Raw genomic sequence first — 476,576 nt, 5'->3', positions numbered from 1 at the left:
AATTACGAGTCTCTCCATGGTTGGGGTGGATCAGACTATCTCCTAAACAACTATCTCCAAATTCATTCATTCATTCATTCATTCATTCATTCATTCATTCATTCAACAAACCTTTAATAAGCACTTGTCTTGTCCCAGGTCTTGAGTATTTTTGCAGGAGATAAGATCTGGGCTGGGCACAGTGGCTCACGCCTGTAATCCCAACACTTGGGGAGGCCAAGGCAGGTGGATCACCTGAAGTCAGGAGTTTGAGACCAGCCTGGTCAACATGGTGAAACCCTATCTCTACTAAAAATACAAAAATTAGCTGCATGTGGTGGCGGACACCTGCAATCCCAGCTATTCAGGAGGCTGAAGCAGGAGAATCGCTTGAATCCGGGAGGCAGAGTTTACAGTGAGCCGAGATTGCTCCATTGCATTCCAGCCTGGGCGATAGGGCGAGACTCCATCTCAAAAAAAAAAAAAAAAAAAAAAAAAAAATCTGTCCCTGTCAAGTCATGAGCCATGGCTTTAATGAAGAAGCAGCCCAGGTCTGGCAACGGGACCCTAAGTTTCGGTTGTTGGGATTCTTCAGTTAGCCTGGTTGATTATCACACTCAGCTATTTGACCTCAGAAAACGTTGTTCACATTTCTGAGCCACTGTTTCCTCACCTAGAGTGAGGATGCCAATAGAATACATAACTTAACAAGTTGCAGTCTTTGTTTTGCTTTGTTTTTAGTAAAGCAAATTAATTTCAGCCGAAAGACTAATTGGCAATATGAAATAATGCTGATATCAGTTGTAATAGTTTGGGTTGGCAATTTTTTGGCTTCCTATTTCTCTAAAAGCTTATAAGCATGAGTCATTTATGCTTATTTTGATCTCCATGTGTATTTAATTTAGATATTGGTAAAAATACTAACTCAGGTTTTTTTTTTTTTTTTTTTTTGAGGCAGAGTTTTGCTCTTGTTGCCCAGACTGGAGTGCAGTGGCACAATCTCAGCTCACTGCAACCTCCACCTCCTGGGTTCAAGCAATTCTCTTGCCTCAGCCTCCCAAGCAGCTGGGACTACAGGCATGCGCTACCACACCCAGCTAATTTTTGTATTCTTAGTAGAGATGAGGTTTCACCGTATTGGCCAGGCTGGTCTCAAACTCGTGACCTCATGATCCACCTGCCTCAGTCTCCCAAAGTGCTGGGATTATGGGCATGAGCCCACTGCGCCCAACCTTTTTTTTTTTTTTTTGAGACAGAGTCTCACTGTGTTGCCCAGGTTGGAGTGCAGTGGCATGATCTTGGCTCACTGCAACCTCTGCCTCACAAGTTCAAATGGTTCTCCTGCCTCAGCCTCCCAAGTAGCTGGGATTACAGGCACAGGCCACAATGCCTGGCTGATTTTTTTGTATTTTCAGTAGAGACGCGGTTTCATCATGTTGGCCAGGCTAGTCTCAAACTCCTGACCTCAGGTGATCCGCCCACCTTGGCCTCCCAAAGTGCTGAGATTACAGGCATGAGCCACCTTACCCAGCCAGGTTGTTTTGAAGACTGGAAATTATGACACTCAGCATGGTGCCTGATACAGGATGGACACTCAGTAAACAGCAGCTATCATTATTATATACATCTGAGAGGGTACACCTGTAGGTACCATGTATTCTGTTCTCTGCCCTGAAACAGTGATGAGATGATAGGGCTGATTCTCTCCAACTGTGGGCTCAATTCTGGGTAAGGCTGCCCCTGGGAGACTTGCTATTCAAGGTCTGAATTCCAGGCTAGGAGCTGAAGCTCTGGGCCTATTGCATAGGCCCTGAGGGACTTTGTACAAGTCATGAAGGCAGACTGAGTCTTTTGACTGAGAAAGTCAGCATCCTAGTCTGGTCTTTTGACTCCCAGGAACAGAAACATTGGAATTACTTAGCAAAAGGGGAGTATCATGCAACCCAATTCCAAGAATTTCAGCCAGGCTTTGAGGAAGCTGGAAGTGGTGAGTCAGGAACTGTCCCTTGAAGCCCTAGACATCTTGGACCATCTACTACCTTCTCTCTGCAGACCTACTTCCTCTGCATGGCCTTCTAGGTCCAATGGCTATAGCTACCTGATCTCCCATCTCCCATGCCAATTCCAAATTCACAGAGAGGAAATCAGATTGTCTGGGCTCAGGTTCTAGATTGGCTTTTCCGGATCAAGTTTCCATCCCAGGCCTATTAGCTGGGTAAAGAAAGCCTAGGGACATTTATTACTAGAGTAATTACGGGATCCTGATCCCAGACTTGTCAGTGGAGGGCAGCTGTCAGAGAAGGCAGTGCCACTCCGCAGCATGCCCCAAAACATGGACTCTTGTTAGGGAATTGGGGTGGATCTTAACAGTCACCAGCGCTCTGGCTTTGCTGCTTCAGTGGCTTCCTCCCAGGCATAGGAGTATCTTCTCTGTGTTTCCTTCCTAGATGCCCTGAAGGGGTGGAATGTAGGAACCCGGGTCACATGCTGTGACTCCTCTGGGTCTGAGAACCACCCTGGGAGCTAGATCTGAGTGGAGGTTCTTTATGGCTATAGAAAAGACCTTGCTACTGTGGGGCCTGCTAGATTTCCGGTCCTGGCAGTCGAAGAGTAAGGGAAGTGAAGGGGATCAGAATATGCTACTGCAGAATATGTCATTTTGGCATAAGGAACATTTTGAGCTGAAAGCAATTGAGAGTCAACAGAAGCAAGAAGAGATCTCTCTCCTCTTATGTGCCTGAAAGTAGGGCATAAATTTTCCTTTGAAAAAGGTGTTCTCCCTATACTAGAGTGAGAAAAGTGACTCTTATCACCAAAAATGAGGAATTCGACCAGACGTGGTGGCTCACGCCTGTAATCCCAACACTTTGGGAGGCTGAGGTGGGTGGATCACTTAAAGTCGGGAGTTCGAGACAAACCTGGCCAACATGGTGAAAACCCATCTCTACTAAAAATACAAAAATTAGCCAGACACCTGTAGTCCCAGATACTCAGGAGGCTGAGGCAGGAGAATCACTTGAACCCGGGAGGTGGAGGTTGCAGTGAGCTGAGATCACACCACAGCAACACAGCGAGACTCCACCTCAAGGAAAAAAAAAAAAAAAAGGAAATTGACACCAAGATGAGTTTGAATAAACAGACCTTACTAAAATACCACTTATCTTCTATTTGTTCCCCCCATATATTTCCTAGTCACTTCCCGACAATTCACTCTCCCTTGGAACCCAAATTGTCTTTCTTTAGTTAAAAGGGTATATAAGGTCAGGCACAGTGGCTCACACTTGTAATCTCAGCACTTTGGAAGGCCCAGGTGGGCAGATCACCTGAGGTCGGGAGTTCAAGACCAGCCTCACCAACATGGAGAAACCCGGTCTCTACTAAAAATACAAAATTAATCAGATGTGGTGGCGCATGCCAGTAATCCCATCTACTCGGGAGGCTGAAGCAGGAGAATATCTTGAACCTGGGGAGCGGAGGTTGTGGTGAGCCGAGATCGCACCATTGCACTCCAGCCTGGGCAATAAGAGTGAAACTCCGTCTCAAAAAACAAAAACAAACAAACAAAAAATATAATCCCCCAAGTTTAACTGCTTCTTTGAATTTCACATCTTTTCTCTGAACTCCCATGCATATAAATACTAATAAAAATTGTGTGCCCTTTTTTCCTGTGAATCTGTCTTTTGTTAGTTTAATTCACAGGCCTCCAGGTACTGGAAATAAAAGGGTAGAGGAAAAGTTTTTTTCCTTCCCAACAAAGCATTACCATTTCTTTGGCATATAACCCTTCAACTTCCCCTTTAGAGCCCATTTGACCGATAGTAGTAGGCTCATTTTTCTCTTAGGATCTCTTGTTCTTTTTGAAACCGAGTCTCACTCTGTGGCCCAGGCTGAAGTGTGGTGCCATGATCTCAGCTCACTGCAACCTCTGCCTCCCAGGTTCAAGGGATTCTCATGCCTCAGCCTCCTGAGTAGCTGGGATTATAGGCATGTGCCACCACACCTGGCTAATTGTTGTATTTTTAGTAGAGACGAGGTTTCAACATGTTCCCCATGCTGGTCTCAAACTCCTGGGCTTAGGCAAATTCACCTGCCTCAGCCTCCCAAAGTGCTGGGATTACAGGCATAAGCCGTAACGCAGAACTGGGATCTCTTGTTCCTAGAAACTTCAGCCTCTGTTTTCAACATCTCCACTTCTTTCTGAAGAAAGCCTTCTCATATCTAGAACCTGAGAGACTTGATTCAATAAAATTCCACCTTCAGATATTGAGCTAGTCAAGGCCTTATCTGAGATACTGTGGGTGGGTGTGGAGGTGGAAGAGAGACAGAGACAATAATAATAATAGCTAACATGAGAGCTTAATGTGTACAAGGCACCATGCTAATGGCTTAATGAGCATTATCTCATTTAATTTTCATAACTATCCTGTTTTATTTTCCCGGTTTTACAATGAGGCTTAGTGAGGCCAAGCAAGGTGATAGGGCTAACAAGCGGCTGATCCAGGAATGAAACTTCAATCTCCCTGACTCCCGAGCACAATCTCTGATCCATGTTGCATTTGTCCAATGTTGGGTGAGACCGCATATCCTAAATAACAACAGAGGCCAGGATAAGGGCTGTGGGGTCATAGAGAGCTCTTTCAGACCTCAGGGATGGTCTCCTGGAAGAGATTAGGCCTTGAAGAATGAGTAGAGTTTATTAGGCAGAAATAGGGGCAGGGCATCTCAGAGATCAGAGTGAGCAAATGCAGGGACTGGAAAGGGCAGTGTTGCAGGGAGAACAAGTAGTCAGCTGTGACTGAAGTTCTTTTTTTTGTTTGTTTGTTTGTTTGACACAGTCTCGCTCTGTCACCCAGGTTGGAGTGCAATGGCATGATCTCAGCTCACTGCAATCTTTGCCTCCTGGGTTCAAGCAATTCTCCTGCCTTGCTGGGACTACAGGTGTTCACCACGACGCTGGCCAATTTTTGTATTTTTAGTAGAGATGGGGTTTCACCATGTTGGCCAGGCTGGTCTCGAACTCTTGAGCTCAAGTGATCCGACCAGCTTGGCCTCCCAAAGTGCTGGGATTACAGGCATGAGCCACTGTACCAGCTGTGACTGGAGTTCTGTGAGCAGAGGTACTCCCAGGTCTTCCTGTCATTCATCTCCCCACCCTGCTGTCCTGGGGAGGGTTAACCTTTGAGTACACACCCAACTACAGGGCTGCTGGTGTGCAAGCCAGGCCCTGTGGAACAGGCAAAAGTCCCGGGGAGCTGGTGTGCAGAATTCTGGCTTGGCATGCTTGATATCCCTGGTCATCCATGGCCCCTTCACCCCCTAGTGACATCCCAGGGCAGAGGTCAGTATGTGTGGGTGAGAGGATGAAGTGAGCCTGTGTCTGGGCTGGGAACAGTGACAAGCAGGATGTGAGAGCCCATCCCCCAGAAAAGAAAGCCTGCAAATAGCTCCTCCCTAGTGCTGACCCTGCTCCCAGTTGCTGTAATCAGCTGAAGTGTTAGGGCATTTGTTTCTGGTCTTCCCAGACTTTGGCTGGCTTTTGGTTTCTTCCTGCTGAGCACCTACTGTTGGCTGAGTAGGGCAGAAGGTAGGTTGGCACAGAGATGAAGACAAGTTTTATGGTGGAGATGGATAAACAAATAATAGTGAGAGACATCATTATTTGAGTACTTGGTAGCTATAAAATACTGTGCTAAGAGCTTTACATGTGTATCCTTTCAAAAGATGAGCCTTCTAGCCTGGGCAACATAGTGAGACCTTGTCTCTACAAAAAGTACAAAAATTAGCCAGACGTGGTGGCCTGTGCCTATGGTCCCAGCTACCCAGCTACTTGAGAGGTTGAGGTGGGAGGATTGCTTGAGTTAGGGAGGTAGAGGCTGCAGTGAGCCCTGATAGTGCCACTGGACTCTAGCCTAGGTGACAGAGTGAGACACCATCTCAAAAAATTAAAAACGGAGCCTCTTCACGGTCTTGTCTCCACATGGTATCAATCTGGCATCCATAATATTTGAAAAAAAATATTTGAATAATGATTGCACATTCTTTTGAAAAATATACACAGCAAAACTTAAAATGCTCTTTTCCTGAGGCCGGAGGATTGCTTGAGACCAGAAGTTTGACACCAGCCCAGGCTACATAGTGAGATCCTGTCTCTACAAAAAAATTTTAAAATTAGCCAGGAGGCTGTGTGCGGTGGCTCACACCTGTAATCCCAGCACTTTGGGAGGCCAAGGTGGGTGGATCATGAGGTCAGGAGTTCGAGACCAGCCTGGCCAATATATGAAACCCTATCTCTACTTAAAAATACAAAACTTAGCTGGGCGTGGTGGTGCATGCCTGTAGTCCCAGTTACTCAAGAGGCTGAGGCAGGAGAATTGCTTGAACCCGGGAGGCAGAGATTGCAGGGAGCCGAGACGTACCACTGCACTCCAGCCTGGGTGACAGGGTGAGACTCCATCTCAAAAAAACAAAAAACAAAGAACTAGCCAGGCATGGTGGTAGTAGTCCTAGCTACTTAGGAGGCTAGGTGGGAGGACTGCCTGAGCTCAAAAGTTCGAGTCTTCAGTGAGCCATGATGGAGCAACTGTATCTCAGCCTGGGCAACAGAGCAAGACTCTCTCAAAAACAACAACAACAACAAAAACAAAAACAAAACACTTTTCCATCTGTCTCTCTATTGTATACACAAAGCAGCCCCTCATCACAACCCTTTCTTCCCTCCAGGCTCCCCAAGAGGAGAAATTAAGGCCATGAATATATACAGATAACATTTTTTTCTTTATTCACACACATAATCCAATTTAAACTTCTTCACAGCCCTGTGAAGGCAGGCACTATTGTTTCCATTTTAGTTGGAGAAACAGATGTTTAGAGGTTAAATCTTGACCAAGCTCACAAAGCTAATCATTGGCAAGTGGATTTGAAGCAGGTTCTGTGCCTACTGTGAAGTACATATGTGATCCAGGGGCTCTGAGACCTCTGAGAAGGGGCCAAGTAATTCAGCATGGGGGGATCACTTAGGCTTCATGGAGGAGGAAATATTTGAGTGGGGTATCAAAGGATGAAGAGAAGCCCTCAATAGGCAGAGATGGGCGATATGTTTCTCAGGAAGGGTGGGAGGGAGGCCCAAGGGATAAGCATATTAGATAGTAGGATGTCAGAAAGGAGGTGATCTCACCACCACCCCACACAACAGGGTGAGCCTGGCACTTAGGAGACTTGCCTCATTTCCCAACTTTGCCCCAGGGAGATTCTGCCTGTGCCCTTTTAACAGCCTCCATCACAAAGCCTCCTTGTGTCTTCTAAAAGAGACCTTTTGACTCAGGCTGGCTCCCACCATCGGGGAAGAGAGGGAGGTCTGTGGTGAAGGAGCCCAGCAATGAACTCCCAAACCAAATAACATATGCTCAATTCCTCAGGAATTACATGTCAAGATTGTCTTAGGGAATGCAGCCCTCTAGCTGGTCAAAGAAAGCATACTGTAGTGTAAAGGACACAGTGGAGAGTAGATCCAGCTTGATCTGCGTTTGAGTCTCAGCAAAACCATCAGCTGGGTGAATTCAGGCAAGTTGCTTAATCTTGCTGAGCTTCAGTCTTTGGATCTAAAAAATGATGGGCCTTTTTGCTAAAAAGTGGTGCCTCATAGGTTTATCAGAGAGGAAGAGGAAATGACTGGCTGGGGGATATATTAATCTAATATTTCCTTCAGTGCCGGGTGTTAGGGACTTGTCAAATCTGGATTTCTCCGGTAGAAAGTAGACAGTATGTGAGCTCAGGAACTTGGGTGGAAAGGTGACTCCCAGCAAGTAAAGGGAAAAAGAAGAGGTGGTGGGAGAAGCATGGAAAGAGAGTTTCCAGTCCTGAAGTCTTAGTACCATGAAGGAACAATTCCATGAATCTCTTTGAGCCTCAGTTTCTTCACCTTCAAATGCCAATTCAACTTCATGAATAGTGGCAGGACACTTGAATTGCTATTTCATCTATTTTATTTATTTATTTATTTATTTATTGAGACAGAGTCTCACTCAGTTGCCCAGGCTGGAGTGCAGTGGCGCTATCTCGGCTCACTGCTACCTCCGCCACCTAGGTTCAAGTTATTCTAGTGCCTCCCCGTCCCGAGTAGCTGAGATTACAGGCAGATGCTACCAGGCCCAGTTAATTTTTGTATTTTTAGTAGAGACAGAGTTTTGCCATGTTGGCTGGGTTGGTCTCAAATTCCTGGCCTCAGGTGGTCCACCGGCCTTGGCCTCCCAAAGTGCTGGGATTACACGTGTGAGCCACTGTGCCTGGACAAGTATTTGTATTTTACAAATGAAATTGAGGTTAAGTCCTGCCCTGGTTCCAGCATATAGCATGTATGTGTGTGTGTAAGAGATAAATGATCCTTTACACAAAATTTGGGACTCCTGTGTTTGAATTGGCAAGAGACCAAGCCCACTGCCTTTGCTTTCTCTGCTGCCCAAGGAATTAGAAAACCTGGCCACTTGACTGAACTGGCCATCCAGGAAAGGAGAGGCAGAGGAGAATAAACACAAATTAGTATTTCTGTAAATTAGCCTGACATACTAAAATTTATTGAGTGCTCCTTATCTGCCAGATACTCTGCTAAGCACTTCACATGTAATACCTTTAGTAGGGTCTAAATTACACGTTGGAGGGTAGCCTAGGGCTTAACAGAACAAACCTGGAGTCCAAGGCTGCTTAGGAGGATGGGAGTCCCGCCTTCCCCAGTAGCTTGCTGCACATTCATGGCTATTGCCTATGTCCCTTCACCTCTCCAAGCCCCGATTTCCACTCTCTGCCTCTTGGGTCGTTGTAATGAAACAGTAAGCTACAGTATGTTAAGTGGCAAAGAGGTAAACAACAACAATATAAATAACGGCAAATGTTTATTGAGCTAATCCTGAAACACTATCCCCTCGCCTCCACCACGTCAGCTGGACCCTGAGTTGAGTTCGGGCGGAGCCGCTGCGCCCCAGCCCCGCACCGGCGCGGCGGGGAGAACTACGTGAGGGAAGCTGCGGGGAGCATGCGGCGAAGGCGCGCCGCCTAATGCAGTTGTCAGTTAATTAAGGGAGAAGGTTATGTCATTAACGACAAGATCGATGCAAAGGGAATTAAGAGGCTCGGGCAGCGCCACCGCGCGCTCTCTGCGCGGGCAGAACTCCACAAAAATTCGATACGCATTAGCCGATCATAAGCGGCCGCCCGGGGCGCGGGGCTGGCCGAGGGCCAGAGCTGAGCCGGGGGCAGAAGACGGTGCCGGACGGGCGCCCCTGCCTGGGCAGCCCCGGAGTCCTTGCGGGGCGAGGTCCTGGCTTGACTGCAGGAGGCCCTCGGAGGCGAGCATCGCGGCCTGGCTTAGGGTAGGCCAGGGGCTGGAGGCCGATGGCTGGGTTAGCGTTTAAACATTCCAAAAAGCACTCGGCCCAGGCTCTGCAACACGCACTCGCACTCGGCCCGGGCTCTGCAACATGCTCAGCCAGCTCTTGCTGCAGGTCCAGCCGAAGTCACAGGGAAGCCGCCCTGACTTCCCTAGACCAGGCCAGACCACCGTGTCACCCACCCTCACAGCACTTCATGGCATTTATCACAGTGGCACTATATAGTGATCTATAGAAGGTTCTCTACAGTATCTTTCTCCGGACCGGACTGTAAACTCCAGAAGAACGGGACTTAGTGGGTCTGCTTTGTGTACCTGCACCCAAAGTGCCTGGAAGATGCAAGTGCTCAGTACATATATGCCCAAGGAATGAATTCCCTTAGCACACCAGGGAGTTGGTAGGGTGGGGAAACTGAGACTCAAAGAAATGACTTGCCCAAGATCACACTGATCTCCCAGCTCCCCATGCTTTTTCCTTGCGCAAATTAATCTGTCTGAACCTTGGTTTTCCCATCTAGGGGGGAATTAGTCGTAGCTGCCTCCATACTAGGTGCAGGAACTGTGCTAGCGTTTTACTTACATTTGCTCATTTAATTCTCACAACAACCCTGCGAGATAGAAATCGTGTTATAAACAAGGAACTTGAAACTAGCAAGAGCTGGGCTCATCATTTGTCTGTTTGCTCTCAGACCCATTGCTCTCCTTCTAATACTCTGTGTCACAGAGTACACTCTGGGTACCCCTACACTCCATCCCCATTCCATCCCCAGGCAGGCTGCATTTCCCAGGCCCCCTTGTCAGCTGGCTTTTGGCTGGGTTTGGACAATGGGAGCCACAGGCACAAGATTGAAGGTGGAAGGACAGGAGAAGCTAGGATACCCACAACCTTGGCAGCTTCTGGCTCCATCTCCTTGATCTGGCTCCCACGCTAGGGATGGTAGTGGTTTCCTGCGCTTGCTAATCTCTGGGTTGCCCCAGTTTCCCCTGTTTGGCTTCTCAGTTCTTCCATCACCTACATAGCCACAGTATTTAATTCTCACTGTTTGAAATACTTAGTGAGTTCATTTTCCTGATTACCCAGAGAGCCATGATTATATCCAGATCTGTCTGACCACAAAATCTACATGCTTAAAGTTTCTCATGCTTAAAGTTTATCTTAGAGGACAGTAGGGCAAAGCAGTAAAAAAAAAAAAAAAAAAGGGATAACCACTGAACCATCCAGCCCAGAAAGCTCTTCCTAGTTAGCTTCTGTAGGAGAAATTCATTTTAAATATAATGGCTCACCCATAAAGCCTATTTATAATTTATTATGTTTTTAAAATTCTACTTTCCATAACTAAAATATTGTTTACACCTGTAAATGAAGATAATCATAGCATCTACCTGGTAGAGATGGTGTGAAGACAAAATCAGCTAATCTATGCCAAACACCTGCATGAGGTAGCTGTTCACTGACAGTTCCTTCCACGATTCCTTTAAAACCTGGGGAAGTTTTATTGCCTTCAGTCTTCTCAGCTTGGGAATCCTGGCGTGTGGAGGATGGCAGCTCTGCCTTTCATCTCTTTTTTTTTTTTTTTTTTTTTTTTTTTTGAGACAGAGTCTCGCTGTGTCGCCCAGGCTGGAGTACAGTGGCCGGATCTCAGCTCACCGCAAGCCCCACCTCCCGGGTTTACGCCATTCTCCTGCCTCAGCCTCCCGAGTAGCTGGGACTACAGGCGCCTGCCACCTCGCCCGGCTAGTTTTTTGTATTTTTTTAGTAGAGACGGGGTTTCACCGTGTTAGCCAGGATGGTCTCGATCTCCTGACCTCGTGATCCGCCCGTCTCGGCCTCCCAAAGTGCTGGGATTACAGGCTTGAGCCGCCGCGCCCGGCCTCAGCTCTGCCTTTCATTTCTAAGTATTCTCCTTATTGTAGATTCACCTTGGCCATTGGACCAGTGAATGTGCGGTAGTAATCAGATGGCCAGCCTGACAGCTACAATACACAGAAGATATGTGCAATGAATGTTAGATCTGACTGAATGCTCCCAAATCAATTGGACTGCCCACAGAGACTTGGCTGGCAATGAACAAGAGTGTGAGGTGCTTTTGACACATGCATTCAGGGCCTGATTTGAGCAAAGATGTCTGCCTGACAGTCCCCAAGGGCAATTTTCTTCTGATTGATTTGCAACTTTTCAGCTTAATGGAAAATAAGCCAAGTGTAAAGGAGGTAGTTTTCTCCCTGAACCAGAAATCCTTGCTGTGCTTTCCTTTCTGAACTTGGGGGTTACCGTATCTTATTACCTGAAAAGGGGTTACAGAGACCAAAGTTTGCTGGGAGAAGGTGCAAAGGTGGAGGAGTTGGGGATAGGAGCTCAACTCACACAATCCCCAATGACTTGGGAGAACCTGAAGACTAGAGAATCTATGAAGGTCAAGAAACTGTCCTTGATGAATGAACAATTGCAGAACAGATTAGGTCTTTAGCTATCACAGCCTAGAGTCTGGGGCTGGGAGTCCCACCTGTGCCCTGGGACAAGGTTCTCCATTTGAGCCTACCCTGACTGCTGCAGGTTGCTGTGGGCTCATATGAGTCATTGATGTCAATGCAATTTAAAGAAGTTTGTAGACCGTACAAATACATTTGATGTTATGGTTTTAAACTAGTTTGGCAGCTCTTTACCACAATAGTATAAACCTCCTACCCCTAGAGCTTAATAGCACAGGGTTTGGAGCAAACAGACCCAGGTTACAATCCCAGCTCACTGCTGACTACTTCTTTCTTACTACTTCTTACTTTCTGAGCCTCAGGTTCATCAGCAGCCGCCTGGGGCCGCTGATGTAAGTCATCTGTAAGGCAGGAATAATAGTACCTACTTGGAAGAGTTGTTGTGAAGATTAAATCAGACACTAGAGTGGGAGTTTAAGAAATAGCAGTCATTATTAAAATTGTTGGCCAGGCGCGGTAGCTCATGCCTATAATCCCAGCACTTTCGGAGGCTGAGGAGGGCAGATCACCTTAGGTCAGGAGTTCGAGACCAGCCTGGCCAATGTGGTGAAACCCCGTCTCTACTAAAAACACAAAAATTAGCCAAGCGTGGTGGTGAGTGCCTGTAAACCCAGCTACTCGGGAGGCTGAGGCAGGACAATTGGAAAGGCTGGGCATGATGTATGATGTCTGTAATCCCAGCACTTTTTTTTTTTTTTTTTTTTTTGAGACGGAGTCTCGCTCTGTCACCCAGGCTGGAGTGCAGTGGTGCGATCTCCACTCACTGCAAGTTCCGCCTCCCGGGTTCACGCCATTCTCCTGCCTCTGCCTCCCAAGTAGCTGGGACTAGAGGTGCCTGCCACCACGACCGGCTGTTTTTGTATTTTTTTAGTAGGGATGAGGTTTCACCGTGTTAGCCAGGATGGCCTCGATCTCCTGACCTCGTGATCCGCCCGTCTCGGCCTCCCAAAGTGCTGGGATTACAGGCTTGAGCCACCGCACCCTGCCAATCCCAGCACTTTTAGAGGCCAAGGCAGGTAGATTGCTTGAGCCCAGGAGTTCAAGACCAGCCTGGTCAAGAGAGCAAGACTGTGTCTCTACAAAAAAAAAATTTTTTTTTTTAATTAGCCAGGCATAGTAGTGCATGCCCAGAGTCCCAGCTACTTGGAAGGCTGATATGAGAGGATTGCCTGAGCCCACGAGTTCAAGGTTGCAGCGAACTATGATCACACCAGTGCTCTCCAGCTTGGGTAATAGAGCGAGACCCCATCTCTAAAAAAACAAAACAAAACAAAACAAAACAGAAAAACCCACAAAGCAATGGAAAGTAAAATGTAATTTTTGAGAAGGATTGAGTGGAGGGATTCATGGACATGGAAACTCAGCATGGCCACAGGAAGAAACATCTTCGGATTCTACAGTTTCTTTCTTTCTTCTTTTTTTTTTTTTTTTGAGATGGAGTCTCACTCTGTCTCCCAGGCTGTAGTGCAGTGACATGATCTCAGCTCACTGCAGCCTCAGCCTCCTGGGCCCAAACAATACTCTCACCTCAGCCTCCTGAGTAGCTGGGATTACAGGCACCTGCCACCATGCCTGGATATTTGTGTGTGTGTGTGTATTTTTTTTAGCACAGATGGAGTTTCACAAAGTTAGCCAGGCTGGTCTTGGACTCCTGACCTCAAGTGATCCACCCTCATTGGCCTCCCACAGTGCTGAGATTATAGGTGTGAACAACCACACCTGGCCTGAATTCTCATTGTTTTTAAAGTTTAATATTATGAGCTTGGTCAAGAAGTCCTGAAGTTTTATGGGTTGAATTGTGTCCCCCCAAAAAATTCATATGTGGAAGTATTAATACCCGGTACTTCAGAAGGTGACCTTATTTGGAGATAGTAATTACTGACGTAATTAGTTAAGATGGGCTGGGCACAGTGGCTAATACCTATAATCCCAGAACTTTGGGAGGCTGAGGTGGGAGAATCACCTGAGTCCAGGAGATTGAGACCAGTCTGGGTAACATGGTGAAACCCTGTCTCTACAAAACATGAAAAATTAGCTTGGCATGGTGACATGTGCTTGTAGTCCCAGCTACTTGGGAGGCTGAGGTGGGAGGATGGCTTGAGCTGGGGGTGGTGGAAGTTGAGTGAGCTGAGATTGCATCACTGCACTCCAGCCTGGGTGACAGAGCCAGAATCTGCCTCAAAAAAACCCCCAATAATAGTAATTAGTTAAAATGAGGTTCATACTGGAGTAGGGCGGACTGCTAATTCAATAAAACTGGCATCCTTATAACAAAAAAAAAATGTCGGGGGGAAATGGGACACACACACACACACACACACACACACACGGAGAATGTTATGTGAAGACTAAGGCAGAGATTGTGATAGTGCTTCTATAAACCAAGAATTGCCAGCAAACTGAGAAGCAAGGGGAGAGGCATGGAACAGAGTCTCCCTTACAACCCTCAGAAGGAACCAACCGTGCTACCACCTTGATTTTGGCCTTGTAGCCTCCAGAAATGTGAGACAATAAATTTCTGCTGTTTTGCCACCTAGTTTGTGGTACTGTCATGGCAGCCTTAGCAAACTAATACATGAAACAAACAAATCTAAAAATGCTGCCCTTCTGGCTCTCCCAGTGGTCATTCATGCCCAAGCCCAGATATTCACGTCTATAAGTGCTTGCGTCCCACCATTTCTATTATAACAGCTCCCACCAACTATCCTTCCAAGAGTTGGTAGAACAATGTGGAAAGCCCTTCACCTATCAGTCCCAACAAGCACAGTAGCTTTAAGTCCAATCAACTACAACCATGTGATTGAAAATAATTCCCACTTATGTCTGAAAAGCTTTAAATAAAGTTTGGAATTATTTAGTTATTTCACCCTAAAGTTATTTATTTATTTATCTTATATTTTATTTATTATTATTATTTTTTTGAGACGGAGTCTTGCTCTGTCGCCCAGGCTGGTGTGCAGTGGTGCATCTCGGCTCACTGCAAGCTCCGCCTCCCGGGTTCATGCCATTCTCCTGCCTCAGCCTCCTGAGTAGCTGGGACTACAGGCGCCCACCACCACGCCTGGCTAATTTTTTGTATATTTAGTAGAGACGGGGTTTCACTGTGTTACCCAGGATGGTCTCAATCTCCTGACCTCGTGATCCGCCTGCCTCGGCCTCCCAAAGTGCCGGGATTACAGGCGTGAGACCGTGTCCAGCCATTTATTTTTTTTATATATGGAGTCTTGCTCTGTTGCCCAGGCTAGAGTACAGTGGAGCGATCTTGGCTCATTGCAACCTCCACTTTCTGGGCTCACATGATTCTCACTCCTTAGCCTCCTGAGAAGCTGGGATTATAGGTGTATGCTACCATGCCCAGCTAATTGTATTTTTAGTAGAGACAGAGTTTTACCATGTTGGCCAGGCTGGTCTCGAACTCCTGACCTCAAGTGATCCACCCACTTCAGCCTCCCAAAGTGCTGGGATTATGGGTGTAAGCCACCGCAACTGGTCATTAGTGTTATTTTAATATGTAATAGTAATTGCGATACATTGGTTATCATGGGTCAGGGACTTTGCTAAACAATTTTTTTTTTTGACAGAGTATCACTCTTGTTGCCCAGGCTGGAGTGCAATGGTACAATCTCGGCTCACTGCAACCTCTGCCTCCCGGGTTCAAGCGATTCTCCTGCCTCAGCCTCCGGAGTAGCTGGGATTACAGGCATGTGTCACCACGCCCGGCTAATTTTGTATTTTTTTAGTAGAGACGGGGTTTCTCCATGTTGGTCAGGCTTGTCTCAAACTCCTGACCTCAGGTGATCCACCAACCTCGGCCTCCCAAAGTGCTGAGATTACAGGCATGAGCCATTGCGCCAGCTGCTAAGCACTTTACACACATCATTTCTTTAATCAACCCTAGGAGATAAGAACTGTTATTATTTAAATTTCACAGATGAAGAAACTGAGACTCAGAGAATTAGCTTGTGTATAAAGGCACAGCTAGTTTGTAATGGAGATCCTCGTCTGCCTGAGTCCAGAGTACCTGTTCTTTGTTACCAAGCTCTTCTGCCTCCTGAGAGGGTACTGGGTCTAATGCAGAGAAAGCTCAAGGAATATTAGATTCCTCCCCTTGTCTTAGTCTTGTTGTAATTGATATAAAAGCTCCTGCACATTCTGCCTGCATTTTCCAGCTCAAGATGAAAGAAAAGTGACTGGCACATAGTAAGTGCTCAGTAAGTGTTAGCTGTTATTACTATTAATATTGCATTGTATATGTTCCTGTCTGGCAAGGGATGTGAATTCCCAGACTATTGCTAACAGTGGGTACTTAGAATGAACAAGACCAGTCAGGTAGGAGCCTGGAAAGAAAAGTTGATCTGGGGAAAAATAAGAAGGGAGGAGAGGTTGGGGCTGGGGGAGGGGGAATGAGAAAGAGAAAGCAATTGGCAGAAGGCCAGACTCCACTTTGCCTTTGGTGTGGCTCCCCCTGGGAATTGGGAGGAGTAGGGTGGATGGTCCCTCTACTACTAATTGGTCAGGTCACCTTGCTTTATCCTTTATTTCCTCCCTTTTGGGGTGATGGGGTGGCTGCAGCTTGTGGTTACATAAAGCTTTCTGGAATTCATCCAGGAAGAGGGGAAGCATGTGAGGTCCTGGCAAACAAAGATTCAGGAGTTGAGCAGTGTGTGAGCCATAGCAATTGTGTACCAGCAATCAGCACCGTGGTAAGGCTGGAGGGCAGTGGAAAGAGGCAGGTTTAGGTATAAATTCTCGCTCTCCTACTTTAGCGATTGTGTGACCTTGGCCAGGTAACTTACCTATCTGAGTCTGATTTCCTCTTTTGTAGTAAGATTGATAAATGGCACATGCTCTACAGGCATTTTGTCAGATAATGCATTTAAGTGCTTAGCATAATGCCTAATAAATAATAGCCATTATTATTATTATTATTTTAAGTGTTATTAGGGTTTGATGTTCTCTCTGCCTGAATGTGTGGAATCCCTAGGCTCCTCCTCCTGCTTCTGTTACCTTAGTCCTGAAAATCTGGGTCAAATACTCCCTGATACTTTCACTTTATTCTAGACTTTCCAGTGGGGTCATACTTTCTGGGACCTCTGGGAAGCCCCAGGACAGTGGAAAGCATCCCTCCTTGACTCTGGGATGATCCTTTTGTTCCACAGCCTAGGAAGAGCTGATAAAAGCCTTATCTGAGTGACATTCCATTATGGGATTAAATCAGACTTGCTCGGCCGGGCGCCGTGGCTCAAGCCTGTAATCCCAGCACTTTGGGAGGCCGAGACGGGCGGATCACGAGGTCAGGAGATCGAGACCATCCTGGCTAACACGGTGAAACCCCGTCTCTAATAAAAAATACAAAAAAAAAAAAACTAGCCGGGCGAGGTGGCGGGTGCCTGTAGTCCCAGCTACTCGGGAGGCTGAGGCAGGAGAATGGCGTGAACCCGGGAGGCGGAGCTTGCAGTGAGCCGAGATCTGGCCATTGCACTCCAGCCTGGGTGACACAGCAAGACTCTGTCTCAAAAAAAAAAAAAAAAAAAAAATCAGACTTGCTCTAGGGCCTTCTGGCTGCCACCCCAGGCTGGATGCTGGCAGCTTCTGGTTATTGCCTTTGGCCTAATCTGAGGTCATCACACTTGTTTGGGCCCAAGAGGCCTTCAGAAGCAGGGGCTGGGGAGAGCCTCTGGCAGGCATTGCTATTAGTTTCAATTAGCAAGCTCTGACTAAGCATGGAAGCCCAAAGCCAGGCACACACTAGGTACCATAGGAAATAGGGAGGCCCAGATATTTACCCAGTCAGCTCCTATCTGAGGCAGCAAATGACAGACTCCGTGAAGGCAGTCACAGGGATGTGAAAGATCAGTAAATAGAGAGTTAATGGGGCAAAAGAATAACTGTGTGATTAATTTCAGGGTAGCTGCTGAATTTCTCTGAGCCTCAGTTTCTTCATCTATGAGCCTGGAACATTAACATTTACTACAAAGTGTTAATTTAAATGAAAATGTGCTAGCTAAAACAACAAAGTTTTAGAGATAAACCTGGCTTGACCACCACTGGCTTTGTGCCATTGCTGTTAACTTTTTTTTTTTTTTTTTTTTTTTGAGACGGAGTCTCACTCTGTCGCCCAGGCTGGAGTGCAGTGGCCGGATCTCAGCTCACTGCAAGCTCCGCCTCCCAGGTTCACGCCATTCTCCTGCCTCAGCCTCCCGAGTAGCTGGGACTACAGGCGCCCGCCACCTCGCTCGGCTAGTTTTTTGTATTTTTTTTAGTAGAGACGGGGTTTCACCGTGTTAGCCAGGATGGTCTCGATCTCCTGACCTCGTGATCCGCCCGTCTCGGCCTCCCAAAGTGCTGGGATTACAGGCTTGAGCCACCGCGCCCGGCTGACTTTTTTTTTTTTTTTTTGAGACAGAATCTTGCTCTGTTGCCCAGGCTGGAGTGCACTGGCATAATCTCAGCTCATTGCAACCTCCGTCTCCCAGATTCAAGCGATTCTCCTGCCTCAGCCTCCTGAGTAGCTGGGATTACAGGTGCATGTCAGTAAGCCCAGCTAATGTTTGTATTTTTAGTAGAGGCGAGGTTTCACCGTGTTGGCCAGGCTGGTCTTGAACTTCTGGCCTCAAGTGATCTGCCCCCCTTGGCCTCCCAAAGTGTTGAGATTATAGGCATGAGTCACGGCATCTGGCCTATTGTTGTTAACTTCTCAGATCCTCAGTTTCCTGAGGGAAATAATATTTCCCTCCCTCCCGGTGTTGTTGTAAGGGTTAGAGAAACCAGGCATGTAAAGCAGTTAGTGCTCACCTGCAGATGTACACTCATTCCTAATGTTGCTCAATAAATGGGAACTCCAACTACTCAGGATGCTGAGGCTGGAGGCTTGCTTGAGCCCAGGAATTGGAGGCTGCAGTGAGCTATGATTGCGTCTCTGCACTCCAGCCTGGGTGACAAAGCCTATGTCTCTAAAAAATAAAAAATAAAGGGGAACTCTTGATTTTTCTTCTTAGGGCAGTATGGATGAGGTGGTCATCTGCCATTGACTGACCCCTCAGGAAGGTCAGGAAGCCATGGCCAGTATGATATTACCATTGTGGAGATGTGTTTATAGGACCTGGGTCAGCCTGGGACCAGCCTCAGCTTGGACAGCAGAACAGGAGGGAGGGAAAAAGAGGGGCTTGGACGCGGTAGCTCACGTCTGTAATCTCAGCACTTTGGGAGGCTGAGGCAGGCGAATCACTTAAGGTCAGGAGTTCAAGACCAGCCTGGCCAATGTGGTAAAACCCCGTCTCTACTAAAAATACAAAAATTAGCCAGGTCTGATGTCGGGCACCTGTAATCTCACCTACTTGGGAGGCTGAGGCAGGAAAATCACTTGAACCCAGGAGGTGGAGGTTTCAGTGAGCCGAGATCGCACCATTGCACTCCATCCTGGGCAACTGGAGAGAAACTCTGTCTCAGAAAACAAAACAAAACAAAACAAACCTGCTTGCTTAATAAACCTTTACAATTCATTTATACATTTTCCCCGCTATATTTTAGGCTGCACTTTTTTTTTTTTTCTTTGAGACGGAGTCTTGCTCTGTCGCCCAGGCTGGAGTGCTGTGGCCGGATCTCAGCTCACTGCAAGCTCCGCCTCCCGGGTTTACGCCATTCTCTTGCCTCAGCCTCCCGAGTAGCTGGGACTACAGGCGCCCGCCGCCTCGCCCCGCTAGTTTTTTGTATTTTTTAGTAAAGACGGGGTTTCACCGTGTCAGCCAGGATGGTCTCGATCTCCTGACCTCGTGATCCACCCGTCTTGGCCTCCCAAAGTGCTGGGATTACAGGCTTGAGCCACTGCGCCCAGCCTGCAATTTTTTTTTTTTTAATTTGAACTCTTTCACTTTACTAACACTGGCTTACAAGGGCTTCCTTTTGGTTGAGTGTGGTGGCTCACACCTGTAATCCCAGCACTTGGGAAGGCCAAGGCGATGGCTCACCTGAGGCCAGGAGTTCGAGACCAGCCTGAGCAACATGGTGAAACCCTGTCTCTATTAAAAATACAAAAAACAGCTGGGCATAGTGGTATGCGCCTGTAATTCCAGCTACTTGGGTGGCTGAGGCATGAGAATCACTTGAACCCGAGAGGCAGAGGCTGCAGTGAGCCAAGATCGTGCCACTACACTCCAGTCTGGGCCACAGAGCAAGAGTCTGTCTCAAAACAAACAAACAAGCAAACACACACACACCCACACCCACACACACACACACACACACACACACACACAAAATAAAAGAGCTTCCTTTTATCTTTTTTTTTTTTTTTTTGGTGAAGGTATAAGATACATACAGTAAGATGTGAAAAGTACAGTGATCTTAAGCCGGGCGCGGTGGCTCAAGCCTGTAATCCCAGCATTTTGGGAGGCCGAGACGGGCGGATCACGAGGTCAGGAGATTGAGACCATCCTGGCTGACACGGTGAAACCCCGTCTCTACTAAAAAAAAATACAAAAAAAAAAAACTAGCCGGGCGAGGTGGCAGGCGCCTGTAGTCCCAGCTACTCGGGACGCTGAGGCAGGAGAATGGCGTGAACCCGGGAGGCGGAGCTTGCAGTGAGCTGAGATCCAGCCACTGCATTCCAGCCTGGGCAGCAGAGCGAGACTCCGTCTCAAAAAAAAAAAAAAAAAAAAAAAAAAAAAAAGAAAAGTACAGTGATCTTTTTTTTTTTTTTTTTTTTTTTTTTTTGAGACGGAGTCTCACGCTGTTGCCCAGGCTGGAGTGCAGTGGCGCGATCTCAGCTCACTGCAAGCTCCGCCTCCCGGGTTCTCGCCATTCTCCTGCCTCAGCCTCCCTAGTAGCTGGGACTACAGGCGCCCGCCACCGCACCCGGCTAATTTTTTGTATTTTTAGTAGAGACGGGGTTTCACTGTGGTCTCGATCTCCTGACCTTGTGATCCGCCCGCCTCGGCCTCCCAAAGTGCTGGGATTCCAGGCTTGAGCTACTGCGCCCGGCCAAGTACAATGATCTTACATGTATACTTCAATTTTTTTTACATATATGCACACCCATGTAGTCACCACCCAAATCAAGATATAGAACATTTTCTTTTCTTTTCTTTTTTTTTTTTTTTAAGAGACAGGGTCAAGGCCAGGCACTGTGGCTGATACCTATAATCCCAACACTTTGGGAGGCTGAGGCGGGTGGATCACCTGAGGTCAGGAGTTGGAGACCAGCCTGACCAACATGGTGAAACTCTGTCTCTAGTAAAAATACAAAAAATTAGCCGGGTGTGGCAGCACACACCTGTAATCCCAGCTACTCAGGAGGCTGAGGCAGGAGAATTGCTTGAACCCGGGAGGCAGAGGTTGCAGTGAGCCAAGATCGTACCATTGCACTCCAGCCTGGGCAACAAGAGGGAAACTTCATCTCAAAAAAAAAAAAAAAAAAAAAAAGGACACAGCATCTCCCTCTGTCACCCAGGCTGGAGAGCAATCGCTCAATCACTGCTCACTGAAACGTCAAACTCCTGGGATCAAGCGATCCTCCCGCCTCAGCTTCCTGAGTAGATGGGACTATGGGCATGTGCCACCACGCCTAGCTAATTTTTAAATTTTTTGTAGAGACAGTCTCTCTATGTTTCCCAGGTGGTTTCAAACTCCTGGCCTCAAGCGATACTTTGTTTTTTTGAGAAAGAGTCTTGCTCTCCTGCCCAGGCTGGAGTGCAATGGCACCATCTCAGCTCACTGCTGACAGAGGACTTTCTAACTTTCCTGCTTCTGGGGGCCACAGTGTAATCACTCAGTGGGTTCTTCTTGCCTGCTGCATAGATGAAACCAATTAACTGAAACAGTGGTATTGCAGTAGAGAAAGAGTTTAATGGTCACAGGTCTAGCCAAGTGGTAGGAAGAGAGTTTATTACTCAAATCAGCCTCCTTGAAAGTTTGGAGGCTAAAATCTTTCCTTCTTTCCTTCCTTCCTTCCCTCCTTCCTTCCTTCCTTCCTTCCTTCCTTCCTTCCTTCCTTCCTTCCTTCCTTCCTTCCTCTCTCTTCTTCGCTTGCTTTTTTTTTTTTTTTTTTTTTTGAGATGGAGTTTCACTCTTGTTTCCCAGGCTGGAGTGCAATGGCACAATCTCACCTCACTGCAACCTCTGCCTCCCAGGTTTAAGCGATTCTCATGACTCAGCCTGCTGAGTAGCTGGGATTACATGTACCCGCCACCACGCCTGGCTAATTTTTGGTATTTTTAGTAGAGATGGGGTTTCACCATGTTGGCCAAGCTGGTCTCAAACTCCTGACCTCAGGTGATCCACCTGCCTTGGCCTCCCAAAGTGCTGGGATTACAGGCCTGAGCCATTGCACCTGGCTGAGACTCGAATTTTTCAAGGAGTTTGGCAGGCAGGGAGCTAGGGAATAGGGAATGCTGATTGGTTGGGGATGAAATGATAGAGGGGTGGAAAACAGTCCTTGTGCACTGAGTCTGTCTCTGGATGGGGGCCATGGGACCAGTTGAGTCATGAGTCACAGGTCCAGGTGGAATCGGTCACCAGACTGCAAAAGTCTGAAAAACATCTCAAAAGTCCAATCTTAGGTTCTACAGTAGTAACATTATCTATAGGGGCAATTAGGAAAGTTATACATTTTCTGACCACCTCTGACCCCTGAGCAGTAAACAATGACGAGTTATCATTTATGCACAGATCTTAGTAGAATTTAGGCGGCTCTCATAATCCTAATCTTGTGGCCTTTTTTAGTTTTACAAGGTGGTGTCAATCCCAAACAAGGAGAGGGCAGTTTTGGGAAAGCATTATTATCATCCTTGCTTTAAGGTTAAACTGTATTTCCCATAGTTACCTTGGCCTCTGCCCAGGAATAAACAAGGGCAGCTTGGATGTTCGAAGCAAGATGGAGTCAGTCAGTTCAGATTTCTTCCACTATCGTAAGTTTTCTACGTCAGATTTCTCTCACTGTCATAATTTTTGCAAAAGCAACTTTAACAGTGGCCACTCCTTGTGTGCCCTTCCTGAGAAAACAGCACAGTTTCTTACTTTCCCAGGTCCACAAGTGTAGAAAGTGCAGCTCAGACCCAAGAACGCTTTTTACCTGGAGCCCAGGAGTTCAAGACTAGCCTGGAAAACATAGTGAGACCCTGTCTCCTCAAAAAATTAGTTGGGCTTGGTGGCACATGCCTGTAGTCCCAGCTACTGCAAAGGCTGAGGTAGGAGGACTACTTGAGTCTGGGAGATTAAGGTTTCAGTGAGCCAAGATCACACTGTTGCACTCCAGCCTGGGTGACAGAGTGAGACCTTATCTTAAATAAATAAATAAATATTTTTAAAAAGAGATTTTTTTTTTTTGAGGTGGAGTTTTGTTCTTGTTGCCCAGGTTGGAGTGCAATGGTGCGATCTCAGCTCACTGCAATCCCCACCTCCCTGGGTTCAAGCGATTCTCCTGCCTCAGCCTCCCGAGTAGCTGGGATTACAGGCATGCACCACCACGCCCGGCTAATTTTGTATTTTTAGTAGGACAGGGTTTCTTCATGTTGGTCAGGCTGGTCTTGAACTTCTAACTTCAGGTGATCCGCCTGCCTTGGCCTCCCAAAGTGCTGGGATTACAGGCGTGAGCCACCGCGGCTGGCCAAAAAGAGATAAATTTTTAAAAATGTGAACATCTCCTTATTAGGTATCAGCTAACAGCAGGACCCTCATCCCCAGTGGAATAAGGATGGAGCTAAGGCAGTCAGCTCAGCTGGGGTCTGGGCTACCCTTCTTCCTCAGCTTCTGGAACAGAGCGATGGCCTGAGTGCAGGGTTATGTGATTGTCCTGGGGAAATGAGCATTCTGACCTGCTTGATGGGAAGCCTGCTGAGATCAGGCTCAGCCTATTGCCCTGCAGGGGAGCTCCCACTGGATCATCTTCCCTGGACAGACGAAGAGGCCAAGCAACACAGTGATGTCAGCCCCATCAATTCTCCCTCTTTCTAAAGGTTCTCAGCAGTGACCTTGGAGGTGAGGCATCCTTAGGGGAACTTTACTGAGTAATAGGGATAAAGGACACTGGGAAGGGGGGTTATCCAAGCTGGGCTACACAGGCTGAGAGCCCCCGATGAGCAGAGCTGGCAGTGAGGCCTCTCATTACATCCTAGGGCCATTCCCTTGGGGAGATGGAATTGGACAAGCCTGCCTTTCCATTATGCAAAGAAAGGGCTTTTCAAGTAAATTTCCATTTAAGTATGAGCTTAGATCAGTGAAGATGGGGTCATAATAGCTTTGATGGTCATCACAGCTATTAAAAATACATTTTTTCCCTGTGCTCAGCCTGCCTTGTCATCTTCATATTGTTCATCCCCAAAAGACTGTGACTCAACCTTTTCCTAGCTTCTATAAGGCAGGTTAATATCCACAGGTATTTTCAACTTTTTAATTTTTCAACATACATAGTGGATGAAATTTACATGCTTGACGCAGCCCATGGATATATCCAGATGTGATAAAAACCAAAAACTAAAAGTCAGTTTGGGAATGGAGGTGGGTGATGGGTTAAGTATAGCACTCCGCTCATTGATCATTGTTTATAATGCTGGGCTGTCTTCTCTTCAGACCATCTGGTGTTGCCTGTTCCCTGCTTAGGTCCTCAGATACATATAGTTCTCAACCTGCTGTCTCTGCTGCCTGAATGCTCTTCCCCGATGCTCTACCAGGCTGACTCTAGGTCTATCTCCAGGTCTCAGCTGGACCTAATTTCTTCAAGGAAGCCTCCTCTGATTCACTCCTCTAGCCCTAGACCAGGTTAGGGCCTTGTATTGGTTGTCTATCACTGCATAATAACCCCCAACCATGTGTTTGCTCATTTTTCTGCAATTCTGACTGGGTTCAGTCTTGCCTGGGGTCACCTCTGCAGCTGCAGTCAGTTGTCAGGCTGACTGGGTGCTGGCTGGTCCTGCATAACCTCACTCATCTATCTGGAGCCTCAGCCGGAATGGTGGGAACTACTGGGACAACTGGAATATCTGGGACAGCTAAGAGGCTAACCTGGTTCCTTCAGGGCAGCAAAAGGGCAAGAGTTAAAGTTGCAAGGTCCCTTGAAACTGAGGCTCAGAAGTCACATAACATCCCTTTCACTGCTTTCTATTGGTTAAAGCAAGTCACAGGGCTAACAGATTCAAAGGCAGGGACAAAGGGGCACATATCCAGGGCACATATCCAGGCATGAAGGACTTGTGGCCATCTTTGCCCACAGCCTAGCACAGGCCTCCTATCATAGCTTCTTAAGTTTTTCCTTCACTGCACTTATGGTAACTGTTGTTACGTAATTCTTTGTATGATTGTTTACCATCTTTCTCCCCTACTAGACAAAAATGTCTGAGTGCAGGAATTGACTGTTTCATTCAACAGTCTATTCCCAGAGTTTGGTACATAGTAACAACTAGATAATTTGTAGTTAAATGAATACATGGACAGCACCCACCTCCTTTCTACCCCCTGCGACCTCCAACAAAGAATTAACCAGCTCACAATGTCAATAATGCCTAAGTTAAGAAACCTTGCTGGGAACTGACTGCTTTTTCAGTTCTCATGGGGCTTAGATTTAGTAAGTTCTTCCCGGTAGTAGCCTCTCCCTACTGTGGTCTCTGGTGTGTGGTCCCACATCGCTCTTGGGCAAACAGCTTTTCTAGTCAAGCCCTTTGAAGACCGGAGAGGGAGGGAATGGTTCCATCTGTCGGGCAAATCCGGGATCACAGCAGAAAAAGTCAATCGAGTTTTTTCCAGGAAGGATTTTAGGTGAGGATCAGCCTTGACCAGACTACAGCCCCCAAGGGACACTGGAGAACATTCAATGGGGCAGCACGTGACTGGATAAAGTTGTTCGCAAAGTTGTCATGTGTGGCAAACTTGGGAGTGGTATTTAGAAGCTTGAAGTGCTTTCCTTCTTTTTTTTTTTTTTTTTGAGATGGAGTCTCGCTCTGTCACCAGGCTAGAGTGCTGTGGCGCGATCTCTGCTCACTGCCACCTCCAGCTCCCTGGTTTAAGAGATTCTCCTGCCTCAGCCTCCCGAGTAGCTGGGATTATAGGCATGCGCCACCATGCCCAGCTAATTTTTGTATTTTTAATAGAGATGGGGTTTCACCATGTCGGCCAGGATGGTCTCAATCTCCTGACCTCGTGATCTGCCCGCCTCGGCCTCCCAAAGTGCTGGGATTACAGGCATGAGCCATCGCGTCTGGCCCCTTCTTTTTTTTTTTTTTTTTTTTTTTTTTTTTTTGAGACTGAGTCTGGCTCTGTCGCCCAGGCTGGAGTGCAGTGGCCGGATCTCAGCTCACTGCAAGCTCCGCCTCCCAGGTTCACACCATTCGCCTGCCTCAGCCTCGCGAGAAGCTGGGACTACAGGCGCCTGCCACCACGCCCGGCTAGTTTTTTTTGTATTGTTAGTAGAGACGGGGTTTCACCGTGTTAGCTAGGATGGTCTCGATCTCCTGACCTTGTGATCCACCCGCCTCGGCCTCCCAAAAAGTGCTGGGATTACAGGCGTGAGCCACCGCGCCCGGCTCTTATTCTTTTTTTTTTTTTTTTTTTTTTTTGAGGCGGAGTCTCGCTCTGTTGCCCAGGCTGGAGTGCAGTGGCGCGATCTCGGCTCACTGCAAGCTCCGCCTCCCGGGTTCCCGCCATTCTCCTGCCTCAGCCTCCCGAGTAGCTGGGACTACAGGCGCCCGTCACCTTGCCCGGCTAATTTTTTTGTATTTTTAGTGGAGACAGGGTTTCATTGTGTTAGCCAGGATGGTCTCGATCTCCTGACCTCGTGATCCGCCCGTCTCGGCCTCCCAAAGTGCTGGGATTACAGGCTTGAGCCATCGCGCCCGGCCTTATTCTTTATTATTTTGAGATAGAGTCTCAATCAGTCACCTAGGCTGGTGTGCAGTGGGGCAATTTCAGCTCACTGCAGCCTTGACCTCTTGGGCTCAAGAGATTCTCCCGCCTCAGGCCTTTTGAGTAGCTAGGATTATAGGAGCGCGCCACCACACCTGGCTACGTTTTGTATTTTTTTGTGGAGATGGGATTTTGCCATGTTGTCCAGGCTGGTCATGAACTCTGGAGCTCAAGCAGTCCACCCACCTTGGCCTCCCAAGGTGGGAGCCATGGTGCCTGACCAACATTGACTTCTTAATTCCTCATTACATCACTGCCTTTTGATGTATTTATTTTTTATTAAAAATTTTTTAATTTAACAATATTTTTATCTATTTATTTAGAGACTGGGTTATGAGACTGCCTTATCTGTGTGTTTTTGGTAGGGACAGAAAGTTTTACCATATTGCCCAGGCTGGTCTCAAACTCCTAGGCTCAAGTGATCCACTTGCCTAGACATCCCAAAGTGCTAGGATTACAGGCATGAGCCATCGTGCCCAGCCTGTATTTATTATTAATAAACCAAAAACAAGGAAGTCACTCTCTCCTTTTTTTTTTTTTTTTTTTTTTTGAGACAGAGTCTTGCCCTGTCGCCCAGGCTGGAGTGCAATGGCACGATCTCTGCTCACTGCAACCTCTGCCTCCCGGGTTCAAGCGATTCTTCTGCCTCAGCCTCCCGAGTAGCTGGGATTACAGGCCCCCGCCACCATGCCCAGCTAATTTTTTGTATCTTTAGTAGAGACAGAGTTTCACCATGTTGGCCAGGCTGGTCTCAAACTCCTGACCTCGTGATCCGCCCGCCTCGGCCTCCCAAAGTGCTGGGATTACAGGTGTGAGCCACCGTGCCCAGCCCTCTCCCTTCTAATTTACATGGAGGCAATCTGAGCTCTAGTCTTCAATTGGAACTTATCAGAAGTAGAAGGAATCCTGGAAGTCATCTTGCTTAGCACTATCATTTAACAAGGGGAAAACTAAGGCCCAGTGAGGAAAGGGAGTAGGAGATTTTTGCAGGTGTATTTAGATCTGACAGGTTTCAGCTGTTGTGGATTCCAATCCTGGGCTGCTTCTAGGTGGTTTACTTACCTCTAAATGGATGGGTGACCCATAAATCATGCTGTCTGTTTCCTTATAGAAATAGTACCTACTAAGTGTACATCTCTCTAATTATCATAGAAATTCTATAAAATAGGTACTGAATTCTTCTTTTTCTTCTTCTTCTTCTTTTTTTTTTTTGAGATAGGGTCTCACTCTCACTCTGTCGCCCAGGCTGGAGTGCAGTGGCATGATCTTGGCTCACTGCAGCCTCTTGACTTCCCAGGCCCAAGGAATCCTCCCACCTCAGCCTACTGAGTAGCTGGGACTACAGGAGTGTGCCACCGTGTCCAGCTAACTTTTGAATTTTTTGTAGAGACGGGGTTTCATCATGTTGCCCAGGCTTGTCTCAAACTCCTGGACTCAAGCGATCCTCCCGGCTTGGCTCCCCAAAGTGCTGGGATTACAGGCGTGAGCCACCACACCTGCCTGAATTGTTGCTCTTTGAAAAAGAACATAATGTCTATGGCCATACCACCCTGAATGTGCCCAATCTTGTCTGAAAAAGGGCATAATGCCTACTTCACAGGATTTAACAAGGTAACATTTGAAAATGATTTGTAAATAGCAAAACAAATAAGAAAATTTTTTAACATTATGAAAACGTACTGGAAGAATATGGGCAGTAGTTGGACACAACTTGAGGTCACCTCAGTTAAGTGCCTATCTGAGTCTGTTTTCTACTCTCTAAAATAGGGACAATGATAACCTGCCTTGCAGGCTTGTCAAGAGAATTGGTGCTCAGATACATAAAGTTTTAGCAGGGAGTTAGTGTTCAAGAATAGCTTACATGTATCCAGTGCTTACTATGCATTAAAAATTGTTCAAAATACATTACATGGATCATCTCATTCAATTCTCACCCCACCTGAATAACAGGAATTATTGTATGGTCCTCTTTTATCAGTGAATGACCTGAACATATTAGGTTGATGCAAAAGTAATCGTGGTTTTGTCATTAAAAGTGATGGCAGGCCAGGTGCGGTAGCTCATGCCTATAATCCCAACACTTTGGGAGGCCAAGGCAGACAGATCACCTGAGGTCAGGAGTTCGAGACCAGCCTGGCCAATATGGCAAACCCCATCTCTACTAAACGTACAAAAATTAGCCGGGTGTGATGGTGGGCGCCTGTAATCCCAGCTACTCAGGAGGCTGAGACAGGAGAAGCTTGAACCCGGGAGTCAGAGGTTGCAGTGAGCAGAGATCACACCACTGCATTCCAGCCTGGGCAACAAGAGTGAGACTTTGTCTCAAAAAAAAAAAAAAAAAAAAAAAAAAAGTGATGGCAAAAACTGCAATTACTTTTGCACCAACCTAATAGAATAAATGACTTTCCCAAGGTCACAAGCTGATAATGGTGGAGTTAGAGTTTGACTTTAGGTGGTGTGGCTCAGAGCCCACATTCTCTAGCTCTGTACTCTATTCCTTCCCAATAAAGAACTAACTAATATCACCATTGTATCTCTACAAAGAGAGAAGAAAGGCAAAAAGATAACTAACGTCAGCTTGGAAATGAAAAACCTTTGAATTAGGCAGAGATTGGTGGTGATGGATGGTCAAGGAAGTAGAGTTCAAAGGTTTACAAAGGTGTCGAGGGGTCCACATTGTTAAAGTTGGTAATTACAGCTTTCACTTTTTTTTTTTTTTTTGAGATAAAGTTTCACTCTGTTGCCCAAGCTGGAGTGCAGTGGCATGATCTTGGCTCACTGCAACCTCCGCCTCCCGGGTTCAAGCGATTCTCCTGCCTCAGCCTTCCCAGTAGCTGGGACTACAGGTGTGCACCACCATGCCCAGCTAATTTTTGTATTTTGAGTAGAGACGGGGTTTTACCATGTTGGCCAGGATGGTCTTGATCTTTTGACCTTGTGATCCACCTGCCTTGGCCTCCCAAAGTGCTGGGATTACAGGCATGAGCCACCGTGCCCGGCCGGCTTTCACTTTTTAAACATTTAATACAAAGATAATTATTTAAATATTTGCCTCCTGAAAAAAAGGGACAGTTTGAATCCAGAGGGAATGAGTCTGTGATGCAGTTCCTGATGATTAGACAAGCATGAAACAGTTTATTACTCAGCTGAACACGGGAGGTCTCTGTGGTAATTTTGACTGTTGATTTTCTAAGTCACATACATATTAAAAATTTATTATTAGTGGCAGGCACAGTGGCTCACACCAACATAGTGAAACCCTGTCTCTGTTAAAAAAAATACAAAAACTAGCTGGGAGTGGTCACTCGCGCCTGTAATCCTAGCTACTCAGTAGGCTGAAGCAGGAGAATCGCTTGAACCAGGGAGGCAGAGGTTGCAGTGAGCAGAAATAGTGCCATTGCACTCCAGCCTGGGCAACAAGAGTGAAACTCCATCTCAAAAAAATAAATAAATAAATAAATACAAAATAAATTAAAAAACTATATATATATATATATTAGTAGCATTATTGATTAGTATTCCAGTGTATCAATATATCACTGATTATCCTAAGATTTACCCATTAAAAGATATTTGGGGGCTGGGCACAGTGGCTCACGCTTGTAATCCCAGCACTTTGGGAGGCCGAGGTGGGTGGATCATTTGAGGTCAGAAGTTCAAGACCAGCTTGACCAACATGGTGAAACCCCCGTCTCTACTAAAAATACAAAATTAGCTGGGTGTGGTGGCACATGCCTGTAATCCCAGCTACTTTGGAGGCTGAAGCAGGAGAATCACTTGAACCTGGGAGGTGGAGGAGGTTGCAGTGAGCCAAGATTGCACCATTGTACTCCAGCCTGGGCAACAAGAGTGAAACTCCATCTCAAAAAAAAAAAAAAAAAAAAAGATATTTGAGTTGTTTACAATTATTGGTGATTATGAATAAAGCTACTATAAATATTTGCCCAAAAAATTACCTGCAATGGATAATGGTTAAAGACCCCAAGCATAAGAAACCCTGATGTTGAAATACTACATAAGGAGGAGCTTACAAATAAGAATCCCGTAAATTTTCCTTAAAGTACTCTTCAACATATCTGTGAGTTGCATTTATCTAATAAAAAATCTTGGCCGGGCACGGTGGCTCACGCCTGTAATCCCAGCACTTTGGGAGGCTGAGGCGGGTGGATCACGAGGTCAGGAGATCGAGACCATCCTGGCTAACATGGTGAAACCCCGTCTCTACTAAACATATAAAAAAAATTAGCCGGGCGTGTTGGCGGGCGCCTGTAGTCCCAGCTACTCGGGAGGCTGAGCCAGGAGAATGGCGTGAACCCGGGAGTTGGAGGTTGAAGTGAGCCGAGATCGCGCCACTGCACTCCAGCCTGGGCAACAGAGTGAGACTCTGTCTCAAAAAAAAAAAAAAAAAAATCTTATCTAGCAGGGCAAGAAATCTTAGGGGGCTGTAGAAAACAGTGGTACCAACAGAAAATATTGTCAGGGGCTGGAGGGAAGGGAGAATGGAAAGTGACTGGTAACAGATATAGGGTTTCTTTCTCAGGTGATGAAAATGTTCTGGAATAGGATAGTGGTTCATAATTGTGTAACTATGTTAATATACTAAAAACCATTGAATCGTATATATCAAAAGGGTGAACTTGGCCAGGCCAGTGGCTCACGCTTGTAATCCCAGCTACTCTAGAGGCTGAGGCAGAAGGATCACTTGAGGCCCGATGTTCCAGACCAGCCTGGGCAACACAGTGAGACCCTCATCTCTAAAGTAAAGAAAATTAGCCAGGCTTGTTTGTACCTGCCTGTAATCCCGGCTACTTGAGACACTGAGGCAGGAGGAGCTCATGAGTCTAGAGTGACAGAGTGCTAGTTCTATTCAATTGGGTATTATATGCTTTAAATATTATGGTTTTTTGTTTTGTTTTATTTTGAGACGGAGTCTTACTCTGTCACCCAGGCTGGAGTGCAGTGGCGTGATCTCAGCTCACTGCAATCTTTGTTTCCTGGGCTCAAGCAATTCTCCTGTCTCAGCCTCCCGAGTAGCTGGGATTACAGACACACCACCATGCCCAGCTAATTTTTGTATTTTTGGTAGAGATGGGATTTCTCCACGTTGGCCAGGCTGGTCTTGAACTCCTGACCTCAGGTGATCTGCCTGCCTTGGGCTCCCAAAGTGCTGGGATTACAGACATGAGCCAGTGTGCCCGGCCAATTTATGGTACATTCATATAATGGATTATCATGAATTTATTAAGTATCATGATTTAGAAGAATGTTAACTTGGGAAAATACTTATAGTGAATTATCAAATGACAAATGTGGGTACCACTGCAGTATGAAGCTATGTACAAGGATGGATGGAGAAACACAGAAATCAGTGATTTCCTTTGGGTGGGAGTTATTGTTCTATATATTTTTCTTTTTTAAAATAATTAATTAATTAATAGGTTTTTTTGAAACAGAATTTTGCTCTTGTTGCCCAGGATGCAGTGCAGTGGCACGATCTTGGCTTACTGCAACCTCTACCTCCCAGGTTCAAGCGATTCTCTTGCCTCAGGCTCCGGAGTAGCTGGGACTACAGGTGCATAATACCATACCCAGCTACTTTTTGTAGTTTTAGTAGAGACGGGGTTTCACCACGTTGGTCAGGCTGGTCTCCATCTCCTGACCTCAGGTGATCCACCCACCTTGGCCTCCCAAAGTGTTGGTGTTACAGACATGAGCCCCGGCACCTGGCCCATATTTTTCTTTATAGTTAATGTATTCCTCAAGTTTTCGCCATTGATATTACTACTACTTCTTCTTCTTCTTCTTCTTCTTCTTTTTTTTTTTTTTTGAGATAGGGTCTCTGTCATCCAGGCTGGAGTGCAGTGGTGCAATCATAGCTCACTGCAACCTCAAACTCCTGGACTCAAGCTATCCTCCCACCTCAGCCTCCCGAGTAGCTGGGATGACAGGCATGCACCACCATGCCTGGATATATATTTTTTTAATTTTTAATTTTTATAGTAGTAGTAATAGGGAGGTCTTGGTATGTTGCCCAGGTTGGTCTTCAACACCTGGGCTCAAATGATCCTCCCACCTCAGCCTCCCAAAGCACTGGGATTATAGGCCCACAAATTGATTTTTTAAAAGGATAAGATGAGCTGGGCATGGTGGCTTACGCCTGTAATCCCAGCACTTTGGGAGGACAAGGCGGGAGGATCATTTAAGCCCAGGAGCTTGAGACCAGCCTGGGCAACATAGGGAGCTTCTGTCCCTACAAAAATTACAAAAAAATTTAGCTGGGTGTTGTGGCACACACACGTGGTCCCAGCTACTTGGGAGGCTGAGGCGGGAGGATAACTGGAGCCCAGGAGTTTGAGGATGCAGTGAGCCTTGATCGGTCCACGGCCACTCCAGCCTGGATGACAGAGCGAGACTCTTTCTTAAAATAAAAAAAATAATGAAATAACAATTTAAAAATAGATAACTTCTATATAACAACCAGGGAATGATAAAATGGTTTTGAAAAAATTCCCAAGAGTTGGTAAAATAGTATATTACTATGAAAGGATAAAAACCAAAAAATGCCGAAAAGGTTCATGTAATGTTTAAGAACATCGGGCTTTGGAGTAAAATCTGGTTTATAGTCTAGACTCTCTCCTTGGAAGAGTGATAGAACTTCTCTGAGCTTCCTTGTTTTTTTTTTCTCCTTCCTTCCTTCCTTCCTTCCTTCCTCCCTTCCTTCCTTCCTTCTTTCCTTTTTTTGACGGAGTCTCACTCTGTCGCCCAGGCTGGAGTGCAATGGCACGATCTCGGCTCACTGCAACCTCCGCCTCCCGGGTTCAAGCGATTCTCCTGCCTCAGCCTGCCAAATAACTGGGACTACAGGCGCGCACCACCACGCCTGGCTAATTTTTTTTTTTTGTATTTTTAGTAGAGACGGGGTTTCACCGTGTTGGCCAGGATGGTCTCGATCTCTTAACCTCGTAATCCGCCCTCCTCGGCCTCCCACAGTGTTGGATTACAGGCGTGAGCCACCGCGCCTGGCCGAGCTTCCGTTTTTCTATCTATAAAATTGGGATGATACGAATATCATAGTGCTGTTTTTAGGATTAAACCAGATTATAGTTGTAAAACGGCAGAACCTGTTGCAGGATAAGCCCTCAATAAATGTGAAATGCTAACAATTATTGTTAAACAAATGTTATATAAAAATGCTCTCACCCTCACCTCCCCAGGCTACCCGGGGTAAGAAAGGGTAGACAAAGAGGAAAAATCCTCCTCATGGGGCAATGCATCCTCCTATTTTAAGGAAGAATCCAGAGGCTACCATGCACCTTTCTTAGCATATACATCACTTTGTCATTCTCTGGTAGAGTCGGCCCTGAAACTACACCCTTTCTATTTTATCCAATCACATCACTCCTAAAGTGAAAGGCACTCCACCCTTTCTGGCCCCAACTCCCACCCCTAGCTTCCCAGTTTACTTTTCCCAGTCACTCATTCCCCTCTTCCCCGCCCCGCCCAGAGGTCGTGGCTTCTCCCTCGCCCCGCCTACTTTCTAATTTTCCCGCCTCAGTAGCTCTTGGCCACTTAGGGATGTAATTGTTTCTTTTCCCCCGCCTCTTCGTGACGTTATCAGAAATAAGACCTATGATTCGTTTTTCCGGAGCAAGAGCCGGCCAATGACAGGCACATATTTTTGGTGCAGCTGGGCAGCCAGTATTATCGCCGGTGATTGGCTGGAGTGGCCCGAGTCGGGAAAATGGCTGCGAGTACCTCCGTAGTCCCGGTGGTTGTGACGGCGGCAGTGGCGCCTGTCCTGTCCACAAACAGCGATTTCTCAGATTTGCGGGAAATTAAAAAGCAACTGCTGCTTATTGCGGGCCTTACTCGGGAGCGGGGCCTACTGCACAGTAGCAAATGGTGAGATATTGGAGTGGGAAGGGATGGGGCTTGAATCCTTGGCCTTGGGGGGCTTGTCGAGCTGATCTAGTTTGTGTGGGTGTTCCAGGTCGGCGGAGTTGGCTTTCTCTCTTCCCGCATTGCCTCTGGCCGAGCTGCAACCGCCTCCGCCTATTACAGAGGTAAGGACATGTTTACTCTGAGCGCTCCCCATCAACCCAGGGATGTGCCTCAAGAGCCACTGAGTGTCCAGTCACTGGAGGAGAGCAAACTGCTTAGCAGGAGTGTTTGTAGAGGGAATTCAAGCATTCAACGAGCTGAGTGTTTTAGAGGGAATTCAAGCATTCAAAGAGCTGAGTGTTGTCAATGATTTTATCCATCTAGTTTTCTTGAGCTTTGAAAGACTTGGTGGTCCTCTTATTTTAAGCTGGAGAGAATTAGTAAACAATTATTGCTTATGATTTCAGCCTTTTAGTGCTTATAGCCAAACCTAGACATAAGAGTGCCTCATAATAGTAAATATTATTATAAGGAATTATAAGACTATCTCATAATAAATATGAGATAGTCCAAAAGGATGAGAAGAATAAAAAGTTTTGGTCTGGCGCGGTGGCTCACGTCTGTAATCCCAGCACTTTGGAAGGCCAAGGTGGGCGGATCACGAGGTTAGGAGTTCGAGACCAGCTTGGCCAACACGGTGAAACCCCGTCTCTACCAAAAATACAAAATTAGCCGGACCTGGTGGCGCGCGCCTGTAATCCCAACTACTCGGGAGGCTGAGGCAGGAGAATCTCTTAAAGAACCCAGGAGGCGAAGGTTGCGGTGAGCTGAGATTGCGCCATTGCACTCCAGCCTGAGGGCAGAGCGAGACACTGTCTCAAAAAAAACACAACAAAAAACAGTTAAAAAAAGTTTTTACAATACCTACACTGTTGTCTGATCAGCATAGGAAGTAATGGTTGAGTTTAGGCGCTGGGTTTAGATGATCCTGGGTTCAAGTGACCTTTGGCAACTTAACCTTCTGAGCCAATTTCCTCATATGTGCAGTGACGATAGTAATAGTACCTATTCAATGGGGATATTGAGAGAAGTCAATGAGATAATATAGGCTGCTTAGAAGTGTACCTGGTGCTTGCATCTATATTTCAGTCAAGTTCTTTATTAGTAGCACCAATGTGGGCAAATGATTTCTAAGTGACAGCCTTCTCATCTATAGGTAATGTTAATAATTGCTAGATTTTCAAGAAGATTAAATAAAGCAATAAGTAAAGCATACGGTATACTCTTAGGTAAATTTTTTTTTTTTTTTTTTTTGAGACTGAGTCTCGCTCTGTTGCCCAGGCTGGAGTGCAGTGGCGCAATCTCGGCTCACTGCAAGCTCCCCCTCCCGGGTTCCCGCCATTCTCCTGGCTCAGCCTCCGGAGTTGCTGGGACTACGGGCGCCCACAATTGCTCCCGGCTAATTTTTTGTATTTTTAGTAGAGACGGGGTTTCACCGTGGTCTCGATCTCCTGACCTTGTGATCCACCCGCCTCGGCCTTCCAAAGTGCTGGGATTACAGGCGTGAGCCACCGCGCCCGGCTAACTCTTAGGTACATTTTTTTAGTCAATCCAATTTATATCTGTCTCACTAGCTTTTACTCCTGTGCCCACTTTCATAATGCCTAGGCCCATCGTTGATCCTGAATAGGATAAATAATTGTTTTTGTTGTTTAAGTTTTAGATTCAGGGGTTACCTGTGCAGGTTCGTTACATGGATATATTGTGTGATTCTGAGGTTTGGTCTTCAGTTGAACCTATCACCCAAATAGTGAACATAATACCCGATAGATAGTTTTATTTTGTTTTACTTTTTTTTTTTTTTTTTTTGAGACGGAGTCTTGCTCTTGTTGCCCAGGCTGGAGTGCAATGGCATGATCTCAGCTCACTGCAACCTCTGCCTCCCAGGTTCAAGCAATTCTTCTGCCTCACCCTCCGGAGTAGCTCAGATGACAAGCACCCGTCACCATGCCCAGCTAACTTTTGGTATTTTTAGTAGGGACGGGGTTTCACCATGTTGACCAGGCTGGTCTGGAACTCCTGACTTCAGGTGATCCATCTGCCTTGTCCTCCCAAAGTGCTGGGATTACAGGCATGAGCCACCGCACCTGGCCAGATAGTTTTCACCCTTTGCTTTTCTCCCTCCCGCCTTTTGGAGTCCCCAGTGTCTGTTGTTCCCATCTTTATCTCCCTGTGTACCCAGTGATCAGCTTCCACTTGTAAGTGAGAACATGCTGTATTCGGGTTTCTAGTTCTGTGTTAATTCATGTTGGATAATGGCCTCTAGCTGCATCCATGTTACTGCAAAGGACATGATTTTGTTCTTTTTTATGGCTGTGTAGTATTCCATGGTATATATGTACCACATTTTCTTTATCTAGTGCACCATTGATGGGCGCCTAGATTGATTTCATGTCTTTGCCATTGTGAATAGTGCTGTGGTAAACATGCAAGTGCAGATGTTTTTTTGGTAGAATATTTTCCTTTGGGTATATACCCAGTAATGGGATTGCTGAGTCAAATGGTAATTCTATTTTTAGTTCTTTGAGAAATCTCTGAACTGCTTTGTGAAGAGGCTGAACTAACTTACAATTCCACCAACGGTTTATAAGTGTTCCCTAAATAGGATAAATAACTATTGAATGAGTAAATAAAGCATATTTATTGAGAAGTAGCACCTCAGTAAATATCACCCTCTCCTGAGGGTTCATATTATATACAGGGATTTTACAGACATTGCAGAAACCTGACCATTACTGAATTATTGTAAACTATTAGCTATTGGTTTGTTGAATAGCTTTCAGTGTGCTGTGAGAATGATTGATTCAGCAGCCTCTTTACTAATTTGTCGTGTACTTAGTGTTTTCAGGTCTTCTCTAGGAACTGTCTCTAAAAAAACCCCAGAATAATGTTTTGATCTAAAGTTTAAACTACAGTAAACCTTAAAACTGTGATTTATTTTATTTTATTTTATTTATTTATTTTTTTGAGACTGAATGTTGCTGTGTCACCCAGGCTGGAGTGCAGTAGTATGATCTCCGCTCACTGCAGCCTCTGCCTCCCAGGTTCAATGGATTCTCCTGCCTCAGCCTCCGAGTAGCTGAGACTACAGGCGTGTGCCACCACACCCAGCTACTTTTTTGTATTTTCAGTAGAGATGAGGTTTCACCATGTTGGCCAGGCTGGCCTCAAACTCCTGACCTTAGGTGATCCGCCCGCCTCAGCCTCCCAAAGTGCTGGAATTACAGGTGTGACCCACCACACCTGGCTTGCTTACTCTCAATGTTCTATAAATATTACCCAAGAAGCATGTCATATAAGGCTTTAAACTTGTTATCCTTTGTCTTGGACCCAAAGCTTTTTTTTTTTTTTTTTTTTTTTGAGTCTCACTCTGTTGCCCAGGCTGGAGTGCAATGGCATGACCTCCACTTACTGCAACCTCCACCTCCCAGGTTCAAGTGATTCTCCTGCCTCAGCCTCCCAAGTAGCTGGGATTATAGGCACTCACCACCACGCCTGGCTAATTTTTTGTATTTTTAGTAGAGATGGGGTTTCACCATGTTGGCTAGGCTGGTCTCGAACTCTTGACCTCAGGTGATCCACCTGTCTTGGCCTCCCAAAGTGCTGAATATAAGATGTGACTAGGACCAATTGTGGCTTCTTGGTTTAAAAACTCAACCTGGCTGAGCATGGTGGCCCATGCCTGTAATCCGAGCACTTTGGAAGGATTGCTTGAGGCCAGGAGTTCCAGACCAGCCTGGGCAAAATGGTGAAACCACATCTGTACTAGAAATACATGGTGGTGCGGTGGAACACACCTGTGGTCCCAGTGACTCCGGAGGCTGAGGTGGGAGGAGGATCACTTGAGCCCAGGAGGCTGAGGTTGGAGTGAGCTGAGATTGCGCCACTACACTACAGCCCAGGAGACAGAGTGAGATCCTGTCTCAAAACGAAACAAAATAAAACTCAGCCAAATGCTAAATGCCTCTAAATTATATGTAATTTTCAGTAGAACGTTCCAGATTCTTCCCATAAGCAAAAACAAAACAAAAAAATTTAAGATAATATAATCCAAATAGTAAAACTTTCTGAATTATAAAGATATATAGACTGTTATGAATATATTTTATGCAGGGCCTATAATATGTATGTATACATAGGCTTGTATAACCTGAATGCTTTTCATTATAATCCATTTTGTTTTCCTGATGATGCCTTTCTTGATTTTTTTGTCCCACTCAACAGTAATGAGTATTTCTTATTCAAAAAGGCATAATGCAGGTGAAAGGGTTGGGGGGAAAGAAACAAGTGGTGAGTGGATGTGAAAAGGGCCCCCAGAATCCTAAATTAAATGGCCATATTTAAGACATGTTGATCCAATGAAGAAAGCACTGAATATGTTTTCGTTCCAGTTTTGTGCTGGTGATGTTCAGGGCAAGAAAGAGGAGGAAAATAAAGTTATTCAAATTTTAATTAACTCATCCTTAGAATTTGGGGGATTGGGCCGGGCGCGGTGGCTCATGCCTGTAATCCCAGCACTTTGCCGAAGTGTTCAAGGCGGGTGGATCGCTTGAGGTCAGGAGTTCAAGACCAGCCTGATGAAACTCTGTCTCTACTAAAATATAAAAATTAGCCGGGCATGGTGGCGGGTGCCTGTAATCCCAGCTGCTAAGGAGGCTGAGGCAGGAGAATTGCTTGAACCTAGAAGGCGGAGGTTACAGTCAGCCAAGATCGCTCCACTGCATTCCATACTAGGTGACAGAGCGAGACTCTGTCTGAAAAAAAAGAATTTGGGGGATTCAATTTTTGTTTTTTGTTTTTTTTTGAGACAGAGTCTTGCTCTGTCACCAGGTTGAAGTGCCATAGTGTGATTTTGGCTCACTGCAACAAGCGATTCTCCTGCCTCAGCCTTCCAAGTAGCTGGGACCCCAAGCACACAGCACCACACCCAACTATTTTTTGTGTTTTTAGTAGAGACAGGGTCTCGCCATGTTGCCTAGGCCAGTCCTGAACTCATGAGTTCAAGCCATCCTCTTGCCCTGGTCTCCCGCAGTGCTGGGATTATAGGTGTGAGCCACTGCGCCCAGCCAAGGATTGTATGTTTTTAACTTAAATGTGATATTATCTAATTTTTTTTACCTAGAGAATTATAGCTGTGTTCTGTGCCTTCAGCAATACTAAATTATGACAAAACTTTATTGAAGTACAAAAAACAAAAGTAATTGCACGTAAATTGCATTTATGTAGGAATTTAAAAGACGGGAGAAGGAATAGAATGCCAATATTAATGCTGGATATTTTATGTGACTCACATTTTCCTCAAGTCAAATCTGTAAGGTCAGTATTATTGGCTTCATTTTACAGATGAAGAAATGGATGCTCAGAGAAGCTAAGTAACCTCCCTACCAATGTCCTGAAACCAGGAAATCAAAAAGTCAGAATTTGAATCTAGATCCTTAATACCAAAGCCTATTCAACTTTCTACTACATTTATAGAAACAATACACATTTATGAGTGTGTTAGTTTAGTTTTTTAAAGTTTTCTTTTTTCTCCAGCTTTTTATTTTGAAAAAATATTTTAGAAAGAAAAGCTTGGCCGGGTGCAGTGGCTCATACCTGTAATACCAGCACTTTTTACTCGGAGGCTGAGGCAGGCAGATCACTTGAGGCCATGAGTTTGAGACCAGCCTGACCAACATGGTGAAACGCCATCACTACTAAAAATACAAAAATTAGCTGGAGGTGGTGGCACACACCTGTAATCCTAGCTACTTTGGCAGCTGAGGCACAACAATCGCTTGAACCTGGGAGGCAGAGATTGCAGTGAGCTGAGATTGCGCCACTGCACTCCAGCCTGGGTGACAGAGTGATACTGTGTCTCAGAAAAAAAAAAAAAAGTTCTGTGGGCTTACTTGGTAATAAAATAAATATATAAAATTATATATATATGCATCTACATATTCTAGGTTTTTAGGAGGAAGAAAACAATCATTTTTCTCTCACATCTTGAAATTAATGAATATACTTTTTAGATTTGAACATTTGTTGTCCTATTCCCAACCACTTACACAAGCTTGTTTCCTTTTTAGGAGGATGCCCAGGATATGGATGCCTATACCCTGGCCAAGGCCTACTTTGATGTTAAAGAGTATGATCGGGCAGCACATTTTCTGCATGGCTGCGATAGCAAGAAAGCCTATTTTCTGTATATGTATTCCAGATATCTGGTGAGGGCCATTTTAAAATGTCATTCTGCCTTTAGTGAAACATCCATATTTAGAACCAATGGAAAAGTTAAATCTTTTAAATAGCTTAGCAATGGGCCACTGAATGAATGTACTTTATAAATGCTTAGCAATAATTAAAGATATCATAAATAAAGTTAAAAATGGTGGTACAGAAGAAAATATTCTTAGGAATGACTAACAGGATAAGTAACAACCTGATTATTTGCTTTAGGTTATATAAGGTTCTTCATGCCTGTAAATTAATATTATTGTGTAAGAAGTTAAAAAGCCTGGGCTGACTTTTAAATTTATAAATTCATTTATCATTTTTATAGTATATTTATTGTTTTTCTTTCATGACTATTAAAAATTATGACTGTAAAGGACAAGTAAACCAACTTAATACTGTATTGAATAATAATTTAAGTATAATTTATTATTTTACTTTGAAACATTATGAATTTACTTGCCTACTTTTTCTTAGTTTTTATCCATATAAATTGATTAAAAAAAACATTTTATATACTCTCATTTCCTAGTACAAGTTGAGTATCCCTTACTTGAAATGCTTGGGACCAAAAGTGTTTCAGATTTCGGATTTTTTTCAGATTTTTTTTTTTTTCAGATTTTGGTATATTTGCATTATACTTACTGGTTGAAATAAAAAAATGCTCCAGTGAGCGTCATTGGTGCTTTGAGTGTCATTGGTGCTGAAAAAGTTTTGGGTTTTGGAGCAATTCAGATTTCAGATTTTCTGATTTGGGTTGATCAACTATTAGCATAGCTTGTATTTGTCAAGCATGGTAACTTCTTGCAGTTATGGACTATGTTTAAGTCATCTTTTTTTTTTTTTCCCCAATTTACCATTTTCACTTTTTTTTTTTTTTTTTTTTTGAGACGGAGTCTCGCTCTGTTGCCAGGCTGGAGTGCAGTGGTGCAATCTCGGCTTACTGCAAGCTCTGCCTCCCGGGTTCATGCCATTCTCTTGCCTCAGCCTCCCAAGTAGCTGGGACTACAAGCACCCGCAACCATGCCTGGCTAATTTTTTTGTATTTTTAGTAGAGACTGGGTTTCACTGTGTTAACCAGGGTGGTCTCAACCTCCTGACCTTGTGATCCACCCACCTCAGCCTCCCAAAGTGCTGGGATTACAGGTGTGAGCCACCACGCCCGGCCCATTTTAATATTTTTAAAGTTTACAATTCAGTGGTATTAAATGCCTTTATAATGTTCAACCATCACCATCACCCATCATTAGAACATTTTTTGTTTTGTGAAACTAAAATTCTATACCCATTAAACAATAACTCTCCATTTTTCCTTTCCCCCAAGGTAGGAACCCTTTGCAACCACTATTCTATTTTCTGTTTCTATGATCTGTACTATAAGTACCTTACATAAGTGGAATTATGCAGTATTAGTCTTTTTGTGACTGTCTTATTTCACTTACCATAATGCTGTCAAGTTTCATCCATGTGGTAGCATATATAAGAATTTCCTTCTTTTTTAAGGTTTAATAATATTCCATTGTATTTATATACCACATTTTGCTTATCTCCATGAGTTTAAGAAAGATATTTTGAAATTATGGGATTTAAAAAGTTAATCTTTCACATACAATCTATACCTGTGTAGAAGCACTAATCTGGATGAGTTATGGTAGAATAGAACCAACATTTGCTGAAGTTTGGAATAAAATAAACTTCCTTACGGCAAATATATAAAATATAAAAGGAAGCCTGGGTGGCATGGTGAAACCCCGTCTCTACAAAAAATACAATAATTAGCCAGGTGTGGTAGCGTGTGCCTGTGACTCCAGCTACTTGGGAGGCTGGGATAGGAGGATTGCTTGAGCCTAGGAGGTGGAGGTTGCAGTGAGCCAAGATTGCACTATTGTACTCCAGCCTGGGCAACAGAGCAAGACCCTATCTCCTAAAAAAAAAAAAAAAAAGAAAAAAGAAAATCTGGATGTTTACTTCTTAACCTTTTATTTGAAAATAATTCCAAATTGACAAGTTGCGAGAGTAAGAATAGTACAAAGAATACTCATGTACTTTTTTTTTTTTTTGAAACGGAGTCTTGCTCTGTCGCCCAGGCTGGAGTGTGGTGGCGCGATCTTGACTCACTGTAACCTCTGCCTGTGGGGGTCAAGCGTTTCTCCTACCTCAGCCTCCCAAGCAGCTGGGACTACAGGTGCACACCAGCATGTCCAGTTAATTTTTGTAATTTTAGTAGAGATGGGGTTTCACCATATTGGTCAGGCTGGTGTTGAACTCCTGACCTCAGGTGATCCACCCACTCTGGCCTCCCAAAGTGCTGGGATTATAGGTGTGAGCCACCATGCCCGGCACTCATGTACTCTTTATGCAGATTTGCTTATTGTGAACATTAATCCTATTTGCTTTATCATTTCTCTCTATCCCTACACAATGTGTGCATACACATGGAATTGTTTAACTCTGAACCGTTTGAGAGTAAGTTGCAGATATCATCGTTCTTTACCCCTAAATGCTTCAATGTGTTCTCTTTAGAATAAGGACATTTTCTTAAATAACCACAACATAGTCATCAACTTTAGTAAATTTAACACCATATTGTTAAATATGGTATTTGATACCATATTTAATCTATTATCAAATTCCAAATTTATTTTTTTTATTTGAGACGGAGTCTAGCTCTGTCACCCAGGCTGGAGTGCAGTGGCGTGATCTCGGCTCACTGCAACCTCCGCCTCCCGGGTTCAAGTGATTCTCCTGCCTCAGCCTCCTGGGTAGCTGGGATTACAGGTGCTCGCCACCATGCCCGGCTAATTTTTGTATTTTTTAATAGAGTCGGGGTTTTGCCACGTTGGTCAAGCTGCTTTGAAACTCCTGACCTTGGCTCAAGCCTGTAATCCCAGCACTTTGGGAGGCCGAGACGGGCAGATCACGAGGTCAGGAGATCAAGACCATCCTGGCTAACACGGTGAAACCCCGTCTCTACTAAAAAATACAAAAAACTAGCCGGGCGAAGCGGCAGGCGCCTGTAGTCCCAGCTACTCGGGAGGCTGAGGCAGGAGAATGGCGTAAACCCGGGAGGCGGAGCTTGCAGTGAGCTGAGATCCGGCCACTGCACTCCAGCCTGGGCGACAGAGCGAGACTCCGTCTCAAAAAAAAAAAAGAAAAGAAAGAAAGAACTGACCTTAGGTGATACGCATGCCTCGGCCTCCCAAAGTGCTGGGATTACAGGCCTGAGCCACTGCACTGGGCTGAATTCCAGTCTTGTCAATTGACCCAGCAGTGTCTTCTATAGCATTTCCCCCTCAGTACCATCTGGAATCAGTTGTCATGTCTCTTTAATCTCCACTAATCTGGAACAGCCTTATTTGTCTTTTACGTCATTGACTCTTTTTGAAATTTATAGTTCTTCCCTCCCTGTTTCTTTTTCTCTTTCTTTTCCTTTCTTTTTTTTTTTTTTTAAATTAATAGACTATTTTTTAGAGCAGTTTTAGGTGCACAGCAAAATTGAGCAGAAAGTACAGGAGTTCCCATATACCTCCTTCTCCCCTCTCACAGAGCTTCTCTCACCATCAGTATCCTGCACCAGTGTGATATATTTGTTGTAATCAGTGAACCAGTATTGACGCATCATATCAACAAAAGTCTACAGTTTACATTAGGGTTCACCCTGTGTTGTACATTCTGTGTGTTTGACTTCTTTTCCCTTTCTATTCCCCCTTCCTTTCTTTTCCCTCTCTCCTCCTTTTTTCACATATTCTTGGTATGTGAATCTTTCCCTTTTGTTAATAGAACATTCTTCATTTTGGATATGTCCGATGTTTTTTCACAGAGCATTGCATCTAGTGTTACACAATGCCTATAAGCCCCTCACTGCTAATGTTAATTTTGAGCATTTGATGAAGATGTTATCCATTTTCTCCACTGTGTAGTTACTGTTATTTCCCTTGCAACTCATCAATAATCTGTGGGGATACACTTTAAGACCATGCAAATACCTTGCTCCTCATACAACTTTTTCTCTAAATTTAATATTCATTATTAATTTTTATCTGAAGCAATCGTTACTATAATGTTGCAGAATGATGATTTTCTACTCTAGCATTCTGTCTACATTTACTACTCAACCCTTGGCATTCTACTTTAAGAAAGAGCCTTCCCTCCCTTTCCCCATTTATTTATCTATTTAGTATCAGTATGGACTCATGGATTGCTATATTTTTAATTGTGCATAATTCATTACTTAATTATTTTGGTGCTCAGATAACTCCAGATTTGGCCAGGGAGCCTCTGAAGAGTTATTTAAATTTAGTGACCAGCTGGGCACAGTGGCCCATGCCTGTAATCCCAACACTTTGGGAGGCCAAGGTGGGCAAATCACGTGAGGTCCGGAGTTTGAGACCAACCTGGCCAGCATGACGAAACCACATCTCTACTAAAAATACAAAAATTAGCCAGGCGTGGTGGCGGGTGCCTGTAATCGTAGCTACTCGGGAGGCTGAGGCTGGAGAATCGCTTGAACCTGGGAGGCAGAAGTTGCAGTGAGCTGAGACCATACCACTGAGCTCCAGCCTGGGCAACAAAGCAAAGTGAGACTGTCTCAAAAAATAAATAAATAAATAAATAAATAAATAAATAAATAAATAAATAAATAATTAGTGACAGAAAGTAGATGCCATTTTGTTTGAACTTGGCCCTTTAGGTAGGATCAGGATGCTAGTTTTAGAATATGTTTTAGAATAAACTGAAAAAAGACCTATTTGTTGATTTTCTCTTACAGTCTGGAGAAAAAAAGAAGGATGATGAAACAGTTGATAGCTTAGGTACGAATGTTTTTCTTTTACCTTTTGACCTAAAAAGCAGGGTTGCAAACTTAAATGCCTCCAAGAGCCAGGCAGGTAATATGAATGGTCTGAGGATAACCATTACAAATTGGACCGCACCTGGTTTATCTCAGCTGCCTTGTACCTAGCTACAGCTGAGGGCTGTCTTGGGGGAATCTGGGCTTGGGCTTGGTATTGTGAGGGCTTTCTTCCCTTGGCCCTTCTCTGTTCTCTGCATCCTGAAGCTAGAAATTTAGAGTTTTAGTTGAGGTTTTTCATTTTTAAACATTCATAACGAATTGAAATTAAAAAAAAAAAAACTGTGTGGGTCTAACAGAGTATGACTGTAAACCCATTAGTAGTTGCAATTTCTGGGGTACAGTAAATAGGTTGTGTAAGATATCATTGGTACCTTGTATTTGCTAGAGGTTTCAGGTGTAACTTTCGTTGATGCTAAAGAGAATATGCATATGAAAATGAGCTGGGTACAGTGGCTCACACCTGTAATCCCAGCACTTTGGGAGTCTGAGGTGGGAGGATCACTTGAGCCTAGGAGTTTGAGATCAGCCTGGGGAACATAGTGAGACCCTGTCTCTAGTAAAACAAGTAAATAAATAAAATAAGAAAATCAAAACCAGCACCCTAACCTTAGAACAGAGATTCTGTTTCTTTCCTAGGCCCCCTGGAAAAAGGACAAGTGAAAAATGAGGCTCTTAGAGAATTGAGAGTGGAACTCAGCAAAAAACACCAAGCTCGAGAACTTGATGGATTTGGACTTTATCTGTAAGTGTTACAGTAATTTGGAACTTTCTGTAACATATTCTCCTGAGTAGAAAGGAGCTATTAAATAGCATTAACTTCTGTGATTGTTTCTTTTTTTCCCCAGGTATGGTGTGGTGCTTCGAAAACTGGACTTGGTGAAAGAGGCCATTGATGTGTTTGTGGAAGCTACTCATGTTTTGCCCTTGCATTGGGGAGCCTGGTTAGAACTCTGTAACCTGATCACAGACAAAGAGATGGTAAATTGTGATGAGCTATGTGAAAAACCCTCTGCTTCAAGCCTTCTATAATTCTGTAGTAATATAGGGGTGGGGGAAGTTTTAGCAGGCCTTTGGTTATAGTTCTCTCTTTGCTGTGCGTCTGGTGTCTTTCACCGTTTTGGAATTAAGTCTATGTTTGAAAGACTGATGACTAGCTCTTTTTCAGTAGTTGCTGTTGGATTTGTATCCAGTTATACTAGAATAATTTTTTCATATTCATGTTTTCACATTTCAGTTCTACTGTGACTTGTTTTTGTTTTTGTTTGAGATGGAGTCTTGCTCTTTCACCTAGGCTGGAGTGCAGTGGTGCGATCTCGGCTCACTGCAACCTCTGCTTCTCGGGTTCAAGCAATTCTTCTGCCTCAGCCTCCCAAGTAGCTGGGACTACAGGCACGCACAACCATGCCCAGCTAATTTTTGTATTTTTAGAAGAGATGGGTTTCACCATGTTAGCCAGGCTGGCCTCAAACTCCTGACCTCAAGTGATCCTCCTGCCTCAGTCTCCCAAAGTGCTAGGATTACAGGCATGAACCACCATGCCCAGCCTATTGTGACTTATTTTGTAGACTGAATGTTATTATAGTTTCTCCCCTAGTCTCAAAGATGCTATGGGAAAGGTTTCTCTGCTATCAAGAATTGTATTAAAACATTATGGCCGGGTGCGGTGGCTCACGCCTGTAATTCTAGCACTTTGGGAAGCCAAGGTGGTTAGATCACCTGAGGTCAGGAGCTCAAGACCAGCCTGGTCAATATGGCGAAACCCTGTCTCTACTGAAAATATAAAAATTAGCCAGGTGTGGTGGGTGCCTGTAATCCCAGCTACTTGGGAAGCTAAGGCAGGAGAATCACTTGAACTTGGGGGGCAGAGGTTGCAGTGAGCCCTGATGGCGCTACTTCACTGCAGTCTGGGCAAAGGAGCGAAACTCAATCTCAGACAGACAAACAAACAAACAAAAAAACATTGTTTAGGCCTCTTCTGAGCTGTCATGGATTCTGTAAAGATTCGGAAATTTGCTCATTAAGGAAATAATGTATATTAAGTTGTTTTTAAACTCCAGTCATTTTATTAGCTATTAGTAGAGGACATTGTCTATAGTGTTTATTTTGCTATTCTTCAGTAGCTAATGGAAGCAACAATACACTTCCTTATTTTGGCCTTAAAGTCTTGTTGATTTCCCCCAATAATGACTTGTCACTAAATCTGTATCTGAAATCTTATCTTGGTTTACTTTTATTCACCTATGTGTAACTGCCTGCTAGACTTTCATTGAAAGTTTGTTAAACAATCTCTGGATTCAAAATATGCAAACCAAATTCCTCATCTTACCTACTAAATTATTCTCCCAACTTGATAGACTCTTACTAGCATCGCTATTAACAATGACATCCAGGCCGGGCGCTGTGGCTCAAGCCTGTAATCCCAGCACTTTGGGAGGCCGAGATGGGCGGATCACGAGGTCAGGAGATCGAGACCATCCTGGCGAACACGGTGAAACCCCGTCTCTACTAAAAAGTACAAAAAACCAGCTGGGCGAGGTGGCGGGTGCCTATAGTCCCAGCTACTGGGGAGGCTGAGGCAGGAGAATGGCGTGAACCCGGGAGGCGGAGCTTGCAGTGAGCTGAGATCCGGCCACTGCACTCCAGCCTGGGCGACAGAGCGAGACTCCGTCTCAAAAAAAAAAAAAACAACGACATCCAGTCTTGACACTTTAGAGTCATACTTGTATCTTCCTTTTCTGTTATCTCCCTTTATCTAGTCTGTCATGAGACATAACCATGGTTACGTTCTTGTATACATCTCTTTCTCTTGGTTTCCTTTATCATCTCAGTTGTCATCTCAAATTTGGATTACTTATAAGTAATGGATACTTTCTATCTAGTGTTCCATTTTTATACTTCCATTTCCAAGTCATCTGCATACTATTTCCAAACTATTTTTTTCTTTTTTTTTTTTTTTTTTTGTGGAGATGAGGTTTTGCTCTCTTGTCAGGGCTGGTGTCAAACTCCTGGCCTCAGGGATCCTCTCCCATAGCCTCCCAAAGTGCTGGGGTTGCAGGCTTGAGCCATTCCACCTGGCCTGTTTCCAAACTTATTCTTAAAGCTCCCATGTCATCATGTCATTCTCTTACTGAATATTTGCAGTGGTTCCCTATTGTATCCCATTATCTGTTGTACCCTAGAATGCACTCTACCCATTCAGTTTTATTTTTCCACTACTTCCCAGTACATAGCCTCCCCGCAAACCAAGCTAGTTTCCTCATCCTACTCACTCACATTCATCATGACTGTTTTGCCTCTCCTTATGCTATTACCCTTGTCTAGACTATTGTCTTCTTTCTCTTCCTCTCCCCTCTTCTATTTAAATCCTACCCATTCTCTAAGACTCACCTCAAATCCTGTCTTTTCTTTGGAGCCTTTCCCAACTAGGTTATTCCTCCCTATTATGCTTTTAAGTCATATTCACTTAATTGGACTGCCCTGTTTTCATTACTAGGTGTTCTAATAAAATTTCAGTGATAAATTCCTTTAGACAATAAAGATAGTTCCTGGATGTTTGTTTGAGAGAGAGGTCAAGTTATATTAAGTGTGTCCCTCTCTCTCCTGCTGCCAGCTGAAGTTCCTGTCTTTGCCAGACACCTGGATGAAAGAGTTTTTTCTGGCTCATATATACACAGAGTTGCAGTTGATAGAGGAGGCCCTGCAAAAGTATCAGAATCTCATCGATGTGGGCTTCTCTAAGAGCTCATATATTGTTTCCCAAATTGCAGTTGCCTATCACAATATCAGAGGTGAGTGAATAAAGACAATGAAATACTATCAGACCCTGACAGGTGCATTGTGCTGTTTTCTGAACTACCTTCTTTCTGCAGATATTGACAAAGCCCTCTCCATTTTTAATGAGCTAAGGAAACAAGACCCTTACAGGATTGAAAATATGGACACATTCTCCAACCTTCTTTATGTCAGGGTGAGCTGCTTCCCTTGCTTGTATCTCCTGGGTTGGATTGTCACCCACTTGTATTAGCTACAGGAAAAATAATTTAGGGAGTTCTTTTTTCATACTTATATTGTCTTTTTCTTTTATCCCAGAGCATGAAATCGGAGTTGAGTTATCTGGCTCATAACCTCTGTGAGATTGATAAGTATCGTGTAGAAACATGCTGTGTAATTGGTAAGAGTTAACTACATTTTTTTCTTTTAAGATTTATATTTATTATAAGTAACACGTGAAAATAACCACAATTAGCTAGGGATGGTGGTGCGTGCCTTTAGTTTCCTCTACTCAGGAGACTGAGGCGGGAGGATTGTTTGAGCACAGGATGTCAGGGCAGCAGTCAGCTGTGATCATGTCACTGCACTCCAGGGCTGGGCAACAGGGTGAGAGCCCATCTCTTAAACAAACAAACAAACAAACAACTCAATAATACAAAAGTACCAGAGGTAGCAATTACATACCATAGAATGTAAAAGTTCACTGTAATCCCACTCTGAAGATTGTTTGGTGAACATGATTCCAGAATATTTTTCTGAGCAAGTATTAAAAATGTATGTGTAGGGGCCAGGAGCGGTGGCTCATGCCTGTAATCCCAGCACTTTGGGAGGCCAAGGTGGGCAGATGACGAGGTCAGGTGTTCAAGACCAGCCTGGCCAATATGGTGGAACCCTGTCTCTACTAAAAATACAAAAATTAGCTGGGTGTGGTGGTGCGCGCCTGTAGTTCCAGCTACTTGGGAAGCTGAGGCAGAAGAATCACATGAACCCGGGAGGTGGAGGTTGCATTGAGCCAAGATCGTGCCACTACACTCCAGCCTGGGTGACAGAGTGAGACTCTGTCTCAAAAAAAAAAAAAGAAGTATGTATTATATGTGTATGTCTATATTGTTTGCTTGCAAAAACTATATCATTATACATAGTGCTATCTAACTTCCTATTTTTTAACTTAGTATCTTTGCCATCTTTTCATGTTAGTACTTTTAAACTTGTATTATTTTTGATGACTAGCATTTTGTAGATGTACCTTTTTTTTTTTTGAGATGGAGTCTCGCTCTGTTGCCCAGGCTGGGGCTGGAATGCAGTGGTACGGTCTCAGCTCACTGCAAGCTCCGCCTCCTGGGTTCATGCCATTCTCCTGTCTCAGCCTCCCGAGTAGCTGGGATTACAGGGGCCTGCCACCACGCCCAGCTAAGTTTTTGTGTTTTTAGTAGAGATGGGGTTTCACCTTGTTAGCCAGGATGGTCTTGATCTCCTAACCTCATGATCTATCTGCCTCGGCCTCCCAAAGTGCTGGGATTACAGGTGTGAGCCCCTGCACCTGGTGTTTTTTTTTTTTTTTTTTTTAAGAGAAAGGGTCTCACTCCGTCATCTAGGCTGGAGTACAGTGGTACAATCTTAGCTCACTGTAACCTACAACCCCTGGGCTCAAGTAGTCTTCCCATCTTAGCCTCCCAAAGTGCTGGGATTATAAGTGTGAGCCACTACGCCTGGCCATCATTTTATTTTATTTTTGAGACGGAGCCTCGCTTTGTCGCCCAGGCTGGAGTGCAGTGGTGTGATCATGGCTCACTGCAAGCTCTGCCTCCCGGGTTCACACCATTCTCCTGCCTCAGCCTCCCCAGCAGCTGGGACTACAGGTGCATACCACTGCGCCTGGCTAATTTTTTGTATTTTTTAGTAGAGATGGAGTTTCACTGTGTTAGCCAGGATGGTCTTGATCTCCTGACCTTGTGATCTGCTGCCTCGGCCTCCCAAAATGCTGGGATTACAGGTGTGAGCCACTGCGCCCGGCCAGTTATTTTATTTTATTTTTTTGAGATGGAGTCTTGCTCTGTCACCCAGGCTGGAGTGCAGTGGCTGCAGTCTCAATTCACTGCAAGCTTTGCCTCCCTAGTTCAAGCTATTCTCCTGCTTCAACCTCCCCAGTAGCTGGGACTACAGGCACCCACCACCACACCTGGCTCATTTTTTTGTATTTTTAGTAGAGATGGAGTTTCACCGTGTTAGCCAGGATGGCTTCGATCTCTTGACCTCCTGATCCGCCCACTTCCGCCTCCCAAAGTGCAGGGATTACAGGTGTGAGCCACTGCGCCCAGCCCTGGCCATCATTTTAATTTAATCATTTTCTATTATATAAGTTGTGGCTAGATTTTATTAATATAAACATTGCACAGCTGGGTGCAGTGTCTCATGCCTGTAATCCCAGCACTTTGGAGGCCGAGGCGGGCAGCTCACTTGAGATCGGGAGTTCGAGACCAACATGAAGAAATCCCGTCTCTATTAAAAATACAAAATTAGCCTGGTGTGGTGGTGCATGCCTGTAATCTCAGCTTCTCAGGAGGCTGAGGCAGGAGAATCGCTCGAACCCAGGAGGTGGAGGTTGTGGTGAGCCGAGATCACGCTATTGCACTCCAGCCTGGGCAACAAGAGCGAAACTCTGCCTCAAAAAAAAAAAAAAAGAAGACATTGCTTCAGGAAACATCTTTGTACATGTATATTTATTTTTGCATGCTTATGCAACTATATATAATAAGTTCCTAGCAGTGAAAGACTGGATCAAAGGTGTATTTGTTTTAAACTTTTATATAGCTAAAAAGCTCATAAGAATTTCAAAAAAGAGACGAGACTGCCTGTTTTCCTACGTCAGGGTGTGTCAGTCTCAGCACTATTGACATTTTGGGCTGGATAATATTTTTGTTGGGGGCTGTCCTGTGCATCATAGATGTTAGCTGTATTGCTGGCCTCTACCCACTAGATGGCAGTAACTCCCTTCCCCCAGTTGTGACACCTAAAAGTGTTTCTAGCCATTTCCAAATGTTCTCTGAGAGTCAGAATCACCCTCAGTTGATAACCATGGCCCTATATACTATACTTGGCCACACTGTGTGGCCTGATAATCAGTTGACATAGACAGCTGAATGATCACTCCTAGATGAAAGTAGGTTTGGTTGATTGTGATTGAAAGCCTAGCTTCCCTGTTCCCGGGTCTTTGGTCACATTACATTGACATCATATATTTGTACCTTTCTAGGTTAGGATATTGTTAATAAACAGATGGAATTTTAATCCATCAATCATTCAATAAATTTTTTTAGCCCTTGAAGAAGTTATGGTCTAGTATAGGAAGTAAACATTAATAAAAAATGTAATAAATTCTGTGAGAACAGGCCAGGCACGGTGGCTCACGCCTGTAATCTCAGCACTTTGGGAGGCTGAGGTGGACAGATCACTTGAGGTCAGGAGTTTGAAACCAACCTGGCCAACATGGCGAAACCTTGTCTCTACTAAAAATAAAAAAAAATTAGCTGGGTGTGGTGGCGCATGCCAGTAGTCTCAGCTACTCAGGAGGCTTAAGTAGGAGCATCTCTTGAACCCTGGAGGCAGGGATTGCAATGAGCCAAGATTGTGCCATTGCACTCCAGTCTGGGCGACAGAGCTAGACTCCATCTCAAAAGAAAGAAGAAATTCTATGAGAACACAGATTAACAAGGAACAAATGATCTTTTCAGTATCAGAGCATTATAAATAAATCATAAAGTCCATTATGGTGAGAGTGGGACTCCAGTTTATTCAGAAAGCATCTCTTTTGCATTTTCTGTGTGCCAGGCACTGTGCCTTGTATTGCAGTACCTACCCCAATTGCCTATTGAAGATGACCAGTAAGAAAACAACTAGAATTTAATGCATTGAGTGTTATGATTAAGGTAAACCCAGGATGTTGAGGGAATACATAGGAAAAGCATCTAATCAGTCTGAGATTAGGAAGGCTTCTTGAAGAAGGTGATGCTTAAAGGATGCTTAAAGGATGGGCAGGAGAAAAAGAACTCAAGAAGGGAGAAGGCTTGACTTCGGAAGGGCATTGAAGCGTACAACCAACATTGTGCTTGAAATAGTTCACTGTGCCTGAGGCATGGTGTGGGAGGTAAGAATGTACAAACAGGGGCCAGATCTTGAAGAGCCTTTGATGCCTTTCTAAAGTGGTCAGATTTTCACTTTAGAATGATGACGGAAGCTGGGCACAGTTGCATGTGCCTATAGTTCCAGCTACTCAAGAGGCTGTGGTGGAAGGATTACTTGAGTTCAGGAGTAATTTTAGAAATTAGAAAAAAAAAAAGATGACTGGAGACAATGTGCTGGGAGGATTAGAAAGAGGGCAAGACTAGAGGCAGGGAGGCCAGGTAGGAGGATGTTACAATAATCCAGTCCTAGGAATGACAGCCTAAATTGATGTATTGGCAGGAGGAATGGAGAGAGGCAATTGGGTTTGTTTTGAGATGGAGTTTCACTCTTGTTGCCCAGACTGGAGTGCAATGGTTGATTTTGGCTCACAGGCCAATCATGGGGGCTCACAGCGCCTGTAATCCCAGCACTTTGGGAGGCCAGGGTGGGTGGATCATAAGGTCAGGACTTCGAGACTAGCCTGATCAAGATGGTGAAACCCGATCTCTACTTAAAAAAAAAAAAAGAAAAAAAAATTAGCCAGGTGCGGTGGCGGGCGCATGTAATCCCAGCTACTCTGGAGGCTGAGGCAGGAGAGATCACTTGAACCCAGGAGGCAGAGGTTGCAGTGAGCCGAGATCGCGCCACTGCACTCTAGCCTGAGCAACAGAGCAAGACTCCGTCTCAAAACAAAATAAAACAAAAAAATCAGGCTGGGTACAGTGGCTCACACCTGTAGTCCCAGCACTTTGGGAGGCCAAGGCAGGTGAATCACCTGAGGTCAGGAGTTTGAGACCAGCCTGGCCAACATGGTGAAACCCTGTTTCTACTAAAAATACAAAAATTAGCTGGGCATGGTGGCATGCGCCTGTAATCCCAGCTACTCAGGAGGCTGAGGCAGGAGAATTGCTTGAACCCAGGAGGCAGAGATTGCAGTGAGCCAAGATCGTGCCACTATGCTCCAGCCTGGGCAACAGCGAGACTCCATCTCAAAAAAAACAAAAAAGCAAAAAAACAAAAAAACAATATATCTGAGAAGAATAATTATTTAGAAGCTTCTTTTTTTCTTTGTCTTTTTTTTTTTTTTGAGTCAGAGTCTCGCTCTGTCACCCAGGTTGGAGTGCAGTGGCAGGATCTTGGCTCACTGCACACTCCGCCTCCCAGGTTCACGCCATTCTCCTGCCTTGGCCTCCTGAGTAGCTGGGACTACAGGCGTCCGCCACTACGCCCGGCTAATTTTTTGTATTTTTAGTAGAGACGGGGTTTCATCGTGTTGGCCAGGATGGTCTCCATCTCCTGACCTCGTGATCCGCCCGCCTCGGCCTCCCAAAGTGCTGGGATTACAGGCGTGAGCCACCGCGCCTGGCTCTTTTCTTTCTTTTAATAATCGTTTGAGGCGAACTCCTTAATGAATTGTGTTTTTTTCCTTAGTATATCTGTAATGCCCAGTAAAATTTCTGACATATAGTCAATAAATGTTTGTTGAATTCAGCCCACCTACCTTAAAAATTCGAGCAGGAAACATTAGATATGACAAAAAATATACTTTAGCTTTCGTATTATAGCCAGTTCAGAGGAAGTGAAAAGGAGAAAGAAGGATGGAGACAAGAAAAGGAAACTGAGGACCTGAGAGAATGAGATAATCTTAAGAGTAGAGTGATGGCAAGAATCTCCTATTTGTTTAGTCCTGGCTTCCTTTGCTTTTATGTCTTGATGTGACTTGCTACCTTCTATACCTGTCAGTCACAATCTCTACCTGAGCGGCAGCATTTTATTTTATATATATACATTTTACATATACATATACTACAAAATAGCATATTTAAGCTTTGGACTCTGAGTCAGATTGCCCAATTTTAAATTCTGGTCTAGATACTAACTAGCTGTGTAATCTTGGACAAGTTACCTAACCTTCTGTGCTTTAGTTCCTTCATCTGTAAAAGGAGTAATAAAATGTGAGCCACCGCACCTGGCCCATAAAGGAGATTTTTTTTTTTAAAGTGCAGGGTTTCTTTTGCTTGCTGCCCCTTTCCCCCTTTAAGTTACTTGTGTTAACATGTTCTCATGCCACATTAAAAGGAATATATATACATATATGCAAGGCTTAATGGGCTACTTGCTCTACAAAAATAGGATATTATATACATACTCTGCATTTTGCCTTTCTCATTCAACAGTATTTCGTGAAAATCCTTCCTAGTCTTGGTGTAGCTCTTCATTCTTTTTTAAAAAAAATATAGCTTAGGCCAGTGCAGGGGCTCAGCACTTTGGGAGGCTGAGGCAGGAGGATTGCTTGAGCCCAGGCATTCAAGACCAGGCTGGGCGGCGGGTGGATCATCTGAGGTCAGGAGTTCAAGACCAGCCTGACCAACATGGTGAAACCCTGTTACTACTAAAAATCTGAAAATTAGCTGGGCATGGTGGCGGGTGCCTGTAATCCCAGCTACTCAGGAGACTGAGGCAGGAGAATCGCTTGATCCCAGGAAATGGAGGGTGTAGTGAGCCAAAATCGTACCATTGCACTCCAGCCTGGGCAGCAAGAGCGAAATTCTTTCTCAAAAAAACAAAAAACAAAACCAAAAAAACCATAGCTTTATTGAGGTATAATTTACATACCATAAAATGTTAAGTCTACATTTCAATAAGTTTTTGTAAATTTATAGTTTGTAACCATTACCATAATCCAGTTTAAAATACTCCATCACCCCAAAAAGTTCCCTCGTGTGTATTTGCCGTCAGTCCCATTCCTATCCCCTGGCAACCACTGCTTTGCTTCTTTCTCTGTAGTTTTACCTATTCCAGGAATTTCATATAAATGGATTCATGCAGTATTTAGTCTTATTGTCTGGCTTCTTTCAGTTAGCTTTTTTTGTTGTTGTTTGTTTGTTTGTTTGTTTGTTTTTTAGAGACAGGGTGTCTCTCTGTCAACCAGGCTGGAGTGCAGTAGCATGAATTCCTGGGCTCAAGCTTTCTCCTGCCTCAGCCTCTGGAGTAGCTGGGACTACAGGCATATGCCACCACACCTGGATAATTTTTATTTTTAGAGACAGGGTCTCACTATGTTGCCCATGCTGGTCTCGAACTCCTGGCCTTAAGTGATCCTCCCGCCTCAGCCTCCCATCCATTAGCGTGTTTTTGAGGTTCATGTTGTAGCATGTATAGTAGTTCCTTTTATTGCTGAGTAGTATTCTATGTTTAGATATGCCACATTTTGTTTATTTACCAGTTGATGTAAGACAGATGGCTTTTATACTTTCTTCAGCTGAAATCTTTCACTTCCACTTTTTAAGACCAATGAGAATAGAACTACTTTGATTCTCGTGTGAGAGGGAAACTTAGAGCGCTACCTGTATTTTTTGGAGATGGAGTTTCGCTTTTGTTGCCCAGGCTGGAGTGCAATGGCGCGATCTTGGCTCACTGCAACCTCCACCTCCTGGGTTCAAGTGATTCTCCTGCCTTAGCCTCCTGAATAGCTGGGATTACAGGCATGCACCACCATGCCCAGCTAATTTTATATTTTTAGTAGAGACCGAGTTTCTTCATGTTGGTCAGGCTGGTCTCGAACTCCTGACCTCAGGTGATCCGCCCGCCTCAGCCTCCCAAAGTGCTGGGATTATAGGCATGAGCCACTGCTCCTGGCCAGAGTGCTACGTTTTTAACCCTTGAGGTACCTGTTTTTTTCTTTTTTCTTTTTGAGATGGAGTCTTGCTCTATTACCCAAGCTGGAGTGCCGTGGCACGATCTCGGCTCCCTGCAACTTCCGCCTCCTGGGTTCAAGCGATTCTCCTGCCTCAGCTTCCTGAGTAGTTGGGACTACAGGCGCGCGCCACCACACCTAGCTAATTTTTATATTTTTAGTAGAGATGAGGTTTTGCCATGCTGACCAGGCTGGTCTCAAACTTCTGACCTCAGGTGATCTGCTCACCTTGGCCTTCCAAAGTGCTGGGATTACAGGCGTGAGCCACTGTGCCCGGCCTGGGTACCTCTTTAGAAACCTAGGCTCCAAAGAATATAGTTTGAAAACCACCGATGTAAAGCATAATCTAAGAAAATGTTAATTCTAGCACTTTGGGAGGCTGAGGCAGGAGGATCGCTTGAGCTCAGGAATTTGAGACCACCCTGGCAACATAGGGAGACTCTGTCTCCACAAAAAATTTTAAAAATTATCCCGGCTTGGTGGTGTGTGCCTGTGGTCCCAGCTACTTGGAAGCCTTATGTGGGAAGATTGCTTGAGCTCAGGAGGTTGAGGCTGCAGTGAGCTGTGATTGTACTACTGCATTCCAGCCTGTGTGACAAAGCAAGACTTTGTCTCAGAAAAAAAGAAAGAGAATGTGTATATAAATGCTGTATCCAGGTGATATTAAAAGGAATAAAAACTTACAGTGTTTAAGAATTTTTTTTTGGCTGGGTGCAGTGGCTCACGCCTGTAATCCCAGCACTTTGGGAGGCCAAAGCGGGCACATCACGAGGTCAGAAGATCGAGACCATCCTGGCTAGCATGGTGAAACCCCATCTCTACTAAAAATACAAAAAATTAGCCAGACGTAGTGGCGGGCACCTGTAGTCCCAGCTACTCAGGAGGCTGAGGCAGGAGAATGGCATGAACCCGGGAGGCGGAGCTTGCAGTGAGCTGAGATTGTGACTGCACTCCAGCCTGGTCAATGAAGCAAGCAAGACCCTTTTTTTTTTTTTTTTAAAGAAGTGTCTCTGGATCTTAGAATATCTGGGGGTGGGGCCACCATTCATCATGTGTCATTGTGTAGAAGATATGTGGAAATGTCACAGAGGAGGGCTCTGATTAGCCAGATACCAGATAGCACAGCTTGCCATGCATTTTGTTCATTTGCCACCTTTATATTCAGAGATTGATCGTTCAGGAGACTAAATGGAATGAAGTATGTTAGGCGTACTTGCCTAGCAGGTGCATATATGATAGACTGGATTAAGAAGAAATGGTAGATGTGAAGACCAGTTATGGGGTTCCAGGATAAATCCAGAGAGGAAGTGAAAGGAAAGGATAAATTTCCCCAAGAAACAGCCAAACAGTAAGGGCAATGAGCCAAGGATGCCCTTACTGTTCCTACTGTAAGGCAGCAGGAACACTTGGATTGTGGGGGAAATAAGTAAATATATTACTCATAGAGACAGTGTAACAGCCAAGGGACTCTACACTTTTCTGGGTCATATTGGCACTCTTCATTTCTGAGAGCTTTGTGGGTAGGATGTGGTTGATCATGGAACTTTCCCTCTGTATTATAATTGTCTTTTGCCTTTCTCCTTCCCTAGACCATGAGCTCTTTGATAGCAGGGACTTGGTCTTTCATCTTTGAATTCCAAAGCACCTAGCACCATGCCAGGCACATAATAGATACTTATTAAATGTTTGAAAAAGGAAGAATGTGGTCAGGAAATTGAAGGAAGTGTGAGAGGTTAAGTAGAGAAGGGCACTGGCATGTGTCATTGATATTCATGTTAAAATTGAATAACTGAAAGGAAAAGATTCTAGAGTAACATCTTTAGTTTATGAAATGGTAAACTGAGGTATGCAGGCAAAGAAGGCAACTTGTCCAACCAAGGTTAAAATCAAGTAGCTACAGGCAGAGACATGGTCAGGAAGTAGGTTTATTCTGTGCACTGTTCTATCCCCGTCTGAGGAGCAATCCTGCCTTCCAGGGAGAGCAGTACTTGTTTCACTTCTCTCAAAGTAAACAAGGTTTGGGGCACAAGCATAAAAAATATATGAAAAATATCTTTTAATAAACAGAGAGTGGGCCATGATAACTCTAGCAAGACTAGGTTTACTCCCACAAAGCTGACCACAGAACACATTGATTGACTCTACAAAATTAAATTTTAAAATTATTACTTGACTAACTTTTGATGAGAATTCAATTTGCATGATTTGAAACTTTAAAAGAATAAAAAGGTATAAATATTTTATTTTTGATACAGTGTCTTGCTCTGTCACCCAGGCTGGAGTGCAGTGGTAAAATCATGACTCACTATGGTCTTGACCTCCTGGGTTCAAGCAGTCCTCCCACCTCAGCCTCCTAAGTAGCTAGAACTACAGGTGCACACCACCATGCCCAGCTAGTTTATATTTTTAAAAAATTTTTATAGAGATGAGGTTTCCCTATGTTGCCCCTGGTCTCAAACTCTTGAGCTCAAGCAATCCCACCTGGGCCTCCTCAAACGTTGGGATTACAGGTGTGAATCACTGCACCCAGCCTTAAAATTTTTTTATGGTTATTCAAGACAAATGTGAATAGATATTCATGTTTACTTCCTTTTTATTACACAAAATGTAGCATATTACACATACTCATCTGCATCTTTATTTTATTATTTATTTATTTATTTATTTATTTATTTATTTATTTATTTATTTTTTGAGACAGAGTCTCGCTCTGTCGCCCAGGCTGGAGTGCAGTGGCGCAATCTCGGCTCACTGCAAGCTCCGCCTCCCGGGTTCACGCCATTCTCCTGCCTCAGCCTCCTGAGTAGCTGGGACTACAGGCGCCCGCCACCGCGCCCGGCTAATTTTTTTTGTATTTTTAGTAGAAACGGGGTTTCACCGTGGTCTCGATCTCCTGACCTTGTGATCCGCCCGCCTCGGCCTCCCAAAGTGCTGGGATTACAGGCGTGAGCCACCGCGCCCGGCCTATTTTATAATTTAAAATATATCTTGGAGAACTGTCCTATGAACACAAAAAGAACTATCTTTATTCAGGTGCAAAGTATTTTATTAGAGGGATAATTTAATTGAATGGCCTCTTATTGATAGACATTGGAGTTATTTCTAGTCTTTTGATTTTAGAAAAATTTTCTTTAGTGACTAACATTGTCCATAGTCCAAGGTTTTGTGCATTTGTAATTTTGACATATTGCCAATTACCCTTGTAGTGGTTATACCAATTTACATTCGAGTCAGCAGTCTGAGAGGACCTGATTCTTCAAGCCTCTACATCTGAGTGTGTTATCAAACTTTAGGATGTTAGCCAATATCATGGGTGAAAAATGGTATTTAAGGGTAGTTTAGTTTGCATTTATCTTAGGAGTGAGGTTGAGCATCTTTAAAATACTAGGAAATGGAAGTATAGAATCAAACTAAACTAGCATTTTCTTCTCTTATCAAGACCAAAAACCTGCACACAGCAGACCCCAGAGAAGGAAATCTCAGCCTCCTCTGAGAGGCATTTGGGAACAGACCACCCCTCAGTACAAGTACTTCACATGAATTAACCCATTCAAATTCACACGTCCTTGAATGATAGGCGCTGTTATACCATTTTACAGATGAGAACACTGAGGTTGAGAGAGCACATTCCCAAGATCTGTTAAGTGACAGAGCAGGGGCTTAATCCTAGGTCTGGAGGACTTCAGGACCTGGATATCAATGACTAGCCTGTACTATTTAGGATGCTGTATTTATGCATGGAGTTTGAATTAGGCCATTTGTATGCTGTTCTTCTCCCATCGGATTTATGCTCTTCTCCCTGGTCTAGCCATCTTCCAACTCTGCGCCTGGTTTGGAAGGGTATATTTTTTCTTTAATGTAGCTCTGGTTCATTGCTTTTCCCTGTAGATTTTTGAGATGCAGCAAGTTCATTCTCAGGCAGTCTTGACCTCTCTGTACTTTACTGTACTTTACCCTTTTCTGCCTGTGTCTTGATAGAAGTCACTGTGTTTGTAGCAAATTATAAATATTGATCTGTTTTCTCTCTCACCTTCATATAAATATGGGAGTTGGAGCATTGGGCTGTGTAGTGATCATTTTTTAAAAAGCAATTGGGGAAAATTTATTTCTTGCTTATATATCAGGGATTAACTCAACATAAGCATGTGAGCACAAAATAATGTAAGATTAGTTGATTTATAATTCCTTATTAAACACAACTGAACTTTGCTAGAATTACTTAGGAAAGACAGATTCCTCCCAAGTAGAGCTATGACACTGAAAATACTGGGCTGGGCACCGTGGCTCACGCCTGTAATCCCAGCACTTTGGGAGGATGAGGCGGGCGGATCATGAGATCAGGAGATCGAGACCATCCCGGATAGCATGGTGAAACCCCATCTCTACTAAAACTACAAAAAAATTAGCTGGGCGTGGTGGCGGGCGCCTGTAGTCCCAGCTACTTGGGAGGCTGAGGCAGGAGAATGGCATGAACCTGGGAGGCGGAGCTTGCAGTGAGCTGAGATCGCACCACTGCACTCCGGCCTGGGCAACAGAGCAAGACTCCGTCTCAAAAAAAAAAATAAAATAAAAAAAAAAAAGAGGCCGGGCGCGGTGGCTCAAGCCTGTAATCCCAGCACTTTGGGAGGCCGAGATGGGCGGATCACGAGGTCAGGAGATCGAGACCATCCTGGCTAACACAGTGAAACCCCGTCTCTACTAAAAATACAAAAACTTAGCCGGGCGAGGTGGCGGCGCCTGTAGTCCCAGCTACTCGGGAGGCTGAGGCAGGAGAATGGCGTGAACCCGGGAGGCGGAGCTTGCAGTGAGCTGAGATCCGGCCACTGCACTCCAGCCTGGGTGACAGAGCGAGACTCCGTCTCAAAAAAAAAAAAAAAAAAAAAAGAATACTTTTTTTTTAAACCAGAATATGTGATATATGAAATATATTTCCCAAGGGAATATTTCCCTTTTGTACAATTTGGGTGTTTTGCCAGGACTTTAGAAGGAATGGATTATGGTTTCACACCCATTTGGTGGAATGCTATCTATTTTAATAGACTTTTATTTTTACCTTTCTGATTATTCATTTTTTTGTTTGATTTTTAATCAGGCAATTATTACAGTTTACGTTCTCAGCATGAGAAAGCAGCCTTGTATTTCCAGAGAGCCCTGAAATTAAATCCTCGGTATCTTGGTGCCTGGACACTGATGGGACATGAGTACATGGAGATGAAGAACACGTCTGCTGCTATCCAGGCATATAGGTGATTATCTAGAGGGCGGTGAGGTAGAGCAGACTGCTGTGATGTTAGGAGCCTCTAAGCCTGCAAGTTGCTAACCTTGATTCTGCCTTCTTAACAACTTGTCTTTTCCATTTCTTAGACATGCCATTGAGGTCAACAAGCGGGACTACAGAGCTTGGTATGGCCTTGGGCAGACCTATGAAATCCTTAAGATGCCATTTTACTGCCTTTATTATTATAGACGGGCCCACCAGCTTCGGTAAGCCTGGTCACTTGACAATGCATCTGATATGAGAAGGGCTAATATCTTTTTTTCCCTCTTTTGATAGCTATTGACAAATCACAGTAGATGGTTTTTACTCTTGGGGATCTGAGTTTAAAGTTGCTAAATGCTGTTTGGTTATTTTCATTTAACGTATTTCACTAATGGGTTAATAGTATAATTACAAACACAAAGTAATCTATTATATGGAGCATTAAGTAAAAGACCAGTTGTTGCATAGATTTGAAATAGTGGTGTACTGGTTCCTCAAGGGAGAACCTCAGTTTCTGTCAAGTCTTTGCTCAGACTGCCTATTCTTCTTTCTCAGACCCAATGATTCTCGCATGCTGGTTGCTTTAGGAGAATGTTACGAGAAACTCAATCAACTAGTGGAAGCCAAAAAGGTACCTTAAATTGGTTCCTGAAGAATTTGAGTGGAAATGTGCTGTTTAGATGAAGGTTGGGCTATCTGTGCTCTAATTTTCCCCTTATTCTGATCTAGGTGCATAGGAAGGTCTGAATATTTATAGATACATAGTCTGAAAGCAAAGCTGGGCCAAGGTCATCAGTGGGAATGTCAGTGTGTAGCCTAGACCTATCAGAACTAGTAATGCCTTGCATTCTATAAATCTGAACTTCTGGGAGGCTTGCAGTGTCTTAACCTTCATATGATTTAGTTGTGGCACATGGGACAATGGTCAAAATGACCAGTTTATTTTTTTGACAGTGTTATTGGAGAGCTTACGCCGTGGGAGATGTGGAGAAAATGGCTCTGGTGAAACTGGCAAAGTGAGTGAAAGGAGTGAAATGCTATTGATATTTCTGTTGGCTTCTCTGGGATGTGGGTCCTGCATGTTCTAGAGCCTCCCATCCACCCATAATTCTACGTGGGTGTGGGGATGTAGCAGGATATATGAATGCTGGTCTGTGAATGTAGCCATCTTGACCCTAGAGAATGCCATTTCTGGCCAGGCGCAGTGGCTCATGCCTGTAATCCCAGCACTTTGGGAGGCCGAGGGAGGTGGATGAGCTGAGGTCAGGAGTTCGAGACCCAGGAGGCGGAGGTTGCAGTGAGCCGAGATCGCGCCATTGCTCTCCAGTGGGGGCAACAAGAGTGAAACTCTGTCTCAAAATAAAAAAAATAAAAAGAGAATGCTACTTCTCTTGAAGGAGGGCAGTTGCTTTCCTATTAAAGCAAGAGATCAAGATTGATTTGAAGAAAGGATAAAATTTTTGTGTCTAGGAAAACTACTTTCAGTATTAATTTCCTAATAAGGGCCAGAAAAATTAGGAATTACTCAAAGAGTAGGCAAAGAGGTTCTTGAATGTAAAGAGGTTCCTGTCTGGATTCTTAGGAAAAAAAATTGAGTTGCTTGGTGTCTTTTTTTTTTTTTTTTTTGTAATTTACAGACAGGATCTTGCTATGATGACCAGGTTGGTCTTGAAATCATTGGTCTCAGCCAGATTAGAGAGTAGCTAGGATTATGGCCCTGTGCCACCATGCCTGACCACTTGGTATCTTTTTTTTTTTGAGACAGAGTCTTGCTCTGTCATGCAGGCTGGTGTGCAACCTCTGCCTCCTGGGTTCAAACGATTCTCCTGCCTCAGTCTCCTGAGTAGCTGGGATTTCAGGTGCGTGCCACCACACCTGGCTAATTTTTGTATTTTTTAGTAGAAACAGGGTTTTGCCATGTTGGCCAGGCTGGTCTTGAACTCCTGATCTCTGGTGACCCACCTGCCTTGGCCTCCCAAAGTGCTGGGGTTACAGGTGTGAGCCACCGCACCCAGCTTTTTTTTTTTTTTTTTTTTTTTTTTTTTTGAGTCAGAGTCACACTCTGTGGCCCAGGCTGGAGTGTAGTGGTGTGATCTTGGCTCACTGCAACCTCCACCTCCCAAGTTCAAGCAATTCTCGTGCTCCAGCCTCCTGAGTAGGTGGGATTACAGGCATGTGTCACAACGCCTGGCTAATTTTTGTATTTTTAGTAGAGATGAGGTTTCACCTTGTTGACCATGCTGGTCTTGAACTCCTGACCTCAAGTGATCTGCTCTCCTTGGCCTCCCAAAGTGCTGGGATTACAGGCACGAGCCACCTTACTCTGAGTATTACTAGATAATTTTTGCAAGGATGTATTATCTAGCTTAGATATTACTGTTTACTAACTCTCCTTCCATCATTAGCAGAGTAATTATTCTAAGCTTTGATAACAGTAACTATAACATCTAATACTATTCTAGTTCCAAGAGTGTCATTTATGTTAAAATTGATACTTACCTATGTATTGTTTTTTTTGGCCGTACTTTTACTTTTTTTAATCACTAAGTTGCTTTGGGATTTCATTGGTACTTAAAGACCAGTTTCTTTTGTAGGCTTCATGAACAGTTGACTGAGTCAGAACAGGCTGCCCAGTGTTACATCAAATATATCCAAGATATCTATTCCTGTGGGGTATGTATCATAGCGTGAGAATTGTATTGCTGATATTATTACTGTCACCTCAGTCATTTTGCTTTCTCTTTCTAGGAAATAGTAGAACACTTAGAAGAAAGCACTGCTTTTCGCTATCTGGCCCAGTACTATTTTAAGTGCAAACTGTGGGATGAAGCTTCAACTTGTGCACAAAAGTGTTGTGCATTCAATGATGTGAGTATCAGTTCTTTAATAAAAGGTCTGAATTTTAGGCTAGAACATAAGATACTTAAGTGGAAAGCCTACCTTGGCCAGGCGCAGTGGCTCACGCCTATAATCCCAACACTTTGGGAGGCTGAGGCAGGAGGATTGCTTGTGCCCAGGAGTTCAAGATGAGCCTGGACAAAAAAGGGAGACCTTGTCTCTACAAAAAATAAATTTCACCAGGTTTGGTGGTGCATGCCTGTGGTCCCGGCTACTTGGGAGGCTGAGGTGAGAGGATCACTTGAGCCTGGGAGGTCGAAGCTGCAGTGAGCCTTGATCACACCACTGCAGTGTAGCCTGGGTGACACAGTGAGACCCCATCTCAAAAAAAAAACAAGCAAGCTTACGTGCCTGCCTTGATCTGTGGAACTTGTATATCAGCATCTTAATAACTTGTTTTTGAGACTAGCCTTGGACATGTTTTGAAACATTTGCCTGACTTTGTTGCAGACCCGGGAAGAAGGTAAGGCCTTACTCCGGCAAATCCTACAGCTTCGGAACCAAGGCGAGACTCCTACCACCGAGGTGTCTGCTCCCTTTTTCCTGCCTGCTTCACTCTCTGCTAACAACACCCCCACACGCAGAGTTTCTCCACTCAACTTGTCTTCTGTCACGCCATAGTTGGCTACTGTCAAGCCAGCACATTGTTAGACCCATCTTAATTAAGCCTTACCTCCATGTAAAGAACAGCACGTCTGTTCCAAGGACCTCAGCTCTTCTTGTTTCTACAGATGGCAACAGCTCCATAGGGACAGCTTGTATAATTACCTTCAGAGGCCGACTGACAGAATGCTGGCAGGAATAGACATTATCTTGCCAGTTAGAAGTACTTCTATCTCACTTATGTCCAGAGAGTGGCTATAGATTTTGGCCTTCTTCTCTGAAAAAAAAATTTTTTTTTTTTGCCCCCAAGAAAGTCGCTTTTATAGCACTTTAGCACAGGCAATGCTACAGGAACAGTTTCAGTGCTGCTGAGAGTGAAAGAAAGGAGGAAAGTCTGCCGCTCTACAGTCAGCTAGCAGTAGGGCACTGAGTACCCTAGGAAGAAGTCAGAGCAATGGATACAAATGACCTTGCTCTTGGATTTGCTGAGCATGATCCCTATTCTGATGTCAGAGATTAGGTTTAAATGGAATAGAGCTATCCATTTGTACTTACTCTAGGGAGACAATCTTCCAAAACAGTTTTGGGGGGTCTTCTAAAAGCTTTCAAATTGGAAGTAATTTACTAGAGTTGAATAAAAGAAGGGCAAAAAGAATCTCACAGAGCTTGGAACTGCTGATAGCCCTTACTGAGGGCAAAAGATGGCTATATTGTTAGCTATACTCCTACCAAAGCAAAGCAAGGTGATAGGATTATAGATAATTTCACGGACATTTGGAAATAACATTTGTGATTATACAGACAAAAATAAACTCACTTCAAGCTGGTCTGTTTTAATAAATTTTCAATGTAATTGTCTATTTTTTCCCCTCCCATCTGCAACAGAATACATTTTTTTCAGCCTTTATCTAGATGAGGTAAAGGGAATCATTCTTATGGTGCTCTTGGAGAGTTTCAGGCCTGTGCATGTATGTGCAGCAGGAGGTAATATGCTATAATATCTGCTGTAATATATTTGCACAATAGATGCTATGGATCATTCTGAGCTCAGGGTCCAGACTTCATTCTTATTCCCAGAATTTTGTGTTACCTTTTTACCTCCTAACATATGTTTGTTTGTTGAGACAGAGTCTTGCTCTGTCACCCAGGCTGGAGTGCAGTGGGGCAATTTCGGCTCACTGCAGGCTCCGCCTCCTGGGTTCACACCATTCTGCTGCCTCAGCCTCCCGAGTAGCTGGGACTACAGGCGCCCGCCACCATGCCAGGCTAATTTTTTTTTTCTTTTTGTATTTTTAGTAGAGACGAGGTTTCACTGTGTTAGCCAGGATGGTCTTGATCTCCTGACCTCGGGATCTGCCCGTCTCAGCCTTCCAAAGTGCTGGGATTACAGGTGTGAGGCACCGCGCCCGGCTGACACTTCATCTTATGTTAAGGAAGGTTTAGAATATCTAATACAACTTGAATTCATCTGTTACTAAGCCTTCTTAAGCAAGCTGTATACTAGTTACTGGTCTCCACTGCCATGCCTTTTCAAGGTTCCCATGGTCCAGAATGATGTTTGATTCTCAATTTTTCTGCCCCTTTTATAATTTGTTTTAATGATTTTGCTACATTTTGAATTCAATAAAAAATGTGAACAATAATATCTTTAATATAACTGTTTTTGTGTGCATAGATACCATAGAAGTAAATAAAAAAAAAACCCATGAGATTACATAGGTGGTTATAATATAAAAGTGGGAAAAAAGCTAGTGTCTGAGTATTGCATCATGGATATAATTCCTGATATATGGTAAAGCATAAAAGAGACCTATTTTTTCACGAGAGTAGCTGACCCACCTCAGGGCCACGACTGCTCTTCTCTTTCCCCACAGCCTTAGTACTTTTTGCCAAAAGGCCCAGATTTGAGTAAAGGGGAGCGCCGTGAGCGTAGGATCCGGGCATAAGGGCTGCAGTCTGTTGAGCTTTGGCAGGTTGGTGTCCGGGGAAGTAAATTTCGAAGGAATGGTTTCTTCCCTGGTGGTTGTTGGTTTGGTTGCTGGTTTTCCTGGTTGGCACCAAGGCGCTTTTTGGCAGAAACCTGGCCTTGGAGTTTTAGCACAGTATGATACTGCTCAGCAATACATGCTGCCTTCTTCCGAAGGTCCAGTTTCACTAGTACCATGTTGTTCTGCAGTTCAGCCAGAGTCTGGTCCTAAGGAAGATCAATAAAGTTAGAGAAAACACTTTTGTCTGGTATATTAGAGAAACGAGAGGGCTAAGGGTAATACATACCATCCATTACTAGTTACTAACAACTGTTTCTTAAAAGATTAAAACTCTTTAAGGTCAGAGCTTATAACTGAATAAGGGGACATTTTTCTGAGAACAAAACATAAGCAGTGCTGAATAGGACATCTTCTAACACATAAGGTAGCTTGAGTAAATTTAATTTCTAAGTGCTTCAGTCTCTAGATATCAAATTAAATGTTGAGTTTAAGATATACAGTTTTAACATTTTAGTATCTCTGGAATCAGGATGCATCTTACTGATGAGAAATGTCATAGCTAAATTGTTACTTTTTTCTTAGTAGTACATAAAATAATGGTTTCTTATAATCAGTAGCATTTTAGATGAAATATGACAGTAACTACTTCCGTAAGGTGACTGTGACAGAAAATGCCTATAAATTACTTAGCACAGTGCCTGCTACTTAGTAAATGCTTAACAAAGAATAGTTATTTTTACTTTGCAAATATATTGCTCTCACTATAAATTCAGCCTAAAAATCTTTACCTTTTTCTTCTGGTCCTCTTTCCTTTCTCACATACACATTGGAGTGGGCTGGGAGGAGAGAAGTGGGTATATAATTTGCCCTAACCTGTTTGATTAAGATGTCATCACAAGTGGTCAAGGCTTGACGAAGTTTTCCTGCCCCAGTGCTGTGGCAACAAGCTCTCTCTGCTGATTGGAGAGACTCACCAAGTTTCTGAAGCTCTGTCCGCAACAGCCTTATATTCTGAAAAAGGGGAAGTAGGAATCATATTGTAGCCAAGAGCAACCAGGATAATGATCTGGAGGGGTCAGGTAGCCATTTGAAGAGAAAATTAGAAAGGCTAGTCAGCTGAGTGAAATAGCCACTTTCCTGAACTGTGCACAACGAACATCTTGTCTTCACATGAACCAGTGATAGAGTGTTGCATGTGGGAAATTACCTTAGGTAAGAGTTTGGTAAACAGAAATGTAATTACCTTCTGGCCCTCTTCTAACTTCTTGTCCACATCAATGGTGAAGGGCTTGGCTGAGGGTGGTGGTTCTAACATTTTCTGATACTTATGCAACTCTGAGGGAAGGAAACAGGAAATTTAAAATATGTGGGGGGTGTTTTAGCCTTGGACTAACCTCTTTAACTAACAGTAGCTTGCAGCAAATATAAAAAGTGAGGCTATGTGCATCCTAGATTGAAATGTCAGGGGGATGTAGCTTGCAGTTTAGGAAATTATGTTACAGCAGGAGTTAGAGGGCCTGGGTTTGAGTAACAGCTCTTCCCTGAACCACTGTTGTTTCCTGCCTGTCTCTTTCCTCACCTTCAGTGGTGGAGTTTAGCTCTGCTTTGCACTGGTGTAATTTAGCTTTAACCTCCTGAAGCTGCTGGGTGGAGGCAGAAGCTGCCAACCTTTGTGACCGCCGTAGTGACAATTCAGACCCTGATTGCTGATGGGCCACTGACTGTTGTCTGGCTTCCTGCAAGAGAGCTTCTAGCTCTTCAATCTTTTCATCCCGCTCCTAAGAGGGAAGCAGAGAGCACAATTCTTTGCAGAGCCAGAAAAATACTGCCAAGACAGATGACTGAACAAACAAAGCACTTGTGACACTGATCCCTTGAAAACCTTTTGTTAGCACTTAATACGATTTCCTGGCCAACTAAACCCTTAATTCACCAAACACAGGTTGAACCCAAAGCACTATGGGTAATAGAGAAAAGGGAATTCTATATTCCTGCCCTTACTGGAGTAGTTTATAAAATCGCTTTACTTCAGGCAAGCTAGTGATGGAAATCTGAGCAGCTAATTGGAGCTGGCTCAGGGCAACTCACCTGAATCTCTTCTTGGTAAAAACTTGTCAGTGACTCCTTGAGGATGTTTAGTTTTTCTTCATACATTTCCTCTAATAGTTCCTTTTGGGTGTCCAAATGTTCACTGTCAGAAACAGAGGAGAAAAGAGAAGTAAGTGAAGGTTCCGAGGAGTGAACTTGGGAAACAGATCTTGAGGCACAACTCCACCTAACTCCTTACTTCCCACCCTCTGTCCCAGGTGACAGAGCAAGAGGGGTCACTCAGCTAGTACCTGCACCACTGTTCCCGCTGTTGCATCTGTTCTACCATCTCATTGCAAATTTCATCTCGGAGATGCATCTCCAGCTGCAGCTTTTCCTGTCGTTCCTTCAAAAGCAGTGTCTTCATGGCTTCCACTACTTGCAGGAGCTCCTAGGAGAGACACACATGTCAGAGGTCATCAGACGTTCATGCCCTCAAAAGGCACAAGCCGAGCTGGAAGGCACTATGGAAAAATGTGTAGCTACTAGGCTGCTACACTAAAGCTTTCTTGTATTCTCACCTCTTTGCCATACATGGAGATGTCAGTTTCGTTTTCAATGTCATCATCAAGGCCTGCGTCTGCCTTAGCTCCTTTCTCTAAGCTGGGGGGTGCCTGAAGACTATGTTCCTTGATGAACGAGTGCAGGGATGGGAATCCCAGTTGCATAGGTGGGGCATGCACAAGCTAGAGGGAAAAAAAATATCTTACTTGACTCCGTAAATAGTCCCTAGGAGCTTTCTTAGAGTTACTAGTTCCAAGTGAGCACACCCATCACACCTCTGGCTTCTCACCTGGCTAGCAATGGCTGAGAACTTGGCCACATGAAGAGTTTCATCATAGGTAGATGCACAGGGATTCACATTGACAATCATGCAGGAACGGCCTCGGCCTGTGAAGAAACCTTGGAACACTCGAGTCAACTTGCTGTCACGGAAGGGAACCAGGTTCTGCTTTGACCTGGCAGAGAATCAGAGATAATAGAGCTGTGAGCAGAACACCAGTCCTTTGGGTATCCTAGCACCATCCCCACTGGTGACCAGGAAGTCTCTTAGCAAATTTCTGAGCCCAGGGCTTATAGTCAAAAGCTCACCGGTTCTGCTGATTTTGACGAAGGGCAGCAATACAGCGGCCCAGGGTGTGCAGAGAGGTGTTAATGTTTCCTGCTTCCTTCAACCGTTCACCACTCTTCTGATCTTTGCAGCGCTCTGAGCCAGCCAGATCACAGAGTGACAGCCTAGAATGATGCACAGGATCTGACATAAGGGCCTCACATGTTGAGCCTTCTGGCCCTTTTTGTAATTCTGGAAAGGGGATGGCCCACTAAGAATCTCTGTACCCAAAGAAGGAGAACAAGTAGTTCCCCTAAGGATCTCCTCCATGCTTTCCCAACTATCATTTATGGCCAAGAAGCCCACATTTCTAAATGGAAAAACTTACTCGCTGATCTTGGGGACGATATCTCCTTCCCCCTGAAGGTGTAGGATCCTGATTGAGAAGATGCTGTGACTGGAAGTTAAGAAAAACAAAAAGTCATTGCACATCTTCCATAACCAGGCAGAGGACTAATGTTTCCTGGAACACAGTGAAGAGTTTATTCTTACAATCTACTCACCTGCGGCTGGAATTCTGGTTGAGGTGGGTGCTGGCAAAGCTCTGGTTCTTACGACCCACTTTCAGGAGCTTCCAGGCCTCCTCAGCATCTTGCACATGAATCCAGTTGAGATCTGGGGCCAAAGGAGAAGGGTGTAAGATGGGAACATCCAACTCTTGCCAGTCTCTCCCCAGTTGCCCTCCAGCGTTCATGCCAGCTTCCCCCATGTTCCTTTACCTTTCACATAGGGATTGCCATTTTGATCCTCGCATAGCCGCAAAGTCTGCCTCTTGCGCTGTTGGCTAGGTGGTTCTAATAGGTCATAAAGCAGTTCGTTGTAGATCTCAAAGAACGAGACCCAGACGGAGAAGCGAATGTCTGCCGGGACAGGTACTGGGGCAGTGTCTGGCTGTGCCCATCGGTGACTTGTTTCTGGGGAAGAAGCCAATGTATAGGGCATCAATCTAGAGCAGTTCATCTCTCTTTTGGCCTGCAGGGGCCTTGGAAGGCACACCTCAGATTGCAACCTCTGGTCTGTACTCCTGGCAGCTATTAGGAACAGGGAGTGAGTTCCTACTATTTCTTGGCAGAGCCCAGTCATGGTACATACCATCCAGCTGGCTACTGCTGGTACATTGACTGATAGAAGAGAGCCCAGCAATGCCACTGTCAAAGCTGGTGCTGGTACCTATCCGACTTTCAATGTAGACACTCCTCTTCAAGGAAGTGGACAGCTCCTCCTGGAGGGGCACAGGGAGAAGGTAAGCACAAAACTTCCCCGAGATTTGTACCCCCTGCCCCCACTGCCATGGATATCAATGCTTTACCTCTTGGAGGCCTCCATTTAGCAGGGACAGCTTCTTCATTTCCTCCTGTCGGATCTGCTTGCTGTCTAGCCAGATTACCTCATTAGAGAGCAAGGGCTTTAGATCAGGTGTTGGATGAAGCTGGCCTTGGAGGCTATTGAAGATCAGTGCCAAGGACCGGGGGAGAATCCCTCCATCCTTGATGGTACCTGGAGGCATATGATGGACAGCTGAGGCAAGTGCCCTTCTTCCCCTAACTCAGAGTCTCAAAAGGTAAAAATAACACCATTACCAGCCAATCAGGAATCCTGTGAAGTCTTACTACTTACCTTGAATTGTGTGGGTTTTCCCTGAGTTAGTGACTCCATATGTATAGATAAGCCAGTTCTGCCCTTTGAGTACATCCTTTACCATCTCCTTCACAGTTAGGTTGAAGAAGGATGCTTGTCCCACTTCTGGCCCAAAGATCTAGAGAGAGACCCAGTTTTTTAGAGGCCTATCCTTCATCTCCCACTTGCCTCCTGTGCAGAGCCAGCAGATATATTCCTTCTTGAGTGGTTGGCTCTGGAGACCACTCAAGCAGCTTCTTCCTGCCAGCTGTTCCCTAAACACTGAGGACTCAAGCACTCTCTGCTAGTCCATCTTTCAACCAAATCAACAAACACTTAAGGAATGCTATGCCCTAGGCCTGATGCTGCACACACAATGGGGTAATATAATGGCCCACAAGCGTGGGCTTTGGAGATACATGGATCTAGACTCAGGTCCTAACTCTACCAGTGACTAGCTACATGGCTTCAGCAATATTACTTTCATTGAGCCACACTATCCTTGTGAGGAAAATAAGGAAATAATGATAATAGCAATAGAATTTTTCAGAATTGATATACATATGTTGCTTGACACATTGACTAACACATAACTAGGGCCCTCAAAATTGTAGGTGTGCGTATACAAGGAACTCACAGTCAGGTAGAGAAGCTTTCCCTCTAAAGAGGGAATAAAGTTGCCCTTACATGTTGGTCCTTTGTTCACAAACCAGTACCCTTCATACCTGGGAAAAGGTGAACCTGTGGGTGGCTTGGCCAATTCCCCGCTCATTGCTCTTCAGGGCAAAAGAGTCCTTGGGTGCTTGTAGAACAAGGGTCTCCACATTGTCAATATGGACACAACCCTGAGAAGGGAGAAAATACAGTTGTCACAAAAGGCATTCCTGGGAATCTTTTGTACTGCATCATTTCACCTTAAATCCTCCCTTCTCAGACACTTACCTGATCTTCCTGTCGCTCCAACTCTGAAGGTAACAAGGGCCTAACCCTCAAGTATACTTTCACCTTCTCCGTACCGTCCTCAGATGGAACCTGTGGCAGAATTCCAGCCCAGAACCACAGATTAATTTCAGCAGCAAATGGGCAAACAGTAGTTTCTAGGAACCATGATAACAGTACCCCATTTCACCTCAAATGTCTCTGTGCAGCTACTCTTTGGTTCCACAATCATTCCAACCCACATGGACATTTTTACTACTTTGTCACCCTTCCCTGTCTCATCATTATCCTGCAAACCTGGCTTGCCACACCAATGATCTGAGTTAGAATTTATTGACTGGTATGAAAATTTGTATGTGATATTAAAGCAAAGCAGAGGCAAACACACTTGAATTTGAGTCCCAATTCCATCACTTAGTAACTATGAGACCTTGAACTATGAGTTCTTAAAAGTCTTTGCCTCAATTTCCTCATCTGTAGAATGGAGTTAATAATAGCACCCATGTCATTAATTCAGCAGATACTTAGAGGCCGGGCGCAGTGGCTCACGCCTGTAATCCCAGCACTTTGGGAGGCTGAGGGGGGGAGATCACCTGAGGTCAGGCATTCCAGACCAGCCTGGCCAACACAGCAAAATCCCGTCTCTACTAAAAATACAAAAATTAGCTGGGCTTGGTGGGGGGTGCCTGTAATCCCAGCTACTGAGGAGGCTGAGGGAGGGAGAACTACTTGAACCGGGGAGGCGGAGGTTGCAGTGAGCAGAGATTGTGCCACTGCACTCCAGCCTGGGCGACAGAGCGACACTCCATCTCAAAAACAAACAAACAAGCAAACAAACAAAAAACCCCAAAAAAACAAAAAAACCCGCAGATATTTAGAGTGCCTACTATGCCCTAGGAACTGAGAAGCTCTGATAGTCCATAGTGAGAGACATTATCAAGGACCATGCTGTCATGGAACTTTTTAAGTCTCTAAGAGAAACTCTATAAAAGCACAAAATGTGACAATGTATGTTAATGTTTAGCATAGGACCTAGTACAGTGTTTCTCAACCAGGGTCATTTCCACTCCAAAGGCCATTTAAGCAATGCCTGAAGTGCCTGAAGACATTTTTTGATTGTCACAAATGGGAAGGCACTACTGACATCTAGTGGGTAGATGTCAGGAATGCTGTTAAACATCTTACAATATACAGGACAGATCCCTACAAGAACTGTCTAGCCCCAAATGTCAACAATGCTGTGATGGAGAAACCCTGGCCTAGCAGGAAAGCTACAACAAATTGAAGCTATGGTGATACTATCAAAACCTGAACATACATTCCACTTACATAATGCCTATATGACCTTGTGCAAATTATTTAGCACAACTGGGCCTCAAGGCAAAGAGAGATAACTATTATTTCCTGATTAACTGAGAGCATGCACTTGAGGGTATTTCATTAATGCAATGCAAATAATAGTTCTTCTGGACACACAACTCTTAATTTTTTTTTTACTTGTCATGCCCTTAATTTTTTTTTCTTTTCGTAGCCATTTTGTCCTACATGCCCCTAATTTTGAATTGATCTCTCAAACCTTCAGGATTGCTAGTCTTTGACCTCATACTACCGTGTATGGACAACTATTGACCTGAGGATGTCACTTTCTGCCCCAGCCACTCCCCAGTTCCTTTACCTGCTGCTTGTCCTCTAGGGAGGTAGAGATGACAGAGCAGTCTGACAGCAGGTTCTTGCGTACCACAGACCCCAAATCTGCAGCTGTGGACTCAAACATGGGAGAGACTACGACATCGTCATCGGACAGCAAGCCCGCTGGCGGAGAAAGGATCCCTTGCGACATGACGGCAGGGGCAGCCTAGGTCTAAAAAGAGACCAAAAAGTGGGCAGGGAGAAGAACCTTTAGGGACAGAAGGGGCCGCGAATTTTAGGTAATAAGTCCCTTGCCCCAGGACACCGGGTCCCGCTCCCTACTTCCTTTCCCCTCTAATTATCGGCAAAGGGGAAGGGAATGAGAGAAGTTCACTTAATGAACAATCGAGAGAAGTTTGAGGTTGCATTTCTGAAAGCGAACAGAAGTCCACAGAAATCTGGCTCCAAAAGCAAAAGGCCAGGCCTAAAGTAGGGCACCTCGCCCGCCGGTGCTGTGGAGGTGGTGTCAGGATCCCTCGGCTCCTTTTCTAACCTCAAGGACCACCGTGAGAACAGAGATGCAGCATTAAGAGAAAAACAGATGGCTGCAGTTCCGATTTCTTAAAGCCTATTCCGCGTGGGCAAGAGCTGGTAACCCGGGCTCCAGCACAGCCGCACACTCACCCGAAGACGTGCCACTTGCTCCTCCTCGGGTACCGGCTCACTCACACCTAGTCGCCGAACCTGGACTTTCGCAGCCGGAGAGCACAACTCCGCCCACGAGGTGCAGCTTTGTTACCGATACAATATTTTAAATTACGCGCTGCGTTCGTTCGGCCAATGAGATAGGGAAGTCTGCAGCTACCAATCCGCGTAAGGAAAAGGGGCGGGTCCGACTGGAATTCCAGTAGTTTGCATCCGCTTGACCTCTCAGATCTAATGTGGGTCCGGGTTACCAACTGTCGCGGGTTAGGAGTTATTTCGCTTGGGATTCTTCCAGCTTAACCCTTTTTCTTGAACCTTAGACATTTCTTACCTAAGAACCCTAAAGGAAATCTTGAGGCTTCAGCCGCCAACCCCTGTCCTTCCTTAGCAAAAATCTTAAAAGGATTGCACAAGATAACTGGTTTAGGGTGCTTGCTTTGTCTTAGGGGAAAAAACGACATTTCCCAGGAGGCACCGCGAACCAACGCCGGTACTCTACTTCCCAGAATTCCAGGGTTTCGGCCCTACCAGACCGTCTCTCCTCAGGGTTGGAGACTTCGGGGCCAAGATGGCGACGGGAACGGGCAGTGAGTATCTGAGCAGGTTTTGCGTGAAAGGCGTTTGTAGATCCGAGGCTAGGCACCATATTTTTGTTACACGCTTAGGGAGTGGGAGAAGTGGTTTGCTTGAGAGCTCAGGGTTTTCAGAGACCTGCGCTCCACAGCATCGTGAAGACCAACGTTTGGGGGCCCAGAAATCTGGGGTCTTGTTTCTCAGGGAGGGAGCGGAGGTGTGAGAGAAGGAGCTTAGTGAATCCTAGTGTGTTAGGAGCCCTTCGGGGTAACCGTAAAAGCACTCTAGAAACTTGGGCGTGCAGACGAAAAGATGTTATGAGCCAGACGGAGTAACCGGCACCTCAAAGAGCCATTCATTTTTTGTTCGACGTTTGTGAGGCAGTGGAAGTGGGGCCTTTTAACCATGAGCTTTTCTTGCCACTCAGGAAATTGCATCTCGGGGATTTCAGCCATTTTTCTTTTAGTGGACTGAAAAGGTCTTTTAGGCCCGACATTTGGAGTAGAGGATCTGAGAGAAGTAAACAAGTTTATGCTAAGAGGGAGGCGGGGTTGTAGGAGGGGCTGGCCGCTCGGGTTCCTGGGAAATAAGCCCTGAATGAGTTCAAACTGGAATAAAGTCCAGTGTTCTTAAAACTGGGCTTTTAGGGAGAACTGCCTAATCTGACATTCCCAATTTTTTAATAAAGCGGAGCTTCAAGCCGTGGCGTTTTAAGAAATAAAATGTTAATAATTCACATGCAACAAATTGGTACCACGGTCACTGGTGATACTTCACTTGGAGAGGTGAAAATCAAGATTTGGTGATAGTAGCTCACTTTGTCCTAACAAGTTGGAATATTTTGTATTAGGCTTTTAGTCCCCTTTTTGGGGATTTTGGAGCTTAGCACTACAGTCTCAGTGGTTGCTTCCAAGGCTTTTTTTTTTTTCGTTTCCCAGAACACAAGCTGCTGAGTACTGGCCCCACAGAGCCATGGTCCATCCGAGAGAAGCTGTGTTTAGCATCTTCTGTCATGAGAAGTGGAGATCAAAATTGGTAAGCTATCTAGGATGTCAGCTTTTCTGGGTCTTAGAAATTGTTAGATACTCTTTCACATTGATAGATTTCTGTAGTTAATCATATTAAGCTGTAAGTAGACTTTTTCTTCTTCCCTTTTTTTTTTTTTTTTTTTTTTGAGACAGTCTCCTTCTCTCGCCCAGGCTGGAATGCAGTGGTGCAGCCACGCCCAGCTAATTTTTTTAGTTTTTAGTAGAGACAGAGTTTCGCCATGTTGGCCAGGCTGGTCTCGAACTCCTGACCTCAGGTGATCCACTGGCCTCAGCCTCCCAAAGTGCTAGGATTACAGGCGTAAGCCACTGCGCCTGGCCATGCCTGGCTAATTTTGTATTTTTAGTAGAGACAAGGTTTCACCATGTTGGCCACGCTGGTCTCAATCACCTGACCTCATGATCTGCCCGCCTCGGCCTCCGAAAGTGCTGGGATTACAGGCGTGAGCCACTGCTGCCGGCCTTTTTTTTTTTTTTTGAGACAGGGTTGCACTTTGTGGCCCAGGCTGGAGTGCAGTGGTGTGATCTTGGCTCACTGCAACCTCCATGTCTGAGGCTCAAGTGATCCTCCCACCTCAGCCTCTTTAGTAGCTGGGACTACAGGTGCACACCACCATGCCCAGATAATTTTTTGTATTTTTTTGTAGAGATAGGGGTTTCATCATGTTTCCTAGGCTGGTCTTGAACTCCTGGGTTCAAGCGATCTGCCCACCTCAACCTCCCAACCTACTGGGATTACGGGTGTGAGCCACCAGGCCAGCTGTATTTTTTTTTTTAAACAGCTTTATTGAGATATAATTCACATACTATAAAATTAACTTACTTAAGATGTACAATATAATGGTTTTTAGTATATTCACAGTTGTGCAGCCATTACCACAATCTAATTTTAGAACATTTTCTTTATTTTTATTTTTTTTATTTTTTATTTTTTGAGGCTCTTGCTTTGTTGCCCAGGCTGGAGTGCAGTGGCGCAATCTTGGCTCACTGCAAGTTCCGCCTCCTGGGTTCATGCCATTCTCCTGCCTTAGCCTCTCGAATATCTGGGACTACAGGCGCCCGCCACCACGCTCAGCCTATTTTTTTTTATTTTTAGTAGAGACGGGCTTTCACCATGTCAGCCAGGGTGGTCTTGATCTCCTGACCTCGTGATCAGCCCACCTCGGCCTCCCAAAGTGCTGGGATTACAGGAGTGAGCCACCGCATCTGGCTGACATAACGCTTTTAAGGTTCATTCTTATATAGCAGGTATCAATACTTAATTCCTTTTTTAGCTGAATAATAATCTGTTATATGAATATACCAAATTTTGTTTATCCATCGCTTGATAGACAATTGGGTTGTTTCCACTTTTTGACCATTATGAATAATGCTGATGATACGCACATTTGTGTACAAGGTTGTGGACAATGTTTTTAATTCTCTTGAGTTTTTTATTCAAGGAGTGAAATTGCTGGGTTATGTAGTAACTCTATTATGTTCGCTTTTTTTTTTTTGCAGACAGGGTCTCACTGTCACCCAGGCTGGAGTGCAGTGGTGCAATCTTGGTTCACTGCAACCTCTGCCTCCTGGGCTCAAGTGATTCTCCGGCCTCAGCCTCCTGAGTAGCTGGGACTACAGGCACATGCCATCATCCCCGGCTCATTTTTGTATTTTTTGGTAGGGATGGGGTTTTGCCATGTTGCCCAGGCTGGACTTTTTTTTTTTTTTATTTAAATATTTATGTTTTTGTAGAGACGAGGTCCCACTATGTTCCCCAGGCTGGTCTCCAACTCCTGGCCTCAAGTGATCCTCCCAGTTTAGCCTCCTGAGTAGCTGGGACTACAGACCCTTGCCGTCATGCTTGGCTGAATTTTTGGGTTTTTTTGTCACTTGTTGCCCAGGCTGGTCTCGAACTCCTGGGCTCAAGTGATCCTCCCACCTTAGCCCTCGAAAGTGCTAGGATTATAGACGTGAGCCAACACTCCCAGCCTAGAACTGTCATCATTTTACCTTTCTTGGTATCAGCCCCTCACCCCCGTTGTTTTTTTTTTTTGCATCATCCATTATGAATTTAACTCTCTTGCCACATTGATAAACAATTCAGTACTTTGCTGATTGTCATGCTTCCTAGCATTTTGTGTGTGTGTGTGTGTGACGGAGTTTCGCTCTTTTTGCCCAGGCTAGAGTGCAATGGCGCAGTCTTGGCTCACCGCAACCTCCACCTCCCGGGTTCAAGTGATTCTCCTGCTTCAGCCTCCCGAGTAGCTGGGATTACAGGCATGCGCCACCATGCCTGGCTAATTTTGTATTTTTAGTAGAGATGGGGTTTCTCCATGTTGGTCAGGCTGGTCTTGAGCTCCCGACCTCAGGTAATCCACCCGCCTCAGCCTCCCAAAGTGCTGGGATTACAGGCGTGAGCCACCACGCCTGGCCTTGTTTGTTTTTTAAATCTAATTTCTGAAGTAATACGTGGCCACCATAAAAACAAAAACACTATATAAAAAGAGCAACCGCAACAAAGAAATGGGTTAAAAACTTGAGTTTATTTTTTGTCACACATACAGGAAGTCTAGGCAGTCAACAGCTCTCATAGCAACTTCACAGTGACATTAGAGGCTCAGGATCTTCTCTTTCTGTGCCACCTTCCTCAGCACATAGTTTATCTTCTGGTTATCTTATGGTTCACGGTGGCTGCTTGACCTTCAGCTATCACATCCGTGATCCATGCAACAAGAAGGAAGGGGGTTGGTAAGAAAGGTCACATCCCTTCCCTTTTAACAACTTTTTTGTGATATAATTGATGTGCAGTAAACTCTACCTTTTTTTGGGCGGGGGGGGGGGTGGAGTCTCACTCTGTTGCCCAGGCTGGAGTGCAGTGGCGCAATCTTGGCTCACTGGAACCTCTGCCTCCCAGGTTCAAGTGATTCTGCCACCTCAGCCTCCCGAGTACCTGGGACTACAGGCCTACGCCAGCATGCCTGGCTAATTTTTGTATTTTTTGGTAGAGATGGGGTTTTGCCATGTTGGCCAGGCTGGTCTTGAACTCCTGACTTCAGATGATCCACCTGCCTTGGCTTCCCAAAGTGCTAGGATTACAGGCGTGAGCTACCACACCTGGCCACTGCACATATTTAAAGCATAAGATACGGTACTTTTGAAATATATATACATCTGTGAAACTATCCACAATTAAGGTAATTATTATAGTATCCGTTAACAGATGAACAGGTAAAGAAAATACGAGATATACACACACACACACACACACACACACACACACATACACACATACACATACATATATATTTATATACACAATGGAATACTGTTGAGCCATAAAAAAGAATTAAATCCTCCATTTGTGATTCCATGGTTGAGCCTGGAGGATAGTATGTAAAGTGAAATAAGCTGGACACATAAATACCATATGATCTCAGTTACATGTAGAATCTAGGAAAAATTACAGACCTCATAGAACTAGAGAATAGAATGGGGCTGGGTGCAGTGGCTCACATCTGTAATCCCAGAACTTTGGGAGGCCAAGGCGGGCAGGTCGCTTGAGATGATGAATTGGAGACCAGTCTGGGCAATATGACAAAACTGTGTCTCTCCAAAAAACATAAAAATATTAGCTCGGTTTGGTGGTGTGTGCCTATAGTTCCAGCTACTCGGGAAGCTGAGATGTGAGGATGGCTTGAGCCAGGGAGGCAACATGAGAGACCCTGTTCCCTACAAAAAAGAAAATTAGCCAGGCATGATGGTGCATCTGTGATTTCAGCTACTTGGGTGGGGCTGCAGTAGGAGGTTGCCTAAGCCTCAGAGGTGGAAGCTATAGTGAGCCATGATTGTGCCATGAAGTCTGGGTGACAAAGTGAGATACTGTCTAAATAAAAACAGTGTGTGTTTGTGTGTGTGTGCGTGTGTGTATACACATCACATATATTTGTGTGTTACGTGTGTGTATGTATATACATATGCATGTGTGTGTGTATATATACACAGATGTGTGTACATGTGTACATATATACATATATGTGTATATATATAAACTAAGCTCATTTTTAAACAAAATAGGTAAACTGGTTTAAAATAGAATTTAATCTGTATATTTCCTCACATTTTTATTAGATAGTGTTAAGAATCCTTTTTTTTGTTTTGTTTTTTGAGATGGAGTCTTGCTGTGTCAGCCAGGTTGGAATGCAGTGGCACAATCTCAGCTCACTGCAACCTCCACCTCCTGGATTTAAGCGATTGTCCTAGCTCAGCCTCCCGAGTAGCTGTGATTAAAGGTGCACGCCACCATGCCTGGCTAATTTTTGTATTTTTAGTAGAGATGGGGTTTCACCATGTTGGCCAGGCTGGTCTCAAGCTCCTCATCTCAAGCAATCTGCCCTCCTCAACCTCCTGAAGCGTTGTGATTACAGGCCTGAGTCACCACGCCCAGTCATAGAAAAATAGTGTAAGAATACTTTAGTAAAAATTTTTAAATTTTATTATTTTATCAGCAGATTCTAAGTCATAAGGTTCAAAATTATATGCAATGGCTTGCTCGCATTATTGTCCCCCATCTACTGGTGTTAGCAGTTTCTTATGTCTCTCCAGCATTAATTTTATGTGAGCAAATAAATACTTTCTTTTTCCTCCTCATCCCCGTCATTTTTTAACACAAATGATTATATACTATACATGCTGTTCTTTTTTTTGAATGGCAGAGGGGGTGGTCTCACTCTGTCACCCAGGCTGGAGTGCAGTGGCATGAATTGGGCTCACTGCAGCCTCTTCTGGGCTCAAGGGATCCTCCCACCTCAGCTGCCCAAGTAACTGAGACCACAGGCTGCAGGTACGCACCACCACACCTTGTCAATTTTTTTTTTTTTTTTTGTAGAGATGGGGTCTCCTTGGGTGGCTTGAACTCCTGGGCTCAAGCTATCCTCTCACCTCTGCCTGCCAGAGTGCTGGGATTATACGCACGGCCCATTGCACACCTCGCATTCATTGGCATCTTTTTTTTTTTTTTTCCTCCTTCTTTTTGAGACAGAGTCTCACTCTGTCCCTAGGCTGGAGTGCAGTGGCGAGATCTTGGCTCACTGTGACCTCCGCCCCCCCGTGTTCAAGAGATTCTCCTGCCTCAGCCTCCTGAGTAGCTGGGACTGCAGGTGCTTGCCACCATGCCCAACTAATTTTTGTATTTTTAGTAGAGATGGGGTTTCACCATGTTGGCCAGGATGGTCTCGATCTCCTGACCTTGTGATCCACCCATCTTGGCCTCCCAAAGTGCTGGGATGACAGGTGTGAGCTACCGCGCCTGGCCATTGGCATCTTTTTTATTCCAAAGTTTGAACTCCAGGCCTTACACTTTCAGCACACCTCTCCTATTATTTACTGCTTGATGTGTAATAAAGCTTTCCTCATTTTGTAGGGTATCAGTTAGCAGAGCAATCAAGCCCTTTGCAGAACCTGGCCGCCCTCCAGACTGGTTCTCTCAAAAAGTAAGTTCCCAAGCAAGTGCTCTTTTAGAGCAGTCTTTGGGTTGTAAAGTAGGTTCTCTACCAGGCCCTGACTTTTAATTACAAAGCTTTTATACCATGATGTGGAAAAATAGTTGAGAATACACCTTTTTCTTTTTCCTACTGTTTGCTAATCCATCCATGTATGATCATATTAGACCTTTCTTATTGGTGTTGCATAACAGTTAAGAGCCCAAGCTTGGGAATTAGATCTGGGTTCATTATTACTGCATCTAAAAACTTTGGGCCATGATCCTCTGTTTTTTCATTTGTAAAATAGAGATAAGAGTTGCTTCAGGTTTGTTGTGAAGTTAATTCAGGTAATACATGTAAAACATTTAACACAGTGCCTTGCATGTGGTAACTACTTAGTAGATATTAGCTATAAATATTGGCAGTTAGGTTGCCTTTCCCCAAATGCACAAACTCCAGTCCATAAGACGCCCTTTTTCTGTGTCTTGTTTTGATTATTTTGAACTGATTTGATTATAAAGTTACTTGCCCTCCTAGTAAACCACTCCCATCTTACATATAGTTCTCTTCTCTAAATCTTACTCTAATCTCTTGAAACTTTGAAAGGTCATTTCTTTCCAGGCTTGCTCATCATATTTTCACTTTTTTTATAGCATTGTGCTTCCCAATACTCGGAGCTTTTAGAGACCACTGAGACACCAAAGTGAGTACAAAGCCAGGTACTTCAGCCAAATTTCTTTAGTGGAGAGTATTTACTGAGGAATTCTGGTTTATACTTACTTATAATACTGGGTGATATAAAAGTGGTAAAAGCAAGTAGGAGAGGGGATAAATGTTCTCTTACTCGAATATGAATTTTTTTTTTTTTTTTTTCCAATTTTCCACAGACGGAAACGAGGTGAAAAGGGAGAAGTGGTGGAAACTGTTGAAGATGTCATTGTTCGGAAACTGACTGCTGAGAGAGTTGAGGAACTAAAGAAAGTGATAAAGGAAACTCAGGAGAGATATAGGTACTTATCAAAGAGAATGCCAAAAGATTGAGAAAGACATAGGGGCTGTCTTCTGGTACTGGTTGGAACTTTTTAAATAGCAGATTAAAAAATCTAGTCTACCTACCTCTCTTTCTTCCTATAGACGGCTAAAAAGAGATGCAGAACTAATTCAAGCTGGACACATGGACAGCAGACTGGATGAGCTTTGCAATGACATTGCAATGTGGGTTATATTATATTGTTCTTCTGTGCCTCTTTCTTTTTACCCTCTTTTCTACTCAAGTAATCTGGCTTATTTCCTACAACTGCCATTCATTTAGACTTCAGACAGATTCTGGAAGGGGAAAGCGCAGAGTGGCTTGGTGGCTGGGAGTGGGGAGTGAGTCCTAGAAGGTAATGTGATGGAACATTTCAGTATGAAAACATAACTTAGTTCTAACTTTAAAGTGGCTATAGTTTACCTAGGTGAAGAACTGTGAGTTAGGCACTATACTCCAGTTCCCTGTTTTGCTGGTTAGAATTCCTGATTAGGCCTTTCTTCCAGAAAGTGCTGGCCTGGCAAAAAAATTTCTTTGTAAGTGTTCTGTGAACTCTGGGGAGGAGCCAGAGCTGTCTAGCATCCAACCGTTAATTCCCTGTTTAGGAAAAAGAAATTGGAAGAAGAGGAGGCTGAAGTAAAGAGGAAGGCTACAGATGCTGCATATCAGGGTAAGCTGGACCTAGTATAGCTGTTTAGCAATTAATTGCACAGTACTGCATGCTAATGACAGTTGGACTATTTTGTAACATAGAATCCATTGATTTAAATTTACTTGCAGTTTTCTCTTCTACCAGAATAAAAACATCCCTTAATGTCTAAGAAGAAACTCATAGAATATGAGTTGTTTTCAGATCTCACTAGACCTTAAATTAACTTTAGGACACAAAGGCTTGATAAGAAGATATTCAACATAATGTTTTAGAAGTCAAGGGCCTGTGAAAAGATTGAGAATAGCTCAGTCATTGGATGAGGGGAAAAATTTAAGTATTTACAACTCTAGGAATACATGCTGTGAGCCAGTGAGGTCTTTGCCTGTTTTTGTTTTTGTTTTTCCCCCAGGCTGAGTTTTGCTCTTGCTGTGCAGGCTGGAGTGCAGTGGTGTGATCTTGGGTCACTGCAACCTCCGCCTCCCAGGTTGAAGCGATTCTCCTGCTTCAGCCTCCCGCGTAGCTGGCATTACAGGTGCCTGCCACCACGCCTGGCTAATTTTTGTATTTTTAGTAGAGATAGGGTTTTGCAGGCTGGCCTCAAACTCCTGACCTCAGGTGATCCACCTGCCTTGGCCTCCCAAAGTGCTGGGATTATGGCCGTGAGCCGCCGTACCCAGCCTCCCTGTTCTTAAAAGCAGAATATTAATAAGTTGCTAAAGAGAATTTTAAAGGGTGTTTAAACTACTTTCCCACTCCAAGGACCTTTGGGATAATTAAGTAGTTTGAGATTGTTAAAGGAGATTGCTTAGTGTGAAAATTGCCCTTAGGAAAAATTATGCTAAAAAGTTATCCATCTCCAGAAGTGTTAAAGCTTTCTAATTCAGACTCATTGTGTTGCTTTACTAATGCAGCATTCCTATTTGTCCTTTATTGTATAATAGTAGAATAGTGTCAAGTGTCATTTGTTTAATCTTGAAGATTTGGACATTGTTCTCTTTTATGTTCTAGCTCGTCAAGCAGTAAAAACACCCCCCCGGAGGTTACCCACTGTGATGGTTCGCTCTCCTATAGATTCTGCCTCCCCAGGAGGTGATTATCCACTTGGGGACTTGACTCCAACCACTATGGAAGAGGCTACCTCTGGGGTGAGTATATTTCCTTCTGTGGGAATTGATAAGTGAAGGGGCAATAAGCCGGCAGAGCTGAGTGATGAGGAAACCACTTTTGGCCTAGAGGCAACTTCCTCTCTTGATCTGAATGCTAAAGACTTAATTTACCCTGTTCTGTGCTCTGAGATAAGACCGGACCTAAAAGCATTGAGGCTTTTGACCTTTCTGAGAGATAGGTAAAAAACTATTTTAAGGAATTGTTTCATACTAGTCTTATGAAATTCCTGCGAAATAAGGGACAAAATCCTTGTAAATGTAATATTGGAGTTCATAAAAGGCAGGTTGGGTGGGATGGTTGAGTCATTGTGGGTTTGAGTGGATGAAGGAGAAGATTGTGGGGAAGAAAAGTATGGCTAAAAGCAGGAGGGATAGAGGGTTTCTGGGCAGTTCCACTCAGGACTAATAAAATAATAGTTAGACACACTAACCCATACAGATTAGTAGGGAACCTTCCATAGCTTGAGAAGTCAGATAAAGGTTCTCTGTTGTCTCTTAGGTAACCCCCGGGACTTTGCCGAGTACCCCAGTCACCTCGTTTCCTGGGATTCCTGACACCCTTCCTCCAGGCTCTGCACCCTTAGAAGCCCCCATGACCCCAGTAACAGATGATTCACCCCAGAAAAAGATGCTTGGACAGAAAGCAACTCCACCCCCCTCCCCTCTGCTGTCAGAGCTCTTGAAGAAGGGCAGCCTCCTGCCTACTAGCCCCAGACTGGTATGGAGACTTCTGTGGGTGTTTGAGAGCTGTGGTGATTTAGTACTTGGAAGGGAGTGCCTGGGACCTAAAATGTGACATGGGGAATAAAAGTTCAAAAGAGGAAAAGATCTCCTAATTAAATGTTAATTTTTAAAAAATACAGTAAGTTGATAGTACCCATGGGTCCTGAGGTATCTGAATCACAATTATTTTGGTTCTCTTCTCCAGAGAACTCTTGTCAGATAAGTTTTGAACATTATAGTTTAGAGTTTCCCTTGAGTCTTAAATTATTCTCCGTGGATATTAACTATTAGTTCTCATGAAGTTTGATCAACTGCTGGAGCTTTGTTGGGAAATGGTAGTAAAGGAAAGCTTGAGTGTAGCCTTCACCTCTATTCTTCCCTGGTAGGTCAATGAGAGTGAAATGGCTGTGGCTTCTGGCCACCTGAACAGTACAGGTGTCCTCCTGGAGGTAGGCGGGGTCCTTCCCATGATACATGGTGGGGAGATACAGCAAACACCCAATACTGTTGCAGCCTCCCCTGCTGCGTCAGGTAAGTTACCACTTTTCCTTTACAACCTCAGAGGTGTTGAACTTGACATTGACTCAGTTTCACTGTTTGTTACTAAGCAGTTGTCAGTCCTAGATTTAAAGCCCAACTTTTTCTAACTTTTTTTTGGAGCTACTTTACCTGGTAAACAATGTAGTCTCCATATTATAAAGCCATCTGTCTTCAAGATACTGATAGCCCTGATTGACCACTGCATGGATATTGAGAGTAATATTGAGCTGCTTTCTTAGAGCTTGCAAAATCAAGGTGCTAGAGATACCTAAGATTATAGAATAGTGGAATAAGGCCTGCCACACATTGGTTTTGTGACCTTGGATAGGTAACTTAGCTTTTGAGCCTCAGTTTCCTTTTTTATTGTAACATATATACTTCACAAGGATGTGATGAGAATTTAATGAGGTAGAAAGTATAAAGCAGGGAAGGAAAAAAAGCTCCATAGAATACCATACAAACCTTATTGGTATTTGAATGGTGTTAAACTTGGGTGGTTTTACAATATGCTGAACTTCAGCAGAAGTGACAGATTTATTCATGCCAGTTTTTTGTTTCTTGATGATTAATTTTCCTCTGAGGAAGAATTACCACCTTTTTTTTTTTTTTTTGGAGACAGAGCCTTGCTCTGTCGCCCAACCTGGAGTGCGGTGGCATGATCTTGGCTCCCTGCAATCTCCACCTCCCTGGTTCAAGGGTTCAAGCAGTTCTCCTCCCTCAGCCTCCTGAGTAGCTGGGATTACAGCGCCCGCCACCACACCTGGCTAATTTTTTTTTTGTATTTTTGTATTTTTAGTAGAGGCAGGGTTTTACTATGTTGCCCATGCTGGTCTCAACCTCTTGACCGCAAGTGACCCACCTGCCTTAGCTTCCCAAAGTGCTTGCATTACAGGCGTGAGCCACTGCATCTGGCCTCACCACCCATTTTTTATATATGTTGTGTGTTCTAGTGCTTTGGTTCATTCCTAACTTGGAGGAAGATCTTAAGTAAGGTTAGAGAGGGTAAGGATATAGATGATGAACTTACTCAGTGCAGGAGTTGCTCTCATCCTTTGAGACCAAAAGAATTTTCTTAGTTGAGTCTTCAAGTAGCTATTGCTTCTTGTTTATGTGCTTTCTTCTTACTTCATTTTGTGTACCTCTTTATATGTTAGGTGCTCCCACTCTTTCCCGGCTTTTAGAAGCTGGTCCTACACAGTTCACCACACCTCTTGCTTCCTTCACTACTGTTGCCAGTGAGCCTCCAGTTAAACTTGTGCCACCCCCTGTAGAGTCTGTGTCCCAAGCTACCATTGTCATGATGCCTGCGCTGCCAGCACCATCCTCTGCTCCGGCTGTCTCCACTACTGAAAGTGTAGCTCCAGGTGCGTCCCTGAGCAGCCACAAGGTCTAAAATTTCATTTTGAGCTTCAGTTAGAGAAAAATGACCAAGAGCATCGGCTCCAATTCAGATGCTGCTTCTGTGTTCTACATAGACATGTGCCATCTTTATCCTTAGAAATAAATATCCTTAGATGTGAGAAGAGGTGGGTGGGCATTTATGTATTGCAGGAAGACGCTAAGTGTACAAATGTGAGCAGGCTTGAGATTATGTTCTCACCTTTCTAGATAAAACTGGGGAGAAGAAAACATAGGCACATGTATGATGACTTTCTGATCTTAAGTGTTTGGATATTTGACATCTGTCTATAGCGCTGATGTGATCTCAAGGTGGTCACTTTGTACCCAATAAGCTTCTGAAATGGCTTTTCTCTTTCTATTATTCAGTAAGTCAGCCCGATAACTGTGTTCCCATGGAGGCTGTGGGGGATCCACATACTGTGACTGTTTCCATGGACAGCAGTGAAATCTCCATGATCATTAATTCTATCAAAGAAGAGTGTTTTCGATCAGGGGTAGCAGAGGCCCCTGTTGGATCAAAGGCACCCAGCATAGATGGGAAGGAAGAATTAGATCTGGCTGAGAAGATGGATATTGCTGTGTCTTACACAGGTGAAGAGCTGGATTTTGAGACTGTTGGAGACATCATTGCCATCATTGAGGACAAGGTAACTATTCAGTGAAGCCCCAGAGAATCTCATGGGTCCTACATAGGCTTCTCTCTTCAGCCTCACTTTGCTGCTGCTGTTTTTTTTTTTTTTTTTTTTTTAAGAGACAAAGTCTTGCTCTGTCATCCAGGCTGAAGTGCAGTGGCACGATGTTGGTTCACTGTTACCTCTGCCTCCCAGAGGTAATTCTTGTGCCTCAACCTCCTGAGTAGCTGGGACTACAGGCACGTGCCACCACGCCTCACTAATTTTTTGCATTTTTAGTAGAGATGAGTTTTGCCATGTTGGCCAGGCTGGTCTCAAGCTCCCGGCATCAAGTGATCCACCCACCTCGGCCTCCCAAAGTGCTGAGGTTACAGGCATGAGCCACCGTGCTTGGCCTCTTTACTTCTTACAGTAAGAATTACTTAACTCTGCCTATCTCCATCTTTGTAGCCCTTTGGTGCTAACATACTAGTCATCTCCCCAGGCCTATCTATGTTACTGGTTTACACAGAACAGGTGCCTGTTCATTGTTTGTCTCCACTACATGGAAAAAATGGAGAGAAAAGCTGCAGATTCAAGCCATCACATTTGGTGCTAACAAAAATTGAGGGACTTGAGCTTCTTTCTGTGACCTCAATAGTCTTGTGTTTTGTGGGACAGGTAGATGATCATCCTGAAGTGCTGGATGTGGCAGCAGTGGAAGCAGCACTGTCATTTTGTGAAGAAAATGATGATCCTCAATCCCTGCCTGGCCCCTGGGAGCATCCTATCCAGCAGGAGCGGGACAAGCCAGTACCTCTCCCTGCACCAGAAATGACAGTCAAGCAAGAGAGACTGGACTTTGAGGAAACTGAAAACAAGGGAATACATGAACTGGTGGACATCAGGGAGCCCAGTGCAGAGATCAAGGTGGAACCTGCAGAACCAGAATCAGTCATTTCAGGGGCTGAAATAGTAGCTGGAGTTGTTCCAGCCACAAGTATGGAGCCACCAGAACTCAGGAGTCAGGACTTAGATGAGGAACCGGGAAGTACTGCAACTGGAGAGATTGTTGAAGCAGATGTTGCCATTGGGAAAGGCGATGAGACTCCACTTACAAATGTGAAGACAGAGGTACTTAATAAAGATCAGGGGCTGGGGAGATGGAGGGTTATACCTTAAGTAAGAAGTGATAGCTTAGGTTTTTTGGTTTTCCAGTTGCATTCCTGAGTTCTGACATGTTTGATGGTCCAAAGCCCATAGGCTGTGATTAGTGTTATATATACTTATTCCTGTTAAGGTGACCATTGGAGTCACATTACATGAATAGGACTTAGAATTTCTTCTATGGTCTCATTATCATTGAAGAATAAAGTTGTGTGAGCTATAGTGATTTACCAGTACTTAGGGTGTTTTTTCTTTTCTGGTTTTCAGGCATCCCCTGAAAGCATGTTGTCTCCATCACATGGCTCAAATCCCATTGAAGATCCTTTAGAAGCAGAGACTCAGCACAAGTTCGAAATGTCAGGTAAATAAAGTCCTCTTTAACTAACTTGAAATCATTTGCTTTGGCTTCTGAGGGATTGTGGGTTGTGGGCAAGTAGAGGAGGTAGAACAGGTCAGCATGGAAAGGAGAGCTGCAGGGGATTATGGTCCATAGGAAGGGGAAGGCTAAGGTGGAAAAATCTTCAGGTAGTCTTTCTCTCCTCTGCAGACTCATTGAAAGAAGAATCAGGGACTATTTTTGGAAGCCAGATAAAGGTATTTCAGACTTTTCTTTATTCCTCTTGCCATGTGATTAGATTTCCCTATAGCACTACTTTTTAATGAATTTCAGTAAAGTCGCATTTTTATTCTCTGATAAGAGACTGGTATGGAGTTGCGTGGGGAAAAGCTGCAGTAGACAGGCATAATGGGAGTACTGTAGCAACAGGTGCCTCCCATATGAAACAGCTTGTGAATATCACAGTCCTTAAGAAGCCTTGATACACTTAGAGTGATTTGGAGTGAATAAGGATACCAGAACTAAGGAGAACATACAGGAATCCAGTTTATTAATTAGACTATCCAAAGAAAATCATCCAAAGTTTTCTTTTTAGAATTATTAAAGCAGTAGTAACAGAGACTTAAAGAATGCGATGTGAGCTTGCTCCATCAGATGAGACACAAAATAAAAATTATTTTTGATAACTTTGTATCCAGGGTCAGAGTTACTCTTGAACAAGGGGAAAGAAGGAACGCCTCTTAGCTTAGTCTTAAGTAAGTAGCTTTTTTTTTCTTTCTTTTTAAAAGATCCTGGGTATTATTCTTTGTCCAGGTTCTAAATTACTTAAGTCAGTGTCTTTAAGTAGATGGTAGTATAAGTGATAGACAGCTAAGTCAGGAAACAGCGTGAGGTCATTTCTAGAACTAATTCTAACCCAAAAGACAGAGCATGTTTAATGATGCTTTGCTGGATAGCTTTGCTTGCATTTATTGACTGGAGCATACTGTGTCTAAGGATGCCCCAGGTGAGGATGAGGAGGAAGATGGTGTCAGTGAAGCGGCCAGCCTAGAGGAGCCTAAGGAAGAGGATCAAGGAGAAGGTTATTTGTCAGAAATGGATAATGAACCTCCTGTGAGCGAGAGTGATGATGGCTTCAGCATACACAATGCTACACTGCAGTCACACACGCTGGCAGACTCCATCCCCAGCAGCCCTGCTTCTTCACAGTTGTGAGTATCTGAGATTCTTCCTTTGAGGCTAAGGCAGTGAAGGTGAGAAGGAGAGGATCTTTTCTTCCCCTCCCCTCCCCTCCCCTCCCCTCCCCTCCCCTCCCCTCCCCTCCCCTCCCCTCCCCTCCCCTCCACTCCCCTCCCCTCCCCTCCCCTCCTCTCTTCTCTCCTTCTTTCTTTCTTTCCTTCCTTCCTTTGTTGTTCTCACTCACCCATGCTGGAGGGCAGTGGCGCGATCTCAGCTCACTGCAACCTCCACTTCTCAGGCCCAAGCAATCCTTTCACCTCAGCCTCCTTAGTAGCTGGGACTACTGGCCTGCACCACCACACCCTACTAATTAAAAAAATTTTTTTTAGTAGAGACCAAGTTTTGCCATTTTACCCAGGCTGTTCTCAAACTCCTGAGCTCAACAGTTGCCTCGGCCTCCCAAAGTGCTGAGATTACAGGCATGAGCCACCATACGTGGTCTTTTTCTTTATTTTTAAATTTTTGTTTTTAAAAGATGTTCTTTTAAGAGACAGAATCTCCCTATGTGGTCCAGTCTGGTCTTGAACTCCTGACCTCAAGCAGTCTTCTTGCCTTGACATCCCAAAGCACTAGAATTAGAGGCATGAGCCACAATGCCTGGCCTGATCTTTTCTTTAGTGTTTCCCTTTTTTGGCCTGGAATAAACAGTTGACAAAAATTATTAGGGCTGGGCATGGTGGCTCACACCTGTAATCCCAACACTTTAGGAGGCTAAGGCAGGAGGATCGCTGGAACCCAGGACTTCGAGACCAGCCTGGGCAACACAGTGAGACCCTATCTCTACAAAAAAATTAAAAAATTAGCTGGGCATGGTGGTATGCACCTACAGTCCCAGCTACTTGGGAGGCTGAGGTGAGAGGATTGAGTCTGGGAGGTTGAGGGTGCAGTGAACATGATCACGCCACTGCACTCCAGCCTGGGGGACAGAGTGAGACCCTGTCTCTAAAAAAAAGAGATAATTTTATATATATATATATTTTTTTTTTTAACTTGTGCCTAGTGAAATTGCTGTATCTCTGTTTCAGCTCTGTCTGTAGCGAGGATCAGGAAGCTATTCAGGCACAGAAAATTTGGAAGAAAGCCATCATGCTTGTATGGAGAGCTGCAGCTAATCATAGGTGAGTGGGCTTTACCAGTCAGTAGGTTCATTTTCTCTTACTCTTCATTGTTGGTGACTGGAAAAAAGTCTGAGTAGGCTTCTGTGGAACTGCTGGTATTGGTTCTTACTATCTTCAGCTACTTAGAGTAAGTTCTCTCCCTGTTCTTCTGGAGAATGTCAGTAATTGCACCTTATTCCTTTTGGACAGGTATGCCAATGTCTTCCTGCAGCCTGTTACAGATGACATAGCACCTGGCTACCACAGCATTGTGCAGAGGTGAGCCATGATCCACTCAGCATGGTAACTTGCCTGAATTATAAGTTGTCCAGTCTTAGTGAAAGTTTTGCTTTAGATAGAAAGTTTAAAGCAAGTAAATTTATGGTTTTGCTATAAGGGGCACTAAGTACTAAACTGATGATTCCAGTGGCTGGATCACCACTGATAGTCTAAAAGAATAAATCCTCACCGGGAGTGGTGGCTCACGCCTGTAATCCCAGCACTTTGAGGGTGCTGAGGTGGGTGAATCACTTGAGCCCAGGAATTCAAAACTAGCCTGGGCAACATGGCGAAACCCCCTCTCTATAAAAAATACAAAACTTAGCCAGGTGTGGTGTCGCGCATTTGTAGTCCCAACTACCTGGGAGGCTGAGGTGGGAAGGATTGCTTGAGCCTGGAAGTTCGAGGCTGCAATGAACCATGATTGTGCCACTGCACTACAGCCTGAGTGACAGAGCCAGGCCCTGTCTCCAAAAAAAAAAAAAAAAAACACACAAACTCCCTTTATTACCTTTCTCAGTGCTTATTATATAGATTGTTAAATGGGTTAAGTGCATGTTTCGGGGTAAGGGGTTAGCATTTAAGTCCTGGCAGCTGCAAATTAAGGTATATATGAGAAAGTCTGTATGATGATAATGTATTCAGAGATCTAGATGAGTCCTCTTCCCACCCACACTGCCACTTACCCCTGTTCTTTTTTTTAGGCCTATGGATTTGTCAACTATTAAGAAAAACATAGAAAATGGACTGATCCGAAGCACAGCTGAATTTCAGCGTGACATTATGCTAATGTTTCAGAATGCTGTAATGTACAATAGCTCAGACCATGATGTCTATCACATGGCAGTGGAGATGCAGAGAGATGTCTTGGAACAGATCCAGGTACTTTGAGGATCTTTTGTGTTTCAGCAAGGATGAAATTAAAATACTCAAGGGGAGGATTCATATTGATGCCAAGAAGGATTGCTGTGGCTTTTACTTGGATAGCTATCAGGGACACATTGAAAACGTAATATTTTGTTTTTGCGGAATTTATTTTTATTTTCTGTGGTGTGGTGAAAGAGTTGTGATACAATATTCTACCTTTCTTGGGCAATTAATTGCAGTTTCATAAAGTTTTTAAATAAATTTTTTAAAAACTGGTGAATGCATATTTTTTAATTACATCAAGTACCTGGTACATAGTAGATGCTCAGCAAATAAGAGTTTCTCCTTTCCTTTTCCCTACTTTTATCCTGTGATTGCATTACCAGGTACTTTTTGGGGTGTTGAACTTGGAAGAATGTTGCAAATCTTCGCACGATCTGTCAAATTACTTAAATTGCTGAATGATCTTTGGATCATTCCAGTTTTATTCTTTTTCTCATTCCTGGAGGATAGAGATTTGATCCTATGTTATAGCAAAAAAAGATTCTTAGCATCCCTTAGCATCCCTATTGCAACTAGAATTAAAACTTAATAGGCTAAACTTCCAGTCAGTCAAAATATATTTGAGCCAGAAGAGTACTGTACAAAGTTCTATTTACAGTGCTTAAAGTGTACTTGATTTGTCTCTACTAAATCAGGTCTCCATGGCCTACCCTATTTCTTCTCCCTACAGCAATTCTTGGCCACGCAGTTGATTATGCAAACATCCGAGTCTGGGATCAGTGCTAAAAGTCTTCGAGGGAGAGATTCTACTCGCAAACAGGATGCTTCAGAGAAGGTGAGGTGACCAGGAAGGAACCTGTGTGCCAGTGTTCCAGTAGTAGAAGTCTGAAGTATCCAAGGAACCTTATGTTACTACTTGGTACTGTTGGGCTTCTAGATTCCAATAATATACAGACACATAGATCTTAGAATGGTGGTTGTTCGCACCCATCTAAACATTGAATAAGCCTGTTGTAACCGAAAGACCCAGTCACATGGAAGAAATCGTGAGTAGGGGAATTGTTAATTCCTCTGGGAGAGTGCTGTCAAGGCGGGGGAAATGGCTTAGCCTGCAGCAGTTGGGGACCAGCAGTTTCTGTTCTAGAGGCGTAATGGCCAGATTGCTTTTGGATCTCTTTCCTCTTGTTCTTGAGTTTTTAAATTTTGTCCTTGTGTGTGTGGTGCTTGTGTCTCTGTCCTGAGGTTTGGGGTGCTTGTGGCTGAGAGTTTCTGTGGAACCTGATCAGTGTTTGTTTGTCCTCTAACAGGACAGTGTCCCAATGGGCTCTCCTGCCTTCCTTCTCTCTCTCTTTGTAAGTATTGAATGGCTGCGAGGGGTGGTGTTGCCACAAAGATTCTCAGCTCTTAATGGGGGTGGGTGGCAGAGGGAAATCCAACATGCAGACCGTGGCAGTGTCTTGAACTTCTGTTTATTCAGGTCATTGAATAAGAAACTCTTTTCTTCTGCATTTCTGTCTTTCTGCATGTGTGTGTGTGTGGGCCGGGTAGGGACTGTTTTTGAGATCACTGGGCTGAAATGTATTCTAGGAGTAAAGGATCTAGGATGTACCGGCTCATCATTTCCCGACTTCACCTTTTACCAATTCTTTTCTTAACAAATTTAAAATTGGTCAGAGCAGGAGCTGCTAGCTGGTTTTTTAACAGTGTTCCTCATAATGGTAGTACTCAGCACATAGTTTTTCTCTTGTCTCCTAAAATTAAGTTGCAAGATGAATGTAACAAACACTTAGTAAAATTTAAGCTAAAGAACTCAGTATAGGCTGGGTATGGTGGTTTACGTCTATAACTCCAACACTTTGGGAGGCTGAGGTAGAAGGATTACTTGAGCCCAGGAGTTTGAGACCAGCTTGGGCAACATAGGGAAACCATGTCTCTACAAAATTTAAAAACGGCAACAACAACAAAAAACCCTACTAGCTGTGCAGCAGAGTGGTGCGCACCTGTGGTCCCCAACTACCAGCTACTCAGAAGGCTAAGGTAGGAGCGTCACTTGGGCCCAGGAGGTCAAGGCTGCACTGTTCATACCACTGCACTCCAGCCTGGGTGACAGAACGAGACCTTGTCTCCAAAGAAAAAAAAAATCTCAGTAATAATGACCACTGCGACCGGGTGCGGTAGCTCACACCTGTAGTCCCAGCACTTTGGGAGGCTGAGGTGGGCTGATCACCTGAGGTCGGGAGTTCGAGACCAGCCTGACCAACATGGAAAAACTCTGTCTCTACTAAAAAAAATACAAAATTAGCTGGGCGTGGTGGCACACGCCTGTAATCCCAGCTACTTGGGAGGCTGAGGCAGGAGAATCGCTTGAACCCAGGAGGCAGAGGTTGCCCTGAGCTGAGATCGCACCATTGTACTCCAGCCTGGGCAACAAGAGCGAAACTCTGTCTCATACAAAAAAAGATAAAAAAAGAAAGTGACCACTGCATCAGTAGTGGCTGCTGGAATTACAGATAAGCTTAGGAGAGCTAGCCTAAAGACTTTTATTACTTTCCTCCATAAATAACTGGCTCTTACTCTGTATTGTTCATTATGGGACAGTGAGGTATGATGTAATGGAAGGGCATCAGGCTAGAAAACTACATGGTCTTAAGGTCACTGGATAATCTCTTGGGGCATTGTTTTCCTTGGTGTGTGATGAAGCTAATATAATGAGGTACTTGTCCAGCCTACCTCACAGGGATGTTGTGAGGATAAAATGAGATAATAGATATGAAAGTGGCTGGGAAAAAAAAGAAAAAGCATTATACACATGCAAGATTACCACCTTTTTATTTTCACTGTTGCCTCATGGGCAACTTATGTTCATGGACTCTAAAAATTTTAGAGTCCTTGCATATTAGAAATGTAAAAATGGCCTGGCCCAGCAAAGGTTTCAGTAATTCATCTTGCCTACAGGCTGTACCACAGACAGAACATTATAATCTCCGTTCTTTCTTATTGGCCTACAACAGTGACTCTGGATCCCCCAAGCAAAGCATTTGGCTGGCTATTGCAAGGCTGGTTAATGGGATCTTTTATCTATTGAAGACAGCAAAATATTGCACAAGAGGAAGGAGCTGGGCTGCAGGGAGAGAGCAGCAGATGGAAAGAAGCCTTCTAATTATCCTGATCTCATGGAAAACCACTGTCAGGAGGTGCTAGGGAACTAGTGCCAGGGTCAGTCTGCAGGAAAGGCCTTTCTTATAGGGACCAGCAGTTGGACAGGTATGTTAGTCAAGAACCTCACTACCCATTGCCCATTCTGACTCTCCTACCTTTCTTTTACTCTCCTGTTCCTTTGCACATGATTTGGGCCTGGGTGGGATGACTAATAGTTATTCTGTGGGACCCTAGGTGAATTCCAAGGACCTTTGTGGTGGGCATGAACAAGATACTCCATCCCACATTTCCTCTCATAAACTACCAGGTGTTCTTTAGCCACTCTGTGGGAAGACAGAAATATGCCCCTCATCCTTCTGGATTTTTCTGCTGATTCTCTTCTCCCCTCTCCCCCAAGAAACCAAATCCCCAACTTTTCTGTTGCACCGTCCCTTGTCTCTTGACCAACTCATGCTCCCTTTCTTTCTCTGCCTGTCATCTAGGATGGAGGAACCAGGGGACGCCGCTGTGCCATTGAAGCAGATATGAAGATGAAAAAGTGAAGCCTCAGAGTACCCTCTTTGAGCTGAACCTAAAATAAAAGTAAACAAGATAGAGCTTGGGCTTGTGGGCCCAGTTCCAGAGGCGGAAGTTACAGAAGAGGAGGTACCTGGGCCACACGACATGAGCTGGAAAATCTCTCTTAGAGATTTGGAGTAGCACAATTGCCTGTTTTAGGGCAGAAACCATGGGCTTTGTTAATGTCCTAATGTGTAGCTAGCAGATTATAGCTAGTTTGTATTGTCTTGTCAATTGTACAGACTTTAAAAAAAAAAAAAAAAAAACCTGTGAAATGTGTGTGTATACAATAAACTGGAAAAAAAAAAACTCTAGCCTTTGGCTTGGTGTGTGTGTGTGTGTGTGTGTGTGTGTGTGTGTGTGTGTGTGTGTGTGTGTGTGTGTATTTGAAACTTGTGGTTTCTTCTGCATAACGATTTCGTTTGTGGGAATGAGATTGTTACAGGGGAAAAGTGGTCTTATGAACTGCTTACTGTAGTGTGGGAAGGTAAGTAACCAGAATTGAGTTTATAGTTAATATACCTTCAAGTGTTGCATTGCGCAGGAAAGACTGCCTTATTCAGATTTTCGTGAATGTTTGGGAAAAGTGAGGTTTTCAGAATTCTGTTCATGGCATTGCTTAAAGAAGATTAGAGCATGGACATAGGTAACATTGACCCTTATCTCAGGAACATTTGTCTCACTTAATGCTATCTTTGCAGATGGTATTTCTAGGATAGTGTTACCATTTTTTTTTTCCTGTTTTTATGGTTAAGGACTCTTATATAAAGAGTTCTTGGCAGCCGGGCGCAGTGGCTCATGCCTGTTAACCCAGCACTTTGCGAGGCCAAGGCTGGCAGATTACCAGGTCAGGAGTTTGAGACCAGCCTGGCCAATATGGTGAAACTCTGTCTCTACTAAAAATGCAAAAATTATCTGGGCGAGGTGGCGCGTGTCTGTAGTTCCAGCTATTTGGGAGGCTGAGGCAGAAGAAGCGCTTGAACCCAGGAGGTGGAAGTTGCAGTGAGCCGAGATGGCGTCACTGCACTCGAGCCTGGGCGACAGAGCAAGATTCCATCTCAAAAAAAAAAAAAATTGCCCAACACTTTGGGAGGCTGAGATGGGAGGATCTCCTGATCCCAGGAGTTTGAGACCGGCCTGGACAACAAAGTGAGACCCTCTCAAAAAAAAAAAAAAATTAGCCCAGCATGGTGGTGTGCACCTGTAGTCACAGCTACTCAGGAAGCTGAGGCTAGAGGATCTCTTGAGCCATGGAATTTAAAGTTGCAATGACCTATAGTTGCATCACTGCACTCCAGCCTGGGTGAAAGAGCAAGACCCCTTCTCAAATATAGTTCTTAACATTGCTGTTTGAAGGCTAAGCCCAGTTTTAAGAATTACTGAATTTGGCCAGACACCGTGACTCACACTTGTAATCCCAGCACTTTGCCATGCCAAGACTGGAAGATTACTTGAGCCCAGGAGATCAAGACCAGCCTGGGCAACATAGCACGACCTTGTCTCTACAAATAATAAATCAGCCAGGTATGGTGGCATGCACCTGTGGTCCCAGCTACATTGGAGGCTGAGGTGGGAGGATCACAACCCTGGCCAGTTGAGGCTGCAGTGAACTGAGATCATGCCACTGCACTCCAGCCTGGGCAACAGAGAAAAAACACCCCAAAATTTAAAATCTCAGTTCTATTCCAACTTCTGTTAATAGCAACATTTTTTATTTTTTAATTAATGAGCGACTACACCTGGCCAACTAAACTTTTTTTTTTTTTTTTTTTTTTTTGATTTGGAGATTCGCTTTTGTTGCCCAGGCTGGAGTGCAACGGTGCGAGCTCAGCTCACTGCAACCTCCACCTCCCGGGTTCAAGTGATTCTCCTGCCTCAGCCTCCCGAGTAGCTGGGATCACAGGCATGCACCACCAAGCCCAGCTAATTTTGTATTTTTTTTTAGTAGAGACGGAGTTTTTCCATGTTGGTCGGGCTGGTCTCAAACTCCTGATCTCAGGTGATCCACCCGCCTCGGCCTCCCAAAGTGCTGGGATTACAGACGTGAGCCACCGTGCCGGCCAAGATTTTTAAAACTCAATAGTGAAATGAAATAGTGCTGGGCACCGTGGCTCACACCTGTAATCCCAGCACTTTGGGAGGCCGAGGCGGGCGGATCACTTGAGGTCAGTAGTTTGAGACCAGCCTGGCCAACATGGTGAAACCCCATCTCTACTAAAAATACAAAAAATTGGCCAGGCGTGGTGGCGGGCGCCTGTAATCCCAGTTACAGGGGAGCCTGAGGCAGGACAATTGCTTGAGCCTGGGAGGCAGAGGTTGCAGTGACCCAAGATTGAGCTATTGCACTCCAGCCCAGCCACAGAGCAAGACTGCATCTCAAAAGAAAAAAAAAGTTATGAATTTTTTGCTATAAACAGATGGCTATGATGAAAAAATGAGTATTAGATGAATATCACTTTATAACAAAGTAAATATTTAGATAATATGTCACACTGGAGCCTGGTCTAATAGTCAAAGCCTTCTTGAGAAGGGGGTTTGAGAGGATATGATTAGAAGTCACAGATCTTTTTGCCTTTGATAGAACTATATTAGGATGCTAAGGAAGAGAAGATACAGTCTTTGTGAGGTGATGGAAAGGTGTTCAATTAGTCCAGGAATTAGAAAATGAAATTCCTTGTTACATGGACATGTTGTAGACAAGAAAGGAAAATAAAAAATAACATTGTAGTCCCAAAGCAGTCTGCAAACAGGCATGTGATATAAACGCAAGCTCTAAAAGTTGGGAGAAGTGTGTGGAAAAGGTCCATTAAAGGACATATGTTTTGAGTTGGTAGAGAAGGCGATAAATGAGACTAGCAAACCGAATGGAAGGTGTAAGCATCTGATGGGGGTGGTGGGTGGCAATATGGAGACAAATGTAATTAGAACAGGAATTATACTAAGGAATAGGGAGGTGTACATGTGAGTGAAGGGAACAAAATAAGGCTAAATTTATGGAGGACTTTGGCAGATTGAGAAATTTATATTTGGGGTGATAGCTGTTACAAAGCCTTGAGTAGAATAACTATATTTGTTGGGAGCAGATAGGATTAAAGATAGAAAAGATGACTAGGAGACTATGGCATTTGTTCAGGAAAGGATGGACACTGAGAAAACTTATTGTGGGAGAAAACTGGAAAGAAGACTTGCTTACTGAATATAAGAGAAGGGAGGGTCAAAAAATAATTGTGGGTTCTGTAGACTAAGAAAATGGTGATGGGGCCGGGCGTGGTGGCTCACGCCCGTAATCCCAGCGCTTTGGGAGGCCAAGGCGGGTGGATCACCTGAGGTCAGAAGTTCAAGACCAGCCGGGTCAACATGGAGAAACCCCATCTCTACTAAATATACAAAAATTAGCTGGGCATGGTGGCTCACGCCTGTAATCCCAACACTTTGGGAGGCCAAGGCGGGTGGATTGCCTGAGGTCAGAAGTTCAAGACTAGCCAGGTCAACATAGTGAAACCCTATCTCTACTAAATATACAAAAATTAGCCGGGTGTGGTGGTAGGCACCTGTAATCCCAGCTACTCAGGAGGCTGAGGCAGGAGAATCACTTGAACCCGGAGGCAGAGGTTGTAGTGAGCCGAGATTGCGCCATTACGCTCCAGCCTGGGCAACAAGGATGAAACTTTGTTCCAAAAACAAAACAAAACAATACAAAACAAAACCAAACACAAAACAAAGAAAGAAAATGGTGATGGTGATAAAGAAATTGGGAAGAAGCAGTGATTCTGGAGATAGAGGAAATGTGATTTTTATTTTAGAAATGTTACAGCAGGTAGTAGAGCGTCTAAAGGGAATTGACTTTTGGATGCATGGAGAAATGAGACCAGAATTCATATAAGTAAAGGTGGAGAGATTTGGGAGCCACCTAAATGGAGGTCAAAGTTGAAACTTCAAAGTATATATACATTTTTTAAAAACACATTAATAAGAAAGCGGAGGACCAAGCAGGAACATAGAAGGTAGGGATTTATTGAAAGTTGTAAAAAGGAGAGGACAAAGAAAGATGTAAGAAAACAAAGATAGTGGTGTAATGAGAGCAAGGGAAGATATATTTCAAGCTTGATGTTTCTCAGTACCAAGTTGGATATGACCAGAAGGATGCCAAAGGCAATCCTAAAGTGTGTTTTGAAGATTTAATGGTTCATAGGTTAAAAATGTTTATACGCTGAGAAAATATCCCCTGCCCCCTCAATTTGTTTGCCTTATGGTTTAGTTATGGATGATTTGGGCTAGAGAAAAATAATTGAGCTAGCTATGCTTCAGTTCTTTCCCTTCTCTTTTTTTTTTTTTTTTTTTTTTTTTGAGACGGAGTCTCGCTGTGTCTCCCAGGCTGGAGTGCAGTGGCATGATCTCGGCTCACTGCAAGCTCCGCCTCCCGGGTTCACGCCATTCTCCCGCCTCAGCCTCCCAAGTAGCTGAGACTACAGGCGCCCGCCACCACGCCCGGCTAGTTTTTTGTATTTTTAGTAGAGACGGTGTTTCACCATGTTAGCCAGGATAGTCTCGATCTCCTGACCTCGTGATCCACCCGCCTCGGCCTCCCAAAGTGCTGGGATTACAGGCTTGAGCCACCGCGCCCGGCCGTTCTTTCCCTTCTTTTGGTGTATGAGGAATTCCAAGTAAAAATAATTATTAGGTAATACTAATATCTCTATTATACTGTATTGTATGATGTAATATCTCTGTTATACTGACATAGGGCTTTTCCTTCTTCCCGAAGACAAATATAATTTCATGTCTCCCTTCAGCAAGATTTCAATTCTTCCTAATGATGAATACTTGAATACAAATAAATTTCTGGCCCCTTATTTTTCTACTGAACTCGGGAGATGGAGATGCCTCAGGAATATTTATTTGAATGAATTTAATGCATTTTTTTCCTGTGTATTTACAGATGGGACATAAGTGGGTTTGGTTGGATTCTGAACAAGATTATCCCAATGACTCTGAGTTGAGCAATGAATGCAGGTCCCTCTTCAGCTCATGGGACTCCAGTCTGGATCTTGATGTGGGCAGCTGGAGGGAAACTGAGGATCCAGAGGCTGAGGAACTAGAGGAAAGCAGCCCAGGGAGAGAACCTAGTGAACTGCTTGTTGGGGACGGAGGCAGTGAGGAATCTCAGGAAGCAGCAAAGAAAGTCAGCCACCAGAACCTCCTCCACTTTCTCTCTGAGGTAACAGTGAGCTCTTATTTCCAAAGCTGGAAGAGCCTCAACTTTCTAAGAGAATGCTTATCCTTACGTGCTTCTACCACTCTTAACATTGTTTACTAAAATATAAGCTCCACAATGGCAGGGATTAAGTTCATTGCTATGTCCTCAGCACTTGGTGCTGATACAGAATATGCACCAAATACATGCTTTTGGGGCCGGGTGCAGTGGCTCACACCTGTAATCCCAGCACTTTTGGAGGCTGAGGCCAGTGGATCACTTGAGGTCGGGGGTTCGAGACCAGCCTGGCCAACATGGTGAAACCCCGTCTCTACTAAAAATACAAAAATGGCCAGGTGCAGTGGCTCACGCCTGTAATCCCAGCACTTTGGGAGGCTGAGGCGGGCAGATCACTTGAGGTCAGGAGTTCGAGACCAGCCTGGCCAACATGGTGAAACCCCATCTTTACTAAAAATACAAACAATTAGCTGGGTGTAGTGGCGGGCACCTATAATCCCAGCTGCTTAGGAGGCTGAGGCAGGAGAATCACTTGAACCTGGGAGGCGGAGGTTGCAATGAGCTGAGGTCATACCATTGCACTCCAGCCTGGGCAACAGAGTGAAACTCTGTCTCTAAATAAATAAATTTAAAAAAATAAAAATACAAAAATTAGCCAGACGTGGTGGCATGTGCCTGTAATCCCAGCTACCCAGGAGGCTGAGGCAGGAGAATCACTTGAACCCGGGAGGCGGAGGTTGCAGTGAGCCGAGATTGTGCCATTGGACTCCAGCCTGGGTAACAGAGCAAGACTCCGTCTCAAAAATAAAAAATAAAAAATAAAAAAATACATGCTTTTTGACTGAATTTCTAATACCTCAGTCATTAGGGGCCTGGATCATAAGGACTGCTTAATAAGTATCCTTGTAATTCATGCTTTTGGAGTTGTGGGAAGTTATACTTGCCCAAATTTTCCTTGAAGCTTAAATGCTGTGACTTTAAGGTAGTATTTTTAAGTGTCATTACCTTGGTTAAGGGCTGGGGACCAGAAATAAACAGAATTGGAAAGAGAGTTATATGTATACTGTTACTGAACACATTTAGGAGAACCTAGATCAAGATCAGCAAGCATCCATTTCAAATTGCTACTTCTCTCTACAAGTGTCTGTGGTAGACAAAATTTTCAACACTTTATTCTGGACAGCCACTCCCAATTGATCAGAGTTGACACTTGAGATGAAAAATTAGAACATAAACTCCTGGAAGAGGCAAGAACCATATCTTTCTTGTTCATTGTAGTGTCCCCACCAACCAGCCCAGTGCCTGTGTATATATTTGCAGATTTTAGATGATTACATTAATTAAACTATTTTGTCCTCTCAGACTTAGTCACTGTGATAGTGTTAGCATGTGGCATTGTTGATATGTGGATGATGATTTTCATTGGTGTTCCTGTGCATCTAATAATAAACTTTGATTGCAGGTAGCTTATTTAATGGAGCCCTTGTGCATTAGCAGCAACGAATCAAGTGAAGGCTGCTGCCCTCCATCTGGTACCAGACAAGAAGGAAGGGAAATTAAAGCTAGCGAAGGAGAAAGGGAGCTCTGCAGAGAGACTGAAGAGCTTTCAGCCAAAGGAGACCCCTTAGTAGCTGAAAAGCCACTGGGAGAAAATGGAAAGCCACAGGTGGCTTCAGCTCCCTCCATTATTTGTGCAGTTCAGGGACTACTCACAGAGAGTGAAGAGGTAAGAAAGTAACTTAAATCAGCTGTCTTGCTGGTCTTCTGCCTAGGGAAGTAGAACAGAGTGGTTAGAGCACATAGGCTAACTCCAGAAAGTTAAACTACCTGGATCCAAATCCTGGATTGAGCACCAGTTTTAGCTGTGTTACCTTAAGCATGTTAGTGAACATTTTAGAACTTCAGTTTTCTCTGCAGAAATGCAATAATAGCACCCTATTTTGTGGGTTTGCTGTGAGGTTTAAATGAGATAATTCATGAAAAGCACTTAGCACAGTGCCTGGCTTATAGTAAGCAATAAGTAAAATTTAGAATACCATCATCATTATTATCTGGCAGGCAGGGTGCAGTGGCTCATGCCTGTAATCTCAGTGCTTTGGGAGGCTGAGGCAGGAGAATCTCTTGAGTCAGGAGTTTGAGACCAGTCTGGGCAATACAGGGAGGCACCATCTCTACAAAAACACAAAAAACAAATTAGCCAGGTATGGTGGCATGTACCTGTAGTTCCAGCTACTTGGGAGTCTCAGGGGGAGCGCAGGAGTTCAAGGCTGCAGTGAGCCATGATGATGCCACTGCACTCCAGCCTGGGCAACAGAGTGAGACCCTGTCTCAAAAAAAAAAAAAAAAAAAAATTATCTGGCCAGCTAGAGTAGTTAACTCCAGGGCCACAGGTGATCATGATGGTTTTTAAAGAATCCAATGAGAATTGGGCAAATAATGCTTTTCCATTTTGGTGGAGGTGAGTGGCACAGAGTCAAAGTCCTCCAGCAAGACTGTTACCAAGAACTCATTGACTTAGGTCTAGTTAAGTCAGCTTTCTTTAATTTCTTTTGCAGCTTTATATAATTGACCTCTTCTCACCTTACGGGCAGCCTTCATTTAAAAATTACTGTGCAGAAAGTAAATCTCCTTCTAAAGTTTCCTGTTTCCTGGCATTCCTAGGGGGAGGCTCAGCAAGAATCCAAAAGGGAGAACCAGGGTGAAGTATACGTGTCAGAGACGGAAGACCAGCCCCCTTCAGGCGAGTGTGATGACGCCTTTAACATTAAGGAGACTCCCTTGGTGGATACACTTTTCAGCCACGCTACCTCCACAAAGCTGTAAGCCTAGACTTTCATACAAATTTGTTAAGATTCATACTTCTGTTTATGCATATTTGAATCATGAAATGGATTACTTTTATAAGTTAAAGAAAATTACAGTTGGAAAACACAAAAATATAATTAATTAAGTATAATTTTTAACATCACATAAATAGAAGTCTATATGCTCTCCTGTTATAAAACAAATCTGTTTCATCAATATTAGGACTGTCTTTCAAGGCAAGGTGTGGTGGCTCACACCTGTAATTCCAGCACTTTGGGAGGCCAAGGCAGGAGGATCCCTTGATCCCAGGACTTTGAGAACAGCCTGGGCAACATAGGGAGACCCTGCCTCTACAAAATAAAAATTAAAAAAAAATTAGCCAGGTATGGTGTCACTTGCCTATAGTCTCAGCTACTCTGGAAGCTGAGGTGGGAGGATCACTTGAGCCCAGGAGGTCAAGGCTGCAGTGAGCCATGATTGTGCCACTGTACTCTAGCCTAATCTGTATCACTCCAGCCTGGGTGATGGAGCTAATGTTGTACAAACTATGCCTAATATACAAACTATGATGCTTTTTTTCTTTTTTTTGAGACGGAGTCTCTCTCTGTCGCCCAGGCTGGAGTGCAGTGGCCGGATCTCAGCTCACTGCAAGCTCCGCCTCCCGGGTTCATGCCATTCTCCTGCCTCAGCATCCCAAGTAGCTGGGACTACAGGCGCCTGCCACCTCGCCTGGCTAGTTTTTTGTATTTTTTTAGTAGAGACAGGGTTTCACCGTGTTAGCCAGGATGGTCTCGATCTCCTGACCTCGTGATCCGCCCGTCTCGGCCTCCCAAAGTGCTGGGATTACAGGCTTGAGCCACCGTGCCCGGCCGCTTTTTTTCTTTAATAGAGACAGGGTCTAGCTCCATCACCCAGGCTGGAGTGCAATGGGCACGATCATGACTCACTGCAGCTTGACTTCCCGAACTCAAGGGATCCTCCTACCTCAGGCTTCCAAGTAGCTGGGAATACGGGCATGGGCCACCACACCCAGCTGATTTTTTATTTTTTATTTTATTTTATTTTATTATTATTATTTTTTTTTGAGATGGAGTCTCACTCTGTCGCCCAGGCTGGAGTGCAGTGGCCGGATCTCAGCTCACTGCAAGCTCCGCCTCCTGGGTTTATGCCATTCTCCTGCCTCAGCCTCCCGAGTAGCTGGGACTACAGGCGCCCGCCACCTCGCCCGGCTAGTTTTTTGTATTTTTTAGTAGAGACGGGGTTTCACCGTGTTAGCCAGGATGGTCTCGATCTCCTGACCTCGTGATCCGCCCTTCTCAGCCTCCCAAAGTGCTGGGATTACAGGCTTGAGCCACCGCGCCTGGCCGATTTTTTATTTTTTGTAGAGACAGGGCCAGCCTTGCTATATTGCACAGGCTTGTCTTGAACTCCTGGTTTCAAGTGATCCTCCTACCTCAGCCTCCTAAAGTGTTGGCATTACAGGCATGAGCCACTGTGCCTGGCCCAAGCTATACCTCTTTTTAAAAATATTAAAATAGCTTTTATGAACTTGAAATGGAAAATTATTTTGATGTAGGAGACAAGGGAGAGGCTTTAAAAAAATTTTTTTTAAAGAAAAAATTAGGCCAGGCACAGTGGCTCACACCTGTAATCTCAGCACTTTGGGAGGCTGATGCAGGAGGATTGCTTGAGCTCAGGATTTTGAGACTAGCCTGGGCAACATGGTGAAACCTCATCTTTACAAAAAATAAACAAAATTTACTGGGTGTAGGGGCATGCACCTGTAGTCCCAGCTACACAGGAGGCCAAGGCAGGAGGATTGCTTGAACTTGGGAAGTGAAGGTTACAGTGAGCTATGATCATGTCACTACACAGCCTGGGTGACAGAGCAAGACCCTGTCTCAAAAAACAAAACAAGAAAAAAAAGAAGGCCGGGCACGGTGGCTCAAGCCTGTAATCCTAGCACTTTGGGAGGCCGAGGCGGGTGGATCACGAGGTCAGGAGATCAAGACCATATTGGCTAACATGGTGAAAACCCATCTCTACTAAAAATACAAAAAATTAGCTGTGCATGATGGTGGGCGCCTGTAGTCCCAGCTACTCGGGAGGCTGAGGCAGGAGGATGGTGTGAACCTGGGAGGCGGAGCTTGCAGTGAGGCGAGATCGCGCCACTGCACTCCAGCCTGGGCAACAGAGCAAGACTCCGTCTCAAAAAAAAAAAAAGAAAAGAAAAAAATTATTTTGAAGTTTGTGATCTTTGTTTCTTTTTCACGTCTCTTAGGGGATTGTTTTTTTTTTTTTTTGAGACGGAGTCTCGCTTTGTCGCCCAGGCTGGAGTGCAGTGGCCGGATCTCAGCTCACTGCAAGCTCCGCCTCCCGGGTTTACACCATTCTCCTGCCTCAGCCTCCCGAGTAGCTGGGACTACAGGCGCCCACCACCTCGCCCGGCTAGTTTTTTGTATTTTTTAGTAGAGACGGGGTTTCACCATATTAGCCAGGATGGTCTCGATCTCCTGACCTCATGATCCGCCCGTCTCGGCCTCCCAAAGTGCTGGGATTACAGGCCTGAGCCACCGCGCCCGGCCAGGGGATTGTTTATGTCAAGCTTGTCTAATCCCTAGCCTGCAGCCCAGGACAGCTTTGAATAGGGCCAAACACAAATTCTTAAAACATTATGAGATTTATGCATTGACTTTTTTTTTCTTTTCTTTTCTTTTCCAGCTCATCAGCTATTGTTAGTGTATTTTAGGTGTGGTCCAAGACAATTCTTCTTCTTCCAGTGTAGCCCAGGGAAGCCAAAAGATTGGACACTCTGGTTTATATAATTGTCTCATCTTTGTATAGATAATTATAGGACTAAAGAACACATTTTCAAATCTTAATGGGGGGCTGTTCTTTTTAACAGGAAACCAAAGAAAAATTAATTTTTTTTTTTTTTTTTTGAGGTAGGATCTCACTCTGTTGCTCAAGTTAGAGTGCAATGGTGTGATCTTGGCTCACTTCAGCCTACGCCTTCTGGGCTCAGGTGATCTCACCTCAGCCTCATGAATAGCTGGGAACACAGGTGTGCACCACCACACCCAGCTGATTTTTTTTGTATTTTTGTTAGAGACGGGGTTTCGTCATATTGCCCAGACTGGTCTTGTACTCCTGGACTCAAGCGATCCCCTACCTAGGCCTCCCAAAGTCCTGGGATTATAAGAATGAACCACTGCATCTGGCATGAAGTGAATTACATTTTAAAGCAGAAAAACAAAGTTGTTTTTATCTGTGACTCCTGGCCTCAAGTGATTCTCTTGCCTCAGCCTTTCAAAGTGCTGAGATTATAGGCATGAGCCACTATGCCCAGCAAAGTTATTTTTGTTATGGTAATAAATAAATTGTTCTTTTTCCGGCCTGTGTCAGATCCATCTGTTGAGAGAATATAGTATGAACTGTTTTTTTTTTTTTCTTCAGTGTATTTCAGATCCACCTAGTTGTCTCTGATAAGGCAAAACTAGTAATTATTCTAGCGTTTTTTTGTCTAAGATATACAGCTGAACCAGGCATATATATATATATAATTTTTTTTTAAACAGCAGATTTCTTTTTTTTTTCTCATAGAGACAGGGTCTTGCTTTGTTGCCCAGGCTGGGTCTTGAACTCCTGGCTTCAAGTAGTCCCACCTCAGCCTCCCAAAGTGCTGGGATTATAGGCCTGAGCCACTGTGCCCAGCCTAGATTTCAATTTTTAGTACACAAATAGGATACCGTTTAAAATGTAGATTGGTGAGGAATGCCTTCATTTGCTTTTCTATAACTCCTTAAGTATGAGCAATAGCGTGCTAAGATGACATATTGTGACTGTACAAACAGCAGGAAATCTACAATCTGAGACTTTTTTTTTTTTTTTTTTGAGACAGAGTCTCACTCTGTCACCCAGGCTGGAGTGCAGTGGCGCGATCTTGGCTCACTGCAAGCTCCACCTCCTGGGTTCACGCCATTCTCCTGCCTTAGCCTCCCAAGTAGCTAGGACTACAGGCACCCGCCACCATGCCCGGTTAAGTTTTCTTTGTATTTTTAGTAGAAATGGGGTTTCACCATGTTAGCCAGGATGGTCTCAATCTCCTGACCTCATGATCCGCCCACCTTGGCCTCCCAAAGTGCCGGGATTACAGGTATGAGCCACTGCACTGGGCCCAGTCTGAGACATTTTATCTTATGGCAGTTCACAGTCTTGGATGGTAAATTCCACATTCTTACCTTAGAATTTAGATTAAATATGAAATCTTTATTAGAAAGCAGTAGATATCCAGCCTGGGCAACATAGTAGGACTTTGTCTTTACAACAAATACAGAAATTAGTTGCAGGGTGTGGTGGCATGTGCCTGGAGTCCCAGCTACTTGGGAGGCTGAGGCAGGAGGATCGCTTGAACCCAGCAGGTTGAGGCTGCAGTGAGCCATGATCACACTACTGCACTTCAGCCTGGGCAACAGAGCAAGACCCTGTCTCAAAAAAAAAAAAAAAATTGGCTGGGCATGGTGGTTCATGCCTGTAATCCCGGCACTTTGGGAGGCTGAGGCAGATGGATCACTTGAGGCCAGGAGTTTGAGCCCAGCCTGGCCAACATGGCAAAACCCCGACTCTATGGAAAATATGAAAATTAGTTGCACTTTTAGTCCCAGCTACTTGGGAGGCTGAGGCAGGAGAATTGCTTGAACCCGGGAGGCAGAGGTTGCAGTGAGCTGAGATCATGCCACTGCACTCCAGCCTGGGCAACAGAGCAAGACTCTGTCTCAGAAAAATAAAATTAAAAAATTAAAAGAGAAAGCAATAGATATTAATAACTAACTCTGCTTGGCCAGATAACTTAAGGGGAGATAAAAAGCTTCAGGTATTAATTAGGAGCATGTCTTAAGAAAACCTCATTACCCACCTGGGGGAGACAGAATATTATTTGTGACGTTACTGTCTCTTTTCTTCATATTTTATCCCCATAGGCCTGATCTAAGCCAGGATGACCCAGTTCAGGATCATTTGCTATTTAAGAAGACTCTCCTGCCAGTCTGGAAGATGATTGCCAGTCACAGGTAGGTCTCCAAAGTGGTAATAGGATTATGTTCAGAACTGAAGTAGTAATACATATTGGGGTTTAAGCATAAAAGGAGATATGTTCATCCCTCAAATGAGCCATAGTTGAAAGGCAGATTCTGTATCTAAGCCTGATTTATCCCAAAGTACCCACAGCTGCTTTCACAAGTCTGTACAGGAAATAGTTGCTGTGCCATTTGAATTGCCTCTAGAAAGTGGCTCCTATTACATAACATTTATATTTAAAATGCATATTCTTTTCAATCTGGTGGATTCTCTTTTTTCACAGAGACAGTGCCTCGGGAACTCTGAACAAATTTCTGAGCCCTAGATCAATATATTGTAATAATATATATTTTATAGTTTTTTTTTTTTTAAACTCTCTGGCAAGGGGGAACAAATAGATTTTTTCCGAATGGTGATCATAGTCTGCATTCTCCTAAAGGAAGTGTACTAAGAACTGAGCTACTCTTCTCGTTTACAATGCCTTGCTAGGGTTTCTTTACCCTCTCTGGGTTTGTCCCTTAACAGGTTCAGCAGTCCATTTCTGAAGCCTGTGTCAGAAAGGCAGGCCCCAGGGTACAATGATGTGGTAAAAAGGTCAGTGATAAAGGGGTAAAGAAAGGTTGGTTGCTTTTATATCTGCGTTTTCATTTTTTATTTCCCATCTGTTATTTTTATTACTTACAAACTCAAGATACGTTTCATAGCCAAACAAGTTTATGAAGTTATGATGAGCTCAGTATCATATCTTCATTTAAGAAGGAATGCAGGAAACAAAAGGATGATACAGGCTTTTTATTTTGTACTATTCACTTTTAAGTAACATGATCCATTCTCTCTCTCTCTCTCTATATATATATATATTTTAACAGGGTCTCACTCTGTTGCCAAGCTGGAGTGCAGTGGTACAGTCTTGGCTCACTGCAACATCCGCTTCCCAGGCTCAAGCGATTCTCCAGCCTCAGCCTCCCAAGTAGCTAAAACTATAAGCATGAGCCACCAGGTCCCGCTAATATTTGTATTTTTTGTAGAAACGGAACTTTGCCATGTTGCCCAGACTGGTCTTGAATTCCTGAGCTCAAGCATTCTGCCTGCCTAGGGCTTCCAAAGTGCTGGGATTACAGGTGTGAGCCTTGGTGCCCAGCCTGCTCATTAATTATAATCTTAAATTAGCCTTTGGTTGTTTCTGACACTATTCTTTTGGAGCCAAACTTTAAAAGGAACTCTGTATTTATTCAGTTAGTTAGTTATAGGTATACTAAGGCACAGATGTCAATCCAAATGGAAGTTATGCACATTGGTTGACTGTAGTACTGTGTCCGGAATTGGTTCCTTCTGGTGGGTTCTTGGCCTCGCTGACTTCAAGAATGAAGCCACAGACCCTGACGGTGTTACAGTTCTTAAAGATGGTGTGTCTGGAGTTTGTTCCTTCAGATGTTCAGATGTGTCCAGAGTTTCTTCCTCCCAGTGGGTTCGTGGTCTTGGTGACTTCAGAAGTGAAGCCACAGACCTTCACAGTGAGTGTTAAAGCTCTTAAAGGTGGCACATCTGGAGTTGTTTGTTCCTCCTAGTGGGTTCATGGTCTGGCTGGCTTCAGGAGCCAAGCTGCAGATCTTCACGGTGAGTGTTACAGCTCATAAAGACAGTGCGGACCCAAAGAGTGAGCAGTGGCAAGAATTAATGCAAAGAGTTAAAGAACAAAACTTTCCCACCATGGAAGGGGACCCTACCAGGTTGAAAGAGCTGGCTCGGGTGGCCAGCTTTTATTCCCTCATTTGGCCCTGCCCACATCCTACTGATTGGTCCATTTTACAGAGTGCTGATTGGTCCATTTTACAGAGTGCTGATTGGTCCGTTTTTACAGAGTGCTGATTGGTGCATTTACAAACCTTTAGCTAGATACAGAGCACCGATTGGTGCGTTTTTACAGAGTGCTGATTGGTGCATTTACAAACCTTCAGCTAGACACAGAACACTGATTGGTGTGTTTACAGTCCTTTAGCTAGACAGAAAAGTTCTCCAAGTCCCCACCTGACCCAGAAGGCCAGCTGGCTTCACCTCTCAGTATTTTGGGATTTTATTTTTATTTTTTATTTAACTTTTTTTTTTTTTTTTTTTTTTTTTTTGCCAGGCATGGTGGCTCACGCCTGTAATCCCAGCACTTTGGGAGGCTGAGGTGGGCAGATCATAGGTCAGGAGATCAAGACTATCCTGGCTAACATGGTGAAACCCCATCTCCACTAAAAAATACAAAAAAAAAAAAAATTAGCCGGGTGTGGTGGTAGGTGACTGTAGTCCCAGCTACTTGGGAGGCTGAGGCAGGAGAATAGTGTGAACCTAGGAGGCAGAGCTTGCAGTGAACCGAGATCATGCCACTGCACTCCAGCCTGGGCAACAAAGCGAGACTCCGTCTCAAAATAAATAAATTAAAAAAATTGAGACAGGGTCTCTGTTGCTGAAGTGCAGTGGTGCAATCATGGCTCACTGCAGCCTTGACTTCCTGGGCTCAAGCAATCTTCCCACTTCAGTCTCCTGAATAGCTGGGACTACAGGCATGTGCTACTGCACTTAGCTAATTTTAAAATTTATTATTTTTTAAATTTTTACTTATTATTTTTTGAGACAGGTCTCACTCTGTCGCTCAGGCTGGAGTGCAGTGGCACATTTCATGGATAACTTAGCCTCAACTGCCCAGGCTCAAGCAATCCTTCCACCTCAGCCTCCCTAATAGCTGGGTCTAGAGGTGTGTGCCACCATGCTCGGCTAATTTTTGTATTTTTTTGTAGACATAGAGTTTTACCATGGTGCCCAGGCTTGTCTCAGACTCCTGGGCTCATGCAATTCACCCACCTCAGCCTCCCAAAGTGCTGGGATTACAGGTGTGAGCCACTGTGCCTGGCCTGATTTTTTTATTGTAATAAAATTTTTTCTTTGTTTGAAATGTTATTATTTTTCTTCAGAATGTCACTAAGGAGGAATTTTTTAATTTTTTGTAGATATGGGGTATCACTATATTGCCCAGGTTGGTCTTAAATTCCTAGTCTCAAATGATCCTTCCACCTTGGCCTTCCAAAATGCTGGGATTATAGGCAGGTAATCCCAGCCTATTTTGCATTTTTAATTTTCTTTTGAGACAGAGTCTTGCTCTGTCACCAGACTGGAGTGCAATGATGAGATCTCGGCTTACTGCAACCTCTGCCTCCCGAGTTCAAGCAATTCTCCTGCCTCAACCTCCCGAGTAGCTGGAACTACAGGCGTGCGCTACCACGCCCAGCTAATTTTTGTATTTTTAGTAGAGATGGGGTTTCACCATGTTGGCCAGGATGGTCTCAATCTCTTAACCTCATGATCCTCCTGCCTCTGTCTCCCAAAGTGCTGGGATTACAGGTGTGAGCCACCATGCTTGGCCTATTTTGGATTTTTATAGCATAGGTCATCTAAAATGCTGTCATAAACCTGTATGGTAATAGAGTGTAAAAGTTCATGATAGGACCTTTGGAGAGTCACTTGTCTGTGCTGCTATAGTACAATACCACAGGCTGGATAATTTATAAAAAATAGAAACCTATTCCTCTTTGTTTTGGTTCTGGAGTCTGGGAAGTCCAAGATCAAGGCACTGGTAGTTTTGGTGTGTGAGGTGGGTTACTCTCTGCTTCTAAGGTGATGCCTTGTTGTTGTATTCTGCAGAGGGGATGAACACTGTATCCTCACATGGCAGAAGGGACAGAAGGGTAAGAGGGCACTCTCTTCGATATGGAGCCCTTTTATAAGGATGCTAATCCCATTCATGAAGGCAGAGTACTCATGAGTTAATTACCTCCCAGAGGCCCCACCTCTTAATACTGTTGCACTTGGGATTAAGTTTCAATATGAATTCCAGAGGGGATACCATCATTCAAACAGCAGAGACAGAATGATACCATCATTCAAACAGCAGAGATAAACTTCTTTAGGTATGAGGAAACTAAAGCTCAGAGGTGCTTGGTCATGACTTGCTCGTGATCAACCAACAGTTAATAGCAGAGCTAGAACTAAGCCCCAGATTCTTACCTGCAGTTCAGTCTTCTTTCTACACTGCTGTGCCTTCTCTTATATATCTACTTTCTGTGTTTCATTAATATTGTTTTAATATTCACTTGATCCTTTTTTCATCTCCATGAAAGGAGAAAAAATTATTCTTAGCTTTTTATTTGTGCAGTAAGAGAAGTAGATTAAATAATATATGACTGTACATTGTAAACAGCAAATAACTACTGTGTGATAAACTTATCATTGGTGCTGTCTACAACTTTGGTACCTGGGGCCAGCACTGCTCCTCTGATCGTATAGTGGCTTGACCTGTGGGCTCTGGAGTCGGGCTGCCTCTGAATTGGAATTTAGGCTGTGTGCCTTTCAGTGAGTACTTAACCTCTTTAGATTTCAATTTCTTCATCTGTCAAATGGAGATAATAAGGCCAGGGGCGGTGGTTCATGCTTTGGGGTAATCCCAGCACTTTGGGAGGCCAAGGAAGGTGGATCACCTGAGGTCAGGAGTTCGAGACTAGCCTGACCAACATGGTGAAACCCTGTCTCTACTAAAAATACAAATATTATGGCCGGGCGTGGTGGCTCACACTTGTAATCCCAGCACTTTGGGAGGTCTAGGTGGGCGGATCATGAGGTCAGGAGATTGAGACCATGGTGAAATCCCATCTCTACTAAAAATACAAAAAATTAGCCGGGCGTGGTGGTGGGCGCCTGTAGTCCCAGCTACTTTGGAGGCTGAGGCAGGAGAATGGCATGAACCCGGGAGGCAGAGCTTACAGTGAGCTGAGATCGTGCCACTGCACTCCAGCCTGGGAGAGAGAGCGAGACTCCGTCTCAAAAAAAAGCAACAACAACAACAAAAAAACCAAGAATTAGCTGGGCATGGTGGCGCACACCTGTAATCCCAGTTATTCTGGAGGCTGAGGCAGGGGAATCGCTTGAACCTGGGAGGCAGAGGTTGCAGTGAGCTGAGATTGCTCCATTGCAATGGAGCAACCAGAGTGAAACTCCGACTTTAAAAAAAAGTGCAACAAGAGTGCAACTCTGACTTAAAAAAAAAAAAAAAAAGGAGATATTAATGATACCTACCTTACAGGTTTATTGAGAGGATTGAGTTAGTATAGAAATACAGTGTTTGGCCTATTGTAAACAGGCAAATATTAACTGCTGTTGCTATTTTATTATCTGATGAGGGTTGTTATCTTTGTTACTGTTTTCATTAAGAACTGGTTAGTTCTTCAAGAGAACATGTTAGGTTATCATGTTCCACACAGAGGTTTGATTTTCTTTATTTTTTCTTGGTCACCTGCAGACCCATGGACTTAACTAGCCTGAAGAGAAATCTCTCTAAAGGTCGGATTCGCACCATGGCCCAATTCCAGCGAGACCTGATGCTGATGTTCCAAAATGCTGTAATGTACAATGACTCTGATCATCACGTATACCATATGGCTGTGGAAATGCGGCAAGAAGTCCTGGAGCAGATTCAGGTAGTGTATGTGGAGATCTGTAGCCTCTGGAATCTTGATTTCAGATCAAGATTCTATGAGAATAAAGGTGATTTTGAGGTGACTTTGTGTTCTCAGAGTTTACTTTTAAAGGTGATTAAGGCCCTGAAGGATTGATAATGTGCCAGCTGGTTTGGAAAACCCTGAGCCTCACAGTAAGTCCAGCTTTGATAGTGAAGTCGTCTAGGAATGCAGGCAGCAGTGAAGAGCTCTCAAGAGAGCTGAGGATAGACAAGTAATGGGAATTTCCGCTTCCAGAGCCTCAAGTCAAGGGCTAAACTTCAAAGAGGCCGGAGTCACTGTGTATTTTTTGGTTGCTTCATCTGTTGATATTAATGTATGTTCACACTTTCCCATCTTTAGGGGATAAGATATAGTAGCTAGAAGACATTTGTGGGTTTCTTTTCTGGGTAGCATCATACTTTAAAGAAAAAAGTATAGTTGAGTCTATTTGCCAAAAAAAAAAAACTTGCAATACTTCAGCGTTTAGGGTTCATAATAGCTTGCTATGTGTTCCTTAACCCTTTAGGTACTGAATATTTGGTTAGACAAAAGAAAAGGCTCAAGTAGTCTGGAAGGGGAACCAGCCAATCCAGTGGATGATGGAAAACCTGTTTTCTAACCTGCAGCTGCTATCCTGACTTTTTCTAGAGTTTCAACCTCTCCCCGAACTCTGACCTACAGAGGATCCTGGGACTTCTTTGCCATGTCCCTACTTTCTTTTCAAATAAGAATAATGCCTTAACTCACAACCAACGAGTCAAAGATGCATGTGGACATAATATAAAGAAAAAAAGGGGAAGCTGAGGTTTGGGTTTATGCCATAAATGTTGCCCACATCTTTGTTCCATAGGCTTGATTTAAAGACAATTCGATTAGATATTTTACTAAGCCTTTTACTCTATAAATAAATGTCTTTACACAAACGGAATATTGCTTTTTAATGACTAGATAAGCTGAGCATAGAGGGGACAGCATCATCCAGCGAAATGAAGGTATCTGACATGGGTCTTCTTACATTTACCACCTGGAAAGGAATGGGGGGGGGTTCTTATCATTTATAGAGTAGGGATAATTGCAGCATCCTTCAGACTGGCAGAAGGATGACATAAGTTATGAGTAAAATGTCAGAAAACATCTAGTGATCTAAGATTCACAAGGAGAATAAAAATGACTGGCTGGTTCCCTTTGGTTAAAACGAACTGGCCAGATGCTGCAAGGCTCCTTGCTGGGATTGGCCCTCTGCAGCCACCGTCCTCACGCTAGGGCCTCAGGTCTCCTAGCAACAAGTTGTAGCGTACGAGGACGGCCGCGGAGGTGAGTACTTAAGAGTCAAATTCAGAATTTGCAGGTGCAATCCAGAAAGTCCCCGCGGACCCAGAGGCCCTGCTTTCCAATTAGGCCTGACCCTATGCACAGAGAGGTCCCTGCGGGACAGGGTCGCTTCACAGAGGCAGCCGACCGAGGCTGCTCACGCCCCGCTGTAGTGGTGTGTGGTTGCCCACCAGTCACCGCCCCCTCGAGCCCCCACCACCACCCGCCCCACCGCCCTCTGCTGCCTGAGGCTGTCGCTGGTTCCATACCTTCGGTCGCCCCTTGGCCTCTGGTCATGTGAGCCCATAGTCCTTTCCACCTCGGTGACAGCGTGTACGAAAAGCCGAGGCTCGATTTGGACATAGTAGCAATCCTATTATTGAGACCCTGTATATAGAAAAATATGGCAGTTTCTACCTTCATCAGTTAATAAAATCAAGTACCTACTATTGCTATTCTTAATCATAATTACATTGAATTTGCGATGGGGGGGAAATGCGTGTCATTGCAGTTGATACTGTTAAGAAACTCGCAATTTGTGCCCTGAAAAGCCATAATGGAGATATCAATGCCTCCACCTCAGATATATGTAGAAAAAACTCTGGCCATTATCAAACCAGATATTGTTGACAAAGAGGAGGAGATACAAGATATTATTCTCAGATCCGGATTCACCATTGTTCAGGTAACTTCTGGGTATGATTCATGCTTTTTTCCTCTCTGCCCTTAAAAAAAATGCTTATGTAAATGTGCCTACCCATTTAAACCCTTAGTGTTCAGCATTAAATTTAAGTTTATTCTTCTAAGTATAAAAGTTATATGTGATAGTTTTTAAGAAGATATAAAATGAGAAATAAAATGGACTTTTCCTTCACCTGTCTTCTCCCACCCCAAGTCCCAGGCTCCAGAGAGAGGCAACCTCTTAACACTTTCTGTTCTTCCAGGAGTTTTCTATGCATTTATAAATATTTTCCCCCCATAAAACAGAGCAGTCCCTTTCCCTTGACCCCCTTTACAGAGTCCCTCAGATAGGATTCCAGATCAGTACATCTGAATTGATCTCACTCTTCCGAATTTCTGTGTAATATTTCCCTGTGTATTAGAACTACAGTTTATTTACTTGATCCTCTATTGATGGAATTTTAGGCTATTGGTATTTTTTTCAGTTACTGCAAACATTTAATGTTTTAAGCCTTACATTTGTTTTGCAATTAGTAAACATTGTCATTCTAGGGGTTTGAAAGTAAGTATAAATAGCATTGTTAAGGATAATAAAATAGAATTGAATATTTTTAATCTTCCTCTTTTATAGTTTTTTTTTTTTTTTTTTTTTTTTGAGACAGAGTCTCCCTCTGTAGTCCAGGCTGGAGTGCAGTGGTACGATCTCAGCTCGCTGCAACCTCTGCCTCCTGGGTCCCGGTTCAAACAATTCTCCTGCCTCAGCCTCCTGAGTAGCAGGGATTACAGGCATGCGCCACCATGCCCAGCTAATTTTTGTATTTTTAGTAGAGACAGGGTTTTACCATGTTGGCCAGGGTGGTCTTGAACTCCTGACCTCGTGATCCACCCGCCTCAGCCTTCCAAAGTGCTGGGATTACAGGTGTGAACCACTGCACCTGGACTCTTTTATAGTATTCTTATTTGAATTTCCAATTTTTTATTTTCTCACATTTATACGTGTCATATTGCTTATTCAGTCAGTATTTTTAAAAATAAAGAGAAAATGGCCAGGTATGGTGGCTTATGCCTGTAATCCCAGCACTTTGGAAGGCCGAGGTGGGTGAATCATAAGGTCAGGAGTTTGAGACCAGCCTGGCCAATATGGTGAAACCCCCTTTCTATGAAAAATACAAAAATTAGCTGGGCATGGTGGCACGCACCTGTAGTCCCAGCTACTTGGGAAGCTGAGGCAGGAGAATCGCTTGAACTCGAGAGGCGGAGGTTGCAGTGAGCCGAGATTATGCCATCGCACTCCAGCCTGGGCAATAGAGGGATATTGTCTCAAATAATAATAATAAATAAATAAATAAATAAATAAATAAATAAAATAAAGAGAAAATATCAATCTTCAGAAAAGACGTGGAATTTCAGTTGCGCTTCGAAGGACAGGTGGAGTCCGAGGGTAGGGATGGTACAAGAAAGTGTTAGGAAATATTTAATATAATTAAAGACTCAGGTAAAGAACTTTTTAGTAAACGTTAGGAAAACTGGTAGCCACTGAAAAAGTTGGATCAAGTATTATATACCAGGATAAACTCCAAATGAACCTGAGATCTAAATATTTAAAAAATTAAACCATGTAAGTTCAAGAAGAAAAGATAATGGATTTGTTTTGTTGTAGGAGTAGGACAGCCTTTTTTTATTATGACTTAAGATCTAGGAGCCATGGAAGAAAAGGTTGATAAGATCATATAAACAAGGCCAGGCACTGTGGCTCCTGCCTGTAATCCCAGCACTTCGGAAGGCCAAGGCTAGTGGAACACCTGAGGTCGAGAGTTCGAGACCAGTCTGACCAACATGGAGAAACCCTGTGTCTACTAAAAAATACAAAATTAACCAGGCATAGTGGTGCATGCCTGTAATCCCAGCTACTCAGGAGGCTGAAGCAGGAGAATCGCTTGAACCTGGGAGGTGGAGGTTGCGGTGTGCCCAGATTATGCCATTGCACTCCAGCCTGGGCAACAAGAGCGAAACTCTGTCTCAAAAATAAAAAAATAAAAAAATTTTTAGGCCGGGCGCGGTGGCTCAAGCTTGTAATCCCAGCACTTTGGGAGGCCGAGACAGGCAGATCACGAGGTCAGGAGATCGAGACCATCCTGGCTAACACGGTGAAACCCCATCTCTACTAAAAAATACAAAAAACTAGCCGGGCGAGGTGGCGGGCACCTGTAGTCCCAGCTACTCGGGAGGCTGAGGTAGGAGAATGGCGTAAACCCGGGAGGCGGAGCTTGCAGTGAGCTGAGATCCGGCCACTGCACTCCAGCCTGGGCGACAGAGTGAGACTCCGTCTCCAAAAAAAAAAAATTTAAAAGATTATATAAACAAAAAATGTCTGCACAATGAAATAAACACCATAAGCAAAGTCAAAACAAAACAAGCTTGAGGAAAAGATTTGCCACTCATAGACGACAGACTAGTCTTCCTAATATATAAAGAGCTCCTAGAAAAAGATAAAAATAAATCAGTAGAAAAGTGGGCAGAACAGATGGATGGTCACAGAAAAAGAAAATCATTTTTGAAATGTATGAAATGATGCTCAATCTTTAGGTGGGAAAAAAAGCAAGTTAAAACTACACTGAGATTCCATTTGGCAAAAATATAAAAGTAAATGGCACAACCCCTGTCAAAGGGAATCTGGCAGTTATCGACCAATACAACAGATGGACTTACCATTTAATCCAGCAGTTCTGCTCTTGGAAATCTGTCCTATAGAATTTCTTGTGCTCTTACTACCTGTCATGCGCAGAGCCCTGTTTAGTCCTGTCAGTAAGTGCCTGTATTAATAAGAAGTGATATATATGCAGGTTATTTTTTGCAGCATTGTTTAGTTATCAACAAAAGATTGAAAATAACCCAGGTTGGGAGATTAGGAAACAGGACTAAATAAACTCTGGAGAACCCACCAAATTGCATAATGTGCAAATAATTCTAAATAGAAGAATGAGGAACCCATCTGTACTGTTATGGAAGAAAGCAAAGTGTGTAGCAAAAAGAGCAAAATAGCAAAAAAAGCAAAATCATGTGTACCAACCTTTTGTGATAGAGACAAAGTAATATATTCATGTTTGCCAATATTTGAAAAATGAAATTCTGGCAGAATAAAACATTTGAAAAGGGTTACCTATTGAGGGCAAGGAAGAACTGGGTAGATTAGGACATGGATAGGAATATGATTTTTCAGTACATATTTTTTTGTATTGCTTTGAATTTTTGAATCCTGTAATTATATTACCCATTAACTTTAGAAAAAACAAATGAAGTATACGGATAAAGGTGTCCCATTTAAGTTTTTTAAAAGGCCATATTTTGGCCGGGTGTGGTGGCTCATGCCTGTAATCCCAGCACTTTGGGAGGCCAAGGTGGGTGGATCACCTGAGGTCAGGAATTTGAGACCAACCTGACCAACACGGTGAAACACCATCTCTACTAAAAATATGAAAATTACCTGGGCGTGGTGGCACGTGCCTGTAATCTCAGCTACTAGGGAGGCTAGGACAGGAGAATCGCTTCAACCCGGGAGGCGGAGGTTGCAGTGAGTCAAGATCATGCCCCTGCACTCCAGCCTCGGTGACAGAGTGAGACTCCGTCTCAAAAAAGAAAAAGAAAAAGAAAAAAAAGGTCCATATTTTAAAAAATATTTAGTGACAAACTTAATAATTAAGTGGCTAGTGTTAATTATAAATTAAAAATTAGCCGGCCATGGTGGCTCAGGCCTGTAATCCCAGCACTTTGGGAGGATGAGGCGGGTGGATCACTGAGGTCAGAAGTTCAAGACCAACCTGGCCAACGTGGTGAAACCTTATCTCTACTAAAAATACAAAATTAGGGCTGGGCACAGTGGCTCATGCCTGCAATCCCAGCAATTTGGGAGGCCGAGGTGGGTGGATCACCTGAGGTCAGGAGTGCGAGACCAGCCTGGCCAACATGGTGAAGCCCCATTTCTATTAAAAACACAAAAATTAGCTGGGCGTGGTGGTGGGAGCATGTAATCCCAGCTACTCAGGAGGCTGAGGCAGGAGAATTGCTTGAATCCGGGAGATGGAGGTTGCAGTGAGCCAAGATTTTGCCACTGCGCTCCAGCCTGGGCAACAGAGCAAGACTCCATCTCAAAAAACAAACAAAAAGTAGCTGGGTGTGGTGGCGCATGCCTGTAATCCCAGCTACTCAGGAGGCAAGGCTGGAGAATCACTTGAACCCGGGAGGTGGAGGTTGCAGTGAACTGAGATTGCCTGGGCAATGTACTGAGACCAGAAAAAACAAACAAACAAACAAAATTTAATGTAAATATATATGACACTTTCCCTGGTTAACTTTCAGAGCGAAGGCAGCTATGGTATATCCTTCATTTTTTGCTTTTATTGCGGTAAAATATACATAACATAAAATTTATCATTTTAACCATTTTTAAGTGTACATTTCAGTTGCATTAAGTACATTCACATTGTTGTACAACCATTACTACTGTCCATCTCTAGAACCTTTTCATCTTAAACTGAAACACTCTACCAAATGCTAACTCATTGCTTCCCTCTTCCCCATCCCCAATAACCACTATTCTACTTGCTGTCTATAGGAATTTGACTATTCAAGCTATCTCATTTAAGTGAAATTATGCAAGTTTTGTCCTTTGCGCTGTATGCTTTTAAAATAGGCTTGGGAGTCCATTGAACTTGAGGCTTTCCTGTCCCACCTAAGGGAAAAGCTGAAAAATGATATATCGTTTCAATAGATGGCAGTGTTGCCTTTGTTACAAACTAAGAGTTCTGTTCTGATAGTACTTGATATACTGGCTCTTTGTGAAAATATTCAACCTAATTTCAGATGAGATTGGGCATGTTCAGGGTGGTATGGCTGTAGACTATCCAATATAATTTCAAAAAATTTCACCTGATCCAATTTTAAAGCAACCAATGGAATAATTGATTTAGTATCAATTTTAGTTAAAGATGAACCCTTAATTTTTAAAATTGTGCTACATTGGCTGGCATACCTGCAGAAGATAGGTTCTCCTGCTTTTTAAGGGGCAAATGGCAGATAAGGGCTTACATTTCAACAGATGAGATTTTATTTTTAAACTCAGCAAGAAAAAAAAAACACTTAACATGCATAATCATAAATAGTTTCATGTCTTAATTTTAGATAATAGAATTGAGGGTTATGCTAAAGCAGGTGCTCTTGTAATTTCTGGCATCTTTTATTTATTCACTATATGAATTTCAATTTGAGAACAAATGTCAGCACCTTTTTCATAGTAACTGGCCCTTCACTGGTGAGAATGTTACACTTGTCCAGCAGGTCCTATTCATAGCAGAGCTGCGCCACCTAGGTAAGCGTCTTGCCAAACTTCTTGCTCTGGGCAGTTTGGTCCCTTGCTACAAACCAAGCAATTTTACCAAGTTTCTGAAGCCTGCGGAAACACGGAATTTTGGAAAGGGCTTTAAGAGGTGGGTCACTTGGTAAAATTCACACTTACTCTCAGGAAAATCTAAGACATTTTAGAAAGACAGATTTCTGCCATAATCATGGGGATTTTTAGCCTTCCCTTAGTGACATACCTCCATGTCTCATCATCCTTACTCCAGGCAGAGGTTCTTTGATTTCTACTTTGAATCCCTCTGTTATATTTTGAGCATTTTCCCTCCTGACCCACCTTTAGTGGAATTGAAAAAACAGTAGTAATACATTTTTTTTTCTTTTGAGACCAAGTCTCACTGTGTTGCCCAGGCTGGAGTGCAATGGCATGATTTCGGTTCACTGCAACCTCTGCCTCCTGGGTTCAAGCAAGTTTCGTGCCTCAGCCTTCCGATTAGCTGAGACTACAGGTGTGCACCACCAATTTTTGTGCTTTTTGTAGAGATAGGGTTTCGCCATGTTGCCCAGACTGGTGTTGAACTCCTGGGCTCAAGCAATCTGCCTGCCTTGGTCTCCCAGATTGCTGAGATTAGAGGCATGAGCCACTGAGCCCGGCTGGCAATAATAAATAATTTTTAAAAACCTTCAAGGCTGGGCGCAGTGGCTCACGCCTTGAAAAAAAAAAAAGGCACTCAAAATAGCTGCTTCTAGAGAAAGCATGATACTTTCAAATTAGACTCAGCAACCATGATTTTTTAAAACTCGATTAATTTTTATAGTCTCATTTGTGAAGGAAATAACATCTGTTTGTCCAGAATGTTTCATAGTCTTTCAGATTGAGATACATACTAGCAACTAATTTTTTTTTTTTTTTTAGACAGAGTCTCATTCTGTTACCCAGGCTGGCATGCAATGGCGCTATCTCGATCTTGGCTCACCACAACTTCTGCCTCCTGGGTTCAAGCAATTCTCATGCTTCAGCCTTCTGAGTAGCTGGGATTATAGACATGCACCACCACGCCTGGCTAATTTTTGTTTTTTGGTTTTTTTTTTTTTTTTGACGGAGTTTCACTCTTGTTGCCCAGGCTGGAGTGAGGTGGCATGATCTCGGCTCACTGCAACCTCCGCCTCTCGGGTTCGAGTGATTCTCCTGCCTCAGCCTCCCAAGCAGCTGGGATTACAGGTGCCCGCCACCACGCCTGGTTAATTTTTTGTATTTTTTGTATTTTTTTTTTTTTTTAGTAGACACGGGATTTCATCGTGTTGGCCAGGCTGGTCTTGAACTCCCGACCTCAGGTGATCCACCCGCCTCTGCCTCCCAAAGTGCTGGGATTACAGGCGTGAGCCACTGCGTCTGGCCTAATTTTTGTATTTTTAGTAGAGACAGGTTTTCACCATGTTGGCTAGGCTGGTCTCGAACTCCTGACCTCAGGTGATCCACCTGTCTCTTCTTTCTCAAAGTGCTGGGATTACAGGAATGAGCCACCACACCGGCCTGATTTTTCTTTTTTCTTTTTTTTAGGCGGAGTCTCGCTGTGTCACCCAGGCTGGAGTAGAGAGGTGCAATCTTGGCTCACTGCAACCTCTGCCTCCCGGGTTCGAGCTGTTGGCCTGCCTCAGCCTCCCGAGTAGCTAGAACTACAGGCATGTACCACCATGCCCGGCTGATTTTTATTTTTATTTTTTTTTTGAGGCAGAGTTTCGCTCTTGTTGCCCAAGCTGGAGTGCAATGACGTGATCTTGGCTCACTACAACCTCCGCCTCCCAGGTTCAAGCTGTTCTCCTGCCTCAGCCTCCCGAGTAGCTGGGATCACAGGCGTGTGCCACCACACCTGGTTAATTTTTTGTATTTTCAGTAGAGATGGCATTTCACCATGTTGGCCAAACTAGTCTCCAACTCCTCACCTCAGGTGATCCACTCACCTCGACTTCCCAAAGTGCTGGGATTACAGGCGTGAGCTACTGCGCCCGGCCTAATTTTTGTATTTTTATTAGAGATGGGGTTTCACTATGTTGGTCAGACTGTTCTTGAACTCCTGACCTCAAGTGATCTGCCTGTCTTGGCCTCCCAGAGTGTTGGGATTACAAGCCTGAGCCACCTCGCCTGGCCTAATTTTTCTTCATGTTACAGTGAATCAAGATATTTATGACAGAACCAGAATAAAGAACACACGTGTTCAAATGAAAAACTTTTTTACTGCATCATTATACTACATATTACTTTTTTTGTTAGTTTATTTGATACAGGGTCTGCTTTATTGCCCAGGCTGGAGTGCAATTATGTTATCATGGCTCACTACCTCTAATGTAGTGGGGATTACAGGCACACACCACCATACCCGACTAATTTTAAAATTTTTCATAGAAACAATGTCTCCCTGTGTTGCTTAGGCTGCTCTCTAACTCCTGGCTGGGCTGAAGCGATCCTTCCGCCTTGGCCTCCCAAAATGCTGGGATTACAGGCATGAGCCACTATGCCTAGCTGTTATTTCTAAGTATGAGAAATAACTCATAATTTCTCATACTTAATGAGACGAGCTCCCAAAATAGTAACACAAATAGAGAAACATGAATTTGAAATATTAAGTCCAGTTTTATTAATTGAAGAGTTATTTACTTTAAGAAGGAGATGTGATAAATTTGTTACTAACAAACCATATGCTGAGGGAGGCTGCCTAACTGGAATAATTTTTCTTTGTCGCCCGGACTGGAGTGTAGTGGTGCAGTCTTGGCTCACTGCAACCTCCACCTCCCGGGTTCAGGCAATTCTGCCTCACCCTTCTGAGTAGCTGGGACTACAGGCACATGCCACCACGCCCAGCCAATTTTTTGAATTTTAGTAGATACAGGATTTCACCATGTTGCCCAGGCTGGTCTCGAACTCCTGAGCTCAGACAATCCGCTGGCCTCGGCCTCCCAAAGTGCTAGGACTACAGGCATGAGCCTCTGCACCTGGCCATAATTTTTCTTAAGTAGGTGAAGTAATTCCTCTTACTATCTTATTTACAACATACATTTAATTATATCCTTTTCTTTCTTCATAATACAAAGATAAACCTCGAAGTTATAATCAGATTGGTACTAGTTTCAAGTTAGTAATGATTTTAATGAGCTATCATTGAACTGTCATTTTAAATGCTTTTGTTGACTTTGTGTCTTTTATAGAGAAGAAAACTACACCTCAGCCCTGAGCAATGTAGTAACTTTTATGTGGAACAGTATGGAAAAATGTTTTTCCCCAATTTAACAGCTTACATGAGTTCTGGACCACTTGTCGCCATGATATTAGCTAGACATAAAGCCATCTCTTATTGGTTAGAACTTTTGGGACCAAATAATAGCTTAGTAGCAAAGGAGACACATCCAGACAGGTAATTTTCAGGGTTGGGGGGATGGCAGGGAATGGAATCCATCTGTGAAAATGAAAAAAAAAAAACAAAAAAAACTAATTTCATTGTAATGGGAATTTTTGTTTTATTATTTGGAAGTTTTCCAAAATCAGCTTTTTTTGGGGGGGAGGGGGCGGGGCCTGGGGGTCCATTTTACATTTTAAAGTGTTAAATGCCTATCTTAATACTACATGCCAGAAAAAGCATCAGAGAATGTCTGATTTATAGTTGATTACCCTTATTCTCTCAACCTTTAAACTGCCACTGAAGTAGGATTTTTAGATGGAAAAATTGGGATGGTATGTTAAAATAATAATGGTAATACAGGAACAGAAATTCAAATTTTCAGCATTATTGCTAATGTATGGAAATAAGATACTGAGTTCTTGCACTTTTGAATGTGCATTGCTTTTTTACTTCTTACAAAACAACACCACGTTTTTATCCAGAGAACTCCTGTTTTCCCAGTGTATTCCTCCTGCAGACGTGAATATATTTGATCCTTATCTAGATAGATAAGCTTAAATTTAAGCTTAAATTTGACATAAATTGTGAAGCTTTCATATGTAAGAAGTGGCAATGCTTTTGTAAAATTCTTAAGTGGAATGCATGCATATAAAGTAAGGAATAGATGTCAGACTGGATGAACATCATCTCTAACTTGTTTTTAGTCTAAGGGCAATTTATGGCACAGATGACCTAAGGAATGCACTTCATGGGAGTAATGACTTTGCTGCTGCGGAAAGAGAAATACATTTTATGTTTCCTGAAGGTGAGTTACAGATGACTAACTTGTCAACTGCATCTCCTTATTGTTTGCTTTTTCTTTAATTTTGCGGATATAGCTGGGAAGGAAGATAAAATAATTTTTTTCCAGTATATTTTGTTAGGTTTTCAAGTTGTTGTTACTTAAAAACTTGAAGCCACAATGGAAAACTTGACATTTCCTTAACAACTAAATTGTGCCCTCTAGCGACTTTTGAGAAGTGTTTAATTTTTTTTTATTTATCTATTTTTAACATTAAAAAAAATTTAAGACAGTGTCTCACTGTCACCCAGGCTGAAGTGCAGTGGCACAGTCTTGGCTCACTGCAGCCTCAAACTCCAGGGCTCCGGTGATCCTCCCACTGTAGCCTCCCAGGTAGCTGAGACTATAGGTGTATGCCACCATGCCCAACTAATTTTCTTTTATCTTTTGGAGAGATGGGGTCTCACCGTGTTGCCCAGGATACTCTCAAATGCCTGTGCTCAAGTAATCTGCCTGCCTTGGCCTCTCAAAGTGCTGGGATTGCAGGTGTAAGCCACCACACCCAGCTTAATTTCTTTTGTCTATCTTTTCTCTTGCATTAGACATATTCTTCTGTGTTACAGTTCTTTCTAGTTATCCTGAAAGGTTCAGTAGAGTTTGTGACACATGAGAAAAATAATCTCTCTTGGAAACTACATTTGATTTACCGTCTTCTCTAACAATTTACTGTTTGCCTAACAAAGTCTCCTGCAATTGAGAAATTAATAATTAGTCCCTTTTTTTGTTTCCTTACTGTTAGAGAAGTTGTAAGCCTTTGAGAAGTGGACATATGAGGAAGAACACTGAGGTTTTTGGTTTGTTTTTAATATTTTTAGAGCAGAAATAAAATTTGGTGATATTTGTTATAAGGAAAAAATGCAAAGCATTGAGCAAAATTTTGAATTTGTTTTAGTATGTTATTTTTCCTGTTATGACTTATTTTTCCCTAAGTCATTTAGATCTGTTCCTCAGTATTTTCCACTGGAGATTAATTCAAATAAAACTGAAAACTGTCTTGGAGATTTAAAAGTTCTTTATTTATTTATTTATTTATTTTGGGAGATTTCACATTTTTTTGAATAACTGATGTGATACAATAGTATCACTGTTGTTTGAATTTCTAAATTCAAAATAAATATATTTCACATTTTGAGTACTTGATCTGTTACTTTTTAGTGCCAACAGGCTTGGTAAAGGCCTGATGCTGACCTGACAATGGGCTGACAACTTTCCTCCACTGGCCTTTCAGTCATCCTCCCAAGGGAAGACCTGCTTCCCTCCTTTCTGTACAGTCTGAAAAGTCCCTGATTCTTAAACAAGGAAACAAAAACTAGTTTTAAAATTGTATATTTTTTCTCAAAGCAGTCCTCCTGCCTCAGCCTCCCAAAACACTGGGATTACAGGAGTGAGCTATCGTGCCCAGCGAGAGGTCTTTTTAATGTGGTAGCACTTTATATTAGTCTTACAAGTGAATTAGACTTTTGCTTGTTAGCTTTTGTTATTTATTTATCTATTTGAGATGGAGTCTCACTCTGTCACCCAGGCTGGAGTGCAGTAGCATGGTCACAACTCATGGCAGCCTCAACCTCCTGGGCTCAAGTATCCTCCTACTTCAGCCTTCGAGTAGCTGGAACCACAGGCGCATATCACCAGCCCCAGCTAATTTTTGTATTTTCTATAGACATGAAATCTCACTATGTTGCCCAGGCTGGTCTTGAACTCCTGGGCTCAAGCAATACTGCTGCCTCTACCTCCCAAAATGTTGGGATTATAGACATGAGCCATCACGCCTGACTTCTCTCTAGCTTTTAAATAAAACAGGATAAAAATTCATTTTATCTTAAATAGAAGGTATATTTGAAAGCTCTTCTTACTCATTGGATTATATTCCTAAACTGTAATTTTCTTTCTTTTCGCTTTTTTTTTTTTTTGGAGATAGAATCTTACTCTGTTGCCCAGACCAGAGTGCAGTGGCACAATCACAGCTCACCGCAGCCTTGGCCTTGCAGACTCAAGTAATCTTCCCACCTCAGCCTTTGGAGTAGCTGGAACCACAGGCATGCACCACCACACCCGGCTAGTTTTTCAAGTTTTTTGTAGAAACAGAGTTTTGCCATGTTGCCCAGGCCAGTCTGGAACTGTTGGGCTCAAGCGATACTCCCTCCTGCCTTCCAAACTGTTGGGATTACAGGCGTGAGCCACTGTGCCCAGCCAACTGTTATTTTCAGTTGCCTTTGATTTTACTCATTAAATTAATCCTCTAGGCATGAGTTTAGAGATCTAGTTAGACATTTGAGAAGCAGCAAGTTGTAGGATAAATATAAAATCATTAATTACTTAGCACATTGCAGATCTTTTGCTGTGAAGTTCTTTGGAGCAAGTACTGAGAGTTTGCGGTATGAGCGTCCTCTTACTTAGCAGTCGATCAACAACTATGTGCAAAACTTTATACAACAATTCACTCAAGCAAGTTATCAAGATATTCAAAGACATGTTCTTAACCCTTGAAAAAAGTAATGCTGGCTGGACGCAGTGGCTCACACCTGTAATCACAGCATTTTGGGAGGCTAAGGCAGATGGATCACTTGAAGTTAGGGGTTCGAGACCAGCCTGGCCAGTGTGGTAAAACCCTGTCTCTACTAAAAATACAAAATTAGCCAGGCATAGTGGTGGATGCTTGTAATCCCAGCTACTCAGAAGGTTGAGGCAGGAGAATTGCTTGAACCTGGGAGGCAGAGGCTGCAGTGAGCCGAGATTACACCACTGTACTCCAGCCTGGGTGACAGAATGAGACTGTCTCAAAAGAAAAGAAAAGAAAAAAGTAAAGCTCTCTTCTTTCCCTTTTTTCTGGGGGGTGGTCACAGGGTCTCTCCATGTCACTCCAGATGGAGTGCAATGGTGCGATCATAGCTCACTACAACCTTAAACCTCCTGAGTAGCTGGGAATACAGGTGTGTACCACCACGCTCAGCTAATTTTTTAATGTTTTTGTAGAGATGGGGGTCTCACTACATTACCCAGACTGGTCTCCTTTCCCTTTTAATAGAAATGGCTAATTCAAAGTTTTGCTATATTCCATTTCTTCAACACATTTATTAAGTTGCCTACTATTTGCCATAAATGCAAAGATGAATAAGAAGATATCCCTGCTATCAAAATGATTATATTTGAAAATAAATATACAGGCTGGGTGTGGTGGCTCACACCTGTGATTCCAACACTTCGTGAGGCTGAGGTGGGAGAATCTCTTGAGTCCAGGAGTTGGAGACCAGCCTGGGCAACATAGCAAGATCTCATCTCTACAAAAAATAAAAAATTAGCTGGGCATGGTGGCCCATGTCTATAATCCCAGCTACTCCGGAGGCTGAGGTGGGAGGATCACTGGAGCCTAGGAAGTTAAGGCTGTGTGAGCTGTGATGGCACCAGAGTGCTCCAGCCTGGACAACAGAGTGAGACCCCGTCTCAAACAAACAAACAAATAAATAAAACAAGGATGACAGAAAACTTAAAAAACTTAAAGTTCATCCATGTAAGAAACATGAAAACACTGTTTTTATTCTCTCATTAATTTATTCAGCCCTAGCCTGGCATGATGGCTCATGCCTGTAATCCCAACACTTTGGGAGGCAGAGGCAGGAGGATTGCTTGAGCCCAGAAGTTTGAGAGCAGCCTGGGCAATATGGCAAGACCCTGCCTCTACCAAAAATATGAAAAATTAGCTGGGGGTGGTGGTGCACACCTGTGGTCCCAGCTACTTGGGAGGCTGAGGTGGGAGATTTACTTGAGCCCAGCAGGTTGAGGCCGCAGTGAACTGCATTTCCACTGCTGTACTTCAGCCTGGGTGACAGAGTGAGATCCTCTCAATAAATAAATAAATGAATAATTCACTAATGAAATTAAGAAAACAATTCCAGGGAAGAAAATATTTGCAAGCCATATATCTGATAAGGGGTTAATGTCTAAAATATATAAGGAACTCTTACACATCAGTATCCAAAAAACCCCTAAATAACCCATTTAAAAAATGGGCAAAGGACTTGAATAGACATTTTTCTAAAGAAGACATACAAATAACCAACAAGTATATTGGTTTTTTGGAAAAGGTGCTCAAGGCCATGTGTGGTGGCTCACGCCTGTAATCCCAGCACTTTGGGAGGCCGAGGCTGGCAGATCACCTGAGGTCACGAGTTCAAGACCAGCCTGGTCAACAAAGTGAAACCTCGTCTCTACTAAAAAAAATACAAAAAATTAGCTGGGCGTGGTGACACATGCCTATAATCCCAGCTACTCAGGAGGCTGAGGCAGGAGAACTGCCTGAACCCAGGAGGTGGAGATTGCAGTGAGCCAAGATTGCGCCATTGCACCGCAGCCTGGGCAACAACAAGAACGAGACTCCATCTCAAAAAAAAAAAAAAAAAAAGAGGTGCTCAAAATCACTAATCATCAGGGAAATACAGATCAAAACCACGGTGAGATATCACCTCACATGTTAGGATGGCTGTTATCAAAAGAAAGAAAAGGTAAATATTGGCAAGCATATAGAGAAATTGGAACGCTTGTACACATTTGGTGGGGATTTAAAATGGTGCCACCACTGTGGAAGACAGTATGGAAGTTCCTCAAGAAACTAAAACTGTTACATGATCTAACAATCTCACTGCTGGATCTATATATCTGAAAGAATTGAATCAGGATCTTGAAGAGATACTTGCCCCAGTGAACCACAATAATGTTCATTGCTGCATTATTCACAATAACCAAGATATGGAATCAACCTAAGTGTCCATCAGTGGGTTAAAGGATAAAGAAAATGTGGTATATGGCCGGGCGCGGTGGCTCAAGCCTGTAATCCCAGCACTTTGGGAGGCCGAGACGGGCGGATCACGAGGTCAGGAGATCGAGACCATCCTGGCTAACACAGTGAAACCCCGTCTCTACTAAAAATACAAAAACTTAGCCGGGCGAGGTGGCAGGCGCCTGTAGTCCCAGCTACTCGGGAGGCTGAGGCAGGAGAATGGCGTGAACCCGGGAGGCGGAGCTTGCAGTGAGCTGAGATCCGGCCACTGCACTCCAGCCTGGGTGACAGAGCGAGACTCCGTCTCAAAAAAAAAAAAAAAAAAGAAAATGTGGTATATATATACAGCGTAATACTATTCAGCCTTAAAAAGAAAGAGATTCATTTTTGACAACATGGATGAACTTAGAGGACATTATATTCAGTGAAATAAGTCAGGCACAGAAAGACAAATACCACATGATCTTACTTATATGTGGAATCTAAAAAAAAGTTGAACTCGGAGAGTAGAATGGTGGCCACCAGGAGCTTGCAAGAGAGAGTAGGGGATGGAAATGTTGATCAAAGGATACTTATTGCTACGATAGTAGGAATAAGTTCAAGAGATCTAGTATAACAACATGGTGACTATAGTCAATAATATATTGTGTTGTTGAAAATTGCTAAAACAGTAGATTTGGCCGGGCGCGGTGGCTCAAGCCTGTAATCTCAGCACTTTGGGAGGCCGAGACGGGCGGATCACGAGGTCAGGAGATCGAGACCATCCTGGCTAACACGGTGAAACCCCGTCTCTACTAAAAAATACAAAAAACTAGCCGGGCAAGGTGGCGGCGCCTATAGTCCCAGCTACTCCGGAGGCTGAGGCAGGAGAATGGCGGGAACCCGGGAGGCGGAGCTTGCAGTGAGCTGAGATCCGGCCACTGCACTCCAGCCTGGGCGACAGAGCGAGACTCCATCTCAAAAAAAAAAAACCAAAAAAACAAAAAACAGTAGATTTTAAGTGTTCTCACCACAAAAAAAGACAAGTATTTGAGGTAATGCATATGTTAAGTAGCCTGATTTAGTCTTTCCATGGTGTTTACATATTTCAAAACAACATGTACACAATAAATATATACAATATTTTTTATCTATTAAAAAATTTGTTGTGCTCACTTCAGCACATACACTAAAATTGGAACGATACAGAGAAGATTAGCATGGCCCCTGTGCAAGGATGACATGCTTTTAAAATAAAAAAAAATTTTAAGTACACTTATAAGTTAAAAAAATTTGGGGGGCCAGGGGCGGTGGCTCACACCTGTAATCCCAGCACTTTGGGAGCCTGACATGGGCAGATCACTTGAGGTCAGGAGTTCGAGACCAGACTAGCCAACATAGTGAAACCCCATCTCTACTAAAAATAAAAAAAATTAGCCTGGCGTAGTGGCATGCACCTGTAATCCCAGCTACTCGGGAGGCTGAGGCAGGAGAATTGCTTGAACCCGGAAGGCAGAGGTTGCAGTGAACTGAGATCACACCACTGCACTCCAGCCTGGGCAACACAGCAAGACCACGTCTCAAAAAAAAAATATTAAAAAGATTTTTGTTTAATGATTAGTACCTGATGAATTAGCATAATGAACTTTATATAATATATGAATAAAACATTTGCCCATGTTGAGAAAAAATTTGTATACATTAATTGTGTGCAATTTTATGTACCTCAATAATACTTCAATAAAGCTGTAAAAAGGAAAATTCCATTCACAATGGCATTAAAAATAATATAATATTTAGGCATAGTTTTTTTTTTTTTTTAAGAGACAAGAGTTTCTCTCTTGTCACCCAGGCTGGAGTGCAGTGGCCCAATCTCGGCTCACTGCAGCCTCTGCCTCCTGGGTTCAAGCGATTCTCCTGCTTCAGCCTCCTGAGTAGCTGGGATTATAGGCGCCCACCACCACGCCTGGCTAATTTTTTGTATTTTTAGTAGAGATAGGGTTTCGCCACGTTGGGTGGGCTGGTCTCAAACTCCTGACCTCAGGTGATCCACCTGCCTTGGCCTCCCAAAGTGCTGGGATTTCAGGTATGAGCCACCGCGCCCAGCCACATTTAGGCATAAATTTAACGAAAGTGGAATTCTTGTACACTGAAAACAAAAAACATTGCTGAGAGAAATTTTAAAATATCTAAATAAATAGATATTCCATATTCATGGATTGGAAGACTCAGTATTGTTAAGATGGCAATTCTTTCTAAATTAATGAACAGTTTTGGGTTGGATGCAGTGGCTATGCCTGTAATCTCAACACTTTGGGAGGCTGAGACAGGAGGATTGCTTGAGTCTAGGAGTAGGAGACCAGTCTGGGCAATGAAGTGAGACCTCATCTCTACAAGAAAAAAAAAAAAAAATTAAAGAAAATTTTAATGTAATCCTCATCAAAGTCCCTGCATACTTTTATGTAGAAATTGACAAACTGAGTTTAAAATTTAGTAAAATTGCAAAGAACTCAATTTTGGAAAAGAAGAACAAAGTTGGAAGACTTCCACTATCTGATTTTGAAACTTACTACAAAGCCACAATTATAAGGCAGTGTGGCAGTGACATAAAGATACATATATAGATTATTGGGGCCGGGCGCGGTGGCTCAAGCCTGTAATCCCAGCACTTTGGGAGGCCGAGACGGGCGGATCACGAGGTCGGGAGATCGAGACCATCCTGGCTAACACAGTGAAACCCCGTCTCTACTAAAAAGTACAAAAAACTAGCCAGGCAAGGTGGCGGGCGCCTGTAGTCCCAGCTACTCGGGAGGCTGAGGCAGGAGAATGGCATAAACCCGGGAGGCGGAGCTTGCAGTGAGCTGAGATCCGGCCACTGCACTCCAGCCTGGGCGACAGAGTGAGACTCCGTCTCAAAAAAAAAAAAAAAAAAAAAAAAAAGATTATTGGAACAGAATTGAGAATCTAGAAATAAACTTTTACACTTATGGTCAATTCACTTTCAACAAAGGTGCCTAGACAATTCCGTGAGAAAAGGATGGTCTTGCCAATACAGTCCCCAACTTACCATGGTTCAAGTTACAGCTTTTTGACTTTACTATGGTGCTTTCAGCTGTGTACATTAATGGTGAATATCCATACAACCATTCTATTTTTGTTTTGTTTTTTTTTTTTTGAGACAGGGTCTCTCTCTGTCACCCAGGCTGAAGTGCAGTGGTGCCCACTGCAGCCTGAACTCGTGGGCTCAAGCATTCTCCCACTTCAGCCTCCTGAGTAGCCGAGACTATAGGCATAGACCACTGTGCCTGGCTACTTTTTGAATTTTTTTGTTGTAGAAAGGAGGTCTCGCCATATTGCCCAGGCTGGTATTGAACTCTTGGCCTCAAGAGATCCTCCCCCCAAAAAGATAAAAAAATATATATATTTTTGTATATATCTTTATATATGCATCTGAAAAACACTGAATATAAATAAATATATATATATATTTTAATTTACATATGCACCTGTAAATCCAGCTATTCAGTATTCAGGAGGCTGAGGTGGAAGGATTGCTTAAGAGAGAGAGAGAGAGAGAGAGAGAGAGATATTTTTTTTTTTTTTTTTTTTTTTTGAGACAGAGTCTTGCTCTGCCGCCCAGGCTGGAGTGCAGTGGCGTGATCTTGGCTCACTGCAAGCTCCGCCTCCCGGGTTCACGCCATTCTCCTGCCTCAGCCTCCCGAGTAGCTGGGACTACAGGCGCCCGCCACCTCGCCCGGCTAGTTTTTTTGTATTTTTTAGTAGAGACGGGGTTTCACTGTGTCAGCCAGGATGGTCTCGATCTCCTGACCTCGTGATCCGCCCGTCTCGGCCTCCCAAAGTGCTGGGATTACAGGCTTGAGCCACGGCGCCCGGCCATATATATATATTTTTTTAAGAGACAGAGTTTTGCTTTGTTGCCCAGGTGGTCTCAAACTCATGGCTTCAGGTACTCCTCCTGCCTCAGCCTCCCAAGGAGCTAGGACTACAGGTGTGAACCACTGTGCCCAGCTCATAATATATGTATATTATATAGAAAATGTTGGGCCAGGCGCAGTGGCTCAGGGCCGGGCGCGGTGGCTTACGCCTGTAATCCCAGCACTTTGGGAGGCCGAGGCGGGCGGATCACAAGGTCAGGAGATCGAGACCACGGTGAAACCCCGTCTCTACTAAAAATACAAAAAATTAGCCGGGCGCGGTGGCAGGCGCCTGTAGTCCCAGCTACTCAGGAGGCTGAGGCGGGAGAATGGTGTGAACCTGGGAGGCAGAGCTTGTAGTGAGCTGAGACGGTGCCACTGCACTCCAGCCTGGCTGACAGAGCAAGACTCCATCTCAAAAAAAAAAAAAAAAAAAAAAAAAAAAAAAGAAAGAGTTATTTATATAAAATTTGCTTTGTATTAGATGATTTTGCCCAACTGTAGGCTAATGTAAGTGTTCTGAGCACATTTAAGGTAGGCTATGCTATGCTATGATGTTCAATAGGCTAGGTGTATTAAATGTGTTTTTGACTTAATGATATTTTCAACTTATGATGGATTTATTGGGATGTAACCCATGTAAGTTGAGGAAAATCTGTATATGGTGCTAGGACGTAGGACAGCATGATAGTCACATAAAAACAAGAAGAACTTAGACCCTTGTTTCATAGCCTACACAAAAATTAACTCAAAATGGCTCACAGACTTCAGTGTAAAAACATCTAAAAGAAAACCGGAGAAAATCTTTGTAACTGGAGTTGGACAAAGAGTTCTTAAAATGACATCAAAAGCAAGATCCATAAAAGAAAATATTGATAAATTGGACTAAATCAAATTAAAAACTTTTGTGCTTCAAAAGACATCATTAAGAATATGAAAAGAGGCCAGGCATGATGGCTAATGCCTGTAATCCCAGGACTTTGGGAGGCTGAGGCGGGCGGATCATGAGGTCAGGAGATCAAGACCATCCTGGCTAACACAGTGAAACCCAGTCTGTAACTAAAAAATACAAAAAATTGCTGGGCACGGTGGCTCACGCCTGTAATCCCAGCACTTTGGGAGACTGAGGTGGGCGGATCACGAGGTCAGAAGATCGAGACCATCCTGGTTAGCACGGTGAAACCCCGTCTTTACTAAAAATACAAAAAATTAGTCGGGCATGGTGGTAGGCACCTGTAATCCCAGCTGCTCGGGAGACTGAGGCAGGAGAATGGCGTGAACCCGGGAGGCAGAGCTTGCAGTGAGCTGAGATCATGCCACTGCACTACAGCCTGGCGACAGAGCAAGACTCTGTCTCAAAAAAAAAAAAAAAAGAATTTGAAGAGCTGGGAGCAGTGGTTTGCACCTGTAAATCCAGCTATTCAGGAGGCTGAGGTGGAAGGATTGCTTGAGGCCGGGAGTTTGAGACCAGCCTGAGGGACATAGTGAGTGACACCCTGTCTCTGAAAACTTAAAGGAAAAAAAAGCTGGGTGTGGTGGCACACACTTGCAGGCCCAGCTACTTGGAAGGCTGAGGCCAGAGGATGCTTCAGCCCAGGAGTTCGAGGCTGCAGTGAGCTGTGCTCATACCACCACACTCCAGACTGGGCAACAGAACAAGACCCTGTGTCTAAAAAAAAAAAAAAAAAAAAAGTTAAATTTTTATAAATATGAAAAGATAGGTAGGCAACAGACTGGGAAAAAATATTGGCAAATAATATACCACATAAAGAAATAAAGAACTTGTAACTAGAATATATAAAGAACTCCTATGTCTAAATAATAAGAGAAATATCCCAACTGAAAACCGAGGCTGGTTCTACTCAGGAGGCTGAGGCAGGAGAATTGCTGGAGCCCGGGAGATGGGGTTGCAATGAACTGAGATCGTGCCACTGCACTCCAGCCTGGGTGACAAGAGTGAAACTGTGTCAAAGAAAAAAAGAAAAGAAACAGAAAACAGGCTGGTTGCAGTAGCTTATGCCTGTAATCTTAGCACTTCGGGAGGCTGAGACAGGCAGATCATTTGACGTCAGGAGTTCAAGACCAACCTGGCCAACATGGTGAAACCCTGTCTCTACTAAAAATACAGAAATTAGGGCCTAGCACGGTGTCCCATGCCTGCAATCCTAGCACTTTGGGAGGCTGAGGTGGGCGGTTTACCTTAAGTCAGGAGTTCTAGACCAACCTGGGCAACATGGTAAAACCCTGTCTCTACTCAATGTACAAAAATTAGCCAGGCATAGTGGCACACGCCTGTAATCCCAGCTACTTAGGAGGCTGAGGCAGGAGAATCACTTGAACTTAGGAGGCGGAGGTTGCAGTGAGCTGAGATCATGCCACTGCATTCCAGCCTGGACAACAGAGTGAGACTCTGTCTCAAAAAATTAAAAATAAATAAATAAATAAATAAAATAAAATAAAATAAAAATACAAAAGTTAGCAGGGTGTGGTGACGCAGACCTGTAGTCCCAGCTGCTCGGAAGGCTGAGGTGGGAGAATCGCTTGAACCCAGGAGGAGTTTGCAGTGATCTGAGATTGCATCACTGCACTCCAGCCTGGGCAACAGAGCGAGACTCCATCTCAAAAAATATATATAAAAAAGAGAAATGTTCTTTAAAAAGAGCCTTTTTAATGATTGTATAGTATTTAATCATTATGTTTGCTTCAATGAGAATACGTTTGTATTTGCAGTGATCGTTGAGCCCATTCCAATTGGACAAGCTGCTAAGGACTATTTAAATTTACATATAATGCCAACTTTGCTTGAAGGACTCACAGAGCTTTGTAAGCAAAAACCAGCAGATCCTTTGGTAAGAAATATTTTTATTCACACTTAAAAATATTGTCACCAGGCACGGTGGCTCACACCTGTAATCCCAGCACTTTGGGAGGCCAAGGCGGGCGGATCCCAAGGTCAGGAGTTTGAGATCAGCCTGATCAACATGGTGAAACCCCGTCTCTACTAAAAGTACAAAAATTGGCCAGGCGTGGTGGTGCGTGCCTGTAATCCCAGCTACTCAGGAGACTGAGGCAGGAGAATCACTTGAACCTGGGAGGCAGAGGTTGCAGAGAGCCAAGATTGTGCCACTGCACTCCAGCCTGGGTGACAGAGCGAGACTCCATCCCCCCCAAAAAAATTGTCTATAAATTGTCTATAGTTTTCATGTTTAAGACATTGTGTCCTTTGAAATACTGCAAATATTGAGAACCGTTTTTAAATAAACATTTCTATAAGGTATTTTATATACATTTTAGATATGTATAATTATTGATTACTTATTTTCTTGCTGTGTTTATTTATTATTATGATTATTATTTGAGACAGAGGAGTCTCACTCTGTCGCCCAGGCTGGAATGCAGTGGCACAATCTGGGCTCACTGCAACCTCCGCCTCCCAGGTTCAAGCAATTCTCCTGCCTCAGCCTCCCGAGTAGCTTGGATTACAGGTGTGCGCCACCACGCCTGGCTAATTTTTGTATTTTTGGTAGAGACGACGTTTCTCCACGTTGGCCAGGCTGGTCTTGAACTCCTGACCTCATGTGATCCGCCTGCCTTGGCCTCCCAAAGTGCTAGGATTACAGGCGTGAGCTGCCACGCCTGGCCTGTCTGTCTTTTTTTTTTGGTAGCCATCCTGCTAGATAACACAAAGTGGTTTCTCACGGTGGTTTTGATCAGCATTTCCCTAATGACTAATGTTGAGCATCTTTTCATGAGCTTGTTGGCCATTTGTATACCTTCTTTGAAGAAATGTCTATTCAAATTCAAGTCCTTTGCCGGTTTTTAAACTGGGTTGTCTTTTTGTTGAGTTAAAGTTCTTCATATTTCTAGATATTAAACCCTTATTAGATATATGATTTGCAAATATTGTCTTCCATTTTGTAGGTTGTCTTTTTACTTGCTTGATAATGTCCTTTAATGTATAAACATTTTTCATTTGATGAAATCCAATTTATTTATTTTTTTCTTTTATTTCTTGTGCTTTTGGTGTCATGTCTAAGAATCCATTGTGAAATCCAAATCCAAGGTCATGAAAATGTTCCCCTATGTTTTATGTTTTCTTTTAAGATTTTTTTTCTTTTTTCTTTCCTTTTTTTTTTTTTTTTTTTTTTTTTGAGTCATTTGAGTCTTTGTTGCCCATGCTGGAGTCCAGTGGCGCAATCTTGGCTCACTTCAACCTCTGCCTCCTGGGTTCAAGTGATTCTTGTGCACCAGCCTCCCAAGTAGCTGGGACCACAGGAGCACACTACCACACCCAGCTAATTTTTAAAATTTTTTGTAGAGATAGGGTCTCCCTATGTTGCCCAGTCTGGTCTTGAACTCCCGGTCTCAAGTGATCTTCCTACCTTGGCCTCCAAAAGTGTTGAGATTACAGGTGTGAGTCACTGCACCTGGCCTCCTTTAAGATGTTTATTGTTTTAGCTCTTATATTTAGGTCATTGGTCCATTGTGAGTTCATTTTTGTATATGATGTGGTATAGGGGTCCAACTTTATTCATTTGCATGTGGAAATCCAGTTGTCCTAGTACCATCTGTTGAAGAGACTGTTCTTTCTCCATGAATGGACTTGGTACCATTGTCAAAAATTTGTTGACCATAGATGACTGGGTTTATTCCTGGATTCTCATTCTTTTTTAAAAATATGAAATGCTTCATAAATTGTGCATCATCCTTGCACAGGGCCATGCTAATAACCTCTCTGTATCATTCCAGTTTTGGTATATGTGCTGCCGAAGAGAGCACTGGACTCAGGTCTATTCTATTGGTCTACATGTCTGGCATAAAGATGTCATTACCACACTGTACTGACTGCTGTAGCTTTGTAGAAGGTTTTGAAATTGAGAGTACAAGTCAGTCCTCCAACTTTGTTCTTTTTCATGATTGTTTTGGCTCCTCAGAACCCCTTGCAATTTCATATGAATTTGAGGATTGGCTTTCCATTTCTGCAAAAAAAGCTTGTTGGACATTTGGCAAGAGCTGCATTGGATCTGTAGATTGCTTTGGGTAGTATTGACATCTTGCCAATATCAAGTCTTCCTATCCATGCAAAATAATGTCTCCTCATTTATTTAGGTATTCTTCAATTTCTTTCAGCAATGTTTTACAATTCTTAATGTATAAGCCTTTCACTTCTTGGGTTAAATTTATTCCTTGGCATGTTACTTGTCTATTGTATGCTACAATAGCTATATGCTATTGTAAATGAAAGTGATTTAAAATTTTTTTTGAACTGTCATTGCTGATGTATAGAAATACAATTGATTTTTATGTATTGATCTTATAACCTACATCTTTGCTGAATTTATTAGCTCTAGTGGCTTCCTTGTAAATTCCTTAGGATTTTCCACGTATAGGTTTATGCCGTCTGTGAATAGAGATAGTTTTACTTCTTTCTTTCCAGTTTGGATCTATTCTTGACAATCTTGCATAATGTAAATCCAAATGTTTCCATTTTTAATGGTCATTTTCTTAAAGTGATTTTGAAAACTGTTTAAGTTTCCAGTTGATATAGTATATATTGAAAGGAAATATGTAACTGTTTTTTAACTTAAGGTTTTTTTTTTTCCCCATAGATTTGGCTAGCTGATTGGCTGCTGAAAAATAATCCTAACAAACCCAAACTTTGTCACCATCCAATTGTAGAAGAACCTTATTAAAAAAATCCTTGAAAGAACAAATCATTAACTATCTTATTGTAAAAGGCTGTATTTCTGTTGTTTGAAAAAATTATTTCTAGGGTTTAAGTAACTACAAGTAAAATAAATTTATTTCTTAAAAATAAGTGTTAAAGGAATAACTATTCTATGAAGCAGATAACATTAAGGTAAAGTATAGGCTTAGAGTATGATTTTTTTTTTTTTTTTTTGAGACGGAGTCTCGCTCTGCCACCCAGGCTGGAGTGCAGTGACCGGATCTCGGCTCACTGCAAGCTCGGCCTCCCGGGTTCACGCCATTCTCCTGCCTCAGCCTCCCGAGTAGCTGGGACTACAGGCGCCCGCCACCTCGCCCAGCTAGTTTTTTTTTTTTTGCATTTTTTTAGTAGAGACGGGGTTTCACCGTGTTAGCCAGGATGGTCTCGATCTCCTGACCTCGTGATCCGCCCGTCTCGGCTTCCCAAAGTGCTGGGATTACAGGCTTGAGCCACCGCACCTGGCCTAAAGTATGATTTTTTTTTTTTTTCTTTTTTTTTTGAGACGGAGTCTCGCTCTGTCGCCCAGGCTGGAGTGCAGTGGCCAGATCTCAGCTCACTGCAAGCTCCGCCTCCCGGGTCTACGCCATTCTCCTGCCTCAGCCTCCCGACTAGCTGGGACTACAGGCGCCAGCCACCTCGCCTGGCTAGTTTTTTGTATTTTTTTAGTAGAGACGGGGTTTCACCGTGTTAGCCAGGCTGGTCTCAATCTCCTGACCTTGTGATCCGCCTGTCTCGGCCTCCCAAAGTGCTGGGATTACAGGCTTGAGCCACCGCGCCCGGCCTAAAGTATGATTTTAACAGTGATGTGGCGCCGGGGGCGGTGGTTCACACCTGTAATCCCAGCACTTTGGGAGGCCGAGGTGGGTGGATCATGAGGTCAGGCGATCGAGACCATGGTGAAACCCTGTCTCTACTAAAACCACAAAAAAATTAGCTGGGTGCAGTGGCAGGTGCCTGTAGTCCCAGCTACTCAGGAGGCTGAGGCAGGAGAATGGCATGAACCTGGGAGGCGGAGCTTGCACTGAGCTGAGATCGTGCCACTGCACTCCAGCCTGGGTGACAGAGCAAGACTCCGTCTCAAAACAAAACAAAACAAAACAAAAAACAATGATGTAACACTAGGTAATGGAAAACTGATGTAAGATGTTGCTAGATGTTTTTCTTAAGTTTGAGAAGTAAGACATAAAGTTTAGTTATACATTTTCCCAAGCACATATCCTATATCTAGATACATAATTAATGCACAGTTGAGACAGTCTAGTTTAAAAAGCATAGTAGGTGCTTTTGTAGGCCATAAGCATGATAATTTGGTTTCATGCTTATGTGTGAGATATGCTTGCCTCAAACCTTGTTACAGCACCTGTTTGATGTAAAAAGTAAAAAATAGAAAGGTGTAAATATATAAATAATTTTTTGGTACAATGAAAATGGCCAGAACCAGGGGATGATCTTAAACTAATCACTTGGATAACTATTAGGCTGGTGCAAAAGCAATTGTGGTTTTTGCCATTAAAAAACAGTGGCAAAAACCACAATCATGGCTGGTCTTGGTGGCTAACGCCTGTAGTCCCAGCACATTGGGAGGCCAAGGTGCGTGGATCATCTGAGATTGGGAGTTTGAGACCAGCCTGACCAACATGGAGGAACCCTGTCTCTACTAAAAATACAAAATTAGCTGGGCCTCCCAAAGTGCTAGGATTACAGGCTTGAGCCACCGTGCCTGGCCTTTTTAAAATTTTGAGACGGAGTCATGCTCTGTCACCAGGCTAGAGTGCAGTGGCATGATCTCAGCTCACTGCAACCTCCGTTTCTCAGGTTCAAGCGATTCTTCTGCCTTAGGCTCCCGAATAGCTGGAACTACAGGCGCACACCACCACGCCCAGCTAATTTTTGTATTTTTAGTAGAGACTGGGTTTCACTATGTTGGCCAGAATGGTCTCGAACTCCTGACGTTGTGATCCACCTGCCTCGGCCTCCTAAATGCTGGGATTACAGGCGTTGAGCCACCGCGCTCAGCCTGTCTTTTAAATAAATGGGTGTCTTGAGAAGAGGGACTGTCTTATATTAAAAGAGAGTTAAGATATATAATCAAAATCAGTACCTGTTCCTAGGTTGGACCCTGGTTTAGGCAGACAGGCTACAAAGAACATTCTGAGACAACTGAGAAGATTTGAATCTAGACTGAGTATTAGATGAGATGAAAATACATTGCCTTGTGCCTGTAATCCCAGCTACTCAGGAGGCTGAGGCACAAGAATCACTTGAACCTGGGAGGTGGAAGTTGCAGTGAGCTGAGACTGCATCCCTGCACTCCAGCCTGTGCAACAGAATGAGACCCTGTCTCAAAAAAAAAAAAAAAAAAAAAAAGAAAGAAAAGAAAAGAAAATATAATGTAAGAAAATTGAAAGAAAGATTGTTAGCTGAAAAAAAGCATGTTACAAAGCAATATGCACAATGTGCACCCATTTAATTTTGGTTTTGATTTTGTTTTGTTTTAATAAGATAGGGTCCCGCTATGTTGCCCAAGCTGGTCCCAAACTCTGGAGCTCAAGCAATCCTCCTGCCTTGGCCTCCCAAAGTGTTAGGTTTATAGGCATGAGCAATTGTGCCCAGCCATGTGTTCTCATTTAGATTAAAAAATGAATAAATAAATGTGTATGGAATAACATGTAGAAGGATACCCACTCAAGTGTTATTATCTATAATCTCTGGATAGTAGAAATATTTTATTTTTCTTTTGCTTAGCTGTATTTTAAATTTTTCTACAGCATTTATGTAACTACTTTTGTAATTAAAAGAAGCATTAAGATTACGAAAAATAAATGTTGTAACAAATGTCAACTTTAAAAGGGCTGGCAACACTTCCTTATTAATAGACTGTGTTTAAGCTGTCAGTGGCTAAGATGTTTTGCAAGTTCTCAGTGTTGGTATTTTTCTGAAGTTTTGGACATACTCCTTCTGAGTCTGTGTGCCCACTGTATTTCAAAACACCTTTAGCATCAGCGTTAGGAGAACAAACCAAAATCTTAAAAATAAAGATAAATAGCCGGGCGCGGTGGCTCACACCTGTAATCCCAACACTTTGGGAGGCTGAGGTGGGCGGATCACGAGGTCAGGAGATCGAGACCATCCTGGCTAACACAGTGAAACCCCGTCTCTACTAACAATGCAAAAAATTAGCCGGGCGTGGTGGCAGGCGCCTGTAGTCCCAGCTACTCGGGAGGCTGAGGTAGGAGAATGGTGTGAACCCGGGAGACAAGGCAGAGCTTGCAGTGAGCTGAGATTGTGCCATTGCACCACTGCACTGTAGCCTGGGCGACAGAGCGAGACTCCATCTCAAAAACAAACAAACAAAACAAAACAAAAGATAAATAATAAATTGTTATAGTTTTTAGCAACGACCAAGGACATACAGGAAAAAGCAAATCATTTTTACAGCAGAATTCCAGTGTGACAGCTTTAGGAGGTCATTTCCGCATTCAAAGCCTCTGTCATGGAGGAAAGAAAAAAAAGGGCAGCACTGTGTGTAGCAAAAAATTCCAACTGGGTGTGGTGGCTCATGCCTATACTCCTAGCACTTTGGGAGGCCAAAGCAGGAGGATCACTTGAGGCCAAGAGTTCAAGACCAGCCTGGGCAACATAGCAAAACCACGTCTCTACAAAAAGTATAAAAATTAGCTGGGTGTAGTGGCCTGCACTTCTGGTCTCAGCCACTTGGGAAGCTGAGGTGGGAGGATTGCTTGAGCCCAGGAGGTCAAGGCTGCCATAAGCCATAATCATACCAGTGCTCTGCAGCCTAGGGGACAGAGGAAGATTCTGTCTAAACATATCAAACAAAAAAAAAAAAAAAGAAAGAAAGAAAGAAAAATTCTAGGCCGGGCGCGGTGGCTCAAGCCTGTAATCCCAGCACTTTGGGAGGCCGAGACGGGCGGATCACGAGGTCAGGAGATCGAGACCATCCTGGCTAATATGGTGAAACCCCGTCTCTACTAAAAATACAAAAAACTAGCCGGGCGAGGTGGCGGGCGCCTGTGGTCCCAGCTACTCGGGAGGCTGAGGCAGGAGAATGACGTGAACCCGGGAGGCGGAGCTTGCAGTGAGCTGAGATCCGGCCACTGCACTCCAGCCCGGGCGACAGAGCCAGACTCCGTCTCAAAAAAAAAAAAAAAAAAAGAAAGAAAAATTCTGTGCTGGTAGTCATCTCCAATCCAGACCTGCTATTCATTGTTGTTGTTGTTGTTTTAATGGAGTGGGAGCTGAGTGCGGTGGCTCATGCCTGTAATTCCAATGTTTTGGGAGACTGAGGTGGGCCAATCGCTTGAGCGCAGTAGTTTGAGACCACCCTGGGCAACATGGGGAAACCACATCTCTAGTAAAAATACAAAAATTAGCCGGACATAGTGGTGCACGCCTGTAGTCCCAGCTACTTGTGAGGCTGAGGCAGGAGGATCATTTAAGCCCAGAAGGTCAAGGCTGCAGTGAGCCATGATTGTGTAACTGCACACCAGCCTGAGCGACAGTGCTAGAACCTGTCTCAAAAAAAATAAATAAATAAAAATAAAATGGAAGGGGAGAAGTGGAGAAAAGCAGAATAATTTAAGATATATTTTAGGGATCGGTAGACAAATGCACATGCAAATAGAAAATAATGTAGTTATCATGGAATTCTTTAATTTTGCACACATGTGATTTCCTTACTTCATGGGCCAGGAACTGGGAAGTGCAGCATAAGGTGAGTAGGAAAATGAGAAGTCTGCCTTCTTGTTTACTTCCAAAATAACTAGAAGAGGAGAAGTCTGTCTTCCAACATAACCTGTTAAGTGTTACCAAAGTACTGTGCATGCATTTGTGGTTGTTAAGTACTGGTGCCTTAATGCATTTTTATCATACAGAATCATAGCGTGGCATCCTTGTTAAGCATGATATGTCATTTTGTTTGGTTCCTTTCTCCAGGACTCAAACTAAAGAGAGCCAAAAAAGCAAGCAAGCATGCAGCTCTCTTAAAACTTGAAACTAAACAGAAGTTTAGATTCCTCTCTTTTTTCTTTAGAAGTTTAGATCTGGATGGCATCTAGAAGCCCCCTCTTCCCAGGCCTCTTGCCAATCTTCTTGTACTTAGCCAGAATAAATGGTACATGTCTAACCTGGGCATTCCTACTTAAGTTTCTATTTGTGTGCATGTGTGTGGCATGGGGATGGGGGACGTGGGTGTGGGATTTTGGAGCATGAGATAATGCTTGGAGAAAGGAGCCCAGGGCAATAACTTGTCTGTCCTGTGTTAAGGGTGTCATGGATAAGCTTGATTTGAAAGTTATATAGTATTTGAGAAGTACTCTCCCAGTTCAGAAATACTGCCACTTCTCTTATGCAGTTAACTCTTTATAAGAACTATTCAGATGATGCTTTTATTATTATTTTTTCTTTTTGATACAGAGTCTTCTGTCACCCAGGCTGGAGTGCAGTAACACTGTCATAGCTCACTGCAGCCTTGACCTCCTGGGCTCAAGTGGTCCTCCCACCTCAGCCTCCTGAGTAGCTGGGAATACAGGCATGAGCCACCACGCCCAGCTAATTAAAACAATTTTTTTTGTAGAGACAGGGTCTCACTTTGTTGCCCAGGCTGGTCTTTTACTCCTGGGCTCAAGCTATTCTTCTGCTTTGGCCTCTCAAAGTGTTCAGATTACAGGCGTGAGCCACTGCACCTGGTCTAAGATTTGATTTTTGATTCAGAGATGGTCCAGTTCTTCTCAGTTTGCTATTTCTGTGACTTCAATTGCTTTCCTTGGGTTCTCTGTTTTTGTTAGTCCCCTTACTAGTAACATTCTCTATATTATCTTTACACCTTTCATTTAAGATCCATAATTATGTTCCAAAAGTTAATTATATCTCAGAAACTCCCAGGCTTATGAGAGAAATTTACTGAACGGAGAAGTTTATTTCTAAAGATAGAGTCCAGTGATTTCTGGCAATTTTATATAACTTTCTTCCACCTCACCAAAGGACATGACTAAAGAAAAAGATCTTTGTGAAGCAGTCATGCATTAGCTTTCCCATTAATTTAATTAGAGCCTCTAATACAAACGAAAGCGGAGATGACTAAATAAAATAACTTCCTTTCCTGCTTCCCGGGTGATCCAAGAAATTTCTCTCTCCCCATCCAAATCAAGGGTTGATGACACTGCTGTGATTGATGCCTTTTGTTCCCAGACCAAATTGTTTTTTATAGCCTACCCCCTGCCAGCAGTTTCCAAAGCGCCACTGCCATCAGCTTCAGAGGGAATCCCTTCCTCAGGCCTCCTGGGCAGCAGCTGCAGGGTGATGGCAGGGAGCACAGAATGGGAGGAGAAAGCAACGGGCAGACAAATGGGCAGCTAATCAGACCAACAGCCCAATCACTAGACCCATAAAAAAATTCCATTCCCCACCTCCACTGACCTCATCTGCATTTTTTTGGCCAAGGTGGGGAGAATGCTCCTTGAAAAGTTATGCTTCATACAATCTATCAAAGCAGGCTCTAATTATTGCTCCCCACACCTTTTTCTTTCTCAAGCCAATTATTTAGCCCAATAGTTGTCAAATCACTACAGATCTTACAGATACTAAAAGGACAATTAGGGAATATTATGAACAACTTTATGCCAGTACATCAAACAAATTAGATGAAATAAACAAAGCCTTTGAAAAATGCAAACTACCAACAGTGTGTCAACCTAAAGCACAATTTCTGGGTCTTCCTTTAAACTTTTTTTCAAAGTTTGTATCTCTCTCAATTTTCAGGATTTTTCATTTTAAAGCGGCCTTACTGAGCTTACTTAATTAGCATTCTCAACTGTTGTACTAGGAACTGGTTACTTCTCAATACAAGTTATCTAATTGTGGAGTGGAGAGGGTTAAGCTATTTTATAAGAATAAGCATCTCCATCTTGAGGGGGAGGATAATACATCTTAATCAGGATTTTAAAATCCTGATCCTTCTGGGCGGCCTTTATGTTGAGGCCAGAAGGACAGCTTCTCTGAACTTTAGTGTTTCTGGTCCTAGCCAGTGTGAGAACATTTCAAGGAGTCTTTAACATATATATGTGGTTAGAGTCTTCTTGTACCATAAAATGGTTAGACAAGGACCAATATAAAGCAGTCAGTCTGCAATGAGGTTGGAGCTTTAGAGACAAGCACATCCTTTTCAGTGGTGCTTGCTTTTATAATGTGTCATTTAGCAAATGGACTGTGAAGAATTCGTCATGCCAAACTCCTAACCATCTGATGACTGGGTACGGACTAAACATCTCAGATGAAAATGTTTAGACTTTAAGCCTTCAGTCTTTCAAAGCTCAATTAAAATAAAGTACTATATCTAATGGGACTCTTAAGTTCTAGTTTAACTTAGTCTGTTTGCAGCTTTTATAGATACAGGTTCAACATGTAAATGGCAAACCATTATCAATTCCTTTATGCTTCTCAGGGATGATTGAAGAAAACGTAATATTTGAAACTGTTGTCATCTTTGTGGTGAGAAACAAATATGTATCCTAAATTAAATTAAAATGTAATATTATTAGGGTATTTTCCCTTTGGTGAAATCATATTATTATATGTTTCTGTTGCTAAAATGGAAGGTGCCAACCTGAACACACTATTGTGTGTAGGAAGTCAGACTCTTTGTTTAGCTTCCTGTAGGTTCTGGGTGCCCCCATGCCCTCCTCCTTCAATTCTTCGATAGCTACCTGGCTCTAAGGCCTGGCTTTAAGTTCTCCTGAGCCATCTGAGCTGGCCTTTTCACTGGATTCCCTACCCTTTTCTCTTCATATAGTGCTTTTTTTCTTCTTCCTCTATTCTTTTTAAAGCCTCTTCATCTTTTTTCCTGCCCTTAACTTGATCATTTCCCTTTATATTTAGAATGCATCCGACCTCCACATAACGGCTATAAAGATTTTGAAATGATGGTGGCCGGGTGCGGTGGGTCACGCCTGTAATCCCAGCACTTTGGGAGGCCGAGGCGGGCGGATCACCTGAGGTCGGGAGTTCAAGACCAGCCTGACCAACATGGAGAAACCCTGTCTTTACTAAAAACACAAAATTGGCTGGGCGTGGTGGCATATGCCTATAATCCCAGCTACTAGGGAGGCTGAGGCAGGAGAATCGCTTGAACCTGGGAGGAGGAGGTTGTGGTGAGCTGAGATCGTGCCATAGCACTCCAGCCTGGGCAACAAGAGTGAAACTCCGTCTCAAAAAAAAAAAAAAAAAAAGATTTTGAAATGATGAAGCATGTCACAAAGTAGAGGAATTTTTTTGGGGGTGGGGGTGGGGGACGGAGTCTTGCTTTGTTGCCCAGACTGGAGTGCAGTGGCACAATCTCAGCTCACTGCAACCTCTGCCCCCCGGGTTCAACCAATTCTCCTGCCACAGCCTCCCGAGTAGCTGGGATTACAGGCACCTGCCACCACACCCAGCTAATTTTTGTATTTTTAGTGGAGACGGGATTTCACTATATTGGCCAGCCTGGTCTCGAACTCCTGACCTTAGGTGATCCACCCACCTCAGCCTCCCAAAGTGCTGGGATTACAGGCGTGAGCCACTGTGCCCAGCCAAGTGGAGGGCTTTAAAACAGTATACTAACGCGATTTGTTGCTGTTCCAGTTGGCCATGGGACTCAAGTTGAATGGACACTTCCTGTATTGATACTGAAAACAGATCCTACATCCTATGACCATTGAGTAACTAGGTTTGAAATTAATTCTGTCTACTTTGTGACAATTAACAATTTCTTGTTGAGTAGTGTGTAACTCATAAGGTAAAAAAAAATTTTATATTTATGTTAGTCTGACATTCAGGGCTCCCACATGCTGGCCAGTGCTTATCTTTCTAATGCTTATTTTCCTAATCTCCCCTGTACCTGCCTTTATGGACTCTGCTCTAGCTAGAGTGGTCTGTTTGCTCCCTTGCTCACTCCAGTCTCCATTTTCTAAAGCCATTCTCTTCCTTTGCCCTTGCTCGCCAACATCACAAACACTGGAAGACCCTCCCCTTTTCTGCTTGTACAATTTCAAGCCTACAAGATAATTTCCTGTAATTTTGCTCTAATGCATGCTTATCTATTGTGCCTGTGAACTACTCATACTTAAATTCTGACTTGGCTTGTAGTTAATAATATATTCCCTTGACATAATGTGCTGGACAGTACATTATGAAGTGATTTAACATTTGGCCTTTGGAGACAGCAAAGCAGTTTTTATAAACATTTATGTATTTTTAAAGTGAGTTACCTGGCAACCTCCCAAACAAGAATAGGTTCGTTCAGTCTCCCAACAAAGCAGTTTTTATCATGATTCCATGACTTCCTCGCTCTGTGACAATGGGGAAAGTTGCTTAATCTTGCTGAGTCACAGTTTCCTCATCGATACAATGGGGATAATGGTAGTTCCTATCTCACAGGACTGTTGTGAAGACTAAATGGGATAATATATGTAAAAGTATATAACAGTGCCTATTGGCAAAGAGTAAGCATTCAATCAACATTAGCTATTATTATTTCCCTCTAGTATTTTTACTTAGCTTATTTATATATGGATTATGCTCCCATCATTAATGGAAAGATTACTATTTGCTGTTATTTATTATATGCCAAGCACTGTACTAGCCACTTTTTTTTTTTTTTTTGAGATGGAGTTTTTCTCTTGTTGCCCAGGCTGGAGTGCAATGGGGCAATCTCGACTCACCACAACCTCCGCCTTCCAGGTTCAAGTGATTCTCCTGCTTCAGCCTCCCAAGTAGCTGGGATTACAGGCATGTGCCACCACGCCTGGCTAATTTTGTATTTTTAGTAGAGATGGGGTTTCACCATGTTGGTCGGGCTGGTCTCAAACTCCCGACCTCAGGTGATCTGCCCACCTCAGCCTCCGAAAGTGCTGGGATTACAGGCGTGAGCCACCCCGCGTGGTCCGGCTCTCTTATTAATACTTATGTTATTTAATTCTCACAGCAGCAATCCTGAGGTTAAAGTGATTTGATCTGGAAATTAGAAAATCCTACTAATGCCTTACCTGGGAATTAGTAGAGCCAGAATTTTGAACTGTCTTTTGTTATAGGGGCCTCAGCCATGAACCTAGGATAAGTGGGGAAAATATATTTTTATCCCCTACTGAACTCAATTATATCTGCCTCTAAAGCCTTTCCACTGCTTCATGGTGCTTTTTCACAGACATGGGAAACTTTTTGTTTTTCTCACAGGGCTACCTACCTGTTGTGTACAAACCGAGTTCCTTCATTTAATGGATTTATTGTATTTAAATCAACAGAGTGGAATTGGGGGCTTTATTTAGTTTATGCTATTGTTCTTTGTGGCTGAAAATCACAGGTTCTCTGCCCTTATCACTAGAAGGCACCTCCAAATCTCTTTTCATTCACCATATTACTGAAGGCACTAATACCCTTATTTACACCTAACCACTACTTGCTTCTACTCATATATCTGCTTGAAAAGAAGCTTTGCCAGTTAATGTAAAACCACCTAATTTAGCCTCTTAATTTATAGTTGAAGCAAATAAGGCTTAAGGGCTAAGAGATGTGCCCAAGGTCAAGCTAATGGCTGTACCTCAACTGGGTCTCAATCCAGGTTTCTAGCTCATGTCCAGAAAGCCACTCATTATGCCAGGAGCCCCTTGAAAAGCAGCACTCAACAAGGTTATTGTCATAAGTAGTTCAAAACCTCCGCCTGTAGTCTTATTTGTGGTGCTAATTTAATAACACCCCCTTTAAATTATAATATACAAATAAACTTCCTTCAGCACAAAATTTGAGTAAATGAAATCTTAAAAAAAAATTTTTTTTAATGTAGACATGGGGGTCTCACTATGTTGCCCAGGCTGGTCTGGAACTCCTAGATGCAAGCAGTCCACCTGCCTTGGTCTCCCTAAACTCTGGGATTACAGGCATAAACCACTGCGCCCAGCCCAAATAAGCGAAATCTAACCATTAGACTATGTGTACATCAAGAACATGTGACTGTTGCTTTTTTAAAAACTGAGACGGAGTCTCATTCTGTCACCCTGGCTGGAGTGCAGCAGAGCGATCTCGAGTCACTGCAACCTCTGCTTCCTGGGTTCAAGTGATTCTCCTGCCTCAGACTCCTGAGTACCTGGAATTATAGGTGTGCACCACCATGCCGTCTAATTTTTGTTGTTTTAGTAGAGACAGGGTTTCACCACGTTGGTCAGGCTGGTCTCCAACTCCAGAGCTCAAACCATCCACCTGCCTTGGCCTCTCAAAGTGCTGGGATTATAGGCGTAAGCCACCACGCTAGGCCTGACTGTTGCTTCTTTTTTTTTTTTTTTTTTTCTTTTTCTGAAACTGAGTCTCTCTCTGTCGCCCAGCCTGGAGTGCAGTGGTGCAATTTTGGCTCACTGTAACCTCTGCCTCCCGGATTCAAGCAGTTCTCTGCCTCAGCCTCCTGAGTAGCTGGGATTACAGGTGCCACCACCACACCTGGCTAATTTTTTTGTATTTTTAGTACAGACAGGGTTTCACCATATTGCTCAGGTTGGTCTCGAACTCCCGACCTCATGATCCACCCTCCTCAGCCTCCCAAAGTGCTGGGATTACAGGCATCAGCCACTGCACCCAGCCCAACGGTTGCTTTTACATAGGCTATATATTTCTAGGAAGCAGAAGTAACTATTCTAACTTTTTCCGTATGGCAAGTGGCACAAGGCATCATCTGAAGGCCAAAACTGTCAGGATAGAGAAACTTAGAAGCTCAGAATAGAATGTTAGAATCTGAAAAAAAAATTGGGGAAATGTATAATGCAATCTAATCCAATCCCCTGTTTGTATAACAATGATTTTGAGGCTCAAGAAGTAATTCTCATGGCATTATAGTAAAATCTGTGGCCACATCAGCAACATTTTTCATGCAGTACTAAATTATCTTCCTTGATTTTCTGAAAATTAAATTGTATCAATAGTCACTTAAGATTGCAGGAATAGGGCCGGGCGCGGTGGCTCAAGCCTGTAATCCCAGCACTTTGGGAGGCCGAGGCGGGCGGATCACGAGGTCAGGAGATCGAGACCATCCTGGCTAACACGGTGAAACCCCGTCTCTACTAAAAATACAAAAAACTAGCCGGGCGCGGTGGCGGGCGCCTGTAGTCCCAGCTACTCGGGAGGCTGAGGCAGGAGAATGGCGTAAACCCGGGAGGCGGAGCTTGCAGTGAGCTGAGATCCAGCCACTGCACTCCAGCCTGGGTGACAGAGCAAGACTCCGTCTCAAAAAAAAAAAAAAAAAAAAAAAAGATTGCAGGAATAGGCCAGGCGTGGTGGCTCACACCTGTAATCCCAGCACTTTGGGAGGTTGGGGTGGGTGGATCACGAGGTCAGGAATTTGAGACCAGCTTGGCCAACATAGTGAAACCCCATCTCTACTAAAAATACAAAAATTAGCTGGGTGTGGTGGTGCGTGCCTGTAATCTCAGCCACTTGGGAGGCTGAGGCAGGAGAATTGCTTGAATCCGGGAGGCGAATGTTGCAGTGAGCTGAGACCGTGCCATTGCATCGGGTGACAGAGTAAGACTCTGTCTCTAAAATAAAATAAAACAAAATAGAATAGAATAGAATAGAATAGAATAGAATAGAATAGAATAGAATAGAATAGAATAAAATAGATTTCAGGAATAAGTCCTTTTGGAAAAATGCAAGACAACCTTCAGGGAACTAAAATTAAATATTACCTTACTCTCCTTTTGGAACATGAGCCTCATTATTTGGGCGGTTTTATATGTAGTTACAACTTTTCTTGGTTTTTGGATAGTCCTTATGTGTTATTGGCAGAATCATTTCTCACCAAAAGCATCGAAATTCAGAAAGACAGAAACAATGGCATTTATCTTGGCCAAATAAGAAGTTTGAAGAACTCCAGATTATGATATATTCCAAAGTGGCCTCAGTTTTTCAGCAAATTTCAGAGTTAGAAAGGAGTCAGAACTCGGCTTGGATCATCCTATAAGAGAATCAACAATTCTTTTGTAATATCTTAGCCATAGAGGCAACATGAAATGTCTGGCTGTTTAGTAAAAGCTCTAACAATATTTTCATCCTCACTGTTTTCTTTAGGTTGTGTAGGTATCCCTATTGGAGCCCACGATTTGAAAGAAATTTTGTATTATTGTCTTTTTTTTTTTTTAATTTTGTTTTCCCCAGTTTGTGCTCATATAGATTCCAGCCATTCTTCTTTTACCACACATGCTACTCAGCCTGGTTCTAAAGAAATGAGGCTGAGAAGAATTATATATCACAATAGGGAAATGTATCCAATACCCTCAACCCAGCCCTGTCCTTCAGACTCTGGAGATTATTTCAATTCAACTCCAGGACACTGGTGAATGAGGGAGGCTTTTGGAGGGGTGAGGTTTGGGAGGGTGCCAAGGGGCTAAAAGATCTTATGAAGCTCCCTGCCATGCTGGCCCAGAATTAACCCATGGTTTCCCAGCCAGAGCAGTCACAGCTGCCTTGCTTTCCTGGGGCTTCACATGTTAATCTATGAAATTAACCAACTGAGTTTGACCGTGACTGTCTTTGTTTTGCAAAACAAAATTGGTAAGGCAGGCCTCATGCTGACTGACTGAATGGAGTCATCAACCCAATTCAAGGGGTGCCACAAAAGCAAGGAAGTGAAACTTCAATTTCCTCCTCATGTGAAATGATAGCTTATCATACCGAGTATGACCCTTACGCAGCTCAGGGCAAAGTATTTTATTGCTTTTTTTGTGAACAGCAATAAACCACTCTCTTCTAGTTTTTCCTCTAACCCCCACCCCCGCCCCACACCTGATTGATTAAAGCTCATTGGAAAAGGTCTGTTCTCTGTTGTCAGTGATCAGAGAACCAAAAGCCTCCTTTTTGCCCTCATCAACCTGTTATCATTTTATCTCTATCCTAGGAAGTACAGGGTTTGTTTTAAAACAACACAGAAGTAAACAGAGGGGGTAAAGCCATTCTGGCTTCAGAGCACCCTTGTAATAGTCATCGGCTCTAACCACCTGGGTGAGTTTTGCTTCAGTTCTAGGCCAGGCAGATGATGTTGGTTGCTTTCATCCCCAAGTTTCCTCTGCCCTTATACACACCTCTGTTAGAATGTTCATCACACTACATTGAGTTGTTTGAGACAGGATCTTGCTGTGTTGCCCATGCTGGAGTGCAGTGGTACTATCATAGCTCACTGCAGCCTCGATCTCCCATCTCAAGTGATCCTCCTGCCTCAGCCTCCTGAGTACCTAGGACTGCAGGTGCGCACCACCACACTTGCCTAATTTTCGTATTTTTTGTAGAAATGACATCTTGCTATGTTGCTTAGGCTGGCATACTACATTGTTATGAGCACAGGTGAGCATTTCTTGATTGGGATTATGTACTTTCATTTTTATGTCCCTAAGCAGGTGCCTAGCATATCCTTGACCCCATAGAAGGCATTCAGTGAAAGAATAAATTGACAGGGAGGCCTCCCACAAAGGTTAGGTCATCTTTTCACCTACCTGTCAGCAAGTCCCTAACTATCTAGACTCAGAATCAGAAAGAAGTTCAGTAGCTCAGCTCCTTCACTGGACACTTGTAGGCGTCTATGGGGGAAGATGTGATGTTTCTTAGGACTTGAACCTGTACCCTCTTCACTCTTACCTCATTTACTTCCATGGCTTCAGAAAGTATCTGTTTATCGATGACTCCCAAATTTGCATCTCCTTCTCAAACTTCTTTTCTAGTTTATTTAGCAAGATTTCCTATACTTATTAGCCAATCACCTGCTTGATAGCTCCATTTGAATGTCTCAGAAATATTACAAAGTTAACACGCTTAAAATGGAACTTTTTTTTTTGGAAACAGTCTCACTTTGATGTCCAGTCTGGAGTGCAGTGGAACAATCTCAGCTCACTGCAACCTCTGCCTCCCAGATTCAAGTGATTCTCCTGCCTCAGCCTCCCAAGTAGCTAGGATTACAGGCACACACCACCACTCCCAGCTAATTTTTGTATTTTTAGTAGGCAAGTGGTTTCACCATTTTGGCCAGGCTAGTCTCAGACTCCTGGCCTCAAGTGATCCACCCACCTCAGCCTCCCAAAGTGCTGGGATTACAGGTGTGAGTCACGACACCTGGCCAAAATGGAACTCTTAATTCTCATCTTCCTGTTAGTCCTAACCTGGTTCTCTCTCATTTTGCCCGTGTCCATAAATGGCACCACCTGCCACTCAGTTACTAAAGTTGCAAAGACTGGGAGTCATCTAGCTTCCTCACCTTCTCTCACCCACCGTATCTAATCCATCAGCAATTGCATTGATTCTTCCTTTTTTTTTTTTTTTTTTAAGACTGAGCCTTGCTCTTGTCACCCAGGCTGGAGTGCAGTGGCACGATCTCAGCTCACAGCAACCTCCATCTCCCGGGTTCAAGTGATTCTCCTGCCTCAGCCTCCAAAGTAGCTGGGATTACAGGCAAGCGCCACCACATCCGGCTAGTTTTTGTATTTTTAGTAGAGATGGGGTTTTGCCATGTTGGCCAGGCTGATCTCGAACTCCTGACCTTGAGATCTGCCTGCCTCGGTCTCCCACAGTGCTGGAATTACAGGCATAAGCCACCACACCTGGCCGATTCTTCCTCTTTTTAACATACTGCTTACCTTCCTTCTCTCTGCTTCCTCTGTTCCTATCCTAGTTCAAGCCACCATTAGCTCTTGCCTGAACTAATACAATTGCTTTTCCTTTAGGGTTCCACTCTTGCCCCTTCCAGTCAATTTTCATATAACATCTAAGTATGGGTTTTTTTGTGGCTTTTTTGTGTGTGTGTGTTGTTTGGGTTTTGAGACAGAATCTCATTCTGTCATCCAGGCTGCTGGAGTACAGTAGCACAATCTCAGCTCACTGCAACCTCTACCTCCCAACCAAGCGATTTTCGTGCCTCAACCTCCCAAGTAGCTGGGACTACAGGCACATGCCACCATTCCCAGCTAATTTTTTTTTTTTTTTTTTGTAGAGACAGGGTTTCATTAAGAAAGCCAGACTTGTCTCAAGCTCCTGGCCACAGGAGATCCACTGCCTTGGCTTCCCAAAGTGCTGGGATTACAGGCATGAGCCACTGCACCTGACCCAGTTTCGTTTTGTTTTGAAGTAAATAGGATCCTATCACCATCCTGCTAAAACTTTTTCTTTTTAGACAGGGTCTTGCTATGTTGTGCAGTCTGGTCTCAAACTCCTGGGCTCAGGTAATCCTCCTGCTTTAGCCTCCTGAGTTGCTGGCACTGCAGGTACATGCCACCGTGCCCAACTCCTTCTTAAAATCTTTTCATGGCTTCCTGTTTCTCTAGAACAAAATTCAACCTTTATATTGAGGCCTACTGAAGTCCAATATGATTCTGACTCTGTGTCCTACAACATTTTTATTCAGGTGAAACCAAGTTAAGGTGAATACCATGGAATACAGAGAAGGAATACATGAAGTGAGAGGTAGTATAGAAGAGAGAATGGGCTGACTTTTTCCTTTGCCGTGGGCTTAGGTGGTAATGGTGTATTTGGGAACTTCATATGTTCTTCTCTTTCCTTGTTTTATTTTTTTTCCCTTAAATCACATAGCACATCCAGCCCCTCCCCTATAATCTAACTTTCTTAACTACTGCCCATCTGATTAGTCCTGAGAGTAGTATGGAGCCCTTTAGAACAGAGGACCTAAGGGTTACTTGAACTTGAAATCAGGAGGTCTGAAATCTAGCCTCAACCTTTAACTAGCCAAGTGACCTTGAGCAAATAGATTTCCCTTCTGCCAGGAGAAGGGGTTCTCCTCCGGCTCCGAGGAGAATGACCTATGTGACCTGTGACCTATACACTCACACCACCATAGGGAACATCAGTTTTAGGTTGGGAGAGCTCTAATCACCCATTACATGCAAAGTAAAGTGTTGTGAGAGGCTTTGCCGAGTCACTAAGAAGGGTAATATGGTTCTACATCCAAGGAAGAGACTTGTCAGTCCTATTGTTGAGGCAAAAAAATACATAATGCCTAGATATCATAGGCAGTGATTCATAGGTTCTATCAAATGAATAGAAGGAAATTTCAAGGAGCAGAGAGACCTTAAGGTAATGTTTAGAGTTGAGGAGGCAGTCGATAGGACAAAGGTGTTTCAGAGAGGGAAATGGTCTCAACTGAAATATAGAACTTAGGTGGGAATCAAGTATGCAAGGAGCTGTTAAAACCTTGTCCAGCTGGAGCTGAGGAAGCAAGGGATACAGTTGGACAAGCAAGTTAAGAGCAATTACCAGCCAGGAGCAGTGGCTCATGCATGTAATCCCAGCACTTTAGGAGGCCGAGGGGTGTAAATCACTTGAGGTCAGGAATTCGAGACCAGCCTGACCAACATTGTGAAACCTCATCCCTACTAAAAATACAAAAAATTAGCTGGGTGTGGTGGCAGATGCCTATAATCCCAGCTACTCAGGAGGCTGAGGCAGGAGAATCACTTGAACCCAGGAGGCAGAGGCTGCAGTGAGTCCAGATTGTGCCACTGCACTCCAGACTGGGCAAATGAAAGCAATTGTTCACTTTTTGGCCTATTTACTATGTTTTTTGAAATTTTATGAAAATATATTAATATATTATTCATAGAAAAAAAATTTTATGTTTACGGTAGGTTGTGTCATGTTTAGGAGACTTGAAATGCCAGCCCAGGCCGGACATGGTGGCTCAAGTCCGTAATCCCAGCACTTTGGGAGGCCGAGGCGGGCGGATCACGAGGTCAGGAGTTTGAGACCAGCCTGGCCAACATAGTGAAACCCCATCTCTACTAAAAATACAAAAATTAGCAGGGCATGGTGGCCGGCGCCTGTAGTCCCAGCTACTTGGGAGGCTGAGGCAGGAGAATCGCTTGAACCCGGGAGGTGGAGGTTGCAGTGAGCTGAGATTGCGCCATTGCACTCCAGCCTGGGAGACAGAGTGAGATTCCCTCTCACAAAAATATAATAATAAGAATAAAATAAGAAAAGAAAGAAATGCCACCCCAAAGAATTTAGATTTTATTCTCTAGTACCTTGAAGTTTTTGTTTTGCTTTGTTTTTTAATCAGGTGAATAATCAATTGAATGTGATGAATTAGTAAGGTAAATATGGTAGTAACGTGTTAGGTGGAGAGCTGAAAAGTAGAATATCAGTTCAAAATTCAGGTACAAGGGATGATCTTAGCACAGTGTGGAAGCAAAGGTAATAGAGGGAAGGGATAGATTTGGAGGACAAACCAAAGGAAGAAGACTAAATGTGAAAAGATCAGCAGAGGGAGGAGTCAGGAACGACTCAGAAAAGTAAGCCTCGGTAACTTAAAGTTTCATTAGCTCACTGATGGAAACAGAGAAGTCATAAGAGAAAATCAGTTGTGACATCCAAGTAGAATGGCCAGTCAAGCATTAGAGCTGCAATGCCTAGAGCTCACACAGAGATGGAAATTTAGGAGTCATCAGCACAGAAATAAGACTGGAATTTGAGAATAGGTAAGTTCTCCACGGTGAGAGCAGAGAAAAAAGTGGACCTCAACCTGAACCTTAGGGTGATGTTCATATTAAGGATCAAGAAAGAAGAGTAGCCCAAAAGAACTGTCTGAAATGCAGGAGGATTTATAGCCAGTGCTCACTGATGCACTTAGAGAGAACTATGTCTGTGGGATAGAGGGAGAGGGATACAGAAGACAAGCAATTAAACGTGGGTAATGAGGCCGGATGTGGTAGCTCACACCTGTAATCCTAGCACTTTGGGAGGCCAAGTTGAGTGGATCACTTGAGGTCAGGAGTTCGAGACCAGCCTGACCAACATGGTGAAACCTTGTTTCTACTAAAAAACAAATACAAAATTAGTCGGGCAAGGTGGTGCGCACCTGTATCCCAGCTACCTGGGAGGCAGAGGCAGGAGAATCACTTGAATCTGGGAGGCAGAGGTTGTAGCGAATCAAGATTGCACCATTGCACTGCAGCCTGGGCAACAAAGGTGAAACTCCTTTTTTAAAAAAAAAAAAAAAGGTGGGTAATGAAATCAGAACCCTGATTATGGATTCCATACTTAAGAGATTAGGTGGTAAAAGAAATAAAATATGAGTTTGGGAGGACAGTAGGTCAAGAAGAGTTTTTCTTCTCTCTCTCTCTTTTTTTTTTTTTTTTTTTTGAGACAGGGTCTTATTCTGTTGCCCAGGTTGGAGTGCTGTGGCATGATTACAGCTCACTGTAGCCTTGACCTTCTGGGCTTAATCCTCCTGCCTCAGCCTCCTGAGTAGCTGGTACTACAGGCACATACCACCACTAGGCTAATTTTTTTTTTTTTTTTTTTTTGAGATGGAGTCTCACTCTGTCCCCCAGGCTGCAGTGCAGTGGCGTGATCTTGGCTCACTGCAAACTCTGCCTCCTGGGTTCAAGCAATTCTCTGCCTCAGCCTCCAGAGCAGCTGGGGATTACAGGCACCCGCCACCATGCTTGGCTAATTTTTGTATTTTTAGTAGAGACAGGGTTTCACCATCTTGGCCAGGCTGGTCTTGAACTCCTGACCTTGTGACCCACCTGCCTCGGCCTCTGAAATTGCTGGGATTACAGATGTGAGCCACCATGCTCAGCCTTCTTGGCTAATTTTTATATTTTTTGTAGAGATAAAGTTCTGCCATGTTGCCCAGGCTGGTCTCAAACTCCTGGGTTCAAGCAATCTCCCACCTCGGCCTCCCAAAGTGCTGGGATTACAGGTGTGAGCCATTGTGCTGGGCCCTTCTCTCTCTTTTTTATTTTATTTATTTATTTTTGTTGTTGTTGTTTTGAGATGGAGTCTTGCTCTGTCACCCAGTTTGGAGTGCAGTGGGTGTGATCTTGGCTCACTGCAACCTGTGCCTCCTGGGTTCAAGTGATTCTCCTGCCTCAGCCTCTTAAGTTTCTGGGACAACAGGCATGTGCCGCCACGCTGGGCTAATTTTTGTATTTTTGTATTTTTTTTTTTGAGATGGAGTATCGCTCTGTTGCCCAGGCTGGAGTGAAGTGGCATGATCTTGGCTCACTGCAACCTCCACCTCCTGGGTTCAAGAGATTCTCCTGCCTCAGCCTCCCAAGTAGCTGGGATTACAGGTGGAATTACTAATTTTTGTATTTTTAGTAGAGATGGGGTTTCATCATGTTGGTCCGGCTGGTCTTGAACTCCTGACCTCAGGTTATCCACCCACCTCGGCCTCACAAAGTGCTGGGATGACAGGCGTGAGCCACCGCGCCTGGCCCTCTCTCTTTTTTATTGGTGAGTCCCTTGGATATCTGAAGACAGGGATATGGCCAATGCCAGGAGACAGAGTGGTATAAATTAAGGGGACCTTCTAGAGGGGAGATTCCAGAAGGAGATGACAATGGTTAAGGTGACTCTAGGTTAGAAAATGTCAAGGTAGCCGGATGCGGTAGCTCACACCTGTAATCCCAGCACTTTGGGAGGCTGAGGCAGGAGGATCACCCAAGGTCGGGAGTTCAAGACCAGCCTAGCCAACATGGAGAAACCCCATCTCTACTAAAAATACAAAATTAGCCAGGCGTAGTGGTGCATGCCTGTGAGCTCTGTAAGACCAAGAATAAATAGATTTTTCAGACACATGAGGGAAAGAGGTGAAGGCAGTTGAGCTACTTGGGAGGCTGAGGCAGTAGAATCGCTTGAACCTAGAAGGAGGTTTCGGTGAGCCAAGATCTCGCCATTGCACTCCAACCTGAGCAACAGAAGTGAAAATCCTCCTCAGAGAAGAAAAGAAAGGAAAAGGAAAAGGAAGAGAAGGGAAGGGAAGGAAGGGGAAGGGGAAGGGGAAAGGGAAGGGAAGGAGAAGGGGAAGGGGAAGGGGAAAGGGAAGGGAAAGGAAGGGAAGATGAAAGGAAAATAAGAAAGAAAAGGTCAAGGTACCCTTAATGAGTGATCAGAAGGGTGAGGAAGTCTCCATGAGTAGTGAAATGACTGAACATAGTCCAACCTAAGCAGACAATTGAGCAAAGTCAGGAGTATAAAAGACTAACTGACACATTGTGGTCAATGCTGAGGATGTGGGGCTGTAACAACAGCTTTTCATGAACACAGGGGCTACCATTGGAAGAACTAGGATAGATGAAGCTGAGTACACCAGACAGAGTAGGGGTATTGGAGCAGGCTACACCTGGAGGAAGGCAGAGAAGGCAGAGGTCTGGGGGACTTTGGAGTCGGGCATATCCAGATTCCAAAAGAGAAAATAAGACGCTAGGGCAGGCCAGACCCTCGGTGATAAAGGAGGGCTGGATCTGGCAAATGAGTCAGACAATAGCAGCTTATAGGTAAGGTGGGCAGGAGAACAATGCTCCATTTGTAAATCTCAGGTACTCAGTTGTGAATCATGGGATTGGATGCCCTGATTGTCAGTTTCCTGTTCTTGTCCCCACACCACCACAAGCCCCAGCACAAGAGGACTCTAATGAGGCCACTCTGCTGGCCCAATCCCAGTGGATAGAGCAGGGAATCAAGGTTATTTTGTTGGGATGGAAGGCGTTAGAAAGGAACTTTGGGGCTGGGTGTGGTGGTTCATGCCTGTAATCCAAGCATTTTGAGAGGCTGAGGCAGGAGGATCACTTGAGCCCAGGAGTTCGAGACCAGCCAGGGCAACATAGTGAAACCTAATCACTACAGAAAATTAAAAATAAAATTACCCGGGTATGGTGGTGTATGCCTACAGTCTCAGCTACTTAGGAGGCTGAGGCGGGAGGATCCCTTGACACCAGAAGTTTGAGGTTGCAGTGAGCCATAATCATGCCACTGCACTCCAGCCTGGGCAATAGAATGAGAACCTGTCTCAAAAAGAAAAAAAGAAAGAAATGAACTTTGGCAATGGAGAAATGCAAGTGGGGCAATCAGAGCTCTGTGAGACCAAGAATAAATAGATTCTTCAGACACATGAGGGAAAGAGGTGAAGCCAGTTGAGGCTTGAAAAGGATGTCTGGCTCATATCCCACCTAACTCCTCACAGAAACTCAAGTTCGTGTAGCTGAAGACAGTCTAGGAAAAAGAGACAACTGGTGAAAAGCTGAAGTAATTGGCTTATTTCTTTTGGAGAATGAGTCTGTTTGAAGGCCTCAAATCCATAATATGAAGTCCTAGGATAGGCCGGCTTAAGATGTAGTAGTGTTAATTCAGGATAGACGTGAGCAAATGCTCTGGTAAGCACTTTGTCCTGGGTAGGGAAGGACTGGCTTTCCCCTTCCTGACAGTCTTTCAAAACAGGATGTACAGTGTGTGCCCCCCCCCCTTTTTTTTTGGCTTTAGGAGCTCTCCTGTTCAGAAGCAGGTGGCTGAATTAAGTGATCTCTTATAGACTGCAAGAAGCTGATGGCAAAGAAATGACAAGGGACCTTCTCAAGATCACTGAGTCCCATCAGAGGTGTGCATGGGTACCTGAGAATCTGAGAGGAATGTGGGAATGAGTTTGGGTACCTGGTGCACCATTGGGCCTTTCCCTACCCACTTCCTACCCACATCCCCACTTCCCCTGCCCGTCGTTTCCCTGGTCCCTTGCCGACCAAGTGCAGTTGGAGGCCTCCCAGACCCCTGGCCTAATTCCCCAGTGCTTTCTTTGGGTCATCACACATCCCTTTCCTGATGACGCTCCATGAGAAGGGCAGCCTAGCAGGGCAGGCAGAGCACCAACCATGGAGGCTGCCCAGGGCCCTGGAGTCTACTCTTTGCTCCTCTGCGATCTCAGGTGCTGATAGGGTCAGGATACTTTCCTCCTCCAGGCTCCGCTTGCCTTCAGTGGTAGGGAATGCTGCAGGATTGGGTGGCTTAGAGCTCTATTCCCATCCAAAGGTCTTTAACCTCTTCTAGAAGCCTTTGATCTGGTCCTTGCTTTTATTTTTCCCCAACCTGAACATCTTTATCTAGGTCCAGGGTCACTGCCTTTTGTCATCAATGAGGATTGTGAGCAGTTTGTGATGTGGGGCTAGAAACATTCGTTTTTCTCTGAACCCTGTTTTTCCTTTCTCTGTCTTCTAAAATAAACAGCCCTCCTTTGACATTCCCTCTTGAAACTTTGACCTCTAATGGAGACCATAATGGTTAGTTTTTTTCTTTGAGTACCCCCTGGAGAACCAGGATTCTGCCCTACCAAATCAGCAGGAGCCAGGCTTTCTGCTTTGTCATTCTAAGGTAGGCCTTTGCAAATCAAAAGTTAGGTTTCTTCATTCTGGAGAAAGGCTGAGAAATATGATTCTCTTGCTTGGTGAAGAGGGAGGAGAGGACACCTTTCATTGCATATGAATGGTAGTCATTCGACAAAACTGTCATGATGGTTAAGAATGTTGCCAGGGATCCCTGGGCTCCTACAGTGTAAGTGGTGTAAAAGAAAGAGTATGGATTTATGAGGCAGTAGCTTGAATTCAAATTCACCTCCCTGCATTTAATTCTAGGTTGAGGTGCTTAACCTCTCTCTGAGCCACAGTTTCCTCAGTAGTTGGAAAGGGATAATTGTAACTCTAATCGGATTGGTCTGAGGATTGAAGGAGATGATATCTATTAAGCACCTGACATTTAGTAGGTCATCAATTACTTCCTTTCCGCTCTAGTTTCCCTAACCTGCCAACAAGCCTGAGTAGATTGGCAGTGAACCAGAGGAGACCCAGGGAACAGGCCTCAGGGTTTTCTTAGGAGTTCCTAATTCTGCCCACATTAGAGAGCAGATGGGAAGAAGGAAGAAAAGAAAAAGACAAAAGAGATAAAGCTTTGTAGGGGTCTGGCAAGCATAATTATTTTCTTTCTTTCCTTCCTTCTATTTTTCTCTTTTCCTTTCTTTTTTTTTTTTTTTTTTTTTTTGAGGCAGGGTCTCACTCTATCACCCAGGCTGGAGTGCAGTAGCATGGTCACAGCTCACTGCAGCCTCGACCTCCCAGGCTCAGTGGATCCTCCTACCTCAGCCTCTGGAGTAGCTGTGACTACTGGTGCACGCCACCACGCCTGGCTAACTTTTTGGTATTTTTTGTAGAGAAGGGGTTTTGCCATGTTGCCCAGGCTGGTCTCTAACTCCTGGACTCAAGTGATCTGCCTGCCTCAGCCTCCCAAAGTGTTGAGATTACGAGTGTGAGCCACCACACTTGGCCTCTTTTCTTTCTTTCCCTCTTTTTTTTTGTTGTTGTTGTAGAGATTGGGTCTTGCCATATTACCCAGGGTGGTCTCAGACTTCCTGACCTCAAGTGATTCTCCCGGCTTGGCCTCCCAAAAGCACATTTTCCTTTTAATCTAGACTGAGCAAATACAGAATTCCATTGTGCAGGGGAAGAGATGCTGTGCTTGGATTTACTGAACTAGGGGAATAGGCTCATGGACAGGTTTCCCTCATTGAGTTGATCACTTTTTCAGCAGATTTACAAGATCCATCATCAGATCGTGGCCAATCTGCCTGTCTTGGGTGCTGAATCTATGGAAACTGGGGGTTTTACTGTTCTGTCACCTTAATGATAGCCAGCCTGTTAAGGATGAACCAAAAGGGAAGGGGTGTAGGGCTGTAACTGATGAATCTGAATAAGGCTGTGTTGCCTTGGAGTGAATCCTTGACAGGAAGGCGACGGATGCAGAGAAATCCAAATTCCTGTTGTTTCTGGCTGCGGGTCCATGTGGGAAGATTGGTTGGTGTGACTGATTGCTCTGAAGGTGAGATGGAAGAGGGTGGGAGAGGCTTGGAAGGAGAAGAGACTAAGGAGACTATGAGTTTTTTTGGGAAGCAGACAAACTTCAAGGAATTCTCATTGCCCTGAGATTTCTTGGTGAAAACCTCTGCTATAAGCCCACAGTAAACACAAGGCTTGTTCTCTTGGAATGACCTTTTGAACAGGGCAGCAGGGCTGGTTGTGCTCCTGAAAATCCCTCCCAAGATTATTTGGTATGTCAGTAAGGTCCTGGGGAAGATGTCAAAGCCTCAGGTGCCTGGGTTCTTTGGCTGGAGATTCAGTTAGGAATGCAGGGAGAAAATCTAGTGTGTTCATTTCTCTAGCACAGGGTCACAACTCGGGTTTCAGGGGAGGTGCTTTGACGTCTATATTTATTGAGGGTTTAACCTCTGTGCTGGATAATTTTATTTTTGCTTTTTCTCTGGGCTCAGGGAAATAATCTTTTGGTTGCCTATTTCCATTCCTCCTTCCATGACCACCAAGCAGCACACACCACACACACTTTGTTTCTCTGTCACTGCTGCAGTGTGCTTTTGAACTTTCCATTGAAGGAGGGACAGAGAGGAAATCTGTCACTTCCTTGACATAGGCTTCGCTTTTATGTATCTGTCCTTGTATCTGTTCTTTGACATCTGTGGTAGTTTTAAATGTTTCTCTTGAGATGCCAACTTCCTTCATGAACATTTCACCTTCCTTTTCACTAAGAAACAAAATGGGTTATTCCTTTTTGGCATTAAAACAAATAACACATTAACTCTTTCTGATGACAAAAAAGATTTATTGTAGGCAAACGTAAAAATACAGAAAAACACAAAAGGAAAACAAACCACTCTATTTTGGTATCACATAGTGGCAAATATTTGCACATTGCCACAAAAACAAAATTGGATTCATCCTGAACATGCCATTTTGCAATCAACTTTGTTCACTTAATTCTATCATGCATGTTTTCCATGTTACTAAGTATTTCTCAAGAATATTTTAGTGGTTAACAGTCTACTGTAAGGTCATGATTTACTTGTTTATCCTACTTTGAACACTTAAATTGTTTTCTAATTTAAAACAATAAGCTAGGGGTGTTTTCCCATTTTTGGTGATCATTTTTACTTTTTATTCAACATATTCAAAATATCTCCTCCAGGCAGGGTGCAAGCCTGTGCAGACAGCAGAGATTCCCAAGGCTGAGATATTCAGATTTAGGAAACCAGCGGCTAAGCTCCCAGGGCTCTCTTTATGGGAAACGACCCCTCCTCCAAAGATTACCACTGGAAGATGTGGAAGTGCAAATGCAGGCAGGCAGAATCCACAACTCTTTTTGTCTCTTGCCCTGGGGCCCAGGTCTTGGTGTACAGACACCCCAGGACGCCCAAGTTAAGAGAGCAAACACACTTTGAATATGGTCCAGGTTCAAAGGGCTTCCTTACTCCCCAAGTTACTTAGGTTGCATTAAAATAACACTTTCTAATTCTGGGAGTCTGTATTGTTTTGCTGTTGACCAGTGTCTGGGTCTCAATTTTTCATTACCTGACAAACACTGAAATCAAGAGAGTTGGATATTTCTAGTTTCCCCTTTTTCCTGGTGGATTATTGGGATACAGAAGCAGGGTTTCCCTTTTTGATCTTAAGGTTTCCAAAGGGAGTAATAGAAGTCCCAGCTGGATATATCTTGGAAGGATTTATTGCAAAATAAAGTTGAGTTCTCAATCTAGGAAAATAACAAAGGAGTCCCCAGCTCTCTGAGGAGCATCACTCTTGTGGGACCTTGTCTGGGTAGGTCATAGTTACCTGTCCACTTATTGCCACGATTCCCTTTCCATGGCTGCAGAGATGGTTTAGGAACTCCAAAAAACCCCAGGTTATACAGGGTGCTGGTTTCCCCAGGTGTGGGTGGGAAGAATTTATTTTCTTTTCTCTTTCTTTTTTTTTTTTTTGAGACAGGGTCTCAGTTTTGTTGCCCAGGCTGGAGTGCAACGGCACAATCACACCTCACTGTAGTCTCGATCTCCTGGCTCCAATGATCCTGTCGCCTCAGCCTTCCAAGTATCTAGGACTACAGGCAAGTGGCACTACACCTGGTTAATTTTTAAATTTTGTGTAGAGATGGTGTCTTCCTATGTTGTCCAGGCTGGAGGAAGAACTTCTCAAAAGTGCATACTTGGAGGGAAAGAAATCTAACATTCTAAAACTTCCCAGTAGGCAGATATGTGGTCTTTATCCCATTTATCAGCATGGATTTGTAGTCACAGGCTGCTCTTCAGGAGTCTGAACAGAACTCTTTCATTTTTTGCTTCTGTTCTCCTGATTCCCAGCAGCACAGCTAGGTTGGACATGGTCTGAAATTTAAAGGAACAAATACTTTGAAGGTCCCTCTAGATATGGACCCCAAACCAAACTCTCCCTGTAGGAAGCTGCATAAGTACAGGCACAGAGATGGGAAAGTAGCTTGCAGGAAAGATGAAATGGGGGTCTGCCAAAATCAGGAGGCCCAGATTCCAATTTCAGCCCTGCCAGGAATATGCTGTGGAATCTTGGGCCTCCATTTCCCCACCGATAGCAGATATCATGAGGACTACAGACCAACACTGCAATTTTCCAATTGCTTTCCAATCTGTTCTCTCTAAGAGAGAAGCTACATCCCCTTCCACTGATGCAATTAATCAAGTGAACTTGTGTGGGGTATTATCAGGCACTGCCCTCACTCAGGGACTGGGCACTGCCGGAGGAGCGTGTGCAGTAATACTTGCTCACCACATGCGTACACTGGTCACACTTGACCTTACAGCACCACTGGAATTTGCAGTTACAGCTGATTATGACCTCAGTTTTCCTCTCTTCCACCTGCAGCCCACATTCAGTGCATAGGCGCCCACAGCTACGTCGCTCCCACCTGGATGTGTTGTGGCTGTTCTGTAGGCACTCACGACCCTCTGTGCCATAGATGCCCAGGCTGGAATTGCAGGTACAGTAATCTGGTGATTCCTCTAAAAAGATCAGTTCCGCCTCTGCGCTAGGAAGGAAGGCCTCAGCAGGTGCCCAGTGGCCCTCGGCGCTGTTCCCAGCTCTCAGCTGCTGCTTATCCATTTCAATTTTCAGCGCCTGGTCATACTTGGCCTTTAGGTAGTCTCCCATCTCTCGGAAGTCAGCCAGCTGCAGCCAGCACGTCTGTATGCTGCAGCTCCCAGAGATGCCATGACATTTGCAGGTCCTTTTCATGGTGGCTCTCACTGCCTTCACAGAGAGAACACAAAAGAGAATGGCTCTGAGTAGGGAAGACCAAAGGTTAGTGATTAAAGGTAATGTTTTAGAGCTGTGTTTCTTGAATTTAAAGGAGCATCAGAATTATTGGGGAAGCTCGTGAAGAATATTTATTCCTGGGCCCTACCTCAGATCTTCTCAATGAGGATATTCAGTGGGGAAGGGGCTGGTACTGGTGATTTTAAAGCTTCCCTGGGTGATTCTGATGGAGAGCCAGGCAAGAGCTGGGAAGGTTACTAGAGTCCAGAAACCTCTGCTCCAGGCTCAACTCAATCACTTGTCAAGCTTTTCTCTATCTGCCCAGCTGGAATAAGAATTGAATATAATAATGACCAAGGAAGTACTCTGTAAATTTTAAAGGAAACTATGATAATTGCCACAGTTATTGTCTTGAGGGTGGGGGTGAGAATATTTTGGGGGGTTTGGATTTGTCCTCTGGGTCTTCTCTGAGAGGGGAGGGAGCTCCTTGAGTCTGAACACTTATACCCCCAAGGCAATGAATTACCCATGGTTGTACTTGCTTAAAAAACCTCTTCCTGGCTGGACACGGTGGTGGCTCATGCCTGTAATCCCAAGATGTTGGGAGGCCGAGGCAAGAGGATTGCTTGAGCTCAGGAGGCCAAGACCAGCCTGGGCAATATGGGGAAACTTCATCTCTACAAAACCCACAAAAATTAGCCAGGCATAGTGGCAAGTGCCTGTAGTTCCAGGTTCTCAGAAGGCTGAGGTGGGAGGATGGCTTCAGCCTGGGAGGTGGAGGCTGCAGTGAGCCGAGATGGCACTACTGCACTTCAGCCTGGGTGACAGAATAAGACCCTGTCTCAAAAAAAGCCCCCAAAACCCAAAAACCCTTTCCCCCTTTCCCCGTTTCCCTGGGCACTCAGGATATCTAGGTGTATGTTCACAGGAAATTTCTACACTTTTGGCTCTAAATCCAACTTGTTTCCCGATTTGTGTTCCGAATACTCCAGAGATTGCCACCCCACTAGAAGTCTTGGGGGAGAGTTAGACACTTCAGAGAAGCCTAGATCAATCCCAATTCCCCATAGCTCAGACAGACTTTAGGACACAAGGCTGGACAACAAGGCCCTGTTAATTTACTAGAACATGCAGTTGAAGTGATAAAAATTTAAGTCATAGAAGCAAGGCCTTGATTCTGTGTTCTCAGAAGCCCGCCTGTGGAGGGGCAGAGCAGAACATACAATGACAAGAGGACTCAGTGAGAAGATCTGAGTTTACTGCCTGTCTCTGACAGTTATTAGTTGCCTTGGACAAGCCACTTGGCTCAGACTTAATTGGTTTTGTCATCCAGAGAATGCAGGTAGCCATCTCAGTCTGGCTGGGTAGTATGAGGAAAGAATGTAGAAGACAGCTCTTGGTAAATTGTGAAGGGCTGTGCAGATGTGAAGCTGTTGAAATACTGGCCACAACTCCTATACCCACCAGTCTGCCGGCCCTGTTGTTGTGAAGATTCATCAGGGCTCTGGCATCCTTCCCCTTCTCCAAACTGTCCACAAAGAGTTTGGAGATCCTTTCCCCAAATTCCACATTGTCGCTGCAGCCTCCCCAGATCCAGCCATGGCCTCCTATACATAAGGAAAGAATAAGTTCTCCATGTAGCTCCGTGCTCAGTCCCAGTCACCCGCCAAACCATCCCCAAGAGCCCTAGAGTGTAAAGCTATGGCTGAAGGTGAGACAGGGAAATGGAGGTGCATGGGGTGGGTGGGTAGGAGTCCGATTGCCAAAGCCAACTGCCCACCCTTCAGACACTTCCCAGCCATAAGCAATTAGTCTTCTATACCCACAGTAAAAGTAGGCACACTGGGGCTAACTTAGATGCTCTCAAAGGTTCACTGCAGCTCAAACATTCTGGAATTCTGCACCATTATTCTACAATTATCTCGTAAAGGTTACTACCTCCTTCATTAGTGATAAATCTGAGTAAGTGTCTTAGGTAGTCTGCAAATTGCTGAGTAGCTCTAGATTATGGATGAGCCATTCCAAGCCTGAAATACCAGGGCTAGCTTTAACTCACTTCAACCTTCTCATTTCTAATTGCCTTGTTGCTTGTAGAGCTACTTGCCTATACCTGGACTTACGGACCCAGGCTCAACTCTGAGAGTGTAAGGCTAGGAGATTCTACAATTGAAGGAGTTGCTGGAGTCTTGAGGTTTAAGGGAGCTGTGTCCCTCAGCCTTTCCCTGGAAGACTTTAGCCTGCACTCAGCTCTGTAGCCCCTCACCTCTTCCCACCCCCATTGGAAAGCTCAACTTACCTGTTTTTCCATTTTTTGACCCATCACAGCCACAGTTTTCGAAGTCACCCATGCTACAGTTCTTGGTGATGGTGTGCATGACTCCGGCAGAGCTGATAGCATGTATGAAGGAAGTCTCTCTGGTGGCTTTGGAGAGAGAGAGGGAACTGACTGGAACTTGGACCCTGATGACCCAAAGCAGAGGCTTTGGAAAAGTAATATTGTTTCTCTCCCTTATCCCCTACTTCCTTTGGGTTTAAGAAGATGCTTTTCTTTTCTTTTCTTTTTTCTTTTTTTTTTTTGAGACTTGCTCTGTCACCAGGCTGGAGTGCAGTGGTGTGATCTTGGCTCACTGTAACCTCTGCCTCCCAGGTTCAAGCGATTCTCCTGCCCAAGCCTCCTGAGTAGCTGGGACTACAGGCGCATGCCACCATGCCCAGCTAATTTTTGTATTTCTAGTAGAGACAGAGTTTCACCATGTTGACCAGGATGGTCTTGATCTCTTGACCTCATGATCTGCCCTCCTCGGCCTCCCAAAGTGCTGGGATTACAGGCATGAACCACTGTGGCTGGCCTTTTTTTTTTTTTTTTTTTTTTGAGACAGAGTGTCACTCTGTTGCCCAGGCTGGGGTGCAGTGGCACGATCTTGGCTCTTCGCAAACTCTGCCTCCCAGATTCAAGCAATTCTCCTGCCTCAGCCTCCTGAGTAGCAGGTATGTGCCACCATGCCTGGCTAATTTTTTATTTTTAGTAGAGATGGGGTTTCACCATGTTGGCCAGGCTGGTCTTGAACTCCTGATCTCAGGTGACCCACCCGCCTGGCCTCCCAGAGTGTTGGGATTACAGGTGTGAGCCACTGTGCCTGGCCTATTTTTTTTAAATTATTGTTATATTTTTTGAGACAAGGTCTCACTCTTGCCCAGGTTGGAGTGCAGTACATGATCTCGGCTCACTATAACCTCCACCTTCTGGATTCAAGCAATTCTCGTGCCTCAGCCTCCTGAGTAGCTGGGACTATAGGTGCCTGCTACCACACCTGGCTATTTTAAATTTTTTTTTAGTTTTTAGTACCATATGGGGTTTCACCATATTGGCCAGAGTGGTCTAGAACTCCTGGGCTCAAGTGATCCACTCACCTTGGTCTCCCAAAGTGCTGGGATTACATGCATGAGCCACCACACCTGACCTATTATTATTGTATTAGAAATAGGGTCTCATTATGTTACCCAGGCTGGACTCGAACTCCTGGGCACAAGCAATCCTCCCGTCTCAGCCTCCCAAAATGCTGGGATTACAGATGCGAGCCACTGCATCCAGCCAATGCTCTTCTGTTTGAAAGAACAATGCATATCTTTTCAGCCTCCTTACTTCATCCAGGCAGGAATGAACATCCCCATGTTACCAGTGGGGAAAGTAAAAACTAGAGATAGAATGATGAGACCAATGTAATCCCAGCACTTTGGGAGGCTAAGGTGGGTGGATTGCTTGAGCTCAGGAGTTCGAGACCAACCTAGGCAACATGATGAAAACCTGTCTCTATAAAAAATACAAAAATTAGCCGGGCATGGGGGTGCATGCCTGTAGTCCCAGCTACTCAGGAGACTGAGGTGTGAGAATTGCTTGAGCCTGGGAGGCAGAGTCTGCAGTGAGCCGAGATTATGCCACTGCAATCCAGCCTGGGTAGCAAAGTGAAACCCTGTCTCAAAAAAAAAAAGAATGATGAGAACAAGACCACTTTCCAGTTGTGGTGTTGGGATCAGGACCTTGCCCTCTTAGAGTCCAGCCTAGACCTCTGTCCACTAGCCACTGCTGCTAGTCCTTAGGCAGTGAGACTCAGGGCTCGATGCTGGCCTAGGAGAGAGAGGAGGACCTTTGCTGCTTCTGACTGGGAAGCTTGGGTCATGTAATAATCATAACAATCATGACTGCCACCTACTGAGCTCTTATCTTACTAAACTCTTTACAAACATTGTCACATTTCATTTCTATGTACTCCCTATTCTATCTGTATACCCCATGGGGAGACATTTCTTTCGAGCCTCATCTTTTTTTCTTGAGACAAGGTCTTGCTCTGTCACCCAGGCAGGAGTGTAGTGGTGTGATCATAGCTCACTATATTCTTGAACTCCTGGGTTCCAGAAATCCTCACAACTCAGCCTTCCAGGTAGCTGGGACTACAGGCACATGCTACCATGCCGGCTAATATTTTTACTTCTATTTTTAGTAGAGAGAGCTCTTGCTATGTTGCCCAGGCTGGTCTTGAACTCCTGAACTCAAGCGATCCTCCTGCCTTAGCCTTCCAAAGTGCTGGGATTATAGGCATGGTCCCAACACGTGCTTAGCCACTTTCTCCGTCTTCTTTACTCTTTCCCCTAACTATTCTCAGGTGAATGGTGAATGTTATCTTCAAAAATGACAGGCAAACTACAGCACACAGTTACAAATGGGTGCACATGCACACCCATACAAACACACACACACATCCCACCTGAGGCACAACTCAATGTGACGTCTCAGTTTTTCTGTTGTTGAGATTTTATGGCAGTTAGCCATGTGAAACTTCCTCAGGAGCTGCAAACACCTGATTTTTATTTCATGCAACTCAGTGCAAGATCAGTGTGTACAAACACACAAATATAAGCATGCATTTAAAAAATAGAGTGATTTCTGCTGAGCACTGTGGCTCACGCCTGTAATTCCAGAACTTTTGGAGGCTAAGGTGGGTGGATCACCTGAGGTCAGGAGTTTGAGACCAGCCTGGCTAACATGGTGAAACCCCATCTCTACTAAAAATACAAAAAATTAGCCAGGCGTGGTGCATGCCTGTAATCCCAGCTACTCAGGAGGCTGAGGCAGGAGAATCATTTGAACTCGGGAGGCAGAAGTTGCGGTGAGCCGAGATTGTGCCATTGCGCTCCAGCCTGGGCAACAGAGTGAGACTTCGTCTCAAAAAAAAAAAAAAAAGAGTAATTTCCTACATTTGTCTCATACATAGAGACACCTCATATCCACCTCATTCAAATCCATGGGATACTTCTGATGAACTAAACAGAACTGGCCTTACTGACCCAAATCACAAATCTGAGGTTGAGAGAGGGGAGGTAATTTACTCAAGGCCACATAGCAAGGAAATAGCAGGTCAGCAGGTCACTGGTAGCATTTTCATTTCACTGTGCAATACATGTCACACATATACACATACTGCAGGCGCCCCTCCATTCCCGTATATACCCCTTGTACAGGTGAGTTCCACACAAACTTACCACTTCTCAGCCTATTGTGGGTGGAGAGCTGAAGAGCATTTTCAGGGCAGTTCCAGCGTTCCCAAGCAAACTGGAACTTGCATTCCTCGATGCCACTCTGGGCACCCAAGGCCACGCTAGTCGTGTAGGTCAGATAGGCCTGGCAAAGGGAAGAGGGCTGTGAGCTTCTGCCTGGTATGGGTGATCTGGGATAGGAGAAGCAGGCAGGACTCAGATGGGCCAGCTCTCCATTGAGAATCAACCATGGGTTCCTCTGGGTGAGGGGCTCTGGCACTGTCCCCTCCCCTCTTTTCTCCAGAAGAGTCCCCTTAGGGCCCTCAGTGGGTAAAAACAGAAGCTGGAGATCATCCTACCTTGGGACCTGTTATCAGGAAATTGTTCACTGACCTACCAAGAAGAGAAAAAGTGAGGCAGAGGTGAATGGGGATGAGACAATGGGGCTTCCTTGGCAGGGAGTGAGGGTGGGAAAGGACTTACCAGGCAGAGGCACTGAGTGCAGCACAGCATATGCCCACAGCTGCCCAGAGCATAGACAGGTTCCCCATCGCCCTGCCTACCCCCGCGGACCAGGTCCAGCTCAGGGCCAAGTCCAGAGAAGTGAGCAGAGGGCAGGGTCTTCCTCAGTATTTATGTGAGAAGATTCTGAATGTCCAAGGGGGGAAATCAGCAGCTCTTCTCATTTGTTCTTGACTGGCAGGGCTGCAGGAGCCACTGACCCAGTGGGGGATCTGGGAGGAGGGACTCAGTTTTCGCGGAAAGCCCCGCCCTGCCCAGCCCCTCCAGCCCTTTTTCCTCCCAGACTGAGAAAGAGGCTGAAGCTTTTCTCCTATCCTTGAGATTTCTTTCTTCTATATGTCAATTTTGTCTCTTCCTGCTTCTTTGGCCCATTTCTCAGAATCATGTAGGCCAGTGCAGGCTGGGTCCTTAACCCTGAAGGCAGGTCACCTATTCTTGGAGCTACAGTGTCCTCTGTCAGTGAGAGCCCCCTCTCTGCCCTGCCATCCTCCCCCAGGTGTTAACAATCAGAAAGCAACTCCATCTGGAGCCCCTGCCTACTCATTTACCTGAACCAGTGACTGGGCCATCCCTACCACTTCCTTCAGGTCTGTGAGGTGATGGAGCTGTGGGACTATGCAGCAGGAACACTTCAGAGTCCATCTCTGCAACAGTCCCTTCTACCACATTCTAGCAAAGTAAGTGCTGGGAAATTTCCTTCATTCCTAGCAAATCTGTCCTTTTATATCTGAAGGTTACAACTGCAGTTAGTTGATTTTTTATATATCTGAGAACCAACCATAGGGTCACCCAGGGCTATATTTGGGAAGACTGATGCCTTCCTTTTTTCTTTCTTTTTTTGAGACAGAGTCTCTCGCTCTGCCGCCCAGGCTGGAGTGCAGTGGTGCAATCTCAGCTCACTGCAACCTCCGTCTCCTGGGTTCAAGCGATTCTCCTACCTCAGCCTCCCAAGTATCTGAGACTACAGGTGCCAGCCACCAGGCCCGGCTAATTTTTGTATTTTTAGTAGAGAAAGGGTTTCACCATGTTGGCCAGCCTGGTCTTGAACTCCTGGGCTCAAGTGATCTGCCTGCCTTGGTCTCCCAAAATGCTGGGATTATAGGCATGAGCCACTGTGCATGGCCCTGATGCCTTTCTTTCTGATACCATTTTGTTACTAGGACTTAAGCTCCTTAGGCAGGAATCTGTCTTTTATTTTATTTATTTATTTATTTATTTATTTTGAGATGGAGTCTCACTCTGTCACCAGGCTGGAGTGCAGTGTTGTGATCTCGGCTCACTGCAACCTCTACCTCCCGGGATCGAGCAATTATCCTGCCTCAGCCTCCAGAGTAGCTGGGATTACAGGTGTGTGCCACCATGCCCAGCTAATTTTGTATTTTTAGTGGAGACGGGGTTTCACTATGTTGGCCAGGCTGGTCTCAAACTCCTGACCTCAGGTGACCCGCACACCTTTGGCCTCCTAAAGCGCTGGAATTAGAGGTGTGAGCCACCGCACCCAGCCAGGAATGTCTTTTAGGTTCACTTTGGGTTCTTAGTGCTTAAGAAGGCATCTGGATGATTGAATGAAAGAACCTGTAACCCCTAGTGGGCACCATTAGGTATGGTTGGGGACTAGAATAAAGGGGGGGGGAAGTCCTTGTTGGTTGCTGAAGCTCTTTCCTAAGGCTGGAGAAGAAGGTCTAGAGAAGTTCAGAGGAAAGCATAGATGGAAAGTCACAGTTCTGACTCTATCCTGTGACCATTACAGCATCCAGATCACTTCCCAGAACCCTGGACCTGGTTTGGGTGGGAAGTGGAGCTCAGAGGTCCCCCTACCAAAGGAATCCCAGGGGCCAAAGAGTCCCCAGGTATCTTTAGGGCCTACTCCAAGTATGGGCCAGTCTTGGCATCAGTCTGCAAACTGACTGTTGTCCTTCTGACATAAGATAATTACAAAAAATATATGTTTAGAAATTTTTATAGCAATTTGGAGCAATTTTAGATATGCTAAACCTAAGAGGAAATTTGGGCTCCTATTTTGTATGTAGTTTTTTGTTTCATTTCTCTGGAAGGATGAGGACAGAAAGTCCTAATGGACTGAAGCTCTGCCTCCTAGCCCCCAGCAAGCTGTCTTCCTTTGATTGCTTGTGGGCTTCTTTGCTTGGGGAAAATAGGTATCCCAGACTTGAGTTACGTGAGAAAAGCCCACTAAGTTAGCCTCAGCGGCCTTTTCTCTGTCTCCTACTTTTCCCAATCAAGAATGTCATTTAACTTTCACTTGTTAAGACAGCAGGGTTGATTTCTATGGCACTCACCGTGGGGTCAGAACAGGGTTAGTGATAGCTCCCAGGAAGTCCCCTGCCACCTCGAAAGAGTTTTAGGAGTGACTCCACATTCGCTTCCTGTGTGTGAGTGACTGGGTCTTATGCTTCTGTGTTCCCCACTGCACCTGGCATTTAATTGGTACTCTACAAAAAATACTCTTTTATTTTCTAGGCAGCAGAGGGGAAGACAGTTTTTTGTGTGCAAACCGTGCTCTCTGCTGCTCAGATTCTATAAAGATCATATAGTTTTTCTGAATGGAAGTGAGAATTTATAGAGAGGCCTCTGCTCCAGGTACCAGGAGTCCTGGGCTTTGGCCACTAATTTGCTGTGTGACCTTGGGCAAGCTGTTTGCCACTGTTTGGACTCAGATTCTTCATCTCTAAAATGAGGGAGTGGGGAAAATGTTGAAGGTTGAATGACCACTAGAGACTTTCCCAGCTGGGCTGGGCATGGTAGCTCACGTCTATAATCCCAGCCCTTTGGAAGGCTGAGCGGGGAGGATCGCCTGAGCCCAGGACTTTGAGGCTACAGTGAGCCATGATTGTGCCACTGTACTCTAGCCTAGGTGGCAGAATGAGACCCCGTCTCTAAAAAAAAAAAGGCCAGGGCTCACTCCTGTAATCCCAGCACTTTGGGAGGCCAAGGCAGGCAAATCACCTGAGTTTAGGAGTTTGAGACCAGCCTGGCCAACATGGTGGACCCCCATCTCTAATAAAAATACAAAAATTAGCCAAAAAAAAAAAAAAAAAAAAAGATTTACAGTTTATTAATCCCAGAGGTGATTGTAGGACAGAAATCTTATCTTCTTCAGTGGAGAGCATTGGAATTATCTTTGTTTGTTTGTTTGTTTGTTTTGAGAAGGAGTCTCTGTCACCCAGGCTAGAGTGCAGTGGTGCGATCTCAGCTCACCACAACCTCCGCCTCCTGGATTCAAAGCCGTTCTCATGCCTCAGCCATCCAAGTAGCTGGGATTACAGGTGCTCGCCTCCACGCTTGGCTAATTTTTGTATTTTTAGTAGAGATGGAGTTTCACCATGTTGGCCAGGATGGTCTCAAACTCCTGGCCTCAAGGAATTTGCCCACCTCAGCCTCCCAAAGTGCTGGGATTACAGATATGAGCCACTGTGCCTGGCCAGAATTATCTTATAATGATTAGATGAACCTTTAAGATGAATACCTGGAGGATAACCAGTGCCTTCTTCAGAGTCCTTTGGGGTGTGTCTACATAAGACCCCTGTGCTGGACTGACTGAATTTTTCACTGCAGACAGAACTTTCCTGGAGAGAATAGCGACAGGCATTCCGCATCAAGTCTACAAATCATTTCCAGTCAACCTGTGCATCAATTTCCTTAATCCCAGCTCTGTTGTCTCATTAGCTTTTAAGTAATGATCCAACTCTTGGTTTCTCTCTTAGAGGAATGGAAATCTAGAGCTGAAGACTAGAGCAGAAGACGTTGGTGGGAACAGATGAGCCTTGACAAGATAGATTGAATCTGAAGCCCTGGTGTGCTGGTAAATGGTTAGCAACTGGATTGGGTGTGGCAGGAGCCTGATTGGTAATGTTTGTTCATTTTCATGGTATAAATACTAGAGCATGGTGAACTGCAAACTGCCAATGTGGACTTGGGAAGAGATGTAGTATATCATTATATAATATTTCTGTCATATAGGTATAATGGGTATAAATAACCTTCAGCATAAATGATAGTGAAATTTAGCAAACTAATTAGGAAGTGATGAATTTTGAGTATTTGTTACCTTTGTTTTTAATATAATTATGTTTATATAATTTAATTTTAAATATTGGCTGTATTTAACAACCAGTTTGCAAAATTCTTTTTTTTTTTTTTTTTTTTTTTGAGACAGAGTCTCACGCTGTTGCCCAGGCTGGAGTGCAGTGGCGCGATCTCGGCTCACTGCAAGCTCCGCCTCCTGGGTTCACGCCATTCTCCTGCCTCAGCCTCCTGAGTAGCTGGGACTACAGGCGCCCGCCACCGCGCCCGGCTAATTTTTTGTATTTTTAGTAGAGACGGGGTTTCACTGTGGTCTCGATCTCCTGACCTTGTGATCCACCCGCCTCGGCCTCCCAAAGTGCTGGGATTACAGGCTTGAGCCACCGCGCCCGGCTGCAAAATTCTTAAAAATGCAACAACCGCTCTCAGGAGTGGGTATAAGCTGCCTTCAGCACACCACTGGCACTGAAGCCCAGTGTCCTCCCTCTAGGCCACGGGGAGAAAAAGTGGAAATTGTGGAATTGAACACCCAATAATTGTTTCAGTTATGTGCAGGGCTTTAGTTTTTCCTCTTACTACCCGCCTTCATGGAGCTTACTGTCTAGTAACAGGAGACAAGGTATGTATCTATCTATAATGTCAGTAGAACATGTGAATAGATATGATGAATAAGCATTCACACTTCTGGAAAGGTATTACCAGGTAATCTGAAGGCCCCTTCCGCCTCTAATGTTCCAGGATGATGAGATTCCAGGAGTCCTAGGGAAGCACTGAGGACTATAATCAATAAAGGATATACCAACGTCACCCTAGCTGTGCCCAGCTTCAGGAAATTCAGAGGCCGTTCGTGGAACCTTAGAGTGTCTGAGCTAGAGAGTTCCATTTGACAAGGATGCAACTGAGACCCATAGAGAGAGAACTTATTGAGGGTTTTACAGTGTTTTGGGCCCAAGAGAGCCTGGATTCCAGCATCCTGGTTTGCCCAGGACCGAGAGGTTTCCTATAGTTTGAGGCTTTCAATGTTAAAACCAGGACAGTCTTGAGCAAACCAGGATAGCTGGTCACCCGACAGCAAAGGTATGCATCCTAGGCCAGTGCTTCTTTCTAAAAGTGCACTTTCACTGAACTTCCCAAATCCTTCCATCCCCAACATTTCTTTCCCAGGCTCCTTGCAGGGCTCTGAGCCTACAGGGGCTGATTAGACTGTAGGAGCAAGTTGCAAAAGAGCTGAGTAGAGAGGGGGTGGAGGTGACTGGAGAATGCCAAAAGACAAATAGATAGGATTTCTGACTTTTTACACTTCTCTGCTAATTAGATAAAGGATTGGGATGGGGGAGAATGAGCCTCCATGCATATTCTTCTGAGCTGTGACAGGGAGCAGAGTTTAGGGATTTTTCTATCCCTGGTCTCCACCCCTCCTCCCTGGAAGCTTCTCACCCCCTGGGGATCCTTGACTCCCAGTCCAAATGCCACAGCTGCTTGAGCTCCTGACCCTCCCTTTGGCCCCTTCAATTTAGCCTCAGTGACTTGCCAAGTTCCCCAACAATATGGTCTGGGAAAAAAAGTGGAATACTTCTGTTTTCCCTTTCAGATTCAGGGTTCCAGGTGTCGGGAGGGAAATGAGGCCCTCCTGTGTGAAAATGGGATCAGTTGGTGGTCTATTGGATGCATGGGCCTGTAAGGACAAGGGCATATTAGGGGGGATCAGTCTGAAAGCCATGACTTGATCTGTTTCGTGTTGGCAAGTATGTTTCCTTCATCAATCTGGGAGCTGCTTAAGGCTGTGCCCTGCCAATCCCACCCACACAGTGATCGCCCAAGGACAGGGACGTGTTTCTCCCATCAGACTGAGGTACCCAAATGGCAGAGGCCTCATCTTCACCACTAGCCTTGGAAGAGTTAGAGTTGGAGGGGCTCACCCAACACAAGGTTTCAGTTGGCTAAAACCTCTTGTTTTTTATTCCCTCTTTGTTTTAAACCTCCATCTCTGTCCTATCCATCTCTGGATAGGACACAGAAGTTCTCAATTAATGTTTCTTGATTAATTGTTGAAGAAGAAGGTTTGGAACTGGTTGTAGGATTTTACTAGTTTTCAGAGAAATATGCATTTATTCATTCCAAAAATATGTACCTACTCAGTTCAGGCTAGTACTCAATACTTATGAGTCCAAGATGAATTAGGAGGTATTTTCATCTAGAAGCTCTCATTCTGGTCTGAGAGAGAGAGAAGTTTAAGTTATTTTTAATAACTTAAAGTGAAATAAGGAATGTTGGAAATGTTGGAAGGATGCAAGGAAATGGGGATAAATAAGGAAATGCCATAGAAGGGACTTCTGATGAAAACCTGCCATCTGCTGGCAGTGAACGGTACAACAAGCTCTTTTGTTGCCATAATATGGGTTCAGTACTGGAATTCTAGCCATTATCCAGTACCTGCCTAATGGATAGCCAGTCCGGTGATTGGCACTGAGCTGTGAACCTTGTAAAGGGATTTTTGTCTTTGAAAAACTTGTACGGCCGGGCGCGGTGGCTCAAGCCTGTAATCCCAGCACTTTGGGAGGCCGAGACGGGCGGATCACTAGGTCAGGAAATCGAGACCATCCTGGCGAACACGGTGAAACCCCGTCTCTACTAAAAAATACAAAAAACTAGCCGGGCGAGGTGGCGGGCGCCTGTAGTCCCAGCTACTCGGGAGGCTGAGGCAGGAGAATGGCGTAAACCCGGGGGGCGGAGCTTGCAGTGAGCTGAGATCCGGCCACTGCACTCCAGCCCGGGCGACAGAGCCAGACTCCGTCTCAAAAAAAAAAAAAAAAAAAAAGAAAAAAAAAAAAGAAAAACTTGTACTATGCTTATGGATGTAAGATATAATTGAAAAAGTTGTCAATCAACCAAGCAACAGATATTTGAATATGCACACACAAAAAATATGCTTTTAAAAAAAGCATAGGCCAGGCACGGTGGCTCAGCCCTGTAATCCCAGCACTTTGGGAGGCTGAGGCAGGAGGAACATGAGGTCAGGAGTTCGAGACCAGCCTGGCCAACATGATGAAACCCTGTCTTTACTAAAAATACAAAAAATTAGCCAGGCGTGGTGGCGCCCACCTGTAATCCCAGCTACTCAGAAGGCTGAGGCAGGAGAATTGCTTGAACTGAGGAGGCAGAGGTTGCAGTGAGCCAAGATCATACCAGTGCACTCCAGCCTGGGTGACAGAGCAAGACTCTGTCTTGAGAAAAAAAAAAAAGCATGTAATTCATGCTTGTTACCAAAAAAAATTAAATAAAACATGGAAATATGTAACGTAAAAAATAGGACTCTCTGACATCCAACTCCCTGTAAGTAATAATTATGTACAGTTTAGTGTGGAATTTTTTTTTTTTTGAGACGGAGTCTCGCTCTGTCGCCCAGGCTGGAGTGCAGTGGCCGGACCTCAGCTCACTGCAAGCTCCGCCTCCCGGGTTCCCGCCATTCTCCTGCCTCAGCCTCCCGAGTAGCTGGGACCACAGGCGCCCGCCACCTCGCCCGGCTAGTTTTTTGTATTTTTTTAGTAGAGACGGGGTTTCACCGTGTCAGCCAGGATGGTCTCGATCTCCTGACCTCGTGATCCGCCCGTCTCGGCCTCCCAAAGTGCTGGGATTACAGGCTTGAGCCACCGCGCCCGGCCTAGTGTGGATTTTTTTTTCTCTGCATATATAAATGTTTATATATACATATGTATTTTTTTTTCTTTTTAAAGATGGGGTCTTGCTATGTTGCTCAGGCTGGCTTCAAACTCCTGGGCTCAAGCAATCTTCTCACCTCAGCCTTCTGAATAGCTAGGACTCCAGGTATGCACCAGTGTGCCAAGCTATATACATATTAATATATTTTATTATTTGAGATGGGGTCTTGCTCTGTCACTCAGGCTGGAGTGCAGTGGCACGATCTTGGCTCACTGCAACCTCCACCTCCCGGGTTCCAGCAATTCTTGTGCCTCAGCCTCTTGAGTAGCTGGGATTACAGGACCCTGCCACCATGCTCGGCTAATTTTTTGTATTTTTAGTAGAGACGGGGTTTTACCATGTTGGCCTAGCTCGTCTTGAACTCCTGACCTCAAGTGATCCACCCGCCTTGGCCTCTCAAAGTGCTGAGATTACAGGCATGAGCCACCATGGCTGGCCTTAATTTTCTATGTTCTCTTTTTCTTTTTTTTTTTTTTTGAGACGGAGTCTCGCTCTGTCGCCCAGCCCAGGCTGGAGTGCAGTGGCGCGATCTCAGCTCACTGCAAGCTCCGCCTCCCGGGTTCACGCCATTCTCCTGCCTCAGCCTCCCGAGTAGCTGGGACTACAGGCGCCCACAACCGCGCCCGGTTAATTTTTTGTATTTTTAGTAGAGACGGGGTTTCACCGTGGTCTCGATCTCCTGACCTTGTGATCCGCCCGCCTCGGCCTCCCAAAGTGCTGGGATTACAGGTGTGAGCCACCGCGCCCGGCCTATGTTCTCTTTTTCTACAATTATTTCTGGATGTGAAAGGGGGAAGGGATATTGGATCTCCTGCACTAATTTTCTCATTTTCTTATCTTTTATTTCCTGTTTTCCATTCTTTTGTTGTATTGTTTAGGAGAGTGCCTCAATTTTATCTTCCCACCATTATGTTGAAATTCTAAAAATTTCTGTATCAAATACTCAGTACCTAAGCCTTTTCCCTTACTCTCTGAATATTCCTTTCTTTTTTTTTTGAGACGGAGTCTCATTCTGTCGCCCAGGCTGGAATGTGGTGGTGCACTGCAACTTCTGCCTCGTGGGTTCAAGCGATTCTCCTGCCTCAGCCTCCCAAGTAGCTGGGATTACAGGCCTGCACCACCACACCTGGCTAGTTTTTGTATTTTTAGTAGAGACGGGGTTTCGCCATGTTGCCCAGGCTGCTCTCGAACTCCTGACCTCAGGTGATCTGCCTGCCTTGGCCTCCCAAAGTACTGGGATTACAGGTGTGAACCACCTTACCTGGCCTGAATATTTCTTTTTTATCATACTCTGTTCTTGTTTCATGATTGCAATATCTTCTCTTAAATCTGTAAGGACACAATTTTCAAAACTTTTGTTTCCTGTTTTATTTCTTCTTCCAAATTCCTTTTTATCTATAATCTTAGAGCCTTTTCTCAAAAGTCTAGTGATGCTTGGCTGTCCATTCATGCTTAACAATGAGGGGCTAAAAGCTTTTTGTATCTGGATGGGGCTTGTTGAATAGTGTGCTTCACTCCAGAGAGATAAGATAGCTCCTAGCTAATTCACTGGGGAATCCCAAGCATCAGTATCTTTAAGTCTTTTTTCTAGGGTTAGTTAGTTTTGCCAGAGAGGTCTTTTATAACCTATTGAGTTATAGACCTATTGAGTCTATAACTCAATAGGTGAAAAATCTTTCTTTCTTTCTTTCTTTTTTATTGTTTTATTTTTTGGAGACAGTCTTGCTCTGTTGCCCAGGCTGGAGTGCAGTGGCGCGATCTCGGCTTACTGTAAGCTCCGACTCCCAGGTTCATGCCATTCTCCTGCCTCAGCCTCCTGAGTAGCTGGGACTACAGGCGCCCACCACCACACTTGGCTAATTTTTTTTTGTATTTTTAGTAGAGATGGGGTTTCACCGTGTTAGTCAGGATGGTCTCTATCTCCTGACCTCGTGATCTGCCTACCTCAGCCTCCCAAAGTGCTGGGATTACAGGCATGAGCCACCATGCCCTGCCAAAATATTTCATTTTAACTTGTATTTTTTATTATTAGTGAGGTGGAGCACCTTTTTACATGTTAATTATCTGTTTAGATTTCTTATTCTATGAAATGATTCTGGACACTTTTTTTGACTACTTCTATTTTGCACTCATTTTTCTTACAGATTTATGGAATCCAATTATTAACATATAATATGTTGCAAAAATTGTTTTCCTTTTTGTTGTTTGCCTTTTTTTTTCTTTTTTTGGAGGCAGAGTCATGCTCTGTCACCTTGGCTGGAGTGCAGTGGTGTGATCATAGCTCACTGTAGCCTCGAGCTCATGGGCTCAAGGAATCTTCCCACTTTAACCTCCCAAGTTGGTGGGATTATAGGCATATGCCACTACACCCGGCTAATTTTTTTTTGAGACGGAGTCTTGCTCTGTCGACTAGGCTGGAGTGCAGTGGCGCAATCTCGGCTCACTGCAAGCTCTGCCTCCCCGGGTTCACGCCATTCTCCTGCCTCAGCCTCCCGAGTAACTGGGACTACAGGTGCCCGACACCACGCCCGGCTAATTTTTTTTTTTTTTTTTTTTTGTATTTTTAATAGAGATGGGGTTTCACCATGTTAGCCAGGATGGTCTCGATCTCCTGACCTCGTGATCTGCCCACCTCGGCCTCCCAAAGTGCTGGGATTACAGGCTTGAGCCACGGCACCTGGCCACACCTGCCTGATTTTTAGATATAGGGTCTCACTATGTTGCCAACGCTGATCTCAAATTCCTGAGTTTAAGTGATCCTCCTGCCTCAGACTCCCAAAGTGCTGGTATTACAGTCATGAGTCACTGTATCCAGCCCAACTTTTAATTTTGAATATGTTGTCTTTTTCCCTAAAGAAATTAAATTTTTGGCCGGGCGCGGTGGCTCAAGCCTGTAATCCCAGCACTTTGGGAGGCCGAGATGGGCGGATCACAAGGTCAGGAGATCGAGACCATGCTGGGTAACACGGTGAAACCCCGTCTCTACTAAAAAATACAAAAAATTAGCCAGGCGAGGTGGCGGGCGCCTGTAGTCCCAGCTACTCGGGAGGCTGAGGCAGGAGAATGGCGTGAACCCAGGAGGCGGAGCTTGCAGTGAGCTGAGATCCGGCCACTGCACTCCAGCCTGGGCGACAGAGCGAGACTCCGTCTCAAAAAAAAAAAAAAAAAAAAAAAAAAAAAGAAATTAAATTTTTTTTTTCTGTTTTGGTCAACTTATTCCTTTAAGTATTCTAGGTTTTGAGTAATTAATAGAACAAACTGCCTCATTTAAATATGATAAAAATGTTCTGTATTTTCTTTTTCTTTTGTTGTGATTTTATTTTCTAATTATAGACCTTTTATATATGTAACTAACTTTTGTATATTATATGGGGCTTGCCTTTCATCTATCCCCCGTACCTCATATAGGCAGGCAATTGCCACTCAATTTATTAAATAATTTATAATTTCCCCACTGATTTGAAATGCTACCTACAGACCGGGCATGGTTGCTCACACCTGTAATCCCAGTGCTTTAAGAGGTGGAGCTGGGAGGATCGCTTGAGGCCAGGAGTTCGAGACCAGCCTGGTCAACATAATGAGACCTCATGTCTACTTTTTTTTTCTTTTATTATTATTATTATTATACTTTAAGTTCTAGGGTACATGTGCATAACGTGCAGGTTTGTTACTTTTTTTTTTGAGATGGAGTCTTGCTTTGTCACTCAGGCTGGAGTGCAGTGGCACAGTTTCAGCTTACTGCAACCTTCGCCTCCTGAGTTCAAGCCATTCTCCTGCCTCAGCCTCCTGAGTAGCTGGGATTACAGACACGTACCACCACGACCAACTAGTTTTTGTATTTTTAGTAGAGATGGGGTTTCACCATGTTGGCCAGGCTGGTCTCGAACTCCTGACCTCATGATCTGCCTGTCTCGGCCTCCCAAGGTGCTGGGATTATAGGTGTGAGCCACTGTGCCTCATCTCTATTAAAAAAAAAAAAAAAGAATTAAAAAAAATTTTTTTAAATGAGAAAGGCCACCTACTAAATTCCCATACATCCATAGATTTAGCCACGGAATTGCTATTCTATTTCATATATCTTTGTCTTTTCTTTTGCTAATAATACACTTTTGCTGGGCTCGGTGGCTCACCCAGCACTTATAATCCCAAGACTTCGGAAAGTTGAGGTGGGTGGATCACTTGAGGCCTGGAGTTCGAGACCGGCCTAGCCAACATGGTGAAACCCTGTTTCTACTAAAAACGCAAAAAGTTAGCCAGGCATGCTGGGGGTGTGCATGCCTGTAATCACAGCTACTTGGGAGGCTGAGGCATGAGAATCGTTGAACTTGGGAGGTGGAGGTTGCAGTGAGCAGAGATCGTGCCACTGCACTCCAACCAGGGCAACAGAGTGAGACTCTCTTTCAAAAAAAAAACAACAATAACAATAATAGGCCGGGTGCGGTGGCTCACGCCTGTAATCCCAGCACTTTGGGAGGCTGAGGTGAGTGGATTACAAGGTCAGGAGTTCAAGAGCAGCCTGGCCAAGATGGTGAACCCTGTCTCTACTAAAATTACAAAAACTAGCCAGGCGTGGTGGCAGGCATCTGTAATCCCAGCTACTTGGGAGGCTGAGGCAGGAGAATCGCTTGAACCCAGGTGGCAGAGGTTGCTGTGAGCCGAGACTGAGCACTCCAGTGGCTGGATGACAGAGTGAGACTCTATCTCAAAAACAAAAAAATAAAAACAATAATAATTCACATGTTATTACTATGTAATCATAGCATTTTTTTTGCTTTTTTGTCATAGCATATTTTAATATTTAATAAAACAAGTGCCTCCTCCTTATTCTTTTCAAGAATTTTCTTGTATAATACATTTATATCTTTTAGAAAAACTTTATAATCAAATTGTCAAATAAAAATCATTGAGATTATAATTGTAATTATTCTAAATTTATTGATAAATTTGAGGAGAAAATTGACGTTTTTATACCATTTAATCTTTCCATCCAGTAGCACAGTAGGCTTTCCCTTTATTCAGATTGTTTTTTTTTTTGTTTTTTTTTTTTTTTGTTTTTTTTGAGACGGAGTCTTGCTCTGTCGCCCGAGCTGGAGTGCAATGGCCAGATCTCAGCTCACTGCAACCTCTGCCTCCCGGGTTTACGCTATTCTCCTGCCTCAGCCTCCTAAGTGACTGGGACTACAGGCGCCCGCCACCACGCCCGGCTAATTTTTTGTATTTTTTAGTACAGACAGGGTTTCACCGTGTTAGCCAGGTTGGTCTCGATCTCCTGACCTCGTGATCCGCCCATCTCGGCCTCCCAAAGTGCTGGGATTACAGGCTTGAGCCACCGCGCCCGGCCTCAGATTGTTTTTCTATGTCTTTCAGAAAACCTTTATAGTCTTTTTCATATAAAGAACCTTTATTTCTGATTGATTTTCTAGCTGGTTATTGCCATTAATGCCAGCAATGTAATGAATTAATACATTTCCTAAGATTGAAAAATCTTTGAATCTTGAGCTAAACCCTAATGGATCGTGTGTTTTTCCTTTAATATATTTTTAGATTCTCTTTGCTAATATCCGATTTAGGTTTTATGCTTCTTACTCACAAGTGAGATTGGTCTATGCTTTTTTTCCTCTTCAAACTAGTTTTGTCAGGTTTTAGTAAAAGGATTTTGCTAGTCCCATAAACTGAAAGGTACATTTTCAATTTTCTTCTATGATCTAGAACAGTTTATATAATAGAGGAATTACTCCTCTAGCTCAACAACAACAACAAAAAACAAATAATACAATTTAAAAATGGGCAAGGACTTGACTAGACATCTCTCCAAAGGTGATGTACAAATGACCAACAAGCATATGAAAAGATGTTCAATGTCACTAATCATTAGAAAAATGAAAATAAAAAAGATAACAATATCATTATTATTTATTATTATTATTATTATTTGGGATGGAGTTTTGCTCTTGTTGACTGGAGTGCAATGGCATGGTCTTGACTCACTGCAACCTCTGCCTCCTGGGTTCAAGTGATTCTCCTGCCTCAGCCTCCCAAGTAGCTGGGATTACAGGCACCCGCCATCGCACCCAACTCATTTTTGTATTTTTAGTAGAGACAGGGTTTCACCATGTTGGCCAGGCTGATCTTGAACACCTGACCTCAAGTGATCTGTCCACCTCAGCCTCCCAGAGTACTGAGATTACAGGTACCAGCCACCACGCCCGGCCAAAAAAAATATATTTTAAGTACCAGGTACCAGGCACCAGGTTAGATGCTGGGAATACATCTATTAACCGGCTGACCAGCACCCTGCCCTCCAGAGCATATCATTTAGCAAATCAGGCAATAGAAGGTCTTCCTGAGTAAGCAGAGGAGTTTAGACACTACCCTGTGAGACACTGCACTCATGTGGCTCTCTGATGGGAGCGGATGGAGAGATGTCCTCAGCCTGCGGATGACATGGAAGGGGGGTATGCAGAGGAAATGCAGAGTGTTGAAGAGCTAGGTCTCCAACACTCTGTGAGCCTCAGCTATGAACCCCAGACTAGAATGAATGCACTGCAGAGGGAGGGAAGTGGTCAGAGTTTCTGAGAAAGTCATTCATTCAGAGAGATGGAAAACTTCTTAATCTTTTCTCAGATAATTTACATTTAATAAAAGTATAGCCTTTGTTTGATTTAAGCTGCAGGAATGAAACTCTGATGATGGAATCATTGGCTTGAGTCAGTAGGAAGAAGAGGGGTTTGGTGTAGAGGGGCAGTCAGGGCCATCCCTGAAATCACCTCTTTTTAGGAGCTGTCCACCTCAGAGGCCAGCTCTGACCTTCCATGTGATGTGAGGGATACTGCTTCACTCTCTGGATATCGTTTTCAGCATATTCAGAAACGGAAGCAGGAGTTCTTGGTTTTCTAGAACTGAGGACATTCCCTCTTAACTCCTAAGTGATTATCACCCTGCCTTCCCCTGCAAACTCAGCTTTCCTGGAGAAAACAAGAGAGAGGGGATGCAGGGAAATGGGCAGTAGGCACACTTAATAATCCTGTAAGGAGTGCTTGTTGTGACAGTGCATATACTAAAACTGAAATGATATAGAGATTAGCATAACCCTGCATAAGGATGATGTGCAAATTTATGAAGCTTCTTAAGTGTAAATTTTGAAAGTCATGGGAAACAAAGGTTCTTCCCAAACCTGGGACCATGCAACTCCCTGGAGACATTTAAAAGAGCACTGAACAACCAGAGCCAACAGGCAGAGTGACCAGCTCATCCTGTTTTCCCCTGGACAAAGTCCTGTGTTCCAGGCAAACTGGGATGGCTGTCACCCCATCAGGAGGCTGGTCTTTAGCTTTGCATCTGCCATTGACTCCCTTCCCTTCACAGCCTGAGTTTCCTCCTCAGTTGTAAAGTAGTATACCTGGACAATATGATAACTAAGGGTACTTCCAAATGGAAATTTGCCCTGGCTGCCCTAACATCCAGAAGCCCTCAAGGAACTTGCCATGAGCGTGGGCAGAACCAATCTCATCACCAGGGGATGCACCTGAAGGTTCAGGGGCCTGCACATTTTCCCATACAGACCCTCCGCTGTTACTGATTCCTGTGAGTGACGTAGTTAATACCAGCAAACAGTGTATTATAATCATTAGTTGTCACTACAAAATAGAGTGAAGATGATTATTCCTAGTTGTCAGATTGTTTCAAGGAGTATGTAAACCAAAAATAAGAAATGTAGAAAAAAAAATTTCACAATGCTCCCAGCTGGCATTATATCCATTTAATTATACAGTCATATTGGAATGATACGTGGTTATCATTTCTATTTAGAATTTTACTTGTGCCAGGCCTGGTGGCTCACACCTGTAATCCCAGCACTTTGGGAGGGCGAAGTGGGCGGATCACCTGAGGTCAGGAGTTGGAGATCAGCCTGACCAACATGGCGAAACCCTGTCTCTACTAAAAAATACAAAAATTAGCCGGGCATGGTGGCAAGCACCTGTAGTCCCAGCTATCTGGGAGGCTGAGGCAGGAGAATCGCTTGAACCTGGGAGAAGGAGGTTGCAGTGAGCCGAGATTGCGCCACTGACTCCAGCCTAGGCGACAAAGCGAGACTCAGTCTCCAAAAAAAAAAGGAAAAAAAAAAAGAATTTTACTTGGATTCCAGAGGAAGGATTTCCATCTCTTGATTTCTATTAACATCAAATAGAAAATGTTTCTCTCTGTTGCAAATCCTAAGTACACACTGTTCCAAAAGTGTGCTTTTTTGCCAGTTTTATAAGGCCTCCATCTTTTGGCAAGAATATCAAAACCAACAAATTTGGAAAGTTGTTCCATTGCACTTTCCCAGAGTGAATCTGAAGCGAGACTGCCTAGCTTCACGTCTCAGCTCTGTTTCATTAATGATTTAACGTTTCTGTGTGTCTGTGTCTTTCTCTGTAAAATGCAGATTGTCAGGCGAGGTTCCAGAGCTCTGCCACTGGAAGTGGTTGACTCGCGGGTTAGTAAAGAACAGTATAGGTTTGAAAAGGGAAAGTTCATTAGAAAGGAAGAACGCTGCAAAAGGGTGTAGCGTGGTGCCTCAGCGAGAGGACTGAGCATGCATGGTGGATTTGGGGCATTTATGGACCTTAAGGTGGGAGCTTAGGGTTGTCAAATTAGTTTCAGCATGGCGTTCCAGAAATGTATAGAAATTTTAATTACTTATACATGTTGGAAGAGACCTAGAATCAGATGTTGACTTTAGGTACTAGGGAAGTTTGATTACCTCTAAATTCCCCAGATAAGGAGTTTTGCCACGGGATAGCCTGCTGGATGGTCACCAGGTGATCTTTGCTCCCTTCTACACTTGACCTTAGCCAAAAGGTCGAGAAGCGATGTCTTTACTCCCTTCTAAATTGCTCATATAAGAAGTTTTTGGGTCAGGTGTGGTGGCTTATGACTGTAATCCTCGCATTTTGGGAGGCCAAGGCAGGTAGATCACTTGAGGTCAGCAGTTTGAAACCAGCCTGGTCAACACGGTGAAACCCCGTCTCTACTAAAAATACAAAAATTAGCTGGGTGTGGTGGTGCATGCCTGTAATTCCTGCTCCTTGGGAGGCTGAGACATGAGAATCATTTGAACCCAGGAGGCAGAGGTTGCAGTGAGCAACCTAGATCATGCCACTGCACTCCAGCCTGGGTGACAGAGCAAGACCTTGTCTCAAAAAAAAAAAAAAAAAAAAAAGGTCTGTGACTTGGGAATAGAGGTTCAATGCAATATGTCATTATTTGTGATGTTTTTAAAGCCCATAGGATTTATCTAACATTTTTATTTTTATAAAGGAAAATTGGAGACCCACAGAGAAGGAATCTTTCCAATATCCCATGAGCTTTGCTGACAATAAAATTACATATCAAATATTTGTCAGAAGATAAAAGCTCTAGACAGAACCTCTGCTTCTGTATTTTATCTTTTTCTTTTCTTTCTTTCTTTTCTTTTTCTTTTTCTTTTTGAGACAGAGTTTTGCTCTTGTCACCCAGGCTGTAGTGCAGTGGCCTGTCTTCGCTCACTGCAACTGCCGCCTCCCAGGTTCAAGTGATTCTCCTGCTTCAGCCTCACGAGTAGCTGGGATTGTAGGTGCACGCCACTATGCCCAGCTAATTTTTGTATTTTATAGAGACAGCGTTTCACTATGTTGGCCAGGCTGGTCTCTGTCTCCTGACCTCAGATGATCCACCCTCCTCGGCCTCTTAAAGTGCTAGGATTACAGGCCTGAGCCACCACGCCCGGTGAGTATCCTTTTCTTTTCTTTTCTTTTTTCTTTCCTTTCCTTTTCTCTTTTCTCTCTTTTTTCTCTTTTTCCTTCCTTCCTTCCTTCTCTCCCTCCCTCCCTCCCTCCTTCCCTCCCTCCTTTCTTTCTTTCTTTCTTTCTTTCTTTCTTTCTTTCTTTCTTTCTTTCTTTCTTTTCTTTCTCTCTCTCTCTTTCTTTCTTTCGTTCATTCTTTCTTTCTTTTCTTACCCAGTTGCTCCTGTCCCAATGTTTTTCTGAACTTCTCATGTAGTAAACTCAGCTTGCATTTCAGTGGATGCCATGGTATCTGAAGGGACAACATCCATTGCAGCAGCAGCCGTTTCCTCTGCTGGGAACAAAGTGGCTTGCACTGAGAGAATGTGGAGAACTGTGTTCGTGCTGTGGCCTTGACTCCTGTGTTTTTACTTATTCTGCTGCCTGCTCTTCTTCCCTTCCTCGGGAAGCCTGGGACTCGATGTGTGGTCAGAACTCCCATTGCCACTCCAGAAATGAACACTGTACTTGTTTTGTAGTAAGAGAGAACTTGTTTCAAATCCTATTTCAGCTACTTACTGTGTGACCTTGTTATGCCAGTTATTCTCTTTGATAGCCTCAGTTTCTATATCTAATGAAATGGACATAATGCCACCACACTCACAGTGGAGGTAAACGTTAGCAATAGTACGAAGCCTAGTGGTTGCCCACATGATGCACACAAACAAGACCCCAGCAAGGCACGTTGTAAGTTGCAGGTTGGATTCTCCGGGAGGCAGACTCAAGCTGGAGAGCAGCAGGCAGGACATTTATAAGAAAGTGCCCTTGGGACAATCACGTGTGTAAGAAAGGGGATGGGAACAGGTCTGAGCAGAGGAAAAAGTTGGGCTGTGATGCAGGCCCAGTGAGGGATCGCAGCCCGCCTCCCAGGGGGAGCTCTAGAGCAAGGAGGACCCCTCAGAGTTATTGCCAGTTGAGGTGAGGGAGCTGGGCCTTCATGTCTGCATGCTGCTGGTAGCTGGATGCTGCTGGCTCTGGAAGTCTTCTCCAGCCAAGGCATTCTCTAAAGAGGGTTGCCAGCTGCGGGTTACAGCAGCCTTTACAGAAGCTGGGGGAATAAGTCCCGTGTTCCCAAAGGGGGATGGGTAGTGCAGCACAGCCGCCATCACTCCGAAGCTCCAGAACCAGGAAGAAAGAACCGATCCTGAAAACCTCCAGAGGGGATAAACAGAGCATGCACAAACGGACAGGAATAAGAATGACATCAGAATTCTCACAAGCACCTTTGGAAGCTAAAAGGCAATAGAGAAATGCCTTCAAAATTCCCATGGAAAGTGATTTCTAACCTAGAGTTCTATTCTGAGCCAAACTATCAATCAATGTGAGGATACAATAAAGACATTTCAGAGATGCAGTTTTGACTTCTTTTTCTTTTTACTTTCCATGCCCTGTTTCTCAAGAAGTAATTGAGCAAGGGATCCAGAAAGCAGAGGATCTGCCAGGAAGGTCGCAGGGAAGTGTGAGCAGCAGCCCTGACAGCAGCAGGGAGCCTGAAACGGAGGCTGGAGGGCCCTGGAGGGAAGGTGTCTCCTGTTTCAGCCATAGAGTGTTTATATCAATAGTGAAATTATAAAGAAAAATGAAAAAGTGATTTAAAAGTCAGGATACAGTTAACCTCTAAAAAGGAGGTGTGGACTGTAATGGGGCAGGAGCTTCTGAGGTGCTGGCAATGTTTTGTTTTGTGATCTGAGTTTGTTTTGAAATATGAATGTTTGCTGTATAACTATTTGTAACTTCCTCTCTCTCTCTATATATATATACACACATGTATACATAAACACACATTCTGTTTTCTGTGCATATATTGTTACATAAATTATTTTTAACATAAATTCAAATAAAATAAATAACAAATGGAAAGCCCTCAACACAGTGCCTGGCCTGACATATAGCACATGTTCAGTAAGCATTATTTGAATATTCTGCTCCTCCACCTCCTCCTCCTCCTCTCCATCTTCCAGATCCTGACATCATGGTGCTATCTCGGCTCACTGCAACCTCCGCCTCCAGGGCTTAAGTGATTCTCATGCCTCAGCCTCCCAAGTAGCTGGGACTATAGGTGCCTGCCACCATGCCTGGCTAATTTTTGTATTTTTAGTAGATACAGGGTTTTACCATGTTGGCCAGGCTGGTCTTGAATTCCTGGCCTCAAGTGATCTGCCCACCTTAGCCTCCCAAAGCGCTGGGATTACAGGTGTGAGCCACCATGCCCAGCCTGCCATCCACTGTTGAATAAGTGCTTTCAGCTCTTGGTTTCAATGTAGGCCTCTTTAAGAATCGTGTGAGATGTATTCTAGAGTAGCAGAATATATTCTAGAGTAGCAAAAGGGGAAGGATTAATTCTTGGCCAGGAAATAGTTTTATGTTTGCACTGACAAAAAAAATTGAATCCAGAGCTTCCCGTTCTGAACACATATCACCACCAGAAAGAAAAGGAAGACATTTTATATTTTCTATTTTCTCTAGTTCTTTTATTGCTGCCAAGTGAGTGGTAGGATGGGAAAATCTGCTATCCTATGTCTCCTTTCTTACGTGTTGATTTTTTTTTTCCTTGGTTGAGGGGACAGGGTCTTGTTCTGCACTCCAGGCTGGAGTGCAGTGGTGTGATCAGGTTTACTGCAGCCTCCATCCCCTGGGCTCAAGCAATACTCCCACCTCAGCCTCCTGAGTAGCTAGGACTACAGGCATGATCCACTGTACCTGGCTAATTTTTTATTTTTTATTTTTAGTAAAGATGAGTTCTCACAATGTTGCTCCTGAGTTCAAGTGATCCTCCCACCTCAGCCTCCCAAAGTGCTGGGATTACAGGTGTGAGCCACTGCATCTAGCCTGAAGCTGATTTTTCTTTTCTTTTCTTTTTTTTTTTTTTTTGAGATGGAGACTCGCTCTGCTGCCCAAGCTGAAGCGTAGTGGCACGATCTTGGCTCACTGCAACCTCCCCGCCTTCTGGGTTCAAGTGATTCTCCTGCCTCGGCCTCCCGAGTAGCTGGGATTACAGGCCCTGGCCAGTACGCCCGGCTAATTTTTGTATTTTTAGTAGAGACGGGGTTTTGCCACGTTGGCCAGGGTGGTCTTGAATGCCTGACTTCTGGTGATCCACCTGCCTCAGCCTCCCAAAGTGCTGAGATTACAGGCATGAGCCACTGAGCCCGGCCTGATTTTTCTTAATACTTCAGTGTATCCTAGAATCTGTGTTGTGAAATGAAACAAAACAAAACAAAAAAAAAACAAAAAACAAAACAAAACAAAACAACTTCAGTGTAAACCTGGAACCAAGGAAGGTGTTTTCTGGGGGCTACTGTTCTCATGAGAACTTGTAACTATGAAATTCTTTTTGAAATTTCAGATGTAGAATCTGGGCGTGGTGGCTCACACCTGTAATCCTGGCACTTTGGGAGGCCGAGGTGGCGTGTGCCTATAATCCCAGCTACTCAGGAAGCTGAGGCACGAGAATTGCTTGAACCCAGGAGGTGGAGGTTGCAGTGAGCCAAGATTGTGCCACTGCACTCCAGCCTGGGTGACAGAGCATGACTCTGTCTCAAAAAAAAAAAAAGAAATTTCGTATGTAGCTTTGCATGGCCTAATGTGTTGACAGTTTGCTTGTTCTCAGTGATGTTGAAAATGTGGATATACTTATTGCATAAATGATTCCTTATTGCAACAGTATCGCAAGGAAGACCAATGAGAAGAATAGCTATCATTCTCCTAGGTGTTTATTTTATTTATTTTTTTTGAGACAGAATTTCACTCTGTTGCCCAGCCTGGAGTGCAGTGGTGTACCCTTGGCTTGCTGCAACCTCTGCCTCCCCGGTTCAAGTGATTCTCCTGCCTCAGCCTCCCGAGTAGCTGGGATTACAGGTGCCCGACACCATGCCTGGCTAATTTTTGTATTTTTAGTAGAGACAGGGTTTTGCCTTGTTGGCCAGGTTGGTCTCAAACTCCTGACCTCAGGTGATCCACCCGCCTTGGCCTCCCAAAGTGCTGGGATTACAGGCATGAGCCACCGCACCTGACCTCTCCTAGGTGTTTTAAACACCCTGCCTTGGACTAGTGGGTAAAGGTTAAAAGGAGAGAGGACTCAGGACGGGAAAGGGCTTTACCTGATGGAGACAAGATGCTCAAGAACAGTAGTGGGAATGTGGTTGGTTTGGAGAGAGCTGGTTCCAAGTGGAAGATGCTACAGGGAGGACAGCAGAGTCACCCGTTGTGCCGAGGACAGCCTCTGATCTTTGAGGACAGCCTCTGATCTTCGAGGACAGCCTCTGATCTTCGAGGACAGCCTCTGATCTTCGAGGACAGCTATCATTTGCCTCTGAGAACCACATGAACCCTAACACAAAAACATCTAAGGAGCAGAAACTTCGGGGGAACACTTTCTGTCTCCTCTTATTCTCATTTAATAGGGAATCAGCCTGGTAGAAGGGAAAGCGATCTAGACCAGGAGTCTGGAGGCCCAGGCTCAGCTCTGCCTTTAAACAGTTGCATGTCTTGGTCAAATAATTTCCCTTCTCACGCATCTTTTTTTTTTTTTTTTTATTCTGTCAAACCAGATTGCTGGGACTAGATCATCCCCGAGATCCCTTCCAGCTTTGACACTCTGTGAGTCTAACATCCTGAAAAAGTGGTGTAAGAAGTTGCATGGCTACCAAAAGGAGCATGCGGGTGCTGAGTCAGGCAGACCTGAGTTTACATCCAGTGCCAGCTCTTACTAGGTATGTGAACTGTGACAGTTATTTCACTGGTCTCAGCCTGAATTCCCAGATCTATAAAATTGGTGTAGTACTTGCCGGGCATGGTGGCTCACACCTATAATCCCAGCACTTTGGGAGGCCAAGGCGGGCAGATCACCCGAGATCGGGAGTTCAAGACCAGCCTGACCAACATGGAGAAACCCCATCTCTACTAAAAATACAAAATTAGCTGGGCATGATGGCACATGCCTGTAATTCCAGCTACTTGGGAGGCTGAGGCAGGAGAATCGCTTGAATCTGGGAGGCGGAGTTTGTAGTGAGCTAAGATTGTGCCCTTGCACTCCAGCCTGGGCAACAAGAATGAAACTCTGTCTCAAAAAAAAAAAAAAAAAAATTGGTGTACTACCTACAATGCAGGTCTGTCATGAGGATGAAATGAAACAGTGCATGTCCCTGTTTCCCAAATTGTGTGTCGAGGCACCCTGAGACTTGGCAAGGAACTTACATGAGTACAACCATGGCATATTTCAAAATTTTGAGGGAACCACAGTGACACATGTTGAGTACCAAACGTATTTCAATTCAATGTTAGATTGTGCTATATTCCTTTATGCCCTGATGTATCTTCAAAAAGCCAGGGTTTTGATGTGACAAAAGGCAAGTACCTTGTAAAAATTGAGATGGAACAGAAAGCGAGGGTGGTGGTGTCCAATCTAATTCCAAGGTTTAAGAAGTTGAGCAGTGTGTAATAGGTGCACACATCTCATTAATAAGTAACTAGGGCAGCCGGGCGCAGTGGCTCACGCCTGTAATCCCAGCACTTTGGGAGGCCGAGGTGGGTGGATCACGAGGTCAGGAGTTCGAGACGAGCCTGACCAACATGGCAAAACCCCATCTCTACTAAAAATACAAAAATTAGCCGGGTGTGGTGGCACACGCCTGTAGCCCCAGTTACTCAGGAGGCTGAGTCAGGAGAATCGCTTGAACCTGAGAGCTGAGATCACCTGGGATGCGACCGCCAAACTAAATAATCACTTTTCCAGGGTCCCTTTGTCTTTTTCTTTCTTTTTGTTCTTCTTTGAGACAGAGTTTCACTCTTGTTGCCCAGGGGGGTGGAGTGTAATGGTGTGATCTCTGCTCATCACAACCTCCACCTCCTAGGTTCAAGCGATTCTCCTGCCTCAGCCTCCTGAGTAGCTGGGATTACAGGCATGTGCCACCATGCCTGGCTGATTTTGTATTTTTAGTAGAAATGGGGTTTCTCCATGTTGGTCAGGCTGGTCTTGAACTCCCAACCTCAGGTGATCCACCCGCCTCAGCCTCCCAAAGAGATGGGATTACAGGCGTGAGCCACTGTGCCCAGCCCCTTTGTCTCTTTCTTATGGTCTATATGCTGCACGGTATCCCAAGATTATCCTCAAGTCAGAATCTGTTCTTTCCAGAGGATTTTGGTCTTCAGTCCTGTTTTAATGTCATTGAATTACTCTGTTGCAGAATTCCAGTTGGAAGAGTTTACCACACCTCCAACAGGTTTGGAATCTACTGGTTGCAGTCTGGGCTGGGCTTAAAACAGCCCTGACCACAAAGTGAAAGGAGTCTTAAGTGTGACTTTCTTTTTTTCTTTTTTTTTTTTTTTTGTTGAGACAGAGTCTTGCTTTGTCACCCAGACTGGAGTGCAGTGGCCGGATCTCAGCTCATTGCAAGCTCCGCCTCCCGGGTTCACGCCATTCTCCTGCCTCAGCCTCCCGAGTAGCTGGGACTACATACGCCCGCCACCTCGCCCGGCTAGTTTTTTGTTTTTTTTTAGTAGAGACGGGGTTTCACCGTGTTAGCCAGGATGGTCTCGATCTCCTGACCTTGTGATCCGCCCGTCTCGGCCTCCCAAAGTGCTGGGATTACAGGCTTGAGCCACCGCGCCCGGCCTGACTTTCTTTTTTTCTTTTTTATTTTTTTGAGATGGTGTCTCGCTCTATAGCCCAGGCTGGAGTGCAGTGACATGATCTCGGCTCACTGCAACCTCCGCCTCCCAGGTTCAAGCAATTCTCTTGCCTTAGCCTCCTGGGTAGTTGGGATTACAGGCGCATACCACCACGCCCGGCTAATTTTTGTATTTTTAGTAGACACGGGGTTTCTCCATGTTGGTCAGGCTGGTCTCAAATTCCTGACCTTGTGATCCACCTGCCTCGGCCTCCCAAAGTGCTGGGATTACAGGCGTGAGCCATTGCACCCGCCCCTTGTGTGTGACTTTCACTATAGCAAAAGTGAATCAGTCATTGTCTAAATCTACAGCGGGTCCTCACAGAATGTCATTTCCTTTCATGTTGTTTCCTTTACCGTTGATGGGAAAAAAAGTTGGTTCCCAGCCAGGGCCATTGTCTGTGTGGAGTCTGCTCATTCTCCCCATGTCTGTGTGGGTTTTTCCCAGGTGCTCAGTCTCTACCTACATCTCAAAGACATGCCTGTTAGGTTCATAGACCCAGTCTGCGTGAGTATCAGCGTGTGTGTGAATGTACCATGCAATAGGATGGCATCCTGTCCAGAGCTGCTTCCTGCCTGGTGCCCTGAGCTGCCAGGATAGGCTCTGGTTACTTAAGACCTTGAACTCAAATAATTGGGTAATAATTATCTCACTTGTTTTGATGAATCTATCTTAAATGTAGGTAGAGCTCACATTTATCTTAATTTTTCTTTTTCTTCCTTTTTTTTTTTTTTGAGATGGAGTCTTGCTCAGTCACCCAGGCTGGAATGGAGTAGTGTGATCTCAGCTCACTGCAACTTCTGCCTCCCGGGTTCAAGCAATTCTCCTGCCTCAGCCTCCCGAGTAGCTGGGACTACAGGCATGCACCACCACAGCTGGCTAATTTTTGTATTTTTAGTAGAGACTGGGTTTCTCCATGTTGGCCAGGCTGGTCTCGAACTCCTGACCTCAAGTGATCCACTTGCCTTGGCCTCCCAAAGTGCTGGGATTACAGGCATGAGCCACCATTCCCAGCCTGTCTTAATTTTTTATATTGGAAGTGTTTTTATTTAGAAGTTTGGTGATATTTTTGTGACAAGAAATATGCCACAGGAACTTACCTCTTTTTTATTTTTTTTTAGACAGGTTCTTCCTCTGTCACCCAGGCTTCAGTGCAGTAGCACAACCATGGCTCACTGTAGCCTTGACCTCCCAGGCTCAAGCAATCTTCCCACCTCAGCCTCTGAAGTAGCTGGTGCTATAGGTGTGCACCACCAAGGCTGGCTAATTTTTTTGAAGAGCTGGGGTTTCACTATGTTGCCCAGGCTGGTCTTGAACTCCTGGGCTCAAGTGATCTTCCAGCCTCAGCCTCCCAAAGTGTTGGGATTACAGGCATGAGCCCAAGTGCCCAGCCTCAACTCTTGTTTATACCAATTAGCCTATGGTAAAATTGGTTTCGTTATACGTCATTTCACTTAAAGTCACAGTTTCCAAGAACCTATCACTGATGTTAAGTGAGGACTTACTGTACTTCACTGAAAAAACAAAACAAAACAGGCCACACATGGTGGCTCACGCCTGTAATCCCAGCACTTTGGGAGGTTGAGGCGGGCAGATCACGAGGTCAGGAGATAGAGACCATCCTGGCTAACATGGTGAAACCCCGTCTCTACTAAGAATACAAAAATATTAGCCAGGCGCGGTGGCGGGCACCTGTAGTCCCAGCTACTCAGGAGGCTGAGGCAGGAGAATGGCGTGAAGTTGGGAGGCAGAGCTTGCAGTAAGCTGAGATTGCGCCACTGCACTCCAACCTGGGCGACAGAGCGAGACTCCAAAAAAAAAAAAAAAAAAACCTGAGGTCAAGAGTTTGAGACCAACCTGGCCAACATGTTGAAACCCCATGTCTACTAAAAAATCCAACAAATTAGCTGGACGTGGTGGTATGCAACTGTAATTCCAGCTACTTGGGAGGCTGAGGCAGGAGAATCTCTTGAACCCAAGGAGGTGGCGGTTGCAGTGAGCTGAGGTTGGGTCATTGCACTCCACCCAGGGCAACAAGAGCAAAACTCCGTTTCAAAAAAAAAAGGTGCTTTTAAGCTTTTAAAAAAAACCACAACCCCCACCACCCCACAATATTTTGGTCAATTTTAAGTTTAAATCAATTTAGAATAAAAGATATAATGTTCCCAGAAAGCCTCTGCCTATAGTATGCAGATAGGACCTCTTTCTCAAATACTCAGCTCTCAATATTCACAACTACAGTTATCTTCACGCCTTGTTTGCAAATTAGCTCTTAGCTCAGAGCTAATAACTTTTACTTGAGGGAAACAAGTCAGTCTTAGATGTCTTCCCTCCCTTGACTTTAGTCACTAAGTGCATTTTTTTTTTTTTTTGAGAAAGGGTCTCACTCTGTCACCCAGGTTGGAGTGTAGTGGGGCAGTCACAGCTCACTGCAGCCTCAATTTCCTGGCCTCAGGTGATCCTCCTGCCTCAGCCTCCCAGATAGCTGGGACTACAGGTGTGTGCCACCACACACAGCTAATTGTTTTGTTTTTTTTGTAGAGACAGAGTTTTGCCATGTTGCCCAGGCTGGTCTCGAACTCCTGAATTCAAGCCATCTTCCAGTCTTGGCCTCTCAAAGTGTTGGGATTACAGGTGTGAGCCACCATGCCTGCTGCATAGTTTTTGAAGCATACTTTAAAACAATCTTTTGTCTTGGTTCTGTCAAATACAGAATTTTGATAGCAGGAAGACAGGTTTTTTGAACACTTTATTCATGAAGCAATTCAAGTAATAAACTCAAACTTTTGTCTGCTATTTGCCTTTTTAAAATAAATCAGCATATCTTTTGGCAGTTTGCATTAAAAATAGTGTAGCTATGAGGATAACCTTAAAAAATAAGTTGCAAAAAACAAGATCAATTTATTGCCAATCTTTCCCAAGATGTTTTAATTTTTATTATTCTTTTTGGTCTTTGCCCCTCTGACAATTCCATGGTAGGTTTAGAAAACGATGGATAATTCACTCTGCCTCTTCCTACCTAACCCATATTTATCAGTCTGTTGCAGTGGCTCCATTTTTAGTTCAAAAGGCACTGAACAATTTTGGGGAGAGGAGATACAAACTTCCTCATAACCACTGAATAGCTACCATGCCTAAGAAAAATGTTAGGGAAAGGTCTATTGTTCCCCACCTACCCCTTTTCCTAATTTGAAAACAAGGAGCAGTCGGGGGAGGGAAGGGGTCCCACATGGAGGTCTATGTTCCTGACAAGGGTTAATTTACTAGCGAGCAAGCCTTGTCCAGAGTCATTGCAGCCAATGGGGGTTCACCCTGATGAGGTAATGCTTTCAACTCATGTTTCATTGGTTGCCCTTCTCATTACTTGGCGTTCTCTCGGAGGCTGAGAAGTGGGGAGGGCTAGTTGTAGCGCTAATAGGAGCTTTTTCCTCGTGACAGGTACAGGTGGTGCTTACAGAAATGCTTGGAGCCACGAAAATCTGTTTCCTCTTCTCAGATGTCCTGCATCTTGAGCCAGTTCTTCCACCTGGGGCTGTAAGGGCATCTCCTAGTCTGGCCCTTATCCCCATTCCTCTGTCAGCTCCCAGGGTTCTCAACAATGAGAACATGAGTGAGGGGAAGCTGACTTATACCCTGAGGAGCCGGAGCCAAAAGGAAAGCCTGCCAGTCCTCGGATGAATACGTCCCATTACATTTGTCAGCCTAGGACCTTGGGATCCAGCAGCCCTTCATTTCTGAACCCTCTTTGACGGGGGAGCAGCAGCTGTGAGTCAGGCTGACTGCCTCTACACCTCCCCTACAAAGCTCGAGGGGTCATGAGGAAAACTAGGGCTTCCTTCCAGCCATCTTTCCTCTATCCATGGTCTTCTATTTTGCTTACCTCCATTCTGGGAAATTGTGTTGTCTGCACTGTAGTGGCACATATAGGTCCTTTGACAAGCAAACAACTGTTTACCATGTTTCTGAAAGAACTTGGAGAACCCTCATCCCTGCTTTTTTTCTTTTTTTCTTTTTCTTTTTCTTTCTTTTTTTTTTTGGCCCTGCTCTTACAACAAGATCTGTATCAACTTCCTGGCAAGGAGGGAGAAAGCACCAGATTCTAGGCTGTGTGTAAACAGGGAAACTGAGGCTGGGAGGATGAAGTAATTGTGGATGAAGTGGGGATAATAGACAAGTGCTTGTCTTTGACAACCAGCCTAATTTTTGGCCATAAACTCATGCTTCTTTTTACACACTTGAGAATTAGACAACAAAGAAGCAACAGGGTATATTCAGTATGGTTAAACTCTCTGAAGTTTTTCAGGGCTGACTTGCAAAGAAGAAGTGGACATTGTACATATGAATGAGACTTTACAACCACATGCGGGAAAGTTAGTAGAGGCTTCTAAGAGAGAACTGAAGCAGAACAGATTCTGTGGGCTCTGAAAGCTGAGGGAGACGGCATTGCAGAGGTGAACGGGCTGCCTGGGTTGCTCTGTAGAGTATATGATCAAACCGATTTGAAACAAAATTTAGCTGTAAGCATCAGTCCTGCTTTTCATGGTTGAACTTCACAGAATGAGATTCTGGGAGTCAAAGGGAATAACATTTTATGCTATTTTACTGTGTAATTCTGGGAAAGGAGCTCTTTTTCTGTGACCCAGTTTAACTGTCTAAAAATAAAAAAAAACACCCTGAATTCAAAGGAAGAATCTGTAAGTGAAAGGCTCACTTTACGTGTTTAAAAGGTTGGCGACGGCATTTAAGATTCTGATGACATTGTCTGAAATTTCCTGAAACTAACCCCATTCAGGCCTCCACCCACAGGATAAAGGTCTTCTTTCTATCCTGGTCTCGCTCTACCCCTCCCACCCCCAAATGACAGGGATCTGACCCTCCCTAGATTATATTTATCACAGAAAACAAGAAAGACCAGGAAGAAAGGGCATAGTAAAAAGTAGGAGGCTTCCACATCGACGTGGAATCATAATATGTACTTACAGGATGATCAGTTAATACATTTGAGAAAGTGCTTTGTAAGCTGTTACCATGAAAACAAAATGGATTATGCTCCTCAAAAGAATATAAACTGTTTTACTCATTGTGTTCTACCCCAGTGCCTGGCACTTTTTTGGGGGTGATTTTTTATTGGATTTTTTTTTTTTTTAGAGACAGGGTCTCACTGTGTTGCCCAGGCTGGTCTTCAATTGCTGCACTCAAGTGATTCTCCTGGCCAAAGTGTTGGGATTACAGGCCAGGCTTGAGCCACTGTGCCCAGCTGGTGGGAAATTTTAATTATATGAAGGTAGAAAGAATAGTTTAATGTGACTCCATATATCCATCTCCCAGCTTCAGACTATTATCAACCCATCACATAGGTGCTTAATGTTTTGGGAAGAAAAGAAGGGAGTTTGGCAGTTTCTTAGACATAATTTACCCCATCTTTCTTTCTTGGGAAGATTATGATCAACATGAACAATAAATCAGAAAAATCACATTTCCTGTACTTTACATTAGGTTAATCACATTTGAGAAAAACAAAAGTGAAAATCTTTTTTTTTTGAGATGGAGTTTTGCTCTTGTCACCCAGGCTGGGGTGCAATGGCACGACCCCGGCTCACTGCAACCTCTGCCTCCTGGGTTCAAGCGATTCTCCTGCCTCAGCCTCCTGAGTAGCTGGGATTACAGGCATGTGCTACTATGCCCAGCTAATTTTGCATTTCTAGTAGAGACAGAGTTTCACCATGTTGGTCAGGCTGGCCTTGAACTCCTGACCTCAGGTGATCCACCCGCTTTGACCTCCCAAAGGTGCTGGGATTACAGGCATGAGCCACTGTGCCTGAACAGAAATTCTTTTTTTTGAGATAGGGTCTCACTCTGTTGCCGAGGCTGGAGTGCAGTGCCATAGTCATGGCTCACTGAAGCCTTGACTCCCCACACTCAAATGATCCTCTCAACTCAGCCTCCTGCGTAGCTGGGACTACAGGTGTGTGTCAAATGCCCGACTAATTTTTGTATTTTTTTGGGTAGAGATGAGGGTTTCACTATATTGCCCAGGCTGGTCTTGAACTTCTGGGCTCAAGCGATCCACCCACCTCAGCCTCCCAAAGTGCTGGAATTACAGGCTTGAGTCACCACGCCTGGCCAAAAGTGATATTCTTAGGAACACCTTTCAATCTGAACTACATAGTAAAAGGATTATAAAATAATAATTTTGGTTTTTTTTTTTTTTTTTTTTTTTTTGGAGTCTTGCTCTGTCGCCCAGGCTGGAGTGCAGTGGCGTGATCTTGGCTCACTGCAAGCTCCGCCTCCTGGGTTCATGCCATTCTCCTGCCTCAGCCTCCCGAGTAGCTGGGACTACAGGTGCCTGCCACCTCGCCCGGCTAATTTTGTTCTTGTATTTTCAGTAGAGACGGGGTTTCACCGTGTTAGCCAGGATGGTCTCCATCTCCTGACCTCGTGATCCGTCCACCTCAGCCTCCCAAAGTGCTGGGATTACAGGTGTGAGCCACCGTGTCCAGCCATCATTTTGATGTGATAAAAACCCAGACCTTAAACTTTGTTACTCATGCCTGTGATTAAAAGTTCGCCATGCCTAAGGGTTTTTTTTGTTTTAATTATAGCACAGCAGGAGGGTGTTGGGAGGTGCCTGGAAACCCTGGCTGTGACTGGTCAGGCCATCAGCCTGCTGCCTTGACTGTAATATGGATGGAATGGGGCCAAGGTCTCCATGTTTCTTGGTGTTTCTACTTTCTTTATCTTCGACCCTTGTACTGAAGGCTGTTATCTCTAAGGACACAGATAATAGGCAGCCAAGTTTGCCTGAACAGACTTTTTGGCAGTTTCCAACCTTGTTTTCTGGAGGGGAAGAAGAGGGTGGTGAAAAGCCTACCACTCTTGCCGACTGAAAGGGGCATCTACAGGGCTGAGTGTTTGGGTGAGTCACTTTCCTTTGGTCCTATCACATTTAGGTAAAATGAAGCTTTTTGGTATAGTGATATAGTGGGGAATGTGCAGGTTTTAGAGTAAAATAGACCAGGGTTTGAATTTCCTCTCTATATGGTTCTCACATTTCTCATTTGCAAAATGGTTTAAGAAATACTTTATTTAAAAATACATAGTGTAGGGACCAGCACAGTCAGGTGCTCAATACATAGTTGCTACTTTTTGATGAAAATGAAGATGTTGCAATCAGAAAAATAGGCAATGGAAATGGACAGAGAATTCACTGACTAAGTAATACAACTGGCCAGGAAACGTAACACTCAACTGTACTTGTAATTAGAGAAATGCAAGTTCAATAATGTGTGCCATTGTTTTTGCTCATTAGATTGGCTAAAAATATACATAAAGTCCATTTTTGGTGAAAGTTTAAGCAAATAGTCATTCTCATATATTTTTATGAAGCCTCTTTGGAGGTAGGTTTGGTAAAATATATTAAATTTTAACTGTGTTATTCTTTAATTCAACAATTTTGTTTCCAGGAATCTGTTCTACACAAATATACATGAGTATACAAACATATTGTAGTACTGTTTTTCATAGTGAAAACTATGAACAAATTTACTAATATGGATATATTTTTAAAGAATAATATGTGTAAAAAGCATATTAGAGTATTATACTATGATCCTATTTATGTTAAGGAAAAGATAATTGTGGGTGTACATTTTATAAATGTATGAAAAGAGGTCTGAGAGGATATATTTCACAAGGTTTACTTTTGGGGGAAGTAGAGTAAGATTAGGGTGAAGTGAGAGTTTTGCTTTTCATTCTTTTATCCCCCCATTAATATGCTACATATGCTTTTCTTTATTCTTCTAAATCTTTGAATTTTCCTAATGACTATGTATTATAATTTTTGGTGCCAAAAATCAGGAACAAATATGTATTATTTTTGTATTTGTAAAAACAATTTAACAAAAGGGTGAAGATGTGAATTTAGACTATCTGTAAGGTCCTCTGTAAGTACTTGCTAGACTCAACATCATGGTTGGGTAGAGACAGTTCTTGGATCTGGAAGGGTGGGAAGAGCTTATATTTAAGAAGCAAAACTTCCACTTCATGGTTTGGGGCTTGGATTTTTGGACCAATAAACCCAAGTGACCCCTTCTGAAGACAGTAGACAGTATGGGAGAGGTTAACAGGTGTTTCTGTAGTGTTGTCCTATCCAAGGTCCTCTATTTTTAAAAAAGAAAGGTCTTGGGCTTCTTTGGAAGAGGCAAGGCAGTCTCTGAGTTGCAGTATGTCCAAGTCCAAGATGGTGGGGCTGGCATAGAACCTTCCAAGTTCTTTCTGCCTCTTTGCTTCCTTTCAGTTGACATGTCAGATTTTTTGTTTATTTGTTTGTTTTTTTGACACGGAGTTTCGCTCTTGTTGCCTAAGCTGGAGTGCAGTGGCCCAATCTCAGCTCGCTACAACCTCCGCCTCCCGGGTTCAAGTGATTCTCTTGCCTCAGCCTCCCGAGTAGCTGGGATTATAGGGATGCGCCACCACGGCCAGCTAATTTTGTATTTTTTGTAGAGACGGGGTTTCTCCATGTTGGTCAGGCTGATCTTGAACTCCCAACCTCAGATGATCTGTCCACCTCGACCTCTCAAAGTGCTGGGATTACAGGCATGAGCCATGTGCCCGGCCCTGTTTTTATTTGTTTTGAGGCAGGGTCTCCACTCTGTCACCCAGGCTGGAGTATAGTTGAGTGATCAGAGCTTACTGTGGCCTTGAACACATGGACTCAAGCGATCCCCTCACCTAAGCCTCCCAGAAGCTGGGACTATGGGCACATACCACCACACCAGGCCAATGTTTAAATTTATTTTATTTTATTTTTGTAGAGAAAAGGGCTCACTTTGTTGCCCAGGTTGGTCTTGAACTCCTAGCCTCAGGCAATCCTTCCACCTCAGCCTCCTAAAGTGCTGAGATTATAGACATGAGCCACTGTGCCTGGCCCATCATGTCAGATTTTATTAGATATTCTGGATCCCTAATAATGAAATTTTTCTTTAGGTTTTACGAAGCTTTCTCGGGTTATAAGTGCCCACAAACTTTTTGTAGTTTGCACATTTAGCTCCCAGCACTGTGGACAATATCTGAGTGAGAAAACAGACAAAACTTCTTATTGAAGATAGGAATGGAGGCTGACAGATGGAAAGTCCTGTTTTCCTGGGTAACTTACTCCAAATGAAAAGAGGTTTCATGGAGTTAAGAAATGTATCACTCTAGGCTGGGCGTGGTGGCTCACGCCCCTCATCCCAGCACTTTGGGAGGCAGAGGTGGGTGGATCATCTGAGGTCAGGAGTTCAAGACCAGCCTGACCAACATGGTGAAACCCTGTCTCTACTAAAAATACAAAATTAGCTGGGCATAGTGGCCCATGCCTGTAATCCCAGCTACTCGGGAGGCTGAGGCAGGAGAATCGCTTGAACCCAGGAGGCGGAGATTGTAGTGAGCTGAGATCGCACCATTGCACTCCAGCCTAGGCAACAAGAGCACAAAACTCCGTCTCAAGGAAAAAACAAAAACAAAAACAAAAAACAAGAAATGTATCACTCTGAAGCCGGACACAGTGGCTCGTGCCTGTAATCCCAGCACTTTGGGACGCCAAGGTGGGCAGATCACTTAAGGCCAGGAATTCGAGACCAGCCTGGCCAACATGGTGAAATACCGTTTCTATTAAAAATACAAAAATTAGTCGGACATGGTGGCGCATACCTATAATTCCAGCTAGTCGGGTGGCTGAGGCATGAGAATCACTTGAACCTGGGAGGCAGAGATTGCAGTGAGCCAAGATCTCACCACTGCAGTCCAGCCTGAGTGAAGGAGTGACTCTGCCAAAAAAAAAAAAAAAGAAATGTATCACTCTAATATCCTTCAGAATTCTCTGATTTTTATGTTGTAGTCAGAAGGAGACGGGCATTGAGGTAGTGGCAAAGGTCTGCATGGGGTACAATGATACTATATTTCATCACATTGCTAAATACTTTTTAAAATATTGTGAATATATGAGAGAGAGCATGTAATGCATACATACAGTTTGAAAAATAATTATGAAAAACAAACCCCATATACCTTCTACTTGGCTTGAGAACTAGAATATTACAAAAGCTCTGAAGGTCCTAGGGGGTCAGCCAACATGCTGGTACAATTTGGCCAATGCACAAAGACGACGTGTCAAGGGGAGAGGGATTTGCCCCCTAAAGAATGGAGCTTCTTCCTTGGGTACAAAGAAACCATCTGCTGCTAGGCTGAGGGTCCATGGGCTGGTTCCTACCCAGTGGATATGTCGTTTTTCTAATTCTCTGCTCAGAAAACAATTGTTTTTTCTAGTTCACATAGAGGCCTCTTTTAGCAAGTGTACTGTGTTCTAGGGGTACAGGGTCACACCTACAAGTTCTGTACCTTCCACTGTAAGTAACAATTATATTGAATTTTGGATTATTTTTCTTTAGTGTTTTACCATGTCCATATGCATGTGGAAATTATCTACCTCTCTTTCCCTCTACTCCAAAGTGCCATTTGGCATTGTATTAGCGTTTTTTTTTTTTTTTTTTTTAATTGCTATAACAAATTACCACAAACTTAGTGGCTCAAACACACAGATTTGTATGTGGCGGGCAGTGGGTATATGGGAAATCGTACTTTCTGCTTCATTTTGCTGTAAACCTAAAGCTGCTCTAGAGTTCTGTTTTTTGTTTTTTTGGATTTCTTCCTTTCTTTTTCTTTTTCTTTCTTTCTTTTTTTTTTTTTTTTTAAAGGCATTAGGTACCAGCATTAGGGGAAGCTTGGAACTCTCTGTACTAAATTTTGCAACTTTTCTGTAAAGCTAAAGTTACTCTAAAATAAAAAGGTTATTTAAAAATTTAAAAAATACAATACAAATGTATTATAGTTCTGTAGGTCAGAAGTCTGACATGGGTCTCACTGGGCTAAAATCAGGCCCTTAGAGGAATATCTAGGGGTCTATAGCAAAGAGTCTGCTTGCTTGCCTTTCCTAGCTTCTAGAGGTAGTCCACATTCCCTGGTTCATGGCCTCCATTCATTTTCAAAGCCAGCAATGGCAAATTGAGTTATTCTCATATCCATCACTCCAGTGTCTTCTGCCTTCCTCTTCCATTTATAAAGGCTCGTGTGATTACATTGGGCCTACCCAGAAAATCTGGGATAATTTCCCCATCCCTGGGTCAGTTGAGCAACTTTAATTCTTGCCTATAACCTTTATTCCCATTTGTTATGTGCCCTAACATATTCACAGGTTCTAGGGAATAAAATTTGGACATTTTTTGTTTGTTTGTTTTTGAGACGGAGTCTTGCTCTGTCACCAGGCTGGAGTGCAGTGGCACGATCTTGGCTCACTGCAACCTCTGCCTCCTGGGCTCAAGCAATTCTCCTGCCTCAGCCTCCCAAGTAGCTGGGACTACAGGTGTGTGCCACCACGCCCTACTAATATATATATATATATTTTAGTAGAGACGGGGTTTCACCCTGTTAGCCAGGGTGGTCTTGATCTCCTGACCTCATGATCTGCCCGCCTCGGCCTCCCAAAGTGCTGGGATTACAGGTATGAGCCACCGCGCCCAGCCTGAATGTGGACATCTTTGGGACATCATTATTCTGCCTGCACTAGCCATCTTTACGTAGTACTTTTCCACATGCTTGTTCTGCCCCCAACTAAAAATTATTGTTCTTTTGTTTCTTTTCTACAGATAGCTCACTCCATATCTGTCAACTTTGAGTTGCTTTCTGAGCAAGTGAAAAGAAGTGGTCAGGCATGGTGGCTCACACCTGTAATCCCAGCACTTTGGGAGGCCAAGGCAGGTGGATCATGAGGTCAGGAGTTCAAGACCAGCTGGCCAAGATGGTGAAACCCCGTCTCTACTAAAAATACAAAAATTAGCCGGGTGTGGTGGTGGGTGCCTGTAATCCCAGCTACTTGGGAGGCTGAGGCAGAGAATTCCTTGAACCCGGGAGGCAGAGGTTGCAGTGAGCTGAGATTGTGCCACTGCACTCCAGCCTAGGTGACAGAGTGAGACTCCATTTCAAAAAAAGAAAGAAAAGAAGAAATACCCTTATTCTGATATAGTAATAATGTCTCATAATAGTATTAAACTACTGAATTAAATGTATTTTCTGGACATTAACTCAGCATTTATCAATAGCTCCAAATTGAGTTTCAGGAGCAAACTAAGGCCATTCAGAGACTACCACTTACATTCCCTATTGTTTCCAACTTTCACAATTCCAAAATGAAAACACATACAAGAAAGGCAGAAAACAGAAATGCATAAAAAGAAAAATTCTAAAGGAAACACCTGTGTAGCCACCACACAATTAGGGAAAGAGAAAATAGACCATGTCCCTTCCTCAAAGCTCGCCTTGTGGCTCTTGTCTGTCACATACCGCCTGTCTCTTCTTAGAGATAAACCACCATCCTGACTTTTACAGTAATCAGTTGCTTGGCAGTTACTAGTCTGTGTTAGTATATTTTCATGCTGCTGATAAAGACATACCTGAGACTGGAAAATTTACAAAAGAAACGGGTTTATTTGACTTACAGTTCCACATGGCTGGGGAGGCATCACAATCATGGCTGAAGGAAGGAGGAGCAAGTCACATCTTACGTGGATGGCAGCAGGCAAAGAGGGAGCTTGTGCAGGGAAACTCCGCCTTAGAAAGCCTCCAGATCTTGTGAGACTTATTCACTATCACGAGAACAGCATGGGAAAGACCTGCCCCCATGATTCAGTTACTTCCCACTGCATCCCTCCCACAATATGTGAGAATTCAAGATGAGATTTGGGTGGGGACACAGCCAAACCATATCATAGTCTTTGTAATTTTTTTTTTGAGATGGAGTTTCACTCTTGTTGCTCAAGCTGGAGTGCAGTGGTGCGATCTTGGCTCACTGCAACCTCTGCCCCCTGGGTTCAAGCTGTTCTCCTGCCTCAGCCTCCTGAGTAGCTGAGATTACAAGCACCTGCCACTATGCCCAGCTAATTTTTTGTATTTTTAGTAGAAATGGGGTTTCACCATGTTAGTCAGGCTGGTCTCGAACTCCTGACCTCAGGTGATCCACCCTCCTCAGCCTCCCAAATTGTTGGGATTACAGGTGTGAGCCACCATACCTGGCCACTCTTTGTAATTTTACCACCTGTGTATGTACCTCTGACTAGTTTTGTCTGATTTTGAACTTTATTAAAAGAGCCATTCTGTAGGTTTCTTTTGTATTTTATTTACTTTCTTTATTGCTATGATTCAACCATGCAGTTACCTGTAGGTCTAAGTTTATTCATTCTTTTTTTTTTTCTTTTTTTCTTTTTGAGATGGGGTCTGGCTCTGTTGCCCAGGCTGAAGTGCAATGATAGGGTCTTGGCTTACTGCAGCCTCCGCCTCCTAGGCTCAAACCATCCTCCCACCTCAGCCTCCTGAGGAGCTGTGATTACAGGTGTGTGCCACTGCACTTGGCTAATGTTTGTATTTTTTGTAGAGATAGGGTTTTGCCACGTTACCCAGGCTCATCTCAAACTCCTGAGCTCAAGTGATCTGCCCGCCTCAGCCTCCCACAGGGCTATGATTACAGGCATGAGCCACCATGCCTGGTCTCATTCTTTTTTTATTGTTATATATATTTCCTTGTATGGTCTATCCTTCTGTGGCTGGAGTGTTTTGTTTCCATTTTTGGACTATTAGAATTAATGCAGATGTGAACATTTTTGTACCTATATTCTGCTACCTTTGTGCACACAGATCTCCAGGGTATATACTCAGGAGTGGAATTGTTTAGTTCTAGAGTTATGTTTTCAATTTTAGAATTTACACGCTACTAGCAGTGAAAAAGATTCTGTTGTTCTGCATCACTTGATGCTATCAGACTTACTAATTTTGGCCATGCTGGTGAGTTTATTATGGTGGATGTAAAGTTGTATCTTTTAGTATGCGTTTCCCTGATTAGTAATGTGGTTGAGTATTTTTCATACATGTGTTGGCCATTTGGATTTCCTTTTATGTGCAACCCCTATAAAAAAGTATATTTTTGTAATTTCATATTAGATTGTCTTTTTAAAAAATTTAAAATTTATTTCCAGAAGTTCTTTATATCATGTGGATAGTAGTCCTTTTTGGGGTTGAATGTTTTATAGCTAACTTTTCCAGTCTTTTGGCTTGAATTTTCACTTTTTTAATAGTGTCAAATGTAAAATAGCTGAATTTATCAATCCTTACTTTACCATGAAAAGGTTGTGTTTTATTTAAGAATCATGAAGACATTGTCTTTTATTATGTTTTTTTTTTTTTTTTTTTGAGACAGAGTCTTGCTTTGTCGCCCAGGCTGGAGTGCAATGGTGCGATCTCAGGTGCAACCTCCGCCCTCTGGGTTCAAGCGATTCTCCTGCCTCAGCCTCCTGAATAGCTGGGATTACAGGCGTGTGCCACCATGCCTGGCTAATTTTTGTATTTTTAGTAGAGGCAGGGTTTCACCATATTGGTCAGCCTGGTCTCGAACCCTTGACCTCAGATGATCTGCCCACCTTGGCCTCCCAAAGTGCTGGGAATACAGGTGTGAGCCACAGTGCCCGGCCTATTATCTTTTTCTAAAAGCTTGCTTTAAAGTATCTTTTTTAGGCTGGTGCAGTGGCTCATGCTTGTAATCCTAGCACTTTGGGAGGCTGAGGTTGGAGGATCTGTTGAGGCCAGGAGTTCAAGACCAGCCTGGGCAACACAGCAAGACTTTGTCTCTACCAAAACAAACAAACAAACAAAAAAAAACAAAAAAAAAAAACCACCTGGGCATGACAGCATGTGCCTATAGTTCCAGCTACACAGGAGGTTGAGGTGGGAGGATCACTTGAGCCCAGGAGTTCTGGGCTACAATGAGCTATAATGGAGCCACTGTACTCCAGCCTGGGAGATGGAGTGAGATACTTTCTCTAATAAAAATACCAAAATACCCCCTTTTTATAAAAGAGCAACATTCATATACAAAATGTCCTGGCTGGGTATGGTGGCTCACACCTGTAATCCCAGCACTTTGGGAAGGTGAGGCAAAAAGATTGCTTGAGCCCAGGAGTTTGAGACCAGCCTGGGCAACGGAGAGAGATCCCATTTCTGTTAAAAAAAAAAAAAAGAAAAGAAAAAGAAGAAAAGAGGCTGGGTGCGGTGGCTGACGCCTGTAATTCCAGCACTTTGGGAGGCCAAGGCGGGCAGATCATGAAGTCAGGAGTTCGAGACCAGCCTGACCAACATGGTAAAACCCTGTCTCTACTAAAATATAAAAAATTAGCCAGATGTGGTGGCGCATGCCTGTAATCCCAGCTACTTGGGAGGCTGAGGCAGGGGAATCGCTTGAACCCGGGAGGTGGAGGTTGCAGTGAGCCAAGATTGTGCCACTGCACTTCAGCCTGGTGACAGAGCAAGACTCAATCTCAAAGAAAAAAGAATAATGCCCAAACAAGGTAAACACAGGTCAATAATTTATTCTTATTTATTATTATTTTTTGAGACAGGGTCTCTCTGTGTCACCCAGGGTGGAGTGCAGTGGCACAATCATGGATCACTGCAGCTTTGACCTCCTGGTCTCAAGCAATCCTCCCACCTCGGCCTCCTGAGTAGCTGGGACTACAGGTGTGTTACCATGCCTGGCTAATTTTTAATTTTAATTTTTATAGAGATGGGGTCTCACTATGGTGCCCAGGCTGGTCTCCAATTCCTGGCCTCAAGTGATTCTTGCTGGCCTGGTCAATTTCTTTTATTGTTTTTGTTCTTTTTTTTTATTTTTTGAGACAGAGTCTGGCTCTGTTGCTCAGGCTGGGATGAAGTGGCACAATCTCAGCTCACTGTAACCTCCACTCCCCGGGTTCGAGTGATTCTCCTGCCTCAGCCTCCCAAGTAGCTGGGACTACAAGCCTGCGCCATCACGCCTGGCTACTTTTTGTATTTTTAGTAGAGACAGGCTTTCACCATGTTAGCCAGGCTGGTCTCCAACTCTTGGCTTCAGGTGGTCCACCCTCCTCAGCCTCCCAAAGTGCTGGAATTACAGGTGTGAGCCACTGCGCTTGGCCCCTGGTCAATTTAATACAAAGCAAACACCCATGTAACCACCACTGCTCATATCAAGAATAAGAGCATTCTTATTTTTGTGTCTCCAGGCACTCTTGCCCCTCATTCCCAAAAGAACCAGAACCAGAACCATCATCATGATGTCTATGTTAGTCACTTCCTGGTTTTTTTTTTTTTTTTAAGTTTTTCCCCTAATTTGTATCCCTAAACACGATGATTTAGTTTTGCTTTTTTGGGGAAACACTGTTATATTTAATTTCAATTAAAGAAAAAACTTAAAAACTTAAGGAGCTAGTTTTTATTTTTAAACTTTTTGAAATATAAAATATATATGGAGAAGTATACAGATCATGAGTACAGCTCACTGAATTGTCCCTGGGTGAACATATCCATGCAACTTCCTCCTAGGTTAAGAAATGGAATATCTTCTCATGACCCTTCCTTATTATTGATTTCTTCCTTCCTCAAAAAGACTTCCCTCCTTAAACACAATTCTGACTTCTAAAATGATAGTTTAGTTTTCTCTGCTTTTGAACTGTTTTTAATGGATTCATACAATATGTGTTTGTGTCTGGCTTCTTTCATTTATTTTTGTGATTCATCATATTGTTTGCAGCTGTAGTTTGTTCATTTTCATTGTTTACATGGTATGAAGATACCATACTGTATTAATCATTCATCATTCTATCATTGATAACTACCTGAGCTTGAGTTTCCATTTTTTTTCGCCAATATAAAAAATGCAGCTATGAACTTCTGGGTCTTCCCCTGTTGCGCAGGCTGGAGTGCAGTGGTGCGAGCATAGCTCACTGTAACCTTGAAACTTCCGGGCTCAAATGATCCTTCTGCCTCAGCCTCCTGACTAGCTGGGATTACAGGTGCAAAGCACTATCCCTGGCTATTAATTTTTTTTTTTTTTTGAGACAGGGTCTTGCTCTGCTGCCCAGGCTGGAGTGCAGTGGTGCTTACTGCAGGCTTGAATTCCCAGGCTCAAGTGATTCTCCCGTCTCAGTGCCATCCCTGACCAAAATTTTTTTTTTAAGAGATGGGGTCTTGCTATGTTGCCCAGGCTGGTTTCAAACTCTTGGGCTTAAGCAATTCTCCTGCCTTGGCCTCCCAAAGTGCTGGGATTATGGGTGTGAACCACATTGCCCAGCTCTTTTACTTTTAATTAGGAATTAATATATTTACACTGATTGTAATTACTCATATTTGAATTTATTTCTGCTATCTAATGTTTTACTATTTGTCCTCCTTTAAAATTTTTTATCCATTTTTAAAATTAAGATCTTCCCATTTTATTTTATCCCCCTAATAAACTGGAAGTTATATATACTGTTTAATTTCTTATAGTGATTATGTAGAAATTTTAACATATATATTTAACTCAACAAATTATAAACTTATTTAGCCTACTCTTAAACAATACAAAGCCTTCTAATACTTTCATTTACCCTCTCACAATAGCACATGTAAAATTATTGAACAATAGTAGAATTTAGACATTGTTGCCATTATTTTGGATAGTGTTTAGATTTACAGCAAACATGCAAACGATTTTCTTTGTTCACCATTACTTCTCGCATTTTGAATCTTCCTTCTGGAAGATGGTAATTTTCTCTTAACATTTTGAAGATATACTGCAGTATCATTTGGCTTCTGTTGTTACTATTGAAAGGTCTGTTGTCAGCCAAATTATCTTTTCTTTGAAGATTAGTGTCTTTTCTTTTCTTTTTTTTTTTTTGAGATGGAGTCTTGCTCTGTCACCCAGGCTGGAGTGCAATGGCGCAATCTCAGCTCAATGCAACTTCTGCCTCCCACGTTCAAGCGATTCTCCTGCCTTAGCCTCTTGAGTAGCTGGGATTACAGGTGTGTGCCACCACACCTGGCTAATTTTTGTATTGTTAGTAGAGGCAGGGTTTTGTCATGTTGGCCAGGCTGGTGTCAAACTCTTGACCTCAGGCAATCCGCTCACCTTGGCCTCCCAGAGTGCTGGGATTACAGGCGTGAGCCACTGTACCTGGCCTAATGTCTTTTCTTGCTGCCTAATTTTAAGATCCCCTTTCTCTCTGGGTACTAAACTTTAACTATGTGTGCATTTTATACTTTCCAGCATGGCAAGTTTTAGTCTTCCAGAATTTAGGATATTTACCTTCAATTCTGGAAAATGTTCAGCCACTATTCTTTGAATATTGTCTTCCCTCCATTCTATTATCTCTTTTTTTTTTTTTTTTTTTTTTTGAGATGGAGTCTCCCTCTGTCGCCCAGGCTGGAGTGCTGTGGCGCGATCTTGGCTCACCGCAACCTCTGCCTCCCAGATTCAAGCAATTCTCCTGCCTCAGCCTCCTGAGTAGCTGGGATTACAGGCATGCACCACCATGCCCAGCTGATTTTTTATTTGTATTTTTAGTAGAGACAGGGTTTCACCATATTGGCCAGGCTGGTCTGGAACTCCAGACCTTGTGATCCTCCTGCCTCAGCTTCCCAAAGTTCCGAAAGTGCTGGGATTACAGGTGTGAGCCACTGCGTGCGGCCTTTTTTTTTTTTTTTTAGAAGAAGTCTCGCTCTGTCACTAGGCTGGAGTGCAGTGGCGCAATCTCGGCTCACTGCAACCTCTGTCTCCTGGGTTCGAACGATTCTCCTGCCTCAGCCTCCCCAGTAGCTGGGATTACAGTCATGTGCCACCATGCCTGGCTAACTTTGTATTTTTAGTAGAGATGGGGTTTCACCATGTTGGTCAGGCTGGTCTTGAATTCCTGACCTCGTGATCCACCTGCCTTGGCCTCCCAAAGTGCTGGGATTACAGGCTTGAACCACCGCACCCAGCCAGGTTGGTTTCTTTCTATGAAGGCAAGGCCTAAAATAGGGATGTACACCTTCATGTTTTGGAGCTTCTCTGCTGATGAACTTGGGGATTCAGAAAACATTAAATGCTTCTGTAAATTGTTATCTACTTTAGTGGAAAAGAGCAGTTAGGTGTAAATGTTTGGCAAAACATACAGCTGTAGTTAGACCAAAATCTGTAAACATTGCCACAGAAAATGTGGTCTGAATGAAAGGTGCCTGAAGGCTGGGCATGGTGGCTCACGCCTGTAATCCCAGCACTTTGGGAGGCCAAGGTGGGAGGATCTCTTGAGCCCAGGAGTTAAGAGACCAGCCTGGGCAACGTAGTGATAATACGTCTCTACAAAATATATATATATATATAGCTGGGCATGATGGTGCATGCTTGTAGTCCCAGCTACTTGGGAGGCTGAGGTGGGAGGATTGCTTGAACCTGGGATATTGAGGCTGCAGTGAGCTATAATTGGGCCACTGGACCCCAACCTGGGAGACAAAGCAAGACCCTGACTCAAAGGGGGAAAAAAAGGTGTTGAGAAGCAACCTAGCTGGTCAAATGATAGGAAGGCTCAAAAGCCTAGAGCCTCTAAGGAACAGGGAGGGTATAAAAAATGGTGAGACCCTCCTGCCTAGATTTCTGGTTAAAAAGGCAGCAGAAAGTTCATAATTTTGTGAAGGTCATAATCTCACTGAATCTCTGAGCACTTTTTTCTTTCCCCTATATGGACACAGGCAGAGGGAAGAAGAGAAAGGGATATTTATTCTTTGTTATGCATTTATTTTTAACAATAAAAGTTCTGACTGTGGAAAAAATATTTAGCTGATTATAGGAATTTAATAAAGAAGCCAAAACAAATTAGTCTTATAGCTGATGATAGTATTGGCTTACATTATTGTCATACACTGAATTCTAAGTTATCAGGCCAAATATGTGGACTTGGCAAAGATGAGACTTACTGTCAATTGTTCCAGCTCTCCAAACTGGATGTGACTGGCACCAGTGGCCATATGAGTGAATATAGAAGCTGAAATCCACATTATGTTAACTTTGGTTCTATTCCACCAAAAGATTTTATTCCAGAGATACATGAGATGAAGCTTTTCCAGGGCAGAGATCGTGATCATGTACCCTAGCACAGTGCCTGACCCATAATAGCTGCCCAAGAAGTATGTGTTGAATAAGTAAGTGGCACAAAAGTTATTCTGGGTTACTAAGATCAGAACAGTATTTGCCATTATTTTGGAGGTTGGCGTGGGATTTGTACACCCTGGAACAGTTTCTTCTCTTTGCAGCTAGTGATATTTTTCTGTTTATGAAAAACACACATTCTTGCACACTGGCACAATGGTCCTGGGCAAAGTGGCACAGAAAGATTTCCACTCCATTTCTTGGAAGAGCCAGAGCCAGCAATACATCTCTCTAATGGTGAGTTGCTTCTCTTTTATCAGAGGATTTAAATTTGATGTGTTTTTAGTCCTTCCTTAATTCCCAGTAGAGGAGACTACCTCAAGGAGGAAATTAATTAGCTGAGTTTGACTGAATTTGATAGCATTTCACTGCTCTGTGAGGATCAAGAGTAGTCACAATCTCATCTCCATTTGCACTTGTTTTTCCCTGTACACAAGATTGCATGTAATGATGGCTTCCTATCTGTATTTATAGTCATGTCTTGTTCTACAAATGGGCAGTATAAATATGCTTCTAATTGGGGAAGAGGTGTGCTTGTATTTATTGTAACTTACAAGGCTCAGAAGATCTTAAAACCAGCACCGAGAGTTTGGGGGAATTCTTAGTGGTTCTTGGTTTTCATTTACAAATAGATAGACAAAGATTTGGCAACTTCTGTCAAGAAAGGTTTTCACACCGGGCCTCATTCCTAGCAATAAAAATCCAGATATGAAAGCAAGACATTTTCAGATTGTTCTTGAGGCCTCTGAATGCAGTATAGGAGAGGGAACCGAAAAAATTATAGTATATGGCTAATAAAGCACTTTTATGCATACCAATTTATTTAAGTCTTAGTTTCCCTATTTGACTGATGGGGACTCTAAGGTACAACTAAGTTAAGTAACTTGACTAGAGTCACAAGGCTAGTAACAGAGCTTGGAATGTTTGTTGTATCTATTTTACTTTTAAATGATATAATTGGTGGGGACAGAATATATCTTTTTGGCTTTTCTGGCTAGGGTGGCTCCAGTTTCTTATTAACATTGTATTAAGAAAGACAAGGCAGTCTTGACTGAACACAAGTTAATCCTTATCCTAGTACTCAAACAGCCTTGCTCAGGGAGATCAGTAAGGGTAAGGAGGACACCTGATTAAAAGTTTCCTTACTGATGGTGCAAGGGATGGGCTCAACATCCTGCTACATCTGGAAGAGCTGAATTCAGTCAAACTCATGTAAAGGAGGGAAGAAGCCATTTACATTCTCTGTGAATAATGAGGGCATTATTAGCCATCTGTAAAGTAACCGCAGAGACAGAGAGCTACTTCCCGACTTCAAGTCTCATTCCAGTGACACTGGTGACCTTGGGGAGACAGATATGCTGAGGTCCTCTCTGGCATCTAGAATGCAGTCCAGGTTGTAGCAAAGATACATTCCTTCTACGGTGATGGGACTCACGACCTTACTTCTGAGAGGCATAATGTCCCTGTTCAGATGAGCTGGATAGAATGCTTGTTTTCTAGGCTTAAAAGTCATCTTGCAAATAAATAACAATCTTATCTTAAGCAGCAATTTTCCTGGCATGGCCTCATCTCCAGAGGGAGTCTTAGAAACACAAAAGCTTAGTCTATACCAGTCACTTCTCATCCTGGCCAAATAGCTATCACAAACGCTATTTTTGACTCTATTGATATATTAAAATGTGACGTTTCCATCTACAGGTGAAGAATTTGTAGGAAAAAAGACAAAGTGATGTAATTTTGAAGTATTCTTTTAGTGAGGTATTTTCTCATCTCTGTAACAAACAGAATTGCTGTTCTTTGCTGTAGGGGCTGTCCTGTGCCATAAAGCATGTTTACCAGCATCCATGACCTTCACCCACCAGCCAATAGCTGATTGTCTCCAGTGGTGACAATCAAAAATGTCTGCATTCAACAGATCCTGAATTCAGAAGGAAAAAAAATGTTTAAAAAAACCCAAAAATGTCTGCACACATGGTCCCCCAAAATTGTCACAGTTGAGAACCACTGTTTTAACTGAAGCAACAAGATATTACAAAAGAAATCATCTTCTTCCCCCCATCCACCAAAAAACTAAAGTGTTCTGAGATAGACCCCCTCTAGAAATTTCAGAGGATTTAGACAAAGCAGGTAGATTAAATACTCACAGTTATTTAGTTATAAATGGCCAAATCAGAATTATTGAGGACAATGTCTTTGGAGACGTTGCTGGTGAGCTGTGATTCTTACCACAGGTGCCTGCCTACCTTTTACCTCAAGTTGAGGCAGTGGGCCTTCAATCGAACTGCTCAGAGCACTTGACCTGTGCCTCTTGCAGTCCGAGGGGCACTGTGGGCCTGTGTCTGACTCCCATAGGCTGGTGGCTGTTTTGGCAGCAGAGTGGAGGAATGTTGAATATGCACTGGAATTAGCCTGTACTCTCAAGTTTGTTCGGGCAAGAGGTGCATGAGAGCTTCCTGTGGACCAGGTGTGAACCATACAGAGCTGCCACTAGGCTAACACAGCAGCACCTTGAGAAAAAAGCTCTCCTTCGTCCAGATTCTTTGCTTCCATCTATTGGGAAGTAGTCGTTGTAATTTAGTTTGGACAAAATACTTTACTGCCACCTGCTGGAAAAACATCAAAATAAATAACATACAAAACTACAGTGAGGATGATGTGAATGGCACCCCCTAGGGTACGGAGTGCACAACCTTGTCCCACAATAAAGGGTCGCTTGCAAATGGAGGAGTGTGAGAGTCATCTCAGGTCCTATCTGACAGGGCCTTTACAGAGATGCCCAGGTTTCAACAGACAAGTAGTTGGAGGTGTGTGGAAAGAAGTAAAGAACTACCAAAATAGCTTTACACTTAGACCAATAGAATTATGGGGGAGAAACCATCAGAGAAGGGGGATGGTGGTGGCCTCTGAGGTATCCATGAAAAAAAGGTCAGCTTTAAGCATCTACCTTGCCCAGGGAATGTCAAACCATCATACAAAGTTAACAACTTTCCTGCTCCTTTTTCTCCCTGTGTTCCCCAGATTTGGTTATGGTTAGTTAAGCTGGGAGGAGAAAGACTAGGCAGGTTAAAGATGACTATGGTCCCCTCTTTGGGGCAAGCAATGAGACAACTGTTCCCAGCTGAAAAAGAGGAAAACATTTCACTCTTCGTGACTCAATGACAATAGGACTCTATTCCTAAGGAGACCACAGAACCCCTAAAAACTCATGGAACCTGCCTGAGTTTTCAATTAGGTACATGACAGATCTACTCCCACTGCACAAATTGAAAGGCATGGCAAAAGACACAAAATAAAAGTTTGTTTTGAATTATAGCCCATGTGCTCCCTATGTTGAACATACTGTTTTTATATTATCAAGTGGGATCTAAAGAATATATCTTCCAAGGATATGTTCTGGAGTTCTTGAGGGGGAAAATGGTCACTGATCAATTCATTTGTTTTTTAAGATCCCATACTTTGTGGGTAGGGTATAAAAATGCAAGGGATGCCAGGGACGGTGGCTCATGCCTGTAATCACAGCACTTTGGGAGGCTGAGGTGGGAGGACCACTTGAGGCCAGGAGTTCAAGACAGTCCTGGGCAACATAGGGAAACCCATCTCTAAAAAAATAATAAATTAGCTGGGCATGGTGGCATGTCCCTGTAGTCCCAGCTACTCAGGAGACTAGGGTAGGAATGCTGCTGGAGGTCAGGAAGTTGAGGCTGCATTGAGCCATAATCCAGACACTGCACCCTAGCCTGAGTGACAGAGCAAGACCTTGTCTCACACACACATACACACAAAAAGGCAAGGGAATCCTTCCCTCTGGGAGCTTACATCTTAGGTTTCATACTCAGAGCAAAGTATTTATTACAGTCAGTTATGTCAACAAGAGCCTGTGTTGCATATGTAGGGCAGGCTGAGGAAATTTTTAACTCTCTTTGGATTTACTCTCAAGACTTTTACTCACTTACGATAAAGCTTTTGAAGCAATCATATTGCTTCTCTTCTCCAAGCATGGAATCACAGGTAAAGCTTTCATTTAAGATATTTAAAGAGAGATACAAGGCTAAATGCACAGGCTGCACCTTCACTGGGCTGCTCTGAAATCAGGCTCTGTTGATCCTGTTTGGCAGATTTGGAAACTTTTATTTCACTCCACTCAAGTTTAATCAGGCTCCGATAAATTAATTTGGATAAAACAATTCAACCCAGTGAACAGTGTCCGATTGGTAAACCATGATATGAATTTATTGACAAAAACTGTACAGCTAGTATAACTAGTCCTAGTCATATGCCTTGGACAATCGCTTCTTATTGGGTATGCAGATTTATTCGAGAGACTCCCAGAATGATGGAAAGGCTACTGGCTGAGTTTGGAATCAGAGTATGGGCCTTTGTATGCTCTTAAAGGAGATCCAGAATGTAGGTTTACTAGGATATAAACTCCACGAAGGCAGGGATTTACTGATGTGTCTTAAGAGACTAGAACATAGTAAGCATTCACTAAGTATCTGTTGAATGAGTGAGTGAATCTGAATTCAGATTTAACTGCCCTGAGAGTAAGTGTTGGTTCTGGTCATTAGAATCAGTTGACTCATTCCTGGACAGAGTTCCTGGGAACCTCATAGAACATTCTTATTCAGATTCTTCAGGTTTTAGACTCTTTATGGACCCCACCCTTCGGTTATGACGGCATCAACTGGGTATGTGACACTTAGGTTACAGGTGGGTTAGTCTCTCTGATGAAATGTGGGAGACACTCTGGCCTCTGTAGCCCATTTACATATCATTTCATAGGATGACTTTATTTTTTTCAAATCTTGTCCCAAGTTCTATGAGGGTTCTTGTTTTACATTTTTCAGGTTACCGACTTCCAGCTCAGGCAGGTAAGGGACAACTGAATTGTGGTGGCTGCTATTTTTTGTGCAGGTGTTGATCTACCCGCCGTCAAGGAGGCCAAATGGAAGATCTCAAAGCCCTTAACAGACTATAGCAAAGAAGAGATTGGCTGAATATTCATACCTTTGTGAGCTCAAGGGAGTTGTAGGGTTGGTCTGGGTAGCTATACAAGTAAGTACCAACTCTCAAGTTCAGAGAGCTCATTCTTTCTGCCTCCTTTCAGCTCTGCCTCCGGAGCTGGCTGATTTTAGTATACGAAGCTCCCAGTGAGCCCGCAGCCTGTCGACTTCCACAGTCCCAGACTGCCAAGGTACCGAAGCCTTACAGTTCTTTCTGGAGTCTAGGTCAGGTCCTTAGGTGAAGGGGTAGGGTGGGGGCGGGCAGGACGCAGGTGCAGCCCCGTGGTACCGGACCTAACTCACATCTCTGGGAATGGGAACGGGAGTCACCGCTTAGGCCTCTCCCTGCGGTTTTCGGTTCAGGTCTCTGTGCTCCTCACCTGGATATGGGGGCCCCGGGTTTTTCTGGCCGCCTGCAGGGAGGGGCATGGCTTCCTCTGCAGAGACCAGAAGCGATCTCTGTGTTCCGGATTTTCCCTTTATCTTTCCTACTTCCTCTCCCCAGGGTCCTCTCTGCTTCCCAATCTCCCAAATCGAGGATCCCACAACCCGCCCTGGGCCCGCGCCTGGCTGCTCGCATCCTAACTCAGGAGCCCAAATGGTGGGAGAGGAACCGCGGTCCTCAAGCCTGCAGGACCCAGGGCCGCGGCCCGGGATGCTGTGGGGGTGGGGACCCTCGCCGCCCCGCCCCCGCCAGCGGCCCGCCCCGCCCCCTCCCACGCACGTCACGTCCGGCCCGGCCTCCGCCCGCCAGCCGCTCTCCTCCCGCTCGCCGTTAGGGAGGCTCTGCACCTCAGCCGTAGCCTCTGTCGCCACTCCGGCCCCCTCTTCCGCGTCTCCGCCGCCACCACCGCCGGGGATATCCGGGGGTCGCTTACCGGGCTGGCCCCGCGCCACAGCCGTAGCTTTAACCTCCCGTCAGCGGCCGCCCCAGGAAGAGGCTTCCCGGCCGCGGAGCCACTTGGGGCCTCAGTTCTCGCCCTCTTGCGGTCCCCGCGGGTCCTGGAGAAGCGGCCGCGGCCAGGGAACGGGGCATCGCGGTTCCAACGGTAGGTAAACGGGCGGGTACCCGGATCTGCGCATGCGCGGGTTGCAGGTCGCCGCGGCCCTTCGCCGCCAGTTGCCCCCCAGCACCGCCTCCCACCCGCGCCTGCTCCCGGGCGTTGCGTTTCGGGGTGTGGAGGACTACAGCAGGTGGGGCGTTCCGTGGAGAGGGCCCCCTTTCCGCTGGAGAAAGAGGAAGATGAAGCCGTGCCGGGGGGTGTGGCAGCCTTGGATTTGCAGCGGCTGCAGTGCCGTGAGCGGGCGTGCCCCTCACCTCCAGCCCCTCCAGAGTAGATGGCGCGACACCCCACGTTTCTTTGCTGACCTATCCTGCCAGCTGGCGCTGCGCCTCTTCCCCGCCCACTTCCTTCATACTGGGCAGTGAAGTTGATATAGAAGAAAAAGGAGTGTGGTTTATTCTGGGCTCAACTGCGCCCCTTTTTAAGGTCACGTGAGATGAGTGGTTGCAGACTTCCTTAAATCGCTCAGAGAATATAGCCAAAATTGGGCTGTTGGTGCACTAGGGGCCTTGTCTAGAATGCGCTCTGCATAGGCCAGGCTGGAGGGGGACACTTTGTATAACATTAGGGTTCACGTGGCACGCCTGGTTTCCTAGATGAGGTTGTAGGAAATGGAATCGGTTGGCACATGTGCGCAGTGGGAAACTGTTAAGCCCTTTTTGTTTGTAATCAGTTGAAATCAAACTGACTTTTAGAAAGATGGTGGATTATTTCATTTGGTTCCCCGTTTCGCCTTCTAATCAATGAAAAAAGTTGGGCATTTACTTTGAAGGATCTTATGATCTAAAATGGTAGCCAGAATCATTACCAATAGTAATGCAGACTATTAATATTAACTGGGGTGCACCTGTTTAGAGAGACAGACATTAAAGGGTGGTTTTGAATTATTTGTCTTTTTAGAGCTGGATTAGTGTGAGGCTATTTTCAACTCTCCTTTTTTGGTAACCTTGAAATGCTTGTTGGCCTGGTTTTCTCACAGGTACTGTGCATTTACTAAGTGCTTGTTGATGGAATTGAATGAACTGATAATAATTTGTATATCCACTGGGAGCCCCTTCTTTTTTTTTTTCTCCTTGAGACAGAGTTTCGCTCTGTCGCACAGGCTGAAGTGCAGTGGAGCGATCTCGGTTCACTGCAACCTCCTCCTCCCGGGTTCAAGCGATTCTCCTGCCTCAGCCTCCTGAGTAGCTGGGACTACAGGCGCCCGCTACCACGCCCGGCTAATTTTTGTGTTTTTGGTAGAGACGAGGTTTCACTATGTTGGCCAGGCTGGTCTCGAACTTCTGACCTCAAGTGATCTGCCTGCCTCAGCCTCCCAGAGTTCTGGGATTACAGGCGAGTCAACGTGCCTTGCCCCCTTCTTACTTTTTTTAATCCGTGCTGCTTTTAAAGTTGGAGTAATAGTTTCTCCAATTTAATATTATTACTAATTTAGACACCTGTGTGACACAGCTTACGTTCTTGGAAAATGTAGAAGGGCGTATTGCAGTGGCATAATTCATTGGGTGGTGTAAATGTTAGTGTTTTTTATTAGAATGCCATTGTTTTAGGACGGAAAATGGCTGAAATGAATCTGTTGACTTGTCAGTGTTTCCCCACCAATAAAATAACTGCTTTTATAATCATTTATTAATAACCTCAATCCATCGCTGCATAGCTCCTCCATCATCGTATACAAATTTTAAACTTGGGGACTATAATAGTATAAATTACTGTTTTTTTGTTTGTTTGTTTGTTTTGAGACAGAGTATCACTGTCGCCCAGGCTGGAGTGCAGTGGTGCAATCCCAGCTCACTGCAACCTCTGCCCTCCAGGTTCAAACGATTCTTCTGACTTAGCCTCCCGAGTAGCTGGGACTACAGGTGCTTGCCACTGCGCCCGACTGATTTTTGTATTTTTTGTAGAGACGGAGTTTTGCCGTGTTGCCCAGGCTGGTCTCAAACTCCTGACCTCAGATAATCTCCCTGCTTCTGCCTCCCAAAGTGTTGGGATTACAGGCGTGAGCCACCTTGCCCAGCCTTACGTTCAATTTTTTTTTTTTGGGGGGGGGATGGAGTTTCGTTCCTTTTGCCCAGGCTGGAGTGCAATGGCACTATCTCAGCTCACCGCAACCTTCGCCTCCCCGGTTCAAGCGATTCTGCTGCCTCAGCCTCCTGAGTAGCTAGGATTACAGGCATGTATCACCACGCCCGGCTAATTTTGTATTTTTAGTAGATACGGGGTTTCTCCATATTGGTCAGGCTGGTCTCGAACTCAGGTGATCCGTCCACCTCAGCCTCCCAAAGTGCTGGGATTACAGGCGTGAGCCACTGCGCCGGGTACATTCAATTTTTTGAGGAACTGCCTTACTCCACAGCACCTGTACCATTTTATGTTACCACTAGCAGTGCACAAGGGTTCCATTTTCTCCACATCCTTGCCAACAGTTGTTATTGTTTGCTGGTTGGTTTGTTTGACAATAACCTTTTTGGATTTTATTGTGGTTTTGATTTGCATTTTTCTGAAGGCTAGTGACAGACTTCTGCTTATTGACCTTTTGTTTGTCTTCTTTAGAGAAATGTCTATTCAGACCCATTGCCCATTTTTGAATTGGGGTTTTTTTTTTGTTGTTGAGTTGTAGGTGTAGCTATTGTTTTTGAATTTATTTTCTAAATGAGTTAAAAGACCTAGCATTTCTGAAAATGAATACTCGATTTTCAGAGTATTAGAAGTAGAACATTTCTGTTTTACAGGTTATCCATCCAGTTGTTAAAAGAAAAATTTACCTGACCAGGTGTGGTGGTGCACACCTGTAGACCCTTGTACTTGAGAGGCCGAGGTGAGAGGATGAACCCAGGAGTTTGAGGCTAGCCTGGGCAATATAGTAAGACGTCTCTAAAAGAAAGAAAAAAATTTTAAAAAGCCTTCTTAAATTTAACAGAGTTTAATTGAGCAAAGAATGATACACAAATTGGGCACCCTTCCCAACCTAGAATATGTTCAGAGGGACTTCAGGTTTGCCATGTGGTTGGATAATAATTATGAACAGAAAAAGGAAAGTGACATACAGAAAATAGAAGTGAGGTACAGAAACAAACTGGATTGGTTACAGCTCAGCATTTGCCTTATCTGAACATGATTTGACAGTTGCCCACCTTTGACTAAAACTCTGTGATTGGTGTAAGAGTAGGTTACAGTCTCTTTACACATCCAGTTAGGTTACAGTTTACTAGGTATGAGAAACTTTTGGGCCGAATTTAAAATACGGAAGCAGCTTTAGGCTAAACTAAATTTGACACAGTGAAGAGGCTGCTTTTATATCTGAAAATCGTTTTCAGTTACTTAGTGTTAATAGATCTATATTTAGGTCTTGACTAGAAATATATTGTACCAAGAACTTATTTCCATCACATCAGTGTTACGAAGGTGCATACATTAAGTGAAGACTATATTTTCATCAATGAAGTCATTCCTTTTTTTTTTTTTTTTTTTTGAGACAGAGTCTTGCTCTGTCGCTCAAGCTGGAATGCAATGGCATGTGATCTTGGCTCACTGCAACCTCCGCCTCCCGAATTCAAGTGATTCTCCTGCCTCAGCCTCCCAAGTAGCTGGGATTACCGGCACCCATCATCACGCCCAGCTGATTTTTGTATTTTTAGTAGAGACAGGGTTTCGCCATGTTGGCCAGGTTTGTTTTGAACCCCTGACCTCAGATGATTCGCCCACCTCAGCTTCTCAGAATGCTGGGATTACAGGCATGAGCCCACTGTACCTGGTTTTTTTGTTTGTTTGTTTGTTTTTAAATAGAGATGGAGTCTCCTGGGCTCAAATGATCCTCCTACTTGAGCCTCTCAAGGTGTTGGGATTACAGACAAGAGCCACCATAGCAGGCTAATGAATATATTCTTATGAAAGAACTTTCCTTTGTTTATAAAGTGTTTTGTAACATGGCTAGGAGTGGAGGAGGGGGTTACTTGATTAAGAAAAGGGAAGTATGGTATGTGTATATGAACCTGACCACAGTCGGTGTTCGCCAAGCCGTAGAAAGGTTAGGGGTTTCTATAAGAGAGGCAGTAGGTTAATATGTGAGTAGCCAACTTTGATTCAAAATGGAAATAATAAAGGGTATTTGGAATGTAATGTAATAAAGGCTGTTTTTTTTGTTTGTTTGTTTGTTTGTCTGTTTGCTTGTTTTCTTTATTTTGTGGGACGGAGTCTTGCTCTGTTGCCCAGGCTGGAGTGCAGTGGTGCGATCTCAGCTCACTGCAAGCTCCGCCTCCTGGGTTCACGCCATTCTCCTGCCTCAGCCTCCCCAGTAGCTGGGACTACAGGTGCCCGCCACCACCACGCCTGGCTAATTTTTTGTATTTTTAGTAGAGACGGGTTTCACCGTGTTAGCCAGGATGGTCTCAATCTCCTGACCTCGTGATCTGCCCGCCTCAGCCTCCCGAAGTGCTGGGATTACAGGCGTGAGCCACCGTGCCTGGCCTAATAAAGGCTATTTTAATGTACCAACTCATTTCACACATTACACTAAATAGATAGTAGTATTGAATTTACAAGAATTGTCAGCTGGGCGTAGTGGCTCACACCTGTAATCCCAGCACTTAGGGAGGCTGATACAGGTGGATCGCTTAAGTTCAAGACTGAGTTCCAGACCAGCCTGGGCCACATGGTGAAACTCTGTCTCCATAAAAACCACAAAAATTAGCCAGGCATGGTGGTGCACGCTTGTAGTCCCAGCTACTTGGGAGGCTGAGGTGGGAGGATCTTGACCCTGGGAAATCGAGATTGTGGTGAAGCCGGGGCTGCAGCGAAGCCGAGATTGTGCCACTGCACTCCTGCCTGGGCGATGGAGTGAGATCCTGCCAGAAAAAAACAACAACAAACAAAGAGAATAACTTATTGTCAGATTATTAATCAGATATTTATTTAGCTCCTAAGTGCCAGAAATACATTGAGGAGCAAAACCCAAGTAGTCATGTGGCTAATGGTTGCATAACAGTAAATTTAGTAAAAGTCATTGAACACTTGAATCTGGTGAATTTTAGTGTGTAAATTATACATTAATAAACCTATTTTTTAAAAAAAGCCCACTGGTGGACTTGTAGTGAGCTTATACTCTGTTGGTAGAAACAGCCATTAAACAAACACGAAATGAATATGCAATAAAACTTGTGGTAGGCAAGGCTCACAGTGGCTCACACCTATAATCCCAGCACTTTGGGAGGCCAAGGGTGGAGGATCACTTGAGCTTAGGAGTTTGAGGCCAGCCTGAGCAACATAGGGACACTCTCTTTACAAAAAAAAAAAAGGCCAGACATGGTGGCATGCTCCTGTAGTCCCAGCTACTCAGGGGGCTGAGGCAGGAGGATTGCTTGAGCCCAGGAGTTTGAGGCTGCAGTGAGCTATGGTCGTGCCATTATATTCCAGCCTGGGGGACAGAGTGAGACCCTGTCTCAAAAAACAAAACAAAAAACTTGTGATGAATATTTTGGAGCCAAGGAATGCTACAGCCTAGATAAATTAATAGGTGAGACCATTAAATTGAGTGGGTTGAAGAAAGCCTCTCCAGGGCTGGGACTTGAGCTGATTATGGGAAGGAGGAAGCTTGGGAGAGTGTTTCAGGTCAGTGAACTAGCAAGTATAAAAGACCTAGGTTGAGGAAAATGTGGTACACTGACAAGATAATGACATTTACTAGATTTCTACTAGAGAAGGAAATATTGCAAGTCTTTTATGCCTCCGCCTCCCAAAGTGCTGGGATTACAGATGTGAGCCTCCGCACCCGGCCCATGCCTGGCTAATTTTTGTATTTTTTGTAAAGATGGGGTTTCACCATGTTGACCAGGCTGGTCTCGAATTCCTGACCTCAGGTGATCCGCCTACGTTGGCCTCTCAAAGTGCTGGGATTATAGGCGTAAGCCACTGCGCCCGGCCTAATTTTGTATTTTTAGTAGAAATGGGGTTTCACCATGTTGGCCAGGCTGGTCTTGAACTCCTGCCCTTTGGCGATCTGCCCACCTCAGCCTCCCAAAGTGTTGGGATTATAGGTGTGAGCCACAGCACTTGGCCGTTTTTTGCATATTTTATGGTTAAAGTTCACAATCTAGTGGGGAAGATATAGAAACAAAGTTTAACCACTGCTTTTTTGTTCATGTACCAGCTTCCCTTATTTATTTATTTTTTCCAGTTTTTATACAAGTCTGTGCAAAAAAAAAAAAGTTTTAATCTCAGGAGACCTATTTGGCTAGACCAAATTGTAGAATTACTCATAATACCCCTTACCTGAAAAAAATGAAGTGTATTGTAGTTTTGTATTAACGAGCTATGAAAAATGATAAGCTAGTCTTCTTACTCCTATCAGTCTGGTAGGCCTTGCCTGTGTATGTTTTCTGTGGAGAAAAGGTGAAAGGTTACTAGAGTGGAGGAGTCTTGAAGAATCAAAATTTGTCAAAACTAAGATGATATGCACACACAACTGACTAGAACATGCATTATCTAATACATATATTTTATTTATTTGAGATGGAGTCTTGCTCTGTCACCCAGCCTGGAGTGCAGTGATGCAATCTCGGCTCACTGAAGCCTCCACCTTCTGGATTCAAGGGATTCTCTTCCCTCAGCCTCCTGAGTAGCTGGGACTACAGGTGTGTACCACCACACCCGGTTAATTTTTTTGTGTTTTTAATAGAGACGGGTTTCAACAGGCTGGTCTCGAACTTCTGACCTCAAATGATCAACCTGCCTTGGCCTCCCAAAGTGCTGAGGTTACAGGTGTGAGCCACTGCGCCGGACCTTTTTTAGATATTTTATATCATCTAAGTTATAGTGTTTTTTAGAAAGGGTCCATCATTGTGCTGATACTTTGGGGAGGCGCTGATTTAGTGAATAGTCACTTTGACTTAATAGAAAATCATGCAAATTAGTGGACTAGTGACTTTGGAGTGCCAGGGAGACCATGAGGTATCTGTGTTTAGACAGTTGAAGAAACTTCCCCAAGGATTACCTCTTGAAATAGCTGCCAGTAGTCATTTCTAGAGTTGTATATGGTTCACACATCAGCATTTAAAAAACAGAGAAGAGTGGTAGAGGAATGTTTAATCCTACTTAGGAAGGTATGAGGAAAGGTGACACTTTAAATGCTTGTCTCCTGAGTAAAGAATTAGCTTGTGGGCCGGGCGCAGTGGCTCATGCCTGTAATCCCAGCACTTTGGGAGGCCGAGGCGGCCAGATCACGAAGTCAAAAGATGGAGACCATCCTGGCCAACATGGTGAAATTAGCCGGGCGTGGGTGGCGGGCACCTGTAGTCCCAGCTACTCTGGAGGCTGAGGCAGGAGAATCACTTGAACCCGGGAGGTGGAGGTTGCAGTGAGCCGAGATTGCACTACTGCAGTCCACTTCAGCTTGGTGACAGAGTAAGACTCTGTCCCTGCCCCCCCCCCCAAAAAAAAGAAGCTTGTAATGAGCTAGAGCAAGATGGCTGCCAACAGGTTCCCTTTCCCAAATGCACTCCAAAGTCACTGGCCCACTAATCTGCATGATTTTCTATTAAGTCAAAGTGAGTATCTGCTAAATTAGCTCTTCCTCAAGGATCAGCCAATGATGGACCCTTTCTAAAAAACTCTAGTGTAGATGATTTATTTATGCAGGGGGAATGTCGATTAGATTTTAGAATAAGGAGATCAGTTAGAAAGATAGATGAGAGGATTTAGTCACAAGTGATTTTTATCCGTTTATGGGACTTTGTTACTTTTGTTCTGATTTGAATAGCTTGACATCATGATTGGAGGTTATAAGATAATTGACTGTGTCCATGAAACCCTTTTGAGAGTTTCTCAAAATTAGCCAAGCTGTTTACCAATAGATTATCTCCAGGAGTAACCACTTTTTATCTGAATACTTTGAATAAGAGAGGAATAATGAGCCATCTATGGGTGAAATGTGTTAGGTATAGTGATTGTAACCTGTGAAATATATGTGCTATATCTAGTACCACAATTTGACAACTGTAGTCCTACAAAATATGCTTGATTCCATTTTCCTTGTACTTTTGTGGAATCACCATGGAGGATTGTTCCTTCAAGTAATATGTTAAAGTGCACATAGATGAACAGATTCTTAGGAATAGGTATATTAATATTTCCCACATTATTGCAAGAAATAGGTTATACTCTTTTTTTGGTTTTATTTTTTAAGGCAGTGAAATTCCCACCCTTTTGAGCAATAGAGCCCTCTTTAATTTAAAAACTTTCTAGTCCTGAATTCTGTGTTAGTTATACTTTGTATCTGATAAATTACTTAATGGCAAAGTGACTATGAACTTAATAACAGATTTAATTGATTTGGTATTTTCCTGATTGTGTTAGTCCATTCTCCCACTGCTATAAAGAACTGCCAGAATAAAGAAAAGAGGTTTAATTGTTTCACAGTTCTGCATGGTTGGGTAGGCCCCAGGAAACTTATAATCATAGTGAAAGGGGAAACAGGCAAATACTGTCTGCTGTTATTATCTATAGTATTGATATTGGTGCTCTACCCCTTTTTAAAGGTCCCCACTACTGATTTTAGTAGATATTTAAAGTGTAAAGATTCTGTGCTGTTAAGAAAGGTATGTTTCATTTGTCAAAAATCAGTTGATTGTAGATGCTGTTTTGGTTAATATAGCTCTGTAGTATATTTGGAAGTTGGCTAGTGTGATGCCTCCAGCTCTGTTCATTTTCTTCAGGATTGTTTGTGTTAATCAGGGTTTTTATGTTTTTGTACAAAATTTAGGGTTGTTTTTTCTGTTTCTTTGAAGAATGTTGTTGGAATTTTGATGGGGAGTGCATTGACTCTGTAGACCACTTTGGTTTGTATGGATATTTCAACAATATTAAATTTTTCAGCCCATGGGGTGAAAAAGGGGTATGTTTGCTGGTATTATGTATGTGTATATTTGCATATGTAAATGAAATTGAATGGAATGCAAAAGTACCTTGAGTCCCTGTGGAACTTAGGTTGATAGCTGGTGTATGAAGGTACGCTTGCTTGAATGTTACCCAACTTTGTTGATAATTGGTGTTTAATTGCATGGTTTCTGGGCCAGGAGTAGTGGCTCATGCCTGTAATCCCAGTGATTTAGGAGGCTGAGATGGGAGGTTTGCTTGAGCCCAGGAGTTTGAGGCTGCACTGAGCCATGATTGGGCCACTGTACTCCAGCCTGGGCAACAGGGTGAGACCTCGACTCAAAGAAAATATATATGTATATATATGTGTATATATATAGAGCTTTGTAATCACCGTTATCTCATGGTGAGGTATATGATGTAAAATTCAATGTCATTTCCTATTCCTCGTCAACAACACCATGCTAGGCAACTGTCACTTGTATTTAAAATAATTTTGCTGTTTGGGGCTGGGAGTGGTGGCTCATGCCTGTAATGCCGAGGTGTGCAGATCACCTGAGGTCAGGAATTCGATACCAGCCTGGCCAACATGGCGAAACCCCATCTCTACCAAAAAATACAAAAAAATTAGCTGTGCATGGTGTCACGTGCCTATAATCTCTGCTACTCAGGAGGCTGAGGCATGAGAATTGCTTGAGCCCAGGAGACAAAGGTTGCAGTGAGCTGAGATCGTGTCGCTGCACTCCATCCTGGGTGACAGAGTAAGACTCTATCTCAAAAGAAACAAAAAACCGGCTGGGCGCGGTGGCTCAAGCCTGTAATCCCAGCACTTTGGGAGGCCGAGACGGGCGGATCACGAGGTCAGGAGATCGAGACCATCCTGGCTAACACGGTGAAACCCCATCTCTACTAAAAAAATACAAAAAACGAGCCGGGCGAAGTGGCGAGCGCCTGTGGTCCCAGCTACTCTGGAGGCTGAGGCAGGAGAATGGCGTAAACCCGGGAGGCGGAGCTTGCAGTGAGCTGAGATCCCGCCACTGCACTCCAGCCTGGTCGACAGAGCCAGACTCAGTCTCAAAAAAAAAAAAAAAAAAAAGAAAAAACCAAAAAACCCTCTCTCTCTCCTTTCTCTCTCTCTCTGTGTGTGTGTGTGTGTGTGTGTGTGTGTGTGTGTGTGTGTATAATTTTGCTGTTTGGATTTATAACAGTATGCTTTTGGAAATACTTGGTTATTTTTCAAGTCCACACATTGTATTCTCTTGTGTCAGTCCTTTTATTGAACTGCTTTCTTTGCATTTTATTGATTCTATCTGCTAGGACATTTTATTAGAGTTCTTTGGGATATTTTCGTATGATGCCTGCTGCTGTTTTCCTTTTTCTTTTTTAGAATGTAATATTGTAGTTTAGGTGTTGCATTCATTTTCTAGGACTTTCATGACAAATTACTACAAACTAGGTGGCTCTAAAATAATAGGAAGTTTTCTCTCACAGTTCAGGAGGGTAGAAGCCCAAAACGAAGTGTCCACAGGGCAGATTCTAGGGGAGAATCTTTCTTTGCCTCTTCCAGCTTCTGGTGATTCCTGGCATTTCTTGGCTTCTGGCAGCATAACTCCAGTTTCTCCCTGTCTTCACATGCTCTTCTTTCTCTCTGTGTGTCTCTGTGTATCTTGTCCTCTTCTTATAAGGACACGAGTCATTGGATTTAGGGCCTGCCCTAAATCTAGGATGATTTCCTCTTGAGATCCTTAACTAATTATACCTGCAAAGACCTTATTTCCAGATAAAGTCACATTATGAGGTTCTGGGTGGACATGAGGTTTGCAGGAAACACTATTCAACCCACCACAGATGTGAAGGGAGTGTTTACATGATTTAAGCTCTGAAAGGGGGTAGGAAACAGGACTAAATAATGTCAACTACTTTGCAGTTTGCAGAAATGTTACCTTGGGCCACTCTCCAGTCTGAGAGTTCTTAGCAGTGTGCTCTAGATACAAGTCCCAAGTGAAAGATTAGCTGCTGGGGCTTAGACCATAGGCCTGCCCTCTGGAAGTACCTGTTCGCAAGCTAGAAATAAGTGATGACCTAAAATGTATGTAAGACTATAAGGCCAGGCATGGTGGATCATGCCTGTAATCCCGGGACCTTGGGAGGCTGAGGTGGGTAGATTGCCTGAGCCCAGGAGTTCAAGACCAGCCTGGGCAATGTGGTGAAACCTCATTTTTACAAAAATTATAAAAATTAGCTGGGTGTGGTGGCCCATGCCTGTAGTCCTAGCTACTCGAGGCTGAGGTAGGAGGATCACGTAGGCCCGGGAGGTTGAGGCTGCAGTGAGCTGTGATCACGCCACTGCACTCCAGCCTGTCTCAAAAAAAAGAAAAAAGACTGTGGCCAGTTTGAGCACCAGATTATGACATTCTATCATACTATAAATTGTGATAATTTACGTGGAAAGATAGTATAGTGATTAAGAACTCAAGAACTTTGAGAATCACATTCTCTGGTTTCATATTCTGCCTCTGACCCTTATTATTTGGGTGGACTGTGAGTAAATTGGTGAGCCTCTGCAATGTCTAAGGGTTAAAGAATACCTTAATACATGTAAAGTTCATGAAACTGCCTGGCATATAATAACTGCTCATTTAATGTTTGTTGCTGCTATATCCATCATCATCCTCAGGAGAGGGAGAAGCTAGTTGTCAGAAAGATTGATGCCTTCGATTGTTTTCCTACTGTTGAGGGTAAATTTTTACTGATGAATTCATAGATTCCTACCTAGCCTCAACTTAGGAAAATGTGCTTTCAGGTTGTCCAGTTAGAGGTTGGGGGTAGTAGAGGACATGAGATGAGATAACAGGCTCCTGACTGGGAGCAGTGGCTTAATGCCTGTAATCCCAGCAAGGTGGGAGAGATTCCTTGAGGCCAGGAGTTTGAGACCAGCATGGGAAACAGAAGACTTCCTCTCTACTAAAAATACAGCTGGGCGTGGTGGTGTGTGCCTGTAGGCCCAGCAATTTGGGAGATTGAGGCAGGAGATTGCTTGGGTCCAGGAGTTTGAGGCTGCAGTGAGCCATAATTGCACCACTGCACTCCAGCCTGGGTGACAGAGTGAGACCCTGTCTCAAAAAAAAAAAAAAAAAAAAAAAAAAAAGAAGAAAGAAAATAGGTTCTTGGTTTCATTAACAAGGCATTCTAAACACTGAGTAGCCATTTTAGTGATGTATAGAACTTGCTCCCTGACAGACTTTTGTAGTGAGTTTTCATCCCCCTTTATGTCATGAGGGTATCAGCTTGACTTTTAATGTAAGTCTGTTAAATACCTTATCTCTGAAGTTAACTTTGAAGTTGTTTTCAAATGGATAGATAGGTAGATTAACTACATGTTTTAGCAAGCATTTCAGGATGTTTTGCAAGTAATTATCCACTAAAAGATTTGTTGTGGGAATATGGTTTTCCTTACCTTTAGTTTTTAATGTTCCTCCTGGAGGTGTATGTTACTAATAACACTTCTTTGAAAACCACACTGATTGATATTACTCTTCTGCTTACCTGAAGTTTCTTGGTCAGAGTCCTGCAGTGTAGTTTACTGAGCTTATTAAAAGATTTGTTAATAGATGACTAGAATTCACAGAGGATAATAATACCATTAGAATTCACAGAGGATGATGAGATTAAGTATTAAACACTTTACCAAACAAGTTCCCCTCTCTCTCCCTAGTCTAATTGCTGGTCTTTTAGCATTATGCAAAGAAGAGAGAGGAGACTAGTTCTCTTGTTATCTCAGTTAAACTTAACAGCTGTACAGGTATTATTCTTTTTTTTTTTTTTTGAAACAGGGTCTCACTTTGTTGCCCAGGCTGGAGTGCAGTGATGCAAACACAGGCCATTGCAGCCTCCACCTCCTGGCAGAAGTGATCCTCCCACCTCAACCTTCCAAGTAGCTGGGACTACAGGCAATACTATACCTGGCTAATATCTAAATTTTTTTTGTAGAGATGGGGTCTCACTGTATTGCCCAGGCTGGTCTCAGACTCCTGGGCTCAAGTGATCTTCCCACCTTGGCCTTTCAAAGTGCTGGGATTATAGCCATGAGCCAATGCACCTGGCCTGTACAGGCAGTTTCTTATTTTATATAAAGAAACCTAGGCTCAGAGACATGGAAGTTGTTCACCATCATGTATCTACAAAATGATGGAGTTAGTATTTGAATCTAAACCTTTCTGGGTCTGTTCTTTTTGCTCTTTTCCAACATATGCTATTGCTTCTCTAAATTAGGGAACTCAGACAACCACTATGTTGTATACAAAAAAGGAAGAAAGTACTTAAGTATAATAGCAAGCTTAAATCATATCTTTGATTCTTTGATCTTTTGAAAATACTTCCATGTTTAGTTCTCAGTATGTGAGGAAATGAGTAAGGAATGGGATGGGGTAGGGTGTCTGCACATAATTGAGGAAAATGGATTATTTGAATGGTGTAGTCCTTGAAGATGTGTCCTGTCACATCCTCCTTTGCAATTCGTTTATTTATTTATCTTCAGCAGAAAGATTCTTCTCCAGTTTTCCATCATCATCTGTAACCTTTGCAAGGTATTGCCTTTAGGTTACAAATACATTTTTCAGACAGAAGAATAACTTTCAATATAGGTAATGTCTTAAGAGGACTTTACTGCTGCTTCTATTAATAGTCTCTTCTGACAGTTAAAGATGTGGGAAATTGAAGTAATTGTTTTTATCTTGTAGATTAACTGCTGAAGTACTGATCGAGTTCTGCATTTCTTCAATGAGGAACTACAGGCTGATCTTCTGCCATAATCTCAAACAGCCATAAATGACAAAAGAATGCTTGCTCAGTGAGGGTAGCTGGTGCAGAAGCCATTTTTTAAACTTAGGTATTTAAGTCCTGAAAGGTAAGTTTTCAAAATGATAACTGTCTCCTGCTCTATAAATCCATAGAGGTTTTGAAACTTGCCCCTGTGGCTGCTATTTGATTTAACGTGAGGTTTTATAGTTCTTAGCTGGCACCAGATACGTCGAAGAATGGATGTTGCTTGTTTGAGACTATGTAAATGTATGGTATTTTGCTATCTTAAGTTAATTTTTTCTTTTCTTTTAAGTTGGCTGCATTGTTTCCTAGTCATGTTGTGACATTCTTGATCCAGTGGGTATACACTTGATCCAGTGGACCTTATTTTTGTAAACTTATGAATTTTAGTAGACTTATCTTTGTGATTTGCTATCTTTCTCTTGCAGTGTGAAAGAAATTGTTTTTCTGGGGTGATGGAAAAAAGACCAGCTGGTGTCATGTTGTTCATTATCAACCTTTGAGTTTTTCTTTCTTTTACAAATACTCTTTTCCTACATAAAGTAATAAATGTGTAATGTGTTTATTTTAGAAAATAAATTTTTCTTGGGATTACTTGTTCTCTTATGTGTCAGATACTGGAAATGGCCATCTGAGACATTGTTTTCTCCCACTTCTTTACTGATCACAATTCCTACAAAATTAGGACAAATAACTGTTTCTTCTGAACTAGATGGTTCTGAAACTTTTTATTATGGATAATTATGAAATAACACTATTAAGTCCAGGTGCGACGATGTGTGCCTATAATCCCAGTGCTTTGGGAGGCTGAGGTGGGCAGATCACCTAAGGTCAGGAGTTCAAGACCAGCCCGGCCAACATGGTGAAACTTGTCTCTACTAAAAATGCAAAATTAGCCGGGCGTGGTGGCGCACACCTGTAATCCCAGCTACATGGGAGGCTGACAGGAGAATTGCCTGAACCCAGGAGGTGGAGGTTGCAGTGAGTTGAGATTGCACTATTGCATTCCAACCTGGGCAAAAAGAGTGAAACTCCGTGTCAAAAAATGAAATAACAGTGTTGATAAGAGGACATCTCTTATTGAAAGTTGATGTTGAGAAATGAAAAATTTCTTTTTTACAAAAATGTATTACAGGCTGGGCGCCTGTAATCCCAGCACTTTGGGAGGCCGAGACGGGCAGATCACGAGATCAGGAGATGGAGACCATCCTGGCTAACACGGTGAAACCCTGTCTCTACTACAAATACAAAAAAATTAGCCAGGTGTGGTGGCAGACGCCTGTAGTCCCAGTTACTCTGGAGGCTGAGGCAGGAGAATGGCATGAACCCAGGAGGTGGAGCTTGCAGTGAGTCGAGATCAGGCCACTGTACTCCAGCCTGGGCAATAGAGTGAGACTCCACTCCATCTCAAAAAAAATATATATATATATTACAGCTGCTCTATCATGTAGAAATAAGAACTCATTAATCTTGTTCTTATTAGCCCATCATTTATAAAAAGTGGTTATTAGATCATCACTTTCTAAAAAGGATTCTCTCCCGTTTGGACTTATGAATTGAGGGGTTAGATGAGCTTTATATGGCACAGTCCAGAATGGGTTTGGATTTACCTGTGTCATTAATAAGCTTGTTTAGTAAAGGTTTTCTTGGAGCCAAATTTGGTCCTTAATTTGTCTTTGGGACATTAGTGCTTCTTGCTATATCTTTGATGATTAACTTTGCTATTGTTTGATAAGTATGCAAGCACTAAAGGGAACATTCAGCACTAACTCTTTGTAATAGGGAATATATTTAGATCATTGTACTGAACTTCATCTGTAGAACACACTATGGGCCTGCTAACTGGAACATATTTAAATAGATGAGAACACATTCAGGTGTAAAGCATTTTTCTTTAATGTATCTAGTCATATTGCCACCTGTTAATCATTATAGTCTTTTTTTTTTTTGTCTTTCATTTGGCAGAAAAGACAGCTTTGATTTCTGGCTGCAAAAAAGATATGAGGAAGAGCTCCTCCCCTTCCTTGAGTAACTGCAACTCCGTTCTTGCTAACAAAATATTTGGAATTCCACTTGATGAGCTGCAGCAGGGAGGACATCCAGACAATGAGGTTCCATTCATAGTCCGCCACGTTGTGGACTATATTGAGGAACATGGTATACATTTCCTTACTTTGAGGGCTAGCTTTTGTTTTAATAAACACAACTTACCCCTTTTTGACCTTGGATTTTTAATTTTTTTTTTTTTGTATGAAATGTCCAAAACAGGAAAAACTAGAAATTCTTTTTAATATTTTAGTGTGATTTTTACTTAAATTCATATACTTAGAAATGACAGTTGCCCAGCCTAGAACAAGTTTTAGTGGGGGTGATAGGAATATTTTTAATGGATATAAGGGGTGGGGTAAAATGGAATATCCCTTAGAACAGAGATAGTATGTTTCTAGATGTATAATTTGAAGGTTTTTAGTCAAGTCATGGGAGCCAAGAAAGGCTTTCCAAAAGTATGAGTATTTTAAGTTAATAGGAGAATGAATATATATGGTCAAGCAGTTGACTTTGCAGCTTATTGAATGATTGCCTTGAACTAATGTAGGAGGTCTGGAGCAACAAGGACTTTTTCAAGTCAATGGAAATGCTGAGACCGTGGAGTGGCTTCGGCAGAGATACGACAGCGGAGAAGAGGTGGATTTGGTTAAGGAAGCAGATGTTCCCTCAGCTATTAGCCTTCTTAGATTTTTTCTTCAAGAACTTCCTGAACCTGTTATCCCTGGCAGTTTACATATTCACTTGATGCAGCTTTCTCAAGGTAACATAATTTGATACTTATCAACCAGTCATTTGTTGTTAATTTCCTAGTCTTTACCTTTTAGAAATCTTGACATGTAAGCAGTAAGTATAGTATTTTAGAGTTTAATTTGTTATTTTCTCTTTTGCTTTTTGGGGCTGTATGATCTTGTCAAAGGAAAGGCAACTTCCTGGATCCCTCTAGTACTGCTTGCTTTTTGTTATTGGTCTTATTAGTGTAAGATACAAGGTGAAGAAGAGGAAAGGGAGGAGACAAGAACAAGGAGTAGGAGGGGTCATGAAAAAGAAGAGAAATTTATGTAAGGTAATGTGTGTGGTGGCACAATGTCCAATAGCAGCCAAAGGTGTTGCTTAGTGGAGATATTACCACTATTAGGGTTTCTTATCCCTGGTTTGATAGAATTTCCTAGCAAAAGCAAGAAGATAACTTTGATTCTAGTCTTGGAATATACCTAAAACTTGTTCTTGGACGCTTACCTAAAGGAAATGAATATCAAATTGAACATCAGACTCTAAGCCAAAGAAACAAAAAAAGATTTATCTTTGTTAGGTTTTTTTTTGGTGGTGACTAAAAAGTAGTGCTTAGCTAGAGTGGAATAGGAACGGGAAAAATAGGGGTAGAGGCAGCAGAAAGGTCAAAGAACCAAGAAGTGAGGAAATGCTTCTGTTCCTAGAGCCAAATGGTATTCATATATTTGTAATGGAGGGACATGCTTCATTATATAGGAAAATGTATAAAGTTGGCATATAACATTATATATTTCTTGAATTTTATACCTTTTCAGGCTTTTTTGGTATTATGGAGTTCATTTATTGTTTGAATCGGGGCTTCTAAAGAAATTCAGTTATGCTAAGAAATTATAACTACTTCCTTTGTGCCTATCTCTATCACAGCTGGGCATTCTGTAATATGTGTGTATATATCCTTAAGTATTATGTTGTCAGAGAAAGTGTATTTTCTTTTGAAAATGTTTATCTGTCTTTTTCTTAAATTTTAAACTGTGAGCCTAAGTTAATTAGGTGTCTTTGATTTATGTATAAAGGTCAATGCAGAGATGTTCTGTGACCCTCTTACACATGTTTTCTGTACAGCTAAATCATAAGGCTCACTTTGAACTTGCTATATTCAGGAATGGGTAACCTGATTCAGTTCTGTTCTTTTACTGTATAATCTGGATCAAAAAACAGGTTTTAAAGTGAAATGTTATTAGTAAGGCTCCCCTTTTTTCAATTCATCACTTTAATTTTTCTCCCCCCAAAATTACGGTTTTTTGTTTTGAGTTTTTGAATTCATTTTATTATTACAGGAATGTTTTCAAATGTTTATGTTGAGATACCTAATAAGCATTTTGCATTTATTAAATATGAACTGAAACCAGTATGATAAAGGTTTTTTGAGCCTTTTTAGATAACTCTAGAGCCATTCTCTTTATAGTGATAGGTTTCCATGTTCCCTCTGTTAGCTGAATTGCAGACATGTATTTAAAGTTGCAAGATTCAGATAATCTTTCAGTCCTGAATGAAAATTTATAAATTAATAATTGCAATGAGATTTAATGGAAGCAAAGTCATTGACTCACGGGTAGTATCTATCAGAAACTATTTATTTTTCACTAGGATCGTCATTTCAATTGGTTTTCATTTATTTGTTTTTTGTTTTGTTTTTGTTTTGTTTTGTTTTTTAAAATGTTCTTGCTGTCGGCCAGGCTGGAGTGCAGTGGTGTGATCCTAGCTCACTACAGCCTTGATCTCCAGGGCTCAAGTGATCCTCCTGCCTCAGCCTCCTGAGTAGCTGGGACTACAGGGGCGCACCACCTTGCCTGGCTAATTTTTTAAAATTTTTTATTTTTTTGGAGAGACAAGATCTTGCTATGTTGCCCAGGCAGGTCTTGAACTCCTGAGCTCAAGTGATCCTCTTGTCTCAGTTTCCCAAAGCACTGGGATTATAGGAGTGAGCCGTTGTACCTGGCCTGGTTTTCATTTAAAATTATGACAGCATCATGTACTGTTGGGACAACTAAGTTCCTCTTCAAAGACTCAACTTTCTGATGATAAATTGTAAACCAATCCTACCCCTTCTTTTCTTTCAAAAATCGCGCATTTACCCTATTTGAAAAAGTATCAGTCTTAGCCAAGGCCTGGTTTTCATTTAAAATTATGATAGCACCATGTACCATGTTGACATTCATGGAATTACAATACACATCTCATTAATTATTCTTATGCTAACATTCACTTGTGAAGGAATTTAAGACATGCAGAAATACTTATGGTCCATAAGTGCTTTCATGTTTAATATGAGAAATTCACTGTTTTCTTCTATTTTCCACTTACACATACATAATCATTGGCATGTATATGTATGTGTGCACATATACTCACATATACACCCATTTCTTTAATAGCTATTCTGCTAGGTGTGGTAGTAGTTGAGGTGATATTTGCATTTATGTTGTAATATCATCTTTTCATTCATTCATTTAGTTATTCTTTTGGGAAGATGTCTAGATCTCTGAACAAAGGTTCCTCTCTTTGTTTACTGCAGATAATTTTGTTTCTTTTATTTTTTGAGACAGAGTCTTGCTCTGTCACCTAGGCTGGAGTGCAGTGGGACCATCTTGGCTTACTGCAACCTCTGCAGTGCACTGCAACCTCTGCAGGTTTAAGTGATTCTCGTGCTTCAGCCTCCTGAGTAGCTGGGACTACAGGTGTATGCTACCATACCCAGCTGATTTTTGTATTTTTAGTAGAGATGGGGTTTCACCATGTTGGTCAGGCTGATCTCGAGCTCCTGACCTCAAGTGATCCACCCACCTTGGCCTCCCAGAGTGCTGGAATTACAGGCATGAGCCATGGCACCCAGCTGTAGATAAATAATATGATAATATTTTAATGTTCACAAATACATGACAGTTATTGCTTTTTTTTTTTTTTTTTTTTTTTTTTTGAGACGGAGTCTCGCGCTGTTGCCCGGGCTGGAGTGCAGTGGCCGGATCTCAGCTCACTGCAAGCTCCGCCTCCCGGGTTTACGCCATTCTCCTGCCTCAGCCTCCCGAGTAACTGGGATTACAGGCGCCCGCCAACTCACCCGGCTAGGTTTTTGTATTTTTTTTAGTAGAGACGGGGTTTCACCGTGTTTGCCAGGATGGTCTCGATCTCCTGACCTCGTGATCCACCCGTCTCGGCCTCCCAAAGTGCTGGGATTACAGGCTTGAGCCACCGCGCCCGGCCCAGTTATTGCTTTTAAGACCATGAAAGAAGCACTGTTGCAGTTGCATTTCAGCTTTTGTTTTTAAAAAGTGGTTTCATTTCTCTGTGGTAGCAGGACAGTGCATTCACTGGTGTGGTTAAACTTTTCATTTAGACTAGGGTTTCACAGCCTTGGTACTGTTAATTTTGGGCTTGATAATTTTTTGTGATGGGGGTTGTGTACTATAGGATGTTTAGCTTTACCATAGGCACTGTCTTCCCCAAAGTCATGACAGCCGTTCATTTGTCAGATGTTGACAACTTCTGGTTTAGACCATAATGGTTAGTTCAACTGCTTATCCATTGTGTTTTGGTAGAAAACATAGCTAGCAGTTTTGTGGATTAGTTAGAACATTTCCAGAAAATATTACAGTACTTGAAGGAATTGTTAGGGGAAACTTCTCTGATAAACATACATTATTTTCCCTGGATATGATTTAACTAGAAAGTAGACTCCAAAGGAAAGAAATTTAAGCAAGTATGTATATATTTAATGTATTTTGAAGTGCTTCTGTGCCTTATTTGAAGACTTCAGAAACAGGCCAGTATAGGTATAAATGTGTAGAAGAAATGTACCCAACAAAACTTTGGATAATGTTGATAGTATTTCAAATAAAAACAGTATTGCCCACAAGCTTACCACACCATCAAGTCAAATGGTGTAGTATGTTCAACATCTTTTTTCAGTTACTGTGTATTCATTCAGTGAATTCAACTAATGTGTATTGAACATCTGCTATATGCTAGGCATTGCTCTAGACCAGCAGTCCTCAACCTTTTTGACACGAGGGACTGGTTTTGTGGAAGACAGTTTTTCCACTGATGGGGAGAAGGAATGGTTTTGGGATGAAGCTGTTCTAACTCAGATCATTAGGCATTAGATTCTCATAAAGAATGTACAATCTAGATCCCTTGCATGCACAGTTCACAGTAGCGTTCTTGCTCCTATGAGAACCTAATGCTGCTGCTGATCTGACTCGCTGCTCACCTCCTGCTGTATGGTCCAGTTCCTAACAGGCCACAGACTGGTCCTCAGCCCCGGCTGTGGACCTTTGCTCCAGATACTGAGAATTCAGCACTGAAAAAAACTAGGTGAAAATCTCTGCCCTCATGGCTGTGTGTGGTGACTCACACCTGTAATTCCAGCACTTTGGGAGGCTGAGGTGGGAGGATCACTTGAGCCTAGGAGTTCTAGACCAGTCTGGAACACATAGGGAGACCCTGTCGCTACGAAAACTTCAAAAAATAGCCAGCTGTGGTGGCATTTGCTTGTGGTTCTAGCTACCTAGGAAGTAGATGTGGGAGGATCGCTTGGGCCTGGGAGGTTGAGGCTGCGGTGAGCCTCAGTGAGCATGCCACTGCACTCCACCCCGGAGCGACAGCCTGTTTCAAAGAAAAAAAAATCTCTGCCCTCACAGAACTGAAATGCTATAGAGGATAAAGGGAGGATGGATAAATAGATGATAAAAATAAACATATGGATAGGTATGCTAGGCATTAAGTGCCACAGAGCTGGAGAGAATGTTAGGTAAAATTTGTCAGTGTTGGTGTCTTCATTATATTGATAATGCTTGCATTTTTGGTACGTGATTTTCTAAAATAATCCTTTTCTGTTGAATGCTTAGGTTGTTAAAATTTCTCATCAGTTATAGGTACAGTGATTTAAACATTAATCCAGGGACTATTCCATCTGATTTTAAAATTGAAGTACTAGTACTTTTGAATGGACAGCTGGTAATATTACAAAGTATAGAAGAGTTGTTATTGGTTGCATTTTAAATTTTAAGTAAAACTCATGTGACTATAGCCTTTCCTGATAAACTTAAAAATTTTGTTTTCTTTTTTTTTTTTTTTTAATTTTTGAGACAGGGTCTCACTCTGTCACCCAGGCTGAAGTGCAGTGGCACGATCTCAGCTCACTGCAACCAGTGCCTCCTAGGCTCAAGCCATTGTCTCACCTCAGCCTCCTGAGTAGCTGGGACCATATGTGTATGCCAGTACACTCGGCTAATTTTTGTATTTTTGGTAGAACAGGGTTTCGCCATGTTGCCCAGGCTGGTCTCAAACTCCTGAGCTCAGGCGATGTGCCTGCCTCAGCAAAGTGCTGGGATTACAGGCGTGAGCCACCGTACCAGGCCCAAAATAATTTTTTTTTAATCAACATAGTACTGGAGTCCTATTTCCTGATAAACTTTTTAGACTAGTATTATTTTGCAGATATGGCTAATATCATGACCATAACCTTTTACCAAAAGTTTTTCAGTAAAATAATTTTAAGAACCTGCATAAAAATACAAAATGAAACATAATTGAATTGGTTTTTACTCATGAAGCAATAAATCACTTTATTTTGAGAGAACCTCTGAGCACTTTTTTCTCCCAAATGGGATCCTCACCAATCAATGGAATTAATACAGATCTAGTTTCTGCTAGTGAAAACTCATTGACACGATAAATACAAGGCCTAACTTGTGTGATAAAGTTTACTTGATAAGCAGAAACCAGCATAAATTTAGAGGAGAAAAACAGACCGAGAAATGAAAGACCTTTTAATTTAGTTCTACTGATATTGCTGAAGTTAATTGTTTATTTGGGAAGCCAGGAGAAGAAAATCACACTGTTACTTTGTTCTTTCCTTGTTTTTCCTTTCCAAGCTGAAAGGTATCGCTGATACTATTAGCCCCTCAAATTGCATCTCTGCTTTGCTCACTAGTAGTTTGTATTGTCTGGCATGGCCAGTGCATTTTGACCTTTTATAGTTGGCACTAGTGTGGAAACACAGGTACGGTCATGCTGGAGACAGTAGGATGAGAATTTAAAAAAAAATCAAAACAAAAAAACAAAAGTAGAGAATTGGGGCCAATGAGTAATAGATGAAGAAAACATCCTCCAGCAATTAAGGGGTTGAGTTCCTTTTTTCCAGCTCCCCTTCTCCACCTCTTCTCTGTTTCATAAGTGAAATGGAAAGCCCTAAGGCATTTGGCCCCAGTAGAGGAAGTGAAGAGGTTTTGAATTGTTGTAGTAAAAAGGTGATGTGGGTAGAGTAATGTGAACCTGGCAAAATATCAGAGCTTTGCTTTTTCCTTTATTTAAAAAAACCCTATCATTATTGTTTTATAGATTATAATAATGAAGATGAATTTGGAAGAAAGTTGAGGTTCCTGTTGCAGCAGCTTCCACCTGTTAATTACAGTTTGTTAAAGTTTCTGTGTAGATTTTTAGCCAATGTAGCATCACATCATGAAGAAATTTGGTCTGCAAATTCTTTGGCTGCTGTCTTTGGTCCAGATGTCTTCCAGTAAGTTGTTTCAAAAATTTTTGTTTAATTTTTAAAAATTAGATATGTGAAATGGAATCATTATATTGTCTCCCAAGGATTGTAGGTTGCTTGATGAACAATTATTTTTTATAGTAGATATAATTAATTCTTACAACATTTTTGTGAACAGGCTACAAATTAGGTAGATTTTACAGATGGGAGAATGGAAGCACAGAATGGTGACATAAATTGCCTATGTTCATAAAGTGTCTCATTGGTTGTCTTCTACCTTTACCGGTGATTGATTTAAGAACTCTCAATTTGGACTTTTATTCTTAGCATTTACACAGATGTGGAAGATATGAAAGAGCAAGAAATAGTGAGCAGGATAATGGCTGGACTTCTGGAAAACTACTATGAGTTTTTTGAGAATGAAGAGGAAGATTTTTCATCTAATGATTTGAGTTCAATTACTGAACAGGTGAGAATATTCTATTTGGAGGGATAATTTCTTTCTTTTTTTTTTTTTTTTTAAGAATAATATGCTCTTGGCCGGGCGCGGTGGCTCAAGCCTGTAATCCCAGCACTTTGGGAGGCCGAGACGGGCGGATCACGAGGTCGGGAGATCGAGACCATCCTGGCTAACACGGTGAAACCCCGTCTCTACTAAAAAAATACAAAAAACTAGCCGGGCGAGGTGGCGGGCGCCTGTAGTCCCAGCTACTCGGGAGGCTGAGGCAGGAGAATGGCGTGAACCCGGGAGGCGGAGCTTGCAGTGAGCTGAGATCCAGCCACTGCACTCCAGCCTGGGCGACAGAGCGAGACTCTGTCTCAAAAAAAAAAAAAAAAAAAAAAAAGAATAATATGCTCTTAAAGACTTGCCATAGGCATAAGTGGAATTTAAGTACTGACTTGGAAGTAATTATCTTGATTATTACATGTAATCAGTAGGTGGCACATTCATGATTTTTTTTTTTCCCTGAACAACATCCTGTCCTCCATAATTCGATTAATAAGGAAAAGGCATTAAAATCAGAGTATACAGTAGAGATTTTTTGTTTTTGTTTTTTTCTAACTATTGTTTATTTTGTAAGGATAATGCTGTGTTTTGTTTTTTTGCAGAGGAACTGCTAGCATAGAAGAATATAGGCAAGGGGTGAGAAATTTAAAGTAGAGGGAAAGATTAGGTATACATTTTTAAAAATTTGAAGTTTTTCTTCAGTAATATAGCAAATCAACACAATAGTATAATTATCATTAATGGAAAGCCTCTGGATATTAATAGTTTAAGTGGCAGGTAATTTTTAAATTCTGGTGACTCTAGAATATTAAAATCTCTTTCTGAGGTTACCTTATAATCTTTTACACAATTGTTTTATTTTTTATAGAGACAGGGTCTTGTTATGTTGCCCAGGCTGGTCTTGAACTCTTGGCCTCATGCAAGCCTCCTGCCTTGGCCTCTGAAAGCCTTGGGATTATAGGCATGCGCCACTACGTCCAGCCACTTATAATCTTGATGGTTGAGACTATACAAGGCTCATACTTAACTTTCTCCTTTATGAAATGGGAATATTGAAGCTGAATAATTAACAGTTTATTGTAAAGCCATGTTAGTCCAGTCTTCTCAGGTTTAAAATTTGTGATTTAGGTCTGTGTAGTTTTTCTTCTGCACTTACGTGAAGTGGCTTGCCATCAAACTTTTATTAACGTTAAAACCTATGAAGTCACCTATATTTTGAGTGTTAGTTGGGGCTGATACTTCTTTTTTTAATGGATAATAATTCACCTGTTTCTTAAAAATGGTAGAATATATGGTAAAATGTCTTGCTGTCATCCATACTCACCTTTTCCTTCTTTCTTTCCTCCCCTTGGTTTTTTGTTTTTCCAGTTTTTAAAAGCAAATACAAGTAAATATTTTCTAACAGTTTTTTTCTACAAGAAAGTAGGATACTATCCACACTGTTCTGCCCCTTGTTTTGAAGATCTTATTAGAATATAGAGAGCACGTTATTTTTTTTTTTTTTTACACCTGTGTAGTTTCCTATTGTGTGGGTAGAACCTTAAAATTTATTTGATTTATAGTATCAGTCCCCACTTAGAAAGAGGGTGGTACATTCTGGTTTTCTCAGAATAATCTTGGTATCTGTCTGCTTCTGGTGTAATATTTAGAAGCTTCCCTGTCACTCTTAGATGTATTCAGGTTTGCATGGTTGCTTCCCTTCATTTGCTGTGAGATTACAAAGCATCATCTTTTGAGAGGTCGTCGATCATAACAGATTTTCATTAATCCTGATAGTTCTTGTATATCATTATGTGGATTCAGAGTTTTATTTTCTGGGCAGCCTAACTTTAAAAGAGTTTTGATGCTTTTGTGAACTTTTATGACTAATACTTTTTAATATTTGGAGTTTATACTTCAGCTTTTCTTTATGTAAAGGTTTTTTCTTTTTCTTTTTTTTTTTTTTTTTTTTTGAGACGGAGTCTCACTGTCACCCAGGCTGGAGTGCAGTGGTGTGATCTAGGCTCACTGCAACTTCCACCTCCCAGGTTCAAGCGATTCTCCTGCCTCAGCCTCCTGAGTAGCTGGGATTACAGGCAGCTACTGCCATGCCTGGCTAATTTTGTATTTTTAGTAGAGACAGGATTTCACCATGTTTGCCAGGCTGGTCTTGAACTCCTGACTGATCTCAGGTGATCCACCCACCTTGGCCTCTCAAAGTGCTGGGATTACAGGCGTGAGCCACTGCGCCTAGCCATGTAAGCATTTTTATCTTTGGCTTTCCCTCCCTCTCTCCCTTCTTCCCTCTTTCCCTTTCTCTCCTTCTCTTTTTTCTCATTTCTCTTTCTTCCTATCCAAATATCAGGAACTTTAAAGGAACAGTAATAGATGCCAGATTAGAGCTTGCAGTGTGTAGACTGAGGATGAAACCTGTGTCTGTGTGTATATGTAATAAATTAAGGGTAGAATTTGTAGCCTGAATTAGTGATGCATAGAACTCTTGGCACATTTTTTGAGGGGTTCCAGTTATCATACACAGTTCTTGACTTAAAAACTTGGTTTAAGGAACTGATAGATCTCTAAATTATTCTTGCTTGAAGCAAAATGACAAGAAGAGGATAAGTAGATAGGTATGCCTTAAACCTTTAATGTCTTTTGATGCTCAAAAGAAATCTACCTCTTGGGGAGTTCTGCATGCCACCTTTATTTCCTTCCTTCCTTCCGTCCTTCCATCCTGTCCTGAGACGGAGTCTTGCTCTGGTTGCCCAGGCTGGAGTGCAGTGATACAATCTTGGCTTACTGCAGCCTCCACTTCCTGAGTTGAAGCGATTCTTGTGCTTCGCCTCCTAAGTAGCTGGGACTACAGTCACTTTGGTAGACACTGGGTTTTATCGTTTTGGCCAGGCTGATCTCGAACTCCTGACATCAAGTGATCTGCCTGCCTTGGCCTCCCAGAGTGCTGAGATTATAGGCATGAGCCACTGCACCTGGCCTATTTTGTTTATATTTCAGTTCAGTGATTTTCAAAAATGTACGTAATGGCAGATAAAAATGAAATAATATACATAATGTTTGTGTCGTTTATTTTTTACATTTTTAAGATGATTTGACTTCTAAGAACTGGTAATGTCAACTTAATATTTATATCTTGACTTCTCTAAAGTCTGCAGGATATGCCTTATGTTTTATATTTTGCTATAATTCAATATTTCTTTTCTTCCATGGTTTTCTGATGTATGCTGAAATGTCTGTATCTCACATGTATTGCATCAGTAGTTTTGTATTTTTTTTTGCACTAGAAAAATTGACTTAAAATACATTGTGCCTTACATTAAATAGAATGGTGAGGCACCATAAGGTAGTGTTGAATTCTGCATGTTTGCCCATGGATAGAAAAAAGGACATTAGGCCAGGTGCGGTAGCTCACACCTGTAGTCCCAGCACTTTGGGAGGCTGAGATGGGTAGATCGCTTGAGGCCAGGAATTTCAGATCAACCTGATGAACAGGGCAAAACCCCATCTCTACTAAAAATACAAAAATTATCTGGCTGTGGTGGCACACACCTGTAGTCCTAGCTACTCTGGACCCTGAGGCACAGGAGTCGCCTGAACCCAGGAGGCAGAGGTTGCAATGAGTCGAGATCATGCCACTGCACTTCAGCCTTGGTGACAGAGTGAGACCTTGTCTCCAAAAAAAAAAAAGAAAAAAAGAGAAAAGGATGTTAGTATAATTAAGCTTAATAAATGGAGTAGTGCAGTGGGTCCTGAGAGACATGCTGTAGATTTAATTATCTTGTCCCATGTTGCTAATTATTTTCTTACCAATTTTTTTTTATCAATTCTGTCTCAGAATCTATTTTCTTATCAATTTTTATTATGTTTCTGGAATGTGATTTACAAGTAACAAAATTACAGATTTATGAGGTTTTTTTGTAAGTGGATTTGATAACATTAGTTTGATTTGTGAGGCAGAATTGATAAGGTATTTAAGCAGACATAAATATCCTCAAACTCAGCACAACTTGATTGTGTTCTTAAATATTTTCAGTTTCTTGTCTATATATTTAAAGATGTGGGTAGACCTGGCCCGTCTTGGCAGTGCTTTGATTTTTCTCCTGATTTTAATATTTGAAGGAAGCAAAGTTTATCCAGCACTTAATTCTTTTATAGTTTCATCCCATTAATGCAAATATTTGACTATTAGAATCTTTTCCAGGTAGTAGATATTTTTATTAATAATATGAGAGAGATAGGTGGCTGGAGATGATGAACAGGGAGTGCTTCAAGGATGATGCAGAGTCAAATGGATTTCATATGGATCCTTAAATGAATGAGAATCCAATAGAATGGTTTGAAGATGGAGGTGATAATGATGTTTCTTTATACATTTGAGAAGACAGGTAGCAGCGTTCTCCACAAACTGGAGTCTGGAGAGCAGGCATTTCACGAGGCCCTAGAGAAGGGAATTATAGCAGTCAAAGAAAGAAGACATGTAAGTATGGATGAGGTTTTCCATAAGTGGAGTTGAGGCTGCTGCATACATAGAGCAAGTTCAAAATAACTTCTGAACAAAATAGTGTTGATAAGCAGAAGGTCAGGTTGACAAGGAGAGGATCAAGAAGAACTTCGAATATTAGTGTGGGGTAAGACAGCATTTTAATCCAAGTCTTTAATGCTTAGTTTAGCTCAAAATAATTGAGTCAGTTCTTAGTGCAGGAAGTTACTTTGGGAGGCCTTGAGAGGGGAGAGAAAAAAAACCCACAGGGTAATTAATTGTTCATGTCATATTTTAGTTGATGATTATTGTTGAAAATACTAGAGACTGTCAATTTCTATAAAGCTTATTGAATTGAATATATTCGATATATTCAAGTATAATGCTTTCATAGTTCCTCGGAGCTATTGACTTTAGACACGAAATGATTTTATTATTTTTTTGAGAGGGTCTCACTGTGTTGCCCAGGCTGGAGTGCAGTGGCATGGTCATAACTTACTGTAACCTTGAACTTCTGGGCTCATGATCCTCCTGCCTCAGCTTCTTGAGTAGTTGGGACTACAGGCATGTGCTATAATGCTTGGCTAATTTTTAAAATTTTTTGTGGAGATAGAGTTTCACTATGTTGCCCAGGTTGGTCTTGAACTCTTGGCCTCAAGCAATCCTCCTGCCTTGGCCTTCCAAAATGTTGGTATTATAGGTGTGAGCCACCACACCTGGCCCCATAAAATGATTTTAAAAAGTGTGATATAACATGTTAAAATAGGCCAGCCATGGTGGCTCACACCTGTAATCCCAGCACTGTGGAAAGCTGTGGTGGGTGGATCACCTGAGTTCAAGGGTTTGAGACCAGCCCGGCCAACATGGTGAAACACTGTCTGTACTGAAAATATGAAAATTAGCCAGGCGTAGGGGTGTATGCCTGTAATCCCAGCTACTCAGGAGGCTGAGGCAGGAGAATTGCTTGAACCTGGGAGGCGGAGGTTGCAGTGAGCCAAGATCGTACCACTGCACTTCAGCCTGACCGACAGAGCAAGACTGTGTCTCAAAACCAAACAAAAATATGTTAAAATAATAGTATCTCTATACCAAAAAGGTGTGAACTGAGTAATTTTTTATTCTGTTTTAAAAGCCTTCTTAAATTTTTTTTTTTTATATTTTGCTGTTGTGCCCAAGCTTTTATTAATCAACCACAATAAGTCCCTGCCCCCCACCCCACCTTTTTTTTTTTTTTTGAGACAGTCTTGCTCTGTCACCCAGGCTGGAGTGCAATGGTGTGATCTTGGCTTACTGCAACCCCCATCTCCCAGATTGAAGCAATTCTCCTGCCCCAGCCTGGGATGACAGGCACTTGCCACCATGCCTGGCTAATTTTTGTATTTTTAGTAGAGACGGGCTTTCGCCATGTTGGCCAGACAGGTCTCGAACTCCAGCCCTCAGGTGATTCGCCCACCTCTGCCTCCCAAAGTGCTGAGGTTATAAGCATGAGCCACCGCGCCTGGCCCCCTTTTATACTTCTGAAAACATTTTTTTTTTTTTGGCCAGTGTTTCCTTGCTTAGATTATGAAATGGATATTAAGTACATCCTCTCAACCTTCACTAGTTAATTAAATACATAGATGGGGAAAGAGGATAATTTCTCATTTGATCTACTTTAAAACCTGATCTATCATTTGAGATTTTCACCTTTGTGTTGAAATCTTACCTCTCAGTTAATCACTTAAGCCAATGATTTTTCAGTCCTTTTCATCAACATAATGTGGGATGGACTAGGAAAGATATTTATAAACACAACGAATTACACAGAATCTGCTGCATGTACTTTACATGTGAACTAAATGGTTCACTAACTGTTTTGTTTTTATTTTTGAGACAAAGTCTTGCTCTGTTGCCCAGGCTGGAGTGCAGTGTGCGATCTTGGCTCATTGCAACCTCTCCCTCCTGGGTTCAGGCAATTCTGTCTTAGCCTTCCGAGTAGCTGGGATTACAGGCACACGCCACCACATCTGGCTAATTTTTGTATGTTTAGTATAGGTTGGATTTCACCATGTTGTCCAGGCTGGTCTCGATCTTCTGGCCTCAAGTGATCCACCCTTTGGCCTCCGAAAGTTCTGGGATTACAGGCATGGGCCACCGTGCCTGGCCTAACTATTGTTAATAATGACTTTTTAGTGACCCATCTGACTAGTGACCTCGATAGACCTGTGGTTGAGACCTCCTGCTTTAGGTAGTTTGGATGGTGGATACTGTCTTCATTGATATAAAAAATGATGTTACATGTAGAAACTAGGATCTATGCTGTTAAAGAAATGACAGCAATTTCAGTTATAATGATAGGCATTATTGCTTATTATGTATAGACATTGCTGAAGAGGTTATGTATATTAATCCTTTCAACCAGCTCTGTGAGGTAGTTAGTATAGCATCTCCATTTTATACTTAAGACTTGGTCAAGTTAAGTAAGCTGCCAGAGAAAGTTAGGGGCAAGTAGGGATGTGTGAATATAGATATTTCTGCCTCTGAGGCCTAGCTTTTAACTACTGTATTATACTTTATTCAGTTTTGAAACTGAATCTTACTCTGTCACCCAGGTTGGAGTGCAGCATCACAATCATGGCTCTCTTCAGCCCCGACCTCCTGGGCCCAAGTGATTCTCCTACCTCAGTCTCCCAAGTGGTAGCTGAGACTACAAGCACATGCCACCATGCCTGGCTAATTTTTGTATTTTTTGTAGAGACAAGGTTTCACCATGTTGCCCAGGCTGGTCTGGAACTCCTGGGTTCAAGTGTTCCAACCCCCTCAGCCTCTCAAAAGTGCTGGGATTATAGGTGTGAGGCACTGTACCCAGCCTGTATTACACATTAAAATAGGCACTCTGTACTTGTTGATTAGGAGTGTGATAGAATATCACAGTGTAATTAACTTTCTTTTGGTTGTAGTTTTACTTTCTGATAGTATTCTAGTAACTGTATTTGTCCATCAGAAAAAACACCACTGTTACATGTAGTAGTAAACACATATATTCTAGGTATTTCTATTGCATTTTTCTAGAACGGAGAAAAAGCATACTTTTATTGCTCAGAGTCTTTAATGACTAGTATTAGTTTATATTAAGCCATTCTATAGATAGTTTCTTCTTTGGGATAACTTAAAAACTCATTTGAAAGTATTTCGCTGGTTTTCTTTCTCTAATATTTCAGTATCTTTTTATTAGAGTGATTACGTACGTAGCCAGTTTGATAATGGAGGACATTTTAGAGCTGCTGCTAGCAAGATAATTATAACCTTGACTTGTGCTTACTGGTCAAAATATGAGTTCTTCCTTGTCGTAGGATCCCATCTCTTCATGAATAATTCAATCTGAATCACTTAGAAGTTAGCTGACATTTTCTAAAATGTAGCTAACATCTTAAGGCAACATTTTTTTGCCCTTCGTTTTTCACACTTACTGTATTAAAATGACTTGTTTAAGGCACCTGGAAATCAGATCAATTAAAAGTCTGTTGTAAGTGTTACATTTACAAACCTAGTTAGAAAATTAAGTTTTCTTAATGTTAACTATACCTTATAGGCTTACTTATATTCCTAGATATACTAATTGTAAAATTAGTATATACTAATATACTAATTTGCAACTAGTGATACACTAATCTAGCTTCAAAATGTTACATTTGTCTGGTTGCAATTTTATTTTGATATGAGAAAGTTGACAGTTACTCCATAAGAGAGATTGATCTTAGGAAATGAGGAAATAAAAATGAGTTGTTTGTGTTTAAAATTTTCATAGACTAGTATGTCTTAGATGTGTTAACAGTTTCATCACATTTTAATTCTGAATTTCCTTTTATTTATATAGGTTAATGAACTTTCTGAGGAAGAAGAGGAAGATGAGAAGCTGGAACATATTGAAGAACTTCCAGAAGAGGGTGCAGAAAAATCAAATGACATGCCAGAGGTGGTACAATTAAGGATGACTGAAAACATCCTGGAATCAAATAGTGTTACGGCATCAACAAGGTAATAGCTCAGTTGAGTGAACTTTAGCTTTTGAGTATTTCATTCTAAGTGTAGACTCACTCAAGCACTCAGGAACACAAACTATGTGAAAGTTTGGCATTTGTCTGTGAAAAAGAGCAAGAAGTAAAATTTCAAGATGCAGTCTTGCTAAGGAATTTTCAGTTACTAGTGTTAATACCATTTTTTCAAAAACGTAACCTCTTACAAATTTATTCTTAAAGTTTGTTTTGTATTAGCTTATTAATTGGGCTGGATAAAATTTCAGAACCTGTGGAAGTAGCATTGTTAGAGAAGGATACAGTGGCTGAATTGACTTGTATATCCTGCTTCCAGGCTACAATTAGTTTTATCTAGGCTGTAAGGATGGAACTCTGATCCATTAAGATAGTGCTTTCCAAGGCTGGGCACGGTGGCTCATGCCTGTAATCCCAGCACTTTGGGAGGCCGAGGCGGGCGGATCACAAGGTCAGGAGATTGAGACCATGGTGAAACCCCGTCTCTACTAAAAATACAAAAAATTAGCCGGGCGCAGTGGCGGGCACCTGTAGTCCCAGCTACTCAGGAGGCTGAGGCAGGAGAATGGTGTGAATCCGGGAGGCGGAGCTTGCAGTGAGCCGAGATCGTGCCACTGCACTCCAGCCTGGGCGACAGAGCAAGACTCTGTCTCAAAAAAAAAAAAAAGATAGTGCTTTCCAATTCTTTTCATGTATAAAATGATAATATTTACATGGCGTACTGGGTAAATTCGATAAATGTGGTAGGCTGAAGGCCCTATCCCAGCACATAGCTGGGACCATTGGGCACACTATTTAGGAAGCTTTAGAGAACTCAAGAGAAAGAGTGAACCTTTCTATGGCTTTTGATAAATATTTCCAGACTACTTAAAGGACGTGAGCCAGTTTACATTGTCATACTCCCCATATATATCTTTAGGTCTGCTAAATTCTATGCTAGTTCTCTGTAAAGCTCCATTGTTTACTAACGCTTTCTAATTAGGAGGATACAGCTGTATATTTAGTCCACTAGATTTTTAAAATTTAATTTGTGTTCAGTGGAATGGTGTTTAAAAAGAAGAGGAAATAATAATTTGAGTGAGAAAGCAAAATGTCATTTAAAAGTAACTGGTAATACCTAAGGGAAGAGCTATCTATTGCCATTCAGGAAAACTATGAAGTAATTTAAAATGTCTGCTGCTAAATACAATTATTACATTTCTCCATAGGCCTTTGGATCTTTATATTATGTATGGTTTCTTCAAACATGATCATAATTCTGTTTTGTTAACATGTTTATTTTCTCTTTTGCTGGATTTAACATTCTGTTTTTGCTTTTATGTGTGTTTACATGACCTCCTAATTTATTTTTTTGATGGTCTCTTAACTGTATTTTAATTGTATGTTAAAATATTATCTGTATGTTCAGATATTTAACTATATCCTATCATTCTTTTTTCTTGATATTTTGAGTTGTTTTAGCTGGCTTGTCAGTACTGTACTGCTGCTAAAAAAAAAACCACCTTTGTTGTTTGGCTCTTTTTTCTTTCTTCTAAATTATTTGGATAAATTTACTGGAATTTTAGAGTGAACGTTTCTCTGGCTTTTGGTAAATATTTCCAGACTGCTTAAAGGACGTGACCCAGTTTACACTGTCATTAGCAGTATTTTCTTGAGGACCTTACAGCAATAGATTTAAATGGGTGTTTTAAATTTTGTTAATTAATTTATTATTTTTTTTTGAGACCAGAGTCTCACTCTGTCACCCAGGCTGGAGTGCACTGGCACAATCTCGGCTCACTGCAACCTCTGCCTCCTGGGTTCAAACGATTCTCATGCTTCAGCTTCCCAAGTAGCTGGGACTATGGATGTGCATCACCATGCCCAGCTAACTTTTGTATTTTAGGAGAGACAGGGTTTCACCATGTTGGCCAGGCTGGTCTCAAACTCCTGGCCTCAAGTGATCTGCTTGCCTCGGCCTCCAAAGTGCTGGGATTACAGGAGTGAGCCACTGTGCCCAGCCATTAATTTTGTTAATTTAGAGCTCTACTCTCCAATAAGGTGGCCACTAGTTCCTTCTGTGTTTTTATTATTATTATTTAATGATAGGGTCTCTCACTCTGTCATCCAGTCCGGAGTGCAGTGGCACAATCACAGCTCATGTATAGCTTCTACCTCCTGGGCTCAAGCAGTCCTCCTGCCTCAGCCTCCTGTGTAGCTGAGACCACAGGTGCTCACCACCATGCCCAGCTAGTTTTTGTATGTTTTGTAGAGGTGGGGTTTCAGCATGTCGCCCAAGCTGGCCTTGAGCTCCTGGGCTTACAGGTGTGAGCCACTGTGCCTTGCCACTTGTGTGTATTTAAATGTAAACTTAAACGAACTAAAATTAAATAAAAATTTTAAATTCCTTCCATATTTGTGCCACCTACATTTCAAGTGCTCAGTAGCCACACGTGTGGCAAGTGACTGTCATGTTGGACAGTGCAGATATAGAACATTTCTATCATTGCAGAAATTTCTTTTGGACAGTGCTGATTTAGACAAGTGAATTCATTAAGTGTGTTTATTTATATAATTAACAGCAAGGCTAAGTATTGTTTCAAATACTATGTATTACTAATAGCTTCTCTTTGATCATCTGTCTGGTTTTGTAGAGGATCCTCCTTTGCTCCAACACAGTCCCTTTGCTCCAACACAGTCATTTTAGAAGGATTCCTTGGAGATTTAGTGGTTGTTAGGATTTTTTTTTTTTTTTTTTTGAGATGTTTTCATTCTGTTACGCAGGCTGGAGTGCAGTGGTATGATCTTGGCTAACTGCATCCTCCGCCTCCTGAGTTCAAGCGATTCTCTGGCCTCAGCCTCCCGATTAGCTGGGATTACAGGCCCACACCACCATGCCTGGCTAATTTTTGTATTTTTGGTAGAGACGGGATTTCACCATGTTGGCCAGGCTGGTCTCGAACTCCTGACTTCAGGTAATCTGCCCACCTTGGCCTCCCAAAGTGCTGGGATTATAGGCATGAGCCACCATGCCTGGCCAGTTGTTAGGATTCTTTAATTGCAGCTCCTAGAAATAGATTCTAGTTAAAGTATAGAAAAAGCAATTTATTCGTAAGAAGGATTCTGGGCTACAGTCAAATGGAAATGCAAAGATCAGAACATGGGCAGCTCTGGGAAATTTAGAAACACGGAGGCATGGAATAACCTCTTCCCCATGTGGCTGTTGCTGTGAGAGTTCTGACGGCTTCTGTCTGTTATTCTGCTCTGGAGCAGATAGCTGTGGGGTGGTGGGGAGAGGGTCTGCCCTAAATTTAGTTGCGTGTCTATTCCCATGGCCAGTGTAGAACTGGTCATTGTGATTTATGTGTATCTGAGGACTGTGTGGGATGGAGGGAGGAGCTAGTTTCCCACAGGAAAATAGGGGGATTACCAAAATGTTGGAGTAGGGATATTCGGCAGCAGAAACAGGTATGTCTACCATTGTGGTCTTCTAGATTTAGTGATTTTTATGTGTTTCAGTTGATATCTATGCATTTCCCTTTTATTTTAGTTTTGGCTGATAAAATGTATAAAGATTAAAAAGTACCCATGATTACTTTTTTGGTGGTATCTATTGCTTCATTATAGTGCTTTTCAGGTAAATAAAACCCTTTACATGTCATCAGAGTAGAGGTACCTGCTGTTTTTTTAGTTAACATTTATTTTATTTATGAAAATGTTAATAATTTAACTCTTCTCTTGAAAGTAAAAATATCCACAGTACGTAGTACCTTCAGACTATGTTCAGTTTTTATTCTATTTGTTATTAAAGATGCTCATATTAAAATTTTTTATAAATTACCTATTTTTACATTTATTTTAATGGCAATTTAGTTTTACGGATGTTATTACTGCTTGAGAAGAGGCTCAAGATTGAAGTTGTTTATAGATGTGTCCTCTATGAAATTAAAAGTAAATCAAAATGCATGCCATTTCATAAGTGCTTAATAAGAGATAAGCAAATGAAAAACTGAAGTGGAATGAAGCATACAGCTAGTTAGAGGGAACAGGCTGGGCACGGTGGCTCACACCTGTAATCCCAGCACTTTGGGAGGCTGAGGTGGGTGGATTACGAGGTCAGGAGAGTGAGACCATTCTGGCTAATACGGTGAAACCCCATCTCCACTAAAAACAAAACAAAACAAAAATTAGCTGGGCACGGTGGTGGGCACCTGTAGTCCCAGCTACTCCGGAGGCTGAGGCAGGAGAATGGTGTGAACCCGGGAGGTGGAGCTTGCAGTGCGCCACTGCACTCCAGCCTGGCTACAGAGCGAGACTCTGTCTCAAAAAAAAAAAAAAAAAGAGGGAACAGGAGCCTTTCAGAAAGAGCGATTAGGGTTTTTTATATATTTTTAGAGATATTTATTTTTGCATGTCTCTCTGCTAAACAAGGATATCCGTTTGTTTTTTGTTTGTTTTCACATGGAGTTTCTCTCTGTCGCCCAGGCTGGGCTGGAGTGCAGTAGCGTGATCTCGGCTCACTGCAACCTCTGCCTCCTGGGTTCTCGACTTTCCTGCCTCAGTCTCCTGAGTAGCTGGGATTACAGGCGCCCACCACCATGCCTGGCTAAGTTTTGTATTTTTAGTAGAGAAGAGGTTTCACCACGTTGGCCAGGCTGGTCTTTTGAACTCCTGACCCCTAGTGATCCACCCGTCTTGGCCTTTCAAAGTATTGGGATAACAGGTGTGAGCCACTGCACCGAGCCCCCATTGAAGTATATTATTTCTAATTCCCAGCAATCCACTTAAGCTTCTTATTCTTGTTTCTTATAAATTATAGAAGTACTTTGCTGAATCTAGCTGATTTCATTAGTATAACATGTTCATTGTTTTAAAAAACTAAGATCATTTATTATATTATTTTTCTCTGAACTCTTCAGAGAGGTAAGAGTGTTTCATTCCTTTGGTTAAATCCCTTTAATGTCTCTCTATTGAAGGAGCCAAAATTCTTAAATGGCCTGTAGGATTCTATATACACAGTCTGCCCCATCCCACCCCTAACTGCTGCACCTTTTTTCCTTTATCTCTTGCCTGCTCTCTCTTTGCTCATTCTCCTTTGGCCATAACAGAATTCCTTAATTCACCAGTCATGTTCTATTTGAACCTTTGCACTGGACTGTTCCTTCTGTCTGGATAGATGTGCCCCTAGATAGCTGCATGGTTCTCTCAGTATGTTCCTTTCTTTGCTCAAATGTCACTTTCTCGGTGATAACCTCCTCATCCCCCATTCTTGATCTCCCTTACCCTGTTCTATTTTGTCCGTAACTGTTATAACCATCTAACATATGTTTATTATTGTTATTGTCTATCTTCCAGCACTAGAAAGTAAACCATGAGACAGCAGGATTTTCTTTACTCACGTATTTATAACACTTAGGATAGTGCCTGCTACAGAATAGGCACTCAGTAAAGTATTACATGTTGAATAAATGGAGCTTTAGAAGCAAGATGGAATGTTCTTGAATGTTCAACTTAATATGATTAAAATTACATGTACAGCAAATGTGTCAGTGTTCTGAGACAGAAGAAATATAAAATACATTGCTTGATTATCTATCTTGGATGAAAGGAGGAGAAATTTCCCTAGAATGCGTAGGGCCTAGTATATAGTGAGCTCTTAATGAATTTGAAACTGGAGATTGAACTTTTAGTAATTAACATGTCATCTTTTTGAGTATTCCTATGAAGTAGTTGCAAACATTTATTGGAAATATTAGGTAGCCTGCTTTGTGTTTCTCTTCAGAAGTAGCCTAGGAAAGTATGTTGGAATCCTAAGAGAAATAAACACTTGGGAGATGGTTTAAGTTACCAGTTCTCAAACTTTTGGTCTCAAACATTAGTACCCTTATAAAAAGTTATTGAGGACTCCAATAAGCTTATGTTAATGTGTACTATACTTGTTGGTATTTACCATGTTAGAAATAAAAACTGAGAATATTTAACTACAGGGAGTATTTCTTTGCCAAGTTGTAGTTTGGAAGGAAGCTTTTTTTTTTTTTTTTTTTTTTGAGACAGTGTCTTGCTCTGTCACCCAGGCTGGAGTGCAGTGGCACAATCTTGGCTCACTGCAACCTCTGCTTTCAGGGTTCAAGGGATTATCGTGCCTCAGCCACCCAAGTAGCTGGGACTACAGATGTGTGCCACCACACCTGACTAATTTTTGTAATTTTAATAGAGATGGGGTTTCACTATGTTGGCCAGGCTGGTCTAGAACTCCTAGCTTCAAGTAATCTGTCTACTTCAGCCTCCCAAAGTGTTGGGATTGACTATAGGCATAAGCCACCACACCTGGCCTGGGTGCTTCTATTTGTAGCTAAAAGGTAACTATTTATGACCTCTTGGATTTTTATTAATAAATTCTTTCTCCTTTATTAGTTTTAAGTTAGTGCTTCTCAGATATTTTGGTTATACAATCCCCTTACACACTTAAAAATTATTGGGCACCCTAAAGAACTTCTGTTTCAGATGTTATATCTATTGGTGTTTATGATATTAGGAATTAAAACTGAGAAAAAATTATTTAATTTTTTATTTTTTTGAGACAGGGTCTTGCTGTGTCGCCCAGGCTGGAGTGCAGTGGCATGATCATGGCTTAACTACAGCCTTGACCTTTCAGGCTCAAGCAGTCCTCCCACCTCAGCTTGATGAATAACTGGGACTACAGGCATGCAACACCACGCCTGATTAATATTTTATATTTTTTGTAAATACAAGGTCTCATTATGTTGCGTAGGCCAGTCTCAAGCTCCCGGGCACAAGTGATTCTCCAGCCTTGGTCTCCTTAAAGTGCTGGGATTACTGGGCCTTGTTTAGTTTTTTAAAGTAACAATAAACCTATCACGTTAGTATAATTTTTTTTTTAAATGAAAAGTAATTGTGTTTTCTAATTCCCTAAACTTTTTTAGTGGCAATGTTTTACATTTTTGCAAATCTCTTGAATTTCTATGGTGAAGGATTCTTACATTTTCTTCTGCATGAAATCTGTTGCTGCTATGATCTGGAAGTTTTGGTATTAGGAAGTGGGGCCTTTGGGAGGTTATTAGGCCATGGGGGTGGGGTCCTCATGAATTAGACTAGAACCCTTATAAAAAGCCTGAGAGAAGACTCCTTACCCCTTTCACTCAATGGTAACACAGTGAAAAGTCTATCAATGGGCCCTCACCAGACACTCAATCCGCTGCCGCCTTGATCTCAGACTTCTCAGCCTCTAGAACTATGAGAAATAAATTTCTGTTGTTTCCTCAGTGTATGGCATTTTGTTACAGTAACCTGAATGGACCAAGACAGAAAATTGGTGCTGAGGAGTGGGTGCTGCTGTAACAAATACCTAAAATATGGAAGTTGCTTTGGAACTGGGTAATGGGTAGAGGCTGGAAGGTCTTGCTCTGTCGCCCAGGCTGGAGTGCAGTGGTGTGATCTCGGCTCACTGCAGCCTCCACCTCCTGGGTTCAGGCGATTCTTCTGCCTCAGCCTCCCGAGTAGCTGGGACTACAGGTGCACGCCACCATACCTGGCTAATGTTTGTATTTTTAGTAGAGATAGAGTTTCACCATGTTGGCCAGGCTAGTCTTGAACTCCTGACCTCGTGATACACGCACTTCAGCCTCCCAAAGTGCTGGGATTACAGGCATGAGCCACCATGTGTGGCCAAAAAAATTTTTTAAATGAGCTGGGCATACTGTCATGTGCTTGTAGTCCCAGTGAATCAAGAGGCTGAGGTGGGAGGATTGCTTGAGCATGGGAGGTCCAGGCTACAGTGAGCCACGATCGTGCCACTGCATTCCAGCCTGGGCAACTAAGTGGCACCTTGTTTCAAAAAAAAAAAAAAAAAAGACCCTGAAGGCAATTCAGAAATCAATTACAGGCCTTGAGTGCAAGGGCCTATGGAGAGGCCCTAAATGCAAAGGAGGGGCCACCAATGATGGGGGACCTTGGGGACCTTGGCAAGATTCCATTATGCCTGGCACCATACTCTTCTGCCACTTTAGGTATGGCTCTGGTGTGATAATGGGCAGCACCATCTCTACCACAGCACAGAGTGTGTAAGTCGTAGGGGTGTGGCTACTTCCACCATTCAAAGGATGGGGCTGCCCCTGTGACCCAGGGAAGAGGACCATGATGGGGATGGGATATGGTATATTGGTCATTTGGAAAAGATTGCTTCCCTGAGTTCTGTAGATCTTCAGATGTTGGCACATTTGTTAAAGTTCACATTCTTTAATATCACTATTGATTGCATCAGAAGCATCTTTAAGTATTTAGATGCCTTTGAGCTTATGGAGGAGGATACAGGTTTTCCAGAATTTTGATTTTCGCTTGAAAATTCAAATTTTATATTGTCAGTTTTTCTTAAAGGTAGAGTCTTGGTCATTTTTGAGAAAATGTCTGCCAGTGTTCAAGTCCTAATAACCATGGTTTAGATTTGAGTCTATCTTTCAAGTAAAAATGGTATTCCTTAATAGAAGTGATTAGTTTAGCTCTCAAACAAGATAAGCTATGCAGCAGAAGTGCTTTATGAGTACTTCCCATTTACACTGAATATTAAAAAAGAAATGTACTCATGGAATAAGATGAAATTAATCATTGTTTTCTGCTTGTCTATCATAGACTGGCCCCTTTTTAAAAAATTTCAAGTGGCTGGTAAGGAAGAATGCAGTGGCCACAGTATTACTTGCCTGGACTTATGCTAAGATTACCCCAAGCAGCTTTTTCTGCCATTGATTTTGCATCATCATTGTTGAAAACTTTAGACAACAATTTTAAGTTTATTTGAGCATTAAAGGATTCATGAATCAGGCAGCAGTCAAAACCAGAGGAGGTTCAGAGTGCTCCACTTTAGCAGCCTGAGCATTGGGGCTTTTATAGGCTAAACGCAGAAGTAAAGAAATAACTTGATTGGGTAGGCATTTGCCTTATTTGGATATGATACAGTGGAAAGTTCCTAGTTAGAGGTTAGTTGGCGGGTTTTGATTAGTCATCTTACTGTTGACATTGGGTTTCAGTTCACTCATGTAGGAAGCCAAGGCACTGGAGCCATCTCAGCCTGATGGCCTCCCAATTAAAAATTTTTGAAAATATGCAAATGTCAGCGCAGTGAAAAAGGCATACAGTGTGAAGGTACTTCTCACTCTTTCATAGAAAGTGTTTCGAAGACTCTCAGGTTTACAGACCTCATTTTGAGAACCAGTGGTTTAAATGTTTGTGTGTGAGTTGTATTGATTGGTCTGTTCATGCATCTGTTATTTCTGCAGTTGTCATTAGCTATGTTTTGTTAAGATTTAAGCTGTCTTCAGAGTGGAAAAAATGGTAGAGTTTGAGGTGAAAGCAGCCTAGGGTGCATGAAAAAGCAGTTTTGTTTGATCCTGAGGTTCAGTCTTATCCATGAAGTCCATGGAAATCTCAAGATTGTTTCTAAATTGTTGTTTTATATCCACATGTTTATCATTTAGCTTTATATATACATATATATATATATTTTGAGACGGAGTTTTGCTCTTGTTGTCTAGGCTGGAGTGCAGTGGCACAATCTCAGCTCACCACAATCTCCGACTCCTGGGTTCAAGTGATTCTCCTGCCTCAGCCTCCCAAGTAGCTGGGATTACAGGTGTCTGCCACCATGCCCAGCTAACTTTTTGTAACTTTAGTAGAGACGGAGTTTCAACATGTTGGCCAGGCTTGCCTTGAACTCCTGGCCTCGTGATTCACCGGCCTCGGCTTCCCAAAGTGCTGGGATTACAGGTGTGAACCACAGTACCCGGCCTCATTTAGCTTTATATTTAAATGTACAAATTTTAGGGAAATTTTTACCTTTAAAAAATGTGAAGAGAGAAAGGAGAGTTCTAAAAGAGCTTTTACCTAAGACTGTGCTTTATAATCTTTTTCCTGTGTTGTTTTGGGGAAGTTTATTTTGACTTGAGGTTTAGGTGATTTTTAATTTATGCTTATGCTTAAGAAACCACAAACCAAAAAACAATTACTTCATGTTATAAAGTTCGTTTAAAGTTGTGCTTCTGATGCCTTCCTAAAACTCAATTTAGAAAGATGAAAAATTGGGCTGGGCACAGTGGCCACTTCATTCTGTGGGTCCCCTATTATTGAGAAAATGTGCCTTCAGTTGACTAAAGGTGTATGCGAACTGTAGTGGTATCTTTTGTCTTCTCTTTCATCATTGAGTCATATAGTTTGCAAAATATTTCAGTTGACAGATTTTATCAGTTCACATTTTCGGTATCCAGGTTCTACTTGAGTGTAAAAAGGAAGTCATACTTGGGTGGAAGTACCAGAAATGTTGGGCAGTAACAAGTAGAATTTATCCTCTGGGTCATGAGGAAGTTTTATTAGAGTTAAAAAAATGTTTTAAGTGCTAGCATATGATAATATTGACAGGTTCTCTCCCTCTTTTCCCTCTCCTATAAATGATGCATTTGATATTTTAATGACTTGTTATATATAACTTATTGACTAACTTTGTAACAGTGAGAAATCTTTTGGTATACTCTTGTCATAGTTATAAAGTACTCCTAAGTTGATGGGGAAAGTAAGGAAAGGATTTTTACTTTTGGTTTTAAAGGAGCATGAGATTATTATTTTTGTTTTGTTTTATATGTTTATTTTTCGAAACCATAGTTTTTTAAATGGTAATTTTGGCATAGTTCTAGCATGACTTATCTGGAAGCTATCCAAGTTTTAGACTTGAAAAATTAACCATAAATGCTTTTCTCAAATTGGATAATTGAACAATAGCACGCTACCTATTTTGCATAGTTTAGTAATTTCATATTTATTTATTTATTTATTTATTTTTTGAGACGGAGTCTCGCTCTGTCGCCCAGGCTGGAGTGCAGTGGCGCTATCTCGGCTCACTGCAAGCTCCGCCTCCCGGGTTTACGCCATTCTCCTGCCTCAGCCTCCCGAGTAGCTGGGACTACAGGCGCCCGCCACCTCGCCCGGCTAATTTTTTTGTATTTTTAGTAGAGACGGGGTTTCATTGTGTTAGCCAGGATGGTCTCGATCTCCTGACCTCGTGATCTGCCCGTCTCGGCCTCCCAAAGTGCTGGGATTACAGGCTTGAGCCACCGCGCCCGGCCGTAATTTCATATTTATAATTTATGTCCCTGGATGTAGTAGTTTGATTAATGAAAACAGATTGGTTTCTCCACTTATACTGGATTAGGCTTGTATATTTTTGAGAGAAGTCTAGCTGGATTCAAAATTTTGTTTCTCTTTGTCCACCTCCTAAAAAGTTGCAAAGTGAAGAGGAAAAAAAGTGTAGACTCTTGATTGGGTACCTCCTTGTCAGTAGTGACCTCATGTTGCAGTCTGCTTCCGTTTAAACTGCAGAGTGTAGCACAGCTCTACTGTGTGTAGGAGGACTCAGCACTAATAATTGCTCAGCAGTTTTTATAAGCCCATCACCTTCCTTTACTGTGCTTTTAATGAAGTCTTTACCTGATGTTTTTGTTGGAAGATGCCAGGGTATTCAGAATGGTTTACAAGGCTCTGTTGCACAGGTAAAGTGATCTTTACCAGAGTTAGCTGAGACTCAACTGTAGTACTTTTATTGAAATATTGTTTGTAGCATTAAATATTTACCATTGGGAAATGAAAATAATAGTAGTTTCTTATTTTATTTGGATACAAAATATTAGTGACTGGAATAAATGGTTGCAAGATTGATCTTATGTTCTCAAGATGATTATATCATTGTAGGCAGATTTGAAAATAGAGTTAATAGCAGAGGGGATAAAATGTCAGGGAATGACTATAGTCTTCAATATTATGTTTGACTGATGACTTTACGATATATGTGTCCCCTGTCATTTATTGTTTGTCTTTCTAGTCAAGTCTTCCTTGTCTAGGGGTTTAATGAATACGATTAGCATTTTAGGTGGTCTTTATGGCATCTGCCTATAGTACCTATGTAATGTGACCTGAAATTTCTCAGCAATTATTTCTCTTATGTCTTTATTTTAGCTCTCACATCCCTGTGATATCTATACATTTTAGCTGCAGATGCATAACTATATTGATAAATCTTTTTTATATCTATTGGTGTGTGTGAGCCCTGGCTTATACCTGAGGGCTTTTTACCCACAGGATTTGACTAAAGTATGAAAATAAAGAATAATTAAAATCTGTGAAATCTGAAAGCTAAGTCAGTCCTTTTTGTCCTTCAGAAGCTCAGAGAACAAAGTTGTACAATTCATTTTGTATATAGCCTTGTGGGTGACAACCTGACTCTTAAAGTGCAAAATCTATTTATTTGATTTGTTTACTAAGGCTGGTGGGAGGCTTCTTAAAAGGAGCTGTTTATTTGATTGTCCCAGCATATTCTTCAGGACTGAAGAATCTTTACTCTTGCGTTAATAATCGAGCTTGCTGATCACTAGTTTTATATATACTTTTAGTTTTCAGTAGCAATTAAAAGAGATAGGAAGCAAAAAAGATCAACTACCTTGTGATCTATTCAATTTAAGACCACTGGAACTTTTGCCTCTTTTTGGCTCCTTTGAATAACTGGAAATTTTATTAAACTTTATTCTTTTTGGAGGCTAGATATAGATCTAGGCCAATGTTTCTCAAACTTACTACTATGGATAAGAATCATCATTGGCATTTGTTAAAAATGTAGACTCTTGGGCCCTACTTTAGAGATTCGGAGTGGGACCTTGGAATCTGCCTTTTAAAAAGCTTTTTTCTTTGTTTTATTTTATTCTATTTATTTATTTATTTTGAGACGGAGTCTTGCTCTGTCACCCAGGCTGGAATGCAGTGGCGCAATCTCAGCTCACTGTAACCTCCGCCTCCCGGGTTCAAGCGATTCTCCTGCCTCAGCTTCCCAACTAGCTGGGACTACAGGCATGCGCCATCACGCCTAGCTAATTTTTAAATATTTTTTTAGTAGATAAGGGGTTTCACCACATAGGCCTGGCTGCTCTCGAACTCTTGACCTCAAGTGATCTGCCCACTTCGGCCTCCCAAAGTGCTGGATTATAGGCATGAGCTACCATGCTCAGCCTCTTTGCTTTTTTAAAAAATTAATTTTTTAATTAAAAAAATAGATGGGGTTTTGCTATGTTGCCCAGGCTGGCCTCAAGTTATCCTCTGCCCTGGCTTCCTGAAGTTTTGGGATTACAGGCATGAGCTGCCATGGCTGGCCTCATTTTGTATTGGAAAATAAATCATACTATAGAAATGGGCATAAAGTAAATGTATAGCAACACAAGTTAGAGGCAAATATCCTTGTACCGACACACACCTGTAAATAAACTGTGACACCACCCTAGTAGCTCTCAAAATCCTGATCCCCTCCCTCCCTACGAAGGCGATTACTATGTGGACATTATAGCAATCACTTCCTTGTATGTCTTAGAGCTTTATGAAAATGAAATCAGATTATATGTAAATTCTTGGTCTGGTTTCTTTCACTGAACACTGGTTTTTTTCACTGCGTAAGTTTGAGATTTATCCACGCTGCTGCATGTCACTATGGCTCATATCATTGTTGTAAAGTATCCTCTTGTATGATTATGCCACAATTATCCATTTTACTGTTGGTGGACAATTCAATTGTTTTTACTTTGTGACTATTATTAATAGTAGTATTATATATGTTCTTATACACATCTTCATGTGCATGCAGAGGAAGACATAACACCTGTCTTCAGTTTTAGTAAGTATTCCCTAATTATTCAAAGTACTTATTCCAGTTTACACCCCTACTAACCGTATGTGACAGTTGCTTCACATCCTTGCCAACACTGGCGTTAACTTATCTTGTGAGCATATAACAGTATTTCATTGTCACTTTAATAAGAGCCCTCCCCTTTTTCATATGTGTTTTGGCTGATTCCTACTTTTGTGAACTTTAGTCGTTCATTGAAGGCTTTTTTTTTTTTTTTTTGAGACAGAATTTTGCTCTCGTTGCCCAGGCTGGAGTGCAATGGCATGATCTTGACTCACCACAACCTCTTCCTCCCGGTTTCAAGTGATTCCCCTGCTTCAGCCTCCCAAGTAGCTGGGATTACAGGCATGTGCCACCACGCCTAGCTAATTTTTGTATTTTTGGTAGAGATGGGGTTTCTCCATGTTGGTCAGGCTGGCCTCGAACTCCCAACCTCAGGTGATCTGCCCCCCCTCGGCCTCCCAAAGTGCTGGGATTACAGGCATGAGCCACTGCACCTGACCTTTTTTTTTTTTTTATTTGTCAGGAGACTTAAAAAATATATATTATATTAAAAATAGGTTTTTAAAATTTTATTATTTTTCATTATGTAAAAAATAGTTCCTGGCTGAGCATGATGGCTCACACCTGTAATCTTAGCACTTGGGGAGGCTGAGGTGGGAGGATCACTTGAGCTCTGGAGTTTGAGACCAGCTGGGGCAAACCCTGCCTCTACAAAAAATACAAAAGTTAGCTAGGCATGTGCCTGTAGTCCCACCTACTTGGCCAACTGAAGCAGGAGAATCCCTTGAGATGGGGAGATGGAGGCTGTAGTGAGCTTTGTGCCACTGCACTCTAGCCTGGGTGACAAAGTGAGACCCTGTCTCAAAAAAAAGTTTCTAATTTTAATCAAATTTATCACTCTTTTCCTTCTGTGGTTAATGCTTTTTGTGTCATGTTTAAGAAATCTTTTCCTAAATAAACATTTCCACATTATCTTCTTACAGCTTTATTATTTTACCTTTCATGTTTAGATCTACAGTCTACCCAGAATTGATTTTCTCTCTCATGTGTGAGATCAGGGCCGAGTTAACTTTTTCAATATGGATACCAAATTGTATCAGCATTCATGTTTGAAAACACTGCCATTTCCCTGCTTCTGTATACCACCTTTTGTTCTAAATCAAGTGTGTATGATGATTGTTTTTTTCTGTCTGCCTGTTTTTTTGTTTGAGTACCATACTATTTTATTTACTTTGGCTTTATGGTATTTGAGGTTTGGGATAAAGTACAGATCTCCAACAAAATAACACTGTCACTTCAGCAGATTCTGATACAAGTGGTCCATGGATGACATCCCTGCTCTAGAGATGCTCTAGAGCATCTCCATAAGAGAGCTCCCAAATTCTGGCTTAGTATATATGCCTTTGTTTATAGTTGTAAAAACACATTATTAAATGGAGCTATTTTGATACATAGTTGCACACATTGTTCATGCTTGCACATATAAAAACAATTTCTGGTATTTTCTAATCTTAATGAGCACCAATGATTTCACAATGGTCCATTGTATGTATCCTGGTCCATTTTATATATTTATTTGCTGATATTTCTTCCTTATAATTCTGCAAATATAGTAAAATGTTAATTATAGACTCTAAATGTTGGGGCTGTAGGTGTTCTTACACAGTTTATTTTCACTTTTCTGTATTTTTGAGAATTTTTATAATATTGGAAAAATGGTACAGAGAATACTTTATGGTATAAAATCCATCCTCCCCTTTTGTATCTACGATGGATTGTGGTAGATTTGATAAACCCTTTTTGATAGAGTCTCAGACTTTCTGAGTCAAAGTGCATACACATTTTTAGAGCTCTTTGAAATGCATTACTAAATAGATTTCTGTAAGAAATTTTTACTTGTTAACCTTCCCACTAGCAACATGCATGTCAGTTTCATAGCCTTTATCAATATTGACATCAGCAGAAATATAAATTTTATTCTAATCCTTGTTTATTTTTTTTGAGATGGGGGTCTTGCTATGTTGCTCAGGCTGGCCTCAAACTCCTGGGCTCAAGTGATCCTCCTGATTCAGCCTCCTGAGTAGCTGGGGCTTGAGGCATGAGCCATTGGCACTTGACTCTATAATCCTTATTTTAAACTTGTATATCTAGTTAGGTTGATTATTTTTCTTTTTGGTTAATTCTTTATGAAATATCTTGTATCCGTTTACCTGCTAGCATTTTATTGATAATCTAATCTGACAAAAAAGGGTGAGAAAATTCCTCTGGGAAAATGAGCAGATGACTAACAAGGGCAAATCTGAGAAAGAACAGAGAAGATATAAGCCCTACCAAGAATTAAAACATATAAAACTTTAGTAACAGACTGATGAAGTAAGTAGTTGGGAATTAGAGAGCTTCTTCAGAATTTGGTATAAGATACAGCAAAAGCTCACCAGAGATCACAAATTAAATGATTAAGAGTGTTCAATTTATAGTTCCCCACACCATTCAATATGCCACATTGTCAGTGGTTTATAATTAGATATTAAAAATAAAATGAATATTTTTCAGTGGGCAAGGAATCATCTAAGTTTAGTAGAGATTGCAAATATTACCAAGGAAAATAAAACAGATTGCACCACATAAAGATTTAATTTTTATAATTTAATAACAGCTGATAACCAAAATGTAAAAATATAAGCAATAGTTTATTAGAGCAAAATATCAGAAAAAGATCTAATATCCTAGTTGACGTTAAGACTCTTTAGGGAAGGCCTTATTTATCTTTTTACTTTCTGTTTTTTTCTACAGAAGTCAATAATTATTTAACTTTTAGCTCACAGGAAACTACTAGAAATAAACTGATGATGGCTACACTCTTCTTTGTGCCATGTTTTGGGGTTTTTCTCCCCAGCTTTTTTGGATTTCAGAAATGAAGTTCCAAAAAACTTTAGTTGTTTTATTTTTCTTTCTTTTTTTTGAGACAGGATGTCTTTCTGTCACCCAGGCAGGAGTGCAGTGGCACAATCACAGCTCACTGCAACTTCCCTGGGCTCAAGTGATCCTCCTGCCTCAGCCTCCCAAGTAGCTAGGACTACAGGCATGTGCCATCATGATGCCTGGCTGATTTTTAAATTTTTTTTGTAGAGATGGGATCTCGCTATGTTGCCCAGGCTGGTCTCGAACTCCTGGTTTCAAGTGAACCTCCAGCTTTGGTCTCCCATAGTGCTGGGATTACAGGCATGAGCCACCACACCTAGCCAGAAAAATCTTTAAGTGTGAATATTGGTAAACACTTCCCTGGAGACGATCAGCATGAAGGCCTTTAGAACTAAAAATAATTCATTGGAAACTAGCATGATACTGGCAGTTAACAAAAATATTTTTATACATAGGAGGGGTTATGTGTGTCAGACCAAGAGGGCTTACTGTTGTCTGATAAAGCATTTGTTCACTTTGCTACTGAGAGACATGAAGATTGCTCAGTGAATGAATGGTAAATGATACTCATTTGGTTTCCTGCAATGGATCCTGACAATACTAACTTGATATCGTTTGTTCTGCATGTTGGTTAGAGATTGTATTGCCACATTTTGGAGGATCTTCATAAAACTAATTTCCATTTAAAAAATGACGAGGTAGCTACAGATGTGGTGTTCAGGTCAAGAAGGCAGGGTCACTCCTCTCTATGGCTAAGTATTGACTGTGATGATGTGCTTAGGCACACAGTGCCATTTAAACATACCTTATCTTTTATCTGATAAATGATCTTTTAAAAATTACCTGTATTCACGAACAGCTAATACTACTGTTCACTTAAATCCAGTACAACTAATTTTCCCTCCAGTTTTGGAAATCGATCAGTTTTCCTCCAACTGAGCACCAGAGAAAGTAGTTGTCCCACTCTCACCACCACAAGTATATATATTTGGGGGTCTTTTTGTGTGAAAAATAGTTTATTTAGAAAATTAGATTCATCTTCTGTAAGAGGTGCTCATGCTGTGGTGTGTGTATTTTTGTTTTTAGTCACTTTTCTGTTATAGAAGACAGTAGAGCATCTTTGTTAATAGCAGGGTCTTTGGGGTACCCAACCCAGGGCCATATGCATTTGGCCAAGTTAATTAACATCTTTGAGCTTCACTTTTGTGGAAAGGGGGAAATAATTGTAACTCCTCGGGTACTGAAAGTTATTAAATGAGAGATAAATGCTTGTAATGCTCCTAGCTCATAATGAATTCTAACTTTTAAATTTTGGTCTTGTTAGTGATACGTTTTTCCAAATTTATTTTCTTTGGTTAATATTTGAAAGCTTTACCAACCAAATTTAGAAAATATTTCCAACTTGATACGTAACCAAGAATACAACACTTAGTATGTGCTCTCCTGGTTGTGTCAAGGTAGTGCAAATGTGGCAGATTCAGCACATTTTGTAGTACTGATTATTGAACGTTTTTATAGCTAATTTCTTTCTTTGATTACAGCACCCATATATCTCCCATCAGCATCCTACCAGCGTCTACAGAGTAAGTAGTGTATTTATAGAAGACATTTTTAAGATTTTAAGATACTACTAAGCTGTAGAAATGAAAATAATGTATTTATTGTGCTGACTTTAGAGGAAAGACTGTACACAGGCAGTAAACTAGTTTTTTATGTACTGTGATAGGAACAAATGAAGAAGAAACCCATTGCATTAATATACAAAATAAAGATGAGCTTTCTTCAGATGATTCCTTTGAATCCTCTGAAATAATTGAAAAATGTTCATAGAATATGTTTTTAAAAAGTAGACTTTACATAAAAAGTGTGAGCAATACTCATAGTTTCTTTCGTTTAGATGTTAGTAGATTATTTTGCTTTATAAGAATAGCTTTGAAAAGCCTTAATGAGTGGTTTTCTGTATAGTGAGGAGTGAATTATAGGGACAACTGATCATTCCCATCTCAGTAGTAATAGTGACATTATGGTTGATTTGTATATGATTGTTTGGGTAAATTTCACTTTTAAAACTTAAGCCAGTATCATGTATTCCTTTTATGTATTTCTTTTTACACTTCGGTTTACCCATTTAAGTACCATAATAGTTTTACTGGTCATAGGTTTTAGCATTTATGTCTGTGTCACCAGATGCCCAGTTAGAGTGACTGCTTCTTACTAAAATGTATTATGTTTTGTAGTATTTTAGAAAGAACAATTAGAGCAGCTGTGGAACAGCACCTTTTTGATCTGCAGAGCAGCATAGATCATGATCTTAAGAATTTACAACAGCAAAGTGTGGTGTGTAATAACGAAGCAGAAAGTATTCATTGTGATGGGGAAGGATCTAATAACCAGTAAGAAATACTTTATTGTTGTTTATTAAATGTTATAAAATTGTTTTATCTTAAAACTAATTCTACTTAAATAACAGGATCTCATCTTTCTTGGAGATTTCTGAAAGTCATTGTGAAAAGTGACTTTGTATATATACTTGTATATACATCCATAATTAACACTGAGTATCTCATAACTTTTTTTATAATGTATGTTTATTAAGTTCAACACAGGTTTTTTTTTTCTTCCCTGAACATCGAATGAAGTAACAAGCTTACCTTTAGGAATTATGTTGTATGAAAAATAACTTTAAAAAATTAGACTGTGCGAGAGAGTGATCTAGACAGACAGTTGCAGGGGCAGCAGATTGATATCACTATTATGCATATAATCATTGAGTGAAATGGTGGGCAGAATCATCCTTTCTATTTAAATAGTTATCCCTTGCCACCAGCCTATCCCCTCCTTACGCTTTTGTTAGGTTAGCTCTTAATACAGGTTGAACATCCCTAATGGAAAAATCCAAAATCTGACATGCTCCCAAATCCAAAACTTTGAGCACTGACATGATACTCAGAAGAAATGCTCATTTGAGCATTTTCGATTTTGGATTTTCAGATTAGGAATGCCAGTCTGGCACCTCTCTTTGGGATGTTGTGAGGGACTTTGTTGTTACGCTCTCTGAAAATTTTCATAAGCAAATGAATGGCTTTTAAAATAATTCATGAGCCAGTTGCTTGCTAACTGGCAATATTCCAAAATCTGAAAACAAACAAAAACCAAATCTGAAACACTTCTGGTCCCAAGCGTTTCCGACAAGGAATACTCAACCTGTATTTAAATATGTATTAGTTAAAAGTACTTGTAATGCGTGATGTTGCTCCACTCTTCATCTGACCTGTTACCTTTAAATGAAGGAAAGCCTCTCTTTGTTTTCTGTTACTTCAGTCCTGTACTTCAGGATACCTGTGTGCCTCCCTCAGAGACCATGGTGCAGTGATTTCATGTTTTTCATATATCAGTTTTTTGCAGGGGGACAGATGAGAAAGATGTACCCAAATCTAGAAGATTTGTAGGAAGGTAAAGGAAAAAAAAAGATTATTGGGGAGTGATTTTTTTTTTAAAGACAGTTTTTAAAAGGGCTAACTAGAATAACTATCAAATATAAAATGAAAAATATAAATTGATGTGAGTACCAGTGGTGGAAATGTTTATTTTTGGAATACCATATAGTACAATTGCAAGCACCATGGATAACACTGCCAGGCAGTGCAGCTGTATTTGATGGCCTTGGTTTGTGTACTTTGAAGGCATGATTAGAATGTATACAGCTGGGAAAAGGTGGGAGAGGGAAAGAGAGGAAAAATAGAAAAATTGAAAAAGAAAAAAAAGCATGTATACAACTGGATCTATTGGGAGTATTTGGGCAGAATATGAAGGAAAAAATCAGTATCTAAAAGTTAGAAATAATGGGAAAATGTTTCAAAGGATGTAAGCAGATTTCTTGGAGTTTGTCCTTAGCTTAGCTAGGGATTCTGCAAACCTATACCCATTACTCAGATGATAGTCTTATCTTGGGGAACACATGTTCTATTGAGGGTAGTGGTATCATCTTTGGAAACAAAAACTGTAGCAGTGTTTTGGATATTCTAAACTGTGTAAGATGACAACTCTGCAGTAGGAAACTATTTCTGTTTTACTTGATAAGGTGTTGGACTTGTACTGGACTAGTACTGGACTTGTATTTGATCAGGACAGATGTGTCATTATTATGTGAGAGTGTGCATTTACAAGGGAAATGATTATTTTGGAACATAAATTATTTTAAAAGCCATTTATTCGCTTATGAACATTTTTAGAGGGGATAACAAGGTCCCTCACAACATCCCAAGGAGATAAAAATGTAGCAGATTTAATAATCTGATTTAGCAAGACAAAAGTATGGATTTTTGTGAAAAGTTCACATTTTCTTTAACAAGTAAAAGTTTCAGATCATTATTCATATTTACTTATTTTAAAGTAAAGGCATTACACACTCAACATTTGGCCTGATCTAATTTTTAAACTTCATCCCTAGGGTTGATATTGCTGATGGTATTATTAATGCCAGTGAAAGTAACAGAGACTGTTCAGAACCTGTGGCTAGCACTAATTTAGACAATGAAGTTATGCAGCAAGATTGTGTATTTGATAATGAAGAAAATAACCAGGTAAGGAATGTCAAAAATATGTGTTAGATATACAACTTTGATTGCTTCATGTGTTTCTTTGATGCCAGAAGTTTTAGTTCAGTATTTTGCTGATACACTTAATTGTCTCAATTATAAATCCCCAAGAATATACATTCTCTCAGAGTTTAGGAAACATCACTGGGTAGAGAAGTATAATACAACTTATTGACTGGGTGTCACTGGCGGCTCACGCCTGTAATCCCAGCACTTTGGGAGGCCAAGGCGGGCAGATCACAAGGTCAGGAGATTGAGACCATCCTGGCTAACAAGGTAAAACCCCATCTCTACTAAAAATACAAAAAAATTAGCGGGGCGTGGTGGTAGGCTACCCGGGAGGCTGAGGCAGGAGAAAGGTGTGAACCCGGGAGGCAGAGCTTGCCGTGAGCCAAGATTGTGCCATTGCATTCTAGCCTGGGCGACAGAGTGAGACTCCATCTCAAAAAAACAACAAAAAAAACCAAAAAAAAACTAAAAAAAAGTTTCAACTTGTTTTAAATTATTTTCCTAGAAAGAAATTATGATGTCCGCTGAGGTAGCTAGGTGGTATTATGGTTGACTTTTGTTATTTTTAAGACAGCTTCTGTATTTCTTAGGAGTTTTGCTGAAGAACATGGTATAGGGGAGAACATATAATATTCTCATACAGTTCTTAGGATGGGATAGACCTCTGCAACAAAATACTGGTTAACAAGAGAAAAACAAGTTTTAAGACATGTATCCCTCATATACACATGGGAGATACTCGGGGGAAGTGAGTAAATCTCTCAGAGGTGGCTTAAATACCATCATGTCCTGAAACAAAGGAAAAAAGGGTGTTAGGGAGACCTAGTTGTAATGAGATGACCAGGAAAATCACTGTAAGCAAAGTTAATCTTTGCCCTGAAGATTGATAGTTTTTAGTGATTTGAAGTCATATTTCTTTTGCTCGTACAGAGAGGAGACACCCGTAGAAACGGAGATTTCTACTACAGGTGAAAATTCCTTTTATAAAAGGGTGACTTCTCTGTATTATCCTGTGTTTGCTATTTCTGAAAATAATAAACTAAAAATAATCCTTATGCCAAAGAGTAATAATTTGATGTGGCATGTTCTGAATCCTCACTGTTGGCATCCTTTCTTGATTAGCAAAAACCCAGGAACATTGTTGTAATAATGACTAAATTATTGTCACTGTCACATTTGTTAGTTAACTTTTTTTTAATATAATTGCCATTAAATGTAAAAAGCAGCATCTTTCTAAGACACTCAAAATGTAATTTTGATACTACTTTTAAAAATAAGATGCTAAATTAATAGATAAGGTGGGTTTCCTCAGTATATTTTCATTCTAAACCATACACTAAAGTAGGGCTCAAGAGGAATTTAGAGTAAGAAGACTTAGGCTTTGTATTCTGCCTTTGTTCAGTATCACTGGATTATCAATTTCTGCCTGTCTACCTAGTCATTCCCATCAGTTTAAAACATTTATACTGTTATTTCTTCCAAGTTCAGAAAAATCCCTCTCTTGACTCCCCCCATCCCATTCTAGCTACATACACCCTGATTTCTCTGCTTCCCTTTATAAATAGAATTGCTGGAAGAATTGTCTGTGTCTCTTTTCTTTAACTCTTTTCCTCCAATTTTCTCCTAAATTCACTGCAGCTATCCTTTCCTCTGACCATTCATTCCTCTGAAATAGCTTTTGCAAGTCACCAGTGATGTCTGTTGAATGTTTTATTTGACCTAATAGCAAAGTTTGATTCAATTAATTACTCCCACTACCTTGATATACTTTTTTCACTTGGCATTCAGGATAGCTCATTCTCTCTCATTTTTCTTTTTTTCCCCTACACTGGCTGTTCTCTCATTCCCCTCTGCTGATTGCTCTTCCTCTTCTGAATCTCTTAAATTTGGAATGGCCCAGGGCCCATTTCTCAGATTGCTTGTTTTTATTCACTTCCTCAGTAATCTTGTTTAGCCTAATGGCTCTAACTACCATCTATATGCTACTGATTCCCAAATTTGTATCTCCAGTCCAGACGTGTTTTGGAATTTTAGATTGCTGTATCCAACTAGGCACCTAGCATTTCCACTGGTGTATCTTTACCAAGCATCTGTTGAGTAGGAAAGATTTCTTTCCTTACCTGTCATTAGGTTCATAGCTGAGGCACCTGTAACAGAAGACATTAATAAGAGAAAAGCGTACACATTTATTTAATGTAAGTTTTACATGACATGAACACCTTCAGAAATCAAGACCCAAAGAAACAGACACACCTGTGTATTTTAATGCTTTGGTTTGATGAAAAGTGGACAGTGGTGTGGATGAATAATTAGACAAAGAGGATGATAAATGAAGGGTGGCTGATTAACAAAGGCCTTGTTTGTTGAGATTCTTTTCTGTGTCCCTGTGTATTCAGAGATAAGGGCATTCCTTTCGTCCAGGTATAGGGTAGCTACTTCTGGAATGAAGGGTTTTTTTTGTTTGTTTGTTTGTTTGTTTTGAGATGCAGTTTTGCTCTTCTTGCCCAGGCTGCAGCAGTGGTGCAATCTCAGCTCACCGCAACCTCTACCTCTCGTGTACAAGCAATTCTCCTGTCTCAGCCTCCTGAGTAGCTGGGATTTCAGACGCCTGCCACCATGCCAGGCTAATTTTTTGTATTTTTAGTTGAGACAGAGTTTCACTATGTTGGCCAGGCTGGTCTCGAGCTCCTGACCTCAGGTGACCTGCCTGCCGTGGCCTCCCAAAGTGCTGGGATTACAGGCGTGAGCCACCGCACCCAGCCAAAGGTTTTATGACTTACTTCAGAAGAGAAGTCTGACCATTTTTTACTGTTTCTGTTGCCACCCTGCAGGTCCAAACTGCCATCATGTCACCTGGATTAATATTGCCTCCTAATTGATCTCATCTTTGTTTCTTGATGGTGTGTTCTCAACACAGAACCACAATGATCCTTTTAAGAGGAAAATTAGATAATGACACTTCTCTTCCTAAAACCTTCTAGTGCCATCTAGGTATCAAAATACAGCTGTAGGCACTACGGAATTGGCTGTGATAGTCAGGATTGAGACAGCTAAATCTTAAGTCCTGTCTGGATTGCTTATTTGTGGATGTCTCCTTAGCTTACATTCTTACCTAGTCTTGCAGGTATTTCCTCAATTTTGCCAAATCTCCTCATCACTCTGTGTTTGTGGCAGGCCCTCCCACTTACCTACCTACTCTAGTCTCTGAACTTTTTGTCCTTTTTCCCTGCTTCCCTTTCCTACCCACTTTTTTTTTCCCCGAGATGGGGTCTTCCTTTGTTGCCCAGGCTGGAGTGCGGTGGCACAGTCTCGGCACAGTACAGCCTCTGTCCCCTGGGTTCAAGCCATTCTCCTGCCTCAGCCTCCCAGGTAGCTGGGATTACAGGCATGCGCCACCAAGCCAGGCTAATTTTTGTATTTTTAGTAGAGATGGGGTTTCACAGTGTTGGCCAGGCTGGTCTCGATCTCCTGACCTCAAGTGATCTGCATGCCAGAATAGCATCTGGCACATAGTAAGCTAGTAAACAACTTGGTAAATAATTCGTTGAATGAAATTGGTGTATCAGGCTGGGCGCAGTGGCTTACACCTGTAATCCTAGCACTTTGGGAGGCTGAGGCAGGTGGATTGCTTGAGCCCCAGGAGTTCAAGACCAGCCTGGGCAACATGGTGCAACCCCTCTCTATAAAAAATAAAAACCAGGCATGGTGGCTCACGCCTGTAATCCCAGCACTTTGGGAGGCCGAGGTGGGTGGATCACCTGAGGTCAGGAGTTTGAGACCAGCCTGGCCAACATGGTGAAACCTCATCTCTACCAAAAAATACAAAAATTAGCTGGGTGTGGTGGCACATGCCTGTAGTCCCAGCTACTTGGGAGGCTGAGGCAGGAGAATTTCTTGAACTCGGAAAGAGGGGTTGCAGTTAGCCGAGATTATGCCACTGCACTCTGGCCTGGGCAAAAGAGTAAGACACTGTCTCAAAAAAAAAAAAAAAAAAAAAAAAGTCTGAACTGTGAGCCCTAGGGAAGGAAGGAAAAATAGAGAAAATTCCAAAGGCGAAAATGATTAAATTTAGGTGCAAGCTGGGGTAAGAAATACAGACACTAAGAGACTGGAAAAGAGGTCAGTGTTGCAGAACTGGAATATGAAGGTGGTTTATATGAAGCAGATGTTTAGGCCTTGAGCTGTGGCTGGTGGTGGGGGCTCATTTTGTCTGTGAGTGAATGCAGTAACTTGAATAAGAGAATAAATGGGGATTGAAGAAACCCTAGGGGAACCTCTGTATTCTAGCACTTTGGAGGAAAAAAAAGCAGCCATGACCATAGCAGTTGGGAATGTCAAAGAGGATGGGATTTTTTCCTGAGTCTGAAAGTTGGTCAAAATAGAGAGGTAAAAGGAGAAAAAAGGTGGTGGGAGGCAAAGGTACAAAAATAAGATGAGTAACTTTAATTTTATTTGCTTACTAGGGGGGTTAAAAGTCTAATGAAATGGCTTTTTTTTCCTTTGCCTTTGCTGTTGAACAAAAAATTTAAGAATACCGAGGAACAATACATTTAATGCTGGTGAGGGTAAGTTAAGATAAGTGGTCTCAAATAGACATGGGAAGTATAAATTGCTATAAACTTCCTGGAAAACACATTAACAGTAAGAACAAAAGACCTTAAACCTTTGATCCAGAAATTTCAAAATCCAAGACTGTGTCCTAAGGAAATACATACAAATCAGGGGTGTATGCAAAGATTTTTCTACTAGAATTCTTATTGGGGGTTTATTTGCAGGAAAAAAAAATGGGAAACACAAAAAGTCCTAAATGGAAAGTGATTAGATAAATTATAGTATATCCATATACTAGGATATTGTTGAGTCATTTAAAATTATTTTAAAGGTCTGGGTAATAGTTGTGAGGTAAAGTTATTTAGAAGAAAAAAAAAAAAAACACCCAAGTGTAGATTACTAAAGCTAATGCAGTCCCAATTTCTTTGTGTGCATGCACTGCATGTGTGTGTGGCACACAGTCAAAAGGCCAAGTCAGAATATTCACAGTGGCCTTCTGGCTGATAGATTATGAATGATTTTACTTTTCTTCATATGTTCTTATATTTAGGTTTCCAACAGTTTCTCTCATTTATAATTAAATAATTTAAGCAAAAAATTCAAATTAAAATTTATTGGATTTAGTGATAGAAATTATTGGTAAAGAAAGAGGAGCTTTGGTAGGTAGAGGATTTCATGGTTGAGAATGAGTATCAGGTGAGTAGGTAGAAGCTGCAGTGTGTGGAATGCCTTTTGGACAAGTTTTGCTTTGAAATTAAAAGGAAGAGAAGGCCGGGAGCAGTGGCTCATGCCTGTAATCCCAGCACTTTGGGAGGCCGAGGCGGGCAGATCACGAAGTCAGGAGATGGAGACCATCCTGGCTAACATGGTGAAACCCTGTCTCTACTAAGAATACAAAAAATTAGCCAGGCGTGGTGGCAGGCGCCTATAGTCCCAGCTACTTAGGAGGCTGAGGCAGGAGAATGGCGTGAACCCAGGAGATCGTGCCACCGCACTCTAGCCTGGGCAAGAGAGCAAGACTCTGTCTCAAAAAAAAAAAAGGAAGAGAAAAGTTGAGCAGTCTGGTTGTGGAAGAGATATCGCCCCCCGCCCCCCCGCTTCTGCTTTCTTGATACAGGATGGAGATTTGAGCATGTCAGTAGGAATCAGTCACTAGATAGGGAGAGACTGAAAAATGTCAGAAAGAAAAAATAACCCAGGGTAGTTAGGGGAACACTGCATAGAGGGGATTGGGAGTGAGAAGTGGAAGGAGGGTGATTCAGTGTGCAAGTTGAGTGACTATTCCTAAATAGGAAAAGCTACTTTTAATCTTCAGTAAAAGGGGATATATAGAATATTTTTTAAGTGAGAGGTGTTTTGGGGACTTAATTCAGATGCTTTTGACCATTTTAAAATGAAATGCATTTGCAGAGGGTGAGGAGTCAGGAATTGGGTTTGGATCTGAAGAAATAGGTAAAGTTTTGCAAGAGTCTCTGTGGAGAGAAATCAGATAGAACTGAGTCACCAGATATTTGAGAACCAATGGAGGTCTAGCTGAAGTTTGATGACATGAACTTGTAGTGAGCCAACTAGGAAGGTATGTTAAATGACACATTTTCTTGTAGCATCTGCTGTCTGGAGGATAGAAAGCTGGTCATAAACTAGACCACATTGGTAAAGGCATTGACAAATTAGCTTTGAAATAGTTAGCCAGGGTACAGAGTACATGTTGAGTGGATTAGAAATTTAGAATGAAGTTTTCAAGTGGTGACAGTAAGGTGAAGAAGTTGCAGAAGAGGGGAATATTAGTTGGACAGGATGTACGAGTTTCCAGTGTATTGTGGCGTGGCATGATTCAAGTGGCTTTGGTAGAAAGTAACTTGTGTCTAGGAAAGTGTAAGGCTAGATAGAGTAGGAGTCAGCAAACCTTTTGTGTAAAGGCCCAGACAGTAAATATTTTAGGCATTGTGGGTATATAGTCTCTGCAACAACTACTTAACTCTGCTATTGTAGCATGAAAGCAGTCAGAAAAAACCGTAAGAAATGAGCATGGCTGTGTTCCAATAAAATTTAATTTATGGACACTAAAATTGAATTTCTTGTCATTTTCACTTCACAGAATATCATTATTCTTTTGATTCTCCCTCCTACCCCCAATCATTTAAAACATAGAAACCCTTCTTAGCCGAAAGACCATGCAAAAACTGGCCACAGGGTGGATTTGTCTAGTATGCTGTAGTTCGCTAACCCCTGGGCTAGAGTATTATTGTAAGGAGATCAAGATTTTAGATATAAAAGATAATGTTGGAGTTTTTTTTCCTCTGAAATGGACTTGCAGTGTAAGGAAACCAAATTGCTTTTTAACATTTCAAAGCTGATCACATAAACTTAGGAGTACTAGGTGCTACATAAACCACAATCCCACAAGGTATTGGTTAGCCAGGCTGAAATTAATCCTAAGGAATCTTTTTTTTTTTGAGACAGAGTCTTACTCTGTCGCCCAGGCTAAAGTGCAGTGGCCATGATCTCGGCTCGCTGCAACCTGTACCTCCCAGGTTCGAGAGAGTCTCATGCCTCAGCCTCCCAAGTAGCCGGGATTACGAGTGTGTGCTACCACACCTAGCTAATTTTTGTACTTTTTTTTTCTAGTAGAAACTTATATTGTGACTTTCTTTTTTTTTTTTTTTTTTTTGAGACAGAGTCTCGCTCTGTCGCCCAGGCTGGAGTGCAATGGCGTGATCTCGGCTCACTGCAACCTCTGCCTCCCGGGTTCAAGTGATTCTCCTGCCTCAGCCTCCCGAGTAGCCGGGATTATTGGCACACGCCACCACCCCCGGCTAATTCTTGCATTTTTAGTAGAGACGGGTTTCACCATGTTGATCAGGCTAGTCTCGAGCTCCTGACTTTGTGATCCGCCCATCTCAGCCTCCCAAAGTGCTGGGATTACAGGTGTGAGCCACCACACCCAGCCTACACTGACATTTTTATAGAAATGTTAAGTTTTTTAATTCTATTTTTGAGACAGGGTCTTACTTTGGTCACCCAGGCTGCAGTGCAGTGGCATGATCACAGCTCACTGCATTCTCAGCCTCCCAGGCTCAAGCAATCCTCCCACCTCACCTTATCAAGCAGTTGTGACTACAGGTGCATGCCATCACACCCGGCTAATTTTTAATTTTTTGTAGAGAAGGAGTCTCACTTTGTTGCCTGGGCTGGTCTTGAACTCCTGGCTTCAAACATTTCTCCCACTTCAGCCTCTGAAAGTACTGGAATTACAGGTGTGAGCCACCATGATGGATCTCATCTTTTCTGTTTCCAATTGTCCACATCCACATTTTTCTGTTGGGTTGTTGGTATTTTTCCTTTTTGGTTTGTACCTTTTTTTTTTTCTTTTTTTTGAGACGGAGTCTCACTTGTGGCCCAGGCTGGAGTGCAGTGGCGTGATCTTGGCCCACTGCAACCTCTGCCTCTTGGGTTCAAGCAATTCTCTGCCTCAGCCTCCCGAGTAGCTAGGATTGCAGGCACCTGCCACCACACCCAGCTAATTTTTGTATTTTTTCTAGAGACCAGGATTCACCATCTTGGCCAGGCTGGTCTTGAACTCCTGACCTTGTGATCCACCTGCCTTGGCCTCTCCAAGGGCTGGGATTACAGACATGAGCCTCCGCACCTGGCCATATTTTTTATTTATTAAGAAACTACCTCCTTTCTTAGGATCAGTCACAAATATTTGTTTCCAGTTTTTTGTCTTTTGACTATTTAAAGTCATTTTTGATGGTGTTAAACTTTATCATCTTTTTTTCCTTTTGTTGGATTTTAGGTTTTAATGCCGTAGTTGGGAAGGCCTTCCCTGTTCTGTGATTATAAACTAACTTTCTTCTTCTTTAAAAAAAAATGCTTCTATAGTTTCATTTTCTACTTTTGAATATTTGACCCATTTGGAATTTATCATGGTGTAAGATGTGAAGAGCAGATTCAGCTGTTTTTCCTACATGTTTACCTAGATATCCCAACACCTTAATTTTTTGAATAATCTATCTTTTTCCCACCAATGTGAAATGCCGCCTTTATTATAAACTAAATGCCTGGATACATTTGTAATAAAAGTGCTGTTTCAAATCAGTTCAGTGTGTTTCTCATTCATTCACCAGTAATGAGTGACAGTGCCGCATTCTTGCCAGTATTTGGTAGTGTTAGTGTTTTGGATTTTGGCCATTCTGATAGATGTGTAATGGTATCTTGTTTGAATTTTGAGTTTCCTAATGACATACGATGATGAGTTTTTCATATGCTATGTGTATATCTTCTTTAGTGAGGTGTTTATTCAGGTCTTTTGCCCGTTTTTTAATTGGATTGTTTTCTTATTGAGTTTTAAGAGTTTCTCTCTATAAATCTTTATATATATATATATGTGTGTGTGTGTGTGTGTGTATATATATATTTTTTTTTTTGGGACAGCGTCTCAAAAGGTTGAAGGGCAGTGGTGCAGTCTCGGCTCACCGCAATCTCCGCCTCCTGGGTTCAAGCGATTCTCCTGCCTCAGCCTCCCACATAGCTGGGATTACAGGCATGCGCCACCACACCCAGCTAATTTTTATATTTTTAGTAGGGACGAGGTTTTGCAATGTTGGCCAGGCTGGTCTTGAATGCCTGACCTCAGGTGATCTGCCCACCTCGGCCTCCCAAAGTGCTGGGATTACAGGCATGAGTCACCATGCTTGGCCTATATTTTGGATAGGTTTATCGAATAGGTTTTTGCAAAATAGAATTTTTTTTTTTTTTTTTTTTTTTTTTTGTGAGACGGAGTCTCGCTCTGTCGCCCAGGCTGGAGTGCAGTGGCCGGATCTCAGCTCACTGCAAGCTCCGCCTCCCGGGTTTACGCCATTCTTCTGCCTCAGCCTCCCGAGTAGCTGGGACTACAGGTGCCCACCACCTCGCCCGGCTAGTTTTTTGTATTTTTTAGTAGAGATGGGGTTTCACTGTGTTAGCCAGATGGTCTCGATCTCCTGACCTCGTGATCCGCCCGTCTCGGCCTCCCAAAGTGCTGGGATTACAGGCTTGAGCCACCGCGCCCGGCTGGAATTTTTTTTTTAATGTGGTACTAGATTCTGTAGTAAATATTTAGGAGTTTTATCTGATAGAAAGAGATTATTCACTGTAGATTTTGAATAGGTATAAGTTGTACAGTAATCAATATTTTGGGAGTTGAAAGTGTATGAAGGTGAAAAAAAAAAAAAGTGTATGAAGTTGAATAGCCTGATTAGAACTCACATCAAAATACCTGGATTTATCACCAGTAAAATCCATTCATTTCAGGGTACCTTCATTGATGGTGCCCCGTCAAAACTTAGAATTATTCATACCTTGCAAACACTGAGAAACTGCTTTATCTCCTTTCAGAAGTGGAGACCAGAAGTATTTATAAACTCTAGCAGATAGTCAAGAGGAAGAGAAGGCTATAAATTTGACCCGTACTGGTCTAAGACCTCATCAGTATTGATTGTGTTAATTCAGTAGAAGAGAGAGAATAGGCTAGACAGAAGTATATCAATATGCAATTTATTGAGTGTTCAGCAAATAAAAGGTACAGAATGGAGTGGAAATATGTAGCCTATTTAATAGAAGTAACTAGCATGCTTGAGCCAAAGGTAAGTGAGTGGAAATGGGAAGATGCAGAACTAAGCAATGTGTGTGCATCAATTATGGACCCCTAAGGAAGGGATGGAGACCAGAGGAATTACTGGAAATGCCTGTCAGGTTTTAATTAACTCTTGGCAGTAATCCCCTATAGCTCCTAAGATATTGCTAATATAACTGTGCTGTATCTGCTACACCTACTGCTGCTGCCACAACCACCGCCACCGCCAAAGCTCTCTAACTTACCTGAATTGAGACCAGAGCACCTTAGCCTTCCTTTGCAGACCTTAATGTTTGTGGAAGGTTACATGGGAGGAGGTGGGGAGAAGATATGGGTTATTTTGCCCGCTAATATTTTATTTTATTTATATATCTTATTTTTTTTGAAACAGAGTCTCGCTCTGTTGCCCAGGCTGCTGGAGTGCAGTGGCACAGTCTCCACTCACTGCAATCTCCTTCTCTCTACTGGGTTCAAGGGATTCTCGTGCCTCAGCCTCCCGAGTAGCTGGGATTACAGGCACACACTACCGCACCTGGCTAATTTTTGTGTTTTAGTAGACGGGATTTCACCATGTTGGCTAGGCTGGTCTTGAACTCCTGACCTCAAGTGATCCACCTGCCTTGGCCTCCCAAAGTGTTGGGATTACAAGTGTGAGCCTCTGTGCCTGGCCTATATAGATGGTTTTCCTTATAAGCTGTTTCTTTTGATTCTCTATGGTAACTCTAAGGTAGTCAAGTAAATTATTGTTATTCTCATATTTGTGACGAGAAAGGCAGAGCTAGGGCTTGAATTTGGTTATTTTGAGTGAGATACCAAGGTTCTGTTTGTTTGTTTGTGACAGAGTCTTATACTGTCTCCCAGACTGGAGTGCAGTGGTGCAATCTTGACTCACTGCAGCCTCTGCTTCCTGAGTTCAGGCAATTCTCCTCTCTCAGTCTCCCGAGTAGCTGAGACTACAGGTGTGTGCTACCATGCCCAGCTAATTTTTGTATTTTTAGTAGAGATGGGGTTTCGCCATGTTGGCCAGGCTGGTCTCAAGTGGTTTGCTTGCCACAGCCTCCCAAAGTGCTGGGATTACAGGTGTGAGCCACTGTGCCTGGCCCCAAGGTTCATTTTAAATATTGGGTCTGACTGTGTGCAGTGGCTCATACCTGTAATCCCAGGACTTTGGGAGGCTGAAGACAGGTGGATCACTTGAGGTCAGGAGTTCGAGACCAGCCTGGCCAACATGCTGAAACTCACTTCTACTAAAATTACAAAAAAATTACCCTATTCAACATGCTGAAATCCCATCTCTACTAAAAATACAAAACAATTTTTGTATTTTTGTATTCGGCTCAAAAAGTGAGCCGAAATTGCACCACTGCACTCTGACCTGGATGACAGAGTGAGACTGTCTCAAAATTTTTTTTCAAGTAAATAAAAATTAAATATTTGGTCTGGGTAATGGTTATTTCATGTGCCCAGAAACCTTCAGAATGTAAAGCTATCTTCTAGAGCAGTGGTCCCCAACATTTTTGGAACCAGGGACTGGTTTTGTGGACAATACTTTTTCCACAGACAGTGGATGGGGGTTGGGGTTTCGTAATGAAACTGTTCTGCTTCACATCATCAAAGCATTAGTTAGATTCTCATAAGGAACACACAACCTAGATCCCTCGCATGCACAGCTCACAATAGGGTTCGCACCTCTCTGAGAATCCGGTCTGAGAATCTCTGACCGGAGGCGGAGCTCATGCTGTAATGCTCACTCCCCACTCCCCTGGCTGCTCACCTCCTGCTGTGTGGCCTGATTCCTAACAGTGTGGTCCGGGGGTTGGGGACACCTGTTATTGATCATAAAGGTTACCGAAGTCTGATTTGTGTATCAGTGGTTCTCACACTTTGGGTCTCGGGGACTTATTTATACTCTTAAAGATGTTGAAGATCCCAAAGAGCTTTTGTTTACATAGGTATGTCTATCAGGATTTGCCATATTAGGAATTAAAACTGAGAAATTTAAAAAACATTAATTTACTTTAACATAAACTCATTTATGGTAACATAAGTAAGGTTGCTCTTTTCCATAATAGACAGCTGTTTTCATAAATTTTTTTAAGTTTGAGGAGTGGCATTGTTTTACATAGCTAGAAATATTGTTGATACCTGTTTGACTACAGAAGACAGCTGGATTCTCATATATGCTTCTGCATTTAGTCTGTTGCTGTTACATTGTTTTGTTGAAGTGTATGAGACAGCCTCATAGATGTGTAGTTTGAAAAGGGACTAGTATTTTAACAGCTTTTTTGCAGATTCTTATGGACCTTCTTTCATGCTAAACAAAACTGAACAAGTGGTACTTTCTAAAGAAGAATCAGAGAGTCTAGGAAGTATCGAACCTTTTGTTGAATTGAAAGGTGATCGTCAAAAACACCAAAACGTTCATGTATTTTGTAGTAATTCTCTGGGTATTTGTATTAGACTTGGTAGGTTTTTAGTTTGAGAGGAATAGGGGTGAGATGATGTCACTAAGCTTGTTGGAAAACGGGAGTGTTTTCTCATCTGGGGACATTTTTGTGGAAAATAGTTATTACTTCAAATATACAAAGGAACCTGGTGAACTCCTCTATGACTCCTATCTACAAGAAGTCACCAGACTTGTATCTTTGTGGCCGGGGAGAAATAAAGCAAGCAGCAGGTGACAAGCACGATCAGACCATCATTTTGGAGGAGAGAATTCTAAGGAAGAAGGATGGTAGTGGTGATACATATTACCTAACAGAGAGAAATGCAGAGTACCTGCTGTACTTCATATGACCCAGGTTTTGAGGGAAGATAAATTACTCCCTGTAAAAAGAGATGCTAAGTACTACAGACTATTATAAATGATAGCTAATTAGGGGTGTTTGACTAATCTGTATTCTAATATCCTAATTTAGATTGGCAACTTCTTCTTATATCTTGAGTATTGGGAGCTCCATTAATACATGGTGGTGTTCTTTTTGTCAGTCTGTAGGTATATTGTTAGAGCCATGCAGTGACCATGGTGATAGTGAAGATGGCTGTCTTGAGAGGTAAGCATTTTTTCTTGTTTCTAATTAATCATTTTGAGAATTGGAGCTCTTCACAGATTTTTGAGGTGAATTTTTTAGATGAATATCCATTATAAACATATAGTTTAGATAATCTTAAACAGCCTTCTTGTTATAATGGTAGACATAAAGGATATTAAATACCCATAAATATTTGGATTTGTGCAGGTTCAGACAGACAGTAGTTGTAACTTGGAAAACATTCAGAGGGAAAAACAGCCTTTTTGGAGACATTTAAATCTTTCAGTTGATTGTGGAACAATTGGGAATTTACTGATATTCTGAGTATACCTGTCAGTGAGTTAATTCATGGTCTTGTAACTGTGTATAACTAACTGAGAGATATTGTATTTGATTCAACAAATATGTGTAGGATGTTTTTCTTCCTCTTTGAATTTATCCTTGGTGTGTCTCAATATGTCTCAATACACTATTAGGCGGCTGGTGCTTTTTTAACCTCTTTGGCTGGCTATAATGGTAGAGAAATACTAGAGGCAACGAGTATTTCAGCTAAATGTGGAGTCTCAATAGATAGCCTCTTTGGGTAGAAGCTTTCTGGAATGTTTTAAGTCACAGAATCAGATTTGGGTTCTTGTTACCCTTTGCATCAGTCTTCAAGATGCTGCCAGAAAGTATAACTTTCTTAGGACGGTGACTTGAGATTCTGAAAATACTTCAGTAATGAAGTTGCAGACTAGATTGTAAATATTGAGAGATCCCAGATAGCATACTAATTTGCTGACAGCCTGTTGGCCAGGACATATTTGTATTCCATTGTTTCTTTTAATTATAAATAGGAAGCCTATTCTTTAAGGGTAAGTAAATTCTTTGGAGCCATGTCTCTGGAGCCTCCCCATACTCTGAAGGTCCACAGATTTCCTGCTTATAGCAGTTCCTTGTGCTTCCTTTCAGGAGGCAGGAATCATCCTCTTCCAGCCCAGGGAGTATTGGAGCTATGGGCTGAAGATATAAGATTAACAGCATTAACAGGCACCCCCAGAATGATGACATCTGGATTTGGTAGAACAATAAGGAGCCATTTAGTGAGGATTCTTCTGTTGTTGTTGTTTTGTTTTTGTTTTTGTTTTTTTAAAAGCTCTTTCCTCTTCAACTTCAACTGTGTATAAGTTAGCAAACTGGTTTTTAGATCCAAAGAGTACCTTGGTTAGGTGGATTACATTTTGTTTGTTTAACATTCATGTTTCTCAAATGTAGGTGATTAGGTCTTTTAGGTTGCTAAGGTAGTATTTACTCATCCTACCATTTGCTCGTACACTAAGCAAAGGAATGCCTTTAAGCTTATCAGAGCATTTAGTTCATTTCTTATGCTCAGCAAGAATAAGGTAATTATCTGTATGAGAAAATGACTTGTCATATTTAGATCAAGGCATGTCTCCTGAGTGCATACTCTGTTATGGCCAGTTAGAAGTGACATCTTGATGTGTCATTGTAAATTGCCACAGTGCCTTTGGGGAAAAGAACTTTTCCCCAGTAGGCGCATATTGATAATCTACTGTATATTAGCAGGTGCTCTCTTGACTGGTAAAATAAGTACAGATCACTTATGACAGCTTGCTATAACACTTGTTCTAAATAAGGGTTAGTTTTTCTGGGGAAATTAAAGGTGGACTGAAATTTTTTAAATTTCCTTTTAGTATGTTACTGTTATGTTTTGAGGAGGGAAAGGTTTAGAAGTAGTAACCTTCTTTGATTGGAAGTAGTAACCTTGTGATAGAATACAGTTAGGTTTAAAGTAAAAGACATAGTGTCTTTTTTTTTTTTTTTAAATAAAGTCTCCTTTGAAAGTCTCAGGAATGGAGAGAATAGAGCTGTTTATTTGGTTAAAACATTTATTTTATAAAATCTTTATTATACATTCTTTTGGGTTTCTACTTACTGTGGATTTTAGTTTTCATTTTATAAAGGTTTTTCTTTTGTGCTGTGGTTTGTGGGGTGGAGTAGGGATTGTTACTTGATTTTTCTAAACCTGAAGTGATTCTGTGGATCTTTTCAGTATTGTGTGATTTTTCAGATATAGGGCTCCAAAGAATGGGCATATGTCCAGTTGGCATTTTCTCCTCGTACGTTGTAAATGCTAACTGTGTGGTGGAGTAGAGGAATCTAGGTAAGAAATACATAATGATAGTAGGCTTTTTATTCTTAATATACTAACAACTTTACTTGTATTTTTAGGGAAGAATATTTGTTATTTGACAGTGGTAAATTGTCACACTTGATTCTGGTAAGAACTATTTTTTATCCTAGTCTTTAAAAACTTGCCTAGGTTTAAACTGTCTGTTATGTCTGGTCTTTCACGTGGGTTAGCTAGGTTTAAAGATTTAAATATAAATACTCCAATCAAATATTTTACAGTTAAACAGCAACTTAATTTGCCACTTTTGGCTACAAGAGACTTGGTTATGAAAACACTTTCCTGAATTTGGAATCCAAACTTGTCTTCCAATAAGACATATTCTAAAACCGCGTGTTTATCTTTGAAAATAGTTTGCACAGTGGGAGTGGGATAGTCGGCTGTGTATGCACAATAAACTAATGAAGACTACACATGGATATGTGCTGGATGTGTTTAAGCTGGGTGTGAAAAGCTTCCGTCATTGTGAAATGTATTCTTTATTTTAAAATACAGGATTCTAGTAGCAAGATATGTGATTTGAATGCCAACACTGAATCAGAAGTACCAGGAGGTCAAAGTGTTGGTGTTCAAGGTGAAGCAGCATGTGTTAATATTCCACATTTAGATCTGAAGAATGTTTCTGATGGTGATAAATGGGAAGGTAATTTTACCCACACACATTATTTTCCTGATAATGTTGTTTGTAACTGAAATTACCCTAAGCGATGATAAGACTACAGCCCTTTTCTGGATAACCTTATTCATCTTGATCTTGTTCTCCCTTTCATATAAGATAAATAAGTGGGTGTTTTTAGTGAAACACACTGAGATTTTGGGGCAGCATCTCATGAACTAGAAGTTCTTATCTGATCCATCAACAGCTTTGAAAATGGATGTTAGAGCTGATTTTTTTAAAAGGTCACCCAGCATACATTTTTGTTAATAGTTAAGGGCTATCTCCCAGTCTTTGAAAGCCTAGTATGTTACAGCTTAGGGATCTCACCAGTTTAACCAGAGGGTGTATAATTACCTTTTCCTTAGAATCATCAGCAGTACATTTTTGAAAATGACCTTCAAGGGTACTTCTAAACAAATATTGTACCATATTCCTGTTATCTCTGTCTTCGGTTATGAAGGTATGGTGCAGGGGACTCTAAAAATTTGCACAAAGGAGAGAAGTTAAAATTTAACAAGCAAACAACATGGGTATATGTATGTCTCAAAACTCAGCAAATACATAGATTTGTGTGTTTCTTTGTATATAAAGTTCTCTTTTTGCTTCAAGAGAATAAAAAACTGTAAACAAATGCTGAACTTCAGTGGATGATTTGCATGCTGGAGTATTTGTGGGGAAATTTACTGATACCCGCAGTTTACTCTGAAATCCGTGAAAAAAATAAGATGGTTAATGGGATGGATAAATGTTAAAAAGCAAGTATAGTAGAATGTTAATGATAGACTGTGATTGATATATGGATATTCAGTGTAAAGTTCTTTCAATTTTCTATGTATTTGTAAACTTTCAAATAAAATGTTGAGTGGGGGTGGGAAACAAGCAATAAATTTGGATCTAGGAGTTTTTCTGGATCATACACCTTGGTAAAAGAGACAATGAGATAACTCAAGAATCTTAAGCAGAGTTACATATTCATTCACTTGGATGAAGATCCCTGGGTTTTGTCACCTTTGGCAAGTTATCTGTTGACATAAACTGGCAATAACAGGAATTGTAATGCCAGTGCCATGGACTCCTTTTGGCCCTGTAAGTGTACTCACCTGATCGCAGATCGCAAATGGAGTGTGTGTGGATCTTTTTTTTTTTTTTTTTTTAAGGTCTAGGCATTTTTTTTTAAGAGCCCCAACCAAGTCATTGTCTGTGCCAATTTTTATTGCTGTCTCCTCCCCACCCTCCTTTTTATATAGGCCTAGATGTTTGGCATGCCCAGTGGCATATTATCTGTTTTAACTTAGACTAAATTAGGAAGTTGTCTTTCATTTGCTTTGTTCTGGGTTATTCAGGACATCTGGAATTTATGAAGATGCTTCCCAGTGTTAGGGGATATGTTAGCATACTGGTGGCAGTTGAAGATTATATGTTCTTTTTTGTTATTTATTGTGGCTGAAATAAAAGGAATGGTGGTCGACAGAGCATCCCTTGGAGCATTGCTAGGAAATGAGTCTTCAAAGGAAGCAGCTGGGATTCTGATAAAGCACTTTTGTTTCTTCCTATTAGAAGATGCAGATAAATAGTTCTGTATGATCTTTGGCGTGGGAGTCCTGATTAAATTTTAAACATAGAAGAACAATTGTTTTTCATTGTCTGAAGAGAATGGACCTTCTCTGTCTTAACTTCAGTGTTCTTGAGTCTCCCTGAAAGAGAACCTGATACTGGACTTTTTTTTCCATGTCAGAATTCAGCACCTATACCTTGGTATAGATAAAGGAGGTAACCTGTAGGCTGCTGATGCCTGATTTTCAGTGCCTGAGCTGCCCTGGTTCAACAGCCTAAACAAGTCTATGTAGGTCTCCTACTTGCTCTTCCAGAAATAGGGGTCTGCGACTTTCAGAAAGCCAATGGTTACAGACACCAGAGTGAACTTCCCAGCCATAAACTGTGCATGTGCTTTGTAGAGTGGCTGTTTGTAGACCATGTTATTTCTTCTAACTGTGTCACTAATGCGAACATTTATTGATTTTCCACAATTAGGAGTTAGGATTTTTTTTTTTTTTGAGACAGTTTTGTTCTTGTTGCCCAGGCTGCAGTGCAATGGCATGATCTCACCTCACCGCAACCTCCGCCTCCCAGGTTCAAGCAATTCTCCTGCCTCAGCCTCCCGAGTAGCTGGGATTACAGACATGTACCACCATGCCTGGCTAATTTTGTATTTTAGTAGAGATGGAGTTTCTCCATGTTGGTCAGGCTGGTCCCAAACTCCCGACCTCAGGTGATCTGCCCGCCTTAGCCTCCCAAAGTGCTGGGATTACAGGCATGAGCCACCATGCCCGGCCAGGAGTTAGGATATTCTCAATGAGAAAGTCTTATTTATTTAAGAGACCAACTTACTTTAGACCCTGGATACCTTGGAATCAGACATGCTTTGTTTGATGTAACTCTTTGTAGAGAAGTGGGATGACTCCAAATAGAGCCCTGTGTCACTATTCCTAAGTATATGGTTTTTGTTTTGTTTTTTCCTCAAAGGGTAAGAAAAACAGTCAGCAGAATGCAGTAGTTAGCAAGCAGGTAGCACACATGACTGTCACCAGTATGAATTTGTAGCAGCTGTTCACAAAGTTTTGACTTTTAATGGAAGTGGATACCATCTTCAGATTCTCTCCTGCTAACTCTGGAATGAAATGCAGTAGAATTTTTTCAAAGAGCAAACTAAGGGAGATTTTTTTCTTTGAAATCATTTATACTGAAAAACTTCAAACAATGCCTGCTTAAGAATTTCCATTTCTTCAGTTTTATGTTTGAGTTTTAATAAAATAGCGCTACTTTGAGTTTTCCCCCTTTTTTGCATTGCTTGCTGAAATGGAAATGTTATGTTTATGTTTGTTAAAATCTAGTTAGTAGTAATTTCTTTTAATAAAGTTTTTGAACAGAATGCCTAACTGGTTTTAGGGAAATGTTTTTGGTATCTTTGGCTTTGTGTTATGTGTATGGTTTGTTCTGACTGTGCCGTGTGTTCACTTTAGTATTTTTTGCCATTTTTTCCATTTTATTAGCGTCATGCCCTATCACTTTTCCCCTCATTGATTTCAAAACAATGCATCTGCAGAGAGATGGGGAGGGTAAGTATGGTTCACCATAGTTTAGTTTTTTTGCCTTTTTATGGTTCACTTTGTTTGTCTTTTTATTAAGCCCTTCTCCTGCTGTCCCCATATCTTAGGAAAACTGTTCTGGGTTCAAAGTCAACCCAGAAAAAATTGCTGTTACTTTTGTCTTTTCTTAAAATAGGATATTTCTCATAAAATGTTCACTACCAGTTACTTATTTGCTGGGACACAGGTACAAGGGTTGCTTTGAAAATCACTTTATTGTTGGGTTTATTGTGGGATCGCACGCTTTGTACCCAATTTTTAATTCTCAGATTGATCTGGGCTTCAAAAACAAACTAAATTATGTTTTTATTATTTTGAAAGGAAAGGTAATGCTTTAAATTGCTAATGCATAAAGTTAAATTACTAAAGCAGCAATCTTAGCTACTGTGTGAGGAAAAAGAAAACATCACTCTTGAATTTTGACACTGTCAAGCCCTCTTTGCATTCATTTTCACTATTGCTAATAGCCAATAGCATCGAAATTTTTAAGTGTATTTATTTAAAAAGCTGCCGGGCGTGGTGGCTCACGCTTGTAATCCTAGCACTTTGGGAGGCCGAGGCAGGCGGATCACTTGAGGTCAGGAGTTCATAACCAGCCTGGCCAACATGGTGAAACCCCGTCTCAACTGAAAATACAAATATTAGCCAAGCATGGTAGCCGGTGCCTGTAATACCAGCCACTCGGTAGGCTGAGGCAGGAGAATCGCTTGAACCCAGGAGGCAGAGGTTGCAGTGAGCCGAGGTCATGCCACTGCACTCCAGCCTGGGTGACAGAGCGAGACTCCATCTCAAAATAAATAAAAAGATAATGTGTAGATGGCAATTTTTTCTTTCCCTCCTGTACTTAATTTCGTATTTGGGGTATATTTGTGGATTGTGTGTATGATCTGTATGTGTTCTGTATGTAATCAAACATTATATTTGCAAAGACATCGAACGTATTAACATAGCTTTCATTTGAGGGCATACAGGATAACTGCTGTAAAGTAAATGTGCTTAAGAAGGCCTAGTGCTATTAAGTTTTGTCTTAGTAACACTGATGAGTATTATTAAAATATATATTATACATAGGAATCCTGTAACAGAAGATAACTGTCACAGTTTAATGTTAGAGGCCAGGTGCTGTCAGGTGAATCAGCTCCTCCTTTTGGGAATGTTAGAATTCTTCTAAAGTCAGAGAGCTCCATTTGGTGAGTGTTCTGTGTAACATGGGGAGCAGCTCCCACTTTTTCTTAATGTAACTATTTGACAGTGAGGGACAGGTCATGCATCATTTGGCTTTTAAGTTAAATTTCTAAGAAAGAACTTCAGTTCTTGCTGTTTCTAGTTTTTTCCTACTGAAAAGTAACATTTGTAAGTAAAACATCTTTAGAAAAGTTCAGAATTATATTAAATAACATCTTTAGAATTAAATTGGGTTTTAAAGAGCTTGACAGTGTCCTTTCTTGCTTTGCCACTGGGTTCAGAAATTTAAATTTATATGGAAATAGAACTCTGGGTTGGGCACAGTGGCTCATGCCTGTAATCCCAGCACATTGGGAGGATCACTTGAGCCTAGGAGTTCAAGACCAGCCTGGCCAACATAGTGAGACCTCGTGTCTACCAACAACAAAAAAAGAAAATTAGTCAGGCATAGTAGCAAGCACCTGTAGTCCCAGCTGCTCGGGAGGCTGAGGTGGGAGGATTGTTTGAGCCTAGGAGGTCGAGGCTGCAGTGAGCCACCATCATGACACTGAACTCCAGCCTGGGCAGCAGAGCGAGACCTTATCTCAAAAAACAAAACAAAACAAAAAAAAAAGAACTCTGGGCTAAAAATTGAAGCTTGAATAATTTTAAACTATAGTAGGCTTTATGAAGACATATATGTATATATAAAACGCTACGTAATGGTATGATTTAAGGAACACATAGCTGATATTTTGTGACTTTTTTCCCATGTGGAATCAAGAGACCCATGGTACTATTCTTTGTGTTTTTTTATAGAGCCATTTCCTGCTTTTAAGTCTTGGCAGGAGGACTCTGAGTCTGGAGAAGCTCAGCTGTCCCCACAAGCTGGAAGAATGAATCATCACCCCTTGGAAGAGGACTGTCCTCCAGTATTATCACACCGCAGTTTAGATTTTGGGCAAAGCCAACGTTTCCTGCATGATCCAGAAAAGTTGGATTCCTCATCTAAAGCACTGTCTTTTACTAGGTATATGATTTTTATGTACTTACAAGAGGCAATTCCTATTATATACCCAAGTCTTTTGAGAGATTTAGTCTTCCAGCATGGGCTTCAATAGTGACACTCCATCTCAAAAAAAAAAAAAAAAAAAAAAAAGATTTAGTCTTCTAGACATAGAATTCAGAGCTTTCTCCCTGATTTTATAGAGCACGTTTTTGTAACTTTTTTTTTTTTTTTTGACCCTGCTGAGTTCATTGAGGTGTAGTGTTTGAAGTTTGTTCTCAAATAGACATTTTCTCATGGTGTATTATTCATTTATTTGTGTATTCATTGCTGAAATACAGAGCTCTGTAAAGGAAGCAGCAGGTGGTGCTGAGCAGTTCCTAATCTTTTTTTAATCAAAGCTTTAAATGGATCTGAATGTCAAAAACTTTGCTATGCAGTTTGAACAGTTACAAGAGCTCTGAGCTGCTAGGTATCCTTTTATTTTCTGCCTTTGTCCAAACCAGTTTTAAATGATTCCAAACTGTTTGCATCACCACTTGTATTAGCTAAATTTGTGGTCTGTAATATTACAGTGTTTCTTTATACTACCTGTCCTTTAGTGTTAGGGACTTATTTTTACCTTTAAGATTTACTTATTGCTAATAGTGTTATGTCAGGGCATTAAGAGATACAGTGTTGGTACTTGAAAATTTAACTGTTGGCCTTTTGTTTTAATTCAGAATTCGAAGATCATCCTTTAGTTCAAAAGATGAAAAGAGAGAAGACAGAACACCTTATCAGTTGGTCAAGAAACTTCAGAAGAAAATCAGACAATTTGAGGAACAGTTTGAAAGGGAAAGAAATAGCAAGGTAGGTCTGTAGCATTCCCCAGAGTGAGCTAAATCTAGTATTAGAACCGAGAGGAGTATTTTTCAAGAGCATTAGTTTAGATCTGTGTGAGAAAGGTAATAAATCTGAGATGCCCAGAGGAACAGTGATCATGTAGATCTGAGATTATATAACTCCTCAGTCTCCTGACTTCCAGGTCAGTATTCTTGCCATTTGCACCGTGGCATCTTTTTATTTCCATTGGCAAAGCAGCTTTTAGAATTTTTAAAGCAAATACTTTTACATTGACAAATCATGTTACTGCTATTTCTGCTCTTATCAAAAACTGCAAGTACCAAATGGGGAGGAGAGGGAGTTTGTGAGGGATGAAGTGGAGGAGGGAAAGAGAGTTTTAATAGTTAGGACATGTGAAGTGGAAAGAGTCCTATACTTGGGGTCAGAAGACCCATATTCAAATCTGGCTTCTGCCAGTTACTAGACCTTACCTTGGGAGAACTTGACTTAATATCCTGCCCTATCTAATTAAAATAAGATGAAATGAGAATTGAGTAGTCTTTGCTGTGGGAACTGTAAAATACTATTTGGACATAAATTAACATAACTATTGCTTATCACAAGTGTCAGTGATTCTGCTCCATAATTTTTCAGCCCTCCTACAGTGATATAGCTGCTAATCCAAAGGTATTAAAATGGATGACAGAGCTTACAAAACTGCGGAAGCAAATTAAAGGTAAATTTTGTGCCATTTTGTAATATATTTGCAGTTAAAAATTTTTTTTTATATTAATGTCTGAGAATTACAACATTTGATAATTTTAAATCTTGGGCACTGTTTGACAAAAATGAAAGTTACCTTTTTTTCTTTTATTAGGGTCAAAATTGCATACTGTAGTACTGTGTTATAGTACAGTAGTTCTGTATTATATTTTAAATGTCTTTTTTGTGTTTTTATTAGTAACGTCTTTTTGAAAGATACCTGAGATTGTATATTCATAAGTGAACTGATGTTATAAAGTTTATCTGAAATATATTTCAAATATTAAGCAGCTTTGAGTTGTGGTGGATATTTCATTAAGATTTTTTGGTAGATATTTTCATCTAAGACTAAGAAAGTCTAATCACAGTGACTTGTTTATACCACAAAGACTAAATTGTAACTCTTGAATGATAAACTAGGCATTGCATTTCTAGGTGTCAAACTAGTATAGTAGTTGTTGAAGTATATTTACTTTGTGGATGTTTAGTGAGTATGTATTTTAATAATTATTACTTTTAAAATTATGCAAAATAGGGGTTTATTATCTGGAGCATCACTTTGGTTTATTCATTTAAATTTACTCAATAAAGTTTTTATTTTTATTTTTATTTCTTATTTTTTTGAGACAGAGTCTCACTCTGTTGCCCAGGCTGGAGTTTAGTGATGCCATCTCAGCTCACTGCAACCTCTGCCTCCTGGGTTCAAGTGATTCTTGTGCCTCAGCCTCCCGAGTAGCTGGGATTACAGGTGCATGCCACCAAGCCCAGCTAATTATTGTAATATTTAGTAGAGACAGGGTTTTGCCATATTGCCCAGGCTGGTCTCGAACTCTTGGGCTCAAGTGATCCACCTGCCTCAGCCTCCCAAAGTGCTGGGATTACAGGTGTGAGCCACTGCACCTGGCTTATAAAAATAAAAAAATACGTATTTTTTATTTTTTGAGACAGAATCTTGCTCTGTCATCAAGGCTGGAGTGTAGTGGCACGGTCGTGGCTCACTGCAGCCTTGAACTGATGGGCTCAAGTGATCCTTCCACCTCAGCCTCCAGAGTAGCTAGGACTACAGGCATGCACTGCCACACCCAAGTAATTTTTTAAAATTTTGTATAGAGTTGGGTTCTTGCTTTGTTGCCTGGATTGGTCTCAAACTTCTGGCCTTAAGCAATTCTCCCACCTCGGTCTTGCAAAGTGTTGGGATTACAAGTGTGAGCCACACGCCTGGCCCAGTAAAGTGTTTAGTATTTCTGAAGTATTAAGTACTTTGTAGACAACTAGAGATATAGCAGTGAACAAGACAGACACAGTCCCTACTGTCATGGAGTTTATATTCTTGTGGTTAAGATAAAGTCTGGCTTGTTCTCTCTCTTTTTTTTTTTTTTTTTTAAGACAGGGTTTTACTCTGTTGCTCAGGAGTGGAGTGCAGTGGCATGATCTTAGCTCATTGCAACTTCCACCTCCCGGGCTGAAGTGATCCTCCCGCCTCAGCCTCCTGAGTAGCTGGGACTACAGGCACATGCCACTATGCCCAGCTAATTTTTTTGTATTCTTAGTAGGGATGGCATTGCACCATGTTGCCCAGGCTGGTCTCAAACTCCTGGGCTTAAGCGATCTGTCTGCCTTGGCCTCCCACAGTGCTGGGATTACAGGTGTGAGACACCATGGCCGGCCAAGATAATGTCTCTTAACTCCTCTTTAGAGTATCGCTTAATTTTCCCCTGTACTTCTGTTAAAGATTTCCGTGTTTAATGCCAATTTCCAGTCATCAGTGAAAATTATTACTTTGATTTTATTAGTAACTGATACCATTAAATTGTCTAGCATTGGCCTCATAATTTTCCCATTTTCTTTCACTTCTACTGCCCTGTAGTCCATTTGCTGCATGGTAGTTAGATTAATCTTTAAAAAATTCATGTTAGCCTGGGTCCCAGCTACTTTGGAGGCTGAGGCAGGAGGACCACTTAGGCCCAGGAGGTCAAGGCTGCAGTGAGCCATGTTTGTGCCACTGTACTCCAGCCAGGGTGACAGGACAAGACCCTGTCTCAAAAAGAAAAATAAAAAGTCATGTTACTCTCTTTTTCAAGCCCTTCAGTGGGCTTCCACCTAGAATAAAGTCAAAACTCGTGACCGTGGCTTTCAAGGCCTTGCACACTCTGCCCTTGGCCGATTTTATCACTTTCATCTCTTTTCTGTTCCTCAAACTTGCCAAGCTTTAGGACCTTCACACTGGCTATTGCCTCACTAGGGACAGATGCCCTTCCAGTAAATCCTTTATGCTAGACGAGCTCCTTAGTCCGTATTCTACCAGGATGATACTATTCAGAGAGGTCTTCTTTGTCTGTCCCATCCAATGTAGTTGTTCCTCCACAAATTATACTGCTTTTAGCACTGCAGCTCCATCCTGTGTTATTTATAGATCATAGCATTCTTTAAAGTTATTTTACTAATCTGAGTATTTGGTTATTGTTTTTCCTTCCCCGAATTTATGCTCCACAAGAACAGGAACCATGTCTGTTTTGTTTTCTTCTGTATCTCCTATGCCCATCAGAGCATTTTATTCAATAGTAGGCTGTCTATGGATATAAAATTAATAGCTTGTTCTCTCTTTTTTTATTAAGTTTTTGTGTTTTTTTAAGACAAGGTCTGACTCTGTTGCCCAGGCTGCATTGCAGTGGTACAGTCTCAGTTTACTGTAGCGTGAGCCTCCCAGGCTCAATGTGGTCTTCCCACTCCAGCCTCCCAAGTAACTAGGACTTACAGGCATGTGCCACCGTGCTCAGCTTTTTTTTTTTTTTTTGAGACAGGGTCTCACTCTCTCACCCAGGCTGGAGTACATTGGCGTGACATTGGCTTACTGCAACCTCCGCCTCCCGTGTCCAAGTGATTCTCCTGCCTCAGCCTCATGAGTATTTGAGATTACAGATGTGTGCTACCATGTACAGGCATGTGCTACCACACCTGGCTAACTTTTGTATTTTTGTTAGAGACGGGGTTTTGCCATGTGGACCGAGCTGGTCTCGAGCTCCTGACCTCAAGTGATCCGCCCACCTCGGCATCCCAAAGTGCTGGGATACAGGTGTGAGCCACCATGCCCGGCCTCAGCTAATTTAAAAAATTTTTTGTAGAGATGGGGTCTCAGTTGTCCAGGCTAGTCTCAAACTCCTGGGCTCAAGCACTCCTTCTGCCTCAGCCTCTCAAAGTTCTGGGATTACAGGTGTGAGCCACCACGCCCGGCCTAGAATAGCTATCTTGCTGTTTTTTGCTTAAATGTTTTATTTGGCTTTGAAATATCTAAGTCTGTGTGCTTTAATGTATACTTTCTTGTTGTATATCTTGCTTATTCTTTGACCTGGTCAAAGCTAAAACCAATTATTATTGATCTCTCCTTATTTCTGACATGTAGATGCAAAACACAAAAGTTCTGATGGAGAATTTGTACCTCAGACACGTCCACGTAGTAACACTCTTCCAAAAAGCTTTGGTTCTTCTCTAGACCATGAAGATGAGGAGAATGAAGATGAACCGAAGGTCATTCAGAAGGAGAAGAAACCATCTAAAGAAGCAACCCTTGAGCTTATTCTTAAAAGACTGAAAGAAAAACGTATTGAGAGGTGTCTTCCAGAAGATATCAAGGTAATCTTGAGCTGTGATTTTTGCCCAGATTAGCCTTTAGAATTCCTGAAACAAAATAATTACTATAGCAGGATAGAGATGTCTAGGCAGTCTGATTTTCCTGAATCTGCTCCCCATCTTTGCAGATTCAGAAACATGCTTTAATCAGCATAACAGAAGTGCCAAATACTTCAGGAATTGAATCATAATAAAACTGAAAAAACTAGAATGCTGATGAGTTCATTTATATTCGAGGCAGTTGGCAAGATGAGTGTATAAAGAGCACGAAACAGGTAGCTCATGCCTCTAATTCCAGCAATTTCAGAGGTCCAGGCAGGAGAATTGCCTGAGCCCAGGAGTTTGAGACCTGCCTCAGCAACAAAGTGAGACCCTGTCTCTGCAAATAAAATTTAAAAATTAGCTGGATGTGGTGGTATGCACCTGTAGTTCCAGTTACTTGGAAGGCTGAGGTGGGAGGATCGATGGAGCCCCGGAGATCAGGACTGCAGTGAGCTGTACCTCCAGCCTGGGTGACAGAGTGAGACCCTATCTCAAAAACAAAAAAAAAACATGAAACAGACCTACAGACCTCAGCTTGAATCCTGTCCTTGTGTCTTAATAGCTATATGTATTGATCTCCTAGCTTATGCCAGACATTGGGTGGTTATATTTTATGCATTATGCCACTCAGCCCCTTCAACAATCCTATAATGTATATGGACGTGATTATGTCCATTAATACTAAATTGATATGGTTATGAGGATTAAATGAATTTTTTTTTTTTTTGAAGAGCCATTATTCTTCCCTAGTAAAGCCTGTGCCTAGGGCAGTCCTGATCAAAGCACTTGGCAACCTATTCTTATATTGGATGAGATTTGCTTGGAGAATGGAGAGAGTAGATGGTCTCAGGTGAACTTTTATCTAAGTAATAGTCCTGATGCAGAACTCTTACTTTGACAACAGAGTATACCTGTCTCATGATCCAAATATTGGAGTCTTTCTTTCCCTTGAATAGAGCTGAATTAGTCATTCTTATCTCTTCCCCTCTTAACATTTCTTTTGCTTAAAAAAAATTTCTTTTGGCCGGGCGCAGTGGCTCATGCCTGTAATCCCACCCCTTTGGGAGGCTGGGGTGGGTGGATCACCTGAGGTCGGGAGTTCGAGACCAGCCTGGCCAACATGACGAAACCCCATCTCTACTAAAAGTACAAAAAAAATTAGCTGGTTGTGGTGGCACATGCCTGTAATGCAGCTACTCCAGAGACTGAGGCAGAAGAATTGATTGAACCCGGGAGATGGAGGTTGCAGTGAGCCTGGATTGCACCACCGCACTCAAGCCTGGGCAACACAGCAAGACCTCGTCTCAAAAAAAAAAAATTTTTTTGGGGGGTACAAATCGTGTCTCACTATGTTGCCCTGACTGGTCTTGAACTCATGGCCTTAATTGCTGAGATTATAGGTGTGAACCACAGCATCAAGCCCTTTTAAAATTTTATGTTAGAATAAATATTCCCCCACCCCCCCACAACTTTATGCAATTGTGTTATCCCTGGTTTAAGACTGATTCAAGCTTGAAGTTGAAATCAGTGTTTGATAGACTACACTCAGCTATCCTCTACTGAATGTATATAATTTTAAAGTTATGTTTGTTATAGCAAGATGTTATCCAGTGAATTTTTTTATCTTCAATTTTACTCTCATGAGAGACCAGGGTAGTATTAATGAGTCCTGGGAATAAGTAGAGAGATTATTTGGTCTAGTGTTAAGGGGTATTCTGTGGAACGCACCTTCAGGTGTTAATAGTTGATCCTGTAGAACGAAGGGGACAAATTTGTTTTAATTAGTAAGAGTATGCAAGGCTTACCATATTTATTTGTCTGTGGAGCTTGTTTGTGGACAAATAAATTTGGGAAGCATTGCTTACTCTACTAATTAGACTATAAAAGCTGTAAGAAGAGTATTGCAGTGTAAAGAATGTGCTAACCCAGATGAAGGAAAACTGAGGTAATAGAGAAGTGTGAGGTCACAAATGGACATTGTTGAGCTTTTTCCAGGATCTTTCCACTATACTGCTTCTAGATTTTCTTAATGGTTTAGAATAAATATTGTATTGTAAAACCTATGTGTGTATGCGCATGCGCGTGCGTGCCTGCTCACTTAATGCCAATAAAATGCCAACAACATTAAATGAAATAGCAAGCAGTTATTTATGTTTACTCTGTGCCAGGTAGGCAGTGTTGCAAATACTTTACATAGAACTCATTTATTCCTCATTAGAGCCCTTTAAGGTAGAACAAAGTATTCCCATTTTACAGATGAGGATATTGAATACAAAGAGGTTAGGTAATTTATCCAAACCAGTAATCATAATCTATTCAGATAAAATGTAAAGCCATCAAAGGGGTTGCTACCTACTTATTACAAGAGCAAATTGTACAGGAGACTGAAAAATTTGCCTGCAAATCTGCAAGCAAAGGCTTTATTAGCCTGGGCTAGACTGTTGATGGTCTGCCCTTTCTACCTAATTATTTACATTGTGGGAGCGAGGAGAATATTAATGATGCCAGTGGAGTTTTTGTTTTTGTTTTTGGGTTTTTTTGTATTTTGTTATTTTTTTTGTTTAATTCCAGAAAATGACCAAAGATCATTTGGTAGAAGAGAAAGCTTCTCTTCAGAAAAGTCTTCTTTACTATGAAAGTCAACATGGAAGGCCGGTAATATCTCTCTTGCTAAAAAGATTTGATTTTATGTCTTAAAAAAGAACATGAATCACTTCTGTGGCCTGCGTTCTTCAGGGCTGTTTTTTGAGCATTATTTCCTACAATTGGGGGATTGCCTATGTATTTAATATAAATTTGAAATTGGGAGAATAAGTCATTGTTTAATGTTTTGGACATTTTAGATTTGTGATGACTAGACAGTTTCTTTTTTTTCTTGCTTCAGGTGACCAAGGAAGAAAGGCATATTGTTAAACCTCTCTATGATAGATACAGGCTTGTAAAACAAATGCTTACAAGAGCTAGCATCACTCCTGTCCTTGTAAGTAAAATAAGCAGTAATTCTCTAGTTCATTTTATCAAGATGTACTCTTCCCCCAAAAAATTATTATTGTGGTATATTGGAGAAATACACAGTCAAGACAGAAATAATTGTCCTTGTAAGGTGAGATTACTGATTTTAAAGTAAGAAACTAATAATGTCTGCTAGTATATCCCAGACACTTTTGTAAGCATTTTGTAAGCATTTTTATGTATGTTTATGTCATTAAATCCTGACAAGTAAAATCACAACAGGTAGAATATGATAGCATCATTTCAGAGGTGATGAAACTGAGGCTTAGGCGGTGAGTGATGTGCCTAATCTACTTTGTAAGTGACAGAAGCAGAATGGGAAACTCATTCAGAGTTTCTAGTTTATTTCCATTTAAATTCATGTCAGAGTGTCTAGTTTATTTCCATTTAAATTCATGTGTTTGAAAATGCATCAGTTTTGTGGTGGCCATGATGATGTCCTTTTATTTGCATAATGATATAAGCTGACTTTTAAAATAAGTTAATCTTTTTAATGAGAAAAAGTCACTTAAAATAATGCTTATTGGTATTTGTGTGCATTTTTAAAGAAAAATGAAAACTGTAGTATTTAAATGCAGATTAAGCGCTGTCTTCAAATTAACCTTTAGATAGTATGACTGTAGATAGATTGGTCTTGGGTTCAAATAGAAAACAGCATGTATCCCATTCTACATGATTTCCTATGAATTAATTCACTGAACCTTCTGGTTTGCTGTGGCTTTCAGGCTATTTTTATGTAGACATCTACTTGCATGGCGGCTTCCTTTAGGTGATGACTGCCTGGTGACCTTTTTTTTTTTTTTTTTTTTTTTCCCCAACTTTTATTTTAGATTCAAGGGGTATATGTGCAGTTTTATTACCTGGGTGTATTGCTTGATGCTGAGGTTTAGGGTACAAATAATCCTGTCACCTAGGTACTGAGCATAGTGCACAACAGTTTTTCACTCCTTGCCTCCTTCCCTTCCCTCCCCACAGTAGTCCACATTGTGTGTTGTTGCCTTTTTTTATGTCCATGAGTACCTGATGTTTAGCTCCCACTTATAGATGAGCACATTCAGTATTTGGTTTGCTGTTCATTTGTTACTTCGCTTAGGATAATGGCCTCCAGCTGCATCCATGTTATCCCAAAGGACATGATTTTTTGTTTGTTTGTTTTGTTTTTGTTTTTGTTTTTGAGAGAGTGTCTCCCTCTGTCACCCAGGCTGGAGTTCAGTGGTGCAATCTCGGCTCACTGCAACCTCAGCCTCCTGAGTAGCTGGGATTACAGGCACCCTCCACCACGCCTAGCTAATTTTTTAGTAGAGACAGGATTTCACCATCTTGGCCAGGCTAGTCTTGAACTCCTGACCTTGTCATCCATCTCCCTCGGCCTCCCAAAGTACTGGGATTACAGGCATGAGCCACTGTGCCCTGCCAATTTTGTTCTTTTTTATGGCTGTGTAATATTTTATGGTATATATGTACCACATTTTCTTTATCCAATCCACTGTTGATGGGCACCTGATTTCATGACTTTGCTATTGTGAATAGTGCTATGAATAACCATGTGACTGCATGTGTTGTTTTTGGTAGAATGATTTGTTTTCTTTTGGATATATATACCTAGTGATGGGATTGCTGAGTCGAATGTCAGCAGATGAATGGGTAAATAAGATGTGGTAACCCATACACCCAAAATATTCTTCAGCCATAAAAAACAATGAAATAATGATAGATGCCACAACATGAGTGAACCTTGGAAACAAGCTGAATGAGAGAAGCCTGACACAAAGGGGCACATATTATATGATCCCATCTTTATGAAAGATTTAGAATAGGCAAGACCATAGAGACAGAATTTAGATTAGTGGTTACCAGGGGCTAGGGGGAGAAGGCAAATGAGTGACAGCTAATGGGTACAGAGTTTCTTCTGAGGTAATGAAATGTTCTGAAATTAGTGGAGATAGTTGCAAAACTTGGTAAATATACTGAAAACCACCAAATTATACATTTTAAAAGGGTGAATTTTATGATATATAATTATATCTTAATAAAGTTGTTTTTAAAAAAGTATAGAATGGTCCTCAAACCAAAAAAGTTGACACCTATTTTTAAAAAGAAAAGTGCTTCCAATTAAACTATATATGTGTTCTTATCATTTAGATTTTTTTTTTTTTTTTTTTTTTGAGGTGGAGTCTTGCTCTGTTGCCCAGGCTGGAGTGCGGTGGCGCAATCTCTGCTCACTGCAACCTCCACTTCCTGGGGTTCAAGTGATTCTCCTGCCTCAGTCTCCTGAGTAGCTGGGACTACAGGCGCCCGCCACCACGCCTGGCTAATTTTTTTGTATTTTTAGTAGAAGCGGGCTTTTACTGTGTTAGCCAGGATGGTCTCGATCTCCTTACCTGTGATCTGCCTACCTTGGCCTCCCAAAGTGTTGGGATTAGAGGCATTAGCCACCACGCCCGGCCCATTTAGAATTTTTAAAATATCTGTTGTATGAGCTCTTTTAGACTTTTCTAGGCATAAATTATTATCTTCCTTCTGCATAAATAAAAATATAAGCAAAAATAAATTTAAGCAGTTCCTAAAAATATTTAAAGCAAATGTTTAAGATTTTGAAAATTAAACAGAAGATTCATAACATAATGAAGTGAAGCTTTACTTGACACTTTGAATACGTAAAATGTAAAACTATTTATATTATTGATTGTTATAGGGATCTCCATCCACCAAGAGAAGGGGTCAGATGTTACAGCCAATCATAGAAGGAGAAACTGCACATTTTTTTGAAGAAATCAAGGTAATCCTTTAAAGAAATAATTATCTAATCCCTTCCCTAAGGGAAAAGTTCAAAGACAAGACATGTTTAATTCTCTGTTTGGATATCTTTTTAGGAAGAAGAAGAAGATGGTGTTAATCTGTCCTCTGAGTTAAGTGATATCTTGAAAACTGCAGTACAGGTACAGTCTTCATTAGAAAACTCTGAATCTGATGTTGAAGAAAATCAAGAAAAACTGGCTCTGGATCTCCGATTGTCAAGTTCTCGAGCAGCTTCTATGTATGTATGCTGATTTGTGATTTTAGCCTATTTTTATGATAAAATGTATATGCCAAGAAATTTGATGTTAAATGAGCATTAAGGAATTAATAGGAGATAAATCAAGATTTATCAAAGGATGCATGCTTTTTAAGTGTGATTTACAAATATTTATTGTCATTCCCATTTTTAAATAAAACATCACTGTGTTTCAAAAATTAAAAAAAAAAAAATCTAGCCAGGCACAGTGGCTCATGCCTATAATCCCCGCACTTTTTGAAGCTGAGGCAGGAGGATTCCCTTGAGGCCAGGAGTAGAAGACCAGCCTGGGCAACATAGACCCAGACTCTATAAAAAATTTTTAAAAATTAGCCAGGGGTGGTGGCGTGCATGTGTAGTCCCAGCTACTTGGGAGGCTGAGGCAAGAGGATCGCTTGATTCTCTGTTTGGAGGATATTGAGGGCACTGTCGCACCACTGTGTTCGAGCCTGGGCGACAGAGTGAGACTCTGTCTCTAAAAAAGCAAACAAACAAAATCCTACAGTTGATTTATAACAAAGTACAGGAACTAGTTGCGAGTCGATCTTTTTGTTCAATATCCACTTCTTTACCTTTGGATGATATGGTATATGTCACTGGTTCTGAGCCCTGACTTCACTGGGAAGATTTTAAAGTACTGATGCTTGAATCCTTCAGCTGTTCTGATTTCATTGGTTTGCAGTGGAGATTAGGTATTGGTAGAGCTAAGAGTTCCCCAGCCGCTTTTAATTTGCAGCCAGAAATAGAACCTCTCTTAAGAATATAATGAATCAAGTGTGCCCTTCAGTATTTTCTTACCATTTCAATTCTAGGCCTGAATTACTGGAACAACTTTGGAAAGCCAGAGCTGAAAAAAAGAAACTACGCAAAACGTTGCGGGAATTTGAAGAAGCATTTTATCAACAAAATGGAAGGTTTGTTGAGCATCACAAAATTGAGTCATCTTTCTCCTCTAACTCACAAGTTGACCATATGTTGAAATAATGGAATACGTGGGGTTAGAAATTGTGCATATAGGATGCTAGCACTGAAAAATTTTAAAACATTCCTTTATGCTCTGAGGCCCTGCTTTTAATGGCCAGGAATAGTCATAGCTAGTGTAAACAAATCTGATTAACTATTTTCAGATTGTCCTAGGGTGCCTTGGTTGTACTGCAGTGATTTTATATTCTTTAATTCTACATCCTTACCCTTTTGGGAGTGGTTGTGAAATGAGATACCTCTTATTTTAGAAAGGATCCCATGACAGGAGTGGTATCCTCAACTAGTTTGGATTTTTTATCTTATACTGAGACCATTGTGTTCATACTGTGTGTTGAGGCTGCCCATTTCCAAGGTGTGTAACAGTGTGCCAGGCATGTGGCTCCTATAATACAGTATGGCACGTGCCTTTATCTAACTAGGTAATGCACAATGGCTTGGAAGGGCTCTTTTAAAACTAAGAAAAATACATTCCAGTTCTGATGGTGGCCAGAAGTTTGGGTTCAGTTATCTCAGGCCTGAGAAACATTTTTCTAAGTAGCTGGGTTATCTTACCAAGCTGATAGCTAATACTACAAATTCTAAAATATCTGTACTCTAATTCCCTTTGCTTTGTGAGTCTCCTATATAGGTTGGCACATATGGTTAAAAATAATCTGAAGTGGGCTGGGCACAGTGGCTCACGCCTGTAATCCCAGCACTTTGGGAGGCTGAGGCGGGCGGATCACGAGATCAGGAGATCGAGACCATCCTGGCTAACACAGTGAAACCCCATCTCTACCGAAGAATAAAAAATTAGCTGGGCGTGGTGGCGGGCACCTGTAGTCTCAGCTACTCCAGAGGCTGAGGCAGGAGAATGGCGTGAACCCAGGAGGCGGAGCTTGCAGTGAGCTGAGATGGCGTCACTGCACTCCAGCCTGGGTGACAGAGCAAGACTCCGTCTCAAAAAAAAAAAAAATTGAAGTGCAGAAATGCATTTTTCTAAGTGTCTTCTATTTCATTGTATTATTGGAAGAAAATTTTGCTTATAATTAGAATAGTTTGATTCTTTAGCTAGTGATTAAACTGAATTGCATTGGGTCATTACTATAAAGTTAGAAAATTGTTCTTGTTGCAGGTAAGATAATTTACTTTTACATCTCAATTCACTGGAGCCACAGTTAACTAAATGTATTAAATGACTCAGTGTAGCCTCCAACACTTAATAGATATTCACAGACCTGGCAGAGTCTAGTGCTGGATGTCCTACTAAAATATTGGGTTTCCTACAGTTATCTAAATTGATTATTTGTAAGTATAGCATCATTTAATCTATAAGTAGAGAAGTCCATCAAAAATTTTAGAAATGTTCCTTGGGGATGAGTGTATTAGTCCAATAACTTTTTTTTTTTTTTTAAACGGAACAACTTTTTATTTGAACTTATATTTAGTAACAGTATGTCTCATATTAAGACAACTTTTGGATCTTTTTTTCCAAATGATCTTTAGAACATTACAAATGTTATTTTCTCCCCTAGGAATGCCCAGAAAGAGGATCGTGTTCCAGTGCTTGAGGAGTACAGGGAGTACAAGAAAATTAAAGCCAAGCTTAGGCTTCTTGAAGTTCTTATAAGCAAGCAAGATTCTTCAAAATCCATATAAAATACGTTCTTTGAAAATTCATATCATAAAGTCAGTTGTATTCCTTGAAGCTATCATCATGGGTACTTGGCTGGTACTTAAATTCATTTTGTCAGGCACTCAGAGAATCTCATTTTGTACTTGGTTGTGGTGCCAGTAAACAAAACAAATGATGGGAGAGTAAGTAGGCCCTCTCAAGGGAGCGTAAGTGATGTTCCATATTAACCACAGACTGTCCTCTCCACTTTTAGCAAACATGGTTTCCTTCATTGTTTTGTACTACAAATACATCCTTTTAGCAAAAGGCTAGAATTTTATTCTTTCAACTTCAAGAACTTTGGAAATGCAAACTTTTTGTTATTACCAACTTTTTGTTTCTCATTACTGAAGAAAATTGGAGGAAAATCTTCACACTGAATTCTTCTGTTGCCTTTTTCTTACAGAATGACTGAAAATTTGAAAGAAAAACTTATAAAAGTGCACATATGCAACTGTGTTCTCTGTTTTCCTAGAAAACCAAAATCAAACTGAGATTTCAAGTCCTACTATGGAATACCTTTCTGTTTAATTCCCAAAGTGACACCTTCTCACAGGTAGTATGTTAGTAAAATTTTGCAATTCAGTGGTCACACAGCTCCTGGATGAAGATAACAGTTGGTAGACCAAAAAGTGACCTTGCTTAGTATATTGAAAACACATACCACACATCACACACAGAACTGAATCATACCACATGCTGCCTATGGGACTTCAGTTACTGTTTCCTGAGTTACTGTTTATCCGCTGGCAATGGTGTGATTTGTCTGGATCAGATCCGCGCTGTTCCCCAACCCACCTCCAGATAATGTGAGAAAATAGCCATGTCAGTATGTAGGAACTCTGATGGTGCTCAGATTTGTGTGTTCAATCAATGGGCCTAAATCAGTAATCCTTATGCCTAAGGTAAATCTGTTCTTAACAAGGGCTATACCACTGCATTTTGACATGTACCTTCAGGGGGTTATCTTTTTTTTTCCCCGCCTGTTTTAATGAGCAAAATCCATACCAAAACAACAACAACAGCGCCCTCTTAAGGAACCACCCTTTGGTCAATCATCACATGCTGTTTAAAGCAGCTGTTTACAGGATGTGTAGTGGTATGCCCCTTGTCATAAACTCTTAGCATATTTTTTCTTTGGCTTTGCATGGCTTTTCTTCAGGTACTCTCCCGGTCACCGAATGGTGACTTCATTTGTGCTAACAGTACAACAGCAGATTTGGATCAGGCTTAATCTAAGTGTTAACTTTTTTTTCCTGGTGCTTTTTTGGATTGATGACTGTCTCACTTTGACTATATCCATGTTTTGCATGCAATTAACTTTTTTTTCTGGTGCTTTTTTGGATTGATGACTGTCTCACTTTGACTATACCCATGTTTTGCATGCAATGACTCATGCATGGTTTTCTTAACTAGCTAATATAAACAATTTGTTCCATATAAAAATGGAATTTTGCAACATCCTTTAATAAGGTGAGGGAAGCATGAACCTCAGACTTCTGGCACTATTACATAGTAAGCACATGAAGTAGTTTGATAATAAATAGCAGTTCTAGTACTTCACATTTCACCCGTGTGTGCAATGCCTTTTTTGGGGGTGGGGGGGGGGTGAGGGAAAACCTAGTAGTGAATGTGTAGTTGGGGAATAAAGAAAAGCACTAAATCCTGCCCTTTTTGTGTGGTTTCCTTTTGATACAACTAGGTTATTCATAATGTATACCTAGAAAAGTGAAATTGAAAATGCCAAAAGATGTATCATTTTTATTTGAATTCGTCATGCAGTGTACATTTCAGATAATTTCCTTCAGTCTCCAGATAGGAGTGTATCCAAACATCTAATTTTGTGTGCACTGTGTATTTTATATGAATGTTTTATTTTATATACCACATGCAAAAATGTCCATATGCACTATTTAAATGTTTTAAATAATATATTCCTTCTTTATAATGCTAAATCTATATGAGTACCATATTTTTATAAGTCAGTGGCCTGACTGGTTTCATTTTAGAATTAACAGCTGCTTCATGATGTTATTCAATGTTAATGTTTGGCTGTGAGTAGAGTATGTAAAAGTGGCATGGCAGCACTTATGCTCTGTGACGGTATTGTGTGTCATAGTTGACCAGTAGCTGGTAGAATTAGGCAGTTGGTGATAATTTTACTTTGGTACAAATAAAAACTGTATATCTATATACAAATAATATATAGATATATATATGTCCACCAGTATAATTGCATTGCTGTGTCTGGCACTTCATTGTACAGACTTTTGTAATAAAAGAACTCGAAAGTTCTAAGTCATTGTAAATGTATGTTTGTTTTTCCATTGGGCTTAAAAAAAAAAGTCCCCAGGTGTTCCGTCACCCTTAGGCTTTGTTTAAATGATCCCACCTGGGGGCTGTGGTAGGGAACAACAGGGTCACTAAACTATTTGGCTGGTTACAACTCTGGGAAATGGTAAGGCAGGGAAGGGCCATGTTATTCATTCCCTTGTGCAAATCTAGGGAGAAGCCGCAGATAGAACAGTTAGCATTTCTTGTTACAATGAATTATCCCATTAAGAACATTTGATGTACGGTCTCTTAAGAGAAGAGCTTGTCCTGAGGAGGGTGAGTAGTAATCTAAAAATGTCTTTATATTCGAGTTTTAAAATTCAGGGACTATTGAGCACCAATGTGGAAGTTGAGTGCTAAGGTCAAATGATGTTGCTTGGGCTGAGAGAACATGTGGCTATTCTAGGGGGGCTTACATAGCCTAGAAAAATTAGAAGAATTTATCTCCAGTTTCCAAAATGCCAGCCACACACAACTCTCCAACCCTCCAAATAAGGCTGTTACAGCAACCTCATTTACACTTTCCAAACATAACTTCTTATGACACTGATACGCCTACCCTGCTCTACATTTTATTTTGGGGAAACCTTAAATGCATTACACCTTAGAAATGGTCTAGGTAAATTTCCAGTTTGAAGATGTTAGTGAAATTTCTGTAGGTGGCTGAGGAGTTTGTTCTACACTTTGGCTTTTTCCAGAAGACTTCAAATTCTAAAGAATGGAGGGAGGTTACTTTGGTCTTATATAATGGTTTCCCAGAATCCTAAGCCTTTATTGATTCATCTGTGGCCAAAGGAATTCATAACATGTACATGATGCACTTGATAGCACCAATAGTTTTTCTACTCTGTAACTTGGAGAAAACTGTCTTTATCTACTTACTGAACTACTGGAGACCTGCCCCATGAACTAGAAGCATTTTCTTGTACTTTTCTTTCACTTTTCTAGAATTTGATAAGAAACCTCATTATAAATCCTTTGTACCAGTGTGTGTATACTGGAGGCTTGTCATAATATGCATGGATTGTACAGTGAGTCCCTGTCAGAGGCACTTAATTCTGACCCTGAGGATAGTTTGATAGATTGGTTAGTACTTTTTAAAGTGTGCCTGAAACGCGTACAAGTTTATGAAGTAATACATGAATAAGAAATGCTCAGTGATTGCATCACAGATTCTTACCTCCACTTGTCTCAATACTAGAGAGCTGAAACCTTTCTCATCACTTGATTTAGCTTCAAATTGATGTAGTGTAATTCCTTCTCCAGCTCCACAGCATATAAAAAGAGTCTAGAAAATTTACAAGGAAGTAGAAAATGAGTCAGTAATACACTTTTATGTATAGACAGCAAGTTACTAGTTTGAAATGCTTTGGGAAGGTAGTATTCTAAGCTCCTAAAACGTGCTTCTTGTGACCAGTAATAGATCTAATATTCTAAAGCTGTGTGGAGAACAGTATCTGCTATGCAAATCAAATATAAATGGCAGTTTCTGTTATTTAGAGATATGGGGATGTAATCAAAAGCTTCTCACCTTTTAAGCAAACGGAGTCATATGCAACTTTAAAATTGGATAGAAAATAAAGTATCCCGATAGAATGAGGTTTTAGGTTCAGGAAAATAATGTATTTAACTCATGTCCTTAATGCCCATGTCATGATATCCCATAATACTCTGGTTAGAACATAAGCTTACTCTCGAAATTCTTCTTGAGTGACAGGCTGGTAGTCATCTTGAATTTCTGTGGAATAATACTTTTTCTCAAGCCTCTCTTTCCATTTTTTCATCTGCTCTGCCTTTTGAATCTCCTGTCAGGGTAGAGGACAAGTAAAGGCTGCAATCTTTAGTTCTCTATTTCAAGTTTTTGGCACACAAGCATCACAGGGTTGAGGATCTTAAGCTGTTCTCCTCTCCAGCCCTCAGATTTTAAGCCCTGCTGGCTTTTTGTCCTGCCTGGGTGTGCATCAGCGAAGTCACTTCAGAGGACTTGATTGGTGTAATTGCTGTCTAGCATAGTTAGGGAAGCTTTGTAAACAAATTATAAATTACTCGCATTTCACTGCCTTTTCCCTTTAGCATCTCCATCTGAATTATTTTCTCTTTCTTTTGGTCAAAGGTAAGATGTTCTTTCCATACCTCTGTTCTTCAGTGTAGCAAATGTACTAGTAATTAGATTCAAAGTGTATCTGTGGGTATGTTTGGCCTTTCCAGCAGCTTTTCAGCCAGATGACTTCAAAACCCCCTCTTTGTAATTACTGCATTGGTTAGTCAATGTGTGTACTCCAATCTGTCTACATATCCAAAAACAAGCCGTTTGTACCACCAAAAATTGTGTTGCTGAACCTTTCTGTGCACTGTTCTCACTACCACCCGCTTTCCTTAGGGTGTCCAAATACCCTTTTCCCAGCTACAGATAAAAAGGGCCTGTGTGTTGTGGAAAATAACCATAGCGCTAGAAAAAGGTGAAGAAAGAGGAGACAGTGCACCCAGATGTGATTCAAAACCTTCTCAGTAAATTGGTATGATACTTCCCTGCACCAGCAATAATGCCAGGTAGCAAAGTGGATCCCTTTATAAGGGTTCTGATTACCTTCCTCAGAGAGGTTGGTGATGCCTAGTGCCGTATACTCTGTGGTTGCTTCATAAGTGTGTACTTTTCTGGTCAGAGAAACTGTCTTAGACAGTGCCTTTCTTTAAACCAACATATTCTTTTTTTTTTTTGAGACAGTCTCACTCTGTCGCCCAGGCTGGAGTGCAGTGGCATGATCTCGGCTTACTGCAACCTCTCTGTCACCCAGGCTGGAGTGCAGTGGCTCAATCTTAGCATTCAAAGTGGAAGTTGAATGCTAACCACCCCTTTTGGGTTCAAAGGATTCTCCTTCCTCAGCCTCCCGAGTAGCTGGGATTACAGGTGTGTACCACCACATCTGGCTAATTTTTGTATTCTTTTTAGTAGAGACGGGTTTCGCCATGTTGGCCAGGCTGGTCTTGAACTCCCAGCCTCAAGTGATCTGCTCGCCTCGGCCTCCCAACGTGCTGGGATTACAGGTGTGAACCACCGCACCCAGCCTTAAATGAACATATTCGAAGCAGGAAAGGATGGCTTTCAATCCTAGTTTTGTTTTGGACGCATTACAGCACCCATGGTTTGGCTCATTTACTAATACTTTTAATGTGCTAAAAAGTGGTAGTCCCTGAAACCATTTCTAAATGACCAGGCCAATTATAAAGTGGATGTGTTAGTAATAAAGGTAGAATAGCATAGTAAACTTATTTTAAAAACCCATCTCAGCCATCACTCTTTTTGTGAAGCCTTCCTTGACATTCAGAGGGAAGTGGTACCTTTCCTCATAAGCTGAGCACCAACTCTTCGGTGACCCTTGCTCCAAGCTCCTATGTCCTGGTCACCCTACCTCCTTCCCTTGTGGTAACTGCCTCCTGCAGTTGGTTGTCTGAATGATCTTCATGTTCATATTGGCCCTTATACTTCTGTAATATCTCAGAAGCAAATTCTGTATACTAAACTCCCTCTTTTTGAACTACCTAATGTGATTTCTGTTTTTCTGACAACTCTTAACTGATGAATAATTGGTAGCGGGAGAGACCCAAAGAAACAGACCCTCATAGATAGCATACTTCCACCAAGGGCACAACAGTTGACTTAAACTGAATTTGAGACTGCCACTTGGCCATTTTGGATTCCTCATGCTTACAGAACCAGCAGGGAAAGAAGTGGTTATTTATGTATTGAGGTGATTGATCCGAATTACCAAGGGAAAATTGGATTACTGCTACAAACTAGCACAGTGTGGACTGTGCCCAAGGGATTCTCTGGGGTGCCTCTTAATAATTCCATGTCCAAAAGTAAAAGGTAATGGGAAACCACAGCATTCCGTTAAAGGCAGGACCACTGAGAGTTCAGATTCTAAGGTTAATCCTAAAGCAGCTAGCTGAGCTCTTGGCTGTAGGCGAAGGGAATGATATGGAATGGGTAGGAGAAGGAAGTTATAAATACCAACTATAGCCTTGTAATCTGTTACAGAAACAGAATGTAGTCCCTATTCCTATTTCCTCCTTTGCTTGTTATGTATATATTTTCTTTCTCCTTCATCTAAGGAATACTGGTGGTGGCTAACTAGTTTACATATTAGGTTGCAAAATATTCTTAAGGAATTGTGATTCAACTAGAAGAGGTCATAAAACATGCACAGATGGATACAATTACTGTTGGGACTTTACGTCTCCCTTTTTAGGGAGAAGGTAAAAGTACCTTCATTTGTATAAAAGATAGTTTGATCTGACTGGATAGAAGCTTGGAATCGTCATTTTATGGAAATGCAAATGTGTATGCCACAAGAGTGGAATGGACCAACTGTTCAGCTCAAAATTTACCCTCTTGTACACTGATGTTGGGTTTTAGGCTTTGTAAATTTCATTCCCTAAACTCTTAATAGCTGGATTCCTGTTAGAATAAATATAGAATAAATATTCTGCCAGTATTTGCAGGATATTGGGGAGAAAGGTGGGTTTTTTTGTTGTTTGTTTTGTTTTTTGTTGTTTCTATTGGCATTGCTTATGCAATGGTAGTTATCTCCAGCAGCAGTGGCTCCAGTTGTAGCATCTGGCTGCTTTTGGCATACTCAGAAGCAGCCTCATCACACCCACTCAAGAAGTACAGATTGAGTATCCCTAATCAAAAATCTGAAGTGTTCAAAATCCAAAACTTTAGCACCTCCATGACTCTCAAAGGAAATGCTCACTGGAGCATTTTGGATTTCAGATTTTTGAATTAGGAATACAGGCATATAATGCAGATATTCCAACATCCAAAAAAAATCTGAACTCTAAAACACTTCTGGGTCCTAAGCATTTTGGATAAAGAATACTCAACCTTTATCAGCAGCAGCAGTGAGGTACCTTCTCATCACAGGACTGAGCAACAGCTCCACAAGCCCCTTCTCTAAGATAGTAGGTTCTAGTAACACCACCTTTTGTGGTCTTAGCCCTAGGAATGGTAACCTTTTCCTGCAGTCATTATTTATGAGTTGCCTCAGTGTTGTCATTTCACTTTTTTCTGTCTTAATATCTGTGTAGTAACCAATTCACTGTAGTATATTTTCTCTATTTGAAATACATATTGTGGTTTCTTCCTGAGTGGGCTCTGACTGATAGATGTAGTACATTTTCTCATTTGGTCAGGTGTCTTTTTGTGTCTTTTTTTTTTTTTTTTTTTTTTCTGAGACAGAGTTTCACTCTTGTTGCCCAGGCTGGAGTGCAATGGCATGATCTTGGCTCACTGCAATCTCTACCTCTCAGGTTCAAGCAATTCTCCTGCCTCAGCCTCCCAAGTAGCTGGGATTACAGGTGCTCACCACCAGGCCTGGCTAATTTTGTATTTTTAGTAGAGATGGGTTTCACCATGGTCACCAAATTCCTGACCTCAAGTGGTCCACCTGCCTCAAGTCTCCCAAAGTGCTGGGATTACAGGTGTGAACCACCATGCCCGGCTGTATTTTTGTGTCTTTAAGGAATATTTAAAGTTTTATCTTGGTTTTGAACATTTCGTTAATTGCTGGGCATTTTCTACTTTGTTGCTGTTACAAATAAAAATTAAAAATTTGTTAATTTTTAACAAACCAATTGATATTTGCATATATGATGTTTATGTAAGTTATTTTTCCTACCATTTTACCTAATTATCTTTTTTTTTTTGTAATTTTTCAGATCATTGTATACCTAAAAAATTGAAGAGAATCATAAGGCAGTTTTACTTTTTTCAATTAGAAATACTTCTAATGTAGTTCTCTTATCTAATTGTTTTGACTTTACCCCTCTGATACATCACTATCTTGTCCCTGACATGTTCAGTGTTTTCCTATTAAGGTGAAGAGGATAAGATTAATGTTTTTATCATATTAAGGAAGTATCGTTGATTTTTATTTTTCCCCTCAAGATTGGGTGTTGAAACTTACAAAATACCCAGCATTTGTGAAAAATGATCATGCAGTTTTCCTTTTTTAATGCAATGAATTATGTTAATTAGTTGATTACCCAATTTTGAGCCATCTTTTCATGCCTAAAATAAATACTGTCTGAATCTTGATTATTGTTGCTGTTAGATTCTATCTGCTAATATTTAGGATTTTTGCTTCAAGATTTATACATGAGATTTTCTGTTTTTGGCACAATATATAGTAGTTTCATAAACATAATTTGGGAGTTTCTCTTTTCTCTTTGCCAGGGCAAAGAGGAATGGCTTAAATAGCTTGAAACTGTTTGCTCCTTAAAATCTTGTAGAATTTCTTTGTGAAGACCATCTGATTTTGGAGACAGCTCTTTGATGACTTCATTTCTTCTACAGAATGGATTTGTTTAGGCTTTTTATCTTCTGGGCTCAGTTCTGATAAATTTTATTTGCATAGAAATATTACCCATTTCATTCAGTTTTTCAAATGTTATTTTCATAGAATTACACAAAGTCTCTTAGTGAGATCTTTTAATTCCTTCCGTTTCTTATTTCCCCCATTGTAATTTCTTACTTTGCGTGTTTATGCTTTCTCTCCTTTATTCCACTAGTTACCTAGTGATTTCTTTTCACTGATGTTTGCAAGGAACTAGCCTTTTGATTTATTTATACTACTTTTGTTTATAACTCATTAATTCTACTTTAATAATTTTTTTCTTGGTATTTATCTTTTTTTGAAAATTAATGCTAACATTCACTTCTTTACATTCTTTTATTTTTATTGATAAATTTAAGACAATTTTCCTCTGGGTATTTTTTTACTTTATCTCATAGATTCTGCCACATGGGGTTTTTATTATTTTGTTTTCTTGGAATTCTATGATTTCATTGTTTTTTTTTTTGTTTTTTTTGTTTTTTTTTTTTAGACCGAGTCTCTGTCGCCCAGGCTGGAGTGCACTGGCGTGATCTAGGCTCACTGCAACCTCCGCCTCCCAGTGTTCAAGTGATTATCCTGCCTCAGCCTCCTGAGTAGCTGGGATTATAAGCATGCGCCACCACACCTGGCTAATTTTGGTATTTTTAGTAGAGACGGGGGTTTCACCATGTTGGTCAGGCTGGTCTCGAACTCCTGACCTCGTGATCCGCCCACCTTGGCCTCCCAAAGTGCTGGGATTACAGGCGTGAACCCCCACGCCCGGCCTGTATTTCTTCTTTGACTCGAGTCATTTAATAGAGAGTTTTGATATTTTTTAGTCAAAGAATTTTTTCATTTTCTGATTTTGTTACATATTTTTATTATGTTGTTTCTAGAGAATTTTTTTCTGCATTAACTTTTGGAATGTGTTGAGGCTTTCTTTGTGGCCCAGTAGATGAGCAATTTTTATGAATGAGAGTACAGAACTTAATATACAACTGTAAGATCATATTTATTAATATGTTTTGGGTTTTTTAATGCATTTATTTTTCTTGATCTGTTCTTTGTTTTTTTGTGTGTTCCTATTTCTCCTTTTTAAAATCCAGTAATCTTTATGAAAGTGGATACTCTGTTGTTTGGTGCATAGATATTCGTAACTGATAAAATTAATCTTAGCTTCATACAGTCATGTAGACTTTGGAGCTTTTTGTCTAGAATCCTTTGATTTATATTCAGTTGTGTCCCCTGTTATCTTTTGTTTGCCTTTTAGGTCTTTGATCATGCTTTTATATTTAACATTTTGGAATCTCTTTAAGTATATATTTTAGGATATGGCATAGAACTGGGTTTGTTTTGTAATTCAAACCCCATCTGTCCTGTAGTAGAATCCTTAGAAAGGTGATAGTATTCCCTGAGTTCTTGCATGTTTGAGCCTTTATATTTGAAGCATAGCTTTGCTGGATGAAAATATTTTTCTTTTTAAGTAAATTAAGTTTATTTGCATGTATTTATGTTAGATATATCTGGTTGTAGTTATACTGTCTTGTATTTATATTTTAAGTCTTTTACTATGTGATCTGTTTTTGTTTTGTTTTGTTTTGGTAATTTTGCCCTATAGAAATATGTGTATTTTTGTTCTATTGGTTTGTCTTCATATATCTTTTATTTTTTTTTTGAGATGGAGTTTTGCTCTTGTCACCCAAGCTGGAGTGCAATGGCCCAATCTCAGCTCACTGCAACCTCCGCCTCCCAGGTTCAAGCAATTCTCCTGCCTCAGCCTCCCAAGTAGCTGGTATTACAGGTATGCGCCACCACACCCAGCTAATTTTTAATTTTTAGTAGAGGTGGGGTTTCTCCATGTTGGTCAGGCTGGTCTTGAACTCCCGACCTCAGGTGATCCACCTTAGCCTCCCAAAGTGCTGGAATTACAGGCGTAAGCCACTGTACCCGGCTATCTTTGTGTATCTTTTTATATGTCCTTAGTCCTCCCTTTCTTGCTTTGTTTCCCTCCTGTGATCAACAAGCAAATTAACTTGTAAATTTTTCTTCATCTTCCTCTCCTCTGCTACCCAATTATATTCAATAATGTTATTTTTCATTGTATATGAGAGATGATGTCTTTTGTAAGACATACCATTATTTCATGTACCACTTAGGTAAAAAATGTCAATTAAACTATGACCATTAACTATAAAACACATTCTGATTTCACAGATGTTAAAATGTGAAAAAACAAGTGTTTTAAAATCAATAAAATAGGGCTGGGCACAGTTGCTCATGCCTGTAATCCCAGCACTTTCAGAGGCCAAGGCGGGAGGATCGCTCAAGGCCAGAAGTTCAAGGCCAGCCTGGGCAACACAGTGAGATGCCATCACTATATAATTTAAAGAAAGAAAGAAGCCTGGGCCCAGTGGCTCACAGCTGTAATCCCAAGACTTTGGAAGGCCAAGGCAGATGGATCACTTGAGCCTGGAAGCTCGAGACCAGCCTGGGTAGCATGGTGAAACCTCATCTGTACAAAAACCACAAAAAGTAGCTGGGTATGATGGCACATGCCTGTAGTCCCAGCTACTTGGGAAGCTGAGGTGGGAGGATCACCTCAGCTCAGGGAGGTCGAGGCTGCATTGAGCTGTGATCATGCCACTGCACTCCAGGCTGGGCAACAGAGCTAACCTTGTCTCAAAACAAATTTTTTTTAAATCAATAAAAGTCTTATTATTTACCATTGTACACTTATGCTAATGTTTCTTTTTCTTTATGCTAGTGTTTCTTACTGGTTTATTCTAAATGACATTCTTTAACTTAAAAAAAAAAAGTTTACTTTTGTACTTTTTGTAGAGACAGGGTTTCACCATGTTGCCCGGGCTGGTCTCAAGTGATCCTCCCAAAGTGCTGGGATTACAGGTGTTAGCAACCTCGCCCAGTCTCTCCAATCATCTCTTGGTTGGCTGATGCTCATCCTCTAGTAGAATCCTTAGAAAGACCGATAGTATTTCCTGACTTCAGGCATGTTTGAGCCTTTATATTTGAAGCACAGCTTTGCTGAATTTAAAATTCCTTGATTTACATTTTCTTTCCTTGAATATATTATAGGTGTTCTTTTGTTGATTTATGGTGTTGAATGTTGTTATGCTAACCTGATTTTCTTTAAGTAAACCCAAATTTTACTTGGATAAGCCTCTTATTGACCATTCTACGTAAAGTTTCCCCATACACAGTGTGTCTTTCAATTCGTGTCACCTTCTATTTCAGGAATGGTCTACCTCCGCCTTGCAAAGTGCTGGGATTACAGGCATGAGCCACCACACCTGGCCTGATTTTTTTAAAAGAATATCAAAATTAGGCCGGGCAGGAAGTAAGGAGTTCGAGACCAGCCTGGCCAACATGGTGAAACCCGGTCTCTACTAAAAATACAAAAAGTATCTGGGTGTGGTCTCAAAAAAAAAAAAAAAAAACCAAACAAAAAAACACACAAATATCAAATTTAGATAAAAGTTATAAGAACAATACAAATATTTTTTCCTTCTGAAGTATTTGAAAGCCACCAACATGAAGGCTCCATCATCCCTGAATACTTCAGTCCGCATTTCCTCCATATAAGGACATTCTCTTTTATAATTATAATATAACCATCAGAATCAAAAAATTAATATTCATAGATATGTCTATGAATCCATAGATATGTCTGTGTTTCCCTTTCAAGTTTATCAGTTATCCCAATGATGCCTTTATAGGAAAAGTATCCAGTCCAGGATTATGCATTTTATTTACTTGACATATCATTTTAATCTCATTTAATCTGGAATAGTTCCTCAGCTTTACCTTGACTTCATGATTGACACTTTGAAGAACGGGCCAGTTATTTTGTAGAATGTCCCTCAATTTAAATTTTGTCATGATTTAGGTTAAGATTATATGTCTTTGACAAGGATGTCACAGAAAGGATGCTAATTCTCATGGCCTCCTATCAAGCAGCATATAATTTCCATTTGTTTCAGTGTTGATAGTGGTCACTGACTTGATTAAGGTGCTGTCAGACTTCTCCACCCTAACATTACTGCTTTTCTTTTTGTAATGAGTATTTGGTGGAGAGGCCTGTAAATGTCTCATTCATGGAATCCTTTTATTCAGTGGGCTATGAACCATTATTCATCATAGTGCTTAAATATTGTCAAATTTGGCCAGCTTGAGCCCCTTAAACTGATTCTTTTAACAGATTGTCCATCATTCTTTGAGCAGTTTTACTTTATGCCTCAATAAGCTATTCCAGACTCATCTTGTATAGTTGTCCTTCGGTATACATGGGGGATTGGTTCCAGGACCCCCTAGTACACCAAAATCTGCATATACTCAAGTCTCACAGTTGGCCCTGCAGAACCCACATACGGGGAAAAGTCACCCTCCCTAGCCTGCAAATACTGAATTTTTGATCCAGGTAAAAAGATTACACATTTAAGTGGACGTGTGCAGTTCAAACCTGTGTTGTTCAAGAGTCAGCTGTACTTTCCAGCCCTGGAATTAGCAAGACCTCCAAGGAGCCCCAGTTCCTTTTAGAGGAGAATGCTATTTGGAAACCAAGATCTGGGTACTAGTTGTGCTCATTGCTAGTAGGGTGTCGCTTCTAGCCCTCATAGTGGATTGGACAGAGCTAGATAATACGTCTGTGTACACAGTAGATCTAGATTCCAATCCAGTACCACAAAGTTCACCTTCAGCCTTTCCATTTTTGTAATCCCTTTATCCGAAAATGAGAAACTTCAACATTTATTTGCTTGCTTATTACAGTCTCCTGACCCTGCTGTCTTCTTTCTGAGCATTTGGGGGGAGAGGTGGTGACCGGAAATAGAGCAATGGTTCACTATTTTTTTTTTAAGTGGTAGTGGTAATAGTATATTTAAGGAACATAGGTGTTCCTTAAATTCTGCTATTGTCAGATATATGTTACATATTATAATTTTTGAAATACAAAAGTGTTAAAGTAATTCATCACATTAGTGATTACAAGAGAAAAGTTACCCAGATCATCTCCACAAAGTGTACTCACTATGAATACCCGGTGTGATATTCACACAGTGAGTGTACACCTGTAGGGTTAGGTATCTGGCTGAGAGTACAGGTAGGAGAGAGGAAGCATCTGAAATCCAAATGGTTTGTCCTAAACGTGAAAGGATCTAGATCTGGGAGATTTATTTGGAGATGACAGTAACTGTTCTGAAAAACAGCAAATCATTTCAATTCTTAACCAGAGCATTTTTGTGAGCATATTTCTAATACAGCTACCACTTGTGTTTATGAAAAAAATTAAAGTCTTACATTTTCGTCAAAGCCTTCTCTTCTGGCTTGTTCAGCCAAATCTCCACTGCCTTTGCTACTGAAAACATAAAATAAAAATCAGAGGCAAATGACAATAAAAAAGGAAATGCCACCATAACGTACAATCAGATCTGTAGTAAGGATCTGAATAATATTTATTTCAGATAATGCTAATTATTTGGAAAATGTGATCATTAACAAGTCCTTCAGAGTATCATATGCCATTAACTGAAAAAAATGTTTATGTTCCACTGCCAGAGTTCTGGGTTTGGGAATTATTTTGACACCAAAGTCATTTAATAAATGTAAGTGTAAATATAGTGTAAGTGTAAGTATTATTCGTAAGTATTGTGTGTAAATGTTTTTATAGCCAAGTAAATGCATTTAATTTAGACTAAAATTGTTTCCTACCTTTTTAGAGGGACTTTATTGTCCCCTCCAGCTTTCTCTTACAGCTTTTTCTCAGTAGAATGGCCAGCATTATATTAATTTTTTTTTTTTTTTTTTTTTTTTTTTTTTTTTTTGAGGCGGAGTCTCGCTCTGTCGCCCAGGCTGGAGTGCAGTGGCGCGATCTCGGCTCACTGCAAGCTCCGCCTCCCGGGTTCCCGCCATTCTCCTGCCTCAGCCTCCCGAGTAGCTGGGACTACAGGCGCCGCCACCACGCCCGGCTAATTTTTTTGTATTTTTAGTGGAGACGGGGTTTCATTGTGTTAGCCAGGATGGTCTCGATCTCCTGACCTCGTGATCCGCCCGCCTCGGCCTCCCAAAGTGCTGGGATTACAGGCTTGAGCCACCGCGCCCGGCCTATATTAATTTTAAATTAGCTAAAATTTCTGGTGTCCTCAGAAATTAGGAGGCACTCCTGGGTGTACTGACTGTATATTTAGAATCGCCACATAGGTTGTTGGTGGTTTTGCAATTAAAACCTTACTCATGGCCAGGCATGGTGGCTCACGCCTGTAATCCCAACACTTTGGGAGGCCCCAGTGGGTGGATCACCTGAGGTCAGGAGTTTGAGACCAGTCTGACCAACATGGGGAAACCCTGTCTCTATTAAAAACAAAACAAAACAAAAAAACAACCTTATAAGGTTCTCCTGTAATGTCGAACTTTAAAATGGTAAGTTAAACATTTGAGAAAAGTCATCTTACGTTTTCTTGTCTTCATCTTTTCGAGCTTTCTTCAGTCTGAATTTCTCGAGAACATTTTTGTAACTCTGGGCATAATTTAAAATAGTTTGAAAATTCATCAAAATATATCCTTTATTATTAATGTTTTATCAAAGTAAAATAAATATGTAATGCTTGTCCCTCTGGATTGCTACCCTAAAGAATTGTGGAGGTAAATACTATGATTATCCTTCTTTCACGTGAACTCATTGCTACATATGGTTTACACCTGCTGGTGAAAACACAAAAGGGGTTCTTCAGTTGGGGGCATTACTCTGGAACTTGGAAAAAGCAAAAATCTTTAAAAAGCGTTAACATGTATTGCGTTAAGGATGTTAACACTTCTAATGAATATAACCAACATCATATTCAAGTGATAAAAGATGGGGGAAAAAAGCAAACTAATTGGGGGATAGCTTAACAGTTTTTTTGGTTTGTTTTACAGATTAGTTCTTGGGCAAAGTTTGTAAACCCCACTAACCCCACAGCTACTAGGACCTCTTCTCTGTGAAATGCTATGCTTTAGAAACATGGGATATGCAGAGATGGCCAGACTGGCAGGGGAGATGTGACTGATACACATATAACTCTGCTACGCTCAAACTGAGGTAGATATTGAGAGGAGGACAGGACAGATTCCACTTTTTGAAGAAGAATAGAGTGATAGCAAGAGAGAAGAGCTGTAGGAATATTTCAGGGGTCAGAGAATGATTTGAGCAGAGGCTCAGAGGAGAGAGTGAGAACAAGCATGGTATAAAGCACAGTGCTCAAAACAGATGAGCCGGGACATACAGTGTTGTAAATAGAGGCAGAAAGGTAGAAACTATAGTAAAATTATAGTTAATGAAGATAGGTTGGGACTGTGAGACTTGAGGATTTGGAATGTTTGGGTAAGGAATTCGGACTTGACAGGCCTAGGGAAACTGATAACCACATCTGGACTGGCACAGGGAAGAGGCTACAATAGTCAGGAAATGTTACCATGGTGAAGGTAAGTACAAAAAGTACTGAAAGCCTCCTCTAGCGGCAGTTAGAATTTAAAGTATTCCACAAATGTAAGCAAGAACTACAGAGATAAACTATACATATGCCATGACGATAGACTATATAAGGGACAAGGAAACAAATTCTTTTCAAGTTTCTTGAGCCAGGAGTGACTTGAGAGGATAGTGTTGCCATGAACAGAAACAGGAAAGTGAGGAAGACAAGACACATGGAGTTCTGAGTTTAGATTGATAGAAATTTAACAGCTTCCAGAGCAAAAACTTTCCGGAAGGAAGAGAGGGTTTTATTATAATACTCAACAGTGCTTTGCATTTAGGAAATCACTCAATAACTATTTGATATATTGCACTCTGAAATAATTTTGGCTACATTTTTGAAGCCAGAGCATATCTCATTTCTGTAGTAATGAAATAATTTGAGTATCAGTAACACTGGATCAAAACACAAAACCAACTCTGGGGGTGGGAGTGGGGAGAACACGACCACTTGGGATTAAGTGGTATTCAAACTGCAGGAGGATAAACTGTATGAGATTTGTCTTAGAATTCTAATTAGGAAAGAAATTTGACTTACCTGTTTAATCATTTTACCAAGTTCAAAATCCGGCCTTCTGCCTATTGAATAATCAGCTTTCACTTCAGAGTAGGTATCATTAATAATTGCCAAGAACATATTCTAGGAATAAGTATTCAAAAAATTATTTCAATAAAAATTTAGTTTAGGCCGGGCGCGGTGGCTCAAGCCTGTAATCCCAGCACTTTGGGAGGCCGAGACGGGCGGATCACGAGGCCAGGAGATCGAGACCATCCTGGCTAACACGGTGAAACCCTGTCTCTACTAAAAAATACAAAAAACTAGCCGGGCGCGGTGGCAGGCGCCTGTAGTCCCAACTACTCGGGAGGCTGAGGCAGGAGAATGGCGTGAACCCGGGAGGCGGAGCTTGCAGTGAGCTGAGATCCGGCCACTGCACTCCAGCCTGGGCGGCAGAGCGAGACTCCGTCTCAAAAAAAAAAAAAAAAATTTAGTTTAAATGTTAGTGATTTTAACAAGTTTCAGGTTTGTAAAATTGCATTTAAATTTTAAAAGTAGGCCAGGCATGGTGGCTCACGCCTGTAATCCCAGCACTTTGGGAGGCCAAGGTGGGTGAATCACTTGAGGACAGGAGTTCAAGACCAGCCTGGCCAACATGGCAAAACCCCGTCTCTACTAAAAATACAAAAATTAGCCAGACATGGTGGCGTGCACCTGTAGTCCCAGCTACTCAGGAGGTTGAGGCAGGAGAATCTCTTGAACCCAGGAGGTGGAGGTTGCAGTGAGCCGAGTAAGATCACACCCACTGCACTCCAGCCCGGGCAACAGAGCAAGACTCTGTCTCAAAAAATAATAATAATAAATAATAAAAAAGAAACAAGCAAAACATCAAGCTTTAAAAGTAACCCGTATGCTCAAAAATGGGGAAATGTCTATGCAGACAATAAGTAGAATAGAAAATGTGTGGTGTGTGGGTATGGGCAAATATGTTTATTGCAAATGAGAAAAGCAGAATGTAAAAGAATGCATATGAACTGGTTATATATATGCAATATTACATAATGGAAGAAAATTGAGAATGATGTAATTATGTGTTCATAAGGGTGTTTTTTGTTTGTTTGTTTTTGAGACAGGGTCCCACCCTGTTGCCCAGGCTGGGGTGCAGTTGTGTGATCTCAGCTCACTGCAGTCTCCCACTCCCAGGTTCAAGCGATTCTCATGCCTCAGCCACCCAAGTAGCTGGGATTATAGGTGTGCATCACCAAGCCTGGTTAATTTTTGTATTTTTAGTAGAGACAGCATTTCATCATGTTGCCCAGGCTGGTCTCGAACTCCTGAGCTCAAGCGATCTGCTTGCCTCTGCCTCCCAAAGTGCTAGGATTATAGGTGTGAGCCACTGTGTCCAGCCAAGGGTGTTTGCTGTTACTGTTGTTTTTAAATTCTATGAAGCTGTTTAAATTCACAGTCTTACTACAGCTCCTGCAACTACTAATGTCCAGATAACACAAATGTAGAAAGGATATTCTTACCCCAACAGCCCACCTTTCACTGTGGCCCAGCTCTGTCACCCTAAGAGTCTTGTCTGTCACCAGGGGATAACTTCTGTGCCTGACAAAAAGTGTTTCCATGGAGGACAGTACAATGCCTTGACTAGAAAGGCAAGGTTCCTTGGTTAGGAAGCCCAAATAGACTTGTTCTGAGTGCATGTGAGAGATCTATCCTGATAACTCCTGAAAACCACAACATGTTAAGTGTTTGGCTGTAAGGGCCAAAAGCCATTGCAATATGGGCAGAATATTAATGGCCACATTCATGGCTCATGGCATGCATTGTCCCAGCCTGAAGAGACCTGGGACATTCAGATTATTTATGTGAAGGATTTAGCACATTCCCATCTAAAACACCCAGAAATTAACTACTGTGATTACATTCTTCGTTGGACAACTTGAAAACAGTCACTGGACTAGTGAACCTGGATTACTAGGGATCCACACAATTCTTAATAAATGTAAAGTACCCTGACAGCTGAGCAGAAATAATAGTTTATTCTAAATGAGTAATTTTATTTTTTATTTTAAAAAGTAAGAAATGTAAGGAATATATATTATCATTCTTACCAGCAGGACAAAGAACACAAAAAAGATGAAAGTGATGAAGTAAATGGGTCCCAAGATAGGATTGGCTTGCTGAATACCAGCAAAATTAAAATCTCCAAGAACAATTCGAAATTGTGCAAATCTTTAAGAGAGAAAAATATTAGAAAACATATACCTTCATGTACATACATGACAACTGATGGGAGTTACTAATGTCTCTAAGAGGATATCTAGCAGCATATGGCATATGCTTTCTGACTTTAATTATGTTACTACAGAGTTACGTAAAATTGGATGTAGAAAATTCCCCTAAAGAAAGACTTAGAGTACCTCAATAGCCGAATAGGTAATGTAGGACATGACTGCTTTAATGAATGTGAACTCAGTGTTCATCTATAACTTTTTTTTTTTTTTTTTTTTTGAGACAGTCAAACTCTTACCACCCAGGCTGGAGTGCAGTGGTGCTATCTCGGCTCACTGCAACTTCTGTCTCCCAGGTTCAGGCGATTCTCCTGCCTCAGCCTCCCAAGTAGCTGGGATTACAGGCGTGCATCACCATGCCCGGCTACTTTTTTTGTATTTTTAGCAGAGACAGTCTCACCATGTTGGCCAGGCTGATCTCAAACTCCTGGCCTTAAGTGATCCGCCCACCTCAGCCTCCCAAAGTGCTGGGATTACAGGCATGAGCCACTGCACCCAGCCCACCTGTAACATTTGAACCTGAGATACCTGTTTACTAACTGGTTTTGGCAGTGGCCTTCTTGGCCGGCTATGCCTGTGCCCTTCTAAACATTAGAACTTTGAATTTGTTCAAGTGATTTTTCAACTTGTAGAAGGTTTAGACCCAAGAGCCCTAAACTTTCTAATGTCAGTGAAGTGAATTTTTGTCTTAACCAACTCTTAAATTCTGATAAAATAGGGATGCCAACAATATGTCACTTGCTAGTCTCAAACAAGTGCTGATAATAATACTCAACATGATCCTAAGGTTTATTTTACCCTCTTTGATAGCCTGGTTTGATAAGAAATACCACTTAAAGTATTTCAAACCTTCCTTTTTCTAATTTTAAAGATGGAAAATGAAGAAATTAAGACTTTGCGTACCACAGTAGTAACAAGTAGAATTAGAATTTTCTAACTTGAAAATCTTATTTTCTCATTATTAACTTCCAGTGGTCTCACTAGACATATCAGGAATATCAGTTTAAATTATGTGTGTGTGTTCTTTATTCTATGAGGAAATTTGGAAAGAATTTTTTTTTTTTTTTGAGACGGTGTTTCGCTCTTGTCACCCAGGTTGGAGTGCAGTGGTGGGATCTTGGCTCACTGCAACCTCCATCTCTCCGGTTGGAGCGATTCTCCTGCCTCATCAGCCTCCTGAGTAGCTGGGATGACAGGCACGTGTCACCATGCCTGGTTAATTTTTGTATTTTTAGTAGAGATGGGGTTTCACCACGTTGGCCAGGTTGGTCTCAAATTCCTGACCTTAGGTGATCCACCCGCCTTGGGCTCTCAAAGTGCTGGGATTACAGGCGTGTGGAAAGAAATTTTTAATCCTATGTTGATAACTCTGCGTAATTGGTCAGTGAAAAGGGAGAAAGGCTGCTTGTCCCTTATTGCTTTTGCCAGTCACATAAAAGGAGCAAAGAGCTTTAATGAAGGAAGAAAAAGCATTCAAAGAAATGGGCTACATGAAGTCCTAGGACTCAGAGTTATCTGAGATTCCATCCTTGGCACCTAGCTAAGACCTGACCAAATCATACCTAAAGTATTTATCTTGCTTTTAATACTGGTTTGTAATGCTTTCCTCCATAAGATAGAGAAAATACTGAATTGGAAGGAAACTAAGTCTCACCACAAATCAAATATTTTTTCTGGCATAGGAGAATAAAAGGTTCTGTTTTAGTGTTTCTGCCATGATCTTTTATCTTTTTATCTTTAAGTTTAAAAAAAAAAAAGATAAAGGAACCATTCTCATTCTTTTCTCCTCTCCAGAAGTTAGCTTAGTAACCAAAGCTTCCATTCAACCCTTTTCTGTCAGGAAAGTGTTAAGATACGTCTGCTCTGTAATAGTGAGAATGACAAAAACTGAAGCATTTACTGAATGGTTATAATCTCATAGAAACTGGAGGCTCCAAATACAGTCTCTCTTTTCTTAATCGGAGCTTAGTTTATCCATTTTGTTTCTTTTTCGCAAGCTGAAAGCACCATGGCACCTCAACATACAGGGTTATATTGAATGAAAATACTGTTTTGTAACTTTCTGATGCCCCGCAAACTTTAGATAGAGTTCTTCCTTATTGAATTACCATAACTAAAAGCCTGTTTCATAATAACGTGCCATTTGTCCTTAATAAGACTTTCCAGTCTCTCTCTTGGAGTCATTGATTGGGTCACTCCAAGAAATTCATCTTTAACTTGAGGGTGTAGCAATTCAAGCTCCCTTTTTGATGTATAGAAAGGTGACTAGATAGTCTTCTCCCTACACACACACACACACACACACACACACACACAGTGCAGGCCCTGGACCTTGCCTCTGTCTCCTTCCTGAGAGGTGGCCAGTAACACAGTTTCTCAACTATTTCTTCTGGATCAGCAAAAAAAAAAAAAAAAGATTCTTGGAAGGTGGAAGAGAACCACAGGAAACTATTTCTTCCCTGTCCCCATCTAGACAATAATTACATGGACAGAATCTGTCAGATGTACTACTTTGGAACTCTAGAGTCTGTTGAAGAAGGCCTGCAACTTCCAGGAAAAAGCTTGGACAGTAAATTGCAGTTAATTTTGGACAATTTCAGCTTTTATCTCAATAGCTATGCATCCCCTACTCATTAGCCTCATAGATGGGATCCATTCACATGTTTGTGAAGCAGCTTGCATGTAGCTTATGGGAGCCATGTGGGGAATAAATACCATGTCTTTCAATAATTGGGGATCTGTGTGGTGACTGCTGATTGCTGCTTCTGATCGTGGAGATGCAGGCACTGAGGTGGGCAGCCATTGTTGCATCTCCATTGTTGCAAGACCATCCTTCAGCTGAAGCAATGTCCTTGGGATTTAAAGGGCTGTTATCCTTCCCCTACCTCTCACTTTATTCTTCTCTTTTCCTTTTTTGGGATCCAGACATTAAAGACTAGGACATTCAGAACCAACTCCATATCAGGGGAAAGTTAGGAAGTCATTGTGCATTCCCAGGGAAGGGCACAGGCTGAGGAAAAACCTGAGAAGACCTTAAGTGTGCAACTCAGGGTGATCCTTGGCATGGAGCCAGACTATAAAAATAAAAAATAAGAACAAAAAATGGCAAACTGTGGGGAAGGGGAAGAATCTGATTTTCAAAGTTAACACATTATTAGATTCAAATGTCTGGTTTGAATTTTTATTATTTTTTATTTTTTGTACAGACATAGTCTCCCTTAGTTTCCCAGGCTGGTCTCAAACTGCTGGGCCACTTGCCTTGGCCTCCCAAAGTGCTAGGAGGTTCCCAAAGTGCAATGGCTCCAAAATGTGAGCCACCACACCCAGCTTGGTTTGAATTTTTTAAAAATCACAAAATCACAAGACATACAAAGTTTGAATCTAAAAATTCACCAAAAAATCACTAGATACACAAACAGGGAAATATGAGCCATTCAGTGGAAAAAACAAAACCAAAACCAAAAAAAACGCAAGCTAGTAGATACTGTCTCTGAGAAAGACCAGATGACGGCCTACTAGACAAATACTTTAAAATAACTGTCTTAAAGATGCTGAAAGAACTAAAGGAAAGCATGGATGAAATCAAGAAAATGTGAACAAAATGGAAATATCAATAAAGTGAAAACCTAAAAAGAAACAAAAAATTCCAAGATGGAAAAATAATAACCAAAATGAGAAATTTACTAAAGGGATTCAAAGGAAGATTTGAGCAGGCAGAAAAAAGAATCAATGAACTTGAAGATAGGATAATTTACATTATTGAGTCTGAGAAACAGGAAAAAGAAGAAAAGTGAACAGGGCTAGGTGGCTAACGCTTGTAATCCCAGCACTTTGGGAGGCCAAGACAGGTGGATCACCTGAGGGCAGGAGTTCGAGACCAGCCTGACCAACATGGAGAAACCCCGTCTCTACTGAAAATACAAAACTAGCCAGGCATGGTGGTGCATGCCTGTAATCCCAGCTACTCGGGAGGCTGAGCCAGAAGAATCACTTGAACCTGGGAGGCGGAGGTTACAGTGAGCTGAGATCATACCACTGTGCTCCAGCCTGGGCAACAAGAACAAACTCCATCTCAAAAAAAAAAAAAAAAAAAAAGAAAAGAAAGAAAGAAAATAATCCAATTTAGAAATGGACAAAGGACCTCAGTAGACATTTCTCAAAATAAGACACACAAATGGTCAACAGATATATGAAAAAATGGTCAACATCACTAATCAGGAAAATGCAAATTAGGCCAGGCACAGTGGCTCACACCTGTAATCCCAGCACTTTGGGAGACTGAGGCAGGTGGATCACTTGAGGTCAGGAGTTCGAGACTAACCTAGCTAACATGGTGAAACCCCATCTCCACTAAAAATACAAAAAGTAGCCAGGCGTGGTGGTGCATGCCTGTAATGCCACCTACTCGGGAGGCTGAGGTGGGAGAATCACTTGAACCCAGGAAGAGGAGGTTACAGTGAACCGAGATCATGCCACTGCATTCTGGCCTGGGCAACAGAGCAAGACTCCATCTCAAAAAAAAAAATGAAACAAAATGAGCTATCACCTCGCCACTGCACTCCAGCCTGGGCAACAGAGCAAGACTCCATCTCAAAAAAACAAAACAAAATGAGCTATCACCTCACATCTGTTAGAATGGCTCTTATCAAAAAGATAACAAGTGTTATCGAGGATGGAGACAAAAAGAAAACTTCATACACTGTTGGTGGGAATGTAAAATGGTACAGCCACTATGCCAAACAGTATTGATATTCCTCAGAAAATTAAAAATAGGACTAACATATGATCCAGCAATCCACTTCTTGGTATATGTATCTACAGGAAATAAAATCAGTATGTGAAAGAAATATGTGCTCTCCCATGTTCACTGCAGCATTGTTTAGCCGAGATAGGGAATCAACCTACATGTCTATTAATGGTTAAATGGATAAAGAAAATATGGCATATATAAACAATGGAACACTATTCAATCTTTGAAAAGGAGGAAATACTGTCATTTGTGACAAGGATGAAATTGGAGGACCATCATATTAAGTGAAATAAGCAAGGCACAGAAGGACAAATACTGCATGATCTCACTTATATGTGGAGTCTGAAAAAATTGAAGTCATAGAAGCGAAGGGCAGAATGGCAATTGCCAGGGGTTGGAGAGGTGGAGTTCAAGGGAAATTGAGAGATGTATGTCAATGGGTGTAACATTTCAGTTAGACAGAATAATAAGTTCTGGAGATCTACTGTATAGCATGGTGACTATAGTTAATAATGTATACTTGAAAATTGCTAAGAAAGTAGATCTTAAATGTTCTTACCACAAAAAATGATAAATATGAGAGGTGATGGATATGTTAAACATAGCCTGATTTAATCATTTCACAATGTGTACATATTTCAAAACATCACACCTATAGCATAAATATATATAATTTTAATTATACCTTAATAAGTCTGGAGGGGGAAATAGATCATGTGATCCAGCAATTCTACTTCTGGGTATATAACCAAAGGAACTGAAATATCCATCCAACTGAATGGATATTTATACATCCATGTTCACAGCACTGTTATTCACAATAGCTAAAATGTGGAACCAACCCAAATGTGTATTGACAGATGAATGAATAGGCAAAATGTGGAATATACATATAATAGAATATTATTCAGCCTTTTTAAGGAAGGAAATTCTGACTACATGCTACAACATGGATGAAACTTAAGGGCATTTATGCTAATGAAGTAATCCAGTCACAAAAAGACAAATAATATATGATTCCACTTATATGTTGTACCTAGAGTAATCAAAATCATAGCAACAAAAAGTAGAATGGTGGCTGACAGGGGCCGGGGAAGGGGAAAATAGGGAGTTATTGTTTTAATTGGTATAGAGTTTTTGTTTTCCAAGATGAAGAGATTTGGAGATAGATGGGGGTGATGGTTGCACAATATGAATGTGCTTAATATCACTGATCTGTACACTTAGAAGTGGTTTAAATGGTAAATTTTATGTTATATATATTTTATCACCATAAAATTTTTGAAAAAAGAGCTTAAAAATGCCTTCAGGGCAAATAGCTTTGGGTGCTGGGCTTACTTCTCTGGGTTGTGGCCTTCTGACTTTGACCCAGTTATTACTCACTTTCTTATTAATTTTTCATTGTTTTTTATGTCATCCAGCTTTTAAAATTGTCCTCAAGAGGAGATTGATCTGAATAGCCTAACACATCATTACCAAAAACAGACGTCCTCTCATTAACCCATTCCAAAGTTCTCTACCTGTTCTGTGCTTTATACTTTCCTTTCTTCTTCACTACCCACGGTAAGACAAATTTCCTAGGCTCTGTAAATTATTACATCTGTATTAAATTCCAATTATTACCAAGTTTTATTATTATTTTTATTATTTTAGAGATGGGATCTCCCTCTGTTGCCCATGCTGGAGTGCAGTGGCACGATCATAGCTCACTGTGACCTCAAACTCCCAGGCTCAAGTGATCCTCCTGCCTCAGCCTCCTGAGTAGTTAGGAATACAAGCATATGCCACCACATCCAGCTAGTTGTTTTTTAATTTTTGTAGAAACGGAGTCTTGCTGTGTTGCCCAGGTTGGTCTTGAACTCCTGGCCTCAGTGATTCTCCCATCTTGGCCTCCCTAATGCTGGGATTATAGGTGCCATGGGGCCCAGCCTCAAGCTATTTTAAAAATACATGTTTGGCAGATTAGCAAAGGACGATCAGGTCAATATCAATAAAAATATTAAGATGGAGCCCTCTAAAGAAAACACTTAAGATTTCTTTTGGCTGGGTGTGGTGGCTCACATCTGTAATCCCAGTGCTTTTGAGATGCCGAGGCAAGAGGATTGCTTGAACTCAGGAGTTCAAGACCAGCCTGGGCAACATGGCTAAACCTTGTCTCTCCAAAATACAAAAATTGGCTGGATGTGGTGGCACACCCAGCTACTCAGGAGGCTGAGGTGGGAGGATTTCTTGAGCCCAGGAGTTTCAGGATGCAATGAGCAGTGATAATGCCATTGTATGCCAGCCTAGGTGACAGAGTGGAGACCCTGTCCAAAAAACAAAATACCAAGAGAATAAATACTATAGAGACATGGGGGACAATTTCCATTATTTTAGGTAAAATTATCACTTCCAATGAAAAATGAAAAATTATTTTTCTAACTTGACCTAGTAACACCTTAAAAATGGACACCATCACCCATTTGGCTCCTTCAATGCCAAACCCTAATTTGAATGTGATAGATATTTAGCCATCAATGAAAATATCAGCCAGGCTGGTGGCTCATGCCTGTAATCCCAGCATTTTGGGAGGCCGAGGCAGGAGGTTCACTTGAACCCAGAAGTTTAAAAGCACCCTGAGCAACATGGTGAGACTCCCTCTCTACAAAAAATAATAAAAATGTAATCAATCAGGTGTGGTGGTGCACACCTGTAGTCCTAGCTACTTCGGAGGCTGAGGATAGCTTGAGTCCAGAAGTTTGAGGCTGCAGTGAGCTAAAAAAAAAAAAAAAAAAATCAAACTAACCTTAAATATATTAAAGCTTATATTACTACTTATCATAGAAGGTTAGACCTTTCCATTTTTTTGTAAGAAAATATAGAAGATATAATTACATTTATACTAAGAGCTTACATGGAATTCTGAAAAGTGGAAAAGTCATCAACTTGTGATCCAAAAATAAGAAATCCTAACTGGGCATAAGCAAAGAATATTATAAAAAACATGATGGCAAATCCTACTATGTCTTTAATACAACGGGACAAGGTTGATGACAGCTGAGACATTGTCTTGTTAAAGCTTATGAATTTGAATATCTGAAAAAGAACAAAGTTAATTGAAATAGGAGAATATCAAAGATGAAATTACTTAGAATAAATTAATTTCAGAAGAATTCTGCTTCGAATTAAAGGAGATATTTAATGATAATCACGGGTGTTTGAGGATTTGCCAGCAATCATTACAAGGCCAAACTTCTGGGGTTTTTTTTGTTTTCTTGAGATGGAGTCTCACTCTGTCATCCAGGCTGGAGTGCTGTGGCGCGATCTCGGTTCACTGCAACCTCCGCCCCCTAGGTTCAAGCGATTCTCCTGCCTCAGCCTCCCTAGTAGCTGGGATTACAGGCATGTGCCACCACACCCGGCTAATATTTTTTATATTTTTAGTAGAGAGGATTTCACCATGTTGGCCATGCTGGTCTCAATCTCCTGAGCTCAGGTGATCCACCCACCTCGGCCTCCCAAAGTCCTGGGATTACAGGCGTGAGCCACCACGTCTGGCCAACTTTTTTTTTTCTGTCATCCAGGCTGCAGTGTAGTGGGGGATTACAGCTCTCTGTAACCTCCACCTCGAGGGCTCAAGGGATCCTTTCACCTCAGCCTCCAGAGTAGCTGGGACTACAGGTGTGCACCACCACACCCAGTTAATATTTTTTGGTATCTTTGGATTTCCCAGGCTGGTCTCGAACTCCTGGGGCCAAGAATCTACCCGCCTTGGCCTTCCAAAGTGCTAGGAGTACAGTGTGAGCCACTGTGCCTGGCCCAAACTACTTTTAAAATTACTTAATAGTTGAAAAACTATTTTTCCCCATGACTTTTTAGTTTAATTTTTCATTATGCTATTACACTGTTTGTATTATTTAATATAATAAAATATAAATACCTTTATCCATGCAAAAAAGATGGTAATAGCAATTATATTATTGTAATAAATGTGCCAGCATGCAAGAAAATAGAAATCTGCATATTGTTCAGTACTTTCCAACAGCTCTCCAAGTAAGAGAAAAATTTGTACATTACAGTATGTGTTGAAGGAAACAGCCACAAAACACAACTAAATGGGAAAATAAGAAGGGTTAAGTTAGAGAATATCTCTACCTCTAAATATCTTACAGCCTATGAGGAAACACAAAAAAAGTTCACCAGAAGTTTAACAAAAAGGGAAGGAAAGATACGACATATGCTTTTACATAAATGGAAATAACCCTCAACTTATGCAAGTTTAAGGTAGCACTAATTATTATAAAGTTGAAAAATATTAATTGCTTGGCCATCCTAACCTATCTAAATCTTTATTTCTTTGAGTCATAAAGCACAAATGTATAAAATGATTATGTAACTCTGAGGCCATAAGGATTTCTGCTCTACATAATACTTAAAAGCTAAACATTTTCTACTGTGTAATACTACAAGAAAACAATTTATAATTACAAAAAATAAAACCTTCTGGAACCTTTTAACAACCCTTTAAAAGAGTATTTCAGAACCAGGCTGTTTTAGCTATCAGAGCTTTATAACTGACATGAACATTTTCCTTTGACTATTCTTGCCTGAAATGCTCAGATAAACATTTAATGTTATGTCCTTTGTAAGATATTAGTGGAATTACCAGAGAGGTAGGTGGCATACTTTCTGACTCTCAGAAACTTTCAATCTGGTTTTGGGAAACAAGGCTTAAATACTTGATTGGCTATAATTAAGGGCCAATAAGGGTGAAAGATCAAATTGTATAAGCTAGAAACATTGGTTCTTTGTTCATGAGACCAAGCCCTTTAACATTTGTCTCGGCCTGCCTAAATCTCTGTTTATTTCAGTACATTTCATTGACTAGAACTGATGGTCTTTGGTGTTTCTTTCAGGGACTGTTTCTCCAAACCTGGTGCCCTCTGGACCCACAAGGTCCCCTCTGGCTGCTCACCCCTGTCAGTATTCTGCCTAGCCTTGTCTTTTGTCTATGTTTTCAAAATTTATTATGAGGAAAAAACCAGATTTGGCAACACAGATTATTTTAAACAGCCTTGCCCCCAAAGACCTGTGACTGGTGAAACTCAAGGCCCTGAAAGTAATACATTTTTTGAGTGGGGGTAGGGAGACCTACTGTGCACATTAAAGCGTAATATTTCTGGAATCACCTTTCCCTGTAGGTTTACGCTGACCCTCCCAAGGACCAAATCAGAAGAAAATAGATCTCTCCCTTTTGGAGGCACACCATTAATAGTACTATTCCTAGTTCATTTTATGTTTGATACTTAATAATTTTCAAAATAAGTCCTGGATGGAATAGAAGATTCTGTCTTTTTACACCTCCTTCATTGGTAGGTTCAGATGTGATCCCCTTCAACCATGCACATGAATATATACTCACCAGCAAAAGTAGCAATTCTAGCCAGTTCCAAATACTTTTGAAATAGGCAGACTTAAATTCTTTTATTTTTTTGACTTCTTGTGTTGTGAAGACAAAAAGAAAAATACAAAATGTGATTTCACAGGAAGCAATAAAATAATCATAGTAGCTAACATATCTGAGGAGCTTCACAGAGTAAAACTGCCATGAAGTAAGTATTCCTCCAGTTGCAGGGAATTCTGCCACCAATCTGTAAAATCAGGTTTGTGAAAGCAAATGTTCATTTCAAGCATTTATATTTCAGTACGCAATGTGAAATTTTCAATCAATGATTATGTATGCTTTAATGATAATCAGTTTTTTTTTTTTTATAAAGTATGTTTCCTTGGGGAAATGGGTTCAATTTAAACATCTTCTAGATTTACTTATTTCACAGTGGCTCCACTTTTTCTATACCTGAATATTCACAGTGGTCAAAGACCAATGTAAATGAGAAAGCAAATTGTGATTTTTTTTTTCAGACATTCATTCTATTTTGTGTTCAGCTTGCTTGTTCATAACTGGGAATATAATTTATGTCCACAGGAGAATGATATGTTCAAGAAAATGCTATACCATTAGTTACTGTTATTAGTTAGAACTTTTCCCCAATATACATAATTTTTGAATACTTCAGAGGGAGGACATACATTCTCCCTCTTTAGATGATCAGAAATGCTTGCTTCTAAATGTCAAGGTCACATATTCTACTAAAGCAATGTTTTCTGTTGGATGCTGGATACAAAAATCTATATGCAGACAGAAGTATAAAAATTAAATCCAATACTACATATAAAAAGATTTTGAGGTTCTCTGGTGTTCTCCACAACTTCTGATAATTAAGAATTGGTGGTAATTTAAGGAACCAGCATTTCTATCACAATATTATAATTTAATTATTCCTACTAAAGATTTTAGCAAATGTCATTGGTACTCTTATAAGGTGCTCCCAAAACAACAAAAACAAAACCTCAGTTAACAAATAAAACTTACATCTTACACATCCTAGGTAGTGAGTGAAGTGAACTAAACTCAATATTATGATCTGAAGTGCAGACTAATCAAAAAGGAACAATAATATTCTGTTTAATTTGCCTGATAATTGTACAAAAACGAAAATAAACAGATAAGGTATAAGTAATATGCATCTACACAACTACTGATTAGATACTCCAGTTAACAGTTTCAAAGTCTGCTGAAGTTTCTAAAAAATAACGTTTTAAAAGGTAACAGAGTAAGTGTAAAACTTTCAGAGAGGAAATCTGGACTTAATCTGATATTACAAGGGCTTCTTCATATGTCTTAAAGCCAGTTACCTCAATGCTTCCATTCTTGTTTAGGACATAAAAATAATTTGTATTCTTCACTTTATCCTGATCAGGACTGTTGGAAAGGGTGAATGAAGTTGGTAAAAAGCTCTGATTCTCTGAGAGAAAAGAACTTTAAAATAAAAGGTATAACATCCATTGGCTGCTTCAGGCAGTTCATTTGTTTTATTCATTTTTACATATTTTAAAGGCCATGGTGTGTTTCACTCTCCCTGTTGCACGGGGAGCAAAATCTCCTAAACTCCAATTCCATAGTCCATTCAGGAAAAAATGTTAAGACTTATGAGATAAAAGTGGCTCACTGATATTAAATTTTTTTTAACTTTTATTTTAGGTTCAGGGGTGCATGTGCAGGTTTGTTATATAGGTAAACTTGTGACTTGGGGGTTTGGTGTACAGATTATTTTTTCACCTGGGTACTAAGCATACTTCCTGACAGTTTGTTTCTGAGCCTCCTCCTTCCCACCCTCCTCCATCAAGTAGGCCCCAGTGTCTGTTGTTCCCCCTTTTCTGTCCATGTGTTCTCATTATTGAGTTCCCACTTATGAGAACATGTAGCTTTTGGTTTTCTGTTCCTGTGTGGGTTTGCTAAGGATGATGGCCTCCAGCTCCATCCATTTCCCTGCAAAGGATATGATCTCATTCTTTTTATTGCATAGTATTACATGGTGTATAGTAGACACTGTTGTTTGCCTCTCTAGCAGTCATTATCCCATTTTTTCTAACAGAATCTTAATTGTATTCAGTCTTCCACCCATCCCAGATCACTTAGGGGAAGCTGATTAAATCCCCAGGCAGATCCAGTCATGGTAATCCTTTACTAAGTGTTTGATTCTAGGGCAAATCCTTTTCTAGTGCTTGATTCTGACTCCCATATTGTTCGAAGATCAACTATACATTGAATTTAAAAAACAGCCGAAGCCCTCATCATCTGAACCCACAAATGAAGGAGGTATAAACCCTTATTAGGGTTTTGTTCATGCTTGTGCTGAGATTAAAATCCCAAGGTTTAAAATAAAAATAATGTAGGCTGGGCACGGTGGCTCACGTCTGTAATCCCAGCACTTTGGGAGGCCGAGGCGGGTGGATCACCTGAGGTCAGGAGTTCGAAACCAGCCTGGCCAACATGGCAAAACCCTGTCTCTACTAAAAATACAAAAATTAGCTGGATGTGGTGGTGCACGCCTGTAATCCCAGCTACTCAGGAGGCTGAGGCAGTAGAATCGCTTGAACCCAGGAGGCAGATGTTGCAGTGTGCTGAGATCATGCCACTGTACTGCAGCCTGGGCGATAGAGCTAGACTCCATCTCAAAAATAAAATAAAATTAAAAATAAAAAAATGAAAAATGTGGTTCTACTGTCAATATGAAAAAGTAACCACATTGTTTTATTATTTCAAAATTTATTTAGGAACATGGAGATTACATACAATGTTTTATATTGTTTAAGAATATGTAGTCTCATTTCTTGTCTTTCTGCAGCTTCAAAGAGCTATCATTTAGTCTTGATAATTTCCTCTTCTAATCAGATCATTAAAATCTGTTGGTTTCCTTTCAGAATGGCTTCTTTATTAAGTTACTCATTTTTGTCTCAAGAATGAACAATTTAAATTTCAATGAGTAATAGCAGCCAGGATCCCAGAAATATTAGAGCCTGTGGTATATTGCAAAAATAGCTATAGTTCTTCACATCTTTTTGCCTGGCCTGTCACCCAGGAGAGGGTGTACTGCCCCAGCCCTTGATGCTGGACTCGACCATGTGAATTTCTTTGGCCAATGGGATGTTAACAAATATGATGCAAGCAGAAACTTGAAATGAGTTTATACATTAGAACTTGCTCTTTGGGACCTCTACAATTGCCATGAAAAAGACATGCCTGGGCTAACTTGGACCCAGGAGAAGGATGAGACACATGTAGAGCAGAACCAACTCAAAGACACATGTGTGGGTCCTGCCAAATAGCAGCTATATTGGCAAGCCTAACAGAGATCAGTCAAGCCCAGCTGGATCAATTGAACTCTAAACACATGAGAAATATTTATTGTAAGCCACTACACTTGGAGGTGGTTTGTTCCCTAGGAAAAGCTAGATACAAGACCTAACTTGGGCCTCAGCTCTCTACCTCTGAATCATTTAGGAGGCTTTTGGTTGTAACCAAAAACCCCAACTTAAATTGGTTTAAACAATAAAGAAATTTATTTCTGTCACACAGCAGCAGTTTCAGAGATAACAGCAGACACCATTTGTGGTAAGTTCACAGATCTAGCTCCATTACTTTGAGATGGCTTCAGTTTTGCCCTCCTTTGTGTTAGCTAAGTATCTTACGCTTCCCCAAGATGATTGTGTACAAGCAGCAACTGTGATTATATGTCATTGATGTCAGTAAAGAGATAGCACCAACCAAAGAGAAAAAAAAAGTTATTCCCGTTAGTCTAATTGGGTTACCTTAGGTCACCTCCCTAACATGGACCATGCTAATTGATTTATGCCAGGCCAAGCTCACTACACTCCAGCCTGGGCGACAGAGTGAGACTCAGACTTAAAAAAAAACCATAAGGAAGAGAAAATATATTTACTATTCACTAAGTGGGTCTTCATAATGATCTTTATCCTAGTGGCCTTCATACTGAGTAGGCTGAGGAGGAGGAGGGGAAGAGGAAGGGAAGGTCTTGCTGTCTCAGGGGTGGCAGAGCGGAAGAAGTGGAGGAGTGCATTCAGTGAAACTTTACAAATTTTACATAATAATTTTTCTCTGACATTTTTTTCATTTTTCTAAAAATGTTTCTACACAGTACCAGTCCTTCAACCCTTTGCTTTAGTTTCTGCGCCTATATCATCGAAGGGTCCATGTCATAAAAGAAGTCAAAAGCAGTCTTGAATAATCGGAACCCTTCTCCAGATGTCTAATGTCCATTTATTTTCTGTTCTGTTTCTGTGTTTTCCTTCTCATCATTTGGCACTGATTTGGAAGCACCCATCTCCATCAAGGACTCTTCTGTTAATTCGTCTGGTGTGGTGTCCATTAGCTCTTGATTTCTCCAAAATCAGTATCCTGAAACCCTTCACCCTCCCACTTTTTTTTTTTTTTTTTTGCCACATTTACATCTCTTTCATGATTTCTTTGATTGACTCTGTCATAAATCCTGTGAAGTCATGCACATCTGAACAGTTTTTTCCAGCGGGTATTTATTGTTTCAGGTTTGATAGCTTCACAGTTTTTAATAACGATGGCATCTTCAATAATGCAATCCTTCCACACTTTCATGATGTTCTCTCTGTTGGGGTTCTCTTCCGTAGTATCGACAATCCTTTCTAAAGAGTACTGTGTGTTATGAGCCTTAAAAGTCCTCATGATCCCCTGATCTAGAGGCTGAATTAGAGACGTTGTGTTTGGGGGTAAGTAAACCACTGGAAAAAGCATCAATGGAACCATTCTAGAAAAAGAGTTCTAATTGTCCAGGCCTTCTTGTTGTACAACCAAAAGACTGGAAGCTGGTGTTTTATCTTTTCCCTTCAAGGTTAGGGGGTTAGCAGTTTTATAGATAAGGGTAGTCCAGATGATAAACCTGACTTCATTTGCACAAAACAGTAGAGTTAGCCTGTTTCTTCCTGCCTTAAATCCTTGTGCTTGCTTCTCTTCCTTATTAATAAATGTTCTTTATGGCATTTTTTTTTCCAGAATACGGCACTATTGTCTGCATTAAAAACCTGTTCAGGCAGATATCCTTTCTCCTCAATGATTTTCATAATGACGTCTGCTATATTGTCTGCTGCCACTTGGTTGGCAAAAGCTACTTCTGCTATCTTGACATTTTTGAAAGTGAAACCTCTTTCTAAAAGTATCAAACCAACCGTTGCTGGCATTAAATTCTCCAACTTTAGATCCTTCACTTTCCTTTTACCAGTTGCCACATGATTACTTTTCTTTTCTTTCTTTCTTTTTTTTTTGAGACGGAGTTTTGCTCTTGTTACCCAGGCTGAAGTGCAGTGACACAATCTCGGCTCACCACAACCTCCGCCTCCCAGGTTCAAGTGATTCTCCTGGTTCAGGCTCCTGAGTAGCTGGGATTACAGGCTGTGCCACCACGCCCGGCTGATTTTGTATTTTTAGTAGAGACGGGGTTTCTCCATGTTGGTCAGGCTGATCTCAAACTCCTGACCTCAGGTGATTTGCCCACCTCGGCCTCCCAAAGTGCTGGGATTACAGGCGTGAGCCACTGCACCTGGCCGATTTTGCTTTTCTTAAATCATTTAGCATCTAAAGGTATGCCTTTCTTATAGCAATCCTGCATTCCCACAGAAGCTGCATTTTCAATGAGATAAAAAGGTATTTTGCAAAAAGGGCAAGGTTTCCACACCTGCTGGCATAGCTGCAGCAAGGGCTTCATGAATTTCACATAGAAGCTGCACTTTCAATGAGATAAAAAAGGTATTTTGCAAAAAGGGCAAGGTTCCCACACCTGCCGGCATAGCTGCAGTGATGGCTTCATGAATTTCCTTTCCTTCCCCCTGCTTCCAGGGCAATGGTCCTTAGTCTCTGGATTCACTTATCTTGAAACGGTGGGCAACTGCAGCTGCAGACGTCAATTTATGATACATATCAAGTAATTCAATTTTATCTTGTAACGTCATGATATTTCTCTACTTTGTGGGGGCACCCCCAGTATCACTAGTGGCATTTTGTATGGGTCCCATGGTGTTATTAAAGGTTTATGGTATTGCACTAAATACGATAAAAAACACATGAGAACTATGAGAGATCACTTTTTTACTGAGATACACAATTTATTGGAGAGACAAACTGCTTAAGTGAAGATGGTGAGCATCACACGACACTTTAAATGGATACAGCACTAGAGTTCACTGCAATAGCAACAGGAGATGGCTATGAAATTCTTACACTAGTGCAGTGTGTACTCTAATTTTATGCAGTTATGATATAGTACTGCATCTTTTGTTTACATTTTTCTTGACTGCAAATGGTGCCACATGTTTATGTGCATAAGTTTTGGCAAATTTTAACTTCTTATAATAGATTTGTGTATACTGTGTGATAGTAAACAATAAAATAGATGAGTATCTACAGGTATTTCATGCATTCACGACATGCCTAACTTCTTCTTAATTTTTTTTTCAGTATTTCTAGGCTACATGGTTGGTTTGGGAGTTTTTTCAAATTGTCACAAAGGTCCAAAAATTTTCCAATATATTTACTGAAAAAATCCATATCTAAGTGGACCTGTACAGTTCAAACTCATGTTGTTCAAGGGTCAACTGTACTAATAAAGAAGTTTTGTAGGCCACTGACCACTGTCTATGAAAAAAAGTTTTGAGTCACTCACCTGATAATACAAAATAGATTTACGTTAGCATTATATAAGGAAAAATCAATAAAAATAACTCTAGTCCCTCTTGTGATCCAGCTGTTCAGTCGAAGGTCAATGAACTTGTTTTTGGTTTCAGATTTTGATTTTGATAAAGTGAAAATATATCCTCCATTTCGGTAAACACCAAGAAATCCCCAGTGCCAAGGGGAGTTGGTATTAGAAGTAGAATATCTCCATCTGTTAGACATGAAAAGAATAATGGTGAAATGAGAAAGCCCAACTGAGAAGTATTCTCATAATTTAAATTGATCTTTGGTTCAAAAGTAGTAGTTTTTTGGCCGGGTGCGGTGGCTCACGCCTGTAATCCCAACACTTTGGGAGGCCGAGTAGGCGGATCCCTTGAGCCCAGGAGTTCGAGACCAGCCTGGGCAATGTGGTGAAACCCCATCTCTACAAAAAACACAAAAACTAGCCAGGCATGGTGGCGTGTGCCTGTAGTCCCACCTACTCAGGAGGCTGAGGTAGGAGGATTGTTTGGGCCCAGGAGGTTGAGCTACAGTGAGCTGTGATCATGCCACTGCACTCCAGCCCAGGCAAAAGAGCCAGACCCTGTCTCAAAACAACAACAAAAAAACCAAAAACAAACAAAAAAACAAAACAAAAGTAGTACTTTAAAAAAAAGTATTAGTAAATTCATAAGTATTATAGTAATTTTAAAGCAATGCATTAAGGACTAAAGGATTAAGATTTAATTAAGATTTAATGTAGTTTATACTTTTTAATGCATATGGTGGGCAACACCACTGGACTAGGTGCTATGAGATAATTTTTCAAAAATCCATAATTTTTCAAAAATTTGCTGGGCATAGCAGCACGTGCCTGTAGTCCTCGTTACTGAGAGCCCCAGAGTTCAAGGCCGTATTGAGCTATGATTGCACAACTGCACTCCAGCACTCCAGCCTGGGTGACCAAGTGAGACCCTGTCTCAGAAAAAAAAAAAAAAATCCATCTGTTAGGTGTGGTGGCATATGCCTGTAGTCCCAGCTACCCAGGAGGCTGAGATGAGAGGACTGCTTGAGGCCAGGAGTTTGAGGTTGCAGTGTCGATGATGGTGCCTGTGAATAGTCCCTGCACTGTGGCGTAGGTCACATGGTGAGATCCCCTCTCTAAAAAAACAAAAAAATCCATCTGTTGTCTCACAGAGCTTAGAATTGTCTCAGGGAGCTTAGAATCTAGAAAATGACGACTGTTTTTTTTCTTTAACATGTTGTTTCTGTTATGAGATATTTAGTCTTTGAGTAGGACAAAACTATTAAGAATTTTGGCTCAGAAATGGGTAAAAAAGGTGTTTCATAACTGTCTTGTAAATGTAATATATTGTTTATAAATGCTCAATAAAAACTTTGTTACAGTGTCCATGTTGTTATGTAGATATTTTAATGAAAGTACATAAAAATCAAAGTAAACTGTGTATAACTAAATTTTGGACTGGGTGCAGTGGCTTACGCCTGTAATCCCAGCACTTTGGGAGGCTGAGGTGGGCGGATCACTTGAGGCCAGGAGTTCGAGACCAGCCTTGCCAACGTGGTGAAACCCCATCTCTACTAAAAACACACAAATTAGCTGGGCGTGGTGGTGCATGCCTGTTATCCCAGCTATTTGGGAGGCTGAGGCACGAGAATCTCTTGAACCCAAGAGGCAGAGGCTGCAGTGAGCCAAGACCGCACCACTGCACTCCAGTCTGGGTGACAGAGTAAGATTCTGTCTCAAAAATAGAAAAAAAAAATTTTTTTTGTTTCTTCTTTTTAATTTGTAACTTAATTACAGGATATCCAAAAAAGGAAAGCTTTGATTCCTCATTTCAGTCTCTCTATTCAGTTCCCCCAAAACAGATTTGAAAGGTTATTCAAAGATGCACTGCTGAAACCTGTTCTACTACTAACACTACGGCAGGGAGGGAGGGAGACACCACTAGGAAAAAATACCTATGTTTTAATGAAACTTCCATAGTTGTACTTTTGAGTGTTTTCCACACACGACTATTAAGTGGAAACAGGAAGATCTGTTGCACCAGATCTCCAGATCTCTCCTAGCTTCCAATGTTTTGTTTTTTTTTTTGAGACGGAGTCTCGCTCTGTCGCCCAGGCTGCAGTGCAGTGGCCCGATCTCAGCTCACTGCAAGCTCCGCCTCCCGGGTTCACGCCATTCTCCTGCCTCAGCCTCCCAAGTAGCTGGGACTACAGGCCCCCGCCACCTCGCCCGGCTAGTTTTTTGTATTTTTTAGTAGAGACGGGGTTTCACCGTGTTAGCCAGGATGGTCTCAATCTCCTGACGTCGTGATCCACCCGTCTCGGCCTCCCAAAGTGCTGGGATTACAGGCTTGAGCCACCGCGCCCGGCCCAATGTTTTGTTTTTAATTAGTGAATTTTACATTTTAGACAAACAAAATTGATTCTTTTTTCATTGTTGAGGATTAACAGGTATTAATTCACAATTCCAGTAAAGTATAGAGATTATAAAATAAACCTAATTGATAGTGTTAATTTTGGTATTTTATAAAGTATTTGTACTTGTTATGAGAATTTGGAATATTAAAATACTTAAAAGAGTAGTCTTAGGATTCCAATTAATAATGTGTAAATAATTGCTTTATCTTGTAATTTGGGGTTGAAAGAAAGTAAATAGTACTATAATAGTTAAGAGAATGGGCTGGGTGTGGTGGCACACACCTGTAATTCCAGCACTTTGGGAGGCCAAGGCAGGTGAATTGCTTGAGCCCAGGAGCTTGAGACCAGCTTGGGCAACATGGTGATATCCCATTTGGGCAGAAAATACAAAAATTATCTGGGTGTGGTGCCATGTGCCTGTAGTTCCAGCTACTTGGGAGGCTGAGGTGGGAGGATTGCTTGAGCCCCAGAGATTAAGGCTGCAGTGAGCTATGATCTTCACTGCACTCCAGCTTGGGTGACACAGCGAGACCCTGTTTCAAAAATAATAATAATAATTTTTCTTTTTTGTTTTTTTTTAGACAGCATTTTGCTCTTGTTGCCCAGGCTGGAGTGCAATGGCGCAATCTTGGCTCACTGCATCCTCCGCCTCCTGGGTTCAAGCAGTTCTCCTGCCTCAGCCTCCCAAGTAGCTGGGACTACAGGCATGCACCACCATGCCCGGCTAATTTTTTTTTTTTTTTTTTTTTTTTGTTGAGACAGAGTCTCGCTTTGTCGCCCAGACTGGAGTGCAGTGGCCGGATCTCAGCTCACTGCAAGCTCCGCCTCCCGGGTTCACGCCATTCTCCTGCCTCAGCCTCCTGAGTAGCTGGGACTACAGATGCCCGCCACCTCGCCCGGCTAGGTTTTTGTATTTTTTAGTAGAGACGGGGTTTCACCGTGTTAGCCAGGATGGTCTCGATCTCCTGACCTTGTGATCCGCCCGTCTCGGCCTCCCAAAGTGCTGGGATTACAGGCTTGAGCCACCGCGCCCGGCCCCTAATTTTTTTTTTTTTTTGTATTTAGTAGAGACAGGGTTTCACCATGTTGGTCAGGCTTGTCTCGAACTGCTGACCTCAGGTGATCCACCCACGTTGGCCTCCCGAAGTGCTGGGATTACAGGCGTGAGCCACCGCGCCCGGCCATAATAATGTATCATCATACTTATGAATGTATTTGATTTATAAGAATCATACAAGTCCTCAAGAACACTAAAAACTCATACAAAGAAGAAACAAGTTAAAAAAAAAAAACCCAGCAATAATTAATCCTGGGAGTTAAAGAGAAGTTGTTCAAGAAAGGAAATATAATCATTATTCATATTTATAATATAAACATTGACTAATGATTGACAATAATTATGATATAACTATATTGAGATGCTAAGAGGAACAGGAGGAGTGTGTGTAGAGGGGGTAGCATAAGAGAGCTATATGACAGATCGCCTTCCATGATAGAAAAACAATAGAGGCTGGGTGCAGCGGCTCACACCTGTAATCCCAGCTCTTCGGAAGAGCAAGGCGGGAGGATTACTTGAGACCAGGAATTTGAGATCAGCCTGGGTAACGTAGAAAGACCCTGTTTCTACAAAAAATAAAAAAACTAGTCAGGTGTGGTGGTTTATTCCTGTAGTCCTAGCTGCTACTCAGCAGACTGAGGCAGGAGGACTGCCTGAGTCAGCAGTTTGAAGCTGCAGTGAACTATAATTACACCACTGCACTCCAGCCTGAGCAAGACAGTGAGATCCTGCCCCTAAAGAAAAAAAAAAAAAAACATAACTGTAAAATCAAGTGTAAGGTAGCAGTATGAGGATGTAACTTAGAAAGAAAAAGTATATACCAGAAGAAACAACTATAAAAGAGCTGAAAGTAGCTGCTTCTGGAGAGTGGAAATTATGAGTAGGAAAGGGTAGACCTTTGTAGATATTCGTATTGCTTTAATAAATATTAAATTATAAAAAATGTTCATTCTCTTCTTCCTATAATTTTTGTTTTTTGAGGGGGGGATGGAGTTTTGCTCTTTCTTGCCCAGGCTGGAGTACAGTGGCGTGATCTTGGCTCAATGCAACCTCTGCCTCCAGGGTTCAAGCGATTTTCCTGTCTCAGCCTCCCAAGTAACTGGGATTACAGGCGTGTGCCACCATGTCCAGCTAATTTTTGTATTTTTAGTAGAGATGGGATTTCACCATGTTGGCCAGGCTGGTCTTGAACTCCTGACCTCAGGTGATCCGCCTGCCTCGGCCTTCCAAAGTGCTAGGATTACAGGCGTGAGCCACTGCACCTGGCCTTTTTTTTTTGAGACTGAGTCTCACACTATCGCCCAGGCCAGAGCGCAGTGGCGTGATCTCGGTTCACCGCAACCTTTGCCTTCTGGGTTCAAGTGATTCTTGTGCCTCGGTCTCCTGAGTAGCTGGGACTATAGGTGTCTGCTACCACACCTGCCTAATTTTTCTATTTTTAGTAGAGACAGGGTTTCGCCATGTTGGCCAGGCTGGTCTCAAACTCCTGACCTCAAATGATCCACCCGCCTCAGCCTCTCAAAGTGCTGGGATTACAGGTGTGAGCCAATGATTTTCATAACGTTCTAAAAGCACAAAGTGTGCGTAGCACTGATACCAGCAGCTTCTGTGTCAAGGTAAGCTAGTGCCAGTGGCACATTTCCTTCTTTTTTTTTTTTTAGGGACAAGGTCTCCCTCTGTCGCCCAGGCTGGAGTGCAGTGGTGTGATCATAGCTTGCTGCAGCTTCAACCTCTTGGGCTCAAGTGATCCTCCTGGATCAGCCTCCCAAGTACCTTGGACTTCAGGTAAGCCCCATCACACCTGGCTAATTTTTAAATTTTCTGTAGCGACTGGGTCTCAGTATGTTGCCCAGACTAGTCTTGAACTCCTGCCCTCAAGCAATCCTCCTTCCTCGGCTTCCCAAAGTGCTGTGATTACAGGTGTGAGCCACCATGTCTGGCCTCACATTTTCAATACAAAGTGTACACATGAGTCTACACCAGCACTAGCCTCAGTCACTTTGAAACACAATGGCCATAGCATCTTTGGTAAGCATCATCAGATGCAGTCCCTGTAGAGCATAACTGCCCCATTTTAGCAGGAGCAGCAACAGAAAAAAATCACTGAAGGAAGCCAGAGTAAGAGAGGAGGAAAGTGACAGAGCACAACTAAGACACCCACTAAGGATCCCAGATCGTCTTGGGGATGTGTTGTCGGCATCTAGCCACAGCCAAAAAAGCAGATTAATTGAACATTTTAGAAGCAAAAATTGATGCTTTGCCCTGTGTCCAATATGACTAAGCACTTCATATACCAAAGTCAGAAAAAAGAAACACTTTGCATCCTAAAGTAAACAAAAAATAATAGGTTCACCCTTCCTTTTCTAAACACTGCTATCTCCAAATCTTCCTTTTTTACTACTGTTGAAACAGTCTCCTTACCTTTCCAGGACCCAGCTGGTGTTACTTGGAAGACACACATCTAAAAGATACAATGGTAAATGCTAGAAAAAGTATAATTTTATGCTACTTACTCAGTATTAATTTGAAGGCCAAAATTAGAGAGGTCTTCATTTGCAGAAGTATATTTGCCATAACATTCACTCATCAAAGACTGAAAAGATGAATAGACTTTGCATGTGTTGTTGCGGACTTTTAGTTGACGAACTCTGGGGACTCCTAGAAGAATATTCTCATAGTAGATGCGACTGCTGTTCTTTAAATTATACAGCTGCTGGTTATTGTACCATGAATCCCAGTACAGACCTTCCAAAAGGGGTCCTTCCATAAACTTCATATAGAAAAACAAATGTCATGGGAAAAATATTTTCATGTCTATAGAATCTACATTCATAACATTATGCATAAGAGATTTTGAGTATGAAAATCAAACTATTGATCAAGCTACCATTAATGGTAATGGTAATGCTAATGAAGCTACCGCGGATGGTTAACACTCATTAAGCATGTACTGTGTACTAGGCACTGCTCTAAGCACTTTATAAGCATTAACTCATTGAATCCCGTAGCCCTTCTTCTCTCCTTATACGAGTAAATTAAAATTTTCTTCCAATACATGAGTATCAGAGCTGGTCATAGCCACACATCATGACATCACTCCAAAGTTGTCTGTACCCCTCCTCCTAACCCTCCTCCCCAGCTCTGGCCATGGTGCCTGCTACTCCTGGCTTTGCCCTTTGCTGATCGTTCTAAGAGATCCCAAGCCCAGGGTTCATTTACTTCCTCCCTTTGTCTTCTCTGTCATTGTCCACATACATGCTTCAGAAAACACAGTAACAAAGTGGCAGGGTGACCTCCACTTCTTTTATTATTGTTTCCTATTTCACCTAGCCTAAACCAACCATCTAGGATCATTTAGCCCTCATCTCACACTTGCCCTCTTTCAGGAAATGACCCTGTCTCCTTGGTAAGTTTCAAATTCCTGCACAGCATTCATGATATGACCTCTGTCCAATTCATACTTTGGCCTTTTCTACCTCATCTTCCATATGCTCACAATACCAAACATAGCTCCACATGTAGAATTACTTACAGAACATATTGTTCCTTCTTCCTAAAATACCCATCCCTGATTCATGCTTCAAAATGCAACTAAATTGTCATTACCACTGGAAGCCTTCTCTGCCTTGTCCTTATATGCCCCCATGTGCATATGCCAGGTTTTGTGACCTGGGAGAGCTGAAACTGCTGTCCCCTTAACTGTTCTTTCCTCATAATGTGAGCATGTTGCTATGTTAAATGTAATGGAAAAAGCAAGTCTATTCCACTGCTGAAGGAATGATTCCCTTACATAAGTAAAAACACCATGAAATTATATTCTTATATGTACGTTTTATTATATACTGTACCTTACCGTAACACATATACACAGTAAAGGCTTGTATGCCAAAACCACATATATTACACTTTCTGGGCAATTAAAGAACTTTTTCAAAGTAAATTTCACTATACACAATTATAGACTAGATCCTAACCCTCACATAAGATGCAAGTCTTCTATTTAACAAATGAAATGAGAACGTTTAAAAAAATCAATTTTTTTTTTTTTTGAGATGGAGCCTTGCTCTGTTGCCCAGGCTGGAGCGCAATGGCATGATCTTGGCTCACTACAACCTCCAACTCCCAGGATTACAGGTGGCTGTCACCATGCCCGGCTAATGTTTGTATTTTTTAGTAGATACGAGGTTTCACTATGTTGGTCAGGCTGGTCTCGAACTCCTGACCTCAGGTGATCCACCCACCTTGGCCTCCCAAAATACTGGGATTACAGGCGTGAGCCACCGTGCCCGGCCAAAAAAAATCAATTTTTAAAAAATTACAAGAATAGTATCAAACTGAGAACACAGGCTCTCAATAAACACTTACTGGCTGGTTGTTTCTAATAGTTTAAAGAAATGACATTTATTTTTATTTGTTCCTTCAAGAGATATTCACTGAGTGCCCACTATGTATGCCAAGGGTTCATGGACTACCTAAATCTACTTCATCCACAGTCACAAGATACTTTACCTTCCAAAAATCAGTTATGCTGCGAATAGACTTAAAGTTGGTTCTTTCTTCACCAGGCACAGAAGTGTCCAAAAATAGAGATGACATAACCTTGTTTAAGTAATACATATGTGGGTTTACCATCCCAAAAGTCACTAAGGAGAAGAATTTTTTGTTTAATAATTTACATTTAAAAACTCAGCTTATCAGGATTAAACATGTTATATTTTGTTCCTAATTTTGAAAATTAAACTTTATTTTATCTAATTATAAAAGTAATAATTAAAAAAATCTAAACTAAAAATATAAAAAGTAGGATGTAGTTTCTAGAATTAGTTTGGCAAATATTCTTCAGATATTTCTTTATGCATACACACTTATAAAGAAAATAATTTTATCTTTACAAAAATGAAGACACATTATACACACTATTCTGCAAGTTGACTTTTTCTCTACATGAGACTAAGGCAGTATAGTACTGTGAGTGATTAAGATTATACGGACTTTGAATTCAGACAGATAAGGGTGTGAGTCCCATCACAGGGATAGTATCTCTTACCTCCTAGTTTTGTTGTGAGAAGTGAGATGATGCACATAGAACATTTTAAACTGTGTTTTGGCACACGATGAGTTTTTAAAAATATTAACTAGTGGCGGGGCGTGGTGTCACACCTGTAATCCCAGCACTTTGGGAGGCTGAGGTGGGTGGATCACCTGAGATCAGGAGTTGGAGACCAGCAGACCAACATGGTGAAACCCCCATTTTTACTAAAAAAGTACAAAATTAGCCGGGTGTGGTGGTGCAGGCCTGTAATCCCAGCTACTCTGGAGGCTGAGGCAGGAGAATCGCTTGAACCCAGGAGGTGGAGGTTGCAGTGAGCCACTGTACTCCAGCCTGGGTGACAGAGCAAGACTGTCTCAAAAAAAAAAAAAAAAAAAAGAAAAGAAAAAAAAATCACATTATAAATGGAGATTCAGGTTGCTTTATTATATTAAAAAAGTGTTCTTTAAAATCTTTGAATGAGATTATAAATGATCTTTTTACTTATATTTTTATATTTTCCAAATATTCTGTAGTAAGCATGTAGTTTTCATAACTAAGCTTTTATAAAGCCGTCTAAGATACCTTAATTTATAAAGTTGCCTACAGTTATCTTTTTTTTTTTTTTCTTGGGACAGGGTCTCAGCCTGTCACGCAGGTTGAAGTGCAGTCGTTGCAATCACAGTTCACTGCAGCCTTGACCTCCTGTGCTCAAGGAATCTTCCACCTCAGCCTTCCCAGTAGCTAGGACTACAGGGGTGTGTCACCACACCTGGCTAATTTTATAGTTGTCTTTTCAATCAAGAGCAGACTCAAACTCACCTCTACAACACCAATTAATTATTTAATTGCTATACAATTGCCAGTGTGTAGCACGTACCAACATGAGATAAATGCTGCCAGTGAGCTTTCATCTACTGTATGTTGGGTGCCATAAAGACAAATGCTCTTTAATACTCCTCTTTGCATATTAAGCCAATGCTATTGACCCACAGGCAGGAGGAATGCAGGTTGAGATGCTTTCCCAGTCCTCCTTATTTGCATTGACTCAGCACAAACGTATTTTTTTAACTGCAATAGGTGAGTGAAAAGAACCATGCTAATGGCAGACACCAAGATGAACTTTGGCCTCATTTGTACTTTGATTTTATGAAACTCAGCTGATGTGTCTATATGACTCGAAACAAAATCAAATCGCAGTTGCCAACCGAAGGGATGAATTATGTTCAAGACAGAACTGCCAAATGAAAGGAATCATTAAAATTAAATCAATATTGACTATGGAAGCTTCTTACATTTGTGATGTAAAATTTTGCCTTTTAAGAACTGGAAATAGTCAATTTCTAAATGAAATGAATCTAAATCAATCTAAGATTATGTTTAAATGGTGTCACTGTATTTTGAGTTTTAGTAGCCTGACAGCCTATGGTTTCGAAGTCTATGTTTTATTTTTCATCTCCACATTTTAACTTCTTAGTTCAAACAAACAACACCTTTATATCTGTGTACTTACATATACATAGGTTTATTAAAAAAATAAAGTAGAGTAACAATTCCTGAAGTGTGGTGGTAATTTCTACTTCCTTTCTGTAATGCAGCTTATGTTTCGAAGCCCCTGTGAGATATAAGACAAAATTTTTCTTTACATTATTATGTAATTTATGTTTATTAAGTGACAACAATGGAAAAACCACAACCACTTTTAGTCCTTACACTGCGGGGAGGAAAGCTCCAATAGCTTATGGCTATTTTTCAATGCTCAGCTTTACGAGGCGGGGAGAATTTTTTTACTATATACTATTAACAACAATTTTTTTTTTGTTTTGAGACGGAGTCTAGCTCTGCTGCCAGGCTGGAGTTCAGTGGCGCCATCTCGGCTCACTGCAACCTCCGTCTCCCGGGTTCAAGCGATTCTCCTGCCTCAGCCTCCCGAGTAGCTGGAACTGCAGGCGCCGGCCACCACGCCCGGCTAATTTTCGTATTTTTATTAGAGATGGGGTTTCACCATGTTGGCCAGGATGGTCTCGATCTCTTCACCTCGTGATCCGCCCGCCTCGGCCTCCCAAAGTATCGGGATTACAGGCGTGAGCCACTGCGCCCGGCCACTAACATTTTTTATATCATGATGTCTTCTCAACAGTCCTAAGATGAAAAAGCAAAATACAAAACAAGCTAAACCTCTCATCTGTCCTAACCGTTTTCTCCACCCCTCAACACCGCTTCTTGGGAAGGCTGGTTTCTGCTGGAGAGGGAGAAAGCACCCTGGCTTGAATTCTGTCAAGGTCACGACTCCCGAGATTAACAAAGGACTTTAGAGACCAGCCTAGTGACCGACCGTCACTCGACAGCAGGTGACAACGCCCAGCTCGAGCCTTCGGCAAGAGGCGAGCGCCACGACGCTCAGGGCTTCAGTTTTCCCGTCTGTGCAATGGGACCATCTGTCCCTCTCCGCTTCTCCAGGGGAGGCTGTGAGGGCTAAAGGTGTCGGCAAGTCGGGCGCGGTGGTTCACGCCTGTAATCCCAGCACTTTGGGAGGCCGAGGCGGGCGAATCACGAGGTCAGGAGATCGAGACCATCCTGGCTAACACGGTGAAACCCCGTCTCTCCTAAAAAAAAAAAAAACCCAAAAAACAAACAACAACAACAAATCCCCCCCACTACAAAATTAGCCGGGCGTGGTGGTGGACGCCTGTAGTCCCAGCTACTCGGGAGGCTGAGGCAGGAGAATGGCGTGAACCCGGGAGGCGGAGCTTGCAGTGAGCCGAGATCGTGCCACTGCACTCCAGCCTGGGCGACAGAGTGAGACTCCGTCTCAAAAAAAAAAAAAAGAAAAAAGAAAAAAGGTGTCGGCAGTCACATCTCTCACATGAATTGAATTTGGGGCCGCAGAGTTCCTTTCAGGGTGTCTGGAACTGCCAAATCGCCCCTGTCCCTCCCATTCCTTAAGAGCATCCCTCACCCCCTCGGTGCCACCGTGACGCCTCAGCCATGGTGGACCTGCACTACACCGTCAGTCCGTTCGCCCGGGGCCGCGGCGCTTGCGCGCTGCCCTCGCGGAGCGCGCTGCCCCGCTCTGACGCCTGCGCGAGGCCCCGGCTCCTCCAGGGCTGCGAGCTACTCAAGGAGTCTTCAGCGCGGCTGCGCCGCAGGGGCCCGGGCGGCCCTTTGCCCGAGGCGGGCTGCGGGCTGCGGGGGTCGGGTGCGGAGGGCCAACTTCTGGGAATAACCTGGCTGTGGGCTTAAAAATCGTATCATTCATTATCACGGGCTTCTCTTTCTCGAATACCTTTAACATTTATCGCCTTGTTAGTCTCCACATCCACCTCCGTGAAAGGTAGGTATTTTTGTCCTCATTTTAGGCCTGAAGAAACCGAGACGCTGATAAATGAAATAATTCACTGAAAGTTGGGGCCAAGTCTGTTGGATGCCCAAGCCCAAATGCCTAACCGTGACCCCACGCTGCTGCTGCTGCTGCTGCTACTTGCAGAAACTGGTTATTAACCGAGAGCTGTTGCTGGAAGTAGCTTCCACTCTCCTGCCCCCCTAATATAAAAATAGATGAAAAATCCTGCGGTGATTATGCGAAAAGGGCAGGCCAAAACAGGAGCCCAGACCCATATCTGACCCAGAAGCTTTGCAAAGAGGAGAAGGTTGGTAAATCAGCTATAGAAAAGGCCAAATTAATTTGGCTGTAAATTAAGGCAGCCAAAAACCCTCCAGGATGTAAGACCAGGACGGATTCTCGTGTTGATAAAAAGGAAAACAAAATGGAATCCAGTCCAAAGGCCGCAGGGAAACCTGCAAAGAAAACACTAAACAGTTTTGAAAGTAAAACAGAAAGCCACTTTTGTTATTTCCCTGAAAGAGATGTAGAATGATGTCGATAAATGCTGTTTTATGTGTAGATAAAAAGCAAAACTGGGCCACACAGTAGTGAGGGTCAAAAACTACCATTGATGAGAGGAACAGGAGAGGCCTCGCAAAAGGCTGCCAGCCAGTGAACTAGCGGCCCGAGAGGGAAAAAAGCTTTGGAATAGTTTTAACAAAAGGATTTGGGCTTTCCTGTACTGGGACTCTCAGCAGTTCATAAAATTATGCTTTCTAAAGTAAGAGGTTATCTGAAATTGAAATTATTGGAGGAAAAACACCCATAAATAGGTATTCAAATTTACATAATAGTTGGTTTTTTTTTTTTTTTTTTTTTTTTTTTTTTTTTTTTTTAAGAGAGGGAGTCTCCCTATGTTTCCCAGTATGGCCTCAAACTCCTGATCTTAAGGGATCCCCAGCTCAACCTCTCCCAGCAGCTGGGACTACAGGGCTGTCAAATTTACATTAACTATGAGAAGCAGGTGACCTCTAGAGACTATTCTTATTCCTTTGAGCATAACAGACTGAAAAATCCTGAAGAATTAGAGACCTGTTTGGTTAAAACAAAATCACAAATTCGGTAGATTCAGTCATGATTTAAGTTAATCGTGGTTGCCTTTGAAGTGCAAACCATGGAAAGTCTAGCTCAGTTTTCTAGAGGAATTGGCTGAGCTGTAAGTGAGCTTCACACTGTTCTAGAATATAACATTCCTCTTTTGGAACTTGTTATTCATAGGTTTTGCTGAGTGGAGTTTTATTTTACAGATCTAGACTTTTGTGAAGAGGAGACAGTCCGTTTTAAATATTTGAATTTTATTCTCTTTTGACATAAAACTGTGGAACACTCAGATAATCTATACCATGTTAGTATTCCTACAAGAGAAAACGGGTAAAACAGTATTTAGAAAGCAGTACCAATAAACGTTATTACAAGCATTAGATGTGTTTAAAAAGTTGATACTAATTTATAACCTGTAATTGTTAAATGTGTATGACTTAAATGTTAAAATCCTGTATTTTAAGATGGTCTTCTACAGTTACAAATCCATATACCCAGATTTCCTGTAGGCTTCACAAATTGGAGGAGTACATAGAATGTGCAAGAGTCAAAGGATAAATAATATTATAAATATATATTAACTATATTACCTAATTAAAACCATAATCTGTTAATACAGCTATGGATTAATTTCAAAAAATGTAATCAATTATATTACTAATGGTATAGTTGGCTGTTTTCCAATGTTGGTAAAGTTATTAAAGTTCTTCACTTTCATAGAGTCCAGATTGAGCTGCCAAACGCTGAAATTCTCCTTCTGGGTTAAAAGCTTGTTTTACATCCAAACCTCTCCCGTTTAGTGCTAAATATTTGCTGAATGTTGGTCGAACCCGTAACTGCTTAGGAGCTGGAAGAGTTTGGTTTGGACGTGCTGAAATAGATCACATAAAAGTTGATTCAGAAAACCTGTTCTAACCAAATTGGACACCTAGGTATTTATTATCAGACAGGAAAAGAAAAAAGAACCAAAGCTGATTATATATAGGGAAAATCTCTCAACTTTTATACTCTGCTGGAATTTGCATTTCTTATTAAATCTTCCTAGTTAAATCCGTTATAATACTTTGGTTAATAGTATGACATACCCGTAACGTCTAATCTTGTGTTACATGTGGTCACTCCAGCTTCATTAACTGCTGACACAGTATACCACCCAGCATCTTTCTTGTTTACATCTTTTATCAGTAAAGTAACTCTTCCAGTGTTATCTTGATATAAGCTGAAAAAAATTTTTTAAGAAATGAAAGTACAGGAATTATTTCTGGGAAGTGGATGTCTCTAACCTACAGTCAGACTGAGAAGAAAAAAACATTTGAAAATTCCGAAGCTGTATCTATTTATTGCCAAATAGCTATTGGTTTTCTTGAATTAAACATTCCCCCTTGGGTGCTGTCTCCCTCTGCCCTTCAGTCTGTCCCCTGATCCCTGATGGTCTCTGTCATTCACTTGGGTGTGTCTGTGTTTGTATTTATGTGTATTTATAGGGGAACCGGAGGGGTTCTGACCTGTTCCCTTATCTGTCTTCTACCTTCTCCTTTGTTTAATAAAGGCTGAAGCTTTTTGTAAAGAAAAAAAGGAAAAGAAAAGAAAAGAAAATATCCCCCTTTAATCTTGTTTATGTCATTTATTTCCTTGAGCCATCTTTCATCATCATTGATAAAAAGATAAATCCTAGTCTGCTTTATGCCTTACATTTCCGATTAGTGGAATCTGGCTTACTGAAGTTTTCTTACATTTATTATCTAATATATATTTTATTATATTATTCTTCAGTGTTTTAAAAACTAGACAAATTGAGATAAATGCATGCCATTTATAATGCATGTTAAAAAGTATAACTGGATTCGCCCAAATAAGCTATAGTAAGTCTAGAAATACATATCCTACCTTATTCGGTCAGTGTTGAATTGTACCATTTCATTATTTCTTTTCCAGAAAAGCTTCGGTGGAGGTATAGCCGAGATCTGGCATTCTAGTTTCACTGAGTCTCCCTCTAAAACTTTTTTGCTCTGTGGTTTGTAGATAAACATTGGTGCTCTTTTATGTTCTTTTGCTATATATTAATACAAAAATTCAAGTGTTTGAAATATTGTAAAAAAGGTATTAAATCATTATGAAATTTGTATGTTGATATTAAAATGTTAAAACCAACAGCAACAGAATTAGAAACTTTTAGTTAAAAAGACATGCAATACTATTTTATTACACCGTTCAGAATTCTAAACTCTAATGTAATGATTCATTGAATTGATAATCAGATAATTATATTTCATTAAAACTTAAGTCATATTTTTTTTTTTCTGAGGCGAAGTCTCGCTCTTTTGCCCAGGCTGGAGCGCAGTGGTGCGATCTTGGCTCACTGCAACCTCCGCCTCCCAGGTTCAAGGAATTCTCCTGCCACAGTCTCCTGAGTAGCTGGGATTACAGGCGTGCACCACACCTGGCTAATTTTTGTATTTTTTTAGTGGACATGGGGTTTTGCCATGTTAGCCAGGCTGATCTCTTAACTCCTGGCCTCAAGTGATCTGCCCACCTGAGCTTTGTAAAGTGTTGGGATTACAGGCATGAGCCACTGTGCCTGGCCCAAATTTAAGTTGTATTTTTTAATCATCTCATCTACAGGGAGGCGGCATGAGTGATGGAAAGAGTATCAGACAACTTGGGTTCAAATTACCTAGTGGCTCCACGAGCCATGCAAAACTGATAAAATTTTGTTTAGTTTCTCTGAATCTCAGTTTTATCTATTGTTTAAAAAAAAAATCCAGGTAGTAGTAACTGTTGTGTCTACCACACAAAATAGTTGTAAGGAACAAATGAGATAATAAACAAAGAGATACTTTGTAAACTGTGAAGGAATATGGGAATATCAGTAATTATTATGACCTTGTTTTCCTACCTGAGGGGAGAGAGGAAAGGATAGTTCAGTACCATAACCCTGATTTTTCTGAAGGAGAGATGAGATTAAACAGATGGCAGCCAAGATCTCTTTCAGCTCTACTATTGTAGTATTTCTGAAGCAATTGGTACAAATAAGATTTGCCTAAACTTTAATCACTTAAATTGTATGTGTTTTTGAAAATTTCCAGCTCACTAGTTTTTCCCTTAGGTTGAGGTCCTTTGGTATATTATGGAATAATCTTAAAGATTTTTGTATTGATCTGGGTGGAATATAAACTCAAGAAATAGTTTATCCTTTAACCTGATCAAACTTTTGTATAATAAACAGTGAATTATAGCAAAATATCTCTTATGCAATATACAATGGTTTAAAGTATTAAAAATGTGGTATGGGTTGAGTATCCATTATCTGAAATGCTTGGGACCAGAAGTGTTTTGGATTTCTGATTTTTTAAAAATTTTAGAATATTAGCGTTATACTTGTTGAGCATCCTTAATCTGAAAATCCAGAATGCTCTAATGAACATTTCCTTTGTGTGTCATGTCGATTTTGGAGCATCTTAAAGATTTCAGATTTTTGGTTTAGGGATACTCAACTTGTATATTTAAAGCACTTAACGTGTAAAATTTAAAAACTAGACACCAGTTTTATAAGAACTGCCCTACTTAAGACAGATTTGAGACATAAATGTAGCCATACCTGTTTTCTAAAGCAAGTAGGCCTGTTTTGGTTATAATTAGAGATTAGTTTCCTAGTAAAAAGGACATAGTCTAAGATTAAAAGTTGATATTTACTCTTAATTTTTTAAGAAATTTTTTAAAACAAGGTCTTACTCTGTCACCCAGGCCAGAGTACAGTGGTGCAATGGTGCAATCATAGCTCACTGTAACCTCAAACTCCAGGCTCAAGTTAGCCTCCCACCTTAGCCTCTCTAGAAGCTGGCACCACTATGCCCAGCTAACTTTTTTTATTTTTATTTTTATTTTTTTATTTTTTTTATTTTTTTTTTTTTGAGACGGAGTCTCTCTCTGCCGTCCAGGCTGGAGTGCAGTGGCCGGATCTCAGCTCACTGCAAGCTCCGCCTCCCGGGTTGACGCCATTCTCCTGCCTCAGCCTCCCAAGTAGCTGGGACTACAGGCGCCCGCCACCTCGCCCGGCTAGTTTTTTGTATTTTTTAGTAGAGACGGGGTTTCACCGTGTTAGTCAGGATGGTCTCGATCTCCTGACCTCGTGATCCACCCGTCTCGGCCTCCCAAAGTGCTGGGATTACAGGCTTGAGCCACCGCGCCCGGCCAACTTTTTTTATTTTTTGTAGAGACAAAGAAGGTCTTGCTATTTGTTACCCCGCTGGTCTCAAACTCCTTGGCTCAAGTGATCCTCCCACCTTGGCGCCTCTTAAAGTGTTGGGATTACAGGCCTGAGTCACTATACCCTTCCTACTCTTCAATTTTAAACTATGTATTTAACATTATGACAGATTGTGATAATTTCATAATATCATGAGTCAGATTGATTATTTTTATTATCCTCATTTTGGAGAAACAAAGACCAGAGAAATGATTAGACTAAGATTTTTATTTTGAGACTCTATAGTTACATCTAGAAATGCTTATGCTTCCTTATTTGGTTTGTCTAAAATTGTGTGACTTATTTTCTTTCCAGAAAAGCTTTGGTGATAGATCTATCATTCTAGTTTCACTGATTTTCCTTTACATATATATGTGTGTGTGTGTGTGTGTGTGTGTGTGTATGTGTGTATATGTATGTATATTTTTTCCTGTGGTTTGTAGATAAAAATGGACAGTCCAATAGGTTGTGTAGACATTAACCTTAAATATGAAGTCTGCTGGGCTTTTCTTTTAAAATACCTTCTTTTTTTCAATACTTCTGGATTTTAAGGAATTCTCAAGGGTCTTTTTGGAGGCTTACCAAGGACATCCAGCTGCACAGTGAAGGTGGCTTCTCCTGCTCTATTCCTGGCAACACATGCATAAGCCCCTGCATCTGAAGCTCTGACTACTTCAAAGATGAGTGAATGAAGACCCTTCTCAGACACTATCATTTTGTGCAAATCATCTGATTGAACTGGTCTTCCATTTAGATACCATGACACATCAGGAGCTGGCAATCCGCTCACCTAGAAAGAAAAACACAAGGAGATGGCAGAATTTTAAAGTAGTGCATCACTGAAACCTATTTGTCCATATATGAATTTAAACAGTTCCTGTATCTGAGTGGGTTTGTGATTGAAATGCAAAACAAGGGCTCAAAAGGTATTTATACTTTTTTAAACAAAACATTGGAAAATAAGATCCTTGAAATTAATATAGTATTTTTAGACTAGCTCAAACCATAACTGTTTTACATGCAACCTCAGTCTCTTTATGAACTCTTAATTACTATACTTAGAACATTAATTTATGTTACGTTGGTTTCTATAAGGAATATAGAAGTCATATTGCTTTTCTGGCTAAATGTGACTGCAAATGAAGTCACAGAGGCACATATATATGAGGCTTGCTGATCTAATGAGTAATTTTTCTAAAACAGAGTGTTCTTGAGCTATAGTTTGGCATATAAATGGCAATTTGTTAAGTGTTTTTACATAAACTGTTAATGAAATCCAAAGCTTTAACACTAACTTTAGTTCATAAGGAATCTGGAAAAAAAATTTTATAACGAAAAGTTCTCCAAAATAAGGATAATAAAAATATAACCTCTTCTAAAGAGCTTTCCTAGTCTGAGGGACTCTTTTAGGGCAAGAGAAAGCAGGGTGGCTTGAATTTCTTGATAGAGGAGAATTGGAGAAACGTTATACGTTAAGCCTGAGCACAGTGGCTTACGCCTGTAATCCCAATACTTTGGGAAGCCAAGGTGAGTGGATCGCCTTGAACCCAGGAGTTCTAGACTAGCTGGGCATGGTGGCACGTGTCTGTAGTTTCAGCTGCTAGGAAGGCTGAGGTGGGAGGATGGCTTGAACCTGGAAGACAGGTTGCAGTGAGCTGAGATTGCACTCCAGCGTGGGTGACAGAGCAAGACCCTGTCTCAAAAAAAAAAAAAAAAAGGCATTATAGTTTAAAAATTCTATTGTTCTGATAGCTTCACTTATAAAGAGTATTTATGAGGTATACCTATTTACTCGATTAATCCTCATAACTTTTTGGGGTATTTGTTATCCCATTTTACAGATGAGGAGACAAAAGCACAGAGAGGTTAAATGACTTGTCTAAAGTTGCTTAGCTGGAAAGTGGCAGAGCCAGAATTCAAACCCACATCAGTTTGGCTTCAGAATTTGTGTTCTTGTCCATTGTACATTGTACGTAGTGCTTTGCAAGCTATGAAGTAGGAAAAGGACATTTTTCAAAACAGTATCCCATTGTTAATTTTCCCCCAGTACTTTTGAACTCTTCTCTTACTTTGAAGTCCATTCTGCAGAATCTTCCTTCATCAATCGACATGTTCTCTGGCACTTGAATGAAACGTGGTGGGTAAAATTTCTCCTGGATTGCATCCTGATCATTCACATCTCCCCTTGAGGATGATCTACTTCTACAAGAATATTTTGATAACAACTATGTGTAAATATTATCATTGCTTTTCATTTTGCACAAATATAGTTTAGCCATCAACTTTACTTTTTTTGCGATGGAGTTTCACTCTTGTTGCCCAGGCTGGAGTGCAGTGGCCCAATCTCAGCTCACTCGGGAGGCTAAGGCAGGAGAATCGCTTGAACTTGGGAGGCGGAGGTTGCAGTGAGCCGAGATCACGTCGCTGCACTCCAGCCTGGACAACAGAGTGAGAGTCTGTCTCAAAAATAAATAAATAAATCCAAATTAAGTTTTTGACATTTTTCTATAGGGGTGGTGTGAACATGTATATGGTGATATTCAGAGATGTATTTCAGTTATGCCAACCTCCGCCTCTTGGGTTCAAGCGGTTCTCCTGCCTCAGCCTGCCGAGTAGCTGGAATTACAGGCATGTGCCACTACACCTGGCTAATTTTGTATTTTTAGTAGAGACGGGGTTTCACTATGTTGATCAGCCTGGTCTTGAACTCCTGACCTCAGGTGATCTACCCACCTTGGCCTTCCAAAGTGCTAGGATTACAGGCGTGAGCCACCGCGTCCAGCCTAGCCATCAAATTTGAAACCAGAGAATCTACTATTTGATCTGATAGTGTAATAACAATGGAGAGAGGCCATAGGGCTGTATTTACCTGTGGCATATTTGATGACTATTAGAAATGGTAGCAATTTAGAAATATCTGGTACAAATTGTACATCTTAGTTTCTCTTTTACAGTGCCATCAATTGATGAAGAAATGATCTATTAAAATGCCCAGTACCCAGTAGATTATTCTTACCACCAAAGATTGTATAATTAGAATTGGGTCTCCATTGTCATGAGAAAATTGTTTAATATAGAAGCATGGTCCTGGCTTGTTTGACCAAAACACTAAAAAATTCCCCTGTGATAGTTTTGATAACGTCAAAATTTTGGTCGTCATCTCAGACATTAGAAAATACACATTGTATTTTTTAAAAGATATAGAGTAGGCTCGAGGGCTTTAGAAATATTACATTTTTAAGCTGAAAATATTTTAGGTAGGAAAACGTACATTTCTTTAAAATTAAAAAATTTTTACCTTACTTGTGATGTAGGAACTTGCAGTCGCGCATGTTCTGAGTTGTGTTGCTTGAAATTAAAACAAAGTAAGAATGTTTACATGCAATTGTTAGCTTGAATGAAGCAGAATTAAGTATAGTTGAAAGGAACATTCCTATTTTGGCTGTATTTGTACAGCCCTGGTAAGTTCTATACATTCATCTTTTAAGCACTTAAAATACAGTATACTAATATACTACCACTCTAGCAAGAAAGCCCAGAATTAATAGGACTATTTAACAAATATTATTTATGAAAATTAGCTAGACTTGGAATTGATGGTGGTTCATTTTTCGGATGACTATTTTATGACAAAGGATGATGTGTCTCCCTGGTGCATTTGAAATGAGAGCGCAGAGTACAGATTGTCCTTTAGTAAAACAGGAATAGACATGAAGTCACTTGTATTGGCAGTAGATACAGGGTATTATGCCTGCTGCTCAAAAGTGGCACCAACAGCAGTAAACACATATTAGGCTGGAAAATTCTTCTCTTTTTAGCTCATGGCACAAAATCCTGATGGACTTCACAAAAGGTATGTGTAGAGCTATGAACAAGCTTTGTAAAATAGCATTAATTCCTGTTTAATAAAGTTATATTTAAGCAAACATCTTATAGGATTTATATCCGAACACCAGAAAATTATTTCTATTTGAGAATGAAATCAGGGATTTATGAAAATTATAAGAGAACTAATTGATTAAGTAGTGTATATTTTGCATTTCACTGTGCCTAGCACAGTGGAAGATACAAAGTGGAAAATACAGAGCCTACCCAAAACGGTGTAGGAGCACACAAAATCTGAGTACAAATAATTTGCTTTGGGATGAATCTATTTAGCTAATGTATTTTGTCATTTTTAAGGAAAAAGTCTTACAAATCTGTAACAATTTTTGGCTAGCCTTAAGGTTCTCTAAGCAGAATATCCAAACAGCTGGTCAATTCAGTGATCAAACAAATCAACTAATTTTTTTGTAAAGTAAAAGTAATCCAATTAAAAATATCCAGGCTGGGTGTGGTGGCTAACGCCTATAATCCTAGTATTTTGGGAGGCCAAGGCAGGTGGATCACTTGAGGTCAGGAGGTCGAGACCAGCCTGGCCAACATGGTGAAACCCCATCTCTACTAAAAATACAAAAAATTAGCTGGGCATGTTGGTGCATGCCTATAATCCCAGCTAGTTGGGAGGCTGAGGCAGGAGAATCGCTTGAACCCGGGAGGCAGAGGTTGCAGTGAGCTGAGATTGCATTGCTGCACTCCAGCCTGGGCGACAGAGCGAGACTCCGTCTCAAACAAAAAACAAAAAACATCATCAGTATAATATTGCTTTGAGTAATTCCCCTAATAGTGATGAGTTTGTGTCTCATTTTTGCTATAATCTTCCATACCAAGTGCAGAGCCCAACATACAAGTAGGTTCTCCATGTAAATTAGTTGAATGAACAAATTCATGAACTGTTTAGTAGCCAAAAATAAATTTAAGTTCTCTTTTTGGTTTCTAGTTCTTGCTCTGGTAGACACTCATCCATCCTTTTTAGTAGGTGTAGTTGCATCAAACAGAACCAAAAAACTTAATTTCAAAGGCCGGGTGTGGTGGCTCATGCCTGTAATCCCAGCACTTTGGGAGGCTGAGCTAGGTGGATGAGTTGAGCTCAGGAGTTTGAGACCAGCGTGGGTAACATGGTGAATCACCGTCTCTGCTAAAAATACAAAAATTAGCCAGCATGGTGCGCGCACCTATAGTCCTGTCTGTTCGGGAGTCTGAGGCATGAGAATCACTTGAACTTGGGAGGCCGAGGTTGGAAAAAAAAAAACTGAATTTCAGTTTTCTGCCTTTGGAAGCTAGGAATACTTGTGTTCCTAATTTAATCTCTTTGGCTCCCAGTTTCTTGTGGACTTTTTGGAGGGATTGAAAGGTAACTACAGAAGGAAGAGAGTGCTAACATTCAGTCTACCTGTCCAACTGAACATTTTTCTTTTTTTGTTTGAGATGGAGTCTCGCTCTGTCACCCAGGCTGGAGTACAGTGGAGCAATTTTGGTTCACTGCAATCTCCATTTCCTGAGTTCAAGCGATTCTTCTGCCTCAGCCTCCCGAGTAGCTGGGACTACAGGTGCGTGCCACCACGCCCAGCTAATTTTCATATTTTTAGTAGAGTCTGGGTTTCACCATGTTGGCCAGGATCGTCTCAATCTCTTGACCTTGTGATCCACCCGCCTTGGCTTCCCAAAGTGCTGAGATTACAGGTGTGAGCCACCGTGCCCAGCCACCGACTGTACATTTTCTTTGGGATTAAGTTTACTTGTTAAGTTGAGGCCAGGTGTGGTGGCTCACGCCTGTAATCCCAGCACTTTTGGAGGCTGAGGTGTCCCAGCCTGGCCAACATGGTGAAACCCCATCTCCACTAAAAATACAAAAATTAGCTGGGCCTGGTGGTGTGCACCTGTAATCCCAGCTACTTGAGAGGCTGAGGCAAGAGAATCATTTGAACTCGGGAGGTGGAGTTTGCAGTGAGCTGAGGTTGCACCACTGTACTCCATCCTGCCTGGGTGACAGAGCAAGACTGTCTAAAAAAAAGAAAAAAAATCGATGAGGTGCAAACCTGTGGGATATGCCTCCATAAAGTTAATCCCTTCTTGGAAAGGATACATTTGTTAATCTTGGAACAGTTGCTCATGAGGGTTTTTTTTTTTTTTTTTTTGGTTTTCAGAAAGCATTTTTTGAAAACAGGAATATAACAAACAGAATTGGATGTTTCATTAGTACCACAAGTATATTTTAAAACATTGAAATATTAAACAGCTTGTGAGAACGGTTATAGTTACTCTCATTTAGAATCTTAATTTCTGTCCTATTGAAGGTTCACAACCCATATATTCCCTGTCCGTGTAGACACTATAGAGAGTCCTAGGTCTAACTGACCCATAAATGTTCTGATGAAAAATACCATTAGACTTCTGGTGTTTTGACTTTTGTGACATTGTGTATCCAGGTATTAGAACTACCAGAAAATGGGGTAAAATGTGGTAAAATTACATATATATGTTTATCATGGTCTCTTTATGTATCCAATGGTAGATGGAACTGACCGACTTTTATTTCAGATGCTATTTATAAGCATTTAGAAAAGCAGACATTTAAAAATCGCACAGAATAAAAATACTCCACTTAGAGCATTTTAATTTACCTGTGAGTCTTGTGCACCACTGTCATTCTGAGCTTGAAACACGGCAGCTGCATTCTGTGGTCCTAGCAATCTGCGAGCCATCTTCTCTTCATATGTTAGCCGCTTTAAAGAATTTATTGAGACAGTAATTAGATTTAATAAAAGATGTTTGTACAGGTGTACCTTAAAACCACTACTATAGGTCAGAACTTTAAAGAAGCATAGTTCTATCTATTGAATGATAGATTCTATGTTTTTTTTTTTTTTTGAGGTGGAGTCTTGCTCTGTCACCCAGGCTGGAGTGCAGTGGCACGATCTCGGCTCACTGCAACCTCCGCCTCCTGGGTTCACGCCATTCTCCTGCCTCAGCCTCCTGAGTAGCTGGGACTACAGGCGCGCGCCACCACGCCCAGTTAATTTTTTGTATTTTTAGTAGAGGCGGGGTTTCACTGCGTTAGCCAGGATGGTCTCGATCTCCTGATCTCATGATCCGCCCACCTTGGCCTCCCCAAGTATTGGGATTGCAGGTGTGAGCCACCGTGCCCAGCTGATTCTATGTTTTTTTTTTTTTTAAAGTATTTTCGTCCATTCAAAGCATTTTCCTTCTATTCTAGTACCATTTCCCTCACTTGCAGTAAACGTTCACTTAGGCTTTCTTTTTGCTCCTGTGACAGGCAAGCATAATTGCCCTTAAATAAGGATCTCCTAAGTAAAGGGAAATTCAACCCTTTCCTCTGTTGTTCTGCATGTTCCAGTCAGCTTTATTTTTGAATATAATACTTCATGTCCTCACATTCAGAAGTAATTTTTATTTAATTTTAATTAATTAATTTATTTTTGAGACAGAGTCTCACTCTGTCGCCCAGGCTGGAGTGCAGGGGCAGAATCTCGGCTCAAGGCAGCCTACACTTCCTGAGTTCAAGCAATTCTCCTTTCTCAGCCTCCCAAGTAGCTGGGATTACAGGCGCATGCCATCACACCTGGCTAATTTTTGTATTTTTAGTAGAGATGGGGTTTCACCATATTGGTCAGGCTGTTCTCAAACTCCTGACCTTGGTGATCCACCTGCCTTGGCCTCCCAAGGTGCTGGGATTACAGACGTGAGCCACTGCGCCCAGCCAGAAGTAACTTTTATTAAGTGAGCACTGAATATTTGATTGTATTAACTTCTGATCGAGAGCAGTGCAACTGATAGGCTAAATGTATTTGTATTAAAGGCATATAGTCTGTTTAAAGGTAAGTTACTAATATAATATACACAATAAGGACTACATGATAAGAATTATAGCTATAATTACCTGTCAATATTATACATCAAAGTACACTAAGTTGACTTGACAGTAATTCCTAATAGTTATTTGGGCATCAGACATAGTTTGTGAGAGGGTAATATTTAATAACAGAAAAATTTCATTAAACCATTCAGATAGATTTTTCATTTGCTTCATTCTTTTACTACTGTAAACCAAGAGGTGATTTCATGCAGAGAGAAATGGAATAGGGCCCAAATATTCCTTCTTTTTAGATAATCTTATTCCTTGCTGATTATGTGGACATAGATATGTGAGATAGAACTTCCTTATTAAAATTAGACTTTATGGTTTAAGTGGCCTTTTGTACAAAATAGACATCTTGCCCACTTGATTTCCATTATGAAGAAGGGTGTCCTTGCATTTCAGCTTTCTTTCCAAATCTTGAATCAAAGCTTCTTTTGATCCTTGTATTTCATGATCAGGAGTTCTTGGTGTGGGCTTAGCATTTGCAGTTTGGGATGGCTTAGCATTTACAGGTTGGCCAGCTGAGAACTGTTGATAGCTGTAAAAAGGAAAAAGAAAAGATTTTAAAAAAGAAAGTCTTGGCCTCATTTTGCAAGTTACCTTTAGATATGTTAAGTTTGCCACTCAGTACTGCTAGTATTATTAAAAACAAATTGCCCAATAACAGTCAAGAAATATTTTATAAGAATGGTTACTATCTTTTTTTTTTTCCTTTTGGCAAATGGAAATTAAGTGGCAGGAGGAAGAATTTAGATTAGACATAAGGAGGATGTCCTTCCTTGAAGGTCTTCCCTAAGGAATGTGAGAGTAAGTCTAGTTAGTGGCAGCTTGAGAGCTCTTCCAATCTTATGACTAATATCTTAAAAAAATTTTTTTTTTTAGATTCTGGGAGTACATGTGCAGGTTTGTTACATGGATATATTGTGTGATGCTGGGGTTTGGCCTTCTAATTATTCCGTCACCCAGGAGGTGAACATAGTACCCTATAGGTAGTTTTTGAACCCTTGTCCACCTCCTTCCCCCCTTTCTGCTTTTGGAATCTCTAGTGTTTATTGTTTTGCATCTTTGTGTTCATATGTACCCAATGTTTAGCTCCCATTTATAAATGAGAACATGCCCTATTTTGTTTTCTGTTTCTGTGTTAGTTTGCTCAGGATAATGGCCTCAAGCTGCATCCATGTTACTGCAAAGGACACAATTTTGTTCTTTATTATAGCTACGATGACTGAATTTCTTGTTTGATTTGTGGGTAGATATTAAGTGGTGGTGTGCTGGAGCTGCTTCCTATGGGCCGATTTTTAACATCTTTTCCCAGCTTCCTGTGATTTCATGTTATAGTTTGAAATCAGTTGTGGTGGAAATATTTACACCAGGGAAATTGGTAAATATCACAAATAATGGCTCTTTCATCCAATGATTGTTAGACATTTACCAGCACACCACTGGCTTTTAGTGAATAATCTCTTGCTTTGAATGGAGTCTACTGTTTACACAGTCATTGACTTTCCTGTAATTTCCAATTCCTGTTAATTTCATATTCTAGAAAATCCAAGTATTTATGGAACAATGTATGTAACAGTGAATAACTTCTAAAGTAATGACAGTTTCTTCAATACTGCTGAAGTGATTTTTAGAGAAAGAATAGGATGATTCGAGGAAGGAGAAAGAAATGTAAACTGGAAAAAAAGCAAATAAATAGTCTTTATTTCAAATTTTGATCCTAAATTTTTTCTAGGATGTCCTTGCCCCTCTCATATTTCCCTTGTTGATTCTGATAGAGGATAGGGTGGTATTTAGAGAGTCCGGTATTTTTAGATCTGTTATGTAGCTTACATGTATCACAGTGCTTTATTTAGTTTTTACCTAGTTTATCCATTTAGAGCCCTGCAGGGGCTAATCTTTATTTTTAACTTTTATTTATTTTTTTGAGACAGAGTCCCACTGTGTTGCCCGGACTGGAGTGCAGTGGCGTGATCTCGGCTCACTGCAACCTCTGCCTCCCGGGTTCAGGTGATTCTCCTGTCTCAGCCTCCCAAGTAGCTGGGATTACAGGCACCCGCCACCATGCTAGGCTAATTTTTGTATTTTTAGTAGAGACGGAGTTTTGCCATGTTGGCCAGGCTGGTCTCAAACTCCTGACCTCTGGTAATCTGCCTGCCTGGGCCTCCCAAAGTGCTGGGATTATAGGCTTGAGCCACCACACCTGGCCTGTAGGGGCTAATCTTTATTAATCTATTTAATGTGAGGAAACTAGCCACTGCCCTCAATGAGTATTTTACCATTATTATAATAAATGTTCTCCGGCCATCCAGATGAGACAATCTTGGTCTATTCTCTGAAATGATCCTTTCCAAATATTCTCAAGGATCATTAAAAGGACTTGTGAGCTAAGTAGAAATGTATTTCCTCCAAGTAGGGCCAGAGTTTTAATTTTTATTGGCTTTGGGGACTTGGTTAGTAATCATTAGATTGTAAACATTCTGGAGAAAAAATGTGTCTTATTTCTTATCATTATATCATTTATATCCACGAACATAAAGCATGGGTATAGGAGATACTATCAGTTGAGTGAATGAGTGATTTTCATGGTATTCAGGACACTCTATTGAAAGCTAATGATACACATTTCCTCTCCTGACATTTCAGGTCTTAAGATCTTCATTGTTGTCTATATAAATCTTTAAAGTTTGATTTGTTCAGTTAATTAAATAGCCAAACAAAATGTTATTTAAAATAGTGACTTTTTTTTAAGATTGAATTCCTAGATCAAAGTGGCAAAATCTCTTTGGCCTTATAGATCTCATATTTTTTCAATCATATGAAATTATAACAGCCCACTTTTTTTTTTTGTTTTTTTTTTTTTTTTTTTTTTGTGGGGGACAGTTTCATTCTTGTTGTCCAGGCTGGAGTGCAATGGCATGGTCTTGGCTCACTGCAACCTCTGCCTCCCTCTGTCTCCCAGGTTCAAGCGATTCTCATGCCTCAGCCTCCCAAGTAGCTGGGGTTACAGGCGCCTGCCACAACACCCTGCTAATTTTTTTGTATTTCTTTTAGTAGAGACAGGGTTTCACCATGTTGGTCAGCCTGGTCTCAAATCCCTGACCTCGGATGATCTGTCCACCTTGGCCTCCCAAAGTGGTGGGATTATAGGTGTGAGCCACCACGCCTGGCATAGCCTACTGTTTTTTTTTTTTTTTTTTTAAATGCTAGCTTACCATCTTTATAAGTCACACATTTGTTAATGTGAATTAGCATTAAATAATTGTTTTTAGACATGTCATATCTGGGAAATTCTGAATATATCTGAGAAATCCTGAAGGATTATCAAAACCAATCTTGAGAATCACTGATGTATACGTAACCTCAGTCACTTTGTTCGCTAAATACCCTCATTATTCCCAGTTTAGGTGGATTAAGTGTTATGACTTGATAAATGTTCCTATTTACAAACTAATAATACTTTTGCATGCTGCTTTATAGGTTCTTTCTCTATCATTAGTTACCTAACTCCTTAATATTGCTACAGACCAGAAAACTGAAGCACTGTGTAGGTAAAGCGCTTGCTGAATTTCACATAGCAAGCTTTTTGGAAGGAATAACTGAGTTCCCCTCAATTTTCAGTCTGTGGTTTGATCAACTGGGTAAAATGTTTAAGAGCTTCTTATTGATGAAAACCTAAATAAAACTTTCAAACTTCTCTAGGTCAGAATCCAAGGGATTATTTTGAAGTCAGGGCAAACTGGAGCCCATCATAACAATGAGGGAGTTGTGCACAAATGTTCAAAGGACCAGGGCTTTCCACTCTGTACAGCTGGACACAAAATGGGTATCAAGTAGCTATGGGAAGATTAAAGAGTTATCTGTGGTTGCTGAAAATGGAACAGCTAAAGTGGATCTTTGATCTCTGGTTTGGGGACCTCCTAGGCTTTATTTCTTACTATATTTTTGGCTTTCTTTCTCTTTTCTTAAGTCTTTGATAACTTTCTTTTCTGGGTAGTAATTTGAAATATGATTGAAAGACTTTACTAAGAAAAACAGAAAAAATTCTTTTAGATTTTAAAATGCTAATATAGGAAATATGGAAATAATAGAAAGCTAGATGGAAAATGATCATCTGAGTAAATGTAACCAAGAAAGATCTACTATATATTATGAATATAAAGGGAATTTGGGAGGGAAGAGAAAGAAAAGGCTCTCAGTTATTGAAAACATCCTTTTAAATTATTAGGTTAAACCTTTGAGAATGCCATTTTTGTAGGTCAAAAACAGTTGACTATCAGCCATTTCAAATGGTTCAACTTAATGTGTCTAAGATTCTAACAAATGTTTTTGGTTTTCCTGATTTTTATTTTTTTAAATATTGAAAAGTTTTTTTTTGCAAGTTGAATTGCTATAGGCAGGAAACTAGATTTCCAAAGTTGTCACCACTAATAGGAGTTTCTAGAAAAATTAGCCTCTAGAGAAGATTGCGAGAAACTATCAGAGTTGAGTAATGTATTAGTAAGGCTGCAACAAAACATATTCCATCAGACAATTTTTGAGATGCCTCTGATTTAATTCTCTGATGTTCCAGCCAGCCAAGGAACCGGAAAGCTGATAGCCTTTAGTTTGCGTAAGCACAAGGTATTCAGTTCATGTTTTAAAAAAAGCATAACCACCATGTCCTTTTTCATACTAGGTTCTCCTAGGACAGTCTTAGGGTAGTTGAAGTAGCACATGTTTGTATTAGTCCTTGTATTTAGATCAGCCCAACTAATTTGAACAAGGTGTGGTTTTAATTACCAAAAGAAACCTTAAGGTCATAAGCCTTCATCTATTCAGGCCTTCCTTCTTCTGATCACATTAAGGAAAATGTATATATTCAAGGGTCTGAGTTCCAGATTTTTTTATTTGTTAATTTAAGAATTTTTGAGCCAAGTGGATATTCAGGATTAGAGGGGAAAAGGGATAGGAAGAAAAGACTGAGAAGAAACTTAATAGCCTCTGCTTATGTGAGAGGAAATCCTATCTGAAGAAGAGCAGACAGGTGTGCATCTTAGCCGAGCCCAGAACCAGAGGAATTAAATTTACAGCATGAGGAGCTTAGCTTAGAACTAAAGGAAAAGTTCATTGTTCTTGGGTATGTGAGAAGTTATTTTTTTCCAAGATGGAAAATAATGGGTAAATAATATTATGGCGTAATAGGTAATTTGGATTCAGCTCAGCCTGGACACTGGAGAATGGTCAGATGACCTCTTATTGCCAGTACCCTGGTTCAGCATGTTCTAGTAGAACTATGGAATGAGACTGTAAGGTCACATTGCCTTTTTAAATAGTAAAGAATTAACTGCAGCATACCCCCAAAACTCCTACCCCGATGCAAACTCCTCAGATATAATTTCACTATACATACGGTATATAAAAATTCACTTACTTGGAATCCATAGCGGAAGGGATTTTACTGCTATTGTAATCAGGCTGTGATGGTAATATGGAGCTGAGGAAGCTGGCTGGGGACTGGTTATAGGTGGTTGTAACCCTTTGGCCTGGGTTGGAGCCAGCAGGCTGCTGGGGAGAGGCAGGGAAAGCGGAGGAGGACATGGTGATGTGAGAGCTCACTGTTGAGGAGGCGGAAAATCTTTGCTCTGTACACTGGCGGGGCTGGATGGTAATGGAAGACTGTTTGGTCTGGCTAGAGAAGCTGGAGGTTTCCGGTCCAGGAGGCTGCAATCTGGAGCCACATGGGTTTTGGGACTGGATGAAGTGTTTTGGACGTTCGTAGTTAAACATGCTTAGTTGGTATGTGGAAGATGAAGGCAAGTTATTACTATAATGATTTGTTCCTGGAAGGGTGGGGCCCTGAATTTGGGGCCACAAGCCTGGAATTACAGAAGGTTGCAAGGAATCAGAAGCAACCTTCGTCTGCTCTTCCTTGTTGAGATCCTGAGAATACTGTGCTCCTGGCTTTGGTAGAGTGAGCTTCTCTTGAAGAATATTGTTCCTTCAAAACAAGAAAATAATTGTTACAATATTTGCTTAAACAATAACATTGTTTATGTGACATCTTTCAGATCTTATGTGCTTTCCCTCCCTCCCTTCCTCCCTCCCTCCCTCCCTCCCTCCCTTCCTTCCTTCCTTCCTTCCTTCCTTCCTTCCTTCCTTCCTTCCTTCCTTCCTTCTTTCCTTCCTTCTTTGTGTGTCTTGCTTGGTCACCCAGGTGATCATAGCTCACTGCAGCCCCTCCAACTCCTGGACACAAGCCATCCTCCCACTGCACCCTCCAGAGTAGGGACTACACGTATAAGCCACCACACCTGGCTAATTTTTCTTTTTTTCTTCCTCTTTCTTTCTCTCTTTCTTTCTTTCTGTCTGTCTGTCTGTCTGTCTGTCCGTCCCTCCCTCCCTCCCTCCCTTCTTTCTTTCTTTCTTTCTTTCTTTCTTTCTTTCTTTCTTTCTTTCTTTCTTTCTTTCTTTCTTTTTCTTTCTTTCTTTCTTTTCTTTCTTTTCTTTCCTTTCTTTCTTTCTTTCTTTCTTTCTTTCTTTCCTTTCCTTTCCTTTCCTTTTCCTTTTCCTTTTCCTTTTCCTTTTCCTTTTCCTTTTCCCTTTCCTTTCCTTTCCTTTCCTTTCCTTTCCTTTTTTCTTTTCTTTTCTTTTCTTTCCTTTCTTTCTTTAATAGAGACAGGGTCTCACTATGTTACCTAGACTGGTCTTAAACTCCTAGCCTCAAGCAATCTTCCTGCCTCAGCCTCCCTTGGTGCTGGGGTTACGGGCATGAACCACCGCACCTAGCTGAGTGGATTGCTTTTTAACCTTACAATTCACTGCTGCTTTTTCTCTCCTTGATTCCAAACTGACCATATTACTAAACTAGATATTAATTAAGGAGTGATTGTATGTATATGTTTGTGTGGAATATATGTTACAGGCTGCATTCCAGAGCCACTTACAAATTTTTCTGTTTTTATTATGTATTTTTAAACAGAATCATACCCTATAATTCTGTTATTTTTAGATTATACTTTCTAGTTGTTGGTCTTGATGTGCTTTTAATTATTTAGAGTTTTACTTTTTATTATTTGTTTAGTATGTATTTTAGACTAATTTTGTTTTTTGGTCTTTTTTTTCTTTTTTTTCTGCCACACCTTTGGAGATCTCAGATAGACTAATTTTGAAATTGATTTTTGCTGTTTTACTTTTTCTTTTCAAATGGCAAACAGGACGCATACAAGTAAATAAGACACGTATGAATTTAGTCTATACCTTACCAAGAAAAGACAGGTGCCATTCCTCCTGCTTAGCTCTGTAGTGGCCCTCCTGCCTTCCTACAGTACATCCTCATTTTTTCTTAGATGAAACATTTGCCATGAAAATCAACCTTGAAGGATTGTATTTGCCTCTGATTTTTTTCCATTAGTATGGTAAACCTAAGCAGAACTATATATAGACATTACACACAAAGACTAGCCTTATAAATTGTTTTAACACTAATCCTGTTTTCATTGAAAATATCAGATAAATTGATTCAAAATACATTTGCCTATTTTGTTTCACATTGTATAAGCCAATACTGAGATAATGACAAATCAAACTTTTAACGGAAAAATTAACCAAATTGTTTGTCATCATTGAAATGAAGTCTTGTAATTATTTTAGTTACTGTCTTGGATAAAATGTTAATAAAACTTTTCCAGACCAAAGAGTTTCATCGTAAATAATAGGATACTTTCAAAAAATAGTATTTCAAGGTTGCCTATGTAGTTTAGAGTTAAATTAAAACTAGCAATTTTAGGAAAAAACAGAAATGCAACTAAGCAGCCAAGTGAAAGACGCTATTGAAAAAGAATACTTAAAAAGTTAAATATTCCTTAATTTCAAGTTTATGAACACAAATACATTAAACTAGAATGCATTTTAGAAATGAACTACTTTAGGCATTTTAAATTGCTGGGGAAAAACATCCTGCAGGAGGGCCTTGAGTAGATCTTAAAAAAAAAGTCTATATCAAGACAAGTAGTTTTGTAGTTATCGGTTTATTCAGTCTGTTGCAGAATTGAATCCAGAGTTTGATTCCTAAATTTCTTTCTGGGCAGGTACATTATTGAGGCTCATTTCAGATAGCAAGGAATAAACCAATTATGAAATAGTAGATATTTTCCAAAAGCAGTTCCCTTTTTTTCTTTACATATATTTTCAGAATGTCAACTGTCTTGTACATGTTGATATTGGCCTACATTGTTAATAATTAGCGATATTTTTAAAAGCCTAATTAAAAATATGTTATTTCATAAGTTTCATTTTATCCATGTGTCAACAAAATTTTATACAGACATTTACACAGGTAATTCTGTAAGTCTTTTCTTTATGTTTGTAGTTACTGTTCAACAATTCTATAGTAGATTCTGTTATTTGACAGTATAACTTTATTCCAAATAATGTTAAATGAATTTCAAATATTTTTATAAATAAAGTAGTATTCAGTCTCCTGTTTTAAAAATCTTAACATTTTTTTCCTATCTCTAATATAGCATAGATTTGCACAGAGGACTGATAGAGGATATGTTGCATTCATAAGATATCACCACAATTACATCAGATCAAGTGTCCCTTTTCAAGGAAAAATGGTGATTTAAAAATAATGAGACGCAGCTGTCTTTCCTTCTATCATTTGTATAATGCCTTCCAGGCTCAGTGAAATGAATGAGTCGTTTTCTCTTTAAATCTTCATGTAATATCATTATAATGTTGTGGCTTTGAAACTTTTTATCTGAAAATCATCTTTGTATACACTCATCTGATTTGGACAGAAAACAAAAACAAGACCTAAAAGTGTAGTAGGAATAAAGAAGGGACTTACCCGTAGTTCCAGAGGGTGCCAGCGGGGTTTAACCCACTATTGAAGGGAAGGAAGAGGCATCTCCTTCCCTCACAGACTAATCTAGTGGCTCTGTGCTTAGTATTATAGCACCACTGACTTTTATCAGCTGCCAAACAGTGACATCTGATGTGCTTGCCTGTCCATCTACCTATGCTGGCATGTCAAAGTAAGAGTCCACAATCTAAACAATATCTCAGATGTCTTAGTGATATTTAAGGAGTGGGATTACATGAGCTTCTTTTCAAGCCTCTTTATTTTAGACGTGAATTTTGACTATGAACTTTAGCAAGCTCATGTGAGGGAAGGGCGGTGAATAGGGAAATGGGAAAAATAGAAAAAAACCCTCTTATTTCTTTATTATGGTGGGGACTTTGAATTTTCCCAATTTAAGAGACAGGACTAAAAGGGAAATAATATTTCAGGAGTGGAGTTCATCTATCTATTATACTAAGACTTCCCCAGGAATAAGACCAGTGGTAGATGGGCTCCAAATTGATTTGTATTGCATAATTCTTCATCTGAAGTCTTTTTTTCTTTTGCCTAATGAGAGTAGGATTCAATAATAGATTTGAGATCTCTCAGTACTAGCAATTTGTTCCAAGGTGAGGGCAGTCTGCGCAAAGCAGGAGACCAGGGTCATAGTGACATGTCACTGGCAAGGTAGGGAGGTGGAAAAACATGATTGTGTTTCTTTAGCAAGTTTTCTGAATCCATATGGCATATGCCCCTTTCGCCTAGTACTTTTATTCTAAAAGAGTTTTGAAACAAGAAACAACCAAACAAATAAGCAATCTATATAATTAGGGCTGTCAATGTATGTTCATCTCCCTTTACTCCTAAGAGTTATATAGTTTCCTTTCACTTTTTGTCACGGAGACCATCATGGTATTTAGGTTTCCATTTTTGTGCAGGGAAGTAAATAATTGCAGAAGAATAAAATGTTGAATAAACAAACGTGGTGAAGTAGGGTAGGTGGCATGAGGATCCGGCCAATGGAGTAGAATTATCTCCATGGGGTGGCTTCAGTTCCCCTCCCTCATGAGTAGATACCCCAATCTTGATTGAATTAACATGTACATTAGGGTCCAGCAAATAGATGTTTAAGCACATATGAGCCATGTAAAATTCTTCACAGCTGACCATGTAGGTGTACCTTTCTTTGGTGTTCAAAGAAAGTTTGATAATTTCTGCCTGGGCGCGCAGCCCTTAGTAGAAAAAACATGCTAGACTTGGTGAGTAGGTGGTTGCCTACAAAGTCTTATTTCAGGAGTCTCCCAAAATATTCCTTAACATCTGTTCACTGATATTTCAAATTCCATTAATAGAGACAAAGCCTTTCCATCTAAATTAGAGAGACTTAAAATGCAAATGCAAGTGATAGAATAATAATAGCCAGTATATAGCATTTATAATGAGTAAGACACGCCTTCAAGCATTTTATTTTATTATTAGTTTTTTTTTTTTCAGAGGCAGGGTCTTACTCTGTCACCCAGGCTGGAGTCCAGTGATATGATCAGAACTCACTGCAGCCTCAAACTCCCGGGCCCAAGAGATCCTTCCTCTGCAGCCTTTCAAGTAGCTAGGGCTACAGGCATGCACCACTATACCCAGCTAATTTTACAATTTTTTGTAGAGACAGAGTTTCGCTATGTTGCTCAAGCTGGTCTCGAACTCCTGACGTCAAGCGATCCTCCCACATCGTCTTCTCAAAGCACTGGAATTATAGGCATAAACCATATGCCCAGCCTATCTATTCTAGGCATTTTAAATGTGGTATATATGACTGACATTTGGTTCTGCTGGAGAACAGGGTTTGATTAGGGCATGGAAAAGGAAATAATAGATTTGAGGTCTCTCTGTACTAAAAGTTTGAGCTATACCTCACCAGCCAAGTAGGGAAGACATCCAGGACAACCTGCTAAATACCCGATTTTGCCTACAGCACGTTCTAAGGGTACTACACTTGAGGAAGAATTTAGTTCTGCTTACTCTTTGTCTTTCAAACTTTGCCTCTTCTCTAGGTCTTTGTGAGATACAACCCAGGTTACAGTGTGATAAATGTGATAGCCTCCATGGTACATCAAAGCTAAAGTTCTTGCTATAATAGGGGGATCAAGAGATGATTTAGGAAAGGTAAGTAGGTCCTCTTTTACGATACCATTCTCAGTAGTCAGGGGTCTATATTTAATAATCTACTGTAAATCTGTTCCTGCCTTTTAATGTTTGATTTGCTTTTTTGAAAGGTCATTTGTTTCCTCACAAATATGGCTATTTGAATGGTTTAATTGCCTATTTGAGAAAAATCATAGACTCTTAAGACTGGAAGAATTATTACAATGCCAGATGGGTGAGCTTTTACTACAGTCTGCTCATAAAGACAGCCTTTTCCATTTCTTTTTCTAAATTATCAGTAAGGGCCTTCAGTAAATTACTCAAATGCCTTACAAAACACAGTAACTTCCTACTATCTCACTGAAACCTTTCCTGTTACATGTTAAGGGAATTCCTTGTCTATCAGTTTCAGAAACGGGGTAGCTATTTAACTGTCACTCATCCCTCTTCATTTATAGCTCTTGTCTTTCAAAAATATAAGGTATATATGCTATTGTAAAAAAAAAATGGTGCTGTGAGCTTCTTCTAAAGTCAGAGGTCAGATGTATGTGACAAAACTCATTTCTGTTATATCAACTGGAAAGGAATATGTCGCATTGAGGATGGAAGAACTAAAGAGTAAAGAAAGTTTTATTTTAGTTCACACAAATTCACTGTGGTTATTAAAGTTCTGTGTAGACATATAACGAAAGGGAATCCCATTGTAGCATTTATAATTTGAAATATCCAGTCTAGCATTTGACTCAATCTTATATTAATTATTCCCAAGCAAGAAATTAATGGAATCCATGGAGTTTGGAGTAAAAGAATACAAATGATAACATTAATTTGGCTAATGCTCTACAACTTTCTAGACATATTTACCTCTTGTTATCTGTTTTTGGAGACCTGAGTGTGAGCGCCCACTCCACCACATACATGCTGTGTAGCCTTAAACAAGTTGCTTAAACTTTGAGCTTTCATAACTAATTGAAAAATGAGGCTAGGTATGGTGGTGCATTTCTGTCATCCCAGCTACATGGGAGGCTGAGGTGGGAAAATCGCTTGAGCCCAAGAGATCGAGGCGCAGGGAACCATGATCACACCAGTGCACTCCAGCCTGGGTGACACAGCAAGACCCGGGACCCAGACTCCCCCCCCCAAAAAAAAAAAAAAGTAGTACCAGATTTACCAACCTAAATCAGATGATTGATGAGAGACTCAAATGAAATGGGAAGTCGTATAATGGACATTCTGTGGGTTTATCTCCTTAACTAAATTGTTTCTGAGGGAGGGACTGTTTACTACTTATTTATCTTGCCTAACACTGTGGCTCATAGTAGACACTCAATAAAAACTTGTTAACTTTTATGGAATATTTACCCAATAGTTTTCTCCACAGATGATTTTACTAATGAAGATGGTCATTTGTTATGAAAGATATTAACTTATAAATTCAAGGTCTTTTAAAGTTTTATTTATTTGCTTATTTTTATTTTCAAGATGGGTTCCCACTTGGTCTCTGAGGTTGAAGTGCAGTGGCACGATCATATCTATTGCCGCCTCGAACTCCTAGGCTCAAGTGATCCTCCTGCCACAGCCTCCCAAAGTGTTGGGATTACATGTGTGAGCCACTGTGCCTTTTAAAGCTTTTTTTTTTTTTTTTTTTTTTTTTTTTTTGAGACGGAGTCTCGCTCTGCCGCCCAGGCTGGAGTGCAGTGGCCGGATCTCAGCTCACTGCAAGCTCCGCCTCCCGGGTCCAGGCCATTCTCCTGCCTCAGCCTCCCGAGTAGTTGGGACTACAGGCGCCCGCCACCGCGCCCGGCTAGTTTTTTGTATTTTTTAGTAGAGACGGGGTTTCACCGTGTTAGCCAGGATGGTCTCGATCTCCTGACCTCGTGATCCGCCCGTCTCGGCCTCCCAAAGTGCTGGGATTACAGGCTTGAGCCACCGCGCCCGGCCCTTTTAAAGCTTTAAAGGCTCACTTTCTTTCTTTTTTTTTTTTAAAGACAGGGTCTTGCTCTGCCCTCCAGGCTGGAATGCAGTGGCGGGATCACATCTCACTGCAGGCCTGACCTCCCCAGCTTAAGCCATCCTCCCACTTCAGCATCCCAAGTAGCTGAGACTACAGACATGAGCCACTACACCCAGCTAATTTTTACATATTTTTGTAGAGATGGGATCTCACTGTGTTGCCCAGGCTGGTCTAGAAGTTCTGGGCTCAAGCAGTCCGCCTGCCTCAGGCTGCCAAAGTGCTGGGATTACGGGTGTAAGCCACTGTGCCTGACCTAGGCTTACTATTTGTGTGTGTGTGTGTGTGTGTGTGTGTGTTTGTATGTTTGAGACAGTGTCTCGCTCTGTTGCCCAGGCTGGAGTGCAGTGGCGCGATCTCAGCTCACTGCAACCTCCGCCTCCCGGGTTGAAGTGATTCTCCTGCCTAAGCCTCCTGAATAGCTGGGATTACAGGTGTGTGCCACCACGCTCGGCTCGGCTAATTTTTGTATTTTTAGTACAGAAGGGGTTTCACCATGTTGGTTAGGCTGTTCTCAGACTTCTGACCTCGTGATCCACCTGCCTCAGCCTCCCAAAGGCTTGCTATTAAACACAGGTATGTAGAAAAAATTTAGATAATTAGTATTGGCCGTCTTCCCAAGGCAAGCCTAGCATGCTTTGTCACCCAGGCTGGAGTGCAGTGGTGTGATCTCGGCTCCCTGCAACCTCTGCCTCTTGGGTTCAAGCGATTCTTGTGCCTCAGCCTCCCAAGTAGCTGGGATTACAGGCATGTGCCACCACGCCCAGATAATTTTTGTATTTTTAGTAGAGATGGGGTTTCACCATCTTGGTCAGGCTGGTCTTGAACTCCTGACCTCAGGTGATCTGCCCACCTCGGCCTCCCAAAGTGCTGGGATTACAGGGGTGAGCCACCATGCCAAGCCCCTAGGTTATTTTTTAAACAATATTTTGATTTGAGGTTTGCGTTGAGGGGTGGAGAAGTAGCAAATGGTGATGGATTGTGTTGTTTTAAAAATAACCTGGTGGGAAAATTCACTTAACTCAATTATCTTTACCTTTCTACATTTGTTTTCCAAACAGAAGGACAGTTCTGTTTTTATTCTAAGGTCTGTTTTTCTTCATGGATAAAGAAGAAACCTGTATCACAAAATGTTTTACATTTTTATATTGAGATAGGACACTGAATTCTATTTTGGGAAGAGATTCCACTTCTTCAAAATCTTGTGTTATTTCAGCATTGATTTTTCTTTTCCTTTTTGTTTTTTTTTTTTTTGGAGACAGAGTCTTGCTCTGTCGCTCAGGCTGGAGTGCAGTGTCACGATCTCAGCTCACTGCAACCTCCATCTTCTGGTTCAAGCAATTCTGGTGCCTCAGTCTCCTAAGTAGCTGGGACTACAGGTGCACATCACCATGCCCAACTAATTTTTTTATTTTTTATTTTTAGTAGAGACAAGGTTTCACCATGTTGACCAGGCTGGTCTTGAACTCCTGACCTCAAGTAATCCACCTGCCTCAGCCTCCAAAGTTCTAAGATTACAGGCATGAGTCACCGCACCCGGCCTGATTTTTTTTTTTTCAATAAGTCTGTGTAACAAACCCTTAAATGTGAATCTAAGCACCAGGCTTAATATTTCAGCCATGGTGAAATGCACACTGAAAGGCAAGGGAGGACCGACACAGTTAAAGTGACTCATGTTAGAATGCAAACTCCCTGAGGACAGGAGCTTTGTCATGATCTGTCTACAGAACCAGGAATATTTGTTGAATGAATGAATGTTGGGCCTGTCTCCCCTTACTACTGTGCTTGTAGCTCAAAAGTATTTCCACTGATGGTACAGAAATCCTTCTTTGGAAACTGGATCTCATGTTCATTATGAGTGATTGGTTCAGGAATAATTGGCGTAAAGTTTATGGTGGTATCATCTGGATTCGTGTCCTTTGTGTAGCTTTCGGTGCTCCAGGGAGAGGAGGCCAGTTTTGGAGAAAGTTTGCTGATGGATAACTTGGGAGGACTCTCTGATTTCTCTACTACTTTTCTTTCTGGAAAATATAATTAATCACGAGTTCAGATGGAAACAAAGATTCTTCCTTTTGACTCAGGGCTGAATTGTAGCAAGGAGATTTTTGAAGAGTTATTACCTGGGGAAACGAAGAGTTTTGCTGTAGAAGCTGCAGTGCCAGCCTCATTTTCTGCAATACACTTGAACTCCTCAGAGTCTTCAGGAAATGCTTCTGTGATAAGGTGCAGACTTCCTGTGGAAAGAGCAGAAATTCAACTTGATTAGCGTATTTGGATGCCCCAAACAGATGTATAGTGTGGGAGGATGTTGGGGAGAGTAGGTACTAGGAATAAATAGATTATTCCTGAGATTTAAAAAAAATCTATCTGATTCAGTATTTTCTCTTCTCAGTGGGCTCATAAAGATAAATATTAAAAATACAACCCCATTGGCTGGGCGCGGTGGCTTACGCCTGTAATCCCAGAACTTTGGGAGGCCAAGGCAGTGGATCACCTGAGGTCAGGAGTTTTAGACCAGCCTGGCCAGCATGGCGAAACCCTGCCTCTACTAAAAAATTACAAAAATTAGCCAGGTGTGGTGGCGGGCACCTGTAATCCCAGCTAATCAGGAGGCTGAGGCAGGAGAACCATTTGAACCCGGGAGGCGGAGATCATAGTGAGCTGAGATCGTGCCACTGTACTCCAGACTGGGTGACAGAGCCAGACTCCATCTCAAAAAAAAACAAGAGAAAACAAAACAAAAAGCCCCATTAATTGTACATTTCAAAATAGCTAGAAGAGAGTAATTTGAATGTTTCTAGTGTAAAGAAAAGTAATTTAGGCGATGCATATCTCATTTACCCTGATTTGATTATATGAATGTATTAAATTATCACATATACCTTGAAAATATGTACATCTAATATATATCAATAAAATAAAAAAAAATCTAAAACAATCCCATCATGGTTCTTATCAACTGCCTCTTAGACATGTCTGTTTTCTCTACTAGACTATGAAATCCTTGAAAGCAGGGATTACATTTTATTCCTTGATTTCTAGAATTCGGTAGCTTTAGTCCTATAGAAACATACTCTGAACTGAACTAGAAATTATCACTACCGTCAGACTTAGACCTAATGTTAATGCAGAGATGGCCACAGTGTGATGGTCATCACACCTTCTTCCTGGACAGTGAGCAGTTTGGATGTTTGATGTCAGGACACCTCCTTACTGCTTCTGTGTAAAGTTCATGAGTCACAAATCCTAACCCAAGTGGGATGACAGGGAGAATGCATATTCTTTGAGAGCAGGGACCTTGTCAGTCTGGTTCATTGCTGTCTTTTTAATACCAAGAACAGAGACTAACCATAGTCTATACTCAGTAAACCTATGTTGAATTAATAAATATATGAATAAAAACACCGATAAATCCCAGTTACTTTGTTTCTTCTGCTGTGTCAGTTCAAGAGTTGGTGTAGGGGAGCCTCAAAAGAGCTCATGAAGGCAAGAGTGACTTAGGGGACAAAGTCTTCTGATGCTAATGTTGATTTAGTCAATTATCAAGATTTTAAGAAATTATAGTTACCAGGAAGGGATGATAAACTTCTGAAAGATAAAACAAGAAACAAGAGAGAGAATTTAAGTGATGATAATTAATTTAGTTGGGAGAAGGGACCATATGTATATGAGAAATACCTGGAAGCAAATACAAAATTGACTAATCTGGAGTCCCAGACAGTAAGTAAATTCTTCAGAAACTCAGAAAAGGTACATAAAGGAATGATAAGTGGCAGGGTACAAGAACTTGATTTTAGTTCTGCTTCTACCACTAAATTGTTCTGTGACCTTGTGAAAATTGCTTTACTTACCCAGACTTTCTTTATCCCTAAGATTAGACTGATTGAATATATCTTCTCTGAATATGAACACTGTTGAACACACTAATACTGAGATGGCCTTTTTCACCCAAGAGAATCATTTTTTCCTAATTTCTTTGATTAAAATAAAATGGAAAATTACATTATAAAAATACTGTAGTATTACCGTAGAAAAATATATGAAAGGTTAATAATGGTTTTCTCTATTTTCAATTTTTTTCTTTGTGTTATGTATTTTCTAGGTTTTTTATAAATTTGTATTACTTTATTTTCAACAATACAACAAATGTTGTTTAACAGAAATATCATATCCTTTTTGTAATAAGATTTTTTTCCTATATGTGATGTGTAAATATTTAGTTATTTTGAATTAATATTTAAATGAGTATATTTTCTTCATTTGGCATAAGAACCATCTTGGATTTGAACACTGGCTTCAGCATTTACTAGCCTTGTGTCCTTGAGCGAGATTTTTTTGTATTTCTAATTTTAGTTATTTAAAAATTAGGATAATAACATATATTTCAAAATGGTTATGAGAGGATTAAATGAGAAATTGTTTATAAAGTATAAACTCATTGTTTAGCATAAGATAGATCATTATACTTACTACCCTTCTCCAAATTAATTATCTTGTAGGAAAATTACCCAATAAAGTAAAAAGTTATATATCAGTTTTTTTATGTTTTACCCTTTAAGAAATGTTTATTCTCATATTTCTTTTTGTTTATATGTCAAGAACTCATGAAAATAAGATTAATTTACGATAAACCAATATTTTCACAGCTATGAAAATTACTCTTTCATCAAAACAGTTTTCTCTGTTGGTTGTTGAGAAATCATTTGGATTTGAAATAGTGATTGTTTAACAGCACAAATCTTTAAACCTTTAAAAAATCAGCAATTAAACTTTAAAATATGAAGTAGACTTCAAGGTTAACTGGAATTAAAAACAATTGAAAGGCTTATCATGATACTTTTCCTCAGAATCCGTAAGTCATCTGAGTTGGTTATCTGCACGTTCTGTCTGTACCAGTGAACTTGAACTGTGGCTGTGTCCTGGATTCTGCATTCAAACATGACTGGCTGATCTCTGATTGTAGGGATGTCTTGAAGATGCTGAAGAATAAACACAGAGTTCAGAGGATGGAAGAAACTGTTTTACCATCTACAATGATTTGATATGCCATTTGCAGTAAGAGTGCATTTTTTTTAATCATAATTATTGACAGCTGACTATATCTTAAGGCACTGTTGGGCATTCTTTTGGGCTTTGTAATGTGCTTTACAGTCAGGTGTAAATTATTTTTGTCTTCATAGAATTATATTTAATGAGAAAGTTATTATTTCATTTCACCAAGAGCCATTTTTTTTCAAATTAGAAAACAGATTAGTTGAATACTCTTTCTTTTGTTATATTTGACTATTTTGTTGAATACATATCTAATCACAGATTTAGTCTTTATTATTGGTCACAGTAGCATGGGCAGTACAGTAATCACCCCTTATCTTCAGGGGACACATTCCAAGACCCCCAGTGGAAGCCCGAGACCATGGATAGTACTGAAACCTATGTACGCTGTGTTTTTTCCCATACATATATACCTGTGATAAAATTTATAAATTAGTCACAGTAAGAGATTAACAACAATAACTGATAAAATAGAACAATTATACCAATATACTATAATAAGAGTTATGTGAATGTGATCTCTGTCTCTTTCTCTGAAAATATCTTATTATACTCTATTCATCTATTTTCAGACCGCAGTTTACCGTGGGTTGTTGAAACCACAGAAAGTGAAACTGGATAAGGAGGTGAGTACTATATTGTAATTTGTTAAAGAGCCCTGAATCAGGGAACTTGGGCCAAAATGTTAACTCTGCCACTGGCTGATTGAAGCATGTTATAGGAACTTGGAAAAGACTATTAACCTCTCTGGAACTTAAGTTCTTCGTCTGTGAAATCGGGCTAGCAAAATGTGTGGGGTTTTGAGGCTCATTTCACAAAGGTCTGAAAACTTCCTATAAAGAATAAGAGTTATACAAATATATAAAAAGGGTTTATAGCTAGTTTAGTATCACAATGTATAAATGAATGGATGGCATTTACGTTAAATTTACCCCTTAAATCCTGATCTTTCTCCTCCCTCTACCTGCACCCCCAGAGTACCCTGGAATCTGTAATGATATTTCAGATTATAACTTGGCTGTGAGACCAGAGAGTGGGAATCTGAGGTCTTTCTATCAGGTGATAGACCAGCCTAACCCTTCAGGCTTGATGCCCAGAGGTCTCAGGGCATCTTATAGGGAAGGAATGCAGCAGGAGAGACTTGTAGAAGTAACAGACATGTACCTGACAGCATCTGTTGAAAGTGAGCTTCCAGAATCAATAGCAATGTCACTTACTCTTAATGACATTGTTTCATTTGTCTCCCATCCTGTATCTGGTACAGATTAAATCCCTGCCCTGCATTTCATACTTTGAGCCAGCATTGAGCATTTATTCCAATTCTGCCAGGTTTGGTAATTGGGAGACAGAGAGCTCAGAGAAGGCTCAGCCCTAGTTTTGGTTTGACCTGGGTGATTCAATTGTGCTATTTCCAGTGGGTGAGAGGGAAGATAGTGATTCCTGGCTGTGACCTAATCAGGACTCAGTTACTACTTTGCTTGTTGACTTCAGAACGGCATTTTATGGCTAGTTAAGAGAATTTGACTCTATTTTGAGGTCAGGCAAAGCAGTATCCCTAGAGGGGACAGTCTAAGCATTGCCCTCCAGAGCTGGAGGACTGCCACAGAGCAGAAGTCTAAAGAGCACAGGGTAAACCATGAATTGCTCTGTGACACTGAGCAAATCATTTCACCCCTTTTCAGCCTCATTTTTCTCATGTATAACATGATAATAATCTCTGAAATCCTTTCTGGTTTCCCCTTTTTTTCTTCTCACTGCTTCACTAATGTCTACAACTTATTTATAAAATCTAAACTCCATCATGCAATATGGAGGAGTTACCTTGGTAAACACAGAGGGTATTACACAAGTGGATCCTGACAGGCTGCTGCAGGGACTCTGCATCTGGTTTAAGGAATAAAAGAGAATATGATGCTGTCACTCATACTGTCAAAGCCCTGAAACTCAGGTCCATGGTGGCCAAAAACTAACGGGCTCAGTTCTAGCTGCTACTGACCACACCTTAAGTTTCCTTTATGAAAAGCATGATGCTTCTAATTTCAGTGTCAGTTTGGGTGTTTGCTCCAGTGCTACACTTTCTTCTTTATCCTCCAGCATTCCATTAGCTGAGATGGAGAAATACAACACTGGGCAATTGTATTTGGGAAATGCATATTGGCAAGTATTTAGATACTATATATTAAACGTTTTAAAAAACTTTTAAATTTTACTGTTTTTTTTTCTTCCTCCATATAGTTGTTCTTCTTGGATCTTTTGGGTTTTCAAAAAAGCATCTCCCTCCCCCGCCTTTTTTTTTTAAGTTAGCAGAGAATTCATTCCTCGGATAGTTGGAATACTCTCTTATGGGAACAAGTTCCTAGAAACCAACTGTCCCTTATCGTCTGGCACACAAAGAAAGGGCCAAGTGATAGAGCTACCATGGAGTTATTTCTGAAACCTGTGGCTTTCTTTCTTGTTCTTTTGAGGTCATGTGGCTAGAGGCTTTCTTCATGTATACTTCTTAAGAAAACTGCATTGACTCCTTTTTCTTGGGCCTATGTCTGCATTACTAGGACCCTCTCAGAAGGCTTAAAACTGAACTTACCCTCCAGGTATTAATATACAGTGGTTGAACTAAGGTAGAATAACTTGATCTGTTGTTGGAGGTTTCATTTGCTGGGGAGCTGATGGTCAGAGAAACTCTAGTGGTTTTCTTCTTTATCCGGTGAGGGAAACAAAACCAAACACCATCAAGTGAAAGAAAGATTAGAGGCAACTTGGATAGAAATGCCTCAGTGTATACACATTTGAATGTAGCACATATTTTTACATATAATCCTTATATTTCTCTATATTTGCATAATAATTTTAATACTTTTTTTTTTTACCAATTATTAGTGGATTATGGTTCTGAATAGTTTCACTTTAAATTTGTTTTGTTTCAGTCTGGTAATCAGGGGTGTTATGAAATACTTATGTTGTCTAGAAGAAATAACCTGTAAAGCAAATAATCACTTCAAAGTTTCTCTGCAAAGTCTTAGGTTTTTTTTTTGTTTTTGTTTTTTTTGGTATTTTTTAAAGTGGAACTTTCACTATATTCACACGCAACAAATGCGCATCCACATGAGATTCTGCACTTACTCTGAAATTTCTGTAGCACATTTCAACCACAATCCCAGAGATAAAACTTTTCCTTACTTCCCTGAGCACCTGCAAGAAAGAGAAAAGATAGATTTGGTCTAAATCTCATTGGATTTTAATACAATTTAGTTCCAGTGTGTTGTATTTACACTCGGACTAGCAGCAGGTGTTGGTTACAGACAGGTTAATCCAGAACATCTGGATTCTTTTTTTTTTTTTTTTTAGATGGAGTCTTGCTTTGTTGCCCAGGCTGGAGTGCAGTGGTGTGATCCTGGCACACTGTAACCTCCACCTTCCGGGTTCAAGCTATCCTCCCACGTGAGCCTCCTGAGCAGCTGAGACTACAGGCTGCACCACCATGTCTGGCTAATTTTTGTGTTTTTAGTAGAGACGGGGTTTCACCATGTTGGTCAGGCTGGTCTTGAATTCCTGACCTCACGTGATCTGCTGCCTCAGCCTCCCAAAGGGCTGGGATTATAGGTGTGAGCCACCATGCCCAGCCCAGAACAACAGAATTCTTAACTCAGGATGGAACTACTTTAGCATGCTCCATTTTAGAAATCCAGGTGTTTGCCTTTATAGACTTATAGCACTGGTGCCTAGAGGAGGTATTGAGTCATTTCTCAAAACATTATTTCAGAGGGCATAAATTAGTATCTGTGAATGTGTGTTTTGGTCTGAAGTCTTCAGAATATTTGTTATGGTAAGAAATATATTGAAACACATTGCTATGCTTACTAAGGAAGGATGTTATCTTAGTCTGTTCAGGCTTGCTATGATACCCTTTAAAATACCTTGCTGGGTAATTTGTAAACAATAGAAATTTATTGCTCACAGTTCTGGAGGCTGAGAAGTCCAAGATCAAGGCACCAGCAGATTTAGTGTTTGGTGAGAGCTGTCTCCTTCATAAATGGTGCCTTGTTGCTGTGTCCTCACATGGTAGAAGGGGTAAGAGAATTCCCTCAAGTCTCTTTTATAAGGATACTAATCCCATTCATGAGATTGGAGCCCTCATGACTTAATCACTTCCCAAAGGCCCCATTTCTTAATGCTATCACATTTGAATATTAGGTTTCAACATGTGAATTTTGGGGGGACATCAGCATTTGGACCATAGCAGATCTTGTCAGTATTCCTATTATCTCCATGATGATTTACTAGAAAAATGTATTTCAATTGTTAGTACCAGGAATAATTGAGCTTCTCCCATGATACTAGTTTAATTTTTCCTCATAGACACTATTAGTCTTAATATTGGTTGTGTTGCTATTTGTGTTAGCTACTTGAAAGTTTAGAGCTCACTTCAGAGCCAATAATTTTTTAATTTAAAATTTTATTTTCCTTAAATTTACATTTAAAGATTCATTTTCAGTTTAGGAAAACTTCTAAGTGTGTTTAGAACAGTCTAGGTATATGAATTTAGTTTTTATAAATTGCATACAATTTAAATACATGAAGTATTTCTAATGAAAATTTAGCAACTAAATTCCAATGTTTTAATGCAAAATACAGTTTTAAAGACTAAGTACCAAAAAGGTAAAATTCTTATTATTATTTTTGAGACGGAGTCTCTCTGTGTTGCCCAACTGAAGTGCAGTGATGCGATCTCTGCCCACTGCAACCTCTGCCTCTTGGGTTCAAGCAATTCTCCTGCCTTAGCATCCTGAGTAGCTGGGATTACAGGTGCGCCACCACACCCAGCTAATTTTTTTTTTTTTTTGTATTTTTTGTAGAGAAGGGTTTTCGCCATGTTGGCCAGGCTGGTCTTGAACTCCTGACCTCAAATGATCTTGCTGTCTCAGCCTCCCAGAGTGCTGGGATTACAGGCATGAGCCACTATGCCCGGCTGCAAAATGAATTTTTATATTGATTGCATGTTGAAATGATAATCTTTTATGTATGTTGTTTTAAAACATATTATTAAAATTAATTTTACCTGTTCCTTTTTGTAATTTTAGTGTTACCATTAGAAAATTTAAAATTATGTATTTGTTGTTCTCTTTTCTTTTTTTTTTTTTTTTGAGACGGAGTCTCACTGTGTCTCCCAGACTGGAGTGCAGTGGCGCAATCTCAGCTCACTGCAAGAAGCTCCACCTCCCGGGTTCACGCCATTTGCCTGCCTCAGCCTCCCGAGTAGCTGGGACTACAGGCGCCCGCCACCATGCCCGGCTAATTTTTTGTATTTTCAGTAGAGACAGCGTTTCACCGTGTTAGCCAGGGTGGTCTCGATTTCCTGACATCATGATCTACCCGCCTCGGCCTCCCAAAGTGCTGGGATTACAGGCGTGAGCCACCACGCCTGGCTGTTGTTCTCTTTTCTGATAGGCAGTATATTTTTATTAGATGGCACCATTCTGAACCATGAGCTTTCCTAAAGGGTTAATAAAACTTTCTCAATATCTTCTAAAGTGACTGGTTCATTCAGTTTTTCTGTGTCTCCAGAATAAACTTCGATCGTTTATATTTTCCTCAAAAAATTTTCTTCAAATATATTTTCTTTTTTTTATTTCCAAGTTTTATTTTAAGTTCTGGGGTGCATGTGCAAGATGTGTAGGTTTGTTACATAGGTAAACATGTGCCATAGTGGTTTGCTGCACAGATCGTTCCATCACCTAGATATTAAGCCCAGCATCGATGAACTATTCTTCCTGATGCTCTGCCTCCTCCCACCCCTCATTCTTCGACAGGCCCTAGTGTGGTTCCCCTCAATGTGTCCATGTGTTCTCATCATTCAGCTTCCACTTATAAGTGAGATCGTGTGGTATTTGGTTTTCTGTTCCTGCATTAGTTTGCTGAGGATAATGGCTTCCAGCTCCATCCATGTCCCTGCAAAGGACATGATCTTGTTCCTTTTTATGGCTGCATAGTATTCCATGGTGTATATGTACCACATTTTCTTTATCCAGTCTATTATTGGTGGGCATTTAGGTTGATTCCATGTCTTTGCTATTGTAAATAGTGCTGCAATGAATATACATGTGCATATATCTTTATAATAGAATGATTTATATTCCTTTGGGTATATACCCAGTAATGGGATTGCTGAGTCAAATGGTATTTCTGCCTCTAGGTCTTTGAAGAATTGCTACACTGTCTTCCACAGTGGTTGAACAATTTACACTTCCACCAACAGTGTAAAAGCATTCTTTTTTCTCCACAACCTCGCCAGCAGGTTCTCTATTCCGTTCCATTGGTGTATGTGTCTGTTCTTGTACCAGTACCATGCTGTTTTGGTTACCATAGCCTTGTAGTGTAATTTGAAGTTGGGTAGTGTGATACCTTCAGCTTTATTCTTCTTGCTTATGATTGTCTTTGGTATTTGGGCTCTTTTGGGGTTTCATAGGAATTTTTAAATATTTTTTTTTCTAATTCTGTGAAGAACGTCAATGGTAGTTTAATGGGAATAGCATTGAATCTATAAATTGCTTTGGGCAGTATGGCCATTTTTACATATTGATTCTTCCTATCCATGAGAATGGAATATTTTTCCATTTGTTTGTGTCATCTCTGATTTCTTTGAGCAGTTGTTTGGAGTTGTCCTTGAAGAGGCCCTTCACTTCTCATTAGTTGTCTTCCTAGGTATTTTATTCTTTTTGTGGCAGTCATGAATAGGATTTCATTCATGATTTGGCTCTCATAGAGCCAATAATTCAACAGAGATTAGAGTTAGGATCTCCTAAACTTGTGACCTGATACTTTTTTTACACTTTATCTATGATGATTTATTTCCTCAAACCAACATTTAGGTCACATGGCCCCACAAAGAACTTTTATATTATTTCCATGTAGGAGAGGTTGATTGGAAGATGTAGGTTAGCCTAAATAACAAAATATGGTAATTTCCAGAAAGTCATTGGTTTATGGAAATAGAATATCTAAAATTGTAACTATTTGAGAAAATTTAGGCCATAAGTTTGTATTACACAACAATGCTTTAATGAAAACAAATTAGTTCCCACTTAAAAGTCTTTTATATATAGTGTTTGTTACTATTATTAGAACTAGATTTATCTAATCTCCTCCTAATCTCAATATATAATCTCTTAATACTTGGTGGCTCTTTTCAGTCTTTAAAAACCCTTTATCATCTTGAAGTTGTATTACTATATCAGGCTTAATTTGCTTTAGACTAAAATTTAGGTGATATAAAAAGATTTATTAATGCTACTTCATGTTTTATTTGTTAAGGTAGATAGTGGCTACAGAATGTACCTTTTATTATTATTTAAACTGTACATATATATTCTATTAACTCTTTCCTATGTATATAGTATTTTATAATAAATTCATAAGATTAAAATAAATCTGTGAACCGAAGCTGCCTTTTGTTTTTGTAAGAGTCAGTTTTTTCATTTTCTTCTTCTTCTTCTTCTTTTTTTTTTTTGAGATGGTGTCTCACTCTGTCGCCCAGGCTGGAGTACAGTGGCGTGATCTTGGCTCACTGCAACCTCTGCCTCCTTGGTTCAAACTATTCTCCTGCCTCAGCCTCCTGAGTAACTGGGATTACAGGCACGCGCCACCATGCCTGGCTATTTTTTTTGTATTTTTAGTAGAGACAGGGTTTCAACAAGTGGACCAGGCTGGTCTTGAACTCCTGACCTCAGGTGATCCACCTGCTTCAGCCTCCCAAAGTGCTGGGATTACAGATGTGAGCCACCGTGCTTGGCCAGTTTTTTCATTTTCAAAGAACAGATAGTATTCTCAGTAGTTCAGAAGAAGATAAATTCAGTTCTATGGATATGCATTAGATAAAGTATTATAAACATGCATAGATTACCTTTATGTCTAAAATTAGGCACAAACAGAAAGAGCCTATATCTACATATTCTCTAAACAGGGTAGAATCAAACTTTGATGTGCTAGCTGCATTTGCTTGACTTGGATCATTTTTCTAAAAATGAAAACTTCACAGTCAAACTCTTGGATTGGTGAATGCTTCCTGAGGCCTCTTTTGCTGAGACTCCAGAAACAACACAAAGGATTTTGGAGTTAACTGACACAATTAAATTATATGAAAAGCTCAATAGTGCAAAAGATTAATAATAGGTTCATCTTAATAATATCATAAGATGTAAGAAACCTTAATGTCATAAGACATTAAATCATGCCAGTGACATCACAAGACAGTGCATGATCACCTGGAAGGCTTTGAGAAGTAAGTGCTAGAAATAAGTAAGGAGACAGAAGCTTGATTGGTCTAAGGTCAGTGTGGACCTTCAACTGAATTTTGAAGCATGTTTAGAATTGGAAAAGATGAGGTATGTATGTGAGATGAGGATTGAGGGTGAATGGTAGTGGGGGATGGATAGGGAAGGGCACTGAGTAACATTCACGGAACATTAAACTGTGTGCCAGATACTGTGGCTTGTACCTTTATCTCGAGGGTGAGGCAAGCAGCCCATGACCATTAGATGGTGTGGAATACTCTGGGATCAGATTGTTTTCATTTACTATTAGGTATGTTAGGTTTCCCTCTAAGTCTCATGATCCCCATTGGTTAAAAAGACACAATAGTAGTGTTTATTTCTAGGGTTAGATAGCTTACAAAAGCACGTAATTTATAAATGATAAATATCAAGCGCTCAATGAATGTTAGCTGCTATTATTATTGTGATGATGGTTGTTATATGGAGATCCAGGGGATAGTCTACCCTTCCTCAGAGGTTACTAATCTAGGCCTCTTTGATATTTCTTTTCTTGTGAACTTAGAACTTCTATAATACACTTTTGTTTTAAATAATCTATTATCATGTACTTTCTTTGGAAATTCCTCAAGATCAGGGATCTTTTAATATGTAATATGTCTCCCATCCCCAAAGTGTCTGGCCTACTGTTGAACACATAGGTGTGGAGTTGGTTGATTTTGCAGATTATTGCACAGGGAGATGTTACATTTTCCTAGGAGGTGTATGTTGCCTTGTGCTATTTTCCTCAACCCCACCTGACAAATAAAAGCAATTGATATAGAAGGATTCCTCCTCTTTTGACCTTGGCAGTAAATCCTAGTATTACACCAGCCATCTTAGGTGAGGTTAACCAATCCTATGATTGCAGACCAGGAGATGACATGAGAAATCTTCTTGCCTAACGTCTTTGGAGAACAAAAGTAAGGTTCAGAGAGAGTATGTTATTTGTCCAAGGTCATGCAATCTGTTGGTAGAAGAGTCAGGATTAGAATCTAAATCTCTTGTCTTCTAGTGCAATCCTTGCAGGTTTATAGCAAATGGACTCTATTACTCGATAAATTCAAAACTGTGGATATTATTCTGAGTAGTTGAGACTGTAATTTTAAAAATCTTTTATTAGATTAGAATGTGTTTATGGTTCTGAATTTAGTAAGGGAATAGTTCATTACCAGAACATCCATTACCAGACAGTCTATTAAAGTCCCAGAAGGACTTTACTTTTAAAAGGACTTAAAAGTACTTTTATTTTGTATGTAAGCTCCATGAGGATGGAGACTTAGTCTGTTTTGTTCACTCCTGAATCCCTAGTGCCTGGAATAGTGCCAGGCACACAGGAGATGCTCAATAAGTAATTGTCGAATGAATAAGTTGGCTTTGTTGGCAGTATTGATTGAGACTTCATTTGGGAATGTTTGTGACTTCCAGAGAGTCTAAACCTTAAGCATCAAACTCTGGAAAGAAACCGTGGAAACACCAGGGAAACTTTGGCTTCGGCAAAAAGATAAAAATGAAATGCTTCCCCCTGTGGGAAGAGAAGGATTACATGAGAGAGTATATATGAAACTTCTGGAACTTTTTGGAAGAAACATACCTTATAAGTAAATGTAAGGTCAGTTGGTGCAAGAGGATAAAACATCCTCTAAGCTTCTGGCACATCTCAAAGGAATAGCTGGAAAAGATTAGCAGAATAGTTTTGGTGGTGTGTGGAATTCAGGCTTTTGCCACCTTGAAATTGTTCTATATCCTTAAGCTAATGAAAACAAAAAAGAGAAAATTCTATCTTTATAAAGAGAAGGGTCTTTGTACCTGGCTTCTTAATGTTCATGATGCTCCTCCTTCTAAGCATGAACAGTCAAGCTTCATGGGCAAGTCACCCAGCAGCCCCTGCTACCATTTAATCCATGGGGTGGGGAGGCCAAGCAGGAGTTTCCTGTTTCCTGTCCCTGATCTTCCAACCAATGAAAAAAGACAGTGATTACTAATGGAACAAAGAAGTGCCCTGAATCTTACTTTGGGTATATTGCTGAGTCATATGATCTGTGTCTGAAATGGATAAAAATATAGAAAGATCAAGTAATATGGTGAAAGAGAGCACTAATTCAAGATTAAGGAAATCTAGATTCTGTTTTAGGGCTGTCGTTTATTAGTTATGATTTGGGCAAGACCTTTGGGGTCTCAGTTATATTAGAAGTGAGATGGTCCCTGAGGTTTCTTCTAGGTCTAATATTTGCTATTTTAAAACATTTTTTAAAAATCTCAAGGTTTGATCATGCTTTAAAATCTCTAATTTTCAGAATTACCAGAGTAGATGAATTTCCATCAGAGGATAAGAGAAAGAAAGATGAACATTGGTGCTTAAAGCAAAAGCAGTCAGCACTTAAGGCACTGGCTTTGACTGCCACTTCAGAATGCAGAGGTTTGAAAGATAACAAGCTGAGTCTTAGAAATTACTGAAACAATTTAAAATATTATTTATTTATTAAAAATATTTCAGAACTAATTTGAGTAAATGATAAAGCAAAGCCAAACACAAAAAGGAGTAATTTCTAAAAGAAAGCTCACCCTTGGCCAGGCGCGGTGGCTCAAGCCTGTAATCCCAGCACTTTGGGAGGCCGAGACGGGCGGATCACGAGGTCAGGAGATCGAGACCATCCTGGCTAACACGGTGAAACCCCGTCTCTACTAAAAAATACAAAAAACTAGCCGGGCGAGGTGGCGGGCGCCTGTAGTCCCAGCTACTCGGGAGGCTGAGGCAGGAGAATGGTCTAAACCCGGGAGGCGGAGCTTGCAGTGAGCTGAGATCCGGCCACTGTACCCAAGCCTGGGCGACAGAGCAAGACTCTGTCTCAAAAAAAAAAAAAAAAAAAAAAAAAAACAATGCTCACCCTTAAATATTGGTTTCTCTTGCTAAAGCCACTGTAGTCTCTTACATTTGATTCTCGTGTATTTTCCTCTAGGGGAGAGAAAAGGAGATTTTTCAAAAGGAAAAAAACCCTTTTGTTTGACTGTTCTGAAAATATCACACTCCAGAATATAAAAATGAAAGTGTGGGTTCATAGTACATGCAGGCCCTACGTGTGGCCTATCCTGAAGTGTTCTTTCATGATTTTATGTGGCACTGGGGATGTCCTTGAGGGAAAAAATAGCCAGGGGTTTTACTTTGGTGATGAGTTATGCTAGCAGGCTTCATGTCTCACGTAAATGGTAACCTTTGCTGAGTGTAACCCTAGCTCTTTGTAAAGAGAACAGAATTAGACTCCACCAAATGAAGAGTCCAAGACCTTGGCAATCTTACCCTGGAAAGATGACAAGATACATAGAGATCAGACAAATGAACAATGATGATGCCTTTATAACATTGCCTGAATAGCTAGGATGTCTGCAGAGTTATACTGGCTTCATGGATATTATATAGGTTCAGTGGTCTGAAAAATAGGACATTAGATCTATTTCAAAGTGAACAACTGTAGAATTTGACAGTAGCTTCATTAGGAAAAAAAGAGGAAAGAGAAGTAAGGTAAGGCAGGTTTAGCAATGTACAGTATTTTAAATGTATCAAAATGTCACATTAGTGAGAATATTTTAAATTCATACAATAACCTAAACTCTGCATTCTTTTAAAATGTTTCTTAAGTTATTTTGATTTGATGGAGAGTTTATTATGCTGTTCCATATACTTTCTTTTGCTTGCCTATTTTATTATTTAGTGTTTTTGTTTCGCTTTGTTTTTAGAGACAGGATCTTACTCTGTCACCCAGTCTGGAGTGCAGTGGCATGACCATATGTCACTGCAACCTTGAACTCCTGGGCTTAAGTGATACTCCCACCTCAGCCTCCCCAGTAGCTAGGACTACTGGCATGTGCCACTATGCCTCGCTAATTTTTTTTTTTTTTTTTTGTAGAAATGGAGTTTTGCTGGGTAGCAGAGGCTGGAGATTTAGTGTTTGCATGTTTATCTATCTTCTATTTGATAACAGATGCCATACTAGGTAACCTTTATTCACATAAAGATAATTAATTCAAAGTGTCCATAAAGCACCAGATATGGTGGAAGATTTTAACAATTTAATTACTTTATTTATTTATTTATTTATTTTTTAAGAGACAGGATCTTGCTATGTTGCCCAAGCTGGAGTGCAGTAGCTGTTCACATGGGCGATCCTAGCACACTACAGCCTCAAACTCCTGGCTTCAGGCAGTCCTTCGCCTCAGCCTCTGGAGCAGCTGAGACTTCAGGTGTGTGCCACCGCACCTGGCCATTTTTTATTTTCTATTACACCTAACAGGGTTGGAGGGAGAACAAATAGTTGAGGAAAGAGGTACGTGAATTAAGTCAGTAAAGGAGTTGTGAGTTTTGTGTGTATGAGATGGTTTCCATCACTTTCCGAAAAATCCAGCTTCTGCTATGGCCCACTATGGCAGTCCACAGTCACCACTGTGACTGTAGTATTAGTCCCTGCAAAAATAAATGCATCTGTTTTGTGAACATACTCAAGCTGCTCAAGAAGATGATGATATTTGACGTCAACTGAGTATTTTGGTGGTAGTTTTGAAAAGTTCTTAAGGAAGCTTGATACATGGGAAATTCTAAAGATGCATCTCACTATTTCTTCCCCAGTTGATCTAGATCATTTTCTAACCAAAGTAGATTTTAATTATTTCATATCTCTTGATGTAGTAGCATACAGCCTTCACATTGGTCTCTGTTTCTTTTGTTTTCTTGCTTGCTTGCTTTTGGGAAAATGAAATCACTTTTAAAAAATTTTCAACACATTAAACTGATGTCAAGGGTGAGCTATTGTTTTCTACATGACTGGAAATTTTACTTCACATTTAGAGTTTTGTCTCGTCCCCAGTGTTTTGTTAAATTTTTTTATTTTACAAAGTGCCAAAGAGCAGGTCTGTCCTGTCATTGTTAATCATAAATGCTTATTGTCCTGGTTCTCATGGTTCCTATATCTAAATTGTGTTTTTATATAAAACCATTTACTCTATGAAGTTGTTACAAAAGATGCGTTTCTATTTGAATATCTATGTAGCTCAACCTTTACTGTACTTGTTTTCTTGTTGTCAAAGTCCACATTGTTCATGGCCTTTCTCAAACAGCTTCTCCATCAAAAGATATGATGCCTGTCATGAGTTATTAATGTTACTACTTCTTTCCCTTGATACTGAAATCCTAGTGGAATTAGAAACAACTGGGACGTATCTTTAAAATCTTACTCACTGGAGGGCTCTTCTGGGGCATATGGTCTTTCTCCTGTGGCTTGATGTTTTAGGTCAGGAATTTGAGAAGAGCTGGCTGAGCAGTTCATCTCTGATCCAAGTGTTGACAGCTGGGACTAGATAATGCATTTCCCAGATGGTTTCTTCACTCACATGTATAGCACCTTTGTGCCACCTTGATCAGTTCACCCCACTCCCCATCTTGGTGTCCCATCCTTCAGGGATCTCCATGTGGCTTGGGCTTCTCACGGGATAGTGACCTCCTGGTAGTAGATTTCTCACATGAAGGCTTAGAGCACCAAAATAAAATGTTCTAAAAACCATCTCTTAAATATTATCTTTCCCCAATTGTTCTTGTGACAATAGAGGAACTAACTTTAAAAGACCCAATTTGTAGAATTCTTTATAAAAAATTCAGGCCTTAGGGTTCAAATACTAAGATAAAAAGTTGAATGATGTGGCAAGCTACTTTTCACTTGTTTTGTTAGGGAACTTTCAAATTTTGCTAAAAATTGTGTTTATGAGCTTTTTTCTTATTTGAGGGTGAAATGTTGAAATTGAACTAGCCCTAGGGCAAAGGAGAGGAACAGTGATGGTGGGGGGCCCATAGGCCAAGTGAGTAGTCTACACTGCTTCCTGGGTCTCACTCTCTAACACTTGTAGTGGTCATGCTGATGAGAGATGACAGGAAAAAAGTTTCCTAGAGTTAAAAGCCTTCCTGTCCCGGAAGCAACAAACAACTTTGAATCCAACTTTTGGCAGAACTGCTAATTGACATAGTTAATATTTTGCAAGCTCTTCTCACCTCTTCTGTCTGCCCCTCCCCAAAATCCTTTCCTACACACACATTATAGTGTTTTCTTTGTTTAGAACTAGTCCTGCAAACCTATCACTTCCTCAAGCCCACATCAAAACTGACTTGTTTTATTCTAATCTCTAATAGACTGGTTCAAAGACACACATTTCTTCATAAACACATTTCACCCCATCATTTGTCTTTAGGAAGAGCCATTGCTTTAACCCCAATGGTACCCTCTCCAGTGGTGGCGTTCTGAAGCAGAGACATCATCTTAGAGGTAGGGGAGATTAGATGTCTTTTACATCCTGCTGGATGCAGAAGAGACTTTGATATTTAACCCTCAAACTTTTATTTCCTTTGACATGTCACCTAAAGTAGGAAGAAGATGTTTGTCTTGTTTTTGTTTTTGTTTTTGTTTGAAACGGGGTCTCACTTTGTTGCCCAAGCTGGAGTGCAGTATTACAATAATATAACTCACTGCCTTGAACTTCTGGGCTCAAGTGATCATCCCTCCTCAGCCTCCCGAGTAGCTGGACTATAGGCGCATGCCACCATGTTCAGCTAATTTTTAAACTTTTTTTGTGGACATGGACTTTTGCTATGTTGCTTGGGCTGGTCTTGAACTCCTGGGTTCAAGCAGTCCTCCCATCCCTCCGTCTCAGAGTGTTGGGATTACATGTGTGAGCCACTGTGCTCAGCCTATTTGTCCTTTTTGATGCTACTGGGTTTAGTACATTTTTGTGTTATAAAATCATGCCCAATTTTTAAAAGGGGCTATTCCATTTCTGTTAGCCATACATACATGCACACAGTTATTGCCCAGAGGAACACTGTGTGCATAAGGACAGCTAAGACCCCATACTGTCATTAGCTGGGAGTCAGGTTACCTCCCACATGGACAGTGTCATGTGCTAGAGATGTGTGCAAGTAGAAGAGTCCTAGAGAGGAGAATCTGTAGCATTAAGTGGGCTTTGCAAATTTAAAAAAAAGAAAAAAAGATCATTCACAACAACCCTCTCTGACCTTAATTTTTAATAACTGTGAAATGGAGTTAATCACCTAGGCACTGTACTAACCACTTTATATACGTAATCTCATTCACTCCTCACAACAACTCCAGTATCTAGGGATATTATTATTCCCATTTTAGAAGAAAGGAAACATAAGCTTAGAGGGTTTACACAAATTGCCCAGAGTCACATGGCTAATAAGCTGTGGAGCCAGAAATAAAATCTACACAGTTCATCTCTAGGGAAGAGAGATCTTCCTTCAAGTACTTCCTTGACCTGTGTGAGTAAATCTCATAATGCGTACTTCTTGGGAAATAGGAGGAAAGGGGACCTAGGCTGTAATGAAAAGCCTGAAGTTCTACTTTATTTATTTATTTTTCTGTCTAGATGAACCTTTATTTTTACACATGTTCTTAAAGTCCAAACTTCTTTTTTTAAATTATACTTTAAGTTCTGGGATACATGTACAGAATGTGCAGGTTTGTTACATAGGTATACACATGTCATGGTGGTTTGCTGTATCCATCAACCTGTCACCTGCATTAGGTACTTCTCCTAATGCTATCCCTCCCCTCGCCCCCATCCCACAACAGGCGCTGGTATGTAATGTTCCCCTCCCTGTGTCCATGTGTTCTCATTGTTCAACTCTCAATTATAAGTGAGAACATGCAGTGTTTGGTTTTCTGTTCCTGTGTTAGTTTGCTGAGAATGATGGTTTCCAGCTTCATCCATGTCCCTGCAAAGGACATGAACTAATTCTTTTTATGGCTGCATAGTATTCCATGGTGTATATGTGCCACATTTTCTTTATCCAGTCTATTATTGATGGGCATTTGGGTTGGTTCCAATTCTTTGCTATTGTGAATAATGCTGCAATAAACATACATGTGCCCGTGTCTTTATAGCAGAATGATTTATAATCCTTGGGGTATATACCCAGTAATGGGATTGCTGGGTCAAATGGTATTTCTGGTGCTAGATCCTTGAGGAATCACCACACTGTCTTCCACACTGGTTGAACTAATTTACACTCCCACCAACAGTGTAAAAGCATTCCTGTTTCTCCACATCCTCTCCAGCATCTGTTGTTTCCTGACTTTTTAATGATTGCCATTCTAACTGGCGTGAGATGGTATTTCATTGTGGTTCTACTTTATAAATAGGCTTTGGGTTTGGGAGGACTCTCTTAAGGATATAAACAGAGATTTCCACCAATAACCTTCTCATATGCAGGACACTGGCTCAGAAACTTAACTCTGAGAATGGTTTATGTTTATTGCTTAGATATATAAGAAGATATATGTGTATTACAGTTAGTTGAACTAGACAGTGTATAAAAAGCCGTTTACAAAATATGAGAGAGATGCCTGATAAATGTGTTGATTCAATTTTTTGGATGTGAAATAGCTTTGGGTTAAAGCCCCAAGACTCACATCAGAGGCCTTGCCAGAGACAGAACTGAAACTATGTTCAGGAAATAAAGATATTTACCATACCCAAAGGGCAAATTCTCACTAGGTCCAGCTGCCTCACTACAGAAAATGATGTAATGACACCTCACTGCAGTTCTCTCAGCATCAGGCAATATATCCATGTGACAAACCTGAACATGTTCCCCTGAATCTTTAAAAAAAAAAAAAAAAAAGAGAAGGAAAGAAAAATAAACGAATTCTACAAGGGGAGGGGAAGAACGTGATTGGGACAGGTTAGGATTATATCTTTTTTCCCTTACCCTCTTCCACTAGTACAGTTTAATTTAGCTCCTTGCCACCTTGGCAGTATTGATCTGTGTGAGAGACTGAGAAGCTGAGGCAGAGACGGGGAGAGAAGTAGGACAGTGACAAGCTCATGGAGGCAAGGGGCAGTTTGAAGTGCAAGGAAACGGGACTGGGGGGCCGGGTGATCATGATAATAAATACATGCGAGGAGCAGGAGCATTTTGGGGAGGTTATAGAGAAGCTGGGACTTAGAGAGCACTGAGATCGGCAGTCGGGCTTTATAGGTTCAGACTTAATCTCAGGGCTGTCCCTGGTCCCTACAGTCACTTCTGGGATGATGCAGAAGCAAAGTTCCCTAAGGTCACAGAATTATTGAATATTAAAGTCCCACATAACCTCAGAGGCCATCAAGTACATATAGCCCCTCAATTTCAGTTTAAAGGGAATTTAAAGTGATTTTGTCCAGTTGATTTAAAACAGCTTTGATTTTCATGGCAGCCTTTAATATCACTTTCTTTTGCAAGTTGCTTTCCTGTTAAAAATTCTATCTGTAGAAGACCCCGTGTATGTGTGTTTGTCTGTGTGTGTTTATGTGGATGTGATGTCGATGGTGGACCTCTTTTGTCAGACAATAGAGTGAAAGATTGTGATTTTAATTACCTTTTTAGCTGCAAATCAGAACAAAATTAGCCAATCTATAGATATTTATGAAGTATCCATTCAATGTATTCCTTTGTTTCTGATGGCCAGACAGATACTTTATTTTATTTATTTATTGAGACAGGTTCTCACTCTGTTGCCCAGACTTGAATGCAGCGTCACTCACTGCGGCCTCAACCTCCCAGACTCAAGCCATCCTCCCCACCTCAGCCTCCTGGATAGCTGAGACTACAGGCGTGCGCCACAACACCTGGCTAATTTTTTTTTTGTAGAGACAGGGTTTTGCCCTGTTGCTGAGGCTGGTCTCCATCTCCTAGGCTCAAGTGATCTGCCTGCCTCAGCCTACCAACCTGCTGGGATTACAGGAGTGTAGACAGCACATTTTAGGCACATAATTTGGATAACCATTTGCTTTCTTTTTTTTTTTTGAGATGGAGTCTCGCTTTGTCGCCTAGGCTGGAGTGCAGTGGCACCATCTCGGCTCACTGCAAGTTCCGCCTCCTGGGTTCAAGCAATTCTCCTGCCTCAGCCTCCCGAGTAGCTGGTATTACAGGCATGTGCCACCATGCCTGGCTAATTTTTTTATATTTTTAGTAGAGACGGGGTTTCACCATATTGGCCAGGCTGGTCTGGAACTCCTGACCTTGTGATCTGCCTGCCTTGGCCTCCCAAAGTGCTGGGGTTACGGGTGTGAGGCCCTTCGCCCCAGCCAATCTTTTGCTTTCTAAGTGCTCACATATTCAGTAGGGAAAGAAATAATAATAACAGTTTCTCAAGTACAATGGAAAACCACTTGATTGTTTTACAGTGATTCTCAAAATTTAACATGTATATGCATCATTCCAAAATCTTGCTAGAATGCAGATTCTGGGCCGGGCACGGTGGCTCAAGCCTGTAATCCCAGCACTTTGGGAGGCCGAGACGGGCGGATCATGAGGTCAGGAGATCGAGACCATCCTGGCTAACATGGTGAAACCCCGTCTCTACTAAAAAAATACAAAAAAAAAAACTAGCCGGGTGTGTTGGCGGGCGCCTGTAGTCCCGGCTACTCGGGAGGCTGAGGCAGGAGAATGGCGTAAACCCGGGAGGCGGAGTTTGCAGTGAGCTGAGATCCGGCCACTGCACTCCAGCCTGGGCGACAGAGCGAGACTCCATCTCAAAAAAAAAAAAAAAAAAAAAAAAAAAAGAATGCAGATTCTGATTTAGTATGTCTGGGATTTCTTACAGACACCTAGGTAAAATGGATGCTGTTGGTCCACAGACCACACTTTGGCAAATAGCTGAATAAAGTCTTAGCATTGGTTAAAATGTAAGGCATGCATAGGGAATAGCAAGTCAGTTTGACAGGGAAGATCAGATCTCAAAGAGCCTTGAATGCCAAGGTAAGGATTTAGGTGATATTCTATGTAAAAGAATCATTGTAGTTTCCTATACTGGGTAGAAAGTGACATGATAGAACCTGTACTTAAGGGAGATTTATCTGTCATCATGTATAGGACAGATGTGGTGGAAGCTTTATATTAGGTATTTAGTACCTAATACTAATTCCTGGCCCTTAATTCCTGGCCCTTAATGCCAAATGAGAAAAAATTGCAGGAAGGAGAGAGGAGGGGGGACTGGCAATAGAGAAGCTACCTGCTTTATAGACTGTCCCTGGGTGAGGATAAGGAGTTCTTTGGATCACAAATATCTTTAGTCTGCCCAAATTCCAAGAGATCCCTGCAAATCCCTTGCTTATTTAAGGATGCAGTCATAAAATATGGTAAATTTCTCTGCTAGATCCAATTTATCAAAAATGTATTGAGTGCCAAATACAGTCCTCTGCTATTTCAGGCATCTGTGTATTTCCTAGAGTATTTAATGAAGGATCCTTGTAATGTTAATGGTGAATGAAGGAATTCATTCTGCTTAATTCTCCTATTTCAGCTTAAGATGCAACAATATATCCTTGATAAGACTATTTAAAAAGCAAGGACATGATAAACACAAAATATAGGATAGTGGTTACAATTGGGGGAAAGTAAGGGGAAGAGATAAGGGAAGAGTAAATAGATGATGTGAGTTATTGTTATTGTTCTAGTTTTTGGGTTTGAGTAATTGATTCACTGGATTTGTTATATTATAAAAATAAATAAGGAAATGAACCAGTAAATAAAGTAGAAGAGTACCATGTATGTTAATAATACAAAATATGATTAATTAAGCACCTGAAGTCAATTTTTTTTTTTTTTTTTTTTGAGACAGAGTCTCGCTCTGTCACCCTGGCCGGATCTCAGCTCACTGCAAGCTCTGTCTCCCGGGTTTACGCCATTCTCCTGCCTCAGCCTCCAGAGTAGCTGGGACTACACCGCCACCTCGCCTGGCTAGTTTTTTGTATTTTTTTAGTAGAGACGGGGTTTCACCGTGTTAGCCAGGATGGTCTCGATCTCCTGACCTCGTGATCCGCCCGTCTCGGCCTCCCAAAGTGCTGGGATTACAGGCTTGAGCCACCGCGCCCGGCCTGAAGTCTATTTTTTTAAATCTACATGAACACACACTCAAAAGTAATATCGGAGTGTCCGTCCTGTCTACAGGGTCTGCCAAAAGTGGGAGAATGAAATTAAAGTCGCTGCATCAGCCTATACTACTATGGAGGGCTTTTCTGTTTAGTATAATTTCACAATGCAGATAGTTCAAATAGTTATCCCATCCAGTCTGATGCTTGGTGAGATCAGGTAAGGCAGTAGCCCCAACAAAATATACTAACATTCTACTATCTAAGTTTTTGTTCCATTCAGTAGTTTACATAGGGCTTTCACATATCAAAATATGCTTGCCTGCCATTTTACTCAGTGTTACATTCTTGTCTTCTTGAATCTGGGGCCAGAGGTCTTGGAAGAATGTCTTGTGGGAATTTGGTGTGAATGTCTTGGAGGAGTTTGGTGTGCTCAGAGTATTGTACTTATAATTGCCTGACATTAAATCTTTTCTAATCATTGACATGATACCAAGGTATGAAGAAATACATCCTGGGAGGTCAAATTCACTTTCAAAATAAAAGTTCCTTCTTTGTTTTCTGTCCTAGTGAGTGAGTGGAGTTCTGGCTCATTTTACAGAATATACAGGAATTACTCATGTCAGAAACTTAGGATATAGCAAAATACAGTCAGTGCTAAAACAACTCTGAGTATAATTTAATTCTTTTGATGCATAAGGCATTTTTAGGGACTTGGGTGATCCACACAAATGAATCTTCCTGAAAATTGAAATAAACCTATTATTGCAAAAATATTTAAAAAATAAAAGTAGTAAATGCTTAAGGACAAAAATTCTAAAAATTCAGAGCAGTGAAGGTACAAAGTGAAAGGTAAAACTGACCCTTCCAAATTCCCAATTTCTACTATTAACAGTTTCTTGTATACCTATACAGAAAATTTATCTGCATATTCAGCTCTGTATATACTTTTTTTTCACAAATGGGATCATACTATAGTGGAATTACAGGGGATAAAAGGATATTCATTTTATATTTTAATAGTTACAGCTAAATTGCCCTTTTGTTAAATGGTGCATTCTCAGTGGTTGTTTGAGAATAACTTCCTCAGTGCTTCTAAAATATATCCCATTGTTTTTTAAACTTGCTTTATTTTTACTCATAAGTGAGGCTGTGCATCTTTTGTATGTGTATTGGTTACTTCTGCTTTCCCTTCTTGTAAAATGCCTGTTGAGAACTGAATATTTTCCCCTCTGGTAAAATGCCTCCAAATTGAACACAGAACATTAACGATGTGTTTTTACAGCTACATTTTTATAATTAGACTCCATTAAAGGTGAATGTTCAAGAAATAATAGTTTAAAATCTTGAGATTCTTTTTCGTTTTTTAAAATATAATACATTGTCATACCAATGTCTAATACCAAGATGATGACATTTGGTGATTTAATGAACATTTGTACTTTACCCAGTCTTTAGTCTAATTTGAGCCTCATGCAAGTTTGGAAGATTCCTGAAGTGGAAAGCCCCAACAATAAAAAGGGGGTTTGTGATAGTTGACTTCCCAGTCACTCCCAGCTCCATCCAAACAGTGCGTACTTTCCTCCCACTTTGCTGATAAATAACCTTGGAAATAAATTTATACCCATGGGTATAATTCTATGAGTTTAGTGCTCATGCCTCTTTTTGTTATCTATACAGTTTCTATCATACTATGGCTACTTAGGAAGTGTCTAAGAAAAACAACAGTTATGCTGGTATTTGATTTGTCAGTTGTGGCTGGGGGCATCAGTGGGACATAGAGCAGAATTCTTGCTGAGGAATATGATCCTCACTTGATTCTAATTTTATCTTTGTGGTGAAGCTTTGAAATATGAGGACAGCTGATGTTGAATAAATCTGTCCTCACAAGCTGTATGAGATTGAAGTAAAATTAAATATTTGGGGTTAAATCCAAATGTAAAGATGTGGAAACGGCTGATTAATCTTTTGGTATTTCACTTTCTGCATCTTGGTAAAAAGGAACTGTTCGTTGTGATAAACACAAAATAGCAACAGTCCAGTTTGAGGCTTATGATAAGCTAAATGTGTGCCCTAACTTAAGGTCTAACATTTTATAAAAGACGAAGTAGAGTTCTTACTTTTCACCCCAACCTCCACCCTGCTGATAAAATGATAGGCTATACATACTTGATTTTGTTAGCGACTTCTCTTTCTTTGTTTTTCTCCCTGAATAAAAGGTTTCTACTAATGAAATAGTGAGGCCCACACTTGCACTTGGGTTGGGGTAATAATCCTGTGTGGTCTTTGTAAGTGTGCAAATGATGAGACCCCAAACTCCTAGTAGATTCTTACCTAGGTGACTAAATGTATTGCTAATTGCTAAGGAATAAATAAATGTGTGTGCTCCAAGAATAGATTGCTGGCTTTTCTTCAGCTGACTGGATTACTAAGGTAGAAAAGCACTAAAAATAAATCAGGGCACAAATTCTCCTGCCAGGAATTGAGCATTGAGATAACTTGTCTGCCTGGTGGTGTTGACATCATCTGTTCTCCTAATGCACTGCATAAATAGGAGCCAGAATGAGAAATAGATTTGGCCATGAACTATTGTCAGTAAAAGTCCTTAACCCTTGTCCTGATATACCTGTTGCTGCTTGTTGCCAGGTTTAAGTTAATTAGTCCATCCAACTCCTCTAGGAGATAGCTAAGTACAGCAAGGTGAGAACTCAAAACCAAACTCAGGGTCAATCTCAGGGGAAATCATTTGATCTCTTTTAGCTTCAAATATATTTTTGCTAGTTCTCTTCTGTCAGTTGGGTTTCAGTGTTTCCCCCAAGGGATCAGGTTTTAACAGAGTTGGAAATGTGGGAAGACATCTCAGGAAATCAGTTCTCTAGGACCTGAAGATTGCACAGTGATCCAAGTTCCCTGACGTGGAGTTAAGGATTCTTATCACTGAATTCCTTTTCTGTTATTACTTCAAATGTCCTGAGCAGAAAGCCTTAGACAGTTAGAATTAACCTATGGATCTCATGTGAACTAAAATGGGAGGAAATTCATGCAAATCCCTACCTTCTTTATATCTGAACCTACTTTCTTTTAGTTTTATAGCAAGTTGCATTTAACTGGAATAATACTGTCTCACACTGATTAAGTCCTTGATGCTCACAAAATGCTTTCACACATTTATCTTGTGATCACGGCAAGCCTGTAAGGAAGGCAGATGTTCTTAACCTCTTATTAACTGCTGGACTCAGAAAAGCCAGCAGATTGAGACTGGCAGCAGTTGGTGTTAAGATCCCTGGGAGCTCTGGGATTTCATAGTCCACATAGTCAGCAGTGAATGGTCGGATCCATTTCTCTGGGGAAAGTTTGGGAAGTTTGTTCTGTTTAAGTAAAGTTTGTTTATTTAAATATTTGTACAAAATATGCATTCTCATTATAGAAAATTTGGAAATATGGAAGAAAAAAATCAACCACAGACTGAGCACACAAAAACAAATTCCTTGGGTTTCCTGTTTTTTGACTGAATCTGTGAGATGGAAGGAGAGATCAGTAGGTATTCAATAATGTTTATTCTGTCTCCACCCCTTTCCTTGTGCTCAGCATAATGCACACAACAGACATTTAAATTCAGTCTCCTCTTCTAGGAATCCTTCATAGGTAGGTACTGACTAAGTCTTCAGAGCTGAGCTCTAAAAGGTGAGTCAGAATCTTTCCATAATCCCTGGTAGAGATCAGCTGTTAACTGTTCTCCTTTTGTTACCATTCTCTTTTTTTCCACACAACACTCTTCCTTTCCTCTGGCTACATCAGTATGTTTTCTCTTTGTCTTTCTCTGCTGTTTATCATTTTCAGGCTTAAAGTCAGCAGCAGATTCTGCCTGGCCTCCCCAGGGCAGAGTCAAGGGCCCCAATAGCAATGAAGAGAATGAAAGGACAAATATGGAAATTTCTGCTTTTTCTAATCTCCCACTCACCCAGCTTGGCACTGGTTTCTCAGAAGTACACTGACCAAAAAGAGGAGTGTTGGGCAGTCCAGGAACTTTTCTTTTCTTTTTTTTTTTGAGACGGAGTTTTGCTCTTGTCGCCCAGGCGGGAGTGCAATGGCGTGATCTTGGCTCACTGCAACCTCCGCCTCCCGGGTTCAAGTGATTCTCCTGCCTCAGCCTCCGGAGTAGCTGAGATTACAGGCGCACACCGCGTGCCCAGCTAATTTTGTATTTTTTAGTAGAGATGGGATTTCGCTATGTTGGCCGTGCTGGTCTTGAACTCCTGACCTCAGGTGATGCGCCCGAAGTGCTGGGATTACAGGCGTGAGCCATCGTGCCTGGCCCAGTGCAGGAACTTTAACAGCTCCAGATGTTCGGAGCCTGGAAATACTGAGCTCCAGTCTATCTTTGAATCCTCTACTGCATTTTGCTTAGTTCTTAAATAATAGATATTAGTTTTTATTGATGAATCTGTGTGTGAGTGAGTGAATGTGTTTGGTCCTGATACTGGAAATAGGAAGCCACTATACTGGTTTCCTATAAGTTAAAATCATCAGGATTGTATTCTCTGTCCTGTCCCCAAGGAATTAAGAATATTTGATTTTTCTCATCTCTAGGATCAATATGATGTGAGAAAACCCAGCTAACCAGCAGCCTTCGTTTCAAAGATACTCACAGCCTCCACGTTGTCTTGTTTGGTTTTCTGCTCCTGTTGCCCCAGAGAAAGAGCCTCTCAAAGCTGGGTTTGAAGAGGGTCCCTGCTCTCTGGCAAGAAGGAGCATAAATTGGAATGACAGCTGTGTGCAAGGAGGCTAGCATATAAATCGGAAAGGATGGGGAAGAGTCTTCCTATTCTACTGTAGTTGATGCAGTTCCAGCTTTCAATTTATCATACTTGGGAAGTGCTCATCTTCCCAACAGGACAGAAAATATGTGACCCTGAATTAACCACTAATAATTGTACATCAAATCTAAATGGGAATGAGGAGATAAAAGGCAGGGTAGAGCCAAAGTCTCATGGTAAGCAAAGCATTTTTAGCTGGAATGTAAAGAATGTTGGTATTGGCGTTTAAAGGAAATTCAAGCTGCCCTTCCCTTCAGTCCAGATAGCTCACAGTTGTTTGAGTCACAATTACAATTTTACTGATTTCGGAAATCTAATATTAATCTTAGCATTGGCTTTAGTGGAGAATCTATCCAATGTTGTAGATCTTTATGGAGAAGTATTTTAAATTGTGAAATGACTTTTTTTTTTTTTCTTAGACACGTAAGACTTTTATACACTGTTGGTGGATGTGCTTTTGATTGTGCTGTATTTAAAATACAATAAGGCCGGGCGCGGTGGCTCAAGCCTGTGTAATCCCAGCACTTTGGGAGGCCGAGACGGGCGGATCACGAGGTCAGGAGATCGAGTCGAGACCATCCTGGCTAACACGGTGAAACCCCGTCTCTACTAAAATACAAAAAAAAAAAAAATTAGCCGGGCGAGGTGGCGGGCGCCTGTACTCCCAGCTACTTGGGAGGCTGAGGCAGGAGAATGGCATGAACCCGGGGGGCGGGGCTTGCAGTGAGCTGAGATCCGGCCACTGCACTCCAGCCTGGGCGACAGAGCCAGACTCCGTCTCAAAAAAAAAAAAAAAAAAAAAAAAAAAATACAATAAAAACAATTTAGGTCCAGCATAGAAGCTGAAGAATATCTCTTATCCAAAATGCTTGTTTCAGGTTTGAGATCTTTTTTTTTCCTTCAGATTTTGGAATATTTGTCAATTAAATGCTCCTTTGAGCGTCATGTCAGTGCTGAAAAACTTTTGGATTTTGGAATATTGAGGATTTTGAATTTTTGGATTAGGAATGCTCAGCCTGTGTAGAGAAACTTCCTCTTACCATGCATAAGCTGAAAAAATTTTTGACAAGAATATACTTCCACTCTCTATTATGAATTATAGAATTAAATAGCAGGCTTTGATTGAGGGTCTATTGTACTGCCCAGTACGGAGCAGCTGGAGAGTAACAAATCAAACAAAAGGAAGAAAAAGAAAAAATCCTACTACATTAATAGTAATTTAAGTGTATAGAACATGGTGTAAACATTTCAAAAGCCATTCAACTCAGTATTTTTTGAGCCTCTCGTATAGACTACCTACTTTATTTTGTTTTGTTTTGTAGCCCCAGACGACTTCTTTCTAGTTTCAGCCAATTGTTTAAAAACTAAATAATGCTTGTTGTATATGACAGAAGCTGGGAGAACTCAGTATTATACCATTTCCAGTAGTAGTGCAAAAAAAGGCAAATTGTTTGAGGATGATTCATTAGAAACATGGCCTCCTTCATCAAAGGATGGCATGTTCTGTCATTAGAGAAGTAATTTATGTGATGTGATCATGAGTGCTGTTGACTTAGAGGGCTTGTAACCTGTAGGAATCTGTGACTCAGCATCTGGCCCCTGGAAGCAGGTTCTTAGCAGGCTGTCAAAGCTCAAGGTGAGCTTCAGGTCATCCAACTCCTCAGGTTTTTTTTTTTTTTTTTAAACAAATGAGGACCTGAAGTCCAGAGAAGAGAGGCCATTTGCCATGGTAGTGTGTTATTGCCAGAGGAATATCAGGAGAGATTGTGAAATTTGAAAAAAAAAAAATTATCAAATGTCCTTCAGAATGCTAGGCGTTGACTAGTAAACACTTCTAGGTTATCTGATTCTATAGTGCTCTGCACCTTTCGTTGCCTTTGGACTATTTTAAATCCTTTAAAATTATAGAAAACTGAGGGTAATACAAATTACTCTTGTCTGTAGAAATGCAAATGAACTTTGTCTTGTGAAGGTGCAATTGTTACCACTCCTCAAACACATGAAGCTGGGTTTGCATTTACTAACACACTCATTTCAGCATTTCTGGCTGCCTCTTGTGCCAGTTTTTAACGTTTTACTGGATCTGTCTTTAATGAGTTAAATGAAACCTTTAATGTGTTTATTTTATATTTGTATGGCAGTCATAATTTTGACTTAAACATTATCTTTTAACAGGAAGAAACTAAGATTTTAGTAAGCGTTCCCTGTTCTTTTTGTTAAATAAACAAGTCAACAAATGTAGTGTAAATGTCCAATCAGCTTTTATTAGCAATTCATAAATTGGAGCAACATCTCATTCTATAAAATAGAATAGATGCTTTGCAGGGCATGTCAGAACAATTGGTTTATGAAGGTGGAAACAAGGAAACAAAAATTGAAAAAGCATATTGGTTAACATCAAGTTACTTCAAGTTACTTTTCTTATAAGGGTTAATCAGAGGGGACTTCCCTATCATGCCAACTCTGGTTAACTGCGCCTCTTTTGATTGGTTACTGGGATTCTCCTGTTTTCAAGAAAAATTGATCTTTTGGGGTTTTACCTGCTTCCTTAATGTTTCAGTTTGACTTTGTGATACTTAGCATGAGTGACTTCATTTTAGTTTGGTCTTTTGGGGCCTAGTACAGGAGCTTAGTCCAAAACAGTGACCTCCTATAAATTTTATTTAACACTTCATTCACTGTGAATAGGTAGAAGCACTATTTACATGGGTTTCTGAAATGGCTAGACAATCAGTTATAATTTTTTCTCACATTTTCATATGTTTATTGATCATGTGAGTAGCATCTTCTTAAAAAATATTTTATCGAGGGTGAATTTCATGTAACATAAAATTAACCATTTTAAAGTGAATGATTCAGTGGCATTTAGTACATGCATAATATATTGCAAGCACACTTCCATCTAGTTCCGAAACATTCCCATTACTTCCCAATAAAACCTCTTATCCATTAAGAAGTTTCTCCCCATGCCTCTTCCCTATATCCCCTAGCAACCACCAATCTGTATTCCGTTTCTTTGGAATTTCCTATTCTAGATATTTTATATAAATGTTATCATACAATATGTGACATTTTGTGCCTGGCTGCTTTCACTTATAATAATGGTTTGGAGGTCTATCCATGTTATAGATCAGTGCTTCATTTTTTGGGGGGTGAATAAAATTCCATTGTATGTCTATACCACAATTTGTTTATCCATTCTTCCACTGATGGACACCTGGGCTGTTCCTACCTTTTGGTTATTATAAATAGTGCTGGCATGAACATGCATGTACATGTACTTGTTTGAGGGCCTATTTACTGATTTGGGGTGTATAACCTAGGAATGGAATTGCAGCATCATAGGGTAATTCTGTTTAATTTTTTGAGGAACTGCCACACTGTTTCCACAGAGGTTGAACTATTTTACATTCCTGTCAGCAATGTATGAGGGTTCCAGTTTTTCCACATCCTTGCCAACCCTTGTTATTTTCCATTTTGAAAATTATGTCCATCTAGTGAGTGTGAAGTGGTACTGCATTGTGGTTTTATTTGCATTTCATTAACGACTAATGATGTTCAGCATCTTTTCATGAGCTTATTAATCATAGAATTTTGAACATTGCATCATATTTTGGATATACTTGGGAATATTTTGAATATATCAGGGAGGCTGGCTTTCAAAAAGAAATATTTGTGTTTCCCACATAATACAAGTAATCATTCCCTGATTTGTGTTTCTTAATTTAAGATTTTATATATTAACTTTTATTAAAGTGATTCCTATAAAACAATTATCTTTTTTGGAGACAAACTGGAGAGGATTATCTTTATTCTTATATGACACTCTTTATACAGTATTTTCACAGACCATTCCTGAATCTTCTGCAGTATCAAGCAACTGCTATTAAAGAACTCAGAAAAATGTTGCTATGGTGATACTATTTGTCCTTGTGAAACACAGCTATGTGAGCTGTTTTATGCTTAAAATCTTGCTTGGAGCTCTTTGTAAGATTTGTTGATTTGCTTTTTTAATGGAGATATATAGTACATTCTATTTTATTTTATTTAATTGATTTATTTTTTGAGACAGGGTCTCATTCTCTCACCCAGGCTAAAGTGCAATGGTGCGATCATGGCTCATTGAAGCCTCAACCTCCCATGCTCAAGCAATCCTCCCACCTCTGCCTCCTGAGTAGCTAGGACTAGAGGTACACACCACCATGCCCAGTTAATTTGTATATATTTTTTTGTAGAGACAGGGTCTCACTATGTTACCTATGCTGGTCTTGAACTCCTGGCTTAACCCATCCTCTTGCCCTGGCCTCCCAAAGTGCTGGGATTACAGGCATGAACCACTGCGCCCTAGCCCAACATATGGTACATTTTAAAATAAATATAACAACAGCCACCATAACTAACATTTATTAAACATTTATTTGGTACCAGACTCTCTACTAGGTGTTTTACATAGATTATCTCCTTTAATCCCAGAAGCATGTCAGCCCCTAAGGATAAATAGTATTTTTTCTGTGTCCCTTGTGGTATCCCGAGCATCTAAAAGAGTCCTGCCACAGAGCAAGTGTTCAATAAATGGTATTCGATGACTAAACAACCCTTTGAGGGTTGTTTTAGGTAGTTATTGTGATTATCTTCATTTCACAAATGAGGAAGCTGAGGCTAAGAAATGTAAAACAATTTTCCCAAGGTCTTACAGATAGGCAGTAGTGGAATCCAGATCAGAACTTAGGCAGTCTGCTCCAGAGTCTGTATCATATTGGCTTTAAGCCATAGATTTCAGAACAGCACTTTTACTTCTTCCTTGCAGTTACTACAGGGTGTCCAGCTATTTTGTGAAACAAAGAAGAAACAGATTCATTTTAGTTCAACAAATATTTATGGCCAATAGATAATGTGTGCTCAAATACTTGTTGGGTATAATGTTGAGAACTGGTAGTTAAGAGAACAAGATTATGTTATGGGGTCTGACACTAGCTGGATGACCTCATACAAATAATATGCTCTCTCTATGATTTGGACTGCTTAGTTATAAAATGGAAAAGTTGGACTAGATTATCTCAATGTGCTTCAGCAATAAAATATGGTAACATGAAGAAATAACACTGATAAGGCTCAGTGAACTTGCTTGCTAGGGGTAGGGGTAGTAGGGGTATCTTGGTTTATATATTTTAATTTTTAATCTCTAGGGAATGTAAAAAAGAGGAGAGGCAACAAAGTGGTCATTATATGATGGCAGTTGTAGAATATATCGTCTAGAAGAGAAAAAAAGCAATTATCTCAGTAACAAGGAAGCCTCAGTTCATCCTTAATTTCAAGAAATAAGATTTACTTCTATCCTGGCCCTTTCCTTTGAGAAGTATTATACCCTAAAATTACATAATATTTTATAGTTTTTCAATGCTTTCCTCTCATTTGTACCTACAACTATGCTGAGAGGTAGTTTGGGGAGGTTAGTGTTGGGAAAAGCCAAGGGCTTAGCTAAGGTTCCACAATTATCTAGTGATTCTCAGTCTTAGTTTTTTGATGCCCAGCCTGTCTTGTCTCCAAATTTGAAGAAAATATAAATTATTATTTTTAATGTTTTGATTTTTCTTTTAAATTCACTTGGTTAGAGAATATATATACCTAACAACAGTTTTCCCTTAGGTTTCCAGAAGAGGATATTGCCTAATAAAACATAATAATAGGGTAGAAAAACTTCCAAAACAATGCGTTAACTTTTCTTTTTTTTTTTCGAGACAGAGTCTCATTATGCTGCCCAGGCTGGAGTGCAGTAGCAGTGGCTATTCATGGGTATAATCACAGCATACTACAGCCTTGAACTCCCGGACTTAAGCAGTCCTCCTGCCTCCATGTCCTGAGTACTGGGACTACAGGCATGTGCCACCATGCCTGGCTCCTGTGTTAACTTTTTTAGAAAAAAAGATCTTAGGGATGAAACATACTTTTTTTTTTTTGAGAAGGAGTCTCACTTTGTCTCCCAGGCTGGAGTGCTGTGGCGCGATCTCGGCTCGCTGCAAGCTCCGCCTCCCGGGTTCACGCCATTCTCCTGCCTCAGCCTCCCGAGTAGCTGGGACTACAGGCGCCCGCCACCACGCACGGCTAATTTTTTGTATTTTTAGTAGAGACGGGGTTTCACCGTGTTAGACAGGATGGTCTCGATCTCCTGACCTCGTGATCCGCCCACCTCGGCCTCCCAAAGTGCTGGGATTACAGGCGTGAGCCACCGCGCCCGGCCGGATGAAACATACTTTTTAAGCCTCACTTGTTTTATACTTTAAATTGGGTTGAATGATTATATTTCTTACTCTTCCAAGTTTAACCAATAAATGCACATGTCTGATTTACACAAAGTGCTATGCTGGGTGCCTCAGAAATTAAAAGATGACCTTGCCTTCAATCCGCAAAAATTATGAAACATACAACTGACCACTGCATATGACAGAACATTATGAGTGCCTAAAGCTAAAGATAAAGTGTTATAGGAAATCAAGATGAAGAGAGTCCTTTCAGCAATAGTGGTTGAGAAAAGTTTCATGGAAGAGGAACCAAGTCTTGAAGGATGTAGATGTTAAGAGTGAAAGAGTGACAACAAGAGTGAAGTGAGAGAAGGAGAGTAAGAGAAAGATATTAATGGGTGGAGGGAATGAGTATGAGTACAGGCTCAGAAGGAAAAAATATTCAGGGTGTATTTGGGAAAGTTGTGAACAAGTTGTACTCCCTGAAAAATTGTTAGAAAGATCCTTCCAACAATTGGTTCATTGTATTGCCTATCATTGTTCTTTTTCCACTCCTACTCCAACCCAAATAAAACAAAAGAATAGACCATTAATTCCTTCATTTAACTAGCATTTATTGGGTACCTGCTCTGTCCCAGGTGCTTTGCTAGGGAGCGTAAGCTATAAAGGTCAACTAGCTTTGCCCTCAAAGGGCTCACAGTCTGGTGAGGAAGACCAACTCTTGGTTAGAAAAGGAGTTACATACAAAGTGCCCATTTTATTTGAAATGGGGCCACCTTGAAAAGAATGAGCTTGGCTGCATTGGGCTGATCGCCTGAACTCTGTTTTTAGCCCTTGGAGCAACTTCAGGATGTGTGGCATTCCAGGAGAACAGCTGCATACTATATTCTGAAAATGACTAAAGTAGCACCTCTGTTTTTTCCAGACCCGCAGCAATGACTCTCACTTGGAAGGAGAGCCAAACCCTAACCTGTCTCGTACTATTGGGCATGTTGTTCCACAGACTTTTAGAGGGGAAGTTTCAGATTTTCTTACCTTTGTCCCAAAGAAGGGAGATATGGAGGAAGGAAGGGCTAAACTATAGAGGCCTCTCATTTTTTAAAATAAAGTATAGAATTCTTTATTGGTATTTCTTAGTGCAGCAAGAGATAATAACGATAGATATTATTTATTAAGTGCTTTGTGCCAGGCACTGTGATGAGAGCGCTAACATAGAGCATCCAGTTTAACCCACCAGCAGTCCTACAAATTAGCTACTATTTTCATCACCTTTTACAAATAAGGAAACTGAAGCTTAAAAAGATTAACTTTCCCATGTCACATAACTAATGAGTGGATATGGTGGAAAGTGTAATTAATATTAGAATGTGTTTTATGTTTCATTATTTATAGAGGAAACTGAGGCCTAGAGAGAAGTGATTAGTCCATAGGTACAGAGAAAAATGATGTCAAAGCCAGCTTTAGAACCCATATCTCAATTTTATGACTCTTTAAATTTTTAAACCTTATTTATAATAGAAAATTTCAAATATATGTATATCTATATGTCTGTATATAACCTAGTTCCTATAATTACATATTCATGATCAATCTTATTTCCTCTGTACCCCTACTGTCTTGCCCCCTACCATATTATTTTGAAGCAAATAGCAAAATATTTTGTCTATAATATAATCAAAATATTTCTCTAAGAGATGGTTTTTGTGAAAAATATAACATAATCATACCTAAAAATTAGTAATAACTCCTAAATACCATCAATGATCTAGTCTGCGTTCAGATTTCCAGTTGTCTCCTAAATGTCACAGTTTTTTCTTGCAGTTTGCTTGCTTGAACCAGGATCCAAATAAGGTTCACACATTACAATAGATATATCTTTTAGTCTCTTTCAGTCTATAGCTTTCCCTCCAACATTTTTATATTCTTGTGATTGTTGAAAAAACCAGTTGTTTGTCCTGTAGAGTTTCCTGCAGTTTTGATTTTGTTGATTGTATCCCTGTGGTGTAGTTTAAGATGTTCTTCTCTTCTGTCTTCTGAATTTCCTATAAATTGATTATTGGATCTAGAGGCTTGATCAGATTCAGGTTTGATATTTTATTTTGAAAGACTACTTCATAGGTGATGTTGGGTTGTGTTTATCAGGAGGCACAAAGTGTCTGGTTATCTCTTCTTTTTGTGATTTTATAATAGCAATCATTGATTATTATTATTATTATTTGAAATAGGGTCTCTTTCGCTCAGGCTGGAGGGCAGTGGCACAATCTTGGCTCACCTGCAACCTCCGCCTCCTAGGTTTAAGTGATTGTCCTGCCTCAGCCTCCCACATAGCATGATTATAGGAACACACCACCATGCCTGTCTGATTTTTGTATTTTTAGTAGAGATGGGGTTTCACCATGTTGGCCAGGCTGGTCTTGAACTCCTGACCTCAAGTGATCCACCCACCTTGGCTTCCCAAAGTGCTAGGATTACAGGCATGAGCCACTGTTCCTGGCCTAGCAATCATTGATTTTTAATGCCTAGATATATTAATTTATTAGAGATTCCAAGGCCTTCCATTTACTGCCATGATGAAATATCAAGAATATAATTTACCCTTTCAACTTAACTAAAAAACCCAACATGATATATGAAACAATGGTTTTCAGACATTGGACAATAGGCATAATAGGACTGTGATTCTTGAAGAAAGGTAAGTAATGTCTGGCATCCAGTGAAAAATTACTGGACGTGCAAAGAAATGGGATAATATAACCCACAACAGATAACATTTAATTAATAGAAACAGAATTCAGAAATGATACATATCATAAAATTAGGAGACAAGGATATTAAAAAGCTGTGATAAAAATGCTTTACATGTTCAAGAAGTAGAGGAAAACACAAGCATAACAAGGAGGGAAATGGAAGATATACGAAAAACACCCAAGTCAAATTTCTAGAGATGAAAAATACAATGTTTGAAATGAGAAGTACATTGGATGAGATTAACAGCAGACTAGACACAGCTGAATAAAAAATTAGTACATTTGAAGGCATAACAATAGGAAGTACTCAAAGCACAGAGAAAAAAGATGAAAAAAATGAACAGGGTATCAGTGAGCTGTGGAACAATATCACATGGTCTAATATACATGTAACTCCAATTGGAGAAGGGCAGGGACACCAGAAAAGTATTTGAAGAAATAATGGCTGGGAAATTTTCAGGTGCCCGAACAGGACCTGGAAACCTCTTTTTTTTTTTTATTGTAATGAAAGACAGGATTGCTTCTCTGTCGATAAAGAGAACAGTTTCATCATGAGCAGGCGGAAAGCTATAATATAAACTAAACCTTTTAGACTACATAGTGACCTTCTGTGTTACGTGTGTGTTTCTTTCTCCTTAGGACCGTCTGGAAAATTTGTGATACTCGTCTTTTTATTTTACTTTTTTATCTATCCTCGAATCTCTTATTCACTCTTAAAAGTGATTCCCTTCCCTCACCACCATACCACCAAGTGCCCCTGGCTAACCTAAGGAAGTCCTGTACCTGTTTCCTGAGCTGCTTGCCTGGGCTCCAGGGTCCTTTCATTCATCCATGCATCCACCTCCAGCTTTTCCTAATGAAATTTTGACTCACTTTGGTCCTGCCTGTCAGCTCATCTTAAAGGCTAATTCTTGATAATTAATTCTGGAGATTTCTGATGGGTTAATGTATAACACTAATTGGTTAACATTCACATTTAAAAGGCCATCCAGAGGTTTGCTTTAATTCCTATTTATTTAAGGCCTAGCTCAAATACAATCTTATTTATTTAACGATCACTTCTCTAGTGGTACCGTGGGTCATATACTGTGCTAGAATGAGTAAGACCTAACTCTTGCCCTCTGGAGCCTCACATTCCTGAAAGACAGACTTACAAACAAATACAAGTTCATGTAAATACAGTAAAGGAGGTATGAACAAAGGTTCTGAGCACTCAGTGGGGGAATTGTTTGCAAGACCTAGGGCACTCAAGAAGAAAGACTTTTGTAATGGGCCTGCAGGAGAAATAGGAGTGGAACAGTCTGAGAATGTGAAGAGAATACTGGGCAAAGAAAACATCATCAAAGACACAGAGATAATGAAAAATGTCAGTTGCTATTTGCTACGTCTTTCCTATGGTTCATGCACAAAGCTTTGCATACATTCTCTCAATTGACTCTCACAAATACCTTTTTAAATAACTGTCTTTATGATATGTACTTTACAGATCTGCAAACTGAGGCTTTGTGGGGGGAAATTCCAAAAGTTACCCAAGGTTGTCTAATATGGCAGAAGTAGGATTGGAACCAAGATCTGTCTGATTGCAAAACATATACTCTTAATCCTTAACTTACTAAAGAAAACTCGTGTTCAGAATATGGTAGGGTGAGGGCAAGGTAGTAGTAGGAGAGAAGGCAGGGAAGGTTTGTAGAGGGCAGACTTCCGAAGGGTTTTATATGTTATACATCCATGAAATAGCTTTTTTTAAAATCCACTTTTGTCCCCTAACTCCCAAACCAGAAGGAATCTTATTTTTTTTTCTTAACCCCCAAGCACTTAATGTTTATATCTCACATCCATTTATAACTTTTTTTCCCCCCATTTCCCCATTTGCCATTAGGCAACACAGTTTTAATCAAAGGAATTATTTCTTTTTTGAAAAATTGTATAAACCAGGCATGGTGATGTATGCCTGTACTTCCACCCACTCCGGAGATCGAGGTGGGAGGATCACTTGAGCCCAGGAGTTTGAGGCTGCAGTGAGCTATTATTGAGCCACTGCACTCCAGCCTGGGTGAACAGAGTGAGACTCTATCTCTTAAAAAAGATAACAAAAGAAAAAAATAATAAAAATTATATATATTTAAATTATACAACTTGATTTGATATACATATTGTGAAATAATCACCACAATCAGGGTAATTAACCAATCCATCATAGTTACCTTTTGTGTGTGTGTGAGAATACCTTTTGTGTGAGAATACTTAGGATCAACAACAAATTTTAAGTATATAGTGTAACATTGTTACTAATAGTCACCATGCCATACATTAACTCTCCAGAATTTATTCATCTTGCATAACTGAAACTTTCTACCTTTTGACCAACATGTTCTCATATCCTCTTTCCCTCAGTCCGTGGTAAATTCTATGAATTAACTATTTTAGATTCCACATATAAGTGACATCATACAGTATTTATTGTCAGGCCTCTAAGCCCAAGCTAAGCCATCATATCCCTTGTGACCTGCACATATACATCCAGATGGCCTGAAGCAACTGAAGATCCACAAAAGAAGTGAAAATAGCCTTAAATGATGACCATCCACCACTGTGATTTGTTTCTGCCCCACCCTAACTGATCAATGTACTTTGTAATCTCCCCCACCCTTAAGAAGGTTCTTTGTAATTCTCCCCACCCTTGAGAATGTACTTTGAGATCCACCCCCTGCCCGCAAAACATTGCTCCTAACTCCACTGCCTATCCCAAAACCTATAAGAACTAATGATAATCCCAGTACCCTTCGCTGACTCTTTTTTTGGACTCAGCCCGCCTGCACCCAGGTGAAATAAACAGCCTGTTGCTTACACAAAGCCTATTTGGTGGTCTCTTCACATGGATGCAAGTGAAATTTTAGTGCCGTGTCTTGGATCTGGGGACCTCCCTTGGGAGATCAATCCCCTGTCCTCCTGCTCTTTGCTCCGTGAGAAAGATCCACCTACATATCTGGTCCTCAGACCGACCAGCCCAAGGAACATCTCACTAATTTTAAATCCAGTAAGTGGCCTTTTTTTACTCTCTTCTCCAACCTCTCTCACTATCCCTCAACCTGTTTCTCTTTTCAGTCTTGGCGCCACACTTCAATCTCTCCCTTAATTTCAGTTCCTTTCCTTTTCTGGTAGAGACAAAGGAGACGCGTTTTATCCGTGGACCCAAAATTCTGGCGCTGGTCACGGACTTGGGAAGACAGTCTTCCTTTGGTGTTTAATCATGCGGGGATGCCTGCCTGATTATTCACGCACATTTCAGAGGTGTCTGACCACGCGGGGATGCCTGCCTTGGTCCTTCACCCTTAGCGGCAAGTATGGATTTTCTGGGGGGCAAAACCCCCCCAACCCCTTCTCTCTGTGTCTCTACCCCTTCCCTGCTTCTCTGGGGGGGCAAGAACCCCCCCCCCGACCCCTTCTCTCCAGGTCTCTATCCCTTCTCCGCTTTTCTGGGGGGCAAGAACCCCCTGACCCCTTCTTTCTGTGTCTCTAGCCCTTCTCCGCTTTTCTGGAGGGCAAGAACCCCCTAAGCTCTTCTCTCTCTGTCTCTACTCTCTCTTTTCTCTGGGCTTGCCTCCTTCACTATGGGCAACCTTCCGTTCCTCCCTCTTCTCCCTTAGCCTGTGTTCTCAAAAACTTAAAACCTCTTCAACTCACACCTGACCTAAAACCTGAATGCCTTATTTTCTTCTGCAACTCTGCTTGGCCCCAATACAAACTTGACAATTGGCTCTAAATGGCCAGAAAACAGCACTTTCGGTTCCTCTATCCTACAAGACCTACATAATTTTTGTAGTAAAATGGGCAAATGGTCTGAGGTGCATTACATCCAGGCATTTTTCACACTTCGTTCCCTCCCTAGTCTCTGCTCCCAATGCGATTCCTCCCAAATCCTCCTCCTTTCCCTCCTGCCTGTCCCTTCAGTCCCAACCCCAAGCGTCTCTGAGTCTTTTGAATCTTCCTTTTCTGTGGACCCATCTGACCTCTCCCCTCCTCCCCAGGTTGCTCCTCGCCAGGCTGAGCTAGGTCCCAATTTTTCCTCAGCCTCTGCTCCCCTACCCTATAATCCTTTTATCACCTCCCCTCCTCACACCCGGTCCAGCTTACAGTTTCATTCCGTGACTAGCCCTCCCCCACCTACCCAGCTATTTCCTCTTAAGAAGGTGGCTGGAGCTAAAGGCATAGTCAAGGTTAATGCTCCTTTTTCTTTGTCCAACATCTCCCAAATCAGTTAGTGTTTAGGCTCTTTTTCATCAAATATAAAAACCCAGCCCAGTTCATAGCCCATTTGGCAGCAACCCTGAGATGCTTTACAGCCCTAGACCCTGAAAGGTCACAAGGCTGTCTTATCCTCAATTTGCATTTTATTACCCAATCTGCTCCCGACATTAAATAAAGCTCCAAAAATTGAATTCTGGCCCTCAAACCCCACAACAGGACTTAATTAACCTCGCCTTCAAGGTGTACACTAATAGAATAGAGGCAGTCAAGTAGCAATGTATTTCTGAGTTGCAATTCCTTGCCTCCACTGTGAGACAGAACTCAGCCACATCTCCAGCACACAAGAACTCCAAATGCCTGAACTGCAGCTGCCAGGGGTTCCTCCAGAACCTCCTCCCCCAGGAGCTTGCTACAGGTGCCGGAAATTTGGCCACTGGGCCAAGGAATGCCTGCAGCCCGGGATTCCTCCTAAGCCGTGTCCCATCTGTGCAGGACCCCACTAAAAATTGGACTGTTCAACTCACCTGGCAACCACTCCCAGAGCCCCTGGAACTCCGGCCCAGGGCTCTCTGACTGACTCCTTCCCAGATCTTCTTGGCTTAGCAGCTGAAGACTGACACTGCCCGATCATCTTGGAAGCCTCTTGGACCATCACAGATGCTTTGGGTAACTCTTACAGTGGAAGGTAAGTCCGTCCCCTTCTTAATCAATACAGAGGCTACCCACTCCACATTACCTTCTTTTCAAGGGCCTGTTTCCTTTGCCTCCATAACTGTTGTGGGTGTTGATGGCCAGGCTTCTAAACCCCTTAAAACTCCCCAAGTCTGGTGGCAACTTGGACAATACTCTTCTAAGCACTCCTTTTTAGTTATCTCCACCTGCCCAGTTCCCTTATTAGGTCCAGGCATTTTAACTAAATTATTTGCTTCCCTGACTATTCCTGGGCTACAACCACACCTCATTGCCACCTTTTTCCCCAGTTGAAAGCCTCCTTCACATCCTCCCTTTGTATCTCCCCACCTTAAACCACCAGTATAGGACGCCTCTACTCCCTCCTTGGCGACCGATCATGCACCCCTTACTATCCCATTAAAACCTAATCACCCTTACCCCGCTCAACGCCAATATCCCATCCCGCAGCACGCTTTAAAAGGATTAAAGCCTGTTTTCACTCGCCTGTTACAGCATGGCCTTTTAAAGCCTATAAAGTCTCCTTACAGTTCCCCCATCTTACCTGTCCAAAAACCGGACAAGCCTTACAGGTTAGTTCAGGATCTGCACCTTATCAACCAAATTGTCTTGCCTATCCACCCCGTGGTGCCAAATGCATATTCTCTCCTATCCCTAGTACCTCCCTCCATAACCCATTATTCTGTTCTGGATCTCAAACATGCTTTCTTTACTATTCCTTTGTACCCTTCATCCCGGCCTCTCTTTGCTTTCACTTGGATTGACCCTGACACCCATCAGGCTGAGCAAATTACCTGGGCTGTACTACCGCAAGGCTTCGTGGACAGCCCCCATTACTTCAGTCAAGCCCAAATTTCTTCCTCATCTGTTACCTGTCTCGGCATAATTCTTTATGAAAACACACGTGCTCTCCCTGCCGATTGTGTCCAGCTAATCTCCCAAACCTGAACCCCTTCTACAAAACAACTACTCCTTTCCTTCCTAGGTGTGGTTAGGTACTTCCACCTTTGGAACCTGACTAAACCATTATGTAAACTCACAAACACAAACCTAGCTGACCCCATAGATCCTAAATCCTTTTGCCACTCCTCTTTCTGCTCCTTAAAAACAGCCCTAGAGGCTGCCCCCACACTGGCTTTCCCTAAAAAGGAAAAGCCAGTGTGTTTCATTACACACAGCCAAAGTACAGGGCTGTGCAGTCAAAATTCTTACACAAGAGCCGGGACTACGTCCTGTAGCCTTTCTGTCCAAACAACTTAACCTTACTGTTTTAGGCTAGCCCCCCACATTATTCCTGATACCACACCTGAGCCTCATGACTGTATCTCTCTAATCCACCTGGCATTCACTCAATTTCCCTGTATTTCCTTCTTTCCTGTTCCTCACCCTGATCATACTTGGTTTATTGATGGCAGTTCCACCAGGCCTAACTGCCACACACCAGCAAAGGCAGTCTATGCTATAGTATCTTCCACATCTATCATTGAGGCTACCACTCTGCCGCCCTCCACTACCTCTCAGCAAGCTGAACTCATTGCCTCGGGCCCTCACTCTTGCAAAGGGACTACGCATCAATAAAATTAAATATTTATACTGACTCTAAATATGCCTTCCATATCCTGCACCACCATGCTGTTATATGGGCAGAAAGAGGTTTTCTCACCATGCAAGGGTCCTCCATCATTAATGCCTCTTTAATAAAAACTATTCTCAAGGCCGCTTTACTTCCAAAGGAAGCTGGAGTCATTCACTGCAAGGGCCATTAAAAGGCATCAGATCCCACTGCTCAAGGCAACACTTATGCTGATAAGGTAGCTAAAAAAGCAGCTAGCTTCCAGCTTCTATCCCTCATGGCAGTTTTTCTCCTTCTCATCTGGTCACTCCCATTTACTCCCCCACTGAAACTTCCACCTATCAATCTCTTCCCACACAAGGCAAATGGTTCTTAGACCAAGAAAAATATCTCCTTCCAGCCTCACAGGCCCATTCTATTCTGTCGTCATTTCATAATCTCTTCCATGTAGGTTACAAGCTGCTAGCCTGCCTCTTAGAACCTCTCATTTCCTTTCCATTGTGGAAATCTGTCCTCAAGGAAATCACTTCTCAGTTGTTCCATCTGCTATTCTACTACTACTCAGGAATTGTTCAGGCCCCCTCCCTTCCCTACACATCAAGCTTGGGGATTTGCCCCTGCCCAGGACTGACAAATTGACTTTACTCACATGCCCTGAGTCAGGAAACTAAAATACCTCTTGGTCTGGGTAGACACTTTCACTGGATAGGTAGAGACCTTTCCCACAGGGTCTGAGAAGGCCACTGCGGCCATTTCTTCCCTTTTGTCAGATGTAATTCCTCGGTTTGGCCTTCCCACCTCTATGCAGTCTGATAACGGACTGGCCTTTATTAGTCAAATCACCCAAGCAGTTTCTCAGGCTCTTGGTATTTAGTGACTCCTGGATGTAAATCGCCACCCTTAAGTCTCTCTTGAAGTGGATCTTCAGTGGCAAGGTACCCTCCAATACTTTCACCCTGATGAAGTCCTATTCTTTACTTTTATACTCACTCTTATTCTGGTTCCCGTTCTTATGCCACCCTCTACCTCTCCCCAGCTATCTCCACCACACTATCAATCTCACTCTCTCCTAGCCATTTCTAATCCTTCTTTAACAAACAGTTGCTGGCTTTGCATTTCTCTTTCCTCCAAAATTGCCGAGGCCTCGACTTACTCACTGCTAAAAAAAGAGGACTCTGTATATTTTTAAATGGAGAGTGTTGTTCTTACCTTAATCAATCTGGCCTGGTATATGACAACATAAACTCAAGGATGGAGCCCAAAAACTCACCAACCAAGCAAACAATAATGTTGAACATTATTGAACCCCCTTGGACACTCTCTAATTGGATGTCCTGGGTACTCCCAATTCTTAGTCCTTTAATACCTATTTTTCTCCTTCTTTTATTTGAATCTTGTGTCTTTCATTTAGTTTCTCAATTCATACAAAACCTCATCAAGGCCATCACCAATAATTCTATACAACAAATGCTCCTTCTAACAACCCCACAATATCACCCCTTACCACAAAGTCTTTTTTCAGCTTAATGTCTCCCACTCTAGGTTCGCATGTCGCCCCTGATCCTGCTTGAAGCAGCCCTGAGAAACATCACCCATTATCTCTCCATACCACCCCTAAAAATTTTTGCTGCCCTAACACTTTACCATTATTATTATTTTTATTAATATAAGAAGATAGGAATGTCAGGCCTCTAAGCCGAAGCTAAGCCATCATATCCCTTGTGACCTGCATGTATACATCCAGATGGCCTGAAGCAACTGAAGATCCACAAAAGAAGTGAAAATAGCCTTAAATGATGACATTCCACCATTGTGATTTGTTTCTGCCCCACCCTAACTGATCAATGTATTTTGTAATCTCCCCCACCCTTAAGAAGGTTCTTTGTAATTCTCCCTACCCTTGAGAATGTACTTTGAGATCCACCCCCTGCCCGCAAAACATTGCTCCTAACTCCACTGCCTATCCCAAAACCTATAAGAACTAATGATAATCCCAGTACCCTTTGCTGACTCTCTTTTCGGACTCAGCCCGCCTGTACCCAGGTGAAATAAACAGCCTTGTTGCTCACACAAAGCCTGTTTGGTGGTCTCTTCACACAGACGCGAATGAAATTTATCTTTCTATGTTTGGCCTATTTCATAATGTTCTCCAGGTTCATTCATATTGTCACAAATGGCAGGATTTTATTCTTTTTAAAGGCTGAATAATATTCCATTGTACATGTATACCACATATTCTTTATCCATTCATCTGTCAATGGACATGCAAGTCATATCCATATCTTGGTCCTTGTGAATAATGCTGCAGTGAACACAGGAATGCAGGTATCTCTTCAAGATCCTGATTTCACAAAGGAATTATTTCTTATTTGTCACCTTTATCCCATACAATACTCCACTCATTTAGTGAATGTGCTCTACTCACAAGGAAGGAAGGAAGGAGGGAGGGAGGGAAAGAGGGAAAGAGAGAGGCAGTGAGGGAGGGAGGGAGAGAGGGAGATCTGTGGGTTGTAGAAAGTTTAGGCACTTGGGCTTTGCATTTCTTTTATTTATTTATTTTTGAGACAGGGTCTCACTGTTGCCCAGGCTGAGTGCAATGGTGCGATCACAGCTCACTGCATCCTTGACCTACTGGGCTCAAGTGATCCTCCCCACTCTCAGCCTCCCCCATAGCTGGGACTATAGATGCATGTCACCCACCTGGCTAATTTTCTCTATTTTGTAGAAACGGAATCTCACTCTTTGGCCCAGGCAGGTCTTGAACTCTTAACTCAAGCAATCCTTCCACCTCGGCCTCCCAAAATGCTAGGATTACAGGTGTGAGCCACAGTGCCCAGCTGCAATTCTTTAAGAAGTTGTGGTTGCCTTGGAGAAATTGGAAACTCTCAGATTCTTAGGCTATCCCTATGTACTAGTTGGTAAGTCATAACTCCAGCATTGCCTACTGGGTTTCAGTGTGCATGACATCCATATGGGACAAGCCACCTGAGCTTTCTGCCAAAACTTACAGGAAAATCTGGGCTGAGCCACAAATATTATGAGCTCTAACCCAGGGACATAGCAGCTCTCCCTGTAGTTTTTGCTGATTTCTAGATGTTGTGGCTCCCTTGTCTGGGATCCGTTTGGTGTTTAGCACTTAGCCATAAATCAGCCTTGTGTCCTATGGGTAGGCTAGGGCTGGAAAGTAGAGGGAGGGAGAGCAGCTGGAGAGACCTAGAGATGTTAACTGAGAATGTGCAAACCGAGAAGGAAGACAGGAACCGAGGCTATCTACGTACCTTTTTCTAGAGACAAGTCGACTATGTAGACCTTTTTCTAAGCGGCCTGGTTGTGGCCTGTGGCCAATTAGTTGTGTCTGCAGAAGAAATTGAGCCTTTTCTCTTCTTAAGCCTCCTTCCTTCAAATTCCTAGACCTGGAGCATACCTAAACCTCAGTTTTACCCGTTTCCCTACACAGCAGAGAATGAATCACCTGATTTAGAATCAGGGAATGTGGGTTCAGGTACTGTCAGCTACTCACTGTGTGACCTTAGGCAAGTCACATAGTCTCTCTGAGCTTTGGCTTTTCCAACAGAGTTGGAGTTATGCCTCCAGTCCTGCCACCCCGCCCCCTCTGCCCCCTCCCCCCGCACACCTCCCCCTTCCCCTCCCATAGTTGTTGGAAGAATGAAATGAGATAATAGGGTTAAAAGTGTTTTGTGAATGGTCAAGCTCTGTGCAGTTAATTGTAAGGGGGGAGGAGGAGGTTGTGGTTTCTTGAGGGGGATTTGGGTTGCATGACCCTATTGAGTAAGCCCTTCTTTCTGTGATGCCTAAAGTGCCACCAGGTGGCAGCAGGATCCTATCTTTGCTCGTCTTTAGTGGAGGATAAATCTTGGAGAAGATAGGAAAGGCCTTTGGATGCTGCTTTGCTCTATCCTGCAAAGGTTATGTGGATTTATTTCTTTACCACTGTCTACATTTCTCACTCCACCAAATCCCTCTGGTTAATAATAAATACTTCCCCAAAGGACTCCCCCATCTCTTTTTTTTTTTTGAGACGAAGTCTCGCTCTGTTGCCCAGGCTGGAGTGCAGTGGCACAGTAGCGAGATCTTGGCTCACTGCAAGCTCCGCCTCCCAGGTTCACGCCGTTGTCTTGCCTCAGCCTCCCGAGTAGCTGGGACTACAGGCGCCTGCCAACACGCCCGGCTAATTTTTTGTATTTTTAGTAGAGACGGGGTTTCACCATGTTAGCCAGGATGGTCTCGATCTCCTGACCTCTTAATCTGCCTGCCTCAGCCCCCCCAAGTGCTGGGATTACAGCCGTGAACCACCACACCCAGTCAGGAGCCCCATTTTTTAAACTAGAATCTCGGGACACTTTCTCCACTTTTGAAGAGGCACAAGAAGGGACATAATTTGTGCAATATTAAACAATTAGTTCATTTGAGAAATAAGACTTCAGTTTAGGTTTCTTCCTACGGGTGCAGTCCTTTTGAAAATGTATTTTCAAGATGTTTTGAGAGGCTTGAAGCGGCTTTGTTTCTTTCAGTGGAGGGGATTTTGAGGGCCTTCTGAGACAGAGGGAAATAGGAAACCTGTCTGTAGCATTCATCTGAAAATCTTTTGAAGTGTTGCCTTGATTAAGAAACTGATTGGGGTACCTTATTAGGAACCACCAAGTATCTGAAAGGCATGTACGCTAGATGGAGTGCAACAGACACCTCAGGAGAGAGAATCCATGGTACATTGTGTTAAGGGTTGCATTTCAGAATATGGAGTTTTGCATCAGACTTGCCTTCCTGATTATATTCTCCTCAGAGGCAAATGTTCAAACGAGACTATTGTCAGTACATACTGGCTTATGGCAAAGGAAGGTAAGAATGAGGGAAGCCAGCCTTAACTATTTGGTGTTGATAATCCACATAAGGTGGCAGAGTAACAGAAATAAAAGCATATGGACTTGAGAGTCCAACAGATGCTGGTTCAAAGCCTGCCCCAGTTACTTACTTTTACAGGTAATTTTCATAGGTTCCAGTTTTCTTATAAAATGGTAGTAATAAGACCTACCTTGTTAGCTGTGTAAGCTTTGACAAGCTATTTAGCCTCTGTGTAACTCAGTTATGTCTGTATAATGAGGGTAATAATCAAATGAAAAGTCCTACTTCATGACTATGCATGAATAAGCACTTGGTAAACATTAGCTGTTATTTTTGGTGTTATTATTATCATCACCATAGAGGGTTGTTAAGAGGATTAAATGAGACAGTGTATGTAAAGGTTTTAAAGAGAGTAGACACTCAATAAAGTGGTATTTATTTATATGTAACTAATAACCACAGTGATGTAGATAGTATTCACCATAAATGAACCTGCTTATGATGTAAGTACGAGAGTATTATTTTGTCTTTTGTTTTATGTTCATTCTTACTCCATTATTTGAGGATATTCTTGGCTTTTTAAAATAGGATCTATCTTTTTTTTTGTAATCTAAAGGCAATAATAATGATTAACATTTATTGACCCCTTTTTATATGCCAGACCGTGTGCTTTATGTATATTGTCTTAGGAAAATTTAGTAACTTGTTTAAGTCCATACATCTACCAAATGATAGAACTGGGAGTTGAACCCAGACAGTGTGATTCTAGAGTCTGTTTTCTTTTATACTATCCTGCCTACTTAACAAAACATTTGGACTAAGAGGATCCCATATTTTAGCAATAGAATTGTATCTTGCAGCTGAAAAATATTTAAGAATTAATCATAAAATTTGTAATACATATGAGGTGTAATAAAAATGTTCATTACCAATGATCTGGCAGATCCACTTTTGGATATCTAACCTCAGGAAATAATCCAAAATACAGTCACAGTTTTATGGATAAAGGTGTTCATCACAGTGTTATTTATATTATAATTTGGAAACGTTTTAAGGTATTCTAAACATCTGACCAAGGAATGGTTAGTAAAAGATGGTATATCTACTTGATGAATTATTATGGAGGTCTTAATAATTGTAAATGGTGATACTGTTTACAACTTTGTAAGAAAACAGATACTGTATGTATGTGAAGTCATGAGAAGATAAGTAATAGATGTTTTATTTTTCTTTCTTGTATGTTAATCTTTTATTTCCTTATTCCAGCAAGATGAATAGATCAAAGGGATTCTCAGTCCTTTTATACATTAGGAGTTGGGGAATTTGGATAATTTTTGTTTTTTTGAGACAGAGTCTCGCTCTGTTGCCCAGGCTGGAGTGCAATGGCGCGATCTCAGCTCACTGCAAGCTCCACCTCCCAGGTTCACGCCATTCTCCTGCCTCAGCCTCCCGAGTAGCTGGGACTAGAGGCACCCGCCACTGCGCCCGGCTAAGTTTTTGTATTTTTAGTAGAGACGGGGTTTCACCGTAGTCTCGATCTCCTGACCTCATGATCCGCCCGCCTTGGCCTCCCAGAGTGCTGGGATTACGGATGTGAGCCACCGCACCGGGCCCGAATTTGGGTAATTTTTAAAGGTTGAATCTTCTGTCACCAATAAGAAGTCTCAGGGAATCTTTTCTTTACTCAGCAAGTAGATTTGGCCTGTTAGTGTACACTTAGGGAGAGTCAAAAGATATAAAGTCCTGAATCTAGTGAGATGCTCACAGTTTTGTTAGCAACAAGTTTGTGGCCAGGAAGCAGAGTGGTATATGTAGAATTAGAGAAGGGCTGGGCAACAGGAATAGACTTTGTATACATGCACTGAGGGGACCCAAGGACTGGAGGGACAGTGTGGCAGAGCTGAAACACAGAGGGGTTAAGTGGCATGCTTAGGGCAGCACAGTGAGACCATGGGAAGAGTTGGGATGAGAGTCCTTGGACTCCTGGCTTCCAGAGACATTGATAGTCCCCATCTCTCCAACGCCAGTGGCAGTTTTGTTGTAGTTCTAAATGTATGAGTAAGTGGATGCTCCTCGTGGCCTCTCAGAAGGATGCGTAAGCATATGAACTGTTTCCCACTAGTTGTTCTATAGAAGAATTGAGGAACCTTCACATAATACCGTAGATCAAGTTTCCACTCAGTTATTGACTTAGAAATCATATCTCAGACTCATTCCACGAAGCTAGAAGCCCAGCATTTTCATTAGGCTCTAAAATCAGATTTAACATCTGCTAGTGAAAGCTCCTGGCTGAAGCTCTTCCGGGAACAACTCGGAAATCCTGGTTTCATACGTCTCTCAATTCCTTTTAATCAGAGACAGGGTATTTTTTGAAGCCATATGGGTGAGGAGGGGCTTTATCTGAAAATGTCCATGAAATGCTCCAAGGTTATGGCAGGCGTGATTAGCTTATATATGTCTTTCTAAGAGTCCGTGAGGTGAATGCTGAAGTTCCTCATCAGTTTGGGAAGGCTGAAAGCCTGTTTATTCTGTGTAATAAGATGATTGCATGCCATTTGGATACCCATTCCTCTGGAAGATCCTCACCTGAAGAGACTGGCTTAATGGTATGGTAGATAGCAGACAGAACTGTTGCTCAAGGCCAGTCAGGGATGCTGGATTTGAGCTATAGGTTTGCAAATTTATCAATCTGTCTAGTCTTTCTCAGTGACCATATACGTACCTCCTGGATTTTTTGGAGAAGCTAGGGAATTAGATTCTGATGAAAAGGCATAGTCCTACTCTGCCTCTTTCTAAATACCTAACCATGTTGTAATTGTCTGGATTAGTGACATTGCCCCCTCAGGAAGTGCATTCATCAAGAGCAGGGATCCAATCTTAACTGTTCTCTTTTTCCGCAGTGTCAGGCAGATAACTTGGCGGGTACTCAGTAAATGATAGTTGAACAATGAATGAAAGAGGATGGAATTTGAAGCTGGACAGATCAGAATTCACCACTGTGTGACTTCAGGCAACTTGCTTAATTAACAGTTTTAAAATTTGTAGATTGGAATAGCATTACTTATTTACAAGAGTGTTTTTAGGATTAAGTTAATGAATGGAGGGACCTGTTAAGTGATGTTCCTTTGGATTCTGATACAGTAACAGTAACGAAGGTTGGAACATAGAATCACAGAATTACAAAGCAACTAAGAGAAAACTAGCCTCATTTCTGCCTGGCTAAGTCCTAATCCTTTGGATATCAGTTTAAAAATTATTTCTTCCAAGAAGTTTTTCTTATCTACTTCCTGTCCCCATTGTCCCCTGAGTAGGTTAATTCCTCCTAAGTACCTTCATAATGTTATAGTTTCTCTGTTACAGCACTTGTCACAGTTCTTTTTTTTTTTCTGAGATGGAGTTTCACTTGCCACCCAGGCTGGAGTGCAATGGCGCGATCTCAGCTCACCACAATCTTTGCCTCCTGGGTTCAAGTGATTCTCCTGCCTCAGCCTCCCAAGTAGCTGGGATTACAGGTGGCCACTGCCACACCTGGCTATTTTTTTTTTTTTTTTTTTTTTTGTATTTTTAGTAAAGATGGGGTTTCACTATGTTGACCAGGCTGGTCTTGAACTCCTGACCTCAGGTAATCCGCCTGCCTCAGCCTCCCAAAGCGCTGGGATTACAGGCGTGAGCCACCACGCCCGGCCTTATCACAGTACTTTTAAAGTATTATCTCTGTTAGACTGTAAACTCCATGAGGGCAGGGATTATGTCAGTCTTGCTCACTATTGTATTTAAGCACATAGTAGACATTTATTAAATATTTATTGATTGAATGAAGCAGGGGCTTAGGAAGGATAGGTAATTTGCCCACAGCACAAGCTAGATTCCACGTCTCTTGACTCCTTGCAGCACAACTGCCTCATGGACAGGCATTTTGGATTCTCAGGTTTTTAAAAAAAGTTTTTGTTTTTTTCTCCTTCGTTAAGAAAAATTATATAAGCATTGTATGTTCTTAGTAGAATATTTAGGAAATACAGTTAAGCAAAGAGACAAAAAGAAAGAGAGAAGGACTTTAGAAGGCACGGTGCAGATTTTTTTTTTTTTTTGAGATGGTGTTTGCTCCCGTTGCCCAGGCTGGAGTGCAATGGCGTGATCTCGGCTCACTGCAACCTCAGCCTCCCGAATTCAAGCAATTCTCCTGCCTCAGCCTCCCAAGTAGCTGAGATTACAGGTGCCCACCAGCATGCCTGACTAATTTTTTTGTATTTTTAGTAGAGACGGGATTTTGCCATGTTGGCCAGGCTGGTCTCAAACTCCTGACCTCAGGTGACCCGCCTGCCTCGGCCTCCCAAAGTGCTGGGATTACAGACATGAGCCACAGAGCCTGGCCACGATGCAAAGATATTAAGAAAATCTTAAAGCTAGTGAATAAAAGCCACATTGTCTTAGAAGGAATGAAAAAAAAAAAAGAGTTGTTTCCCAACTGAAATTATGGAAGACAATAGGATAACACCTTTAAAATAATGGAATAAATAACTGTCAATCTGTAATTCTATATCTGGTGAAAATATTCTTTAAAGGTAAAATTTAAAAAACATACATTCATTTTTAGACAAAGAAGTTTCTTGTTTACCCCTACTAGGCAATGAGATAAGAATAATAAATAAAAGGTTATATGTATAGGAAAGGAATATAAAATTGTCATTATTCACACACAAGGCCGAGCACAGCGGCTCACACCTGTAATCCCAGCACTTTGGGAGTCCGAGGTGGCAGATCACTTGAGCCCAGGAATTTGAGACCAGCCTGGGCAACATGGTGAAACCCCATTTCTGCAAAAATTCAAAAATTAGCTGGGCATGGTGGCACACATTTGTAGTCCCAGCTACTCTGGAGGCTGAGGTGGGAGGATCACCAGAGTCCTGGAAGGTTGAGGCTTTAGTGAACTGTGATTGCACCACTGCACTCCAGCCTGGGTGACAAAGTGAGACCCTGTCTCAAAAAAAAAAAAAAAAAAAAAACCAAAAAAAACGACAAACAACCCAACATGATTATGTCCACAGAAAATTCAAAAGAAGCTACAGGTGAATCATTAGAATTAGTAAATGAATTTAGCAAGAGCTCAGAATACAAGTCAGCATAAAAATTGCTGGTATTTTAATATACCAGCAACAAATAATTAGAAAATCAATAGTACTGATTGAGTTTTACCTTAAAAAAAAAAAAAAAAAAGGCAGCAAGCTGGAACAAGTAGGAAAGAAATAAAGACATAAAGACACATTACCCAAAAGTCTTATCACATCACCTGGGGATAAACACTGTTAATGCTCTGGGATACTTTCTTTCAGACATTTTCCTGAGTGTTATGCACATGTGCATGCGTGTGCACACACACATAAATTAAAATATTTGTCTTTGTTGTTGAGAAATGTCATAGAAAATTGGAAGGGTTTATAACTAGAATTATTAGGAAACCAGGCTATCTAGTGACAGTGTCCAGAAGAAAGGGACACTGCTGCTGTAGAAAAGCAGAAAGCATCTTTGGAGACTCCAGGATGTAGAAAATGGCCTCCAAATCAATAACTCAATAGCTTTTACTTTTAGGCTGTATGTTCCCTTAATAGAGAAGGATTTGGCTCACTGACAAGGATAAAGTTCTGCCCTGCATTGGCCTTTTAGAGAGAATCTGGTTCTTCTAATAGAATCATAATGGGGCCTGCTCTCCTGGAGGCTGGTTGCCCTGGAAGGCCTTTTGTTTCTAAAAGCTGTTCCAAGAACCTGTCAAGGCAATTAATTAAAAGTTAATAGAGCATTTTCTTCGAGTCCTAGGACTTGTTCAGCTATCTTGTTGGCACAACTCTTATTGGCAAATGACATTTGAGCTATAAAAGTCCACCTTGCCCTTGAGCTTCCTTGTGACCAATGTGTGTTTTTATTTGTCCTCCTGCCAGTGTAGGTATCCTGAGCTCTTATATTTCAGATGGAAATTTAGCTTTCTGCTTCTTCAGATACTAAATCTAGAGGGTATAGTCCTCATTTACTATTCAGATCCACACACCAATTTCAAGCAAAGATTTGTCATCCCAGATGTTATTCTACACCTACAGTTTACAAGTATCTGTTGAGTTCACCTACTTTGTGTCAGATGCTGTACTTGGCACTGGAGCTACTACAGTAAATAAGGTACAAGTCCTGCCTTTGAGGAATGCATGTTCCTTGAAGGCACACATGTAAACAGGTCTTCCTGGTACTGCATGGTAGGTATACATAGCGTGTGGGAGCAGTGACTAGGGGATCCTAATAGCCCTGGGGAATTAAGAGAATGTTGTTGAGAAATGTTTAAGTGGAATCTTCAAGTCTCAGAATTTCATGACTTATTGACGGTACTATAATCCCTGTGTAATTAGGATTATTTCTTTATGTTCTCATTCGATAATTAATGGAACATAGGTTTGAAAACATTCCGGCATTTAATAAGTAAGTAATGACTGCCTGACTTGTTTCTCGTTTTCTTTTTTTAAAGATAGGGTCTTGCTCTGTTGCCCAGGCTGGAGTGCAGTGGCATGATCATAGCTCACTGTAATCCCGAACTCCTGGGCTTAATCCTCCTGCCTCAGCCTCCTGCCTCAGCCTCCTGGTTAGCTAGGTGCATGCCATCATGCCCAGCTAATTTTTAAATTGTTTTTGTAGAGACAGGGTCTTGCTCTGTTGTCCAGGCTGATCTCAAACTCCTGGTTCAAGGGATCCTCCTGCCTTGGCCTCCCAAAGTGCTGAGATTACAGGTGTGAGCCACTGTGCCTGACCCTAACTTGGTTTTTAAAGAAGTAACTTTCGAGATCTATATGTATTAAATTCTTTTTCCATGCCTAGCACTGGTCTTTGAAAGTTCACAGTCTAACTGAGAACAGGGTTATTTACCTAAAATAGAGAATAGCAGGAAACAGTCAATGACCAGATGCAACAGATATGCTTCTGTCACTAACATCACACATCTTTTCTTTCTTTCTTTTTTTTTTTTTTTGAGGTGGAGTCTCGCTCTGTCACCCAGGCTGGAGTGCAGTGGCGCGATCTCGGCTCACTGCACGCTCCGCCTCCCAGGTTCAAGCAATTCTCCTGCCTCAGCCTCCCATATAGCTGGGACTACAGGCGCCCACCACCACGTCCGGCTAATTTTTTGGATTTTTAGTAGAGACGGGGTTTCACCATGTTAGCCAGGATGGTCTCGATCTCCTGACCTCATGATCTGCCCACCTCGGCCTCCCAAAATGCTGGGATTACAGGCGTGAGCCACTGTGTCCGGCCCCATCACACATCTTTTCATTCCTCAGGGGAAACACTATCCCAGCCTAACAAGGAGCTTGATTTGGGCGCAGAAACAGGAGAGAGAGACCTGTCTTGCCTCCCTTATCCAACTGGAAATATTCGTCTTCTTCTTTCTTCAATTTATTGCATGATCACATTTGTTGCGTGGGTGACTTCAGGAAGGATTTTAGGGATTCCTGGAAATAATCAATCTTGAAATACTCCCCTCTTCTCCTTTCATCTAGGATGCTTCCTCTTCTCTCAGTATATTCTCACTTATGGGTATAAAGGTAAGTTGAGTCCTCCTTTGATATTAACTCTGCCTTCAGTTACCCTTAACTTTCCTTTAGTCAGCTTTCAACCTAGCCTGAAGGGAAGCCTTTGGCACCCTTGTGTACGTGTTGATGGGAATGTAAATTAGTACAGCCATTGTGGAAAACAGTGTGGAGGTTCCTCAGAAAATTAAAATTAGAACTACCGTGTGCTCTAGCAATACCATTCATGGGTATATATCCAAAGAAATTGAAATCAGCATATCAGGGAGATATATCTGTACTCTCATGTACATTGCAGCATTATTCATAATAGCCAAGATATGGAATCAACCTAAATGTCCATCAATGGATGAATGGATAATGAAAAAATGTGACACACATACACAGACACATACACAGATATATATCTATATACACAATGGAATACTATTTGGCTTTATAAAGAAGGAAATCCTGTCATTTGCAACAATATAGATGAACCTGGAGGACATTATGCTAAGTGAAATAAGCCAGGCACAGAAAGACAAATACTACATGATCTTAGTTTTATGTGGAATCTTAAAAAGTCGAACTCATAGAAGCAGAGAGTAGAATGGTGGTTACCAGGAGCTGAGGGGTGGTTGTGGAACTGGGGAGATACTGGTCAAAGTTTCCAAATTTCAGACAGAAGAAATGAGTACAAGAGATCTATTGTCTCTCATGGTGACTGCAGTTAATAGCAATGTATTGGATTCTTGAAAATTGCTAAGAGAGTAGATCTTAAATGTTTTCACAACAGAAAGTGATAAGTATGTGAGATGATGGATATGTTCATGAGCTTGATTTAACCATTTCATAACATTATACATATATCAAAACACATTGTTCACTATAAATATATATGATTTTTGTCAACTATACTGTAATTTTAAAAAGTAAATTAGAAAAGAAGGAAAGACTTCAAAACCAAGACATTGAATTACTCCCCTGGTATACTGTAAATGCTTTAAAGCCTCAGCTTGGTTGTAAATTCTTTAAAGCTGTGTCTTGTACTTTTTCTATACCAAATGCAAAGCTAAGTATATAGTAAGGGCTTAATATATTTTTCTTGATGTATCATTCTACAAAAAACAAAGCTTACAGGAATAGAGATTGACTCTGTTCATTATGCTGATGAACTATGCTGTTCAGGCAGAGAGGAAACTTAGGGAACTTGTTGCAAGAATGTTTTAGCATTTTCTCATTCAGCTCTGGTTTACTGGACAGACATACTCAGGATAGTTTACTAATTCTTTGAGGACATAAACACTTATTCATTCTACTAATAGTCTTCTTTTCTAGAAGCTTTTAAAGATATGAGAAATTATTCTCAATCCAAAATGATTTGAGGTTGGGGGATAGGAGGTTTTTGGAGTGCTGGCTAGAGGAACCTGTTTCCAGGACTATCTGGCAAACATGAAAGTCCAGTCTCCTAAAAGGCTTATCTGGCAACTGGAGAGAGGGAGGTGAGACCTTGTTTCATACACCAGTTTGCTCAATGATAGACCAAATTGATGTGAACTATCCACAGATACTGCAAAAATAGAGGAAATAAAGGCTGATTTTCTGAAGTCTTTCCGTGTTTCCTCTCATATATGAGTTTTATCCACAATATTTGGTTTATGTTTCCATTATACCTTCTCGAAGTAGCTGCTTATAGACTTGTGTTCACCCACCTGTCAGAATGTAAGCCCCTTAAAGGTGAAGGCATGCATTAAAAATACATTTAATTCACTACTTTTTTGAGGTAAACATAAACACAAGAAAGACTATTATTGATAGTTATACCATTTGCTCAAGAAAAGTTGAAAAGAAAAAACAAAACATCTTTATGGAAGACAATTGCTCTTATCGAGGAAAGAACACCATACTATTTAGTCATATACAGGAGATCTCTTCTGCGTGTTCAGGGTGCAAGTTGGGATTAGAGGAGACTGGGTATATGTATGTGGGTGAGAGGAGGGAGGAATATTAGAATTTGATGTCATTTCCTGCTTTTGCTGGTGTGTTAGTTCTGAGTTGCTATAAAGGAATATCTGAATTCCTTTTTAAAAAAAATTTTTATTTTTATTTATTTTTATTTTTTATTTTTTTTGAGATGGAGTCTTGCTCTGTCCCCCAGACTGGAGTGCAGTGGCTGGATCTCAGCTCACTGCAAGCTCCGCCTCCCGGGTTTACGCCATTCTCCTGCCTCAGCCTCCCGAGTAGGTGGGACTACAGGCGTCTGCCACCTCTCCCGGCTAGTTTTTTGTATTTTTTAGTAGAGATGGGATTTCACCGGGTTAGCCAGGATGGTCTCGATCTCCTGACCTCATGATCTGCCCGTCTCGGCCTCCCAAAGTGCTGGGATTACAGGCTTGAGCCACCACGCCTGGCCTGAAGCTGGGTAATTTTTAAAGAAAAGAGGTTTATTTGGCCCGTGGTTCTGCAGGCTGTATAGGCATAGCACCAGCATCTGCTCAGCTTCTGGTGAGGCCTCAAGAAGCTTACAGTCATAGTGGAAGGTGAAGGGGGAGCTGGCATATGACATGGCGAGAGAGGAAGCAAGAGAGAGGAGGAGGTGCCAGACTCCGTAGACAACCAGCTCATCTGAACTAACAGAGTGAGAACTCACTCATCACTAAGGCAGTGGCACTAAGCCATTCATGAGGGATCTGCCCCCATGATCCAACACCTCCCGTCAGGCCCCACCTTCAGCATTGGGGATCACTTTCCAATGTGAGATTTGGAGGAGACACACATCAAAACCACATCAAGTGGTTTGATCAGAATCATTTTAGTAATGGCAACTAGAATCATATTTCTTTTCTTTTCTTTTTGTTTTTGAGATGGAGTCTTGCCCTGTTGACCAGGCTGGAGTTCAGTGGCACGATGTCCACTCACTGCAACCTCTGCCTCCTCAGTTCAAGGGATTCTTCTGCCTCAGCCTCCTGAGTAGCTGGGATTACAGGTGCTCACCACCACACGTGGCTAATTTTTGTATTTTTAGTAGAGATGGGGTTTCACCATTTTGGTCAGGCTGGTGCGAACTCCTGACCTCAAGGGATCTGCCCACCTTGGCCTCCCAAAGTGCTAGGATTACAGGCGTGAGCCACCATGCCCAGCCTAGAATCGGCATTTCTTTACCAAGTAAGTAAAGTAACATTTACAGCTACTGCCATGAGATGGTTAGATTTTATTTCGTTTGTGTGTTCTGCAGTGCTTTTGTTGTTCTTTATTCCAAAATGACAAAACAGAGAAGAGAAATCCTGAAGAGAATGAATAAAGAGAGAATAAGGGAAGAAGGGAAGGAGGAAGAGAGAAAGAGATTTTCAGGAGAGGAAAATGTGAAAGCTAATGTGCAAGAAAAAGCACAATAGAAAAATCACAGGTGTTCACAGAAATACTACTTTTTATTCAAAAGAAAATAGTTACTTTTTTTTTTTTTTTTTTTTTTGAGACAGGGTCTCACTCTGTCACCCAGGTTGGAGTGCAGTGGTGTGATCATGACTCACTGCAGCCTCGATCTCCCAGGCTCAGGTGATCCTCTCATCTGAGTAGCTGGGACTACAGGTATGCATGACCACACCTGGCTAATTTTTTGTATTTTTAGTAGAGATGGAGTCTCACTGTGTTGCTCAGGCCGGTCTTCAACTTCTGAGCAAAAGTGATCCTCCCACCTTGGCCTCCCAAAGGGCTGGGAAGACAGGTGTAGGTTGCTGAGTCCAGCTTACAGTTACATTTTTAACATACAAATAAGCTGCAGTTCAAATTTGATAGATACAGGGGAGGTTTGTTCTAGGTTGCGGAAGGGCTCATCAGTGAGGTGGTAGGACAGGAAGAAGGGAATAGACAGCAGAAGGGAAAACAGCCAAATCAGTGTGATGCTCCAGTAGGCATGAGTCACACTGGGCTTCCAGCCACGGGGGTTCACAATTAGCTGATATCTTTCGACAGCAATGAGTACAAGTGAGAATATGGACACAGAGATTGAGACACTCTGCACATAGGATGTGAGTTTGCACATGGTATCCCCAAATATCTAGTGGTCCATCAGAGTGTAGATGATGGTAAAAGGGATGCATATGACACACACCAAGATATCAGAGAGGGAGAGATTGATAATCAGTATGCTGGTGAAATTCTAAGCTTTTCTGTGCTTCTTAAAGATGATGATGACGAGAGAGAGGTTTCCAAAAAGGCCCCCAATTAAGACCACAGTATAGGCTATAAGTAATAGGAGTAAAGCTGGAGAAGGGGGTTGACAGGACTCAAAGTAAAAAAATGCTGAGTTGTTCTTTGTGCTGGTTGTATTAGATGCTGGGTGGTTTAGGGAAACTTCCATTATGTCAGGATTGTAAGAAGAGATTTTATAAGCTTATTTGTCTTGTGGGTGGATATTTTGACCATTAGTTCTTGGAAGGCACTTTGTTCTGAGGCATCTGATGAGAAATTAGTAGGGTTTAATCTTCCCTGATCTGTGTCTGTATTTGATGGAAACACGTGAATGACTTGAGCATGCTCTTGAGACCCTAAAAAATGAAACAGAACCCAGAATATTAATGCAAGTTCTTAATATGGATAATTCTCTAGGGGTAGCAAAGCCCCTGAGAGGACAGAGAACAAATATCCAGGGGATCGCTCTGTACCTTTACTCTCCTCTCATCTCATCTCAGGTGCTTTCTTTGTCCCGCTAGTTTAGTCTTTAGAGCTCATGAGGCAAGGAAGGTAACAGCATCTTGTTAACTATAGAAGCAGCCAAATGTGTTTCTATCCCTATCAACTTCTGTTTTTCTTTTTTTTCTTTTTCGACACAGAGTCTTGCTCCGTCACCCAGGCTGGAGTACAGTGGTGTGATCTCTGCTCACTGCAACCTCCACCTCCCAGGTTCAAGCGATTCTCCTGCCTCAGCCTCCCGAGGCAGGAGATGGGGACTACAGGAGACTGGGACTACAGGTGCGTGCCACTATGCCCAGCTAATTTTTTGTATCTTTAGTAGAGGCAGGGTTTCACCATGTTAGCCAGGATGGTCTCGATCTCCTGACCTCGTGATCTGCCCACCTCAGCCTCCAAAGTACTGGGATTACAGGCGTGAGCCACCGCACCTGGCCAACTTCTATATTTTTTTAGGGTCACCTGACTGTGCACCCACTTGCTTCAATGGACTATAAAAAGTCAGGAGGATAGGGATTGTGTTGTGGAGGCCTGAGTACTGTGTTTGAAGTTGGATTCTGTTATGGTTTGTTTGAATGTTTGTGTTCCCTCCAAAATTCATGTTGAAACTTAATCCCCAGTGCAGCAGTATTAAGAGGTAGGGCCTTTAGGAGGTGACTAGGCCGTGAGGGCTCTGCCCTCATGAATGGATTAGGAGGCCCTAAGTGAGTTCGCCTCTTCTGTCCCTTCTGCCATGTGAGGACACAGCAACAAGGTGCCATTCTGGAAGAGAAGAGCCCTCACCAGACACTGAACCTGTTGGCACCTTGATCTTGGACTTCCTAGCCTCCAAAACTGTGAGAAATAAATTTCTATTGTTTATAACTCTGTGATATTTTGTCTGTGTTATTTTGTTAAAGCATCACACGTGGACTAAGACAGGTTCCAGTTGGAGCGTCACTTCTTGGTATCTGTCTGAATTTGATGTAGGTCAGTTACCCTTCCTCCTCAGTTTTCTTATCTGTAAAACAGGGATAGATAATATCTATCTATCTGAGTAGTTGTGAAGATTAAGTGAGAACACACATCTGAATTTGTCCCTCAGCCCCAACATAGAGCACATAGTAGGTACTCAGTGTATGTATGTTGAATAAAATTTGTCAGCTCTACTGCCCAGAGACAGTCTACAGCCTTTAGTTTGGGAGCCAGAATTACAGAACATGTCTGCTATGGAATAGCATATGCCTTCTCTTCTTTTCACTTCTTCCACTCTCTGGGATTGAAGCCATAGGCAGTTTCTGGGTACATTGCTCAGATTTTGGAGATCAAGGCAAGGAAGGCAGCCAGTGTCTAGTGAGCTATTACCCAGAATTAACTTCATTTAAAAAGCATTTCAGGCCGGGCGCGGTGGCTCAAGCCTGTAATCCCAGCACTTTGGGAGGCCGAGACGGGCGGATCACGAGGTCAGGAGATCGAGACCATCCTGGTTAACACGGTGAAACCCCGTCTCTACTAAAAAATACAAAAAAAACTAGCCGGGCGAGGTGGCGGGCGCCTGTAGTCCCAGCTACTCGGGAGGCTGAGGCAGGAGAATGGCGTAAACCCGGCAGGCGGAGCTTGCAGTGAGCTGAGATCCGGCCATTGCACTCCAGCCTGGGTGACAGAGCGAGACTCCGCCTCAACAAAAAAAAAAAAAAAAAAAAAAAGCATTCCTCCAGTTCTTCCTTCCTGCAGATCCCTTCTTCTAACTTCCAGAGGAAAAGCAGGCTCTGATTCTATGGCTCAGCATAGTTTAGGGTGGTTATATTCAGTAGAATTATTCATACCACGATGTACAACAGGCTTGAAGGATTCCTTGCCATTCAAAGTGCTGGGATTTCTGGCCCAAAGAGAAAACTTGGAAAGACAGCAAAGGGGGAAAAAAACCTCATCTTGGTTTATTCTTTAGGAGTTTGAGGAAAACAACATAAATAATGTTGATAAAGGGAACTGAGCAATAGGAATGAAAGGGAATGCAATTTTGTTTGCTATTTGAAATTATGATGGCCTGTTCTCACATTCCCTCTGAGATCTAAGGCTTAACAGTTTCTTATTGGAAAGAAATCACCTTAAGAATACTTAGGTCTGTCATGGTTTCAACAATGAAAAACACAATGAGTAACAGCATAAAAATACCACAGATTAACTGGGCATGGTGGTGTGCACCTGTAGTCCTAGCTACTTGGGAGGCCGAGGAGGGAGGATCCAAGGAACTGATCTGTGGCTCAGATGTGTTAAAAGAAAAACTTCAGCTGAATTAAATTTGAAGGAGTTTAACTGAGCAATGAACGATTTGTGAATTGGGCAGCCCCCAGAATCACAGCAGATTCAGAGAGACTCCAGGGATGCCTTGTGGTCAGAACAAACTTACAGATTAAAAAAAAGGGAAATGATGTCCAGAAATTGGAGGTGAGGTACAGAAACAGCTGGATTGGTTACAGGTTGACGTTTACCTTCTTTGAACACAGTTTGAATGCTTAGCAGTCTATGAGTGGTTGAAGTATGACCACTGGGACTGGCCAAGACTCAGCTATTGTTACAGGCGCATACTCCTAAGTTAGGTTTTCAATCTTGTCTGCCTATTAAGCTAGGTTACAGTTCATCCACAGGGACTCAAATGTAGAAGTACGGAGTCCTTCTCAAGCTATATTTAGTTTGCTTTAACAGACACTATGTGGTAATATGTGAAATAGCAAAATTTACAAATAATGGTATTCAAAAGGAAAGTTTAAGGCCTGGATGACTCATGAGACCCAGAGTTCACAGATATTGACCAAAGGAGAATTTCAAGTCAAATTTAAGCTCTCTATACAGTTGATAGATTAGAACTATACATGAGAGATAGAAAGCTTTGATTTCTAATTAGAGGCCTCCTGCGAAGCAAGCCTCACTTGAAGGAGGATAGGAATGAAAAGAAATAGGCATGAACTGCATATGTAGTTTGGTAAACTAGAATGAGCACTATATTTCATGTCAGGAGACGTGTCCTGTTGTTTACTAGCCGTTTGATCTTGGGCAAGGCACTCTCCTCTTGGCCTCAATTTCTCTATCTGTCCAATGAAATAAAAAATAGCCTCCCTACTTCATACCTTGTTATAAAGGCCAATGAAATAATATATTTAAAACATTTTGAGAGGATTGAAAAATGACCTATCGGGTAGTATGCTTGTTACCTGGGTGATGAAATAATCCATACACCAAACCCTCATGACATGCAATTTACTTTTTTTTGTTGTTTGTTTTTTGTTTTTGAGACGGAGTCTTGCTCTGTCACCAGGCTGGAGTACAGTGGCATAATCTTGGCTCACTGCAACCTCCGCCTCCTGGGTTCAAGTGATTCCCCTGCCTCAGCCTCCCAAGTAGCTGGGACTACAGGCACGCACCACCACACCCAGCTAATTTTTTTTTGTATTTTAGTAGAGACAGGGGTCTCACCATGTTGGCCAGGATGGTCTCCATCTCCTGACCTTGTGATCTGCCCACCTTGGCCTCCCAAAGTGCTGAGATTATAGGCGTGAGCCACTGCACCTGACCAACATGCAGTTTACCTATATAACAAACTGCACATGTGCCCCTGAACTTGAAAGTTTTTTAAAAATTAAAAAAATTGTATAAACTGTTAAATCCTGTTCAAACCCAAGTGCTCTTTATCGTTGTTGTTATTCTTGTTGAATGTCTCAGACACTTGGACTGAACTGATCCAACCCTCATCCTCCAAAGAGCTATAAGTGCTTTCATATCTGCTATGCTGTTTATTTCTCCATCACCAGTTGTGTTAGGGAGGAGTGGGATTGTTATAGTTCCATTTCATAGAGGGAAAAACCAAAGTACACAAAAGTCCAAGGAGTTAGCTAAAACCAAACAAACCCAGCAAAGTCTTGTGTGTTTTTTCTTCCAACTCTTATTATCTACAAGAAAGAAAAGCTTCCTATGAATCTTGCAGGTTTTCTCTTTACAGATATGAAAACTCATATAATTTTGCAGGGTTCCTAGCAGATAGAGATGAGAATAAACATCGGGAGCCCTTGTGTTGCCTATTCTTGTCAATCTGGGCTGACTTCATAGTGAATGGGGATTATCTCAGTTTGGAGCTCAGAAAAGCCTGTAGGTCTGAAGGGCCTCATCTTAGGAGGGAATCAAAGGAGAGTGCTGGAGTTACATTATCCAGCACCCTCTACACCATACAGAGAAGATTAAATAGGAAAATGCCCAAATACAGACTTTAAATGGCAATGTGGGATTTACACTTTACATACTTGGTAACTATTAAGTTAAAATATTTAAATCCTGCCTATCTGGAAGCAAAATACTAAGCCCTGGTTCATAAAAAAATTCTTGGGATACATTTCTATTTTAGGAGAGTTCATCTTTGGCTTGTTTGGTTGGAATTGACCCATGGAAGTGAGATCTCAAATTATCAAGCGACATTTTGCTAAAAAATATTAGTAGCATATGGCAGCAATTAATCCTAAACCTTCAACTTGATTGTATCTAGCTCATGAGGCACCTGCTTTGAACTAATTCAGTTTATGCCTTTTAATGTAAAAGTACAACATTATGTTAATTTTTTTGGGTAGTTTTGTGTTTAAAGTTTTAAGATGAACAAAATAAGAGCATAATTACACCAAAGTTTTTATGTGCGTATTTATTTCTGCATCTGAGTGTCATTTTGTTAGTGTGTATCTTTCTTCTGTCTCTTTAGTCATATAATTCTTTTTTTGAGGGGGAGGCAACTGGGGGTAGAGTTTGTGTGTGTCTGCCTTTTGGTCTGTTTTTTTCATTACCATTTATTCTCTTCCTCTCTTTCTGTCCATCTGTTTTATTCTCTACTCTTGTTTTCCCCCTTTCCCTTAATTGTCCATAGCATAGAAAAATTGTATTTTACATTATTTGTTCTATTTCATTTGGGGCTATGGTGCTTTGATCTGAAAGAGACTATAAAGGTCCGCTAATATATTCCTTCCATTTGGCAGATATTGCAGCATTGCAGTTAAATATTAGTAGAACAGGGACCAGAGCCCAAGTCTTCTGGCTTCCAGAGAGTTCTGTGTTCTTTCCATGATTTTCTATTGCCTCCTGTTTTATAGTTCTTATAACAAGTTCTGTATTTCCTGTTCTTAATTTTAAAAGCAAAGAAGTAGAACATTTTCTATTTGTTTTATGTGAACAAAATTCTGTTATGTAACTTCAGAGAGTTTATGGCTTTGGGTAAAGTTTTGTACATCTCCCAACCCCGAGTATATATGTGAGGATCCCAAAATAGGGTAGGACCACACTGTGAGCATCTCTCATAGAATTCTCTCTCCTTTTTCTTAAATCTCTAAGAATACAGATTCTGTGGTTGTGCTGATACAGATAATGTCTCATACTCTTCAGGGCTTAATGATTTTTAAAGCACTGCATTGTTCATTGATTAATTCAACAATAATTCATGTGCTGACAAGGCTTGCTATCTTACTTGATCTCTACAGTAGCCCTGTACTCTAGATAGGAATGATACTTTATTTCTGATTTACAAACATGGAAACTACGATCTAGTGGACTGGCTCATGGTTGTGTAGTTAGCTGCAGAGCCAGGAACAGACGTCTACTTCCTAAATCATATACAAAACAATATTTCTAGTTTATTTGGTCATTTCACTTTTTAAAAAAATCAGTCAAATTAATCATTTGTGTTCCATGAAAACAAATAGACTAGAATCTCTGTAAAGGTACATCTTAGAGCTTACCCTAAGAACAAAGTACTACATTAAGTAACCACACTAAGCATCAAGAAACAAATGCCTAATCTCTTATAGCGTTATTAAAAAGTATAATTGGCCTGGTTATTCAACATCATGCAAACCTCCTTAAGTTATTCAACTATTCACCTATTCCAAACATCAAATTTCGTATCTATCTATTGCAGAAGTGTGTGCTGTCTTTTAGGACTTGAGGATTACATTTGACCCAACCATTCTTTTATTACATGTACTTTGATTTTCTCTGCTGAAAATGATTTATATGTTTTTTTTTTTTTTCCTCGAATTTGACCATTGCCTGAACCCATATAAAGTGGTAGTGGAAAATATACACGCTTCTCAAAGCTACTCTTTTAAAAACAAGCCAACACAGCTTGTCTAAATTGACTTTGATTTTCTTTGAAGGTTAATAACCGAACTTATCATTTTAGGAATGTGGGGGTTTTCAGTTCTTTAAAATAATAAAACATTAAGTGCATTAAGAAAGGAGATCTCAACTCTGCCAGTGAAAATAAGTATACCAGATTTTTAAGATTATTTACTAAAAGATAAACAAAAGTAATTAAAACCCCATTGTGCCAATACTAGCTTTTGGTGATTTCTTTTTATAATTTTCTTACAGTAGTGCATTCTACAACTGTAGGGTTTTTTCCAAATCATATACGTAAAAAGGCATCTAGTACAGTTTAGCCTAAAAGCACTATATTTCCAATTTTTAATGATCCTCACTTATTTTTAAAACTGGATTATTCTAACATGAAATACACATTGGATAAACACATTTGCAATATTTTTCTTAAGCATTTTAGAGGTTTGTTTCCCATTTTCTTACCTGTCGGAAATTTCCAGCTTTTTTGCTATTCTTTTCATCTTCTGTTGTTTTCTTTCTTCATTTCTATTATTATTATTTTTTAAAGTTTATGACATGTTAGCCTCTTCTCAAAAAGTCATAACATCTCCCATTCTTTCTTGGATTATTTATCCACTAGACAATCTGTAGCTTCATTTCAGACACTGATCCCTGCAGTTGGAATCATTGCACAGAGGAGTGAGCTTTGGAATCCAGTGGGCACTGAAGGCCACTGAAGAGCCGGAAGGGAGGAGTCAGAAATCTCAGCAGCAGTGACATTAGGTGGAGCTGTTTAAAAGATATTTTCAAAATGTCACTTTCAGTCATCTTGTAGAGATGATAATAAGAGTGCATCTTGAAAATCTGTGACATTTTCTGGCATATATATATACTTTAAAAATTAGCATTGCCAAAATCAGACATTTAACATAAATATTCCTGGAAAATTATTAGTAAACATTAATGATGGTTCTTAGAGCATTTACTGCATTTACTGTTAGTTAAGGGATGGACACATAGAGGGCAACAACACACACTGGGGCCTTTCGGAGGGTAGTAGGTAGGAGCAGGGACAGGATCAGGAAAAATAACTAATGGGTACTAGGCTTAATATCTGGGTGATGAAATAATCTGTACAACAAATCCCCATGACACCAGTTTACCTATGTAACAAACCTGCACTTGTACCCCTGAACTTAAAAGTTTAAAAAAAGAGATGGTGCTATTCCAGATTTTGCAGTAATTTATAAGATTAATAAAAACACTTCTAAAATGGAAATTAACCCCAAGTTTCTGGGCAAGTATGTATTATAAATATAAGATTTTTATCAACTACTTCGGAGCTGACAGCAGCTGAGCTGCTTATAGACTATAGATGAAAGTGGGGACTAAAAAGCGCTTTTCCTGTATTTGAAAAATTATTATTGTAAGGGGCCTATTTCTCATCATTATAAAAGACTCAAAAAGTAAGATTTATATTAAATATAAGAAATATTTTCTTATAATGAGTGTTTGAAGACTTTTGAAAACAAGGTTGTAGAAAATTGAGTGTAGTTGAAAATATTTGTGGCATGGTCTAGTGGATGAGCACACAACATTTTCAAATATTACATTTCCTAAGCCAAGGACTCAGTGATAGAGCCCCACATTTTAGTACCAAGCCATGTGATTCAATTCTGTTTCCCTACCCAAATACATCCAACTACCCAAAAGAAAGTCAAAATGTCCAGGTAGTCAACAACATTGACATTGTGTATCTGTGTTTTATAGAATCCTGCCAGGTCACTGGCTGTGTGGACTTGCAGGCAGAGTAGGAGCAGGATGTGTACTACGGACGTGAAGCCAATCTCCTCCTCTGTAAGAACTTGAAGAGCAGTTACTGTCAAAGCAGTTTAGTGGCTTGTATTTCTTTCCCCAGTCAGCTTTTAGCAGTGTCCCATTACTTATTTACCTGTTTGTATTTAAAATACAGAGAGCAGCAAACTTTGGAAGATTGTAGGGCTATTGAAAAGTACATTTTCCGTACATAGAATATTGGCAAAAGCTAGTGGTGCCACAGATTTGGTGGATGTTAAGAGATCATTTTAGTTATTTGTGATGATGATGAAGATTTTGAGAGTCAGCTTGAGTGGGAGAGAGCTAGGTCTGAATTTGGATTCTTCAGCATTACCTAGCTGGGTGATCTTGAGCTTCTCTCTAACCTTTTTAATTTTAATTTAATTTTATTTTTTGCCATCCAGTTCTGCCCCAAAAGGAGGAAGTAATAGATCTTCCTTTAATAACTTCCCAAAGTGTTACAAATAAAAAAAAGGAGCCTAAAGCATTGCGGGGGTGGCTGAACGCAGAGCAGGAAAGGATTTGCTCCTCTGCTTTCTAAGCTTTTGATTCCTTTCCTGTGAGGTGAATATAGCCACCTATCCTGCAGGATTATTTTGAAGATTAATGATAGAACATAGTAGATATTCAATAGTTAGTAGTTGTTACTGTTGTTGTTATTGTTTAGAATTTCCCTTAGTAGAAACATATAATTTGAGTTAATAACAGAATTTATTGTTTATTATTCCAAAGAAAGTCTGTAATGAGTGGAAAATTAAGAAATGACAAAACCAGAGTCGTTTTTTAAAAAACTTGTAAGGGGATGTTTGGTGTAAATCTGTGTTCTGAGATGGAAGGTCCACTCTTGTTAACATTTTTGCTCACCTAGGTACACATAGAAAGTTGTTATAATCTGGTGTAAACAAATGATGAGGGGCTAACACAATGTCCATTTATTTGTTTTCCTTTTCAAAGACACTGCTTTGTCATCAAGGTTGGGTGTGCTTAGGAACTATGGTATATATATAAATGGAAGCCTACTAATTAATACTTCTGCTTTCTCTGGAATCACCAGGAATACATTAATGCCTTCAAGAAAGATGAAATGGAAAAAAGGAATGTTTAGATGGAAAGACTGAATATTATAAAGGTTTTGTTTCTTCCCAAGTTAAATTGTATTTATAATTCAATTCCAATGAAAATCCCAAGAGGGGTTATAAAAAATTACCTATAAAAGATTCGTAAGTGCAAATAGCTTTGAAAAATGGAATAATTAAAATGAAAAGCATGACTAACAACACCAAATATTTTAAAATATTATAAAGTGTGAATAATTAAATCAATGTAATGCTCGGCCAAGAATTAGCAGACAGATCAAGGAATGGAATAGACAGAAATAGACCCTGGTATATATAACATGTTAATATATGAAAGCAGTGAGGATTGCTTTTTTTTTTTTTTTTTTGAGATTGGGTCTCACTCTGTCACTCAGGCTGGAGTGCAATAGCATGATCTTGGCTCACTGCAACCTCCGTCTCCCGGGTTCAAGCAGTTCTCCTGCCTCAGCCTCCCAAGTAGCTGGGACTACAGGTATGTGCTACCATACCCAGCTAATTTTTGTATTTTTTGTAGAGATGGGGTTTTGTCATGCTGCCCAGGCTGGTCTCGAACTCCTGGCCTCAAGTGATCTGCCCGCCTCGGCCTCTCAAAATGCTGGGATTACAGGCGTGAGCCACCATTCCCCGCCAGCAGTAAGGATTTCTGGGGAAGGAATGAATTATTAAGTAAATATTGCCAGAATAGTTAACTAGCTGCTTAGAAAAAATATTAATTTAGTTTTGTAGTGTATACTACAATAAATTCCAGGCAAAAGAATTTGAGAAGACAGACTCAAAAATATTTTAGTAGACAATACAAGAAAATATAGAAAATAGGTGGCTGATGCCTGTAATCCTAGCACTTTGGGAGGCTGAGGAGGGCAGATCACCTGAGGTCCCAAGTTTGAGACCAACTTGACCAACATGGTGAAACTTCGTCTCTACTAAAAATTGCAAATATTAGCCACGTATGGTAGTATGTGCCTATACTACCAGCTACTCGAGAGGCTGAGGCAGGAGAATCACTTGAACCCAGGAGGCGGAGGTTGCAGTGAGCCAAGATCATGCCACTGCACTTTTGGGGTCAAGCGATCCTCCTGCCTCAGCCTCCTGAGTAGCTGGGACTACTGGCATGCACCACCTTGCCTATTTAATTTTAAATTTTTTATTTATGGAGGGAGGTTCTTGCCATGTTGGCCAGGCTGGTCTCAAACTCTTGGTCTCCAGCAGTCCTCCCGAACTGGTCTCCTGAGGCACTGGCATTGCAGGTGTGAGCCACCTTGCCTGGCCAAATAGAAACTCTTTGAAGGCAAGAAATATGTCTTATCTACTGTTGTGTCTTTAGTGTTACTGCATAGTTTCTGGCACATAGCAAGTCTTTGGTGAATATTTGTTGAATGAATGAATGAATGAATAAGCTTAAAATCAAAAGAAGAAAATACAAGGGGAAAACTTGAGATGCCTATTTAAAAATTTTTTAACTTTCTTGAAAAACTCAATATGTAAGTTAAGACACAAAAATGGAAGTAATCACAATAAATATGATGCAAAAGACAATATTTTTCTTTATGAAGCATATATATGAATCACCAAGAAAATAGATATTAGTATCTATTAGTATGTATGGACAATTAACAGAAGAGCAAATAAAGACTAACAAATATTTGCAAAAAAAGGTTCTGTTTCACTAGTAGAGAAATAGAAAACAAAACGGCAATGAATTATTTTCATTTATCAGATTATCAAATACTGGAAAAAAGTCATGAATACCTGATACACTGATAATGGAGGGTGAAAAGGGCACTTTATACATTATTGGTGGACATATAATGTAGAATACCTTATTAGAAAAAACTGGTGACAAACATTCAAGGTATTTAAAAAATACGTATTTTCTTGGTTTCCATAGTCTAGTTCTACCCTAAGGAAATATTAGGAAATGCAGATAAAGATTTATAAATAAAGATATTCATCACAATGTTATTAGAGTAGTAAGAAACCAAAGATCAACCTAAACCTCCAACATTAGGGGAATGGTTAAGCAAATTAGAGTATAAGTCTGCATATGACTTATGCAGCCTTTGCAAATGATATTTAGGAATAATAAAATAATATGAGAAATGTTTATGATGTAAAGTTAAATGAAAAATGAATGGTATAAAATCATGGTTCACAGTATGATCTCAAATAGGCAAGGCAGCATACACAATAAGGGAAATATAACAATGTTAATAGTTTAGGGTTAGGATTATGGGTGACTTTCATACTTTATACCATTTTATATTTTTGTAGTTTTTAAAGTTTTTTATAATGAACATATATTACTTCCATAATTGAAAAACAAGTTTTGTTTCTTTTAAAGCATACAGTGTTGGATATAGTTCTCTCTGTCCTGTAATCGTTGGTGATAAAACTTAGTGAACAATAGGGTTTTGTTTGCCTCAAGTTAAAATTCTCTGCTTTAATTGCAAAAGTTAATTTATAGGCCAGTAATCTTATACAGCAGGCAGTTTGGTTGATAAAAGTATCCAAAGAAAGAACTGAGTATCTGACTTTTCTTACCTCTCCAGAGCCTTTGTAACATTGATTTCTGCTCTCTCATTATATTGTGTTTTATTTTTAGTTATAAAATATGTTTTATTGCCTTTAATCTGATATACCTTTATAAGCTTGAATTAAGACACGAGATGATTTTCTGAACCCAGGTTTTTACCATATTAGGGAAAGTTAAGATTGAAAAATACAAGTAGTAGGTTCTAAACTCCCAGTCATCCATGTTATAATTAGTCAATTATTGCAGAAACTTGGTAGAGAAAGGTTTCCTGTTTTCTTTTCTCCCCCACTACAGCCATCTTTACTTCTGTCAAGAACTCTTCTGACTTTGTTAACAGCTCTCTCATTATATACATTTTAAAAAGAAAAGCTGTTATCAGTCTGCTCGAATTTTTTTTTTTTTCTTAGATTTCAGTAGATCCTGGGTGAAATATTCACTAAAGTTTAGAGTATCACCTTAAGACCTGGGCAACAGGGGCCCCTGCTTTGGATCTTACTTAAAGGACGCATATATCACAAATGTTCAAAATATAAGTGTCATTTAAGATCCAGCACTAAGTGGCATAGTACAATTTGTAATCCAAATGTCCACTGTAGTGACCTAACACCATTCAGGCTCCAGATAACACTTTCCTCCATCTCTTGCCGTGTGCCATTGAAGCAAAAAGTGATTCTGTGTGAATGTCATGAAGGTTATGGGCTGTTGATGCTGGTTATGGACACTGCTTTGGAGTATGGGGAGGATTTGAGTGACATAAGTTCTTAGGTGAGGGAAAAGACAAATTAGCACAAACGCAGTAGATTCTTGCACATTGAAGTAATATTTCGCAGGGCTGCTGAGCATCCATTTTCTTGTTTCTCTTTGTATTCCAGTATGTGGTTCTGGAGATATAAATTAGGATGATATTTGTAACAGTGGCTCATGGCAGTTGAAGAATATTTTGCAATGTTAAACAATTCATATTACTCTTAAATTTTATGTGTGAAGGTGCTGATATTGTGGACATTGGCCGTAGATGAGCCTTGAACTCTAGAATTGTGAGTAGTTCTGTATTCGTAAAAATACATAATAGGACTTAGCTTTTTAAAAAATCACATTAAAGTTTAAACTTTATTATAATAAATTTACTTAACATTTGGTAATTGTTAATTATAATTTATATTTTGTCTTTGAGTTTTTATAGATAATTTTGAATATTTTAGAAAAAAGATAACATATGATAGCTGGGCACAGTGGCACATATCTGTAGTCCTAGCTACTCGGGAGGCTAAGGTGAAAGGATCACTTGAGCCCAGGAGTTTTAAGTCCAACTTGGGTAACATAGTGAGACCCCATCTCTTAAAAAAAAAAAAAAAAAAGGTCTGTCCAAGCCCAGACAAAGTCTTCACTCCTTCCCGAGGCCCGAGGAAGCCCTCTCTCCCCAGACATGGCCAATAAGGGTCCTTCCTATGGCATGAGCTGCGAAGCTCAGTCCAGAATTGAGAAGAAGTACGACGAGGGACTGGAGGAACGGCTGGTGGAGTGGATCATAGTGCAGTATGGCCCTGATGTGGGCTGCCCAGACCGTGGGCGCCTGGGCTTCCAGCTCTGGCTAAAGAATGGTGTGATTCAGCAAAAGAAACTACCATCAGAGTGAACAGGCAACCTACAGAATGGGAGAAAATGTTTGCAATCTACTCATCTGACAAAGGGCTAATATCCAGAACCTACAAAGAACTCAAACAAATTTATAAGAAAAAAACAAACAACCCCATCGAAAAGTGGGCAAAGGATATGAACAGACACTTCTCAAAAGAAGACATTCATACAGCCAACAGACACATGAAAAAATGCTCATCATCACTTGCCATCAGAGAAATGCAAATCAAAACTGCAATGAGATACCATCTCACACCAGTTAGAATGGCAATCATTAAAAAATCAGGAAACAACAGGTGCTGGAGAGGATGTGGAGAAATAGGAACACTTTTACGCTGTTGGTGGGACTGTAAACTAGTTCAACCATTGTGGAAAACAGTGTGGCGATTCCTCAGGGATCTAGAACTAGAAATACCATTTGACCCAGCCGTCCCATTTCTGGGGATATACCCAAAGGATTATAAGTCATGCTGCTATAAAGACACATGCACACGTATGTTTACTGTAGCACTATTCACAATAGCAAAGACTTGGAATCAACCCAAATGTCCATCAGTGACAGAATGGATTAAGAAAATGTGGTACATATACACCATGGAATACTATGCAGCCATGAAAAAGGATGAGTTCGTGTCCTTTGTAGGGACATGGATGAAGCTGGAAACCATCATTCTCAGCAAGCTATCACAAGAACAGAAAACCAAATACCGCATGTTCTCTCTCACAGGTGGGAATTGAACAATGAGATCACTTGGACACAGGAAGGGGAACATCACACACCGGGTCCTATTGTGGGGAGGGGGAGGGGAGAGGGATAGCATTAGGAGATATACCTAATGTAAATGATGATTTAATGGGTACAGCACACCAACATGGCACATGTATACATATGCAACAAACCTGCACGTTATGCACATGTACCCTAGAACTTAAAGTATAATAATAATAAAAAAAAAATGGTGTGATTCTGAGCAAGCTGGTAAACAGCCTGTACCCTGATGGCTCCACGCCAGTGAACCTGCCCGAGAACCTGCCCTCCATGGTCTTCAAGCAGATGGGGCAGGTGGCTCAGTTCCTGAAGGCAGCTGAGGACTATGGGGTCACCAAGACTGACATGTTCCAGACTGTTGACCTCTTTGAAGGCAAAGACATGACAGCAGTTCAGAGGACCCTGATGGCTTTGGGCAGCTTGGCAGTGACCAAGAATGATGGGTACTACCGTGGAGATGCCAACTGGTTTATGAAGAAAGCGCAGGAGCATAAGAGGGAATTCACAGACAGCCAGCTGCAGGAAGAAAAGCATATCAGGGCAGCAACAGAGGGGCCTCCCAGGCTGGCATGACATGCTACAGACGACCTTGGCAGATCAACAGCCCTGCCCTCCCCCAGCTCCTTGGCTGCAGCCATCCCGCTTAGCCTGCTTCACACATACCCATGTGGTACCTTTAGCTCTGGCCAAGCTTTGAGGCTCTGTCACTGAGCAATGGTAACTGCAGATGGGCAGCTCTTCCCCAGTACCCCCAGCCTCAGCCCAACTTCTTACCCAAAAGCATCACTGCCCTGGCCCCTCCCTCCCGGCTACCCCTGCCACCTCTACTGTCTCCCTGCCCTGCACCTCCTCTTCCCACCCCCCTGGGCTAAGCAGGGGAGAAGTGGGCTGGGGGTAGCCTGGATGTGGGGCAAGTCCACTGTTTTCCTTGACGGCAAAAGCCCATTGAAGAAGAACCAGCCCAGCCTCCCCCTATCTTTTCCTGGAATATTTTTGGGGTTGGAACTCAAAAAGGAAAAAAAGAAAATTACATCAATGTTTTCTCAAAAAAAAGAAGGCCAAGGCGGAGCCCAGGAGTTCAAGACCAGCCTGGCCAACGTGGTGAAACCTCATCTCTACAAAAAATACAAATTTTTGTATTTAGCTGGTGTGTGGTGGCGCCACCTGTAGTCCCAGCTACTTGGGAGGCTGACGCATGAGAATTGCTTGAACCTGGGAGGCAGAGGTTGCCGTGAGCTGAGATTGCACCACTGCACTGCAGCCTGGATGACAGAGTGAGACTCTGTCTCAAAATAGAAAAAAGAAGATAACATTTGAAAACCAATATGAAACTTTTAATTTTTAATTTTTCACATTTAATATAAATTTTGGTGATCTTTAAATTTTATACACTTTTTTCTTATGTCAATGTTTATTTTTTAATTGACATGAAAATTATATGTATTTATAGTGTACACATGACGTTTTGATATATGTATACATGTGGAATGATTAAATCAAGCTAATTAACATATCCATCACCTTACATCCTTACCATATTTTTGTGATGAGAACTTTTAAAATCTATTGTCTTGGCAATTTTTAAGTACCCAATATGTAACATTTTTTATGGTCTAAATAAATTGAATTTATTTTTAATCCTTTGGATACTTACTGGCAATATGATACAAAGTTTGAGAAAAGCTTGTTAATAACCTGATTAGTGATTTGATAAAATTAAGGTAGAAAGAAAAATTGTATGGACTATATTGTAATTTAAAAATTATATATGTCTTCATCTTATTTTTTATCTAGACACTGCTGGCTCATCAACATTATATCCAGACATGTGCAATAATGCTTAAATTCAGTTGTCTTTGATATTCTGTCAACTTTTAGTTATACAAAAATCATAACTTTAGGTTAGGCATGGTGGCTCACACCTATAATCCCAGCACTTTGGGAGGTCAAGGTAGGAGGATTGCTTGAGGCCAGGAGTTCAAGCATGGGCAGCATAACAAAATTCTGTCTCTACAAAAAACAAACAAACACCAACCACAACTGTCCGGAGCTGCACGCCCCGGCCATAGCGAATAATAATTGAGGATTAAACGCCTGAGCTATATTCATTTCCACCCCACACCTTCTCCCTATCTTTGCCTTTTTTCCCCTGTACTAATACCTCATTAAAGATGGCGCTCTTCCTGCTTCTTCTTCACTCACTTTTCCCGCGCCCGGGAAAATTGTTACTTAATAGCGCAAGCGCAACATGATGTCTGACCGGAGAAACCGAAACTAACCTGGCCACGCCCTCGGCAATGAGATCATTTCCGCCTTAGCCCAACCCCTTCCCTTCCAAATGTATATAAGGCATTGCATTACCGCCATTAAACGAGACTTGATCAGAGCACTGTCTTGTCTCCATTTCTTGTGTCTCTTGTTCCCCAAATTCCCACCCCCTCCTCCAGGGCCTGCTCTGACTATCCCGCGGGCCGGGATACGTGGCGCCCGAACAGGGACCTGGAAACGAGGGACTCCGTGAGGAAGAGGACGCAAAAGGACGGTCGACCGCTAACGAAGACAAAAGGAGTCAAACTCTTCCGATCACCGCGGGAACCTGCCGCGTCAGAATCGAAGGTAAGTGACGCGTCCGAAATGGGACAAGAATTAAGCCAACATCAAATATATGTAGGACAATTAAAAGAGGCTTTAAAGATACGAGGAGTAAAGGTTAAAGGTAATGATTTGTTTAAATTTTTTGATTTTGTAAAAGACACTTGCCCTTGGTTCCCACAGGAAGGAACTATTGATATTAAAAGATGGCGTAGAGTAGGGGATTGTTTTCAGGACTATTATAATACTTTTGGGCCAGAAAAAATTCCTGTAACCGCCTTCTCTTATTGGAACCTCATTAGAGATTTAATAGATAAGAAGGAGGCCAATCCGCAAGTCATGGCTGCGGTCGCTCAGACAGAGCATATTTTAAAGGTTAGCTCCCGCTCTAACCTCACGAAGTCTCCGCAAGATACGGAGGAAGATCTCATTTCCCTCGAAAGTGATCATGAGGAAATCAAGTCTCCTTCTGTAACAGATAAAGAAATACCACATGAAAACAAACCAAAAAAATACCCAATTTTACAGATGCTTCAAAAGGAGGAGGAAATTAATAAGCCTAATCAATCGGATATAAATTGGGATGATTTAGAGGAAGAGGTGGCTAAATATCACAACCCTGATTTGCCTCCCTGTTCTTCATACCCACCCCCATATAATAAGATACATAATGAGGCTTCTGCGCCCATTGTTATGGCAGCAATAGATCCCAAAGAAGAATTAAAGCAAAAATTGCTCAACTAGAAGAACAGATTAAACTTGAAGAGTTACATCAATCATTGATAATTAGGCTCCAAAAGCTAAAAACAGGAAATGAAAAAATACCTAACTCAGACGCTATGGAGGGTTCCTTGCGCCCACTTCAGCGGCCTGGACAACATGTTCCAAGAGGGGGGCTAGTTGCTAGCCGACATAGAGAAGACTCCTCCCCCAAAGACGTTTTTCCGGTCACTGAAACCATAGATGAACAGGGACAGGCTTGGAGGCATCATACTGGATTTGATTTTACTATTATAAAAGAGTTAAAGACTGCTGCCTCTCAGTATGGGGCTACTGCTCCATATACTCTTGCTATAGTGGAATCTGTAGCTGAGAATTGGCTCACTCCTACAGACTGGAATACCTTAGTCAGGGCAGTTCTTTCTGGGGGAGACCACTTAATTTGGAAGTCAGAGTTCTTTGAAAATTGTAGAGATACAGCTAAAAGAAATCAACAGGCAGGAAACGGTTGGGATTTTGATATGTTAACTGGTTCAGGTAATTATGTAGACACTCAGGCCCAAATGCAATATGACCCTGGACTGTTCTCACAAATCCAGGCTGCTGCTACAAAGGCCTGGAGAAAACTTCCTGTTAAAGGAGATCCAGGGGCCTCGCTCACAGCGGTTAAACAAGGACCCGATGAGCCATTTTCAGACTTTGTGCATAGACTTATGACCACGGCAGGTAGAATCTTTGGAAATGCAGAAACGGGTGTAGATTATGTTAAACAGTTAGCTTATGAAAATGCTAACCCCGCCTGCCAAGCGGCAATCAGACCTTATCGAAAGAAAACAGATTTAACAGGATACATTCGCCTTTGTTCAGATATTGGGCCCTCATATCAACAAGGCCTAGCAATGGCCGCCGCTTTTAGCGGCCAAACAGTAAGAGATTTCCTCATTAACAAAGGTAAAGATAAAGGGGGATGTTTTAGATGCGGTAAAAGGGGACACTTTGCAAAAGATTGCTGTGAAAACCAAAATAAGAGTCCAGAAGCAAAAATCCCAGGCCTTTGCCCAAGGTGTAAAAGAGGAAGGCACTGGACAAACGAATGTAAATCTAAAACTGACATTCAAGGAAATCCTTTACCCCCCAGGCAGGGAAACGGGATGAGGGGCCAGCCTCAGGCCCCGAAACAAGCATATGGGGCAGTCAGCTTTGTTCCAGCCAGCAACAGCAATCCATTTCAAAACTTAGTAGAGCAACCCCAGGAAGTGCAGGATTGGACCTCAGTTCCACCTCCCACACAATACTAACACCTGAAATGGGACCGCAAACCTTAAATACCGGAATATATGGACCCTTACCACCTAACACTTTTGGGCTACTTTTAGGAAGAAGTAGTGTCACCATGAGAGGCTTACAAGTCCTCCCTGGAGTTATCGATAATGATTATGAAGGAGAAATTAAAATTATGGCCAGAGCTATTGATAGTATTATTACTGTCCCTCAAGGAGTTAGAATAGCTCAGTTACTCCTGCTACCTTTGGTTAAAACAGATAATAATATCCAATACTCTAATAGAAATATAAAAGGTTTCAGATCATCAGATATATATTGGGTGCAACCAATTACAAATCAAAAACCCTCTCTAACCTTATGGTTAGACGGGAAGGCATTCACTGGACTAATAGACACAGGGGCTGATGTAACTATCATTAAACAGGAAGATTGGCCCTCTCATTGGTCTACCACAGAAACTTTAACTCACTTGAGAGGAATTGGACAAAGCAGTAATCCTAAACAAAGTTCTAAATACCTAACATGGACAGATAAAGAAAACAATTCAGGCCTCATTAAGCCATTTGTCATCCCTTACCTACCTGTTAACCTTTGGGGGCGAGATCTACTCTCTCAAATGAAAATTATAATGTGTAGTCCAAATGATATAGTTACTGCACAAATGTTAGCTCAAGGATACACCCCTGGTAAAGGTCTTGGAAAAGGAGAGAACGGTATCCCACAGCCTATACTGGTTTCAGGACAACTTGATAAAAAGGGGTTTGGAAATTTTTAGCTCAGGCCACTGACATACCTGCACCCCAAAGGTGCACTGACCCCATTACTTGGAAGTCAGATGAGCCCGTTTGGGTTGATCAGTGGCCTTTACTCAATGATAAACTAAGTGCTGCCCAACAGTTAGTGCAGGAACAACTAGCAGCAGGACATATTGAGGAAAGTAATTCCCCTTGGAATACACCTATTTTTGTTATTAAAAAGAAGTCTGGTAAATGGAGACTCTTACAAGATTTAAGAGCAGTAAATATCACTATGATCCTTATGAGTGCCTTACAACCAGGATTGCCTTCACCGGTTGCGATTCCTCAAAAATATTTTAAAATCGTTATTTACCTTAAAGATTGCTTTTTTACAATTCCCCTTCACCCTGCTGACCAGAAAAGATTTGCCTTTAGTCTTCCATCTACAAATTTTAAACAACCAATGAAGCGCTATCAATGGAAAGTCTTACCTCAGGGTATGGCCAATAGTCCTACCTTGTGTCAAAAATATGTAGCTGCCGCTATAGAGCCAGTCAGAAAAACATGGGCACAAATGTATATTATACATTATATGGATGATATTTTAATAGCAGGAGAAATTGGCGAACAAGTCTTACAGTGCTTCGCCCAACTCAAACAAGAGTTAACAGCAGCCGGACTACAGATAGCCCCAGAAAAGGTACAATTACAAGATCCATACACTTATCTTGGTTTCCAGATTAATGGACCCAGAATCATTAATCAAAAGGCCGTTATACGTCGTGATCATTTAAAAACTTTAAATGATTTCCAAAAATTACTGGGAGACATAAATTGGCTTCGACCATACTTAAAGCTCACCACAGGAGAGTTAAAACCTCTTTTCGATATATTAAAAGGAGACTCTAACCCAAAATCCCCCAGGTCCATTACTAAAGAAGCATTAATAACACTCCAACAGGTAGAACATGCCATTGCAACACAATTTGTTACTGGTATTGATTATTCTCAGCCATTAATATTCCTTATTTTTAACACAACAATAACCCCTACTGGCCTATTTTGGCAGAACAATCCCATTATGTGGGTACACCTGCCCTCCTCCCCTAAAAAGGTTTTGTTGCCTTATTATGATGCCATAGCTGATCTAATTATCTTGGGAAGAGAAAACAGTAGAAAATACTTTGGAATAGAACCCTCTACCATTATACAGCCCTACACTCAATCACGCATCCATTGGCTGTTACAAAATACGGAAGCCTGGCCAATTGCTTGCGCTTCTTATACTGGCGCGATTGACAACCATTACCCACCTAACAAACTTATTCAATTTTGTAAACTTCATGCGTTTGTATTTCCCCATATTACCAGTAAAGAACCTCTCAATGACGCATTACTAATTTTCACTGATGGATCTTCCACAGGACTTGCCGCTTACACTTACAATAATGTAGTCGTTAAATTCCAGACTACTTATACATCAGCTCAGCTGGTCGAATTGCAAGCTATAATTGCAGCACTATCAGCTTTTCCTTGTCAGCCACTTAACATTTATACAGACAGCGCCTACCTGGCTCATTCAATACCCCTCTTAGAGACCGTGTCTCAAATTAAACATATTTCAGATACAGCTAACCTATTTTTACAATGTCAACAACTTATCCGAAAAAGGACTACTCCCTTTTTTCTTGGGCATATTAGAGCACATTCAGGATTACCGGGACCTCTAACACAAGGTAACGCAACAGCTGACACGGCAACAAAAACCATAGCCACAGTCACTACAGACAATTTGCAACAAGCGCAAAAAGCACATGCCTTACATCATTTAAACACCCAAACCTTAAGACTTATGTTTAAACTTACCAGAGAACAAGCTTGACAAATAGTTAAACAATGCGCCAACTGCATAACATATTTACCTGTTCCCCATCTAGGAGTTAACCCCCGAGGACTCATCCCCAACGAAATTTGGCAAATGGACGTTACTCACCACTTAGAATTCGGTCAACTAAAATATATCCATGTATGCATAGACACCTATAGTGGATTCATCAGTGCAACTCTCCAAACAGGAGAGGCCACCAAACATGTCATAGCTCATTTATTACACTGCTTTTCTATTTTAGGAATACCCAAACAAATCAAAACAGATAATGGCCCCGGTTATATATCCAAAACCTTCTTACAATTTTGTAATACCCTACAAATTAAACATACCACAGGCATTCCCTATAATCCCCAAGGACAAGGTATAGTAGAAAGAGCTCATCTGTCATTAAAAACTATTATCACAAAATTAAAAGGGGGGAGCTGGTACCCCGTGAAGGGTACCCCCAGAAACATACTCAATCATGCCCTGTTTATCCTTAATTTTTTAAATTTGGACAGTCATGGAAAATTGGCTGCCGACCGTTTCTGGCATCCTGAATCTCAAAAACAGTTTGCAATGGTAAAATGGAAAGATCCACTTGATAGTTCATGGCATGGCCCCGATCCAGTTTTAATTTGGGGAAGAGGCTCAGTATGCATCTTCTCACAAAAAAATGATGCAGCCAGATGGCTGCCTGAAAGATTGGTAAGACAAATAAATCATAACCATTGTCAGTCCAGGGAAGATAAATCTCCCTGAGAAGTTCTTCCTTTTTGTTTTTCAGAAAATGAAGCCTAACATGAAATTCCTTTGGAGAATAATCGCTCTATACAACATAGTGACAGTCTATGCAGGTTTTGGTGACCCTCGTAAGGCAAAAGAATTATTACGAAAACAATACGGCCAGCCTTGTGACTGCAGAGGGGGACAAATATCTGAACCTCCATCAGATAGAATCACCCAGGTGACCTGCACGGGCAAGACAGCTTACCTAATGCCAAACCAGTTATGGAAATGTAAGTCTACCCCAAGAGATACCTCACCTAGCGGGCCGCTCCTAGAATGCCCTTGTAGCCAATCTTCTGTACATAGTTCCTGTTATACCTCCTATCAACAATGCAAATCAGGCAATAGAACATATTATACGGCCACGTTACTAAAAACACAAACTGGAGGCATTAATGACGTACAAGTATTAGGATCCACTAATAAACTTGTACAATCTCCTTGTAACGGCCAAAAAGGAAAGCCTGTTTGTTGGAGCACTACTGCCCCCATTCACATTTCTGATGGAGGAGGCCCATTAGATATTACAAGAATTAAAACCGTCCAGAAAAAATTAGAAGAAATTCATAAAGCTCCATATCCTGAACTTCAATATCACCCTTTAGCCCTGCCTGAGCTTAGAGGTAATTTTAGGCTCGATGCCCAAACCTTTGATATCCTCAATGCTACTTACAATTTACTTCAAATGTCCAATACAAGCCTCGCCCACGATTGTTGGCTTTGTCTTAAAATGGGCCCCCCTATTCCTCTAGCCATACCTAACCTTTCATTGCCCTATGTCAATTACTCAAATGAATCCTTAGTAAATAATTCCTGTCCTATTACCCCCCACCCTTAGTTCAACCGATGGCGTTTTCTAATTCCTCTTGCCTCTTTTCACCATCATATAATAACACTAAAGAAATTGATTTAGGCTATGTTGTGTTTGGCAACTGTACTTCCATAATCAATGCCACCAACCCTTTGTGTGCTATAAATGGCTCGGTTTTCGTTTGTGGAAACAACATGGCATATATGTATCTACCTACAAATTGGACAGGGCTTTGTGTTCTGGCCACTCTTCTCCCCGACATTGATATCATCCCTGGAGATGAACCTATCCCCATCCCCGCTATTGAACATTTTATTTATAGACCGAAACGAGCCATACAATTTATTCCCTTGTTGGCTGGACTAGGAATCACCACTGCTTTTACTACAGGAGCCACAGGCCTAGGAGTCTCACTAACCCAATATACTAAATTATCCAATCAATTAATCTCAGATGTACAGACTTTATCCAGTACTATACAAGATTTACAAGACCAAGTAGACTCGTTAGCTGAAGTAGTTCTCCAAAATAGAAGAGGTCTAGATTTGTTAACGGCAGAACAGGGAGGGATATGTTTGGCTTTACAGGAAAAGTGCTGTTTTTACGCCAACAAATCCGGAATCGTCAGAGATAAGATAAAAACTTTGCAAGAAGAACTAGAAAAGCGCAGAAAAGGCCTGGCCGCCAATCCACTATGGACTGGACTCGATGGACTTCTCCCCTATCTCCTGCCATTTCTTGGTCCTTTACTCACTTTTCTACTCTTCCTCACTCTCGGGCCTATAATCCTTAATAAGCTTATGGCATTTGTCAGACAACAAATTGAGGCCTTCCAGGCCAAACCTATACAGGTCCATTATCATCGCCTTGAGATGACTGAAAATGGTGAGTCTTATTTACCTTAATAAGACCACCTCCCCTGTGTGCTGAACTGGACAGTCAATGATGGGTAAGAGGACACTATCTCCATCGGAGCCTAAGACAGGAGGGCCGCCCTTGCTGCTGCCTTATCCCATGACGGGCCTAGAAGGTGGGGGTGAGTTGACCCAACCTAAGACAGGTGCAGTTCCCGAGGGGTTTTCTTATCATAAAAATATAAAAAGGGGGACCTGTCCGGAGCTGCACGCCCCGGCCATAGCGAATAATAATTGAGGATTAAACGCCTGAGCTATATTCATTTCCACCCCACACCTTCTCCCTATCTTTGCCTTTTTTCCCCTGTACTAATACCTCATTAAAGATGGCGCTCTTCCTGCTTCTTCTTCACTCACTTTTCCCGCGCCCGGGAAAATTGTTACTTAATAGCGCAAGCGCAACATGATGTCTGACCGGAGAAACCGAAACTAACCTGGCCATGCCCTCGGCAATGAGATCATTTCCGCCTTAGCCCAACCCCTTCCTCTCCAAATGTATATAAGGCATTGCATTACCGCCATTAAACGAGACTTGATCAGAGCACTGTCTTGTCTCCATTTCTCGTGTCTCTTGTTCCCCAAATTCCCACCCCCTCCTCCAGGGCCTGCTCTGACTATCCCGCGGGCCGGGATACACAACAACTTAACCAGGTATGATTGGCATGTACCTCTGGTCCCAGCTACTCAGGAGGCTGAGGTGGGAGGATCCCTTTAGCCCAGGAGGTCAAGGCCACAGTGAGCCATAATTGCAC

The 476,576-nt window shown here is 41.6% G+C and overlaps 10 protein-coding genes, 8 long non-coding RNA genes, 2 other non-coding genes and 4 pseudogenes across 66 annotated transcripts; 13 read left to right on the top strand and 11 right to left on the bottom strand.

Annotated features, from left to right (window-relative positions):
• Positions 1–34,467: 34,467 nt before the first annotated feature.
• Positions 34,468–67,776, top strand: CDC23 (cell division cycle 23). 2 transcript variants are annotated; one of them, XM_078004284.1, is made up of 16 exons: positions 34,468–34,639; positions 34,728–34,800; positions 40,747–40,918; positions 45,634–45,702; positions 46,380–46,485; positions 46,589–46,721; positions 49,354–49,531; positions 49,613–49,710; positions 49,833–49,914; positions 62,465–62,618; positions 62,737–62,856; positions 63,188–63,263; positions 63,587–63,648; positions 65,227–65,305; positions 65,381–65,500; positions 65,981–67,776. In XM_078004284.1, exons 1-16 carry the CDS (start codon positions 34,479–34,481, stop codon positions 66,149–66,151), a joined length of 1,854 nt encoding a protein of 617 aa, XP_077860410.1. In that variant the 5' UTR covers positions 34,468–34,478; the 3' UTR covers positions 66,152–67,776.
• LOC144341562 (uncharacterized) lies at positions 51,059–61,954 on the top strand. The gene is made up of 3 exons (XR_013418575.1): positions 51,059–51,256; positions 52,152–52,893; positions 60,316–61,954. It is a non-coding gene; the product is annotated as an uncharacterized LOC144341562 (long non-coding RNA).
• KIF20A (kinesin family member 20A) lies at positions 67,756–76,361 on the bottom strand. Its single transcript, XM_015140976.3, has 19 exons — positions 76,190–76,361; positions 75,552–75,737; positions 73,880–73,969; positions 73,663–73,782; positions 72,938–73,076; positions 72,630–72,817; positions 72,413–72,542; positions 72,040–72,234; positions 71,824–71,935; positions 71,649–71,717; positions 71,302–71,445; positions 71,003–71,168; positions 70,731–70,895; positions 70,461–70,600; positions 70,210–70,312; positions 69,701–69,899; positions 69,365–69,456; positions 68,995–69,132; positions 67,756–68,327 (listed from the first exon to the last, which is right to left on the bottom strand). The coding sequence occupies exons 2-19, from the start codon at positions 75,714–75,716 to the stop codon at positions 68,010–68,012; spliced, it is 2,673 nt and encodes an 890-aa protein (XP_014996462.1). The 5' UTR covers positions 75,717–75,737; positions 76,190–76,361; the 3' UTR covers positions 67,756–68,009.
• A 375-nt stretch (positions 76,362–76,736) lies between these two features.
• Positions 76,737–117,670, top strand: BRD8 (bromodomain containing 8). 6 transcript variants are annotated; one of them, XM_015140969.3, is made up of 28 exons: positions 76,737–76,797; positions 77,722–77,818; positions 83,231–83,300; positions 83,945–83,994; positions 84,179–84,301; positions 84,426–84,506; positions 84,927–84,991; positions 85,982–86,118; positions 86,639–86,857; positions 87,249–87,393; positions 88,557–88,766; positions 89,170–89,450; positions 90,096–90,548; positions 90,849–90,942; positions 91,129–91,175; positions 91,915–92,129; positions 93,183–93,275; positions 93,465–93,533; positions 94,238–94,415; positions 95,134–95,238; positions 95,711–95,755; positions 103,060–103,338; positions 104,795–105,058; positions 105,994–106,151; positions 111,117–111,206; positions 111,739–111,807; positions 116,549–116,726; positions 117,274–117,670. In XM_015140969.3, exons 1-28 carry the CDS (start codon positions 76,779–76,781, stop codon positions 117,364–117,366), a joined length of 3,927 nt encoding a protein of 1,308 aa, XP_014996455.2. In that variant the 5' UTR covers positions 76,737–76,778; the 3' UTR covers positions 117,367–117,670. The 6 variants fall into 6 exon arrangements, with proteins under 6 accessions (XP_014996455.2, XP_014996456.2, XP_014996457.1 ...); XM_015140970.3 differs by lacking the exon at positions 86,639–86,857; XM_015140971.3 differs by lacking the exons at positions 103,060–103,338; positions 104,795–105,058; positions 105,994–106,151; ... (2 more) ...; positions 116,549–116,726; positions 117,274–117,670 and adding an exon at positions 98,045–98,144.
• Positions 117,671–118,025: 355 nt separating this feature from the next.
• On the top strand, positions 118,026–142,827 carry NME5 (NME/NM23 family member 5). The gene is made up of 6 exons (XM_015140977.3): positions 118,026–118,061; positions 118,570–118,743; positions 127,296–127,501; positions 128,191–128,291; positions 139,746–139,864; positions 142,625–142,827. Exons 2-6 carry the CDS (start codon positions 118,615–118,617, stop codon positions 142,706–142,708), a joined length of 639 nt encoding a protein of 212 aa, XP_014996463.1. The 5' UTR covers positions 118,026–118,061; positions 118,570–118,614; the 3' UTR covers positions 142,709–142,827.
• LOC114679059 (U6 spliceosomal RNA) lies at positions 134,249–134,348 on the top strand (annotated as a pseudogene).
• Positions 141,688–141,794, bottom strand: LOC114679097 (U6 spliceosomal RNA). Its single transcript, XR_003730781.1, has one exon. It is a non-coding gene; the product is annotated as a U6 spliceosomal RNA (small nuclear RNA).
• Positions 141,992–143,840, bottom strand: LOC144329500 (uncharacterized). The gene is made up of 2 exons (XR_013394839.1): positions 143,647–143,840; positions 141,992–143,062 (listed from the first exon to the last, which is right to left on the bottom strand). It is a non-coding gene; the product is annotated as an uncharacterized LOC144329500 (long non-coding RNA).
• A 181-nt stretch (positions 143,841–144,021) lies between these two features.
• Positions 144,022–144,113, top strand: LOC114679188 (small nucleolar RNA U13; annotated as a pseudogene).
• A 25,998-nt stretch (positions 144,114–170,111) lies between these two features.
• Positions 170,112–176,831, bottom strand: WNT8A (Wnt family member 8A). Its single transcript, XM_001112480.5, has 6 exons — positions 176,679–176,831; positions 176,555–176,588; positions 176,202–176,340; positions 172,960–173,085; positions 172,128–172,270; positions 170,112–170,657 (listed from the first exon to the last, which is right to left on the bottom strand). The coding sequence occupies exons 1-6, from the start codon at positions 176,744–176,746 to the stop codon at positions 170,112–170,114; spliced, it is 1,056 nt and encodes a 351-aa protein (XP_001112480.1). The 5' UTR covers positions 176,747–176,831.
• A 14,680-nt stretch (positions 176,832–191,511) lies between these two features.
• LOC114679119 (U6 spliceosomal RNA) lies at positions 191,512–191,614 on the top strand. The gene has a single exon (XR_003730799.1). It is a non-coding gene; the product is annotated as a U6 spliceosomal RNA (small nuclear RNA).
• Positions 191,615–207,743: 16,129 nt separating this feature from the next.
• On the top strand, positions 207,744–221,127 carry LOC144329499 (uncharacterized). Its single transcript, XR_013394838.1, has 3 exons — positions 207,744–207,869; positions 220,893–221,005; positions 221,117–221,127. It is a non-coding gene; the product is annotated as an uncharacterized LOC144329499 (long non-coding RNA).
• A 5,638-nt stretch (positions 221,128–226,765) lies between these two features.
• FAM13B (family with sequence similarity 13 member B) lies at positions 226,766–317,964 on the top strand. 18 transcript variants are annotated; one of them, NM_001260948.1, is given in 24 exon segments: positions 226,766–227,061; positions 240,684–240,850; positions 242,731–242,922; positions 243,362–243,574; positions 249,943–250,120; positions 250,421–250,562; positions 258,932–259,092; positions 277,275–277,316; positions 277,971–278,126; positions 280,184–280,316; positions 293,497–293,561; positions 295,773–295,821; positions 296,227–296,374; positions 301,519–301,729; positions 302,428–302,557; positions 303,185–303,266; positions 306,693–306,922; positions 309,533–309,616; positions 309,846–309,941; positions 312,669–312,752; positions 312,847–313,010; positions 313,841–313,942; positions 315,527–316,925; positions 316,999–317,274. In NM_001260948.1, coding segments are annotated over 21 exon segments (2,751 nt in total). In that variant the 5' UTR covers positions 226,766–227,061; positions 240,684–240,850; positions 242,731–242,765; the 3' UTR covers positions 315,651–316,925; positions 316,999–317,274.
• Positions 252,823–254,298, bottom strand: LOC144341565 (uncharacterized). Its single transcript, XR_013418578.1, has 2 exons — positions 254,232–254,298; positions 252,823–253,337 (listed from the first exon to the last, which is right to left on the bottom strand). It is a non-coding gene; the product is annotated as an uncharacterized LOC144341565 (long non-coding RNA).
• On the top strand, positions 280,677–284,719 carry LOC144329497 (uncharacterized). The gene is made up of 2 exons (XR_013394836.1): positions 280,677–282,489; positions 284,226–284,719. It is a non-coding gene; the product is annotated as an uncharacterized LOC144329497 (long non-coding RNA).
• Positions 298,125–304,373, bottom strand: LOC144329498 (uncharacterized). The gene is made up of 2 exons (XR_013394837.1): positions 304,144–304,373; positions 298,125–298,663 (listed from the first exon to the last, which is right to left on the bottom strand). It is a non-coding gene; the product is annotated as an uncharacterized LOC144329498 (long non-coding RNA).
• PKD2L2 (polycystin 2 like 2, transient receptor potential cation channel) lies at positions 313,137–363,169 on the bottom strand. 4 transcript variants are annotated; one of them, XM_078005246.1, is made up of 15 exons: positions 363,009–363,169; positions 361,563–361,664; positions 359,530–359,663; positions 357,534–357,790; positions 351,532–351,753; positions 344,844–345,072; positions 343,362–343,532; positions 342,336–342,517; positions 334,513–334,633; positions 332,438–332,539; positions 330,842–330,906; positions 329,691–329,745; positions 319,693–319,805; positions 319,181–319,288; positions 313,137–313,503 (listed from the first exon to the last, which is right to left on the bottom strand). In XM_078005246.1, the coding sequence occupies exons 1-14, from the start codon at positions 363,037–363,039 to the stop codon at positions 319,198–319,200; spliced, it is 1,875 nt and encodes a 624-aa protein (XP_077861372.1). In that variant the 5' UTR covers positions 363,040–363,169; the 3' UTR covers positions 313,137–313,503; positions 319,181–319,197. The 4 variants fall into 4 exon arrangements, with proteins under 4 accessions (XP_077861372.1, XP_077861375.1, XP_077861373.1 ...); XM_078005247.1 differs by lacking the exons at positions 313,137–313,503; positions 319,181–319,288 and adding an exon at positions 315,734–315,785; XM_078005248.1 differs by lacking the exon at positions 313,137–313,503 and having other exon boundaries at positions 319,121–319,288; positions 343,362–343,466.
• On the bottom strand, positions 355,987–357,335 carry LOC144341566 (uncharacterized). Its single transcript, XR_013418579.1, has 2 exons — positions 356,357–357,335; positions 355,987–356,276 (listed from the first exon to the last, which is right to left on the bottom strand). It is a non-coding gene; the product is annotated as an uncharacterized LOC144341566 (long non-coding RNA).
• LOC144341563 (uncharacterized) lies at positions 356,675–361,607 on the top strand. The gene is made up of 2 exons (XR_013418576.1): positions 356,675–356,805; positions 360,688–361,607. It is a non-coding gene; the product is annotated as an uncharacterized LOC144341563 (long non-coding RNA).
• A 7-nt stretch (positions 363,170–363,176) lies between the features above and the next one.
• On the top strand, positions 363,177–476,365 carry LOC106998958 (uncharacterized). Of its 18 annotated transcripts, none has more exons than XM_078005252.1 (9): positions 363,177–363,383; positions 369,274–369,647; positions 394,421–394,512; positions 395,082–395,135; positions 447,426–447,470; positions 450,302–450,602; positions 452,270–452,408; positions 468,555–468,723; positions 474,098–476,365. In XM_078005252.1, the coding sequence occupies exons 3-9, from the start codon at positions 394,501–394,503 to the stop codon at positions 474,935–474,937; spliced, it is 1,560 nt and encodes a 519-aa protein (XP_077861378.1). In that variant the 5' UTR covers positions 363,177–363,383; positions 369,274–369,647; positions 394,421–394,500; the 3' UTR covers positions 474,938–476,365. The 18 variants fall into 18 exon arrangements, with proteins under 18 accessions (XP_077861378.1, XP_077861387.1, XP_077861377.1 ...); XM_078005261.1 differs by lacking the exon at positions 452,270–452,408 and adding an exon at positions 387,356–387,467 and having other exon boundaries at positions 450,302–450,423; XM_078005251.1 differs by lacking the exon at positions 369,274–369,647.
• Positions 364,713–385,446, bottom strand: MYOT (myotilin). 3 transcript variants are annotated; one of them, XM_078005274.1, is made up of 11 exons: positions 385,314–385,407; positions 382,376–382,460; positions 381,894–382,024; positions 376,844–377,018; positions 375,225–375,326; positions 372,020–372,069; positions 370,791–370,923; positions 369,304–369,511; positions 366,363–366,528; positions 365,561–365,694; positions 364,713–365,346 (listed from the first exon to the last, which is right to left on the bottom strand). In XM_078005274.1, the coding sequence occupies exons 3-11, from the start codon at positions 381,902–381,904 to the stop codon at positions 365,174–365,176; spliced, it is 1,152 nt and encodes a 383-aa protein (XP_077861400.1). In that variant the 5' UTR covers positions 381,905–382,024; positions 382,376–382,460; positions 385,314–385,407; the 3' UTR covers positions 364,713–365,173. The 3 variants fall into 3 exon arrangements, with proteins under 3 accessions (XP_077861400.1, XP_001106921.4, XP_077861401.1); XM_001106921.5 differs by having other exon boundaries at positions 381,894–382,460; positions 385,314–385,446; XM_078005275.1 differs by lacking the exon at positions 381,894–382,024.
• Positions 390,581–405,910, bottom strand: LOC114678914 (palladin-like). Of its 2 annotated transcripts, XM_078005278.1 has the most exons (9): positions 405,701–405,910; positions 404,622–404,763; positions 404,407–404,484; positions 397,630–397,698; positions 397,094–397,204; positions 396,331–396,393; positions 394,295–394,436; positions 391,578–391,691; positions 390,581–391,478 (listed from the first exon to the last, which is right to left on the bottom strand). In XM_078005278.1, the coding sequence occupies exons 3-9, from the start codon at positions 404,449–404,451 to the stop codon at positions 391,234–391,236; spliced, it is 789 nt and encodes a 262-aa protein (XP_077861404.1). In that variant the 5' UTR covers positions 404,452–404,484; positions 404,622–404,763; positions 405,701–405,910; the 3' UTR covers positions 390,581–391,233. The 2 variants fall into 2 exon arrangements, with proteins under 2 accessions (XP_077861404.1, XP_077861405.1); XM_078005279.1 differs by lacking the exons at positions 404,622–404,763; positions 405,701–405,910 and having other exon boundaries at positions 404,407–404,558.
• LOC713438 (putative neuropeptide Y receptor type 6) lies at positions 451,050–451,929 on the bottom strand (annotated as a pseudogene).
• Positions 465,110–466,769, top strand: LOC716242 (transgelin-like; annotated as a pseudogene).
• Positions 476,366–476,576: the final 211 nt, after the last annotated feature.

Source organism: Macaca mulatta, chromosome 6, assembly GCF_049350105.2.
Source record: "Macaca mulatta isolate MMU2019108-1 chromosome 6, T2T-MMU8v2.0, whole genome shotgun sequence".
Taxonomy (NCBI): Eukaryota; Metazoa; Chordata; class Mammalia; order Primates; family Cercopithecidae; genus Macaca; species Macaca mulatta.
The sequence above is the reverse complement of the archived record's forward strand: the minus strand, read 5'-3'. Positions and strand labels throughout refer to the sequence as shown.

Excerpts from the sequence above, each read along its gene's own strand:
- CDC23 (XM_078004284.1), top strand. The coding sequence starts at position 34,479 with ATGGCTGCGAGTACCTCCGTAGTCCCGGTGGTTGTGACGGCGGCAGTG. Across the intron at positions 40,919-45,633 it reads AAAATGTCATTCTGCCTTTA|ACCTATTTGTTGATTTTCTC; the intron begins GTGAAACATCCA and ends AACTGAAAAAAG. Across the intron at positions 62,619-62,736 it reads GCTGCTATCCAGGCATATAG|ACATGCCATTGAGGTCAACA; the intron begins GTGATTATCTAG and ends TCCATTTCTTAG.
- KIF20A (XM_015140976.3), bottom strand. The coding sequence starts at position 75,716 with ATGTCGCAAGGGATCCTTTCTCCGCCAGCGGGCTTGCTGTCCGATGAC. Across the intron at positions 72,235-72,412 it reads CAGCAGTAGCCAGCTGGATG|AAACAAGTCACCGATGGGCA; the intron begins GTATGTACCATG and ends CTTCTTCCCCAG. Across the intron at positions 69,457-69,700 it reads GCTAAACTCCACCACTGAAG|AGTTGCATAAGTATCAGAAA; the intron begins GTGAGGAAAGAG and ends TCCTTCCCTCAG.
- BRD8 (XM_015140969.3), top strand. Across the intron at positions 84,992-85,981 it reads TACAGATGCTGCATATCAGG|CTCGTCAAGCAGTAAAAACA; the intron begins GTAAGCTGGACC and ends TTTATGTTCTAG. Across the intron at positions 91,176-91,914 it reads TTTTTGGAAGCCAGATAAAG|GATGCCCCAGGTGAGGATGA; the intron begins GTATTTCAGACT and ends ACTGTGTCTAAG.
- NME5 (XM_015140977.3), top strand. The coding sequence starts at position 118,615 with ATGGAGATATCAATGCCTCCACCTCAGATATATGTAGAAAAAACTCTG. Across the intron at positions 128,292-139,745 it reads ACATTTTATGTTTCCTGAAG|TGATCGTTGAGCCCATTCCA; the intron begins GTGAGTTACAGA and ends TTGTATTTGCAG. Across the intron at positions 139,865-142,624 it reads AAAAACCAGCAGATCCTTTG|ATTTGGCTAGCTGATTGGCT; the intron begins GTAAGAAATATT and ends TTTTCCCCATAG.
- WNT8A (XM_001112480.5), bottom strand. The coding sequence starts at position 176,746 with ATGGGGAACCTGTCTATGCTCTGGGCAGCTGTGGGCATATGCTGTGCT. Across the intron at positions 176,589-176,678 it reads GCACTCAGTGCCTCTGCCTG|GTCAGTGAACAATTTCCTGA; the intron begins GTAAGTCCTTTC and ends TCTTCTTGGTAG. Across the intron at positions 170,658-172,127 it reads ACAACAGGGCCGGCAGACTG|GCAGTGAGAGCCACCATGAA; the intron begins GTGGGTATAGGA and ends CTCTCTGTGAAG.
- FAM13B (XM_015140876.3), top strand. The coding sequence starts at position 242,766 with ATGAGGAAGAGCTCCTCCCCTTCCTTGAGTAACTGCAACTCCGTTCTT. Across the intron at positions 296,375-299,439 it reads TGATGGTGATAAATGGGAAG|CGTCATGCCCTATCACTTTT; the intron begins GTAATTTTACCC and ends CCATTTTATTAG. Across the intron at positions 302,558-303,184 it reads AAAGGGAAAGAAATAGCAAG|CCCTCCTACAGTGATATAGC; the intron begins GTAGGTCTGTAG and ends ATAATTTTTCAG.
- PKD2L2 (XM_078005246.1), bottom strand. The coding sequence starts at position 363,039 with ATGGCTGAGGCGTCACGGTGGCACCGAGGGG. Across the intron at positions 351,754-357,533 it reads GGCCTTCAAATTAATACTGA|ATGGAGATATTCTACTTCTA; the intron begins GTAAGTAGCATA and ends CATGTCTAACAG. Across the intron at positions 334,634-342,335 it reads TCCACTTTTCAGAATTCCAT|ATTTGCACAATTTCGAATTG; the intron begins GTAAGCTCTTAG and ends TCTCTCTTAAAG.
- MYOT (XM_001106921.5), bottom strand. The coding sequence starts at position 382,249 with ATGTTTAACTACGAACGTCCAAAACACTTCATCCAGTCCCAAAACCCA. Across the intron at positions 377,019-381,893 it reads CCTTCCGCTATGGATTCCAA|CTATCAACAGTTCTCAGCTG; the intron begins GTAAGTGAATTT and ends TCCTTTTTACAG. Across the intron at positions 375,327-376,843 it reads TTCTTCATAATGGAAATCAA|CGGCTAACATATGAAGAGAA; the intron begins GTGGGCAAGATG and ends AATTCTTTAAAG.
- LOC106998958 (XM_078005251.1), top strand. Across the intron at positions 452,409-468,554 it reads ACAGGAGACTGGGACTACAG|GGCCTGCTCTGACTATCCCG; the intron begins GTGCGTGCCACT and ends CCCCTCCTCCAG. Across the intron at positions 468,724-474,097 it reads CTGCCGCGTCAGAATCGAAG|AAAATGAAGCCTAACATGAA; the intron begins GTAAGTGACGCG and ends TTTGTTTTTCAG.
- LOC114678914 (XM_078005278.1), bottom strand. The coding sequence starts at position 404,451 with ATGTTTTATCCTCTTGCACCAACTGACCTTACATTTACTTATAAG. Across the intron at positions 397,205-397,629 it reads TGTGCTACAGAAATTTCAGA|AAGAAAACCACTAGAGTTTC; the intron begins GTAAGTGCAGAA and ends CACCGGATAAAG. Across the intron at positions 391,692-394,294 it reads CTTACGGATTCTGAGGAAAA|GAAGTCTGCACCTTATCACA; the intron begins GTATCATGATAA and ends CTCTTTCCACAG.